The sequence below is a fragment of the Hemiscyllium ocellatum genome, chromosome 1 (genome assembly GCF_020745735.1).
Source record: "Hemiscyllium ocellatum isolate sHemOce1 chromosome 1, sHemOce1.pat.X.cur, whole genome shotgun sequence".
In the NCBI taxonomy this organism is placed as follows: domain Eukaryota; kingdom Metazoa; phylum Chordata; class Chondrichthyes; order Orectolobiformes; family Hemiscylliidae; genus Hemiscyllium; species Hemiscyllium ocellatum.
Genome location: NC_083401.1, coordinates 60,337,938 through 60,905,905, shown reverse-complemented (window position 1 = coordinate 60,905,905; position 567,968 = coordinate 60,337,938). Strand labels below are relative to the sequence as shown.

The 567,968-nt window shown below is 41.4% G+C and overlaps 2 protein-coding genes across 5 annotated transcripts; both read right to left on the bottom strand.

The window, feature by feature from the left end:
- Positions 1 to 11,748: 11,748 nt before the first annotated feature.
- LOC132823995 (protein FAM221B-like) lies at positions 11,749 to 36,635 on the bottom strand. The gene is made up of 6 exons (XM_060838588.1): positions 36,446 to 36,635; positions 30,013 to 30,156; positions 28,997 to 29,107; positions 21,390 to 21,593; positions 20,679 to 20,798; positions 11,749 to 11,933 (listed from the first exon to the last, which is right to left on the bottom strand). Exons 1-6 carry the CDS (start codon positions 36,633 to 36,635, stop codon positions 11,749 to 11,751), a joined length of 954 nt encoding a protein of 317 aa, XP_060694571.1.
- Positions 36,636 to 100,609: 63,974 nt separating this feature from the next.
- pdzd2 (PDZ domain containing 2) lies at positions 100,610 to 480,096 on the bottom strand. Of its 4 annotated transcripts, none has more exons than XM_060856701.1 (24): positions 479,562 to 480,096; positions 311,720 to 312,179; positions 294,791 to 294,933; positions 288,309 to 288,441; positions 277,068 to 277,238; positions 253,545 to 253,656; positions 250,633 to 250,781; positions 244,195 to 244,314; positions 243,416 to 243,530; positions 239,534 to 239,607; positions 235,937 to 236,147; positions 231,695 to 231,812; positions 221,286 to 221,418; positions 188,166 to 188,253; positions 177,145 to 177,245; positions 162,371 to 162,542; positions 157,016 to 157,830; positions 153,467 to 153,611; positions 134,534 to 138,323; positions 126,724 to 126,841; positions 120,515 to 120,616; positions 116,033 to 116,306; positions 109,725 to 109,859; positions 100,610 to 107,548 (listed from the first exon to the last, which is right to left on the bottom strand). In XM_060856701.1, the coding sequence occupies exons 1-24, from the start codon at positions 480,044 to 480,046 to the stop codon at positions 107,385 to 107,387; spliced, it is 8,328 nt and encodes a 2,775-aa protein (XP_060712684.1). In that variant the 5' UTR covers positions 480,047 to 480,096; the 3' UTR covers positions 100,610 to 107,384. The 4 variants fall into 4 exon arrangements, with proteins under 4 accessions (XP_060712684.1, XP_060712837.1, XP_060712758.1 ...); XM_060856854.1 differs by lacking the exon at positions 479,562 to 480,096 and adding an exon at positions 447,062 to 447,165; XM_060856775.1 differs by lacking the exon at positions 479,562 to 480,096 and adding an exon at positions 437,768 to 438,091.
- Positions 480,097 to 567,968: the final 87,872 nt, after the last annotated feature.

Sequence of the window (567,968 nt, the reverse complement as noted above, 5' to 3'; positions counted from 1 at the left end):
CTGTGTTAGGATTGAGCCCTCCACTACCACCTGATGAAGGAGCGTCGCTCCGAAAGCTAGTGTGCTTCCAATTAAACCTGTTGGACTATAACCTGGTGTGGTGTGATTTTTAACTCTGTGCTTTTGTACAGTAGCATATCAAAGAAACAAACATTGGAGTTTGACTCTATCTAATAAACAAATCAAAAGTATCGCTTACTTGAACAAGTCAATATTTACATGCATTTGAGACACTGTCTCGTACAGACTACGGTCAGATTATCTTAAAGCATACTTTTTTCACCAAACCATCCGTCACCCTCCCGGCATCACCTTCTTTGACCCAGTGCTGAATTATGTCTGATAACTTTTCAGTGTAGCACTTTTGGACTTTTAACAGTTCCAGACACAAGTTGTTTGCTCTATGTGGTCTACAGCAAATTGTAAATGTGGTCTGATCAGAGCCTTGTAAAGCGTCAGAAATCCATCCTTGCTTTTGTATTCTAGTCATCTCGAAATAAATGCCATCATTGCATTTGCTGTCCTACCTGCTGAGTCAACCTCCAAGTTAACCTTAAGAGAAACTTGGACAAGATATCCCAAGTCTCCTTGGATTTCAAATTTCTGAATATTCTCCCCCTTTAGAAAATAATCTATACCTCTATTATGCTCTATGATTTTATCATTTGACAGCTTGAAATAGCTAAATTGCTGTTTGTTGCGAATTTGTTAAAATTAACATTTTACTCAAATAAGTACTTCCTTAAGATGTTCATTTCAGAAATTAAAATACTCGTTTTATAAAGTTTAAACAATTTGTAACAATATGTTTCCATCATCTATTAGCAATATATTTCAGTATCCTCAGCTATTAATTCTACATTTCTATATACTTCAAATGACTTAAAAGTGGAGAAGCAATGGCCTATGGTATGTTAACTCCGTGACCCCCCGGGTAATGTTCTGGGGATCTGGGTTTGGAACTTGTCACACCAGATGGTGGAATTGTGAATTCAATAAAAATCTTGTATTAAGAGTCTAATGGCAACCATGAAACCATTCTCATTTTTGGGGGAAAATCCAAAGGTTAGACAATGGAGAGCTAATGGATGTTATCTACTTGCACTTCCAGAAGGCCTTTGACAAGGTATTACTCAGGAGGCTATTGAATAAGCTAAGAGCCCATGGTGTTAGAGGCAAGATACTAGCATGGATAGAGGATAGGCTGTCTGGTAGAAAGCAGAGTGGGAATAAAAAGATCCTTTTCAGTATGGTAGCTGTTAACTAGTGAAATTCCACAAAGGTCAGTGTTGGGACCACGAGTTTTCACTTTATACATTAATGATCTCGGTGAAAGAACTGAGGGCTTTCTGGCTATGTTTGCAGAAGATAGTATGTGAAGATCACATAGCACTGAGGAGGCAGGAAGGCTGCAGAAGGAGTTGGACAGGTTAGGAGAATGGGCAAAGAAGTAGCAAATACAATACAGTGTGGGAAAGTGTGAGGTCAAGCACTTTGGTAGGAAGAATAGAGGCATGGACTATTTTCTAAAGGGGAAGAAAATTCAGAAATTTGAAGCACAAAGAGAATTGGGATATCTAGTCCAGGTTTCTCTTAAGGTTAACTTGTAGGTTGACTCAGTAGTTAGGAAAGCAAATGCAATGATGGCATTTAGATTAGATTCCCTACAGTTTCAAAACAGGCCCTTCGGCCCAACAAGTCCACACCGACGCTCCAAAGAGTAACCCACCCAGACCCATTTCCCTCTGACTGATGCACCTAACACTATGGGCAAATTGGCATGGCCAATTCACCTAACCTGCAGATCCTTGGACTGTGGGAGAAAACCAGAGCACCCGGAGGAAACCAACACAGACACGAGGAGAATGTGCAAACTCCACACAGACAGTTGCCCGAGGCTGGAATCGAACCCGGTACCTGGCGCTGTGAGGCAGCAGTGCTAAACACTGTGCTACCTTATAAAATGGATTAATGGTCATCATTAGATGATTGATTCCAGATATTTATTGAATTCAAATTTCACCACCTGCCACGGGTTCAAGATGATTAGAATACAAAAGCAGAGATGTACCTCTGTGGCTTTACAAGGCTCTGAGCAGACCACATTTAGAATACTGTGAGCAATTTTGGGCCCCTTATCTCAGGATGTGCTGGCCCTCGAGCATGTTCAGATGAGATTCACGACAATGATCCCAGGAATGAGAGGCTTAATGTATGAGGAATGTTTGAGGACTCGGGGTCTATACTTAATGGACTTTAGAAGGAGATCTCATTGGAACTTGCAGATTACTGAAAGGCCTGGACACTATGGATGCTGTTTCCATTAGCAGGAAAGGCTAGGACCCAAGGGAACAGCCTTAGAGTAAAGGGAAGAATCTTTGGAACAGAGCTGAGGAGAAACTTCCTCAGCCAGAGGGTGGTGAATCTATAGAATTCATTGCCACAGAAGGCTGTGGAGGCCAGGCCATTGAGTATATTAAAGACAGAGATATTTTGGTTCTTGATTGTTAAGGGAATCAAAAGTTACAGGGAGAAAGCATGAGAAAGGGGTTGAGAAGCTTATCAACCATGATCGAATGGTGGAGCAAACTTGTTTGGCCAAATGGCCTAATTACTGCTGCTACATCTTGCGACTTGAATGTAACATGTTTTGAGGAACCATGAGGATGTAAAAACAGCGTTGTATAAATGCATGCCTTTTTCCAGGAACAGGCACACAATTAGGAAGGCACACAATTTTTTTGGACAAAAATTCTTAAATTGTGGAGTGAAAATATATTTTTTCCATTTTATAGTTTGTTTAAGCAACTGTTCATCACTGAGAATGAATAAACCGCCACACAGATATACCAATTACACATCATTGCTGTTTTTTGTTTAAAATTTAATGAAATTATTCCTCAGAACACAGGCTGATTTTCCTCACATACATTATTGCCATTTATAACGTTTGGCAAGGCCCAGCTTCCAAACATCCAACACCCAGGAGGTGACCCAGCTGCATGTTTTTGTGAATTAGATTACTTAGAACATCTTCCACAAATCTGAAATGCTGAAAATATCCAAAATGTCAGGGGTAACTGGAGTTTGGTGACACAGGGAGATGCGAACTTTAAGGAATAATTTAAGGGCTAATTTCAAACTGAAGTCTAACTTGTTCTTTAATTTAGCAAGAACTAAAAGTTGCTGTTTTGATTGGGTGCAGATTTAAAACAGGAATTTACAGGTACTCAGCTGAAGCTAGTTAATTTTTTTAGATGACCAATTTATTCCAGTTCCAGAAGTCTCTGATTTAAGGGCCATAAGAGGGAAGGACAAATAGATTTAGGAGTCCAAGGTTAAGGTTTCAAGATTAACGTATGGGTTTAGGGAGCAGTGAGGAAGGCAAATGCAACGTTAGAATTCATTTTGAGTGGACAAAAATACAAGACCATGGTTGTACTGCTGAGGCTGTATATGGCTCTGGCTTTTGGAGTATTGTAGGCACCTACAGAAGGATTTGCAGGTCTTGGAAGGGGTACACAGAAGGTTCACAAGAATGATCCTTGGGATGAAGGGCTTGTCATGCAAGGAGTGGTTGAGGTCTCTGGGTCTGTACTCGATGAAGAATGAGAGGGGATCTGATTGAAACTTACAGAATACTGGGAGGCGTGGATACAGTGGACAGAGAGATGTTTTTAAGAGAGTCTAGTACACAGGGGCATAGCCTGAGAGTGAGGGGGCAGTGCTGAGTATGGTGGCCATCACCAAGAAGAAAGTGCTAGAAAAACTGAATGGCCTCAACCAGATGGACTACACCCTACAGTTCTAAGTGAGATAGCTGAAGAGAAAGCGGAGGCGTTAGTGGTGTTCTTTCAGGAATCGCTAGAATCAGAGAGCGTCCCGGAGGACTGAAAAATCTCTAACATGGCACCCCTGTTTAAAAAAGGGAGCAAGGCAAAATACGGAAAATTACAACCCAATTAGCCTAACCTCAGTTGTAGGTAAGATCCTGGAATCCATTATGAACGATGTGATTTCTGAATAGATTGGATTACTTACAGTGTGGAAACAGGACCTTCAGCCCAACAAGTCCACACCGACCCTCCGAAGAGCAACCCACTCAGACTCATTCCCCTAACACTACGGGTAATTTAGCACAGCCAATTCACCTAACCTGCACATTTTTGGACTGTGGGAGGAAACCGGAGCACCCCGACATAGACACAGGGAGAATGTGCAAACTCCACACAGACAGATGCTTGAGGTGGGAATTGAACCCTGGTCTCTCAGGCTCTGAGGCAGCAGTGCTAACCACTGTGCCATCGTGCTGCCCAAAATACTTGGAAGTGTATGGTAAAATAGGGCAAAGTCAGCATTGTTTTATCAAGGGGAGATGATGCCTGACAAATCTGCTCGAAATCTCCAAGGAAGTAACAAGCAAGTTAGACTAAGGAGACTCAATGAATGGCAATGGAAAGTCAATGGATGCCTGAAATGTTGATTGTCCTGATCCACAGATGCTGCCTGACTTGCTGTACGTTTGCAGCACCACACTCTCGATTCTGACCTCCAGCAGCTGCAGTCCTCACTTTCTCCGAATGGATGTCATCTACCTGGACTTCAAGAAGGCCTTTGACAAGATGCTGCATAAGAGGATACAGAGTAAGATAAGCACCCATGATGTCAGACGCAAGGTGCTAGCATGGATAGAAGCCTAGCTGTTAGGCACAAAGCAGAGAGGAGGGATAAAAGGGACCTTCTCAGGATGGCAGCCGTGGTGTTCCGCAAGTGTCAGTGTTGGGACCACAACATTTCACTTTATACAGGAAGGAACTGAGGGAATTCTGGCTAAGTTTGCAGATGATATAAAAATAGCTAGAGGGACAGGTAGCATTGAGGAGGCAAGGAGGCTGCAGAAGGTTTTGGACAGGTTAGAAAAGTGGGCAAAAAAGTTGCAGATGGAGTATGACGTGGGAAAGTGCGAGGTCATGCACTTTGGTAGGAAGAATAGAGGCATGAACTATTTTCTAAATGGGGAGAAAATTCAGAAGTTTGAAGGGCAAAGAGATTTGGGAGTTCTAGTCCAGGATTCTCTCAAGGTAAACTTGCAGGCTGAGTCTGTATTTAGGAAGGCATATGCAATGATGGCCTTTATTTAGAGAGGACTTGAATATAAAAGCACTAATGTACTTCTGAAGCTCTGGTCAGACCACATTTGGAGTACTGTGTGCAGCTTTGGGCCCATATCTCAGGAAGGATGGACTGGTCCTGGAGCATGTACAGGGGAGGTTCAGGAGAATGGTGCCAGGAATGAAAAGCTTAATATATGAGGAAAGTTTTAGGATTCTGGGTTTATAGCAATGGAGTTTAGAAGGATGGGGGGGTGGAATCTAATTGAAACATACAGAATGCTGAATGGCCTGGACAGAGTACACAGAGTCATGAGATGTACAACATGGAACTAGACTCTTCAGTCCAACCCATCCATGCTGACCAGACATCCAAACCTAACCTAGTCCCACCTGCCAGCACCCGGCCCATATCCCTCCAAACCCTTCCTATTCATGTACCCATCCAAATGCCTCTTAACTGTTACAATTGTACCAGCCTCCACCACATCCTCTGGCATACACCTACCGCCCTCTGCATGAAATAATTGCCCCATAAGTCTCTTTTATATCTTTCCCCTCTCACCCTAAACCTATGCCCTCTAGTTCTGGACTCCCCACTCCAGGGAAAAGACTGTCTCTTTATCCCCATGGTTTCATAAACCTCTGTAAGGTCACCCCCTCAGCTTCCGACAATTCAGGGAAAACAGCCCCAGCCTGTTCAGCCTTTCCCTCTGGCTCAAATCTTCCAACCCTGGTAACATCTTTTCTGAACCCGTTCAAGTTTCACAACATCCTTCTAATAGGAAAGAGACCAGAATTGCATGCGATATTCCAAAAGTGGCCAAACCAATGTCCTGTACAGCCGCAACATGACCTCCCAATTCCTGGACTCAATTCTCTGACCAATAAAGGAAAGCATAACAAACGCCTTCTTCTCTATCCTATCTACCTGCAACTTTATTTTCGAGGAGCTATGAACCCCGCACTCCAAGGTCTCTTTGTTCAGCAACACTCCCTAGGACCTTACCATTAAGTGTATAAGTCCTGCTAAGGTTTGCTTTCCCAAAATGCAGCAACTTGCATTTATCTAAATTAAACTCCATCAGCCACTCCTTGGTCCATTTGCCCATCTGATCAAGATCCTGTTGTAATCAAAGGTAACTCTCTTCGCTGTCCCCTACACTTCCAATTTTGGTGTCATCTGTAAACGTACTAACTATATCTCTTAAGCTCCAATCCAAATCATCTATATAAATGACAAAAGTAGAGGACCCAGCACCAATCCTTGTGGCACTCCACTTGTCACAGGCCTCCAGTCTGAAAAACAACCCTCCACCACCACCCTCTGTCTTCTACCTTTGAGCCAGTTCTGTATCCAAATGGCTAGTTCTCTTTGTTTTCCATGAGATCTAACCTTGCTAACCAGTCTCCCATGGGGAACCTTGTCAAATGCCTACTAAGTCCATATAGATCATGTCTACCGTTTTGCCCTCATCAATCCTCTTTGTTACTTCTTCAAAAGGCTCAATCAAATTCATGAGACATGATTTCCCTCACACAATGCCATGTTGGCTATCCTAATCAGTCCTTGCCTTTCCAAATATATGTACATCCGGTCCCTGAGGATTCCCTCCAACAACTTGCCTACCACCGACATCAGGCTCACTGGTCTACCACTTTTCTTAAACAGTGGCACCACATTAGCCAACCTCCAGTCTTCCAGCACCTCACCTGTGACTATCGATGATACATGACAAGATGTTTCTATTGGTAGGAGAGGCTAGGACCCAAGGGCATAGTCTTAGAGTAAAGAGAAGACCTTTTAGAACAGAGATAAGGTGAAACTTCTTCAGCCAGACAGTGATGAATCTCTGGAATTCACTTCTACAGAAAGCTGTGAAGGCCAGGTCATTGAGTATATTTAAGACTGAGATAGATAGATTCTTGAGTATCAAAGGGATCAAAGGTTATGAGGAGAAAGCGGGAGAATGGAGTTGTGAAATTTATCAGCCACGATTGAATGGCAGAGCAGATCCTGTGGACTGAATGGCCTAGTTTCTGCTCCTATGTCTTGTCTTATGGAGTGAATGGGTGACCCTTTTAGAACTGATTTGAGAAGGAATTTCCTCAGCCAGAGATGGTGGATCTGTGGAACATTGCCACAAAAGGATGTTGAGACCAGGTTATTCAGTATCTTTAAAACAAGATAAATAGGTCCATGATTAGTGGGGTTAGATACATATTGATTATGATTGAATGGTGGAGCATTCTGCTTCTATATCTTATGGTAAATCCGGAGATTGGATGTTTGAAATATACCAGAGAGACCTGCTACAGGCACACGGCAACTGCTTCACAGATATTGACTTGGAAATGCTTTTGTAAGAGGTCAAGGACTGTGACAAGCTCTTTGTTTGAGATTGAGGAACAACATGCCTCAAAAAGAGCAGTAAAGAAGTGCAAGGAATTTGTCATATCCATTAGTGAATATCTTTGTTGCAGAAAAGGACTAAAGCAATATGAAACATAGGAGTTATCTCTATTTTTGAAGATATAATAATTGATCGTCGGGGTATACATAATGCTTGAGACCAAACTTACTGGCAACATTAAATGCTCTGAGGGGGAAACAAGATTGTATATATCCCCAAAACTGCTGCAGTCCTTGTTTCAAAAGTCTCTACTATAATGTTGCCAGGGAATTCTTTGAATTTTGGTCAGTGGTTATAAAGGAATGTTTATATATATCAAAGTCAGGATAACGTATGGCTTGAAGGAAAATTTGGAAGTGATAAAGAGTCCTTATGAGATTAGATTAGAGAGATGCTGGAAAAGCACAGCAGGTCAGGCTGCATCCGAGCCATTTCTGATGAAGGGCTTTTGCCCGATATGTTGATTTTCCTAGTCCTCAGATGCTGCCTGACCTGCTGTGCTTTTCCAGCACCACCCTAATCTAAACTCTGGTTTCCAGCATCTGCAGTCCTTACTTTTGCCTAGTTCTTATGAGATGCTGACCTTGTCTATTTGGATAATAATTGTCACAGGACTAGGGTTACAAAGAGAAACTGGGGTAAATTTAAGTTGACTGCGTTTTTCCTTCATAACCATGATAGCAAGGTATTGTTTGATTTAGTCCTTTCCTTCTATATATCCCTCCCTTCAGGGCCAAAGCCTGTGTACCAAATCCTGAGTTTTGGATTTCAATTTTTGAAATAAAGTCAAAGCAAAAACCTTTGAAGATAAAATCAAAGTTAGGGTTTATTTTTTAAAAAAATTGTTTCATTAGTTGAGCCTGACATTGGTGTGAGCAAGTTGTTGCAGGGATCATGAGGGATAACATTTACATGTATATGGAAAGGCAAGGATGATTAGAGATTGTCAACATGGTTTTGTTAGTGAGAAATTGTGTTTCATGAACCTGTTTGAGTTTTTTAAAGAATTGATATAGAGGATTGATGAGGGCAGAGTGATGGATGTGATCTATATGAACTTCAGAAAGGCATTCGACAAAGTTTCTCATAGTAGACTGGCTGGCAAGGTTAGGTCACACGGAATACAGGGACAACTAGCTATTTGGATACAGGGGGTGGAGGTGGAGGGTTCTCTTTCAGACTGGAGCCCTGTAACCAGTGTTGTGCCACAAGGATCGGTGCTGGGTCCACTGCTTTTTGTCATGTATATAAATGATTTGGATGCAAATGTAAGAGGTATGGTTAGCAAGTTTGCAAATGACACCAAAATTGGAAGTGTAGTGTACAATTGAAAAGGTTACCTCAGAGTAAAACAGGATCTTAATCAGATGGGCCAATGGGTTGAGAAGTGGCAGTTGGACATTAATCTAGATAAATGAGAGGTGTTGCATTTTGGAAAGACAAATCAGGGCAGGACGTATACACTTAATGGTAAGGTCCTGGGGAGTGCTGCTGAAGAAAGAGATCTTGGAATCCAGGTTTATAGTTCCTTGAAAGTGGGGTCCTACGTAGATAGGAGAGTGAAGAAGGCGTTTGTCATGCTTTCCTTTATTAATCAGTATATTGCGTGTAGGAATTAAGAGGTCATGTTGTGACTGTACAGGACGTTGGTTTGGCCACTACTGGAATACTGCGTGAAATTCTGGTCTCCCTGCAAGAGTGGTGCGTGTGTGGAATGAGCTGCCAGAGGAAATGGTGGAGGCTGGTACAATTACAACATTTAAAAGGCATCTGGATGAATATATGAATAGAAAGGGTTTAGAGGGATATGGGCTAATGCTGGCAAATAGGACTAGATTAATTTAGGATATCTGGTTGGCATGGACAAGTTGGAGCTAGGGGTCTGTTTCCGTGCTGTATATTTCTATGACAACTCTATGACTGTGTTCCCTTCACAGACAAGCTCTCAGAAAATTAAAGACGAAAGGAGAGGACAGAGTTTGTAAATGGTGAATTTTGATGAATTCTGAGGTATTAAAAAGTAGATGTGAGTTAGAATTTCCCAGAGGTCAATATCTGATAATACTCAGCAAGCTGGGCCCAGTAGTTTTGCTACTTGCAGGTCAGTAAGTTTCTTCCTAGGCAGCAATCTATGGAAGGTCTGCAATGCTCAGCTTACAGTCTACCTCTCTGTAGGTCAAACAGCAACTGAATTGTATACTTAAACAATTCAAGTTCCAAACTCCACCGTGTGATAAGACAGCATTTCAGGTTCTGCTGGCCCATCTCAGTGGTTTACTTGGAAGTTAATTCAGCTAACAGTGTAGCTTTATATTCCCCATCAGTGTTTCCATTACAAGGTGGAAAGGCAACTGAAAGCATCAATATGCATTTTTTACATAATGGGTTTTGATGTTTTCCTTTGGTTCGAGTTGGCTGAAGGTAGATGCCTTGTCTCTTAGCCCTTCGTCAGCTTTAGCTGGAATATCTATACAATTCAGGTTGGTTCAAAAGCTCCTGAAAGTATAATCATGCAATCAGCTTCAGCTTTTTTTCTGAATCCACCAAGGCTCTCCATTTCTTAAAATATACATAAAAAAATGAAAGACACTGTTTTCTTTGGGATTTCTGTTCATGTCATGAGACTAGGAGATATTGTTGGAGAAGTCTCAGTATCTACTGAGATAGTACTTATCACAGCTACATTACTGTGTCAATGGTAGAAGAGATGGATCCTGAGTCTGACTGAAATGCAACATATTTTAGGAAAACAACACAGCTATTATCAATCATCATTTTTTAATTAAAGTGTAAAGTTTACAAAGACATTGCTAAGAAAACAACATAGAAAATCACGGCGATAAATATCCCACAGCAGACTACCAATCTTTAATCTTATTTTACTTTCCATATCAAAATCTATGGTTTTTGATCCTGTATGTGTAATCTCTTATGTTTTCAATTCCATTTCCATTACCAAATAGATGTATTCAACCTAGGTTTGTTCAATATATTGTTTCGGTTGCATGACACTGTAATCTTTTGCTATAAATTCTGTGCCTTAAGATCCTGCTCCAATGCTACAGAGCGAAGGAAGAGTACTCCAAAAGCTAATACTTCCAATTAAACCTGTTGGACTATAACCTGGTGTTGTGTGATTTTTATCTTTAAATTGTGTCATTAGTAGGTATCTTACCAAACCTCTTCAGTATTAAAAAAGTACAATTTACCAAGGGGAAACTGACCAATGTACAACATGAAACAAATATCTGGTTCTGTATAGCTTCTTTAAAATTAATTTCAGACTTTTAAAATGAGGTTGTTCACAAGTAATTTGCCAGAAATTCCAATTAAAAAGGTCACTTTTTGTGATAAACTTAGTTTAAGTGGTTAACTATACAATGTACAAAATTACAATGCTTAAAAATATCAAGGATGTTTAAAATGCTAGAGAAAATAATAAAAACTGACATTTTTAAACATTGTTTGGTCACAATTACGCAAATAGTTAAGTGACAGCTAGCTCACTTGGTGGCCTCTTGTTTAGCAGTACATCAGACATGTAGAGCTTGAGTAAGTATTTTAAAATCTTCTCACAAGTTAGAAATAAACAAGTGAACTAGCCTCCCTCAGATGTTACTTTATTGCTCCGGGTGTCAGTTAGCAAACCATAAATCGGCATAATATGTTAAGTTAAACTATTTTAATATGATAAGGGGGAACATAGGTTCAAACTAGTAAAAGGCCAATTTTGGATTGATGTGAAGAAATTCTTTTTCTCATGAATACCAACATATTTCAGGAATAATCCTCTGTAAAAAGAAGGAGATGGGAGAAAAACCCTCGATAAATTAAAAAAAAACTGTTGGATGCTGTGGCCGGCACACATTAAGAGCTTTCTGGGCAGATGAATTAAGTTTTGTTCAATAGTCATCTTTATTTGTTAACATCTTGTGAACTGCCACTATGTTCAGCAATGTGGTATGCTAATTGGCATGTTAAACAAAAAACAGGGGGCAAAATGTTTCCAGGTGCTTTGTGGGTACACATGTTTCAATAGATTGATCAGTTTACTTTTATAATTCTAAATTGTTTTCCAAAAGTATTAAATGCTCATTCAAGTACTGCTATCAGTTTTTGAAAAATGAGTTATAAATGTTATGGATCTTCAACAAAACCAGAAAAAAATGATGACTCGAATTTTATTCAGACAATGATATCAATAGATGCTAATTACAGATTGCTCAAATCCCTTTTGGATCCCTGTTTGGTGGTAAAGCAGGCCAGGCTGGTTCGGTAGAAGGCCCTAAACGAGAATAGGCTCCAGTGCCACTAGTAATGGCTTGATATGCAGAATCATCCTCCTCATTCCCTGACAGGACTGCATTTCGTAAGTTGGGCATTTCTGCAAAAGGCAGGTAAGCTTCACCTGAAACCATGTTAATAATAAAAATGTTAGGAATCACGAACGTTTTGGATGTAATGTTTGGGTGGGAAGTCTCAGATTCTGGCAGTGTAAACAGGAAATCTGTGTGCCTCCTGACCCAGTGTTTCTAATCACTTATTTTCACAGTTAAAAACTGGTAGACTTTTGGTATTTCCAACTTGCACTGCCAATGGACGAGGTCCCTGTTGACAGCATGGACTGCAAAATTATAGCTCCTGTATCATTAAAACAAGCTGTTACACTGATGATATCATCACATTTCTACTTATTCCCAGACCTTCCCCATTGCATAGAAGATTGTGTAATGATAAAGCCTCAACATTTACAGTGTCCTCAGAACGAGTTTTGGGATCTGTGTCAATAGGGCAAGCAGCAGTGTAGAAACACAAGCAATCTGAACAATACCATTTCACAATTAATGAATCAAAACAAAGCTTTACAGTGGATGCCACATCCAGTCATGAAGGGCGGTGAACAATAAAAAAAAGAGAGCACAACACACCATGAGCATTCCCATCATAATCCATGAAGCTCTGCAACTGAGTGTAAAGGTCAAGGCTGAAATCTACACTGAGTAATGGAACAAGTCATTGACAGTGCTGTCAACCTTCTCATCCATAATCTGCTCTTTGTTCAGATACAGTTTTCAAAAGGAAAGGTGTAAGTAAAGTGAATGTTGGTTCTCTTGAGAATGAAAATGGGAAACTGATAATAGATAAAAAGGAAATGGTAGGTGAAATTTTGCTTCTGTGTTCACGATAGAGGATGCAAACAAAACATTCTCATAATAACAGAAGATCAGGGGGTGGAAGGGAGAGAGGAACCTGGTGAAACTACAATCATGAGTCAAGAGGCACTAAGTAAACTGATGGAACTGTAAACTGATCAGTCTGAGTTCAGATGGATTTTACCATAGGATCTGGCAGGAACAGCCCCCTTTCCTGGAGTGCCAGCAGCAGCGGCTCCTTTGGTGGTCCCAGGGGGCAGCAATGGCAGCAACTTAAGGCAGAACGAGATGCCGGCTGCTTCATCGTGGTGGGCCCAGCATCAGATTACAACCCAGTCTGGGAGCGGCAGCTTCAGCGATGTTTGTATTGTCGAGGTCATCCCCAGCCTGGACTCATGGCCATGATGACGTCAGTGCAGGTAAGATGGCACCAAAGGATAGTGATAGGATTCCAATGGTGGCGGTGGTACAGCTTCAGGCCATGGCTGGGCCCTGGTACCTGATTGTGGAGGCAGCGTGCAGGGACTTGGGGCATCTGAGCATTTATAACTGAAGGATGAGCCTTCTGACCTTGTTTATCTTGTGGTGACAACTCATGGCAGAAACGGGGGAGTGATGTGGACATTTTCTTTACTTTTGGCTGTTTCTTTTATTTCTGTTTCTGTTTTTAAGACTGTCTTTTGTGTACAAGGATGATGCTGGAGAATGGCAACTTTGGACACCTTGCACCCGAGTACATGTGACAATAAAATCTAAACATACGTCTAAAAGAGGTTGCTGATGAGATGTAGATTTGGTGCTGTTAACTTTCCAAAATTCCCTAGATTCAGGAAAGGTTCCATCAGATTGGAACATATCAAACAAAACTCTCCTGTTCTAGAAAGGGGAGTCAGTAATGAGAAACTATTGGCCGATTAGCCTGACATTAGTGGGTGGCACGGTGGCACAGTGGTTAGCACTGCTGCCTCACAGCGCCTGAAGACCCGGGTTCAATTCCCGACTCAGGCGACTGACTGTGTGGAGTTTGCACATTCTCCCCGTGTCTGCGTGGGTTTCCTCCGGGTGCTCCGGTTTCCTCCCACAGTCCAAAGATGTGTGGGTCAGGTGAATTGGCCATGCTAAATTGCCCGTAGGGTTAGGTAAGGGGTAAATATATGGGTATGGGTGGGTTGCGCTTCGGCGGGTCGGTGTGGACTTGTTGGGCCGAAGGGCCTGTTTCCACACTGTAAGTAATCTAATCTATTTATCTGTCATGAAGAAAGTGTCAGAATCAATCTTAAAAAGAACATTTAGAAAATATAAAAGGTAATCAGCAACAGTCAGCATGGTTTTATCAAAGGGAGATCATGATTAACCAGTGGTGGATACAGCTTCGTTTACAACATTTAAAATATATTTGGACAGGTACACGAATAGGAAAAGTTTAGAGGGAAATGGATTCTGGATTAGTAGTGCTGGAAGAGCACAGCAGTTCAGGCAGCATCCAACGAGCAGCGAAATTGATGTTTCGGGCAAAAGCCCTTCATCAGGAATAAAGGCAGTGAGCTGGAAGCATGGAGAGATAAGCTAGAGGGGGGTGGGGTGGGGAGAGAGTAGCATAGAGTACAATGGGTGAGTGGGGAAGAAGAGGAAGGTGATAGGTCAGGGAGGAGAGGGTGGAGTGGATAGGTGGAAAAGAAGATAGGCAGGTTGGACCAGTCCAGACAAGTCATGGTGACAGTGCTGAGCTGGAAGTTTGAAACTAGGATGAGGTGGGGGAAGGGGAAATGAGGAAGCTGTTGAAGACCACATTGATGCCCTGGGGTTGAAGTGTTCTGAGGCGGAAGATGAGGCGTTCTTCCTCCAGGCGTCTGGTGGTGAGGGAGTGGCAGTGAAGGAGGCCCAGGACCTCCATGTCCTCGGCAGAGTGGGAGGGGGAGTTGAAATGTTGGGCCACGGGGCGGTGTGGTTGATTGGTGCGGGTATCTCGGAGATGTTCCCTAAAGCGCTCTGCTAGGAGGTGCCCAGTCTCCCCACTGTAGAGGAGACCGCATCAGGAGCAACGGATACAATAAACGATATTAGTGGATGTGCAGGTAAAACTTTGATGGATGTGGAAGGCTCCTTTAGGGCCTTGGATAGAGGTAAGGGAGGAGGTATGGGCACAGGTTTTATAGTTCCTGCGGTGGCAGGGGAAAGTGCCAGGATGGGAGGGTGGGTCGTAGGGGGGCATGGACCTGACCAGGTAGTCACAGAGGGAACGGTCCAAATGCAGGCAAACTCAACTAGTTTAGTTTGGGAAACATGGTCGGTACGGATGAGTTGGATCAAGGGTCTGTTTCCATGCTGTATAATTCTGTGGCTTTATTCATTAGAGTTCTTCGAAGAAGTAACATGTGCTGTGGCTAAAAGAAGCAAGTAGACAGACAGACTATGGCAGAGTATGCATAAACTGGTCTTTATCTGATTGGCAGGATGGACAATAAGACTCCTACAGGGTCCTGTGCTAGCTCAACCTTTTACAATTTACAATGTTCATTTGACAGAGGGAGGGAAAGCATGGTTTGCAAAACTTGCAGACAACCCCAAGGTTGGGTAGCAAAGTATGTTATGAAGACAACATAAATAAGTTGCAGTTGGCCATTGATAGCTTAAGTGAGTGGGGAAAAATTTGGCACACGGAGTATAACATTGGAAAATTGTTGGAAAATATAAAGTTGTTCACTTTAGCAGGAAAAGTAAAAATGCGGAATATTACTTAAATGGAGTAGAAAGTCTGGTGCTGGAAAAGCACAGGCCAGGCAGCATCTGAGGAGCAGGAGAATCGATGTTTCGAGCACAAGCCCTTCATCAGGAATGAGGGTTGTGGGCTGGGGGAGCTAAGAGATAAATGGGAGGGGAGTGGGGTTGGGGGAAAGGTAGTTGAGAAAGCGATAGGTAGATGAATGTGATAGATTGGAGGGGTAGGTGGAGCAGATAGATGGGAAAGATGATGGACAGGTCAGGGAGGCGGTGCCGCGTTGGAGGATTGGGAATGGAGTAATGTGGGGGGGGGGGGGGGGGGGAAATGAGGAAACTGTTGAAATCCACTTTTATCCTGTGTGGTTTCAGGGTCCCAGGGCGGAATATGAGGCGTTCGTCCTCCAGGTGTCGGGTGGTAATGGTTTGGTGGTGGAGGACCTGCATGTCCTTGACACAGTGGGAGGGGGAGTTGAAGTGTTCAGCTATGGGGTTGGTGGGTACAGGTGTCCCAGAGATGTTCTCTGAAACAATCTGAGAAGGTGTCATATCTCCCTAATGTAGAGGAGACCACATCAGGTGCAACGGATACAGTAGATGACATTGGTAGAGGTGCAGGTAAATTTCTGTCAGATGTGGAAGGATCCTTTGGGGCTTTGGTCAGAAATATATTTCCCCCCCCACAACCCTATCAGCATTCCGGAGAAACCATTCCTTCCACAAATCCTTGTCTGGTCCATGCCTCCCACAAGCCCACACCCCATTCCTGGCTCCTTTCTCTGCCACTGCAGGAAGTGCAAAACCTGTGCCCACACCACTCCCCATCACCTCTCGTGCTGAGCTCCGTTTGGAGGTGACGGAAGTGGCGGAGGTTGGTGGGGTGGAAGGTGAGGACAGGGGGTCTTCTGTCGTTGTTGCGTTGGGAGGGGTGGTGTTCAAGAGCGGAGGTGCAGGATATGGAGGAGATGCGCTGTAGGGCATCGCCAACCATATGGGAAAGGAAGTTGCAATCTTGGAAGAAGGAGGCCATCTGGGATCTTCTAAGGTGGAATTGGTCATCCTGGGAACAGATGCAGCGGAGGGGAGAAATTGGGAATAAGGAATGGTGTTTTTACAGGAGGTAGGGTGGGAGAAGGTGTAGTCTAGTTAGCTGTGGGAGTCAGTGGGCTTGTAGTAGATGTCTGTGGTTAGTCCGTCACCGGAGATGGTGATGGAGAGGTCCAGGAAGTGGAGAGAGGTGTCTAAGATAATCCAGGTGAATATGAGGTCAGGGTGGAAGGTATTTGTAAAGGTGATGAATTGTCCAACCTCCTCATGGGAGCATGAGGTAGTGCTGATCCAATCATCGATATAGTGGAGGAAGAGGTGGGGGACTGGTGCCGATTTAACTCCGGAAGATAGACTGTTCCATGTACCCGACCAAGAGGCAGGCAACTGGCGACCAACTAACCATGGACATCTATTACAAACCCACCAACTCCCACAGCCACCTAGACTATACCTCCTCCCACCCTCCTTCTGTAAAAACACCATCCCTTATTCACAATTCCTCCACCTCCGCCGCATCTGTTCCCAGGATGATCAATTCCACCTTGGAAAATCTCAGCTGGCCTCCTTCTTCCAAGATCGCAACTTTCTTTCTCACGTGGTTGATGATGCCCTAACGCCCTTGAACCACAACTATCCCAATGCAACAACGGCAGAATCCCCCTGGTCTTCAACCTCCACCCCATCAAACTCCGCATACGTCGCAACATACTCCATCACCTCTGCCATCTCCAAACGGACCCCATCACCACAGATATATTTCCCTCCCTACCCATATCAGCGTTCCTGAGAAACCATTCCCTCCACAACTCCCTCATCTAGTCCATGCTCCCCACAAGCCCACAACCCTACTCCTGGCACCTTCCACTGCCAACGCAACACCTGCACCCACACCACTCCCCTCACCTCTGTCCAAGGTCCCAAAGGATCCTTCCAAATCTGACAGAAATTTACCTCTACCAATGTCATCTACTGTATCCGTTGCACCCAATATAGTCTCCTCTACATTGGGAGACAGGATGCCTTCTTGCAGATTGTTTCAGAGGAGATCTCTGGGACACCTGCACCCACCCAACCCCATTGCCCCATGGCTAAACACTTCAACTTTCCCTCTCACTCCCTCAAGGACATGCAGATCCTGGGCCTCCTCCATCACCAAACCATTGCCACCCGATGCCTAGAGGAAGAACACTTCATATTCTGCCATGGGACCCTGAAACTACATAGGATAAGTGTGGATTTCAACAATCTCCTCACTGCCCCTCCCACCACATTATCCCAGACCCAAACCTCCAACTCGGCACAGCCCTCCTGACCTTTCCCATCTATCCACCCCACCACCACCTCTGACCTATCACCTTTTCCCTCACCTTCATCCACCTATCGCTTTCTCAGCTACCTTTCCCCCCAATCACCCAACCCAGCCCCCTCCCATTTATCTCTCAGTGCCCCCAGCCGACAGCCTAATTTCTGATGAAGGGCTTGTGTCTGAAACGTGAATTCTCCTACTCCATGGATGCTGCCTGACCTGCTATGCTTTTTCAGCACCACCTTCTTGACTCTAAAATCCAGCATCTGCAGTCTTCACTTTCTCCTGATTACTTAAATGGAGAATGGGTACAGAGAGATTTAGGTGTTCTACTGCATAAGTCACAAAAGGCTAGTAAGCAGGTACAACATGCTATCAAGAAGGGATGTCATCCTTTATTATGAGAAGAATTGAACACAAAAATAAGGATTTGATCTTAGGTAAAGCCTTGGTGAGACCATGTTTTGAATACTGAGTGCAGTATCTCCTTCTTGCAAATTGTTTCAGAGGAGATCTCTGGGAGACCTGCACCCACCCAACCCAATTATCTCCTAATTTAAAGAATAATGTAAGCATATTTTATGCGGTTCAGAGAAGGATTTCTAGATTGATTCCTGGAATGAATGGGCTTTTGAATGAGGAAAGGTTGGACAGGATTGACCTGTTTCCACTAGAATTTAGAATAGTGAGGGGCAATTTGATTTAAATGTGTTAGATCATGGATGGTCTTGACATGATGGAGGTGGAAAGGACTTTTCCTCTTGTGAGTGAATCTAGAACTAGTGAACTCTGTTTTAAACGAGTGGAAAGATGGGGGTGTGGGGAGAGTAAACAATAGTTCGAGATAGAGCTTAGAGAGAGAACAGCATCAGAGAGACCAAGGGATAGATAATGGTGAGTTCGGGGAAAAGAAAAGCTACTAGTGGTGACCTTTAGTGGGTGAAAATGATTTGGCTGTTATGAAAGCATGCTATGTGGCAAGAAATGTTACACGCAAAATGCTGGCTTCTCCACCCCTTATGCTCCTTGGCTTGTTGTGTTCTTCCAGCCTCATGTTTATCTTTCTTGGATTCCAGCATCTGTGGTTATTTTGTCTCTAATAATGTAACAGTAACAGCTGGTTTGTGTTGTCACTTTATGGTACAAAAATGTTTATCAGCAGATGACCACGATTGCTCAGAAGCCACCAAAGTTGTTGCCAAATGACCAGTTTCCAGCAATTCATCATCAAAAAGTAATTTTTAAAAAGTTTCCATCAAGTCACATTTGCAACATCCATGAATTTTGATTGGCCCAGTAGCTAAATGGTGGAGCGAAAAGATTCCAAAATGGTTTTGCTGACCATCACAGCACACGAGGAGACAACTTGCCAACTTGACCAGCAAAATTAAGTTAAAGCCTATGGTAGTTCTTAAATTAAAACCACATCAAAATCCCACTTCCTGGAGGAGTGTTGTGTAGGGCCATGACAGTGGTTGGAAATAAGATGATGATGTTAATTTGTGGATCAATGAAGTATGGAGTAGTGTCCAGATGCCTTTGTAAAGAATACAGCTTATTAGCGTTTCATTATATGGTTTCATTATCAAATGAGGACATGCAGTTAGTGCACAAACTGGCATCAGATCATTAATAAAGTTCTGAATATCCAGTTCAGAGGATGGAGAGAAAAAGGATGAACCGGGGGGGGGGGGGGGGGGGGGGGGGGGGGCGGATTCTGAAACCAAAAGTGCTAAATCTGGTCCAGGGAGGAATCTTTATGAATATATAACTGCTAAAGTGCCTTAATAAACTCAATGAAATATTCTGCGTCAGTCAGTGAAGGCAATAAAGGTAATGTCTTTAGTGCCCTTTGGTGGTAGTTAATCTTTGTATATTTCCTGCAATAAACCATTCCATATTACGCTTGTTTTAAAAATTATTATTCATTTGTGGGGTGTGGGAATTGCCAGCACTATTGTCCTTGAGAAAGTAGTGAGCTGCCTTCTTGAACCGCTGCAGTCCACCTGGAAGGTGTTGGAAATGCTCAGCCCATCTGGCAGCATCTATGGACACAGAATCAGAGATCAACGACCATCAGAACTAATGTGGAGCACAGATCGACAGTGTTGGCTGTTTGTCTGTCCATATATGCTGCTCAACCTGTGGAGTTTTTTCAGAATTTCCTATTAATTTTTCAGATATTCAACATCTGAATTATTTCACGATCCCATAATTCCCTCCATAGTGGGCATTTGTAAATGTTGTTAGTTTCAATTAAAAATGAAGAAATATCTATCATTCAATGTAAATTTTAATTTTTCTGATATCAAAGCGCATTTGTGTGGATAAAATAGTGCATTAGTACAGGTGAATTGATTGATGCTAATCTACTGCAAGATTTTGTCATTTTTTAATCTCGAAATGAAAACCAGGAGCCATGTGTCAAAAGAATCCATCACTGTTAGTTCAAGATATTCTCACTTGTACACAGAATTGTTGTCAATGGTGTTTGTGAGATTCAAGTCTTTTGGATGTTGCTGTTCGAAGCTGGCCCTGTGCAGCATCCAAGGAAGCAGAGCTGACTTTGTAATAGAAACAACCACTGTGTAATTTCCTGACAAAGCCATGGTTGTAAATTTATTATACCGAATTATACTGGTGCTTTTGTTGGTTTTTCTAAACAGACCATGGAGTGCAAAAGCTACAATGTTTTACTAAATCTATACAAAACCATTTGACTCCTATGCAACTATAGTTTCTAATTCTGAACACTTGAAGAATGTGAGAGAGAAGTTTAAAGAAAGAGAATAAAAGGGCAGAGAAACAGAAGTAGCATGGCTCATGATATTTCTCCACCTTCCTGGTCTTCAATCCGTTGAACGAGATACTCACTTGTATGTGAGAACATGAACAAACATGGTCAACTACAGTGTCACCTCCTTACCATATGGGAGCCCGGCTTCTTTTCTATGTGTTTCTGTTTCAAAGAATGTTTGATGTTGTTCCCAATGTTTATCACAGGCTGCACAGAGGAAATTAGAATCAAAACCATGGCAAGGGCAACCTGTTTAAAGAGCATATAGATTAAAACACAGTTTAAATCAATTCTATGGTACAATTTTTGGTGGATATTTTTATACTAAAATATTATTAGAACTTTAGACTTGTATTATTAAATATCATTCAAACTTCATTGTTGCAGAGCATTGTCATGTATTTTACTGAGTTGGGGAAGTTTCTCTTAATTTCTCATTCTTTACTGAATACCATTGGATAGACTGCTGTGGCACAAAATGAAGGTTACACGTAGCAACATATAGGTTGAAATGTATACCTATGGGAAACCTTTAGAACATGCCTCTCACCATATCTTACTCAACTCATCTCACTAACTACCTGATCACACCGTTATGGCTATTGTGCACCAAGACAACAAGTATCACTCTGGAGGTACCCTGCATGGTTCCTGATGTTTGCTCCAGACTATAGTGATTTTGCTTTATCTATTTTCTCACATTTTATTAATACAAGTGTTTCGAATGATGGAACAGTGTAATCTGTTTTTCCTATGAGGGATTGTTAACTGACTCACTGTGTAGATACCAGAAATCTCATCCAAACCCATTAATAATAGATGTTTCACACATTGACCTACCCCCAATCTTGCAACTATGGACTCCATCAGTATTGTGCTCCTCATGGTTATGTTTACAACGACATTTAGCTCTCCACGTCCTTGGGTCAAAGTTTCTTCGTTTTCTCAGCCAGAATTCACCAACATCTTCAGGACGGGAAGGGATGAAGTTATAGGCTCTACATTGGCAACCAGCAACTGCACAGGGCACTCGAACACTTGTACCTGTTGCAAAGGAATAAGGAAAACTCATTAACCCAGCAAACTGCAGGAGGTCATCTTTCAAATTGATAAGATTCATCCTCAAACACAGGAACATCACTTCTAGTCCCGTCGTGCACAGAGTGCAGATTAAAAAGTCAAGCAGAATAGGCAGTACTGTATACTCTGGAGCATTCCTGATTTTCCAGCCATGGCCAGAAGAATTAGGCAGGCTGAATTCAATGCCTGAATCTCCGAGAACAACCGTAGGTGCTGAAAATCTGAAATAAAAACTGAAACTCAGCAGACCTGGCAGCATCTGTGGAGAAGGAAATAATATTAAAATTTCAAGTAGAAAACACGAAAGAACAGGATTGGTAGGGAAGCAAGGGTCTAATAAGAATGAAGAACTGCAAATAATTAATACCAATAAACAAAGTGTGCTGGAAAAAAAAGATTAAAATCAAACAAAACCTGGATTCTAGCATTCTAAAGAAAGTAGCTGTAAAGAAAATAATAAAATTGATAATGACTTTCCGATACTTACTAGATTCCAGGATTCAAAGTCAGCAAATGCAATTCCGATTATTCAAGAAAGGAGGGACAGAGAAAATAGGTAATAACTAGGGACAGTTATTCAGGAAAACGCTACAATCCATAACAAAGGAAATGATAACTGCACACTTTAAAAATCACAGCAAAATCGGCAATGTTAACATGGTTTTATAAAAATGAAATTATGCTTGACCTAAATTTATTTCTGTTCTTGAAGATGTAACTAGCAGGGTGAAAAAAGGAAAGCCAGTGTATACTGGTCCATATTGACCCTCCGAAGAGCATCCCTCCCATCCAGTCCTATAACCCTGCATTTCCCATGGTTAACCCACCTAGCCTGCTCATCCATGCACACTATGGGCAATTTAGCTTGGACTGTGGGGAGGAAACCAGAGCATCTGGAGGTAAGCTATGCGGACATAGGGAAAATATGCAAACTCCATACAGACAGTTGCCTGAGGGTGGGATTGAACTGGATCCAACGCACTGTGACGCAACTGTACTAACCACTGATCTATTGTTCCACCTAATATGGCCTTCTCCTACTCCTGTTTCTAATATTCGTATGCTCTGCTTTGAATTGTAATTATTTTAATCTGGGAATAAGATATGTATAAATAAATCAAACTGCTAACCTTGTAGTTGGGATAAAATTTAAAATGTGATTCCTGCTATAAATAAGTGCAGAAGGAAAAAGTTCATTTATCCCATCATGTTTCTTCTTGAATCCTTGTATAATTGTTCCATCAAGCTCTTCCTTATTCATTAGCTGTTGAGTCCCTGTTTTGGAGAATACAACCTTCCCAACCCCTAGCTCCTTTGAAATAAGTGAATATTTCTCTGAAATACTTAAATATAAATGGTTTAATTGTAACTGCTATGCTGAGATTGACAGTGATTACAAGTTAACCATTAGATTTGAGTTAAAGAAGCAGAATTTAGGTAATCTGTGCCAGTTTACTTGTTTTTATAAATATTTTTTATTGAGAAAAAAGATTAAGATTTTTTACAACATTACAAAACCACCTACAAAATTGTGTAACAACTTTGTAATTATAATAACAATAATAGGGAACAAACTACTTCTCTACTCCACAATCTACCGAAACGAGAGAAAAGAAAAAAAAATCCCCTGCAAAAACTACAATTCAATAAATAACTAAGAAAAATAAAAATAAATAAACAAACAAAATAAAATTAAACCAAGTTATACCAGGGTAACTTAAATCATATTCAATTAAATTAAATCACTACACTCAGCGCAATCTCACCGAAGCTTCCCACCACTGGGAGCATTAGTAAGCAAATGCGTATTTGTTCAGGATTCTTCGCCCCCCCCCCCCCCCCCCCCCCCAGGGGCCCGTAGACCGCCAGACACAGCCCTCACAGCTACACAAAGGCCCTGATCAGTATAGCCAATAATTCTGCATCAATATAATTCAAGAAGGGCCGCCATGTTCTGTAAAACAGTTCCGTTTTCTAGGGCACCACACTCGTAAGGAAGTCTGAGATGTGCATTCCTTAACTAACCTATGCCAGCCCAAAAGGCCTGGGGGGGATCTGTCACCCTACTCATTACAGTGTTCTTCCTCGCACAAAATGAAAGAACATTAAACAATTTCTTCCCATGTATGTTCAAAGAGGGGAGACCTGGAAGACCCAAAAGGAGGGATACTGGATCCAACTTAACTCAGTTCCTAAGATCTCTTCCAAAACACTCGCTATGGCATCCCAATACTTGCGAAGCTTGTGGCATGACCACAAGCAATGAGTAAGAGCGCCAACATCCATTTACACTTGTGGCACATTGGGGATACTCCTATCGTGAATTTCACAAGCCATTCCGATGCCAAGTGAGTCCTGTGGAGTACTTTCAATTGGATAGCCTGGGTCCTATTGCAAATCAAAACTTTCCGAACATTTTTCCAAACATCCTCCCACATCTCCTACAAGATTTCCACCCCAATTCTTGAGTCCAGATTCTGCATAAATGCTCAGTGTCCTTCAAGACATTACTTCCTAACAAATGGTAGAGAGTACTAACCAAGAGACGCCCATAGACTGGAGTACTCTCCCCTCCATATCCGACTTGTAAGGACTAACCATCAATGTTGTCTTTTTTGTTTAAAGTCTCTAACCTGGAAGTAGTGAAAGAGGTCTCTCCTAGGTAGCTCAAATTTCAGACTCAGCTGCTTGAAGACACCATGACATCACCATAACATAAATCTCCCAAACAGGAGATTCCTCTAGATGCCCAGAACTTAAAGCCAGAGTCATTGCCCCTGGCTGGAGTCCCAACATTCCCACTATGGGAGTGAAGGGGGAAGTTTTTTGTAAATTGCCCTCACCATGCCACATCATTCCCCATGCTTTAATTATGTGTAGGACAATCAGGTTTCTGCAGTGGTCCATAACAGTTCTCATCTTGTCGATAAACAACAAATTAATAAGGGGGCATTTTGTTTGGGAGGTCTCAATGTCCAAACAGATTGATCACAGGTCCTGCAGGCCCAGTCAGCCACATAGGATAGCAAGGAACTCAATTGCTATTTCTTAAAGTCCAGGCAATCCAGACCACCCCTCTCCTGCAGAAGCTGCAATTCATCCAACTTAATAAGAGGCCACCTATGATGCCAGATAAAAGATCCAAGCCAACTGTAAAACCTCCATAGTGCTTGCCTTGGCAGCATCAAAGGGAGCATTCATATGGGATATAATAGGCGAGGAAGAACATTCATTTTAGCCAGATATAACTGATCAAAGACCGGGATGATAAAAATATTCAAGTACAGGAAACCTCCCTGTGACCACCGGAAAGGGAAATGGGTTCCATCCCCAAAACTGGATATACTGGTAAGGTCCCCCCCCCCCCCCAGGCATGGCCTCCAACTTTATGAAATTAATTTTATACCCTGAGGACAAATCAAATAGATTAATCATGATATCATTGGTTCAGTTAAAAAGAGAAGGACATTGTCCGCATATAGGTAATTTTATGCCTTGCCTGACCCTATCTCCGGGGCAATTATGTTGGGATCCCTCTGGATGGCCTCTGCCAGCAGCTCAATCACCAATGTAAATAATAGTGGGAAGAGAGGGCACCCTTGGCGGCAACCTCTGCTGACACTAGAACTATCTGATCTTATACCATTGGTGAGAACCACTGCATTCGGGTCACTATGTAACACTGCCATCCATTTGGCAAAAACCCCTCCAAGACCAAACTGTTCCGGGATGTAAAAGAGGTACTCCACATGATCAAATGCTTTCTCTGCATCCAGGGAGACTACCAAACCCGGAATTGATCTTTGCTGGCATACTTGGACCATATTTAGTACTCTTCTAATATTGTTGGTAGACCCACGACCCTTGATAAAACCTGCCTGGTCCTCCTTTACAATAAAAGGCAATACTCTCTCCAGCCTTAACGCCAGTGTTTTTGACAGAATTTTAAAATCCACGTTCAGTAATGATATGTGCCTGTACGAAGTGCAATCTTCTGGCTTTTCCATTCTTAAGATAAATATTTGCTTCTCTCAAAGATGTGAAGCAGTCCTGACTTTATGAGTAATTGTACATATCCAAGAGTGGCCCGGCCAGCTTGTCCATAAACTTCTTATAAAACTCACTTTGAAATCCATCTGGGCCGGGCGTTTACCACTCTGGAGCAGCCTCACGGCCTCCTATAGTTCCTGAATTGTCAGGGGGGCATTCAGAGAGGAGGCCTGCTCTGAGGTTACACCCTGCTCTGAGGATTCCATCTTCATCATTCTGTCCTCACAGCCCTCCGACCAGTACAGCTCAGAGTAAAGTTTCCTAAATGCTGCATTAATATTTTTGGCATTGCAAGTAAGAGTACCAGCACACACACTGATGGATTAGGAGTCATTCTTCTTTGTGGCTAAGTACACTAGATACCTACCCGATTTATCACCATATTCAAATAACCTCTGCTTCGCAGAAGAGATTTCCCTCTTTGCTGTCTGGGTGAGTGCAGCATTCAAAGTAGCCCTAAGGGCTGTAATCCGCAGCAATTTGATTACAGACAGACAGTCTGTCAAAGTATGCTAACTCAGCTGCCTTCAGGCGAACCTTGAGCAAATGTTGCTGTTCTCCCCTCTGTTGCTTCCAGGTCATGGAATAAGAAATAATCAAAGCCCGTGCATAGGCCTTGGCAGTCTCCCACAGCACCAAAAGTTTTGTGATTTACATATGAAACAAATGAAACTATCATGGTATTTCAACAGATGAAAGACTCAGCAAACAATCAAAGTATTTTTCGATGTATATAATTTCAGCTACATCACACTGTAAACTTTTGCTAGAAATTCTGTGTCAGACAATTGTGTCCTTCACAACCACCTGATGAAGGAGTGTTGCTCCAAAAGCTAGTGCTTCCAATTAAACCTGTTGGACTATAACCTGGTGCTGAAAGATTTTTAACTTTGTACACCCCAGTCCAACATCGGCATCTCTAAATCATCCCACAACACTGATGGATTACTGGCCGTACTAAAATTAATATCCCAAAAGATTTTAAATTCCAGCAAAAATTACTATCAACTTGCTATCTTTCAGGAGGAAAGGGCCATGTGCCAATGCCAGGACCCCATCCTGCTACCACCAGCCTTAACCTCCATGTACACTGCTGCATGATCGGGAACAGCTATGTTCCCTATTCTGCAAGACAGCACCGAGTTCAAAAAGGTCGATAGGATAAAAAGCATGTCAATTCTATAGTATGTGTGAATTAGAGAAAAAGGTGAAATCCCTACCTTTGGGGTGAAGACATCTCCACATGCCACCAACCCCAACACTGTGGTTAGGTCCACCAGCTGCCTGGATTGCGAAGACATACCTGCAAGACGCCTAGGAATCCTGTCCATCTCAGGGTCAATAATACAAGTAAAGTCTCCCCCTAAAATTGTAATACTTGCACCAAGGGCCATCAATCTGGAAAGTGCATCCATTAAAAATTTAAGGGGGTGCACCAGGGCGGGGGGCAGTATACATCTAGAATCCCATATTCCACTCCATGTATTAAAGCTTTTAAGATTTATAAATCACCCGCTGTCATCCTTAATTTGGCCTAGCATTTGAAATGGGAGGTTCTTACGGATGAGCATAGCAACTCCTCTACATTTTGAATTAAAGAATGAGAAGAATACCTGTCTGAATCCTCCCTGCTGTAACTTCAAATGCTTCTTATCGGTTAGATGTGTTTCTTGCAGCAAGGCTACATCGACCCTCTCTTTTCTAAGGCTTGACAGTATCTTTTTTCCCTTAATTGGTGAGTGACTCCCCTTAACATTCCAGGTGCACCATTTAAATTAATGGCTAGCCATGATCGTCCAAAACTGTCTGTGGACCCCCCCAGGAGGAAGAACCCTACTCATACTGTGCTGAATGAAAACCATAATCAGTTCATATAAATTTAAAAATGCAACGTCCAAAACTACCAAAGCAAAACTTCCAACAGCTATTTCTGCAACATACCAACATCTAACACAAATGAAAGGAGACTTTCCTCCCTTGCCCACAGGGGGCACTCATACCACCATTAGCCTTTCCATGACTTCTTCTAGCTGAAGTCATGTCCCCACCCCACACAACACAACGAAAGAAAAAAATACAAACATAACAAGAAAGTTAAAAGTGGACACTCAACCTGTCCCGTCCAGATTGTTACCTGAGGCACACCAGGTAGAACAAAAAAAACCTCTTTCTCCCCCTCCCCCATCCCACACCAGAAAAGAAGAACAAAAAGGAAATAATAAGAAAAAAAACAGGAAAACAAAGGGTGATGGGAAGGGAGAGAGAAGGGAGTGCCCCAATTTGTCTGGGTTCTGATGCAGAGCTCAGCAAGGCTGACCTACTGGGTCACCACCATCTTGAAATATCCCACAGCTTATTGTAAAATTCAATCAACTGATCTCCTGTCTTTCCTATGCCAGTTGACAATGCTCAGGTCAGGAGTATGATGGAATACTCACCACTTGCCTGGAAAGTTGCAGATCCAACAATATTTAAGCAGCTTGACACTATCCAATGCAAAATAATTGATTGGCACCCCTTCCACCATCTTCTTCATTCACCTCCATCACTGATGTTCAGTACCACAATGTATACTATCTACAAGCCACCTTCAATACACCTTTCAAACCCATCATCTCTTCCACGTATATATATTTTAAATTTATTCACAGTGCATCATTGGCTGGAGCAGCATTTAATGCCCATTCCTAATTGCCCAGAGGGCAGTGAAGACTGAACCACATTGCTGTGGGTCAGCAGTCATACATAGGCCAGACCAAGTAAGCATAATAGTTCCCTTCCAATTGGACATCAATGAATCAGATAGTTTTTTTTGTGATGATAGGCAATGGTTTCATGGTCATCATTAGACTCTTAATTCCAGATTTTTATTTGAATTCAAATTCCACCATCTGCTATGACGGGATTCGAATCCAGAACCCCAGAACATTACCTGGGTCTCTGGATTAACAGTCCAGCGATAATACCTCGAGACAATTACCTCCTCTCCCATTGCCTCCACCTTGGAGGACAAGGGCAGCAGATGCTTGAGTTCACCAGCAAATGCAAGTTCTGCTCTAAGTTGCACATTACACTGGCTTGGAAATATATCACTGTTCCTTATCCTCACTAGGTTGAACTTGAAGAATTCCCTTCCTAATTGCATTGTGAGTGTCCCTACATGACAAAGTCTATGGCAATTCATGACAGGAGCACATCACCACTACCTCCAGGGAAATTAGGGACAGGCTACCTCAACCAATAATGCTTATATCACAAACTAATAAACAAAATCAACAATACTCAATTCAGACTTTAAAAAAAAATTCAGTTCATACCAGTAAAACGTCCATGTTCAGCGAGGAGGTGTCCACAAAAACATTTTGACTTTACTCCGACTCTGATGCAGTCCCAGTTGTTTTCAGGGCATCGCCATCCAATATAGATTCCTTTTGAAGCAACATTTCGCGTTGGTTACAAATAAAATAGCTGAACAATCTGCCACCCACCTACAGTAAAGGTGATGAAAATCCCTTCAAGTAACAATAAAATGAACTCAAATCCTGCTTGAAGGTGAGAAATAAAAGGAGGAATTCATGCACAATACACGTAAAATAAGATAGAGAAAGTGAGGTCTGCAGATGCTGGAGATCAGAGCTGAAAATGTGTTGCTGGAAAAGCGCAGCAGGTCAGGCAGCATCCAAGGAACAGGAAATTCGACGTTTCGGGCATAAGCCCTTCATCAGGAATGAGAAAAGTGTGTTCAGCAGGCTAAGATAAAAGGTAGGGAGGAGGGACTTGGGGGAGGGGCGATGGAGATGTGATAGGTGGAAGGAGGTCAAGGTGAGGGTGATAGGCAACACATTTTCAGCACGTAAAAGATTGACATCTTATTTTACATGATTAATAACTGCCAAAATGCAAGCCTAAATGTTTTACTTCAAGGTTAAAGTCAACTTCCAGCTATACTAACCAAATATGTGCATTCAGCAAAACTTTCAGGCAGAAACTTTCACTACCAATGGGATTTTCTGTCTCTACATCAAGGGAAAGATTTGCTTTCGCAGATATTCAAATTAATGACAGACATTAAGCAAGACCCGAGAGAAGAGAAATTTATCCTTCTCTCGCAACAAAGCAACTGAATATTTTCAAGAACAGATCAATTCCCAGGCTAAACTGCACTTCCCCTTTAAGAGGTACAGGCTACCTTTAAGTGGTATTATCCGTAAACGCAGCCACTTATTGGCTTGTGCAACACATAAACAGGTGTAGGGTAACCATGTACTGCACCAAACATGACCTTGCCAGTACGATCCACATCTACAAAACAAATAATAACAATGAAACTCACCTGTTTGAAGAGCATCCAGCGCTGCTTCTTTCTCAGGATCAAATAGCTCCTTTACCCGGGTCCCAAATTCTTCTCTATGCATTGCTTTGGCAACAGAGATGAGCTCAGCCTTTTTGGCTGGAACAATGGGTTTTACTGTATATCCTGTAAAAGGTAATTGTAGGAAACCTCACAGTAGATAAATTTACTTTTTTCCAACTACTTTTATATTGTTATTGTAAAATGTTATTGTTTTTCCTTTCTGGTTAATAGGAAAACATAGAGAAGAGGAGCAGGAGTAGGCCATTCGGCCCTTTGAGCCTGCTCCATCATTCATTATGATCTCAGATGAGCAGCCTGTACTTGCCTTTCCACCATATGCTTTGATCCCATTAGCCTCAAGTGCTACATCCAGCTCCTTCCTGAAATTACAATGTTTTGGCCTGAACTACTTTCTGTGGTAGAGAATTCCACAGGCTAAGCGTTCTCTGGGTGCCTTGTCCTCCCTAAATCTCCCTGGCACTACACTCATCCCTAGAACATCTGGATAACAAGGACACCTATGACAGACTCCTATTTATTGACTTTAGCTCCACCTTCATAACCAGAATTCCAACAAAACTCTCATCCCCAAACTCTAGGATTCTGCTCCTCCGTCTGCAACTGGATCTTCAACTTCCTGACCTGCAGACTGTAATCAGGATCAGCAATAACACCTCCTCCACAATAATCCTCAACATCAGTATCCCTCCAGGGCTGCAGATTCCACCCCTTGCCATATTCCTTTTACACTCACAGCTGTGTGGCCAAATTCAGCTCTAACTCCATTTACACATTTGCTGATGACACCACCATTGTAGGTTGGATCTCAAACAACAAGACAGGGTTTGGGAAAGAGATGGACATTTTAATGGCACGATAGAGACAACAATCTCTCCCTCAATGTCAGCAAAATAAAGGAGTTGGTTATTGACTTCAGAAAGCAGAGTGGAGGACACACCCCTGTGTCTATCAAAAGTGCTGAGGTGGAGGTGATCAAGAGTTTCAAGTTCCTGGGTGTAAATATCACCAAAAATCTGTCCTGATCCATCCATGTTGACACAACAGTGAAGAAAGCATACCAAAACCTCTACTTCCTCAGTAGGTAAGGATTCTTATTATGCATCATCGAAAGCATCCTGTGCAATGCCTAACAATTTGGTATAGCAGCTGCTCTGCCCAAGACCATAAGAAATTACAGAGAATTGTGAATGCAGTTCAATCCATCACAGAAATCAGCCTTTCTTCCATTGTCTCTGTTTACGTTTCCCACTGCCTCTGGAAAACAGCCAACATAATCAGTGACCATTCCACCCCAGTTATACTCTCTTCCATTGGGCAGAAGATGCAAACGTTTGAAAACACTTACTAACAGATTCAAGAACAGCTTCTTCCCCACTGTTATCAGAATTATGAACAGACCTCTTCTATATTAGAGTTGACCTTTCTCTGCACCTGCTATGTAGCTATAGCACTACATTCTGTTTTATTACCCTAATATACCAATGTAAGGTATGATTTGTCTGGTCAGCACACAAAACAATACTTTTCATTGTATCTTGGTACATGTGACAATAACAAAACAAATTAAATCAAATACTGATTATCCCTGGATGTTCAGTTCCCATCTTTAGTCATCCTGCAGCCATGTCTCAAAATATCCTGACTATATCACAACCATTTTCATCTCTTTGCAAGATTAATTTATCCATTTTATTTCCAATGCTCCACAAAGCCTTAAGGCTTGTCTTTTTTTAATAATACTTGTCTGGTTCATGTTATTTTTCACTGTGTCCCTGTTTGATTACATTAGATTAGATTCCCTACAGTGTGGAAACAGGCCCTTCGGCCCAACCAGTCCACACCAATCCTCCAAAGAGTAACCCACTCCGCCCCATTTGCACCTAACACTATCGACAATTTAGCATGGCCAATTCACCTGACCTGCAAATCTTTGTACTGTGGGAGGAAACTGGAGCACCCAGAGGAAACCCACGCAGACACAGGGAGCACGTGTCAAACTTCACACAGCCAGTCAGCCGAGGCTGTAATTAAACCTGGGATCCTGATGCTGTGAGGCAGCAGTGCTAATCACTGAGACACCACGCCGCCCATGGCTCTTGGTTTCTATCTATCACTTTTTAAATTCCCCTTTCTGTCTTTATCTTGTCCTTGATCACTCCTCCACCTCTGAGTCCTTGTATAGGTTTCTGTCTCCTTGATATTTTGGTTTAAAGCCTCCCCAACCACTTTAGAAAATATTCCTCCTTGGACATCAAATCCGGTCCTGCCAAGTTGTCCTGTTTGTACTGGTCCCACTTTCCCCAGACCTGGGCCCAATGCCCCAGAAATCTAAAACTCTCTCCCTTGCATCATCTCTTCAGCCATGTGTTCATCTGTAATATCCTGGATTTCTACTCTTTCTAGCATGTGGCATTGATGGTAATCCTGAGATCACTACCTTTGAGGTTCTACTTTTCAGTTTATTTCCTAATTCCCTATATTCTGCAAGGAACATGGAGGTTGAGGCCCAGTCATCCCTGGAGTGTCCTGAAAAGAGACCTTTGGGTATATGGGTTCTTCCGTGGGCTGGGTATCTTCTGGCACTGCCCTGTATCCCTGTGAGGAAGGGGCACCTGGAGTGAAGTCAAAGTCCCTTCTACATTGTTGTCTAGTTTCGGTGCTGAGCACGAATAGCCAGAGAGATGAGGTGTAGGTCTGGATACATATTCAGGAGATTCTCAGATTTCTCGACTTGGCTGTCCATGGCAGCTGCCAAACTGTTCGTGGAGGCAACCCGATGTTCAAATACCTGAGGCAGCATTATCCCAACCACATTGTTGCAGTCTAGCTTTCCGAGTGCTCCTGCTACTCCTGTGCAGGCCAATGAAGTCACCAAGTACCCACACCAAGGAGATAACCTCCTGCCTGTCATTGAGGTGGTGCCTGGTCTCTGGCAGTTCTCTCAGTGATAGTGAAGTGGGCCATTTCTTCCTCAACCAGCTGTGGAGACGTGGCAGTGAAGTGTTTACTATCAGGTGCTCTAATTTAGTGACAATACCCACTGAGGTCACAGTGTCAAAGCTGCTGGGTGGATTTCGAGGAGGGTACAGAAAGCAGCCTTGTTGCTGCTTCCACATATCTTCCTCCTCAAAGGAGGAGGAGGGGATATGTTGTAGTGAGAGAGCATGGAGATCCCACTGGTATCTGCAGGATGCAAAGAGACCATGCATCAATGACCAAGGGGTACGAGGTGTAGCAAATGTCTCTAGCTGTACAGAACTGCTGTGGTCTTCTAGTGCTTGATTGGGTGCATAATGGCCTTTTAAATATGGTGAAAATGAGGACTGCAGATGCTGGAGATCAGTCAAAAAAAGTGTGGTGCTGGAAAAGCACAGCAGGTCAGACAGCATCCGAGGAGCATTCCTGATGAAGGGTTTATGCCTGAACTGTCGATTCTCCTGCTCCTCGGATGCTGCTAGACCAGCTGTGCTTTTCCAGCACCACACATTTCAACTTTTAAATAAGGTGCCAGTGCCAGTTTGCTACAGAGACGTATTCAAAAATGAGGAGTAACATTTAGGAACTTGCAGTAACATCCAGGCAAAGACTGGCTCTCTTTGCCAGAACTGCCAAAAGCTGATGAGGCCTGAGAGAAAACTTACTGTGAACCAAAAACATTCAATAACTATAACATTCACTGTGACTGACTGCATCCAAAAAAAAGTTAAACAACCCTGGCGTTGTGTTCAAGAACCTTCAGCCTTAAAGACAACCAAAGGAGTCTAAACTGTGTGTGTGTGTGTCTGTGTCTCTCCGGGTGATAAATTGCCAAATAATAAAATTTCAATCAAATAAACCTTGTTGATCAGCTCCTTAGTATTCATACTAACACATTGTCAACTACACTTTTAATTGGACAGAAGCCTAGCCTTGAGCAAGAAAGAACAAAGTTTAGTTGCAACCAATCAAGGAGCTAGTTCACTCCTCAGCCGATCATAACGCATTGATCAACTTTGACAGGCAGCTAATTTTTTCCAGCAGCCTAAATAGACTGCCCCTGCTCACATGGCTGAATGCCTTGGATAGACTAATGAGAGCAATACACAATGGTGCCTTATGTTCATGGCATTTCCTTTACAGGTGCCAGAATGAGAAAATCATGTTAATTCTAGATCTTCCAATTCTGAAACCACGCTGGAATTCAGAATGGATACATCTAGTCAGGCTCTGCAGTTTCACAAGTGCATTATATTTTCCACAATAGGCTGCCAGGAGATGTGTTGATAGTTGTTGCAATTGTTATAGTTATCCTTATTCCTGCACAAGGTCACAACCTTTACATCACGTGTACCCTGGGACTGTGCCCCCTTTCTCTTCAGGGACATTGCCATTCACACAGATGCTGCAGTCATGTTGGTTATCTGCAAGCTGGTCAAAAGCTTTGCTTCACTCCTTAACATGGTTTCAATATCTAGCTCTGCCAGGCAGACTTTCTATGGTGACAGTGTTCTCCCTAGAGTACAACTCAAGGTAGTGTTTTATCCATCTCTTGAACTATTTATTGCTGTCAGTGATGACCTCCTCTGCCCTTGTTTTCAGCAGAGTTGTTTTGTTTGGTGCTTTTTTGATAACTTTATACCTGTTCCTAGCTATCTGTGTCAATGGATATCTGGAGGCTATGTTAAAGCTATAGCAGTACTCAATGGTACATAGTGTTGCAGCCAGCTAGACTTCTTAACACATTTAGACTCCTCTTTGTCTGCAATGTCTTGTTAGTTAGAACACCTTGCTTGGCTTCAATTATAAGTCCCATCTCTGTGAGTACTTACACTTGCCATAATTTTATTCTTTTCACTTGACATCACAAACGTGGGCTTCTAGTGGAACTTAACCGGATAAATTTCAACAGCACACACCTTGGCTCATTTTTCATTTTCTTAGGCACGGGAGCGTTGATATCAGTTCTAATATGCTAATGGTTGAAATTAGATTACTCAATTTTTAAATGCATGTATAAAGAGTTATAAACATCCTGAAATTTTAACATGAAAGTCTGCACTGGAGTTGCTGTGAACCATAATTCCAGACACGGCAGATCCAACCTCCACTTTGCACTACTCTGCAACTTCATGATAGAAGGTTGTAAATTAAAGAGGCTGTCTTGGTAACATCAGGATGATTCCAGGATACAGTTAACACAGTTATCACTGAGTGATTGGAATGTTTACTACAGAGTCACACACACCTCAGCGGGTTTCAGTCCCCAAGGAGAGAGGAAGAAAAATAAATCTGCCCAAATGTTACTAAGGTTGGGTTACATTTGTGTTGCCTCCTTAGATTCTCACAAGCAACAAACCTCTTAATAAACAGGAAATTTAACTTGAAATTCCTGACAATTGGTTCTTTAAGACTTCTGTGGCCTGTGCTTTAGTGTGGGAATGTTTATCTTAGAGTCATAGAGCTGTACAGCATGAAAACGGGTCCTTCAGTCCAACTGATCCATGCCAACCAGATATCCTAAATAAATCTAGTTCCATTTGCCAGCATTTGGCTCATATCTTTCTAAACCCTTCCTCTTCATATTCCCATCCAGATGACTTTTAAATGTTGTGATTGTACCTGCCTCCACCACTTCCTCTGGCAGCTCATTCCATGCATGCATCACCCTCGGCCCCTTAGGTCCCTTTTAAATCTTTCCCTCTCATTTTTAACCAATGCCCTCTACTTCTGGACTCCCCACCCAGAGAAAAGACCTTGTCTATTCACCCCATCCATGTCCCTCATGATTTTATAAACCTCTACAAGGTCATCCCTCAGCCTCTGACGCTCCAGAGAAAATGGTTTCAGGGAAAATAGCCTCAGCCTATTCAGCATCTCCCTATAGTTCAAGCTCTCCAACCCTGGCAACATCTTTGTAAATCTTTTCTGAATGCTGTCATGTAAATATTTTTGGAGTTACACCAGAGGGCACAAAATAGAAGGTTATATTTTCTACATTTCTATTTCCAATGACAGATATGCATGATTTTTTTTATCTTTAGAGGCTTATTATTCCCACAAAGAAAACATTAGAAATTACCCCTTGACATAACGCATCTCCCCACACAATTAATTAAACAGGCTCCTGTGCTATGGTTCCATTGCTCTGTTGATAGTTTGCTTGCTGTTTGGTTTTGATCTTGACTGGAGATGGCAGCTCTGAATATCTATGGTTACAACCCCAACTCCTGTCACATCTTTTCTGGAGGTTCTCCCACATGTTTGCTAAAAGGGCAAGAGACCAGCACAATCCATGTGAAAGTTTTGAGTCATCAACTATTGACTCAAACCCTTGTCCTTGCTTTTTTATAACATGATGCACCGCCAACCTGAAGAGATAACCAAAGTGAAGTTAAAGTATTTTTCAGATTACCTTTTGGAACAAGCATGGTGTTTTGTTGCTGAGCTTGTGATGATTGGTGTGGGACCACAGCCTGGCTAGTTCCAGATGCGATGCCTGCTTTGTTTCCTTGTACGATTTGGTTAGACTCATGGCCTTCAGCTTTTGGGGAAAAACTTGCCTTTTTTGCCTTTTGCTTTCCTGAGCCTTGTCCTGAAGACATTGTGTCTGGGGGTTCCACTGGTACTCAGCCACTGTAGCCAGATACTGAAATAATGACAATTAAAAATAAATTTCCATTATACAAGGTTTTTTAGAAAATCATTTGCTTTCATATTTTTGTTTCATCAGTACAGATGCTAACACTTATTTTTAAAGCTTTAAAGATTCTGTTACATTGTGAAGTGCTACCTGACTGGAAATGTAAGTATGGGAGGTAGTGTTGTGTTTCAGTTGCACAGTAACCAGGTTGCATTGTTAACAACAATGTAGATAGCAGTCAATGGTAAGACACTTCTGGGGAGCACTGGCACTCATGTAGTGACAAAGCAAGGCAAATATTATGTGTAGAAGTGGTAGCAGTTTAGTGTTTGGTTTAAGGTACGCATTGCAGATAGAGAATAAAACATTTTTTAAAAAGCTGGTTGGGATCCTATCAGATACTGATGTGGGTTAATTAAGGAAATATTTGTAAAAAAAGTCAAATAATTTCTCTCAGTTTGTTGAGATTAAAAAAAAAGTGTTGTTGGGGCTATTACAATTGATGTGGTGTACATGCACTGTCAAAGAGCATTTAATAAGATGTCACATAACGACCTTGCCTGCAAAGTTGGTGCCCAGTGAATAAAGAGGACAGTAGGTGGCAGCATAGAAGACAAGAAAATGTGTTAAGTGGTCTTTTTGTAGTGTCAGAAATATTCAATGGGATTCCCTGGAGTAATAGAGCTTTTGTTTTGGTATGTATAAATAACTTCAAACCTTGGAGTTCCGGAACTCAATTTCCAAATGTGCAGTTGATACAACACTTGGAATAATTGCAAACTTTGAGGAAGATAGGGTTAGACCTCCAGAGAGTGTAACAGATTGGTGGGGTGAGTGAATAATTAGCAATTTAAAATTTATGCAGATAAATGTGAAATAGTACACTTGATCATTAGGAGTAATGTGGCCAATTGAAATATTGCAGTGAAATGAAGTGAGGTTTGGACTGGTAAGGAGAGTCAATGGGTATACTCTGTTGGAATACGAGCCAGCAACAGCCTACAATCTAATAATGTACCCCTATGACACCCAATGTATCATAGGGTGTGCTCTCAGTGGATAAAACTTTGCTCCTATGATCTCAAATGTGTTTAAGTTCAAGAATTTGGTCCATTAAATTGAACTTTTTCTATCAGATTTCATCTTGATGCAATGGGAATTTATTGCTGCCTTAGGGAAAACATACTCCCTACTGAGGACGGGTCACAACCCAAAGAGCTAACACTGATTTCTCTCCATAGATGCTGCCAGACCTGATGAGCTTTTCCAGCAATTTTTGTTTTTGTTATTCCTTACTTTTCTCCCTTTCAGAAGATGAACTTCATTCCAAACCCATGGGGAGTTTATAGTATAATCCCGGACAGGCTTGCGTGACTCAGCCACGATCTTAATAAATGACTACGCTGGATGGACTGAATGGCCCATTCGTGTTCGTATATTCCCATGTGTGCATAGTCACACAACCATGTGCTTCAGAACATCAGTGCAATCCTATTTCACTTAAGGCACTCTGGCTAAATATTTAATGTATTTAGTACCTACCTCGAAATCATGATTTGGAGATACCAGTGTTGGACTGGGGTGTACAAAGTGAAAAATCACACAACACCAGGTTATAGTCCAACAGGTTTATGTGGAAGCACTAGCTATCGGAGCGGTGCTCCTTCATTAGGTGTTGTGTGATTTTTAACATTGTACCTTGAAATCAGCTAACTCAATACAGAACATAAACAGACAAGTGAGGGATGACATTAACCCAGGAGTCGGTAATTATATTAAATTCTTGATGCTTGTTGCACAACATTGGAGTATATCAGAAAGGCTCCCCAATAACTCACTTGTTAAAGCACTCCCTGGCTTGTAATCCAGTTCCTAACTCCAGATCCTCCCCTCTACTGTGTTACCTCCCGTGTCGCTGAAGGCTTCACTGTCCGAATACAACAACTGTAATTCGAGTTAAATTAGAAAGTTTACCTGGTTTTTGTTGTCACACCTTCTTGCAACACTAGCAATAACTTCTTCTACTGGTGCTGAGCTACCTCGCTGACTGAGTAGGCAGCCCCAGGAGGCAAATCACTATCCTCAATTGGTCAATGATCCTGGCAGCGATCACTCAGTTGGCTGCTGCTGGTTAAATCCTGTCTGAGATGTACTGTCCATCCATGTGGGGTTGGATCCGCTTTCAGTCCCTGCAATGGGATAATCACAGGGGTATGGAAAAACTCATTCCACAGTGACAGAACTTAGAATTTAAGGTGGCATTACATTTTTCACATTTACATAGTTTGAAAACTGAATTGGAAATATTGGATCCACTCTTGATACAAGAAATGAATTATCATACATCATGTCCTACGCTAAGATTTTAGTCAACTGAAATTAATTGTTCATTTAACATATTACACTTTTGACTGATCAGCATGAAATTATGACAATACCAATTTACTAAATGATGTAACAGTTTATAGTAGAACTGGGGAAGGAAGAGCCTGATCAAATTCTGAAATGCTTTCTGAAATGCACTTTTTAAAAATCTTAAACAAACTACATTGGACAATTTATTCTGTTTGTGCAAGCAATCTCATTCTAAAAAGTCTAAAAACACATGTTATCAGGTTATAGTCCAACAGATTTCTGTGAAACCACAAGCTTTCAGAGCTGCGCTCCTTCCTCAGGAAGCTAGCTCATAAACCTGTTAGGCTATAACTCGGTGTTATGTGATTTTTGACTTTGTCCACCCCAGGCCGACACCGGCACCTCCACATCGGTCTAAAAAGGTGAGTACCTTACAGGATAAATATGTGAGGATGAAAAGACACTAAGGATAATGTTTAATACACAGTAAAGTAAATCATGATTTTTTTTTGAATTCTGCTATACTTTTGCCTTGAAGTGCTTGCAGTCCTATGTGTGACCAGGCACTTAATCTGATTTCCAATGAGAAATCTCCATATTAACACTGACTGCAATTAAATAGGTTCAAAAAATGTGGTGCTGGAAAAGCACAGCAGGTCAGACAGCATCCAAGGAGCAGGAGAGTCAACGTTTGAGGTGAAAACCCTTCAGGGCATTGGTGAGACCACACCTGGAGTATTGTTTAATTTTGGTCGTCTCCTTGAGGAAGGATGTTCTGGTTGTGGAGGGAGCATGATGAAGGTTTAACAGCCTGATTCCTGGGTTGACAGGACTGATGTATGAAAAGAGTCTGGGTTGGTTGGCTTAGTGGCAGGAAGCAGAGGGTGATGGTTGAAGGGTGTTTTTGTGACTGGAAGCATGTGTCCAGTGACATATAACATCAGTGCTGGGTCCTTTGCTGTTTGTTGATATAGTTGTGAATGAGGGTGGCATGACCAGAATAAGTCAGGTGGACCTCATAGAATATGAATTCCTGTTTGGAGCTGGTAACCTGGTTCAATCAGGGAGCTCTGGCTGACAGATATAAACAGGAGTGTCAGGGGTTCTGTTCACTCTGAGAAAACCAGCTCAGTCTCAAGTATTACGCACGTGTGAAAGGGTGACTTGTTCATGGGAAAGTGGCCTCTGGATTTGTTTCAGATATGGGCCAAATGCAGCTGGGGCTAGTTTAGTTTGGGAACAAGGTTGGTGTGGGCTAGTTTCCATATTGTCTGACTCTTTGACCAGTAAATTCATCAATGACATGAAATTAGTGGTGTGGTAAATAGTGAGGAGCAAAGCCTTAGATTACACAATGATATTAGTGAGCTGGTTAGATTGACTGAACATTGGCAAATAAAATTTAATCCTGAAGGGTGATGCATTTTGGCAGGACTAACAAAGCAAAGAAGTACACGTTGAATGGTTAATGTTAAAAAATACAGAGGATCAGTGGGACCTTGGTGTGCATGTCTATAGACTCTTGAAGGCTGGGTCCTAATGTAAGAAGCAGGAAGTTTAGAGGGGATTTGAGGAAAACAATTTTCACCCAGAGGGTTTTGGGTATGTAGAACTCACTGTGTGAAAGGGTGGTAGTGGCAGAAGACCTCAAGCCATGAAGAGCATTTGAAATGATGAGTAGATAAGATGAGTAGGATGAGTAGATAAGGTGACTAAGGTGGCATATGGATACATATTAGTTAAGACACTGAATACAAGAACAAGGAGGGCTATACAACTTTAGTCAGGCCACAGTTGGGATACTATGTTCATTTCTGGTCTTCACACTATAGGAAGATGTGATGCACTAGAGAGGGTGCAGTGGAGATTCACCAGGAAGTTGCCTGGGCTGGAGCAATTCAGCTAGATAGGCTTGAAGTTATTTTCTTTTAAGTCGACAAGATTGACTGCAGAGGGATTGATAACAAGGGAACACAGTTTTAATGTAAGAAGCAGGAAGTTTAGAGGGGATTTGAGGAAAACAATTTTCACCCAGAGGGTTTTGGGTATGTAGAACTCACTGTGTGAAAGGGTGGTAGTGGCAGAAGACCTCAAGCCATGAAGAGCATTTGAAATGCCATCGTATGCAGGAAATGGATTGAAGTGATGGATGTTTGGCTGGTATAGACATGATGGGCAGAAGTAAAAACTCCATGTTGGTCAGTGTATTGAGTATAGGAGTTGGGCGGGTCATGTTGTGGCTGTACTGGTCTTTTCCTCTGGGGGGGGGGGGCTGTTGGGGAGGGAAGGGGGGGCACAATACTAGAGGGCATAGGTTTAAGGTGAGAGGAGAAAGATTTGAAAGGGACCTAAGGGGCAACTTTCATGCTGCGGGTGGTGCGTATATGGAAATGGCTGCTGGAGGAATTGGTGGATGCTAGTACAATTACAACACTTAAAAGGCATCAAATGGGTATATGAACAGAAAGGTTTTAAGAGGGATATGGGCCAAATGCTGGCAAATGGGACTAATTTGTTTAGGATATCTGGTTTGGACAAGTTAAACTGAAAGGTCTGTTTTCATACTGTATATCTCTACAACCCTATGACTATGCCTCTAGTCCATCTATATCTTGTCCCAATTCTTTATGACCTAGTTTTCCCAATACTGAGTCTTCTCTCTTTCTCTTGCCTTGTGCTTATTGAGACAATAAATATGCGAGCAAAATTATTTCATCGTAAGATCACTTGTAACGTTCAACTTCTCTAAGGGTTTTTTTATTGGATATCAAAAACTTTTCTTTTATTGAACACAGAAAAACCTAATTTTAATCCTGTCTTTGGAATTCTGCTTTTTACTACTGTGTAGGATTAGGATGTAAACTAACACTTCAATATTCATTGAGCAACCTAACATTATATTGTTCTGCTTTGAGTAATAGGTCCTTCAGCCCATTGAGTCTTCAGCAATCCATCCACACTAATCCCATGTTCTACCACATGACCCATAGCATAAAATGTAATGACATTTCAAGTGCTCATCTATGCAATTTTCAGATGTTGTAAGGATTCCTGCCTCTACTATCTTCCAAGTAGACAGGCAGGAGGCTGGAAGATCACAGCAAGCCAGGCAGCAACAGGAGGCGGAGAAGGCTACATTTTCAATGCAACCCTTCTTCAGTACTGGAAGTGAGTGTAGGGGGAAGCTGCAGAGAAAGGGGTGGTGGGGGCAGGGTGGTGAAATGGGTATAGGTTAAGACAGGTAGAGGGTACAGCCTGGTTGGTCAATGGGAGGAATGAATCCGGTTGGTCGCAGGGAGGGCCTGGGAAGGGAGGTTATTTGAAGTTGGAGAACTCAATTTTGAGTCCTCCAGGCTGAAGATGAGGTGTTGTTTCTCCAATTTGCAGTTTGGTTCACTGTGGCAATGGAGAAGGCTAGGGATGGTCATGTCAGAAAGGGAGTGGGAAGGAGAATTAAAATAGACAATGACCAGTCAGCCCCTGTCTTCTGCAAGGAGTGTTCCCTTTGACAGTCCTTGGTTTGTGCCACTCTCCCCACCAATGCCTCTGAACCTCCAGATACCTTCCCCTGCAAGGAGAAAAGATGCAAAACCTACCAGTACACTACACCCCTCACCTCCATCCAGGTCCCTAAGCAGTTCTTCCAAGTGAGACAGTGGTTCACTTGCTTCTCTTCCAACCTAGTTTACTGCATCAGGTGCTCTTCTCTACATCAGGGAGACTGAACGTAAAGTTAGGGAATGGTTCACAGAGCATCACAGCTGGGCCCACAACCTCCTTTCCCAGACCCTCCCCTCTCTTCTACTGCTCCATGCCACCAACCAATTTCATTCCTCCCATTGACCAACCAGGCTATACCCTCTACTTGTCACAATAACTAAATTGCAAAACTTGGAGGAACACCACCTCATCTTCAGCCTACAGCCCAGAGGACTCAACATGGAGTTCTCCAATTACAACCAACCTCCCTTCCCAGCCCCTCTTTCACTCCTCCCAGCCACCAACCAATTCATTCCTCCCATTGACCAACCAAGTTGTACCCTCTACTTGTCTTCATCTATACCTCCTTCACCATCCTACCACCCCCTTTATCTGCAGCTCCTCCCAGTCCTGAAGGGGGTACACTCAAAACATCAACTTTTCCACCTCCCGATGCTGCCTGACTTGCTGTGTTCTTCCAGCCTCCTGCCTGTTTACTTGGATTCTAGGATCTGCAGTCTTTTTTTGGTCTCTACTACTTTCCCAGGCACTGCACTCCAGATTCCCACTGCCCTCTGGGTGAAAAACATTTTCTTTATATCCTCTCTAAACCTCCTGCCCTTCATCTTAAAGTTACACATCTCATTATTAACCCTTCAACTTAAAGCAACTGCACTTGTTTTACGTATAGCCAATGCAGTTCTTAATTCTGGAACATCATGTGATTCTGGTTATCTTCATTTGACAAAGAGGGACACCATGGGATTGCAAACGAGATGAAACAAGAACCTAAAGACTCAAGTTACAGCTGCAAGGCTAAGAGATGGCTGTTTAGTTTCACATCCAGACTTCTAAGGTTAAATAAGACAGAAATGGTACACCCTTGCGCTTGTTAGCTCTAATGAAGGAATCATAACTACAACTGTGCCCATGTCCTGATATATTGGAAATATATAAATTAACTCAATTATAACCTTATATTAAAGTTTACTTTGTAACAATGTATTTAAGTTATTAGTTGTATAAACTTTTACATATCCTATATAACAATTTGTAGAAATTAGTATACTTTCAAATCTCTATTAAGGTAATGTAAGGAAAATAAATCATTTTCAATCTTTAACATAGCAAATGCAAATAGTCAGTGATAAGTAAGTGCCTGATTTAATGGGAACATTGCCAATTAGGTGAGGATTGAGACATGAGCTTATTGCATATGCCTTTTCTTTCTAACAAGGAAGCAAAGAGTGTTTATCATTGTTAAGTGACAATAAATAAAAGTTAATGAAGAGGATGGGCCCATTGATAACTGGCAACTTAAGGAACCAGTCAGGAGAGACTGGGGGTAGTGGTGACATCCATCAATGCCCATCACCCTTAGGAACCGATTAGTGATTGATCATGCGTTTCTTAAATCACTTAGTTGAAGCCGATCAGAATGTAATCCTGTTGTGGGCTGTGGCTGGGAAAGGGTTAATAAGCAACAGCATTTGATGATCGAAGTAAACGTGAGAAAAATATAAATTATTCTGCTTTAAACTGAGAGTGTGAGGCTTTCAAGCATTGTGGAGAGAAATGGAGGCTAGAGAAAGCAAGGAAATAAATATTGCTGTTTTAAAACAATTCACATCAGAGACTGGAGATCTTAGAAAATATAAAAGTGGATAAATCTACAGGATCTGATCTAGTGTATCCCAGGATATTGTGGGATGTTAGGGAGGGAATTATGGCACCATTTGCAGAAATACTTGTATCATCTGTAACCATGGGTCAAGTATAGTCAGGAGAGATTGAGAGAATCCTTAGAGTATAAAGGTAGTTGGAGAAAATTAAGAGGGAAATCAGGATTGCAAAAAGACGATATCTAATAGTTTTGGTAAATAGGATTAAGGATAATTCAAATTAAGGACAAAAGGGTAACCAGAGAGAGAATAGGGCCCCTCAAAAATGAGTAAGGGCAACCTATGTGCAGAGATGCAGAAGATGGGGGAGATACTAAACATATATTTTGCATCAGTGTTTACTGTGGAGAAGAACATGGAAGATATAGAATGTGGGGAAATAGATGGTGACATCTTGAAAATGTCCATATTACAGAGGATGAGGTGCTGGATGTCTTGAAATGTACAAAAATGGATAAATCCCCAGGATCTGATCTGGTTTACCCTAGAACCCTAGGGAAGTGATTGCTGGACAGCTTGCTGAGACATTTGTATTTTGTTTATTATTCATTCAAGGGATGAGGGCATCGCTGGCTAGGCCAGCATTTATTGCTGATCCCTAATTGCCCAGAGGGCAGTTAAGAATCAACCACATTGCTGTGGATCTGAAGTCACATGTTGGCCAGACCAAGTAAGGATGGCAATTTCCTTCCCTGAAGGACATTAGTGAAGCAGATGAGTTTATCCAACAATCAACAATGGATCCATGGTCATCATTAGACTCTTAATTCCAGATCTTTGTTAACTTCAAATTCCACCTTCTGCTGTGGTGGGATTCAAACCCAGGTTACCACAACATTACCTGGGTCTCTGGATTAACAGTCCAGCGATAATACCACAAGGCATCACAGGTGAGGTGCCGGAAGACTGAAATTGACTAACATGGTATCACTATTTAAGAAATATGGTAAGGAAAAGCCAGGGAACTATAGGCTGGTGGGAATGTTGTTGGAGAGAATCCTGAGTTACAGGATGTACATGTATTTGGAAAGGCAAAGACTGATTAGGGATAGTCAGCATGGCTTTGTGCATGGAAATCATGTCTCATGAACTTGATTGAGTTTTTTTGAAGAAGAAGTAACAAAGAGGATTCATTAGATTAGATTAGATTCCCTACAGTGTGGAAACAGGCCTTTGGCCCAACCAGTCCACACTGACCCTCCGAAGAGTAACCCACCCAGACCCATTTCCCTCTGACTAATGCACATAACACTATGGGCAATTTAGCATAGCCAATTCACCTAACCTGCACATCTTTGGACTGTAAGAGGAAACGGGAGCACCTGGAGGAAATCCACACAGATACGAGGAGATTGTGCTAACTCCACACAGTTGCCCAAGGCAGGATGAGGGCAGAGCAGTAGATGTGATCTATATGGACTTCAGTAAGGCATTCGACAAGGTTCTCCACTGGAGGCTGGTTAGCAAGGTCGGATCTCATGGAATACAGGGAGAACTAGCCATTTGGATACAGAACTGGCTCAAAGGTAAAGGCAGAGGGTGATGGTGGAGGGTTGTTTTTCAGACTGAAGTCCTGTCACCAGTGGAGTGCCACATGGATTGGTCTTGGGCCTACTACTTTTTGTCACTTATATAAATGATTTGAATATAAACATAGGACGTATACTGTAGTTAGTAAGTTTGCAGATGACAACAAAATTGGGGGTGTAGTGAATAGTGAAGAAGATTACCTCAGAGTACAATGGGATCTTGATCAGATGAGCCAATGGGCTGAGGAGTGGCAGATGAAGTTTAATTTAGATAAGTGTGAGTTGCAGCATTTTGAGAAGGCAAATCTTGGCAGGACTTATACACTTAATGGTAAGGTCCTAAGGAGTGTTGCTGAACAAAGAGTCCTTGGAGTACAGGATTCTAGTTCCTTGAAAGTAGAGTTACAATTAGATACGATAGTGAAGAAGGTGTTTGGTATGCTTTCATTTATTGGTCATTGAGTATAGGAGTTGGGAGGTCATATTGTAGCTGTACAGGACATTGAGGAAAAAGTAAGGTCTGCAGATGCTGGAGATCAGAGCTGAAAATGTGTTGCTGGTTAAAGCGCAGCAGGTCAACCAGCATCCAAGGAACAGGAAATTTGATGTTTCGGGCATAAGCCCTTCATCAGGAATGGCGTTTGGTATGCTTTCCTTTATTGGTCAAAGTACTGAGTACAGGAGTTGGGAGGTCATGTTGCGGCTGTACAGGACATTGGGTAAGCCACTTTTGGAATATTGCATGCAATTCTGGTCTCCTTCCTATCAGAAGGATGTTGTGAAACTTGAAAGGGTTCAGAAAAGAGTTACGAGGATGTTGTCAGGGTTGGAGGGTATGAGCTATAGGGAGAGGCTGAATAGGCTGGAGCTGTTTTCCCTGGAACGTAAGAGGCAGAGGGGTGACTTTGTAGAGGTTTATAAAATCATGAGGGTCATGGATAGGATAAATAGACAAAGTCTTTTCCCTGGGGTGGGGGAGTCCAGAACTAGAGGGCATAATTTTAGTGTGAGAGGGGAAAGACATAAAAGAGACCTAAAGGGCAACATTTTCAGACAGAGGATGGTGCATGTATGGAATGAGCTGCTAGAGGAAGTGTTGGAGGCTAGTACAATTAGCATTTTAAAAGGCACCTGGATAGATATATAAATAGGAAGGGTTTGGAGGGATATGGACAAATTGCTGGCAAATGGGACTAGATTAGGCTGGGATATCTGGTTGGCATGGACGATTTGGACGAAAGGGTCTGTTTCTGTCCTGTACATCTCTGACACTAAGGTGCTGGATGACTGGAGAGAGGCTAATGCATTTGTTTAAGAAGGGATGTAATGAGAGGCCTGGGAACTATAAATCTGTGAGTCTGACTGCAGTGGTGGGTAAGTTGTTGGGGGTGATTCTGAAAGCTGGGAGTTATCGATGGGGCGGGGCAATTATAATGCGATTAGGCAAGAATTAGGGTGCATAGAATGGGGTAGCAAAATGCAGGGGATGCAGACAATGGAAATGTGGAGCTGGTTTAAGGGACAGATACTGCATGTCCTTGATAGGTATGTCCCTGTCAGGCAGGGAGGAAGTAATAAGGTAAGGGAACTGTGGTTTACTACAGAAATTGCGTCTCTTGTTAAGCAGAAGATGGAGACATATGTGTTGATGAGGTAAGATGGTTCAGATGAGCTCATAAGGATTTAAAGAGAGTGTTAAGAAGAGCAAAGAGAGGACATGAGCCGTCTTTAGCAAATAGAATAACAGAGAACCCTAAAGCTTTCTATAGGTATGTGAGGAATAAAAGGACGATTAGAATAGGAATAGGGTCAGTCAGGCCGGGTGCTGGCAGGTGGGACTAGATTGGATTGGGATATCTGGTCTGGCATGGACAGGTTGGACCGAAGGGTCTGTTTCCATGCTGTACATCTCTATGACTCTAGGAAGTTGAGTGTGGACCCGGTGGACATTGGAGAGGTGCTAAACAAACATTTCTCATTGGTTTTCACTCAGGAAAAGAAGAATATTGTAGAGGAGAAGAATGAGGTACGAGATATTAGATTAGAAAGGATTGAGGTTAGTTACAAACAGGTATTATCAATTCTAGAAGGAGTGAAAGTAGACAAGTCCCCTGGGCTGGATGGGATTTATCCGAGGATTCTCTGGGAAGATAGGGAGGAGATAACAGAGGCTTTGGCTTTGATATTTGAATTGCCATGGTCTACAGGTTTGGTACCAGAGGACTGCAGGATTGCAAATGTTGTGCCCTTGCTCAAGAAGGGCAGGAGAGATGACCCAGGTAATTATAGACCAGTGAGCCTTACTTCTGTTGTAGGGAAGGTTTTGGAAAGGATTATAAGAGATAAGATTTATAACCATCTCACAAGCAACAATTTGATATAAGATAGTCAACATGGTTTCGTCAAGGGCAGATCATGTCTCAGAAACCTCATTGAGTTCTTTAAGCATGTGACCAAGCATGTAGATGAGGGTAGGGCAATTGACGTGGTATACATGGGCTTCAATAAGGCCTTTGATAAGATTGCATATGGTAGGCTGTTGGAAAAAAATGCAGAGGCATGGAATTGAGGGTGATTTAGCAGTTTGGATTAGAAACTGGCTTTCTGAAAGAAGGCAGTGAGTGGTGGTTGATGAAAAATATTCAACCTGGAGTCCAGTTACTAGTGGTGTGCCACAAGGATCTGTTTTGGGACCACTGCTGTTTGTCATTTTTATAAATGACTTAGACACAGACATAAGTGGTGGATGAGTAAATCTGCAAACGACACTAAAGTTGGTGGAGTTGTGGACAGTGTGGAAGAATATCACAGGTTGCAGGGGGACTTGGATAAACTGCAGAATTGGGCTGAGAGGTGGCAAATGGAGTTCAATGCAGCTAAATATGAGGTGATGCACTTTGAGAAGAATGACAGTAAGGCAAAGTACTGGGTCAATGGAAAGGTTCTTGGTAGTGTGGATGTACAGAGGGATTTTGGAGTCCATGTACATAGATCCCTGAAAGTTGCCACCCAGGTGGATAGTACTGTTAAGAAGGCATACAGTGTGTTAGGTTTCATTCGTCGAGGGATTGAGTTCCGGAGCCGCAATATCATGCTGCAACTATACAAAACGCTGGTGCGGCCACACTTGGAACATTGTGTACAGTTCTGGTTCCCATATTTCAGGAAGGATGTGGAAGCATTGGAAAAGGTGCAGAGGAGATTTAACTGGATGTTGCCTGGTCTGGAGGGAAGGTCTTATAAGGAAAGGCTGAGAGACTTAGGTCTGTTCTCATTGGAAAGAAGAAGACTAAGAGGGGATTTGATAGAGACATACAAGATGATCAGAGGATTAGATAGAGTAGACAGTGAAAGTCTTTCTTTTTCCTAGGATGATGACGTCAGCTTGTACGCGGGGCATAGCTACAAATTGAGGGGTGATAGATTTAAGACAGATGTCAGAGGCAGGTTCTTTACTCAGAGTGGTAGCGGCATGGAATACCCTACCTGCCAATGTAGTCAACTCAGCCACATTAGGGAGATTTAAACAATCCTTGGATAGGCACATGGATGATGATGGGATAGTGTAGGGGACAAGCTGAGGCACAGGACAGCGGAACATCGATTGCCGAAGGGCCTGTTCTGCGCTATATTGTTCTATGTTCTATATGTATTTGGAGAAGCAAGGAACGATTAAGAATTGTCAGCGTGGTTTTGTGTGAGGTAAGTCGTGTCTCACAAACTTGATTGAATTTTTTTGAGGAAGTAACCAAAACGATTGAGGGCAGATTAATAGGTGTTATTTTCTCGGATCTTAACAAAGCCTTTGGTAAAGTTCCACATGGTAGACTAATTAGTAAAGGTAGATCACATGGGACTCAGGGTGAGCTTCCCAATTGGAAACAAAATTGGCTTAACAGCAGGAGAAAGAGAGTGGTGGAGGGTTGTTTATCGGACTGCAGGCTGTCACCAGTGGTATTCCGCTGAGATCAGTGCTAGGTCCACTTTTGTTTGTCAGTTATATAAATGATTTAGATGAACTTCAAGATGGCGGTAGAGTAGAATGCTTCAGCTGGAGCTTGTCCGCTCTGCCCAGTCATCGTCATCTTTTTTCTTTTTTGCCTCTTGGTTTTTACCCTTCTTCTCCTCTGGTCGACCCCTGGCCTCTGGTCGACTGCCGGCCTCTTAACATTCCCAGCTTCTGACAATGAATCCCAACCTCTGACGACTCTCAGCCTCCAGTTAACTCCCAGCCTCAGTGCAGACATGACAGGGGGGCTGCCGGTGTTGTGTAGTGACCTCCCAGCCTCATTGGGTACATGTGACAATAAAGCTAATTCAAATTATAAGAATATAGAAAGCATGGCTAGTTTGCAGATGACACTAAAATTAGAGCTACAGCTGACAGTAAAAGCAGGTTTGACCCAATTGATCAAAATATCTTTATAACCTGTTAAACACCTTCTTATAGTGGTTCTGTTCGCCGAGCTGGAAGTTTTTGTTGCAAACGTTTCGTCCCCTGGCCTAGGAGACATCATCAGTGCTCTGGAGCCTCCTGCAAAGCGCTTCTTTGATGTTTCTTCCGGCATTTATAGTGCAAACTTCAAATAATTATATACCTGAACCTCTGGGTTTCTGTTCTACAACATACCCAAGGCCCTACTTTTAATTGTTTATTTTAACAAAATGTTACTAACTCGTATTTATCCAAATTAAACTCCATTTGCAGCTCCTCAGACCATACAAAGATACCTTATTCAATTGGGTCAATGGTCTGAAGAGCTGCAGATGGAGTTTAATTTGGATAAATATGAGTTAGCACGTTTTGTTAAAACAAACAATTAAAAATAAGTAGTTCTGTTGTAGAACAGAAACCCAGGGGTTCAGGTACATAATTCTTTGAAGTTTGCATCCCAGGGAGACTGGGTGGTTAAGGAGGTGTTTAGGCTGCTTGCCTTCATTGCCCAGATTGTTGAGGATAGGAGCTGGGACATGATGTTGATGGGATGCTTGTTAAGGCCTCTTCTGGAGTACTGCGTGCGGTGCTGATCACCCTGTCATAGGAAGGATATTATTAAGCTGGAGAGGGTTCAGAAGAGATTTACCAAGATGTCACTGGAAATGGAGGGTTTGAGTTATAAGTAGAGGCTGGGATAGGCTGGATCTATTTTCACTTGAGCATAGGAAGTTATGGGGTAACCTTATAGAGGTTTATAAAATCATGAGGGGTAGAAGAATTAGAATCAGAATATCCTTTATTGTCACGTATAATCCATTTCAGAAGTTCTGTGAAAATCTTTTACAATAACTGCCTCTTATGGCGCCATCTTAGTACAAGTACCTAGATACACATCATGGACAAAAAAAAGGAATAAAAAGTAGTTGCATTACGTTACAGTTTAAAAAATAAGTTAGAAATGAGACATCATTAAAGGATTTACATTACAAGTCAGGTAAAACATTTCAAATAAGTGTTACATTGCAGCAGCTTAGTGCAGGGTCACTGCATGTGGTCTGATCGCCCGCACCACACCCCAGTCCAACAGCTGTCCCCTCTCCATTCCAAGCTTCCAGTCCACTCCATACCGGCACTCAGCTGCTCCAAGGAAAGTTCCACGACTCCTCCCTGTGCCAGTCTCCCCCCGGGACTGGCTGCTGCTCCAGGATTCGTTTCTGGGGCTAAGGGGAGAGATAAAGAAAGAAAAAGAACAGACTGAGCAGAGGAGCTCCAGCAGGAGCGTCATACTCTGCTGCCATCTTGCTGGTAAGTGACTGGCAGGTATCTTTTCCTTAGGATGGGAATTTCAAGATTAGTGAAAATATTTTTAAGGTGAGAAGAGGAAGATTTAAAAAGAAATGGGCAACAATATTTTTACAGTGTTTGTGTGTGAAATGAACTTCCAGAGGAAGTGATGCATGTTCGGCTAGGTATATGAGACCTCTAAAACTTATGACTTCTTCCCATGACCATAACCATCAACTGCTTCAGCAGTTTCGTGTTGACTGGGATGTATTTATATTTAAAGATATATATTCAGCTAGTACACCACAGGTCATCTTTCTATGAATGTACATACTTTGCACTGATATTTCAGCACGAGGTAGTTTTTCAGTTTCTGGTAAATTCCAGCCACTGAAAATTGGTGGTCTTGATTTTATATTGTACATGTCATTGTGAAACAGCATTTCTTTTTGATTCATCATAAACAACACCATTTGATCAACCTCTAATTTAAAACTAGCATTATTCAGAATAAAAAGAAGTAGCCCTGAAGATGTGTTTTTGGCTATTCTGGAATAATGAAGTGTACAACCACATAACATAAAGATGGACACCAGATGGAAACTACTTACTTTCATAAATGTCCATTTGGAATCCTTCTTACCATGTATTAATGAACTGATATGATATGAATTGAGCTGAAGAACCCTAAAAAGAGAAAAACTAAGCAGATACAAGTTTTCGTGTTGATATAAAGAGATGAAGGAATAAATTATAGGGTAATTTTGTAAACATATGAATCTTGAAATTCAACATAATGTAAAAATAAGGGAAAAGTATAAAATTAATACTGTCGTGTGACTCTTTTTGTATCAGTACAAATTAATTTGTGACAGTTTATATCTAAATTAAATTTTGAAGGTTATAAGGTAGATTTTGCAAATTTGGACTCGTGCAGAACTTGAGCTAAGTACATATTGAGAATTTGGAGCAGAAAAGTCATTCAGCGGAATATTCCTCTCAGACAAAAAGATTTACAACATATCTTTACTATTTGTGGCTGATTTTCTAAAAAGAGGACTTGCTAAGTCAATTGAAAATTCAATCCACAAAAGCATTAGTCAGCCAATTATATGGCCATTTTTCACAGTGTGCTAATCACATCCCAGAACGAGTGACAGCTTCATGTCCTCACATGAATGAGATTCAAAGTTCCACTAAGTGCAGAAAACTCCTGATACCTTGTTTTTTCTCCTTTCCCGCCGCACCAACCAGTACCCTTCCACTGACACCCTCCTTCAACTGAATGAACTGATCCTTACCCTGAACAACTTCTCTTTCCAATCCTCCCATTCGTCCAAACCAAAGGAGTAGCCATAGTCACCCGCATGGGCCCCAGCTATGCCTGCCTCTTCGTAGGATATGTGGAACAGTCCATCTTCCGCAGCTACACTGGCACCACACCCTACCTTTTCCTCCGCTACATCGATGACAGTATCGGCACTGCCTCATGCTCCCACAAGGAGGTTGAACAGTTCATCCACTTTACCAACACCTTCCACCCCGACCTCAAATTTACCTGGACCATCTCAGACTCCTCCCTGCCCTTCCTAGACCTCTCCATTTCTATCTCGGGCGACCAAATCAACACGGACATTTACTATAAACCAACCAACTCCCACAGCTACCTAGACTACACCTCCTCCCACCCTCCCCCCTGTAAAAACGCCATCCCATATTCCCAATTCCTTTGTCTCCGCCATATCTGCTCCCAGGAGGACCAGTTCCAATACAGAACAACTCAGATGGCCTCCTTCTTCAAAGACCGCAATTTCCCCTCAGAGGTGATGATGATGTTCTCCACCGCATCTCCTCCACTTCCAGCTCCTCTGCCCTTGAGCCCCGCCCCTCCAATCGCCACCAGGACAGAACCCCACTGGTCCTCACCTACCAGCCCACCAACCTCTAGAAACATCATATCATCCGTTGTCATTTCTGCCACCTCCAAATGGACCCCACCACCAGAGATATATTTCCCTCCCCTTCCCTATCAGCGTTGCGAAAAGATCACTCCCTCCGTGACTCCCTTGTCAGGTTCACCCCCCCCCCACACCAACCCAACCTCCACTCCTGGCACCTTCCCCTGCAACTGAAAGAAATGCAAAACGTGCGCCCACACCTCCCCCCTTACTTTCCTCCAAGGCCCCAAGGGATCCTTCCATATCCGCCACAAATTCGCCTGCACCTCCACACACATGATTTACTGCATCCGCTGCACCTGTTGTGGCCTCCTCTATATTGGGGAGACAGGCCGCCTACTTGCGGAACGTTTCAGAGAACACCTCTGGGACACCCGGACCAACCAACCCAACCACCCTGTGGCTCAACACTTCAACTCCCCCTCCCACTCCACCAAGGACATGCAGGTCCTTGGACTCCTCCATTGCCAGACCATAGCAACATGACGGCTGGAGGAAGAGCTCCTCATCTTCTGCCTAGGAGCCCTCCAACCAAAAGGGATGAACTCAGATTTCTCCAGTTTCCTTATTTCCCCTTCCCCCATCTTGTCTCAGTCCCAACCCTCGAACTCAGCACCACGTTTCTAACCTGCAATCTTCTTCCTGACCTCTCCGCCCCCAACCCCATTCCAGCCTATCACCCTCCCCTTAACCTCCTTCCACCTATCGCATTTCCAATGCCCCTCCCCCAAGTCCCTCCTCCCTACCTTTTATCTTAGCCTGCTGGACACACTTTTCTCATTCCTGAAGAAAGGCTCATGCCTGAAACGGTGATTCTCCTGCTCCTTGGATGCTGCCTGACCTGCTGCGCTTTTCCAGCAACACATTTTCAGCTTTTTCACATGAGTTTTGATTCCCAGAGTAGACCATGTCTTTGACTGACGAGTGAGTTTCAAAATAAGAGTAACTCTAATTGAATTGTTTAATTAAAACGTATAGTTGTTGAAAAGAACTACACATTGACCTACACAATCAGCAAAAGACCAAAAACATTAGAAAGCTAGCAACTTGGAACAGGAGTATTTGACTCTTTTGAGCCTGTTCTACCATTAATTATGATGATGGCTGATTCTCTATCTCAATGCCATATTCCTGCTTTCTCTCCACATCACTTTAATATCTAATATTATATCAATCTGTTTCTTGAATATACTTTATGGCTCGGCCTCCACAGCCTCTGTGCTAGTGAATTCTACAGGTTAACCAACCTCTGGGTGAAGAAATGTTTCTTTATCTCAGTCCTAAATGGCTGGGTAGGCTGGGTCTATATTCACTGGAGCATAGGAAGTTGAGGGGTGACCTTATAAAGGTTTATAAATTCATGAGGGGTAGAAGAATTTGAATCAGAATATCCTTTATTGTCACGTGTATCCTAAAACTGTGATCCCTAGTTCTAGACTCCTCAACCAGGAGTTCTGTCAGAATTGTAGTCTTTTCAATTAGATCCCTTTTCATTCCTCTAAATGTAGTGAATATAAACCCTTTGAATCCACCTTTGTCCATCCAATAGTCCTGCCATCCCCAGTATCAGCCTAGTGAACTTGCGCTGCACTCTCGCTGTGGAAAGTATATCATCTCTTAGACAGAGAGACCAAATCTACAAGCAATACTCGAGGTGTGGTCTCACCAAGGTCCTGTATAACTGCAGTAAGACATCCCTACTTCTGTAAAATAGGCAAAACACAGCACCAAATCCTATTACAATGAAACCCAACATACCATTTGTCTTCCTAATTGCTTGCTGAACCTATCTGTCCACTTTCATTGACTGATGTCACCCAAATCCCTTTATGCACATTACCAGTGGCCCGGTATGGGTGGCCTGTTTTGGCAATGGCTTCCAGCCCGGTATTCCAGCTGACTGGTTTGGCGGCCTTATAGCGGTATTGCCTCTTCCCGAACACAGGAGCTGGAAATTGAACTAAAATGGGCTTTGTCTTAATTTTTTTTTAAATCCCTCTTTTCTATGCCCTCTGTTATTAATTTAGGTACCATGGTATGGTGACTTCAATATATCACGACTTAAATTATACTTTTCCATTCAGTTTTCACACCAATGTGTATAACTTCACATTTATCCACATTATATTGTATATGCTGTTTTGTAGCTATGGAAAAGGGGGATTTATACTGAAGATAGTTTCTAACTGCTAACAGTTCTAATGAAGAGTCACTGGATTCAAAACATTACTTCTGCTTTCTCTCTACAGATGCTGCCAGATCTGTCATGTTTCTCTAGCTATTTCTATTTTTGTTTCAGATCTCCAGCATTTGCATTTCTTTGTTTTATTTATCACAATTCTGTACAGTTTTGTGTCATCAGAAAACTTAGAAGTACTGTCTTTGGTTCCTTCATCCAGGTCATTTACTGTATATATACGTCATGAACATCTGGAGCCCAAGCATTGATCCTTGCATACAACGCTAGTCACCGCCTGCCACTCTGAAAATGATCAATTTATTCATACTTTCTATTTCTGTTTGGTATGATTTATAAAAAGTCTTGAGCTCTGTGTTATAATAGTTTTGATTCTCACTAAAAAAAGTACATTTACCTTTTAAAAAAAATCTGTTGAGAACAAATTTTACTTTCGCTGGCTGAAGATTGAAGTAAAGAATGATGACTATTCTACTGCGTTAATGATATGAAAATGCTTCCATATAAAATACAATCAATGTTGTTAAATAGGCAAAACACAGCACCAATTTGTACACAGAAACATCCCACAAATGATAATCAAGAAAGGTAGCAGTAATTGTACATGTTGATATTAACTAGAACACCATCAATGGAGGTTTTGTGGTGCAGAGGTGGCATCCTTACCTCTAGCACCATGTTTAAGTTCCAATGCAATTCTTGATGGCCAAGGAAGGTAAGTTTGTAATGTGGTCAAACAGCTTGAGTATCAATGTGTAAGACCTTCCAAAATACAGTAATGGTAAGAGCGGGAGAGATTCATGATCAGCCATGAGATAGAAAGAAATCAGAGCCACTGTCATTGCCAGTGGGAGGGGAGGGAGGTCAGATAATCTGCTCAGATGACTGGACAGCGAAGGAACAGACCTGTTCTAGTCAGGGTCAATTCTAGACCTGCCTTCTTTCCCTGCCCGGAATTGAGATCATGGCACTGGGGGTTGGATCTGCCTTTGGACAGGGACACAAGGAAGACCCAGTTATTTGCTCCTACCCTTAAGAATTCCATTGCTTTTCTTCAATTATTGTATCAGATCTTTCACATCCACCAGGGGGCAGACTCAGTCACCTAAAAGTCAGCAACTCATTTTGTACTGATACATGTCAGGGAAAGAGGCATAAAAGCACAACTTTCTAACAGATATGAAAACTATAATTGTCACCAATTAAAATACAATTGGTCAAAAAGAATTTATATTTACAGCACAGGCTTTTTAAAAAACGTAAACAATAATTAGAAATGACACATAAACAGGCAAGGAAAAGAGGGATATGGACCATGTGCAGACAGTTGGGATTAGCTTCGAATGGTTGTGGCCAGCACAGGCATGGTGGGCCGAAGGACATATTCCCGTGCTGTACAGCTCCATGTTCTATATCAGATAAGTAACCAAGAACAAAAGTGAAACTTCCTAGCAAAGAGCTATGTGAAGATGCGAAACAAATGTTGATTCATTCCCCTGACACATTCAAAACAAAATTTACTTTTGGGGAAGTTCAAATACGTAAATAAAAGCGCATTCGTAGGAATTTCACCTTTGGAGGGGCAATATTCCATGGCACCCTCTCATTTTTATGAATGTATGAAAATAAGTCTTTGTCAGTATTGTGGTTGGGTACAATTCCTGCCGATACTGATGTCCCTTTATGCCTGGGTCTGTTCTGAATCTATCCCGCTTAACACAATGGTTGTGGCGTGTGGGAGAAATGGCATACCCAGGGGATGGTAACGGATAAATTTGATATTTTACCTGAAAGATTCAATGAAAAGGGTTACAGAATAGAACAGATATTTATTGTCTCGCGTACTTTTAAATGAAAAATGCAGTGAGAAGTTTTGTAAGTCGCCCCAACTCGGCGCCTGCATCAATGACAGAAGTTGCGCTTAATTTAAAAAAAAGTTAAATTAGGACAAAGTTCACCACATTTCAGTTAACAGCTCCCGGGCTCAGGGAAAGCCGATGAAGGAACGATGGAACCAGCTGTTGTCTGATTTATCTGTGTGATAGTTCCCTCAGTCTGGGGACAGGTTTTCAGATGTTTGTGGGAAGATCCTTGCCGAGTTCCCTGGGCTCGGCATTGCCTTTCTAGTGTTTAGTTCCTCGGTTGGCGCGCCGCAGCCTGCCCTGTTTTATCCTGACTCGAGCTTTTTGGGTGGCTGGCGCGATCATTTTGGAGCGTGGCCACAAACAATGCGGACTGAACAGGTATAGACAAGGGACTACCTTCTCTAAAGGATAGTAGTGAACTGGATTTTTGTTTTCATGACAACTTGGGGGGGGGGGGGGGGTTATGTTCAATTACACTAGCTTTTTTGTAAAAATTTTGCTTTATTTAATTAACTGCATTTAGATTCCCCAGCTTGAAAAATGAGGTGAATTTATATCTCTGGATCATTAATCCAGGCCCTCCAATCACTAGCTCAGTACCATAACCACCATGCCAGTGTACCTGTGTTGGGCCTCTGCAGAAATAGGGTAAACAATATTCTCAGCTGAGGAGAAAAGCAGAAGGAAATCAAGGACAACATATCAATATTGTTGTTGGATACTGTTGTCCACAACAATCTTTGTATCTGTTTAGACTAGGATATATAATTACAGTAGGAGCATGACATTGTGCCCAAGATTTTGATTGATATAGAGAATCTAGAATCTGTTGATTTCAACCAACAAATCTGTTTAAATTAACTAAATTTGCTTCATTAAACAAAACCGTTTAATTAAATTAACTTAACAGCGCTGTCAGTGGCTATTAAAATGGGCACCTTTTTTATGCACAACCTCCGGAATAGAAATTTGATATCTTGGAGAAGGAAGGCGGAATACAATTGAAGCTGAAACAACATTGTATACCGTAAGAGTCATAGTCATAGAGAGTCATAGAGATAGATGTACAGCAAGGAAACAGACCTTTCGGTCCAACCCATCCATGCCAACCAGATATTTTTTTAGATTAGATTTACAGTGTGGAAACAGGCCCTTCGGCCCAACAAGTCCACACTGACCCGCCGAAGCGCAACCCACCCATACCCCTACATTTACCCCTTACCTAACACTACGGGCAATTTAGCTTGGCCAATTCACCTGACCCGCACATCTTTGGACTGTGGGAGGAAACCGGAGCACCCGGAGGAAACCCACGCAGACACAGGGAGAACGTGCAAACTCCACACAGTCAGTCGCCTGAGTCGGGAATTGAACCCGGGTCTACAGGCGCTGTGAGGCAGCAGTGCTAACCACTGTGCCACTGTGCCGCCCACAGTGGCACAGTATCCCAACCTAATCTAGTCCCATTTGCCAGCACTTGGCCCATATCTCTCTAAACCCTTCCTAGTAAGGAACTTGATTCGCACAAAGATAATGTCCCAGCTCTTGCTGAAAATTTTCACTAGCATCTCCCCAATTTCAGGCAGTACCATGACAGTGGATGGTAGTTCCCCAATGTGCATCATGCAACTGAATATTGGCTAGTTTTATTTACAGCCATTGGATTAGAAGAGAATGGAGATCACTTTATATCTTCCAATAGATTCATAGAAGTCTTTTTTTATTATTTAAGAGTGCTTTCATATACCAGAGTGTAGACAGATTTAGTCAGTTACTGCAAAATCACACTAAGGAAATTAACAAAAATGTACAGGGTGAAGTAGAAGCTTGGTAATATCGTCCTCGTGAATATCTTATTTGTAACTGTTTATAAGTGTGTTAACAATAACACAAACAGGAAAATATCAGAGTTAGAGGAGAACAGCCAAAACCCAGAACACATAAAATCTGTGCTCTTCCATTTCAAATAATATCTTAATCAAGGCTATTGCTAACTGTTGAGATACAGCTTTTGTTTAGCAGCTTTGCAGAGAATTTTCTATTAATCAATGCTTATGACTTTCTTTATGTTGTTCCTAAATACAACTGGTTCATTTTCTTTGATCATATTTTTAAATAAGACTCTCTTACCTTTTTTCTGCCACAATTCTTTTCGCCCTTATCTTCAACCCTTCATTGAGTCTTCATTTTCACTTGTTTGAACTTGTGGAGCTGGCTTATTTTCCCAGCCTCTGACTGATAATCTCTACATACATATTGTATCATTACAAAGTTAATGACATTACTGACAGGTCTTCTTATTTCTAGACCTTTATGACATCATTATGGTTTGACTTAATGACTCCATAGAAACTCCCATCTCTTCAGCTACACCCCAACAAGTAGCAACATTATTCCAGTATCTCACTTCAGACAGCACTGCCAGGCTATTTTCCAACAAATCTGGTGCCAATCCTAATTGCATTCGACAAATAGAATTTTAGGCATCTTTGCAGAGTCAGAGGACTAAGCAAGGGCAGGAAACTTGTTTAATTTTCTTCTTTTATAGAAACACTTTGTATAGTTGAAACTTTAAGTTTCAAAACATCAAAATACTAGAAAAGAAAGGTAGTATGATAGAAATAGTTTATTTTACAATCATATTCCCGGAAAGGGAATAAGGATACTTGGAATACACTTATCACCATTACACTGATAGAAATAGTCCAAACAATTGCTGTGTGTCTGTTATACTCCAGTTTATATTCATGTTCTTGATATTTTGCAATTACTGCCTAGTTGTATTTGTTTTAAAATGACTTCCACCAATTTCTGCCCCTCGTCCCAACTTCTGTATTTTTTAATACTTTATGTATTATTTTAATGTAGTGTGAATAATTTTAAAAATATTGATCAAAGTTAGATTTTCATGGTGTTGCAATTTTCCTTTCTTTTACGTACTTTTTAAATAATAAAGCACTGTATCCAAAATAAATTTCCAATAGATAATAAATTATATTTGCTGGTTAATACTGAATTGATTTTAATGGCAGGCCTTCCTCTTTGAACTCTTGCAGTCATTGAGCTGATAGAGGCTCCATGGTCTCAAGTACAAAACTCTAGGTTATTGACTCAGCAATGTGAGAATCCTATATACCAAAGTCAGGCTGATTCAGATAGACAATCATATTGAGGTAGCAGGTTGAACACACAGTGATCACCTTGCACACTAGTATCAGTGCCAAAGCTAAAATGAGGGATGAGGTCTTAAAGGCATATTTTATGGAACTAGGAAAGGAATTTAGACGTAGCACCTCCAAGGTAGCAATTTTTGAAAAATGTCCAATGCTTTGTACTAGAAACACTGAGATAGTAGAGAACAGAACAGCAGAATGCATGGCTTGGTCAGATGATGCAGAAGGGGGCTTTAGATTGCAGGGCCTTTTGAAGGAAATCAGACATATTTGGAAGCTGAATAGGGTGAGAAATGGTTGAACTGCCCCCTCATCATTCATTATATTTGGTGTGGAATTGCACATTTACATGGCAGCACACGGGCACCAATAGACAGCACTGACAAAGCCAGTGTTCATGCTTGCAGGGGGAACATCAATGCACAATAACTGAAGTAGCTGTTATTGCAAACTTGGCATTGATGCAAGAGGAAGCAATGTGGATCAAACTTGTCATTACAGGACAGTCTGTCAGAGGGTGAGACTTGTAAAAGAGGAGAATGTGCAATGATTTGGTTGTGTTAACACTCCCTACATCATGTCAGGTACAGGACACCTCTGTGGGCTCTTACTGCCACTGGAAACTGAAGGGAGACTGGAGGCCTTGTTTGTAAAACTACCTGTTTCATGTTAATCTTTCATCTCCCCCAGCAGATAAGGGGCAAGCTAGGAATACAGCCACCCTGAAACAGGCATGAGATATGATATCATCGGAAGAGACTATACATAGGGTCCTGTGCTACCCTCCACCAACTCAACTACGCACTTGTTCCTGGTGTCTGTCATGCGTATAAAGTTGTTAAGACTACCTAGCGAGCACTTCAACATGCAAGAGGAGGTAATGGAGATAGTGACAGCAGCAGCCATTTCTTGTCGAAGGAGTGAGGAGAGGCCAAGTGACGCTCAGGTCCATGCTTATGCTAAATCTCAGGTGTTGTCAGTCAAACAACAAAGGATTCAGCTCACTGAGCATATTCTGAGCAGATGTCAGAGTTTCCTGAGGCAGCAAAATCCCCTACTCAAATGATGTAACAGCCAATATCCTATTTGGGACATGGGGCTGGTGGTGGAGGGGACAGCAGGTTGAACTGTTCCTGCATATTAATCTTACAAGAAGTACCGATAAATTTGGAGTGAGGTAATTGGAGAGCATAGGATGGGAGCGTTTGTTCATGTTATGGAAGGTGGCAATGAGGAGGGTGTGGGGGAGATGTGGGTTTTGTGCAGCAAGTATTAGGAAGAAAATGGGTACTATCTCCAGGGATGGCACAAAAGGTACTCATACCCCCTTCCCAAAATATGACTGTACTTCTTCCCACTTTATTAAAAAAAACTGTCTTCCACCTGCCTTCCCATGCCAATTAATATTATCTGCCATTCCAACCCTTTCAAGTGAAAACAACACCACCTGGGTGTTGTTAAATATAGCCTGACATAACTTCCTCAATTAAGACAGTGACATGATACATACATTCTACATTAGTGGTGCTGGAAGAGCACAGCAGTTCAGGCAGCATCCAACGAGCAGCGAAATCAACGTTTCGGGCAAAAGCCCTTCATCAGGAATAAAGGCAGTGAGCCGGAAGCATGGAGAGATAAGCTAGGGGAGGGTGGGGGGTGGGGAGAGAGTAGCATAGAGTACAATGGGTGAGTGGGAGAGGAGATGAAGGTGATAGGTCAAGGAGGAGAGGGTGGAGTGGATAGGTGGAAAAGGAGCTAGGCAGGTCGGACAAGTCATGGGGACAGTGCTGAGCTGGAAGTTTGAAACTAGGATGAGGTGGGGGAAGGGGAAATGAGGAAGCTGTTGAAGTCTACATTGATGCCCTGGATACATATAGCATGGCACCATGGGAGCAGCGCTTGTAAAAAGACAACAGAAGTAAAATCTCATCCATGAACTGAAATGATACATGAATGAAATGGACCAGCTAGAAATTGCCCAGAGCTCACACATTTAGGCGACCAGAGAGTTAATGGAAGGCCTCAAAGGGCAGAAGAGGACAGGCAATGGAGATTCTTCTCAAGGTGTTTCAACAGCTGAAGCTATATTCTCAACCCCTTCAATGGTGAAAGTACTCCTCTAATGACTAAGACAGCCTCTGCACAGGCTAAGGCCATCACTGGGCAAGATAAGCAGCAGCCTGCTTCCATATCAACCTGAGATGCAAAGGAGATACCTTGTAGAAGTTATTGTAATTTTGGTCTAAAGACAGAGTATCATTGAGGGCGACTGTGATATTAATTTCTCCTGTAATAACTTAATGTATTAATAAATTATTGAGTTGCAATTTAGAAGAATGTTGATTTCATTGCAACAGTTGACTTCAGCCAGATGTTGAGTCCGATGAGTACTTGGTGTGTAAAGGTAAGACATTCAAGATCTGATGGAGTCTCCTGATTAACAGTCCAGCAATAATACAACTAAGCCATTACCTCCCCTCATTTCCCTCCCCTCAGTTCCTGTGTAACTAATCATTTATCTTTTTAGCTGCTTCTATTTACTGTGCACAAGATGCTGCTTTGCCTACATAAATAATTTCAGTTCATTGATTTGATATAAAGTACTTTGTGACAGCCTAAGATATAATGGGAAGATGTTAATGTTGTGATATTGGCAAGTAAAGGTTAATAGATATTTAAAAATAATGGCTGGAGTTGAACAAAGAATCACATGTTTAATATTCCTGACTGGAATCTAAAACCTATACTGAAGAACAGACACATGCCTCATACTTAGCTCATCCAGTAAGAACTAACCCAATCATGATACTGTGTGAAACTGAAGTTAGTTTGTGACCTGGAATGAAAAAGATAAGATGTATAGGAAAATGAAGGGAAATAAAAAAAATGTGATGAGGTCATTCAGTCAATATTACAGTCACGTACAGAGAAAGTTGGAAAAACTCAGCAGATCTCACAGTATCAATAGAGAGAGAGACAGACTTACTGTTTCAGATTTCCAGCATTTGCAATATTTTGTATTGTGTACAGTGGTTGGTGAATTTGATATATAGACACATATGTAGTTGCTTCAAAAATCATTTACATACTCTGCAACCCATTCATGATTCCATGCCACAATTACCTGTATTCACAGTTATCTTAATTCTTTCCACTTTAGAGAATTTCCCAGTATCTTGTGCCAAATCTTACCAAACCTACCACCTTATCTACGTCCCCTCCACTCTCACCCGATTCTAGCCCCATATTAACCACTCACTGTATCTGGAACAACTTGCCATTGCTGGAATATCCCCGAATAGACTAATATCCTTGGCACAGGTGCCACATTATGCACCTGGACAAGCACTATCAGTCCACAGACACCCTGCACAGTTGTTGACATTTTCCTTAGACATGGAAGTGCAGTGAAAACTGGCTCTCTGCTTTGCAGGCAGGCACAAGCATACCAAACACCTTCTTCACTATCCTATCTACCTGCGATTCCACTTTCAAGGAGCTATGAACCTGCACTCCAAGGTCTCTTTGTTCAGCAACACTCCCTAGGACCTTAACATTAAGGTACAAGTCCAGCTAAGATTTGCTTTCCCAAAATGCAGCACCTCGCATTTATCTGAATTAAACTCCATCTGCCACTTCTCAGCCCATTGGCCCATCTGGTCCAGATCCTGTTGTAATCTGAGGTAACCCTCTTCGCTGTCCACTACACCTCCAATTTTGGTGCCATCTGCAAACTTACTAACTGTACCTCTTATTCTCGCATCCAAATCATTTATGTATTTATGTATGGTCAGAGTATTGAGTACAGGAGTTGGGAGGTCATGTTGCGGCTGTATAGGACATTGGTTAGGCCACTGTTGGAATATTGTGTGCAATTCTGGTCTCCTTCCTATCGGAAAGATGTTGTGAAACTTGAAAGGGTTCAGAAAAGATTTACATGGATGTTGCCAGGGTTGGAGGATCTGAGCTACAGGGAGAGGCTGAACAGGCTGGGGCTGTTTTCCCTGGAGTGTCGGAGGCTGAAGGGTGACTTTAAAGAGGTTTACAAAATTATGAGGGTCATGGACAGGATAAATCAACAAAGTCTTTTCCCGGTGTTCGGGGAGTCCCAGAACTAGAGGGCATAGGTTTAGGGTGAGAGGGAAAAGATATAAAAGAGACCTAAAGGGCAACTTTTTCACGCAGAGGGTGGTACGTGTATGGAATGGGCTGCCAAAGGATGTGGTGGAGGCTGGTACAATTGCAATATTTAAGAGGCATTTGGATGTGTATATGAATAGGAAGGGTTTGGAGGGATATGGGCCGGGTGCTGGCAGGTGAGACTAAATTGGGCTGGGATGTCTGGTCGGCATGGATGGTTTGGACTGAAGGGTCTGTTTCCATGCTGTACATCTCTATGACTCTATGACCTGGAGGTCCTGGTGGACAGGGCGGTTCAGGGCACTAACCCTCCAGGGCTTGGCAGTGGAGGCCATGCCACCAGATTAGGCCAGTGTAATCTACTTCGGTCTCAGCCATCCACCAGCATGTGCCACTCCCTTCCTTCCGATACTTCACACTCACTCACCTCCAACCAAGGCTCATAATCATTCTCGCTATTGTCTGCAACATCTTCCCTCAGTTGCTTTCACCCAACCCTCAGCCCTGATGCCACTAACTCTGCATGTTCTCTGTCTGCAAAAGCATACTCTAAGTGGATTGGTGGTGTGCCATAAGGTCCGCTGGAGACTGTTACATGTCAATTGTCAATGTCCATGGACAAAGAGTCCTTGTGTCAGGTGTCAGTGGAGGTGTTTATGTCTTGTATTTAACATGGATGTCCTTTGAAGCAAGTGGTGAGCTGAAGTTCCAGGTAACTGCTCTGACTTCCAGGTCGAGAATTCTTAGCACCTAGTTTTCTTGTGGTAAGAAGTACAATAGGAAACTGCATATTGATGCGGTTAAAAGTGCAGTTAATAAGGTCACTAACAACCAATAGTCCCCTTTATTGGCAACTCACCATTGCCTAGTGAGAATCTCACCTCAATGCTCAGAACTTACTTAAAACATACAGTCGGTTGCTCCTGACATTAAGGCCTCATTGGACTTCTCCCACAATTTCTTACCATGGCCCTCATCTTTCAGCCCTGATAAGATTCCGCCCATCATTTGTTCAAAGAAGTTCAGTAATTTTGTTAAGCAAGAACTCTCTCTCCTTTCTTTTGTGGACTCCCTCTGATTCTGCACTTATCCATCTGGAGCCATTACATTGTCATTCAGGATATCCTTAATACAATATGCACAATAGATATTAGATTCACAGGCCTATAGATACCTTCATTGCCCCAATTAATATTTTTAAAGATGCTACTGTAGCTACTTTCTAATCCATGATCACCCACTTTCATTTGCAGTGGCTTTCTATAACTTGTGACATATGCATAGCCAAGTTGATTGGCTATTTATTTAAATAGTTCTATACTCATGGCAGATGGTTAATTTTGAATTCAGTATTTAAAAAATCTGGAATTAAAGGTCTAATGATGATCATGAAACTGGATCAATTGTTGGAAAATCCCATCTGGTTGGAGAAAGTGAGGACTGCAGATGCTGGAGATCAAAGCTGAAAAATGTGTTGCTGGAAAAGCACAGCAGGTCAGGCAGCATCCAAGGAGCAGGCGAATTGACATTTCGGGCTTAAGCCCTTCTTCAGGAATGAGGAAGGTATGCCATCTGGTTCACTGATATCTTTCACACTCACAGAGTCACAGAGATGTACAGCATGGAAACAAACCCTTTGGTCCAACTCCTCCATGCTGACCAGATATCCTAAATTAATCTAGTCCCATTTGCCAGCGCTTGGCCCATATCCCTCTAAAGGAAGGATTAGTCCCTACTTAGTCTGAATTACATGTGACACCAGACCCACAGCAATGTGGTTAACGCTGAACTACCCTTTGGGCAATTAGAAATAGGCACAAATAAATGCTGGCCATTTCAGTGACACTAACATCTTGTGAATTATTTTTAAAAATTTGTACATTTGCCGAACTGTTTTAAAATAAATCTAAGGCAAAATCACCATAACTCCAGAGGACATAGTGCTGCCCTCCTTAGAGATAAACTGGTGGTGGTTTAACCTGAGGGTCTCCATGCCTCAGGTGAGGGGAGACGTTGAGAAGGAGACTCCTTCAAGATAACCTTAGCTGGTGTGGGAATTGATATCATGCTGTTAGCATCACTCACCAGCTGTCTAGGGTTCACTAATGTCCTTTAGGGAAGGAAGTTGCCATTCTTACCTGATCTGACCTATATTTGACTCCAGACCCACATCAATGTAGTTGACTTTTAACCGCTCTCTGGACAATTCGGGATGACAATAGATGCTGGCATAGCCAGAGATGCCAATGTCGCGTGAATGAGTAAAAGCCAACTGAGTGAACTGAATCCGCCTTAAAATAGATCAAGGATAGAAGGAGATATTAATAAGGATGACCAAAAGCTTCAGAGAAGTTAGTTTCAAGAAATTTTGAGTAAGTGATGAGGCAGAGAGAACTCCATCGCACATAGTTTAGGGCTAGGCAGATGAAGGCAAAACTGCCAATTGATGGATTCACTGCAAGGCATAGGCAGGAAGCTGAAAATGCAGTACAGAGCAAGTGTAGGATTAGAGGTAAGCACAAAGATATTGCAATGCAGGGCTATGAAAGGATATAAACAAAGGGATGATACTTTAAAATTGAAATTTGAGGTTGAAATAAAATGGGAAAGAAAAGGTGATGGCATAAAATAAGACAAACAGAAGTTTCTACAAGCTGAATGGTTAAGATGGAAGGTTGGATGCGTCAGGGTTGGAATCATTTAGGTGGAGCTGATACTGAGGTGGAGCTAAGCGATGGTGAGCATTTGGAATAAGAAGCAAACTGCCCGGCTTTCAGGACAACACCATACAACCCTGTTACAGCACACGCTGCAAGATGTGTCAGACTGTCAACATGGATACCACCATTACACGTGGGGACACCACCCACCATGTACTCAGCAGGTACTCGTGTGACTCAGCCAACATTGTCTACATCATACGCTGCAGGCAAGGGTGCCCTGAGGCATGATACATTGGCAAGACCGAGCAGAGGCTTTAGCAACAGGTGAATGGACACCGTACAACAATCAATAGACAGGAGTGTTCCCTCCCAGTCGGAGAACTCTTCAGCACTTTGGGACATTCAACCTCGGATCTTTGGGTGACCATCCTCCAAGGCGGACTTTGGGACAGGCAACAACACAAAGTGGCTGAGCACAGGCTGATCGCCAAGTTCAGTACCCATGGGAATGTCACACTAGAGGTGACCCCACTGCACTACACACACACTCTCTCTCTCTCTCTCTCTCTCTCCCTTCCTCTCTCTCTCACTCACACACACTCCTATAGACCATACATTCATGCAGACCTTCTCTCATACACGAGCTCTCTCTCATATGCTCATATACTCACACCCACACACACTCCCTCTCAGACCTATACCCCTTTACACTCACACACACATACACACAAGTTTGTGGGGTGAATTATATTTTAGAATTATATTTTATTTTGCTCAAAAATTGCATGAATCCATGTAAGATTCTGAAAACTTATAGAATCATGGATGAAGGTTTGCTTGCTGAGCTTGAAGGTTTCATCACCCGACTAGGTAATATCTTCAGTCGGCCTCAGGCAAAGCACTGCTGAAAATTCCTGCTTTCTATTTATATGTTGGGTTGGTGATGTCATTTCCTGTGGTGAAGTCACTTCCTGTTCCTTTCTCAGGGGGTGGTGGATGAAGGAGTTTGTTGATAGAGTTCCGGTTGGAATGCCATGCTTCTAGGAATTCTCATGCATGTCCCAGGGTGGATGTGTTGTCCCAGTCGAAGTGGTGTCCTTGTTCATCCATATGTAAGGATACTAGTGAGTGAAGGTTATGTCTTTTTGTGGTTAGTTGGTGTTCATGTATCCTAGTTGCTAGTTTTCTGCCTGTTTATCCAATGTAGTATTTGTTACAGTCCTTGCATGGTATTTTGTAAATGACATTAGTTTTGCTTGTTGCCTGTATAGGGTCTTTCAAGTTCATTAGCTGCTGTTTTAGTGTGTTGATGGATTTGTGGGCTACCACGATGACAAGGGGTCTGAGTCAAACTACTCAGACAATCACGAGAATTCCTAGAAGCATGGCATTCCAACCGGAACTCCATCAACACCCATATCAAGTTAGACCCCATCTACCATACACTGAGAAAAGGAACAGGAAGTGACTTCACCACAGAAAATGACATCACCAAGCCAAAGAAACCCAAACACATAAATCGAAAGCAGGAATTTTCAGCAGTGCTTCGCATGAGGCCCACTGAAGATGTGATGAAACGTCTGGAAATAAACCTTCAAGCTCAGTAAGCAAACCTACATCCAAAACCTCAACCTGAGCTACAAATCTTCTCAAAACTCGCTAAGAAATAGAATCAGTCTGAACATTGTTAAAAATCACCCAACACCAGTTTATATTCCACCAGGTTTATTTGGAAGCACTAGCTTTCAGAGTGCCGTTGCTTCATCAGGTGGTTGTGCTCACCTGATGAAGGAGCAGCACTCCGAAAGCTAGTGCTTCCAAATAAACCTGTTGGACTATAACCTAGGGTTGTGTGATTTTTAACTTTGTCCACCCCAGTCCAACACTGGCACCTCCAGGTCAGTCTGAACATTGGGGCACAGACAGCCTCACACAGGGCACCTCATATCTTCAATGCATTACTGAAACAGCATGGCACCTATCGTTAAAGTTCACTTGAGAATGTAACTAAAAATCAGTTCTGGAATTTACATATGACAGAACTGAGACCAACATGGTCATTCTAAATGAAGAGAGACTTGACAAACAATCCAGGTCTTTTTCAATATATAATTTTAGTTGCATCACACAGTAAACCTTTGCTATAATTCTGTGTTTTACAACCTTATACTCATCAACCACCTGATGAAGGAGCAAAGCTCTGAAAGTTAGTGCTTCCAAATTAACCTGTTGGACTGTAACCTGGTGTTGTGTGATTTTTAACTTGGAATAAGAAGCTTAGTTTAGAATCAAACAGGACATCAAAGCTTAAAGCTGTCTGAGAAATCAGTCTAGAAATGGAATGACACCCAAATTAGGCTGGCAGGAATATGGAGTATAAAACAGAGATTCATAAATCTGGAATGCAGGGGAGCTTGTTCAGCGTGGAACATAAACAAAATTATTTGGGCGGTTCAGGTTAACGTTGAAGTAGCTTTGTTTTTCAGAATCGCAAGTAAACTGACTTCTAGCTCTTGTTAAAAAAAACATTTATTATGCCCATATAAGGACGAATAACAGGCCGCCATCACGATACCTTGATGACAAGACAAGAATGACATTTTCAAAGCAAGTTCCTTTTCATCACGTCCGCTGCAAACGGCTATAAATTAACTAATTTCCTGGTTGCACTTAGTGAGACATCGCGATCAGTGTCTGTGCATTAGAGCTTCCCTCGTTGGTATTCCCCGGCTTCAGGCAGCGGCCAGGACCGAGGGAGCTCTGTCCCAGTGACTACAGGCAGCGGCCAGGACCGAGGGAGCTCTGTCCCAGTGACTACAGGCAGCGGCCAGGACCGAGGGTGCAGCAGCCACACGGACAGAATGAAAGTCCGTGTGTATTCATCGGCGAAAAGCCCGGGCCGTCGGCCCACTCCGGCCGGGAAAGGTTGGTGTCCCGGGGGGGGGAGGTGACTGGCCCGGGCTGGGTGTTGTGTCTCTGTGGGTCCCATCGGAGCTGGACACTAAATATATCACCAGGGCCTAACGAGTACCTTTATTAACTTTATTTTTAAAAGGCGGCACATACCTCTTGTGTTATTTAAAGCGGTTACTCCCATTTATACACTTTTAAAAAAATAAATAAAGTTTAAGTTGGCTTTGAACATAATCTTGAAGTAGAACAATCTTTTTTGTTTCTTTTCAGATCTGAAGGTTCTTAAGGAATGTGGTGTGGAGCTGAGGAATATTGGTGACTTGGTTAACTTCCTGCAGCTCATGCTCAACACCATCAAAGTCCTTCAGCTGTCTACCTGAGCTGCCCTGACATAAAATAAAAGAAAATACAACCGATGGTTATTACCGAAAATGGTTAATCTTAAAAAGAAAATACAACCGATGGTTATTACCGAAAATGGTTATATCTCAAAAAAAAAATCGCGGCCTGTGCTTTCTTTCCCGGTTTCTTGTCTGAGCTTTCCTCCTTTTTAAAAGGTCTTGCGGATACAGGATGTCGCTGGGGCCCTGGGGATGATTCAAGCCTGAACATGTCAGTAACCCGGAGCGGGAACTCGGTAACGGTGGGCAAACCACACAAAAACATACACCAGAAGATTTCAGTTGGACAGTGTGGTCAACAAATCATTGTGGAGGGAGGACTGGACCACTCGGGAGAGGAAAAAAAGGTGCGAAACGTTGCAAAAATAGGAAGCAGTATGCTGCATCATACATTTTGTGAAATGGCAATGGCTCAACATTAAAGTGTAAACTTTCAACGACTTTGTGTCCCTTTTTAACAGTTGGAATTTCTACATTAATGGAAGTTTATTTAATAAAGTGTTTTTCACGACTTAGGTACACTTGACAATATTGTCTAATTGTCACATGTATTTTTAGTGAGGATATGCTTCCACTTGTCATCATGACCCAGTGCCATTTTGAATAGTTTAATGAAAATTAATATAGCTTCAAGATTGTGTCTGAATGTACAATGGTGAGATCTTTGTGGGGGAGAAGGTGGGAGAAGCTGCAAGTATTGGTTACTTATGAAATAAAATGGTTTAACCTGTATGACAGGTCTGCCATGGATTCTTTGAACAACTTCTTCAGTTTTTATGGTTTTTATTCTTGCTGAATATCTGTAAAGAGCATTTGAGAAGTGTTTGAATTTTTAAGTCGTGCTGTGGGTGTGGTGTTAGTTTAAACTAAATACGTAATTGTTTTGACTTTAATTGTACCTACTTTATGAGATAAACATGTTGTAAAATGTTTTTAATCGGTTCACTGGATCTCAAGTGTGAAAAAAAACTGTTCTGCAAGCTTATCATGTATGTCTAAGAATTCTAAATGTTTGACACTGTAATTCTTGGCAAATTGCATTAAATATTATTTTTAGTCAGCATACATTGTGACAACTGCTGTGGTCTGATTTGTATTGTTTTATATCCTAGCTGGGAATTGGTGCTAGTGAGTCTATTGCATCATAATCTGTTGGCTTCAGTAAGACAAATGTTAGAGTTCAGGAACTAGACTCTGTGCTGGAGGACCCTTGCAGAAACCAAGGATAGAATAGGCCATATTAGTGCTGGAGTGACCGTGACAGAATAGAGAACATTTCTTTTTGAGAAATTGGTTTTCGTTATGTGGACTTTGTAGGTAGCAATTCTCAGTGTCAGGCAGTTACTGGAAAGCAGTCTTCATTTAAGCAGATGTAAGACATTCCAGGAGGAAGAGCAAGGCAGTTGTTCCCTACCACCTTGTCTGGAAAGCAGGATGCTGCCCCATGACTTCAAGACCAAAACATTCACTGCTGTTTTGTCCTCAGGTATCAGTGAATTGTCACCGTTGTATACTTTCTTTATCTAACTAATGAATATATTAAAGTTGCTTAACAAACTCATTATCTGAAAATTACTTAGTTACCTCACATAGGCAGTCAATGATTTCTATGTGATGAAGCTGTTTATTTGAAAGCAACAGCAAAAATATGATACATTAAACTAAATAGGCTGAACAGGTGTACGGTCCATAACAATCAAAAATGGTTCCCTGTTTTTTCTTTTGAAAGAAGGATAAACAAAACAAGATGATAGTGATACCTGTGGTTTAATAATGTTTTCCTCCAGAATAGTTCACTGCTGTAAATCAACAAATGGACAAGTGAAGTTTTAATTGAGTCAGGCACTTCAGCTCTTTAAAAAGTTCACACCGCCCCTCCAAAGAATATCTCCCCAAACCCATTCCTCTACATCTACCCCTAACCTACACATCCCTGAGCACTATATGGGCAATTTAGCATAGCCAATTCACCTAAGCTGCACATTTTTGGGCTGTGGGAGGAAACCCATATAGACAGGGGGAGAATGTGCAGAGTTTGCACACAGTCCCTGAGACCGGAATCTAATCCGGACCCCTGGTGCTGTGAGGCTGCAGTGCTAACTGCTGAGCCACCCTGCCACCCTTTTTAAGCTGGGGAATACTAATCTCTAGACGTGGTGCCAGCAAACTAGAAGTAGGCAATTCAGCCCTTGGGTCTGCTCCCTCACTCAAAAAGATTATGGCTGATTGAATGTAACTCCAAATCCAAAGTCACACCCCTACCTTGATTACCTTGCAACCCCCTTGCTAAACAGGAATCTCTACCTCTGTCTTAAGAATATTCTCAGTCTTCTTGCATCAACTAAACAGTTAGGCTGAAGCCAGTGTGGCTTGAACTCAAGAAGCTTTTCTCAGTATAATCTCCTAAAAATCTCCTAAAAGGCCCATTTACAGAAATATTTCTACTCAATTTCTGGTGGATGGGACATGAACCTAGACTTCTGGACAAGAGGTAGGGAATACCTCTACTTTACCATATAGCTTGTTTACATTATCTATTTAGAGATGTTCTGACACCTCCAGGGCAGGTGGGGCTTGAACCTGAATATTCTGGTCCAGAGATAGGGAAGCTACCTTCAAGCCCATTTATATTTTATAATCAACTTGCTTAGAGATGTTATTGCACACTTCTTGAACAGGTGGGACTTGAACCCAGAGTTCCTGATTTAGAGGTAGGGACACTATCACTGTGCCAAAGAGCCCTCAAAGACCAGTTATATGCTTTATTTCTAAGGAGCTGGTGCCTGGTGTGAGATAATCTAAGAGTTATCAAAGGAATTTCTCACAGTATGGGTTTACATGAAAATATAAATAAAGACTTTAAAAGTAGACTGCTCCATTTTCTGTTCAAAACACATGCTGTTTCCTGTGGCTGATGACATGTCAACACATAGAGTCATAGAGATGTACAGCATGGAAACAGACCCTTCAGTCCAACCAGTCCATACAGACAAGATATCCCAACCCAATCTAGTCCCACCTGCCAGCACCCGGCCCATATCCCTCCAAACCCTTCCTATTCATGTACCCATCCAAATGCCTCTTAAATGTTGAAATTGTACCAGCCTCTACCACATCCTCTGGCAGCTCATTCCATACACGTACCAACCTCTGCGTGAAAATGTTGCCCCTTAGGTCTCTTTTATATCTTTCCCCTCTCCCCCTAAACCTATACCCTCTAGTTCTGGACTCCCCTACCCCAGGGAAAAGACTTTGCCTATTTATCCTATCCATGCCCTTCATGATTTTGTAAACCTCTATAACGTCACCCCTCAGCCTCCGACACTCTAGGGAAAACAGCCCCAGCCTGCTCAGCCTCTCCCTACAGCTCAAATCCTCCAACTCAGGCAACATCCATGTAAATCTTTTCTGAACCCTTTCAAGTTTCACAACATCTTTCTGATAGGAAGGAGACCAGAATTGCATGCAATATTCCTACAGCGGCCTAACCAATGTCCTGTACAGCAGCAACATGACCTCCCAACTCCTGTACTCAATACTCTGACCAATAAAGGAAAGCATACCAAACGCCTTCTTCACTATCCTATCTACCTGCAACTCCACTTTCAAGGAGCTATGAACATCTAATTTAACTTCTATTCAGACAGTTTGGATATTGAGATTTTGGAGAAGATTTGTAGCTCAGGTTGTCGGTTTGCTTGCTGAGCCAGTGGGTTTGTTCTCAAGACATTTTGTCACCATACTAGATAACATCATCAGTGAGCCTCTGGTGAAACGATGTCTTGTCCCACTTGTTATTTATCTTGGTTTGTTGTGGTGGGTGATATCATTTCTGGTTGTGTTTCTGAGAAGTTGGTAAATGTGGTCCAAATCTATATGTTTGTTAATGAAGTTTCAGTTTGAATGCCAGGCTTCTAGGAATTCCCTCGTGTGTCTTTGTTTGGCCTGCCCCAAGATGGATGTATTGTCCCAGTTGAACTGGTGTCCCTCTTTGTCTGTGTGTATGGATACCAGTGATAGTTGGTCATGTCTTTTGGTGGCTAATTGATGTTCATGTATCATGGTGGCTAGTTTCCTGCTGATTTGTTCAATATAATGTTTGGTGTAGTCCTTGCAGGGTATTTTGTACATCATGTTCATTCTGTTGCTTGTGGGTACGGAGTCCTTTAACTTCATCAGTAGTTGTTTTAGTGTGGTAGTGGGTTTGTGGGCTACCATGATGCCTAGTGGTTGGAGTAGTCTGGTAATTATTTCAGAAATGGCTTTGTTCTGTGGTAGGCTGACTAGAGTCTCTGGGCCTGTTTAGGTCTGTTGTGCAGGAATTGATGGACTGTGCTTATTGAGTAACCATTGTTCCTGCAATATGTTGTATAGATTTGGATAGTGTATGGGTTGGATGTCCCCACCACTAATGACCAGGAGTTGAACTGGACCAGCCACAGAAATAGTGTGGCTACAAGAGCAGGTCAGAGTCAGACAGCACGGAAACAGACCCTTCGGTCCAACCAGTCTATGCCGAACATAATACCATCTAAACTAGTCCTACCTGCCTGCTCTTGGCCCCTATCTCACCAAACCTTTCCTATTCATGTATTTAACTGTTGTAACTGTACTTGCATTATCATTTCCTCAGGAAGTTCATTCCACACGTGAATCACAGTTTGTGTTTGCCCCATGTCTTTTTTTAAAAATATATTTTTATTGAAAAATAAGTTTTTAATATTACAACAAGTACAAAACAATAGAATTCAAATCAATACAAAGAAAGAACTTTAAAAACCCAAACCACCCTCATATACAAATGTATAAATATATATCAAAACATATTGAAAAAAACCCAATTAACTACTTAACTAAATAAACTATAACAACAAACTAATAAATAATAATAATATAGCTCAGCAAAAAAAACACTAACTCTCGAATATCGAGAGCATTAATTTTCACATATGTTCTCAGTTCCCCCTCTCTGGATATTGGACTTGTAAAGCACAATTGTTATGACTATATAAAAGCCCTTATTAGTGTGGCAGACAAATCTGTGTCCGGGTATTCCAAATAGAGCCACCATGTCTGAGAAATTCTCAGTTTTGTGGTGTACCATACTTGTAAGAAATTCCAAGAGGATATGCTCCATAACATCAACCGACAGGCCTGGGGGATTTTCGGACACCCAACCTCGCAAGATATTCTTTCTTGCGCAGAAAGTAAGGATGTTGAAAAGTTTTTTCTTATGCGTATCTACAGGGAATACACTGGATGGGCCAAGAAGAGAGATCGGGTCCTTCTCCACCCTTACACCCAAAATCCCCTCCATTGCATCTGCCACAGCGCTCCAGTATGTTTAAAGTCTGCCACAGGACCAGCAACAATGGGTAAGAGTGTCCGTACTAACTTTATACTTGGGACATATTGAAGATACTCCTGGTTTAAATTTTAACAAATGATCCGGAGTCAAATGGACCCTGTGGAGAAGCTTCAACAATAAAGCATGGGGCCTATTGCAAATTGATACCTTTTTGCATTTTCCCAAATATCTTCCCATGCCTCTGAGGAGACCTCAATGCCTAGTTCTTTCTCCTACACACTGCAGAGTCGATCAAACTCATCTGAGGGGCCGCCCCTCAATTGATGATATAAAGTGCTGACAGAAAGTGTGCTCTTAGCATTGAGAACCCTCCTCTCAATGTCGGAATCAGTCAAAAGTGTAGTCTTATTTTGAATTAAATCCCTAACTTGAAAGAAACGAAAGAGGTCCCTGCTAACTAGCTTGTATTTCTGCGCTAACTGATCAAAATACATCATTGTGCCTCCCTCAAATAAATCAGCCATCCAAGACACACCCCGAGCTGCCCAATGTTTGAATCCTGAATTCATCATTCCCGGTTGAAAACCCAGCATACCTACCATAGATGTAAGGAAAGATATTTTGCCAATATTGCCTTCCCTCTGCCAAATTGCCCTCCATGCTTTAACAGTTTTGATAACTATTGGGTTATGGCAATATTCCCTAAATGTCTTCATTTTGTCCAAAAACAGCAAATTAGTAAGGGGGCACTTTGCCTGAGAGGTTTCAATATCTAACCATATTGAAAAAAGGGTCCCCACAAGCCAAATCACTCATCTAAGATAAAAGCGAGCCTAGTTGATAGTTTTTAATGTCTGGAAGATCCACTCCCCCAAGTCTGTGAGGCAATTGCAGTTTAGCTAATAAGGGGCTGCTTATGATGCCAAATAAAAGAGCTGAACCAGCCGGTCAGTCTCCTGAACATTTGCTTATCGAAAATCAGGGGGAGCGTCCGTACAGGGTACAACAAACGGGGGAGATTATTAATAAGAGCTATCCAACCTAACTATAAGACCAGAATTGCATCCCATCTTTGAAGGTCTCATTTGGTTTTGTCGAATAATTGAACAAAATTAGCTTTAAACAATTGATCAATAACTGGAGTTATGTACATGCCCAAATACATAAAACTCCCCGTGACCACTTTCATGGGAATCGAGATTCGCCCTCAAGACCTAACACCTTTATAAGACCATCCATAGGCACAGCCTCTGATTTTGCAAAATTAATCTTGGAACCTGAAAAGGTGCCAAATGAGCTGATGCATTGTATCAGGCGAGGCACCAAAACCGCTGGATTTGACAAAATAAATGAGGACATTGTCCATGTTCAACAAAATCTTATGTAATTTTGACCCCATTTCTGGAGCTGATATATTGGGATCCCTACGAATGGCCTCCACCAATGGTTCAATCACCAACGTAAAAAGCAATGGCGAAAGGGGCAGCCCAGTTGGCTGCCCCTAAAAATGCTAAAATTGCTTGATTGTACCCCATTGGTGATGACCACAGTGAAAGGATCACTAGAGAGAACATTTATCCATCTCATAAAGGCTTCGCCCAAGCCAAACCTCTCTGGAGTGAAAAAAACATACGGCTACTCAACTTGGCCAAATGCCTTCTCTGCATCTAGGGAAATCACCTATTGACACGCTTGAATTATATGAAGCAGCTTCCTAACATTATTGGAGGATCTTCGGCCCTTTACTAAACCTGTCTAGTCCTCTTTAACAATAGTAGGTAACACAGTTCCAGCCTTTATGCAAGAGTCTGAGAGAATTTTCAAGTCAACATTTCAGAGTGAAATGGGCCTATAAGAAGCACAGTCCTCCAGGACCTTCCCTTTTTTAAGTAACAAAATATTGGCCTCTCTTAGAGATAGTGGGAGACAATCATGGATGTATGAGTCATTGAACATGTCGATCATCGGGTCTGACAATATGCTTATAAATTCCTTATAGAATTTGCTAGGAGGTCCACCAGGACTGGGCACCTTTCCACTCTGAAGTTCTTCACAGTCCCCTGCACCTCTTGTTCTGCTAAGGAGGCATTGAGAAAAGACTTCTGTTCGAAAGTCAGACCCAGGAGCTCCAGATCCTTGTAAAAGGACTCCAATTTGGCCCACCCCTCCTCACAACCCCCGATTGGTATAATTCAGAGTAAGATCTCTGGAATGCTGCATTAATCTTTTTGAATCATGTTAGGTTCCCAGACCCTTCCTTAATCGACATAATAGCTTGAGGAGCACTCCTTTTCCTAGGTACTTGCCCGGTTTGTCACCATGCTCATATAACCTTTGCAAAAGTAACCTCCTTCTTTGCTGTCTGCGTGTGCATGGAATTCAGTGCAGACCACAGTGCTGTAATCCTCTGTAGCTTGGTCAACGAGGGCCTGTCAAAGTAAGCCTAATCGACTGTCTTCAACCATGCTCCAAGGAGACATTGCTGTTTGCCCTTCTGCTGCTTCCTACTGGCACAGTAGGAACTAACTAACCCCCTGCTTAGGCTTTGTCAGTTTCCCAAAGGACGGGCAGGTTACTAACTGAGCCTAAATTAATGTCTAGGAATGCTCTAAATTCCTTAGAGAAATAGTCCACAAACTTATTATCCTGAAGGATAAAGGGATCCATTTGCCAGTGCCTCAGGCCCACTATAGCATCTTTCAGCTTAACCAACAGGTACACTGGAGCGTGATCAGAGATGGGAATATTATCAATTGTACAAGATGTCAACAAGTCCAGGGTTGCCACAGGGGTCAGAAAAAAATCAATCCTGGTGTGACATCTGTGCGGATTGGAGAAAAACATAAAATCCCTGTCTGTAAGGTGGAGACACCTCCAGACGTCCACCAACCCTAACTCCACACACATATCCACTAACTATTTAGTTTGTACAGAGGGTATCGAGGGGCCTTTGGGCAACCTGTCTACCAAGAGATCCATAAGACAATTAAAATCTCCTCCTCTAATGATATGTCCAGCCTCAAGACTGATCAATTTAGAAAACACATCTCCCAGAAATTTGAGGAGATGGGTTGGAGAGCAGTAAACATTTAAAAACAGCATATTCTTCCCCATTTATCAGGGTGTTGAGGATTACAAACCTCCCGTGTGTGTCTTTAACACACTTTAGTAACTTAAATGGGAGATTCTTCCTAACCAATGTAGCCACTCTCCTACTTCTGGTATTAAAAGATGAAAAATAAACCTGATCAAAGCCATTCTGCTGTAGTTTCAAATGTTCCCTATCATCCAAATGTGTCTCCTGTAATAAAACAATATCTACCTCTTCCTTTCTAAGACTCGAGAGTATCTTTTACCTTTTAATTGCTAAGTGACTCCCCTTGGTGTTCCAGATACACCATTTAATCAAGCCATTATCCTTAACCTCTGCAGTAATATTTAGAGTCCAGAGAGGAGGAACTTGAATTACAAATCGCCACGCCTTAATGTCACAAGATCCATTGAACATAACAATTACATAAACTAAAACCACTACAGTTAACAAACCTACAAAGCTATCAAAGACTATAATCTACAACAAAAACCAAAAAACAAACTAACAGGGGGAACTCAACCCCTGCCCAAAGGGGCATCTACACATCCTAATTTCCCATCCCTCTGCCAATACTGCAGCCAGGGTATTTAAATACCTGACCTAGGCATCTAGCCATCACAATGATTTTCTCTCCTCCAAGCTACAGCTTCACCACAAACACAAGCAGAAAAGAAAGAAAATACACCATGAAATAACAATGTGAACAAAGAAATTTTGAAAGGAAGAAAAGGTAAGTACCCCACCCATCCTTTGGTATAATTTAACTTAGAAATTGGAAGTATACATACCAACTGCCCCTGAACATAGTTTAGTCCAGGTTATTACCAAAAAAAAGGAAAAGAAACCCCCAGCCGAACTTCCTCTTTTTTTAAAGAAAAGCAGAGACATACTGAAACAACATTACTATTTGTACATACTAAATTGTTCAGATTAAGTTAATTTGTCCACAAAGTCTCTTGTCTTCTCCAATGTGTCAAAGAGGTATACAGATCTATCTAAGATGATCTGAAGCACCGTCAGATAACTCAGACAGTACAGCATCCCAAGCTCCCTCAGTCTTTTCTTGATGCCATCATAGGATTTTCTTTTCCGGATCACCGCCACTGAGAAGTCCTAGAAGAACATGATCTTAGAGCCCTCGTAAACTAGGGCCTTTGGTTCCTTCCCCTGGATTCTGGAACCTTCCACGAGTCTCTCCTTATCTCTGTAGTGATGAAACCGCACCAAGATAGGACGAGGATTTCGGTGCAGACCTGACCTCTGCGCTGTGACCCAGTGAGCCCTCTCAATCTTAAAGATTCTCATTTCAGCCTCTAAGTTAAGGAATTTTGGCAACCAATCCTCAATAAATTCCACTGGCCACTCACCTTCCTTAACATCCGGCAGATGATCCAAATATTTTTTCTCCTTTTTGCAAGTTTTGTGAAGGTTTTCTCCTGCCCCTGTTCTCGAGGCCATCAACCTGATCAAGCAAATTACAGATCGACATCTCCAGCGCCTGGATCCTATCCCTGGGAAGAATTGGTATCAGCTTCCACCACTGGGATTCTGTGTTCTACCTCATCCGTCCTTTTCTCCAGGTCTCCCAGCTGCTGTTCATGTTAGATATCAGGGCCAGCTTCTCCTCTACTTGCTTGTCCAACATTTAGTGAGATTTTGTGAGCACCTTTACCAGGGCCTGACAGGAAATCGAGTCTGAGGATCCTGTAGGCTGGGCCGCAGACCTGGTCTCAGACATACCTGTGCCCTTCTTTGGCATTCCTGGACAGCGAAAACTGAGGGAAGTTGCTCTCTGACAGTTTCCTGGGACTCCATGACCTTTCCAGAGTCCCAGGATATCGTGGTGGTCCGGGTAGAGCAGATTAGGACTTTGTCCCCCTTGCGATGCGGTGCGGAGATCTGCAATGTGATCTTCCTCGATCGTCACCATTTTGATTCCCCCCACCCGTGTCTTTTTTAAATCTCTCTCCTCTCACCTTAAAAATACACCCCATAATCTTGAAGTCCTACATTCTAGGGAAAGATACCTACTGTCTATAGCCCTGATATCTGCTAACTCTCCAAAGCTGTCCACCATCTACATGGTACAAGCCAGGTGTGTGATCAAATACTCTCAATTTGCCTGATGGGTACGGCTACAATAACATTCAAGAAGCTTCAAGGAGAAAACAGTCTGCTTGACTGGCACTCTATCCATTACCTTAAACATTCACTTCCTTGGACACCTTTGTAGAGCATTCCATCTACAAGATGCACTGTAGTAACTCAGCAAGGCTCCTAACATAGCACCTTCCAAATCGGTGGCTTCTATAAACCAAAAAGATAAATACAGCAGGTGCATGGGCATGCCACCAACTGTAAAGTTACCCTTCAAGCCATGCACTGCCCCAACTCGGAAAAGAAAATCAAAGTTCTGAGAAACTCATCAGATCTGTCGGCATTTGTGAAGAGAGAAACTGAGTTCACATTTTGAGGCCAAAGACTCTTCTTTGGAACTGACCTGGAACTGTATCACCATTCCTTCACTGGTGCTGGGTCTAAATTCTGGATCTCCCTTCCTACCAGCATTGTGGGTGTATCTATATCTCAACGGTAATGTTTCAAGAAGGCAGCTTACCACCATTTTATCCAGAGTAATTACAATGAGCAATACATATTAGCCTTGCCAGTGATGCCAGAATCTTGTGTGAATGAATATAAAAAAAGTGTCGTGAGATTGCACGTCGGGCTGGCAGAGACTCTGGTGACCAATGCTGCCAAGCAGACTATTACATAAACTTTTTTACTAAGGCTGAATAAGATTTCATAAAAGCAAAATTAAGCTGGAAATCTGAAATAAAAACAGAAAATGTTGAAAACAGTTAGCAAACTAGGTAGCATCTGTGAAAAAAAAACAAAGTTAACATTTCCGATCGAAGACCTTTCACCAAGAGTCTGATTCCAATCTTTTGCACATTCTCTATTCCCCTCAATATTCCTCCTTTTCAAATAAGTACCGAATTTAGTGAACATGTACTAGTGAACCTGCACTACAAGTCGTTGGAAACAGTGAAAAGATTTACAATATTGTATGCAAATTTCAGGAACTTCAGTTTTGAGGGTAGCTTGAAGAATCTGGTTCCTCTCCTTTGAAAAAAGTAGGTTTATAGGGAACTTGATAGTTGTTTTGAAAATGATGAGACATCTAGGCAGACAGAATAGAGAGCTACAGTTCCCATTGTCATAAAAGTCATGAATCAGAGCAGATTTATGGTGATTGGCAAAAGACCGAAAGGTTATATGTGGACAAACATATGCAGTGAGTGGTTTGAAACAGACATGTATAGCCTGACAGTGTGAAGGACATTGATTCCATTAAGGGTTTTAATGGAGAATTTCATAGTTACCTGAAGCACAAAAATTGTTGAACTATGGGAAAAAGTTGGGGCAGTAGTACTAAGTGTGTTGCTCCTGTGGAGAACCAGCATGGACATGACTGGCTGAATGTAATAACCACATTATGATTGCATAATGTGTCTTTGTTTTTGGCAATATCATTGCAACATCAACTATTGTACTGCTACATTTAGAATTTGTTAAAAATGAGACAAATTTAATAACTTTTACATACTTGAGCACATTTTGCTATTCAACTAGATCATGGCTGAACTGTTTCTTCACTAATCCTTAGTTTTGAATGTTTTAATTGAACACAAGAGCATTATTTCTCTGTTCTATGAAGAAATGCTTTCTGACATCATCGCTAAATTGTTTAGCTCTAATTTTCAGACTCTTTGTAGAGGACTCCTTCTAAGAGGAAACTGTTTCTCTTTATCTTCCCTGTCAAATCTAATATTAAACACCCTATGTAATCATACAATCGTACAGCCCAGAGAAAATCCTTCGGTCCAATTTAATTTTTTTTTAGATTAGATTACTTACAGTGTGGAAACAGGCCCTTCGGCCCAACATGTCCACACCAACCCGCAACCCACCCATACCCCTACATTTACCCCTTACCTAACACTACGGGCAACTTAGCGTGGCCAATTCACCTGACCTGCACATCTTTGGACTGTGGGAGGAAACCGGAGTACCCGGAGGAAACCCACGCAGACATGGGGAGAATGCGCAAACTCCACACAGTCTGTCACCTGAGTCGGGAATTGAACCCAGGTCTCAGGCGCTGTGAGGCAGCAGTGCTAACCACTGTGCCACCATGCCGCCCAAATTCTTTTATTCTAAAAATCAAATTCTTCCCATCTCTGATTTCTCTTCTGTGAATCACCCCTTCACTTTCCATTTCCCCTCTTTTCCAGTGTTGGGCTTTTTTCCCCCTTTACCCTGTCTCGGGTGGCCTCCCTGCTCTCAGGTACTGGCATGAAAATACAGGCAAAGACACTAAGCTGCAGTGATCCTAATCTTGATATGCTCCATACAATAACATTAATTTGCAAGTAATATTTCATTTTTACCACGTGAGCATGTGTCATGTGAGTACATGTCACACGATCAAGGTTCTAAGAATGTCCTCCACAGTGTTGGTAACCATAGTTTGGATCTGGACTTCCACATATAATGTGAATTAACTGCTGACTCTTTAAATTTGCTGAGTCAGTGAACACAATTCCCACTACATTTCTCAATGTGACTTCAGGCAATCAATGTTTACTGTTTCTAAGAAACTACAGAGGAACCTCGGTTATCCAAATATCAATTATCCAAATTTCAGATTATCTGAAGGAGATCTCAAGGTCCTGATAGAAACAGTACATCAAAAAGATGTTTCAACCCTGATCGCATCTTTTGTTTACAGACACGATGATTAAAAATGAAGTCAGCTCACTCAAATGCTGCCGAGAACAGTCCTGGACAGTCCAGGCACCATGTCCAAATGACTGATCATCCACCCTCTCCCCCCTCCCCCCCCCCCCCCCAACACTTTCCCTGGAGTTCTACATAGGAGTGAACCCTAAACCCTCATTCCCCAGGTAATTTCTCCAACATTGTCCTGTACAGGGCAAAGGTGGAACCTGTCAAAAAGTTGCAGTAAAAGGATGTGTCTGCGCGCTATTTGGAGACTTACCTCACAAAGGTAGCAGCAGTCTTATTGTTGGTGTACAGTCCGGCTGCCCTGGGGTGGAGGGGGGAGCTGACAGGGGTGGGGTGGACGTGGGTGTGCGCGTTGGCTGGGGTGGACGGGGGTGCGGGGTTGGGGGGATGGACAGGGTTGGTGGACAGAGTTAGGGCAGGCAGACGGAGTTGGGGATGAGCAAGGGGCAGATGAGGTTGGGGACACGGGCGGGCAGGGTGACGAACGGGATTGGGGGCAGGTGGGGACAGATGGTGTTTGGGGTGGGTTGGGGGTGGATGGGTTTGGGGTGCAGGCGGGCAGGAGCAGATGGAGTTGGGGTGGGCAAGAACGGGCGGAGTTGGGGGCGGCCGGTGGGGCTCGCGTGCGGTGTTCTGCTGCCTAGTCTCCTGAATGGGGAGCGGGACTTCACAGAAAACCCCGAGTCCCAGAGAAAATTAATTAACTGAATAATCAGTTATCCAAATGAAAAGTGCCCACCCATCGTGTTCGGATAATCAAGGTTCCTCTGTATACTGTAACATTAGATCTGATTTATCTTACTTTACTGCATTTAAAGTAAAGTACTTTGTACAATATTTGTTCTATGTGTGAATTTGTATCATTATGACATTATGCTTAAATAAGAGCCACAATAATTTCAATTTATGAACATGTGACCAAATACAAATGCCTATTTAATTTTGGAGTAAACTGAAATGTCTCATTGCATCTGGATGCCTGACATTCTTTCCAGCAACTCACTGAATGTACTTCTAGAGCATTTCTCTCCCCACTGACCATTAACACCAAAATGGACAAGTTTATGAAGGTGAATGTAACTTCTGAAGTCCCCTCAACATCTGGTCCATTTTTGACGTAGGGCGGCACAGTGGCTCAATAGTTAGCATTGCTGCCTCACACCACCCGGGTCCCAGGTTCGATTCCAGCCTCGGTGGCTGTCTGTGTGCACGTTCTCCCCGTGTCTGCATGGGTTTCCTCCAGGTGCTCTGGTTTCCTCCCATAGTCCAAAGATGTGCTGATCAGGTGAATTGGCCATGCTAAATTACCTGTAGTGTTAGGTGCATTAGTCAGAGGGAAATGGGTCTGGGTGGGTCACTCTTTGGAGGGTCGGTTTGGACTGGTTGGGCCAAAGGGCCTGTTTCCACACTGTAGGGAATCTAATCTAATCATGTGTTCTTTCTTTGTTGCTGGGCCAAAAGATGTGCAGGGTGGGTGAATTATCTGTGCTAAACTGTCTGTTATGTTCATGGCATGTGTTGGCTAAATGGGTTAGCCATGGTAAATGCGAGGTTGCGTGGATATGGTAAGGGACTGGGTCTGGATAGGATGCTGTGCAGAGGGTCAATGCAGATTTGATGGGGAATAGGCCTCTTTCCACACAGTAGGGATTCTATCATTCTAATCTAATTGCTGGGGAACCATCCCTCTTCTGTGCTGTGTCAAATAATCTGTAACCATTGTGTTTACATTCCTATTATAATTTCTTCTATTTGTCTCATTTGTTCAATTTAGTCTTGGTGATCTGATTGCTTTTTGGTATGATACTAGGCCAGTCGTCCTGAGAGCTGAACTAATAATAGCCATGAGTTCTTAATCCCAATACAGCAGTTGGGAAATTAAATTCAATCAATTAAATAACTTTGGAATAAAAAAAAACTTGTATCAGTAGTAGTGACCGTGTCAGTAGTAGTGTCATAAACACCGTCTGGATCACTGGTGTCTTTTAGTGATGGACATCTGTTGTTCGAACCAGGCTGACCCATTGTAATTCCCTGGCTGAGTCCATCACCGGTAATTAAGAAGACAGCTCAATACTATTTTCTCAACGGAATCCCGAATGGACAGTAAACAGCCACACACATTCTACGAATTACTTGGAATAATTGAATCACTCAAAAATAGCTACCTATCAATTTATTTTGGGATCATTTGTATTTTGAGTGCCTCAGTTTTTTTCTTGAATATTCACACAATCCCACGTCACTTAGTTTATCTCGGCAAATGTTGCTGACCAAACCGATGGTCAAATCTGATGAAAAGTCATTGAGCCAATAAATTCACGCAGCTTTTGCGTGACTTGCTGCGATTCCCCAGCTTCCTGTTTTTGATTCACGATGAGCGGTTTCCAGGTGTCTTATGACAACGTCGCTCCCTCCTGAGAATTCTCGGAAATGCCGCTTGCTGAGGTGCTTTCTCAACCACGGGGTATTCACAGAAATTGCCACATACATAACTCGTGTCCAATTTACATAGATTTACATAGATCGTAGCATCGATTACAAAAGTCGACTGAACTCAAACTAACCATTGACGAAAGTGAACTCTCTCGCTTCTGTTTACACAGTCCTGCTGAAGGATCTTGACTAATTTGTATCCAGAGTAAAAATTGATGAAGCCAATAAAACGTGTAAGCTTCAAAAAATCGGCGTCGCAGGATCTCCCCGCTGGTGAGTATACTGCATCCTGGAAAAAAAAAGTCAAATATTACATATGTGCAGTTTACGATGCTAATATTGCCAACAGGAGTCTTGATTTGAAGATGCCAGTGTTGGACTGGGGTGTACAAAGTTAAAAATCACACAACACCAGGTTATAGTCCAACAGGTTTAATTGGAAGCACCGAATTGTCGCTGCAAAAACTAGTGCGTCCAAATAAACCTGTTGGACTATAACATGGTGTTGTATGATTTTTAATATTGCCAACAGCAGCCAGACCTTTACCATGCTTTTGACATTTTATGTGGTTGAGGTTTCTGCTGAGACTTAAGTTTCTATTACCAGTCAGACGCGCTTAGTATAATTGCCATCGAATATATTGTGTAAACATGTATTTATTTTATTGCACTTTCCGTGGTGACTAACTTCTACAGTTTGTTTCCAAAGAGTCATAAGGATTAAGGTAGGATAGCATGTCAAAACAATACCGGTTATTTCCTAAAGACCAGGAATCCAAACTAATAGATGGAGTTTTCTCTCGCGCTCGCAATGTGTTTATTGAGGGATCTATTTGAAATGCGCCTTTGAATATTTTCACGCAATGAAACACTTTCAGTGCGGATCGCTGTTAAATTTGGATAATCTGAAACTTGTTCCTAATGAGGATACAAAACTGCTTAAAATATAAGCTGAAAACGTGTTGCTGGAAAAGCGGAGCAGGTCAGGTAGCATCCAAGGAATAAGACCGAAACGTCGATTCTCCTGCTCCTTGGATGCTGCCTGACTTGCTGCGCTTTTCCAGCAATACATTTTCAGCTCTGATCTCCAGCATCTGCAGTCCTCACTTTCTCCTGCTTAAAATGTGAAGCAATTGGCACTGATGCAGAAACGGGAGTTAAAATAGAGCAACAGCAGAGTGGAGGTTTCATTCTGCATATAGTCTGCCTTATTGATACGAATAATGTGGAGTGAGTAGAAAATTACATTCTTGATCAGCTGGGAAAGCAACTGGTTGGAGGAAAAGTGCAGGAAAGTGGATTGTGATGTCGGATTAATCATGAACCTATTGAATGGCTGGAGTAGGCTCAGGGGCCCAAGGGGCCACTCTTGCTCCTACTTCTTACCATCTTATTATGGTCTGAAAAAATGGAGGTCTTCACCCTATTGTATTCCCTAATTCTAACTAACATAAAACAAAAATACTTAATCTAGAAGCAGATTAAGTTGATAAAAGTAACAATGATTTGTTTATTTTAGATTCAAAAGTCATCAAGGAGCTGGCACAAGAGGTGAGGAAAATTGGAGACTTCCTGCACATGAGATATATACTACTCAAGTCTCTCCAAGCTGAACAGAACTCCAGGAAAAAATTGTCAAGCAATCAAGAAAATTGAAACATTTAACAGATTGTTTTATTTCCAAGTTTTTGGAAAACAGTAACAGATGGAAGTCATTCCTGGATGACAAGTTCAGATTCCTGGTACTTTCAACCATGTGACAGGAAGGAGCAGGGGAGATATAGCATCAGAGAACTAATACTCCCCTGTTAGGCTCCAAGGGAAAACAACAAAGCAGAGCCACAAAAATTACTTTGAATAAAGGCACAATTTTACAATTTCTTGAATAGACTGTAAAGTTGAGTGAACTTCTGCCCTTGTTGGGAGCAGACAAACTAAATTGTGTGGATGTTATGTAAAGTACTTTATTAACTCAAGAATTTGTAACAACAAAAATAATTACTTGGTAAAGTTAATAAAATTGAGAGTTGAAAGAAATGAATATTTTATGTTGGAATATACTTTGTAATTTTTAATCCATATACTGCATTGTTTCATGTTTCAATTAACATGACTTTATTGTAAACTAATTTAAATCACTGTTACTATAATCTGGTGATTGTTGTTGTTGGCACAAAGTTGTTTTCATGATCTTCACACTGTTAATGTATTAACTTACCTAACAAATAAAATCTACAATTCCTTCATGTCACACTCTGTTGTATTGTACTATCAACATATTATATAGGGGAATTATATGCACTTTTTTAAAAAATCAAGGACCACTTCTAAATCCAACTGTGCGCTCTCTTTCACGGCACCTACCTGGGAAAGCTTTCTGGACTTGATCAATTGAAACACTGCGTCCATGATTGCCATTCAATTCGGGATGATAGCTATATCCTGTGGCTACAATCCAAACGGGCAGCCCCCAGTGTTAGAAGAGTGGATGAATATCACTGCTGCTGTATCAGGAAGTGGGGTTGAGCAAACTGATGGAGATGTGGATTGACAAGTTTCTGGGTTCTGATGCACTTCATCCTACTGTCTTAAAAGAGATGCAATCATGTTACTTTTCCAAAATCCTTTAGGTTTTGGAAATGTTCCATCAGATTAGAAAATATGAACTTCTGGTAAAGAAGTAAGAGAGGCAAGAAACTATAGGTCAGTTGGTTTCACATCTTTTGCAGAAAGGTGTTAGAATTGATTATTCAGAAGGTTGCATTTGGGAACTTGGAAAACTCAAGGTGATCATGAAGATTCACAAAGGCTTTGTAAAAGAGAAAATTATTTAACTAGCTTATTGTAATTCTCTGAAGAAGTAATGTCACTGTGAATATAGGGGAGTAAAAAGTGAGGTCTGCAGATGCTGGAGATCACAGCTGCAAATGTGTTGCTGGTCAAAGCACAGCAGGCCAGGCAGCATCTCAGGAATAGAGAATTCGACGTTTCGAGCATAAGCCCTTCATCAGGAATAAGAGAGAGAGAGAGCCAAGCAGGCTAAGATAAAGGGTAGGGAGGAGGGACTGGGGGGAGGGGCAATGGAGGTGGGATAGGTGGAAGGAGGTCAAGGTGAGGGTGATAGGCCGGAGTGGGGTGGGGGCGGAGAGGTCAGGAAGAGGATTGCAGGTTAGGAGGGCGGTGCTGAGTTGAGGGAACCGACTGAGACAAGGTGGGGGGAGGGGAAATGAGGAAACTGGAGAAATCTGAATTCATACCTTGTGGTTGGAGGGTTCCCAGGCGGAAGATGAGGCGCTCCTCCTCCAGCCGTCGTGTTGTTGTGTTCTGCCGGTGGAGGAGTCCAAGGACCTGCATGTCCTCGGTGGAGTGGGAGGGAGAGTTAAAGTGTTGAGCCACGGGGTGATTGGGTTGGTTGGTTCGGGGCCGCCCGAACCAACCAACCCAATCACCCCGTGAATATAGGGGAGCCTGTTGGCTTCCAGAAAGCATTTGACATGTTGCCACATTAAGGTTTCTTTCTTATTTATTAATGGTCCTAGGCTTTGCTCTCTAGAGCAGCATTTATTGACCATCCTTCTTGTCCTTGAGATGCTGGTACTGAGTTGCCTGTTTGAACATCTGTAGCTCATTTGCTGTAGGTACAGCTACAATGCTGCTATAAAGTCAGGAAGGCTTAACAGGCCATTTCAGAGGGTCTCAAGAATCAACATCATTCTGTGGGTTTCCTTCCATTCAAGGCACTAATGGACCAGATATGATTTTGTGAAAAAAATATTTTTGCATTGTTTTGTGGCTCATACTAGTCTTCAATTCCAGATTTATTTAATCAATTGAATTTAAATTAATTCAAATTCCCCATTCTCCTATGCTAAAGGTTACCACTGCACTACAACAGGGTCCTCAGCATCCCCTATTTTTCTCAATCAACCTGTTCACAGATGTTATTACACACATCCTGGAGCAGGTGGGACTTGAAGCTAGGCTTCTTGGTGCAGGATAGGACACTACTATTGCACCATAACAGGGCGTTCAGCATTTCCCGGCCCTCCAGTAAACCACTCTGACCTGGTACAGGGTTGTACGCCTTTTCTGCTTATTTAGCTAACATCTAAATTGTTGCTTTATAAACGGCTACAAAATTACCCATAATTTTGGCTTTTCTTGGGTAAAGTGTAACACCGAGACTATATCTTTGATCTCTTCGCTCCATTAGCTTTCATGGAAGCTTCTTTTGCTCCTCTATTTATGCTCACTTTTAAAATTCTGACAAAAATTTATTGAACTTTGGTCACATTTCCCGGTGTACGAGTTCCATTTACCGCGTTTTTTTTTCGATGTGTGAAAGGTACCACACATTCGCAAAATGTTGTGGTTTAGAATATACGTCAGCCTCTCTCGAGTGACGAAGCCCGAATCTACACAAAAAAATGGAAAAATTTGGAGTAGATAATGTTGACGTTCCCAGCCAAACAAAAGGAATTTCCTCCCTTTTGAAACGGCAACCCTTTTTACGAAAAGGTCAACGTTTGCCAGAAGCAAGCTTACATACCGCACCCTTCCGCATCACTGGCTTTCCATATCGTCGGTGCACCCAAGAAACTGAAATGGAATCAGCTGGACTGGAATGGACTGGGATGTGTGACTGAACTGGAACAAAGAAGGTTGGATTGGAACTGAAATAGGTTAACATGCAATCTAGTCCGGTTCTCTCCACCCGGAGGCTCCCTGCCTCCATTCCTGATGAAAGGCTTTCACTCGAAAAGTCGATTTTCCTGCTCCTCCGATGTTGTCTGACCTGCTGTACTTTTCCAGCACCACTCTAATCTTACCTGCAATCTACTGGATTGAACTGAGCTGAGGTGCGTGGTTGGCCTGAAATGGAAATAGGCTTGACAGGAATCAGCATGAGGTCGGACGAATCAAAGAATCCCTGCAGTGTGGAAAGAGGGCATTTGATCCATCAGTCAACATGGACCCTCTGAACAGCATCCCACCCAAACAGCCAACCCCAGCTTTTTCCCATAACCCACATTTACCTTGGCTAACTCACCTAGCCAGCACATCCTTGGACACTTTACTAAGGCCAATTCACCTAACCTGCACATCTTTGGATTGTGGGAGGAAACCCACGTAGACACAGGGAGAATGTGCAAACTCCACACAATCATCCAAAGCTGGAATCGAACCTGGATCCCTGGTGCTGTGGGCCAGCAGTGCTAACCACTGAGCCACAGTGCTGCCCAAAGCAGGGTCACGTGACATGAAATGTTAATGCTGCTTTCTCACCACAGATGCTGCCAAACCTGCTGAGTGTCTCCAGCAATTTCTGTTTTTGTTTGGAATCATCTGGACTGGACTGGAATAGGCTAGACTGAAATGAGCTGAACTCGATTCGGCTGAGATGGGAGTCTGGACAGGGATAGGTTGGGATGGATTGACTGGGATGGGAAGTTTTGGACTAGTCTCTACTGGAATGGGCTGAGCTAATACTGAAGAGCTTCCTGGAGAGTCATTTAGGGCAGTGAGCTGTATTTAACAGAGCTCAGTGTTCACAATCTACATCTGATAATCAACACTTAGAGAGACTTCCATTGTGGAACAAATTATATATGTGAATAAAAAGAACATACTACCTTAAACGTGGCAGCAACTCAAAAGCAAGTTTATAGTTGGTGACGAGGAAGTATTAGTGATGGCTGAGCCTCCATCCCATAACTCGTCTCACCTTTGTGAGCAATTGGATTTCTCTTCAAATAAAGGTAAAGAATCTGACTGGAACAGAGAAAAATCGGAAATCTATTCCATAATGCATTAGTCATAAAGACGCCAGCTTTGACTTAAGCAAAACATTAGTGATTGGAATGAAGTTGGATAGGTGGATCTCATTGAGTATGAGTTCCCTGTTTGTGGCTGTTAACCTGGCCAACCAGGGAGCCCTGGCTGTCAAATATAAGCTGGAGTGTCAGAGAGTCTCTCACTCTACGGACTGGCTCTGAGCTAGCCAGTCAGAGTCCATGTACTGTGCACATGTAAATAAAGGATGACTGGGGGTTGGGATTTCAGCCTCCATGGAGTTATTTCAGTTAGAAAAACAATTTTAACCTGGCAGCCTCAACTCTGACAGTACTCTTCCGGAATCACAAGGCATGTTCTCATCACCTACATCTTAAAGACTTGACTACATCATCTAGTTAATGTTCCAAAGTCCTTCTTTGTACAAAGGTTTATGTTTGAGTATTCTCGCTACTGTATGTAAAATTTTCTCTCACTCACTTTCACCCACTCACTCTAAACCTGAATTCCACTCACTCTTCGGGTTGCACAGCCTTCCCGTCCTTCCCCCCTCGACCCCTCAGCACTGACACTAATAGCTGTGTCACCTGCTTTCATCTCACTCAATCCCTCTCTTTCACATTCCATGCCACATTTCAGCAGAAAGGGCCATGACGGTAGTGGGATGTTCAACATTTACCCCACTCTGCCCCCACAATAAGATTAAGATCCTGACCTGGACCATCCCAAGCAGCTGACCAATCATATCTAAGTTACTGGACAGATAAAATAGGCTGCCTCTGATTTACAATGCACAGAATGTTTGATGTAATACTGGCTCCCTTGACATGACTGAGGACTGCTCCCTTCTCGCCTTTGAGACATTGGTTGAAGCTGAGGCAGAATTTTTGTGTGTATGTAGCTGTCACCTGATGTAGGTGGGAGATTGCTGTAGCACAGTGACAACATATCTATCCCTTTGATTGGTCATTGCTGGCAACCATGACAGGCCGACTGGCTTTGTTTCTGCACTAAAACACAAAGCAAGGCGATGCAGACATGCTGTAAGCATCAAAGTAGACTCAAAGTGAGTGAACACTAAGAGAGCAAGCAGGCCTGTGATGCACCTGTTCTAATCTGTGAGTGGGTGCTTGTCCCTGTGTATACTCACCTGGCAGGAGAAAATGAGGACTGCAGATGCTGGACATCCAGAGTCCAGAGTGTAGTGCTGGAAAAGCACAGCAGGTCAGGCAGCAACCTAGGAGCAGGAGAATCGATATTTCGGACATAAGCCCTTCATCCTGTGCTTTTTCAGCACTACATTCCCATATTCACCCGCCTGCAGCATTTAAATAAAAGCTAGTCCAAAGTGCAACATTATTTAATAAAACTGGATCAGAGATGATGCACAGAAGCTGGAGTCGCCAAACTCACCCTCTCATTTTCATTGCAGGAATACTTGGCATCTAGTTTCTGTCTGGCAGTAGAGGAATTGGAGAGTGTTCATTTATGAGCTGAGATTAAGTGATAATGAGCATAATCATACTTAATACATCTCTTGCAACTCACTAGTAAGAATCATGCCCTGATGTCCTGGACTTTTTTGTAAATTGCAACGTTTTGGTCTTGATGTTGAGTAGGGCGTTGCTCAGAATGTGGCCTAATTTTCCTAAATTTCTCACCATAGCCAATGCTGTTCAAGGCCTGGGAAGATTTCATCCCTAGTGTAATCAAGATAAATTCAAAAAAGACTTAGGACTTCAGCACTCTTGTTTGGCATGACCATTCTCTTCTCCCTTCGATAGACCCCATTAACATGAAACTGGAGGCTCATTTATTGGACGTACTGGCCTCCATTACCACATTTCAAATGAGCCGGGGAAGTGATATTTTCTACCCTACAGAATTTCAATTGTTTACAACACCTGACAATTAAGGTATGCTGGAAAACCCCAATAATAATGGGCTTTGCCATCACATGTATTCCTAAAAAAACCCTTGACTGAGGTGATATCTAGAAATTTGCTGGTATAATCTGGCCCATGGGAGGGAGGATTGTTGCATAACAGGTTGCAGGTCATTCCTGAAGGTTTCATCACATGATATCCAATCGCATGACACTCGACAATAGTATCTGATCTTGTGACACCTGATCTGTGATGTCTGAAAATGTTACTACATCTAACTTATAATAAATGGGTTTCCTGTAGTTGAGTACTTTTCATTTTCTGATGAAGGGCTTATGCTCGAAACGTCGAATTCTCTATTCCTGAGATGCTGCCTGGCCTGCTGTGCTTTGACCAGCAACACATTTGCAGCTGTGATCTCCAGCATCTGCAGACCTCATTTTTTTACTTTTCATTTTCACCAGCATGTGAAGTTTCAAGAAACAGACTGACACGCAGGAGCAGCTAAATATGGAAAAATAAAGGCTGGGAAAAAGGTGAACCAAAGATGAGGAATTCACAGCAGGGAATTCAGACATGGGAGAAAAGTTTCATTCTATATTAACGTCTGGTAATTAATTTGTATTGATAACTAATACTGGTGACATTAAGATCAGTATTTAACAGCAGTAATACAATACTCAATAATTTATATATTAAAAAAGTAATACTACATATAATGCCTTGATATTTTATGTGTAAATAGTTTAAATTCTTTACCCTGTTAAAAGTGCAATCAGATTTTCCCTGTAATGTATACAATGAGGGTCATCAAGGTAATGACACTGGATTAGCAATCCAGTGACCCAGACTAGAGAAGATGGATTCAGTGACCCGCGCACCCCTATTGTTGACATTTAAGTTCAAGTAATATGATCTGGAATTGAAAGCTACTCTCAGTAAGGATGTCAATGAAATAACATTGATTGTTGTAAAAATCTATTTGGCTAAGTCCTTTTGGGAATCTCTTCTTTACTTGGTTTGGTTTATGCAGCAAGGTAATAGACTCTTAACTATCTTTTGACATGATTGTGGAAGTCAAGGGAAGTTCAATGGATTGTCTGGGCAGCAAATACTGACTTTGTCAGTAATGCCTACAAGAGTTGCAAAACAAAGGTCTTGTGACTTCTGACAACGTCCACAATAATCCTTATTTCCTTGGCTTAAAAAAAACATTTTCCGAGCTACTATCAGTTCTGATGGAGGGTCATTGGAAATTATATGTTAGCTCTCCACACATGTTGCCAGACCTTCTGAGCTTTTCAAGCATTTACTGTTTTTATTTCCTATTTCCTTGGGTCCTGGTTTCAACTCAAGTTGTTTGTGAAGGTAACAAATCTGAGCTGGGAGTGAGTCACAGCCGAACGTAAAATGGCAAACCTGGTTGACACACGTTAATCTGAACTAAATTGTGAGATCGCACGACAAAAATGCAGGCTCAGTGTTCTGGCTACAGTACTTTGCACTGGGGTGGTGTCCTGGACTTGTACACTGACTCTGATATTATAGTATACGAAGAAGCTGTTTAACCTACTCAGAAATTCTCATAAGAAATTCTCATAGCCAACACTGATTAACTGAGGAGAATCTATGAGTACAGAGGAGAAGAGATTCTTTTTTTTAAATAGATATTTTTATTGAAAATTTAACATATTTTTACAAGTTTACAATAAAAAACCCAAGTATAAACATTAATATACAATTAAATCTTAAATAAATAATAACCAAAATCTATCAAATAGAAAAAAAGAGATACCGAGAGAAAAAAAATGAAACTCAACAAACTATTAATCTAACCTACAACTAACCAGTGTGTATAATTAAGTCTCTTACATTATTCAGGGGAAAAAAAACAACAAATAACACAGAAATTGAGTGGTGAGATAAATGCTCGGAATGTGTTAACATCAAATCATGCAGGATTCGTGCAGGATTCCTCTCCCAGGGGGCCCCAGACCAGTCAGGTTCGCCATCTCAATTAAATAAAAGCCCTTATTAGGATGGCCGAAATATCTGTATTTGTGTAATTCAAGAAGGGCTGCCATATTTTATGGAATAATTCGGTCTTTCGGTTCACCATATTTGTAAGGAAGTTAAGGGGAATACATTCCATGATTATTCTATGCCAATTCGAAAGTCCAGGAGGGCCCTCAGCCACCCAGTTTACCAAAATATTTTTCCTTGCACAGAAAGAGAGAATGGAAAATAATCTCTTCTCATGCACATCCAGGGAGGGTGAGTTCGAAAAGCCCAAAAGGAGAGATACTGAATCCACTCTAATTTCCGTTCCTAAGATTTCTGTCAGAGCACTTGCTACTTTAATCCAATATCTACGGATTTTATGACAGGTCCATAAGCAATGTACAAGAGTGCCCACCTCTATTTTACATTTGGGACACATTGGAGATGCTCCTGCCTTAAATTTTGCCAATCGAGCCGGTGCTATATGGGCCCTATGAAGTATCTTCAACTGAATAGCCTGAGTTCTGTTGCAGATGGAGATTTTTCTGGTATTTTCCCAAATGTCATTCCACATTTCTATAGAGATTTCCAGTCCCAAATCCTGATCCCATGTTTTAAGCAGATTGTCCATATCTCCCGATACTTCATCATGTAATAAATGATAAATAGTGCTGACCGAAGGTACCCCCATTGGCCATAACACTCTATGTTCTCTATCTGATTTATAAAGACTATCTAATAGCGTAGTCTTCTTCTGTATGTAATCTTGAATTTGGAGGTATCGAAAGAGATCACCATTAGGTAATCCAAATTTCTGATGCAGCTGTTCAAAAGACATCACAAACCTTTCTTTAAACAGGTCCCTGAAACAGGAGATACCCCTGGATCTCCAGAGTTTGAATGTGGCATCTGTAAGCCCCGGTTGAAACCCCCGTGCTCCCACTATCGGAGTATAGGGGGATGTTTTATGAGTTGCCCTCATTTTGCCGCATATTATTCCAAGCTTTAATTGTATTTAGTATTATAGGGTTTTTACATTGATCTGTGATGATTTTCCTCTTGTCTGAAAACAAGAGGTTAACAATTGGGCATTTTACTTGAGAAGCCTCGATGTCCAGCCAGATTGATTGCGGGTCAGACAAGACCCAATCGGCTATATAGCTTAATAGGGAACTTAACTGATATTTCCTAAAATCTGGGAAATCCAGTCCTCCCCTTGCCTGTGGAAGCTATAGCTTCTTCAGCTTAATGCGGGGCCATCTATGATTCCAGATAAAGGAACCCAGCCAGCCATACAATTTACGTAGTGCCAGCCTTGGCAGCATCACTGGAAGCATTCTCATAGGGTATAGGAGACGGGGCAGGACATTCATTTTAATTAGTGCCTTTCTACCCAGCCAGGACATTGGAAGGTCTCTCCATTGGTGGAGGTCCTGCCTTATTCTTTCCAGTAAATGCACAAAGTTAGCCTTGTATAACTGACCAAATACTGGCATAATAAAATGCCTAAAAATAAGAAACCCTCCAGGGACCACTAAAATGGAAAGTGGGATCCGTCTTATAGGTGGGATATACTAGCAAGGCGTAGCCTCCGATTTTGAAAAATTAATTTTATAGCCTAAAATGCACTAAATGTATTAATAACTTGGATTAAACGAGGCACAGACATCAAAGGATTACTGAGAAATAGAAGAACATCATCTGCATAAAGGGTAATTTTATGTTTACCTGTACAAATCCCCGGGGCTGTTATGTTAGGGTCAACCAGTATAGCTTCTGCTCGTGGCTCAATTATTAGCACAAATAGCAATGGCAAAAGAGGACATCCCTGAAGGCACCCCCTATCCACACTGAAGCTATCCGAGCCTAATCCATTGGTAATCACAACTGCTTTGGGATCATTATACATTGTTGAGACCCATTTGGTAAACATCTTTCCAATGCCAAACCTTTCCAATGTGTAAAACAGATATGACCATTCAACCCTGTTGAATGCCTTTTCCACGTCTAATGAGACTACTACACCTGGTATCTTTCCCTGATGGCAGGCTTGAATCATATTCAAAACCCTTCTAACATTATTGGATGATCCAAGGCCCTTAATAAACTCTGTCTGATCCTCCTTTATGATGTGTGGCAGTACCCTTTCTAGCCTCAATGCTAACGTTTTAGAAAGATTTTAAAATCTACATATAGCAAGGATATTGGTCTGTATGACGCGCAATCTTCTGGGTCCTTTCTTTTTTGAGAATAAGAGAGATATTCGCCTCTTTCAGCGAAGGCGGGAGACAGCCCTGACTAATGAGTAGTTAAATATGTCCATAAGCGGACCAGCCAATACTCCTGTAAAATCTTTATAGAATTCAGCTTGAAAGCCATCTGGGCAGGGGCCTTACTGCGCTGAAGTTGCCTGATTGTGTCAAGTATTTCTTGACTTGTTAAGGGAGCATTCAGATCCAATACCTGTTCCAGAGTTAGGTCCGGAAAGGTCAGGTTTTTAAAAAATAACTGCATCCTCCTAGCTCTGTCTTCACAATCCTGCGATTTATATAAATTAGTACAAAATTTTCTAAAGATTGCGGTAATCCTTTAATGATCATGAGTAAGAATACCCGTACTTGCCTTGATAGACGTAATAGTTTGAGGGGCCTTTTTTTCCTTTGCGAGAAATGCTAAGTATCTACCAGGTCTATCACCAAATTCATATAACTTTTGTTTTGTAAATAATATTTCCCTCTTAGCCATTTGGGTAAGCGTGGTGTTTAGAGCTGTCCTAAGGGCTGTAATCCTTTGTCATTTAAGAATAGGAGGTCTGTCAGCGTATGCTGTTTCAGCCGCTTTTAAGCGAGCTTCGAGCAGATGCTGTTGTTCTCCCTTTAATTTTTTCTGAGTTGCTGAGTATGAAATGTTCAAATCTAGCGCGTAAGCTTTGATGGTCTCCCACATCATTGATAGGTTGCTAGCTGTACCTGAATTAATTTCTATAAATGTTTTAAATTCTTGAGAGAAGTACCTTACAAATTTACTATTTTTCATCAGGAAGGAATCCATACGCCAATGCTGGGGGGATGTCTCATTGTTCCTCGCCTTGATTTCCATATATACAGCAATGTGATCAGAAATTGTTATACTGCCTATTTTACAGGATGATATGGAATTTTTTAAAAATCGAGAGGGCAAAAACATATCAATTCTGGTATGACATTTATGTGGATTGGAATAAAAAGAAAAATCTCTGCCCTGTGGGTGAAGGCATCTCCATACACCTACTAATTCTAATTCTTTGTTCAGATCCACCAATTGTCTGGATCTGGGAGATACTCCTGCAGTACTCTTGGGAATCCTATCTATTTCCGGATCCATAATACAATTAAAGTCTCCCCCTATAATTGTATGATGAGCACCGAGAGCCATCAATTTTGAGAAGACTTCCGTTATAAATTTAAAAGGATGTGCCAGGGAACAATACAGATTTAAGATCCCATATTCCTCTTCATTTAAGGGCTTTAATCAGAATATATCGTCCAGATTCGTCTTTTATCTGGTTTAGGATTTTGAAAGGGAAATTCTTCTGAATAAGGATAACAACTCCCCTACTTTTTGAGAAAAGAAGGCCTGATCAAATCCACCCTGTCATAATTTCAAGTGTTCTTTATCTAATATGTGTGTCTCGTGTAGGAGAGCTATATCAATCCTTTCTTTCTTGAAGTTTAATAGTATTTTCTTCCGTTTGACTGGTGAATTACTTCCCTTGACATTCCATGTGCACCATTTAACCGACTGATTAACCATAATCATCCGGGCAAGTCCGAGACCCCTCAGGAGAAGAAACCCTATCCAGAACATCCCAAGCATATAAAATTCACAAAAATAAAGGCTCTTTAATACACTATCATCAGTATAGTAAAAAACTATTTCTAAATAATAAAAAACTTATTTAAATGGAGATTTTCCCCCTTGTTCCCAGGGGGCATCACTTCCTTTCCAAAAGCACATAATATTCTCTCCCAACCAGTGCCCCACCCTTGACCCAGGCACCCCACGATAGGATGAAGAAAATTCAAATATACTACAGAGCTAGAATTAACAGTGAGCACCCTACCCCTCCCCACCCACACCAACACCTGGATATATTTGGTAATGTTAATACCATGTATAAACATAAATAACTATAAAATTACACAGGGTCAACAAGGAAGAAGAGATTTTGAGCAGCAAACAAATCAATGAATTTTTTTAAAAAATCCACTTGAATATAAAATAATATGGAGTTGGACAGAACCACAATATATGATTAGGATGCATTTTTATTTCATAAAATATTGTTTTGAATCAATATAAAACCTTGTTTACAGATTTTCCAGCCTTAAATAATGAGCGCAAAGCCACTTTTAAAAATATACAGTCCATCTAGTAGTATTGCACTCTTTTATTCCCCAAAGTTCGTGTAAGACAACTGTTGATAAAGCAGTCATATTAATACACAAATAAAAATATTTTTACAACAGTATTTTACAGATTATTGTGCACAAAAATGCTTTTTGAAACATAAGCAAGTTGGTCTAAAATTCAAAAAGTTATTAGATGTTACCTTTAATGACTTTTTCATTGATAAATAGATACTTTCGTAGATTTAAAATTGAATCAGTGAGAAGTGTACAGTTGAATTGGTGAAATTATAATGCTAGAATATGCTTGTTTACAGAACCCATTTGTAACTCTAATGGCTGTCTTTACATTAAATTCATTAATGTTTTCAAAAAGGAAGTGAATTCATTGCATTTCCAAATAGATGCTGGCAATTTGAACACAACAAAACAATGAAATTAAATATGGATGGGACAGAAATTAGAGGCTTAACTGTTCTTATTTGTTATACACTGTGAAATTGAGGCTCCTGTGGTGCAATGGTAGTGTCCTTACCCTTGGGCCAGAAGATTTGGATTCAAGTTCCACCTGCTCCAGAAGCGTATCACAACACTTAATTGAAAAATATCGACACTGTGAAATCTGGTGTTGTTTCTTGAGACCTATGTTGCATTTTTCCAAATGCTGACAAATAAGCTATTGACTAGTGTCATATTGTACTTGCATGAATCTAGGAGCACTTAAATAGGTGTGCAAATTAAACTAAACTGGGATCTATAATAGGGGATTTCAACCGTTATAAATTTAGGGAAAGAAAATAGCATCATAGAAAAGTAATTTCAGTCCAGATATTCGTGTTCATAAATCTTTCTCCCTTTCATAAATTTAGTAACATGATAATAAGAAATTCTTAAAATAACGTGAGTACAGAGGCTGATTGATTAGTACATTGCTCATACATAATATTAGCTCTTTCAAACTGTTGACTCCAAACAGGGGATTATCAAAACAACAGAGCACACCAGGGTAAACAAAATGATCAGAGTGGAAATTCAAATACTTGAAATACTCAGCAGTTCAAGTCGCATCTACAGAGAAAGAGTCAAAGCTAATATTTCAGAACAGTAATCAGCTAAATAAATCAGAATTGATGAAAAGTAATTGACCCAAAGTATTAACTCTTTCCTACTACACAGATGCTGTCAAATGAAATGATCGATTTTTATTTTAGATTTTGAGCTTGTGTGGTGTTTTGGTTTTTTTATTAGTCTGGAATGTAGTTGCTTTCAAACAGAGTCAGATATCCAAGTTAATAGCTTCATATGAGATTCCAGATAGATATTTCAGATTAAAGGTGCAACTATTTAATCTGTATACTGACTTATTTCACCATGAATTAATTTAAAAGGGAAACTAATCTCATTCAGTTTCTAATGTGGCTTGATTCATAACAAGACATGCAGCTCCTCATCTGATCACTTCAGCTTTGCTAAATTTAGCTTCTTGTTGATATGGGTTAAAAGACAACTTTAAACCCTATTTACCTTGCTATAAAAGCTAACCTAAAACAAACACCATAAACTTTAAAATGAAAGATTGAATTGAGCTAATTGTTTTTTAGGAGCTCAATTACTGGTGTTTTGAACCTTGCATTTAAGTGATGCATCTTGTCCTTTGCAAATGCACTGAGCTATATTGCTGCATGCAAGGGACCATATAAACATAAAATTTTAATTAATGATAATATTTGGAACAGGAATAGGCTATTTAGCCCCTTGAGTCTGTTCTGTCATTCATTTAGATGATGGTTGATGTTTACCTCAGTATTCAGAGAAAATCCTGCTAAGTAATGTGTGCTGAAGAGCTCCTGCTGAAATCTCATCTGGTTATAGTTATGCTGTTTTGGAATGATATTTTATCATGTTCTATTCGCTAAGTTCTGGAATCTCATCCCTAAACTTCTCCAACTATTTGTCCACTTTTTAAGATGCTATGTAAACCCACCTCTGACTAAACTTTTAGTCATTTGCCTTAATATCCATGGCAAATTCTGTCTGATAATATTCCTGTAAAGCACTTTGTGATATTAATATGTTAAAATGCTACATAATGCAAGTTATTGCTTTCTTAGCACTGAATGCACGTATGGAATTGTTGGACTTCCTGTATAAGACCATAGTAGAAGTTCCAATGCCTTCAGGACTGCAGTAAGTAAGAACTATTAAGGTAATGACAGATGGGCATAAAATGTCCTTTCCAGTACAAATAAATTCAAATGTTTTGATATCTTTATAAATGGAATGATAGCTTCCTTGAACAGAAAGGGTTCCATGAGAAAAGATCTGGTACTACTGCCACCTACAGGCAAACAATCTAATGACATGACTCCAGGCATGGAGTAAACTGTTGTACTCTGGATTATCCGGCATTTGATTATCCACATATCGGATTATCCGACAAGATCGCAAGGTCCCGATGCTTGGCTAAACCATGTTATCTGGCATTCGATTATCCAGAATTTGATTAACTAAATGAAACCCTTCCTGCTTGTGTCCTTCGGATATTCAATTGGGTGTTGATATTATAGAGCTCGTTATTTATTCATTCCTTTACATCTACAAATTATTGTTAGTGATTTACAAATGACATGAAATTTTACACATAGTTTTTGTTATGAGTGATTATGCTTAAGGTTCCCATTCCATTATTTTAATGGTGGATTTAACCTATTTATGATACCTTTTGCATCATATGCTAATAGCATAGAGCATAATTCCACCCCATTAGTTTTATTCACCTTTTTATGTTTGATCCTGATATGGAGGTTCAAATTAATAATGTCACTTTAGTCAGGCTGTATACACAATGCATACTACTGGTTTCAGGACATAACAGAATGTCTGGATACACATCTAGAAAAAGAGGGTGAACAACTAATGTTTGTGCTTCCTGTGGTAACCAACAACATAGAGAGGGGAACTTGGAGATCTTACAGAATTAGTGTCAGGAGTTAGGGAAACACAGAACCTCCAGGACAGAAATCTCAGAAGTATGACCTGTGCTATGTACTTCACCATTTAGGCAAAGGCTGAGCAGGGAAACAAATGCATGGTTTAAGGGATGGTGTAGGAGATAATAGTTTAGATTTTTGGGACATTGAGATCACTTTTGGGAAAGAAGAAAGCTGTTCAGAAGAGATGGTCTTCAACAGAGGTGAAATGGAACTCATCTCCTGGGCTGAGACAGTAAATAATGCAGTGGGAGTGGATTTAAATTTGTAAGGCAGGGGAGCGGGTTGACCTGGGGAACAGATAAAAGGAAGTGAGGGAAGGCTTTGAGTGTTGACAGCGAACAAAGAAGTGGTCACCTCCCAATGGGCATGAAAGAGGTAAAAGCAGGGATAAACTATCTGTATGTAAACACATGGACTATACTGAACAAAATAGGGGAATTGCAAGTAGAAGTTGCTCTATGGGGATATGAAATGTTAGCTTAATGTGGTTTAAGCCGGAAAAGGACTGGATGCTTAACATTCCGGGTTATACATTTTTTAGTAGAAACAATGTGGGTAAAAAAAAAGCATAACATTCTTGGTCAAGAGTAGTATCATAGCCTTTCAACAAGTTTCAATATTAAGTTAGAAAATGGTAAGAATTAAGGATCAAGATCCCGGATCTGGAAGTGCAGATTATAGGAGTCTAAACATTGATCTTGAAGAAGATGATTGGAAATAGCTTTTGCTGGATTAAACAGTGAATTCCAAGCTAAGGCTGGAATAAGGAAGGCCAAGAAGAAAGGATGGCAGGCTATGTTAAAGCAAACAGTAAAATGTTTTTCAAACATATTAACAGTAAAAGCTTAGTGAAGGATACATTGGGAGAAAGTGAGGACTGCAGATGCTGGAGATCAGAGCTGAAAATGTGTTGCTGGAAAAGTGCAGCAGGTCAGGCAGCATCCAAGGAGCAGGAGAGGCTTCCTGAAGAAGGGCTCAGACCTGAAACATCGATTCTCCTGCTCCTTGGATACTGCCCGACCTGCTGCGCTTTTCCAGCAATACATTTTCAGCAAGGATACATTGGGGCCCATTAGGAACAAGCAAGATAAACTTGCTGAAACAAAGGGTATGATAGAAGTACTAAATGGGTACTTTGCTTCTGTCTTTACCAAATTTGAAAATGGTGACAATAAGTTGAAAATGTGGGTGTTGAACAACTAAATAATAGAATAGAGAAAGGTATGAAAAAGGCTGGCAGCACTCCAAGTCACCAGGCCCAGATGGGATGCCACAAACACAAATTGCTGAAAAAACTTCAGAATGTTCTAAACAAGAGTTGCTAGACCCAAATGTTAACTCTGTTTCTCTCTCCACAGATGCTGCCAAATCCGCTGAGTTTATTCCAGTAATTTCTGTTTTTGTTTCATATTTCCAGTGTCTGCAGTTCTTTGGTTTATTTTTATCCAGGTGGGATGCATCCTAGATTGCTGACAGGTGTAAAGGAGCAAATTGCAGAACCGTTGGCAAATTTTCCAAGCCTCTCTGAACACAGGATTAGTCCTGGGGGACTGGAGAATTGTGAATGTGATGGCCTTGTTTATGAGACAAAGGATAACCAGTCAACTTGACATCAATAGTTGGAAAACTGATGTAGGCCATAATACAGGAGAAGATAAATATACACTTAGATAAAAATAAGTTCGTACTATACACTCAACATCATTGTGTTAAAGGCAGGTCATGTATGACAAATTTAATTGAGTTATTTGATGAGGTTCAGAACGCTGCTACTTCATCAGGTGGTTGTGGAATAGAGTCCTTATACTCTGCAATCACCTGGTAAAGGAGCATCGCTCTGAAAGCTAATGTTTCCAATTAAACCTTTTGGACTATAACCAGGTGTTGTGATTTTTAACTTTGTACACCCCAGTCCAAACTGGCATCTCCAAATCATTAAATGACTTGTTGTCCTTGATGTGGTGTGTGAATAAAATATTTTTAAACCGTTTGAGATTTAAATGTTTTGAATGGATTTCTAGACTGAGAGATGTGTAGAAATGACAACTGTATTATTTTGTTAGAAATTTCTTCTCTAGATGTTTCATGCAATCTGCCCAGGGTGAATACCGGGCCATTCAGAATTGAGTTGGCAATGGACAGTATGAAAGACCATATGCTCCAGCACTCATATGCTCCTATAGTCTCCTATGCTCTGCTTTCAGGACTGGAGGCCTAACTATTTTGTACTTCTGCTCTTCATGGAGTGAAGTATTTTTAGTATATACTTAACTGAGGTAGGTCCTGAGGGCTGCGGCATTTCCCAACTGAAGCTACCCACTTTGACAGCAAGAGATGTCCTGATGTCACACTGTCATTAGCCAGTTTGAAGAAGGAGTCAGGGAAAAAAGTAGTCCTGTCATGTCATGTCATGTAATGCCAGTCTAAACTCCCTCTCAGCTTTTGAAGCACCACAGATCAATGCCTCTCGAGCCTTAATTTGAGAACTACAGGACAAAGGTACCTCATTGCTCAGGATCATTTGCTAATGAAAAACAGCCGTTGCTCCTGTGGACACTGAGGCAGTGGAGTCAATTCCCCAATCACATTAACTGGGTGCAAACTGCTTACAATATACTGCCTATTGGAATAAACGGATGGAAGATTGTGAACAGCTGGCATGGCACTATGCAAGAAATAAGTTTCCATCTTACCAAGTTCTTTTGCCAGGATCCTAAAGAGGAACATTGCCCCACTGTTCTGAAATATATTGAACAACTAGTTTTAATAAAGGGGTCTCTTACATTATTTGAAGCTAGATTCACACAATTATTGCTGATGCATGATGCTTTCTTCACATGCAGAGACACTACTGAAGAGACTCCATAAATTGGAATAACTGGAGTTACAAGGTATAACATTTCCTGTTTGAGAATGCATGCTCCAAGATTTGTTACTTCTGGTGATCAAAGATGAATGGGTTGCCAATAGACAAGCAGCTCCTTTATGCTTCAAATTTCCAACCAGTGGTGTCACAGTGCTCTGGAGCTGGTGCTATAGACAAAAAGGTGATGGAATGTTGTTTGCTGGTAGTTTCTGGTTCCTCCTGCCATGAACTTGGCCGATATTTAAAATCCACCTAATGACTATTGTCCTTTGATTTGTGCAAGTAAGCAAAACTGCATTATCTCAAAGTCTCCCATTGTTGTGTCAGTAAACTGCTTGGAAGTAAACACGGTAAACTCCAGCAGTATAACTGTACAACTGGAGGCTCCTTAGCTTTGGATTCTAAATATCTCTATAAATATCTTTCTACGGAGAAAGTATCTACTTCATTTCAGGCAATGACTTTCTGAGAAACTTGATTTGAGGCTTTTAAGTGTGATAAAGGTTGTGTGCAAGCATCGATGGTGAATTTAACAAATGTAAGTCCTTAGTGTTGGATTATTTGAACTCCATTCTCGGCTCTGGAATACAACGAAAGATTCTGAATTTTTTTTTCCCCTTTAACCTTTTTCTTGTCACAGATTTATTGTAATGGCAAGGTCTTTGATTCTGGAAGATACACAATTATGCTATAATCTGTCTTATTATTTTTACCAATTCTCTTTCTTCAAGAAAAACAGTGACAGAGGTCATTTTGATGGAATTTGAGGATTTTCATTTCACTTTGGCATAGCTATGTTATGGGCTGTGCTCCAATCCACCGAACAAACCTCAATCATTAAACTGTTTTAATTTTTCGAATCACTAACTGGACAGGTCCTTCAGGGACAGACTTGATAATGTTCCAAGCATCATAGTGCATAAGGCCATCCAGGAATTTTCCATTGATTGCAAGCAGTTCATCCCCAACATTGATCCTTCCAGACTGTTCAGAAGCACCACCTGTAGGTGACAACAGATAAAATATCATGTGACTTAAGTCATGGAATTCAGCACTCCTGAGAAATCTGCCTGTTTTTAAGGGGCTTAGGTTTTTTTTTGCCTCAGACGGAGTGCAGCCAGAACAGGAATAAAAAAACATCTGTTGTGACATTACAGGGAAAGACAGAATACCAATTTTCCAATTGTATATCATCCTTTGACATGACTAGACTAAGAGAATATTGAATGCACAAACCTTATTAGGAATCTGCCAAAACTTTCATATGAAAATGTAACCCATTTTAATATATCTCACCACTAAAATTAAACAATTTCCTAAAGTTTGGTCTGAAACCTTTTTGATCATCAACCTCGTTCCTGACAGTTCCCTTGTCTTGTCAATTGTATTTCTGAGGAGAAAGTGAGGACTGCAGATGCTGGAGATCAGAGCTGAAAATGTGTTGCTGGAGAAGCGCAGCAGGTCAGGCAGCATCCAAGGAGCAGGAGAATTGACGTTTCGGGCATGAGCCCTTCTTCAAGAAACAGGATTCCTGAAGAAGGACTTATGCCCGAAACGTCAATTCTCCTGTTCCTTGGATACTGCCTGACCCGCTGCGCTTTTCCAGCAACACATTTTCAGCAATTGTATTTCTGAGTTAGGTGTTCCATTGTAAGTTACATCTTTTCAGAGATGATGAGGTTTGCAAGAGACACTAGTGAAACTAAATATTTCTTGAGCAGAAAACGTGGAACATGTTGAGGGACAACAACTTGGGCCTTCCAAACTCAGCCACACAGAATTGTTGGGTGACCATAGTTTGCCTGATTAGTATCTTCCTCTGTCTCTGACCCTCACCCTGCAGGTCGTGACCACAATATTGAGCCTGACCATTATTGCTGGTCACAATTTACTTTCAAGTAAGGTACCAATTCAGGTAATCTTCCTTATACTCATTTCATGTAACAGAATATCCATTTGCCATCAACAATGAGCTGCCATAGGTCTCCATATTGGATTTTTTTGTTATTTTGCTTTTCACCTCTCATGTCTTCGTCTTTCCAAACATTGTTTTCAAAACCAGCTAAGTTTAAAGTAGTTGTTTAAGCCATTTGCACTTACAGATATTTTAACCAAACTTTTCAGATGTGTCACGTCACATCTGTGCAGCAGGTGGAACTTGAACCTGGGTCTTCTAGCCCAGAGCTGGGAATGCTACCACTGCACTGCAAGATCCTCTCCTTTAGTGCATAGATTTAAATGAGTGCAATAAGTTTCAGCAGTAGCCTTTTATATACATTTAGCACAGATTTATAACATGCACCATTCCCACGGGTAACGACATGGGAGAAGATGCTTAGGCCTTAACGTTGATGCTGGTCTGCGAAAATATTTTCGTAAAGCCAGGAAGTTTAGACTCTGAGAAAAATAACAGGTTAGACATGTTGGATTGCAGTATTCTAAGTACTTGAGTATTTTGTTAAAAAATTCACCAATGATCCTTCAACAGCACCTTCCAAATCCAAATCCACTACACATCTAGACAGATAAGGATAGCAGATATGAGAACACCAGCACCTGCAATTTCCTCTCCAAGCCGCTCACCATCCTGTTCTGGAAATATATCATTGTTTCTTCTGTGCCAATAGGCCTAAATCCTGGAACTCCCTTGCTAACAGCATTATGGGTCTCCCTACAACACACAGACTGCAGGTTCGAGAATGCATCTCATTACCCATTTCTCAGCCCGCAAAGCCCATTTGTGTGAAGGCCAGTTTTCTGGCAAGGGCTAAGCTCACTGGTTTTGCTGAAGGTGAGATAGCAAATACCTTTCCCTCAATTTTTAATTGTTTAATTGATGGACAGCACTGAGTCAATGGCTTTTAAATATGCAGAGGCAGATAGGGTAGCAGATGTGGGTGAGATGGGCAGAAGAATTGCATGGCTTATCATAACAACACTGTTCCTGGAAAATAAACCCATGACATACTTCTCTTTGCATAATGTTGCAGGTTGGAGGTTGCACCTCACGTTCAGATGGGCTTGTGGCAGTTACATTAACTGCTATAATTGGAGCTGGTTATTATCGCATCAATATAAAATTATTATTTAAAAGATTTCAATTAACAGACTTTTGCTTTGGTTGCATGTATTAAGGAAGGCTTCCATATGTGCTGCATTTTTAGAGGGAATATTTACCTTGAAATATTCGTTTAATATACAGAGGTCTGTCTCCATTGATTGAAGCCTTCCCACCATCGAGGCTGAATCCTAGGCCAGCAGAGGTCTTCAGCAACTCTACGGTGATGGCCCCTCTAAGGTCCACATTCATGCCTGTAATACCCAAGACAAGTACAGCTTGGTACAAATTACTTATTTCTATAAGTAATCACTTGACTTTGCTTGTCTCTTCTCAGTTGATGCTAAAAGCCTTAATTGTGTGCCTTTGTTAGAATAAAGAAAGAATAAAGAAAATTTACAGCCAAGGAACAGGCCCTCCGGCCCTCCAAGCCTGAGCCGATCCAAATCTACTGTCTAAACCTGTCGCCCAATTCCTAAGCATCTGTATCCCTCTGCTCCCCACCTATTCATGCACATGTCCAGACGCATCTTAAATGAAACTACCGTGCCTGCCTCTACCACTTCTGCTGGCAACGTGCTCCAGATGCCCACTACCCTCTGTGTGAAGTACTTACCGCATGTATCCCCCTTAAATTTTCCACCTCTCACCTCGAAAGTATCACCTCTCGTTATTGAATCCTTCACCCTGGGAAAAAGCTTGTCTCTATCCACTCTGTCTATACTCTTCATGATTTTGTAAACCTTAATCTCCTTTTTTCTAATGGCAACAAGCCTAACCTACTCAACCTCTCTTCATAGCTAGCACCTTCCATATCAGGCAACATCCTCGTAAACCTTCTCTGCACCCTCCCAAAGCATCCACATCCTTTTGGTAATGTGGTGACCAGAATTGTACACAGTATTCTAAATGCGGCCGAACCAATGTCTTGTACAATGTTAACATGACTTGCCAGCTCTTATACTCAATACCCCGTCCAATGAAGGCAAACATACTATACGCCTTCTTGACCACTCTATCCACCTGTGCAGCAATCTTCAGGATACAATGGACCTGCACTCCCAGATCTCTCAGTCTATCAACTTTTTCCAAGGCTCTTCTGATCATTGTATAATTCGCTCTAGAATTAGTCTTGCTTAAATGCAACATCTCACATTTGTCTGGACTGAACTCCATCTGCCACTTTTCTGCCCAACTTTCCAGTCTATCTATATAGTCCTATATGCTTTGACAGTCCCTTATGCTTTTTGCTACTCCACCAATCTTCGTGTCATCTGCAAACTTGCTAATCATACCAATAGTGCCCTCTTCCAAATCATTTATGTATATTACAAACAACAGTGGCCCCAACACTGACCCCTGTGGAACACCAATGGTCGCCTTTTTCCATTTCGAGAAACTCCCTTCAACTACTACTCTCTGTCTCCTGTTGCTCAACCAGTTCTTTATCCACCTAGCTAGAACACCCTGCACACCATGTGACTTCACTTTCTCCATTAGTTTATCATGGGGAACCTTATCAAATGCCTTACTAAAGTCCATGTACATGACATCAACAGCTCTTCCTTCATCTATCAACTTGGTCACTTCCTCAAAGATTTCTATTAAGTTGTTAAGGCACGATCTCCCCCACACAAAACCATGTTGCCTATCACGGATAAGCCCATTCTTTTCTAAATATAAATAGATCCTATCCCTCAGGGCCCCAGCTATTTCCTCTCTTGCCTCCCTCAGCAATCTTGGATAGATCCCATCTGGTCCTGGGGATTTGTCCACCTTAATAACCTCTAGACTACCCAACACATCTTCCCTACTTATGTCAATGTGATCCAGACTAATCAAACTTCTATCTCTAATCTCAACATTCATCATGTTCCTCTCCTCAGTGAACACTGATGCAAAATAATCATTCAGAATCTCACCCATTCTCTCAGGTTTGACACACAGCCTTCCGCCATTATCCTTTATGGACCAATCCTTTCTCAAGTTACTCGCTTGCTTATTATATAAGAATAAAATGCTTTGGGATTCTCCTTAATTCTGCTAGCTAAAGCTATTTCATGACCCCTTTTAGCCAGCTTCATTCTTCGTTTAAGATTTGTCGTACTCTTCCAATATTCCTCCAGGGCCCATTCGGTTCTTAGCTGCCTAGACCTTATGTATGCTTTCCTTATCCTCTTGGCTAGTCGTACAATTTCTCCTGTCATCCACAGTTCACGAATCTTGCTTTTCCTATCCTTAGCCTTCAACGGGACATGCCTATCCCTCATTACCGTTAACCTATCTTTGAAAGTCTCCAACATTTCACATATGGACTTCCCTTCAAATAGCTGTGTCCAATCCACACTTTCCAGCTTCTGCCTAATTTTGATATAATTGACCTTGGCCCAGTTTAATACTCTTCCCTTAGGGCCACTCTCTTCTTTATCTACGAGTATTCTAAAACTTACAGAATTGTGGTCACTGTTCCCAAAGAAATCCCCCAGCGCAACGTCTACCACCTGTCCTGGTTCGTTCCCCAGTGCCAGGTCCAATATGGCCCCTTCCCTCGTTGAACTATTGACATACTGCTCTAGAAAACTCTCCTGGACGCTTCTTACAAATTCTACCCCATCCAGACCTCTGACGCTAAGTGTATCCCAGTCAATGTTGGGAAAACTAAAATCTCCCATCATCACTACCCTATTGCCTCTAAATCTTTCTATAACATGTTTACCTATTTGTTCTTCTACCTCTCTGTTGGGAGGTCTGTAATACAGCCCCAACAATGTAACTGCACCCTTCTTGTTCCTCAGCTCTACCCAAACTGTCTCACTACCCAAGACCTCCATAGTGTCCTTCTTTAGCAAGTGTCCCCTGCTAACCTCAAGCCTTAGCTTTCCCAGTCTAATAAATGTGGGCCTGGCCAGCAAATACCCACATTCCATGAAAGAATAAAAATGTAAATAAAACCTCCCTGTAAACATCCAAAGCTCTGCCATCCATTCAGCAAAATTAGACACCAAGCCACAAAAGGCAATATTAAGGCAGGTAATTAAAAGCTCCGTCAATGAAATAGGTTTTATGGAGTGTGTTAAGGGAAGAAAGATTGATGAAGAGGCAGAGAAGTTTAGAAGGGGAATTCCAGAGTAGGCCTTAGGCAGCTGAAGTGATGACCACTTAAAGAGGAGTGATTAAAATTAGAATGCTCAAGCTCATGAGATCGGTCCAGATCTCTTCAGGACTGGGGCTGAGGAGACTGAAGAGACAGGGAGGAATGAGGGCATGGAGGAATTTAAAAACAAGAATGAAAATTTTAAAGTTAGGATGTTGCTTGACTGGGAGCAAATGCTGATCTGAACAAAAGGGTGACAGAAGGACAGAACATAGTTGGAGGTCAGTCAGGAGGGCAGTAAAATAGTCAAATCTGGAGGTAACGAAAGCAGGGATGAGGATTTCAGCAGCAGCTGACCTGCAGCAAGGATAGAGTGAAGCAATGACAGAAAGGTGGAAGTAGCAAATCTATACACTTAATTGTGGAGTTCTGAGGAGTGCTGCCGAACATAGACACCTTGGCGTGCAGGTTCATAGTTGCTTGAAAGTGGAGTCACAGATAGACTTGCTGTTGAAGAAGGCATTTGGTACGCTTGCCTTTTATTAGTTAATCTATGAAGTATAAGAGTTGGGATGTCATGTTGTGGCTTTACAGGAAATTAGTTAGGCCATTTTGGAATACTGCCTTCAGTTTTGGCCTCCCTGCTATAGAGAAGGCGTTGTTAAATTGAAAAGTTCAGAAAAGATTTACAAAGATGTTGCTGGGGGTTGGCGTATTTGAGCTACAGGAAGAGGCTGAATAAACTGAGGCTTAGGGGTGACCTTATAGATGTTTATAAAATCATGAGGGGCATGGATATCATGAATAGCCACTGTCTTTTTCCCAGGGTACTGTCCAAAACCAGAGGGCATAGGTTTAAGGTGAGAGGGGAAAGATTTAAAATGGACCTAATAGGCAGCTTTTCATGAGAGGGTGATGAGTGTACGGAATGAACTGTCAGAGGAGTTTGTGGGGCTGCTACCATTACAACATTTAAAAGATATCTGGATAGATAGATGAATAGGAAGGATTTAGAGGAAGATGGGCCCAAATGCTGGGACTAGATGAATTTAAGATATCTGGTTAGCACGGATGAGTTGGACTGAAGTGTCTGTTTCTATGCTGTACATCTCCATGGCTCTATGATTGATGGTTGGAAGTTTATTGCAGACGCAAACCTACAACTAGGATTCTGAAAGTTAGGTTTGGTCTTTGACAGTTGCTAGAGAGAAAAATAGAATCTGTAATAGGGAATGACGTTTGTAGGAGGGATTGAAAACAATTACTTCAGTCTTTCCAATGTTTAGCTGGAGGACATTTGTGCTCATTCAGCACTTGAAATTGGACAAGTAGTCTGATAATTTAGCAAGAGTTCAGGAAGGATTAGAGGTGACAGTGAGATAGTGCTGGGTGTTGTTTGCTTTCTCATGAGAACTCACATTATGGTTTTGGATGATGTCACCAAGGGGAAGCATGTACTGTAGATGGGAAATAGGAGGGAGTCAAGAATAGAACATAAAGCATCGTACTTAATTGGAAGAACTTCTTTCAGAGATGGATGGATATACAACATATACTGGGTACATTCTACAGTTCTGTTACAAGTGACGGGAATGTTAGTTGAAATCAAAATCACTGAAGAAATGTGCAGTTGAAGATCAAAGAACTTGCATTTGCATAGATATTTTTACATCCTCAACTTATCCAAAACGTTTTACCTTTTGAAGCTTAATTTTTAAATGGATGTGCATGTCGGCAAGGTCTCATAAGCTGTGAATGAATAACAAGTTAATCTGTTTCTTGTAGTGTTGGTTGAAGGATGCATGTTGACTATGACATAAAGAGAATTCCTTGCTCATCTTCAAATCGTGCAATGAGATGTGATAAATCTTCATTGTGTTTCTAATAGATACATGGTTTTCAGTTTAACCACATTGTCCATATCAGTGGTGGAAGGAATTCTTGAGCCAGATATAATGCAGGGGCAGGCTTTGCCACCTCAGAATCAGCCTTTGGGATATCACAGTAGCTCAAAGATAATGAGCACAGCTGACAGACCCAGATTTCATGTATCATGCTTGCTGCCAGGATACCATAATGTCTAGCTGGGTCTGTATTTTTATGGCGAGGGATGCCTTGTAGTTGTGATAGATCTCCCCCAGTATATTTGGGGTCCGTGAGCAGTCGATGGTTCCTACACCATTCTGTACAATTGGAACCTCATTAACCTGGGCAAAGCCATATGCTCATTCCTTGTATTTCTCTCCCGGAGGAGGGAAGACGATAAATTTTACTTTCCTGGCCTATAGGTCCTCTGGCACCTCCGGATTCAGAGGAGCACTGTGAACTGTGAAATACTGGCAGTGCTACATGATCCTGCCTGCAAGGAGCTGCTGATATAGAAATTGAGGACACATTAATCTCCACAGCCACTGTCCTGTTGTGAGCACGCAGATCCAATTGTAGAAAGTGAAGCAGCTCAGAGCCTACCTCCTTGGTGAGGCATACTTGCCTTGTATTGACTGGGAAGTGGAGAAGTGCTGTCTGAAAACACTTTGTGTGTACACCTTCTATTAGGAACTCTCCTCTTTTTCCCTCTATACACAACCTCCTCTTTCTGTTGACTAATCCATTTCCAAGCTATAATTCAGCCCAAAATGAACTATAACTACCTGCTCTTACTGAAAGCAGGCTTTGTCAAATAGCACCACTTCCCTATGAATCTAAGGAATGTTTCCAAACTGTTCCAATCACATACAACTGGGAATTTCAAACACACCTAATTTAACTTTGGTTAGCAGCTGGAAGAGCACTTAAAATGGCAGGGCATATTCGGCTATGGACCAATTGCAGGTAAATAGGATTATTGTAGTTTGGTGTTTGTTGGGCAGCACAGACACGATGAGCCAAAGGACTTGTTTCTATGGTGCATGACTCTATGATCTCACCTGGAAGTCACATGCATGTCCCTTTATATAGAATGAATGGGGTGTCCCTTCTGAAGCATGTTCACCAAAGTAAAGATAAAGTCACCATAGTCCCAGAGGAAATAGGGCTGCTCTCTCATTAGAGAGAGACGATTGGTGGTGGTTTAACCTGAGGATCACCTCAGGCGAAGGGAGAAGTTGAGGAGGGACCATTGTGATAACTCCAGTGGTCCAGGAATTGAACTTGTGCTATTGTCTCCCTGTATCCTGATTCTCCCTGATGTCTCTCTGCTTTGCAAACCAGCTCAGCCCATTGTGCTAACTGACCCTCAGGTTAACTGTTGAGCTAGGAGTGACTAATGCAAAGCATTAACAGAATGTACAACCTTCAGAATGGAGTTTATACTGAGAACCGATGGACTCCTACCTGTTCCTATTATTTCTGTAGTCGCATCTCTTCCATCTGTGAGATGGTTTCCTTTAGGAACTGGTAAATCTGGCTTGGAAGAAATTTCTTCCTGTTCCTTTCCTTTTTTAATGACAATGATGGCCTGTTTATGTAAGCGGGCCCGGTGAAGTGCATTCAGCACATCTACATGTGTAGTGCCTATTACAGACATTCCGTTGATAGATAGAATGTAGTCTCCCCGCTGAATGGTGCCTTCTTGAGCTGCCACCCCTCTTGAAAATACTCTGTGAATCTGCAAGGAAAAGAACTGTTTGAAAGGAACAACTTTCTTTTGCAACGTATTTAACAAAAATGTACCGTACTGATTATTTGCAGCATATTTAAATTATACTTGCAATAGTAATAATTTACTATTAACATTTCCATCAGATGTTAGAGTTCTCTGTTTTTAGTATTTGGACCATTGAATTGTAAAGTTATTAATGGAAAAATACTAGGTGGAGAAGTAGATCAGACATTTAATATTAATATCAGTTTTGGGCAAAGTCATATACCACTAATATTAATGGTTGACATAATATCAAACCTGTCAATCACGACAAAGAATAACTTTTTTTACCTGCTCCTTCTATCTTCCCATCTATCTATTTCTATCTCTCATCATATACATATTAAACACCCTTGTTCTCTGCATTAATTTGCATATGACTTTTAGCTTTTCTTTGTTTCTCTGTCTTGTTATTTTTTCTTTACATTCTGCTGTCAGTAAATTTGTGGGAGGGGCCCCACAAATTCTCCTGAAAGACTTGCCCAGCAGCTTCCTGTCGGCTCCTGCACCCGTTTTTTGCACTCTTATGATAACCCACCCTCTCTTACCCGAAATGAAGCCTTCATGCTGCCAATGATTAGTCTTCTGTGGGTTTCCTGGGTCTCATTTTGAGCTTCAATTCAGGAGGAAGGACAGAGAGGAAAGGGTGGACAGAGGGGAAGGGAGAGTACAGAGGGGAAGGAGGACAGAGAGGGAGGGTCAAAGATTGGTATTTCACACTGCTATAGCGGAGTGTCTCCCTCCCTATTCCCACTCTCTCATGAGGCTATAAACTTTTTTCCCATCTGAAAAATTCCATGGTTTCCAAACAATGTCTTTTATTCTTCACAGTTTTCCTCAATCTATAACATTTCTTTTCTAGACTTCTGGCAAGTGTCATCTACCTGAATCTTAACCCAAATTAATTCACATGCCAACTGAAAACAGCCTACACAATTTCAGTGTATAGGAAAATAAGCTGAATATTATCATTTTAAAATACTGCCACTTGGCTTTGCTTATCACTTCAGGAGTCTGTCTTCCTTTGTTCCTGCAAAATATCCCTCAGGCCCTGCACTGATCTCAGCATAGCTTCTGTCCTATTTCTATCAGTTCGTGTCAGCCTGATTTCCTTTTCCTTGTTTCTTCCCCCTCTTTAATTGCCATTCTGTTCTAATCCATTAAAAATTTTATGTGCCCACTCTCTCAACACTGTTCCCCTACAATGTTCCATGTTTTATTTATCATGAAATACATGAATAAATTATCTTCACAGCACGATTCTTTTACTCCCTGCCAATCCTTGGATATGTTAATCAATAGAATACAACTCTGCAGCTGTTTCTGATGTGGAAACCTATTTTCATACGATTAACATCTTATTGGTTATATGTTTCTCTGTTACAGGCTGCAGCTGTCCAAATATCGGCCTGAAATTGCTCTCCCTCTCTCGTCTGAGCTGAAGTTGATGAGGGATGAACAGTATGCTCACCACTACCCCTGAAGAAAGGTTTGCCAGTGAGCTGACAGACTCAGAACAAGCCTGCTCTATAGCCATATCTTGCTGTGGGACGGCTCAATATTTGTTGATTCCAAGTAGATTACCTTTCACTCTTCTAAACAGAATATAGTCCTATCAACACAACCTCTCATTAAAACCATGAGACATAGGAGCAGAAATTAGGCCATTCAGCCCATCGGGTCTGCTCTGCCATTCAATCATGGCTGATAAGTTTCTCAACCCCATTTTCCTGCTTTCTCCCTGTAACTCTTGATCCTCTTGATGCTCGAGAACCTATCTCATAGGACAATCCTGCCATCCCAAGGACCAGTTTGGTGAAATAAAACAAAGAAATGCAGATGCTGGTGATCTGAAACAAAAAACAAAATTTGCTGGAGAAACTCAGCAGGCCTGGCAACATCTATGGGGAGAAAACCAATTTAATATTTCTAGTTCAGTGACTCACCATCACATTCCCATTTTGGAAAATGACCATTCTGGGATGGAGATCATAAGATCCGGGTGAATTTATTAATTTCTCCAATACTACTTTTCTACTAATGTTAATTTCCTTCAGCTCCTCTTTCGAGCTAGTTCCTTGGAACTCTAATATTTCTGAGAATTTTTTTTATTTGCCTCCTTGAAGACAGTATTTAGAGTCTTAGAGACGTACAGCATGGAAACAGACCCTTCGGTCCAACCCGTCCATGCTGACCGGATGTCCCAACCCAATTTAGTCCCACCTGCCAGCACCCGGCCCATATCCCTCCAAACCCTTCCTATTCATATTCCCAACCAAATGCCTCTTAAATGTTGCAATTGTACAGTCTCCACCACTTCCTCTGGCAGCTCATTCATACCCATACCACCCTCTGTGTAAAAACGGTGCCCCTTAGGTCTCTTTTATATCTTTCCCCACTCACCCTAAACCCATGCCCTCTAGTTCTGGACTCTCCCATTTCCTCCCTCTCCATTATCTAACTTCTTTTGTCTGTGTCTAGTGGGCTCATATTTATCTTTTCTGAATGTTTTACATACCTGTTAAAACTTTTAACCTGTTTTGTTTATTCTTGCTAGTTCCTCTTTCTTTAACCACATCTTCATTCACTTTTACTAATTCTAAAAGGCTTTCAATCCTTAGGCTCACGACATTTTTGGCAACTTCATAAACCTCCACCTTTGACATAACAGATAGCTCAGCTGGGTGGATGGCTGGTTTGTGATGCAGAATGATACCAATTGCATGTTGGACTGAGATTATAATGAAGAACACAACCTCTCATCCTCTCTCCTCACCTGAGGCATGGTGACCCTCAGTTAAACCACCACCAATCGCCCCTCTCTAATGAGAGAGTAGTTTAATGATTTAATAGGACTCTGGTGATTTGACCTTTTACTTATCACTGATTGACAGCTTCAGGAGCTGCCTAACCCTCTGTTGTCCTTTTAGGGGTTATTGTGTCTAACCCTGAGCCAGACTATTCTAATTCTTCTTTTTCATCACAGCAGCAAAAAGCAGCGGGAGTATGAAAAACCTGAAGTGAACTACAGACAGAAAGCTGGCAAAGATCTGGTCAGCACAGTTGATTTAGCTCTGCTTTCTGACAATGACTGTGGCCCAAATGGGAGCCCTCTGATGCACATCAACTACATTCACCACTGTGGTGTATCCTTGCGTCACCATGGTCAGATCTTCCACCTGTCGCTGCTATGTCCCTGGACAACTCACTTTTGAGGCCAGGGCTGCAAGCTATTTCCTTTCACCTTCTCTCAGTCACTGCTGTTCTTCCCTCTATCACCCCTAACCTTCCCTTCATCTCCCTAACCTTGCCTTCTGGGATCCTTCAGTCATTCACTGTCATCCCTGATCATGCTAGAGCTGCTCCATTTATTGCGATACCCTACCCAGCATCATGTCCCATCCATCCACCATTCTAAACGCTCCCAAGCTCGACATTGTGTTGCTCCCTATACCTCTTGATCTCTCTTCCATCATGCCTTCAGTAGAATCTAACTTTCCATTGGTTAATCCAGTTCCCTCTCTCTGTTGTCTATGCCTTTTATTTGGGCCAGCATTACTGTCCTTCCATTGAACTGCCCTCACTAGGCAGCCATCATTTGAGCTCAATGCACCAGCTCGGCCTCCTTTCCCTTGGTCTGTCTAAGCTTGCCATCCAAGCAGATCCAAATTCACCGGGCCTACTACCTTTAACCAGTTGTGAATCCAAGGACTTGTATTTCTTGTCTGCTGCTAATTTAGTGGCAAAGTACAATTTAATCTAGTGAAATTTTGTTTTAACTGGCATACACAATATGCTGATACATGAAAAATGAGTTTTGCCATTTGCTATGGGACCACAATCTACCTTTAATCCACCACCAAATGAATTACCAACTTTCATCCTGCCCTTGGGAAGCTGATGTTTTTCCTCCTGCACGACTAAATGCCACTGACAGCCTCATTTTTTGCTCCTGGGAACATCTTGAGATTTCATCCTATATATTATGTTCACAGCAATATATCTGTAATCCTGCAGGTGGCGCCAGCTAGCATTTCCATGGCAATAGATAATGTTGACCAGAACCTTACACAATAGCTGCTTTGTGAGAGAAGAACCAAAGATCAAATGAGACGATCCAGATGAGTGTCAACCGGTTGTATTAAATGTAAATGAGTTTTCATGATACTTACAGTTACAGATTTATGTTCCTGGTCCACCCCTCCTGCGACACTAAAACCCAGTCCAGCACCTTCATCTTTGGTCAACACAACGATGTTAATGTCTTCCTTATTCTGTTCTCATAAATTAAAAGAAAAATAGTGCTCACTTATTTCTGCGTAACAAACCATGAGTATTTTCTCTTATTATCAGCAAGTCCTACTCAGAATGTCACATATCCAATTCAATGTAGAGCCGTGTGACCAAACCCCACATTTTCCCCAATTTTATTTGTTTAAAAGTTTCGTGAAGGAGTTCTGAAGTCTGAAATGTTAGCTCAGGGCTACAAAATGAACTGAAGAAAACCTGCAAATGGGAAGAATGGTGTTAGATGAAAATCTAATATCTGGAGGGAAAATTCAGACATAACTAAAGCAGAAGAAAATGAAAATTGACATGTAAGTTAATTACCAGCTAAGCCCCCATGGTTGAATTATTGACATGCCTGGGTGGGCTTTGTCAGAGCCCCACTCCAGACTACCAAGAGTGGGTTGACAGCACCACTCAGTCCTAAATGTTCAAGGGACCCGTGGCAAGTGGTAAAAGGGAATTATCAAGAGGACAATGTATTTTGACCTCATCCTCAACAACCAACCTCTAGCAGATGCATCTTTCTATACAAGAGAAAGAGTAAGCATTGCACAGCTCATTAATTCTCATAAGAAATAGTTCTAACCCTCACTGTGCACCTTCTCTCTCTAGGAGCTGATCCAATCCTTTTTTTGCAAATCTCAAGGTGAACTTGTCTCCACCACATTCAGGCAATGCCTTCCAGATCCTAACCACCTACTAATTCATGAGGAATTTCCTTATGTCATTATTGTATCTTTTGCTTTTAATCTTAAACCTATGTCTTTAGATTCCTGATCTTTACTGTAGTGATAACAGTTTTCACCAGGATGTTGCCTGGGGTGATAAGTCTCAGTTATGAGGAGAGAATGGATAGGCTGGGTTTGGTTTCCTTGGGTGGAGGAGACTGAGGGTATACAGAATTATGAGAGGCATAGAGAAGGTAGATTGTAAGAATCTTTTACCTATAGTAGTGTGTCTAAGACCAGAGGAAATAAGTTTTGAGGTAAAGAGTAAGTGGTTTAAAGGATATCTGAGGAAAAACTTTTCTCACCCAGAGGTTGGTTAGAATATGGAATGTGATTTTTAGATTAGGTTCCCTACAGTGCGGAAACAGGCCTATCGGCCCAACAAGTCCACACCGACCCTCCGAAGAGTAACCCACCCTAACCCATTTCCCTCTGACTAATGCACCCAGCACTATGGGCAATTTAGCATGGCCAATTCACCTGACCTGCACATCTTTGGACTGTGGGAGAAAACTGAAGCACCCGGAGGAAACCCACATAGACACAGGGAGAATGTGCAAATTCCACACGGACAGTCGCCCAAGGCTGAGAATCAAACCTGGGACCCTGGTGCTGTGAGGCAGTAGTGCTATCCACTGAGCCACCGTGCCACCTGAGAGGGTTGTATTACTCTTGCAATATTTAAGAAGCATCTGGATGAGCACTTAAAATGCCAGGGCATAGTAGGCTATGGATCAAGTGCAGGTAAACGGGATTAATGTAGTTGGCGTTGTTGATCAGTGCAGATGTGGTGGACAGAAGGGTTTGTTTCTATGTTGTATCACTATGGCTGAAGTATCTAATTCCTTGAAACATTCATATAAATCTTTTCTGCACTCTCTCAAATGGCATTACATTCTTTCTCAAGTGTGATGTCCACAGCTGGACACAATATTCCGGTATAGCTGATATGGAGTTTCATAAAGATTCATCATAACTACTTGCTTTAGAATTCTATGTTTTTATTTATAAGGTCCAGGATCCTTTGTGGATTTTCAACCACTTTTACAACCTGCCCTGCTACATTCAATGATTTCTGTGGATTCTATATTCTTGCACCCATTTGTACTCCTTACAATGACTCATCTCAGCCTTCCTGATAAAATATATCACTGGACACTTCACTGTATTAAATGTCATTGTCATGGCCCACCCATTCTACCAGCCTGTCTATAACCATTATTCTCTTCACTATTAACAATACTTTCACATTTTGTATAATATGTTCACTTTAAATTGTGTCATGCATGTCCCCATCTAGGTCATTAATATCATCAAGAAAAGCAAGGATCCTTGTACTGACATCTGGCGGTCCCACACTGCATAGTTTCTTCCAGTAGAGAAGTCAATTGCTCATCATATCAAGCTAATGTTTAATAATTAGACGTCTCAACCCTCTGCTGAGTTGCTCCTTCTATAAATGTGGACTTGGTATAATTCATTTCAAGAGCAGAGACAGAATTACATAAACAAAGAGGTCAGACAAGAAAAGTAAACAATTCCATGGAAATTTCCTGGCATGGAGCTTGCTTGACGACCACCCAATTTTCCAATTATTAATATTAATTCTGTTAGTGCAACCTCCAAATGTATTATGATTTTCTGTGAAAATGACATGCAAATCATTAGAAATTGATCTGTTATCTCCAGTATTTCAAAGTACTATATCCAGTGACAAGAGACAGAATTGTTATTATTTGGCAAAAGAGATATGGCAGAAATGCAACAAGTGACATGCTGAATCCCCAGCAACACAGTACGAAAAACGTGCACAGCACTATTTTCCTGTTTCTCAATATTCTTTTATTGCACAGATCACTTGTGTGGCAAACTGGTAGCAGTGGAACACAAGTAGCAAATTTGGTGAGGTAATGGTAATGATGCTGACCTGGTAATCTAGTGGCTCAGAGGTCATGCTGACTCAAATCCCAATACAGCAACTGCTGAAATTTAAATTAAATTAATAATTCAGGAATTGAAAGCCAATCTTGTAAAAGCATGGTGGCTCAGTGGTTAGCACTGCAGCCTCACAGTGCCAGGGACCTGGGTTCGATTCCACCCTTGGATGATCGTGTGGAGTTTGCACATTCTCCCCATGTCTGCATGGATTTCCTCCGGGTGCTTCAGTTTCCTTCCACAGTCCAAAGATGTGCAGATTAGGTGGGTTGGTCAGTAGTGTCCAAGAATGTGTAGGCTAGGTGGATTGGCCATAGGAAATGCAGCTGCAAATGTGTTGCTGGTCAAAGCACAGCAGGCCAGGCAGCATCTCAGGAATAGAGAATTCGACGTTTCGAGCATAAGCCCTTCATCAGGAATTATTCCTGATGAAGGGCTTATGCTCGAAACGTCGAATTCTCTATTCCTGAGATGCTGCCTGGCCTGCTGTGCTTTGACCAGCAACACATTTGCAGCTGTGATCTCCAGCATCTGCAGACCTCATTTTTTAATAGGAAATGCAGGTTTACAGGGACAAGGTAGAGGGTTTGGGTGTGCGTGGGATGCTCTTCAAAAGGTTAGTGTGGACTTGATGGGCCAAATGGCCTGCTCCCACACTGTAGGGATGCTAGGATTCCATTCAGTATTCTCAGTGAATGTTGTAAAAACCAAACTCTGACTCGCTATTGTCTGGTCCATTATTCCCTTTACAGAGGGAATCGGTCAGCCTTGCCTGGTCTAAATTACTCCGGACTCCACAGAAATGTGGTTGATACTTAACTGCCCTCAGAAATGACCAAGCAAGTCTATCAGTTCCAGGGCAGTTAGGAATGGTCAACAAATGCTGGCTTTGCTAGTGACACTTGTCATGATAATGGTCTGATATTAAATGGTTAATTCCGTTGGTTTGTTTATTTAAATCAGGAAATAAAATTTATTGCAAGTCATGAAGCAGACATTATAGCAAACCAATTCAGTAGTGTATGCAGTTTGCAGACACATAGCAGAGCATGCCAACTACTAGGAAATGTTACAACATTACATACCCACAGCACGTGGAACTCTTAAAAGATAAGATATCTTAAAGGCAAAGTAGACATAAAACAGCAGGCAAACCCCATGAAAGAATAAAGAAAAAAAATCAAAGCCACTCCTGAAATGGTACTGCTGCTAAAATTAGCAGGCCCTTCTAAGGTGCTTGCAGGAGAAATGATTTAGTCTCATTGTGTCAGTGCTATCTATTCTGTCATCTTGACAGAAAATGCATTTACAGCATCACCATGCCATTAGCATCTATTATTAATATACCTGCCCTTTCAGATACCCATTGGAAAATCTCAGTTTAAGTTTCCAAGTCTTCATGTTAATCAGGCGTTAATCAGGCATTATTCATAGGAAGCCTGGTTTGGATTTGCAATCGTATTTGGTTGCACTAAGTTTAAGATAGAGAAATGAGAGATTTAGAACACCAGGAAAAAAGTGAAATAGTTATGGGACTTCAACCACTGTGACTTGGACTTGATCTGGTTAAAATGATGAGATGAAAACTTCATTTAATATTTATGTGAAATTCACTAGGAATATTCCATTATGTCACAGTGTACAGGGATCCAGAGCAAAGAATTGCATTGCTTTAGCCACATTATTGCTGTGTTGCTTTTGTTGGGAGCACCAGCAGCACAGTAAAGAATAAACAGGAAGTAAAATTCCATTCCCTGTCCTCTGTGTTGAATTAAGGCTAAAAATCCTCATGCAACAGACTAAATCATGAAGATGGTTTCATCTTCTGAGTTATTGCTACATAAATATGATATTAAAAATCACACAACACCAGGCTATAGTTCAGCAGGTTTATTTGGAAATATTAGCTTTCAGAGCACTGCTCTTTCATCAGGTGAAGGTTCCCGATGAAGGAGCGTCACTCCAAAACCTAGTATTTCCAAATAAACCTGTTGGACTATAACCTGGTGTTGTGTGATTTTTAACTTTATCCATTCTAGACCAACCTGGCTCCTCCACATCCTAAATATAATATTGCAACTCAGAAAGGCCACAGAACAAATTTGCTGGATAAGGGGAAAATGTTCTATCTTCTGAGATTGAGTAAGGCTGAAGTATTACCCATTAGTTTTCCATATAACAAAATAAATAAAATGAAAAGGAATAACAAAATATGTTTTTAAAAATTGCAGCAAAAACTGCTGCATTAAGCAGGGACAGGATAGCAAAAACTGTTTCAAATCTAGCAAAAATACACTTGCCATAGAACATATACAGCATTACCTATAGGAAGCTTTAAGGTTTTCCTCGATCCTATCTGCCAATGACTTCTCATGTCCCCCATGTTCAATAATTTTACTACACTGATCCAGAAATAACTGTAAGTCATTTATATCCCATTTATTTTACTGAAATTCTTTGGATAGGTAACCTGGTTCTTTTTGTTGCACTCTAAATTTTATACAGCAGAATCCTAGTTGACAGTTCATATTCATAACTTCAATATTCTAAAGTAGACCCTTCTACAATGACAGCCTATATACCCTGGTAATTTTCAGAACACACCTCTACAGGTAGGCCGTGATTACAACCTGCCCATAGCTAGAATAAACATAGCTGATCTGACAGTAAGCAGTGGGTCTGTAACAAAAATTAGATATTATCTTTACATTCAGCATGACTGGAATGACCAACACAAATTGCCCACAGGACCATTTATTGCAGTCAAATATGAAAAAAACTTTCAACTAAAAGTATGAACGGGATCATAAATACAGAATTGACTATTACTTCCTGATAATGGATTGTTTTGAGAACTGAACTTGACATGGAAAATATTATTGCATGCCCACAGATCTCGCAATAGGACACAAAGGTGCTGAAATTGGCCACTGGTGGCAACAAGTCTATTTATAATCTAATGGGTGTTGTTTGGCGTTTAGGGCAATGGAAGAAGAAAAATCAGGCAGAGTTTAAAGACCATCAATTCAGAATCATCCAGGTTGTACTGTCCACAAGATCTTTGTAGGTGATAAAAGACAACTGCTGGAATAATACTACTATAAACACAAATTGCCATTTCTGTAGTTACAGGCATACAAACTGAGACACCAGCATCTATTTCCCTGCTGCGAACTTTATGTAAACAACTGATATGCATTGTTGCTAATAATTGGTGTACCCCAAAAGAACTGAAAAACTTGAATAATGCTAAAACAGGCAATAATGCTATTAGCACTTTTTTCAACAGTTTTTTTCTTGCAGTGCTCACTTCCATGGTTACAAGCACAAACAGCATACCTGCTCACAAGCAATGGGAACTAACAAAAATCTGCAATGTTAGGCTCCAGCTCTGACATCTGGGGATTCAGAATGTTGGAACATCTCACCTCAGCTACTGTTTCAGCTTCCTGTATTACTTTTTCGATATCTGCTTTAGCCATTATTGAGGACAAAACAGCCTGTAATTTCTGTTTCTCCTGGGTGGAATGGGATAATTCTTCAAGACTGAAAAACAGAGTTTAAAGGCTTAAGAATGCTGTAGGTGAAAAGACATTACGGAACGTATCAAATAGACAACGCAGTTTAACAGAAGTACTTCATAATCAAAACAGCAACAATAGTGTATTTCAGCTGAAACATGACAGCCCAGATTGACTGGTTGCATGTTCTCTCCTCATGGATCATCTGGTTAAGAAATCATATTTTTGTATGGAGTTTCAAAGCAGAATCCAGAATTCTGCTCCACAGGCAAAGTATGAGTGGCCTGTAGAGAATAGACAAGCAGAAGAAATGACCTCAAAACAAAAATAAAACTCTGACTTCCCATTTTATACATAAAATTTAATTTTATTTAAAGCCTCCACATAGAATGTGGAAACTGAGAACTGAAATACTTCAAAACAATAGTAAATATATCTCCCTGTCCCAGCAAGGGGCTGAAAATAAGTCCTGAATCTCTCGGTACCTGATAGAACAAAGAAAATTTACAGCCCAGGAACAGGCCCTTCGGCCCTTCAAGCATGAGCCGATCCAAATGTACTATCTAAACCTGTTGGGCAATTCCTAAGTATTTGTATCCTTCTGCTCCCCACCTACTCATGCATCTGTCCAGACGCATCTTAAATGAATCTACCATGCCTGCCTCTACCACCTCTGCTGGCAACCTCTACCACCCTCTGTGTGAAGTACTAGCTGCGTGTATTCCCCCTTAAACTTTTCACCTCTCACTTTGAAAGCATGACTTCTGGTTATTGAATCCTTCACCCTGGGAAAAAGCTTGTCTCTCTCCACCCTGCCCATGCCCTTCATGATTTTGTAAACCTCCATCAGGTTCCCCCCTCAATCTACTTTTTTCTAATGAAAATAAATCTAACCTACTCAACCTCTTTTCATAGCTAGCACTTTCCATGCCAGGCAACATCCTCGTAAACCTTCTCTGCATCCTCTCCAAAGCGTCCACATCCGTTTGATAATGTAGCAACTAGAACTGTACACAGTATTCTAAATGCGGCCGAACCAATGTCTTGTACAATGTTAACATGACTTGCCAGCTCTTATACTCAATACCCCGTCCAATGAAGGCAAGCATACCAAATGCCTTCTTGACCACTCTATCCACCTGTGCAGCAACCTTCAGAGTACAATGGACCTGCACTCCCAGATCTCTCTGTCCATCAACTTTTTCCAAGGCTCTTCCATTCATTGTATAATTCGTTCTAGAATTAGACTTGCTTAAATGCATCACCACACATTTGTCTGGATTGAAAGCCATCTGCCACTTTTCCGCCCAACTCTCCAGTCTATCTATATCCTCCTGTATTTTCTGACAGTCCCTTATGCTTTTTGCTACCCACATAGAAATGATGATCAACAATTAATATATATATAGAAAAAACATGGTTTTGTGTGGAATAATTTCTAACTCTGACAACCTTACCACTAGGAATAATATGCTTTTGAAGCAGTCTACTCTGTGAAATCCTGCCTTATAAGCCTGAGTAAGCAAACAACCAATTGCAAAAAGCATATTCCTACTTTAAGAGAGACACAGTTTCTGTAGCACATTTCAATTATTATACCTCTATCCATTATGCATTAAATTTAAAACAGAAGTTTAATAAGTACAGGGTACTCATTCTAAGTTACTGTAACATCTGGCACTCTGATAGTTTTTATGGAATGTCAAAGATATTACCAGCAACAGTTATTGTTTATTAGTGATTGGATACCATCTGTGATTGTACAAACTGGTTATTGAGTTCACTGGAAGGGTTGTTTGCTGTTATTGAAACTTATTATTTACAATATGTGTTAATAACTATACAATGAAATGGATTATGACCAGGTTTAGAGGTGACACAACAATAGGTGGAAAGGTGATTGATGAGAATGACACAAAGAGTCTGCAGAGGAATACAGACAGGTTAAGTGAATGGGCAAAATGTTGACAGATGGAATATAAGGTGAGAAAATGTGAGGTTATGCACTTTGACAGAAAGGATAGAGGAACTTATTATTATTTAAATGAAGAAAAACTGCAGATAGTTACAGAACAGAGAAATTTGGGAGTCCTCACCCTCAGATGACAAAAAAAACTAGCCTCCAAGTTCAGTGAGTCATAGAGAAGTCAAAGGGAATGTTCACCTCTATTTCAATGGAATTGTAAGGTTTTGTTAAAACTATACAATGCACTTATCAGATTACAGCTGGAATACTCTGACCATGCTTGGGCTCCTTATCTAAGGAAATACATACTGACATTAGAAGCAGTCCAAAGAAGGTTCACTCAGCTGATTCCTGATATAGAGGGACTGTCTTAGTAAGACAAATTGAGTAGGTTGTACTCATATAAAACCTGTACCTGATAAGGATTGACATTTCGAAGACTAAGAGACAACATTATTGAAGCATACAAGTTTCTTAAGGAACTCAACAGGGTAGATCTGGCTATAGTACATTTCCTCATATTGTCATTAACATATTTAATCAGAGTACTTGGACCAGAGGGCATTATCTCAGAATAACGGAATGAACAGTTAAGCCGGAGATGGCAAGGGCGGTGAATTTGTGGGGTTCTTTACTGCAGTCTAGGTTCTTAGATATAGTCAAGCCTGAACTAAATTTATAAGAGGCCTAGACAGAGTGAATATAGATTTCACTCCCCAGTAGCAAATTCAGGGTATATGTTTATGGGATGGAAGGGGTGGGGGGAAAACACAAAATTACATTAGATGGTCCTCCCACCAATTAAATGCCCTCTCCAACTTGTCTGAAATATTATGGCATGTCAAGGAGGTTTCAGGTGGCCCACTCACCTTTGGACATATTGAGGCCCTTAGTGGACAATTATTGGTCACTTATGGCCCATCAGAGGCACCCGTCCCAAGTCCCTCAATCCTTATAACTAACCTCTCTGACCACTTGCACCTAGTTCTTCTTACCACCTCCACCAGCTGAAGTCCCACTTGCAAATCCCACTCCTGCTCACCAAGACACCCAGACCCAGAGTTACCTGAGCTCCTTGGGAAAATGGGTCTGTAGTCCCAGCAAGTTTCACCATTCCTGCTGGCACTGGTGGGACTACAGAACAATCCCATGTAATGTCGTCCCAAGAAAGGTTGGGACTCTCACTTTAAAGTAATTAATATTGCTCCCAGTGATAAATTACTGGGTGGCAGCTGTCAAGATCATGCACAGGCTCCTGCTGACTTTTTAGCCGGAGTGTAGGCAAAGTTGCACTCCATAACATCCACCCTACAGTAATTGGAGATGGAGATATGAAGTGAATGGTAAAAGGGTTAGAGGGGGGTCGAGTAATATTTTCACCCAGGGGATGAAGGGGCTCTGGAACTCAGTCCTGAAAGGATGATTGAGGCAAAACCCTCATGGCATTTAAAAACATTTGGACATGCACTCAAAGTGCTGTGATCTACAGGGCTACATATCAAAAACTGAAGATGGAATAAGGTCAGATAACTCTTTGCTGAACGGTATGATCATGGCTGAATAGCCTCTTGAAATACAAATAATTCTTTGTAGGTTGGACAGTGTTACTCCCGTTAAAGTACTTTCTGTTCAGTTAGCTTTCCTTTAAATTATTTCAAGGAAAGAACCAAAACAGGGCAATGAGAGTGAATGGAAAATGGGAAGGAGAAGGAAGAGCAAAAAAGGTGAAAAAGAAGGAAGACAGAACACAAGATTGGAGTTGAGGGAGAGACACTGAAGCCTGCACCCTAACATGAATGTAGTACAACAAACAGGCTTCTATCTTTGGTGACTTTTACTTCAGCAGCACCAGGCCATCCCAATTATTTCCCCAGCAGAGAAAGAAGAAAAAGGCAAAGTGAAGAAAGCAGAATGGATAGATTGGCAGGCCACTTCTGGAATATTGTGTGCAATTCTGGTCTCCTTCCTATCAGAGGGATGTTGTGAAACCTGAAAGGGTTCAGAAAAGAATTACAAGGATGTTGCCAGGGTTGGAGTATTTGCACTATAGAGAGAGGCTGAATAGGCTGGGGTTGTTTTCCCTGGAACATCAGAGGCTGAGGGGTGACGTTATAGAGGCTTATAAAATCATGAGGGGCATGGATAGGATAAACAGACAAGGTTTTTTCCCTGGGGTGGGGGAGTCCAAACTAGAGGGCATAGGTTTAGGGTGAGATGGAAAAAATTTAAAAGGGACCTAAGGGGCAACGTTTTCATGTAGAGAGTGTTGTACGTATGGAATGAACTGCTGGAGGAACTGGTGGAGGCTGGTACAATTACAACATTTGAAAGGCACCTGGACGGATATATGAATAGGAAGGGTTTAGATGGATATGGACTAAGTGTTAGCAAATGGGAATAGATTTATCTAGAATAACTGGTCGGCATGGGCGAGTTGTACTGTGGGTCTGTTTCCGTACTGTACATCTCTATAACTCTATGACAGGAAAGAGATACAGAAGAGATGAGAAACAGCAACATGAAGACTTCAGAAGATTAACTAATTATTCTAAATATAATATTCACTAATTGTGAAGGATCAAAAGAATGGAAAACCAAGAATTTAACTCTTTTGCTCTGTCACTAAATGTGATTACTTAGAGTTGATTGTCTAACAACAATGGATCACTACAGCACATGGGCATGATTGCAATTACATCAAAAGAGATTATTTGTCCAGGTATTGAACAATGTGTTTATGGGCACATAGAATTGTACCTATGTTTCAGTAATGAAACGAATTGGGCGAGAAGGTGATTCTCAAAGCTGGGTCCCTTGATCAAGCAGTGAGTGCCTTCGAACAGGGAATTCCTCCCTGCCCAACCCTGGGACCCTGCAAGAACTTCTGATCACCTTTGCTTTTCAGGTTTCCAGCATGGTAGGTGCTCCTCCCACCACTGAGCAGTGGCATCCGGATGATGTCCTCTAGTGGGCCTTAATTTAAGGCCTCAGTTGGAAGTGGAGTGGAAATGATGTCCATAATCCTTTCTGCCATGGCTTTAATCAGGACAGAGACACCATCTTCTCATATGATGTCCCCTGCCACCAATTGATGCCACGTGAGGAAGGGCATCAATTTCTAAGTTGACAGCGTGGTGCTGGAAAAACACACTGGTCAGGCAGCATCCGAGGAGCAGGAGAATTGATCTTTCGGGCATAAGCCCTTCATCAGAGATTTCCTGATGAAGGGCTTATGCCTGAAACGTCAATTCTCCTGGTCCTTAGATGCTGTCTGACCTGCTGTGTTTTTCCAGCACCACACTCTCAACTCTGATCTCCAGCATCTGCTGTCCTCAATTTCTCCCATCAATTTTTAACTATAGGTCAAGAAGCAGGTTCAATTTGTGGTTTAAGTTACTCAATCGTTCGTCTATACTTCAAGATGCATTACAATAGAGCTGAGTTTGTGTTAGTGAGGAGAAAGATTAATTTAGTTTCTGTGTCTGCTCGCTACTTAGAGAATGTTGCATGTCTAAATGGATGAAGGATGAGCACAGGAAAAGCACTCATTTAGTGCAAATGTGATCCAGACTTCTCAGGAGAGTAAGGGAAAAGATTTAAAAGTCTCCTTTTAAGTTGGGTGCAAATAACAATTATTTATGATTGTTGATTAAGTAATATAAAATTGATTTATAATTAGCTGTATTTTGTACTAAAGATAGTCAACAGTGGAAAGTATTATCAAAGGTTTTGAAGACCTGGCATTCCCTCGAACTTTGAGAAGTTTGGCTCAGGTTCATCCAAGACTAGCCATCTCAGGGAAGTCATTTCAATTATCTGCAATAAGATGTCCTTTTGAGAGTCAGAAAGGATTCCTTAAATAATTTGAGTGTATTGTTCTTTTACACGTGTCTGCTCTTGACATTTATGGAACATCAATGAATTACAGGGTGTTCTGGTATAACACGATGGTTGCGATCCTTTGCAGTTTCGTGCAATAGAAAATCATGCGATGGAAAGCCACTACAGAAAATCACTGTAGAAAATCGCAATACCCGTTCAGTAGAAAGCTTGTGTTATCCAAACAATATCCACAATTCATCAATTGTATTACAGCTGAAAATGTGTTGCTGGTTAAAGCACAGCAGGTTAGGCAGCATCTCAGGAATAGGGAATTCGACGTTTCGAGCATAAGCCCTTCATCAGGAATGAGAGAGAGTAGCCAAGCAGGCTAAGATAAAAGGTAGGGAGGAGGGACTTGGGGGAGGGGCGATGGAGGTGGGATAGGTGGAAGGAGGTCAAGGTGAGGGTGATAGGCCGGAGTGGGGTGGGGGCGGAGAGGTCAGTAAGGAGATTGCAGGTTAGGAGGGCGGTGCTGAGTTGAGGGAACCGACTGAGACAAGGTGGGGGGAGGGGAAATGAGGAAACTGGAGAAATCTGAATTCATACCTTGTGGTTGGAGGGTTCCCAGGTGGAAGATGAGGCGCTCCTCCTCCAGCCGTCGTGTTGTTATGTTCTGCCGGTGGAGGAGTCCAAGGACCTGCATGTCCTCGGTGGAGTGGGAGGGAGAGTTAAAGTGTTGAGCCACGGGGTGGTTGGGTTGGTTGGTCCGGGCGGCCCAGAGGTGTTCTCTGAAGCGTTCCGCAAGTAAGCGGCCTGTCTCCCCAATATAGAGGAGGCCACATCGGGTGCAGCGGATGCAATAGATGATGTATGTGGAGGTACAGGTGAACTTGTGGCGGATATGGAAGGATCCCTTGGGGCCTTAGAGGGAAGTGAGTGTGGAGGTGTGGGGGCAAGTTTTACATTTCCTGCGGTTGCAGGGGAAGGTGCCGGGGGTGGAGGTTGGGTTGGTGGGGGGTGTGGATCTGACGAGGGAGTCACGAAGGGAGTGGTCCTTACGGAACGCTGATAGGGGAGGGGAGGGAAATATATCCTTGGTGGTGGGGTCCGTTTGGAGGTGGCGGAAATGAATGCGGATGATACGTTGTATGCGGAGGTTGGTGGGGTGGTAGGTGAGAACCAGTGGGGTTCTGTCTTGGTGGCAGTTGGAGGAGCGGGGCTCAAGGGCGGAGGAGCGGGAAGTGGAGGAGGTGCGGTGGAGAACCAACCAACCGGACCAACCAACCCAACCACCACGTGGCTCAACACTTTAACTCTCCCTCCCACTCCACCGAGGACATGCAGGTCCTTGGACTCCTCCACCGGCAGAACATAACAACACGACGGCTGGAGGAGGAGCGCCTCATCTTCCGCCTGGGAACCCTCCAACCACAAGGTATGAATTCAGATTTCTCCAGTTTCCTCATTTCCCCTCCCCCCACCTTGTCTCAGTCGGTTCCCTCAACTCAGCACCGCCCTCCTAACCTGCAATCTCCTTACTGACCTCTCCGCCCCCACCCCACTCCGGCCTATCACCCTCACCTTGACCTCCTTCCACCTATCCCACCTCCATCGCCCCTCCCCCAAGTCCCTCCTCCCTACCTTTTATCTTAGCCTGCTTGGCTACTCTCTCTCATTCCTGATGAAGGGCTTATGCTCGAAACGTCGAATTCCCTATTCCTGAGATGCTGCCTAACCTGCTGTGCTTTAACCAGCAACACATTTTCAGCTGTGACCTCCAGCATCTGCAGACCTCATTTTTTACTCGAAGATCAATTGTATTACAGCCAATTTGTGTTGACAAAATGCACATTATACCAGAACGACCTGCATTCTCTATTTTAAACCAATATAATCCAATATGCAGCTTCAGGCATTATTCTCACTAACCTGACTGACCAACTTCTGCCTTTGTTCTCTGACAAATTCTTATTATTTGCCAGCTCATCATCAGACCACGAATCTAGTGTTCCATTGCTGCTTTTCCAGGAATTCTTTGATCTGAAATTAGAAATTCCAGATCTATAGATTTTCACTAAACCTGAACCACTGGTAGCAGAAGCAGTTCCAGAAGACACATTTGTAAGGCTTTCAGCAGCAAGACCAATAGATGTTCTTGGCTTGACTTCCAGTTCAGTTTTAAAACTCTGGGTCATTGGATCACTAGAATAATCACTGCACAATTTGTCAAGATCTGGCATGCTTAATGCTCTCAGTTCCCGCAGCTTGGACCGAGACAAAGCATTTGGTCGATGGTTGACTGACGATCTACTTTTACTGTTGTTAACTTTGCATGAATTTAAACCTTGTTCCTGAGACCTTTCGCTACTGGACTCACATTCCTTTTTAACTTCCTCAGTATGGTTCTTCGAATAATTTGATTCAAAGTTGAGAAAAGCCACACCAGATGGAGACTTTTCTAATTGTGATGATGGAAAGGCAACCTCAGACCTTCCTTCAGTGTAGGAGCTCAAACTACGTCTCAAGGCACGTGATGCATCAAAGTTTCGAATAGATGAAATGTTCGATGCTGTTAGAGGTATTGCACTTCCTGATATTCGCCTTCCTATTGCTGGCTTGGTAGAGGAGTTGGTATTGCAAATAACAAAGGATGAGTCGAGAAAATGGGTGTCTATTTTCCTGATTACTGGTTTGTCAAAGCTCGCCAGGCTCTCAAAAGACTTAATTCTCTGTCTGACAGTAAAAGAGCCTCCTTCTGGTGGACAATTCAGCTCATTTGTTAAACTTCCAATCCTTGATTTGTCCTTGTCTCTTTGATAAAAGATAAAATCAGTGCTGGAGTACTTTTCTTCACTCAAAGATTTCTTTAAGGTTCCTGTTGCCTCAACATTTGGTTGAACATTATCTATACTTTTAACAGTGGTGTGCAATTGTGATGTGTCAAATGATATTACCTTTCTCTCCGGTAACAGTTTCTGTCTTTGAGAAGTTTTAATGGGATAGGATTCAGATGGATTCTTATCAAATTGTGTGTCATCACTACTTAATTGATCTGGTCTCTGTTCAAAGCCCACAGGAGGTTTTGGAGCTATTTTTGGTTTCTGGGCATTATCCTCAACTATAGACGATTTCTTTGACTTGTGCTCTAAAAGCTCTGTAGGGGTAGCCATGTTATTAATTTCTTTTCTTTCCAATGGAGGTGATGTGAGTTTTAATTCAATAAAGCTCCGTCGGGTTGCTATGCATTCAGGATCATCCTCATGTAATGAAGTTGAAGAGAGAACAGTCGAGTCTTCCAATGATTTATATCCTGAAGGTGGTAAATTTTCCTCCAGCAGTTCTTTTCGTAAAGCTTCCTGCTCTACTCTCTGTGATTCCTGAGCCAATTTGTCCTGATTTTTGTTGGTCATGTTAACATTCTCACATAATTCCACTGGAGATCTTATATGTAGTTTAGCCAATGTTTCACTGGAGACTTGGGAAATGCTTTCTTCATTTCTATATTTTTCTGATTCCCCAGATGGTTTATGAGGATCTTTAATCCATACAGTTTCTTTGGGTTCTTTCTCTTTTAGTTTATGATCCAGTATTAATTGTTGACCTGTCTCTTTTTGTTTTTTAGGATCTTCTTTCAAAGCTTGTCTTTGCTGTTCATTGCACAAATCCACTTTACCTGTGATATTGGAGGTCTTTGTCTCACCCTTATTTTTCTCTCTTGTTTGAAGTCCAGTATCTACTGGTAAGTGCACTGAAAGCTGTTCTCCCGAAGAATACACAGGAACATTACAGACTTCTTTCTCATTCTTTGTTTCGGATTTATTTTTCTCAGGATGTTTATTTGCTTTTATATTGCATATTAGGGATGCTCTTTTAGTGAAGAGTTTTGATAATTGATGATCACAAACTGGTAACTTTTCTGAACATTTCTGCAATGTTTCTGATTTTTTGAATCCTTCAGATTTTGTTGCATTCTTCTCATTGGTTTCAGATGGTGGTTTGTTTTTACTTTTAATGCTGAGCCCCTTTAATTTTGGTGCTGAATAAAACTTCTGGGCTTTGTCCTGAAACTTTGATCTAGTACACATTTGAGATGCTGTACCACTTTCATTTTGTCCTCCAGGTGGCATGGACGATTTCACAACTTGTGCGCCAAAGGATTGTTTGAACTGATTTTGTCTTTGTGGCGGGAGATTAGAATCTTTGCCACTACCTGACAAAGTCAGTCTTTCTTTTCTGACCTGAATCATGGATAAGGCAACATCCTGAGTACCCAGACTTGGCTTACTTGTAGCGGATAACCTGGGCTTGGGCACTGGATACAAGGAATCATGACTTGCTTTTGTAACTTCTGCATTTTCAGAATGCTCCAAGGAATCTAGCGATGAAGTAAAATCATGGTCTGTCCTATTCAATTCCAAACATGATTCTGACTGAAGTCTTGATGCAGAAAAGTCAGAATCACTGTGATGTTCCAACTTTTCATCAAATTCTCTAGTGACTTCTTTGATACATTGGCCTTTGTCTGAATCATTTTGATTATGTAAGGTTATCATATCTGTGTCTTCCAAAGAATTTATTGGTAGATCCTGCTTGGAAGAAGGATCAAATCCCACTTGTTTATTTTGTGAATCATTTAAAAGAGAAGCTGTAAGGATACTCGTGCTTTCAGATTTGATTGGTTCAGCAAGTCTATGATTCACAGAGTTTAGCATTGGACTCTGTTTGGCAATCTCTATCCCAGTCATATCAAAATTGGAAGGTGATGAGCAATAGCTTAAACTATGCTCATTTTCATGGGATGAAGAAGGCAGATTTGAATTTGTCTTTTTATCTGCCGAAATTGTCTCCTTACTTGCTTCTGGAGCAAGCCTAGTCGTTGGCAAATCACTCTCGTGCACAACCTCTTGGTTCAGATTTGTTGGGAGTTGCACACATTGCTGTGATATTTGAGCTTGATCACTAGGCTGGAAGCAGATTTCAACCTCTTCCGTATCTGAATCTGCAATACTGAGGCTTTCACATTGAGTGAAACCAACATCTCCAGGTAAACCCACTTTAGTACAGGATGAGTGAGGGCTATCCAAAGATTCAGTCTCTGAATCAGAGTCCACTGCAGCAGCATACATAGATTGTTGTTTCCTATTTTCCTTGTTGGCTGTTAAACCCAATAGTTTGTCCTTCTTCTCAGTTCTTAAGTTTCTGGAATAGTTAGTCAGACATGTTTTGTTTACTGAAAATACTTTTCCTGTGTTGACTGAATTCAGAACAGAGTAGTCAAGAACTTCCTGTTTGATATCTATTAAAGAATCACCTTTATTACTGATACAATTTGTGTTGTTGGTAGCTTTTATTGTATGAGCAGCAACATCAACTTGGCTCCTTTCCGAATTCAAAGACAAACTATTTGGGATGTCACCCTCAGCAAAATCTAGCTGATTTATAACATCATCAATATCTGTAACTGGGATGTCAGGTTTGTTACCGTGTGGCAAGGTACTGCAATCCTGTGAATCTACTTTGTTCTCCACTACATTGTCCACAGTACGTTTTTCCAGAGGCTGCACTTTCAAGTTTGTTGTTCTGTTCTGCAGGAAGTCCTCCATCATTTGTGCACTGTTTTTGTTGGCAACCATATTTTGTTCAAGTTCTACAGTATCAGTTTCTACCAAATTCAAATCTTTGGAAGATGATGAGGTGAGCGTTGATAATCTGTCCACAGCTGCAGAAAAAAATAAGCATCAGGCAATATTATCATGTTTCAAATCTCATTATATATTGGATCATAATTAAGTCAATCTGCAATGGTCAGTACTGGAATGACAGGATAACCCATGCCTTATACGGTACTAACCCTGTCCTTCCTACAGTTGGAACAGGAAGAAGAAATTATGCAATTGGTGGAAACATAATTTCTGAGCTCCTACCTGCGTTATAAAGCTTATAAGTACAATTAAGGTTGCAAAAAAATCATTAAAGGCAAAAAGTTGGATTGTTCCAGTTGCATTTATGACCAGCCTGCACCCAGATATTGTTGAGGCAGGCAGTATGTAAACTACATGCTACCTGATTATTTCAATGCTTGCAGAATTAATTGAATGTAACCTATGATCCTGGCAGATTGAACATTCTATCGGGCACATGTGCCCAACATGTGTTTCAGCTGGCCCTGCCCCTCTTTAAGGAGAATTGTACTCATTACACAGAAGATACCACTGACTACAAGTAGTTGTAAGTGGCTGCAAGGAGAGGGCCACGAAATTGTACAACAGGCAAGAGAAAGTTTTTCTCAAATGTGCCAATGGTCTTGGCTCCTCCTGCTTCTCTCTGAGTAGAGACCCTCTCTCCTCGGGTAGAGGATCTCTGTCAACTCCCTGATGTAGGATTGGCTGGTGAACTGGGAAATGTGTGTTATGTTTCCTGTTTCTGCCTGAAAGGACCTACTGTTGACGTTGAGGGAAACAGTGACAGCTCCAAGTGATGCCACCATTGCCCTACTAATTCTCGATCCTGTTGCTGAAGATGGCACAGTTCCTTGATCTGTAATTCTGCAGAGAGCATGCTGTAAAGCATATAAATTGTGGTTATCAGTGGTGTTTAGACATTATTATGGGTTATCTTTTGTCTAGCTTAAAATATTATTCGCCTGCTAATTAATGTTTAGTTGATGTTGCTTTCAGTTTGTTTGCTCAAGCAAAAGTCTTAAAATTTGAAAAAGTCATTTGGGAGTGCTATATTGCTGAAAAGAATTGTCAAAGTTTTTCATGTTGCATTTCTCTCATATTGCATAAATGTTGGTTTTTAGCTTAGTCTGATGTTCTTGTAATGGTCCTTATGATGGCAAAATGAAAAGCTCTGACAAAATGAGCTGGATCTTACTTTTTTTGAGTAAGTGTTAGTTTGTTGAGCTTCTTTTGGAAGGATTTTTGCAATGAAGCCTGGTATGTTCTCTCACTGTATCTTTCCAACTTGTCTCATTAAGCACCTACCCTATTCCTATGGCATTCTTCATATCTACTTTACTCCATCTTACCAAAACTTGCCAAAAGACCAGTATCACCATCTTTAAAAGGTTGCTGAGCACCCGTACAAACATTGGCAGTCTGGTGTCGTCCCTTACCAATAATGTCATAGCACAGAGCAGCTGTGGTACATAGCCAGCTTGGCTGACACACTCTCATCCATTCAACCCCATTCTCTCACACTAATGGAGTTTCTTGAAAGTGGAGTCTCAAATAGATAGGATAGTGACGAAGGTGTTTGGTATGTTTTCCTTTATTGGTCAGAGCATTGAGTATAGGAGTTGAGAGGCTGTACAAGACATTACTTTGACCATTTTTGGAATATTGCATACAATTCTGGTCTCCCTCCTAAAGGAAGGATGTAGTGAAACTTGAAAGGGTTCAGAAAAGATTTACAAGGATGTTGCCTGGGTTGGAGGGATGGAGGGAGAGGCTGAATAGACTGTGGCTGTTTTTCCTGGAGCATCATAAACTGAGGGGTGATCTCATAGAGGTTTGTAAAATCATGATGGGCATTGATAGGGTAGGTGGACAAGGTCTTTTCTCTGGGGTGGGGGAGTCTAGAACTAGAGGGCATAGGTTTAGGGTGAGAGGGAAATGACTTAAAAGGGACCTAAGAGGCAACATTTTCATGCAAAGGTTGTACGTGTCTGGAATGAGTTGCCAGAGGAAATGGTGGAGGCTGGTACAATTACAACATTTAAAAGGCATCTGCATGGGTATATGTGCAGGAAGGGTTTAGAGGGTTATGAGCCAAATGCTGGCAAATGGGACCAGATTAATTTATGATATCTGATTGGTATGGTCGATTTGGACTGAATGGGTCTGGTTTCATTCTGTACATCACTATGACTCTAACTGCATTTTCTGCTGTTTTAAGTCCTTGGCATCTACCTTTCCATTGCTCTTTTTTTTCTTATCCAATCCTGTACATTCCTTGACATTTGGAGTTCTCTTGATTTGTTAGTCTCGCTCTTCAACTGTACAAGCACATGTTGGCTTTCTACTTTCACTATTACCCTTTTGAACGACTCCCCTGCTCTGATGTAGATTTTTCTGCAAACAGCTGATTCCAGTCCACTTTGGTCAGATCCTGTCTTAACATACTAAAGTCTGCCTTCCCCCAGTGCAGAATCTTTACTTCCTGTCATAGAGTCATAGCGATGTACAGCATGGAAACAGACCCTTTGGTCCAACCCGTCCATGCTGATCAGATATCCCAACCCAATCTAGTCCCACCTGCCAGCACCCTGCCCTTATCCCTCCAAACCCTTCCAATTCATATACCCATTCAAATGCCTTTAAAGTGTTGCAATTGTACCAACCTCCACCACTTCCTCTGGCAGCTCATTCCATACGCGTACCACCTTCTGTGTGAAAAAGTTGCCCCTTAGGTCTCTTTTATATCTTTCCCCTCTCACCTTTAACCTATGCCGTCTAGTTCTGGACTCCCCCACCAAGGGAAAAGACTTTGTCTATTTATCCTATCCATGCCACTCATAATTTTGTAAATTTCTATCAGGTCACCCCTCAGCCTCCGACGGTCCAGGGAAAACAGCCCCAGCCTGTTCAGCCTCTCCCTGTAGCTCAAATCCTCCAACTCTGCAACACCTTTGTAAATCTTTTCTGAACACTTTCAAGTTTCAGAGCATCTTTCCGTTAGGAAGGAGACCAGAATTGCACGCAATATTCCAAAAGTGGCCTAACCAATGTCCTGTACCACTGCAACATGACCCTGTACTCAATATTCTGACCAATAAAGGAAAGCACACCAAACACCTTCTCCTCTAAGCCTTTTCCATTATGACCTCCAATCTGACATGTCTCTGTGATAGCATTTTCCATGAGTAAAGCTGCATCCTCAACTCATCTGCCTAACTGAACTGAGGGTTAAATGTTGGTCTGAACACCAACACCTGTCCCTTGTTCATTCTGAATAGTGCAATGGGACCTATTATGTGTATCTGAGAGAATAGACAAGGTCTTAGTTTAACACCTCTCTTGAACATTTAAACTCTTGAATTAGAACTTAAATCTTCTGACCTGGAAATGGCAGTACTATCACTGAGCCATTGTCGACACCTGTTCTTGCACCATTTTCTAGTATTCCCTTTATGTGGTGTATGTGTGTGTGTCTCTCTAGAGGGGCAGGGGAGGGCAAGGTACTTGATTTCTCTCCTACAAAATGTGACCTAAAATGACAGAGCACCTTCCATGAGTACTCTATCTGTGTCACAGTAAGCAGATTCTATTGGTTTACTAACTCTGACACAAAATAGTTAAGCAAGTGATTTAATAGCTTAACTCAGAAATTCTGCTATCTTGTTAAAAAGCTTCCTCTTTTCTATTTGACAATGGATACAGCACTATCCATCCATTTAGGTGGATGAGAGTCTAGCTTCCTAACCTCTGTCAATGCACTCTTTCATAGAATTCCAGAACTGTGAATAATTTTCTCTTCATCACTGTACGGAAATAACAAATGTCTCTGATTTGGGATCAATCAGTCTGAGACAGAGATGATGGAACTCTAATTCATCTGCTCTCAGGCTGCCAAATGATCTATAGGCTATTATTATGTGGGTGTGCTACATAGGGCAGCTCAGCGGTTAGCACTGCAGCCTCACAGCGCCAGGGACCCGAGTTCAATTCCAGCCTATGTGGAGTTTGCACATTCTCCCCGTGTCTGCGTGGGTTTCCTCCGAGTGCTCTGGTTTCCTCCCACAATCCAAAGATGTGCAGGTTAGATCAGTTGGCCGAGCGAAATTGCCCATAGGGATGTGTAGGTTAGATACATTAGTCAGGGGCAAATATAGGATAGGGGAATGGGTTTGGGTGGGTTATTCTTTGGAGGGTCGGTGTGCACTTGGTGGGCCCAAGGACCTGTTTCCACACTGTAGGAATTCTAATAGAAACTTTTTATTTGGTATTGGAGACTAAGTATTGGGAGCTGATGTAGAAGTGGAGGAGAGGTATTTCACTTGGTCCCATTTGCTGGTGTGAGGCCTCCGTCTAATCACCAGCCTCCAGGTTCCAAACACAGTGCGTCCAAGTGAAAGACTGCAAGAAGATGCTCCTCATTTGCAATACATGAGGGAGAGAAATAGCCTCTGATTGGAAGAAATTTGAGTAGCTTCATTCAGACCTGCACACAAGGAACATCGACAGCATGCCTGTCCAAGTCGGGGAGACACCACAAGGGTTGGCCTGCCTGCCAGCTGGCTGTAGTGAGAGGAGGGGTGGAGAGACTCCAAGTCAATATCGGGAATGACAAGGTACCTGCATGCCATAAGAGAGACTGTGAATGCTCCTCTCTCTCCAAAAACCCCTTATCCACAAATTAGGGTGGAACGAGCAGTGATTCCAAGCTGAAAAACAATCTGCTTCCAATCCTTGATTTAATATGAATCTCATTAAGGCTAGCTCAGAGTCTGCACTACTGGAAGCAAAACAAGATCAATGTTAGTTAAACCCTGTTGAACTCGGGCGCTGGTGTTCAGAAGGCCATAGTCATAGGGGATTCTATTGTAAGGGGAGTAGATAGGTGGTTCTGTGGCTGAAAATGGGACTTTCAGATGGTGTGTTGCCTCCCAGCTGCTCGGGTCAGGGATGTCACCGATCGGCTGCAGAGCTTTCTAAAAGGGGAGGGTGAACAGCCATTTGTCTTGGTGCATATCGGCACCAATGATATAAGTATAAAATGAGATGAGGTCCTGAAAGAAGAATTCAGGAAGCTAGGAGAGAAGTTAAAGAGGAGGATCTCAAAGGTAGTGGTCTCAGGATTACTAACAGTGCCACATACTAGCCAGCATAGAAATGAAAAAATAGGCAGGATGAACACGTGGTTTGAGAGACTGTGTAGGAGGGAGGGGTTCAGATTTGTTGGACATTGGGACTGGTTCTGGGGAAGGTGGGACTATTACAAAATGGACGGTCTACATCTGAACCAGAGCGGAACCAACGTCCTTGGGGAAGCTTTTGCTACTGCAGTTGGGGAGGTTTTAAACTAATATGGCAGGGGGCTGGGAACCAGAAGATTAAACAAGTAGGCAGCAAGGTGGAGACTAGAGACTGTAAGAATCATGAAGACAGCATTAATAAAGGGAAAAATAGGAAGAGAGCTGGTGAGCACAAAAAAAACTGGTGGCCTGAAATGCATCTACTTTGATGTAAGGACTATAGTGTGTAAGGCAGATGAACTTAGGGCTTGGATTGGTGCCTGGGAGTATGACGTTATTGTAATCACAGAGACTTGGTTGAAGGAAGGGCATGATGATTGGCAATTAAATGTTTCAGAATATAGATGCTTCATACAAGACAGGGAGGAAAGTAAAAGGGAGGGGGGTGGTGGAGTAGCATTGCTGGTCAAGGACGATATCACGGCTGTGCTAAAGGAGCACACTGTGGAGGTCTTGGGTAATAAGGCACTATGGGTAGAGCTGAGAAATAAGAAGGGTGCAGTTACACTGTTGGGGCTGCACTACAGGCCTCCCAACAGTGAGCGTGAGGTAGAAGAACAAATGGGTAAACAGATTATGGAAAGATGTAGAGGCAATAGGGTCGTGGTGATGGGAGATTTTAATTTTCCCAACATTGACTGGGATATACTTAGCATCAGAGGTCTGGATGGGGTAGAATCTGTAAGAAGCGTCCAGGAGAGTTTTCTAGAGCAGTATGTCAATAGTCTGACGAGGGAAGGGACCATATTGGACCTAGTATTGGGGAACGAGCCAGGACAGATGGTAGAAGTTGCGCTGGGGGATTTCTTTGGGAACAGTGACCACATTTCTGAAAGTTTTAGAATACTCGTAGATAAAGGAGAGAATGGTCCTAAGGGAAGAGTACTAGACCAAGGTCAATTATATCAAAATTAGATAGGAGCTCGGAAATGTGGATTGGACACAGCTATTTGAAGGGAAGTCCACGTGTGAGATGTGGGAGGCTTTCAAAGATAGTTTAAAGATAGTGCAGGATAGGCATGTCCCATTGAAGGCTAAGGATAGTAAAGGCAAGATTTGTGAACCATGGATGACAGGAGAAATTGTATGACTAGCCAAGAGGAAAAGGGAAGCGTACATAAGGTCTAGGCAGCTAAGAACAGAACAGGTCCTGGAGGAATATCGGAAGAGTAGGACAAGTCTTAATCGAGGAAACAAGCGGGCTAAAAAGGGTCATGAAATAGCTTTAGTGAGCAGAATTAAGGAGAATCCCAAAGATTTTATTCTTATATAAGAAGCAAGCAGCTAACTAGAGAAACGATTGGTCCACTAAAGGATAATGAAGGAAGGCTGTGTGCTGAAACTGAGAGAATGGGTGAGATTCTGAATGATTACTTTGCATCAGTGTTCACTGAAGAGAGGAACATGATGAATGTTGAGATTAGAGATAGAAGTGTGATTAGTCTGGATCACGTTGACATAAGTAGGGAAGATGTGTTGGGTAGGCTAGAGGTTATTAAGGTGGACAAATCCCCAGAACCGGATGGGATCCATCCCAGGTTGCTGAGGGAGGCGAGAGAGGAAATAGCTGGGACCCTGATAGTTATTTTTGTGGCCTCGTTAAATACAGGTGAGGTGCCGGAGGGTTGCTCATGTTGTCCCCCTGTACAAGAAGGGTAGTTGGGATATTCCGGGTAACAACAGACCAGTGAGCCTGACATCAGTGGTGGGAAAGTTACTGAAGAAGGTACTGAGGGATAGGGACTATTTTTATTTAGAAAAGAATGGGCTTATTAGTGATAAGCAACATGGTTTTGTGCGGGGGAGACCGTGCCTTACCAACTTAATAGAGTTCTTCGAGGAAGTGACCAAGTTGATAGATGAAGGAAGGGCTGTTGATATCATATACATGGATGTTAGCAAGGCATTTGATAAGGTTCCCCATGGTAAACTAATGGAAAAAGTGAAGTCACATGGTGTGCAGGGTGTTCTAGCTAGGTGGATAAAGAACTGGTTGAGCAACAGGAGACAGAGAGTAGTAGTTGAAGGGAGTTTCTCGACATGGAGAAAGGTGACCAGTGTTCATCCACAGGGGTCAGTTATGGGGCCACTGTTGTTTGTAATATACATAAATGATCTGGAAGAGGGCACTGTTGGTATGATCAGCAAGTTTGCAGATGACATGAAGATTAGTGGAGTAGCAGAAAGCATAAGGGACTGTCAGAGAATACAGGAGGATATAGATAGACTGGAGAGTTGGGTGGAAAAGTGGCAGATGGATTTCAATCCGGACAAATATGAGGTGATGCATTTAGGCAAGACTAATTCTAGAGTGAATTATACAATGAATGGAAAAGTCTTGAGAAAAGTTGATGGGCAGAGAGATCTGGGAGTGCAGGTCCATTGTACCCTGAAGGTTGCTGCACAGGTGGGTAGAGTGGTCAAGAAGGCATATAGTATGCTTGCCTTCATTGGACGGGGTATTGAGTATAACAGCTGACAAGTCATGTTAACATTGTACAAGACATTGGTTCGGCCGCATTTAGAATACTGTGTACAGTTCTGGTCGCCAAAAGGATGTGGACGCTTTGGAGAGGGTGCAGAGAAGGTTTACGAGAATGTTGCCTGGTATGGAAGGTGCTAGCTATGAAGAGAGGTTGAGTAGATTAGGTTTATTTTCATTAGAAAAAAGGAGATTGAGGGCGGACCTGATTGAAGTTTACAAAATCATGAAGGTATAGACAAGGTGGATAGAGACAAGCTTTTTCCCAGGGTGAAGGATTCAACAACAAGAGGTCACGCTTTCAAGGTGAGAGGTGGAAAGTTTAAGGAGGATCACGTAGTGCGTACTTCACACAGAGGGTGGTGGGTGTTTGGAATGCATTGCCAGCAGAGGTGGTAGAGGCAGGCATGGTAGATTCATTTAAGATGGGTCTGGACAAATGCATGAGTAGGTGGGGAGCAGAGGGATACAGATGCTTAGACTTTGACCAACAGTTTAGACAATAGATTTGGATATGCTCAGGCTTGGAGGGCCGATGGACCTGTTCCTGGGCTGTACATTTTCTTTTCTTTTCACTTTCTTCGCTTGACCTTGGTCCCCTTCCCTTCTATGGAACAGCAGTTAGGACCTAATCTGTCTCTCTCTTTCAAACAGTCATAGCATTGCTATGGTTCAAATGGAGGCCATTCAGTCCATTCTGTCTGCACCCACTTGCTAAGTGAGCATTTTGACCTGGCGCCTTTCTCCTGCCTTTTCACTGTAATGCTGACATCTCTGCTCTGCTTCTTTGTCAGAAAAGCTCAAAACTAGTTTCTTAGTTAGCTTTGTCGCTTCACATTTTTCAATGGCCATTTTTATTAATTACTCATTTATATTATTCAGGGGTGGCATTGTGGCTCAATGGCTAGCACTGCTGCCTCACAGTGCCAGGTACCTGGTTTGACTCTACTCTCTGGTGACTGTGTGGAATTTCCATGCTCTCCCTGTGTGTGCATGGCTTTCCACCGTTTCCTTCCACAGTTCAAAAATGTGCAAGTTAGCTGGATTGGCCATGGTAAATTACCCATAGTGTTCAGGGATGTGTAGGTTAGATGCGTTAATGATGGGGAATGCAGGGCTATAGGGATAGAGTAGGGGGATAGGTTTGGGTGGGATGCTCATCAGAGGGTTGGTGTAGACTTGCTGGGCTGAATAGCCTGCTTCCACACTGTAGGGATTCTAAGGATTTAAATGATCAATTTAATAGCTTAGAGTTGAACAGGCTGTGGCTGTTTTTCCTGGAGCGTTGGAGGCTGAGGGGTGACCTTATAGAGGTTTACAAAATTATGAGGGACATTGATAGGGTAAATCGGCAAAGTATTTTCCCTGGGGTCGGGGAGTCCAGAACTGGAGGGCATAGGTTTAGGGTGAGAGGGGAAAGATATAAAAGAGATCTACAGGGCAACTTTTTCACACAGAGGGTGGTACGTGTATGGAGTGAGCTGCCAGAGGGAGTGGTGGAGGTTGGTACAATTGCAACATTTAAGAGGCATTTGGATGGGTATATGAATAGGAAAAGTTTGGAGGAATATGGGCCAGGTGCTGGCAGGTGGGACTAGATTAGGTTGGGATATCTGGTCGGTATGGATGGGTTGGACCGAAGGGTCTGTTTCCATGCTGTACATCTCTATGGCTCTCTAATTGTTCATTTCTTGAAATCCACGAACTTTACCTAACTCTGCCAAACTTTACCTTTTTGAAATTTGGTAACCAGCTATCTCCAATTAGAGTAAAATAGAAATGAGGCACCTTATGCAAACTTTTGCCATTGAATCCATGTTCATTAATCCATGCCCAACTCTATCTTGGAGCTGGCATCAATCAAATGAAGAAATATTGTATCATACTTCTCATGACTGTCAGACATCTCTGAGTGCTTTTCAGGCACTTCTAATGCACTGCACTGCTATAATATAGGAGACTCAGCAGCCAACTTTGTAGATAAAAAATTATTATAAATGTGATAATGATCAGATAATCTGTTTCTTGTGTTGTTAATTGAGAGGTAAATATTTATAGACCTGGACACCAGAGATAGCATTGCTGTTTCTCTGCAAAACACGGCCGTGGGAATTTTTACATTCATCTGACTGCCTTTATTTAATATTTTGTTCAAAAATTGGAAACTCTGACAATTTAAAACTTCCACAGTACTGTATGAACAATGAGTGATGATGGACCAGGAATGGGGAGTCAGTCAAGTGCAGCAAGTGGACAGAAATAGAGATAATCAGGTAAGTGGTTGGGAGTGAGGGTCAAAATTCAAGTTACGAGGGAGGACCAGTACTCAAGGATTGTTGAGTGAGGCTTGGTCAAGCATGCCTGATCACAACTTGGTACATAAAGAAGCTTGCATTTTTAAATCATTTATCATTTTGACCTTTTTTTAGGGATTGTGCTCCTCAGGGTAGAATATAAAGGAGGATAGTAAAGGCTTTTTTAGGTATGTGAAAAGAAAAAAAATGGTTAAGATTAAAATTGGGCCCTTCAAGACAGAAACAGGTGAACTCATTACGGGGAACAAAGAAATGGCAGAAGAGTTGAATTGGTACTTTAGATCTGTCTTCACTGGGGAAGACACAAGCAATCTCACAGATGTAATAGTGGCTGAGTGGACTCGATGGGACGAATGGCCTTACTTCCACTCCTATGTCTTATGAAGGACCTGAACTGAAGGGAATTTATATTAGGCAGGAAATGGTGTTGGAGAGACTATTACGTCTGAAGGCTGATAAGTCCCCGGGACCTGATTGTCTGCATCCCAGGGTACTGCAGGAGGCGGCTCTAGAAATCGTGGATGCATTGGTGATCATTTTCCAATGTTCTATAGATTCAGGATCAGTTCCTGCAGATTGGAGGGTGGCTAATGTTGTCCCACTTTTTAAGAAAGGAGGGAGAGAGAAAACAGAGAATTATAGACCAGTTAGTCTGACCTCAGTGGTGGGAAAAATGTTGGAGTCAATTATAAAGGATGAAATTACGACACATCTGGATAGTAGTAACAGGATAGGTCAGAGTCAGCATGAATTTATGAAGGGGAAATCATGCTTGACTAATCTTCTGGAATTTTTTGAGGATGTAACTCTGAAGATGGACAAAGGAAATCCAGTGGATGTAATATACCTGGACTTTCAGAATGCCTTTGATAAAGTCCCACTTAGGAGGTTAGTGAGCAAAATTAGGGCGCATGGAATTAGGGACAAAATACTGACATGGATTGAAAATTGATTGGCTGACAGGAAACAAAGAGTAGTGATAAACGGCTCCCTTTCGGAATGGCAGGCGGTGATCAGTGGTGTGCCGCAGGGATCAGTGCTGGGACCGTAGCTTTTTACAATGTACATTAATGATATAGATGAAGGTATTAAAAGTAATATTAGCAAATTTGCTGATATACAAAGCTGGGTGGCAGGGTGAAATGTGAGGAGGATGTTAGGAGAATACAGGGTGACAAATGCATGGCAGATTACTATATAAATGGAGTCAAGTTAGATAAAGGGACAGTACAAAGTGATCTGGGTGTTCTTGTAGACCAGTCAATGAAGGTAAGCATGCAGGTACAGCAGGTAGTGAAGAAAGCTAATAGCATGCTGGCCTTCATAACAAGAGGAATTGAGTGTAGAAGTCCTTCTGCAGCTGTACAGGGCCCTTGTGAGACTGCACCATGAATATTGTGCACAGTTTTAGTCTCCAAATTTGAGGAATTACATTCTGGCTATTGAGGGAGTGCAGCGTAGGTTCACAAGGTCAATTCCTGGAATGGTGGGACTATCTTACGCTGAAAGATTGGAGTGACTGGGCTTGTATATGCTCGAGTTTAGAAGGCTGAGAGGGGATCTGATTGAGATGTATAAGAATATTAAAGGATGGGACACTCTGGAGGCAGGAAGCAAGTTTCTGCTGATGGGTGAGTCCCGAACCGGAGGACACAGCTTAAAAATAAGGGGTAGGCCACTTAGAACAGAGTTGAGGAGAAACTTCTTCACCCAGAAAGTGGTGGGTGTATGGAATGCTCTGCCCCAGAAGGCTGTGGAGGCCAAGTCTCTGGATACTTTCAAGAAAGAGTTGGATAGAGCTCTTAAGGATAGTGGAATCAAGGGTTATGGAGATTGGGCAGGAACAGGATACTGATCGAGGATGATCAGCCATGATCATAATGAATGGTGGTGCTGGCTCGAAGGGCAGAATGGCCTACTCCTGCACCTATTGTCTATTGCCAGATTTCTTCAGTGGGGCGACAACAGATGTCAGTCCCTCAGTAAAAAGTTAAAAGATTATTGATGAGTAAGTGGATGTTTTCAGACCCTCACCTTTCATATTTCACAAAGCTCTTTGGCCTTTTCCTGCAAAGGTCTCACAAGTACTGAGACACACAGGAATTAAAAGACTGTCAGGCACAAATGTGGCATCATCTCCTGGGCAGGACACTCCAGTTTTGTCCCATACACATCCCATTTCTTGGACAAAGCAACATGCTTAAGTAGAGACAAGGGAAGAATAAATTCTGAGATGCTGGCTGAATGTAGGTCTATTATTACAAGACCAATTTTATCTTGATTTGGAGGTGCTGGCTGGGTAACTTTGGACTGGGGATTACAAAGTTTAAAAATCACACAACATCAGGTTATTGTCCAACATGTTTATTTGGAAGCACTAGCTTTCGGAGCGCTGCTCCTTTATCAGGTGATTGTGGAGTATAAGATCGTAGGACACAGAATTTCTCACAAAAGTCTACATTGTGATGTAACTGAAATTATATATTGGAAAAGACCTGGATTGTTTGTTTAATCTCTCACCTTTTACAATGGGCATGTTGGTTTCAGTTCTTTCATAAGTAAATATCAGAACTTTCTTAAAGTTACATTCTCAAGTGAACTATAACAACAGATGCCATGTTAGCCCAGATAATGCATTGAAGGTGGGAGTTGCCCTGTGTGAGGCTGTCTGTGCCAGAATGTTCAGATGGTTTCTAATCTAAAAAAGGGATTTACAGAATCTTACATGGATTCATGCAGTATTTGAGCAAAATAAAATGTAATTCTGCAAGTACAAGCTCACCCCACAAACTTATATGTGTGTGTGTGTTTTGGGGGGGTGGTGGTGGTGGGTGGGGGAGGGGATGAGTGTCTGAGAGAGAGTGTCTGTATGTGTGAGTGTAAAGGGGCATAAGTCTGTGAGGGGGTGCATGTGTCAGTGTGGGAGTGTATCTGTGAGCATATGAGAGAGAGCTTGTGTATGAGAGAGGGGCTGTGTGAGTGTGTGTGCCTGTGCATATGTGTGTGTGTGCACATGTATATGTCATGCAGTGCAGTGGGGTCACCTGTAATGTGACATGAACCTGAGGTGCCAGTTGAAGCCACCCACATAGGCACCGAACTTGGCTATCAGCCTCTGCTTGGCCACTTTGCATTGTTAACTGTCCCGAAGTCCGCCTCGGAAGATGGTCACTGGAAGGTCTGAGGTCAAATTTCCTGGATTGCTGAAGTGTTTTCCGACTGGGAGGGAACATTCCTGTCTGTTGATTGTTATGCGATGTCCATTCATCCATTGCCTTAGCCTCTGCTCGGTCTCACTAATGTACCATGCCTCAGGGCATCCTTGCCTGCAGCGTATGAGATAGACAATGTTATCTGAGTCACATGAGTACCTACCTCGTACATGGTGAGAGGTGTCCCCATGTGCAATGGTGGTATCCATGTTGACCCTCTGACACGCCTTGCAGTGTCTACCATGACAAGATTGTATGGTGTTGGCCTGAAAGCCGGGTGGATTGCTGTGAATGATGATCTGTTTGAGGTTTGGTGGTGTTTAAAGGCCAGAAGTGGAGGTGTGGGGAAGACCATGTTCGTGATAGGTACTCATGTGACTAAGACAACATTGTCTATCTCATACGCTGCAAGCAAGGATGCCCTGCGACTTATGTATGAAAGAACTGAAACCAACATGCCCACTGTAAAAGATGAGAGACTTAACAAACAATCCAGGTCTTTTTCAATATATAATTTCAGTTACATTACAATGTAAACTTTTGCGAGAAATTCTGTGCCCTACGATCTTTTACTCCACAATCACCTGATGAAGGAGTAGTGCTCCGAAAGCTAGTGCTTTCAAATAAACCTGTTGGACTATAACCTGGTGTTGAGTGATTTTTATTTTTATCTTGAATTTGCTCCTGGAGAAAGAAAGTGCAAAACAGATTTCAATAAATAATGATTATCCTGCCATTCTGGTTTTAAATACAGGCTAGATTTTTGGATAATTGCAGAATTAATTGCTGTTGTGAATAGTCATCTGTACAATTCAGGAAATGAATATTGCTGAAAAAAGTGAAAAGCTTTGACAAAATGTGTCACTTTCAGCAATATCGTTATTACAGAATTTGCTGAAAAATGTATAATAAAACAGTGCTTTTCAGTAAAACATCAACAATACAAACAGCACTTTTTCAATCAACCTTTTGTAAAAATTAAGTTGCCATAGTCTTTCCAAACCATAGGGCTGCTCTCATAACAGAGTTAAAAATCACACAACACCAGGTATAGTCCAACAGATTTATTTGGAAATAGAAATAAACCTGTTGGATTATAACCTGGTGTTGTGTGATATTTAACTTTGTCCACCCCAGTCCAACACCAGCACTTCCACCTCATAAGAGAGAGATGATGACTAGTAGTGATCTAACCTGAGGGTCACCACGCATCAAGAGAGGGAAGAAGTTGAAAAGGAAAGCCCTTTATTATAACCTCAGCCAGCATGAGAATGGAACCCATGCTGTTGGTGTCACTCTGCATTGTAAATCAGCTCTCCAGCCAACTGAGTTAACCAAGCCCCTAATGTTATAACACATCTCTGGAGGAGGTAGGACTTGAACCCAGACCATCTGGCTGAGGAGGAGGATTACTACCATTGCACTATGACAGCCTGCTCATTTCCTCATTTATTGACTGAATTTAATCAGGTCAATTAAATAATTGGCATCAGCTTCCTAAACAGTCTCGTTGGCCATCTTGTGATACAGTGGTAGTGTACCTAACTGTGAGCTGAGAGACCTGGTTCAAATCCCACCTGCTCCAGAAGTGTGTAATAACATTTCTGAACAAGTTGATTTGGAAAGTAGGTCCTAGACAGTCCTTTTGTGAAAGGGTTTTTATAAGATGAGCAGGTAAGTAATTTCTATTGGGTGCATTTGGTGTGCAATTTCAAGGCTACACAATAGGAAAGCAAAATGGTTGCATTTACATTGGAATGCAACCATTTTGATTTGCTTGCATCCACCTTTCTCATGAGAGAAGGCACCCTAATAGGAGAAAATAATACATTTTCACAAACACAAACTCTGCTCAAAACCTAACTCTTTACTTACCTGATATTGGTTTGCGTACTTCGAGTGTGATGGAAGTTGGGAGGTTGTACACAAAGTTACAGGTTTCTTGGTAAGACATGCTGAAGACAGGTGTGTTATTAATCAAGACAATTTCATCTCCGGGACCAAGCTTTCCTTTAGATTCCTGGAAAAAATAATGCCACGGTTATTGTGTAACTGTAATTGTCTCATAACAAACGGGCAAAGTGTAAAGTCTAGGTATTGAATAGTGAGACACACGATTATGATAAAAACTCAACCATCAGAAGTTTAAAGTACACCATTTATAGCACAATTCAGACACAGTAATGATCTGGCTACAATTTTGAATTGTTCTGAGTTTACTGGCGACAAGTGAAACTTTTGAAACAATTGCAAAATTTAAATATGGAAATGTAAGTTCACCATGTGAGATACTGCTTGATGTTGAGGCACACAACCGAGGGGTGTCTCCGTCTCAGCTCGATAAGTGTTACCTGATTTCAAACATGAGGAGTAGAAATAAAGCTGGTTTCAGGTTAATGTTGGACTGGGTGGGTGAGGGAGGGGTAGATTAGGGCTTCCTGATCATCTTCCGGTTAACTCCAGCACTAAATGTTGGTATTGGAAAAGCAGAGGGTGACTGCCAACTGTTATGTTGACTCACCTGCTCAGATAACTTGTCGAAACTCCCTATTGTCGTTGCTCACACATGACAACTGGTCGCCCAAATAAGCATTTCAGTGTCTATGGAAGTAAGGTAAAGTTGCCATAGCCCCAGAGAACCATAGGGCTGTTCTCTCATTACAGCGAGAGAGAGAGAGAGAGAGAGTAAGATGACAGCTGGTGATTTAACCTAACAGTCACCACACTTCAGGTGAGGAGCGAAGTTGAGTGGGTGGGACCTTCACGATAAGCAGGAAGCAGTGCAGGAATTCAAATTGTGCTCTTGGTGTTACTCTGTCATCCAACTAATTGAGCTAACTGACTGTGGAAATACGCTCCAGTAAAGCATCAATCCCTACAGAGGGCAGGCATAAAACAAAGAGGGAAAAATCCCAGATCATATAAAAATGCACTTGGTCTCTATAGCTGCTCATGCGACTGAATTCAGTTAAATGTTGACATCAATGTTCTTGTTCCTTTACAATGTTTATATTGCCTTTAAAATGTTTCTGGAACTCAGTGTCAGGGCCCACTTTCAACAGCAGACCTCATATCTTCTATTGTCCACGGTAGATTGTTCACTCCACAACATCTCAATAAATTAAAACAATACTCAGAGATCATATACAAGAACTGATACTCAGTACAAGAGGCCACCAGACCCTATCATAATGTGCTAAATGATTCTTTTTCACAATAGACTATGATAACATGCATTCTATTTCGAATGAGCCTTGGGTCAATAAATAGTCTTAATTAAAGAAAGTAGATGAATGAACCATATAGTACATTTTAATGGCCTTTCCTGTGTTCTGAAATACATAAAATACCATAAGTGCCATTTATTGTCCAACATAAACTTCAAACTGAAATCAACTCCTCAATTTTATTCAGATTTGGTAAAAATACCATGCTAATCTGACAAAACCAACAATTACAATTGCATATGTTGGTTATGATTCCAGCGAAGCCAGACTGTATATTGAACCACTTGTCCAATCCAATCCAAACCATAATTCAATATCTATGGCCATTGAGCTCTCCATCAAAATGACTGCAGCTAATCATTGGCCTCATTCCTTGTTCAAGGTTCTCAGACATGTCTGTCAATTACATCCACCACCGAACCAGAAGCTGGTTTTACAGGAGCATGGAAACCTGTCTTTAAAATGTGTTTAAAATTTTCCAAAGTTAAATGGAACAACAATAACATATAACAACAGTATTACTGGGAGTGGTGCCCACTGTTGGGAATGCACTCCGGTGACAGGATGCAGCAATGGATGACTGTCGAAACAAAGTAAATGTCAGGAGTTGTTGGGGGTACAGTCATAAGGGCAAGCATTACCAACAAGGGAGAGGCATCAAATTTATCAGGTGGTTCCCCCATGTGGCAGAGGATCCAACCTCAGCTGGTGAAAGCCAATGTTTGCTGGACGAGATCCTTTTGGTTTCTAGCCAAGAGGACCAAGCTGTCCCAGTACTCCTATAACACTGACTTGTATCTAACAATGTGGAAAATCATCCAGGTACGTCCTATATACAAGAAGCGGGACAAATCCAACTCAGCAATTACCATCCCATCAGCCAACACTCAATCTTCAGTGAAGTGATGGATGGTGTCATCAACATACTATCAAGCAACATCTGGTCAACAATAACATTCTCACTGATGACCAGGTTAAGTTTTACCAGGGCCATTTGACCAAGTGTGGCATCAAGGAGACCTAGCAAAACTGGAGTCAATGGGAATCAGGAGGAAATCACTCTGCTGCTTGAGGTCATATCTGGCACATAGAAAGATGATTGTTGGACATCAGTCATCACAACTCCAGGACATCTCTGCAGGAGAACCTCAGGGCAGTGTCCTAGATCCAACTGACTTCAGCTGTTTCATCAATGACATTCCCTCCGGTGGTATGATTGCACAATGTTCAGCGTTATTCTCAACTCCTCAGATAATGAAGCAGTACATGTCCAAATGCAGCAAGGCATGATCAATATCCAGGCTTGGGCTGAAAGGTGGCAAGTAACAATTGTGCCACACAAATGCCAGGCAATGCCATCTCCTAAGGGAGACAACCTAACCATCACCACTTGACATTCAATGGTATTACTATTGCTGAAATCTCCCCTAACCACAACTTGGGGATACCACTGATCAGAAACTGAACTGGACTAGCCATATAAACACAGTGGCTACAAGAACAGGTAAGAGGCTAGGAATATGGCAGCGAGTAACTCAGCTCCTGACTCCCTGAAGCCTGTCCAACATCTACAAGGCAGAAATGTGACTTTCCTCACCACTGGCAGCACACTATGGCAGTTTTAAGGCAATGGGCAATTTTCCAATCCTCATCCCCTTGTGCTATTTCACAAGCTCCCCCAGTCCTCTTCTGACCTATTCCCAGCATGGTAAAATCTAGCCCTCCATTGCTGTTGCAAATAGAAGTGATTCAGTGTTGCCAGTTTAACCACTCTGTTGCAATACCAGAGATGATGTGTAACCAAAATATAAAACAATGAACATTTCACAAACAAACATCACATGATCTGCATTTACAATATTTCAGTTACGTTAATTGCATTATTCTTAATACCGGCTAAGGGAACAAACTCATATTTGCACTTGAAACAAAAACAGAAGTTGCTGGAAAAGCTCAGCAAGTCGGGAAGTATTTGTGAAGAGAAATCAGAGTTAACATTTTAGGTCAAGTGACCCTTTGCTCAGAACTCCTCTGCTTTTGTTTCTGATTTACAGCATTCTCAGTTCTTTCAGTTTTTATTTCATATTTTCACCTTTTTATTGTCACTTAGATTTACTAAATTCCCAGGTAGTTTGAGTGTTATTTCCCAATTAGTAGGTTATAAATAATGAAACAAGCAAGTAAACTGTTAACTTACTCTCTCAGCTGCTCCACTTGGTTGTAAGCCTGCTATCAGAACTCTTAAAGGAGAAGCCTTGATTTCCAAATCCAATCCAAATGATTCTGATTTTTCACGTGTGAGATGTATTGTTTCTGTGCAGCACATTACTGAGGTGTCTCCTGTCTCAGTCTTTTTGCTATGAGGCAGTGGCCTTGCAGTGGGTTTGGTAGGAGGTGAATGATGCTCCTCATTCTTCTGCTTCGAGAGGTTTGGTGGGCATTCAATGCTCATCATGCTCTTCACTCGAGTGACAGCTTTGTGTTCAAGTTTGGGTGATCGCTTGGACTCCACTTGAGACTCCTTGATTACAAGGTTGCTATGATTAGTGTCAGTGGAACTGGATGATTCAAAGAATTTAAGTGGCATGAAGGGCGAGTCAACCATTTGCTCCATTGAACTATCCTCAGACTCTAATGAGCTGCCGTACTGAGGTAGGGCACCATCGCTGCTGACATTTCTCAACAACTCACCATCTTGGCTTAAATCATCCACTTCAACAGAAGATGTGGCTATAATAATTCCTGAGTCTTCCTCTGGCATCTTCTGTGTGATTTGAGGCATTTTGAGTCGAGCACTATCCTCAACCTTCACAAAGTCTTCATCATCACTGATGTCATCATAGCAAATGACCTTTCTCTGCCGTAGAAGAGGGCTGCGGATGGATTTGGGGCTCTCACTTGGACTAGCCTGTCGAGCCAATTCCATGTGTTTGTTCTTAGGTACAACAGATTTCCCATTGCTGAGGGAGATGGAGGACACCTCTGGCTTTGGCACTCCAGTTTCCTTGAGCACTGAAAATACATGTAAATTTTTTTTGTTATATTCATTTGGAAGTACCCACCAAGTTATTTCCTTAAAGAAAAGTTAAGACAAATTATGACACAAACTCAGTGGGAATATAAGTTGTGAGGATGAAAAGGGGACTTGGACAGGCTAAGGGAAGGGATAAGAACATGGCAAATGGAATATAAAATAAGTAAATGTAACATAACCAACAGTGAGGCAGCGTATTTATCAATTAGTGACAGGTTGGAAAGTACTGCTGTCACAAGTGACCTGGGTGTCCCGTTCATGAGTTTGTAAAAGCTGTAGCAGAAAATTAGAAAGACTAACAGACAATCGTCTTCATTGCAAGAGAATTTGAGCAAAGATGTTATGGGAAGTTAGTAAAGAAATTGTGGGGCCCCTAGAATGATATCTACATCATTGAAAGACATGGTGAGGTGCCAGAGGATTGAAGGGTGGCTAATCTTGTGTCTTTATTTAAGAAAGGCTGTATGAAGCCTGGGAACTTTAGCTCTGTGAATTATACATCAGTGATTACTAAATTGTTGGAGGGTATTCTGAGAGAGAGAATTTATGCGCATTTGGAGAGGCAAGGACTGATTAGGGATAGTCAGCATTGCTTTGTGAGTGGGAAATCATGTCTCACAAACTTGATTTGAGTTTTTGAGGATGTAATCAGAAGTAATGATGAGGGCAAAGCGGAAAACATTGTCTACATGGATGTTAGTAAAATCTTTGGCAAGTTTTGTATGGTAGACTAATTAGGAAAGTTATATCACATGGGATTCAGGGACAGCTTGCCAATTGGATACAAAATTGGCTTGACAGTAAGGGGCAGAAAATGGTGGTGGAGGGTTATTTATCGGACTGGAGGCCTTTGACCAGACATCATGCTGGGTCCACTAAACAATTAGGGTGAGAATTTAGGAGGCATGGTTATTATATTTGCATATGACACAAAAACTGGTGGCATAGTTGGCAGTGAGGCAGTGAGGAAGGTTATCTCAGATTACAAAGGAATCTTGATTAATTGGGCCAATGGACTGAGGAGTGCCAGGTGGAGTTTAATTTAGATAAATGCAAGGTATTGCATTTTAGTAAAACAGACAAGGACAGGACTTATACAGTTAATGATAAGTCTGGGGTACAGGTACATAGTTCTTTCAAAGTTGCATCACAGGTAGACAGGGTGGTTAGCATGCTTGCCTTCATCGCTCAGTCCATTGAATATAGGTGTTGGGACGTCATGTTGCGGTTGTCCAGGACATGGATGAGGCTGTGTTCAGTACAGGATATTATTAAATTAGAGATGGTTCAGAAAAGATTTATGAGAATGTTGCTGGGATTGGATGATTTGAGTTATAATGATAGCCTGGGACATTTTTCACTGGAGCATAAGAGGTTGAGGAGTCACCTTACAGGGGCTTATGAAATCATGAGGGGCATAGCAAAGGTCTTTTCCCTAGGGTGGGTGAGTTCAAAACTAGGGGCATATTTTTAAGGTGAGAGGAGAAAGATTTAAAAGGAACCTGAGGGGCAACGTTTTCACACAGGAGGATGATTTGTGTATGGAAATGAACTGTCAGACGAAATTGTAGATGCAGGTACAGTTACAACATTTGAAAGACATTTGGATAGATACATGAATAGGAAAGGTTTAGAGGGATATGGACTAAATGCAGGCAAGTGGGATTAGTTTATCTGGAAAACATGGTCGACATGGACGATGTGTCTGTTTACAGGCTGTATGATTCTATGACTTTCTGCAATTCTATAGAGCACTGGTGTGACTGCATCTGTAACACTGTGTATAATTGTGGTCTCTGCATCTAATTAAGAAAATATTTGCTTTAGAGGGAGTGGATCAGAGGTTCACCAGACTATTTCTGGTTGGCAGATATGTTTCGTGGTGAGAAATTGAGGAAACTAAGCTTGCATTCTCTAGAGTTACAAAGAATAAGAGGTGATCTCATTGAAACTTAGCAAACACATAGTGGATGTGAAGAAGATGTTTCTGTTGGCTGGTGAATCTGGAACCAGGGCACGTAATCTTAGAATAAGGGGTAGACCATTTAACACTGAGATAAGGAGAAATTTTTTCACTTGGAAGGTGGTGAATCATTGGAATTCTCTACCCTATAAGTTGTCGAAAGTCAATCATTGACCACGTTCAAGATGGAAATTGAGAGTCTTTAGATTAGATTAGATTTACAGCGTGGAAACAGCGTGGAATCTAATTAATCGTGTGATATGGTGGTTGTATAGCAAAGTGTGTTAAAGTACAGTCAGTTCTGATATAACGCGATAGTTCTGTTCCTGTGCAATCTCGTGTTATAAGAAAATTGCGCAATAGAGGCACCATTTAAACTAATGTGGTTGGAATCGTGTTATAGCCAACACAGGTAAAGAAAGTTCACATTCTACAAACAATGGTCAAAATTTTTGTTGAAGAAGTGCATGTTACAGCATAACCAACTGTAAACGATCAGTCATGAGCAGGCTTGATGAGTTGAAATAGTCTACTCCTGTTTCTAATTGCCTATAATGAAAAGAAATACTGTGCACCTAACAACCCATCAGTTAGAAGAAGGACTTTGTTCAATCTCTACTATTAATATTGTTGCTATTTCCAGGGCTACATTGACCAAAGCTGCTTTAATCCTTTTGACAGGTTAAGCTGGTCCTCAGCTGAAGTCATGAAAATCTTGTGACAATCCTATGAAGTAACATACTTTCCCTCTCATTTTCTATATCTCATGGGGGAGAAAGTAAAATTGGTCCCATCAGCTCCCACCTCTTTTTTCAATTCTATCATGGGAGATCAGCAATTGTTGGCTATCCCTAAATGTCCTCGAGAAGTTGGTGGTTAAGACGTCTTTTTGAATCACTGCAGCCAATGCAGTGTAGGTATGCCTACAGTGCTGTTAGGAAGGGACTTCCAGGATGTTGACACAGCTACAGCAAAGGGGCGGCATTATGGTTCCAGGTCAGGATGCTGTATGGCCTGGAGAAGAACATGCACTTGATGGTCTTCCCATGAGTCTGAAGCCTTGTGCTTCTAGATGGTAGAGGCCATGGGTTTGGAAGGTGCTACTGAAAGGGTCCTGGTTAGTTGGTAAGTTCACCTTGTAGATAGCACTCTATGCCACGATGGAGAGAGTGAATATTTAAATTAGTGAATGTGCGCTGACTAAGCGGGGGTTTTTTTTTGGATGATGTTGGGCTTCTTAAGTGATGTTGGAGATGTATTCAACCAGGCAATTGGAGAGTATTCCATCAGACACTTAGCTTGTGCTTTGTAGATGGTGGAGAGGCTTTGGCGATGCGGGTGGTGAGTAAGTTGCTGCAAAATTCCCACCCTTTGACCTTATCTTGTAGCCAATATATTTTCTGGCTATTTCTGTTACGTTTCTAGTTCATGATAATCCTTGCTTTTTTCCCGTATCTTCTACAGATAGTACCAGGAAAATGGCTCATAATCCCAACATTTCTTTCTCAGATGTCCATAGATTTAAGAAATATTTCTAAACCAAAGACATCAATGATATAGGGAGAGAGTGGGATCAGCCATGATCATTCTGAATGGTGAGGCAGGCTCAATGGAAGGAATCACTTACTCTAACTCCTATTTTCTATGTTGCTATGAATTAGTCAGAGACATCTACTGTTCTCATTTCTTTCATTTTTCTGATCCACAAACTATATTCCCATAAGTTTTAAGTTTGTGCAATGCTCAGTACAAAATTAGGAAAATGATTAACTTTAGCTATTATTTAAACAGAAGAGATGAAATGGTAAATTTTGAAACAAGAACAGCTAGAAATACACAGGAGTCAATCAGAATCAAATTGTTAGATTAGATTAGATTACTTACAGTGTGGAAACAGGCCCTTCGGCCCAACAAGTCCACACCGACCCGCCGAAGTGCAACCCACCCATACCCCTACATTTACCCCTTACCTAACACTACGGGCAATTTAGCACGGCCAATTCACCTGACCCGCACATCTTTGGACTGTGGGAGGAAACCGGAGCACCCGGAGGAAACCCACGCAGACACGGGGAGAACGTGCAAACTCCACACAGTCAGTCGCCTGAGTCGGGAATTGAACCCGGCTCTCAGGCGCTGTGAGGCAGCAGTGCTAACCACTGTGCCATTGTGGCGCCCATAAGCAAAACTCTCAGAACTTTTCTATGAATCATTCAACACGAGCATTTCACTGGAGTCTTCCTCAGATCAGGATGGTCAGATTCAAATCAAGCCTCTTTGATAGGTTGGACAAAGATTGTGGAGTCAATTTTAACCTGGCACTAATGGGCCTCAAACCGGATTGTTAAGTTTTAGAAATAAGTATAAGGGATTTGAACCCATCTCCCCAGAACATTACCTGGGTCTCTGAGTTACCTGTTCAGTGATAATACTACTTGACCTTCTCCCCCGATTTGCGCCCCCCCCCCCCCCCCACCAACTCCAAGAAAATAAATCCTCTGATTTCTGATTTCACCCCAGTATCATTAAGAAACAATAGTTAGAATAAGTCATACCTGAATTCAGAGGAGAAACAACATTGTCATCTAAGGAGTTACTTATGCTCTTCTGCCGCAGGTGTTCTTCCTCACTGGAAGCTGTTAACATTGTGTCTGAGAGTGACGACTGGCTGGGAACATGGTGGGAAAAGTACTGGGAGAGTTCTGTTTCTGAACTCAGTGACCCTTGCTGGAAGAGAACAGGATTAGATGAAAAATTACAGTATATTGTAGAAACAAGCTTTTCAATCCAACATGTCTCTGCAATGTTTATGCTCTACATTAGCCTCTTTCCATCTTGCTTCATGTCACCTTACCAACACAATAATTATGAAATTCATGACAAAATTTTGAGAGATTAAAGCATGATATAGGAAGACTATTTAAATGATCAGAGTCAGTGGAGGAATTCATGACTGGGAAAATACTTGATGTTTTTGAGAGTTATTAATTGAGACCTTAGATTGTCAATAAAATTCTCATCCCTTGTTTTTAATTCTCTTCAATGGTCTTGCCTCTATCCGTCTCTTCTCCAACATAATACTCTCTGAGATATTAGCATTCCTCTAATCCTGGCCTCATGGGTATTTTCAATTATAACTGCTCCACCATAAGTGGTTGTTTCATCAGATGTTTGGCCATAAGCTCTGAAACATACCTGTACCTACATCTCTACCACATTCCTTCTTTAAGACACTCTTTAAAATCTATGTCTTTGTGCGAGCTTTTGTTTATCTGACCTATTATTTCCTTACGTGCCTCTGTCACACTTTGATTTATAAAACTCCATTGATGTATGTGTAATTGTGTTGTGTAAGATGCTATAAATTGTTCTTGTTATTGATAGAAGGCTCAAGAACCAAATTTGGGTGGATGGCAAAATAACAAAGGTAACATGAGGAAAATTTATTTAATGCAGTGAATGGTTTGGATCTGAAATGTACTCTTTGACAGTGTGGCAGAGACAGATTCAACTGTAGCCTTTTTTTCTGGATAATTAGTGGAAGAGAAAAGATTTGCAGGGCTATCGGACAAGGATACAGGATAGCTGAACTGCATTTGTACAAGGCTAGCATGGACACAACAGATTGCGTGGTCTCCTGCTGTGCTGTAACCACCCTAAGATTCAAGCTTTAATGAAAAAGTCAACTGCAACTTTGGCCCATATCACTCCCTCACTCATTTACTTTTATTGCTATTCATAAAAATTCTTACCTACAGCATGTTGCAACCCAGGAACCCTTTCATTAAAACTAAGACTCAGAGTATAAGGGGAAGAGTAAGTGAGCCCGTGCTGATTATTGCCAGAAAGTGATGATGCAGGCCTCAAATGTTAAATGTTAAGTGTGATATCTTCATTATTGTAATCACTGAGTGTCAAAAGTGGCCCTGATTAATGTGTTGTAATTTGCAGACCAAACTGAACACCGTAGGTCAAAATCAATAAAACAATCCCACACTAGTCTCCTCTAAGACACATAAGCTGGTGCATTTTGATACCTTCTCTGTAAAGTAGAAGGGGGGCAGGATGGGTGAGAGTCAGCTCATCGGAATACTAATTCTGCAGACACAAGCCCAATTACACAAGTTAAGGTTCCTATAAAATTTCTGTTCGGCAAATATGGGGGCGGATACTGGAGATAAGAACTCTCTGTTCTTTTATCCTGCACCTGGAAACAGGATGTCGTCAAGGTACAGGAAAGAGGAAAATCTTTCCGATATATTCTAATCAGATACACAAAACTCTTTTGTAAGGTTGCATAAGCGGACCTTCATCTGATTATAAAAGGGTGTGATTTAGGAGTACAGTTACTAATTAGATTAGATTAGATTACTTACAGTGTGGAAACAGGCCCTTCGGCCCAACAAGTCCACACCGACCCGCCGAAGCGAAACCCACCCATACCCCTACATCTACCCCTTACCTAACACTACGGGCAATTTTAGCATGGCCAATTCACCTGACCCGCACATCTTTGGACTGTGGGAGGAAACCGGAGCACCCGGAGGAAACCCACGCAGACACGGGGAGAATGTGCAAACTCCACACAGTCAGTCGCCTGAGGTGGGAATTGAACCCAGGTCTCTGGCGCTGTGAGGCAGCAGTGCTAACCACTGTGCCACCGTGCTGCCCTTAAATCTTTTCACCATTGAGTGAATTGTATTAAGTCTGGCAACAACACTGAGTAGCACTGTCTAATTGTATTCATTACTCAGCCTTTGATTAAAGATCCTAAGAGAATTTGTTACTATATAGCCCACTCCAACAATGAGTGTTTAAGTGAAACATGAATTGGATGATTCAAAGCTTGCAGGTCTTTTTAAAATAAGAACATGATCTACGGCTCATTGTTTTGCAGTTACTTTCAACCCATGCCAAAAATTTCTTAATTTCACTCCTTGAATATCTTTCGGTCTCCTGATGCCACTCAGTAATTTGATGACAGCAAATTTCTCTCAGTAAATATTACTGTTTTGTCCTGTTGCTGAGCATGTGCTTGGAGTACCTTGTTCTCTCTCTGTCTGTTAGGATTGTATTAATTTATCACTAGGTCCCTCCCTCTGATTAATCCATGGCTAACATCCAGAACTCATAGACTCCAGTGTTTTCAGGGAGGGTACAAGAAAATACTGTAGCATGAGACTTACAAAATAAAGGACTCTTCAGCCATGGGACCAGGGTTGTGAGTGGCCATAAGAGCTAGAGGTACACGGGGAATGATGAGCCTGATGACCATCAGCCACCATGCACATGATTAAGGAAACAAAAAGGCAAGTGGAAGAGGAGACTTCCACGTTCAATCTCCCTTGGGCTGTTGAGATAACGAAAATTAGGGAGAATTGTTTAATTTATGAGACAACAGGTCAAACTGTGAGACCAACTTTGAAAAACCTGGGACACTTAGTAGCACCTCATTATTGGTAGTTTCCTTCATTTCTCATATGACCTGTGTTCACTTCACTCAAATATGCTAAACAATTGTGACCCAAAAGTGCCTCCATAAAAACCACCATCAGCATGTATGACGAACTGAGAATATATTTCAGTTTTAAAACTTTTGATTATCTCAATACAAATCTATTTATCAATGGAGATGGGGGAAAGAGGTGGTTAATAGAGGAACATAAGAAATAGAAACAGGAGTAGACTATTCAGCCTCACCCTCCTGCTCTCCCATTTGCAAGATTATGAATGGTTGTCTATCTCAATACCTTTTTCCACACGATCTGTATACACTTTGATATTTTTATTATGTAAACATCTCTCAAATTCATCTCGAATATTCTCAATGACTGGATCTCCTCATCCCTATTGGGTAGAGAGTTTCAAAGATTTACTGGCACTTGAGTGAAGAAGTTCCTCTTTATCTCCAGAACTAAAATATATAAGTAAGGGCAACTCATGCTTAAAAAGTTTGATGGTCTATTCATGCTACACATTGAGTACACTGTCCAGTGATGGTTCAAGGCGCATTAAGATATAAATGCGCAGCAAACAATTTAGAGGCAAGTCAAGCTGATTCCTAGGCTGAAATTTCTGGGCCACTACAAGTGGGGAAATAGTCAGGCAAAGTCAGACTACAAGACATAGGAGCAAAAGGTGGCCATTCAGCCCATTGCCATTCAATGAGATCATGGCTGGTCAGATAATACAAATACATGAACATTTGAACAAGAATCTAAAATAGGCTGCATGGCCCTTTGAGTCTCCTCTGCCGATCAGTAAGATTATGGATGATCTGACATTAACCTCAACTCTTACCAAAATTCTTTCATTCACTTGGTCATCGAGAATCTGCCTACCTCTGCCCAAAAAATAATTAAAGATCCTGCATTCACTAATAGTTTGGAACATATTTTTAAGTGAACTTTCCATCAATAGTGGGTTATCAATGTTAGGTAATGCAAAATATCTCTTTTTGGGCACATAGTGCTAGCATTAAACATGATTAACTCATGTACAAACAAGAAACTACATGTCAATAAAAGTTTCTGTATTTAAAGACAATGCTTTATTTCCAATGATAGCAACCTTCATTGTTGCCAGTGTTAGCCATCCCATATCAGACACAATGGCCTCTCTGAAGAAGGTTGCTAATTTATGATAGACTTGTGAACAGTTTGAAATGTAGCTACGTACTCTTTGCGGCTGTTATTGCATATAGGCTTCCTACAGTTAGCAGAAAGAGAAGGTTTTCATCCCATCAGTTCAAACTTTTTATAAACTTCCAGAGGCAGAAGCAGAATATATTAAATTTCTAGTTAACCAGAATAAGAAGGGAAATCCCTGGCTCAATGAGTGAAGAGAGAAGCAGAGCTAACATTTTAAATTGAATATGTTTCTTCTTGAGACTACTTGAAAAAGAATAATGATAATTGAAGAGTATTGCATAAGATAAATATGCATGACGTTCCGGGTTAGAGGATTAGTTAACTAACAGGAAGCAAAGAGTGGGGATAAATGGGTGCTATCCTGGCTGGGACCACTATTATTCACAATTTATATAGATGATTTGGAGTTAGGGACCACGCGTAGTGTGTCAAAGTTTGCAGATGACACTAAGATGATGATTTGGAGATACCGGTGTTGGACTGGGGTGTACAAATTTAAAAATCACACAACACCAGGTTATAGTCCAACAGGTTTATTTGGAAGCATTAGCTTTTGGAGCACTGCTCCTTCATCATCCCACACTCAGAAGCACACACGCACCCTCTCAGAGACTTATGTCTCTTTACACTCACACTCAGACACATACACGCACTCTCTCACAGTCATTCATAACACCCCCAACACACGCACCCACATGCACGTGCACACACGCATATAAGTTTGTGGGATAAATTTGTACTTGCAGAATTACATTTTATTTTGCTCAAAAACTGCATGAATCCATGTAAGATTCTGTATATGCGTTTTTTAGATTAGAATCAGTCTGAACATTCTGGCACAGACAGCCTCACACTGGGCACCTCACACCTTCAATGCATTATCTGGGTCGACGTGACACCAATTGTTAAAGTTCACCTGAGAATGTGAAAAAAAGTTCTGCGATTTACATATGGAAGAACTGAAACCAACATGTCCATTCTAAAAGATGAGAGACCTAACAAACAATCCAGGTCTTTTTCAATATATAATTACAGTTACATCACACTGTAAACATTTGCTAATAAATTCTCTGTCTTATGATCTTATTCTCTACAATCACCTGATGAAGGAGCAGCGCTCTGAAAGCTAGTGCTTCCAAATAATTGTTGGACTATATTGTATGATTTTTAACTCAGAGGAGTGGCAGAGCAAAGTGTGCCGATGACTGTGAAACTTTGCAGAGTGACATAGATACTTTAGGCTTGGGGAAAGGTCTGGCAGATGGAATACAATGTTAATAAATGTGAGGTCATCCATTTTGATAGGAGTAACAGTAAAAGGGATTATTACTTGAATGGTAAAAAGTTGCAGCATGTTGCTATGCAGAGGGACCTGGGGTGTCCTTGTGCATGAATCACAGAGAGTTGGCCTGCAGATACAACAAGTAATTAGGAAGGCAAATGGAATTTTATCCTTCATTGCTAAAGGGATTGAGGTTAAAAGCAGGAAGGTTATGTTGCAGCTGTACACGGTGCTGGTGAGGCCACACCTGGAGTACTGCGTGCAGTTTTGGTCTCCTTACTTGAGAAAGGATGCACTGGCACTGGAGGGGATGCAAAGGAGGATCAGTAGGTTGATTCCGGAGTTTGGGGGGGGGGGGGGGGGTTGGCTTATGAGGAGAGACTGAGTAGACCGGGATTATATTCATTGGAATTTAGAAGAATGAAGGGGGATCTTATGGAAACATATAAAATTATGAAGTGAATAGATAAGAGAAGTAATAGAGGATATTTCCACTGGCAGGTGAAACTAGGACAAGAGGGCATCACCTCAAGATTAGAGGGAACAGATTTAGGACTGAATTGAAAAGGAACTTCTTCACCCAGAGGGTTGTAAATCTAGGAATTCCTTGCCCAGTAAAGTAGCTGACGCTACTTCAGTAAACATTTTTAAAGCTAAGCTAGATTTTGTTTTGAACAGTAAAGCAATTAAGTGATACGGTGAGAGAGCAGGTACGTGCAGTTGAGGCCATGAAAAGATCAGCCATGATATTATTGAATGGCGGAGCAGACTCAAAGGGCCGGACGGCCTACTCCTGCTCCTAGTTCTTATTTCAGTATTTTTGGTTATTATTTCAGAATTCCAGCACATACAGTATTTTGCTTTAGTCTAGTTAACCATTTATTTTCAATTAACATTAAATCATTCAAACCGAATAAACATCACAGAACTAAATCATACACTGCAATACTTGGAAGAAGTTCTACTAAAATCTTATTGACCATTCTACAACAGATCTGGGTTCTTCCAGAGCCACTCAGTATCTGTACTCAGTGTCTGGTGTTGAAGTTATAAAAGTCCAATGATGTTTGTCATGTCATAGCAATGCATGAATCACTACAAGAGATTATACAACTATTGTATGTTATCTTGAATAGCTATCAAACAGGAATGTACAAAGTGAAACATTTTACTGCCTCAAAATTGGAAGGCTTACCCATCATAAGTTTTACTTTTAAGTTAAAGGTGATTGAGTTGACTTTTGATTTAGAAGTAAATGTAAGTCCAAAATCTGACAACTGCACCAAAACAGAGATATTATTGCTGGACTATTATTCTAGAAACTCAACTAAGTTCTGGGGAACTGGGCTTGAATAGTAGATAGTGGAAGTTAAATTCAATAACTATCTAGAATTAAGAATCTACTGAAGACCATGAAACCATTGCTGATTTCAGAAAAACCCATCTGGTTTGGTAATGTTCTTCAGGGAAGGAAATCGACCATCCTCACACGGTCTGGCTTACATGTAACTCCAGACCCACAGCAATGTGGTTGACTCTGAACTACCCTATGAAATCTCAATAAAGAAATGAAATCTAACACACCACCTGGCAAAGACCTAAGCAAGAGCAAAGACAATAGCAGAAACACCCTGTAAAATCATTCTTACTAATATCTGGGGGCTTGTACCAAAACTAGGAGAGCTGTCTCACAGACTAGTTCAGCCATAGCCTGCTGTAGTCATACTTACAGAATCATATCTTACAGGCAATGTCCCAGACACCACCATCATCAGCTCTAGATTTGTCCTGTCGCATTGGCAGGACAGAGCTAGCAGAGATGGTGCTATAGTAGGAATGGAGTTACCCTGGGTGTCCTCAAATGTTACTCCAGACACTATAAAGTCTCATGGCACCAAGAAAAGCATGAGCAAGCTAACTTCCAGCTGTCTCTTACATGCCATTTTCCTTCAACTGGAGAACCAGTTTTCGTTGATGTTGAACAATACTTGGAGAAGCACTGAAAGTGGCAAGGTTGCAAAATGTACTCTCGGTAGGACGTTTCAATGCCCACCGTCAAGAGTGGCTCAGCAACAACATGATTAATTGTGCTGATCAGATCCTAAAGGACATAGCTGATAGACTGGATCTGCGGCAGGTGGTGAGGGAACCAAGAAGAGAGAAAAACATACTCGATCTTATTCTTATAAATTTGCCCATGGCAGATCCATCTGCTCTTGACAGTATTGGTAAGAGTGACTACCATAGTTTCTTTGTGGAGATGAAGTCCTGCCTTCACATTGAAAACACCCGTCATCATGCTGTGTGGCACTATCACAGTGCTAAATGGGATAGATGTTAAACAGATTGAGCAACTCAAGACTGGGTAACTATGAGGCGCTATGGGTCGTCAACAGCAGCAGAATTGTATTCCAGCACAATCTGCAACCTCATGCCCCAGCATTTCCCCACTCAACCATTACCATCAAGCCAGGGGATCAACCCTGGCTCAATGGAGAGTGTAGGAGGTCATGCCAGGCACATGTAAAAATGGGGTGTCAGTCTGGTGAAGCTACCAAACATGACCACTTGCATGCCAAATAGCATAAGTAGCAAGTGACAGAAAGAGCTAAGCAATCCCACAAACAATGGATCATATCTAAGCTCTGCAGTCCTGCTACATCCAGTCATGAATGACGGTGGACAATTAAACAACTCATTGGAGGAGGAGGCTCCACAAACATCCTCACCTTCAATGATGAAAGAGCCAGTGCAAAAGATAAGGCTGCATCATTCCCAACAATTTTCAGCCAGGAGTGCCAAATGAATGATCCATTTCGGCTTCCTCCAGTGGTCTCCAGCAAAACCGATTTCAGTCTTCAGCCAATTAAACTCACCATGCAATATCAAGAAACGGCAGGAGGCATTGATTACTGCAAAGGCAATGGGCCCTGCCAACATTCCAGCAATAGTACTGATGACTTGTGCTTCATAAATTGAGGTTCCCCTAGCCAAGCTCTTCCAGTTACAACACTGTTATCTACCTGACAATGTGGAAAATTGCCCAAATATGTCCTGTACATAAAAAGTAGGACAAATCCAACCCGGCCAATTACTGCCCCACCAGTCCACGCTCTATCATCAGTAAAGTTATGAAAGATGTCATCACAATAATGCTATCAAGCTGCACTTTATTTCCAAAAACAATGATGACAATGAAACCATTGGATTATCAGGGGAAAAAAATCTATCTGGAACACTACTGTCCTTCAGGGAAGTAAATCTGCCACTCTTATCTGGTCTGGTGTACATGTGATACCAAACTGTCTTCTGAGCAATTAGTGATGCACAGATGAATACTTATCTAGCCAGTGATGCCCACATCCCACGAATGAATAATAAAAAAAACCTTGCTCACTGATGTCCAGTTTGGGTTCTGCTGGAGCCACTCAGTGTCTGCACTCAATGGAGTTTAGAAGGATGAGTGGATCTCATTGAAACTTAGAGAATACTGAGAGGCCTGGATAGGGTGGATGTGGAGAAGATGCTTCCATTAGTTTGACTGACTGTGACGATGCTGTCACTTTAAAAAGGTTACTTTGTCCTTGGTTTTTTACAAGAGAGGTTGTAAAGGTAGAAGTGCTGAGGAGTCTAGTTTAATAATGGAAGGAGAGTGCCCAGTTTTCCCAGTTCTGTTTTTTTCTGGTTTGTTTTAGGTGTAGCAGTCACAAGATGTGAGTGTCCAGGGGAATTGCAAGCTTCAGTAAAGAACTCTGAGCTTCTTCTGAAATCTCTGTAGAAGTTGTTTCCACCTGCCTTTAAGAATCTGTGTTTGACTTTACCTGTTAACTAAGGGGTGTGTTTATAGAATGTTACTGGATTGGAACAATTCATTAGTCATAGTTAATGTATCGGGTCAGTTAAGTTATTCTAAATTCCATTTCCTTTTGTCTATGTTTCAACTATAGTGTTTAAATAAATTTTGTTTTGCTCAAAGCCGAGTGGTTTGATCAGTTAAATACACTGGAATACCCACTTCACATCTGCCTTAAAATAAGAAAAAGTTAGAGTCTTGGCTACCTTCTTAAAAATATTTTGAGGGAGTCTGGCCTGATCCATAACAAAGACTAGGACCTGAGTGCACATATTCCGAATGGAGGGACAATCCTTTCGTCATAGAGTCAGAGGTGTACAGCACGAAGACAGACCCTTCGGTCCAACTTGCCCATGCCGACCAGACATCCTAACCTAATCTAGTCCTATTTGCCAGCACTTGGCCCATATCGTTCTAAACTCTTTCTTTTCGTAGCCATCCAGATGCCTTTTAAATGTTGTAATTGCACCAGCCTCCACTACTTCCTCTGGCAGCTCATTCTATACACTCACCACCCTCTGCATGAAAAAAGTTGCCCATTAGGTCCCTTTTATACCTTTAGTTCTGGACTACCCACCCAAGGGAAAAGACTTAGTCTCTTTATCCTATCCATGCCCCTCATGATTTTATAAACTTCTACAAGGTCACCCCTCAGCGTCCGATGCTCCAGGGAAAACAGCCTCAACCTATTCAGTGTCTTCCTATAGCTGAAACCCTCCAACCCTGGCAACACTCTTGTAAATCTTTTTTGAATCCTTTCAAGTTTTGCAACATCCTTCCAATAGGAATGAGATGAGGAAGGATTTCTTCAGACAAAGGGTGGTTAATCTATGGAACTCCTTGCTGCAGAGGGCTGTGAAGGCCATGTCATTGAGTATATTTAAGTCAGACATAAGTCTTGATTCATAAGGGGATGAAGGGTTACAGGCAGAAAGCAGAAAAATTGAGTTGAGAAACATAATAGCCATGATCAAATGGCAGAGCAGGCATGATGGGCTGCATGACCTAATTCTATCCTGTAGAGTCAGACAGCACAGAAACAGACCCTTTGATCCAACTAATCCATGCCGAGCAAGTCTCCCAAAGTAAACTGGTCCCATTTGTCTGCTCCTAGCCCATTTCCCTCTAAACCTTTCCTATTCACGTACCTATTCAAATGTCTTTTAAATGTTGTAACTGTACCTGCATCTAACACTTCCTCTGATTGGTCATTTGCAAACAAACTACATTGGACAAACAGGCAGAAAGCTAAACACCAGGAAACTAGCTACAAAAAGACATGACCCACTATCACTAATATCCTTACATACACTTGAGGAAGGACACCACTTTGACTGGGACAACAGATCCATCTTAGGACATGCCAAAAAGAGACATGCACAAGAATTCCTAGAAACATGGCTTTTCCAAATGGAACTCTATCAACAAACACATTGATTTGGACCCAATTAACCACCCTTTGAGAAAAAGAACAGGCAATGACATTACCAACCCAGGAAATGACATCATCAACCCAAGGAAACCTAAACACATAAACATAAAGTGGGACATAACACCAGCACTTCACTGGAGGCTCACTGATGATGTCACCTAGTATGGCGTGAGAAAATGAAACTTCCAGCTCAGCGAGCAAACTTATATTCACACTTCCTCTGATGGTTCATTCATTTTTCACAGACTAACTTCTGTGTGAAAAATTTGCCCCTCTAATCTCTTTTAAATATTTCTCCCCTCACTTTAAAAATATGCCCCCTAGATTTGAATTCTACTCTAGGGAAAAGACCTTTTCTATTCCACCTTATCTATGCCCCTCATGATTTTATAAAACCTCTTTAAGGTTACCCCTCAATTTCCTATGCTCCAGCAAAGAAGTCTCAGTTTATTCAGTTTCTCCTTATAACTCCTTATCCAATCCCAGTAAGATCCTTGTAAATCGTTTCTCTACCTTCTCCAATTTAATAATATCCTTCCTGCAGTAGGGCACCAGAACTGTACATAGTACTCTAAAAGTGGCCTCACCAACGTCCTGTACAACAGCAACACGATGTCCCAACTCCTATACTCAATGGTCTGAACAATGAAGGCAAGCATGCCAAATGTCTTCTTAATTGCCCTGTCTACCTATAATGCAACTTTCAAAGATCTATGTACCTGAACACCCTAGGTCTCTGTGTTCTACTACATTTGCCGGGGCCCTACCACTAACTGTGTAAGTCCTACTCTTGTTCTTCTCACCAGAATGCAACATTTTGCATTTATTTAAATTAAAGTCCTTCTGTCACTCCACAGTCTAGTGGCCCAACTGATCAACATCCCTTTGTAATCTCAGATAATCTTCCTTACTTTTCCGGCACTTTTGCAGTCATTCGCAAATTTACTAACTATACCTCCTATATTCTCATTCAAATCTTTATATAAATGAGAGTGGTTTCAGGGATGTGGGACTTCAGTTATTTGGACAGATTCAGAAGGTGGGGCTGTTCTCTCTGAAGAGAAGCTTGAAAATGACGTTTGTTAACGATGTCCAAAATCATGAACAGATACAGAAAGAGCAGGTACGGAGAAACTGTTGGCGGAACCAGAGAACACAAATTTAAGGTGAATAGCAAAAATCAAAAAGGTAGCATGAGGAAAATCTTTTTATTTGTACAGCAAGTGATTACAATCTCGAATGAATGCCCAAGAATGGTGAAGGCAGATTCAATCATGCCTGTCAAAAGGGTAATTGGATAATTATCTGAAGTTTTAAAAACTACAGGGCAATGGGGAAAATACTGAGTTGTTCTCATAGGGAACTGGCATGAATGTGAAGGGCCAAATGGCCATCTTCTCTGCTGTAACCATAAATGATCTCAGGTTTTTGTGTTGTCTCTGATCAATCAGAGCTTTAAAAGAAATAAGGTCACGTTATCTATCAGCAGAGATACTAATTTGCCAGTGTTGTGGGTAGTGATGGGATCAGATACACTGTCTTATAGATTTCTTAGGTCAGAGGCTAGAAATACAGCATTGAGTAACTCACCCCCTGGTTCCCCAAAGCCAGTACACAAGCTACAAGGATTGTGACGGAATGTTCCCATTGGCTGGGCGGGTATATCTCTAACAGCACTCTTGACACTCAGCTTGATACCATCCAGAACAATGTAGCCTGCTTGATTGACAACAAATCCACAAACATCTACACCATCTACCACGGTGATCAGTATCAGCAGTAGGTACCATCTTCAAGATGCACTGCAGAAAATCACTTGAGATGCTTAGACAACACCCTTTGAAACCCATGACCGCTTCCACCCAGAAGGACAAGGGCAGCAGATACATGGGAGCATCATTAGTTGCAAGTTCCCCTGACTTGGCAATGTATTCCCATTTCTTCATTGTCTTCATTGTCACTGGGTCAAAATCCTGGAATTCACTCCCTAAGGGCATTGTGGTTCTACCTACAGCACATGAATTGCAGAGTTCAGGAAGGCAGCTCATCACCACCTTCTCAAAGTACCCATATCACACGAGTGAAAAGGAAAAGCTTCACTTTATTGAGATCAAGAAAGTTTTAAGCCAATTTTCCCTTTACAAACAAGGTATGAATTTATTTCCCCGCCCATTGCTTCTTTCCACTGAATGCCGGAATCTTGGCAAAATGTTTTTCTTTGTAAGAGCCTGAGCCCTGAACACGTTGGTTGCCTTTCAGCAGGAGTGAACTGATAGCAGCAAAGGTTAAGGCTCATATGACACTTCACACTTACGCACCTCAGTTGTACTCAACAGTAAAACACTATTATTGATTTCAATTGAGGTTAGCCAATGCAACACACACCAGTGTTATAAACATGATGTCTTCTTGGTTTTTTTGTTGACTCAGATCCAAACAGGATGCTGCACTTAACCAAAGAAGCCCTAGCGAGTTCAACAAATTTGCTATATTGGATACAAAATGAACAGAAGGACATGATCCAAATTTTCAAAATGTTGGAAATCTGATTAATGAAACAAAAGAGGCTTGCATAACCTATGTATCTAACTGAATAACTGGGAACTGAAGAACTCAAATGCATTACTGACAAGTAAAACTAGAGCACCATGAATTATTCGCACTCATATCATCCCAATGTGAAAATATACCTCAACAACAATGGGTTTCATCTTAGTTCATTGTTACATTTGGTGTTGAGCAGAAAATCTCTGAAAATATTTTGGTTTTACATTGGTCTTAGGGATGTTCAAATGACTATTACAAGTGTTTAAAGGCCCACATAATGACACAACAGGTCACATAAACATAAAGAGGTCTTTCTGTAGCTGTACAGGGCCCTGGTGAGACCGCACCTGGAATATTGTGTGCAGTTTTGGTCTCCAAATTTGAGGAAAGACATTCTGGCTATTGAGGGAGTGCAGCGTAGGTTCACAAGGTCAATTCCCGGAATGGCAGGACTATCTTACGCTGAAAGATTGGAGTGACTGGGTTTGTGTACACTTGAGTTTAGAAGGCTGAGAGGGGATCTGATTGAGACGTATAAGATTATTAAAGGATTGGACACTCTGAAGGCAGGAAGCATGTTTCCGCTGATAGGTGAGTCCCGAACCAGAGGACACAGTTTAAAAATAAGGGCTAAGTCACTTAGAACAGAGTTGAGGAGAAACTTCTTCACCCAGAGAATGGTGGGTGTATGGAATGCTCTGCCCCAGAAGGCTGTGGAGGCCAAGTCTCTGGATACTTTCTAGAAAGATTTGGATAGAGCTCTTAAGGATAGTGGAATCAAGGGTTATGGGGATAAGGCAGGAACAGGATACTGTTTGAGGATGATCAGCCATGATCATAATGAATGGTGGTGCTGGCTTGAAGGGTAGAATGGCCTACTCCTGCATCTATTGTCTATATTCACATAAATTTAGAATATTAAGTATTTATCTATTTGAGGTATTTAAACTGATAAATTCCACTAAACAAATCATTTTATTGGTGAATGACAATGTGCACAAAGATGTAAAGATTTTTGTTTTCATCAGTTAACACTGAAGCAGGTTGAGCAAAACACATAAATTAATTCTATCTTAATACAACCAGAACCATACAATCTGTATCTAGGAACATGGGAGCAGAGTAGGTCATTCAGCACATTCACCTCTGCCCTGTTTTCGAACTGTCATCTGCAACAAGGTATAAAACCTTTATTCTAAATTCCTACTTTGTCCTTAACATGAAAACATGTCAATTGCCTTTGAGTTGCTTCACACTCACTAACTACTGCTGCTATAAGTTAGTGCTGATTCAGAATTGGGCTATTAATTCATTGTATCGGCTGCAAATGTTCAATCTTCTTCACAGACCAGTAACTGTGGAAGCAATGAACATCTACATCTGACTGACGTGATAAAATTATACAATTTTGTAACTCAGCAAGAAATTTTAATTATGCTTTACGATTAATATTGAATAGAATAAAACTATTAAGTGAAAAGCTTTTGCAGAGATCATGTCTAATAAGAAAGCAGTATGTTACAATAACTATCATCCTGCAAAACTAAAGAAAATATTTCACTTACCCGACTTGTGGGTTCCAGAAAACGTTTCATTGTCCAACTGAGAGAAGATCCATCACCCTGCTTGGATTTCACACTAGGTGATGGACTCTTTGATGATAACCCTGTGGGCAAAGAACATATAAATGAACTTTATAAATGTATCCTCTGTAAATATTCTGAACAATAAATCAGGACCATTCCCATTTTATCATCTTGTACTAATCACTGTTCTTATATTAGCAAATATCTATAGGAAGAATCTGGCAGTACAAAAAAATCTTGGCAGCCTGCACCATGTGCACTGGAATCATGCCAATGTGACAAATGCCTCATTAGTGGTAGTTTTCATACTAGTACAATAATATGTTCAGTTTTGGGCTGTGAACCTTTGAAAATATACATGAAACTGGGTCTTAGAGGACAATATAGTGTGTACTGATGAGGCTAATATAAGGGCTTAAAGGGATACTTAATGACCCAACAGGTCACATAAATAGGCTCATAGTCTTTCGTTTAGAAGATTCAGCAATGATCTAATTAAAGTATTTAAAATGATTTTAAAAAATCACTAGGGTAGATCAAGAGAAATTACTTCCTCCCGTCCTTCTTCAAATTCTATGTGATGATGCTGTCACTTGAACAAGGTTATTTTGTCCTTGGGTTTCTTTTCAAGAGAGATTGTAAAGGCAGAGGCGCAAAGGGGTCTAGGAAGAGTCTAGTTTCTCAACTGGCAGGGAAGTGACCAGGTCTCCCAGTACAGGTGTTTTCTGGTTTAGTTTAGCTCAGCCAGTCACAAGATTCTGGAGACCAGAAAGGTTACAACCTTCAGCAAATGATTCCTGACTGACTTTCTCTCAAATCTCTTTGGATGTTGTTCCCACCTGCCTGTCAGAATCTGTGTTTAAGTACCTTTTTTCAAAGGGGTGTGTTTATGGGATGTTACTGGAATGGAACAGTTCCTTAGTTAAGTTGCTGTTTTGGGTCAGTTATGTTTTCCAATTGTTAAGTTATTCTAAATTCCACTTTCTTTTGGTTGTGTTTTAACTGTAGTGTTCAAAATAAATTATTTTTTGCTTAAAACCGAGTGGTTTGACCAGCTGCATCCCACCTGAAATACTCACTTCACATCTGCATTTAAAATAAGAAAAGGTTAGGGCCTAGGCTACCTTCTTAAAAGATTTTGATGGCGTCTGATCTTGTCCATAAAATCTAGGCACAGGATGTACCCCATGATCTATCCACTCCACCCATGATCTAGGCCAGAGATTCAAGCCATCTTGTTTCTCAATTCAATTTGATAAATTCTATTTTCAAACATGACTTTGAGGTGCCAGTGTTAGACTGGGGTGGACAAAGTTAAAAATCACACAACATCAGCTTATAGTCCAACAAGTTTATTTGGAAGCACTAGTTTTTGGAGCGCCGCTCCTTTATCAGGAGGTTGTGGAGGTTAAGATCATGCTCACAGAATTTATAGCCAAAGGTGTCCAGTGTCATGGAGATATGATACAGTAAACAATCTTAAATTAAAACTTTCATCTTTTAGAATGTGATATGGCTTATGTTCTTTGATCTGTAAAACACAGATCAGAAGGTCGGTGTTTGTCCAATGTGTGCAGGAGGGTTCCCTGACACAATATAAAGACAGGCCAACAAGAGGTGAGGCCATACTGGATTTGGTTCTGGGTAACGAACCAGGCCAGGTGTTAGAATTGAAGGTAGGTGAGCACTTTGGGGATAGTGACTACAATTCGGTGACTTTTACTCTAGTGATGGAGAGGGATATGTGTGCACTGCAGGGCAAGAGTTATAGCTGGGGGCAGGGAAATTATGATGCAGTAAGGCATGACAGGATGCATGGCTTGGAAAAGTAGGCTTCAAGGGAAGGGCGCAATCGATATGTGGAGCTTGTTCAAGGAGCAATTATTGAGTGTCCTTGATAAGTATGTACCTGTCAGGCAGGGAGGAAAGGGTCATGTGAGGGAGCCGTAGTTTAATAAGGAATTGGAATCCCTTGTTAAAGGGAAGAGGGCGGCCTATGTAAAGATGAGGCATGAAGGTTCAATTGGGGCAATTGAGAGTTATAAGGTAGCCAGGAAGGATCTAAAGAGAGAGCTAAGAGCAGCAAGGAGGGGACATGCAAAGTATTGGTTGGTAGGATTAGGGAAAACCCAAAGGCTTTCTATAGGTATGTCAGGAATAAAAGAATGACTAGGGTAGGAATAGGTCCAGTCAAGGATAGTAGTGGGAAGTTGTGCGTGGAGGCTGAAGAGATTGGGGAGACACTGAATGAATACTTTTTGTCAGTATTCACTCAGGAACAGGAATTGTTGCTGATGTGAATATTGAGTCACAATTAATTAGAATGGATAGCTTTGAGATATGTAGGGAAGAGGTGTTGGATATTCTGCAAAGGGTGAAAATAGATAAGTCCCCTGGGCCTGATGGCATTAATCCTAGGATTCTCTGGGAAGCAAGGGAGGAGATTGCAGAGCCATTGGCTTGGATTTTTATGTCCTCGCTGTCTACAGGAATAATGCCAGAAGACTAGAGGATAGCAAATGTGGTTCCCTTGTTCAAGAAGGGGAGTAGGGATAACCCTAGTAACTATGGGCCGGTAAGTCTCACTTCTGTTGTGGGCAAAGTCTTAGAGAGAATTGTAAGGGATAGGATTTATGAACATCTGGATAGGAATAATGTGATCAAGGATAGTTAGCATAGTTTTGTGAAGGGCAGGTTGTGCCTCACAAATCTTATTGAATTCTTTAAGAAGGTGACTAAGGAGGTTGATGAGGGTAAAGCGGTAGATGTGGTGTATATGGCGTTTGATAAGGTTCCCCATGGTAGGCTACTGCAAAAATTACGGAGGGATGGCATTGAGGGTGCGTTAGAGGTTTGGATTAGGAATTGGCTGGCTGGAAGAAGACAGAGGGTAGTAGTTGATGGTAAAGGTTCATCTTGGAGTGCAGTTACTAGCGGTGTTCCGCAAGGATCTGTTTTGGGACCATTGCTGTTTGTCATTTTTATAAATGACCTGGAGGAGGGACTAGAAGTTTGGGTGAGCAAGTTTGCGGATGATACGAAAGTCGGTGGAATTGTTGACAGTGAGGAAGGATGTGGCAGGTTACAGAGGGATATAGATAAGCTGCAGAGCTGGGCAGAAAGGTGGCAAATGGAGTTCAATGTAGGTAAGTGTGAAGTCATTCACTTTGTTAAGAGTAACAAGAAGATGGGGTACTGGGCTAATAGTTGGATACTTGGTAGTGTGGAGAGCAGAGGGATCTTGGTGTCCATGTACACAGATCTCTGAAAGTTGCCACCCAGGTAAATAGTGCTGTGAAGGCGGCATATGGCGTACTGGCTTTTATTGGTAGAGGAATTGAGTTCCGGAGTCCTGAGGTTATGTTGCAGTAGTATAAGACTCTGGTGTGGCCGCAGCTGGAGTATTGTGTGCAGTTTTGGTCGCCATACTATAGGAAGGATGTGGAGGCACTGGAACGGGTGCAGAGGAGGTTTACCAGGATGTTGCCTGGTATGGTAGGAAGATTGTATGAGGAAAGACTAAGGCACTTGGGGCTGTTTTCATTGGAGAAAAGAAGGTTTAGGGGTGACTTGATAGAGGTGTACAAGATGATTAGGGGTTTAGATAGGGTTGACAAGGAGAACCTTTTCCCACGCATGGAGTCAGCTATTACGAGGGGGCATAGCTTTAAATTAAGGGGAGGTAGGTATAGGACAGATGTTAGGGGTAGATTCTTTCCTCAGCAAGTCGTGAGTTCATGGAATGCCCTGCCAGTAGCAGTGGTGGACTCTCCCTCTTTATGGGCATTTATACGGGCATTGGATAGGCATATGGAGGATAGTGGTCTAGTGTAGGTTAGGTGGGCTTGGGTCGGCGCAACATCGAGGGCCAAAGGGCCTGTACTGCGCTGTATTTTTCTATGTTCTATGTTTAACAGAAACCAGCATATCCCATTCTACAAGATGAAAGTTTTAATCTAAGTTTGTTTACTGTATCATATCTCCACGACACTGGACTCCTTTGGCTATAAATTCTGTGAGCATGATGTTAACCTCCACAACCACATGATGAAGGATCGGTGCCCTGAAAGCTAGTGCTTCCAAATAAACCTGTTGGACTATTACCTGGCGTGTGATTTTAAACTATTTTCAAACAGGATTGATACAGAAACATTGATAGATTCCTGCAGGACCCCTTTATCAATACAGATGTGCTTAATCTAGGAAATAAATGTCTTCTATGTTCTTTATCTGAACACAAGTTGTTGATCATAATCTTCTTAGCAATAAAATTTGTAACCAGTAAGCTTGTAAACACTATCAACAGTTATAAACAATAGGTGGTCTAACTTTCCAACTTTACAGTGTTGTAAAAGTCTTGCCACTATAGACTGGCTTTAATGTCAAAAAATAATCTGTTTTTCAGAGGTAGAGAGAAATAGATAAATTAAAGGAAATAAAAATTATGGTGCACCTATCAGGAACAAGCGAGAAACTGCTGTCCTTACCTGGTCTGACCTATGGGTGACTCTAGACCCATAGCAATGGGATTGATTCTCAGCTGCCTTCTGAGCAATCAGGGATAGCAAACAAATGCTGGCCTTAAAGTTACACCCAAATCCCATAAATGAATGAAAAAAAATTAAAATCTTAATTGAGAACTGTTTTTTTCCAAGTGTCTTTGGAAAGTCAGCTCATCCATAATTACCTTTGAGAACGTGGTAGTGAGCTGGCCTCCTAAACCAATGTTGTCTTATCTGATGCAGGTATGTTCCCAGTTCTATTACGGAGGAAGTTTCAGGATTTTTTTCCAGCAATAATGAAGGAATGGTGATATCAAGCCAGGATGGTGAGTGGCTTGATGGGAACTTGCAGTGTCCCATGCAACTATTGTTCTTTGGTTTGGCTACATTTGGAATACTGCATACAGTTGTGGTCATCACATTACCAAAAGGATTTGGATGCTTTGGAGAGGGTGCAGTGCAGGTTAACCTGGATTTTGCCTCATATGGAGGGCGCTAGCTATGAAGAGAGGTTGAGTAGATTAGGATTATTTTCACTAGAAAGACGGAGGTTGAGGGGGATCTGACTGAGGTCTACAAAATTATGAGAGGTATAGACAGGGTGGATAGCAAGGAGCTTTTTCCTCAGAGTGGGGGACTCAATTACTAGGGGTCACAAAAGAGGAAAAGGTTTAAGAGAGATATGTGTGGCAAGTTCTTTACACTGAGGTGGTGGGTTCCTGGAATGCATTGCCAACAGAGGTGATAGAGCCAGGCACAATAGCGTTATTTAAGATGTAACTAGATAGATACATGAATGGGCAGGGAGCAAAGGGATACAGATCATTAGAAAATAGGTGACAGGTTTCGATAGAGGATCTGGATCGGCTCAAGCTTGGAGGGCCAAAGGGTCTGTTCCTGTGCTGTAATTTTTGTTGGTCTGTGTTCTCTTCAGTATTATTGGACCGGCATTCATCCAGACAAGTGGAGAGTATTCCATACACTGAACTCATGCCTTGTGGACTTTAATGGAGCATTTTTGGGGAGACATGAGATGAGTTATTTGCTGCAGAGTTCACAGCATCTAAACTGCTCATGTAGCCACTGTGTTTAAATGGCTGGTTCAGTTAGATTTCTATAGGATTACTTGGCTCTGTCCTTTACATGATGATTGGTTTGCAGACTGTTCCACTGATTTGTAAGTTCACTGATTAGGCATTTTTCTTCTTGGTTTTCGCTAGGTCCAGCGCTGTTCCTGAAATGCTCTGCTGCATTCATTATTGAACCTGAGTTGATCCACTGGCTTGATGATAATGGTAGAGTGGAGAATATGCCAGTTCACCAGGGTAAATATTATGATTACATACAATTCCTCTGCTGCTGATGACCTACACCATATCATGAGTGCCCAGTACAGAGGAACCTCGATTATCCGAACATCAATTATCCGAATATCGGATTATCCGAAGAGGATCTCCAGGTCCCGATAGAAACATTACGTCAAAGAGCTGTTTCAACCCTGATCGTGTCTTTTGTTTACAGGTACAATGATTAAAAATGAACTCGGCTCACTGAAATGCTGCTGAGAACAGTCCTGGACAGTCCAGGCACCGTCTCTAAATGACTGACCTCCCAACCTCTCTCTCTCTCTCTCTCCACATTTTCTCTGGAGTTCTACACACAGGTGTACCCTAACCGCACCCCCCCCCCCCTTCCTCAGATAATCTGTCCAACATTGTCTTGTTTTGGAGACTTACCCAACAGCAGCAGGCTGACTGTTGGTGTACAGTCCGGCTGCCCTGGTCGGGGGTGGGGGGAGTGGGGGGGTGTGGGGTGGCAGACTGGGTCAGACAGTGGGTAGGGATGGACGGGGGTGCAGGGTTGGGGTTGTGGGCGGGGGGTCAGATGGGGGGCAGTGTTGGATGGGGTTGGGGCAGGCGGGGGGGGCGGAGTGGGAACGGAGGGGGTTGGGGACAGGCGGAGGGGGTTGGGGGTGGAGGCAGAGTCTTGCGCACAGTGTGCTTTTGCCTAGTCTCCTGAACGGGGAGCAAACTTCACAGAAAACTCCGAGCTCTGAAGGAAATCAATTAATCGAATAATCGATTATCCGAATGAAATAGTGCATGCCCATCTCGTCCGGATAATTGAAGTTCCTCTGTATTTGTCACACATCCACGGTACTTTGATTTGCATGTTCTTCAGATTTGCTTGGTCAGTAGTGGTGCTACCAAGCACCTTTGATTTGGGTCACTGAAATCCCTAACCAAAATGTACCCCATGCCCATGCTATTCTCAGTCCTTCTTCTAAATGTGTTCAATATGGATAAGTACTGATTCATCAGCTGAGTGACATCGGTGGTAGGCTTCTTTATCTATGTATTTCTTGACACCATGAGACTTCATGGAATATGGTCAATATAACCACTCCCAACATAACTTTCTTTTGACTCTATTCCATTGTGCCAATGGCTCCACTGACAGGATCTATCCTGTCAATGGGACCAGATCTACCTAGGAATGGAGATGGAAATGTGATATTGGCTGTAAAGTAAGGTCCTTTGAAAATGACTAAGTCAGTCTGTAGCTTGACCCATTGGTGGGACAGCCTTCCCAGTTATAGTATAGTATGGTATAGTCCCATCAGGTTTCACTGAAGAAGACTTTGCAAGGTTAGCAGGGCTGGTTGTATTATTGTCGTTTCCAGGAACTAGATTACTGAGGTAACTGCTCCAGTTTTATTCGCTTTTGTCCTTTCTATAATGTTTTGCTAGAACTGATTAGCTTGCTAGCTGTTTCAGAAACAACTAAGAGTCAAACACGTCATCTGGGTCTGGAATTACATGCACACCAGATGAAGTAAGATTAGCAAATTTGCTTCACTGGAGGGCATCAGTGAACCTGATGGAGTTTTCAACAATCTGATAAACTCAATGTTTCTATCACTGAGATTAGCTTTAAATATAGATAGTCTTGAATGGACTTTGGAGGTTGTAGAAATAGGAGACCAGCAAGGAAAAAACTGGCAATAATTCTGATTTTGGATGACAATGTAATATGTGTGCTTTCAGATCATTAAATCTTTTCTCCCAAGTTCTGTTTTCACTGAATTGATTATGGTAGTTTTATATCCAGGACACAGGATTCATATTTGATATGAAGACACATTCAATATTTCAGCCACCACTGGAATTTTTTTTAACAATTAACAGCATTGTAATATTGCTTTTGAAGAGGAATTATTTTCTAAATTTGGAAACTTCTTAACTCAGTCAGAAGACCAAACAAATCTTAGTTGATATCTCATGTCTATTATAATCCATTCCACTCTCAAGCAGAGGTGTACAAATCCACAGATCCCTGAAGGTGTCAACACAGACGGACAGGGTGGTACCTTCATTAACCAGGGCATAGATTATAGGAGGAATGAAACATTACAACTTTAAAAACTATTCGTTAGACCACAGTTAGAACACTATGTGCAGTTCCAGTCACCACACTATCAGCAGGATGAGTTTGCACTGGAAAGAATGCAGAGGCTATTAATCAGGAAGTTGCCTGGGATACAAGAAGTGCCAGTTATAAGGACAGACTGAATAGGCTGGGTTTCCTGAAGAAGGGTTACATCCTAAATGCTGACTTCTCCACCCACTGATGCTACCTGGTTTGGTGTGTTCTTCCAGCCTCCTGTTTGTCTACTTGTTTTCCATGGAGGATAGGCGATTGAGGGGGAATGTGATTAAGGTATACAAAATTATGACAGACATAGATGGATTGGATTGTGATAACCTCATTCCCATGGCAGAGGTATCTAATAGTAGAGGGTATAAGTTTAAAGTGAGGAACAAATGGTTTAGAGATCTGAACAATTTTTTCTTTCACCCAGAGGGGGATAGATGTATGGAATATGCTAACTGAGGGTGTGATGGAGGCAAGTACTTTTGTGACATTTAAGAAACATCTAGATGAGTATGAAAAATGCAAAGGATTATAGTAAGCTATGGATCAAGTGCAGGTAAATAGGGTTGGTATAGTTTGGCATTCCTGAAGAAGGGCTCATCCCGAAACGTCGAGTCTCCTGCTCCTTGGATGCTGCCTGACCTGCTGCGCTTTTCCAGCAACACATTTTCAGCATAGTTTGGTGTTAGTTGGTCAGCATATACCCAGTGGGCTATGACTCTGTTTTCCCTGGTATTAAAAGTAAAATCAGTTTTCAGGATTTGTCCTTTGCTGTGTCAACTTCATGGAGTTGTGATTTATCAGAGCGAAGATGCACACAAATGTGATGTTTCTAATAAGTGTCTTCTATGTAAGGGTATTTGTGATCAGACTTACACTGAAATTTTCCAAGATTAGGGTTCACAAAATCAGCTACTTCCACTGAACTTCAACCTGCAAGTGTGCATTTTAATATATTTTCACAGACCATCAGTGAAGTCAGAGTGCTCGTGAATACGGTAATTAGTTTGAAGTTTGCTCAAAGCTCATGAGATGAAATTTAAATCCTTTTACTTATATTTTATGTGTTATGTGAGTAAGGGAGTGAAGGCCAAAAATCTGTTAAGAAAAGGTTGGAATAGAAGGAACAGCTGAGGATTGACTTGTAATTGAAATCCTTCCCAAAATTTCAATTGAGTTACCATTTCAAGTCAAGTAATTTTCTTTCAACTATGTCAGCTTTCCAAAGCTATGAATGTTAATGCTGAAAGATAAAACTTCATATCTCAACCTTAACATAATTCAAAGTTTGCTTTCAATACATTTTGTTGGTAAGAAGACGTTTTACCCTCCAACAGCAAATAAATTAATATTGAATGATAGGAAACGTATGAAGACATTAGAGGGGGTCCTAGAGAATGGTTCCAGGAATGAGGTACTTCAGCTATGGGACAGATTAGAGAACTTGGGACTGTTTACATTATGAAGATTTAACAGTGTATTTCATAGAGCCATTCAAAATCATGAAGAGACAGGATAGTGACTGTAAACATAAACTGTCCTCATTGGCAGGAGGATTGAGATCTAGAGGGCCATGATTTAAGTCAAGAGTGTGTTGCTGGAAAAGCACAGCAGGTCAGGCAGCATCTGAGGAGCAGAAGAATCAACTTTTGGGCATAGGCCCTTCATCAGGCGAAACGTCGATTCTCCTGCTCCTCGGATGCTGACCTGCTGTGCTTTTCCAGCAACACACTCTCGATTCTGATCTCCAGCGCCTGCAGATCTCACTTTGTCTTAATAATCCAGAAGCTCAGGTCAATGATCTGGGAATAAAGGCTCAAATCCCACGGTTGCAGCCAGTGAAATTTAAATTCAAATGAATAGAAGTCTGGAAAGTAAAGCTGGTCTCAGAAACGGTTACCATGGAACTATCATTAGTTTTCATAAAAATCCACCTTGTCCACAAGCATCCTTCATGGAATGAAATCTGCTACCTTTATCTAGTGTAATCTACAAGTGACTCCAGTCCCACAGCCATGTGGTTAGTGCTCAATTCTCTGAAATATCTGAGCAAGCCACTCAGTTCAAGACCAATTAAGTATGTCAAACAAATGTCAGCCTTGTTAATGACATCCACATCTCATAAAAAAAAATTATTTTTAAAATTTTGAAGCCCACTGTAAAAAAACCCAAAGATTGAGAAAGTCTGTGAATTTGGAGCTGTGATCAAACTCCAGTTTACAGCTGAAACCGCTAAAGTGACCCCGGCCTTGAATATCAGTGGAGCATCTCTTCACAACACAATCAGATATCTTGCAGCCATTTGGCCACTAATTGGCCTCCGACGCTTGAGGCTGCAAGCTGAGACAGTGGGGTGGGAGAAAGCAGACCACTTAGTTTCTACTTACATTAGCCTACGCAAATATTTAAAATCCAGCCCCACATATTGATTGGTTTTAACTTTTCTACCAAGCTTTCATCCTAACCATTGACAAATTCAAATATAGCAAGATTGAGCAACTCATAGGTTAAATAGTTCTTTTCTTTTTAACTTCTATTTTAAGGTTTGGCCATCATTATTATGCCATCGCAAGCTGCTGATGGTAAATTACAATAATAGGGATAACCTTGTGGTAGACAAGGTTATTAGCAAGTTAGAATCCTGGGTAGAAGCAGGACTCTTGGACTTCTTGACTCTAGATGAATAAAAATGAAAATTGTTCATTTTTGTTTCCATCATACTCCATTGAGTGTTGGGATACTCTCAGCTGAGTTCTCTCGCAGACAAGAAACTAGAATTTTACATACAACATAGATTTTTTTTTGATGTAATCTGTACTTCTATCGTCTGAGACACCCATCACCTTGGTTAGAAATGGATTATTTTTAAGACAGGTTTGTCAGATCAGAATTGAGTATAAGGTCATAAAATTTTCAGTGCACAATAATCTTGTTTCCACCCAACAGGTTTGGTGAAAATTTCATCTGGGGTTTCAGAAAAGAAAATTTTTATATTGTTCAAAACACATGTTTCACAAGAAGAAAAAAATTGAAGGCAAAAGGAAATTCAAAAGCTGTTGGTACCTGTGGTGTGTGATAGTTGTCCATCTTTGTTTATGTTCTCCCGGTGTGTAGTACGTGATATCACCTCATCCATTTCCTGTTCTGAGACCTGTAGGGAATGGGAGAAATAAACTTACTTTTAATAAACCAGTTTACTGTCTGGTTACCAAAATAATTGCAGATTAAACTTGTCAGGATTCACTGTGGGATTCATATACCAGTACAGAGTGAACTAATCAGTTCATCGGAAAAAATTACAGACAGCAATTAGGGAAGATTTTATAAAGTCTTGCTCCCACCTAGAGCTTTATGCATTAGTAATGCACATTAGGAATTTGGGTAGGGAGATCAGTGGGTTCACTGGGTTTCCACAATTGAACTTCCAATATGCACGTCTAAGTTCACACCTTTACTCACTTATTACAACAACACTAAAATACTGTGAACAAAGTTAAATACTCTGAGGTGCTGTGCAAACTTTATTTAATTTTATCTCTGAACAAATGGATTCTATCAGCTTCTAAAGTAGCATCTGTCTTCCAGCTGTTGCATTATCTATCCTTGATTTAACACCATAAGAAATAGGAAAAGGATAGGCCATTCAGTCCTCAAGCCTCCTCCGCCATTCAATAGGATCATGGCTGAGCTAACATTCCTCATATCCACTTTGCTGCATTTTCCCATAACCTTTGATTCTCCTATTATCAAGAATCTATCTATCTTAACCTTAAATATACATAAGAACTCTGTCCCCACATCTCCCTGCTGCAAGAACTTCCAAAGACACTCAACCATCTCAGAAAAGGAATTCCTCATCATTTTACTCTTCAAATGTTGCCCCTTGTATTACCCCCTTAAATGCCTAACACTGCTTGTTTACTGCCATTCCTGTTAATCTATCCACCCAGTTCACTTTTGCTAACTCTGTTCTCATTCAATTATAATTCCCTTTATTTAAGATAAACACAGTTTCTGACCCAAGTTTCTCACTTTCAATTGAATATTAAATTCCATCACATTATGGTCACTAATATCTAGGGGATCTTTTACATTGAGGTCATTTATTAAACCTGTCTCATTACCCATTACTAAATTCAAATGAAGGGCTTTTGCCCGAACGTCGATTTTCCTGCTCTTTGGATGCTGCCTGACCTGCTGTGCTTTTCCAGCACCACTCTTATTTTGGCTCTGATCTCCAGCATCTGCAGTCCTCACTTTCACCTAGATTCAAAATAGCCTGCTCCCTGGTTGGCTCCAATACATATTGCTCTAGGAGAACATCCCTGATGCACTCTATGAATTCATTGTTGCAGCTACCTTTTTCAATTTGATTAACGCAATCAACATGAATAGTGCTCTATTCTTTTTATAGGTTCCTATTATTTCTTGATTTATGATCATGCCCACAGCATGGCTACTATTTGAGGGTCTATATACTATCCCGACCAATGTCTTCTTTCTCTTGCTGTGTTTTAACCTCAGACCTTCTGAGGCTGGATCATCTCTCACAACTATCCTCATTTAATTTCTTATTAACAGTGCTACCCCACCAACTCTTCCAGCCCTCCTGTCTCTTTGAAAGGTCAGATATCCCTGAATGTTACATTCCCAGTTTTGATTTCTTTGCATGCATGTTTTTGTAAGGGCTATGAGAACATATTAATTTACCTTGATTTCCATCTTCAGTTCATCGACCTTTTTCTGAATGCTTCGTACATTCAGATTCAAAAACTTTTAAGTCAGTTCTATTGTCGAATTTCCCTACATTTTTATGGCTCCTTAGCATGACATTCACATATTCCACCCCCATCTGTTTATTTTCTGTTAACAATTAGCCCCATTACTAAAACGCAATCCTACTGAAATAAAAACCGAAAAGACTGCGGATGCTGTAAATCTGACAAAAATACAAATTGCTGGAAAAGTTCAGCAGGTCCGGCAACATCTGTACAGACAAGTCAGAGTTAACGTTTCGGGTCGAGTGACCCTTTCTCAATACTGGTACCAATGTCCCATGAACTCAAATCCGTTTTATGCCACACCAGTCTTTGAGCCCCACATTTACCTCTTTTAACTGTTGACCCTGTGCCATTTGCTCGTAGTTCAGGTAGTAACCGGAGAACCTTCTGGTTTTGCATTTTAATTTATTCATATTCCCTCAGCAGTACCCCATTCCTCTTTCTACTTATATCATTGGTACCTACGTGGACCACGACAACTGGATCTTTCTCCTCCCACTCCAAGTTCCTCTGCAGCACAAATGAGATACCCTGAACACGACACCAGGCAGGCAATGCAGCCTTCAGGACTCTTGATCCTGGCCACAGAGAACATTATCTATTCCACTGACTAAACTGTCTCCAATTACAATTACATTTCTCTTTCCTCTCCCCTCTTGAATGGCTCCCTATACCACTGTGCAATGGTCATTTGCTCATTCTCCCTACAGCCGTCACTCTCATCCATAGTGAGCAAGAATCTCAAACCTGTTAGACAAGCTCAAGAGCTTTTTGTTAATTCACTCACGGGATGTGGCCAGTATTTATTGCCAATTCCTAATTGCCTGGAGGGCAGTTAAGAGTCAACCACATCGCTGTGGATCTGGTGTCACATTAGGCCAGACCATGTAAGGATGAGTTTCCTTCCCTAAAGAACATTAGTGAACCAGATGGGTTTTTCCTGACAATCAACAAAGGTTTCATGGTCGTTGTTAGAGCCTTAATTCCAGATTCTTTATTGAATTCAAATTCCACCACCTGCCATGGTAGGATTTGAACCCATCTTCCCAGAACATTAGCTGAGTTTATGGCTTACTTGTCTAGCGTTAATACCAGTAAGCCATTGTCTCCTTCAGGCGCTGCGGCTTCTTCAGCACTACCTCCTGGATCCCTCTATTAGCCATGCTCGTAGTCATACACTCCTATCCCTGACTACTGACTAAATTTGAGGTAGCTCATCGAAGGCATTCATCAGCACAGCCTCCTGAAACACAGCATCCAGATTACTCTCCCCCTATCTGATGTGTCACAGTGTTTGAAGTTCAAACTCCAGCACATCAACTCTGAGCCAGTGTTCCTCAAGCAAGCAATAGTTGCTCCAGGTGTGGTCACCATGAACCACAATGTGGTCCACCAGCTCCCAAATCATGCAGGCACAATGTATCACCTGGCCCTGCGTCTCTATTTTGTTTACTTGTCAGCACTGTCCATTACTTTACTGATGATTGAGAGTTGACTGATGGGGTGGTAATTATCCAGGTTAGATTTGTCCTGCTTTTTGTGTACAGGATGTAGCTGGGTAATTTTTCACATTGTCAGATAGATTCCAGTTTTGTAGCTGTACTGACCAGCTTGCCTAGGGGAGCAGAAAGTCCTGGAACACAAGTATTATTGCTGGAATGTTGTCAGGACCCATAGCATTTGCAGTGTCCAGTGGATCTGTTTCTTAAAGTCATATTGAGTGAATCAAATTGGCTGAAGATTGGCATCTATGATGCTGGGCACCTTTGGAGGAGGCAGAGATGGATAATCCACTCGGCACTTCTGGATGAAGATTGTTGCAAATGCTGCAGCTTTATCTTTTGCACTGACATGTTGGACTTTTCCATTTTTGAGGATTGAGATGTTTGTGGAGCTTCCATCTCTCATGAGTTGTTTAGTTGTCCACCATCAGTCATAACTAGATGTGGCAGGACTGCAGAGCTTAGAAATGATCCATTAGCTGTGGAACCACTGGTCTATCATTTGCTACAAGTAATCTTGTTTTGTGGCCTCTCTAGGTTAACATCTCATGTTTATGTGCACCTGGTGCTGCTCCTGGCATGCCATTCTGCATTCTTCACTGAACTAAGGTTAATGGTAATGATAGAGTGGAGAAATGCCAAGCAAGGAGATTGTAGCTTGTGTTGGAACATGATTCTGTTGCTGTTGATAGCTCACAGTGCCTCATGGATAGCCAGCCTTAAGTTGCTAGGTATGTTTAAAATAATTCCCATTTAGCATGTTGATAGTGCCACACAATACAATGCAATGTACTCTCAATGTAAAAGTTGGACTTTGCCTTTACAGGAACTGCACTGTGGTGACTTTTACTGATCACTTCATGAACAGATGCATCTGTAGCTGGCAGGTTGGTGAGACTGCAGTCTGATATGTTTTTCCTTCTTATTAGCTCCCTCATCACCTAATGCAGACTTACTCGAGCAGCTCCGTCCTTTATGACTTGAGCAGCTCGATCAGTAATGCTATGTAGAGCCATGCTTGGTGGTGCACGTTGAAATCTCCCACCTAGAGTACATTTTACCAACCTTAGCCACCCTCAGTGTTTCCTCCAAATGGTGCTCAATATGGAGGAGTGCTGATTCATCAGTGAAGGGAGGATGTTATGTAATAGTCAGCAAGAGATTTCTTGTCCATGTTTGAGTTGGTCCCATGAGACTTCATGGTGTTTGGAGTCAAAGGGAAATTATGTTTGACAAATTTATTAGTCATAGAGTCATACAGTAGTGAAATAGGCCTTTCTGTCCACCACATCTATGCTGACCAGCATTAGAGTTTGTTGACAATGTAACTCTTTGGGTACAGAAAAACATTTGATAAGTCAGGTTTCTGATTTGTCAAGGCACTGACCTGTCGCCTATTTTGCTCAGCTGAAACAGACATAGTTCGTGTACATATAGCTTCTAGTACACACCAATGTGCAACCCTTCAAGCCTGACTGACAATCCTAAATTGATTGCCAGTGTAATTCTTCACACACTCAGGATTAACAACGAACAATACATCACAGGAACAGGCCCTTTGGCAAATCCCAACTGCACTGACATATGAAGCCATTCTAAACTAAACAACTTGTGCCTCTATGTGGTCCATGTCCATCAATTCCCTGCCTATTCATATAGCTGTCAAAATGCCTCTTAAACGTTGCTGTTGTATCTATTTCTACCACCTCCACGGGCTGTGCATTCCAGGCATTTACCATGGGAAAAAGACTCCAACTATCAATTTTATCCATGCCTTTCATGGTTTTGTAAACTCCTATTAGGTTGCCTCTCATTCTTCAATATTTAAGTGACAACCAGAACTGTACACAATATTCCAAATGTGGCCAACTAAAGTTCTATAACATCCACAACATTTTTTATACTCTACGCCCTGACTGATGAAGATAAACATGCCATATATCTTCTTCATCTCCTTATCCACTTGGTTGCCTCTTTCAGGGAACTGCGGAGCTGTACATTTAGAACCCTCTGTATATTGATGCTACTAAGGGTTCTACCAAAGGCCATTTAATGTATATTTCCCTTTTGCATTAGAGCTCCAAATTGCATCACTTTACATTTGTAATTCCTTTGCCTATTCTCCACTCAAGCCTCCAGCCCATCTATATCTTCTTGTAACCTCAGGCAATTCTCCTCATTCTCCCTTGCTCTGAATGTTTGCGTTGGCTGTAAACATACTAATTAGGTCACCCATATTGTCCTTCAAATCATTCATATATATCACAAACAACTGGGGTCCAGCAATGATCACTGCACAACTACTGGTCACAGATTTCCAGTCAAAAATATACTCTTCCACTGCTACTCTATGTCTTCTAAGACTAAGCCAGTTCTGCATCCATCTTACCAACTCACCGTGGATCCCATGTGACTTCAGTTTTTCTATCAATCTGCCATGTGGGACCTTGTCAAAAGCCTTGCTAAAGTTCACGTAGACAACATCTATCACCCTGCCCTCATCAATCATTATCCAGCATTGTCTAATTGCAGAATCATATACAATGTTACACACAGAGTTTCAAGTTTTGTAAGCGCAGGCTGGATGAGTACAATCTGGTTTATTGTGAACAGCTGAAGAGATATGCTGTCTGGTCTGATCATCCAGTTGTTGGAATGTACAGTCTTCATACTTGGTATCACACCAGTACTGAAATTCATATACCATATTACTCAATTTTGTTGTAAGAATAAACAAGCAAAACATTGAAAATGGTTGTACTTGTACAAATAACACAAAGTTTGTATACAGGTACAGCTAGCAATCAGAAACGCAAATGGTATGTTGGACTTTATTGCAAGTTAATTGTAATTCATAAATCTGTCTTACTTCGATTTTACAGGCCTTGCTTGTAAAGGGCTTTGGTTTAACCAGACCTAGAGTACCATGTGCAGTTTTGGTTGTGATTTTTAAAGAAAAATATACTTCCATACTGTGAAGATTTAGTAAGTAAATCAGTGGGATGACAGGGTTGTTCCATGATGGACAACAGTAAAAACTAGTTCTACATTCTCTGGAATTTAGAAGAATGAAGGTGATCTCATTGAAACATACAAGATTATAAGGGGGCTTGACAGGGCGGATGGTGAGAAATTGATTTCTTCTGACCGGGGAATCTAAAATATGGGGGCACAGTCTCCTGGTCTAAGGATAAGGGGTCAGTCATTTTGGTCTAAGGAGAAATTTCTCCACTTAAAGGGGTGCAAAGCTTTAGAATGATCTGCCCTAGAAGGTCATGGAAGGTCATCATTGAAGACATAAAAATGAATAACAGACTTTTGGTTTCCAAGGGTATCAACCACAGCATGCGTTGGACATGAGGCACAATTCTGATGAAGGGCTTTTGCCCGAAATGTTGATTTTCCTGCTCCATGGATGCTGTCTGAGCTGCTGTACTTTTTCAGCACCAACCTAATCTTGACTCTGATCTCCAGCATCTGCAGTACGGACTCCGCCTAGGAGTGTACTGTATCCCATTCATCCTAAAATAGAGCTGCTAAATGAGGCTGACTGGGTAGGAAGGTGGATTTGAAACTGAAAGTCAGTCATGATTGAAATGAAGGGTGGAGCAGGCATGGATGATCTACTCCTGCTCCTAGTTTTTATGTTCTTATGGAAAAGTGAGTGGCAAGTGACACCTTGTTTTTAGGTCTAACTCTGCATACAATGTTAAAAGTCACAATACCAGGTTATAGTCCAACAGGTTTATTTGGAAGTACAAGCTTTTGGAGCAGTGCTCTGAAAGCTAGTGCTTCCAAATAAACCTGTTGGACTATTACCTGCTGTTGTGATATTTTTAACTTTGTCCACCCTAGTCCAACACGGGCACCTTCATATCAGATGTGCATACAGCAACATGCATGTGAACACACCATACTCAGTAATAACATTCTCTTTACCTTTGTCCGATCAAGTGGCCAGTTGCACTACTAAAGTGTCAGCAACCCTAACATATGGGTTCAAATGAACATTGGGCTTTGCTTAGGACAATCTCATGTGAACATTATGAGGGAGACCAGCCCTCTCATAAATCCGGTTCTATTCATTATGCAGGAGAAGATATTGCACAGTTTGAGGAAAATGTATGAGACAGATCATGATATGCTGGTGTTCCACATTTTAACCCTGACAGAGAAGGTAGCAATTGAGATTCTGAAGGTACCATCAGTCAGGACTTGGGCAATGTTAAGATGGAAGTCATCCAGAACAGGGTAATTTGATAGCTCTATATGTGGAAAATGTGAGGTCATTCACTTTGGCAGGAAGAACAGAGGAGATGAATATTATTGAAATAGAGAAAGACTGCAAAAAGCTACAGCACAGTGGGATTTGAGAGACTTCATCCATGAATCAAGAAAATTTATCATTCAAGTTCAAGAGCTAATAGGCAACGCAAATGGAATGAACGGCCTTTATTTCAAAGAGAATACACTATAAAAGAAGGGATGTTTTGCTGAAACTCTGCAAAGCAGTAGTTATACAACACCAACAATAAGGAAAGGTATACTGACACTGGAAGTGGTCCAGAGAATGATCATTATGTTGAACACACTTTTGGGCTTTTTTTATACATGAGAGGTTAAGTAGATTGGACATGTATTTAAAGTTTAGAAGAATGAAAGGTGACCTTATTGAAACATTTTAGATTCTTACAAGACTTGACAAGGTAAATGCAGAAAGGTGGTTTCCCCTTGTCTTGGAGAGTCTAGCAGCAGAGTGCATTATCTCTGAATAAGGGGTCTCACTTTAAGACAGAGGTGAAGAAGAATTCCTTTTCTCAGCTGATAGTGAATCTTTGGAATTCTTTAACATGTGGAGTTATGAAGGCAAGGTCATTAAATACATTCAGGGCTACGATAGATTTTTAATCAGTGAGGGAATTGAGAATTATGAAGAAAAGACAGAAAAGTGGGGCCGAAGATTGTCAGATCAACCATGACTTCCTTAAATGGTGGAGAAGACTTGATGGGCTGAATGGCCTACTTCTGCTACTACATTTTATGGCTTTAGGGTTGGGGCCGAGATCAGCAGCCATCCAAAAGATTGCTCTTTGACGCAGGCAGCTACTCACAGTGTCTCTGGCCAGTGACGTCACAGACAGTGCACCTGGATGCACGGTAAGTGCTCCCCCTACTGCAGAGGCAGCATACAAGGCCTTCCCTTTTCCCCTGGAATGCTATGTGATCATTCAAATCAACTCCCATGGTAAAACATTCTCTGTCCACTGAGAAAGAATGAAACAGTAGTTTCCTCAACATTCCTGGGGCAGCTGCACTGCACATTTCAGATGATGGTAACACCACATCATCATACAACTTGTGAAAGTTGTAATATGGTATGCTAGCCAGTGTCAACCAGCACAGCACAGTTAGTTCATGACTTAATATAGCATTGCAAGTCACCCTTAAAACCTCTAATAGCAACTTCTCAAAAGATCAATAACCCTGGGCAGTAAGTATGTGAAATCTTATTCTTCCAAAACTCCCATTTACAATGATATAAATGTTCAGGCTATGTTTTGATTTCCATTCAGGAATTTACGGTAAATCACATTTATACTGGTTCCTTGTGCAGAACCAGCTGCATTCATTGCCTCCATTCATTGAGATTCACAAATAGTCCCTGATGTAAAGTTATGAAAAGCAAACAATTCACTACTTTATCCACCTGCACAAACATAATGAATTGTAAAAGGACAACTAATCAATCAACACTTGAGGCACCCATTATCCATTGTGCTGTGAACAGTTGCATACTTATATTGCTTAATAGTTTTGTTTTGGGAGGGGGATTATATTAACATGTTTGCACTAGTGGCATTAATGTCCTTAGTTCTGTCATTTTGCTGCCAATATGAATCATTGACTTAAGAGCCTGCTTCTCATTTATCTTGAATGGTATGTACATTGATCGGATTTCAAATACTTTGCAGTCTTGCTACAGTTATTTCCTTCCAGCCAGGCTCTTTGGATTCCACACAGTAAAGGAATACATGCCAGAAGTTATGCAAGAGTGACTTGTTTTTAAGTTCGCTATGAGATCCTCAAAAAAAAATCAAAGTCCACTCGTTTCATTCTCGGAAATTGAAAACCTACCACTTCACGTTAGTTTTTATTGGCATTTAAGACCAGTAAGTAAGGTTTGATATGTCAATGGGGAAACATTTTCAATTAAAATATATTTTCCTTTGATTAAAAACATGGGATGATTTGAATCCTGCTTAAAATCATTGTGTGTGAATTCATTATTACTTAATCATTACAGTACACATGGAGCTGTGGCTCATCTCTCTAACTAAACAATTTTGAGCTTTTTAAAAGTAGAATGTATTCATTTAAAACGCAGGCAACATAAGTGCCAGCTTCCGGTTAATGTCCGTAAGATATGTAGCAGAATCACAGCTGTTATTGAGATGCAATTCTACAGAGTGTAACCCAGGAATCTCAAACTAAATACCGCTCTCTAAAAATGTGGACAATGCTCCAACATGAGAGGGATCTGTTTTAGGGAAGGAATCGGTTTGGCAGCCACTGTAAGGCTGCAGTGCAAAGTTTTTGACTAACCAAACAAGCAGCCTTAACCTATACACAATACTGAAAAGCACTCTTTTCCAAAAGCATAATCTCTGCATAATTGATGCCAATTTATCAAGCAGAACAACATATGTAGATGGATAATATTTTGGTCATTGTTCTACCATCCATACAGTGAAATGCAGTCAAAAAAGAAGCAAATTCAATGGTGCAAAATAATTTTGAACTTTCTGGGGTATGTGGATCACTACTAAGCCAAAAAAAGCAGAAAGTTCATAAATTCAATTCCTTGTTGCGATTTTTTTTTCCTTATTCTATCATGGGATATATGGGCCTCACTGGCAAGGCCCACATGTGTTGCCCATTACTAACTGCCCTTGAAGTGAATGTTTTGCTAAGCTACTTCAGAGGGCAGTTAAGAGTCAATGTATCTGGAGTAACATTTGTCTCATCAGGTAAGTCCCTCTCTACGGGACATTACATAGAAACAAACTGGAGCAGAAGTAAGTCATTCATCCCTCAACCCTGCTCTGCCAATCAATAAGATCAAGGATGATCTATTCGTGTTTCAAATTCCACATTCCTGTCTACCCAATTTTGATTCCAATGCCTAACAAGAATTTATCTACATCTGTCTTAAAAACATTCAATGACACCGCCTCCACCCCGTTCTGAGCCGGAGTATTCCAAAGTTGTGTAATACACTGAGAGAAAAAAAATTAATGTTATCTCTGTACTAAAGGGTGACACCTAATTTTAAAACAGTGCATTCTAGTTCAGGACTCACCCACAAGAGGAAACACCCTTTCTAAGTCCACATTGTCAAAGATTATTCAGGATCTTACACATCTTAATAAGTCACCTCTTGCTCTTTAAAACTCCAGTGGCTTCAAAACTCAACCTGTCCAAATATCCTCAGAATTCACAAATTCAAGGGATCTATCTAGTAATCTATCACATTAGTGCCTTGATTACGCACTATCACTTGTTGTGACCCATGCATCAAGAATATGTTAATCCCTCTCCAACTTAAAATTCTACAGTCATTTTCTATTTAAATAATACTGTTCTTTTTCACTCTTCCCGACAAAGTGAACAACTTCACATTTTTCCACATTATACTCCCTCTGCCAGAATGTTTTCACTCACTCGAGCTATGTACATCTGTCTGCAACTTCCTTATAACTTCTTCACCATGTACTTTTCGACCTATTTTGGGGCTGTCTGCAAGTGTCTGTAGCCTGCCTTCACCCCCTCATTTAAGTCATTGATGTAGGGATGAGCACAAACAACTCTGGAACTCCACTTGTAGGGACCTCCTACCGATCAGACAAAGAGCAATTCATGCATACTTTCTATTTTCTGCCAGTCAGCCAATCCTCTGTCCAAGCTACTACATTACTCCCTTTGCCATGAGCTTATAATTTCTGCAATAATCTCTGACATAGCACTTTGTCAAATGCCTCTGAAAGTCCAGTACAGTATGTCTACAGGCTCCCCTTTTAACACAATGCATGTTACTCCATCAAAAACTCCAATAAATTGGTTAAATATGATTTACACCAATTCTTCGTGATTATTTTGAGTTTTTCAAATTGTGCAGTTATCACCTCTTTAATGGTCAATTCCAACAGCTTCCCGATAACAGATGGTCAAGTTAACTGGCCTACAGTTTCTTGTTGTCTATCTCCCTGCTTTCTTGAATAGAGGCTTATATTTGCTATTGGGGAGAAAGTGAGGTCTGCAGAGGCTGGAGATCAGAGCTGAAAATGTGTTGCTGGAAAAGCGCAGCAGGTCAGGCAGCATCCAAGGAGGAGATTCGACGTTTTGGGCATAAAAAGGGCTTATGCCCGAAATGTCAAATTTCCTGTTCCTTGGATGCTGCCTGACCTGCTGCGCTTTTCCAGCAACACATTTTCAGCTTATATTTGCTATTGTCAGTCTAACGGGAACATTATCTCAATCTAAGGAATTTTAGAAAACTAGCACCAACACTACCTCATTAGACACACCTCTTTTAAGACTCTAAGATGAAATCCATCCAAACCCAGCAACTTATCAGCCTGCTATCAGTTTGCTTAGCACTACTTTGTTCATGACTGCAATTTCACTTAATCCTCACTCTGAATCCATTTTGCCATGTACTCTATAGTAAAGGCAGAAACAACATTGGATGCTTTCATCTACCATTTCCTTATAATTGATTAACTCCTCCTCTCTCTAGATGACCAATACTTACTTGATTTAATTTTTTCCTTTTTAAATACCAGTAGAAACTCTTGCTATCCATTTTTACCTTCCTAGCTAGCTTTGTCGCATATTCTACATTTTTTCTCCTGATTAACTCAGGCGACAGTCTTTGTGGAGTTTGCACATTTTCCCCCTGTCTGCGTGGGTTTCCTCTGGGTGCTCTGGTTTATTGTCACAGTTCAAAGCTGCACTGGTTAGGTGAATTAGCCATGAGATGTGCAGGGTTATATGGATAGGGTGGAGGGGTAGGTCTGGATGGGATGCTCATTGGAGTGTCAGGGTGGACATGATGGGCTGAATGGCCCGCTTCCACACTTGAGGGATTCTATGAATTGTTTAGTGATTCTCTGTGGTTCTTTATATTCTGACCAATTATCTGAGCTGTCACTCATCAATGTGCAATTGTAAACCTTTCCTTAAGTTTGACACTTTCCCTAACTTCATTAGTTAACCACGAATGTTGCATCCTTCCCTTAGAAGTTTTTTAACATAGTGGAATATATTTATTGAGTATTCTTAAATATTCACTTAAACATCTGTCACATGATTTCTATCGATCTAACCCCTAGTCTTGTACGCCAGTTCACTTCATCCAATTCAACTTTCTTGCCCACATACCTACCCTTATTTAGATTTAAGATACTAGCCTTAGACCCAATCTTCTCCCATTCAAACTGGATGTAAAATTCAATCATATTGTGGTCACTGATACATAGAAGTTCCTTTATTCTGTGGTTATTAATTTATCCTGACATATTACACAATACTAAGTCTACTTTAAGTGCTCTCTGGCCAGTTCCTGAATGTGATGCTCTATGTGTTCTATGACTCCCTCATCCAGACTACTGCTGGCATTCATATTTTTTTCAGTTTCTGTTTAGAGCAAAGTTACCCATGATTATTGCCTTCCTTTTATCAGAAGCACATAGTATTTATTCTAATGCGTTTTGGCCTACATTGTGGTTACAATTAGGAGACCTGTAAACTACTTTCCTAGTGACTTCTTTTCCCTACACTTACTTATCTCCAAACCACTGTTACATCCCCAACTCCTGAACAAACATCATTTCTAACTATTGCATAAATACTATCTTTGTTGAACAGTACTACTCCTCCACCTTTACCTAGCTCTGGTTTATTGTCTTCTTGACTGTTGTATACACTTCAATACTCAGGAACCAATCTCTGTCATCCTACAGCCATGTTACAGAAATGGTTTGGAATTGAATGGTCATTTCAAATAGTGGCATTATTATATCATTATTATTCATTTACTAATGCAGTCTTTTATTACCTTTACAATCAATTTGTATATTATGACCATATTTAAGAATGGAAAAAACCTTAACCCCTCTAGAGACTCACCGAACAGCGAGCTCTTTTCTCCATTATTGAACAAGAACTAGTATAGTCACCTCCAATAAATCTAGCTCAGGATGCCTGTCATGGTTCCATTTCTCACCTGCCTCTCTAGCTAGTGCTGACTGCCTGTCTCAGGTTCTTCCCTTGCTTACTCCTCTAGGTGATGGGTGCTATTGTCATACAACCATAGAAATGATAAAGCACACCTTGTCTATATTGATCTAAAAACACCCAATTGCCCTTTCAAATCCCATCTTCCTGCACATGGCTCACAGCCCTGCAGCTTATACACACTTTTTAAAAGTTTAGGGCCTCCGCCTCCATCACTGACTCAGCAAATTACAGACATCCACCACCCTCTGCGTAAAAACTCTTCTCCTCATGTCTCCTCTAACCTTTTTTTATGTACCTTGAATTTATGACCCTGGTTTTTGAACACACTGCCAATGGAAGCAGGTTTCTGCTGTCGATGCTATCTCTGCCCCTCACAGTTTTGTTCACCTCAATCATGTCATCCATCAGCCTTCTGTGTTCCAAGGAAATCAACCTCAATCTCTCCAATCTCTCATCATAGTTACAACTCTCCAACGGCAACATTCTAGTAAATCTTCTCTGCAGAGTAATTACATCCTTCCAGTAATGTGGTGACCAGAACTGTACACAATACACCAGTTATGGCCTCACCAGTGTCTTATATAGTTTCATTATTATATCACTGCTTTTGTATTCTATACTTCCTTAAAATAATATAAAGGCAGTATACTTAAGAGGGAAATCAGGAGGGCAAAAAGGGCACATGAGATAACTTTGGCAAATAGAGTTAAGAAGAATTGAAAGAGTTTTTACAAATACATTAAGGACAAAAGGGTAACTAGGCAGAGAATAGGGTCCCTCAAAGATCAATAAGGTGGCCTTTGTGTGGAGATATAGGAGATGGGCGAGATACTAAATGAGTATTTTGCATCAGTGTTTACTGTGAAAAAGGACATGGAAGATATAAAATGTAGGAAAATAGATGGTGTCATCTTGAAAAATGTCCATATTACAGAGGAGGAAACGCTGGATGTCTTGAAACACATAAAAGTGGACAAATCCCAGGACCTAATCAGATGTACGCTAGAACTCTGTGGGAAGCTAGGGAAGTGATTGCAGAGCCTCTTGCTGAGATATTTGTATCATCCACAGTCACAGGTGAAGTGCCGGAAGACTAGAGGTTGGCTAACATGGTGCCACTATTTAAGAGAGGTAATAAGGACAAGCCAGTGAACCATAGACCAATGAGCCTGACGGTGGTGGTGCGCAAGTTGTTAAAGGGAATGCTCAGGGGCAGGATGTACATTTATTTGGAAAGACAAGGACTGATTAGGGATAACCAACATGGCCTTTAGATTAGATTAGATTAGATTAGATTAGATTCCCTACAGTGTGGAAACAGGCCCTTTAGCCCAACAAGTCCACACCGACCCTCCAAAGAATAACCCACCCAGTCCCATTTCCCTCTGACTAATGCATCTAATGCTATGGGCAATTTAGCATGGCCAATTCACCTGACCTGTACATCTTTGGACTGTAGGAGGAAAGTGGAGCACTTGGAGGAAACCCATGCAGACAGAAGGAGAATGGACAAACTCCACACAGACAGTCGCCCGAGACTGGAATCAAACCTCGGACCCTGGCGCTGTGAGGCTGCAGTGCTAACCACGGAGCCACCGTGCCGCCCATGGAAATCATGTCTCGCAAACCTGATTGAGTTTTTTGAAGAAGTAACAATGATGATTGATGAGGGCAGAGCGGTAGACATGATCTATATGGACTTCAGTAAGGCATTCAACAAGATTCCCCATGGGAGACTGGGTGGCAAGATTAGATCTTAAGGAATACAGGGAGAACTAGCATTTGGATACAGAACTGGTTCAAAGGTAGAAGATAGAGGGTAGTGGCGGAGGATGGTTTTTCAGGGATTGGTGCTGGGTCCACTACTTTTTGTCATTTATATAAATGATTGGATGTGAGCATAGAGGTACAGTTATTAAGTTTCCAGATGACACCAAAATCGGAGGTGTAGTGGACAACGAAGAAGGTTACCTCAGATTATAAAGGGATCTTGATTAAATGGGCCAGTGGGCTGAGAAGTGGCAGATGGAATTTAAATTAGATAAATATTGAGGTGCTGCATTGTGGGAAAGCAATCTTAGCAGGACTTATATACTTAATGGTAAGGTCCTAGGGATTGCTGCTGAACAAGGAGACCTTGGAGTGCAGATTCATAGCTCCTTGAAAGTAGAATCGCAGGTAGATAAGATAGCAAAGAAGGCGTTTGGTATGCTTTCCTTTATTGGTCAGAGTATTGAGTATACGAGTTGGGAGGTTATGTTGCAACAGAACAGGACATTGGTTAGGCCATTTTTGGAATATTGCATGCAATTCTGGTCTCCTTCCTATCGGAAGGATATTTTGAAATTTGAAAGGTTTAGAAGAGATTTACAAGGATGTTGCCAGGGTTGGAGAATTTGAGCTATAGGGAGAGGTTGAATAGGTTGGGGCTGTTTTCCCTGGAGCATCGGAGGCTGAGGGGTGACCTTATAGAGGTTTATAAAATCACGAGGGGCATGGATAGGATAAATAGACAAAGTACTTTCCCTGGGGAGTCCAGAACTAGAGGGCATAACTTTAGGGTGTGAGAGGGGAAAGATATAAAAGAGACCTTGGGGCAACTTTTTCATGCAGAGGGTGATAAGTGTATGGAATGAGCTGCCAAAAGAAGTGGTCAAGGAGAGTACAATTGCAACATTTAAAAGGCATCTGGATGAGTGTATGAATAGGAAGGGTTTGGAGGGATATGGACCGGGTGCTGGCAAGTGGGATGAGATTGGGTTGGGATATCTGGTCGGCATTGATGAGTTGGACTAAAGGGTCTGTTTCCGTGTTGTATATCTATATGACTCTATGCTAATGAAGGAGAACATTCCGTATGCCTTCTTTACAACCTTATCTACCTTTAAGTACCTGTGCAGTTGCAGTCAAGATGTCTCACTCCATCTGCTCCTCTCAGCATATTATTGTGTATTCCCTTTTACACTTTGACCTCCCCAAATGCGTCATGTCACACTTATCAGAGTTGAATTCTACCTGCCATTTTCCTGGCCACTTCACCAATCCACATGCATCATTTTGGAGCTTACAGCTATCCTCGAAATTATTCACTACATGCCCAATTTCTGAGTCATCGGTAAACTTCCCAATTGTGCTCCCCTGATGTTCAAGTAGGAACTGTTAATGTATGAAACAATCAGCAGAGGTCCCAACACTCAGCCCTGTAGAACACCACTTGAAACAGTTTTCATTCACAAGGGCAACCATTGACCATTACCCTTTGTTTCCTCTTGCTAAGCCAACACTGGATCCAATTCAATACATTGGCCTATATCCCATGGACAGTTACGTTTTTGACCTGTCTGCCTATGTGGGACCTTGTCAAATGCCTTACTAAAAGCCATGTTTTCGACATCCAATGCACTACTGTCCTCCATCTTCCTTGTCATTTCCTCGAAGAATTCAATCAAACTTGTAAGGCATGACCTTCCTTTAACAAAACTATGCTCATCAGTTCCTTTAGTGAATTAGTGAATGAGATGGGTTTTTATAACAATTGATGAAAATTTCATGGTAAGGCTTCCAATTCCAGATTTATTGAATTTAAAATCCAACAGCTGCAATGTTGGGATTTGAGCCTATTTCCCTAAATCATTAGTCTATGTTCCCAATCAGAGAAGGAGAAAATAAACAAGCAAAATCCATGGAACTGGTGACTGAACAGTGATGTCAGTCAAAGGTTGGATCAACCTTGGCAGTGATACCTCTCCACATTCAATTAGCTTGCTGACACTAGAGTCATAGAGATGTACAACACAGAAACAGACCCTTCAGTTCAACCCATCCATGCTGACTAGATATCCTAAATGGATCTAGTCCAACGTGCCAGCATTTGTCCCATATCCCTCTAAACCTTTCCTGTTCATACACCCATCCTTTTGAACGTTGTAATTGTATCAGCCTCCAACACCTCCTCTGGCAGCTCATTCCATTCACACACCGGCCTCTGCATGAAAAAGCTGCCCTTTAGGTCCCTTTTATATATTTGTCCTCTGACTCCAAACCTATATTCTCTAGTTCTGGACTCCCCCAGTCCAGGGAAAAGACCTTGTCTATTTACCCTATCCATGTCCCTCATAATTTTATAAACCTCCATAAGGTCACCCTTCAGCCTCTGACACTCCAGAGAAAACAACCCCTACCCATTCAGCCTCTCCCTGTAGCTCAAATCTTCTAACCCCCAACGTCTGTGTAAATCTTTTCTGAACCCTTTCAAGTTTCACAAATCCTTCCAATGGGATAGAAGCCAGAATTGCACACAAAAGCTGGATTTTCCAGCAACATCCTTCCCCAGAGCAGAAAGCAGTAGAAAGTCATAACAGGTAGTGAGTTCTGCCATTGCTACCATGTCATGGACTCATATTCCTTTCCCCTAACCTAACTTGGAAGACTGCTGGATGCTGCTTTGCCTCCTGCTGGGGGAGAGAGAGAGAGAGAGAGAGAGACAGGGAAGTTGCCTAATTTCTCTAGTTACTGCCACTGTGCAAACTAAGAATCACTTCAAGAAGGGTGCAAGTCCCATGCTCCTGTAGCAACTCAATCACTTATTGTACCTCTAAGCAGCAGGTTTCTTAATTTTGTGAAAGAGAAAAAAAATCTCCAGCACCATTCATGAAGTGAAGAATAATGATAAGTGCAGCAGCACTACAGGTTTGGGATGAAGAGTAGATTTCGGAAAAAAATTCAGCTCTAAATTTTAAGCATGCTCATTCTGACTGAGTGTTGAAAAAATCTGGCAATTGTGGTCCTATTTTCAGAATTGGAAAAATACTTGTTAACAATTTCAATAATTTCACAATACCTTATTTTATCTGGAGCTCTGTGACTTCATGAACAAAAGTTCTATAAACATTTGATTTTTAAAACTTTATTGCCAATATGTTTATCATTTTAAAAAATTAAAACAAATAACTCAAAGCTATGGTATTTTTGTGAATAATGACCATTTGAAACACTCAAACAAAGAGCTGAATAATGTGCACACATTACATGATTATACCTGATATTTTAATTGTCCTCTATGCTGGAATGGAAACTATTTCTGATTAGATGCTTAAAAGGGCTTCTTTGTATTTTGAACTGAGATGTAATCTTTTGGGAACTGAGAAAATAGTATTTAGTTTCCTGATGATTCATTCAACATTCTTTTGGGAAAACTATTTATAATTGTTTAATTTTTGGATTGCATATGGAAGAATCAAACTATTATATTCCACGAGCACATGGGAGTTTAGTCTCATGGTTTCTCCCTCACAAGAAAGTATTTCTGAAATGATAGTTTGTCGCCTACATAATTCCCTGAGAGTTCTCGTGTTTCATAACTATTAATAAGTATGTCATTTTGGTGAACTCACAAGTGGAAAGTGGACAGCCCCCTACCTGACCTCCATTTGTCTGGGTGAGTAATGACAAAATCCACCTCACCTAATGATCCATAGATTGACTATATCCTGAGTTTTAGGCCTCTAACTATTTGGAACAACAGTGTAGCTCTGTACCAGACTATAATCTACCTATGCCAGTTCTCTCTGCACCAGTTACATGGAGATTTATAGCTGCAAATTATATAAAGCTTTGAATACTCATGCACCATGCTGTGCTTTTCCAGACCATTCTACTCTTGACAGTAGGTGAGGTGTTTGGATGTGCAGGAAAAATTTCTACCAGATGTGGAAGAATCTTTTGGTGCCTTGAACAGAGGTGAGGGGGAGGCTTGGGTGCAGGTTTCACATCTCTTGCAGCGACAAGGGAAGGTGCTGGGATTGGCGGTTGGGTTGGAGGGAGGTGTCGATCTAATAAGGGAGAATTGGAAGGAATGGTCTCTGCAGAACACAGATAGGGGTGGGGAGGGAAATATACCTCTGGTAATGGAAATGGTGGAGGATAATGTGGTGAATCCAGAGATTAGTGGAGTGGAAGGTGAGGACCAGGGTGTTCCCTGGTCCAATGCCCCCTACCAACCCCACTCCCTCTCCTGTAAAAACGCTATCCCTTACTCTCTATTCCTCCATCGTAACTGCTCCCAGGAGATGCAATTTCACTCCAGGACGTACCAGCTGGCCTCCTATTTCAAGGACCCACCCCTCTCACCTTCCACCCCACTAATCTCTGGATGCAGTGCATTATCCTCCACCATTTCTGCCACCTACAATCAGACCCCACTACCAGAGATACATTTCCCTCCCCACACTTTCCTTTAGTGAGGTGACCAGAACTGCATACAGTATTTCAGTTGTGGCATGACCAATGCACTGTACAACTCCATCATTGCTCTTACACTCTAGACCATGAGTAATGAAAGCAAGTGTCCCATAAGCCTTCTTAACTATCCTATTCACGTGTTCTGCTGACTTCAGGGATCTGTGAATAATTACCCCAAGATCCTTTAGTTCCTCTAAGCTACCCAGATTCCTGCCATTCATTAAATACTCCCTCATCTTATTTCTTCTTCCAAAGTGCATTACCTTGCACTTTTCAGGGTTAAATACCATCTGCAATTGGGCTTTCCATCTGACTAACCCATCTATGTTCATGTTCAAATGCCACAAGATCTGGACAATATCCAGGCTTTGGTTGACAAATGCTACAATCAACATCTTTGGAGTTACCATTGACCAGAAACTCAACTGGACTCACCACATAAGCAAAGTGGCTATAACAGCAGGTCAGAGGCTAGGAATATTGTGGCGAGGAACTCACCTCCTGACTCCCCAAAGCCTGTTCACCATCTACAAGGCACAAATCAGGAGTGTTATGAAATACTCCCCATTTGCCTGGATGGATGCAGCTCCAAAAACGTTCAAGAAGCTTGACACTGTCCTGGACAAGGTAGACAAGCAGGAGGGTAGAAGACCTCACAACCCAGGCAGCATCAGGAGGTGGAAAAGTCAATGTTTCGGGTGTAACTCTTCTACAGGATCTGAAGAAGGGTTACAACTGAGACATTGACCTCTCCATCTCCTCATGCTGCCTGCCTTGCTGTGTTCTTCCAGCTTCCTGCTTGTCTACCTTGGATTCCAGTATCTGTAGATTTTTTGTCCCTAACCAATCTGAACAAAGCAGCCCACTTGATTGGCACTGCATCAACTCCCTCCACCACCGATGCTCAGCAGCAGCAGTGTGAACTATCTACAAGATGCAATGCAGTAATTTACCCATGGTAAATCCTGGAATTTACCTACTGGGTCAAAATCCTGGAGTTCCCTCCTCAAGGGCATTGTGGAACAACCTACAGCTTGTGGAATGCTACAGTTTAAAAGAAGGTTCAAGATGGCAGCTTAGCACCATTTCTCAAGAGCAACTAATGACAGGCTGGCCAGCCAACAATGTCCATGTCTCACAAGTGAATAAAAAAAAACATTTCAACTGTAAAATTCTGACAGTTAAAAACTATTTTCAAATTAATACTTATAGCCGCTAGCACTGTTTTTCAAGATGCTTTGTAAACCTCCTTTTTGTTGAAGCATTTTACATGAGTTTCTTCTATTCCTCTGGTCTTTCTGAATGCCATCTCTGTTTGGCTCGCCTGACACATCAGAAAGCAAGATGTGTGGAAAAGCCTCCTCCTTAGCTGTCATCAGGAGTTGGCGCCTTGGAATGACCAAGCACCACTGATCTCCCTGATTTTGTCTTCTCTCCTGGCAATTGCTGCAGCTGATGTTGGCAATTTCCCTGCTCAAGGTAACTAAGCTTAGGAAGTGAGCGGAATGACACTAAAATCTGTCTTATCTGTGACCATTGAAAATATGTAGGTAGTTTAAAATATTCATTGTGAAATTACAACAACTTTCAAAATTATGAGACACACCAAATAACTATGTATATCTATAGCATTTATAAATACTGTATTCCACCCCTGGATCTCAAATCAGACCAAATTAAAAACGGTCAATAGCAGAATGTGAAAAATCTAAGTTAATAGTTTTTCCAGGTTGAAAAATCTCAGTCTTGAACAATAGTTGGAAAACTAGATCAGTAATACTTCATAAGGGTGAGGTCATGGTTACAAATTGAGCTCCTGTTGTGATGAATTTAAAGTAAGTACTTAGAAGACATCTGTAATTTAAAGTCACTTATTATATTTCCTGGCAATGAAGCACTGGAACATTTTTTCTTACAATTCATTTGGGTGTTTCTGTCTGATTTACACAGCCTTTACACAAAGTAGAAAGGACAAGGAATCAAACACCAGGCAAGTTGGGAATAAATTACATTTATGACAAGTTCAAATGAGACACATGCTCCACCACTGAAACAAAGGATTGCATTTTACAGGGTGTTGTGGTCCTCTTGTCCCTCTCTGCCCCACTATCATATGGAAGCTGAATTTCCATGCCTCAGGGTCAGGAAATTCTGTTGAATTTCCAATTGAACTGCTAGCAGCTCTGTGATCACAGCCATACTCGCAGGACCAGAAAAACTCCCAGTGGAGCTGTCACTGTCTATGTTACGGGTATTCATTGGAGTCAGACTCAGAGATCCTAGTGAGATGACAGGGAATGGACTTGAGAAGTAAACATGGGGAGTGAGAGTAAAATGGTGACTGTGACTGGGCAAGGTGTGTTGGTAAAGCAGTAAGGGTGGCTGGCAGGGAATGGTTTGTGAGGGATTTTACAAAGTACTGATGGGTATGAGGATGACCACACCACCCACCCCAACATCAACTTGGCTACCTACTTGGTGTGGGCTGACCCCTACTGTGGGTAAAATATTGAGGGGGCAGGATGAGGCTGGTCATGTGGTGCTCAAGTGGCCATTAAGAGCCTTGTTATTCCATGGATGGAAAAGCTGCTATCCATATACACAGCTATAAAATTTCACACAACATGGGGGTCAAACTACACATTAGAACTTAATGACCCACCCCCTTTATTCAAACCCACCAGCTGGAGAAGCAAAGAATATAAAACCAATCCATACAGAAGAAACTGGGTTACTTCTCCACCAGAAAGCCATTTGCATCCTACTTTGCTGAATGTTAACCTGGTGAGGTCTGAATTGATAGATCTACAGATCAGGTCTGATTACATCAATTGAACACCAATATTTTTAACTTTGGCTTCAGCAGGGAAACTGCTATGACTTCCCAACACACCCAAGCCAGTCCAAATAAGATTGGAATATGATGAGGCCCAGAACAGTATGCCTTTTACTTTATTTCAGATGATCAAGGTGACCAGAAGTGGTTGCTCAAGCCTGATGACCCTGTTTCCTATACCTAAATGCATGCCCATTGGAAACCCTATACTTGATTTTCAATCGGGCAGATATTGATACAACAGAAGCACAAGGAACAAGTGTAAGCTACTTAGCAAGGTCATGTCAGATCTGATTTTAACCTCAACTTTACATTGCTGCATCTCCCTGTTGACCATTCATTCCCCTCAGTAATCAAGGATATATCTACCTTAAAAATATTTAATGTTTCTGCACCCACTACCTTTTGAGGAAGGGAATTCACAACCTTCTCAGAGAAGAAAATGTTTCCTCATCTCTATTTTAACTGAGCGACTCCTTATTTCTAAATTATGACCCCTAATTCTAGTTTCTCCCACAACAGGAAACATCTTCTTAATGTCCCCTCAGTCGAGTCCCCTCAGGATCTTAAATGAAACAAAGAACTGCAGATGCTGAAACATCTGAAACAAAAACAGAAATTGCTGGAAATACCCAGAAGGTCTGGCAGCATCTGTGGACAGAAGGCAGAAGGAGGTGGTTCTAGAAATCGTGGACGCATTGGTAATCATTTTCCAATGTCTTATAGTTTCAGGATCAGTTCCTGCAGATTAGAAAGTGGCTAATGTTGTCCCACTTTTCAAGAAGGGAGGGAGAGAGAAAATAGGGAATTATAGACCCGTTAGCCTGACATCAGTGTGGGAAAGATGCTGGAGTCAATTATAAAAGATAAAATTACGACTCACTTGTATAGCAGTAACAGGATAAGTCAGAGTCAGCATCGATTTATGAAGGGGAAATCGTGCTTGACTAATCTTCTGGAATTTTTTGAGGATGTAACTATGAAGATGGACAAGGGAGAGCCAGTGGGTGTAGTGTTTCTGGACTTTCAGAAAGCCTTTGTTAAAGTCCTACATAGGAGATTAGTGAGCAATCTGGGCACATAGTATTGGGGGAAAAATACTGACTTGGATGGAAAATTAGGTGCCTGATAGGAAGCAAAGAGTAGTAATAAAAGGTCCCTTTCAGAATGGCAGGCGGTGACCAGTGGTGTACCACAAGGTTCGGTGCTGGGACCGCAGCTGTTTACAATATACATTAATGAAATAGATTAAGGTATTAAAAGTAACATTAGCAAATTTGCTGATGACACAAAGCTGGGTGGCAGGGTGAAATGTGAGGAGGATGTTATGAGAATACAGGATGACTTGGACAGGCTGGGTGAGTGGACAGATGCTTGGCAGATGCAGTTTAATGTGGACAGATATGTGGTTATCCACTTTGATGGCAAGAACAGGAAGGCAGATTACTATCTAAATGGATAAAAAATGAGGTCTGCAGATGCTGGAGATCACAGTTGAAAATGTGTTGCTGGTTAAAGCACAGCAGGTCAGGCAGCATCCAAGGAATAGGAAATTCGACGTTTCGGGCATAAGCCCTTCATCAGCCCTGATGAAGGGCTTATGCCCGAAATGTCGAATTTCCTATTCCTTGGATGCTGCCTGACCTGCTGTGCTTTAACCAGCAACACATTTTCAACTACTATCTAAATGGAGTCAAGTTAGGTAACGGGGAAGTATAATGAGATCTAGGTGTTCTTGTACATCTGTCAATGAATGCAAGCATGCAGGTAGTCGAGAAAGCTAATGGCATGTTGGCCTTCATAACAAGAGGAACTTAGTATATGAGCAAAGAGGGCATCCTGCAGCTGTACAGGGCCCTGGTGAGACCACACCTGGAGTATTGTGTGCAGTTTTGGTCTCAAACTTTGATGAAGGACATACTGACTATTGAGGGAGTGCAGCATAGGTTCATGAGGTCCCGAAATAGTGGGACTATCATATGTTGAAAGATTGGAACAACTGGGCTCGTAGACACTTGAATTTTGAAGGATGGGAGGGGATCTGATTGAGACGTATAAGATTATTAAAAGATTGGACACTCTGGAGGCAGGAAGCATGTTTCCGCTGTTGGGTGAGTCCAGAACCAGAGGACACAGTTTAAAAATAAGGGTAGGCCATTTAGAACAGTGTTGAGAAGAAATTTCTTTACCCAGAGAGTGGTGGATATATGAAATGCTCTGCCCCAGAAGGCAGTGGAGGCCAAGTCTCTGGATACTTTCGAGAAAGAATTGGATAGAGCTCTTAAAGATGGTGGAATCAAGAGTTATGGGGACAGGGCAGATGTGATCATAATTAATGGTGGTGCTGACTCAAAGGGTCAAATGACCTACTCCTGCACCTATTGTCTATTGTCTATAATGTTTCAAGTGCAATGACCATTCTTTAGAACATAACAGTTTCCCCACACAACTGCAAGAGACAGACAGTAGATTAGATTAGATTAGACTTACAGTGTGGAAACAGGCCCTTCGGCCCAACAAGTCCACACCGACCTGCCGAAGCGCAACCCACCCACACCCCTACATTTACCCCTTACCTAACACTACGGGCAATTTAGCTTGGACCAATTCACCTGACCCGCACATCTTTGGACTGTGGGAGGAAACCGGAGCACCCGGAGGAAACCCACGCAGACACGGGGAGAACGTGCAAACTCCACACAGTCAGTCGCCTGAGTCGGGAATTGAACCCGGGTCTACAGGCGCTGTGAGGCAGCAGTGCTAACCACTGTGCCACCGTGCCGCCCATACCAGTAATGGTGGATGGTTGTTTTTTTGGACTGGAGACCCTGCAAGCAGTGGTGTTCCACAAGGATCAATTCAGGGCTCTGTTTTGTTTGCCATTTATATAAATGATTTGGATGAGAATATAAGAGGTTAGTAAGTTTGTGGATGACATCAAAATTGGTAGCATTGTAGACAGTGAAGGAGGTTTTCTAAGATTACAAAGGGATCTTGATCAAATAGGTGAATGGCAGATGGAATTCAATCGGGGTAAATGTGAGATATTGCACTTTGGCGCAACAAACAAGGGTAGGGTTTATACAATTAACAGTAGGGCATTGGGTAGTTGTGTAGAACAGAGGGACCTAGGGGTGAAAGTACATAATGCTTTGAAGTTTGTGTCATATGTGAAAACGGTAGTTAAAAAGGTATTTGGCATGCCTGCCTTCATTGCTCAGTCCTTTGAATATATAAGTTGGAAAGTCATGTTGAGGTTGTACAGGGTGTTGGTGAGATGTCTTCTGGAACACTGTGTCCAGTTCTGGCTGCCCAATTAAAAGAAGAATATTATCAAGCTGAAGAGGTTCCGAAGAGATTTACCAGGATGTTATCAGGATGGAAGCTTTGAGTTAAAAGGAAAGGCTGGATAGGCTGGGAGTTTTTTCACTGTAGCGTAGGATATTGAGAGACAATCTGATAGAAGTTCATAAAATAATGTGAGGTATAGATAGAGTTAATAGCAGTTGGTTTTTCCCTATAATGGGGGATTTCAAGACTACAGGGCACATTTTTAAGGTGAGCGAAGAAAAATTTAAAAAAGATATGAGACACAGAGGATGATTCACATGTGGAATGAACTTCCTGAGAATGTGGTGGATGTGGGTACAATCACAATGTCTAAAAGATAGCTAAACGAATGGGAAAAGTTTGGAGGGAGTGGGCCAGGAGCAGGCAGGTGGGATGAGTTTTGTTTTGGATCATGTTCGGCATGGACTGGTTAGACCAAAGGACCTGTTTTCATGCTCTGTGACTCTATGACTCTATAAGCCGTAGAAAATGGCTTGAAAATCCAGAGAATACAGGCCTACCTTGTCTAGCCTTTCCTCACAAGGAAATCTGCTCATTCTAGATATAAGTCTAGTAAACCTTCTCTGAACTGCTTGAAATCCATTAGTATCCTTCCACAAGTACAGTGACCAATCCTGTACACAGTACCTGAGATGCTGTCTCACCATGACTTGTACAACTTAAGCAAAATCTTCCAGCTCTTGCGTACTATTCCTGTCGCAATAAGCCATAACATTCTATTAGCTTTCCTGATTACTTGCTGTACCTGCATACTAACTTAGGACACCCAGATATCTCTGTATCTCACAGCTCTGCAACCTCTTATTATCGAGATAGCGTGTTTCTTTTTTATTCTTTCTACCAAAATTGACAATTTCACACTTTTCAACATTGTACTCCATTTTCCAGATCATTGCCCACTCTCATAAGCTGTCTATGACTCTTTGTCGGCTCTTCCCTTCACAACTCATTTTCATACCTATTTTTGTGTCATCAGTAAATTTAGTTACCATACCTTTGATCATTTCATACACGTCATTTGTACAAAATATAAACAGTTGAGGCCCTAGTCAGCAGCCCCTGTGACATACCACTAATGACATCCCATCAGTCTGAAAAAGACTCGTTTATTCCTATTCTCTGCTTCCTGTTACCCAAGCCAATCTTCTAACCCTGCCATATATTAACCCCTACACCATGAGCTTTTATTTTCTGCAATAACCTTTGTTGTGGCACCTGACCAAATGTCTTCTGCAAAACTAAATACAATAGATCCACTGGTTCGTGTTTACCTACAGCGCAACTTATCTCTTCAAAGAACTCCAATAAATTAGTTAAACATGCTGGTTTAGCTTTAATATCTTGAACGTATTCAAGTATCCCGTTATAATGTCATTAATACCAGTTTCTAACAGAATGGTCAATGGTACAACTTTGAGAAGAGTACAGGGACAAAAGGATCTCAGGGATCACATGCATAATTCTCTGAAGGTGGGCAGGGAAGTGGAAACAATTGTTAAAAATGCTTATAGGATCCTTGGATAATAGATAGAGGTATAGAATATTAAAGCAAAGGAGTGATGCTACACCTCTACAAATCATTGATCAGACCACATTTGGAGTATTGTGTTCAATTCAGGGCACCTTACTGAAGGATGGATGTTAAAGTCTTGAAGGGAGTGCAAAGGAGACTAACTAGAATGAGAGATTTTAAATACAAGGAAGGATGAGAGAAACTGGGTTTATTCTCCTTGGAGCAGAGAAGTATAAGAGGTGACCTTATTGAGATGTTCAGAACTATGAAGAATTTTCAGGGTAAAGGAAGATATATTGCTTCCACTAGTTGGTATGTCAGTAACCCAGGATCACAATTTCAAGGCTGTCAGCAAAAGAGCTAAGAGTGAGATGAGGAGAGACTTCTTTACTCAGAGTTGTTAGGATTTGGAATGCACAGCCATGGAGAATGGTGGAGGAGGATTTTGTAGGAGGTTTCAACAGACAGCAACATACATTTGACAGGGATGAATTTGGAGGGCTCTGGAGATAGGGCAGGAGAATGGAACCAGCTAGGCAGCTCTTTTGGGAGCTGGTAGAGATATGATGGGTCGAATGGCATTCTTCTGTACTGTAAAATTCTATGATTTGTCCTACACTCCTTGCTACCTACCTGCTCACCCACTCATAGTGGTGGTCACCAGTCAAAATTGTATCATGGTACTGCTGAACTGTGCAAGAAACATTGTGGGGGCTAAAATCAACCACAAAGACCCCTCCAGTCAATTGGTTCAATCAGGTTGGACAGAACACAAGCCTTAACAAAAACCTCCTGTAATTATCAGCTATTAGTCCAGATTTTGTGGGAGTGGCATATCTCCTGTTACTCTGTTGAATAGACTTGTTCACACACATTTAGATTTTAAAACCTTTTGCCCATAAAGTTAGGCAAAGTGCTAGTTAATGAATTTGTGGGAGAGAAGCATGGCATCTGTAATGTTCATGACCAATAAGCATTTCTTCTTGACCCACAGATTAAACAGCTGAGAAATAAACAGGAGAAGGGTTGAGGAAGAGGTTAGAGAGGATGAATTCAAGTACAGCAAGGAAGAACAACTTGATTAAGACTGAGGAGAAAGAATGACAAAAAAAGTTAAGAAAACATAAGTTTAAAATCTCCATCAATTTACAACCTGAAATAATGAGGCTGTACATTTTTAATTTTCACCTTCTGGGCAGAAAGATTGATTGGCAATTCCATACAATTATGTAACAACAACTTGTATTTCTACAACAAAAGGTTCCTCACAGAAAAGATTTAAAGAAAAATTGGACACAGTGCCATGTGAAGCAACTTTGGAGTGGACAGTTAACAGCTTGGTCTAAGATTTAGTTTTAAGTAATATCTTAAAAGGAAAATAGAGGGTAAAGAAGAGAGGCACGTTTATCAAAGGAATTCCAGCGTTTAGCACTGAGCAGCTGAGCAATTAAAATTGGTGTTGTCCAAGAGGTCAGACTTAGATAAGGCCAGATATTTGCCATTGGGCTAAAAGAGGTTACAGAGATTTTGTAGGCGATTTGAAAACAAGGAATAAATAAGGAAAAGATTAAATGCGAGATGTTGTTTCAAGAAGGTGATTTGATTTGATTTGATATATTATTGTCACATCTACTGAGATACAAGAAAAAGTATTGCTTTGCATGCTAACCAGACAAATCATACCTTAAATAAAAATCAGGGTAATAGAACAGTTGCAAATTGTAGTTTTACAGCTACAGAGAAGGTGCAGAGAAAGACCAACTCTCAAATATGAGAGCTCTGGTCATAAGTCTGTTAACAGAGATGAAGCCGTTCCTGAATCTAATGACACGAATTTTCAAACTTTTCTTATCTTTTGCCCGATGGAAGAGAGTAGAACTGGAGTGAGAGGGGTTTTTGGTTATGCTGCTTGCTTTCCCAAGGCAGCGAGAAGTGTAGACAGAGTCAATGGAAGTAAGGCTGGTTTTAGTGATGGACGTTCACAATTCTCTGTAATTTCTTATGGTCTTTCGGCAGAGCAGTTGCCAAATCAAACTGTGATGTATCCAGATAGGAAGCTTTCCAGTGTGAATCTATAAAACTGGATAATAGTCATTGTGGGGATGCCAAATTTCCTTAGCCTTCTGAGCAAATAGAGGCTTGGTTTGCTTTCTTAAGTGCAGCATCAACATGGATGAGCCAGATCAGATTCTTGGTGATGTTTACTCCTTGGAACTTGAAGCTCTCTTCTACATCCACCTCAGCATCATGTACACAGACAGGGGCATGACCTCCACTCTGTTTCCAGAAGTTGACAATCAGCTCCTTCACTTCGCTGACATTGAAAGAGAGATTGTTGTCTTTCCACCATGCCACTAAGCCATCACTTTCTTATACCTTGTCTCATTGTTGTTGAGGAGAAAGTGAGGTCTGCAGATGCTGGAGATCAGAGCTGAAAATGTGTTGCTGGAAAAGCGCAGCAGGTCAGGCAGCATCCAAGGGATACGAGATTCGATGTTTCGGGCATAAGCCCTTCTTCAGGCTTCAGATTATTGTTGTTGAGGTCTGGCACACTATGGTAGTGTCATCAGCAAATTTGTAAACAGAGTTAGAACTGAATTTGACCACACTCTTGTTAGTGTATAAGGAGTATAGTTGAGTATACAGCCTTGCAGAGCACTGGTGTTGGGGATTATTGTGAAGGAGGTGTTGTTGCCTATCCTTACTGATTGTGGTCTGTAGGCCAGGATGTCTAGGAATCAGCTGTAGAGGATGGAGGAGATGCATAGCTTGTTGAAATTTACAATTCACAGGGTATCTCTTCTTCATTGTAAGTTCCAAGCTGATTTGCATTTTGATAATTGCATGTATTGTCACATACCGCTATTTTTGCAGAACATACCAGACAATTATGTTTTTCAAGGGCAAGTCACTAAGAAAATGTACAAGTCTTGAATATTCAGTTCACAATGGTCTGTATCAAACCCCAGACCAGACTGTTCTGTCCCAAGTCAGGATAGTACAGCAGATGACCAGCAAAAATAAGCTTCTGTACCAGTCTGCCACCTCTGTTCCTGACTTGCCTGAGCTCTCCGAGGATGGCAGGGTGTGGGGTGGGAAAGTGAAATTGGGCTTTATGGTCATTGGACAGCTCATAAACAGTTCAACTTCTGACTTTCCAAGATTTTCATGCAGCTAAGTGGCCGTTTGCACTTTGTGAAATTGCATAACTGTAGCCTGATGGGAACTGGGGTGGCTGTTTTGAAATAGTTTTATTTGATGGAAGAAAGTGCGATAATTTCCCCAACATATCCCAAGTCCAAACTTTTCATTGGCTTTGGATAATTTGAAGATGAAGACTCTCTCAGATTTTTAAATCTACACATAAATGGTAGTCACAGCGAGAGCTGCTAATTCAGATTTAAACATGCCCCTTTTGTGGTGTGACACTTCCATTCCTTCTCACAATGTTCAGCACCATTTGCAATTCCTCATACACTGAAGCAGTCTGTGCAGGTGCAATAAGATTTGGACAATATCCAGTCTTGGGCTGACAAGACGCAAGTAACATGTGAGCCACACAAACGCTGGGCTATGACCACCATCAATAAGAGACAAACTAACCATGCACCCCATGTTATTGAATGGTGTTACCATCACTGAATTCCCCCATTATCAACATTCTGGGAGTTATCATTGATCAGAAACTCAATTGGGCTCACCACATAAATGCAGTGGCTATTAGAGCACAACAGATGCTAGGAATATTGCAGCAAGTAAATCACCTCCTGACTCCCCAAAATCTACAAGGCATAAGTTAGGAGTGTGATGGAGTACTCGGCACTTCTCTGGATAAGTGCATCCCCAACAACACTCAAGGAGCTTGACACCATCCAGGACTAAGCAGCCCACTTGATTGGCACCGTAAACACAAGCATCCACTCCCTCCATTATCAGTGCTCACTATCAGCTGTGTATACTATCTGCAGAGTACACTGCAGAACTTCACCAAAGATCCTCAGACAGTACCTTCCAAACCCATGGCCACTTCCATCTAGAAGGACAAAGGCAGCAGATATATAGGAACACCACTACCTTCAAGATTCCCTTCAAGCCACTCACCATCCTGACTTGAAAATGTTATTGGAATTCCTTCACTGTCACTGGGTCAAAATACTGGAATTTCCTCTCTAATGGTATTGTTGCTCCAAACCATATTCCCTGTACCTTCAGGTAGTCTGTCCTGATGGTGAAGGGGATGAAAGATCGGTCTGCTCAGTTTGCAAAGAACATGCCCTTGCTCTTGCCTCAATTTAACTTGGCTCCCAAGACTAGTTCTAACTGGTCACAGATGTTCACGAGTCTACATACTGACAGTGGACCCGAGCAGAAAACAGCAGAAAACCTCATGCATGTACAGGGAGGTTGACCTGTAGGACTCTGATGCCTGGAACAGTCACCCCTCTCAGGCTCATATCTTTCTTGATAGACTCAGCAAAGAGCTCTATACAACACACAAAGAAGGCAGGAGAGAGTGGGCAGCCATGTTCGACTCCAGATATGATCAAGAAACATTCTGAGTCCTACCCATTGATTGTGATTACACTACCGGTGTTGGTGAACAGCACTGGGATCCAGTTATGGATTTTCTCCATCATACCTCAGCACCCCAGCAACAAAGGCAGGAATGAGAGCCAGCACTGGACCTAACTTTTGTCTGGAATAGAAAAATCCATTCCCTCATGAATTATGTTGATTGAATATTTTAATCTTAGTATTAACCACCTAATGATGGATGGGAGGCGTAGGTGACAGTATTAAACCATATGTGCAAAACTCAACTAAAACTAGTTGCAAATGCCATGGGATTCATAATGTTTTCTCTTTCCTAACCAACGGGTGCAGTATTTAATGTTCCACTTCCCTAGCATTGGACTTCCTTTTCACCTGCCAGCTGAAGGATCAATTTGATCGGAAGAAGAATTGGTTCCAAAGAGTGATAATAAATTTCTGTCATTAAGTTTGGCAGGACTGCTGCACCTCTGAAAATACAGTGTGATTTTTAACCTGTTTAACCTGTTAGCCTTATCCCTCAATAGCTGGGATTAGGAGATCTCTAAATCTAAGTCCAATTTCTGAAAATCATTAAATCAGTAAAACAATTGTACTAAGTGCTCATCTGTGAGGGTAAAGGGAACAGTTCAAACAGAAAACAGGAGGCACACATCAATAGCAGAATTTACTCCTTCACTATCAGCTGTACATGAAAGACAGTAAATTCATAATGATTCTGTAAACATGACATTTCAGCAAAAATTGATCTCAATGGAACTAGAGTGTCAGTGGAAGAAATTAGCATGTAAAATGCAAATTAGTATAAATTCATTAAAATGCAAATTATACAGACTTTTAAATTAATATAATAACACTTTTGGACAAAGCATTTGAATAATTTGAGATTACAAACGTAATACGTGTCGCAGATTTGGGAAATAACTGATGACTGTCCACATAGTTATATCCTTTAATTTTCAATGGAAAAAGGAGAATTAGTTGTACTGGCCCTCTGTTTGCAAAACATCTCTTCTATTTTCATATTCTGTTGAAAATAAATTCTATTGCAGCATTTTCTATTTTTATTTCAGTATCTATTGGATGCGTGGTCCTGGTCACATTTCTTACCTTAGGGTTTGGATGACGGCTAATAATAAGGCTGATAGGGCCTGGACCACATTCACTTAGAATTGCATATGCTTCACTCAGAGCTGCATGCCGCAGGCTCACTGAGTCCACCTCCAAAATTTGATCACCTCGGCTGCAATGAAAGAGAAAGAAACTTAGGTATTTGTGTTTAGTGTGTGGAACAAAATTAAGAGGTTACGGTGCCTTAATTGTGATGTCTGTATTTCTAAAGTGCATATGCACTAAAATTCAACTGTAAGGAGCTAATTTAAATCATTTGATTACATACTTTTTTCTAGTCCAAAATTTTGTGTGGAGTACTATAATCAATTTTAAACTAATTTTAAACCAGATTATTTTGTTTTATTCTTTTAATACAGCAAGCACCACATGTAGGACTGGATTTAATGATGTGGTGATGCTCTGTCCACTGACTGCAGAGCATGAGGCAACGTCTCTGTTGTCAAAATGACTTATGTTCAAACATATCTGCTTGCTGCTGGGACTTGTAGAGCCTCCAGAATGGACACCATACCTGTGCTGGTGCAGCTGATCAATTAGAGGGTGGCAACCTCTCAGTATCAGCACTGTCACCAGAGGCTGATGCAGAACAACCCAAAATCCAGGTAAATGGAAAGGCCTCAACTGCACCAATGGGCAGGCCATAGGGAGAGGTGTGAGGGACATCAATGCAAAAGGTAAGAAGGAGGTGTGTGTTGCCACAAGGACTGTTCGCACAGCTCATCGGACTCTCCTCTAGCTGCAGGTCAGCAAACAGGATGATTCCTCCCTAGGCCCACAAGCAGACCATCACAGCATCGTAGGCTGCCACATGAAGTATGTGTATGTGCATGTATGTCTGTGGGTGTGTATGTGTATGTGTGTGCGCGCACAAGCAGGTGTATCCAACCCTCACCTACTGTTAGCATACCATTAGCAGCATGATGAGGCCCTTACTTAGCCACTTAAAGATCTCAATTTGCTTACAGGAGAAAAGCTGAAATTGATCAATTGACATATTTGATAATGTGATGGGGTCTCCTTGCACTACAATGATGTGCTCCCTTCTAGTGTCAGGTAGGCCATTTTAGTCTTTTCTGGGTTCCATTCTGCACTCAGTGGAAATATGTTGGTTCAGGTACAATTTTCTTTTAAAAGGAAAACATTTTCCATCTTATAAAGTTGGCACAAGATCGTTAAAACTCTTTAGCTGCTCTTGTGTCAACAATCCTTATACAAATAAGACTATACGAAGTAAGCAACATTGGCAGAATTGCTTTTTGAAACAACATACTTTTCAACTTAATGCCAATATCTGCCCTCTCTCTTATTCTTGTGCAAAGTGAGGGTCTTTTGAAAAGTTTTACCCTTCACTTCCCTCCTCATTGAAACATATCGGACTCTCAAGGGGCTTGACAGAATAAAAGAGAATGTTTCCCTCCATGCGAGAGTCTAGGACCAGAGGGCATAGTCTCAGAAGAAAGGGATACCAATTCAGGACTGAGATGAGGACGAATTTCTTCTCTCAGAGGACTGAGAGCCTTTGGAACTTTTGCTACAAAGGGTTGTGGGAACAGAGTTCAGTGTATACTAAAGGCTGAGACGGGTAGATTCTTGATCAGTAAGAAATGAGGAAAATACAGGAAAGTGCACGAGGAATGCTAGATCAGCCATGATGCTACTGAGTGGCGGAGCAAGCTCAAGGGGCTGAATGTCTACTGCTGTAACTATTTCATATGGTATTATGCCCAGTGCACCCTGGGGTAATGGAGATTATTTAGCTCCACTGATTACTGCTCCTGGGTCATTTGACTTCATTGAAATTTACAGCACTTTGCCAAAACTGTGAAATGCAAGAGGGACTGAGAAGTAGCAACTCATTAATGGATTGCAAGATTGTTTTAAGGTATACCATCTAAATCAAAATATGAGGTGTCAGCTGTAATCTATGTGACATTTAGTTATGACTGCTCACCCATCTACTTTAAAAATCAGATCAATGCACTGCTGTAGAATGTTGAAAATGACTTCTTCCCCCAGGAAGTTGTTGCTTGTTATGGTTTGAATGCATTTTAAAAGTGTTAATGCTGTGGAGATTCAACTGTTTCAGAATCTTTGAGAGATTTGTTATAAAATCTACAATCTCATGCATTGATTTGATTGTGGTTGCTGGAAGAGTTAACAAAGAATCCTAGAGTACTAGCTCTCAATCACAGCATTCCCAAGATATAGTGCAGCAGAGGTAGAAAATGCAATTCTCACCATTGAACATTCTGATTCACAATTATTGATCATGCTGTTCTAAAGGACGAATCTGCTGGATTGGGTCTGTGGCAGGTGGTGAGGAACCAGTAAGAAGGAAAAACATGCTTGACCTCATCCTTCCAATCTGCCAGCTGCAGATGCACTTGTCCATATAGTATCAATAAGAGTGACCACTGCACAGTCCTTGTGGAAATGATGTTCTGCCTTCACATTGAAAATACCCTCCATTGTGCTGTGTGACACTATGACTGTGCTAAATTGGATAGATTTGGAGCAGATCTAGCAACTCAAGACCTCATCCATGAAGCACTGTAGGTCACCAACAGCAGGAAAATTATACAGCAGCACCATCTACAACCACAATGCCTGGCATATCCCCACTCAACCAATACTATCAATTCAGGGTATCAATCCTGGTTCAATGGAGAGTGCAAGCGGGCATGCCAGAAGCAACACCAGGCATACCTGAAAAAGAGATGCCAACCTGGTGAAACTACAAACAGGTCTACCTGCATGCCAAACTGCCCAAGCAGCAAGTGATAGAGCTAAGCAATCACACAACCAACAGTCCAGATCCAGGATCTGCAGTCCTACCACATTCAGTCATGAGTAGTTGTGGACAATTAAACAACTCACTGGAAGAGGAGAGTCCACAATACACCCATCCTCAATGATGGAAAAGCCCAACATAAAAAGTGCAAAAGATAACGCTGAAGCTTTCACAGCAATCTTAAGTCAGAAGTGCCGAGTAGAGAAAGTGAGGGCTGCAGATACTGGAGATCAGAGTCGAGAATGTGGTGCTGGAAAAGCGCAACAGGTCAGGCAGCATCCGAGAAGCAGGAGAATCGATGTTTCAGGTGTAAGTTCTTCATCGGGAATTCATCGAGCATAGGCCCTTCCTGATGAAGAGGTTATGTCCGAAACATCGATTCTCCTGCTCCTCGGATGCTGCCTGACCTGCTGTGCTTTTCCAGCACCACACTCAGAAGTACTGAATGGATGATCCATTTCAGCCTCTTGCAGTGGTCCCTTGTATCTCACAGAATTCAACCAATTCGATTCACTCCCCATGATATCAAGAAACAGTTGGAGACACTGGATACTGCAAAGTCAATGGGCCAAAACATCATTCCAGCAATAGTACTAAAGACATCTGCTGCAGAACTTGCCGCTCCCCTAGTCAAGCTGCTCCAGTATAGTTACAACACTGTTATCTAAGCATCAACATGGAACTTGCCCAGGTATGTCCTGTACATAAAATGCAGGACAAATCCAACTCAACAATTATCACCCATCAGCCTACTCTTCATCATCAGTAAAGTGATGGAAGGTATCATCAACTGGGCTATTCAGCAGGACCTGCTCAGTGATGCCCAGTTAGGGTTCCACCAGGGTCACTGAGTTTCTGACCTAATTACAGACTTGGTTCAAACATAGACAAAAGAGCTGAATTCCGGACATGAGTTCATAGAATCATAAGTGTTGCGTAGAGCTGAAATTGTATCAGCCTCCACCACTCCCTCTGGCAGCTCACTGCATACACGCACCAAACTCTGTGTGAAACAGTTGCCCCGTAGGTCTCTTTTAAATGTTTCCCTTCTCACCCTAACCATATGCCCTCTAGTTCTGGACTCTCCCACCCCAGGGAAGAGACCTTATCCATGCCCTCATGATTTTATAAACCTTTATAAGGTCACCACTCAGCCTCCAACGCTCAAGGGAAAACTGCCCCAGCTTATTCAGCCTCTTCCTATAGCTCAAACTCTCCAACTCTGGCAATATCCTTGTAATTCTTTTCTGAACCCTTTCAAGTTTCACAACATCTTTCCTATCGGAGGGAGACCTTGAATGCAGTATTCCAAAAGTTGCCAAACGCAATGTCCTGTACAGTCACAACATGACCTCCCAACTCCTGTATTCAATACTCTGACCAATAAAGGAAAGAATACCAAACGCCTTCTTCACTCTCCTATCTACCTGCGACTCTACTTTCAAGGAACTATGAACCTGCACTCCAAGGTCTTTTTGTACAGCAACACTCCCTAAGACCTTACCATTAAACATATAAGTCCTGCCATGATTTGCATTTCCAAAATGCAGCACCTCACATTTATCTAAATTAAACTCCATCTGCCACTCCTCGGCACATTGGCCCTTCTGATCAAGATCCTGTTGTACTCTAAGGTAAGCTTCTCCAGTGTCCACCACATCTCCAATTTTGGTGTCATCTGCAAGCTAAGTGTACCGTCTATGTTCATATCCAACTCATTTATATAAATGATGAAAAGCAGTGGACCCAACACCAATCCTTGTGGAACACCACTGGTCACAGGCCTCCAGTCTGGAAGGCAACCCTCACAAGCACCCTCTGACTTCTACCTTCGAGCTTGTTCTGTATCCAAATGGCTAGTTCTCCCTGTATTCCATGAGATCTAATCTTTCTAACCAGTCTACCATGAGGAACCTTACCGAATGCCTTATTAAAGTCCATATAGATCACATCCGCCACTCTTCCCTCATCAATCCTCTTCGCTACTTCTTCCAACATCTTAATCAAGTTAGTGAGACATGATTTCCCACTCACAAAGCTATGTTGACAATACCTAATCAGTCCCTGCCTTTCCAAATACATGTAAATCCTGTCCCTCAGGATTCTCCCCAACAACTTGCCCACCACCGATGTCAGGCTGACCGGTCTATAGTTCCCTGGCTTTTTCTTACAACCTTTCTTAAGTAGTGGCACCACGTCAGCTAACTTTCAGTCTTTCGGCACCTCACCTGTGACTATCGATGATACAAATATCTCAGCAACAGGCCCAGCCATCACTTCCCTAGCTTCCCACAGAGTTCCAGGGTACACCTGATCATGTCACAGAGTCTTAGTCATGAGTCATAGAGATGTACAGCGTGGAAACAGACCCTTCGGTCCAACTTATCCATGCCGACCAGAAATCCAAACCCAATCTAGTCCCACCTGCCAGCTCCTGGCCCATATCCCTCCGAGTCCTTCCTATTCATATACCCATTCAGATGCCTTTTAAATGTTGCAATTGTACTCGTTTCCACCACTTCCTCTGGCAGCTCATTCTATACATGTATCACCCTCTGCGTGAAAAAGATGCCCCTTTTTTATTCCCTTGTGTGCACTTTAAGACATTCAGCACTTCCTCCTCTGTAATATGGACATTTTTCAAGATGTCACCATCTATTTCCCCACATTCGATATCTTCCATATCCTTCTCCACAGTAAACTTGTGCAAAATACTCATTTAGTATATCCCCATTTCCTGCTATTCCACGCATGGGCTGCCTTGCTGATCTTTGAGGGGCCCTATTCTCTCTCGTTACCCTTTTGTCTTTAATGTATTTATGGAATCCCTTCGGATACTCCTTAATCCTATTTGCCAAAGCTATCTCATGTCCCTTTTTTGCCCTCCTGATTTCCCTCCTACTGTCTTTGTTCTTTTCTAAGGATTCACTCAATTTCTGCTGTCGATACCTTCTTTTTCTTAACCAAAACATCAATTTCTCTAATCATCCAGCATTCCCTACACCTACCAGCCTTGCCTTTCACCCTAACAAGTCTCTCATTATCGCATTTTTGAAGACTTCCAATTTTCCAGCCGTCCCTTTACCTGTGAAGATCTGACCCCATCAGCTTTTGAAAGTTCCTGCCCAATACTGTCAAAATTGGCTTCCTCCAATTTAGAACTTCAACCTTTAGATCCAGTCTATTCTTTTCCATCACTGTTTAAAAACTAATAGAATTATGGTCACTGATCCCAAAGTGCTCCCCCACTGACACCTCAGTCACTTGCTCTGTTTTATTTCCCAAGAGTAGGTCAAGTTTTGCACCTGCTGCAAATGTGTTGCTGGTCAAAGCACAGCAGGCCAGGCAGCATCTCAGGAATAGAGAATTCGACGTTTCGAGCATAAGCCCTTCATCAGGAATCAGGCTTATGCTCGAAACGTCGAATTCTCTATTCCTGAGATGCTGCCTGGCCTGCTGTGCTTTGACCAGCAACACATTTGCAGCTGTGATCTCCAGCATCTGCAGACCTCATTTTTTACTCCAAGTTTTGCACCTGCTCTAGTAGGTACATCCACATACTAAATTAGAAATTTTTCTTGTACACACTTAACAAATCCCTCCCCATCTAAGCCCTTAACACTATGGCAGTCCCAGGTTATGTTTGGAAAATTAAAATCCCCTACCATAACCACCTTATTATTCCTATAAATAACTGAAATCTCCTTACAAATTTGTTTCTCAATTTCGTTGACTGTTGGGGGGTGTCTATAGTCCAATCCCAATAAGGGGATCATTCCTTTCTTATTCCTCAGTTCCATGCAAATAACTTTCCTGGTTATATTCCCAGGAATATCCTTTGTAAGTACAGTCATAATGCTATCCCTTAACAAAAACACTACTCCCCTTCCTCTCTTGCCCCCCCTTTCTATCCTTGATGTAGCATTTGTATCCTGGAGCATTAAGCTGCCAGTCCTGTCCATCCCTGAGCCATGTTTCTATATATGCTATGATACCCCAGTCCCATGTTCCTAACCATGCCCTGAGTTCATCTGCCTTCCTGTTAGGCCTCTTGCATTGAAATAAACGTAGTTTAGTTTCTCAATCCTACCTTGTCCTCTGCTGTGTTACTGCCTGCCCTGACAATTTGACTCGCTCCTTTCCCCAACTGTACCGGTCTCAGATTGATCTCTTTCCTTGCTGTCTCCCTGGGACCCACCCCCACATTACCAATTTAAATCCTCCCAAACAGGTCTAGTAAATTTCCCTGCCAGTATATTAATCTCCTTTCAATTCAGGTGCGATCCATCCTTCTTGTGCAGATCACTTTTACTCCATAAGGGATTCCAGTGATCCAAAAATGTGAACCCTTCTCCCCTGCACCAGCTCCTCAGCCACAATTCATCTGTTCTATCCTCCTATCCCTACCCTCACTAATTCATAGCACTGGAGTAATCCAGACAACACTACACTCAAGGACCTCCTTTTTAAATTCCTGCCCAATTTTCTATATCCTCCTTTCAGAAACTTGTCCTTTTCTCTTCCTATATCGTTAGTTCCAACGTATACAACAACCTCCTGCTGATCCCTCGCTCTTTGAGACATTCTGCACCCTCTCCAAGATATTTTTGATCCTGACACCATTCTGATTTCTTGCTGCTGGCTGCAGAAATGTCTATCTGTGCCTCTGACTAGAGAGTCCAATCGATTGCTTGGAACGTGGGAAAGGTGAGGCAGATAGTCCTTGACATCAAGGCCCCATGCGGCTGAGTGTGGCATCATGGAGTCCTAGCAAAACCGAAATCAATAGGTATCAGGGGACAAAGTCTCCACTGATTAAAATCATACTAGCTCATGGTTGTTGTTGTCAGAGGTCGATCATCTCAGCTCCAGAACTCTCAGCAGGAGTTCCTTAGGGCTGCGTCCTAAGCTCAGCCATCTTCAGTTGCTTCATGACGAATGTTCGCTGATGATTGTACAATGTTCAATACCATTCATGACTCTTCAGATACTGAAGCAGTCCATGATCAAATGCAACAAGATTCGGACAATATCCATGCTTAACCTGACAACTGGCAAATAACAGTGAGGTGCACAAATGTCAGGCCACGACTATCTCCAATAAGTACAATATAATCATTGCCCCTTGACATTCAATGGTGTTACCATTACTGAATCACCCAATATCAACATCCTTGGGATTACCACTGAACAGAAACTCATTTGGACCTGTCACATAAACACAGTGGCTACAAATGCAGGTCAAAAGCTGGGAATACGACAGCAACTAACTCACCACCAAACTCCCCAAAGCCTGTTCACCATATGCAGTTGAAGCCAAGAATATGTTGGAATATTTCCCACTTGCCAGATGGGTGCAGCTCCAAGAATACTCAAGAAGCTTGACACCACCTAGAAGAAAGCAGCCCACTTGATTGGCACTACACCCACAAGCATCCACTCTTTCCACCACCAACACTCAGGAGCAGCAGTGTAAACTATCAACAAGATGCACTGCTGAAATTCAGCAAAGATCCTCAGACAGCATCTTCCAAATACACGACCATGTCTATTCAGAACAACAAGGGCAGCAGACAAATGGGAATACCACCACCTGCAAGTTCTCCTCGAAGACACTCACAATTATATTAGATTAGATTCCCTACAGTGTGGGAAGAGGCCCTTCGGCCCAACCAGTCCATACCGACCCTCCAAAGAGTAACCCACCCAAACCCATTTCCCTCTGACTAACGCACCTAACGTTATGGGCAATTTAACATGGTCAATTCACCTGACCTACACACCTTTGGACTGTGGGAGGAAACCAGAGCACCCAGAGGAAACCCACGCACACACAGGGAGAATATGCAAACTCCACACAAGGCTTGAATTGAACCTGGGACCCTGGTGCTGTGAGGCAGCAGTGCTAACCACTGAGCCAACGTGCCGCCCTATATCTCACCATTCCTTCATTGCCTTTGAGTCAAAATCCTGGAATTCCCTCCCTAATGGTATTATGGATCAACTCACAGCAGAAGAGTAGTCGCAGTTCAAGGGGGCACCTCAATACCACCTTCTCAAGGGCAACTGGCAATGGGCATTTAAAAAAAGACTAACCAACCAGCAATGTCCACATCCCATAAATGAATACAAAAATACTTTCTGTCTCTCTTACCTTTCAGTGAGATTGACTGTGTCTTATTGAAGTATGAATGCATCTTCATTTATTCCTGGGAGATAATGTATGGGACTCATGTGGTGTGGAGTTTAAGATGACGCGGCTGAAGCTAAGGGAAAGCTCTGTAAGGAAGCCTACGGTGACTAGCATAGTAGACTTGGGATCAAGGTGAGAAACCTGTATTTTATGGGGAAAGAATAGTAACTTTCTCCTAATTCAGCAATCCTCTGTAGATTGACATAAATAATTTGTAAAATTCTGAGAGATGCTACTTGCTCTAGTTCAAATATTGTATGAAATGGCAATTTTCTGGATACCTCAAGAAAGTAAATGTTGACATACTACCAGGATGTATAAGAAATGAAGATCCCATGGTCATTTTTAAGGCTGTGAAAAGTCATCTAAACTCTACTGTTGAGGCAACAGGGTAATGCAGATTTCAAGCACAGGATACTTTGGAAAGGAAAACATTCTATCCTGTAAAGCAACATAGAGGAAAACATTGATTTCAGAATTTGCTTATGAGAAGAATTGGTTTCCTCTGTGATTGTACTTTTGGTTAAATTGTACTGAGATTCATTAAGAAGCATATCTAAAGGGTAGATATAATCAGAAACTTTGGACTGGACAGAAAATTGGAAAGAAAAACAAACTTTTACAAATGAGTTCCTGAAATATATTGATTTGATTTATTATTGTCACATGTACCTAGGTACAGTGAAAAGTTTTGTTTTGTGTCCGGTCCAGAAAGATTACACCATACAAAGCACATTAGGGTAATAGAACGGAGCAAAGAATCCAATGTTACATCTACAGAGAATGTGCCCAAAGGGTGAGATCAACATTAAATTTAAAATTTGGGAGGTCCATTCAGAGGTCTATTAACAGCAGGGAAGAAGCTGTTCTTGAATCTGTTGGTACACATGTTCAAGCTTTTGTATCTTCTGCCCAACAGAAGAGGCTGGAAGGGATTATAACCAGGGTGGGAGGAGTCTTTGATTATATTGCCTGCCTTCCCAAGGCAATGAGAAGGATAGATGGAATCAATGGATGGAAAGTTGGGCTTGCATGATGGACTGGACTGGGTTCACAACTTTCTTTAGTTTCTCACGGTCCTGGGCAGAGCAGTTGCCCTACCAAACTGATTCATCTGGATCAAAATCTTTCTATGGTGCATCTATAAAAATTGGTTGGAGTCTTTATGGATTGCAAAATTTCCTTAGCTTCCTGAGAAATTAGAGGCATTGTTATGATTTCTTGACTGCAGCATCAATATGGGTGGACCAGGGCACTTGCTCTGATCTACAGTTCCCTTCAAAAGTTTCCAAGAGAAGACTCATCACCATGAGAGTGAAAGAAACATTCCACCTGTTACTTTCAATGAAGCACCATGGATTTTGAACTTGATGAGAAAATAATTCACAGTTTAAGACTGACCTCAATCTGCCATCCAGTTTGGCAACTGATCCTGGGCAAAGGCTATGGATGTAGATTCCTGGTGTGCTTTTTTCTAATGTAAGACAACAGGCCCCAATCCCCAAACCAACTCCAGGCTCTGAAATAAAACAAATAACAATGGCAATACTGTGGAGATCAATTATATGGTATAAGGAGCATTATGACAGTAAACAGAAATAATTTTAATCTAATTGTACCAAGTACCTACTTAATTCTCATACAAACGTCCTTTGAAGCGATATAAATAGAACATAGAACAATACAGCACAGGAACAAGCCCTTTGACCCACCATGTCTGCATCAACCATGTTGCCATTCTAAACAAATTCCATCTGCCTGTTCATGGTTTCTATTCCTCTGTTCCATGCCATTCATGTGTCTGTCAAAATACTTGTTGAATAAAAGTAAAAGAACAAAGAAGAACTAAGAACAATGAAAATTTACAGCCCAGGAACAGGCCCATCAGCCCTCCAAACCTGAGCCGATCTAAATCTACTGTCTAACCTGTCGCCCACTTCCTAAGCATCTGTATCCCTTTGCTCCCCACCTACTCATGCATTTGTCCAGACGCATCATAAATGAATCTACCATGCCTGGCTCTACCACCTCTGCTGGCAACGCGTTCCAGACGCCCACCATCCTCTGTATGAAGTACTTGCCGCAAGTATCCCCCTTAAACTTTTCACCTCTCACCTTGAAGTAAATAAAAATAACACTGACCTTGGTTCATTAACCAAATCAGAAATACTAAGCCCTAGACTATTCCTGTAATGAGCATATTAACTGTACAAAATTTTTTCTCCCTTCCCCACAGACATTATTTTCCAAACTGGATAGAGTAAATAGGCAATCTCTTTTCACTGGAGTGGTGGAGTCCAGAACTACAGGGCATAGATTTAGGGTGAGAGGGCAAAGATTTAAGAAGGACATAAGGGGCAACTTTTCCACGCAGAGGGTGGTGCATGTATGGAATGAGCTGTCAGAGGAAGTGGTGGAGGCTGAGACAAATACAGCATTTGAAAGACACCTGGATGGGTATATGAATAGGAAGGGTTTAGAGGGATATGGGCCAAGTGCTGGCAAATGGGACTAGATTAGTTTAGGCATCAGGTCAGCATGGACAAGTTGGACCAAAGGGTCTGTTTCTGTGCTGTCCATCTCTATGACTCTATGTTCATTTTACTAGCTCTCTTGGTTCCAAATATATGGAATGTAAATTGGCATCAACCTACATTGCATTCTAGTAAATACAGACTCTCCACATATTCTATATTTTAGTGGTGTGCAAACACTTGTATAATGTCTTGTCAATGTTGAGTTGCTTGGTAGAGTTCAGACTAAATAAAGATATGGTTGCATTCTTACAGAGGATGGTAATTAATGGGAGCATCTTTGTTAAGAATCCAGCTTCAGTGGTATCCCAAAGGCGTTCATGTGGAAGTGATATTTTGAATGAATGCATGATATAAGAAGAAAATGTGGGCAGTGAATTGTAATTTAGATGTAATATATAGTGCAAAGGCAAGTATGTAGAGGTAATGAGCCCTTGTGTGATCTATGTCCTTGTAAATACAGTATGCTAGTTTAAGGTCTGGATAATTTCAAGTATGTGCATACCATATAAGATTACACGTTGAAGATTGCAGAGCAGGAGAAGGTCATAGTTGATTTTTTTTTAAGAAAGAGTGTAGAGACTTTGTGGAAAGTAAATAGGGTGTTGGGTATATCACCAGCACTATAATACAAAATTATGTAAAAAACCTTGGCCAGCCAGAGTTAGAGGTTAGTATTGAATGTAATGTCCAGACACATAATAGCAGAAACTGAGGACAAGTGTTGGGGTTTCATTGAAGAAACATAGATGTCAATATTTACAGGGAGTGGGATTTTTAATGCTCTGGACACATGGGGGTACTGTACACAGAGGCATTATCAAAATTCCATTTTTCACTTGGCAGCTAGCCAGCTGAAGAAACCGATTGTTAGGCAGGAAGGTCTGTAGTAAAAGGCTGTAATTGGATACTTGAGAGAAGAAAGAGAAAGACCATGGGTGGCAGGACTGTGATGGGGCAGATTGCAGGGGCTGAAGATCAGATTGTGGTGGGCTGACAATAGAAGTGTCAGATGGTCACGTGATAGGAGGGAGGCAGATTGTGTTAGACAAACTTGGAGGCACAGTGAACAAGTACCTCTGTTCTGCCTAGTCTAAAAGCAGAGCTTGAAGGATATATTCTTGCTGAATCCAACAGTTCCCACATCCCTTCAGTTGTCTGATCTCCCAAGCCTTGGAAATGAATATGGTTTCTAAAATCAGAACTGCGTAGCTTATTTAAAAATGATGCTTTCTAATCTGCCTCTTGGGAACAAGTTAGTTGCCTTACAGGGCACTCAACCTTTCTGGTTAAACCAGAAATAGGTGCTCTCTTGGTAGGTTGGTATTGGATAATCCAAACTTAGGCATCAGAAAAGAATTTACACAATTTTCTATGAATAGTCTGTATTTTTCCACCCTTTCTCTGCAGTTTGCATTTATATGGAGGACAGACTGAGGATACATACTAGCTGGACAAAGCCTAGATCAGATGTTTTTGATGGACTAGTCTTTGCTATTCTTTTGGTGGTTTTCACATTTCACGTTTACTATTTTTTATTCACTATACTGAAATCAGAAGTTCTAGTTGATTTATACATGGATAATCAGTAAAGGGTTTTTTTGGGAAAAAGAGGCCCTTTTAAGCAGTTCCGATTGGTGAAATAATTCTGAATGCCAAACAGAATAACTTTTGTGTTCCATGACATTTATAGAGTAAATGTTATGAGTTATAGTCAGAAAACTCTGAGGAGCTTGTTGATTTGTACACTTGAAATTCCTGATGCATGTTCCTGTTGGATAAGATCTTTGCAAGTTGTAAAGGAGTTACTTACATTAACTATACAGATAAAACAATGAAATTTTCAGTTATATGTAGGAATTGGTATACGTTCCTTGATACTGTTGTACAAATTATAACCTCTGGCAAACAGCCAGATCAAATCCAGGCATGAGCCATTTTAGAAATCAGATATATTGGCGCCCTCCCATCAAAAACTATAGAAGACCAGGTACATAGGCTACCTGAAAAATAACTTTTCTAATTCATGTTTCTTGTGGGGAGCTTCACCCAGATTAACCCTTTATAGGAACTTTGATTGTACATTCATTGCAATTGGCTGGCCATTAATCTACAAGGATGGAAAAATAATGGCAATCTGAGCTTGAATTTTCAAAATTCATTCCTAGTAAATTTATTCAATGTCAGGAACATCCATTCAGAAAAATGTACACATCAGTTATTTTCTTGCTGTTAGCGCACCCTTCATCATTGAGCATTCTCAGCTTCCATCTCATGTATTTTTTGCATGAGGAGATATTTTGACATGATCATGAGGCTTGGGTGTCATTAGCAAGGCAGGCATTTGTTCCCTATCGTAACTGCCCTTGAACCGAATGCCTCACTTGACCATTTCAGAGGGCTGTTCAGAATTAAACATGAGTCATGTGTAGGCCAGTCCAGATTTCCTTCCCTGAAGGACTGAAGTGAACCAAATCACTTTTTAATGTAAATCTATAATAGTTTAATGGTACCATTACTGAAATATACTTTGAATTCAAGTTTTATTAATTGAACTTGTTACTTAATTGAATTTAAATTTGACTAGCTGCCATGGTGGGATTTGAACTCAAGACCCAGGACACGAGCCTGAGCCTATGGATTAACAGTACATTAGCATTACCAAAATTACAATGGCCTTACTATTATGACTACATTTACAGCCTTCGTCCCTTTTTGGATGTTTGTCACTCTTAGAGTTCATGTAATTGGGCGGCACGGTGGCACAGTGGTTAGCACTGCTGCCTCACAGCGCCTGAGACCCGGGTTCAATTCCCGACTCAGGCGACAGACTGTGTGGAGTTTGCACGTTCTCCCCGTGTCTGCGTGGGTTTCCTATGGGTGCTCCGGTTTCCTCCCACAGTCCAAAGATGTGCGGGTCAGGTGAATTGGCCATGCTAAATTGCCCGTAGTGTTAGGTAAGGGGTAAATGTAGGGGTATGGGTGGGTTGCGCTTCGGCGGGTCGGTGTGGACTTGTTGGGCTGAAGGGCCTGTTTCCACACTGTAGGTAATCTAATCTAATTTGTACAGTTTTCGCCATTTTATTGGCCCTCACATCATTCGCATTACCTTTTTTTAATGTCACCTCCATTATGATGCGATCTTTTGGCCCTGGTCCTTTGCGGCAGCAGTCACCTTCTTCTGATGCTGGGACTGGAGTTCCACCACTGGAATTGGGAGAGCTGGACCGGCTCATTAAGGTTGGTGTGGGACAAGGAGTAAGGCTAGGACTGCGCAATCTGGTACGAACGGTTAGAGTCACAACTCCTTTTTTCAATTGCTATTGGGAAAAATATATACATATACATTCACATTAGGATAGACAGATGAATGAATCAGGAAGCAGATTAATATCATTGGTTAAGTTTTATGAGACTGTGCTGCCATTACAAAGTCATATTCAGTTGGAATGAAAGTTGGAGGCCAAGGCACCTACTTCATAATACTCCTGATTTGTCTGCCATTACAATTTAAAATTCACTTTCAAATGCCAAACTCAAAAAGGAGATTATATCATTATATGTCAGCTTGTTTGTATGGAAATGATAAAACAGGTTAACTGACACTAATGAAAAATAGACGTCCTAACTGAATAGTGAGGAGAATGCTCATCAAGTTGGAAGCTGGACAATCTTGGGAAACTTTGTTATCAGCCCTAAATAATTAATCTGACCATCTCCCAGACTACATTGGGCTTGATTTTCAATTACAGGGATAGTGAAGGAAAATTTTACAAGTTAGTAATCCTGAATGCCACCTGACTAAGTGAGAAAGAATGTGGTTACTTAAAGGAAGGAGTCAAATACAGAGTCAAAAATTGCTTTCTGCTGCAAATGTTTCCAATATCCTCTTTTAAGTCTTTGCAAAACATATTCAGAAAAGCTCAGATGGAAGAGTGAGGGAATGGTGTTTAAGATGTGATGAAGTTCCACACTGTCTGTTTGACGGCGAGTTATGCGTAAAGGGTGTTGCTCTGTTTGATAATCTGAGCAATGTTCACCAGAGAATAGGAGTAACGTGCAAAGTATTTTTATTTAATTCTCTCATGTGATTTGGGCATTGCTGGCTAGGAAAACACTTAGTGTCCATCTTTAAGAAGGTAATGATGAGCTGTCTTCTTGAAAGACAGCATTCTGAAAAAGAGTCACACTAGACATGAATCATACACTCTGCTTTTCTTCTTTTCAGATTATGCCAGACCTGCTGAGTATCTCCACAGAGTCAAACAGCACAGCAGAAACCTTTCAGCCCATCATGTCTGCACTGACCTATCTAAACTAATCCCATTTGTAGCACTTTGCCTATCGACCTGAATTCTTGATTGGTATGGGGATCAAAGGTTACAGGGAGAAGGCAGGAGAATGCGGTTGAGAAACATACCAGCCAGGATCGAAAGGCAGGGGAAACTCGATGGGTCATATGCTTAATTCTATTCCTATATGTTATGGTCTTATGTTATGTCATTTCAAGTGCTCATCCAAGTACATTTTAATGGTTGCAAGGTTTCCTATTACTACTAACCTCCAGGCAGTGCATCCCAGATTCTCACCACCCTCTGAGTGAAAATATTTTACCTCAAATCCCCTCTAAACCTCCTGCCCTTTACCTTAAAATGATACTTCCCTCATTACTTCCCTCCTTCCCTTCAACTAAGGGGAATAGTTGTTTCCTTTCCACTCTGTCCATGCCTCTTCTTTAAACCTCAATCAGATTCCCTGCAGTTTTCTCTGCCTTCCAGCCTATTCAGATGCTCTTCATAGCTATAATACTCCAACCCAGGCAACATTCTGGAGAACCCCCTGTGCACCCCGCTCAGTGCAGTTACATCCTACCTGTAGTGTGGCAACTGGATAGTATTCCAGCTATGACCTAACCAGAGTTCTGTACAATTTCAATATAACCTCCACACTCTTAGAATTTGTGCCATGAACAGATAAAGGCAAGTGTCCCTTTTTAAAAATAATTTATGGGATGGGAGCATTCCTGACTGGCCACCATTTTCTCCCCATCCCTAGTTGCCCTTGAGGTGATGGTGGTGAACTGCCTTCTTGAATTGCTGAAGTCCACCTGCTGTGAGTTGACCCACAATACCATTAGGGAGGGAACATCAGGATTTTGACGAGTGACAGTGAAGGAAAAGCAATATATTTCCAAGTCAGAATGTTGAGTGGCTTGGAGGGGAACTTGCAGATGGTGGTGTTCTCATACATTTGCTTTCTTTGTCCTTCTGGATGAGAGTGGTTGTGGATTTGGAAAGTGCTGTCTGAGGATCCTTGGTGAATTTCTGCAGCACATCTTGCAGATAGTACACACTACTGCTACTGAGCATTGGTGGTGGAGGGAGTGGATGCATGTGGATGTAGTGCTAATCAAGCAGGCTGCTTTGTGCAAGATGGTATCAAGCTTCTTGAATATTGTTTAAGCAGCACCCATCCAGGCAAGTAGGGAGTATTCCATCACACTCCTGACTTGTGCCTTGCAGATGTTGAACAGGCTCAAGGGAGTTAGGAGGTGAGTTATTTGCCGCACTATTCCTACCCTCTGACCTGCTCTTGTCACCATTGTGTTCATGTGGGAAGTCCAGTTGAGTTTCTGGTCAATGAAAACCCCAAGCATGTTGATAGTGGGGATTCAGTGATTGTAATACCATTGAATGTTATATTAGACTGTCTCTTTTTGGTGATGGTCATAGACTGGTATTTGCGAGGTGTGAATATCACTGCCACTTGTCAGCCCAAGCTTAGATATCATCCAGACCTTGTTGCACTCGAGTGTGGACTGCTTCAGTATCTGAGAAATCACGAATGGTGCTGAAAACTGTGCAATCATCAGCAAACATGCTGACATCTGAGTTTAATAAGGACAGAAGATTATTGATGAAGCAGCCTGAAATCGTTGGGTGTAGGACACTACTCTGGGGAACTCCTGCAGAGATGTCCCGGAACATGACTGACCTCCAGCAACTACAATCATCTTTCTATGTGCCAGTAAGAGTCCAACATGCGGACAGTTTGCCCTCTGATATCCAATGGTTCCAGTTTTGCCAGTTATGCCTTCTTAACCATTCTATTAACTCATCCTGTCACTTTCAGGGATGTCTAGACAAGCACCTTAAGATCCCTCAGTTACTCTGACCTTCCTAATATCCTGCCAGTCATTGAGTATTCCCTTGTCTTGCTACTTCATCCAAAGTGTATTGCCTCACACTTTTCAGGTTTAAATTCCATCTGCCATCTGGTCTAAATTTCTTTGTAACCTAAGACCTTTTTCCTCACTATTAACAACCTGGCCAATCTTTGTGTCATCCGCAAACTTACTTAATCTCTTTCTTACCTACTTCATTCATATACATCACAAACATGTTGTGGCATGTCACTGGTCACTTGGCTCCAGTCACACAAACAACCTTTTACCAGTGAGCTAATTTTAGCCAAGTTACCCTGGATCCCCTGTGTTTTTATGTTCTTTATCAGCCTCTCTTATTGGACCTTGCCAAAGTCTTTGCAGAAATCCATGTAAATAACATGAACTGCATTACCCTCATCTATGCAGCTGGTCGCCATCTCCAGCACCTTCTGTTCCTGTTATTTTAGCAAGAAACCATCTTGGCACCAATTTCATTGGAATTACTTAAAATAAACCATGGCTTTGTACAGGACATCTTACCTTGAAGGTCTGAATGGCCTGCTGATGGGTTAGTCCTTGCAGAGATTCCCCATTAACTTCTAGAATTTCATCTCCTGTTGAGTACAGTGCATATCCATTAATCAAAGTGCATTGTCTCTGTTGTGTTAAATATTTGCCATAGCATCACTATTAATTTAAATTTTCTGTCTTATAGATAAAGAAAAGTTAAGTCACATTGTAATAGTGGTAAATTGTAATAAACCAGGGAAATAAAATGTGCTTGAATGTCAATTAGTAGACAAATAAAGCGTTCCTGAGAATAAATTTTAAATTTGCTTCCATTATAATTTTGGGAACTGCCATCACAACAATTCTCTGCAAATCCAGTAACTGACAATACCTTGGAAATGAGACGTAAAGGACAGAAACCTGTCAGGGTCTCCAGAGACACCTGACTAAAAATCAAACAGCATTAAAAAAATACATTAAATTATATAAACATTTGAAGTTGTACGATTCTGTACTTTAGTGGTGGGCAAATTGTTGGAGGGAATCCTGAGAAACAGGATTTATTTGGACATGCATTTGGAAAGGCAAGGACTGATTAGGGACACTCAACATGGCTTTGTATGTGAGAAATCATGTCTCATTAACTTGATCGTGTGTTTTGAAGAAATAATGAAGTGGATTGATAAGGGCAAAGTGGTGAACGTAATCTATGTGGACTTCAGTAAGGCTTCGACAAGGTTCCTCATGGTAGACTGGTTAGAAAGGTTAGATCTAATGGGGTACAGGGAGAACTAGCCATTTGGATACAGAACTGGCTCGAAGGTAGAAGACAGAGGGTGGTGGTGGAGGGTTGCCTTTCAGACTGGATGCCTGTGGTGTGCCACAAGGATTGGTGCTGAGTCCACTACGTTTTGTCATTTATATAAATGATTTGGATGCGAACATAGGGGGTATACTTAGTAACCTTGCAAATGACAACAAAATTGGAGGTGTAATGTACACTGAAGAGGGCTCCCTCAGAATACACAATCAGATGGGCCAATGGGCTGAGGAGTGGCAGATAGAGTTTACTTTAGATAAATGTGAGGTGCTGCATTTTGGAAAGGCAAATCAGAGCAGGACTTATACACTTAATGGTAAGGTCTTGGGGAGTGTTGCTGAACAAAAAGACCTTAAAGTGCAAGTTCATAGCTCCTTGAAAGTGGAGTTGCAGGTTAGTGAAGAAAGTATTTGGCATGCTTTCATTTACTGGTCATAGCACTGAGTGTAGGAGTTGGGAGGTCATGTTGTGGCTGTACAGGACAGTGGTTAGGCCACTTTGGAATATTGTGTGCAAATCTTGTCTCCCTCCTATAGGAAAGATATTGTGAAACTTGAAAGGCTTCAAAAAAGAGTTACAAGGATGTTGCCAGGGTTGGAGGGTTTGAGCTAAGGGAAAGGCCGAATAGGCTGGGATTGTTTTCCCTGACGCATCAGAGGCTGAGGGGTGACCTTATAGAGGTTTATAAAATCATGAGAGGGGCATGGATATGTAAATAGATAAGGTCTTTTCCCTGGGGTGGGGGAGTCCAGACCAGATGGTATAAGTGTAGGGTGAGAAGGTAAAATTTAAAAGGGACCTACTGGGCAACTATTTCACGCAGAGGGTGGTGCATGTATTGAACGAGCTGCCAGAGGAAGTGGCAGAATCTGGTACAATTACAACATTTAAAAGGCATCTAGATGGGTATATGAATAGGAAGGGTTTAGAGGGATATGGGCCAAGTGCAGGCAGATGGGACTAGATTAGTTTGGATATCTAGTTTGCATGGACGAGTTGGACTGCAGCGTCTGTTTCCATTCTGTACATCTCTATGACTCTCTAAGTGTTCATACTCTCAAAGTGATATGCAATAAGACAGTGATGCCAATGTAAAATTAAATGCTTTTTGTGGTAATAAGAACTTCATAATGAAGTGCTGAGTGACAGCAGTTATTTGGAACTTATTACTGCTCAACCCTACCTATCTATTGTTATGATCTCAACTGATAGTAATATAGTACAAGTTAGTTTCCAGAGCCAGAGCTGATTTGACAAGCCAAAAGTTTAATTCTTCTTTTTGTTTCCTATGGAGATCAATCATTGAAAATATTCACAAGAGGCTGCCAAAGTACCTTTAACAAAGTAACATGAAAATTTACTACAAAAATTAAAAACACAAACTACATTACTCTATACAAGAACTATTGTAATGAATTTGTTTCTAATATCAAAAAGAAAGAGCCATCTCTTTTACTCCAGTAATTACCTTACACAGGCTCAAACTTCATTGACGGGTCACTCCTAGCTCTATGCTAAAACCTTGTGCTCCCAAGCTGGTTTCCTAGTCATTTTACCAAAATCACACGACTCCTTAGAAATGCATTTTTAAAAAACTCACTGTTCAAAATGGCTTTCTGACCTTTCAAAAAAAAACCTTCTCTGGAATGGAAAACTAAAATGTATTCTAAAATGGAAGAAAAATACAAGATCCCAAATAACAACAATATGAACTGTCAGCATTTTATTACCATAACAATTCAAAAGAAAAGTGGAGAAATATCCATATATGAAATTTTATAAATTTTTATAAATGACAAAAAGCCAAATTCAAAAAAGTAAATTGGCATTGTGAGGAAAGAAAATAAATCTCTCATTTTTTGCCCTATTCACTGTAATTACTGCAGAGAAAGAGCAGGTTTATGCAGACTGTGAGACATTACACAAGTGCCCCAACTGATCATTTCAGATCCAACCATAATAAAATGTCTTATTGGGCTATTGCTTGATATCAAAACCAGCTTTTTATGTTATTTTATTTCTTAAATAAATTGTTTATTATGATCAGCCAGGGCTTGCTATAGTACAGATCATGCCAACTCTGAAAGGGTTATTCTTCAGCTGTTAAGAGTCTGCAAATCATATAACAAGTGGTTTCACATTTAATTGGAGCACCTGAGAGGCTTAAATATAATTTACAAAATGGCAGGCTCTGTTTTCTTAAGTTCTTTTAATGAGCCAAAAATAACAAGCTAAATTGAATAAGTCACTGCAGCATAACAAAGAGCTAAATCTCAAAATTATTTTAAAGTTGATATTTAAAGGCACTATAAAAATCATGGGATCATCAGATTTGGCTTATTACCTAGTTTGCATCATCAACTGCCAATGATTTAGGATGAAAATCACAAAGTTTGTTTTAAATGTTATCATACCTCAGTATCTTTCTTCCCCACCAGCTTTCTTGGGCAAAGTTGTTTCCTTTTACTTTGTTGAAGTAACAAACATAAATATGTGTTTGTAAACCATCAAAACTGACCAGAGTCCTTTCCACACTCACAATCCCAACTTTAGATCAGTGATACATGCTGTTTATTGGAAATATATTTGGATCCAACTTGGGTTCAAAGTGTTTGATGCAGTTCCTAAATTTTATTTCAGCCATGCTATTACTAATGTAATTTCCAAACAGTTGACAATTTGGCTTCTTGAAGAAACTTAAAGACCCAAAGAAAAGCCTAGATCATTTCTTGGAGTGTTTTCTCCTGTGCTGACTGTCTGTCATCTCTGACCAGGGACCAGCTGACAAAATCGTAAGGAAAGTAGCAAGCAAAATGTTATTGTACATTCACAACCACACTTGTAAAATAAACATAAATTGATTGGCAGGTGGTCAGACATCAGATATTGGCCAAATCCAACAGTAAATTGAATTTGAGTCTCAATCGAACCCAGTTGCTGTAATATCAATAAAAATTGGGAACTTGATTGCACTTTGTTGAAATTTAAAATAACGACAATTTAAAAATAAATGACAAATAACCTTGAAACATTGCTGTACCCCATTAAAATTAATAAATAATTGGTGAGGATCAAAGGGTCAGATTTCAGACCTTCTTTCAGTCTTCCATCAGCAGCAGCTGCACCATTTGGAAAAATAGTTTTGACAAATATTCCCATCCGTCCTCGAGCAGAATCCTGGCCACCAACTATACTGAAACCTAGACCCTGGAATACACAGATCAGACAAAATATAACAGAAAAAATATGGATAAATATATTCAAGATTGTATTTATTGATGTATCAGAAACATGTAGTCAGGATCCTTAAGTAGCAAATTTTGAGAAACTAAGGTGGAAGGTCAAAACTTGCAAGGTACCACCAAGGTGGAAGAGAATGCATCCAGTGAGAGTTGTAAAAGTGAAGTAATATTCTGGATGTTTGATGGAAATGGAGAGTCACTCAATAGCCTTTTCTCCTTTTGGGATCATGATGGGTTGAACAGTTTTCTTTTAATCTTTAATTTCTTACAGAATCAATGTTGTGAGAAGAGTTGATTCATTTTCTAATTTTTCAAATTCATCTCTTGGGAATTATCTTGCTGTTATTGGATGTATAAAGTTTCTTTTTCATGAAAAACCACTGATGATCTCATAACATATGCTTATGAGAAAGTACCGTAATCAATCTCTGATCTAGACTGAACTAGCTGACCTTAGTTGGATTAACACCAGTGACTACAAGTTGCCTAAGTTTCCTAGGGCCAGATAAAATTGAGTCATTTTGCTTGCACACATTAGCATTAGGTGCAATAAGGCAGAATACAAAGCATATAAACTATACTTAAAAAATTGAGATAAACCAGTGGTCCATGATAGTGTAGATGCTTACCTTTCCTTGACCTTTCATTAGGACAATGTTAGAGATGATTGACGGCTGAGCTAGCCGCCAAGGTGATTCCACTTGAACTGTGCTTAAGGAACGTGCTGACTTTTTAACGATTTGATAATCCTAAAAATGATAAGTAAAGAATAAGGTATATAGGCATGTTGTAATGTCAATTTCTCATTCGTCAGCTTACAACTTGAATTTCTGAAAAGCTAGTAACTGATACAAATATATGAACAAGGAACAAGGATGGGCCATTTGGCTCTTTTAGCCTATCTACCATTCAATAAGATCATGGCTGGTCTGATTTTAAGCTGAACTCTACCTGCATATTCCCAATAATCTTTCTTCCTGTTGGTAATGAAGAATGTATCTACATCTACCTTTAAATACTTAAAGATTCTGCATCCACTGCCTTTTAAGGAAGGGAATTCCAATGACTCAAAACCCTCAGAGAAAAAAATGTTTCCTCATCTCTGTTTTAACTGGGCGCTTCCTTACTTTGAAACCATGACCCCTAGTTCTGGATGCTCTCTCAAAAGGAAACATGTTTTCAGCATCCATGTGGTCAAATCCCCTCAGGATTTTGTATGTTTTAAATAAATCACTTCTGACTCTTTTAAACTCCAGAGACTACAGGCTGCTGCACCGAGTTCACGCTAGACAAAATACGGGAAACAGTTTAGAACACACTAATAAATTTGACTGTCAACTTCAGAATGACATGAAGAGGTAAACTTTACTAATCAGTGTCTCTCGCTCACTCCTACATGCAATGAGAGTATAAATCATTAAGCTTTATGTGGAAATCAGCACGCGCCATAATGGAAAATAATGCTGGTTCCCAGAATAAAATTCCTGACATGCAGACGTGAGTCATAAAATTCACTTTTAAATTCAGTCTTAAAGAATGTTTGTAATTCCTCTAAGGGCAAGGTTTCCAGAAATAAGAAACTTCTGTCATGAAGGTGGATTGGAGAAATTAGGACTGTTTTCCTTGGAGAAAGAATGGTGCGAGGAGATCTAATGGAGATATTCAAACTCATGAAGGCTACGGACAAAGTGGGAAAAAAACCTGTTCCCGCTCATGAAATGATATAGAATGAGAAGTAGAGACTGAAAGTAAATGATAGAAAGAAACAAAAGGGACATGAAGAGAAACATTTTCACACAGCAGGTAATTCAGATCCGAAACTTTCTACCCGAGTGTGTTGAGAAAATAGGTTCAACTGAAACAATCAAAGGGAATTAAACTGTTATCTAAAAGGGAATAATTTGCAGTTATACGGAAAATAGAGTCAAAGAGATATACAGCATGGAAACAGACTCTTTGGTCCAACCTGTCCATGCCGACCAGATATCCCAACCCAATCTAGTCCCACCTGCCAGCACCCGGCCCATATCCCTCCAAACCCATATACCCATCCAAATGCCTCTTAAATGTTACAATTGTATTAGCCTCCAACACTTCCTCTGGTAGCTCATTCCATATACGCACCACCCTCTGTGTGAAAAAGTTGCCCCTTAGGTCTCTTTTTTATCTTTCCCCTCTCGTCTTAAACATACGCCCTCTAGTTCTAGACTCCCGATCCCAGGGAAAAGACTTTATCTATTTATCCTATCCATGACCTTCATAATTTTGTAAACCTCAGCCTCCGACGCTCCAGGGAAAACAGCCCCGGCCTGTTCAGCCTCTCACTATAGCTCAAATCCTCCAACCCTGGCAACATCCTTGTAAATCTTTTCTGAACCCTTTCAAGTTTCACAACATCTTTCCGATAAGAAGGAGACCAGAATTGCATGTAATATTCCAACAGTGGCCTAACCAATGTCCTGTACAGCCACAATACAACCTCCCAACTCCTGTACTCAATACTCTGATAAATAAAGGAAAGCATACCAAACGCCTTCTTCACTATCCTACTGACCTGCAACTCCACTTTCAAGGAGCTATGAAACTGCACTCCAAGGTCTCTTTGTTCAGCAACACTCCCTAGGACCATACCATTATGTGTGTAAGTCCTGCTAAGATTTGCTTTCCCAAAATGCAGCACCTCACATTTATCTGAATTAAACTCCATCTGCCACTTCTCAGTCCATTGGCCCATCTGGTCCAGATCCTGTTGTAATTTGAGGTAACCCTCTTCGCTGTCAACTACACATCCAATTTTGGTGTCATCTGCAAACTTACTAATTGTACCTCTTATGCTCACATCGAAACGACAAAAAGTAGAGGACCCAGCACCGATCCTTGTAGCACTCCACTGGTCACAGGCCTCCAGTCCGAAAAACAACTCTCCACCACCACCCTCTGTCTTCTACCTTTGAGCTAGTTCTGTATCCAAATGGCTAGTTCTCCTTGTATTACATGAGATCTAACCTTGCAAATCAGTCTCCCATGGGGAACCTTGTAACCTTGTCGAACGCCTTACTGAAGTCCATATAGATCACATCTACTGCTCTGCCCATATCAATCTTCTTTGTTACTTCATCAAAAAACTTCATCAAGTTTGTGAGACATGATTTCCCACGCACAAAGCCATGTTGACTATCCCTAATCAGTCCTTGCCTTTCCAAATACATGTACATCCTGTCCCTCAGGATTCCCTCCAACAAGTTGCCCACCACTGAGGTCAGGCTCACCGGTCTATAGTTCTCTGGCTTGTCTTTACCGCCCTTCTTAAACAGTGGCACCACGTTTGCCAACCTCCAGTCTTCCAACACCTCACTTGTGACTATCGATGATACAAATATCTCAGCAAGAGGCCCAGCAATCACTTCTCTGGCTTCCCACAGAGTTCTCGGGTACAACTGATCAGGTCCTGGGGATTTATCCACTTTTAAGCGTTCCAAGACATGTAGCACTTCCTCGTCTGAAATCTGGACATTTTGCAAGATGTCACCATCTATTTCCCTACAGTCTATATCTTCCATATCCTTTTCCACATTAAATACTGAGGCAAAATATTCAGTTAGTATCTCCCCCATTTTCTATGGCTGCACACAAAGGTCGCCTTGCTGATCTTTGAGTGGCCCTATTCTCTCCCTAGTTACCCTTTTGGCCTTAATATATTTGTAAAAACCCTTTGGATTTTCCTTAATTCTATTTGCCAATGCTATCTCATGTCTCCTTTTTGCCCTCCTGATTTCCCTCTTAAGTATAGTCCTACTTTATTTATAGTCTTCTAAGAATTCACTCGATCTATCCTGTCTATACCTGACATATGCTTCCTTCTTTTTCTTAACCAAACCCTCAATTTCTTTAGTCATCCAGCATTCCCTATACCTACCAGCCTTCCCTTTCACCCTGACAGGAATATACTTTGTCTGGATTCTTGTTATCTCATTTCTGAAGACTTCCCATTTTCCAGCCGTCCCTTTACCTGTGAACATCTACCTCCAGTCAGCTTTTGAAAGTTCTTGCCTAATACCGTCAAAATTGGCCTTTCTCCAATTTAGAACTTCAACTTTTAGATCTAATCTATCCTTTACCATCACAATTTTAAAACAAATAGAATTATGGTCACTGGCCCCAAAGTGGTCTGCCACTGACACCTCAGTCACCTGCCCTGCCTTATTTCCCAAGAGTAGGTCAAGTTTTGCACCTTCTCTAGTAGGTACATCCACATACTGAATCAGAAAATTGTCTTGTACGCACTTAACAAATTCCTCTCTATCTAAACCTTTAACATTATGGCAGTCCCAGTCAATGTTTGGAAAGCTAAAATCCCCTACCATAACCATCCTATTATTCTTACAGATAGCTGAGACCTCCTTACAAGTTTGTTCCTCAATTTCCCTCTGACTATTAGGGGGTCTATAATACAATCCCAATAAGGTGATCATCCCTTTCTTATTTCTCAGTTCCACCCAAATAACTTCCCTCGATGTATTTCCAGGAATATCCTCCCTCAGCACAGCTGTAATGCTATCCCTATATACATCGACCTAGACCCTATATACTGGCCATTGCAGCGGACAGCTACTGACAACCGGAAGCGGCAGATTCAAACCAGTAAAAATGCTGGAGGAATCAGCACAGAAGCGCTTCACAGGAGGCTCCCAAGCACTGAAGATGTCACCTAGAAAGGGGATGAAATGTTTGCAAGAAAAACTCCCAGCTCGGCGAACAGAACTACAACAACGAGCACCCGAGCTACAAATCTTCTCACAAACTTTGAAAATGCTATCCCTTATCAAAAATTCCTCTCCCCCTCCTCTTTTTCTTCTCTTTCTATCCTTCCTATAGCATTTGTATCCTGGAACATTAAGCTGCCAGTCCTGCCCATCCCTGAGCCATGTTTCTGTAATTGCTATGATATCCCAGTCCCATGTTCCTAACCATGCCCTGAGTTCATCTGCCTTCCCTGTTAGGCCCCTGGCATTGAAATAAATGCAGTTTAATTTATTAGTCCTACCTTGTCCCTGCCTGCCTGACTGTTTGACTCAATTTTGTTCTCAGCTGTACCCATCTCAGATTGATCTCTTTCCTCACTATCTCCCTGGGTCCCACCCCCCCACCTTACTAATTTTCCCAGATGCACTCCGATGTCCAGCGACACATGAATTTGAAAACAATAAAGGCAGTAACTCTGCAGGTTCTCTCTCTCCCTCTCTCGCTCTCTCTCTCTCCTGCACTGTCCTCACTATGTGCTTCCTTTGTCTGCTCGTCTCCCTTTTAAACTGCTGTTGTTTTGACTTTTTTTCCAAAGTTCCAAAACAATGCAACAGCATATAAAACAGTAATTGCTGCTCCTGGAATTCGAGGAAATCACCTCCAGCACCTAAAATACCTCAAAAAAAGGAGCAGCTCTTAGATCCAGAAATTTTTCCGTCCTCCATCTTAGATTACCCAGAATCCTATTTCTAAGGTGGAAGAATGGCACTAAATAAATTGCTATTTAGGCAGACAGCACAAACCTGACGGCTCCAATTTCAACCCTGCTTTCAGCTTCACCGAGTCCATTTCTGACTTCTCCCTTCCCTTCCTCGACATCTCTGTTTCCATTTCTGGGCATAGGCTGACCATCAAAATGCACTACAAACTCACCAACGCCCACAGTTGCCTTGACTATACAACCCTCACAGCCTGCTTCCTGTAAGGATTCCATTTCATTCTCCCAATTTCTCCTTCTCTGTCACATCAGTTCTAAAAATGCCATCTGCGGCATTGGGGAGGCATCTCAGAAACATCCACGTTTTCCCTCAACTGAGGATTATCCACACTGTGATTGACATAGCCGTCAATTTCCTGCACTTCAGCACTCACCCCTTTTCTTCCCTCCCACAACAGGGACCCCGGTCCTCACTTACCATCCCACCAGCATCCACATCCAAAGGATGATAAAGTGCCATTTTCGTCACCTCCCATAGGATGCCACCACCAGACAGATTCCCGTCTCCTCTCTTGTCAGCATTCCATAGGGACCATTCTCTCTAGGTCACCTTGGTCTCTCCTCTTCCACTCCCAACATCTTGCCACATCTCTGTAGCACCTTCCCATGTAATCATAGAACGTGTAATACCTGCCTGTTTACCTCCTCCCTTCTCACTATCTAAGGCCCCAACAAACCTTCCAGGTGAAGCAACAATTTACCTGCACTTAATTCATTCTAGTCTACTGTGTTTAATGCTCACAATGTGGACTGTTCTACAGTGGGAAAATGAAAGACCGACTGGGTGACTGTTTTGAAGAACTACATTCTATCTGTAAAAATTACCCTGAGCTTCCTGTTTCCTGATACTACAACACACCACTGTGTTCCCACATCAACATTTCTGACACAGGCCTGTTGCAGTGTTCCAGCAACCCTAAGCGCAAGTTATACTCTCAACAGCATCTCATTTTTAGCTTGGATACTCGGTGACCTTCAGGACTCAATAATGAGTTCAATAATTTTAGAACACGAACACCTTATTCCTTGAGCTTTACTTAATCTGACACCCATAGCTGTCATTATATGGGCTGCCTTACGCAGGTAACACACTTTCACCTACTTATGGGTCTCAATTATCAGCTTTTCTTTCTCCCTGCCTTACCAATATCCATTCCTTTATCTGCCTAACTGCTGTTCTTACTGTCTGGGCTCCTTCCCCAAAATAAACCCATCTGCATCATATATACCACCCTTTCTTACCTATTATCAGCTCAGAAGAAGGATCACTTGTCCTGAAACTTTCTCCAAAGATGCTGCCAGGCCTGAGTTACTCCAGCAATTTCTGGTTTTGCCCATAAAATAATGTTGATAAAGGCATGAACCCTTTTCAGTTAGAAACCATTTGGCGATGTTCCGTGAATTAATATGAATTTTGCTGTTCTGACCAAAGGCACAGTTATGGATTTAAATTTAGAAGGTCTTGAGAAAAACCATTTACAAGAAATATGACCAGCTGCACATTGATTACTCAGATGAACACAGCACAAATGCTGGGCACACACACCTGTCGAATACTGATCGCATCCAGCTGCTGAGGGAGGGAATGCTTGCGGCCTCCTCGCGCTGGCTTTTCTAACATGTCACAACTTGCCTCACCATTTTCCACTATCAGCTCATCATCTTCACCCACAGATTCTAAGCGGCTCCCTCCGCCTGCCAAAAAAGCAGAGTGAGAATCAGAGAGGGAATTGTATGCATTTGATAGAGAAAGTTAGTTAGCAGCCTATGTCAGGGATTTGGGTTGATCCCTACAATTTTGTGGCAATTAATTTATGGAGTTGTATGCCCAAGTTCATACAATGCTTTTTTGACAAGAAAGATTTGCAGGAGCATGGATTTAGAAATGAGCCCAGTTTCTCAGTTACAATGTGATCGTTGAGCTGCAAGCATCAACAGTGCAATTAATGCAGATAAAGCATGGCTATTTCAGAGTTTCAGGCAAATAGGGATGGACTACCAATGCTGGCCAGCCAGCAATGCCCAAGTCCCACAAATGAATAAGAAAAGTGTCAGTCCAATCCTGTTAGGGTGAAGCACTAGTCCAGACAACCCATTTGGAACCCAGAATAATTCCAGTGTTGAAGAATGAATCTAAAGATAAAACAAACATGAATTCAAATTGGTACTATTCCTTGAGAAGATGCAACAAAACAGAACAAGTGACTCAATGTAGCCATTTCTCATGTAGTATTTGTTCTATTGTTAATAAATAAATATTACAAATTAGAAAATGATACATTTACACAAAAACATTCAAGACATTTTGACACAAAATGCAGTTTCAGACAAATCCACGAACAGATGTAATTCAGATAATCACCAGATGAAATTAATATGTGAATGAAAGTGTCATGGAGTGAAGTAGCAGTCTTAACAATTACAAAATGCTTCTGCTCTGCAGCTGAATTTGAAACAAGTTCATCTCAAGCAAAAGATTATGCTTTACATATGATTAAATGCCAGTTCTAAACCAGAAAAGTAGTCATTAGACATCTGTATAAAGGAAGATCATTAGCAACTTACTTTTACAAAACTACAGAAACCCAATGACTGCTAACACTTTGTTACCCAGCTGCTCCTCCAATCACAGGCTGCTTTTCTCCAACATTTACAGCTAATAGCTAGTTGACCTATCAGCATTAAAACTGGGAGAGGAACAATTATTAGAGGAGCAGCTTCCTCCCCACTTCTCTCTGTTCTATTTCTCCAATTGGTCACCCAGTGACTGAATTTTCCAAATGGATTTGGGGACATATGGGCCAAATTTAACTTCCAATCCTCATGTATTTTGATAATTGGTGGCCATGGGACATTTAATGTTCTGACAGGGGAGAGGGAAAGAATTGAATTGAGTCAAGCAGTACACTGGGGGAGGGTTGTGTGAAATGTAACGTCAATACCCAACAATATCCTAGTGTTCTATAACGTACAGAAACACTAGATAAACTTCTATACACTTGGCATGCCCCTTACCTCTAGATGTAATTTTCTCAGAATTGAAGTTTCTTGAAATTATTCAAGGATAAGTTGCATGTGGTTTACAACGTGTTGCATCTTACACATTTTTGGTTCAGTGCTAGTTGCATAGAGCTTTTGGTTTGGAGGGTTTTTCAATATAAGGTGTCCTTTCATCTAATCCTATCCCCAACTTACCATGTGCCATTCCCAGAACAACTGGCCAATGCAAGTATGTCCCAGAATTGTCTGGTATCCCTGACACTGGTGCTAGCTTAATAGGTCATTGCACATCCAGTCAAGCACTATTAGTCTGGGGTCACACTGTATGATTCCTGACATTTGCCTCTGACAAGGTAGAGGAGGACAGTTTGGTGACCCACTTTTGTGGATGGGCCCCTGGAAGACCTGCTGGATGGGGTGCTGCAGAGGCATTATGTCCTCTTTTCTGGACAAGCAGAGGAGGCCACAACATTAGACCCTGCCAGCCTGGTCCAAAGTTTCCATCTGGATCAGTGCAGTCTCAGCCAAACACATGAACAAGGACCAAAAGTAGGCCATTCGGCCCTTTGAGCCTACTCTGCCATTCAATAAGATCACAGCTGATCTGATTTTAACCTCAACTCTACATTCCTGCATATTCCCAATAATGTTTCATCCCCTTTGTAATCAAGAATGTATCTACATCTGCCTTAAAAATATTTTACGATTCCACTGTCTTTTAAAGAAGGGAATTCCAATGACTCATAACCCTCTGAAAGGAAAAACAGTTTCCTCATCTCTGTCTTAACTGGGCGCTCTGTCGTTTTTAAACAATGACTCTTAGTTTTACATTCTCTCAAGGAAACATGCTTTCAACATTCACCTGGTCGAGATCCATCAGGATATTGTATGTTTAAAATAAATGACCTCTGACTCTTCTAAACACCACAGGATACAGGCCTAGCTTGTTTAGCATTTCCTCATAAGGCAATCCACTTATTCCATGAAATGGTCTAGTAAACACCTGAACAGTTTCTAATAGATTAACATCTTTCCAGAAATATGGTAACCAGTACCAACCTCTGCATGTGGTTTCACCAATTCCCATAAAACTGAAGCACAACATCCTTACTCTTGCATTCAATTCCCCTCGCAATAAAACATAATATTCTATTAGATTTCCTGATTACTTGCTGCATCTGCATTCTAACCTTCAGTGTCTATCTCGAGGAATGCACAGCAATGTAGTAGGAGGGTCAATGACCCTGCAGGCATAAGTTCCTCCATGAGACTTAGTGGGAGGTGCATACAGCAGCAGACATAAAGTGAGTGAGAGATATTTGGGGGAATGCTGTGGCACTTATGCCAGCAGAGTGGAAAAGGTAATTAATCCTCTTCTTACGTTGCTATGCATTCCTCCACAACAAACAAACACATGGTTAACAAAATATTGATCATGGCAGGAAGTACATTGCCTACCTTGAGATCTGCTCCTGAATTTTGTTACACTGCCGCCTGGTGTTGGACTTCGACAACTGAACTGAGGCATTTCTTTACGCTCATGGTAATCGCCTTTCTCAGTTTCTGAAGCCTGGTGTACAAGGCCAAAAAATACAAAAATAGTAAGTAAAAGAAAGCCACTTGCTTTTATGCAGCAATTTTCATGTCCTCGAGGGATCAAAGCACATCCGTGACAATGAAATACTTTTGAGGTACAGCCTCTGTGGAAGCATATCAGTCAATTTATGCACAATGTATTTCCACAGAATAATGTAAACTTGCAATTTAATTAAGGAATGAATATTGACCAGGATACCAAGGAAGAACTCCCACTCTCTTCATGATTGCATAAGAGGGAGGGTGATGCATCAGTTTAAAGTCTCTCCTGTAAAATAACACTTCAAGCATTGTAGCACTACCTCTGTGTTAAACTGGCGGTTTATCCTGGATTTTTCAACTGGTACTTGAAATGGTAATTGAACACACAACCTTCTGACTTAGAACTACAGTTGGTACCTAATGGCTGCTAATCGCGATCATAATCATGTCTTTCATTTGCATTGAGTTTATACCCCTTTACTTTGATTAATTTACGTTATATTAAAGAACATTATCACACATAGTTTGTTAAAAAATATTCAAGAAGAGACTATACGTTGCTCATAATAGCCATAGTAAAATACTGCAGAGAGTGGAACTTCATTAGACCAGACAGCATGTCAACTTTAATAGTTTCTTTACAGAACACATGAGAGATGAGATGTCATTTCACAATAAAATAATATTTCGTAGCTGCCACCCTAGATGAAAATTTTGATTTCACTTCAATTTTAAGCATTGTGCATTTGCTCATTCTCATTTTATGGAACATACAACATAAAACAATACAACACAATACAGGCCCTTTGGCCCTCGATGTTGTGCTGACCTTTTATCCTATTCTGAGATCAAATTAACCTACATACCCTTCAATTTACTATCATCCATGTGCCTATCCAAGAGTTGCTTAAATGTCCCTAATGTATCTGACTCTAATACCACTGCTGGCAGTGCATTCCACACACCCATCACTCCCTGTGTAAAGAACCGACCTTTGACATCTCCCCTAAACCTTTCTCTTGTGGGCGGCACGGTGGCACAGTGGTTAGCACTGCTGCCTCACAGCGCCAGGGACCTGGGTTCAATTCCTGCCTCAGGTGACTGACTGTGTGGAGTTTGCACGTTCTCCCCGTGTCTGCGTGGGTTTCCTCCGGGTGCTCCGGTTTCCTCCCACAGTCACAAAGATGTGCGGGCCAGGTGAATTGGCCATGCTAAATTGCCCGTAGTGTTAAGTAAGGGGTAAATGTAGGGGTATGGGTAGGTGGCGCTTCGGCGGGTCGGTGTGGACTTGTTGGGCCGAAGGGCCTGTTTCCACACTGTAAGTAATCTAATCTATCAACCTTAAAATTATGGCCCCTCCTGATAGCCATTTCCACCATGGAAAAAAGTCTCTGACTATGCACTCTATCTATGCCTCTCATCATCTTGTACAGCCCCATCAAGAGATCTCTCACCCTTCTTCACTCCAATGAGAAACGACCTAGCTCCCCCAACCTTTCTTCATAAGACATACCCTCCGTTCCAGACAGCACCCTGGTAAATCTCTTCCGCACTCTCTCTAAAGCTTCCACATCCTTCCGATAATGAGACGACCAGAACTGAACACAATATCCCGAGTACGGTCTAACCAGAGCTCTACAAAGCTGCAGCATAACCTCATGGCTCTTAAACTCAATCCCCCTGCTAATGATGGCCAATACACCCTATCCTTTTTTAACAAACCTATCAACTTCGGTGGCAACTTTGAGGGATCTATGTACATGGACCCCAAGATTCTTCTGTTCCTCCACACTGTCAAGAATCCTGCCTTTAACCATGTATTCTGCATTCAAATTCAACCTTCCTAAATGAATCACTTCTCACTTTTCCAGGTTGAACTCCATTGCCACTTCTCAGACTAATTCTGCATCTTATCGATGTCCTGTTGCAACCTACAATAGACCTCCACACTATCTACCACTCCACCAACCTTCAAATAATTTATAAAAATCACAAAGAGAATAAAATAAAACTAGTATAACTAACCTACTAATAATTACATGTATAAAAAAAAGACTAAACCAAATACAAGGCACTTAGTGAGGGGCTCTACCCCTGCCCACAGGGGGCACTTACATCTCTCAAAAACACCTTCATAGCTCCTTCCAGCTTGAGCCGCAGCCCAGGCTCAGGCCAAAATAAGGAGAGAAGAAAAAAATATTAACAAGGAAATTAAAAGTACACTCTACTCATCCCCAAATATACATTAACACCCGTTAATATCAGACAAAAATTCAGCAATGTTTTCTTTAAGAAAAGGTAAGAGAGAAAAGGAAAAAGAAACATTATTGTCCACATCCTTTAAGTATCTGATCCATTTTAAAGTGTCCAAAATATGTTTCACTTTATCTGAAGAGTTGAATGAGCGCACAGACCCCATCATAAGTGAAACAAAGCACTGCCAGAAATGTCAGGGAATATTTGATAGCAAGATCTCTTAGTCTTCTCTTGGCTTCATCAAAGGGCTTCCTTTTAGGAATAACAGCTGCAGAGAAGTCCTGAAAAAAGCCTTGGATCCTTCATAATTTAGGACCTGTGGATCCTTTCCCTTTATTTTGGAGGCTTCCATAACTTTAAATTTGTCACTGTAACTGTGGAGCCACACTAGGACCATGTGAGGGTGCTGGTCTGAGCTAGGCCTGCGCACAGCGACTGGATGGCCCTCTCAATTTTCACCAGGTCTGACGTGGTCTCCAATCCAAGAAATTGCAGCAGCCAGCTTTCAAAGAAGCTCACTGGCTGGCCACCTTCTACTCCCTCTGACAACCCCATCATGTGGAGATTCTTCCGTCTACCTCTGTTCTCGAGATCATTGGCGTGTTCCAGTAAGGTAAGGACCTGCTTCTCCAGTACTCAAATCCTTTTCTTTGAAGAGTTGATTGTGCTCTCCGAAGCTGTGCTCCTTCTTTCAACTTCTTCCTTTTGGCATCCAAGACCTTCCAGCTGCTCCTCATGCTTGTGGAGCATGGCCGCGATCAGGTTCAGCCTACTGTGGAACGTCTCCTCAATTGATGACTCGATCATGTCTTACAGTTTAGCAAACTCCGTAGCCAGGGCCTGGTGGGTGAGTGACGCCAATAGACTAGTAGAGGAAGCTGCAGCCACGGCCACGGAAGTGTTTGATGATTCCAGTGAGTGTCCAGTGTGTTGGGACTTGTTGGAACCTTTGCCTTTTGTCATATTTCTTTATAGGATATTGGAAAAATTTTACAACTCTTTAAATGCTGAATTTTCACGGAAATAACTTGAATGGGAAGGTGAGAGTGGTACTTTGCTGAGTTGAGTTGCAGAGCTCAGCAAAACAGACTTCTCAGATCGCTGCCATCTTGGATCCCCTTCTTGAAATCTTTCATGCTTTGGCCTCAGCTGCCTTCTGTGGTAGAAACTTCTATAGGCTAACCACTCTCGGGGTGAAGACATTTCTCTTTATTTCAGTCCTAAATGGCTTAACTCATATCCTTAAACTGTGACCCCATGGTTCTGGATTCCACAGTTTTCTGAAATATCCTTCCTGCATTAACTGTGCCTAAACATATTAAAATTTTATAGGTTTCTATGAGATCCCCCCTCATTCCTCGAAACTCCAGTGAACATGGGCCTAACCAATCCAGTCTCTCTTCACACATCAGACCTATCATCACAGGAATCAGTTTGGGAAACTTTTGTGTCACTCCCTCCAGAGCCAGAAAATTCTCCTCAGATAAGGAGACCAAAACTGCATTGGTTTTACCAAGGCTAAGTATGAGAAGATTCTAGCAGTAACATAAAAAGAATTCAGAAATCTCCTACAAGCGTATGAAATACAAAAGGCTAGTTAAAAAGAGGAGTACAGCTGAGTAGAGACCTAGAAAATGCTTTGTTTGGAGGAACAGGGTATGGCTGATATATTGAAGCATACTTTGTGTCTGTCTAAACCAAGAAAATAGATGCTGCCACATCACAGTGATGGGCTAAACATTTGGAAAGAGGATGTATTCGAAACTCTCACTAATCTTGAAGTTAACAAGTCACCAGACCAGATGAGATGCACCCAATGACATTGACAGAAACAACAGCGAAAGTTGTGAAGGTCCTACCATAACTTTCCAAATCACCTTAGATACCGAGGACTGGAAAATTGCAAATATTACAACTTTGTTAAAAATAGGTGCAACATTAACCTAGTAACTACAGATCAGTCAGTTTAATCTTGGTGGTAGGAAAGCTTTTAGGAAAGATAATTCAAAAGATGCTTAACAGATGCTTCAAAAAAAATTGTTAAGGAGAGGTTGATTTAGTATCGGATAACAAGCTTATTAGACTAATTTAAAGTTATACCACATGGAGTAAAATGGGCAGTGGCAACATGGATAGAAAAATAGCTGAATGATAAGAAACAGAAAATAGAAGTGAACTTATGTTTTTGATCTGGAAGAGAGTACACATTAGGGTTCTCCAGGGTGGGTGTTAGGACTGCTATTTTAATATTAATGACCCAGCTTTGGGTCTGCAGGGCACAATTTCAAAATTTGCCGATAACACATACTTGGAAATAATCATAAACTTCAAGAAGACATAGACAGATTGGGAGAATGGACATTTAAGCGGCAAATAAAATTTAATACAGAAAAATCTAAAGGGATTAATTCTAATAGAAAAATGATGAGAGGCAATAGAAAATAAAGTGTACATTGTAAAAGGAATGCACAGGAACTGAAACTCCCATGTACAGATTGTTCTGCTATACCCCGACAGTTGTGTTCCTCTGCAACCTCATGTTATAGAAAATCGTACTATGGAAAATCGCTACAGAAAATCATGCTGTAGAAGATTGCTATAGAAAATTGCTATACCCATTCAGTTGAAAGCTTGCATTATCCAAAGAGTGTCCACAATTTGTCAATTGCGTTATAGCCAATTTGCACTGACGAAATATGCGTTATAGCAGAATGACTTACACATGTATGTGTGAAAATCATTGAAGGTGGCAGGTGGTTGAGAAAAGTGATAAAACATACGGTTCTTGAGTTTTATATGGGAACAAAAGCACAAACAAGATAATAAAGTTGCAAAAAATACTGGTTCAGCCTTGAGCAGAGTACTTTCAAAAAGATGTGACGATGCTGAAGAAGTTGCAGTAAAGATTTAAGAGAATAGTTCCATCAATGAGGAACTTTAGTTATGTGGACAGATTGGAAAGGCAGATACTGTTCTTCTTGAAGAAAGCAAGATTCTGAGAATATTTGAGGTTTTAAAATCTTTAAGGGTCGAGACAAATTTGTTATTGAGAAATTATGCCCTTGGCAAAAGGGTTGAAGACAGGAGGACACCAATTTAAGGTGTCTCTCTAAACAAGCGATGGTGACATGTTGAAAAACATTTTTCACACACTAAGTGGTTATGATTTGGAATTCACTGTCTGAGTGTATGGCAGAGGTAGATTTCAATTGTATAATTGGAACCAAGTCAGCACTCTGGCAGATTATAAATAGGCTGAATGGTTACAGCACAGGAAGCCATTCTAATATTCTATAACTTCTAAGACATTCTGTACCAGACTGTCAACTTATATTATTGTAGGGGGCAAAGTGTTAAACATGGATTATTTATGTTGTACAACTGCTGTTATGATTAGAAAATCATGTATTGGCTTTACTTTTTAGAATGTATATTCAACCAAATGATTACTCCATTTATCAGTGTACAAATAGCAAGTTTCATAATTCGCAATGAAAGATTGTAATAATTTTCTGTTCTATCACATTCTGTAATGGAACATTTTCTGACATGAAAGTTTCTGCCTTTTAAACAGTGGCTTCATTTGATTAGTGAAAATAATGTAATTGTATCACAAACAAAAGGTGATGTTAATTTGGGTTCATGTAGACAATATTAATTTTCTTGAAGTTCTATTAACTGAAGTGAACAGCTAAAAAATCCAATAAAGGCAAAAAGTAAACTATTTGACTATAACATGTCTTCATCAATGGTCTTGCTTGTAAAACAAAGAGGTAATAGGTTATCAAAGGTAAGTGGGAATGTGGATTTGAGATTAGGATCATCCATGACCTTAATGAATGGCACAGCAGCCTTAAAGGGCCTGCTCGTCATTTGTGAGTATACCAAATCTTAGTATTGACCTCCTTTTACACTAAGACCCATCGCCCTTCAAAAATTCTGGCAAGTTTATTGTTATTTTAAAAAAAACTTGAGGATATATCAGGAAGGGTACCACAAGCACAAAAACAGTGCAATGTAAAAGCCAATTCAAGAGCTTCACTGATTTGAGAACAAGGCTAAACCCACGGATAGTTTCAACTCAAAAAGCATTGCATAACAACAGCTGTGCAGCAGACAGCCGTTTTTGGTCTGGCGATCTTTAGTCCAAAATGCACAGCAACATGTAGCATCATGGGATATTATATAAATGTGGTAAATTTGCAGTCCCGCAGAATTAAGTTTACCCTTCTTCATCAGAAATATCAGACAAATGAAGATGACATATCCAATTGCACCAGACCCAGTTTTGCAGTCATGATGACAGCATAAAGACACAATGTGGCAACTGAAGGAAATTCCAGGCAAATTGCTCATTACAACAAAGAGTTCAGGCACCAGGGGATACAACCGAAAAGTAAGGAATTAAAATGGAAGCCAGGCAAAACATTTTTATGGAAACAGAACAGGAATAAGTTGGCAGTGAGGATCATTAAAATAGATAACATAAATTTTTCAAGAGAAAAGTGTTACTAGAGAGAGAAAAAAGTTAAGGAATGTGATATGTATGTGAGATTCTGATCAAAGTACTCATTGGACAGTATCTTCCCAAATAGTTGAAGGTAACTTTGGAGGTAGAAAACTAACAAAAAACCCTCTCAAACCTCAATGGAGGTGGGCAGGCAAACGACACAATTCAGGTCTCTATTATCTGCCATTTTCTGAGATTAATTCGATTTTTCAGCCATTACTCAGGCACCTCCTCACAATGTGAAGCAGCCTCCCACTAGCAGCTCATTGGGCCTTATAGGTATGGGGAGCTCATGCAATATGGTGGTCAGCAATGTGGATTCCTTGTAGCTCCCTTCTATAATGCTGAAATAGGTAGAAAGTACCTTCAGAAACAGCTTTCCTAAACCTACAGAAGAAATCCTTATCATAGAACCCCTACAGTGTGGAAACAAGCCCTCTGAAGCATATCCCACCCAGATCCATTCCCTTACTCTTTAACTCTACATTTCCCCTGACTAACACACTCAGCCTACATATCCTTGAACACTACAGGCAACTTGGCATGGCCAGTTCACCTCACCTACACATCTTTTGGACCAGGGGAGGAAACTGGAGCACCCGGAAGAAACCCACGTGGACATGGAGAGAATGTGCAAACGCCACACAGACAGTCATCCAAGGCTGGAATCGAACCCAAGTCCCTGGTGGGGTGAAGCAGCAGTGCTAATCACTGAGCCACTGTGCCACCCTTGTGACAAGCTTTAAAAGTCAGAGTCTACAGTCAATGGTAAAAAATCCATTCAGACCTAGTAAGGAATATGCAACAACAGCAGAGTGCTTGGAACTCCCTGAAGCTGAAGCATTCTTCACTCCAAGGCAGTTACATAGTGCATTTAATGGAAATGGTCTGTTGGGATGCTCCTGAGTCGAGATTTAACTGAAGAGCAAACTGACATTGGACGTTCTGTGAATGAAATCGAATTCCTTGGTAATTGAAAACATTTGAAAAACAATGCAGTTTTATAGGTTGAAGGAAATGCATGTAGTTGCATGTCATATCAAGCATCACCACCATAGCAAGCGGGCAGTTTGAGGCATAGAGTAAGGGAAAACAAAAGTCACAAAAGCAATTTAAAAATAAAGTGGCAGACCTAGGAACATCAAGAAGCCAAATTAAAGCCATAACAGGACATTTTAGAAACCCAAGCAGACAAGGACTAATGCAAGAAGGAAGCTAGGAGACTATTGAGGCTGGAACCACATTACTTAAACTGTGATAAAGGTAGAAAGCATTTAGTTAAAACCATAGTCAGCAGGACATGGCAGCAAATATAAATATACCAGCAACAGGACTATGATTTAGAGTCACAGATCATCAAATCACCCTGTAAAATTGCTAAAGAAATGGGATTCATCTTATAAAGCTGCAAAGGTATGAGGCAATAACTGAAATTCTGATTAGAACAGAAATTGTTTGTTAAAGCCTCAGGGAGTGGGATTTACTAAGAAAAGTATTTATAGAAATAGGAATAATTTATTAAGGGTGCAATTGGTGGAAATCATCCAGGGATGGTGGAAGAAAGATCTAAAACTTTGATTTTACTCATAGAACGCAGGAAACGTCCATTTTGACTTCAGAAATGTGGAAAAACCCTCAAGTACAGCATTGCAATGCTGCAAATTTAAAGTTTTTTATGCAAGAAGCTGAACAAATTAATACACCTCTGTATAAATAGCTGATGACTGTAGTTGGTGATGTAATCACTTTCCAAGGTGTAAAAGAAGCCACAAATATTTGTTAAGAAGCACAAAAGACTTTGATAATTACTTTAGCCCTAAAACAAATAAAATTCTTGAAACAACAGAAGACTTAATGTACCTAGAGGAACCCGTGGAATGGCTGTATAGGCCACATCTCCGGATATATTCAGGAAAGAAACCGATAAACTTTTAAATTTTAAAGACAACAAGGAGTACAAGGAGAAAGTACGAATGTGGCCTTGAGATAAAGGATTAGCCATGATCATACTGAATAGTAGAACAGGCTCGAAGGGCATGTTGTAAAGTTTTTCATATTGCACTTATCAGGACAATTGGCAAGAAATAATAATACAAAGGAAAATCAACTGCTTAACAGGAGAGTACTGATTGATTAGTGAGTGGATTTGGATTGGTAGATGCATTAGCATGGAAATGATCCATTCAACAATGACTAACAGTTAACTGCTAAGCTTTATTTACATTTTCTATTGAACAGGTTGACTGCTTGATCAAAGTACTGTCCTGAGAAATGAATCTAATGAGTGCAAGATGAAAAAGTTTGATCATTTTTTTTACTGATACTTAAATAAATACTGTGGACTCATGCATTACTTTGGGATTAGTCTTCAAAGGCTTAAATCTAATCCTTAAATGCTTCAAGAAAACTCAATGAAAAACCTTTTCTGCTGCTCGTGTTGAAAGAGGTTAATTTAAACAGGATTTCCATACCATACCTTATCAATCCACTGACCATCACTTACAGTTGCCTAATTGGAAATTCTGAACGGGGCTCCTAATTTGTCCAATACTAACCTTTGACAATATTCTTCACCAAAGAGGCAAGAAAAAGTTGACAATCAATACAATACTGACAAACAAGCCTGTGACAGGCCATCTGAAGTTGTCAAGGATTGTCTATGTTTGTGTTGCCAGTAACCAGCACACTGCCTATTATCTTCGTTTTCTGCCTATTAATTTCAAAAATTCCAAGGATGCTACTGAGCAGTAGTGATCTGTAATCAAAAGAAAATTTATCCTCCAAATAAAAACAAAAAGCTTTGATTCCTATTTCCTTTTTACAAAACAAATACAATGATGAATCTTCACTTGGAAGATCTGAGGAATGTTCGAGGAGAAAATGAGGACTGCAGATGCTGGAGATTAGAGCTGAAAATGTGTTGCTGGAAAAGCGCAGCAGGTCAGGCAGCATCCAAGGAGCAGGAGAATCGATGTTCCGGGCATGAGCCCTTCTTCAGCACATTCCTCCAGCCCTTCTCCAGCCATACCTGAAGAAGGGCTCATGCCCGAAACGTCGGTTCTCCTGCTCCTTTGATGCTACTTGACCTGCTGTGCTTTTCCAGCAACACATTTTCAGATCTAAGGAATGTGCCCACTTGAAGAAAATCCAAACTGCTTCATAAAGACACAATAGAAAACCATCATTTTCTAGATCAATGATTTGAAAATTGATCGGTATGTTACATCTTTCGGATAAAGAATTTTCAGGACAGAAGAGGTAACTTCAATTAAGACAACTCGACAGCAGAGTAGGAAACACTAAGGAAATGATTATGGCTGATAATTTTGTTTTAAAAATTTGCTTTGCTCAAGTGCTTGTCATGCAATAATTCTTGCAGAGCACAATGCAACTTCTGACAATAAAAATGAATGCTGACAGAGGCAAAGCAAAGGATGGAACACCATACACATGTACAGTACACTAATTCTATGCAAGAATAATTAACCAAAACAAATTTCAAATGACACATCCATAAGTCATCAGAATTTAAATGAGAATCTAAATTAGCTGATGACATAAAAATAGGTAGGAAAGTGAGTTGTGAAGAGGGCTTAAGGAGCCCATGAAGAGATAGATTGGTTAGGCAACTGAGCAAAGATCTACAAAATGGAATACAACATGGGAAAATGAAACTGTCCATTTTGACAGCAAGAACAAAGGATTCTGGATAATCCAAGATGGAGGATAGGAAGAAATTATGGCTGGAAGAGCGGCTCCTTTTTTGAGTATTTTAGGTGTTGGCGGTGATTTCCTCGAATTCCAGGAGCAGCAATTACTGTTTTATATGCTGTTGCATTGTTTTGAAATTTTAGGGAAAAAAGATCAAAACAATGGCACTTTTAAAAGGAGGAAGACAGACAAAAGGCAGTGACCACATGGTCAGTGAGGGAGAGAGGGAAAGAAACCGACAGTGCTAACTGACACAGCAGTGAATCTGCACAGTTACTGCCTTTGCTGTTTGAGTTCATGTATCTCTGGACATTGGAGTGCATCTAGGAAAAATGAACAAACAACGAAATTCACAACTAACCCTGGAGGAATCTGTGTGGGAGAGCTCACAGCACAGGAACAGATAAGTGCACAGTTTTTACGTGTAATCTTGCTGTAAGTGTACATTAGTGAGTAGAGTGGGTTCTTTCTTGATTATGGGTGTTGTTGAGATCTGTCTCTTGATTAAATTTTAAAAATATAAACCATAAGTACTACGTTAGCCTGGAGCACTGTTTATTTTACAGCAATAAGACAGTGCTATTTTCTGGATTTGTAGATTGTGAAGGAGCAAAGATGGCTTTGGTAGAGAGATACAGTTTTCCTGTCAGATGTGGAAGTTTAAGGAGAGTTTTCATGTTACCGATGATCATGTCTGCAAGAGCTAGGGGGTGTGATGGATGGCAGCTATAGAAAGGGAGAAAAGCTGCAGATACAGTCAGGTAGATGGGTTAACTCCAGGGAAGGTAGGAGGGGTAGGCATGCAGTGCAGGAGTTTCCTGTGGCTATCCCCATCCCAAACAAGTATGCTGTTTTGGAAAATGTGATGGACTCTCAGGGGAATGTAGCTCGAACAGCCAAGTTTCTGGTATTGGGACTGGTTCAAATGTAATGAGGGATATGTTGGGTTCCAAGTGATCAATTGTGATCAGAATGGTGTGTTGCCTCTCTGGTGCCAGGATCAAGGATATCCGGAGAGGGCGCAGAATGTTCTCAAAGGGGAGAGGGACCAGCAGAAGATCATTATAAACATTGAAAGAATGACATAGGAAGGGAAAAGGATGAGATTCTGAAGGGAAAATATGGAAAGTTAGGCAGGAATTTTAAAATGAGGTTCTCGAGAATAGTAATATCTGGATTACTCCTGGTGCTACGAGCTAGTGAGAATAGGAATAGGAGGATAGAGCAGATGAATGCATGGCTGAGGACTTGGTGCAGGGAACAAGAGTTCACATTTCTGGATCATTGGAAACATTTCTGGAGTAGAAGTGACCTGCACAAGAAGGACAGAGTGCCCCTGAATTGGAAGGGGCTAATACACTGGCAGAGAGATTTGCTAGAGCTGCTTGAGAGGATTTAAACTAGTAAGGTGATGGGGGAGGTGGTGGGACCCAGGGAACTAGTGAGGAAAGAATTCAATCTGAGACTCGTATAGCTGGGAAAAGGAACGAGTCAGGGCAGGCAGGAACAAAGCAAACAACAAGGTAGGACTGAGAAATTAAACTGCATTTATTTCAATGAAAGAGGCCTAACAGGGAAGGCAGATGAACTCAGGGCATGGTTAAGTGCATGGGACTGGGATATCATCACAATTACAGAGATGTAGCTTAAGGATGGACAACTTAATGTGCCAGGATACAAATGATATAGGAAGGATAGAAAGGAGGGGCAAAAGAGGAGGGGGAAGCGCTGTTTTAGATAAGGGATAGCATTGCTGCTGTACTTAGGGAAGATATTCCAGGGAATACACCCAGGGAAGTTATTTGGATGGAATTCAGAAATAAGAAAGGGACGATCATCTTATTGGGACTGTATTATACACCCCTCATTAGTCAACAAGAAAGTGAGAAACAAATTTGTAAGGACATTTCAGTTATCTGTAAGAATAATATGGTAGGAGTTTTAACTTTCCGAGTATAGACTGGGATTGCTATAATGTTAAGGGTTTAGATGGAAAAGGAATTTGTTAAGTGTGTACAATAAACTTTTCTGATTCAGTATGTGAATGTACCCAGGAGAGAAGGTGGAAAATTTGACCTACTCTTGGGAAACAAGGAGGGCAGGTGACTGAGGTGTCAGTGGGGGAGCACTTTGGGGCCAGTGACCATAATTCTATTAGTTTTAAAATAGTAATAGAATAGGATATACAGGATCTAAAAGTTAAATTCTAAATTCAACTAAATTGGAGGAAGGCTACTTTTGACAGTAAATGGTCAGAACATTCAAAAGCTGATTGGAGGCAGATGTTCGCAGGTAAAGGGATGACTGAAAATGGGAAGCCTTCAAAAATGAGAGTCCAGAGACTGTATATTCCTGTTAGGGAGAAAGACAAGGCTGGTACGTGTAGGGAATGCTAGATGACTAGAGAAATTAAGATTTTGGTTAAGAAAAAGAAGGAAGCATATGTTAATTATAGACAGCAGAGATCAAGTGAACCTTTAGAAGAGCATTAAGGCAGTAGTAGAATACTTTAGAGGGAAATCAGAAGGGCAAAAAGGGGACATGAGTTAGTTTTGGCAAATAGGGTTAAGGAAAATCCAAAGGGATTTTATAAATACATTACGGACAAGAAGGTAACTAGGGATAGAATAGGGCCCCTCAAAGATCATCAAGGCAGCCTATGTGTGGAGCCACAGGAGATGTGGGAGATACTAAACGAGTATTTTGTATCAGTGTTTGCTGTGGAGAAGGGCATGGAAGATATAGAATGTGAGGATATCTTAAAAAAATGTCCATATTACAGAGGAGGTGGTGCTGAGTATCTTGAAACGCATAAAAGTGAATAACTCTCCAGGAGCATATCAGGTGCAGTATAGAACTCTGTGGGAAGCTTGGGAAGTAATTGCAGGGATATTGTTGTTGGGATATTTATATCATCAGTAGTCACAGGTGAGGTGCCGGAAGACTGGAGGTTGGCTAATGTGGGGCCATTATTTAAGAAAGGTGGTAAGGAAAAGCCAGGAAATTATAGATCAGTGAGCCTGACATCAGTGATGGGCAAGTTCACAGAATCATAGAATCCCTACAGTGTGGAAACAGGCCCTTCGGTCCAACTAGTCTGCACCGACCCTCCGAACAGTGACCCATTCACCTAGAGTCATAGAGATGTATAGCGTGGAAGCAGACCCTCTGGTCCAACCTGTCGATGCCGACCAGATATCCCAACCCAATCCAGTTCCACCTGCCAGCACCCGGCCCATATCCCTCTAAACCCTACCTATTCATACACCCATCCAAATGCCTCTTAAATGTTGCAATTGTACCACCCTTCACCACTTCCTCTGGCAGCAATTCCACCTACCCCATTACACTACATTTTACCCCTGACTAATGCACCAAACCTACACATCCCTGATTACTATGGGCAATGTAGCATGGCCAATTCAGCTAACCTGTGGACCTTTGGATTTGGATTATGGGAGGAAACAGGGGCACCCAGAGGAAACCCAAGTAGATAAGGAGAGAATGTGCAAACTCCACACAGACAGTTGCCCGAGACTGGAATCGAACCCGGGTCCCTGGTGCTGTGAGGCAGCAGTGCTAACCACTGAGCTACTGTGCCACCCATAATTACAGAGGAGTTGTTGGAGGGAATTCTGAGGGACAGGATTTACATGTATTTGGAAAGGCAAGGACGGATTAGGGATAGTCAATGTGGCTTTGTGCATGGGAAATCACATCTCATGGACTTGATTGAGTTTTTTTAAGAAGTAACAAAGAGGATTGATGAGGGCAGTGGTGGACTTCAGTAAGGCGTTCGACAAGGTTCCCCTTGGGAGACTGGTTAGCAATATCAGATCACATGGAATACAGGGAGAACTAGCCATTTGGATAAAGAACTGACTCAAAGGTAGAAGACAGAGGGTGGTTGTAGAGGGTTGCTTTTCAGATTGGTGGCCTGGCACCAGTAGTGTGCTACAAGGATTGGTGCTGGGTCCACGGCCTTTTTGTTATTTATACAAATGATTTGGATGTGAACATAGGAGGCATAGTTAGTAAGTTTGTAGATGACACCAAAATTAGAGGTATAGTGAACACCGAAGGTTACCTCAGAGTACAATGGGATCTTGATTAGATTGGCCAATGGGCTGAGGAGTGGCAGATGGAGTTTAATTTAGATTAATGTGATGTGCTACGTTTTGGAAAAACAAATCTTAGCATGTCTTATACACTAAAGGTAAGTTACGAGGGAGTATTGCTGAACAAGGGTACCTTGGTTCATAGTTCCTTAAAAGTGGAGTCTCAGGTAGAGAAGAAAGTAAAGAAGGCATTTGGTATGCTTTCCTTTATTGGTCAGAGTACTGTGTATAGGAATTGGGAGGTCATGTTGTGGATGTACAGCTGCAACACTGTTGGAATATTACATACAATTCTAGTCTCCTTCCTGTCAGAAGGATATTGTGAAACTTGAAGGGTTGAGAAAAGATTTACAAGGATGTTGCTGAAAATGTGTTGCTGGAAAAGCGCATTCCTGAAGAAGGGCTCATGCCCGAAACGTCAATTCTCCAGCTCCTTGGATGCTCCCTGACCTGCTGCGCTTTTCCAGCAACACATTTTCAGCTCTGATCTCCAGCATCTGCAGTCCTCACTTTCTCCTTTACAAGGATGTTGCCAGGGTTGGAGGATTTGAGCTATAGGGAGAGGCTGAACAGGCTGTGATTATTTTCCTTGCGAGTCAGAGGCGGAGGGGTGACCGTATAAGAGGTTTACATAATTATGAAAGGCTAAGATAGAATAAATAGACAAGGTCTTTTTCAGGGATGGGGGAGTCCAGAACTAGAGGGCATAGTTTAGGGTGAGAGGGGAAAGATATAAAAGGGACCTAAGGGGCAACATTTCACACAGAGGGTGGTGTGTGTATGGAATGAGCTGCCAGAGGAAGTGGTGGAGGCCGATACAATTGCAATATTTAAGAGGCATTTGAATAGGTATATGAATAGGAAGAGTTTAGAAGGATATGGACCAAGTGCTGGCAAATGTGTCTAGATTAGGTTAGGACATCTGGTCAGCATGGACAGGTTGGACCAAAGGGTCTGTATCAGTGCAGTACATCTCTATGACTCTAAAACATTTCAGCCAAATGATGAGAGCTGTAGAGCTCCGAGATAGAGAGATCTGAGTGTCCTAGAAGGTTAGTATGCAGGTGCAGCTAGTAATCAGGAATGAGAATAGAATGTTATAGCCTACTGTGAGGAGAATTGAATGCAAGAGTACAGAGGCTCTGCCTGAATTACATAGGGCCATTGGTGAGAGCGCATCTGAAGTACTCTGTACAATACTGGTCACCATATGTAGGGAAGGGTGTTAATATATTGGAAGCAGTTCACAGAAGGTTTACTGGACTAATACTTGGAATGAGTGAATTATCTTATGAAAAAAGGCCAGACATGCTAAGCCCGTATCTTTTGGAGTTTAGAAGAGTCAGAAGTGACTTAATTGACAATATAAGATCCTGTGGGGATTTGACTGGGTGGCTATCGAAAGGATATTTCCTCTTGTGGGAGAATCTAGGACTAAGAGTCATAAATTAAAACTAAGGGCTCGCCCATTAAAGATAAAGATGAGAAAAATGTTTTTCTCAAAGAAGGTTGAGAGCGTTTGGAATTCCCTTCCAAAAAAGGCAGTGATGATTGAAGTCTGAAATAAAAACAGAAGGTGTTAGGAAAACTCAACAAATCTGGTTGCACTTGTGAAAAGATAAACAGAGTTAATGTTTTGAGTCCGATATGACTCTTCTTCAAAACTGAAAGGCACTGTAAGAAAATCCCACAGTGGAACAATCCTAAAGCAGTATTTTGAGACACACATCTTGGATTCAACACTCACAATATACATTCCAGTCTTTCCATGCCTGAAATATTTGTTAGGTTTCTCAACATCTGTTTCTGCAGTTTAGCTAAAAGTAGAATGTTACAGAAGATTGAGAAACTTGTAAACATGTTTGAGCTGAAGAACTAGTAATTCCAGCGTGAGTTACTAAAGGTAAGTGCGGGAGCCCAAATGAAAGTATGCCCCTGCAATCATTGACTCCCTAAAGAAATCATGGAGTCATAGAGATGTACAGCATGGAAACAAACCCTTCGGTCCAACCCGTCCATGCCAACCAGATATCCCAACTCAATCTAGTCCCACCTGCCAGCACCCGACCTATATCCCTCCAAACCCTTCCTATTCATATGTCCATCCAAATGCCTCTTAAATGTTAAACCTCTGTTCTGGGGAAAACAGCCCCAGCCTGTTCAGCCTCTCACTATAGTTCAGATCCTCCAACCCTGGCAACATCCTTGTAAATCTTTTCTGAACCCTTTCAAGTTTTACAACATCTTTCCGATAGGAAGGAGACCAGAATTGCACGCAATATTCCAACAGTGGCCGAACTAATGTCCTGTACAGCCGTAACATGACCTCCCGACTCCTGTACTCAATATTCTGACCAATAAAGGAAAGCATTACAAACGCCTTCATCACCATCCTATCCACCTGACTCCACTTTCAAGGAGCTATGAACCTGCACTCCAAGGTCTCTGTTCAGCAACACTCCCTAGGACCTTACCATGAAGTGTATAAGTTCTGCTAAGATTTGCTTTCCCAAAATGCAGCACCTTGCATTTATCTGAATTAAACTCCATCTGCAATTTCTCAGCCAACTGGTCCAAATCCTGTTGTAATCTGAGGTAACCCTCTTCACTGTCCACTACACCTCCAATTTTGGGTGTCATCTGCAAACTTACTAACTGTACCTCTTATGCTTGCATCCAAATCATTTATGTAAATGACAAAAGTTAGAGGGCCCAGCACCGATCCTTGTGGCACTCCACTGGTCACAGGCCTCAAGTCAGAAAAACAACCCTCCACCACCACCCTCTGTCTTCTACCTTTGAGCCAGTTCTGTATCCAAATCTCCCTGTATTCCATGAGATCTAACCTTGCTAATCAGTCTCCCATGGGGAACCTTGTCAAACGCCTTACTGAAGTCCATGGAGATCACATCTACTGCTCTGCCCTCATCAATCTTCTTTGTTACTTCCTCAAAAAACTCAATCAAGTTTGTGAGACGCAAAGCCATGTTGACTACCCTGAATCAGTCCTTGCCTTTCAAAACACATGTACATCCTGTCCCTCAGGATTCCCTCCAACAACATGCCCACCACCGAGGTCAAGCTCACTGGTCTATATTCCCTGGCATGTCCTTACCACCCTTCTTAATCAGTGGCACCATGTTTGCCAACCTCCAGTCTTCTGGCACCTCACCTGTGACTATCGATGATACAAATATCTCAGCAAGAAGCCCAGCAATCACTTCTCTAGCTTCCCACAGAGTTCTCGGGTACACCTGATCAAGTCCTGGGGATTTATCCACGTTTAACCATTTCAAGACATTCAGCACTTCCTCCTCTGTAATCTGGACATTTTGCAAGATGTCACCATCTATTTCCCTACAGTCTATATCTTCCATATCCTTTTCCACAGTAAATACTGATGCAAAATATTCATTTAGTATCTCCCCCATTTTCTGAGGCTCCACACAAAGGCCGCCTTGCTGACCTTTGAGGGGCCCCATTCTCTCCCTAGTTACCCTTTTGTCCTTAATATATTTGTAAAAACCTTTTGGATTCTCCTTAATTCTATTTGCCAAAGCTATCTCATGTCCCCATTTTGCCCTTCTGATTTCCCTCTTAAGTATACTCTTACTTTCTTAATACTCTTCTAAGGATTCACTCGATCTATCCTGTCTATACCTGACATATGCTTCCTTCTTTTTCTTAACCAAACCCTCAATTTCTTTAGTCATCCAGCATTCCCTATACCTACCAGCCTTCCCTTTAACCCTGACAGGAATATACTTTCTCTGGATTCTTGTTATCTCATTTCTGAAGGCTTCCCATTTTCCAGCCATTCCTTTACCTGCGAACATCTGCCTCCAATCAGCTTTCGAAAGTTCTTGCCTAATACCATCAAAATTGGCCTTTCTCCAATTTAGAACTTCAACTTTTAGATCTGGATTATCGTTTTCTATCACAATTTTAAAACGAATAGAATTATGTTCGCTGGCCCCAAAGTGCTCCCGCACTGACACCTTTGTCACCTGCCCTGCCTTATTTCACAAAAGTAGGTAAAGTTTTGCACCTTCTCTAGTAGGTACATCCACATACTGAATCAGAAAATTGTTTTGTACACACTTAACAAATTCCTCTCTATCTAAACCCTTAACACTATGGCAGTCCCAGTTGATGTTTGGAAAGTTAAAATCCCCTACCATAACCATCCTATTATTCTTACAGATAGCTGAGATCTCCTTACAAGTTTGTTTCTCAATTTCTCTCTGACTATTGGGAGGTCTATAGTACAATCCCAATAAGATGATCATCCCTTTCTTGTTTCTCAGTTCCACACAAATAACTTCCCTGGATGTATTTCCGGGAATATCCTCCCTCAGCACAACTGTAATGCTATTCCTTATCAAAAATGCCACTCCCTCTCCTCTCTTGCCTCCCTTTCTATCCTTCCTGTAGCATTTGTATCCAGGAACATTAAGCTGCCAGTCCTGCCCATCCCTGAGCCATGTTTCCATAATTGCTACGATATCCCAATCCCATGTTCCTAACCATGCCCTGAGTTCATCTGCCTACCCTGTTAGGCCCTTTGCATTGAAATAAATGCAGTTTAATTTATTAGTCCTACCTTGTCCCTGCCTGCCCTGACTGTTTGACTCACTTTTGTTCTCAGCTGTACCAGTCTCAGATCAATCTCTTTCCTCACTATCTCCCTGGGTCCCAGCCCCCCCACCGTACTAGTCTAAATCCTCCCAAGCGGTTCTAGCAAATTTCCCTACCGATATATTAGTCCCCTTCCAATTTAGGTGCAATCTGTCCTTCTTGTACAGGTCACTTCTACCCCAAAAGAGATTCCAATGATCCAAAAATGAGAATCCTTCACCCATACACCAGATTCTCAGCCTTGCATTCATCTGCTCTATCCTCCTATTCCTGCCCTCACTAGCTCGTAGTACTGGGAGTAATCCAGATATTACTACTCTTGAGGACCTCCTTTTTAAATTTCTGCCTAATTCTCTGTAATCTCCCTTCAGAGTCTCAACCTTTTCCCTTCCAATGTTGTTGGTTCCAATGTGGACAATGACCTCCTGCTGGCCCTTCTCTCCCGTGAGAACATTCTGCACCCTCTCTGAGACATCCTTGATCCTGGCACCAGGGAGACAACACACCATTCTGCTTTTTCTCTGCTGGCCACAGAAACGTCTGTCTGTACCTCGGACTACAGAATCCCCAAACACAATTGATGTCTTGGATGAATTCTGGGCAATCCAAGATGGAGGATGGGAAAAATTTCTGGCTGTAAGAGCTGCTCTTTTTTTGAGGTATTTTAGGTGCTGGAGGTGATTTCCTCGAATTCCAGGAGCAGCAATTACTGTTTTATATGCTGTTGCATTGTTTTGGAACTTTGGAAAAAAAAGTCAAAACAACAGCAGTTTAAAAGGGAGAAGAGCAGACAAAGGAAGTACATGGTGAGGTCAGTGCAGTAGAGAGAGAGAGAGAGAGAGAGAACCTGCACAGTTACCGCCTTTGCTGTTTGAATTCGTATATCGCTGGACATCGGAGTGAAATTCACAACTAATCTTGGAGGAACTGTTGGGTGAAGTTCACAACACAGAATCAGATAAGTTAATTGTTGTTTTAAGTCTGTCCAAGAGAAAGGCTGCAGTAATGAGTATAGTGGATTCTTTCTTGATTATATGGTTTTGGAGATAAGTCTCTTGATTAAACTTAAAATATAAGCCATAGCTATTAATTTAACCTGGGACAGTGTTTGTTGAGGAATATGACGGTGTTATTTTCTGGGTCTGTAGATTGTGAAGGAACAAAAATGGCCTTTGCATTGATATGTACTTCTTGTCAGATGTGGGAGTTTAAAGAGAGTATAAGGGTTACTGCGGATTATATCTGCCATAAATGCTGTTGGATGCGAATCTTATCAGATCGAGTGAATCGGTTGGAGAGACAGATAGAATCGATGAGGAATTTGCAACAGCAACAGTATGTGATGGAAGGCAGTTATAGGTAGGGGGGAAAGTCACAGATACAGTCACATAAATGGGTTAATTCCAGGAAGGGTGAGAGAGGTAGGGACCCAGGGCAGGAGTCTTTTGTGGATATACCCATTTCAAACAGGTATGCTGTTTTGGAAAATATAGGGGGTGATGGATTATCAGGGGAACATAGCACGAACAGCCAAGTTTCTGGTATTGAGACTGGCTCTAATGCAACGAGGGGTACATCAGCTTCCAAGAGACCAATTGTGTTAGGGGATTCTGTAGTCAGAGGTACAGAAAGATGTTTCTGTGGCCAGCAGAGAAAAAGCAAATCATATTTTCAGAATTTAATTCAAAGTTGTGTCATCTATTGACAATCATGGAGAACAATTTTTTAAAAATTATTTCAAACATCTGGGCATTGCAGTCTTGGCCAGCATTTATTACCCACCCCTGAGTGTCCGAAGAAGGTGATGGTAAGTTGCCTTTTTGAACTGCTGCAGTCTATGTGGTGTAGGGCCATCTATGAAACTGTTAAGGAGGGAGTTCCCTGATTTGGAGTCAGTGATAATGAAATAACAGTGGTGCATTTCCAAGTCAGGATGGCACTGGCTTAGAGGGGAATTTATGGTTTTCCCATGCATCTGCTGCCCTTGTTCACAACATGCATGACCTCAATGACAATTCATGCATGGATTTAGTCTTCATCTCCAGTGATTATACTGACTCTCAATACAATCCTTGCTCTGAATTTTCTCAAAAGGGAGCCAAGTGTCAATTTAGCAGAATTTTAAGCAGGGTTTCCTTCTGTTGGCCCTGGAAACTTTGCTCAAAAGTTTACACTGCTCACATCATTAAGTATGCAATATGCATTTAGCAATGGTGAAATACTCATCAATGCTGTGATCTTCTGGCATTTCCACCAAGAAAACTTATGGTCTACCATTATCACTATTTCGTGCAGCTTCTTTTCTCAATAGTTCTCAACACCATCTATCCCCCAAATTACTAATCTTTCCTGCCCCCTGCATTTCTTAATTCCTCAGTCCTGACTAAGGACAAACACTCTGACTGATCACAGTTCCCCATTACTGTTCATTGCTGCCAAATATGAAAAGCTACCTAGCTACCTATCTGCACTAACAGGGAAGGCAGAGTTTCTGTGAGAATCCAAGTAAATGCTTAGTAAATAGCACTAAGAAAGTAAACACAGAGCCTGAAAGTATATCCTGTTTTGATGCAGCAGATAGGTGGAGAGTGTCCTGGCAGCAGCATTGCAATGTAAGGTCTCAGTGAGCTCCAAAGTACAATATCAAAGTGCTGAAGTACATTAAAATTGAGTTCCAAAAGGGCCAAGGTGATGTGGGGAGGATGGTGCTTTGCCAATGTCAATCTCTATGGCGGTTGCTGCCTCAGGAGCGATTCCTGTGGTGTTGGGGGATGCTGGCCAAGATGGAGGTCCTGAGATGATGATGAGCTGAAGCCGCCGGTACCCACTCAGATCCTCATGTCAGGAACTATTATTGCCTAGTTTTTCATCACTGAAAATAGCAAACTGATAAGCTAAAGTGACAATGAGATATTAATGCATGCAAATAGCCCCTCACCACACTCTGGCAAGATTCACATCTTGCTGTTAAAACCTCAGGTGGAATATCAGACTGTTTCCTTTCTCGACGTTGAGAATCTCAGTTTTCAGATTGCAACATAATTTCCCAATTGGCTCATCACTGCACACATCATTTAGTGCCTGGGAAAATACAGCACACTGTATCTGTCAAAATTATTTTTGAACAACCAGAAGTTAGTAATTTTGTAAAAGAAAACTGTGCAGATTTTGCATGATTTTGGTTGAGCAGAAAACAATAAAACTCATCAAAATGCCTCACCTAATGAAGTTACAATAGGACTGAAGTTAACACCAATCCTACTCTTATCATCACAAACGGCAACAATTTATCCTGACATACCATGCATTGTGTCAGCAAAACTGTCTAAATTCTCATGGTCAGGTTAACCATCAGTTTTCACTTAATCCCAATCCTTAAACTGCATAAAAGCAAAGTACTGCAAATGCTGAAAATCTGAAATAAACCCAGAAACTGCTTGAAACACTCAGCAGGTCTGGCAGTATCTGGGGAAAGAAACAGATCACAGCTGGTCATTGCAACTCACCTTAAACAACCCTAACTTCAGTGATCCTGGCTTTAACAGCTTTAATAATAAACATCCTGGGGGGGCCTCGTCATTCATCATCTAACCCGATGAGGTCTCTTGTGGGAGAATCAAGAAAGTGCAAAGACAAAGCTCTTAAGTGTATAATGTAGGATACAAGATTAACTAGATATTATGTTGTTTTACCAGAAATATCTTGCAGGGTGAAGGAAGGAAATCTTAGGTGACTGATGGAGATAAAGGGGGCTAGAAATAGACCAACCTTTTTTACGATGAACAAAAGGTTGAACAAGATTCAGGAGAGAAAAAAAGTAAGATTTCAAGAGGGGCCTTTTTCAGCTGGGTTTAGGATCATGAAATGTCTAACATTGAACTGTAAATTTGTCTAAGACTTCTGGATCTCCAGCTTTCACAATGATTGTCTTTCAGCCACCCACATTGGAGGTGGTATCCACCATTTCCCTTGCGCCATGTCTTTGTGCTGCTTTTAAAATATTAAAAGTATCATGTATACAGATACTGCAACAATTGTTGGACATAAGAACTTCACCAAAATTTGTGAACCAATTATTTAAAAATAGCACAGAGAAGAATTTCTACCACTTTGTGATGCTTCCAACTTAAATGTTTGAAGTGACACAACATTTCTATTGTCAGCACTTACACTTTCAGGATGGTAATGCACTTGGCAGTCAGCAGCTGCATCTTCACTCTCTGGTTTTACATTCTCTTTATTTTCTACAGGAGAAGGAGAGTTATCAGCAACCACAAAGTTAGTCACCAAATCAGGTAAACTTGTAGAGGGGAACTTCTGGAAATGGATTTCAGATTCATCCTGTAAAACAGAGTAAAGAATAATTAAAAATGGTTGCTTTTCATTCTAATAATGTTTGCACACCTCCACGATCAAGCAACTTTGCATTATGAAATATTTCAAAAACATTTTCTTTCATCTCCAGGTTATTTTACTTCCTTGAATTATATGTTAAATCCCTGAGCAGTACATTCAGCCATAGCGCCTTCGTGTATTAGAACTAACTGATTTAAGTGAATATCCATTGGCAAGGTTAATGCTCAATTTTTTTAAAATCAATTTTACATCCTGCCCAGTAATCTGGATGAGAAATGGCACATCTTACTGTGTTTATTAGTGAGCATTGAAGTGTCGCTGACTACACGACGCTGTGAGGCTGTGGCTTTCCAAGCCCTGAAATGTTTTACAATCTGAGTCTGCAATGCAGATGCTAATGATGGGCAGAATTTAACCATGTTAAAAATATTTGCTGGTTGGGAGCAGTTCCTAGACTCAAGCTTGTTCCTGTTGCCTGCTGGTGAAATCCTGCAGGAAGCCAGCTCCTAATTGACTGCCTGGAAGGCTGCAATCCATGTAAGTGCAGTGGGGGATTAATTGAAACTACAGACCCAATCAGAGACAGGAGGGGGACCTCATCAGTGCCTTCACCTTGAGGTGTCCTTTGAAGAGCTTTCAGATTTTTAAAAAAACTGCAACGACAACTGTTCAGGTGAAACCACTAACGTACTGGTCTGTAACCCACTGATCCTTGCAGCATAGGAGAGCTTGTGCTGGAGGACTAATCCAACCACCAATAGCAACGCACTGACATGTGCCAGACTTAGGCTGAACTGGAAGGTTGCATATTAAGAACAAAGAAAATTTACAGCCCTTTGGCCCTCCAAGCCTGAGCCGATCCAAATGTACTGTCTAAACCTGTCGCTCAATTCCTAAGCATTTGTATCCTTCTGCTCCCCACCTATTCATGCATCTGTCCAGATGCATCTTAAATGAATCTACCATGCCTGCCTCTACCACCTCTGCTGGCAACACATTCCAATGCCCACCATCTTCTGTGTGAAGTACTTGCCGCGTGTAGCCCTCTTAAACTTTCCACCTCTCACCTTGAAAGCATGATCTCTCGTTATTGAATTCTTCACCCTGGGAAAAAGCTTGTCTCTATCCACCCTGTCTATACCCTTCATGATTTTGTATACCTCAATCAGGTCCCCCTCAATCTCCTTTTTTCTAGTGAAAATAACCTAACCTACTCAACCTCTCTTCATTGCAATATTGCTGGGGGAAACCCAGCATGTTCATAATCTGCCTCTAAATGGCCACTTACAAATTCAAATTGATAACCGAATGCTGCCAGCAGGTAACTTTCCCACTTCCAGCCCTGCTAAGGTTCAGTCAGCTGGACACTGGAACTCATTGACCTATCCTGCCTTACTCCCAGTCTTGATGTCAAAGCTGCTTTGGTTGGACTGGTAAGATCCCATCCCATCCCATCCCAAGAATTCAGCTCCACAATCTTGCCACACACCATTGGACAGTTGGACAGTTGAACCACTAATGAGAGGTGGAGTCTTCATAAATAACTAAACCTTCAATAATTGCAGCGTCCAACATGTGAGTACAAAAGAGCACACTGCTGTTTGCAAACATCTTCAGGCATAATTGTCAAATGCGCGATTCATCTCAGTGATGTCCTGAGGTCCTCAGCATCACAAATAACAAATCTTCAATTAATCTGATTCATTCCAAGATCATGAAATGGCTGAAAGCATTGAATATAGCAAAGGTTACAGAAAACGGCCCTGCTAAGACTTGCAGTCCATATTTTAGCCAAGATGCTCCAGTATGGCTACCACACTACCAATGTGGAAAATTGCCCCAGCATGCCCTGTCCGCAAACTGCACGGCCAGTCAAAATCAGGTAATTACCACCTCATCAGTCTAGTTTTGATCATTAGCAAAGCAATGGAAAGTGCGGTTGACAACTCTACCGAGAGGCAATTTGTTAACAATAGCCTGGTCCATTAACAAGGTGCAGAAAGTGAGCACAAGAGCTGAATTCAAGAGCTGAGATGGGAGTGACTACCCTTGACATCAAGCATTTGACTGGGTGCATATCAAGGGGTTTCAGTAAAATTAAAGTAATCGGGAATCCATGAGTAAACTATTTCCTGACTGGATACATACCTTTCACATTCTGGTTGTGGAAGTTGATCATCTCAGCCTCAGGATATCACTACAGGAGTCCCTCAGGGTAGTCTCTCGGTGAACCGTTTTCAGTTGTTTCACTAATTATCCTATCCTCATTGTATATTTGGAAGTAAGGATCTTTGCTGATGATTGCATAGTGTTCAGTATCATTCATAGGGATGAGTTTAGTAAAGACAATAGGTCTGAAAATCTTGTGTGATAAGGAATCATAACGTGAAACAACAAAGTCACTGATGCACATGAAAAGCCAGGAATGATAGCACTTTCTATGATGTGTAATGAAATACAAATGCTTCTGTGTCACTTCAAATGAGTGAAACGTTTAGACTTCAAGTGGGTAGAAACATTACTTTTCTGTTTATTTACTGTCTATTAATTTTAAGATTGTGCATCAATGCATTTGTACAAAATTATAAAAGTGAACACAGTAATTCAATGTTTCAGCATGTAATATGGGTGACAGAACATGACATTGTTGGACTATGAATGTACAAATCAAAACAAAGGGCTACAGATGGAAAGAGGTGCAGATCGGAAAAACATTTCATTGGGCAGAATTCCACAGCAGAAAAGTAAGAATTCCATCAAAAGTCAAAGATTTCTCATCCCTGCATTCCAGCTATTCAGATACCAAAGCAGTCCATGCCCAGATATATCAAGCCTGTTTGCAACACATATGATATGTAATGTCCATCTCTAACAAGAGGAAATCTAACCAGTGCCCTTTATACCCAATGGCATTACCATCGCTCAATCCCCCACCTATCAAAATTCTAGGCGGAGGTGGGAGTTTGTCCATGACCAGAAACTGACTATTTTTTTTCCTCTCTCCTTTTGTGTAGTTTTTATTTTTACCTCCCATCCTCAGGCAACATTGGCAATGTCCAGGGTGAAAGTCAGTGTGAACACCTGGCCTCAGCATGGACTCAGACTCTCAGACTCGATGTGCACTCAGACACCCGACCTCAGCGTGCACTCAGACTCCTGGCCTTGGCGTGCACTTAGACTCCCGGCCTCGGCGTGCACTCAGACACCCGACCTCGACATGCACTCAGACTCCCAGCACTCCTGGCCTCGAGGTGAAGCCTGCCACAATCTGGGTTAGATGAAATTATTCTGAACTCTTATTGCTCTGTTGTTCTAATTTATTGCCGGGCATTTTTTCTTTATTTTTCTAATTTTTTTTCTCTGAGAATTTGTACTTAAGAATCTATACCTTACATACCTCAGATGGCATTGCAAGTGGTGACTTCTTATCTTTTCACTGTACTCATGTGAGCACATGTAGCAATAAAGTTAATTCTTATTCTTCTTCTCTTCTATAAGTTAACACCACCTACAAATTTCCCTCCAAGATGTACACAATGCTGAGGTGGAACTCTATTGTCATTCCTTCAACATCGCTGGATCAAAATCTTGGAACTCCCTCCCTAATAGTTCTGTGGTGTAGCTGTACCATATGGACTGCAGACATTCAAGTAGTTGGCTCACCACCACTTCCGCAAGGGAATTAAGGGTGGGCCACTTACCACATGAAGAAAAAAACGTCGGTGGTGCCTTGTAGTACCATGGATCTTCATTTAAGTTTACAAGTGGAAAAAATCTTTTAAAATATGCTTTAAAATTATCTTGCTTTCTCAAGCTATTCAGTTGGATAAGGCTGTACAAGCTGCTACTTTCAATTTAATCTTTGAAAGAGACAGCTTTCTGTTTAATAAATGGGAGGAATTCATAGATACAATCTCTTGAGGAATTGCAATCTCCGGGGGTAATGTATTATAAAAGCCAGATCATGAATAGAATTAAATTTAATATTCAAGCCATGAATTAAACATTATTAAACATAAAACCATTATTCATCAGCAAATCATCGGTTTTAAAGATGTTTTAATCATAGCATATTCGGATTAAGAATAATTCAACATGAATGAAAGGGCACTGATATAAAATGATAGCCACATGCAACATAATTTCCTCTGATTAAGACAATTACTAAGGCAATGAACTATCATATGAAACTTGCATATGAACACTGAGGAGTGGCAGATAGAGTTTAATTTGGATAAATGTGAGATTTTGCATTTTGGTAATACAAACAAGACAGGACTTATACAATAAATGGTACGATAGTGTTGTGGAACAGAAAGACCAAGAGTTTTCAGGTACATAATTCTTTGAAATTTGCAACACAGGTAGACAGGGTGATTAAGAAGGTGTTTAGCATGCTTTCCTTCATTGCTCAGACCTTTGAGTATATAAGTTGGGACGGCACGTTGAGGTTGTACTGAACATTGGTGAGGCCTCTTCTGGACTACTGTGCGCAGTTCTGGTCACGCTGTTATAGGAAGAATATTATTAAACTGGAGAGGGCTCAGAAAAGATTTCCAGGATGTTGCCTGGAAAGATTGGGACTTTTTCCATTCCATAGGAGGTTGAGGGGTGATGTTACTGAGGTTTATAAAACCATGAGGGGCATAGATAAGGTGAATGACAAGGGTCTTTTCCCTAGGATAGGGAAGTTTAAAACTAGGGGGCAGATTTTGAAGGTGAGAGGAGAATGGTTTCAAAGGGACTTGAAGGGCAACTTTTTTTATATGGAGAGTGGTTTGTGTAATGAACTAACAGAGAAAGTGGTGAATGCAGGTACAGATACAATGTTTGAAAGACACTCGAATAAGTTTATTAATAGGAAGGGTTTGGAGAGATATGGACCAAGCGCAGGCAAATGGGGCAAGTTTAGTTTGGGAACATGATTGGCGTGGATCAATTGGACCGAAGAGTCTGTTTCCGTGCTGTATGATTCCATGACTTCAATTTTTAACAAAAATGATTTATGGGTTTAAAAGGTTACACACTATACCATCCACAGACAAAAGAACAAAGTTGTAATTATACAACTCCTGCAGCACAATTATCATTAGATAACAACAGATAAAGAAAGTTATTCGGCCCATCTTTGCACATCCATATGCTGAAATGCCTGCATCTGTATTGTTTCAAATAGGAGATTTAGGCTTCAGTTTATTAACTTGAACTCCTGGAAAGTAAGAAGCCCAAACAAGCATTCATATTTAAGATCAGATTCCTTGACTTTGATAATCAGGTGGCAACTCCATTATTGTTATATCAAGGCCAGGGTGGTAGATAGGAAACTAGATAGATCTTGGCATCTTTTATTGAGCACTTCCTGTGTTCCTATACACTATAATTAGTCTACCCTTCTAAAAACATTTTACAGGATTCCTACAAGTTGTTGTGGAGCAGTGAAAGTGGCAGTGGTATGGTTTCATGAAAGGGATAAATGCATAACCATGATCAGCTCCCGGAATTTCTGCATTGGTGGTCCCAATTTCTTTCCATTACTTAAACTCAATCCTTCTGCCAAATTCAGACAAGAAGGCCTAGTAGCTTAAGAGTAACCCTGCTGGAGGCACCTCTTATATCTGATGCCGAAATTCAGTGCAGATTCCTGGTGCTGACTTCAAAATTGGAACCAGCTTCAACATTAAATACAATGAAAGAAGATTTAAAACCAGTAGCAGGATTTGGATTGGAGTCAAGTGGAATTGTTGCTCTTTAATTAAAGCACACAGGAAGACATCCAAACAAATGGTACACACCATTTTCACAGGAGTTCTGCTATCCCATAAGAAGTTTTGGCAGGAGATATGGACAATGTATTTAAAAATTCAAGGCAAAGATATTTCATGTTACCTTTGTGTGAAAATCCAATCATTGAGAGCTACTCCCGAGATTAAGGGCAGCATTATTTATAATGGATCAGATGCTTAGTTATCTTACCTCCTCTAACAAGGTCTCTCTTCACCTAGGTACAACATATAAAGGTTAACTGCACAGGGTAGCTCACACAAAAATACTCAATTAACCATTTATTTAAAGGGGTGGATATAAAACTGAGTGAGGGGTTCCTATGGCGCAATGATATTGTCTCTACTTCTGGGTCAGGATGCCCGGGTTCAAGTCCCACCAGATCCAGAGGTGTGTAGTAGCAGGTGATTAGTAAATATTTATAAAATTGAATGGAGTCAATAATAGCATCGACCGTCCCACCTGATTTACCATCAAGATTACCTTCATTCACAAATTCAGTAAGAAGAATGGGTGGAATTTAATGTCTCCGAACCTGAAGATAAGTTTCGAGGTAGGGTAGCCATTTGATCAGGAAGAAAGGATGGAGCACAGCCTTCTGCCAGAGGTCAACAGAAGCCCTTAAGTAGCAACTTAATGGCCATTTATGTGCCTCATAGCACTGACACTTGCAGTGGTAGGGGATTTCCCAGGTGGAGAGACTCAGTGGACCCTGCTGCATTTGTCCACAGTTCAGTAGGGAAGATCCTTTTAGGGCACACAGTGCCTGTAAATCAAGGAACAATGCATTGAGAATGGGGGCTGGGGGTCACTACCAAAAGCCAGCCTCCTTTTGCCCTTGCAGTTGACCTTTTTCCTGTCCATGGTGGCTCCTCTCAACCATGCCCTCCCCGCAATCCCAACCTGCCCAGGTTGACCTCTAAATGAGAATCCACTTGTAACTCACAAGTTAGGCCTGTGTCATACCAGTAGTGGCCAGAGCTCTCGGTGGTGTTGTTCATACCAGAGCTGTTTAAAATGTTGTCTTTTATGAGATGTGGGCTTTAAGTCAGCACTTTTGAATCAATCTCTAATTGACATAAAGAAGATCTTTTGAACTGCCTTGATGAATGACTGCAGTCCAGTTGCTGTGAGGAAGTGTTGTATGTGCTGCCATTAACACCTCCTGGATATACATTCCTCAAAGGTCTATATTGTTTGGTTTGAATAAAGATTAGATTAGATTACATACAGTGTGGAAACAGGCCCTTCGGCCCAACAAGTCCACACCGACCCGCCGAAGCGCAACCCACCCATACCCCTACATTTACCCCTTTACCTAACACTACTGGCAATTTAGCATGGCCAATTCACCTGATCCGCACATCTTTGGACTGTGGGAGGAAACCGGAGCACCCGGAGGAAACCCACGCAGACACGGGGAGAACGTTCTGGGCAAATTAGAGAAATTTCTTGTAGTAAACAAAATATAGGTGATTTCATCTCTGCGACAATTTATGCATTAAAGAGATTTGGTATAGATAATTAGGCTGTTAGGAGGGCATGGCTTTTGATCTTTCTCCTTCAAGATTCTTAGTTACTCTCCAGTTCTCATCACAGTGAGTGGTACTTATGATACTTAATCTGTATAATCCCTTTCAGGCTTATACACAACATCTCCCTCCAAACTTCATTTTTTTCTTATTATATTTGGCTATACTTTGACTGATGTAATTACATTTACTACAATTCCATCTATCCCTAAGTCATTAACTTATATATTCAGGCAATGTGGAGATTTTATTATTCTCCATAAACATGTTCTTTTGGTCTTAGTAGCATGGTTGTTAGATAAAAGATACTTTCAAAGGACTATCTTGCAATTGAACTGTAGTTTTCTCTGAATTGGATGAACTGAACTTCAGTCTCCTACATTTCTTTCATAGATGGCATCATCGCTGCTACTGATGGCAATCTTTTCTTCACAATACCATGAATCATTGAGTTTTTGTTCATCTCTTCTCAGTGGTGGTTTCTATCTAGATGTATGCAACACATCTTCAACTGGTGTCAGTGAGTTTTTCTTCTCAAATTGCCTGCAGATCTGTGCTTCTGAAGAGAAAGCTATTGTTTCAATTTTAATTAGTTTGGACTTTGTTGTTTGCCATCAATGACTGAACTATTGATGAAATCAACATATTCACTTCTTCAATTGTGCTAATTGAAGATTCTGCCTTGCTTATTCATAATGGTGGATGAGGATTCTTCTTTGAAAGGTGAAAATATGTCAGATATTCAACTTGAGCTTGACCTTCCTTAGTCATCTCATCACATATGTGTCTAGTATCATAACCAGTTGACCACTGTGCCGTGTTGCAATCTGATTCAATTAATTTGAACATTTGTCAATTTTTTTCAAGGAGAGTATATTGTTCTTTGGCTGTGTCTTTGACTGGTTGTTTAACCTTTTCTGCCTTTTGAGTGAGTGAGATGGATGTTAATTCTACTCAGGATCGAGAATCCTTGGTTGTGAAGTATGTATAGGCTTTCTGGTATTTCCTGTCCATAATACTGGAGAGTTGCTTATCACCTTTCTTTATTAATGAGTGCAATGCTGCCTGGTTTATGCAGTCACACATCTGTTAGCTGTAAATAGTGTTTTCTCAACCAAGGCTTGCTAATATGATAATGTGGCACTTGCTTTGGTGTAACTTGTAATCTGTGAGATCCCTGCTGATTTAAGTAACAACTTGACAAAATGCAAGGTCTGGGTCACCTATTTCCCATCAAAAATCTTTGGGTTTATACTTCTCTGGGGGCTGCTGTATTTCATGCATCTATTTGTGTAGGTAGCTATTTGGATCTTTGTTTTTCTGTAGTCACCTTGGAACTGCAGATTTCATCTGTCCAGCATTTATTACCACAGCTGAAATATATTCTGTTGTTGTTTGAACTATGCTTCAATGTTACCACAAGGTATTCTCCTCTAGCGTTCATCAGATCGCTACTAATGATCTTCTCAGCAATACTTACACTGCTGTATCAGTCTTCAAATCCCATTGGGATTTCCTTTTTAGATTACCATGTTTTATGCTGAAGCTAAAACAAATCTTCAGATCTACTGCTGCCACTTTATTTTCTATGCTGCCTCCAATCCAATCCTCATGTGTCTGTGGAGTCTGCTAAGGATGAGTATAGCCACTTTTTGATCTAATTAGAAGACTATCTTGTAGTAAGTGGCATGGCAGCTCAGTGGTTAGCACTGCAGCCTCACAGCGCCAGGGAACTGAGTTCAATTCCACCCTAGGGCAACTGCTGTGTGGAGTTTGCATATTCTCCCTGTGTCTGCGAGGGTTTCCTCTGGGTGCTCTGGTTTCCTCCCACAGTCCAAAAATGTGCAGGTCAGGTGGATTGACCGTACTAAATCACCCATAATGTTAGGTGCATTAGTCAGAGGGAAATGGGTCTGGGTGAGTTACTTTTCGGAGGGTCATTGTGGACTTCTTGGGCCAAATGGCCTGTTTCCACACTGTAGGGAATCTAATCTAAACAAAATACAGGTCATTGCATTTCTGTAACAATGTAGATATTACACAGATATGGTACATGTTATTAGAGACTGTTAGATCTAAGGTAACACTCATTCAAGATCCTGAGTTACTTTCTCCACTAGTCCTCATGACCTTATCACAATGGGAGATGGACATAGGTTTGCTCGTTGAGCTGGAAGGCTTGTTTTCAGACATTTCATCACCATACTGGGTAACATCATCAGTGAGCCTCCGATGAAGCACCGGTGGTATGGCCCGCATTTTATTTGTGTGTTTAGGTTTCCTTGGTTTGGTGATGTTATTTCCTGTGATATCAGTTCCTGTTTTTGTCTCCAGGGCTAGTTAATGAGATCCAAGTCAATATATTTGTTGATAGAGCTCTGGTTGGAATGCAATGCTTCTAGGAATTCTCATGCATATCTTTATTTGGTTTGTCCTAGAATGAATGTGTTGTCCCAGTTGAAGTGGTGTCAATGCTCATCTGTATGTAGAGATACTAGTGAGAGTAGGTCGTGTCTTTTTGTGGCTAGTTGATATCCACGTATCGGGTGGCTAGTTTTTTGCCTGTTAGTCCAATGTAGTGTTTGTTACAGTTCTTGCAAGGTATTTTGTAAATGACATTCATTTTGCTTATTGTCTGTGTAGGGTCTTTCAAGTTCATTAGCTGCTGTTTTAGTGTGTTGGTGGGTTTGTGGGATACCAAGAGGTCTGAGTAGTCTGGCAGTCATTTCCAAGATGTCTTTGATGTAGGGGAGAGTGACTAGGGTTTCTGACAGGAAAAGGCAGAAAACTAGCCACTAAGATACATGAAAAGCAACTAGCCACAAAAACACATGAGGAAGGACACCACTTTGACTGGGACAACACATCCATCCTAGGACAAGCCAAACAGAGACAAACACGAGAATTCCTAGAAGCATGGCATTCCAACTCTATCAACAAACACATTAACTTGGATACCATTTACCACCCTCTGAGAAAAAGAACAGGAAATGACATCACCAACCAAAGGAAACCTAAACACATAAATAAAAAGCCACCAGTGTTTCACTGGGGGCTCACTGATGATGTTACCTGGTATGGTGAAGGACGTCTGAAAACAAACCTTCCAGCTCAGCGAGCAAACCTACCTCCAGAACCTCAACTTGAGCTGTAAATCTTCTCAAAACTCGCTAACAGTGGGTGGTGCTTATGGCACTCAATCTGTATTAACTCTTTCAGATCCAAATGCCTGAAAGCAGTACTAGGATTTTGATCCAGTAATGGGAAGGACCAGCGAAATATTTCCAAATCAGGTTAGTGTGTGTCTTGGAGGGAAACTTGCCAGGGGTGTTGTTCCCATTTGTCTCCTCCACTTAACCTTTTGGTTAGCCACCCTACCGGGGCACTGTTTGCAAGGGAGGCCTGACAGTGTCCAGTTAACTAATTATGCAGGTCCTCCAAGAAATAAGCAACATGGGGTTTTCCAACAAGTCATAGAGTCATAGAGTCCTACAGCATGGAAACAGGCCATTTGGTCCAAACTTCTCCATGCTGACCAAAATGTCCATCCACACTTACCCCATTTCCCTACACTTGGCCCATACTCTCTTAAACCCTTCCCGTCCATGTATTTGTCCAAATGCCTTTTCAGGGATAAAGTTAAATTCTGCTCAACATCTGCTACACTTAGAATCATGCTTTTGGTCAGGGAGAAAAGGCAGAAAACTAAAACAAAAACTTCCAAGTGAAAAGGAGCACCTACCCTGCTTGCAACAATCAGCTGTACAAGTCCTGCTGCTGATCGAAGTAGTGCAACTGCCTCTTGGTGAGAGAGTCCAACCAGTGACTGTCCATTAATCATTAGCAATTCATCACCAGATTTCAGTCTCCCATCCCTGGTAGAAGAACAGGGTCAAACCATCAAACAAGTAATCAGGCTGGACAGTGACTTTTAACAGTAGACATCATGCATAACATGCTGACATTACAAAATTACATTACTTCAGAGTACTTTGGATATACTGGGGTGTGAAAATTGGTATGACAATGAGCATTGTGCTGAATACACAATCCAGATTCACCAAAATCTGGATGGTTTAGATTCATCCTCTAAATCTTAAAAATCCAAATGTATCAGCTCTACCTTTTGGAACCTTTTGCTTTAAATGGAATAGTGTGAATAATACTGAAATTACAGCATCACACCTACCACTCCACATGTACCTCACAAAAATATTGTCTGGTGACTAGATGCATCTGTTGTTGCAAACAAAGTGTTAGAGATGATTTCATTTAGCACTTTTTTTAAATTGGAGAGTTGATCTGGCCTGGTAACTGAATGGGGAGAGGAGATGCAGGCTCAGGTTGGGTAATTAATTCCTCAATCTCTGAGGAGTAGGCTTGTTGGATGGAGTTGATTCCATCAAACGTGTTGGCTCTTAGGTCAGACATGCATCTTTCCCTTCTTTGGTACTCTAATAACGGCATGCAAAATTTAAATTGAGTGTGAAGGGCATATTGTGGTGACACTATGACTTTAAGTGATGCATTTTATCCTTTTTTTACGAAGAGAGGTTGAGACAGGTATTGAGCAGTCTGTTCCAAGCCAATAAAGTAAACAGCTTCTGAGGCCTTGGGTTTTTTTAAAGTTGGAACAATAGGAGCAGCATGAAGGCATGGGGTCAAGCTCCCACACAGACAGCATCTTAGTTTAACTTTCTGTAGTTATTGATGTTTGGAAGCTGCTATTCATCTCTCCCTGCTACAGCAAAACGCTTGAGTTCTGAGTTTTCTCTTAATGTCCTTTCCTCCTGCATTGGAGAAGTGCATTTGAGACAATCTATTTTACTGAATTTGCCTTTGCCAAGGGTGTGTTTATGAGATGCTACTATATTGGAACAGTGCTGTTTCACAGTTAAATAATCTATTATTCTGTTAAGTTTTCCAGTAGAGTTAAGTTATTTCAATTTGTCTTTCTTTTGTTTGTATTATAACTTTAATGCAAGAATAAAGTGAGTCTTAAGCTTCAAGCCTGGCCGTTTGACCAAATGAATTGCATCCAAAACACAAAACACAATAGTTGCCTTGAAAAGTAAGAAAACGTTAGGGTCTAGGCTATCTTCTTAATATATTTTGAGGGGTTTTGTTCTGATCCATAACAATATAATGTTTCATAGTTTCTACCCTTTGTTTTGGTAGAATTTTCCAGCTGACAGAAGGAATTCTAGTAAATGACATGGACTTCTAATTCCTTAGTTGCAATATTTTTATTTTGAACAGGTGGTGCATAAAACGTGACACGGATAGTTGGAAGATGATTGCAGAGAATCAGTAAGACAGAAAAAGAGACTGTTGTGTAGAGATGAAATTGAAGAGGAGTGATTGCTGACTATAGTCCAATTATGAGGAGGGAATCAGATTACATTGGAGGGGGCAGAGACCAGGAGGTTGACTGGAGTCAGGGGAAACAGTCCTGTTTTTCATGGCTGACAAGCAGTGTTGAGAATAAACACTATTCCATTCAGCAGCCCTCACTAAGCTTCTTGGGGCCCTAGAAACCTATTTGCTTACGCTTTAAAGATGAACGTAACATCGTAACTGAGACCAACACAACACTCAAACCTGTGCTCCAGATCTGGAAACTTCCATACAGCCATAATTAAAACCTCAATTAATAGATTTCAGGTGTGTTGGGTTTAAAAAAATTAACATTCCATCCTCTCCAACCCGATTCAGATGCTCAATGGATTCACCACTGTTGAAAGGCATATTGGTGAGGGTCTAGCTTTCCAGCCTGACCAGAACTAGTACTGTAGCTGTTCCTTTCCAGTATGTTGCATACACATGGAAGGAGGAGACACAGAGCCCACACTTCAAATGAATCATCCTCCTCTCTACCTATGTTGCCACCATTTAATGGTGTCACTTTATAAAAGGTGATGATAAGGTCCAGAAAGCCGGCAGGGGACAAGACTTGGAGTTTCTACAATGGAGGAGCAGGAATCTGAAGCAGCCTCTTCTTCCAATTCAACACCAGACACTTAGCTGCTGAATAATTCATTCTCAGATGAATCCTTCAGTGGATGCCTTCTACCTAGACATTTCTGTTCTCATCACCTCTTCTGCTACCACATCACAGGGACGGCACGGTGGCTCAGCAGTTAGCACTGCTGCCTCACAGCACTAGAGTCCGAGGTTCGATTCCAACCTCGGACGATTGTGTGGAGTTTGCATATTCTCCCCCACAGGTCAGGTGGGTTGGCCATGCTAAATTGCCCGTAATGTTAAGTGCATTAGTCAGAGGGAAATGGGTCTGGATGGGTTATTCTTCAGAGGGTCGGTGTGGACTTGTTGGGCCAAAGGGCCTGTTTCCACACTGAAGGAAATCTAATCAGTGCATTTTCACATATAATGCTAGGCTTCCTTCTCATAGTGGGAATCCAAACACCAATCTCTACATTTGCAATGAATCAAGTCACAGAAAACTGACTGAGATCAGGATGTAAATGAAGATATGGACAAATGCACCAGCATGACAAGGAGACCACTCCCACATTAAGTCTGCAAATCTGACAGGTTTGTATATTCACACAATATTTATTCTTAAGTTAAATAGTTCCAAACTATATGTCTTTATAGAGCTACTCCACTTGACAAGATTGGATATATAGTTGCACTTTCATTGCATTCACTCACTTTCTGTAAGTGCTCAGTGAGATACAAGGGACTAATAAAAAAAAACTAATCACTTTTTGCTTGAGAAACTAATATTTAAGTCGAGGACTTTGCCGATGGTCAAACATTATCAGAATGTCAGAATGTGGAGTTATGGCCATGATCTTACTGAATGGCAAAGTAGGTTTGACGGACCAAATGGCCTACCCCTGCTCCTATTTCTGGAGTACGTATCTCTGAATTGTATTTCTTATGTACATCCAATTAATCAGTCTTATGAAATATAACAATGCCAATCGACACAAATGAATGCTCACACAGACGGCTATGCTCACACCCCATGAAAGAATTTAAAAATAAGCTAATCAGAAAATTCAGATACATTGTATTTACTTACAGCTACTGAAAAAAATTAGATCACGATTTGTTTTTTTTAAACAGTTCCTAATTAATTAAACATCTACAATCTAACATTTTTCAGAATGAAAATTGTATCAGACTAATAAAGATAATTTGATTCAATTGCCATGTGTTCTATTGTCAGCCTTATCATTGACAGAATAGCACTCAGTACTGTTCCTACCATTATCCAGGTTACCAGGTTACATTACCAATTCAGTTGGATATAAACTAGAATTTATGACTTTGTGTCAAACCAGAAGTCATAAGACAGCAGAGGTGCCAAATGCATCAAGAAGAGACATTAAGATGACAGAATATTAATATGAACTGAAATGGTGTGATACACAGTGTTAGAACCACATTTTGGCAACTGTACGAAAGATGCCAACATTTTGGATCAAGCGTTATTTATTGTCTGGCTCCAACAACGATTTCCTCTGGATGTACTCCTGTTTCACCCCACTAATTGGATACTTGTGTTTCAAAAACCAGTTCGTCTCTTAAAGTCTTAGTTATGACTTTCATGTTGCTGTTTGTTTTATTGCCAAGAAAAGGACAAGCATTTCACAAAGGTCAATACAAGCTTATTAAATGATTTCCTGTTTGAACTGAAGGGCAGTGTAGCTTTCTGGGTTGCATTTCACAACTACAATCTAATCAAATAATCTACTGTTTACCTCTTGGAGCTCAGACAAGAAGCAAGACCACAGTGGGTTGCAAACCTGAAAGGGAGAAGGTACTGAACAATGTTATCATCTAATTCAGGCTGACATTACAGTGCTAATGCAATGGGAAATGCTGAACTATCAGAAGTGATGCCTTTTTGATGAGAACTTGAACTGGTAAACAAAAAGGGTCCAATAACACAAATAGAAATCCCAGGCATCATTTACCCTTCAGCTAACATCACTAAAACAGGTTATCTGCTTATTTACCTCATTTGCAGGTTTTACTAAACACAAATAAACTGGCACTTTTTTTCCATAATAATGACAACAACTTCAAAGGCTCCCTTTGCGTGCGAAAGACTTTGTGATAGCCTGCAATTATGACAGGTGCTTTTTAAATATGAAAGTTTTCTTCCTTTAAATCTAGCACCATTAATTGGTGTACAAATGGGTCTAGACCTCTGGATCATAAATGTATCCACCGCGTGCCTGCGCCCCCCCCCACCGACCACAATATGAGTTGAGATGCCACAGAAATCCCAGTGCAATGACTCAACAGGAACTGGAGGTTTCAACACTTCTAATGGACAAATCTGCCAGCTCCCCAAGATTTTCTGAAATTGTCTCCAAGTAATTTGATTTACTTATCTGTATTGTTACTCAGGAAAATGTAGACGGACAAGTCCTGATCCTATTCCTGGGTAACTATACAACTAACCTTCGACTGACTCCCCTTCATGAACACTAAATTCCACCACATGCCCTCCCTGAAAACTCCCCATGACACTTCAGATTCTCACTGACCAACCCATCCCTAACTCTCAATATGCCCAAGTCCCCACCCACTCCCGCAGGAAGCAATAATCCTCAGCTGCTCTTGGCCCTGTGGTACCCCCAGCTACCCCTTATCAAACAGCCTGTCCAATCCTAGAACAGTAACACTGACTTCCAAATCCTTCCTGATCCAAGTTCACCACCTGAGGACCCTCCTTCCCTGCTGATCTCTCGACTTCCCCACCTAACTTGACCTGATCTGAACCATCAGCCTGACCCCTGACCTCCAACAGTGAAGTAGGAAGCAGGTCCCAAACCTGCCTTTACTAGTAGAGGGATTGGTTTGGCATGTAAATTAACCAGCTGCTAGTTCTCCACTTAGTTATAGACAGTAGGCTGGCTCAACAAGAGGGTCAACAGACCTGAAATTTCAGCAGTGTCACCAGGAGTCACTGTTGCTGCTGAAGAATGTGCCTCAAGAGTTTGGATAGGTAAGTTTTCAAAAAGCATAAGAAATTCAGGGGGCTACGGGTTGAACAGGAAACTCATATGGGAACTGCAATGGAGCAGGAGGGACTACCTTCTCAGCCTCAAATTCTAGTTTATACCCAACTGTGCAGCTTTTGTGGCTTGATAACCCTGAGTGAAGCTATGGTCTGATAATAGAGATGATGGAAGGATTGCCTTCATCAGGTTTATATCATGACCATTCTGAAAGACACATGATTCTTTGTAAACATGTATCTATTGTAGCAAAGTGTATAAAGTTTGGTCTATTTTATTTCCATAGTAATAAATGGGTATAATACATCTGGACTTTTCAGAGTGCATTTCTGTCAACAATGATCTTGCATTATCTTTATTTCAACATATTGATTAATTTGATGTACAGAAAAATTACAATTCAGAGGGAGGTCATTCAGTCCTTCTCATTGGGAAGTTCAGTCTCTGCTTTGATGGTTCCTTGAGTTACAGGGAGGCTGCCTCTATTAGTGTGGCAATCTTTCAATCTGATGGTGTTCACTATGCTGTCAGCAGAATAGCAGTGACCTAGTAAAATTATCTCTACAAGGGCTTTTAATTATGTTCATCTTCCACCTGCCTCCATCAACCAGGCCCTCACGCTGCAATCAGTCCCCTCACTCCAGTAGCAGCGCATCAGGGAGTTATCCTGACACAATTCCCACTATTTTATCATCTCCCACTCCTCCCAGCTGTAAAATTCTACCTAGGAAGGCGTTAAAATTATATTAATTGGGAAGAACTGCAGATGCTGTAAATCAGAAACAAAAACAGAAATTGCTAGAAAAGCTCAGCAGGTCTGGCAGAATCGGTGGAGAGAAATCAGAGCTAACATTTTGGGTCCAGTGATCCTTCCTCAGAACTGGCAGGGTGGTGGCTTGATTGGTGGAGGTAAGAGGATGAAGAACATAATTACAGGCTTTGATCGAGATCATTTTACCAGGCCACAGGTATTTTGCTGAGGAAGGGTCATTGGACCTGAAGCATTAACTCTGATTTCTCTGCACAGATGCTTTTCTAGCTGTTTCTATTTTTATGTCAAATTATTTAACAAACTGGAGCTGTAATAAAATGCAAAACTAGCTTTGATATGAAGTTCTTGATTATTTTGTGCATGTTTCAGAACGGGTAACTACTAAGTAACACTGGGTCATTTTGTGAAGCACTGCGACATATTTGCTATTGTCTTGATACTAAAGCTTACCTTTGTGCTGCTCCTCCTTCTTCAACACATGTAACGATGATGCCATGGGGTGAACGTTTGGATCCCCGACCTCCTGTAATCTGAATACCAAGTCCGTCTGAACCTTTCACCATATGCATCTTCCATATTTGGCAACCTTCCCTCTGGACAGAGAGGAATTAAATAAAAGTGTTGGCAATTCATAATTATCCATTGCAATTGTTTTTCTAAAATAACAAATATGTTGTGAATCAGTGTTAATGTCTGCCATTTTTGCATCTTGCCCACAGACGATGCCGTGAAGAAGGTATGGACATTTTGGAGAATGAGACCCAGAGGCTAGTTCACTGGACAGAAGGTCATTGGCATATGGCCATCATCCATCCAATGAACATGACCATGGTAGTGCAGGTATCACTGGCTTAGCAATAAGTGTATGCTGATGACATGTGCAACCTCCAGGAATTCTGAACTGGTGATATTATTCTACCAAGAGATTGTAAAAATATGTCTCAAACAGCGAGAACTTGTTTACCACTTTATTAAAAGCCTAGCCTGTTTCATTAATATTCAGCTTTCCATCTTATCAAACTCACCAATCAAGCTAGACATTTAGAAAACTCAGTGCAGATGTCAGAGCAAGTACGTGGCAAATTTGTGCTTGCTCCAGGGGCTCAGAATCAGTCAGCTAGCCACTCAGGGAGGTTAGAGTCGGGATGCTCTCCACGTCAGGAGTAAGGAACTGAAAGTTGGACAGCCTACCACCCATTTTGTCTCTTTCTGACCTATCCTGGGCTGTTTGCCTCCTGGAATGAGAGAAGGGCAGGTATTAAGGGAGATGAAAGTGGGTGGCACAGCTGTGAGTTTCGGTGCAGATACGGAGTTCCAAGCGGGTGAATAGGCAGTGCAAAGGGCATGCAGGATTAGTGGTACAGGGATTGGGGTGGGAAACAGTGAGGGAGGAAAGATGTTGGAGGTGATAGTGGAAGTGATAGAGCATGAGTCTTGGTGGGAGTTGGTACAGCAGCGAAGTTGCAATAATTGTGAGGTATTGGAGAGAAGATGCTGGTACTTGTGCTAGTGGGGTGGAGAAAGTCACTGGCCTTCTTCTTACACTGCTGTGCATCCCACCAGATGGCTAAGACTGTTTTAGTCTGGATGGCAGCCTCGGACCAAGCTGGCACAGTATGGTGCTGCACCTTTCACTGCTGGTCCTCGGTGACGAAGGAATCCTGACATCGCACCACCTATCCAGCAGGACCTCCAGGTCCCTGTCTGCTCAGCAGGGAGTCAATACCCCCTGTCTGCAATGTCTCGGCCAAATGCCAGGAACTATGAGGGCAAACTCAGACCTGAAAGTGTTTGTCTTGGTGCCCAAAAAGCTTTTGAAGATGGTGCAGAAACAAGAAATGGTGGTAAATTCTGGGATATCCGTGGATTGGTGAGTTATTTTGGGAACAGAGTGTGGTAGAAGAGATTCAGAACTGGATGTGACACAGCATGGGGTACAGTAGGTAATTAACGTGGCAACAAACCCTAGGGCTCTCGACAAAAATACTCCAAAACCTTGAGGCAGCTTAAACTTAGCCAAACAGGCATTGGATGTAACCCTTTGTGATTGACTTACAATATGCCAGTATTTTGGTCAAAAAATATACTGGGGATCTTTTTGAACTGATTAAGCATACCTTGATAAATGAGACCAGTATTCCAATGAGACTAATCGTCTATGTTTTGCTACTTTACTATCTTCACATAAAATGTTAGCAGTCAAGATATAGAGTATACAAACAAACATTTCATTATATGCTACAGTTTTAAGCAGAGTTATTCCAATGATTGCAAATTTAAGTAAAATGTTAACCGTATTATCTTGTGAGAAATGATCCATTCATCTTACTGAAGAGCTATTCTAAGGAGCAATTTAATTGGAAAATAGAATTTTCTATTGTGAACAAGCAGCCAATATGGGGGATCTCAGAATGTGGGAAAATTCTTTCTATAACAAATATTACCATTAAAAGATTTACAATGTTTGTAAGTGTGACAGTATCATTTAAATTGAGAAGCATCTATGTAAACTCTCCATAGTTAAAATGTTTTGATTGTAAAGGCTGAAAAAATGCATTAAAAGAATCATCAGCTAAAAAATAGTAAATGGATTTTTAACCATACTGTGCTATTTCCAACAGTGGAACAGGAAATGGTTTGTTTACTTGCTTTTTTCAGATTGCCAAGAGATTCCAATTCAAATTTCAAATGCTAGCAATGTGCGCCAGAGGCAAGTTTGGTAGTTAGTTGAGGAGACTTTTCAGCTCAATGTCCAGTTCATGTAAAGCCCTCTGTCAGCTGAAAACATTACAGCTCTGAACAGGCTGTTAAAGAGCTTCCTGAATGAACAGGGAGGTTCTGCATCATAGCCATAATTTTACTGACCAACTCCATAGCACTGACAAGATTTGCTGAGAGCACAAAGGTGGGATGGTATTTTTCAAATTTAAATCTCATTTGTAAATATTTCACATTATGTTAATTTCAAATTATTCATGTGTATATCGTGGTCATTTATTGAGGTTAGTTTAATCAGAGCTAAGTGGATTAACACACCTCATGACTGATGGACTGAAAACAAAAAAATGCCAGAGCTCACAGTGAGCCAGGCAGCATCCATGGAGAGAAGGCAAGCTAAAATTTTGAGTCTGGATGACTCTTCATCAGACTTGAAACATTAGCTGGCTTTCTCTCTATGGATGCTGCCTGACTCACTGTGAGCTCCAGTTGTTGCTTTCAGTTCAGATTCCAGCATCTGCAGTAATTTGCTTTTTTATGATTGATGGTTACAGGGGACTGGGGCATTTCATTCAGGTGGAAAAAATGTTGTTTTGTGCTCATTTTTTTGTTAACCTACTTTTCTAATCAACCTGTTCAGAGATGTTATTCTGGAGCAGGTGGGACATGAACTCATTCCTGAAGAAAGGCTTATGCCCGAAACGTGATTCTCCTGCTCCTCGGATGCTGCCTGGCCTGCTGTGTTTTTCCAGCACCACACTTTTCAACTGTGAACCCAGGTCTCCCACTACCACTGCATTACAAGAACCCCTCATTCTTCATTTATTGAACATTCACATTAGTATCCACTCTCCATTGGATGTAGACTCCACTGCATAGGACAAAGCTGGACTTGACTGTTCCCTTCTATACATTGTAAAGGACATTGTTGAATCTCACTTTCAGCAGATGAACTCAAAGCAGATGAAATATTGCATATGAACTCAAAGCCCTGTAAAGAATCTGCCAAATAATAATCTGAGATGGGTTTACATGTGAGCATTATTATCACAGTCCTTTTTGCACTTAATTTTCTTATCTTGATTGTTTCAACTAACCATCACAACCTCCAGATTTCCAAAACCTTCCTACTTGCCTCCTCCATGTCTCTGAGCCCAATCTCTGCCTATTTATCCAAACTTCTTCCACTGTCTAATTCTCCAGATCCCACTCCTTACCCTCACCCCTCACTACGTATTAGCCCTTGTTGATCCCAACATCCATATAAGCTGTCATTCTCCTTCTGCCTTCCCACATACAACAGAACACTATAAGAAAAACAGTAACCTCAGGACATAAGAGCACAACACTGACGATGCATGTCCCCCTAAATGAAAATGAACTGCGTGCCTTGAGACTCTTGTACACAGCTGACTTTATCATAAGGACATAATTATAAACATTTTCATTTTAATATATATTCATGGCATGTAAATGTAAATGTATTACAAGGAGGAAATAGCTGTGGAGATAGTGAGGACTGCAGAGGCAAGTCAGAGTCGATAAAATGTAAAGCTGGAAAAAGCACAGCAGGTCAAGTATTATCAGAAGAGCAGCAGAGTTGATATTTCAGGCAGGACACTTATTAGAACTGCGGACACTACCGAGTTAAACTCTAAATTTGAAACTGCTATTAGGGAAGCAAAATTTCAGCACTGTGTAATTACTCAGCCTGCTTGCACATTGATTGCCAATGGCAGTCCTACATTGCAGTTTGTGTCCTTGTAGCAGATGGCTTAAGTTTTGAAATTGCCTCTTTGCTAACCTGGAGCTAATTGTCCTCAATTATTACCAGGTTAATTGAACAATAGAGGTTATAGATAGTAACCTGGCTAAGGCATTGGATGAGATATGGTTGATATGGGTTTCTTCTCTTTTGTAACACTGCAGTCATGAAATATATTCAGGTACTTTATATCAAATTTCATCATTAACCTGACAAGTAGCACGAGATTTTATGCAAAGCAAATACAGATAGCTTGAAGGGCTTATGCTCGAAACGTCGAATTCTCTATTCCTGAGATGCTGCCTGGCCTGCTGTGCTTTGACCAGCAACACATTTGCAGCTGTGATCTCCAGCATCTGCAGACCTCATTTTTTACTCACAGATAGCTTGCCCCCCATTAATGTACTGGCTGTGTCGATGTTTCAGTTACAGTGCCTTTGTAGGTAATGTTTAGTTGATGTAGTTTCACCAAAGTTCTATTTAAACCCAATAACAGATCCCCTTCAAAAAAATAAACAAACAACACAAAATGATTCAAGGAGGACGAGGAAAACTGTCCATTCAAAGCTGGGGTAGCTGAAAGGTCTGAAATTAAACAGATATTATTGGAAAAACTCAGGTCTGGCAGTATCCGTGGAGAGAAGACAGAGTTAGAGATTTGAGTTCAGCGATCTTTCTTCAGAGCTGACTAGAGCTAGAAAAATGTTGGTATATGTACTGAAGATGGGGTGGAGGGAGGACGGAGGAATTGACAAGAGGTAGAGATGAACCCAAAGAGAGAGAAGCACAGTTGGGCAAACAAAGGACTGGGCAAAGGTCAGCCTGGGAAAATCATAGCTGCTAATAGGGGTCATTAGTAGCTGACAATGGGTTGGTTGTGGTAGCAGCCCATATGATGACAAGACCTAATCTGTGGGATTAGGGTAGTCATTTGGGAAAAAGTGGTCAGGCCCTACAATTAATGAAACTGGTATTGAGTTCTGCAGGCTGCAGGATCCTCAAGTGGAAAATAAGATGCAGTTTTGCCAGCTTGATCCTTGTGTTGCTATTTACTGATTCTGCCATGTGGAAAGTGGTGGTCATATTTGGTAAATGACAATATTCTCCTTGTGGAGATAAAGGAACTGGTAGGTGCATCTTCTCACTCTAAGCTAGGTCTGCACGTCTGCCTTGGTCTTTTGTGTCAACTGAGTCCTTCAATTGGAAACATTCCATTTTTGGTTGGGCTGCAGTTTCTCCTTTAATGTCACAGTCCAATAACATTTTACATCTTTGTACGCAAATATTTCCTTCAGATAGAAACCCCACTGAGAGTCCATCAGACACACAAGATGGATGACTATCTGGTTTGAGATGGGGCAAATTTGGATGGATCAATGGATGTCTTTTCTAACCCCTGCCAATGGAATCTTATACTGAAGAGAGGTGAATCTCAGGTTTATTTTTTCATTTATTGGGATGAATAAACATGAAAGTAAATTAACTTAATCGATTTAGCATACAAAGCCGTATGTTTCTCAGCCCTCCCATTGAGCATAAGAGGAGATTAGTTTCTAGATTATCCTACTATATTTAACAAGCACACAGGAGTCTCCTTAACTATTCACTTCCTGACACCAGGTTAGTTGGCATAGAAACAAATGAATTCATCATGTAGTGAGACTTTGTAGACTCAGAATGAAATTTTTTTAAGCAAGAGCTGATTATTTTAATCCATCACCTTTGCAAATCACTTCTGATCTGCTTGGTATTTCTTATTCATTTATTTTTCTCCTGTTATATTAGGTATCTATGTCCCATAGCCCTATTGATAATCAGCACAAAATCCCCTTCAATGACTGAATATTCAAAGTAAATGATTCTAGATTTTCCATCTTATAAAAGTTCCAGTATTTACTGCCTCTATTTTTGACCTTTCTTATTTCTACACCTGCTACACTCACTCAGGGTGCAGTATCATATCAAGGGTGCCAGCTGAGATCCACTTGATTATCCAATTAGCTTCCCTTAAACAGCAAGCTAACTGAATGCTACAGTGGCTTGACAGCGGAGGACATTAAAGCCAAAGTCAACAACGTTCCTACTCATTGTTCACATACTAACAATTTCCAGCAGGTTACAAAATTCAGAAGGTGAACCAAAGCCCTGCGATTTTTTTTTCCCCTCCCTGTGATCTAGCCCAGGCTCACTTAGCTCAACTGCGGTCAAAAAGACATAACTTTAATTTGTATTTTGAAAGATGGATAGAACATAGAACATAGAACACAGAAAAATTCAGTGCAGAACAGGCCCTTTGGCCCTCGATGTTGCGCCGACCCAAGCTCACCTAACCTACACTAGCCCACTATCCTCCGTATCTGAAAATGTGTTGCTGGAAAAGCACAGCAGGTCAGGCAGCATCCAAGGAACAGGAAATTCGACGTTTCGGGCATAAGCCCTTCATCAGGAATCCTCTATATGCCTATCCAATGCCCGTTTAAATGCCCATAAAGAGGGAGAGTCCACCACTGCTACTAGCAGGGCATTCCATGAACTCACGACTCGCTGAGTAAAGAACCTACCCCTAACATCTGTCCTATACCTACCTTCCCTTAATTTAAAAATATGCCCCCTCGTAATATCTGATTCCATACGTGGAAAAAGGTTCTCATGGTCAACCCTATCTAAACCCCTAATCATCTTGTACACCTCTATCAAGTCACCCCTAAACCTTCTTTTCTCCAATGAAAACAGCCCCAAGTGCCTCAGCCTTTCCTCATACAATCTTCCTACCATACCAGGCAACATCCTGGTAAACCTCCTTTGCACCCGTTCCAGTGCCTCCACATCCTTCCCACAGTATGGTGACCAAAACTGCACACAATACTCCAGATGCAGCCGCACCAGAGTCTTATACAATTGCAACATGACCTCAGGACTCCGGAACTCAATTCCTCTACCAATAAAAGCCAGTACGCCGTATGCCTTCTTCACAGCACTATTTACCTGGGTGGCAACTTTCAGAGATCTGTGTACATGGACATCAAGATCCCTCTGCTCATCCACACTACCAAGTATCCGACCATTAGCCCAGTACTCCATCTTCTTGTTACTCTTACCAAAGTGAATCACTTCACACTTACCTACATTGAACTCCATTTGCCACCTTTCTGCTCAGCTCTGCAGCTTATCTATATCCCGCTGTCACCTGCCACATCCTTCCTCACCGTCAACGACTCCATCAACTTTCGTATCATCCGCAAACTTGCTCACCCAACCTTCTAGCCCCTCCTCCAGGTCATTTATAAAATGACAAACAGCAATGGTCCCAAAACAGATCCTTGCGGAACACTGCTAGTAACTGCACTCCAAGATGAACCTTTACCATCAACTACTACCCTCTGTCTTCTTCCAGCCAGCCAATTCCTAATCCAAACCTCTAAAGCATCCTCAATGCCATACCTCCATATTTTTTGCAGTAGCCTCCCATGGGGAACCTTATCAAACGCCATATACACCACATCTACCGCTTTACCCTCGTCGACCTCCGTAGTCACCTTTTTTTAGATTAGATTACTTACAGTGTGGAAACAGGCCCTTCGGCCCAACAAGTCCACACCGACCCGCCGAAGCGCAACCCACCCATACATATACCCCTTACCTAACACTACGGGCAATTTAGCATGGCCAATTCACCTGACCCGCACATCTTTGTGACTGTGGGAGGAAACCGGAGCACCCGGAGGAAACCCACGCAGACACGGGGAGAACGTGCAAACTCCACACAGTCAGTCGCCTGAGGCGGGAATTGAACCCAGGTCCCTGGCGCTGTGAGGCAGCAGTGCTAACCACTGTGCCACCGTGCCACCTTCTTAAAGAATTCAATAAGATTTGTGAGGCACAACCTGCCCTTCACAAAATCATGCTGACTATCCTTGATCACATTATTCCTATCCAGATGTTCATAAATCCTATCCCTTACAATTCTCTCTAAGACTCTCTAAGGATCAGGGAAGAAAGTTCTTTATTTCATAATAAAAATCCAGATACTCAGGTCACACCAAGTACTCATCATAATTTAAATTTTAGTAAATTTCCCTACCTTCTTTCCATTCTGATGACTCTCATACCATTAGGAAGCCTGGTCAATTGTGATGGGTGTCAGATGGAGTTAGACCCCCTCAGAAAGCAGATCTGAGACAGTCACAGAGACAGGCAAGTGCTCAGGTGGATTGGCTAGAATACTGACTTAACTTTCTGAGACTCCTTTATATCCCCATGCCAACTCATGCCCCTCACATTCCACTGAACATGGACAAGATGTGTCAAATTGCTCACTTCTGTACTCAACATTCAATGTAATATTTCGCTGTATCTCTTCTGGGAGCCTAGCAGAAATCAATTACAAAAAAAAATCCAGGATCCAGATACACTGAATGCCCAGTGAACAGAGTTTCATTGTAAGCCGTATGAAGGTTTGAACTCTGGCCCATCACCTATGAGACTAACAATAGAAAACAGCCAGAGCCACAATGGGGTCCAATAAATAGCTATGTGCTGAAAGTGCTCAGCACACACTGTATAGACACCAGAAATGGGCTTCACCTATTTTGGGTCAAAGATATCATCATGTTTCCTACAAATTGTGGGAGTCCATTTCTTGTTGGAATAGAAATGGATAAAAATGAATCAACTGACCTTCAGATCTGTAAGCCAGCCATTTACACTTTGTTAAGATATACTGATAAACCACATTACTATCATTTCTAAGTTAATGTTATGAATGTACTGATATTTACATGGTACTTTATATTTGTCAACTCTTCAGGGGTGTCCTAGACTCTCCAACTATTAAGCACAAGTTTTATAGATACTATGAGACAAGCAGGGGAAAATATCAAGGGGAAATTATTTTCTTTAATAGTTTCTTTGAAAAACTTCACTTATTGGGAATAGGGGAGTTTGGAGGCAGGATGTCATGCATGGGATGTAACATCTAAGAATATGCTCAATGAATCTAGAAAACCTTAGGCAAATGCAACAGCTGTTCAGTTTCAAATAATGAGTCGCAACCAAGCATGCAATGAATTAGTAGCTATTTGTCTCCATGATGAAATGGCATTGTGGACTGAGGACATGTTCAGATGTCATTGGCAAAATATGCCTCAGATTACTTTAAATGTCCTGAGAGAATGTTATCTAAAATGCCAGATATCAGGGAGGAAATGCTTTCTTTAAAAGATCCATTGTAATGAGAGATCCTTTCTCTTATTTAAACACAACACTGTAATGGTCAAGCTAAATTTGCACACAAATTTCACCCAATGTGTACTTTGGGAAATAAAAAATGGCACACTTTGTCTCCATAACATGTAACAACAATATGTATCCTTTGGTGCCTTTTATGCTCAGCAAGCAGGAGAAACAAGTCATATCTCAGTCCTGTTTGTACTGCTGGCTTCAACTGATATTTGTCACTTGGAGTTAGTTTTGAAATTAATTTTCATTGAAAATTTACCAACAGATGCTACAGCACTGTTGAGTGTTAGCACAATAATGTTGAATATCATGGGGTAGTTAAGGCTTGGGTTGAATTCTGGTTCCACCTAATTTCTATTAGGAAGCAAGTTTAGCAGAGATTCCAACAAAGGTAGGAAAAATAAGTTTTTAGCACAAGACCAGCCAGACAAAGGGAAATTATACTGCCCCTGTCATTGGAGTTTCAGCAAAAAAAAGGGTAAATACGGGAGATATGGGCTCTTGTGGCACGGTGGTAGTGTCCCTACCTCTGTGGCAGGAGGTCCAGGTTCAAGTTTTGTTATCATGTCTGAACGGGTTGATTTAAAAAAACTTAGGATTAGTGTATGGGAAGTGAGAGATGACCTAGGATTCTGAAAGCTTGAGAAGTTCAGCTGATTTTATCCGCTAGATTTCATTTCAAGATCTGAAATCAGTCACCTGCCTGGAGTCAGTGAGATAAAGGACAGGAGCTAAAAATAAGACAGGATTGGCTGCCAAAAGAAACTCAAGGAATTAGTTCCCGACACAAACAGGACTAAGAACAGTTTAGAATAAAAAGTACTTGAACGGAGGTGGGCTAATTTCAGCAAACTGACAAGAGATCTGGGCCAGGTAGAAATGTTATGGAGCAAGGGAAAACATTGAAAGAAATGATTCAGGTATAGTTGTATTGATTCCCACAAAAAGGAAGGGAAAGAGTTGGAGCTGTCTGGATGACAGGGGGCTAAAGTGACACTGAGAACTTTGTTAACACAATGAAGAACCCAGCTTAATATAAAACTTGCAGAGACAAAAGAGAAAGAAGAGAAACAAACACAAATAAGAGAAGGAAAGAGACATTACACAAATAACATTAAAGTAAATCCAAAGGTGCATATTAACTGGTACCAAAGGAGCAATTCAGCCAATTAGCAAACAGCTTGGGGATCTATAATTGGAGTCAGAAGACATTGTTGATGTACGCCATGAGAACAGGACTTTGTCAAACCTATAATAATCAAGGAAGATGCCATGGTACAACTGTCTAACCAAAAAATAGATAACGAAGGAGTTAGATATAGCTCTTCATGCAAAAAGGAGGAGAAGGATGTGCCTGACAGCTCTAGGCCAGTCATTTAGAATCAGTGATGGGAATGCTTTTAGTAACCTTGGAATAAATTAATTCCTAATTGGAGAAACATGGAATAATAAATAAAAGCCATATTTGTTAAAGACAAATCATGGATGACAAACTTGATTGAGTTTAAAGATAAAATGAGTTACATGATACATGAGAATATATGCTGTGCATGTTGAGTATGTGTACTTCCAAAAATATCTGAAAAAAGTTAAGCTCGTGGAACAAAAGGGGCAAAGGCCACATGTATATGACATTAGCTCAGGTTTAGAAAACAAGACAGTTGTGAGCAGTTGGATTTTCAGCTGGATGGATGCATGTTGTGATACATGACAAAATTATTACTCAATGGTCCAAGTGCAGTTGATTCCTATCAAATATTTGTCCCAATGTGGTTACATAGAATTTATAGCACAAAAAGAGACTATACAGTCCAACTGGTCTGTGACAGTGCCTGTGCTCCTCCTGCATATGAGCCTCCTCCCACCCTATTTCATTTAACACCCGACCAACAAATCCTCTCTGTCATTTACATTTTTGTCTTTATATAGGTTCCCTTAAATGCAGAGACTCATAGACATTTACAGCACAAAAGAAAGCCAATCATAAAGATCTGACCACGCTAATTCCTTTTTCCAGCTGTCAGCCATAGCCCTGGAGGCTATGTGTCCAGAACTGTGGCCTAACCAGCACTGTATACAGTTCCAGAATAACCTTCCTGCTCTTGTATTCTTTGCCTCCTCTAATAAAGGTAACTATCTCACATGCCTTCTTAACCATGATATCTACATGCACTGCCACCTTCAGGCATCTGTGGATATTCACACCAAGGTCCCTCTAGGATTCAGCATGTTCCAAAGTCCTACTGATTCTGAAGATGAGTCTTTGGATCTGAAATGTTAACTCTGATTTCTCTCCAGAGATGCTGCCAGAAATGCTGAGTGTTTCTATTTTTTTTCATATCTTCATAGTTGTTAGCCCCATCAAGCACATTATCTCACTCTTCTCTGGGTTAAATTCCATTTGCCACTGATCTGCCCAATGAGCTATCTTCTTCATTCTTTACCATTACTTATAGACTTTTATAGCACAGAAAGAGACTACTATTTATTTGTCTATTCATCCCAAGGAAGAAGAAACATACTAAGGGGGGAAAGAGGCAACAGTGGCAGACAAGGGAAGCTAGAAGTTGGCAAGCCTTTAAAAACTAACAAGAGGCCAACTTAAAAAGCAAAGGGGCGGGGTGGGGCAGTGTTTGGAGAAGATTAAATATGAGAGTAAGCTAGCTATTAATATAAAAGAAGATTGAAAGAGGTTTTTATTAATATCTATAAGATAAGAGAGAAACAAGATTGGACTGCTAAAAGAATGAGGTTGGAGAAGTAGTAGCAGGGATCAAAATAGTGGCGGAGGAACTGAATATGTACTTTACATCAGTTTTCATGGTGGAAGACACCAGTAGCATATCAGAACTTCAAGAAAGTCAGAGCAGTGGCCATCACTAAGGAGAAGTTGCTGGAGGAAGCTCAAAGATCTGAAAGTGGATAAAAGGATCAGATGGCCTAGACCTCAGAATTCTGAAAGAAATATTGTGGAGGATATTGTGGAGGTTTTGGAGGTGATCTTCCAGGGGAAGGAACTGGAGTCAGGAAGATCCCATAGTCCTAGAAAATGGCCAATATAAGACCACTGTTTAAGAAAGGAGGGAGGTAGAAGACAGGAAATTATAGGCTAGTTAGCCTGACCTAGGTCATTGGTAAGATTTTAGAGTTCATTATTAATGATGAGATTGCAGAGTATTTGGAAGTAAAATTGGGTTAAGTCATCATGGCTTTGTCAAGGGAATGTCAGGCTTGACAAATCTGCAGGAATTCTTTGAGGAAGTAACAAGCAAGTTAGTCAAAGGTGAGCCAGTGGACATGATCTGTTTGGATTTCCAGAAAGGAAGCTGCTAAATAAGGTAAAAGGTCATGGTGCTAGGGCAAGGTACTGGCATGGATAATGGGTTGGCCGACTGGCAGAAGGCAGAGGATAGGGATAAAGTGATCTTTTTTCAGGATGGCAGCCAGTGACTAATGGAGTTCAACAAGGGTGAATGTTGGGACCACAATGATTCACATTACACATTAACGATCTGGAGGAAGGAATGGAGGGCATTGTTACTAAGTTTGCAATGACATGAAGATATCTGGATGGGTAGGTAGTGTTAAGGAAGTGGGGAGGCTGCAGAAGGACTTGGACAGACGAGGAGAGTGGACAATAAAGTAGCAGATGAAATATAATGTAGGAAAGTGAGGTTATGCACTTTGGTAGGATGAATAGAGGCATAGACTACTTACTAAATTGGGAAAGACTTTGGAAATCTGAAACACAAGGGGACTTGGCAGTCCTAGTTCAGGATTCTCTTAAGGTTAACATGCAGGTTAATTGGCTGTTAGGAAGGCAAATGCAATGTTACCACTAATTTCTAGACAATAGCAGGAATGTACTGCTGAGGCTGTATAAGGCTCTGATCAGAATGTATTTGGAATATTGTGAGCAGTTTTATCTAAGGAAGGATGTACGGGTCTTGGAGGGGGTTCAGAGGAGGTTTATAAGAATGATCTCAGTGATGAAGGGCTTGTCATATGAGAAGCAGTTGAGGACTCTGGGTCTGTATTCGATGGAGTTTTGAAGGATGAGGAAGGATGAGGAAGGATTTCATTGAAACTTATAGAATGTTGAGAGGTCTGGATTGAGCAGACCTGGAGAAGCTGTTTCCACCAGTAGGAGAGACTAGGTCCTGAGAGCACAGCCTCAATTCAAAAGGGCCCTGTTGAACTGAGATGAGGAGGAATTTCCACAGATGGTGAATCTGTGGAACTCATTGCTACAGAAAGCTACAGAGGCCAAGTATTAAAGACGGAGATGGATAGGTTCTTGATTGGTAAGGGGATCAAAGGTCACACAAAGAAGGCAGGAGAATGGGTTGAGAAATCTATCAGGTATGATCGAATGGTGGGGCCTGTATGGCCTAATTCTGTTCCTATGTCTTCTAGTCTTAAGTTCTGGTGACAAGATAGAGACAGAAATATAAAATTTAAAAATTGATAATAATCACCAAAAACACAATGTTTTGCATCCTTTTAAGTTCCATAAATTTCAAAAAGCCAATAGTCCAAAGTACCTGATTAGTAATAGGAACAGATTATATTCATGTCCCTGCCACACTCCTTTAAGCATACATTAGAAAACAGTCTTCAGTTTTTCCAATGCTGCTTGGAACCAGAAGTACAGGAAGCAGAGAATAGTATATCAATGTCCAACCGATGATAGAGCACATGGTGACATGGGGAAGATCTTCAAATGAAGTATGAAGTAAAAGAATTGAACACATTCAAACTCATGATACAAAAGAATCAAGACCTGGAAGTGGGAGTGGGTAATGGCAATGTAGGTAGGTGTTCATGCTCTAAACTCTGTTACACTTTGTGTTGAGCCTTGAAGACTGTACAGTCCCCAAACAGAAAATGAGGTGTTGTTCTTCCAGCTTGTGTTGATCTCACTGGAGCACTGCAGCAATCCTGAGACAGAGGGGAACAGCGGTGTGTTGAAGCTGTTTTATGTCTACACTCAATCCTGAGCTCAAGAACTACAATCTAGTTCTTCTTTTTGTAACATTAACCTTTTGGCAGGATGGTAATTCTGGTTGCACGTATTTCTAGGGATCTTAACTCATGACCACTCATTGCCAACCATTCTATTCCATTGAATTGTTCTTCTTTCCCCCCACTCAATTATATTGAATTCTGCTTGAATAATGAACAAATGCAGGCTTAAAAGAAAATAAGAAGACATTCTTTAATTCTCGTGGGATTGGTCTTCTAGGTTTCTTATAGCACATGAGGAGATTGCTACACAATTATTAGAAAATCAGGACAATCCTGGAACTTTGGCAATCTTATTGAGGGACTGTGGGGCTACTGGGCCTGGATGTAAGTCTGGAATACTTACAAGGCCTACATACCTGAGTTCAATGTAATTAGAGATGTGTGAAAAATGCTGGCCTTGATGGTGATGCCAATATCTCATAAAAGCATGAAGAAAACAAAATCCTAACTGAAATAGCCCAGCTGTTTTAATTCCAAGGCTTTCCAGTTTAAGGGAAAACCAGCAATAAGAGACCCTGCTTTAAAAATAGAGGTCAAAATCAGGAACAGAGAAAATGGATATCATTGAGCACAAAAGTCCTGACAAAACAACGAAACTGCTGAAAAGTATAATCAGGATTTTAAAATGTTTTAAATTGAAATGGGAATGAGTTGCAGCTTCACTCCTGCCAAAATATAATCTATTTCTCTCCAAAGACCATTTGGCATCAGTGAAAAGCCAAAGATAGTAATATTTTTCATTCCATTTCTAATACGTATGATCTCCAAAAAGAGAGTGCAAAACTAAGTTAAAACAAAGAACTGCAGATCTGAAACCAATAGCAATAGAATTGCTAGAGAAACTCAAATGGTCTGGCATTATATGTAGATAGAAAACAGTTAATGTTTCAAGTCCAGTAACACTTCTTGAGAACTGATGGCAACTAGGAAATAGGTGGTGATGGACCCCAGAGAGAGACACAGAAAACAAGGTGGGGAGCTAAGGTGTTGATATTCAACCAGCCAGGGATGAGGACAAGGTACTTAGGTGATAATGGGGGCTATTAGAAGTAGAAAATGGGTTGGCCATGCTAAAAGAAATCCATGTTGACAAGACCTGGGAGTGGGGGTGGGTAATGGCCATGGAGATAGGTGTTCGTGCTGTAAAATCTGTTACACTTTGTGTTGAGCCCTGAAGACTGTAAGGTCCCCAAACAGAAAATGAGGTGTTGTTCTCCCAGCTTGTGTTGATCTCACTGGAGTACTGCAGCAATCCTGAGACAGAGGGGAGCAGTGCTGTGTTGAAATGGCAGGTAACTGGAAACTAGGCATCATTTTCATGGACAGAATGTATGTGTTCTGCAATGCGATTGCCCAGTCTTGTTTCCTCTCTCCATTGCAGAGGAGACCACATTGTGGTAGCAGTGAATACAGTAGACTAAATTGAGTGAAATGCAGGTAAATCATAGCTTCACCTGGAAGGTATGTCTGGGGCCTTCAATAATGAGGAGGGAAAAAGTAAAAGGGCAGGTGTTACACCTTCTGAAATTGCATAGGACGATGCTGCAGGAGTGTGCTAAAATCTTAGGATGGGGGAAGGTGGACACGATGTCCTGGAGGGAATGGTCTCTGAAGAAAAGTGACAAGGGAGCTTGTGCCTGGCATCCCACGAGAGGTGGAGGAAATGGTGGCTTATGATCACTTGGATGTGAAGGTTGCTGGGGGAGAAAATGAAAACTGGAGGACTCTCTTGATCTTGTGGATGGGAAGTGGTGAGGGCAGAAAGGTTGGAGGATTTGAGCTATAGGGAGAGGTTGAATAGGCTAGGGCTGTTTCCCCGGAGCATTGGAGGCTGAGGGGGTGACATTATAGAGGCTTACAAAATCATGAGGGGCATGGATAGGATAAATAGACAAAGTCTTTTCCCTCGAATGGGGGCGTTCACAACTAGAGGGCATAGGTTTAGGGTGAGAGGGGAAAGATATAAAAGAGACCTAAGGAGCAACTTTTTCACACAGAGGGCAGTGCTTGTATGGAATGAGCTACCAGAGGAAATGGTGGAGGCTGGTATAATTGCAACATTTAAGAGGCATTTGGATGGATACATGAATAGGAAAGTGGAATATGAGCCAGGTGCTGGCAGGTGGGACTAGATTGGGTTGGGATATCTGGTCGGCATGGACAGGTTGAATCGAAGGGTCTGTTTCCATGCTGTACTTCTCTTTGACTCTATGACTCTAAGTGTGTGAAATAGGACAGAAACATCTAAGGGCCCTGACAATCACAGCCACAGGATTGAGGAAAAGGGTGGACATTTCCGAGGCTCCTCTGCAGAAGATGGAATCATCAGAACAGATGAGATGAAGACAGATCACCTGCTTGGCTTCTCTTCTTTCCTGGTTTACTATCAACAATCCTTTTGTCTGTCTACCTTTGCTTCTTTCTCTCTCTGCCCTTCATTTCCACCTATTCACTCATTCCTTTTCCCTCCCCCAACCCTGTCATCAGCATAATTACCAACATTTCCTAGTGACTATCAGTCTGGAAGGATCACTGGCTTTGAAATATTAACTCTGTTTTCTCTCCATAAACCCTGCCAGATCTACTGTGTTTCTTCATCAATTTCTGCCTTAGTCTATAAAATAAGTTACCTGAGTAGAGTATTCACTCTGTCTTGAGTCTGTCTTCCCAGTTTCTGAGAGTAGAGGTCGTTGATGCATTGTCGATAGAGCAGAGATTCCATTAGCAATTTGCTCTTCTGTGTTCTGGTCAACAGCTGCATTAGAGTCTTTGGGGTCACAATGAGTGTCAACCCCTTCAGCTTTTGAACATTCTGCCTCCATGGAGACATGATATCCATTCTCTTGTTCAGAGCTATGACTCTCCCGACTGTCCTGGCTATCTCGGTTGAGGGAAGAACGAGAGATGACACCAAACTTTCGGGTCCGTTTGCCATTCTGTGTGGGACTTCCACTTGCCTCCGAGCTGCTACTGCTTGTCCTGAGTTCACTGTTGCTGCCATTGGAAGGAGGTAGAGGAGCTTTGCGTTTAATCCGACGCAGCATGATCAGGTAAATGTATCCGCCATTCCAGCATTGGTCAGCCAGGTAACTATAACACAAATAGATTGCCTTCATCAACTAAATGTAGTTAAAAATCACACAACTAGGTTTATAGTCCAACTAAATGTAAACACAGCATTACAAGAAGCACTTTATATTTGGCTAGGATGAAATTCTTCCTTTCATGAAGTTAGCCAAGTAGTCAGTGTGAATAATTTATTTTACATTAATTCATGGAACTCTAGTTAAGAATCAACGACATTGCTGTGAGTCCTGAGTCACATGTCAGCTAAAATGATATTAAAAGTGCTCATAAATCAGACTATTTATATCACTACTATATTGGGTGCATACTGTGTGCAAATTAGTTTTTACAAAAGAATATTAAAAAAACTTAATAATCACACAACACCAGGTTACAGTTCAAGCGGTTTATTTGGAAGCACTAGCTTTCGGAGCGCTGCTCCTTTGTCAGGTGGATGTGGAGTAAAAGATCATAAGACAGAATTCATAGCAAAAAAAAATACAGTGTCATGCAACTAAATGATATATTTAACAAAACTGGACTGTTGTTAAGTCTTTCATCTTTTGGAATGGATTGCAGGTTTCAGTTTATTAACATGCAAATCCCAGAAATTCTTTTAAGTCACCTTTTTGACATAACTTAAGGTTTTATAACAAAAAGTGACATCTTAGCTCAGACAATGCCTTAAAGGTGTGAGGTTAGAGTCTGCCTGTATCCCAATCTTGAGTCAGACTAGTTCAATGTCCAAAGTGGAATTTACAAAATACATGTTTTAACTGCCTGCAGATTGTGCATTTTTTGAGCATATAGAACGCATTCTGCAAATACAAATTCATTTCATAGACTTATATGTGTGAGTGTGTGTGCATGCATGAGAGAGAGAGAAAGAGAGAGAGAGAGAGAGAGAGAGAGTGTGCGCTTGTGAGTGTGTGCACATGAGAGAGTATGTGTTTGCATGTGTGAAAGCTTGGAAAAGTGTGTATGTGGGTGTGATGGAATATAAGCCTGTGACAGGATGTATGTGTATGCATGTATGAGAAAGAGTGTGTGTAATAGAGAAGGTCTGCGTGAGTATAAGAGTACGTAAGTGTATGTGTATGTATGCTTGTGTGTGTGTAAGAGAGGTAATAGTATAGTGGGGGTCACCTGTAGTGTGACATGAACCCAAAATCCTGGTTTAGGCCATCCTCATGGATACCGAACATGGCTATCAGCCTCTGCTCAGCTACAACGCCTATCCCGAAGTCCGCCTTGGAGGATGGTACCTAAAGATCCAAGGCTGAATGTCCCTGGCTGCTGAAATGCTCCCTGACTGAGAGGGAAATCCCTGTCTGGTGATTGTTGCGTGGTGTCCATTCGTCCATTGTCATAGCATCTGCTTGGTCTCGCCAATGTACCACGCCTCAGGGCATCCATGCCTGCAGCGTATGAGATAGACATCAGCCAAGTCACATGAGTACCTGCCGCATACACAGTGGGTGGTGTCTCCAAGGGTAATGGTGACATCTGTGTCAACACTCTGACACATCTTGCAGTGGTAGCCATGACAAGATTGTACGGTATTGTGGTCGATGTTTGCTGTGAACAATGATCTGTTTAAGGTTTGGCAGTTGTTTAAAGGTGAGAAGGGGAGGCGTAGGGAGGGTCTTGGTGAGATGCTTGTCCTCACCACTAATGTGTTGCAAGCTGCGAAAAACATAGCGTAGTTTTGGGCTTCCAGGAAAGTACTGGACAACAAAGGGTACCCTATCGGCTGCAACCCTTCTGTCGTGTGAGGAGGTCATTACTGTTTCTCAGTGTGACACATCAGAACTGGTGATCGATGAGTTGAGCATTGTTCTTATGAGGGCATCCCTTGAGCACCTTCAGGTGTCCGTTACGTTCCTCCTCATCTGAACAGATCCTGTGTATGCATAGGGCTTGTCCGTAGGGGATGGTTGTTTTAATATGTTTAGGATGGAAGCTAGAGAAATGCACATTGTGAGGTTATCCATGGGTTTGTGGCAGAATGAGGTACTGAGGTGCCCATCCTTGATGGAGATGCATGTGTTCCAGAATGAGACAGATACTAAAGAGTAGTCCATGGTAAGAATGATGGTAGGATGAAACTTGTTGATATCACTGTGCAGTTGTTTCTTCACCTTGGGTCCAGAGGAAAAAAATGTCATCAATATACCTGGTGTATAGTGTTGGTTGGAAGTCCTGTGCAGCAAAGAAGTCTTGTTCAAACTTGTGCATGAAAATGTTGGCATTTAAAGGTGCACATTTGGTCCCCATGTCTCTAGATGAAGAACTGGTCATCAAAGGTGAAAACATTGTGGTCGAGGATGAAGCAGATGAGTTGTAGGATGGTGTTCAGAGAGTGGCAATTGTTGGCATTGAGTACTGAGGCTATTGCAGAGATGCAGTGACTGTGGAGGATGCTAGTGTAGAGTGCTGACAAGTCCAGTGTGACGAGGACTGTTCCCGATTTGACGAGTCAGTGGGTGCTTAGTCTCTGTAAGAAATCTGTCATGCCACAACAGAAGTTGGGCGTCCCCTGTTCAATGGATTTCAAGGTGCCTTCGACATAGCCAGAGAGGTTCTCACACAGGGTCCCAGTGCCTGTGTTGGCTTTGTGTATCTTCAGTAGGCAGTAGAAATCCCCTACATGAGAAGTACATGGGATGAGAGTGCGTAGGGAATCCTGAAAGACTGGATCAAACGTCTTGATCAATGTGTTTAGTTCACAGGTGTATTCTTTGGCCAGATCAGCCGGTAGTTGCCTATAGTGTTCCTGGTTGTTCAGTTGTTGGTTACACTTCCTTGAGTATTCTGTTCTATTTTGAATGGCAATGATCCTCCGTTATCTGTCTGTTTGATGACAATGTTTCGATTGGTTTTGATAGCATGGATCGTTGTGATCGGGAGTTGTTTTGCTCTGTTTTGTGGGTGTGGTTGATGAATCTGGCATTCAGCAGTGGCCCTCTGGAGGGGTCCAAATCAAATCCTTTTTTGGTTGCTCCACTATGGATCTCTCTGATGACTGTTCCAGTTTGTCAGTTGGCTCATTGGGATCATTGCTGACATCTTGGAAGAATTCCTGGAGTTTCATTCGTCTGATGAATTCCTCCATGTCTGCCGCAAAACCAATGGAGTCCAATTTGGCGTGGGGCAGAAACTGAGCCTTCGGCTAAGAACTTCAATTTCTTCCAGTTGAAGGGTGTGGTCCGTTATGTTTATTTCCCCGTGGTGATAACATTTTCATCTGCGGTGTGAGGGGGGGGGGGGACTTGGCTGGTTGTGATGCCAAGTTTCTCCAGTTTCTTGTTCTTGGTTTGCATGTATATGTTCTGTGTGAGAATCCCTCTGGCTATGTTGAAGGCATTTTGAAATCCATTGAACAGGGGACACCCAACTTCTGTTGTGGCATGACAGATTTCTTACAGAGACTCAACACCCACCGACTCATCAAAGTTCTGTCACCTTGTCTGCTTAGCAGTGTTGCGTATCTGTACTGCTGTATCTTGAGCACAAACTGAGAATGTGGCCTCTATCTTGATTTCAAAGTCCACCTCAGTCCAACACCGGCTCCTCCACATTACAAAAAACAGGAGCAGGAGTAGGTTAGTCAACTCTTTGAACCCGGCTGAAAATGTGTTGCTGGAAAAGCGCAGCAGGTCAGGCAGCATCCAAGGAACAGGAGATTCGACGTTTCGGGCATAAGCCCTTCTTCAGGAAAATTCCTGAAGAAGGGCTTATGCCCGAAACGTCGAATCTCCTGGTCCTTGATGCTGCCTGACCTGCTGCGCTTTTCTAGCAACACATTTTCAGCTCTGATCTCCAGCATCTGCAGACCTCACTTTCTCTTTGAACTCTTTGAACCCACTCTACTCTTCAATGAAATCATAGCTGATCTTCTATTTCAATACCAATTTCTTGCACTATACTCATTTCCCTTAACAGTTGTATATTTCTCTATATTTCAACAGCATTGTATTGCATGGTATGCACTTTGGGATAATTTGACAAAAAGAACCAGCAATTTTCTCAAAGCCATTCATGCTCTGCCCCATAACTTTCTTAGAAATATTACAAAAGCTGCTTTCAATCATAATAAATGGGATTTTCACTACATTTCCAAGGAAGTTATGGTCGCAAAATGGAAATAGCTCTGATGAAATTTTAAGCTATATAGCAATTCAAAAAAGTATAAACAATATAATTCCTTGAAATGATCCTGCAAGTTATCTGTTAGAATTTCAGTGATAATATATGATCACATGGTGGATATGCTTATCCCATGCCTCAGTGCTCAATACTTCCAGTTATTAGACAATTCCCAATCACCTTGTGGCAAAATCTAGTCGTGGTAACTATAGAATCTATCTCACAAGTGACCATTTAGTTCCGCATAAGGGACAAAAAAATCTTTACGTCATTCTCAAAATAAATACACTTTTTTAAAAAATCAACTAATAAAATTATTTTTTTGTTTGTTTAATAATTAGAACATACATAAATTTATCCTAGATAACATTCAGTTTACACACAGGCCAGATATTTGGTTAAAGCACCTACAATGGCTGCCCTCATCATGAATATGGTTTTATGGCAACTTTGACATTCTTTTGTTCACTTAAGATGATCAACTCAAGGTTGAATCTCAATTAAATACTGACTTTTAATTTTCTATCTACAACTCACCAACTCCCTACCCCCCTCTCTACCACCCCCCCTCCCCACCGCCCCCCCCCACCCCCACATTCCTATCACCTGGGTGCATTTTGCACACGTCAATACAATTTAAACATGTGGAATCTAACCTTATTTTTCCCAATTTCCATTCATTTTAGGAGAAAAACTTCAGGCTTGAAAAAAATGCTCACAAAAGTACGTTGTACTATCTGCATAATTTCCTTTGGGCTAACAGTGGTTATAATGTTACAAGAAACAGAATTGTCTTCAAAGTATAGAAATTAGTTAACTGAAATGCTCCACTGTTTCCTTAGAGTTGTCTTCTAAGTGCAACAGCTCCAATGCAGTATTACTAATGTCCTAATGCAGAAAGTCATGACATTCACTTTGATGGACATTGCTCATGTAGGATACCTGTATTAAATTACACCAGCTCCCACCAATTCTTCGTCTGTATGGAAACACATCTTTGTGATATTGTGCAAACATTACTTCTCCATCCTTGTTGGCTCACTGAACTCTGTGTTAACAGTAAAGTATTATATACTGCATGTGACTATAAAGAAAACTATGCCCACCACTAAAATCAGTGACAGTGCAATTTGATTAGAGCAAGTGAAAATTCACACCTTACATGCTAAGAAGATTTGCTACTTGCTGAATAGCTAGCACAGTTGAAAAGCGATAGTTAAAGTAGACATTCTCATGATTAGGTTTTATTCCTTCAGATAATTTCTTGTCAAACTCACCTACTAATGAATACCGTACACTGCGGAAATTATGCAATCAAACATGCTACTTATCAGGGAGCCCATTATTACAATATTACCATAACAGAAAGACAATTCAGAAACAGAAACACATACACAACATCCAATATCGGTGCACAGTCAATAGTTTTTGAGTATCTTTTGTCCTACCTGCCTGAAAATCAGCAAAATAAATGCAATGTCTAGTTTTGAAAGAAGGAAAAGGAGTCTATGTTAAGAATGAAGTATGAAAGAAATAGAAAGCAGAAAACAGCAACCACAGCCATCAGCTTATCACTGAGACATACAGAGAGGAGACAGGTGTTCATAAAGCAGTACTGAACCTCACGCTGAAGCTTATCCTTCTGTATCCAAAGGGTGTCTGTACAAAGGCTCCACTGTATTTGCATTTGAAACACCACTTCTAACGTCCTACAAATCCCCTATTCTTGGAGGCAGGCAACTGAAATGAAAACTACCGATATTGGTTGGTCAATGAAAAAAGCACCAGAGGTTTTTTTAGTTACTCAGCACATTGGTGAAAACATTACACAGCCATACAAGAACATTTTGAAAGCTTTCGTCTTGTGGGCTTCCCCAAAGGAGAAGATGGCTTCCAACCAAGAGAAGCACTTTATTTTTGTTAATAAACAAGTGGTTATATGCTTCAACTCATGAAAATTGTCTAACAAATGAAATATTTTATATGAAAGTCCTTATTCTAAACAATAATTATTACATTTACATCAAAATATTGCTGTACTTCATTGGAATTCATCAACACTATGGGGAAATTGTATGAAAAGATGCAAATGTGTTTTCAGCTTCTCTAATCTGATTTGAATTCTCTTAACACTCAATTATCCATGTTCTTGTTGCGCTTAGCAAAATATAACTTTATTCTTTCATGGAATGTGGGTCACACTGACAAGGCAGCATTAATTCCTCTTGATTTCTTAATTGCTTTTGAACTGAGTGACTTCCTCAGTAATTTCAGAGAACAGTCAACAGTCAGCTGCATTTGTCTGGTCTAGAGTTACACGTAGGCCATAACAGGCAAATTTCCTTCCCTATAGGACTTTAATGACCAGATGGATTCTTATAGAGTCATAAAGATGTACAGCATGGAAACAGACCCTTCGGTCCAACCTGTCCATGCCAACCAGATATCCCAACCCAATCTAGTCCCACCTGCCAGCATCCAGCCCATATCCCTCCAAACGCTTCCTATTCATATACACATCCAAATGCCTCTTAAATGTTGCAATTGTACCAGCCTCCACCACATGCTCTGGCAGCTCATTCCATACACGTACCACCCTCTGTGTTGCCCCTTAGGTCTCTTTTATATCTTTCCCCTCTCATCCTAAACTATGCCCTCTAGTTCCCCAACCCCAGGGAAAAGACTTTGTCTAATTATCCTATCCATGCCCCTCATGATTTTGTAAACCTCTATAAGGTCACCCCTCAGCCTCCGATGCTCCAGGGAAAACAGCCCCATCCTGTTCAGCCTCTCCCTATAGCTCAGACCCTCCAACCCTGGCAACATCCTTGTAAATCTTTTCTGAACCCTTTCAAGTTTCACAACATCTTTCTAATAGGAAGGAGATCAGAACTGCACGCAATATTCCAACAGTGGCCTAACCAATGTCCTGTACAGCCGCAACATGACCTCCCAACTCCTGTATTCAATACTCTGACCAATAAAGGAAAGCATTCCAAATGCCTTCTTCACTATCCTATCTACCTGCGACTCCACTTTCAAGGATCAATGATAGCTTCATGGTCATCATTATTAAGACTATAGTTTATTAATTGAATGGTGAATAGGGTTTGAGCCTGTGTCACTAAAGCATTAGCCAGTGCCTCAGAATAACTAGTCCAGTGGCATTGCCGCTAAGCCAACAAATCCTCCACTGAACAAGCTCCAAACTTGATTACCCTACTAATTAGTTGAAAAAAATAAAAGAAAATCTGCAAAAATAATTTATTTAATATATCCATTACCTTAGAAAAACATGAGGAGAACACTGTAGTGTAATCAGTTAAATCACTATCACTTCTTCCATCCTTCTTCCTTCTTTTCCATCCTCTATCCCAGACCAGCATTTTTCTTCTCCAAACTACCCTCTTTTTATGGTCAAAAAACTATCACACTAAGACAATCAGAATTAGGCCATTCAGCCCATTGAATCTGTTCCACCATTTGATCATGGCTGATATGTTTCTCAATTCCATTCTCCTGCCATTTCACCATTATTCTTGATTCCCCTTCTAAATCAGGGACCTATCTGTTTCTGTTTTAAAGACACTCAAAGAAGACTAAGATAAATAATATTTTACTCTAAACTTAAACTCTGTTTGTCTCTCTCCAGAGCTGTTGCCATATCTGTTGAGTATTTCCAGCACTTCGTGTTATCAGTGAGTGTATTTGTTGTGCAGCCATAAAATGCCTTTCTGCATTAAAACTGCAGTACCTTCAAAGTAACTCATTATGATGTTACTTCCTGATGTTATGAAGACATTTGGGTGTCACTTCAAAGAGTATGGAGGGGTAATAACTGGTAGTTTTGAAATCCACGACTTTCATACCTGCCATTCAAGAAATAGGGGAGCTGTCTGCAAAGGCACAACAGGCGTAAAAAAAGATGCACATAAATTCCAACATAGTGCAAACCTTTCTTATTCTCCATCTCAACCCAATTGGGTGCTCTTCTCCCAAACTCCATTATTTAATTACTCCACATCCCCATCTGTTTAAGCTATTATTCCTCTTTGCCCTCCTCAGGGCAAGTGATCATTGATCAACCCATAATTCAAACTTTCATTAATTTCTCTGTCCAAATAAAATGCCATTCCATTTTCCATTCCTATTCGAGACTGACATACTTTATATCTCAATTCAAGCTGACACTCCTTCCCTCAAAGATCAAACCTAATGCTCCCACACTTTCTTTTGCTTGTATTCTTATTTTCCGTTTATTTTTCCCCCTTAATGCTATTTATTCTCCTATTCCACTTCATCATCACCAGTGTCTTGCTGCTCATGGAATAGATTCCAATTGGTGCACACTGCTCAATTGGAACCATTTTGCCAGCAAATTCTAATCTATTGACTATCTGTGAAATGGCTGACATATATGAGAACTGGGCTTTCTTAGACTTGTTTGCTTCCACATAGCATCATAGAGATGTACAGCACAGAAACAGACCCTTTGGTCCAACTGGTCTATGCAGACCAGATACTCTAACCTAATCTAGTCCCATTTGCCAGCATTTGGCCCATATCCCTCTAAACCCTTCTTTTTCATATACCTATTCAGATGCCTTTTAAATGTTGTAACTGTACCAGCCTCCAACTACTTCCTCTGGCAGCTCATTCCATACACGCACCACATGCTGTTTCCCTTATAAGTTTTCCCCCCCTCTTCCTAAACCTATGCACTCTCAATCTAGACTCGCCAGCCCCAGGGAAAAGACCTTGTCTATTTATCCTATTCATGCCACTAGTGATTGTATAAACCTCTATAAGGTCATCCCTCAGCCCCCGATCCTCCAGGGAAAACAGCCCTAGCCTATATAACTTCTCCCTGTAGCTCAAATCCTCCAACCCTGGCAACAGCCTTGTAAATATTTTCTGAACCGTTTCAAGTTTCACAACATTCTTACGATAGGCAGGAGACCAGAATTGCACACAATATTCCAAAAGTGGCCTAACCAATGTCCTGTACAGCCACAACGTGACCTCCCAATTCATATACTCAATGCTCCGACCAATGAAGGAAAGCATACCAAACACCTTCTTCACTGTCCTATCTACTATGAATTTGCACCCCAAGGTCTGTTTGTTCAACAAGCAAAGACACTGCAATCAAGTGCTCCTGAACCATCAATATTTATTATTTGATGTATTACAAATGTGATTTTCAATATAGTACTAAATGTTGTTTATATTGTTTGGAATGGAATTTTATGGTACGTATGCATTATAGATTAACAAAGCAAAAAGTTAATGATATACTGAGGGATGAAGGAGAAAGTTGTGGACAGATTTGTGCCCGTAGTCACTGGAGTTTGGAACAATGAAAGATGACCTTACTGAAAAATATGAGATTCTTAATGGACTTGACAAGGCAGATGCTGAGAGGCTGCTTCTCTTTGTAGGACAGTCTGGGACCAGAGGGCAGAGTACTCAGAGTAGGGAGTCACTCTTTAATACAGAGATGATTTGATACAGAATTTCTTCTCTATGAGTAGTGAATCAGACAAATTATTTACTGCAGAGGGCTATAGAGGTTGGACTAAATTAATGACAATTAATGTTCAAGGCTGAATTAATGACATTTTCAATCAATAAGAGAAATCGAGATTTAAAGGAAAAAGGCAGGAAAGAGGTATTGAGAATGATCTAATCAGCCATGATCTGATTGAATATTGGAGTAACTGTGATGAGCTGAATGGCCTAATTCTACTCCCATGACTTATGGTGATTTTGATTTTGTTTAGCCAAACCTACTCCATATGTGGCAGTACTTTTCTATGACATTTGACAATAGAAGATGGCTTACAAATGATTTGGGCAGACCATTGCATACTCTATATTTTCTGTTAAAAGTATGCACGCTACTCCTATATTACTAATGATTGCATATTATCTTTGAACATGTAATCCATTCTCAATCTCTGTTGTGACTGTTTGAGTGAAAGTTGCGTATATAATCAAAAAGATTGGACAGTGGTAAAAATAAATATCTCATAGATTTTTGATTGCTTGAAACAAAAATATGAAGATAACATTTGTCCATTTGCAGTGTTTTGGCATGTAATTTGGAGCAGGATGCAGATTCAACAAGTTTATTTCCCTCTCAAAATCATATCCCTGCTGCCAGATTAATAGTCGCACCTTAATGTCACGTAAGGGAGTTTAACATGTCATGCCATATTTACTTGCATTTGCCCCTTTACACAGCCTTATAAACTGGCTCTGGATGCATTTGGCAGATGAGGTCTTGAAACCATGCTAGTGCAAAAGAGAAGTCTCTTTTGCCAAAGGTGCCAATCTCTAACAGTGTTCTTGGCTCATCTTGAGGAAATGAAGGGTGTATGGACTCCTTAGAATACAAACACTTGGCAGAATGGAATGCCAGTTTCTCACAACAGCTGGTACCTGGACTGTGAGACTGACAATAACTTGATGGCAAAGGCAATGAAAACTGACCAAAAAAACGACTGATATAAAAAGGCAAATCTTTGGTACCTGAACTATCAGAAACTTGTAATGAGGAAGAAATCAAAATGAAATTCTCATTCTTTCCTTCTGCTTGACTTCCTTCTCTTTTGAACACCAGGGAAGGGCTAAAGCATTTTCAGAACTTTAGAACAATTTCACAGCTGCTCACAGAGTCACAGAATTGTTTCATTGCCAAAGGAAGCCATTTGGCCCAACATATCTGCCCCAGTTCGTTGAGCATTTTTAACTTGGCGAAAAATTTCTTGCCTTTTCCCCGTATCCAATTATAGTGTTTCAGTTTAAATAATCATCCAGTGCCCTCTTGAATACCTCACGTTGAGCTTACTTCCACCACGTGTCTGGGCAGTATATTACAGTTCCTGACTATTTAGATTAGATTACTTACAGTGTGGAAACAGGCCCTTCGGCCCAGAAAGTCCACACCGACCCGCCGAAGCGAAACTCACCCATACCCCTACCCTTACATTTGCCCCTTACCTAACACTACGGACAATTTAGCATGGCCAATTCACCTGACCTGCACATCTTTGGACTGTGGGAGGAAACCGGAGCACCCGGAGGAAACCCACGCAGACACGGGGAGAACGTGCAAACTCCACACAGTCAGTCGCCTGAGGCGGGAATTGAACCCGGGTCTCTGGCGCTGTGAGGCAGCAGTGCTGTGCAAACAATGGTTCATCTCACCTCACATTTATTTCTTTCGCAAAACATTTTAAAACTGTGCCCTCTCAATCTAGATGCATTTAAGAATATGAACAGTTTGTCCTCATCTACTCTGTCTAAACCCCATCCATTAAATTACCCCTTAGCTTCCTCCTCTCCAAAGAAAAACGAGTCCCAACTTGTTAATTCTTTCCTCATAATTGAAGAGTCCCATCCCTGGAACCATTCTCGTAAACCTCTCCTGCAATCACTCCAGTGCATTCAAATCATTCCTCTCGTGTGATGCCCACAAAATGTGTAGTCATCTGGGAACTGATGAAACAAAGACTATTTAAAGAGTCTTCTGAAGTTGAAGGAACAATGATTTCCCTACTATTCTTCGGGTAAGAATAGCTCTTTCTATAGGTAGTGGGATGACTTCCATTGTCTTTTTAACTTGGGGCTACTCCTTTGCAGACACTAACTTATCTGGATCTCTAGCAGAAAGTAAAATTTCACATCATCAACAACAGAGTAAACTTAAAGATTCTAGGAAGTTATAATATTTTGGATACCTACATCAGGATTGGGATCAATAGGAAGTCCCTTCACAGTTCCTCCAGACATTATTGTAAATTCTTCGTTAATGTCAAGCATTTTCTGCACATCACATGTGTTGCCAATAAGGGCATCTGTTTCAATATTTCTTCAGGTACTTACTTTGTGATCAACATTTTCCACCAATGCTCTTTTAATCATAAAAGACATGAAAGAGCTTTTCACAATGTTATCCACACACTTTCCACTCAGCTATATCACTGGTCTCAATTGAATTTTATTCAGCTTTTTAGTTCAGTGACATTTTTTTAAATGGAAGTGCAAGTCACACAAGAAAAAAGTAAAAGCTTGCTTGGTGAAGCAGCAAAAGAAAACAGTAACAAGATCATGAACGAATGACAGGGCAGCAGCTAGAAGAGATGATAATATAAAGTTTCAAATATCCCAGCAATGTTACACATAGCTGCTGAATAATTACCATAAATATCTCAAATCCAGTAATTTAAAAATTGTAAAATAATTCCCAAAATAAAGCCCAGGATAGGAATACCAATATTATCTCAACCTGTTTCCTGTTAATTTAGCAGACATGATAAACGGAATGGAGGCATAAACATTTCCACAATCACAAAGAGAGCAGTATTTGTTGGTGTTCCTTTCCTTTTTAAGTTACTTCTGTTTTGTTTTCCTTTTCCCATATCTCCTATAGCTGCTCACTTGTCATTAGTACATAATCCCTTGACTATTAACTGCCTTTGAGCACAGATGCCCCATGAACCTTTAGAAACAAATTCTGTTGTGGGATGTGGGCATCACTAGTAAGAGTGGTATTTGTTGGTCATCTCTAATTGCACTTGAAATAAAGTCCTTGACCATCTGAAGGAATGATAGCCCTCCTCTCCACCTCCCCGATCCACCAGAACTTTGGGTTGATGGTGCAGGTTGCTGACATGCCTCTGTTAGACATCTGTGAGAAAATTCTTCTTACATTGCACTGCGAAGGACAGCTCCTGACTGACAGGGCTTGACACAGCTGCAGTGGGAATCACAGAAAGAAACTGCAGTCATGAGTTCTTCCACCATTGGCAACAGCACGATAGTACAAGCACCACTCTGTAGAGTTGTGATACACAGATAATGAGGTGAGCAATGGAGAATTGCATACGGTAACTTGCCAGAGAGGGAAAGCTCCATGAAATTCCCTGAAATTGATACTTAGCTGGTATTTGCACTTCATTTCACTCTAGAAAACTTTTGATTTGGCTCCTTATTTGTCTCTGTGAACCAATAGTTGGCATTTTAACTGGTATAAGGTATGGCTGTGTTTTGAAACAATCATTAAATTTTTGCAATAGCCAACTGAGGAGGTTGAAAATGGGTGAACTGAGCTACTAACTAGGTCAATTTAAAAGGTGCAATCCCAAACAGCTTAATGAATTCTACTATTGTGGTTTGCAGATGTTGCATAATACTTAAGATAAAGACTGGTTCCTGCTATTAATGTGAAAGTCCATTGTTACATGGGTGTTAAAGTAAGCCTGGCTGGTTTTCTGTGACAATGAACACAGTTAATCAGTATTTATTTTCTGTGGGTAACAATCTTCTGCTTCTTCATCTTTTGTCTTCTGTTTCCCCACTCCTTTCTCTGTAATTCCCTCTATTCTTGTTGATTCACCTTTTGGATGAGGCATTAAACTGAGATGCCAACTACTCTCATGCTAAATGAAAAGGTACATATTTGACATTGTACTTTCATCCATGTCTAAAGAGAAGCCAATAGTTGGTCATATTCAATAATTGGTAATAATGGAACAGTTATTAGTAATATAATAGTCCACTTTATCAACAATGAGTTATGTAGATAAAACACCATGTGTTTGACATTTCCTGCTCTTCTACAATGTTCCGTCGATTATCCACAGTGCTATAAGCTCTTTTATCACAACCCTTGAGAATAGGTGGTGCTTCAGTTTAATTCCTCTTTAGTATGAGCACTTTTTAAATTTGACTACCTCATATATTTGCAGATTTCATTTTAAAATTCAGTAACCAGGCACTTGACTCCCTGTGCCTGATATTCTGTTTGCCATGGCTTAGAAGAATTGTACTGATGCTCAGTTGTACTGGACTGTCTGAAAGAATCAATTCTGTAGAATTAGGGAAAAAAAACTGCAAATTGTCAGCACAGACTTATCCAAGGCAGGAAGCAGTTCTTTCAAATGTAAATTATAGGCTGTTTAACAGAAGTCGTTTAATCAGAGTTTGTCATTTTTATTGGCCATATCGGGCCAATTTCCAACTTATTAAACATTGCACTGCAAGAATCTCTAATGAGGAGGCCTATGTTCTGTGACTGTAATCATTTCATTTAAGGATTACTTATTTAACTATAAAGTCAAAGTGTATAATACTGAATAAAGACAGCTGGGATAAGACAGGAGATAAAGTATACTGTATTAAGTAGGAGACTATAGTATACTGTATTAAGTAGGAGATTCTATAAGGTTGTTATATTTTGGGAATGTGTCTTGAATTCAGCATAAAATGAAGGGAGTCATATGACCTATTCTGCAGTCTGCCTGTCAACAGGCTTGGATGATGTGCTGTTAAAGATTAAAGGGAGGTGCAGGTATTTGCTGAAGTAAAGTGTTCACATTTCAAGACAGTAAGAACTTAAGTGACTTCTGAATAGCTACAATGTGTATCCCTCATGTCTAGCAGTACATTTAAATTACAGAGCTGATGATGTTGATGCTGTGCCATTTGAATGTAATTAAACTCCTGTCTGCCTCATTTTGTGGAAACTCTCCAATGTCCTAATTCTGTCGTATAAACATTGCAACGAATTGGAATTGCTGAGGTCAGTATGTTCAATCTTGATATTTCAATACCCTCACCTGTTGGGGCAAAGCTTAAAATTTCTTGACCATGGTATCATTGGTTTTTGGACTTCTTTATCCTCTTGGATAATCTTTAGGCCTCAGGTCAACATGGCTACCATTGTGCAATATAATTGAGAGAGCGCCCCTGTCAGACTGGTGGCTGAACTGCAGCTCCAAACATTCTTCTTGATCCCAGCAAAATGGCATGAAAATAACCAGATTAAGAAAACTGAGTGCACGCTTTGGGTGTGATATACATGGGGCCTGGAGATAAAGCCTGATTGGAATTTTTGGGCCTGTTACATTTTCTGAGCTCCAGGTTTTGAAAAATACTTTCAGAATACTTTGCTAGTGAGGCAAGGAATGGTAAGATAGGACAGACGAATGTTTAGCTGAGTAGCTGATGCAGGGGCAGGGTTTCAGGTTCTTCGATCATTGAGACCTCTTCTGGGGCATGGGTGATCTGTACAAGAGGGACGGGTTGCACATAAAATGGAGGGGTATCAATATCCTCACAGGTAGGTTTGCTGGTGCTACTTGGAATGGTTTAAAATTAAAGGGGCGGGAAGGTTTAATCTAGAGTGGAGGGAGGCAATGGGAATCAGTGAGAGCAGCAGGTCAGCACGTGAAGGGATTGAGGGGGAAGATAGATATTAGGACTAGTAAGTCAGAAAGGAAGGACAGGCAGAGACATGATGGTACTAATGGGCTGAAATGTGTTTCTTTCAATGCATAGAGTGTTATAGGTAAGGCAGATGAGTTTAGAGCCCGGATCAGTACATGAGACTATGGTGTTGTAGCCATTACAGAGACTTGGTTGAGAGAGGGACAGGATTGGCTGCTCAACTTTCCAGGATTTCACTGTCTTAGATGAGATAGAGAGGAAGGTAAAAGAGATGGAGGGATTGCATTACTAATTGGGAAGAATGTCACAGCTACACTCAGGACATACTGGAGGGCTAATCCATTGAGGCAATATGGGTACAGCTAAAAAATAAGTTGGGTGCAGTCACTCTGATTGGATTATACTCTCGGACCCCAAACAGCCACTGAGACATTGAGGAATAAATATGTTAGGCTTTGTATTGGACTTTGTATTGGCTAATGAACCTGGCCAGGTGACTGACCTTGCATTGAGAGAGCATTTTGAAACAGTGAACACAACTCCCTACGTTTTAAGATAGCTATGAAGAAGAATAGGTCAGGACCTTGTGGGAAAGGTAGTAAATTGGGGGATGGCAAATTACGTAAGTATGAGGCAAAAGCTAGGGAGTGTTAATTGGGCGGATTTGTTATCGGGCAAGTCCACATTTGACATGTGGGTGTTGTTTAAAGACCAACTGATCAGAGTTTAGGACTGGCATGTTCCAGTCAGGAGGAAGGACCCTTAGATGATGAGGGAGGTTGTGAATTTAGTTGAGAAAAAAGAAGCATATATGAGGTTTAGGAAGCTAAAATTGGACAGGCCCAGGAGGGATATAAAGAAAGCAAGAAAGAACTCAAGCAGGGAATTAGGAGAACAGGAAGGGGCCATGAAGTGACTTTGGCAAGTAGGGTTAAAGAGAATCCCCAGGCATTAAAAATAAGAGCATAACTAGGGAGAAGGTAGGACTCCTCAAAGATAAAGGAGGGAACTTGTGCTTAGAGGCAGAGGATGTGGACGAGATCCTAAATGAGTATTTTGCATCGGTATTCACCCAGGGGAAGGATAGGGAGGATAGTGCGATTAGTGTGGAGCATGCTAATATGCTAGGGCATTTTGAGATCACAAGAGAAGTGATGTTGGGTCTCCTGAAGAGCAGTAAAGTGAATAAGTCCTCAGACCTGCTCATATCTATCCCAAGTTATTGAGAGAGGCAAGAGAGGAGATTGCTGGGGCCTAGACCAAGAGTAATGTATTCCCGCGAGCCACTGGAGAAGTCCCAGCTAATGTTGTTCCTATGTTCAAGAAGGGAAACAGAGATAATCCAGGAAACTATAGACTAATGAGTTTTGCAGTGGTGCTTGGGAAGCTACTGGAGAGAAATCTTTGGGATAGGATTTACACACATTTGGAAAAACATGGCCCAATTAGGACAGTCAGCGTGGCTTTGTGTGGGGCAGGTCATGTCTCACTAACTTGATTGAATTTTTCAAGGAGGTGACAAAGGTGATTGATGAGAGTGGAGTAGTGGATGTTGTGTACATGAATTTTCGTAAGGCTTTTGACAAGGTCCCTCATGGTAGGTCATTCAGAAAATTAAGATGCATGGAATCCATGGTGACGGAGCTGCTTGGATTCAGAATTGGCTTGCCAATAGAAGGCAGAAGGTAGCAGTGGAAGGGTGTTTTTCTGGCTGCAAGTCCGTGACTAGTGGTATTCCACAGGGATCCATACCAGGTGTCTGCTGTTTGTGATATATTCAAATCGTTTGGATGAAAACATAGATGGGTGAGTTAGTAAGTTTGCAGATGACACAATGATCAGTGGAATTGTGGATAGTGTAGCAAGTTGTCAAATGATACAGCTGGATATAGATCAGTTGTAAATATGGGTGGAGATATGGTAGATGGAGTTTAATCCAGGTAACTGAGAGGTACTGCACTTTGGGAGATCAAATGGTAAGGAAACGTATACAGTTAATGACAGGACTGAAAAGCATTGATGTATAGAGTGATCTTGAGGTTCAAGTCCATTGCTCCCTGAAGCTAGGTAGGGTAGAAGGCATATGGCATGCTTGCCTTTATTGGTTGGGGAATTGAGTACAAAAGTCAGGATGTCACGTTGCAGCTTTATAAGATTTTGGTCAGTCCACACTTAAAGCATTGCATTCAATTCTGGTTACCATATTTCAGGAAGGATGTGGAAGCTTTGGAGAAGGTGCAGAAGTAGTTTACAAGGATGCTGCTGGATTAGACGAGAGGCTAGAAAACTCAGGTTCCTATTGCTGCAGCAGCAGAGGCTGAGGGGAGACTTGATGGCAGTCTATAACATTAATGAGGTGCATAAATAGGGCTGACAGTCAGATCTTTTTCCCAGAGTTGAAATGTATAATACTTGGGGATATGCATTAAAGGTGAAAGAAGGAAAATTCAAATGGTATGTCAGAGGCAAGTCTCTTTTACACAGACTGGAAAGTGGTGCCAGGGTAGTTTAAGGGATGTTTAGAAAAGCACATGAACAGGCAAGGAATGGAGAGAGATGGACCAAGGACAGGCAGGAGGGATTAGTTTAATTTGGCATCTTGTTTGGTGCAATGTTGTGGGCCGAGGGGTCCGTTACTGTGCTGTGGTGTATGTTCTAAGAAACAAAGCAATTTTGTTGCACTTTTTGATGAGTTTCTGACAAGAAAAAAACAATATTCAGGGCATTTATTTCACAGATTCGAGCACAAAATGTTTTTGTTTCTCACGAGCTACGTTTAACATTTAGTAAATTTATTGTATTTCAGGAGGAAGATCATTTGAAGTTGAGTAAGACTGAAACCCAAATAGGATACCATAAAGTTGTAGTGCAAAATAAAAATAAAATGCTTTTCTGCAGTCTATCCTGCTGACTATACATTGGAATGGACAACGTCACTGTATTGGCAGGTTTTAAAATGAATTAAATGCCCAGGCAGAAAAATTGAAACATTGCAGAAATCCCAGCAGATTACATAATAGGGAAAGTTTGCACTGTAACAGATTTGTTTTGTGCAATGGTGCATAAATTTGCACTTGATTACTGTCTGTGTTGTACTTCTATTTTCTGAGCAGATGTTATGGGTGATATGACACTTTTGTAAGCTGCTGCATTCAATATGCCAATCTCTGTTTACAGGCCTGTTATGGTAATTAGGTGACCTAATTTAAGTTTTCAAAGCTCTGATGCGAATTTAAAAAAACAACATATTTTTGTATTCCTTGTGTCTGGTCACATATTTAAAATACTTGTATTAGGAATGATCACAGAATCAGGGTATTAACATTATTAATATTGAGAAGGTGGGAGTGAGCTGCCTTTTTGAACCCTAGAATCCATTTGAAGTAGCTACACTGACAGTGTGTTCGAAAGGCAGTTCCATCATTTGACCCAGTAATAGTAGTAAAATGGCAGTGTATTTGTAAATCAGGATGATGTGGGACTTGGAGCTAAATTGCAGGTGGTGGTATTGCCCTTGTTTTTCTCACTAGTTGAAGCCAAGAGCGGAACCTTATAGGGATATGATTGATGTGAGCTATGATGAGATGTGTGTCATATTTGGGTAACAAGTGCCCATCTCAATGTTGAGCTAATCTTACGCTTTTATTCATTTATGTTTTTCACAAGTAGCGTGGCAGGATTCTTCATGAGCAGTGAAATGATGCAAATTGACAGGAATTCATGCTTATTAAATGCCTTGTTAACACCACCACTCATTATATTGGTTAAATGCTCCCATCTGGCCAAACAAATGGAAAGTGAAGATAATTCGACGAGTAAACCAGGTCTGGTATATGACCAACAGAGCTCACTGTCTGCTCTGATTAATCTCCATATTGGAAACTGGGCAAACTCTATGAAGACTGGCCACATGCACCCCAGGTCTGTGGATATCGTCATTCAAAATGTGCCAACCTGTAAGAACTCTCAGCATATCTCCAAGCCAATTAGAGGATGCTTCTGATCTTCAGTCTTGCTTAGTAGACTGCACCAACATCTAAGATCATAATTCTGCAGCAAGGACATTTTGGGCTCAGTGATATGCACTCAGTTTATGTACTGGACCAGCCTTTGCCCCTCAGCCAGGTATACCAGGCTGATATTACCTCAGTTAAATAAAACAAAGAACCGTGGATACTGGAGATCTGAAACAAAAACAGTAACTGCTGGTGAAACTCAGTAGCTCTGGCAGAACCTGAAGAAGAATCACTGGACTTGAAATATTAATTCTGCTTTCTTCCCACAGATGCTGCCAGACCTGCTAAGTTTCAACAGCAACTTTTGTTCTTGTTTAATATTACTTCAGTATTGCCATACCTTTTAGCACAACCACAAGGCCAAGAAGCTTGTCATGACTATCAGCAGACCTCAGTCAAGTCAACAGGATAGTCTTCCTCAGGAGGTCTCAACATACTCAGGGTGAAATCAGACAAGGGTGATTGACCTTTGTCAGGAGAATTGTGTCCTTAATTCACTCTAAAAAGAGCTAACCAGTGTTTCCCCTCAACTGCACAGTAAGATCTGGAGGTTTCTGTGCAGGCAATGCACAAGTCAGCTCTTCTAATTTAGGATGCAAAAAAAATCAAAGACATTGTGCCTTTAAGACAGCTGCATGTTGCAAACATATATTTGCCAATACAAATTAGGGAATAAAATAGGCACCTCAGGCCTAGTCAGGATGATTGTGCCTGATCTGTTTGTGTTTCAAATTCCGCATTCCCATCTGCACCCAAAGACATTTAATTCCCTAACAAAAATCTGTCTACTGCTGCCTTTAAAATGTTTAATAACCACACCTTCATCGCTTTCTGAAACAGAATGTTGCAAAGCTGTACAACCTTCTCCTCAACTCAATCTGAAAAGGGTTACCCTTAACTTTAAACATTTCCTCCCAGTCTGGACTCACCTACAAGAGCAAGCATCCTTTCCACATCCACCTTGTGAAGACCATTCGGAATTTTATTCACTTCAATCAAGTCATCCCTCAATCTTCAAAACTCCAGTGGAATTTTGAGCCCAGTCTGTCCAAACTTAACTCATAAGACAACTTGCGCATTCTGGGTATCAATCTCATGAATTTCTTCTGAACCTTCTTCAATGCATTTATATTCTTTCTTAAATAAGGAGACCAAAACTGCACATGGTATTTGGGATGTGATCTCATCAATGCCCTGTAGAACTTCACAAAAAATAAAATTAGAAGGTAAGTTGGGGCCTAATTGTAATTTATATTGGAAATTGTTCACTGAGATATTACAGCTCCGGATCTCAATCCCTCTCCAAATGAAACCCAACACACCGTATATGTCTTCTTAACAGTACTATCAACCTGGGTGGCAACTTTCAGGGATCTATGTACATGGACTCCAAGATCCATAGATAAGTTGCAGAGCTGGGCGGAAATGTGGCAAATGGAATTCAATGTAGCTAAGTGCGAAGTCGTTCACTTTGGTAGGAATAACAAGATGATGGATTACTGGGCTAATGGTAGGCTACTTGGTAGTGTGGATGAGCAAAGGGATCTTGGTGTCCATGTACACAGATCTCTGAAAGTTGCCACCCAGGTAAACAGTGCTGTGAGGAAGGCATATGGTGTACTGGGCTTTATTGGCAGAGGAATTGAGTTCCGGAGTCCTGAGGTCATGTTGCAGTTGTATAAGACTCTGGTGAGGCCTCATCTGGAGTATTGTGTGCAGTTTTGGTCGCCATACTATAGGAAGGATGTGGAAGCTTTAGAACGAGTGCAGAGGAGGTTTACCAGGATGTTGCCTGGAATGGTAGGAAAATCTTATGAGGAAAGGCTGAGGCACTTGGGGCTGTTCTCATTGGAGAAGAGAAGGTTTAGGGGAGATCTGATAGAAGTGTATAAGATGATTAGGGGTTTAGATAGGGTAGATACTAAGAACCTTTTACCGCTAATGGAGTCAGGTGTTACTAGGGGACATAGCTTTAAATTAAGGGGTGGTAGGTATAGGACAGATGTTAGGGGTAGATTCTTCACACAGCGGGTTGTGAGTTCATGGAATGCCCTGCCCGTATCAGTGGTGAACTCTCCTTCTTTATGGTCATTTAAGCGGGCATTGGATAGGCATTTGGAAGTTATTGGGCTAGTATAGGTTAGGTAGGATTCGGTCGGCGCAACATCGAGGGCCGAAGGGCCTGTACTGCGCTGTATCCTTCTATGTTCTATGTTCTATCCCTCTGCACATCCACACTACCAAGAATCTTTCCATTGACCCAGTATTCTGCCTTCCTGTTATTCTTCCCAAAATGAATCATCTTACATTTATCTGCATTGAATTCCATTTGCCATCTCTCAGCCCAATTCTGCAGTTTATCCAAGTCCCCCTGCAGCCTGCAACATTCTTCCACACTGTCCACTACACCACCGACTTAGTGTCATCTGCAATGAAAAGTTAGATCGCATGGAATCCAGGGCGAACTAGCAAATTGGATACAAAATTGACTTGATGGTAAGAAGCAGATGCTAATAGTGGAAGGATGCTTGTCAGTCTGGAGGCCTGAGACTAGTGGAGTGCCTCAGGGGTCTGAGCTGAGCCCATTCCTGATGAAGGGCTTATGCCAGAAACGTTGACTCTCCTGCTCCTTGGATGCTGCCTGACCAGCTATTTTGCCAGCACCACACTCTTCAGCTCTGGGCCCATTACTGTTTGTTACCTATATCAGTGATATGGATGAGAATGTACAAGGCATGATTAGTAAGTTTGCTGATGACACTAAAATAGGTGGCATTGTGGAAAGTAAGGAGGGTTATTAGAAATTGCAGCTGGATCTTGATCAGCTAGGGAAGTCGGCCAAAAAATGGCAAGTTGAGTTTAATATAAATAACTATGAGGTCTTGCATTTGGAAAGCTAAATCAAGGTGGGAGTTTCATGGTGAATAGTAGGGCCTTAAGCAGTGTAGTGGAACAGAGGGATCTTGGCGTTCAGGCTCACATCTCTTTGAAAGTGGAGTCACATGTAGACAGGGCAGTGAAGAAGGCTTTTGGCACACTGGCCTTCATCAGTTGTGGCATTGAGTAAAGAAGTTGGGAAGCTATGTTGCAGTTATACAGGACGTTGGTGAGGCTGCACTTGGAGTGTTATGTTCGATTTCGGTCACCTTGTTATAGGAAGGATGTTATTAAACAGGAAAAAAGGCAGAAGAAATTTACGAGGGTGTTGTGTGGACTCAACAGTCTGAGCTATAGGGAGAGATTGGACAAGCTAGTACTTTCTCCTTTACAGTGTAGGAGACTGAGGGGGACCTTATAGAGGTCTTTAAGATCATGAGAGGGATGGACTGGGTGAATGCACTCAGTCTTTTTCCTAGGGTTGGGGAATCAGGACAAGATGGCATAAGTTTAAGGTTAGAGGGGAAAGAATAAAAGGGAACCTGAGGGGCAACATTTTTACACAGAGTTGGATGCCTACAGAATGAGCTGCCAGTGGAAATGGTTGACACAGGTACATTAATAGCATTTAAAAGGCATTTGGACAAATACATGGATAGGAAAGGATTAGAAGGATGCGGCCAAGTGCAGGGAAATGGGGTTAAAGTGGATGGACATTCTGGTTGGCATGGACCCATTTGGGCTGAAGGGCATGTCTCCATGCTGTGGAACTCTATGGTCAAAATTGGAGGTATAGTGGACAGCAAAGAAGGTTACCTCAGAATACAATGAGATCTTGATCAGATGGGCCAGTGGGCCAAGGCATGGTAGATAGAGTTTAATTTATATCAATGTGGGGTGCTGCATTTTAGAAAGGCAAATCAGACCAGGGCTTACACACTTAATGGTAAGTTCCTCGGCAGTGTTACTGAACAAAGAGACCTTGGAGTGCAGGTTCATAGTTCCTTGAAAGTGGAGTCACAGATAGGATAGTGAAGAAAGTGTTTGATATGCTTTTCTTTATTGGTCAGTGCATTGAGTATATGAGTTTGGAGGTCATGTTGCGGCTATACAGGATAGTGGTTCGGCCACTATTGAAATGCTGCATGTAATTCTGGACCCCTCCTATAGGAAGGATGTTGTGAAACTTGAAAGGGTTCGGCTAAGATTTACAGGGATGTTGCCAGATTTGGAGGGTTTGAGCTAGAGGGAGAGGCTGAATTTGCTGGGGTATTTTCCCTGTAGCATTGGAGGCTGAGGGATGACCTTATAGAGGTTTATAAAAATCATGATGGGCATGGATTGGGTACATCGACAAGATTTTTTTCCCCACAATAGGGCAGTCCAGAACTAGAGGACATAGGTTTAAGGTGTGAGAAAAAAATATTAAAGGGACAACTTTTTCCTCACAGAGGGTGGTGCATATATGGAATGAACAGGTAGAGGCTGGTCCAATTACAAAATTTTAAAAGGCATTTGCTTGGGTATATGAATAGGAAGGGTTCAAAGGGATATGAGCCAAGTGCAAGTAAATGAGACAAGATTTATTTAGGATATGTGGGGGCCTGAATGAGTTGGACCAAAGGGTCTGTTTTGTGTTGTATATCTCTATGACCCTATGACCTTATTTAACCAGACTATTTATGATAGATTATAGATGTTAGTATTTACATTTTCTTCATTCTTTGTTTTAAACAGCATACCATGTGGCTTCATTCTCTTAGTAAATTCCTGAGTTTTGATCTTTACCAGGATCACATCACTGTCATGGTTTCAAGATGACCAAATTGTTTTACAGCCAAATAAGCATGTTTTGTAGGGTACTCGCTGTCATAATGGAGAAAATACAGCAGCCAAAATACACACCCGAGATCCCACAAACCACAATCTGATAAATGACTAGATAATCTGTTTCAGTGAAGTTGGATAAATATTCATGAGGAATTACTGTATTATTCTTCAAAACAGTGATATGCCTACTTGAACAGGTAGGCTGTGCCTCAATTTAATACCAGATCCATCTTTGACAGTACAACACTCCCGCGGTTGTGTGCAGACATATCAAACAAGACTATGTGGATAGGCCTCTTGAGTGGGACTTGAATCTTCATAGAGTCATAGAGCTGCAAAGTATGGAAAGAGACCCTTCAGTCAAACTCACTCATGCCAACCAGACATCCTAAACTGATCTAGTCCAACGTGCCAGCATTTGGTCCATATCCCTCTAAACCCTTCCTACTCATATGCCCATCCAGATGCCTTTTAAACATTATAATTGTACTAGCTTCCACCACTTCCTCTAGCAGTTCATTCCATACACGTGCCACCCTCTGTGTGTGCCCGTTAGGTCCCTTTTATATCTTTCCCCTCTCATCTGAAACCTATGCCCTCTAGTTCTGGACTCCCCCATCCCAGGAAAAGACCTTGTCTATTTACCCTATCCATGCCCCTCATGATTTGAGAAACCTCTATAAGGTCACCCTCTGGCACTCCAGGGAAAACAGCCCCACCGTATTCAACTTCTCCATGTAGTTCAAATCCTCCAAACCTGGCAACATCCTTGTAAATCTTTTCTGAATCCTTTCCATTTAGATTTCACAACATTGCTATAGGAGTGAGACCAGAATTGCACACAATATTCCAAAAGTGGCTGAACCAATGTCCTGTACAGCTGCAACATGGCCTCCCAACTCTTAAACTCAATGCTCTGACCAATAAAGGAAAGCATAGGTAAAAACAATGACTGCAGATGCTGGAAACCAGATTCTGGATTAGACGTGCTGGAAAAGCACAGCAGTTACCAACCACCTTTTTCACTATCCTATCTATCGCCCATTTATATATTTCCCTCTCAGCTTAAACCTATGCCCTCTAGTTTTGGACTTCCCTAACCTTTGGAAAAGACCTTGGCGATTCACCCCATCCATGCCCCTCATCATTTTATAAGCTTCAATAAGGTCACCCCTCAGCTTCTGACTCTCCAGGGAAAATAGCCCCAGCCTATTCTGCCTCTCCCTATAGCTAAAACTCTCCAACCTTAGCAACATGCTTGTAGATCTTTTCTGAACCCTTCCTTTTGCAGATTGACCAGAACTGAATGCAGTATTCTAAAAGTGACCTAAACAATGTCCTGTACAGCCGCAACATGATCTCCTGAATTCTGCATTTAACAAAGGCAAATATTTTTTCACTACACTGTCACATCATAGAATCTCAAAGTGCAGAAAGTTCAGCCCATCAAGTTCACACTAATCCTCTGAAGAGCATCCTGCCCAGACCCCATCCCCTGCCCTATCTTTGGACTGTAGGAGGAAACTGGAACACCCAATGGAAACCTACAGTGGTGAATGTGCTAACTCTGCACAAACAGGTCGCCCACAACTGCGATCAAATCTGGATCCCTAGTGCTGTGAGGCAGTGCTAACCATTGAGCCACCATACCACCCAATATGGTTTATGATAAAGAGAGGATATGCTATATTACAGCAATGCAGTATTGTCTCAACATTTAATTGACAGTTTGTTTTAAAGTTCAAGCATTCCGTATCCTTCATCCAATCTATGAATGAAGCCAGTTTCTGGCTGCATTTACAATTGGGATGTATTCCATTAACCAGCAATTTAACCTAAACTAATTTTGAACTCGTTAAAGTGAGCAGAGTGCTTGCTGGCTATTTACTGTATCTGTTATTATAGAAACCAGATGGGTGTGTATTTCAGTGCAACATAAGCTGAAAATGACAGAACATGGGGATTTTTAAAAGTGCTGCTGATGAAAATAGTTTTTTCCTCTGATGTTCTATTTACTTGTGCTTTTCTACTATGCAATTTTTTTAAAAATCTATTGTAATATTTAATTCCCCCAGATATTATAAATTTGTAATTAACCTGTTCAGGGTGTATAATGTATCCATAGACCAAGTGAGACTTAAACTCAAACCTTCTGGCTGGGGCATAGGGACAAGAGCCCTCTACAGATGTTATGGAGTCATAGTTTTGACTGTATTCAGTAACTATAGTAAAGGCACATGGTCATTACGTTGGAACATCCAAACAATGATAGGAAAATATTCTCTGATCCATTCAGCTTGTCACGAAAAACAGTGACAAAGCACCAAGGTGGCTCAGTGGCTGGCATTGCTGCTTCACAGTACCAGGGACCCAGGTTCAATTTCAGCCTCAGGTGACCGTCTGTGTGGAGTTTGCATGCTCTCCCTGTGTCTGCGTGGGTTTCCTGTGGCTGCTCCGGTTTCCTCACACAATCAAAAGTTGATTTGGAGATTCTGGTGTTGGACTGGGGTGTACAAAGTTTAAAAAATCACGCAACACCAGTTTATAGTCCAACCGGTTTATTTGGAAGTACTAGCTTTTGGAGCACTGCTCTTTCATCAGGTGGTTGTGGAGAATAAGATTGTAAGACATAGAATTTATAGCAAAAGATTATAGTGAGATATAACTGATATTTTCAATATATAATTTCAATTACCTCACACTGTAAACATTTGCTATAAATTGGTGTTGTGTGATTTTTAACTTTGTAAATCCAAAGATGTACAGTTTCGGTAAATTGACAGTGGTAAATTGTCTGCAGTGTTCAGGGATGTGTAGGTTGGGTGCATTAGTCAGGGATTAAATGTAGGGGAATGGGTCTGGGTGAGTTACTCTCTGGAGAATCAGTGTGGACTTGTTGGGCCAAAGGGCCTGTTTCCACACTGTAGGGATTATATTCTATTCTGAAAGGAAGGTCTTCCAACTTTGCTATGGGTTGCCTGACCCAACTCCCAGGGAACGCCAAAATCTCAACTTCGAGGTGTCTTTCTTCCAGGTCAGGTTTGCAGAACTGGGAAATGTCCATGCTATGTGCTTATAACTCAGGAGTGAAAATCTAAGCCTATAATGTTTAATACATTCATAAATGGGACATGCAAGGTATTCCTGATGAAGGGCTTATGCCCGAAACGTCAAATTTCCTGTTCCTTGGATGCTGCCTGACCTGCTGTGCTTTAACCAGCAACACATGTTCAACAAATGCAAGGTATATATCTAGGTGAGTGGGATAAACTATGGCTTTATAAACAAAGTGCCCTTTGTCTACAGGATACAATACTGGACACAGCACTGCATACAGCACAGGAAAAGAATTTGGGATAATGTTGGGATAAATGTTAAAACAATGCTCAGTATGTGGCAGTAATAATGATCATGGTTTCCCCCAGTTCAGATTTGCAATAAGATTCAGTGAAACTTACATTAATAAACTATCACCAAGCCACTTTACAAAGGCTCCAAAAACCACGACATCAAGTTATGAAAGGTGACAATAGATTAGATGGACACCAATTTGATCAAAGAGGAGGCTTTTAAGGGGGGTCTTAAAGCGGAAAGTGAGGCAGAGTGGTGGAGAGACATAGAAAATATATTCTGGAGCCTGTGGGACTAGGCAACAAAAGGTGTAACCGTCTATGCAACTAAAATCCACCTATGCACAAAAGACAGGAATTAGAGGAGATCGGGTATCTCAGAGGTTTATCAAACAGAGGAAGAGAAGAAGGGATTTGAAAACAAGGAGAATTTTAAAATCAAGATGTTGTTTGACTGTGATCTAATGTAGGTCAGTAGGGAGAAGGGAGTAGACATGTACAGCAGAGTTTTGGATTTTTACAATTTACAGAAGGGTAAACTGTGAGACATCAGAGAAGAGTGCATTAGAATAGGGAAATCCATAGGAAACAAAGCAATAGATGAAGTTTCAGCTGCAAATGAGATCCTACAGGGGTGAAGCCAACCAATTTTACAGAAGTGGACATAGATAGTCTCAGCAATAATGAATTTATGAAATCAGAAGCTCATCTTGTGGTCAACTGTGAAACCAAGGGTGAAAAGACTGGCTTAATTTCAGACTATTTCCAGAGTCAAGAATGGTATCAGTAACTAAGGAAGTTAGAGTGGGGACCAAAAGCAATGGCTTCACTCTCCTCAATATTTATTTGAAGGAAATTTCTGCTCATTAAGTATTAGATAAGCAATCTGATAGTTTACCAGCAGTGGAAAAGTTGAGAGAAGTAATAATGAGCAAGAGATGAGTGTCATCAAAATGTGCATGAAGACTAATAAAAACGTAAGAATAGCAGCAGGAATAGGCCATCTGGCCCATTGAGCCTGCTCCACCATTCAAGGAGGTCATGGCTGATCTTTTTGTGGATTCAGCTCCACTTACCCAACCACTCACCATAACCCTTCATTCCTTTACTATTCAAAAATCTATTATTGCCTTAAAAACATTCAAAAAGGCAGCCTAAACTGCTTCATTGGGTAAGGAATTTCACAGATTCGCAGCCCTTTGGGTGAAGAATTTCCTCCTCAACTTAATCTTGAATCTGCTCCCTCTTACTTCAAGGCTATGCCCCCAAGTTCTAGTTTCACCCTTCTTGCTACTATCTTATCTATTCCCTTCATAACTTTATATGTTCCTATAAGATCTCCCCTCATTCTTCTAGATTCCAATAAGTATAGTACCAGTCTACTCAATCTCTCCTCATAAGCTCACCCTCTCAATTCCAGAAAAAACCTAGTGAAAACCCTCTGCACTCCCTCCAGTGCCAGTTCATTGTTTCTCAAGTTAAGGAGATCAAAACTGTACATAGTACTAAGGCATTGCCTCATCAGCATCCTGTAGGGTTGCAGCATAACTGCCTTTTCTTTCAAATCCACAACCCTAGCAATGAATGACAATATTCCATTTGCCTTCTTAATTACCTGCTGCATCTGCAAATCAACCTTTTGTGATTCATGCACAAGAATACTAAGTCTCTCTGCACAGCAGCATGCTGCAATTTTTGCACTACTTAAATAAGTCAATTTTGGTATTATTCTTATCAAAACGGATGACCTCACATTCACCAACATTGTGCCCCATCTTGCCCGCTCACTTAACCTATCTATATCCCTCTGCAGACTTTCAGTGTCATCTGCACACTTTGCTCTACCTCCCATCCATTGACTCCACTTACACTTCTTGTTGCTGTGGAAAGGCAAACAGTATCAAAGACCCCTCCTACCCCAGTTATAGTCTCTTACAATCTCTTCCGTCAGGAAGAAGATGCAAAAGCTCAAACATGTATCAACATGTTCAAGAACATGTTGTCCACCATTATTTGACTATTGAATGGTCCTCTCAAATTTCAAATCTAATGTTAATCTTATTTTTGTACACATTTTGTGCAGCTGTAACTTTGTATGCCTCAATCTATTCAATCACCCTATTACCTGTAAGTCCTTATATGTTGTGAGATGCCTCTACTGCACATAAATCAAAACTTTTCATTGTATTTAGGTACATGTGACAACAATAAATCAAATCAAATCAAATCATTTGTGTCACCTGCAAACTTTAACACACTACACTGGTCCCCAACACGAAATCATCTATGTAAATTGTAAACAATTACAGTCCCTGAAGCACACCACTAGCCAGTGATCACCAAACCGAAAAACACCTATTTATCCCCACTCTTTGCTTTCTGTTAGTTAATCTACCTTCTATCCATGCTAATATATTACCTGTAATACTGTGTGCCTTTATCTAATGCAGCAGCTTTTTGTGCGGCACCTTGTCAACTACATTCTGGAAACCCAGAGACACCATATCCGACAATTCCCCATTGTCCACAGTGCACAATGTCCTCAAAGAATTCCAGTAAGTACGTTAAACATGACTTGCCTTTCACGAACCCATGCTGTGTCTGCCAATGGAACAATTTATCTCCAGATGCATCATTTTTTTCTTCCTTGATTCAAGCATTTTCCTCATTACTGAAGCTAAGTTAACAGGTCTAGAGTTACTTTCTATTTTCCCTGCCATCTCTTTTAGTAGCCTAGGATGGATTCCATCGTGTCCAGGAGAGATGTTTATCCTTAGCCCCACTAGCTTGCCCATACTACCTCTTTAGTGATAACGATCATTTCTAGGTCCTCACCAGTCAAAGCCTCCTTGTCATCAATTATTGGTGTGTTATTTGTGTCTTCCACTGTGAAAATTGACACAAAATACCTGTTCAATGCCTTGGCCATTTCCCATTATTAAATCCCCCTTTTCATCCTCTAAAGGACCAATGTTTACCTTAGTCACTTTTTCTCATTTTATAGCTTTGTAGAAACTGTCGCTACCTGTTTTTATATTCTAAGCTAGTTTACCCTCATAATCCATCTTACATTTCTTTATAGCTTCTTTTTTCCCAGCTTTTTGTTATCCTTGAAAGATTTCTCAATCCCCTAGTTTCACACTAATCTTTGCCACTTTGTATGCATTTCCTTTCAATTGATAAACTCCTTTATTTTCTGAGTTATCCATGGCTGATTATCCCTTTTCCTACAGCCCTTCCTTTTCATTGGTATATACTTTTGCTGAGCCCCGTGAAAAATGACTTTGAAAGTCCTCCACTGTTCCTTAATTATCCCACGATGTAATCTCTGTTCCCTGTCTTCTTAGCCAACCCGTCCTTCATCCCATTATAATCTCATTTGTTTAAGTACAAGATACGCTGGTATTAGATTTTACCTACTCACCCTCCATTGGTACTTTAAGTTCAACCATACTGTGATTGCTCCTTCCGAAAGGATCCCTAACTAGGAGATCATTAATTATTCCTGTCTCATTACACAGAACCAGATCTAGGATAGCTTGCTTTCTCATGGATTCCATTCCATACTGTTCGAAGAAACTATTGCAGATACATTCTGTGAACTCAAGGCTGCCATGACCGATTTGGTTTGACCAATCACATGTAGATTAAAAATTCCATGATAATTGCTGTACCATTTTTACATACATCAGTTATTTTTTCGTTTATTGCCCACCCAAATATATTTTTATTATTTGGTGGCCTATAAACTATGCCTATCAGTGACATTTTTCCCTTATTATTTCTCCATAGAACCTATATCTCTCACTACTGCCCTGATGCCATCCTAAATATCAGAGCTTCACCACCTCCCTTTCCTGTCTGTCTGTTCTTCCAAATAGTCAGATTCCTCTGGTTATTTAAACTCCCAGTCATGACCACTCTGCAACTATGTCTTTGTAATGGCCACTAAATCATACCCATCCATGATGATTTGTGCTGTCAATTCATCTACCTTGTTTCGAATGCTGTGAGCATTCAGGTAAAATGACCTTTTGCAAGCTTTTATACCTTCTCTCTGAAGCCTAATACCAGAAGAACCTTTGTTTTCAAACATTCGCTCTTTCTCTGTTGCTACCTGGTTTCCACTCATCTTATTGCTTCAGTGCTCAGCTCCTTCTTGCTTTTTATTTACTGTCTTGATTCTCTTTTCCCTTAATCCCTCACCCACTCTAAGTTTGAGCCTCCCTTTAGATTTCCATGCCCCTGCCAAACTAGTTTAAAGTTCACCCAACAGTACTAGCAAAACCACCCGCAAGAATTTTGGTCCCATCACTGTTTGGGTGAAGGCTCTTGAACAGGTCCTGTCTTCCCCAGAAATGATCCTAATTATTCAAAAACCCTCCTTCCTACACCACTCCTCCAGCCAGGTATTAAACTGCCTAATCTGCTAATTCCTTGCCTCTAGCACATGGCACAGGCAGTAATCCAGAGATTATTAAGTTTGAGCTTCCAATCTGACTCCTAACTTCCTAAATTCAGCCTTCAGGACCTCATGCCTCTTCTATGTCGTTGGTACCAACGCGTACTACGACCAGTAGCTGGTTCCCCCCAACAACAAATGCAGCCACTCAGTAACCTGCATGATCCTTGCAATAGTGAGGCACCACACCATCCTGTTGCCACTGGAGCAACTGCAGAAGCACCTCTCTACTCCCCTTCCTATCACTACAATCCTAATTGCTTTTTCTTCCACCCTCTCTGCCACTAAGTGACCTGCAGTATTGTAGGTTTTGCTTTAGCTGCAATTCCCTGAGGCAGCACCACTATCTCCAGAATTCAGCACATAGTACCGATTGGCTATTGGGATGGCCTTAGGGGACTCCTGCACTACCAGCCTCACCTTATACTTACATGTGGCGGTGTGGGGTGACCACTGCCTTCTATGCACTATCCACATAACTCTCATTCTCCCAGATGCCTCTCCAGACCTCGCTGAAGCTCCATAACCCAACACTCTAGTCAGTGGTACAGAAGGCACCTCCCTCACGTGCATTGCTCATCGATGCAATCAACTTCTAAGAATACTTTAATTTCAGATGATGTCACGAAGGAACTGACTGTAGAAGAGAAATGAGAGTGAACCAAGGGCAGTTCCTTGGAAGATATCAGAGATAATGGTACAGAAGCAAGAAGAGAAGCCATTGGATGCATACAGATTAAAATGGAGCCAGGTGGGAGCAGACACATTCAACTGGATGACTGAAATAATTTCAGAGGCCATCGCCAAGTTACCCTTTATTTACATTTGGAGAGTCCTTGACACTGATCCAGCTCCCTCAGAGCCAGCTCTCAGAGTGAACAGGATGTCTGATACTCCTGTTCTTTTTTTTTCTTTTTTTTCTTTTTTTTCTTTTAGAAAGGAAAACACCCGAGTAGCCAGTGACAAGCAGTGCCCTTCACAAAAGGCAATGCTGTGTGATCAAACAGAATACTCCTGTTCTTATCTGTCAGCCAGGGCTCCTCGATTGGATCAGATTAACAACCCCAATCAGGGAATTCATATTCTATGAGATCAACCTGGCTGACCTCGTTACAATCACTACATTGACCACTGGACACATTGGAGGGGGATGCTATGGTCAATGGTATCATAAGCTGAAAACAAACCAAGAAAATCAAATCACATTGTCACAATAGGATACCATTTGTAACCTTGATTGCAGTTATTTCAATAAAATGGCAAAGAGGGAAACCTGATTAGAGGGATTCAAGCATATAGTTTCAAAAAAGATAACAGTGGGTTTGGAAGACAGCAGTATCAGGAGGGGTCGGGGAAATTGGAGATAGGACAGTAACTCAAGGACAGTTTCTCAGGTAGTGAAATCTGGGACTCGCTTTTTCATAGATCTAGGAAAGCTGAGTCAATTGACATTTTCAAGGTTGATATCATCAGATTTATGTTAAGTAATGACAAGAGATTGTGGTACAAAGGCAGATGATTGGAGTTGAGGTGCAAATCAGCCACATTGTAAGTGAGTGGTTGAAGAGGCTTGAAATGCTGATTGGTTTAGTTGAGTTTCGCTGATATTTAGTTTAATATTTTGCCTGTAATTGTTGCACCACTAATGTAACTTCTCAATTTGCAGCAGCTTCCATAGCAACCTGGAATTATATTATGTTCTTTCACCGTGAGTTGCAGTAGACTGGAACATTCTGCAAAAGATACTTTAATGCATTTGTGGCCTTAATAAGAATGTTTATGATTAACACTAGAGTAAATAAATGGCAATCCAGATGTCAGCAAAACAAACTCCACTTAATGTCTAATTCGTATCTCTTTCAAATTTAAAACAAAAGTAACCAGTCTCCTCGAGATTGAAAGTAGCTGCTACATTTGGTTTTTTACAACTTTCTTTAACTGCATGTGGCTACTTTAAATCTTAATCCATTTTAACTGCTTCAAAGACCGTTTGCTGCGCTGTATTCAACAATCACTTCTGGCAACCAATCACTTAAAATGAATATACCATGCCCAATATCATCAATAGCATGTTTATCATTTCCACACCGATGTTTACCCCATCTAATAACCAAATTATACTCCTTTGAGAGAAAAGGATTCCTAATAAGTTTCCTTTTGGAAGGTTGATTAATTGTAGAACCGGTTTACAGCCAAATTATACATATAAACATATAACATTAAATAATACCCTCTGCATTGCAACGGGAAAGGAATGTTTGCTAAACAGCAGCCACCAAGACAGTCGGAACAGCATGTTATAAAGAACAGAAGTCCGAAAAGTACCCACCATAACCATATCTGTGCTGATGATAAACAGAATGAGCTAGTCACCGCATTAATTCAATCGAGCTGTCATAGAGCACAATGAGAACAATCTACTTTTCCAGCTTTTACTTGTCAGGAACAAAAGACCAATATTCATACATGTTCTCATTTGATGGTGGTTTCCACGGCAACCTGGAGCTACATTATGCCCTAAGCTGAATTTTAAAACCTGTTGAGCCTCTTGCAGATTTACAGCGACAAGTTGCTTTTACAAAGTCACTAATACTACGTAAACAGTAAATGGCAACAAATGGCCATAACTGAGTTGGATAATCAGCAGCTAAAATGTCACACAAGTGAGGTGATAAGATATGACTCTTACCTGCAAAAAGCTACCGAAAACATAGTTTATTTCCCAGAATGTACGATTCTGTAATTTCTAAAAAGTCATTTGCTTTGCCTTTTGGCTGCAGCTAAAGAAACTGCAGACAATTCATTTGAATACGTTTGTGACAACTCAAACTTCCAATCCCAGAACTCTTTATGCTGGCATTCCAGCCAGTGTATAATTCCAAAATTTGCCATTTCACACTCTAAAGCTACTAAGACTTCAGAATTGTAGAAGTGACACAATAGTTACAAGAAGAAAAAAATTTTCTTCCAAGCAGAAACTTGGAAGAATAAACAAGTGAATTCAACAATGAGACTGAAACAGAGAGACAGGCAGGTAAGAGACTAACTGTTGCAAAATAGCTACAATTCAAGGATTACCACAGGGAAAAGTGGATATGAGCTTTGTTTGAAATGTTGGTGTAGTCAAAAAGTGGGGCAACGCCAATATGTATCACAGGCTACAGAACTAAACAAAAATTCTGTACAGGAGTATTATGTTCCCACTGTACAATGTTGGAAAATGAAAACACACAATGTGAAACAACAGTTAAAATGCTTCCTATGAAGAATTGAAACAGATATAAAAGTACTCCCTGGGTCCCATCAACATGTAACTTTATGTGTAGGCAGTTATATAGAGAGATACGTAGTGGGCGAGACAAGTGAAATAATAGCCAGGAGAGGAAGGGATGTGATGCAACAAAAGAAACTGAATAAAGGAAGCATAAATGTCCCATCATTTTATAACGTTTTAATTAGATTAGCTCCACTCTTTAAGATTCCTGTGGGATTTCATTAGGCAGTCTACAAATAGTCAGATATGGAAATATGTACAAAACTTAATCTAAGCATTCTTTATTAAATACTACAAAGATAATAAATAAACAGACTTCTGAATATTTTAGTTGACAGCCTTCACAATTCTGAAGAGGAGTTTCAAACTTTCATCAAATTGTAACATAATTCCAGTACGTTCTGTTTGTTGCTTCAAATTTCAAGCACTTAAATGTTTATTCCCCTTCATTTACCTTAGTGATGCTTGCAGTCCTGAAAAGAAAAAGCTCACAATTCACAAACAACTTACCTCAAAAGAACCAAGAATATTACTTTGCTCTGGCTGGTCCAGTTTCTAACAGTCATTGACTGGAGATATAACAATTTAACCCAATTCCCACATCTTGGCTTTGATATTTATGAGGTGGTGGGGAAAACACAAAGAAGCTGAAAATGACTGAAAGACCAAAAGCTGGGAATGTGGTAGTCTAAATTATTAACATAATTTGGTGGTTTTGGACCACACTAAAAACTGGAAGGAACAAGTAGCCACAGTTGAATAGAAGCTGGGCACGTGAAAGTGACAGTTACAGCTCTCTTACGAGTAAAAACCTGGTCATCAAAGTGAGGTGCTCTTGGTGTAGCGCAGGCCTGGCCCAGGTCCTCAATGTTGTTCTGCAGCAATCACCGGAGCCATCCTCCAAATTATCTGGAGGTTGAAGATGAATAGTATTTACAGTAACATGGCGTACAAATCTCCAGGTGAAGGAAGAGAAAATCATGCCCAACACTGCCCTCATCCTGACTGCCACCTCTGTGTTCCATTCAGTGTGTAGATCCTCAGTATGCAAACAAGTATCGCTATATGCTAAGGTTCTACCTGTCCCCAGTGTTGCAAAGGCTACATTTCTGTGGAATCTCGAAGTAATTGGAACACATCATACCATCTTATGCAAAACAAACCTCTGACCAGGTGTCCATCATATAATGGTCACCTCAGAACACCCTTGAGATCCTGATGGAAATAAGGTGGGAGATCCTGTCAGAAGATTCCCTGAAGAGACTGCCTCATTGACAGAATGCCTCATCACCAGACCTTAAAAACAAGCACCAAAGTCATTGCTTGGCTGGTGCTGAGGAAGATACACTAAACCTTGTATGAACTGGCACCGATGAGACCAGGAGTTCACTGTGGTTGATTAAATATTTTGGATAATCAAGAGGTACACATAACCGCAGTAAATCCTGACTAAGCAAAGCCTAAAGACATCAACATTGCTCAAAACATCAATGTAAAGCATCAACACACCTCCTAAAAATCAATGTAAAAACACACAGTAAATAATAGAAACTAATCCAGGAGGTATACTTTTATATTTTATTTAAGCACAAATACTCAGACATTGCGGTACTTGAGGTATATAATTTTTGCCAGTTTATCAAGAGTGCTGTTTGAATAGATGCCAGTTAAAACAAAGGTTGCTGTACATCCAGTCAGATCCTCCCTACATGCCTGGAGTGTCCCACTTTCACATGTTGTCCTCACAGTGCTGAAAAATGTGTTGCTGAAAAAGCGCAGCAGGTCAGGCAGCATCCAAGGAGCAAGGGAATCAACGTTTCGGGCATACGCTCTCCTTCAGGAATCCTTGGATGCTGCCTGACCTGCTGCGCTTTTCCAGCAACACATTTTTCAGCTCTGATCTCCAGCATCTGCAGTCCTCACTTTCTCCTCACAGTGACTGTGGTGAAGAAGAGATTGTTGTCCATATCCTTGTGGAATGTGCCATTGCATAGAAGCATTACATAGTTTGGAGAGAGATGCAATGGTTTTGTCAAGGTTCATCCTAAGCAGCTACATCACCCAGAACTTTGTGCTCCCCAGACTGTTCGCAGAGATGCACAGCAAGACAAACATCAACTTGGAGAAAGATATTCTTTGGTCTGCCTGAAATTTGTAAGTCTTCCAGTGCAAGGAGCTGAGCTCCCCCACCAAGTGGTGCATTTAGCACAGTCTAAGGTCCAGGACCGTGCTCAAGGAAATTCTAAAGCCTTGGGGAGCAGTCAACGGTGGAATTGGGAAAGGTCACTGTATTAGGCTTTTCAACTACTATAAATCAAGGGGTTGGAAAATGTATAACCCCCTCAGCCTGGGTGACTAATTGGAGTATTCACCTGGTAAGGCTATAATTCCCATATTCGTTTTATTGCCATAGGAAAAGTAATGAGGGTGACACAGACATGCTATCACCAGGCTGGTTTGGACAGATATACTTTCTATAATAAAGCTTAGATGTTACTAAAAAGAACAGAGGAGTCACTGTCAAGTTAAATTTTGTAAGTTTGGCACTAGGTAACCTCTCCATTTCAGTGTCACTAATCAGCTTGTGTTCCCAATGATCCAGAGTGACCTTAGCTGCTCAATACCTTATTAAAGGATGAAGTGATGAGAGAATTGTAACCTTTCTTATGGATGTTGGTTACTGTAATCTTGAATGTACTTTCCCATGTGTTCAGCTGCCTTGACAGGACTGCAAAGCACTCAAGTGAAACAGGGCATAATTGAAAACCAGCAAATTGTTCTATCATACAGGGAGTATGTGAACAGAATAAACATTCAGTGTATGATTTGCTAATGTTTCATGAAAACAATAAAATATAACATCTTTTGATACTTTGTCGTGGAATTCACTTTTTAGTTAGCTAAACAAATTAGCTTGCATTTGGACATGCAGTCTGACATCTCTATGGGTGAGAATATTCCCTCGTACTTAAATCAATGCACATAAATGTGTTTCCTGATGTAATTTTCTCTAAAATGGATATTCCACCCAAATGGATTGAAAACAAAAGATGGCAGGAAAGGCTTCTCAAACTTAATTGGTTAAGTCACTAAGTTAGAGAAACTCATGGAGAAACTGCATTATAGCTGTCTGGATCCTCTTACATAGCTAATTAACACTTTAAATTGCCATGACCACCACTGCTACTTAATGTTAGTTGATTAATGGTAAGTCAAAAGTTCCCATGAGTGATAGATAACCTTGTGCAAACTGACAGGAACATCAGAGATTATGGGGCAGAATTCTCTTAAAAAATGTCAGCAATTCATAATTGACTCCAAATCTGCATTAATATGTTTCTATGTCGTTGTATTTGAACCAGCAGCAGGTGGCAACGGTCACTCAGGGCTAACTACCTGCTTTCTCTAAGCAACAAAATTTCTGTGAAGTGCTCAGACAGCAGTATAAGTGGAAAATTCAAATATCAAGCCAAAAACTGGATACTTTCCAGTTTCACTGAATTGAAAAACAAACTGAGTCGCCAACTTGTGCTTCCGATTCTGCGATTGTCTATGGCTTGTCACTACACACCAGCTCATCATCTGTATTCACAAAAATATACCTTTCATTTCGAACCAAAAATGCTGAAATTGCACTGCAGGTCAGCTACCATTTATAAGCAACAAGGAAAGCAGCAGAAAATTTGGAATACACATGCCTGGTAGAAAAGGTGATGCTGTTATTATGTGGTGAATGTCCTCCAAATCTATGCAGAGCAGGCAGATTATGATAAGAGAAAGCATGTAACATTGGCATGCATGCCAATGCTGCCATTTTGGAGCTCATTGGTTCAGCCGACATAAGACTCATTCATTCACAACAGTACTGTGCTTTTGGTAACAAGAAGGAGCTCTTGCCAGCATTACTTAAAGGGATCAGGAATTATTTTCAGGTTAGGAACTGATTCATTTCTACTGATTGTTGCTCAGATTGTCCACGTGCTTTCCAGCATTCTTCAGATTTACTGAAGTCCAGTAGAGGCTCTAAGGTACCTGCTGACAGAATGGCTCTTCTTTTCAAGGTTTCTGCACAAAACCAGTTACTCTCAGATAAACATACATTCCCTTGCAATGACAAACAAAACAGCTTGCAGGGTAGGTCAAGTTGCAAGAAAACTGAGAAAGATGGGGATAGGAGTTTTCTGCCTTTATCTTTAAAGTTGGTCATGAAATTGGAGTTTCACAGTCTAGTCCGTCTTTTATTGCCTAGCCATAGTTGCTCTTGACACAATGATGGAGTACCACTACAGTCCATGCGGTATAAGGATGGACCTCCAACGTTTTGCCACAGCAATAGTGAAGGAATGACAATATAGTTCCAAATCAGGTGGGTGTGTGCCTTGGAAGGGAACTGCAGGTGGTGGCATTATCCATTGTCCTTGTCTATTTAGTTGGTAATAGTAATGGATTTTTAAAGTCTAAGGGCTTTGGTAACTTGTTGCAATGCATCTTGAAGATTATACGTATTGTTGCCATTGTGTATTGATGGTGTTGAGTGAATATGCAAGGTGTTTGAGGGGTGGTGTTTAAGGGATGTAGGGTGTAGGTTTGCTTGCTGAGCTGTAGGTTTGACATCCAGGCGTTTCATTACCTGGCTAGGTAACATCATCAGTGGCAACCTCCAAGTGAAGCGAAGCTGTTGTCTCCTGCTTTCTATTTATATCTTTCTCCTGGATGGGGTTCCTGGGGTTTATGGTGATGTCATTTCCTGTTCATTTTCTGAGGGGTTGAAAGATGGCATCTAGTTCTATGTGATTGTTTATGGCATTGTGGTTGGAGTGCCAGGCCTCGAGGAATTCTCTGGCATGTCTTTGCTTAGCCTGTCCTGGTGTTTAAGTTAGCAGCTTTATCCTGGATGTTGAACATACTGAGTGTTGTTGAAGCTACATTCACTAAGGCAAGAGAAGAGGATTCCATCACACTCCAGATTTATGACTTGTAGATGGTGTTTTACAAGTGAGAACTATCATTTCTGTTGCAGAAACAACCACTACAGGCAAATGGTTCGTGTTGAGTGCTGAGACAAATCCTCCTTTCTACATGGGACTATATTCTATATGACTCATTTTGTCAACAGTAGTAGAGGATGAACTACTTGTGAATCTCAGAGTCACAGAGCTACGTAGCATGGAAACAGACTCTTTGGTCCAACTCGGCCATGCCGAACACACATCCTAAATTAATCTAGTCCCATTTAGCAGCATTTGACTCTTAACCTTCTAAATGCTTCCTATTTGTACACCCATCCAGATACCTTTTAGTATTCAAATTGTACCAGGCTCCACGATTTCCTCTAGCATCTCATTCCATATATATATCACCCTAAACCTACGCCCTCTAGTTTTGGACTACCTCACTCCTGGGAAAAGAACTTGGCTATTTACCCTATCCATGCCCCTCATGATTTTATAAACCTCTACAAGGTCACCCCTCAGCTTTAGACACTCCAGGGAAAATAACCCCAGCTTATTCAGCCCCTCCCAATAGCTCAAACCTCCAAATCCTGGCAACATCTTTGTAAATCTTATCCAGTAGGTGTAGGGAAAGCTCAATGACGAGAGAAATAGAGATTTTGGTTAAGAAAAAGGAAGAATATGTTAGGTATAGACAGGAGTGATTGAGTGAATCCTTAACAGAATATAAAGGAAGCCGGAGGATACTTTAAAGGGAAATCAGGAGGACAAAAAAGGGACATGAGATAGCTTTGGTAAATAAGGTTAAGGAGAATCCAAAGGGTTTTTATAAATATATTAAGGACAAAAGGGTAAATAGGGAGCGAATAGGGCCCCTCAAAGATCAGCAAGGCAGTCTATGTGTGGAGCCGCAGGAGATGGGGGAGGTACTAATAGAGTCAGAGTCATAGAGATGTACAGTGTGGAAACAGACCCTTTGGTCCAATTTGTCCATTCCAATCAGATATCCCAATTCAATCTAGTCCCACCTGGCAGCACGCGGCCCATATCCCTCAAAACCGTTTCTATTCATATACCTATCAAGGTGCCTTTTAAATGTTGCAATTGTACTAGCCTCCACTACTTCCTCTGGTAGCTCATTCCATGAGTATTTTGCATCAGTATTTACTGTGGAGAAGGTCATGGAATGTGAGGAAATAGATGGTGACATCTTAAAAAACGCACATATTACAGTGGAGGTGGTGCTGGATATCATGAAATGCATAAAAGTGGATAAATCCCCAGGACTTGATCAGGTGTACCTTAGAATTCTGCAGGAAGGGGCGGCACGGTAGCACAGTGGTTAGCACTGTTGCCTCACAGCACCAGAGACCTGGGTTCAATTCCCGACTCAGGCAACTGACTGTGTGGAGTTTGCACATTCTCCCCGTGTCTGCGTGGGTTTCCTCCGGGTGCTCCGGTTTCCTCCCACAGTCCAAAGATGTGCAGGTCAGGTGAATTGGCCATGCTAAATTGTCCGTAGTGTCAGGTAATAGGGGTATGGGTGGGTTGCGCTTCGGCGGGTCGGTGTGGGCTTGTTGGGCCGAAGGGCCTGTTTCCACACTGTAAGTAATCTTAAAAAACAAAGAATTCTGCAGGAAGCGAGGGACATGATTGCTCGGCGTCTTGCTGAAGATATTTGGATCATCGATAGTCACAGGTGAGGTGCCGGAAAATTGAAGGTTGGTTAATGTGGTGCCACTATTAAAGAAAGGTGGTAAGGAAAAGCCAGGGAAATATAGACCGGTGAGCCTGATGTCAGTGGTGGGCAAGTTGTTGGAGGGAATCCTGAAGGACAGGATTTACATGTATTTGGAAAGGCAAGGACTGATTCGGGACAGTCAGCATGGCTTTGTGCGTGGGAAATCATGTCTCAAGAACTTGGTTGAGTTCTTTTAAGAAGTAACAAAAATGATTGATGAAGGTTGAGCGGTGGACACAATCTATATGGACTTCAGTAAGGCATTTGACAAGGTTCCTCATGGCAGACTGGTGAGCAAGGTTAGATCTCATAGAATACAGAGAAAACTAGCCATTTGGATACAGAACTGGCTCAATGGTGGAAGACAGAGAGTGGTGGTGGAGGGTTCCTTTTCAGACTGAAAGCCTGTGACCAGTGGTCTGCCACAAGGATCGGTGCTGGGTCCACTGCATTTTGTCATTTGTATTAATGAATTGGAGTTAGTAGGTTTGCAAATGACACCCAAACTGGAGGTGTAGCGGACAGTGAAGAAAGTTACCTCCGAGCACAATGGGATCTTGATCACATGGGCCAATTGGCTGAGGAGTGGCAGATGGAGTTTAATTTAGATAAATGCGAGGTGCTGCATTTTGGAAAAGTAAATCAGAGCAGGACTCGTACACTTAATGGTAAGGTCCTGTAGATGTTGCTGAACAAAGACACCTTGGAGTGCAGGTTCATAGTTCCTTGAAAGTAGAATCACAGGTAGACAGGATAATGAAGAATGCATTTGGTGTGCTTTCCTTTATTGATCAGTGCATTGAGTATACGACTTGGGAGGTCATGTTGCGGCTGTACAGGACATCAGTTAGGCCACTTTCGGAATATTGTGTGCAATTCTGGTCTCCTTGCTATGGAAAGGATGCTGTGAAACTTGAAAGGGTTGAGAAAAGATTTACAAGGATGCTGCTAGGGTTGAAGAATTTGAACTATAGGAGAGGCTGAATAGGGTTGGGGCTGTTTTCCCCGGAGCGTCTGAGGCTGAGGGGTGAACTTACAAAGGTGTATAAATTCATAAGGGGCATGGATTGGATAAATAGACAAGGTCTTTTCCCTGGAGTGGGGGAGTCCAGAACTAGAGGGCATAGGTTTAGGAGGGAAAGATATAAAAGGGACCTAAGAGGCAATGATTTCACACAGAGAGTAGTGTATTTGTGGAATGAGCTGCCAGAGGAAGTGGTGGGGGCTAGTACAATTACAGCATTTAAAAGCATCTGGATGGGTGTATGAATAGGAAGGGTTTAGAGGGATAGGAGTCAAAAGCTGGCAAATAGAAATAGATTAAATTAGGATATCTGGTTGGCATGGATGAGTTGGACCGAAGGGTCTGTTTCCGTTCTGTGTATCTCTATGACTCTAGGTACAAATGTGTACATGTTTGTTCTGTTTGTAAAGAACAGGACCCTGGTTTAATATATGTAGCTCCTAGCACTCAAAGGTGCACCATTCTGTCAATACAACTGGCCACCCTAAATTGGTATCGGTGAAATCTTTCACTTACTAAGGATTTTCCAGCAAATGTTGTCCAATTACATCTAAATGTTGAACACTGTTGCCAGTTTTGCAACATGGACTAGGTAGGTAAGGTTGGTCATTATGAACATTAAAAGGGACATGTTATTTGATATGATCCAACAGTCTTTGGAAAATACAGCCGACAAACATAGCATCAAACCAGCACTGATAACACAAACGCATTTGTGTGACAAGCAGAATTTTCTTTGGCTTGACGGCAGCATCCTGTTAGTGACATCATCCACTTGTGTTGCTACTACATACAAACAGCATGAAACAGTTAAACTGTTGCTCAAACTCTTGAAATACCCTACTCTTCCAGTGTAATTCAAGGTAGACTGGTCACTTGTTAATGACTGAAAGTGATCGGTGTAGGGCTGCTCATGAGTTTAACATAAAGCTTGTTCATGGTGTATTGCAAGAAGTTATCTGAGCATGCTAACCATTATCTTGCAGGATGGCTTTGATACTCCTTATTTGAGCATCAAGCTTCCATGGTGAATAAGTGGCTCAAAAAGACATAATTTATTACATAATAGCAATGGGAGACAGTGGCTAGTTAGGCATAGTTTTTTTGACTATCAAAAACCTGGGCTGACATATTTGACACCATTGAGACCATAAGCTGGATTCCTCTGGTCCCTATCCAAGCTGTAATAACATCATCAGACTGGGTGGAGCTAAAGTGGTCTCCAATTTTAACCCTAACCCCATTATCTTATAAAACAAGAATTATCAAAGTTTTGAGCAGTTCTGAAGAGCTCTATGCAAACAAAGAACTATTTCTCTGCAACCAGTAAATATATTTACAGCATTTTCAATTTCAACTGTAGGTTTCCAGTATTTGTAAAAAAAATCATGCTCTGGGAGATAATATTGTTAATTGTTAAGAAATTTCCCTCAGTTAAAATTCAACACTCCCAATTTAACTCAGGACATTAGCACAGCTCTACATGGGATCCAGAGCAGGTGGCAAAACTTCAAGATACATAGCATGAGGTCCTAAAGAGATTTTAACATCAGGATCTCATTTCCAGGTTCAATGTCAAACTCCTGCCTGAACCCAGCAGGAATAAATCCCTGATCAGCAAGTGGAAGTATCCCATGTTATATTTGGAACACGTTGCTTCACAACATGTTAATGTCCTTTAAAAAACAGTATAATTCCTAATGAACTCTGACTAGAATTAAGATGAGAGTTTCATAAAGCAGAATTATTTATTTTCTGCTGGGAATTATCTCTTTGCCTCAACATTTAGCAAGCTTTTCCCCTTCTTTGACTCAAAGGGAGTATCTTGAAGTTATTGGCAGTGACAGTGAAATCTACTGTTTAGCAGCTGACTTAGAAACAGTATCACATTTCACAGACAGAAAACAAACTTCTGTAGTCTGCATTTCTTTGGCTGATGTGTGCTACTGGTTATAATCAACAGGAACTTTACAGCAAAGGAAGGTTTGACTAATGCTATGGTATTAAGGCATTGGATGGTTGCCCAGCATTTTAGTTGCCTATATACTGTTCGGAAATAGCTCATTGTTGGTTCCAGTACAACAACATTAACCTTTTACTTTCCCAACATATGAAATACAGGTTTTACTCTGATTTAGCCAGTCAACCACTGTTGTATTATGCATACAAAATGACTTTGTTATTATTTAAGCTTATCCGTCAACAGCCTGGCCCAATGTAATGCCCCTCCGATTTATTGTCTTTTGTTCCTCAGACCCGGCAAATATCATGTCTTATTCACTTTTTTTCCTCCATGCAATCTATTTTGAAGTCATGAGCTACACAGTACTTTTTAACTCCTTCTTTAGGAATATCAGAATTATCGTTCTTACAAACCTTAGTATTCTATCCTGCTGACACAAACAGCAGGCTTTTAAACCCCAACCACAGCACCATTTCACCATTATTTGTTGACTGGCCTTATATTCTGTCTTGACGTTTCAGTCTTGGTGATGGTATGCACTATGGGCTTGGCTCTTCACAACATTCACTGGCACAGCACATTCACACGAAGGGTTTATTGGCTTACCATCACCACAAAAACCAAAGAGGTTTTTTTGAACAATGACCTTTTGTTCACACCCTGCCATGAATAACAGGAATAAACATTTCTGCCCTGTTTTTATTTCTATTATATGCTGCACAGGGTTTTTTTAAAAGCAAATACTCTTCACAACAATGAATGTGAGCTTCAAACATGTTTTGTTAAGAATTGCCAAAATCCACATTATGCACTTTGTACCAGTTCCAAAAACAACGATTGTTAAAATTATTTGTGTTTGTTCTGACAACACAAAGCTGTGAGATTTGTAATTTTCTCTCCTTTCTTGTTACATGTCAAAACCTGTTCCTTTCTTCTGTTAAAGGCTGCGCAAACATTCGATAATGGTTAAATTTATTTAGCCATGCTCCTGTGAAGCAGCTTGGGACATAATCTGACATTAATGACAAGTTTCAGTTTTGAAGATAGATTGAAGAAGTTGGGACTGCTCTTTTTAGGGAGAAGAAGTCTGACAGAAGATCTGATAGGAGTTTTCAAAATCATGCACGGTCTGGGTAATAGATATGGAGAAGCTGTTCCCACTCAAAACAAAGAAAAAACAGAAGGGGATAGATTTAAGGTGATATGCAAACAAAGAAAGTGTGATGTGAGAAAAAACATTTTCACAGAGTGAATAGTTAGGGTATGGAATGCACCATTTGGAAACATGGTGGGGGCAGGTTCAATTGAGGCATTCACATAGTCATTGGATGGTTATTTGGAGAAATGATGTCAGGGATATGGAGAAAATGCTGGAGTTAGCACGAGGTTAGAGAACTAATGCAGGCATGATGGGCCGCATGGCCTTTTCTTGCACTGTAACAACTCGGTAATTAAAGGTGTTATTTGAATATAAGTTGTTGTTGAATGCTAGCATCACATTCAACTGGCAATTGCTCATTTTTGGGTGACTGCTTAACCTAAGACACCTGCCCACCCCACCAACAGCAGGAGTTAATCGAGGTGGTTAAGAATTGCAGAAGACTCCTTAAACAATCCCATTTTTACATGTCTTTTATTTTACAATGAAATGCTTCAATTGTAAGCCTGTGTTCTGTACCTAAGTGGTAGGACTCTTCATTACAACATTTAAAACAGTTTCCTATGGCACAGTCAGGACTCTGATTAACACTTAATTCTGACCAGCTGAGAAAGGCCAGTGACTGACAGAGGATGGAAGACAACGGATTAGGGAGATAGTTACTTTTCAGAGCACTATTTGTAAGCTAGGAAGTGGGATACTTCTTCTGAACCTAAATCAAAACTTCTATCATGATTAGATGGCCTCTGCCCTGGGTCTCCTGATTGCCTTTCCTTCGCTGAATGCTGATCCAGCACCCCCATCACAGCCACCCAACTTTCCCAGTTGCTGGGGATCATTTGTTACAGCCCTTAAATGCAGCCTCCTATTGCTGTTTTCCCAGTCGGCAGCTGTCCAGCCTTTTAATCTGATCAGCTGCCAAGAAGGAAATAAGATCTAAAAATGGTAACGAAGTCCAGCCGTTAAAATTGGCTAGATCTCCAATTTCCCAACATAATCTAGATCATTCTCTCTACCCAAAAAAAACTGCTCCTCCCAATCCCACCACAAATATTCATGCCTTTGAGTCTGTTTGGAGAAATGCAATTATATTTAGTGCAGTGCCATAGCCCTGAGACACCTACATCTGTTGTAAGTGTCATTGTGAAAAGTCTGTAGCAACCCTAAACATACATTAATTGAATCATAGTGTCACCAGACTCGTGCACCCAAACGTGTGAAATTTCAAAGTCATAAAAGAGCCAACTACTAAATGAAACAGCAAGGAAGAAGTAAAACATAAAACAGCACTCTGCAACTTTGAATTACTTGGTGAGTCAAAACGGCTATGCACTTTCCACTCCTTGCTGCTGTAGACATGAAAAGTGATATGTGACAGAATAGGAATCATTTCCACATTGTGACAAAATTATGAAATAGCTACAGGATTAATTTTAAGAACTCAGCAATAATAATACCAACCCTGCTATCAGTGTTGGGGAAAATGTGCCACAATCGATAATGTTGGGGCAGTGATCTGAGGAGCGGAAAAGCAGACAAGGTAGATTTTGAATGCTTTAAAGGCATGCTTTGAGCCACATATTGATGCAGAATGCAAACATCTATGCAAGTTCACTGCTAAGGATGTGCAGTAGTATTTGTGCACAGAACAAGAAGTAGATTTCAATCAAATCAATCAATTAGTGATGACAATGCCGCTGCTGAAGTACTATAACGTTCATGATGATTTCAACTTGCAGTATGATGTCAGTGAAATAGGACGTGAAGCAATATTTTTGCAACAAGGACAGCCTGTTGCATTCGCATGCAATGCATCAACACAAACTGAACTGACAGGCAAAGAATGGTTATTGTCTTTATTTTGAACATTTTGCATGGGAATAGAAAGTGACAGTACAATCTGACAACAACGCACTTTAAAGAAGCTTCCTCAAACTCTTCTATTGGCTCTAAAACATTTAGAAATAATGCCACTTGATTACAACAATATCAAATGAAATAAAAGGGAAACATTACCATCATGCTGTTTAGAGCAGCACTTCCTGAAGGTGAAGATGATAAGACAACATGTGAGCACTTCCAGATTCAAGAGAAGTAACAGCTCGACATGCATTGAAAGTCGTCAGAGACATTCAGCCCAAACGATAAGTGTCTTCTCAAATTAAGTAAATTCCACAACAAGATTTAACTGTCCAAATGCTGTAGGAAGTCATTAAGAAAAAATGATCTGAAAGCATCAAGACATACTGCTTGCTATAAGAAAATATTGGGAACAGAGTTAAGTAATAACCCAAGATGGTATCTTATACAAAAGAAATAAAATCTTTACTACTCAGGAAATGAGAAGAGATGTAGAAAGACAGCCACACATAGTATCAAGGAATTGAGTCTCGTCTGAAAAAGAGAAAAGAAGTGCTCTTCTGAACAAATGTAAACAATGAGATTAAGGATGACATTGGCCAATGCAATGCTTATAACAAATGTCAGCTAAAGAGCTACACATGTCACCTGAACATCTCAGACAGACCATGGATGAAGTCGACCTCTTCACTCTCACAGGAATTAATTACCTATTCACTGTTGGCTGCTATTCTAACAACTGGAAGTTGGACAATCTGTCATCAATGAATATTGGTGAGACTGTAGAATGCATGAAAGCACATTTTAGTCATTACAAACATGATCAGTGACAATGGCCCTCAATTCATGAGTGAAGAATTTAGCCACTTCGTAAAGCTTTGAGAAATTTAACATGATACAACATCTCTGCACTATTCCTTGTCAAATGGAAAGACTAAAGCAGCAATAAAAATCATCTTAGGGATCTTAAAGAAATTGATCAAATCCAGCAGAGATTTGTATAAGGCTATCCTTGAGTGGAGAAATTCACCTACTCATGTCAGAGAAAGTTATCCAGTACCAAACCAATATCATGCCACACCTAACCCCTTGATAAAATTATTAAAAATGACTGAAGCCACAAGTAGCAACAGGTGTCAAAAACATTTTAAGGGGGAAACAAAGGAAGCCAAAGTTTGCTTTGATAAAACTGCCAAGTCCATGCCACAGTTGAGCATTAGAGAGCCACAGTGCAAACATTCAAAATGATGTCGACATGACTCAGCCCATCAAGTCATTCGGAACCTGTACTCAGCAGTTGACATCTTGATCTTTTGTGATGAATGTGACCAATCAACTGTCTTGTTGTAACTGCAGATATATATTTTCAAATAGAGAGGCTTGTGTCTTCACTATAGAAATCTGATCAGAAAGATGTGACCTCACCACTTACATAGAATACAGAATGACTATGGATGCCAGAAGGACATCATTATTCCTAAATACTCTTCTATAATTCTTCCAGACGCCTAGTTGTCAGTTGTAAATGCCAACAGCCGTTCAATGCTAGTCGATACTAAGAAATACAAAATACTTTAATCTCTGTAGTAACAATAGAGGCATAGATTTTTAACAAAATCCTTCCTTTGCCAAATTTATATTTAACCAAGTCCATGGCCTTGACAAGTTTGTTAAATGTTGCACTTTTTTCTGCACTATATCCATGTGTTGGTTTGGCAACTTGAATTCAGTCATCAATACAAAACCTCTAATAAACATTTTGTAACTTTCAGCAGGTATTCTCAGCAGACATTTCTGGCTTGCCACTGGGCACTTCCTATAAACATCAAATAGACAGCAGCCAAGTCTAACCACAACAGGGTTGTATCATCCCATGCTGTGCTGTGGGAGCTGTTGTTATCATCATGAATTTAGAACTGTAGGAATGGAATCCCATAGTTTCAATGATGCTCACAGATGCTCCAGCACAGAATGAGTTGGATCAGCATGTGATTCTCCAAAGGGATATTCGTCATCTGATTTGTGCTGTCAAGGGAGGAAGAAGTGCAGTAGGCCAATGCCAAAGGGCTTCTACACAAGAGAGTGAAAATACAGACATCATAGAAGTTCTTACAGTCCTTTAGTTGGCAAAAACATTGTCCATGAAGCCTTGGGCCACAGAAACTAGAAAGTTCTCATGTTTTCTCTCTGGGCTGAGGTGAATTGGCCTTGCTAAATTGCCCGTAGTGTTAGGGGCAGGGGTAAATGTAGGGGAATGGGTCTGGGTGACTTGCACTTCGGCGGGTCGGTGTGGACTTGTTGGGCCGAAGGGTCTGTTTCCACACTGTTAGTAATCTAATCTAATCTAATCTAATTACCGTTTTCTAATGTAGCTCAGCAGACACAGACTAGGAATAAATATAAAAAAATACAAGATTTCCGTTGTCATATCGCATGTATCTCTGATCGAGCTAAGTGATGGCATCATGTAATATGATGTTCTTGTAACAAAGTATCAGCTCCATCTTGAATAGTTACTGTTGTACATTGTAATTCATCAAGGAAACCAGCTGATACTATACTAATGTCTGTGATACAGTTGTAATGCATTTTCCCTATTAGTAAATATCCTGATACTTGGTCTCAATCAGAACCTACACTCTGTGTAAATGTTACCAGACTTAACATATTAATGTCCACACCCCCACCAACCCAACCTCCACTCCCGGTACCTTCCACTGCCACCGCAAGAAATGCGAAACGTGCGCCCACACCTCCCCCCTTACTTCCCTCCAAGGCCCCAAGAGATCCCTCCATATCCGCCACAAATTCACCTGTACCTCCACACACATCATTTACTGCATCCACTGCACCCGATGTGGCCTCCTCTATATTGGGGAGACAGGCCGCCTACTTGCGGAACGTTTCAGAGAACACCTCTGGGACACCCAGACCAACCAACCCAACCACCCCGTGGCTCAACACTTCAACTCCCCCTCCCACTCCACCAAGGACATGCAGGTCCTTGGACTCCTCCATTGCCAGACCACAGCAACACGACAGCTGGAGGAAGAGCGCCTCATCTTTCGCCTAGGAACCCTCCAACCACAAGGGATGAACTCAGATTTCTCCAGTGTCCTGATTTCCCCTCGCCCCACCTTGTCTCAATCTCAACCCTCGAACTCAGCACCACCACCTAACCTGCAATCTTCTTCCTAACCTCTCCGCGCCCACCCCCACTCTGGCCTATCACCCTCACCTTATCACCCTCACCTTAACCTCCTTCCACCTATTGCATTTCCAACACCCCTCCCCCAAGTTCCTCCTCCCTACCTTTTACCTTAGCCTGCTTGGCACACGTTCCTCATTCCTGAAGAAGGGTTCATGCTCGAAACGTCGATTCTCCTGCTCCTTGGATGCTGCCTGACCTGCTGTGCTTTTCCAGCAACACATTTTCAGCTCTGATCTCCAGCATCTGCAGTCCTCACTTTCTCCTTAACATATTAACTCAAGAGAACACATCAATTTCGACTGCAGATTGCAATGCAGCCACTCTTACATTCTTAGATGAGGACTGGGTTCAGCTGTAATGCTTTCTGCAAATACAAACAATAAGCCAGAATGCCTGAGCAAGGCCCAGGTTCCTGATCCTTAACCCATCCTTGTTTCCAATACTTCTCAACATCACCAAGCGATCCTAATGCTACAAAAGAGGTCTTGTAACTAATTTATACCAGTAACTTACCTGATAAATGTAAATGGATAACTTCCCCACCTTCAGGTTACTTAAGTCCCTTGAAAGTTTCTTATTGACTTTTCTGGTATAATGGAATAACCTCACTGCAGCACTGTCTGGATCCCGTGGACGTTAAGCAGCTCACGTTTGCTGACAAAAATGGTACTGGGACATCAGTATGAATATATTAATGATTCCTGACCCACCAAACCCAGCAGACTTCAGTAAACATCCAGGGTAGTAGGTGGAAATTTCATGATGACCCTTATCAAGATGTCTTTGTTGAATCATAGAATGCCTACATTGTATTTGCACTGACCCTCTAAAGAAAATTCCACCCAGATCCAGCCTCCTACCCTATCCTTATATACTGCATTGACCACAGCTAATGTATCTAGCCTACACATCCTGGACACTGTGGACAATTTAGCATGGCTAACCCACCTAGCCTATACATCCTGGACACTACAGACAATTAAGCATGGCCAATCCACTTAACTTGCACATTTTTAGACATTAGGAGTAAACCTAAGAAGATATGGGGATAATGTGCAAACTATATACAGGCATCTGAGGTTGAAAGGCAGCTCAGGTCCCTGGTGCTAACCATTGAGCCACTGTGCTGCCTTTTCTTTTCATTTGGATCTTCTACTAGTGATTAAGTTGCAATGTCAAATACCATGGAAATAGAAACCAGTATCACAGTGACAATCTGATCAACACTAAAGACTGAATTTTCATTATTGTGCTCAAATAAACTTAGCATCAGACACTGGGGCAATCAAGAGCAACTATTTAATTTAGTTAAATAAATGTTTTCATTGTATGAGTAGCAACACTTTATTAAATGATCAAAGGCCATCTGGCTGATAATTTTAAAAACACAGTTTAAAAAATTATTGAGAATTTTCCTTGCTTCAGTTCCTTAAGGTCTGGCTGTTTTACATAATGGGGCAGAGGTTAATCTCCAGCAGCAACATTTTTGGTACCATTAGGGGCCCTGTTGGACAGCCTGGTGAAGTAAATGAAACTGAATATCAGGAATAAAGTATTACCGGCAGGAGATTCAGTACTACTCATTCTTTACGACTGACTAAGATTAATTTCTAACCCATTGCTTATTACACTGAAATCACACAGGATTCTGGTGCTCTCACATTGTAAATTATAGTCAGAGTGAAGCAATCATAGATTTCATAGAATCCCTACAGTGTGGAAACAGACCCATTTGGCCCAACAAATCCACACTGACCCTCTGATGAGTAACCTGTCCAGACCCATTCCCTTACTCTATAACTCTACATCTTCCCCGACTAATGCACCTAACCTACAAATCCCTGAACACTATGGGCAATTTAACATGGTCAATTCACCTAACATGCACATCTTTGGATCATGGGTGATACTGGAGCACCCAGAGAAAACCCATGCAGACACAGGGAGAATGTGCAAACTCTATACAGTCACCTAAGGATGGAAACAAACCCAGATCCCCGACGCTGTGAGGCAGCAGTGTGAACCACTGAGCTACATGTATCTCATAAAAAAGACAGACGCACACGTTGCAAGAGCAAACCCAAAATTTTCAAATCATTGCTACAAACCTGATCAGTATGGGGAAGCAGAAATGGGATTTGATCCACATGCAGTGATTTCTGGATTTGATGTCCCCACCAAACATTACATACTTCTTAAAGATTAGGGAGGGTGACCTGGTATTAGGATTACAACTGCTTCACTAGAAAACAGTATGAATGGTGCTCAATGGAGATGTATTCACCTCCAGAATTAGATTCCATTGGGAGGAAGGGACAGTGCTATGGCCAGGGAAGTGACCTGGGCCCCAAGCAACAGGAAGATACTGTACAATAAAATAATAGTCTTGGCCAAAGGGAAGCAAAACCCATTCTTCTGAGATGATAATTATGAAATCTTGTAAAATGTCCAGATTACAGAGAAGGAAGTGCTGAATGTCTTGAAATGGTTAAAGATGGATAAATCCCCAGGACCTTATCAGGTGTACCCGAGAACTCTGTGGGAAGCCAGAGAAGTGATTGCTGGGACTCTTGCTGAGATATTTGTATCATCGATAGTCACAGGTGAGGTGACGGAAGACTGGAGATTGGCAAACGTGGTGCCACTGTTTAAGAAGGGCGGTAAGGACAAGCCAGGGAACTATAGACTGGTGAGCCTGGCCTCAGTGGTGAGCAAGTTGTTGGAGGGAATCCTGAGGGACAGGATGTACATGTATTTGGAAAGGCAAGGATTGATTCGGGATAGTCAACATGGCTTTGTGCATAGGAAATCATGTCTCACAAACTTGATTTAGTTTTTTGAAGAAGTAACAAAGACGATTGATGAGGTAAGAGCAATAGGTGTGATCTATATGGACTTCAGTAAGGCGTTCAACAAGGTTCCCCGTGGGAGACTGATTAGCAAGGTTAGATCTCATGGGATACAGGGAGAACTAGCCATTTGGATACAGAATTGGCTAAGAAGACAGAGGGTGGTGGTGGAGAGTTGTTTTTCAGACTGGAGGCCTGTGACCAGTGGAGTGCCACAAGGATCGGTACTGGGCCCTCTACTTTTTGTCATTTACATAAATGATTTGGATGCGAGCATAAGAGGTACAGTTAGTAAGTTTGCAGATTACACCAAAATTGGAGGTGTAGTGGACAGTGAAGAGGGTTACCTCAGATCTGGACCAGATGGGTCAATGGGCTGAGAAGTGGCAGATGGAGTTTACTTCAGATAAATGCGAGGTGCTGCATTTTGGGAAAGCAAATCTTAGCAGGACTTATACACTTAATGGTAAGGTCCTCAGGAATGTCGCTGAACAAAGAGACTTTGGAGTGTAAGTTCATAGCTCCTTGAAAGTGGAATCGCAGGTAGATAGGATAGTGAAGAAGGCATTTGATATGCTTTCCTTTATTGGTCAGAGTATTGAGTACAGGAGTTGGGAGGTCATGTTGCGGCTCTACAGGACATTGGTAGGCCACTTTTGGAATATTGCTTGCAATTCTGGTCTCCTTCCTATTGGAAAGATGTTGTGAAACTTGAAAGGATTCAGAAAAGATTTACAAGGATGTTGCCAGGGTTGGTAGATCTGAGCTACATGGAGAGGCTGAACAGGCTGGGACTGTTTTCCCTGGAGCGTCGGAGGCTGAGGGGTGACCTTATAGAGATTTACAAAATTATGAGGGGCATGGATAGGATAAATAGACAAAGTCTTTTCCCTTGGGTAGGGGAGTCTAGAACTAGAGGGCATAGGTTTAGGGTGAGAGGGCAAAGATATAAAAGAGACCTAAGGGGCAACTTTTTCACGCAGAGGGTGGCATGTGTATGGAATGAGCTGCCAGAGGATGTGGTGGAGGCTGGTACAATTGCAACATTTAAGATGCATTTGGACGGGTATATGAATAGGAAGGGTTTGGAGGGATGTGGGCTGGGGGGGCTGGCAGGTGGGACTTGATTGGGTTGGGATATCTGGTCAGCATGGGCGGGTTGGACCATTGGGTCTGTTTCTGTGCTGTACATCTCTATGACTCTATGACTCTAATTGTCGGAGAAACCCATCTGGTTCACTAACAGCTTCTAGGGAAGGAAATCTATCATCCTTACTTGGTCTGGCATACATGTGACTCCAGAACACACCAATGTAGTTGACACTTAATCACCCCAGAGGGCGATTAAGGATGGGCCATAAGTGCTGGCTGGCCAGTGACCTCCACATCCCTTCAGTGAATTAAAAAAAACGAAATGGCCCTGGCTTTCAGGAAAACCCATGGATATGGAACTATATCATTGCGCAAACAATGTATCTCGCAATGTCCATTTCAAGAATTGCATTCTCAAATATCCTAATTCACTATTCTGCTGGATTATTAGACTAGGCCTCCAGACTTCCAGGCCTGTAATCACAAATGCCATGATAACTGAGCCCCCTAACTGAGCTGAAGGTAACTTATGTGTGTGGGTGACAGCTGTCAAACAGAGAACTGCTTATGCTGTACAGTGAACAGTTGATTAAAGCAATAACAATAACAATTTCATGTTTGAGAGAAGGTATGAAACATGTACATGATGGAACAAGGGAAGAAATTTGGCTATTGAGGGAAACCAGAGTGAAACTGACAGTTCATTGAGGACACACAGAGGCTCAAGGTTTGCTCTAAATTGGCTCTTCAACAGCGTCCAGGCAGCACCTTCAAGGACCTCTAACAAGGCAGGGAAACTAAGTGAAAAGAGGATAATGCAAGCTTTGACCAGTTTTTGACCATGAAGCACTGGTGCTTCCATCAGTCTTTGATACTTTATCTAAGAAACTTAAGACTGATTTCAGAATCACATGATTTAAAATGGTGGCAGCTAAACCGTGGGCATGACTCAGCTTGGGAGATCCCAGGTGTGATTGTGGTAAGAGTTTCCCTTGTTTTATGTCTAGTAGTAAGCTGGCAAACAAGATTGAAGATTACTCCTTACTGTCTAATCTCACACATGAAGGCAGAAGACATGATCAAGTTCTGGCTTTGGAGGAAGAACAAGAACAATGAGAAAAATAAAAGAATTAAAAATTTAGTCAAATGTAACTCAAAGCAACTGGGCAAGTATTTTCCACACTTATGTAAGAAACAGAGGTTGAGGCATTGTGGGAAGAACAATTTAGACTGGAAGAATGACTAGATCCTTGCAGAATCTTGGAAGTTTTTTTTAAAACTCCTTAGACAACTTACGGCAATCCCCAAGATACCAACAACCATAACGTAAATCATAGGAATCTTTTCAGATGTGATTTGAAGAGCTGGAAATAACTTGCTGTGCAGGTAACTGTTGTCATCAACAGTTTCATTGTGAAGTAAAGGTTTCCCAAAACCTTGTAAGTTTGAGATAAAACTGACACATCTGTTTTTTTCTCTAAGCATAAAACAACCAACAATATCCATACGAAAAAAAGCCTTGTCCTTTAAATTGCCACAGAGGATTATGGATTATGATAGCATGGTTCACGTTTCGTAAGTTCAATATTCTGCTGCTTCAATACTATGGTAACTACTATGATAATATGAGGGAGATTTCAATCTCAAAATAAGGTTGGGTTTGAGTCAGGTGGTGGGTGAGAGCATAAAGTGGTAGAAATCTGAATTTGACTCTAATCTGTTTATGTATAGTTTTAATGGGGGCAGTGAATATTATAAAGCAAATTACGTGACTTGTACTTGAAATTTCATTCTAGATGGTCCAGAAAACCCAGCAGTTAAATCAAGGTGCCTGATTCAATCAATCAAGTTGACCGATTGCTGGAAAAAGAAGGAAGTGCTTTTCCACTTAACTGTGAGATCAAGCATGTCAGCGTGGCTAACTGCCTTGATCGAACACCAGCCCCCTCCCCTAGTTAAAGGATATAAATAATTCCCCACCCAAAGCTCTCCTCACTCCTCCAAAAGTTCTATGTATTAAGTCTACCAGGACATCCTACAAATCTTTTAACTGAGCCTGGGACTATTGGGTAAAAGTGAGTATTCAGCTAGTCATAGATTTGACCCCCTGAATCCAGACATTTTGGTGAGGGTCAGCAGTGAACCCTGGACATTGGCTGAATACAATGGTTCAAGGAGGTTTGAGAGCCAAGGTTCTAAACTTCCCAATGATCTTCAAGGTCACTTGGGGGTATGTATGTATGTGGATAGGTGAGGGGGGTGGCAGGGGGGTGTAATTGGGCAATGAAGCCTGTGATTTTTGTCCACTAATTTAAAGCAGACAATTTTACATGTTTTCTTACTTTTATCATGGAGGGCAGTTGAGATAAAATTTAGAAGTGAATCAAAATAAGTTGCCAAATTTGTTATCACTGATTTTACACTATTGGACAAAATCAAATCTACCCTCATAAATGCATGGGACCAAGACACTTGTTCAGTCAATGCTAAAAGGCAGTCCATAAAGGCATGTATAATGACACAAACAGTTACATTATATGGCATTGGTCAGTGAAAGCACGCGGCACACATGGCTCAGTAAGGGAAATGAAGCATGAAATGGACAGTGAATGAGAACATGCACGACACAAGTCCAGTGGTAATATCACTGGGCCATTGCCTCTCATAATATTCGCTTAAAAGTCAAAATTAGGAAGGACAAGAAACCTAGGTTGGAAAGGTAATGGTTGAGAAAGAAAAGCAGAACAGTTTCATGAAGGAACACCAGACAGCAAAATGAGGCAGCGATGGAATGTATAAAAGGAAAGATACAGATGACAAGTGACAGCATGTGAAACTGGAGGAAGTTGCAGAGTTAAAACAGGCTATTTTGGATCTGGTGATATATAATGAGACAGGTTTAATAAATGATGTCAGAGCAATAGATCCCTTCAGAAGCAGTGACTGTTACATGATAGAACTTAGCATTCAGTTTTGAGGGTGAGGAACTGAGTTGGAAACAACTGTGCTAAGTTTAAAAAAGGATAATTACAAAAGAATGAAGTCAGAGGTGACTGGAGGGGACTGGGAAAGGTGTTTAGCAGCAAACTTGGTTGAGGAATGACAGGCTTTTCAGAAAATAGTTCACAACTCACAGCAAAGACATACACAGTGATAAAACAGGATTCTAGGAAGGGATAAGTCAACCAGGGAAGAAAAGGATAGCATCAAATTGAAAGAAAACACATCCAATATGGAAAAGTCATGATTTGGAGATGCCAGTGTTGGACTATGGTGTACAAAGTTAAAAATCACATAACATCAGGTTATAATCCAACAGGTTTAATTGGAAGCACACCAGCTTTCAGAGTGACGCTCCTTCATCAGGTGAGCGCTCCAAAAGCCAGTGTGCTTCCAATTAAACCTGTTGGACTATAAGCTGGTGTTGTGTGATTTTTTTAAATATGGAAAAGATTATTGTTAAACTAGAAGATTGGAAAAGTTTTAAAAGCCTGCAAAACAGAGAGAAAGAGCATGGAGCCGGAAAATATAGATACAGTTAGAATTGAATACTTTGTGTCAGTGTTCACTAATGGGTACGACAATGTAGATATAAAAATTAGGGAGAAGGACTGGCTATATTTAAATGAGTTAGCATAGACAGAGAATAGATTCTGAGTGGTTTGGCAGGCTTAAAAGTAGAAAAATCTCCAAGATCAGATGAAATGTATCCCAGGCTGTTGAGTGAAGTTAGTTAGTGAGATAATGGCAGGGGCATTGACAATAATTTTCAAATCCACCCTGGCCACAGAAGAGGTGCCAGAGAATTGAAAGAGAGCCATATAGTCCTGTTATTCAAGAAGAAGCAAGAGTTAAACCAGGAAACTGCAGGCCAGTCTATCTAACCACAATTGGAAACAATTCTGGGAGACAAAATTAATCTGTGCTTGGAGAGGCAGGAATTAATCAAGAATAGTAAGCACAGTTTTGTAAGTGAAGTCATATCTGACCAACCTGGTTGAATTTTTCAAAGAAATAATCAAGTGTGTGGATGAGGCCATGCATTCCAAATAGTCTATTTGTACTTCAGAAAGGTTTTTGATAACGTTCCCCTTGGGAGACTAATATAAAGGTATGAGCCCATGGGACCAAGAAACTTTGGCAAATTGGATACAGAATTGGTTAAATGGCAGTAAGCAGAGGGTAATGATTAAGGGGTGTTTTTTTGACTGAAAGTTTGTGTCCAGTGGGATTCCACAGTAATCTGTGTTGGGGACTTTGTTATTTGTGGTACATGTAAGTAATTTAGACTTGAATGTAGGAGGGTTGATCAGTAATTCAACATGATATGAAAATTGATGAGGTAGTTAATAATGAGGACGACAGCTTTAGATTATAGGAGGATATAGTCAGGCTGGTCAGAATTGCAAATGGAAATCAGTCCAGATGAGTGTGAGGTAATGCACTTAAGAAGGACATAGAGGCAAGGGAATATATAATGAATGGTAGGACCCTGGGAAGCACTGAGGATCAAAGGAACCTTCCTGCGCATGTCCACTGGTCCTTTAAGGTGCTAAAGTGGTTAAGAAGGCATTATGGACTGTGGTGTTGACCTGTTAACTGTGTTTCTTTGTTTTTCTGCTTTTTAGTAAGAAAATCTGTAACATTTAACTTTTAAACATTGTTTCTTTATTAGTCTTTGTACTTAAGATTCTGTGAGATCCTTGCAGAGGGAGGGGATGAAGATAAGGTGTTGGGGGCCGGGGAAGCGAAAATCATGGAGGAGGTGGAGGGCGTGGGGGGTGTCCCGAACTAGGTGGGGAGTTCTTGGACTAAGGGGGACAGGACCGTGTTGAGGTATGCCGAGATGAGTTCAGTGAGGCAGGAGCAGGCTGAGACAATGGATCGGCCGGGGCAGTCGGGTTTGTGGATTTTGGGCAGAAGGTAGAAATGCGCGGTGCGGGGTTGTGGGACTATGAGGTTGGAGGCAGTGGATGGGAGATCGCCTGAGATGATGAGGTTATGGATGGTCTGGAAGATGATGGTTGGGTGGTGGGAGGTGGGGTCATGGTCAAGGGGGCAGTAGCAGGAGGTGTCCGCGAGTTGGCGTCTAGTTTCAGCGGTGTAAAGATCAGTGCGCCAAACTACCAATGTGCCTCTCTTGTCTGCCAGTTTGATGGTGAGGTTGGGGTTAGAGCGGAGGGCTGCGCGTTGTGAGGGTGAGAGGTTGGAGTGGGTGAGAGGGGTGGACAGGTTGAGGTGGTCAATGTCGCGGCGGCAGTTGGATACAAAGAGATCGAGGGTGGGTAAGAGGCTAGCATGGGGTGTCCAGGCAGATGGGGTGTGTTGGAGGCGGGAGAAGGGGTCATATTAGGTTGGGCGGGAGTCCTGGTTGAAGAAGTAGGCGCGGAGGTGAAGGCACTGGAAGAAATGCTCAATGTCTAACCCAACTTAAGATTCTGTACCTAGGTACCTTTGTACCTAAGATGGCACCATAAGTGATGACTTATAAACTTTTCAGTGTACTCATGTGAGTACATGTGACAATAAACCTAATTCTGATATAGGATACTTGCCTTTATTAGTTGAGGCATATAATTTTAAGAACAGGGAAGTGATGCTGGAGCTGTATAAAAGGCCACACACCTAGGATACTGTGCTCAGTCCTGGAATCCACATAATAGGATATGACATTGCTGGAGATGGTTCAGAGGAAAATCACCAGGATGTTGCCTGGGTTGGAGAGTCATAAAGAGAAAGTGGTAGACTGAATTGTTTTTCTTGGAGCAGAGGACTCTAAGGGAGGAAATAATTGAGATGTATAAAATTGAGGGGCACAGACAAGGTAGTCAGGAAGAAACATTTCCCCTTGATGGGTGGATCAATGACCAGGGGATATGAGATTCAAGGTAAGGGGCAAGAGGTTTAGACAGGATGTGAGGAAACTCTTTTTCACTCAGAAGGTGTTGGGAATCTTGAACACACTGTTTATAAGGGTGGTAGAGGTAGAAACCCTTATATTATTTAAGAAATATTTAGATGTGTATTTGTGATGCCAAGGGATTCAAAGCTATGAGTTCAATGCTGGAAGATGGTTTTAGAATAGTTAGGTGGTTGATTTGATCAGCACAGATTCATTATGGCCTTTTCCTGTGCTGCAGACCTCCACGAATCTATGATAAATTTTGAGGACTTGCAAGTAATAACATGACGAATAACAAGAATTAAATAAATATAAAGGAAGAGAGGGGCCAAAGTTAATATAGGTCCCTTCAAGAATGAGACTGGGGAAATAGTAATGTGGAACTAAGAAATGGTAGACGCATTGAATAAATATGTTACATTAATCTTCACAGTAGGATACACAAGCAATCCAAAAATACTAAATAATTAAAGAGTAGAAAGAGGAGAGGAAAGTGCAAGGGAATCAAATAGGACTAAAGGCTGAAAAGTCCCCTGGGCCTTATGGGATGCATCCTAGGATATTAAAGAAGTAGCTTTAGAGACAGTGGATGCATTTATAGTAATCTTCAAAGATTTGGAAAAAGTCTCAGAGGATTGTTAAATTGTTAAAAAAGGGAAGGTGACAAAAACCAGGAAACCACAGGCCAGTTAGCTTAAAGTGTATTACTAGGAAAATGTTAGTCTATTATAAGGGGTATAATAGCAGAGCATTTAGAAATACATTGTATGATCAAACTGAGTCAGGATAGTTTCAAGAAGGGGAAATCATGCATAATGAATTCATTATAATGCCTTCACAAATTAACACGCAGCATAGATAAATGGGAGGCAGTGCATGTATATATTTGAATATTCAGAAGGTGTTTAAGAAGGCACCTACACATTAGGCTATTTACGAAAGACACGCTCATGGAATTGGAGATCGTACATTAGCATGTGCAGAAGAATACTTAAGCAATAGATGACAGAGTTTGGATAAGGGGGCATTTTCAAGATAGCAATCTGTAAATTGTGCACTGGAATCGATACTGAGGCTACAATTATCTCCAATATACATTAGTGGCTTGGATGAAGAAAGTGTATGTAAGAAGGAAGAAAGTTGATGATTATCAGTCTGAAGTATTCATGTAGAGAGGATTAATATACAACTGGCACTTAATGCATGATACAATAAAGGAACTGTGTTTATTTGTACTTCCATCAAAACTGTCCAAACTATGAGCTGAATTTTAATAGTGGAGACAGAAGTTCTACTAGCCAGCCCAAAACTGGGAGGTGAACCCATTTCAGCGATCAGCAGCAGCTTGGGCTGCAGCTCATCAGCAATTGCAGTCCCTGTTCAACATGGCAGCCCAGCTATCAATGACCAGTCAGAAGCCCAGCAGTACCAGCAACACTACCATGAACAATGGCCACTAAGGGGGCTGCACTTGAAAGTGGATGGTGTAACAATGGCCTACACCCCCACAAACAGGTAAGTAGGGTCTTGGCACCAGGGTCAGAGAAAGAGGCCAGGGCTGGGGAGGGTGCAGGCCTAATGAGGGCAGGCAGCACTGTTACATTTGAGCTAAAGTATGCCTGAAACAAGAACCCTATCTCTGGAGCTCACTGAAAAGCTATCAATCCATAATGATCTGCCCATGTGGTCAAGGGGCTCCTTGTTCTCTGACCAGTTGCCAGCAGAGGTATGAAAGACCCTTAATTGGCCTGTTTAGTGCCTCAGATTCAGGGCACAAGTACTATCTGTTAATTTTCTCAATGCAGGCAAGTCGACATGGCAGAAGAAAGACAATCATGCCACCTTCTACTGCCTTCCCGTGCCAAGGCCGAGAAAAATTCAATCCCATAAGTTTCTTAGAACTCTCCTCCACAGCAAAACAACTGAAGTACTGCTATAATATCAGAAATTGCCAGAAAAAGAAAACAGCAGACTGTGCAGCATGATAATTTAACTTCTTTCCCTTCAATCTGAGTAATATTTAGTAACCTACAGTGATCCACTGTTAGACTCCAAAAGGTAGCATGATTGAGCAAGTCCATATAACAAAAAATGCCTGACCAAAAGAATATACTGAACCAACTCTCATGATCTACTCAGTCTATGCTTTCTCAATTTTGGATACCTCAATCAGATCTGCCCCTCAACATCCTCTGCTTTGTGGAAAACAAACCCTGCCCATCCAGTCTCTCCTCACAACTTAGACTTTTCATTTTGGGCAATATCCATGTGAATCTTCTCTACATCTTCACTTGTGCAATCACATCCTTCCAATAGTGCAACTATTAGAACTGCATGCAGCATTCCATCTGTGGCCTAATCTCTACTTTACAATGATGTAAAGGGACTTCCTTGCTCCTATATTCTATGCACTGACTAATGAAAACAAGCATCCTGTATGCCTTCATCACCACCCCGTCTACCTGTGCTGACACCTTTAGGGATCTATGGAATTGTAAACTAAGGTCCCTTTGTGTCTCCGTATTTCCTAGGGACCTACCATTCATTGTGTATATCCTTTCCTTATTAAACCTTCCAAGATGCATCATTTTGCACTTATCAGGATTAAACTCCATTTGTAATCCCTCTGCCCAATTTACCATCTGATCAATATCAGACTGTAGCCTGAAACCTTCCTCCTCAGTATCAACAGCACCTCCACAATTTTCATGTCATCTGCAAACTTAAATGTATCTTCTACTATCATATCGAATCATTAATCTACATGTCATACAGCACAGATCCCAGCACTGATCCCTGTCGTACACCACTGGTCACAGGCTTCCAATTACAAAAATAAACCTCCCCCATCACCTTTTGCCTCCTAATTGTAAACCAATTTTTGATCCAGTTTGCCAACTTGCCTTGAATCCCATGGGCTCTTACTTTGTTGAACCAGACTTCCATGTGGGATGTTGTCAAAGGACTAAGTGAAGTCCATGTTAAATTGGTGGCATAGTAGGCAGTGAAGGTGGTTTTCTAAGCTAGCAAAAGGACCTTGATCCAATGGGTCAATTAGCTGAAAAACGACAGATGGAGTTCAGAAGAGATTTACCAGGATGTTTCTGGATCTTAAGGGTTTGAGTTATAGAGAAAGCCTGGATAGGCTGGGACCTTTTTCACTGGAGCTGAGAAGGTTGAGAGGCAATCTTATGGAAGTTTATAAAGTAATGAGGGGTATCGATAGAGTTAAGGATAGTCGTCTTTTCTCTAGCATGGGGGATATCTAGGAGGCACATTTTTAAATCTCCTGTCACCTTAAAAATTGACATGACAGGCAAATTTTTCACACAGGTAGTGGTTCGCATGTGGAATGAACTTCCTAAAGAAGTACTACATACAACTACAACATTTAAAAGACATTTGGATAAGTACATGAATAGGAAAGATTGGAGAGATATGGGCTAGGAGCAGACAGGTGGGATTAGTTTAGGGTTTGGGATCATTTTCAGCATGGACTAGATGGACCAAAGTATCTGTTTCCATGCTGCACGACTCTATAACCACATCAATGCACTATCCTGATTGAAGAGGTGACTAAATATATTTTTAAAAAACTGAATTAAATTACTTACACAGGATCTCCCTCTAACTAATCTGTATTGACTATCCCTGATCATTCCCTACTTTTCCAAGTATTGATTTAATCCTCTCCTTCAGAATTTTTTCTAATAATTTCCCTACCACTGACATCAGACTAACTGATCTGTATTTACCCATCCTATCTCTGCTGCCCTTCTTGAACAAAGGAACGAGCTATCCTTCAGTCATTCGGCACTTCTTCTGTGGCCAGTTGGGACCCAGAAATCTCCTGCCTTGTGTCCCCTAGCAGCCTGGGATACATCTCATCAAGCTCTATATTTAGAGCCTATTTATGCCCATCTAATATCACCTTCTTATTAATCTTAACATGTTCCAGAAGCTCACAATCCCAACTGCAATCCTCAGCTACAGTGTCTTTCTCCTCTGTGAACACAAATGAAAAGATGCCACCCACATCCATTGGCTCCATGCATAGGTTGCCCCTTTGATCTATAATAGGTCTCATCCATTCCCTGGTAGTCCTCTTACTCTTAAAGATCCTTGGCGTTTTCTTTGATCCCATCTGCCAAAGACACTTCATAACCACTCTTTGCCCTCCTAATTTCCTTTTTAAGCAATCTTCTACACTCTCTATGCTTTTGAAGAGCCTCCCCTATTTTTAATGCACTGTATCTGACATATGCTTCTTTCATATTCTTTATTAAACCTTCAATAACCTTTGAAATCTAGGGATACCTGGCCTGCACTTTGCCCTCCCTCTCAGACAAAGACAACTAGCCCTGAGTTCTCACTACACTACTTTTGAAAGATCACTTTCCAAATGTACACTTATGTGCAAGTAGCTGCTCCCAATCTAGGTTTTCCAGATCCTGTCTAATGATATTGAAATTGGCCTACATGAGACACTTAACTTCTGCACCATCCTTATGCCTTTCCACAAAGACTTTGAAACCTAGAGTTATGGTCACTATCCTCAAAATGCTCGCTTGTATTCAAAACTCCAACCATTGACCGGTTTCGTTCGCTAGGATTAGGTCTATCACTGCCCCATCACGTGGAGAACTATCAATGTGGTGGTACAAAAGGCTGTTCTGGATGCACTCCAAAAATTCCATCTCAGCTGTTCCTTTCATACTAAGGTGACCCCTGTCAATATTAGCAAAGGTGAATGGAGTCGCGGACAACTATAACTCTTTTTCTCTCAAACGTTTCAATGATTTGCATATCTGCTCCTCTATCTCCCTCTGACTGTTAGTAGAAAAAGACTTGTATTTACATCATACCTTTCATAATCTCAGGATGTCCTAAAGGACACGATACTGTTAAGTATAGTCACTTTAACATTGTAGCAAAGTCTTTTACATATTGAAATCTGTCCTATGAATGATACTTTAAACTGAGGCCAAATTTGTTTCCTTTGTTGGATACAAAAGATCCTATGGCACTATTTTGAGGAGCAGCCAGGGATTTGTCTTTCAGTTTCAGCCAATGTTTATCTGTTAACTAACATTTGAAAAAAATACTATCTGGTCATTATTCCCATTGTTATTTGTGAAACCTTGCTAAATGCAAATCAACTGCTGCATTCCTACGTGACAATGTTAGTGCACATCAATATTACCTCATTGGCTGTCGAGATTTCAAGATTCTGAAAGGTGTTTAATTGAAATTTATTTCTTTACACGGCTCACCAGGTTCACTTAGCAAGCAGTTCAGCCCTACAGGTCAGGCAAGTCCCACACTCATTTCCCAAACTCTATTAAGTTAAAAAAACACACAACACCAGGTTATAGTCCAACAACGGCACGGTGGCACAGTGGTTAGCACTGCTGCCTCACAGCGCCTGTAGACCCGGGTTCAATTCCCGACTCAGGCGACTGACTGTGTGGAGTTTGCACGTTCTCCCCGTGTCTGCGTGGGTTTCCTCCGGGTGCTCCGGTTTCCTCCCACAGTCCAAAGATGTGCGGGTCAGGTGAATTGGCCAAGCTAAATTGCCCGTAGTGTTAGGTAAGGGGTAATATGAAGGGGTATGGGTGGGTTGCGCTTCGGCGGGTCGGTGTGGACTTGTTGGGCCGAAGGGCCTGTTTCCACACTGTAAGTCTAATCTAATCAGGTTTACTTGGAAGCACTAGCTTTCGGAGCGCCGCTGCTGCATCAGGTACAACCACCTGAAAGGAGCAGTGGTCCAAAAGCTAGGGTTTCCACATAAACATGTTGGACTATAACCTGGTGTTGTGTGCTTTTTAACTTTGTCCACCCCAGTCCAAAACCGGTACCTCCAAGTCTATTAAGTTGAGTGAACTCAGCTGAATGTCATATTTTTGATAAAATTAGTCATAGCTGGAGAGGGAACAAATAAATCAACCAAAATTTCTGGAGCCTTCTAATCAAGATTATTATATAGTTCTGGAGCGGGATAATCCCGAACCCGGGCCTCATAGTCCAGAAGTAGAGACACTACCACTGCATCACAACAGCCTTCAAATAGCTAGTTTGGTGATTAATAAAAATATCTATTAGATATTTTTATTCACTGTGGTCGGACAGGTTATGACACACCTATCGAATAGGTGGGACTTAAACCCGGTACTGACTGCCAAGCGTTTGGAACACTAGCACTGTGTCACAACATCCTATCCCTACGTTTTGCTCTTGGTTGTGATGCCCAGTGGTTGCTACTGGAAATACATCTGTCTAAACATCTAAACAATTCACTTCAGCTGTGAATATTGCACAGACATTCATAGTTATGACTCATAATAGCTTCTTTAACAAAGTACCAGGTGATGGCTGGTACCAATGTAACTGTACCCTCGTACAAAATCAATGCTTTCAGGAGGAAGGCGGTAAAGAGGCAAGATCATTCTTTTAATAATACAGAGATATCATCATTTTAATCTTAATCTAATTATTTCATGCTTACGTGATGCTGGGTGCGTAATCACAGCCACTAAGCATGCCAAGAATTTCACACTAGTGGGAGATGTGATATTCAGTACTCAAAAACAGCCAAAGCAAAATGATACATCTGTGGCCAAGGAATTAATTCCATTTTAACAAACAACATTAGGAGGCACCCAAGGGACAGGCTTAACAAAATGCTTTGTTTGTTATTTGGTTTTTAAATGTCAAATTTTCTGGGCCCCTATCAAAATTTTTCAAGTACTTTATGCCACAAGTACTAAAGTAAATGAGAAAATATTGGATTCTTATCAAGGTTATGGATGTATACAACCAGAGTCAGTTCAGAACAAGCAACAAAAGCTTTGCTCATAGTTAATTGGGTAATTCTTCTCTTGTTTCTCAAACAGTGATGTTAAGGCACTTACATGACGGATCCAGCCCTTTGTGCACTAGGGGTTTTCAAAGGACTTTGAAAATAGAAAGCTTGTTAAAATGGAAACATCCAATCTCCTTAAAAGTTTTAAAAGGACCGACCTGCCTCCTGCATGCATAGTGGCCACCAGCCAACAATCTCACCATATCACCCCCTGCCCCACATCCATTAAAACTTTAGGTGGCTAGGTTTGAATCATGTTTGGTTTGGGTTCAATGTTTCCCATTCTCTTATGTATGGTTTTTAAAATTATCTCCATGATCTCTGTTGAGTAAACCAGTGTCCACTGAAGCAATTGTTGAGAAGATAGAGTTGGCCTCAGTGTTTTAGGATTAGGGAGGGGGAAACCAGCCCATTTTTTTTTGTTAAGAACCTCTCCTGGTGTATTATATGTTGACATCAGATAAAGACAGAAATGGGTTTGGCTACAATGTGTCCACTTTGACACCCCTACTCCACCATTGCATCTTGCCAGCATTCACTGCCTTCAATGTTACATTATACCTTCAATTTGAGTACCTTTTTGAACTTTAACAGCTAAGATTCATATATTTTCAAAATTGCGGTAGAAAATTGAAAAAAATATTCAGGCTAAAACAGATTGTTTTCTTCTTATTCAAGTACTAAAGAAAGCTCCTAGTCATAACTAACAATGACAGAAAAACAGTCTATTTTATAAGGTCATCATTAACAGAGGTAGTATCAAAGGTCACTGTGACAAACTGGTAATTAGATTATAATATCATGTGGAGGAGTAAGTACAACCCTCTTTAAACTGAAGAAAAACATATGATCTTGAAACTGTTTGTGAGAAGACTAATTTATTTTGGTCTGAAGCCTGTGGATCAGAAAGAAATGTAAAGAATTTCCTGCAATAAAAATATGATTCAAGTGTAAAGAGCAGCGGAATGAAAAAAACAAAACACAGAGGGAATAAGAAGTGCAGGTCCCAAGCCAAAGTTCTATTGATGTTTTATTTTATGAATAAATACAAATTAATTTCAAATTTAACCACAAACAAGAAACAGCTACCAGTAAAAACATAGGCTGATAACCAGTCATAACATCTATAACAAACATTGAAAAGGCTGGGTTTAGGCTTGAGGCAGAATTTTCCTGTGGTTTTCCCTTGCCAGGGAGCCAGACAAGGGCAGCTATACTCTTGGAGGTGGCCTCCTAACTGCTCAGCGTCCACCAGCCTATTTAGAATGGAAGATGGGTATTCCATGTTGCATGTTCAATTAGAACGCTTTGGAGCTGCAGCAGTCTTTGGGAGGAAGAGGTGTAAGGTGCGTGATATTGAGTCAAGCTGGTGGCACCCTCAGATCCATGAAAATATTGAAACACTTTAGACAGCGAAGGATGCATTCCCATGGATTGATGGGAAATCATCTCAGGCAGTAATGTATGGACCAGGAGTTGCAGCTCTTTCTTGCCTGCAGTACACTGTCTGGTTCCCGACACTGCTACAGAGATGCTGCTTTAATTCATTGAGGGAGGTAGAGAGACCGCTTTGCCAGTGGTCCCACAAATCACCTCTAATTGGGGCCTTAACCTCCATGTAGCCGGCAGATGATCCACTTCCCAGGCCATCCCTAGAAAATTCTCCCAGCTGCTGGAAAGCTGGAAGCTATCCAAATATAGCCCTGATCTTATTTTCCAACCCTCAGCCTGCATCCCCACCTTCCATGGAGGCAAAAATATTCAGTCTTTGAGGTTCATTAGCAATTATTAACAGAAAAAACTCAATAATATGGCTTTTCTCTTTAAAAGAGTTAATGGACTAGCTGACAATTTTAACCCTGCCCAACTTGAGGAAACAAAGCACAGCAGGAAATTAATACACCCATTGATCCAGTTACCTTCCACAGTTATCATCTCCTCTTTTGAACAGGCCAGAGGAACAATTGGATGACAGCAGATTATTCTTTATATTATAAACCATGCTCCAAGGGGGGACCCTAGTCTGAAATCTGAACCTGAGTGCTATGAAGAGCAGTCATTGAGATTTCACAAGGACCCAACCAGGTGGCTTTGTTGTTTCACCATTGTAACCTTGGTCCTCCTCCGCCCCAGATTCCTCTCCTCATCTCCTGAGCACAATGTCCTCTCACCCTAATAACGAGAAGGTCATTCCTTCAAGTCCCTGGTCTTCTCCACCAGGTAGCAACATTTTACACTGGATTTGGCCCCCACCACCAAGGATATATTTCCCTCCCCTCCCCTATCAGCGTTCCGCAAGGACCACTCCCTTCGTGACTCCCTCGTCAGATCCACACCCCCCACCAACCCAACCTCCACCCCCGGCACCTTCCCCTGCAACCGCAGGAAATGTAAAACTTGCGCCCACACCTCCACACTCACTTCCCTCCAAGGCCCCAAGGAATCCTTCCATATCCTGTACCTCCACACACATCATCTATTGCATCCGCTGCACCCGATGTGGCCTCCTCTATATTGGGGAGACAGGCCGCTTACTTGCGGAACGCTTCAGAGAACACCTCTGGGCCGCCCGGACCAACCAACCCAACCACCCCGTGGCTCAACACTTTAACTCTCCCTCCCACTCCACCGAGGACATGCAGGTCCTTGGACTCCTCCACCGGCAGAACATAACAACACGACGGCTGGAGGAGGAGCGCCTCATCTTCCGACTGGGAACCCTCCAACCACAAGGTATGAATTCAGATTTCTCCAGTTTCCTCATTTCCCCTCCCCCCACCTTGTCTCAGTCGGTTCCCTCAACTCAGCACCGCCCTCCTAACCTGCAATCTCCTTACTGACCTCTCCGCCCCCACCCCACTCCGGCCTATCACCCTCACCTTGACCTCCTTCCACCTATCCCACCTCCATCGCCCCTCCCCCAAGTCCCTCCTCCCTACCTTTTATCTTAGCCTGCTTGGCTACTCTCTCTCATTCCTGATGAAGGGCTTATGCTCGAAACGTCGAATTCCCTATTCCTGAGGTGCTGCCTGACCTGCTGTGCTTTAACCAGCAACACATTTTCTGCTGTGATCTCCAGCATCTGCAGACCTCATTTTTTACACATCTGACAGGACCTATACGTGAATCCTATGAATTAAATTCAGGCAGGCACACACTGGATTACAAATCAGAAATAAAAACAGAATTTGCTGGAAAAGTTCAGCAGTGTTGGCAGCATCTGTGGAGAGAAATCAAAGTTAACATTTCAAGTTGAGTGACACTTCCTCAGAACTGAGAAGGATCACTCAACCCAAAACGTTAACTCTGATTTCTCTACAAAGATGCTGCCAGACATGCTGAATTATGTTGGTCAATCTCCTGCCTACTTCAGGCCCCACCATCAAAGCTAATGGAATTTTATTTCAGATTTTCAATTTCTCATTTAATCTAACATGTAAGTAAGTAAAGTCACCATAGTCCCAGAAGATGATAGGGCTGCTCTCTCATTAGCGAGAGGGACACCTAGTGCTGGTTTAACCAGAGGGTAACCATGTTTCAGGCCAAGGGAGAAGTTAAGGGGAGTCCTACATGGTAACTTCAGCCAATGCAGGAATTGAACCTACACTGTTCGTTTCAGTCTGCATTACAAAGCAATCACACAGACAACCAGAGTTCCCAAAGCACAGCTTTCCTACATTAGCATTAGAAGACAGCACAAATTAATAAATTGCAACAAGTTGCATCTATATAGTACTTTTAACATAAAACAAAATGTAGGCACATCACAGTTTTGTAAGTAAAATGGAATATTGAACCAAAGATTAGAATGAGTTTCCAAAAGCCAGAATAAAATAGTGAATTTTACAAGGGGTTTAAAAATGGGAGGGTAGAGAGTAAAATGATGTTAGGAAGTAAAGAGGGAAGGGGTGGAGCAGCCACTGCCACAGTTGCCAGGGGGAGTGAAAAGGAGAAGAATTTGCACAAGAGGGCATATAGAGGAATGGGAAGTTAATCAATACTCAAGGAATACTCAAGAATCAAAGCCACTGATAAATTGGCATGGAGGAAATAGGGGAAGGAAAAAACAATGGTCTTTTTCTCCAAAGTGAGACGAGAACCATATGCCCTCTCCTTATCCTATTCATTCACAAACAACCATTGGTGTGGAAAGAGGTGACTGATGACATAGCCAAAAAAAATTCTGAGGCGCTGAAACATATGGGAAGATGAAAAAGTTTATTAAGGGAATTCCAGAGTATTGAACAATAATGGCTGGACGCTGTGCAATTAATAGTAAAACAGCAGGAGGGAAAGAACAGCAGTCAACTTTAAACTTACAAATATAAAGTATTCAATAATGGCATAGCTTTAATTACACTACTTGCAAGTGACATTTATTTCCTAAAGTCAGATTTTTAAAACTTCTGTGTCAGTCTCAGCCATAGATTGTTGTTACATGTTGACTGCAGCACTGAATAAACATCAAGCAGCATATCTGAGAATGGAATTTATCTTTCACCAAATGGCTACAGTAACTCTAGCTGAAAACAATCCCGATATTAAAAATAAATTTTAAAGCTAAAAATATTATGGGCAGGGTAATTCAAATTTTAGATGTAGTTGTTTGATGTGACAAGAAAATCAATACTTGATGGTGTTGAACCTGGGCAGAGTTTGCAAAGCCCCCGAATGAGGCAGAAAATAATGTTAAGTGAGTTTCACGTTTATATATTTACCAGCTCACTAAAGCCAGGGTATCCTCCCATGGCTAAAAAGCAGATAGTGTAATATTATTCAAATAAAGTATTTGTCTGCTGTTGGTACGACATAGGTTACACACAAATTGGCCATTACATTACAGCATTTATACTTCATAAACTGCTTTGTTGAGTGTGGAGCTATTTGCGACATTATGAATGTGCAATAAGCTTTCTGTTTCTTTAAAGGAAACAGAATTCCACATCAAATAAAATACATGTTAACATTAAACATTAGTTTCAAAGAAAATGAAGCAGAATTAAAGAACATGGTCCCCAAAACTGTATTAAAATTCTTTAAATATGAATTATGTCAGAAGAGTTTGTTTCTACCCTAATACTCACTATTTTTCAACTGTCCTATTTCTTTAATTACCATAAACCAAAGGACTGATTTTAAATAATTTTATTCAGTGTGGTTCCACATCCTGTTTTCACTCTGAAATCAAATTAGTTTGCATCTGTTAATTTACACTGAGTTAATTGTCTTTAGCATTCAGATTCACCTCTATCACAAAATATGCCTTTGCTAAATGGAACGGTTTGTTTTACAGGGAATCAATAAGGATTCAGTGTATTCACATGAATCTAATTCAGGATAATTTGCTGTCAGTCTATTTGAATTTGGCGACAAGATGCAGAGACTTGGGAAAGAGATGCAATTTTCATTCTCATCAGAATGAACTTATTCTGTTTGCTCCCTGTAGTTGGTTCAATACCTGCCATTGTTTTGAATTAGTCTGCACACAGCTGGACAATAAATGGTAATTTAGATACACATTTCTGGACATATCAACTCCAACATCAAGCTTAGACCAGAAAAGGTAACAAAGGCAGTTTGCAGACATAACTGGAATCAGCTACTAGACACGTCTCAATTTGGGAGAATGCCCTTCCTGAAGAAGGGCTCATGCCTGAAACGTCGATTCTCCTGCTCCTTGGATGCTGCCTGACCTGCTTCACTTTTCCAGCAACACATTTTCAGTACATGTCTCAATCCCCAGGAAAGTACAAGAAAGCCTCCAGATATACTCGCAAAGTAGTTAATAAAGTAAGAGTAACTGAAAGAAGAACCACATATTCCGATGTATAAATATTCCTTAAAGTAGCATATTTTATTATTGTCTTTCTTCTTCTCATTTCCATCCCAAATTCCAAATCCTTCAAAATTATATGAAGAGATGAGACTAATTAACCAGGCTCAAGGTTCCCACCCCACTTGCTAAAACATCAGAGAGGGAAAACCTAAGGGGAATGCCGGCTGGCCCATATCTACTTATTTGGCTGTAGATTTCCACCTCTCAGAAACCGGAGTCATGTCTCAGACAGCTGCTTCCAGTCAACCCGAGTGGCCACCAGTTCATCATGACCTCAGGACAGGCAGGCAGCATTGAATCATGATTTAGAAAATTGTTTTAGGGTCTCTCTGGTTGCCAAGCTGCCAGATCCCAGCTAGGGCTTTGGAGGCTGGGGTCTTGCAGGCCAATGGTAGGCAGCAACATGAGGCAATAAAATCTTGGGTAGCCATTTAAGGGGGAACCTGTGAAAATTGCCAGGCAGGCTGTTTGCTGAGTGTCTCTCTTGCTAGTAGTTAAATCCCATTAACGATAAGGTGAGATCCTTACATGGAATTGATAGCTCACTCATAAACTTCAATTAATACTCTGGCAGGTGTGCTGTCCAGCACTACCCCAACCACTGGTATAATTGTGGTGGGGGCTCAGGGAGGAAGTTTGATAAATTCGAGGAGAGCCCAAACTTTAAACTGACAACTGTTCTTTTCAGATGAGAATGGCCCAGATCTCCCAGTCTCTGGACATCTGTGGCTAATAGGCAGATGACAAGAAACATGCTTCAGAACCTGAAAAGTGCCAACATACTAATTCCACTGGAGTTGTCCATGAAATCTGATCTTCCAATAGTTCAGCAAGTTCCTTGGACTTGATCTGAATGGCTCTGGCTTTCTTACATGGCATGTTATCCAAAAAATACTAGACTGAAAAATCCTAGATTAACTCCTACACTCTCCTTCTGACTACCCCCTTGACTGCCCCACCCAAGCAACCTTCCTGACTCCTAGACTTATCTTCCAACCTTTAATCATTGCCATTAATTGTGTGAACCCAACCATTACCAATTTGCCCAACTGCCCAAATAACTCACCCAGACTATCCAACAACACCCCAAACAGAAAGGCGCTCCCAACCTCACACAACTACCCTGACACTGGCTATTCTACCCACCTAACAATGACCTCTCCACATAACTGACACCCTTCCCCCAACCCATTTATCCCTCCCACTCTGTTTCACTCACACACTAGCTGATAAACTGTTTAAATTTCCAAAAACTTATCATTGTATTACTTAAATCAACATAATAGAATACACAGATTGATTGATCTAGAAAATTAGTTAAATTTCTGAAGAGACTGGAATTAGAAGTTCAGGTCAGAAATGCCAAGCTCTATCACAGCAGAGAAAAATAGGAGGTGAAGTGACAATCTTCTCATTCTAAGAAGATTCAAACCTATATGTGAATGCAAAAATTTGGCATCATGCAGAGGCTTTCACTTGTAGGCAGATAGCATCATTTGAATTGGTCAATCTTACTTTACAGTTGTTGAGACTAATTTCAAAAATGTTCACCCTTCTGTATTCAAATTTAACTCTCTTGCATGGTTTTCATTATTGCAGCAAGAAATAATCTCATGATTACTTACATCATGATTAGTAAGAGAGGAACATGCATTAACTCTAGTTTCCTAGTTCAAGGTGTAATTGCTCAGAGCCAAAGATGGGCAGGTTTTTTAAAATGGCAATTTTTTACATTATGTTGGATCTTTTTGATGCTTTGTAAATACAAACACACACAGTACAGAAGTAGGAACCATCTTGTAGTATTTTACCTATCTGAGACATTCTTTGTGTTACTTGCATCACCACACTAGTGGTTTCCATCATCTATTCAACAGAATTTATTTCTGGCAAACATAGCTAGGTTCAACTGAATCATTCAACGCCTTATCTCTACAAATTATATGACTGATTATTGATTGTACAGCTCTCTGTAAAGACAGATCATAGTAAGCAAGGACATTCAGATCAAAAATACTTAGACAGAGGCATACAGGTTACATTGCACAGGGTGTGTGCTAGGCAAGATCAACATTAGCAACATCAGCATTATTTGAGGCTGGACAGTCCATTCATAGACTGACTGAACTGGTCCTCACCCTGAATAACTTCTCTTTCCAATCCTCCCACTTCCTCCAAACCAAAGGAGTTGCCATGGGCACCCACATGGGCCCCAGCTATGCCTGCGTCTTCGTAGGATATGTGGAACAGTCCATCTTCCGCAACTACACTGGCACCACCCCCCACCTTTTCCTCCGCTACATCGATGACTGTATTGGCGCTGCCTCGTGCTCCCACGAGGAGGTTGAACAGTTCATCCACTTTATCAACACCTTCCACCCCGACCTCAAATTCACCTGGACCGTCTCAGACTCCTCCCTCCCCTTCCTAGACCTTTCCATTTCTATTTTGGTCGACCGAATCAACACGGACATCTACTATAAACCGACTGACTCCCACAGCTACCTAGACTACACCTCCTCCCACCCTGCCCCCTGTAAAAACTCCATCCCATATTCCCAATTCCTTCGTCGCTGCCGCATCTGCTCCCAGGAGGACCAGTTCCAATACAGTACAGCCCAGATGGCCTCCTTCTTCAAGGACCGCAGACTCCCCCCTAGACATGATCGACGATGCCCTCCACCGCATCTCCTCCACTTCCCGCACCTCCGCCCTTGAGCCCCGCCCCTCCAACTGCCACCAGGACAGAACCCCACTGGTTCTCACTTACCACCCCACCAACCTCCGCATACATCGTATCATCCCCCGTCATTTCTGCCACCTCCACCAGCAGAGATATATTTCCCTCCCCTCCCCTATCAGCGTTCCGAAAAGACCATTCCCTCCATGACTCCCTCGTCAGGTCCACACCCCCCACCAACCCAACCTCCACTCCTGGCACCTTCCCCTGCAACCGCAAGAAATGCAAAACTTGCGCCCACACCTCCTCCCTTACTTCTCTCCAAGGCCCCAAGGGATCCTTCCATATCTGCCACAAATTCGCCTTCACCTCCACACACATCATTTACTGCATCCGCTGCACCCGATGTGGCCTCCTTTATATTGGGGAGACAGGCCGCCTACTTGTGGAACGTTTCAGAGAACACCTCTGGGACACCCGGACCAACCAACCCAACCACCCCGTGGCTCAACACTTTAACTCCCCCTCCCACTCCACCAAGGACATGCAGGTCCTTGGACTCCTCCATCGCCAGACCATAACAACATGACGGTTGGAGGAAGAACGCCTCATCTTCTGCCTGGAAATCCTCCAACCACAAGAGATGAACTCAGATTTCTCCAGTTTCCTAATTTCCCCTCCCCCCACCTTGTCTCAGTCAAATCCCTCGAACTCAGCACCGCCTTCCTAACCTGCAATCTTCTTCCTGACCTCTCCGCCCCACCCCCACTCCGGCCTATCACCCTCACCTTGACCTCCTTCCACCTATCGCATCTCCATCGCCCCTCCCCCAAGTCCCTCCTCCCTACCTTTTACCTTATCCTGCTGGACACACTTTCCTCATTCCTGAAGAAGGGCTTATGCCCGAAACGTCGATTCTCCTGCTCTTTGGATCCTGCCTGACCTGTTGCGCTTTTCCTGCAACACATTTTCAGCTCTGATCTCCAGCATCTGCAGACCTCACTTTCTCCAGTCCATTCATCAGTCTAATAATGGCTGGGAAGAGGCTGTTCCTGAACCTGCTGGTACGTGTGTTCAGACTTCTGTATCTTCTGTCGGATGGAAGATGTTGTAGGAGATCATTAGTGGGATGTGATGGATCTTTGATGACATTGGCAACCTTTCCATGGCAGCAAGAGATGTAAGTGGAGTCCATGGTTTCCATGATGTCTGGACTGTGCACACCACCTTCTGGAGTACTTATAGTCCTGTGCAGGGCAGTTGCCATTGCAGGCCACTATGTACCCGGACATAGCATGCTTTTAATGGTGTATTTGTAGAAGTTGGTGAGGGTCTTTATAGACATGCCAGATTTCCTAAGTCGCCTGAGGAAGAAGAGGTATGGTTGTCTGTCTCCTACAGTCAAGCCAAATTTTTATCCAATTGGCAAGCTATCCCTGAATCTCTTGTAATCTAACCTTATTAACCAGTCTGCCTTGTCCAAGGCTTTACTAAGTCTATGTAGACAACATGGGACACTGGCACCAATACTTGGGTAGGAGGGACGTGTTTCAATGGTATGGACTCCACCTGAATCATACTGGGGCTAGACTCCTGGTGGATCAGATAACTAGAGCTGTAGACAGAGCTTTAATTTAAATAGTGGGAGTAGTGAAGTTCAGTTGCATGGAAAATTATGTTAAAGAGGGTGTGGGCTCAGCGGAGGTTATTAAAGTTTCCAGAAGAAGTAATAAGACAGACATTATGGAAAAGCTGAGGAATCTAACTTCAGGCACAGCAGGTTAGGGGATAACTATAAGAAGGGAGGCAGTCAATGCAGGACAAAGGGTGTTGTACTTAAAAACGCGCAGTCTACAAAACAGGGCATATGAACTTGTAATGCAGATTGAAATTGGCAAGTACAATGTTGTGGTATCACAGATACATGGCTGCAAGGGGATCAGGGTTGGGAGCTAAATATCCTAGGATATACATCCTATTGATCGGCAGATGGGATGTGGGTTGCCTTGTTAGTAAGAAACTAAATTAAATCGATAGCAAGAAACGATATAGAGTCGAAAGGCATTGAATCCACATGAGTAGAGTTGAGGAACTGCAAAGGAAAAAAGACCCTGATGCTGTTCCTTTAACAAGGTTATTCTGTCCTTGGTGTTTTTTCCTCGAGAAGGGTAGTAAAGGCAGAGGTGTCTGAACTGGCTACTTTTATAATGGCTAACAGATGCTGCCTAAATCAACAACCAGAAAAGGCTTTCGGGGATTTTGTTTTAATACCCTTGTACAATGAAAGGGCACTAACCAGTTCTCCCAGTTCAGGTTTCTTTTCTAGTTTTGGGTTAGTTTTAGCTGGGACCCAAAGAAACAGTTCCATGCTGATCCTCTCTCTGAGACATCACTCTCCTGTAAGAACCTGTGTTTCTATTGACTTTTTTGCCAACGGATGTGTTTATGGGATGTTGCAGGAAATTGGAACAGTCTTTGGTAAGTCGCATTACATGTTGGTTGGGTTTTCAAATACAGAGGAATCTCGATTATCTGAATATCAATTATTCGAATATAGGATTATCTGAAGGGAGCTCAAGGTCCTGATAGAAACATTACGTCAAAGAGCTGTTTCAATCCTAACTGTGTCCTTTGTTTACAGGTACAATGATTAAAGACTAACTCGGCTCACTGAAATGCTGCCGAGAACACACCTGGACAGTCCAGGCACTGACTCGAAATGACTGATCTCCCGCCCTCTCTCTCTCTCTCCCCCCACACTTTCCCTGGAGTTCTACACAGGCGTGTACTCTAAACACCCCTTCCCCAGATAATCCTCCAACATTGTCCTGTTCAGGGCGATGGTGGAATCTGTCAAAAAGTTGCAGTTAACAGGTGTGTGTGTGCATGCGCTATTTGGAGACTTACCCAACAAAGGCAGCAGCAGTCTTACTGTTGGTGTCAGTCCAGCTGCCCCGAAGCAGGGACGGTCAGCCGAGGGGCGGGGGCACAGACGGGGTCTGGATGGGAGCGGACAATATTAAGGGGTAGGGCGAGGGCGGGTTGGGGCAGACGGAGTTAGGAGTGGGGTGGGGGCAGGGATGAGGAGGCAGGAAGGGGGCAGACGGGGCTGTGGGGGCGGGGGTGGGCCAGGGTTCAGGGGTGGGGGCTCACACACGTCGTGCTGCTGCCTAGTCTCCTGAACGGGGAGCAGACTTCACAGAAACTCTGATCAGTTGCATCACTCTGGAATATTCATCTTACGTCTGCTTAAAACAACTGGAAAAGTTAGGTTCTGGGCTCCCTTCTTAAAATGTTTTGAGGGGGGTGGGGTCTGGTCTGGTCCATAACAATGGGAATTATGAATAGGCCTTGCAACAGTAGTAAGGACATGGGGCAGAAAATAAATCTGAAAATAGAAAAGGTTTGCAAGAAAGGCATTATTACAGAAATCAGTGGGAACTTCAATAAGCAGGTAGACAGGGAAAATCAGATTGGTAGCAGATCTCAAGGAAAGTAATTCATGGAATGTGTACAAAATGAAATTTGGAGTAGCTTGCAATAGAGAAACTTAGAAACAGGAAATTTTGGATTACATGGTGTATTATGAGGCAGACCTGATTAGGGAGCTTAAGCTAAAGAACCCCTCAGAGCAGTGACCATAATTTGATAAAATTCACTTTGCAGTCTGAGAGGTAAAAGCTTGAATCAAATGTAACAGCATTCCAATTGATTAAAGGTAACTGTAAAGACATGAGGGAAGAGCCGGCCACAGTTGATTGGAAGGGGATCCAGATAGGTGGAGGTACAGGTAGTGTTGAGGAAGTGGAAAGCTGCAGAAGAACTTGGACAGGTGAGGAAAGTGGGCAAAGAAGTGGCAGATGGAATACAATGTGAGAATGTGTGAAATTATGCATTTTAATGGGAAGAATTGAGGCAAGAATTGAGGGAAAGGCTTTAGAAATCTGAAGCACAAAGGGACTCAGGTGTCTGAGTTCAGGATTCTCTTAAAGTTAACATGCAGGTTCAGTTGGCACATAGGAAGGTAAATGCAATGTTAGCATTCATTTCAAGAAGGCTAGAATATAAGAGCTGAGACTATCTAAGGTACATTTGGAATACAGTGCGCAGTTTTGTACCCCGTATCTAAGAATGGATGTGCTGGTGTTGGAGGGATCCAGAGGAGGCTTTCAAGAATGATTCTGGGGATGTAGGACTTCTCAAATGAGGACTCTGGACCTGTGCTTGATGTAGTTTAGAACGAGGAGGGGGAATCTCATTGAAACTTACAGAATACTAGATAGAGTGGATGTGACAAAGATGTTTCTACTAGTAGGAGAAACTAGGCCTAGAGGGCACAGTCTCAGAGTGAAGTGGTGACCCTTCAGATGAAGAGGAATTTCTTCAGCCACAGGGTGGTGAATCTGTGGAACTCATTGTCACAGAGGAAGGAGACCAGAATTGCATGCAACATTCCAAAAGTGGTCTAACCAACATCCTGTACAGCTGCAATATGACATCCCAACTCCTGTACTCAATACTCTGACCAATAAAGGAAAGCATACCAAACACTTTTCTTCACTATCATATCTACCTGCGACTCTACTTTCAAGGAGCTATGAACCTGCACTCCAAGGTCTCTTTGTTGAGCAACACTCCCTAAGTAAGTCCTGCTAAGATTTGCTTTCCTAAAATGCAGCACATCACATTTATATAAATTAAACTCCATCTGCCACTTCTCAGCCCATTTGCCCATCTGATCAAGATCCTGTTGTATTCTGAGGTAAACTTCTTCGCTGTCCACTACACCTCCAACTTTGGTATCATCTGCAAACTTAGCAACAATACCTCTTATGCCCACATCTAAAGCACTTATACAAATGATGAAAAGTAGTGGATCCTGCACTGATCCTGTGGCACTCCACTAGTCACAGGCCTCCAGTTTGAAAAACAACCCTCCACCAGCACCCTCTGTCTTCTACCTTTGGCCAGTTCTGTATCCAAATGGCTAGTTCTCCCTGTATTCCCACATACAATGCCAAGTTGAACAACCCTAATCAGTCCTTGCTTTTCCAAATATACGTACATCCTGTCCCTCAGGATTCCCTCCAACAACTTGCCCACCACCAATGTCAGGCTCACTGGTCTATAGTTCCCTGGCTTGTCCTTAATACCTTTATTAAAGAGTGGCACCACGTTAGCCAACCTCCAGAATTCTGGCACTTCACCTGTGACTATCAATGATGCAAATATCTCAGCAAGCAGCCCAGCAATCACTTCTCTAGCTTCCCACAGAGTACACTTGATCAGGTTCTGGGGATTTATCCACTTTTATGTGTTTCAAGACATTCAGCACTTCCTCCTCTGTATGTGGACATTTTTAAAGATATAACCATCTATTTCTCTACAGGTATTAGAGAGAGAAAAGATTAATCAGAATGTGAGCAGGGATGGAGAACCTCAGTAGTATGGATTGATTAGTGAAGTTGGGCAGTTCCCCTGGAGTAGAGAAAAGTAACAGAAAATTTGATAATTGGTGTTCAAAACCATGAGATCAAGACAGAGTACACAGAATAAAACTTTCTCTTTAAGAAAAGGATCGGGAACCAGGGAACATAGATTTAACAAAAATAAAATACTACAGATGCTGGAAATCTGAAACAAACACAAAGTGCTGGAGAAACTCAGTGGCAGCATTTGTGGAGACAGTGAAGAGTTAATGCTTTGAGTTCAATATGACTTGAGTCCTGAAGAAGAGTCAGACTGGAATCAAAATATTACCTGTGTTGCACAGATTTAAGGTGGTTGGAAAAACTTCATGGGGGAGCAATTAGGATCTGGAAAACACTGCCTTTGCATCTAGTGCAAGCAGATTATCTGAAAAGAAGTAAAATGTAGTGCTGCATAAAAAGATTACAGAGTGGGACTAGTTGAATGGCTTTGTAGAGTCAGTATGGGCTCAATGGTGTCCTTCTGTGCTGTTCAGATCTGTTACAACCTACCTTGAGAGGAGTTGGGACTTGAACCCAGATCAGCTGGCTCTAAGATAGGGACATTACCACTGTTCCATAAGATCCTCTTTCTGTCAGGAACCATTCTATGATTCTGTACTATTTGCGACTCTTAGGAATATTCAAAACTATTGTGCTATCTGGTTAATTATAACATTGAACAATAATTCTTGGACCAAGTTTTTTGAAAATGGCTGATGGGCATTTCAACGCCACTGACCCACACTTTCCCTGTAGCACTTAATTCCTTGTGAGATCAAGAATTTATCAATCTCTGCCTTGAAGACATTTAATGCCCCGTCTGCACTGTGCTCTGTGGCAATGAATTCCACAGGCCCACCACTCTCTAACTGAGAACATGTCTCCTCATTTCTGTTCTAAATTGACCCCCTCTAATTCTAAGGCTGTGCCCACAGGTCCTAGCCTCCCCGCCTAATGGAAACAACTTCCCACCGTCCACCCTTTCTAAACCATCATTATCTTTTAAGTTTCTATTAGAACTCTCCTCAACCTTCTAAACTCTAATGACTACAATCCCAGGATCCTCAGCTGTTCATCGTATGTTAAGCCTACCATTCCAGGGATCATCTGTGTGAATCTCTGCTGGACATGCTCCAGTGCCAATATGTCCTTCCTGAAGTGTGGACACAATATTCTAAATGGGGCCTAACTAGAGCTTTATAAAGTCTGATAAGCACATTGCTGCTTTTATATTTCAACTCTCTCAAGATAAATGACAATTGTAACTCAAAAGAATTACTTTCCAATAAATGTCATCGGAGAAAGCATCATCCAAAATAAAAAAAGTCTTTCAGCCCCTCAGTTTCATAAGAGTTATTTTTTAAAAATGCTTACTTCTTTACCTGTGAAAGCAATACAAGTTGGAAGAACAATAACTGGTCTCAGTTCTTGATATGGCAAGGAAGACTATTTGCTCAAGTTCCTGCTACTGATTGTTACCTCCTTCAAGGAAGTGCCTATTTACAGGCATTCGTTGAGAATGAAATCAGGATCAGTTGCAGTGTGTTATTTGGTAAATACATGCAAATCAGTCATTATCTGTGTCCCTACATCAAGTTAGGTCACTTAAAATGAGGCTGTGGGGTGCCAATGGTGTGAAATCATACCTGACGAAATGTTCCTTTCATACAATGCTCAGCAATGTAACTAAACAAAGGTTATTTGATCTTGAATTTAGGAAACATCTGTGCAATTAAATTATTTCTGTGAAAGTAAAGATACCACTTCAAACCAGGCACTTGGTACATACCAAGGAGTGATGGTGCTTGAAGATGATAACTTCAGAATAGGTTACCTAGGCAATGGAAGCACAGAGTGGCTAAGTGGGAATTAGGTTGACAGGGTAATCAGCATCAACAAAGAATGGTTGAGCCATTTCAACTAATTCTGTGTTGTATTTTCATACAGTTCTGTATAATTTGATTGTGGATATTAAACAGTAGATTTTATAAAGATTCATATTTGACATAGAATCTTGCCAACTGGAATGTTCAATAGGAAGTCACAGCATGTAAGTTATTTCCACACCACCACCCTTCGACAATAAATTTAATGATTGAGAAATTGTTGTGAAGCACTGTGAACTTCCTCCTCTGTTGAAAAAACAAGTGGCCTGGTTACCAGTTGTGTCTCTCACTGTCTATTACATTATTGGGAGCAGCTAGAAATAATTCCAAAAATAGTATATAATGGACAGAACTTTCACAGAAGTGTCATGGAGTAGAAGACGACTATTTCGGTTCATTATGCCTGCACCAGCTCTTAAATGAGCATCATTACCTCGTGCCTGGTATTGTATTTTACCACACCTTTAGACACTAGTTTTATCCAAATAATTATCAAATATCCTTTGAATGCCTCAATTGAACCTGTCTCTGACACAATTCCAAGCAGTGCATACCATGACTTAACTACTCGCTGTGAAATATATTTTCTTACTTCACCCTTGCTTGCTTTGAACATCACATTAAATCTATGATCTCTTGTTCTTATTCACTTATGTACAGTAACAGCTTCTCCCAATCTACTGTATCCAGCTGGGCCATGATTTTGAATACCTCCATCAGATCTCTTCTTAGCCTTCTTTTCTTCAAGTCCCAACGTTTTCAATTTATCCTCGTAATTGAAGTTTCTCATCCCTGAAACTGTTGTGTAAACACTTTTGCACTCTCTCCAATGCTTTCACATCCTTCCGATAATGTGGAGCCCAGAATTGTACACAATAGTCCAGCTGAGGTCTTACAAGTGTCTTTTACAAGATCAACATCACCTCCCTGCCCTTGTAATCGATGCCCCTATTAATAAAACGAAGGACAGGGTATACTTTATTAAGTGCTCTCTCTACCTGTCCTGCCACCTTTGATGATCTGTGCATATACATACCCAGGCTCCTCTGCTCCTGCACTCCCTTAGAATTGTACCCTTTTTAAATTGATTTCAATGTTCTTCCTACTAAAATACATCGCCTAACACTTCTCTGCATTGAAGCTCAGCTGTCACCTTTCTGCCCACTCTACCAAGTTGTCCATATCTTTTTGATGGTCTACATTGCCCTCCTCAGTGTTATCTGCAATCTTTGAAACTGTTCCCTGCACACCAAGATGTAGATCATTAATATATATATCAGGAAAAGCAGGGGTTCCAATACCAACCACGTGGGGAAACTCTATTACAAAGCAAACACTTGGCAGATGTATTATATTTGAGGCTATGCACTTCAACGGGAAGAATAAAGGAAGTCAATATTATTAAATAGAAAAACACTGCAGAGAGGGATTCGGCCATTCTCATGGATGAATCACAATAAGGTAGCATTCAAATTCATCAAGTAATAGGGATGACAAATGGAATGTTGGCTTTTACTTCAAAGAAATCAAAAATAAGAATTGGTCAGTCTTGCCAGAACTATACAAGGCTATAGAATATTATGAAAAGTTATGATCCACTTATCTAAAAAAGATATAATGCCCTGTGGAGGCAGTCCAGAGAGGATTTCCTAGTGTGACCCCAATTATGAAAAGACTGCATGTTGAAGTTGGGTTGAACAGGCTGGACTGTACTCATTGCAAAGGAGAGGAATGAGAGTCTTTTTGAAACGTATAAGACTGTAACATACAAGGGGACTTAACAGGGTAAGTTCAGAACAGTTGCTTTCATTTGTGCAAGAGTCTGGGATGAAAAGACCCAATCTCAGAGTAATGGTTGAAGGTGGAGACGAGGAGAAACGTTTCCTCTTAGTGAATCTGTTGAATTTTTTACTGCAAGTGGCTGGTGAGGCTGGATGTTCGGTACATTCAAGGTTGAGGTAGGCAGGTTTTTAATCAATAAGGGAGTCAAGCGTTATGGAGAAAAGGCAAGAAAGTAGAGTTGAGAATGTCAGATCAGCCAAGATCTCATTGAATGGCAAAGCAGAGTCAATGGACTGAAGGGCCTACTTCTGCTCTGACGTCTTATGGTTCTACCATTAATTACAGCTTGGTTACTGTTTTATGTAATGCCCACTGCAGAGATTTGCAGAAACTAATTTACTTCTGGAAAATCCTGGGGATTGTTTTATAAATGTGTCCTTCCTGCATAAGTCACACCTGTCAAGAGCACTCATTGGACATTCACAGTGCTCTCAACAATTCTTCATTCACTAACTTTTCTGGGGAAGGGGAAGTGGTGGGAACATGACCGCATGCCTGTGACCTCCTATCATGCATTCCCAGTCAGCAAGATTCTACATCAGACATGAGTGTTTATAAAATCTGCCGTTCAATGCTCTCAAATTACATAGAACTCCATAAAAACTCAAAACACAGAATTGTCTGAATGTCTCCGCTGGTCTGTGTTGGTACTAGTCCCCCACATCAGCTGTTGTCCGATTCCCATTTCACCACTTTGTGCCCACATCCATTTATTACTCTTCCCTTCAACCTCCTAGGTAACTTATTCTTAAAAGTATCATCTTCAAGTATCATTTCTCGGGTGAACTCAGCAGTTTCATGACACTCTGTTGCAAATGTTTATTCTGCTATTTCTTTTAAATAAACAGCTTGCATTGATGTATCCTGATTCTAGATGCCGTGATCATCCGTCTGTCACATCCTTTCATCAATTTAAACAGCTTCTGTGAAAGGTGCTACATATGTACGCTGTTAGAATATGCTGCAACATTGTTCTTATATCCAGTCACCCATAACATTACGAGTTCAAACAAAAACAGGCCTAATTTTTAGTATTTTTTATTCATTCGTCTACTTGTGGTCTTACAAAGCTTTACCTCATAGATTCACAATTCCACTTTGATTTTCTATACATCTTGCTAGAACATCCAGTACTCTACTAGCTTTCTTTATTGTTTTAGTGATTTGATCCTATGCACCCAATAGTGACAAAGCTGCCTGCAGGATAATGTAATTCCAGACAGAAAAGCACAGCCCAAATACCTGTCTCAAATCTCTCCGCTTCAAGAAGTTAATATCTGAAATTTCCATAAATCATATCAAATATTAAACATTTTACTGATATTTTCTTGGAAGCCCTTTGAACTGTGACACCCTCCATTTCTAACAAAACCAAATTTTGGACAGCTGCCTTTCTGCTTAAAGGAACATTTCCACTGTCTCTTTAAAAATATCCACCCGCAGCTTACATTAAATCAAATCAGACATCTCCCAGTTTTCATTAAATGCTTTTTCCTTAAAAGAAGTGGCAGACCAGAAAGTATTTAATGTATACTAAAAATATAAACTGAAACTGTCTGTTCAAATGCTTAAAATAATTCAATTTTCATTGCCATGCTAATTTATGTCTCTCAGCTCCCTCTTAATAATCTTGGCAGTATGTTTTCCATAATGGCAACTGTGAGGTGTTTGTACATTCTCCCCATGTCTGTGTAGGTTTCCTCTGGGTGCTTCGGTTTCCTCCCAAAATCCAAAACTGTGCAAGATTGGCCATGCTAAATTGGCCATAGTGTCCAGGGATGTACTGGCTTGGTGTATTAGCCATGGGAAATGCAGGGTTTGAATTGAATTGAATTTATTGTCACATGTACAGAGGCACAGTGAAAAGCTTTGTCTTGCGAACAATACAGGCAGATCACAGAGTTAAGTAGCATAAGTAAGTAAATAATAGGTAAACAGCGGCAAAAACAAAAACACAGGTACAGGCGAATGTTAAGAGTTTGTGAGTCCATTCAGTATTCTAACAACATTCGGGTGGAAATTGTTAAAAAAAACTGGCTGGTGCGTGTGTTCAGGCTTTTGTACCTTCTCCCTGATGGTAGAGATTGTAGCAGGGTGGGATGGATCTTTGAGAATGTTGGCAGCTTTTCCTTGGCAGCGGGCCTGGTAGATGGATTCTATAGATGGGCCATTGGCCTTTGTGATTGTCCAGGCCGAGTTCACCACTTTCTGTGACCCCCTCCAATCTTGAATGGTACAGTTGCCATACGAGGTAGTGATACATCCAGACAGAATGCTCTCGATGGCGCACCTAAAGAAGTTGGCAAGGGTAATCACCGTCATGCCAAATTTCCTCAGCTGCCTGAGGAAGAAGAGATGTTGTTGGGCCTTTGTAACCAGTGTGATCACATGACGAGCCCAAGAAAGCTTGTTGTGGTTGACCACACCCAGGAGCTTGACACTCTCCACTCGTTCCACCTCTGTGCTGTTAATGTCTAGGGGGGCATGAGTAACATCCTGCTGAAAGTCAATAATGAGTTCCTTCGTTTTGCTGGCACTGAGAGCTAAGTTGTTCTCAGTGCACCATTTTTCCAGGTCTTCCACCTCTCGTCTGTAGTCTGTTTTGTCGCCATCTGAGATTCGACCAACTATGGTGGTGTCATCATGAACTTAAAAGGTATAGGGTGGGGGGATGGAAATAGGTGGGATGCTGTTTGGATTCGATGGGTTGAATAGCCTGCTTCCACACTGAAGGGATTCTATGATTTCTATGACAACATAAATGCCTAAAAGACAGCTAACACTTCAGTATCAGAAGGATTTAAATAATAATTGCTGACCATATCTTCAAAATGCTGAGGTAAAACTCATAAAAGCATCTTCATGAGCAAAGCAAACATAATGACGGGAATTTCATATTCGTATTCTTAAAAATTTGAAGGTCAAGGCTGAAAGTATTTGTTGCAGACAAGTAGCTGAAAAGAGGAAAGCAGAGCCTGATGATATATTTTACACGGTCCAAAACATTTACACCATTTGTGTAATTTACATCATATTATGGATAACTGCTCATGAAGTCATATACAGCATAGAAAGAGTCTATTTGACCTGTTGAGTTCATGTCAACTCTGCGCAACCCAGTCAGTCCCTCTTCACTCAATCTTAGTGTACCTGCTAGTTTATTTTCCTCAAGTGACCATCCAATTTCCTTTTGAATTCATTGATCATCTCTGCTTTCACCATTCCATAGGCAGAAAGATCCAGATCATTACCATTTGGATGTGTTAAAAAAAAAATTCTCACATTGCCTTTGTAACTCTTGCCCAAATCTTATATTATGAGATTAGATTACTTCCACTGTGGAAACAGGCCCTTCGGCCCAACAAGTCCACACCGACCTGCAACCCATTCGCCTACAATTACCCCTTCACCTAACACTATGGGCAATTTAGCGTGGCCAATCCACCTAACCTGCACATTTTTGGATTGTGGGAGGAAACCGGAGCATTCGGAGGAAACCCATGCAGTCACATGGAGAAAGTGCAAACTCTACACAGAGAGTCACCTGAGGCAGGAATTGAACCCGGGTGTCTGGCACTGTGAGGTAGCAGTGCTAACCACTGTGCCACCATGCCACCCATAAATAGTAGATTTATTATTATGCATGATCTGATTCTAGGACCATTAATTAATGGAAATAGTTTTGCTTTGTGTATTTTGTTCAACCCAGTCATTTGCTTGTACATATTTTTACGCAATCTGTTCAGAGATGTTATGACACGTGTCTAGAGCAAGTGATAGCTGAATGGAGATCTGCTGGCCCAGAGATTGGGCACTATCACTGCACTACAAAAGCACTTTGTCATTATCTTATACATTTTGATCAAGTGTCCTTCAAAATCCTTTACTTCAAGGAGTAAAATAAAAGCATTTGCAACCTAACCTTGTAATTAAAATCCTTTATTCTAAAAAGAGACAGTGCAAGATAGCAGACGATGACATATCCCTCCCAGATCATTTCAATGGCGTCTATACTCGCTTTGAGCAGAATTTCGGCGAAGAGGTAACACCAATTCTAGCAAGTCCTGATGAACCTATCCCAGGAGTCACTGCATCAGAGGTCAGATCAGTTTTCCTTCTTGTGAATCCAAGGAAAGTGATAGGGCCAGAATAGAGTACCAGACCGTACACTCAAATCATGCGCAGATCAACTGACAGAAGTCTTCTTGGACATCTTCAAACTCTCCCTGTAGCAGGCCACTGTCCCTGCCTGTTTCAAGAAGGCCAACATCATCCCTGTGCCTAAGAAAGCTTATGCAGCATGTCTCAATGACTACTGCCCAGTGGTCCAAACTTCAGTGGTCATGAAGTGCTTTGAAAAGCTGGTCATGGCATTAATCAACTCCAGCCTCCCCACTACTCCTCACCCATTCCAATTTGCTTATTGGACCAACAAATCTATGCCAGATGCCATATCACTTGCCCTTCACTTCTCCCTAGAACATCTTGACACCAAGAACAGCTACGTAAGAATCCTACTCATTGACTACAGTTCAGCCTTCAACACTATTATCCCCTCGAGACTGGTTACTAAACTTAGTGGTCTTGGACTTAGCCCCACTCTCTGCAACTGGATCCTCAATTTCCTGACACAGGCCACAATCAGTGAAGATTGGGAACAATATTTCACCCTCACTAATACTCAACACTGGAGCCCCCTAGGGGTGCGTACGCAGCCCCCTTGTGTACTCACTATATACCCATGACTGCATCGCCAAATAACAGACTATTGCCACTTACAAGTTCACTGATGATACCACCATAGTCGGTCAAATCTCAGATGGCAATGAAACAGATTACAGGCAGGGAGGTGGAAGACCTGGAAAAATGGTGCACTGAGAACAACTTAGCTCTCAATGCCACCAAAACCAAAGAACTCATTATTGTGTCAGGACCTCATTAATGTGTAGGGGGGCATGTAACTCATGCCCCCTACACATTAACAGCACAGAGGTGGAACGAGTGGAGATTGTCAAGCTCCTGGGAGTGGTCAACCACAACAAGCTTTCTTGGATTCTTCATTTGGAACCACTGGTTACAAAGGCCCAACAACATCTCTTCTTCCTCAGGCAGTTGAGAAAATTTGACATGACGGCGATTACCCTTGCCAACTTCTTTAGGTGTGCCATCGAGAGCATTCTGTCTGGATGTATCACTACCTGGCATGGCAACTGTACCATTCAAGATCGGAGGTGATAACAGAGAGTGGTGAACTTGGCCTGGACAATCACAAAGGCCAATGGCCCATCTATAGAATCCATCTACCAGGCCCGCTGCCAAGGAAAAGCTGCCAGCATTCTCAAAGATCCATCCCACCCTGGCAATGTTTTTCTACAACCTCTACCATCGGGGAGAAGGTACAGAAGCCTGAACACACCTACCAGCCGGTTTCATAGCAGTTTCTACCCTACTGTTGTTAGAATACTGAATGGACCCACAAACTCTTAACATTCGCTTATACCTGTGTTTTAATTTTTGCCGCTGTTCAGAACACAGAATATAGAACATTACAGTGCAGAACACGTCCTTTGGCCCTCGATGTTGCGCTGACCCCTGACCTATTCTCAGCACGTCCCCCAACACTATCTCATCGTCATCCATGTGTTTATCCAAGGATTGTTTAAATCTCCCTAATGTGGCTGAGTTGACTACATTGACAGGTCGGGCATTCCACTCCCTGAGCACTCTCTGAGTAAAGAACCTGCCTCTGATATCTGTCTTATATCTATCACCCCTCAATTTGTGGTTATGCCCCCTCATACAAGCTGAGGTCATCATCCTAGGAAAAAGACTTTCACTGTCGACCCTATCTAATCTTCTGATCTTCTTGTATGTCTTTATTAAATCCCCTCTTAGCCGCCTTCTTTCCTATGAGAACAGACCCAAGTCTCTCAGCCTTTCCTCATAAGACCTTCCCTCCAGACAAGGCAACATCCTGGTAAATCTCCTTTGCACTTTTTCCAATGCTTCCACATCCTTCCCCAAATATGTTGATCAGAACTGTACACAATATTCCAAGTGTAGCCACACTAATATTTTGTATAGTTGTGGCATAATATTGTGGCTTCGGAACTCAATCCTTCTACAAATGAAACCTAACACACCGTATGTCTTCTTAACAGCACTATCAACCTGGGTGGCAACTTTCAGGGATCTATGTACATGGACTCCAAGATCCCTGTGCACATCCACACTACCAATAATCCTTCCATTGACCCAGTACTCTGCCTTACTGTTATTCTTCCCAAAGTGCATCACCTCACATTTAGTTGCATTGAACTCCATTTGCCACCTCTCAGCCCAATCCTGCAGCTTAACTAAGTCCCCCTGCAATCTGCAACATTCTTCCACACTGTCCACTACTCCACTGACTTTAGTGTCATCTGCAAATTTACTAATCTATCCACCTATGCCTGAATCTAAGTCATTTATAAAAATGACAAACAGTAGTGGTCCCAAAACAGATCCTTGTGCCACATCACTAGTAACAGGACTTCAGGCTGAATATTTTCCATCATCCACCACTCGCTGCCTTCTTTCAGAAAGCCAGTTTCTAATCCAAACTGCTAAATCACCCTCAATCCCAGGCCTCTGCATTTTCTCCAACAGCCTATCATGTGGAACCTTATCAAAGGCTTCACTGAAGTCCACATATACCATGTCAACTGCCCTACCTTCATCGACATGCTTCCCAAAACCTCAATGAGGTTTGTGAGACACAACCTGCCCTTAACGAAACCTATTATTTACTTATCTATCCTACTTAACTATGTGATCTGCCTGTATTGCTTGCAAGACAAAGCTTTTCACTGTGCCTCAGTACATGTGACAATAAATTCAATTCAATTCAATTCAATACAGTTATTGCTGGTGCTCGAATTAGAGAATCAGCATATTTCATCCTTTTGTACTCAATGTCTCTATTTATGAAGTCTGAGATCACATACGTTTTTCCCATCATTCTCTCAATATTTCTGAGAAAATCAAAGATTCACACAAATGTGCCCCTAGACAACTCTGTTCCTGCATTATCTTTAGAATTGAATCATTACATCTCTCTATACCTTCTTGCAAAATGTATAGCCTTAGTGTTTGATATTAAAATGCATCTCCAGTTGCCTGCCCACTCTTCTAGCCTATCAATTGGTAGTATGCAATAGATGTGACAGGGGTCTCACCTATTGACTGAAAACTTGAGAGGAGTCTTGAGCTGCCTCTTTCAATGAGGACCTGCCATTCAGGCACTTAATTGGATGAAGGTGGTTCATTGTGAGCATCAAAATCCCAGCACCAATCAGAATTTGGCAGCTCTATTAAGTGGCAGGGCCACCAGGAAGGCAGTGGCTGGTTCACGTATGATACCTCCCAGTGACCTGGTATCACACCAGGACTGGAGGCCAGAAGTGAATAATGATAGGAGATTATGAGTGAGGTTTGTGCTGGAAAGGAGACCAACAGTGCCTCCCTTTCCTAGGTTCCTTGATCATACACCGAGGGTCTTTGAATAACAAAAATTCCCCCATCCCAACCTGAGACCTCACTCACCTCCCACTCTAGTCGCCTGCTACCCTCATCTCACCCACTGATCCATCCTACCAATTCATTCATTCATCCACTTACCCATTCACATTGGACAGTTAACATTTGCATATGGCAGCTAAGGGGCATAGCTCATCTTCCTGGCTTGACTGCTGTCCAATGGAATGCTCTGATGGACACTGCCCTCTACATTTCTGGAGGAGCAAAGTTCAAAACATCTCACAAGAAATGCACAGCAGTGTTTACTCCAAGGGAAGTTCAAGCGAGTGGCAATCCAATGTTGACTGCTAACCCTTGGCAGATCTGGGTCTATAGTTTTGACATATGAAATATTCCACTCCATCACACAAGTTGCAGTTGGATTTTACTGGAGTTTAGTGGAACTCCACCTATTCATATTGAACATTGGATCCTGGTGAATCCAATAAACTATAAAAAAAACTATGTGAAGTTTTCCAACATCCAAAAGATGAACAATATAATTTCAAATGGACTGCACAGTAACTCCTTCAACTTTCCTTTAGTCTGATTGCCATGATACTGTTGATACAATGCAAGACCAACTCCTGGACATGGTCTCATATCACTCAATTAAATTGGATTCAGACAACTTTGCAATCTGACTTTTATACAAAGCAGTTTATTGTTGAGTTACTGTAAACTCAAAGCCACAATGTCTGGACTCAAACATAGTTTGTATAATTAGCTGAAAATTAACCATTCCCAGAAACCTACTTTTCAAAATTTAGACACTGCACTGGGATGCAACTTAGTTGTTTTCTTTAAATGGTCCACTACACAAATTAAAAATGTTCTTTTCTACTTAGAGCAAAGACCTTTAAGAGCTGTTTTATTTCATTAGCACTTACTTTCCCTTTAATGACAGCTGCAGTATTGCTTTACAGAAGTACTGATTTAATCTGCATTAATGACTATATAGTTTCTTAATCCCATGTTTGGCCTAAACTGCAAAGTGATCTTTAATAATCCATATATATTCAGTTGGGTAGTACCAGACTGCAACCAAATGCCCATTGATTAATTTCTATGAACGTTGTTGCATTTCAACTGAAACAATCTTGAAGGGTCAAGTCCATGGGCCACAGAACTATAACCAATGCATTGAATTTTTTTAAATGAGCCAAGTAATCCAAGAAAGGCTTATCAGCCTAGTGAATATTAAAGTATCTACAGAATTCATACAGCTTTCATTTAAGATCAGAAAAATAAATTATCAGACATAAAGGAGGATAGTTAATATCCCATCCCAGGATCAAGTAGGATCTCCAAGAGGATGACAAAACAATAACGGCACTATCCTTTAATGTCTGAACTCTGCACTGGGAAGGAACCAGGATTCCCATCTCCAATTATTAGTTAATTCATGCTGTCTAAAGGCTGGGAGTTGATTCTGATGCAACCCACCCTCCCCACCTCTCCTTCAACCCCAACACATTAATTGTCAACAGGCTATTAACACCCACTGAGATTTATTCATTCAGGAGATGCAGATGTTACTTGTGGAGCAGCATTTATTGCCCATCCCTAATTGCCCCTTGAAGAGATGGTGATGAGCTACCTTCTTGAACTGCAACAGCCCATCTGGTGTAGGTACACCCAAAATGATGTTGGGGTGGGAATTCCAAGACTCTGAATCAGTAACACTAAAGGAACAGTTACAAATTTCCAAGTCTGCATGGTAAGTGGCTTGGAGGGGAACTTTCAGCTGGTTGTGTTCCCCTGTAACTGCTGCCCTTGTCCTTCTAGATGGTAGTATAAAATTTAAAATCACACAACACCAGGTTATAGTCCAACAGGTTTAATTGGAAGCACTAGCTTTTGGAGCGCTGTTCCTTCATCAGGTGATTTTTAACTTTGTACAACACCAGCATTTCCAAATCATGACTAGATGGTAGCGATTGTGAATTTGGAAGGTACTGTCTAAGAAGCACTAGTGAATTTCTGCAATGCATCCTGTAAATGGAATACACTGCAGCTACTGAGTTTTCATAGTGAAGGAATGGAATGTTTGTGAATGGTGCCATTCAAGCTAACTGCTTTGTTGGATGGTGTCACATTTCTTGTGTTCTGTTCGAACTGGACTCAGCCAGGCAAGTGGAGAGCATTTCATCACTCTCTTGACTTGTGCCTTGTAGATGGTGAATAAGCTTTAGGGAATAGTAGGTGGGGTATCCACTGTAGGATACCCAGCTTCCAAACCCAGTGCTTATATGGTTAGTCCTGTTCAATTTTGCTCAGTTGTGACCTCCAGAATGATGATAGTGGGGGATTTAATGAAAGTATTACTTCTGAATGTCAAAGGGTAGTGCTTAGATAGTCTCTTGTTTGAGGTGATCACTGCCTGTTTGGCGTGAATGTTACCAGTCAATTATCATTTCAATTTGGACACTGTCAAGATTTTTCTATATTTGAAAATGGATGGCTTCAGTGTGTGAAGTGTTGCAAAGAGGAAACACTGCACACAATCATCAGCGAAAATCCCTGCTTTTTACCTTATGATGGATGGAAGGTCAGGGTGAATAATCAGAAAGACCAGTTGAGTAAGAGCCTGGAAAAATTGTCAATTGAACAAAGTACCAGAGGGCTCCCAAGACCCATGAGATCAATATTATTATTCAATTCAGTAGTAAATAAGTGAGTGCCTATTAGGTAAAGGAGGATAAAGTGCAAAATCTGGGAGACAAACTAAAAGCAGAAGAGAAGCCTTGAAGGCACTGAATCACACCACTTGATGTCAGTCAGGGGTGAGTTGGGTGAGGCAGGAAGCACTGGCTGATCGATAGTAGTCGAGCATTCAGAAACAGCATGTCCAGACGTGCAGGAGATTCTGTAAGGTACATGAAAACCAAATTTAAAGCCAATAAACTGTCAGTCATAAAGCTTTATCCTGTTCCAAGAAGATATTCATGACAAGAGTCTGGGAATTTTTTTCTTTGCTTAGGGAGATAGATGAGATGAACAGCATTGCACAATTTTCAGTGATTGTGCTCCTCAACTACTTTTTACAATAATCACCATATTTATGAAACAAATAGAAGAGATGGCAATGTCCCATTGGTGCAGCATGATTATTTTACATTGAAGGTGCTATATTAATTTCAGCAAAAAAACTCACAGTAATACATTCAATTACAAATGCTGACAGACAATTGACTGTGAGAAGTCTGAAGTCGCTTTAACACAGTTATTCCAAAATGATATAGTTATTATTTGTATTTTTTTTTCTGATGGAGTATTATGAGGAAGGACAAAGCATAGTAACTGGTGGTGAAATTATTAATCACTGTAAGCTGGGTAAATCATTCTGTTTCAAGACAAAAATGTATAATGAAATGCATGTGCAGAATTACATAACAATGACATCTTTCCTGAATTTTTCTAATCCCCATTCATAGTAGCCAATGCTTTTGACTACAAGACACATTTTGGTGTCTCTTAAGGCTTTACTTTGATTTGGTCACTGAATGGCAAGATAGCTTTGAGAAAGATTACCGTGGAGATGGGAAACTTCACAACCTTTAAAAGGAACTTAGTTGAGCATCACAATGTTCAAGGCAATGGGTCAAGTGCTGCAAAGTGGGACTTGTGTAGATTTACAGTAGTTCTGTCAGTGCAAACTCAACGGGCCAAAGGGCCATTATGTACTCTATGATTCTATGAATCCAGTCATTGCTTTGAGTCCTTGGAGGTATTTTTGGCACTTCCAAATGAGGTGAAAGAAGGTTTAACACCGCTGAACCTAAAACTGCTCGAGAAAATTGCTGTTGTGACAATGGACAGGGAATGATGATGGAAGCATTGTGAAGAATTTGGGCTACTGATTTGGATGATCAAGGGGTCTTTCTCATTTAATATCGGGGAAATGCAATATGATTGCTTCTGTTACTCAAAGATCAAAGCTGTGAAGACATAGTCATTGTTGTCAGCTGTCTCTCAATTTCAGTTTGATTCACACTCTGACTGTGAAAGGTCTCTACGTTGAGCCTTCCCACGAGGTTATAGACTCGACATCCTCCACAGACCTCAACTTCCCAGACCATTCCTAGAAAGAGGGCATTCAATTTTGAGCAGAGACGGAAATCCTTACCTAATTATAGAAATGATCTTTATGAAACCCTGGGTGAAATTTTCATTTGCCCCTGTTTGTGAGGAGTCAAAAAGTTGTACACTCAGATTCTTGGTGTATATCAGTCTTCTGCTACATCTGGGATGTGCTGACAATTTTTAAAGAGAAAGCCATTATTGATTTTGGCTGCTGCTATCTACAAAAAAAAGAGTTAAATTGAGTAACTCTTGCATTAGCATAAAGTTGCATGTCTTCTGCAGAGCAGCTAAAGTTCCTGAAGATCCAATGCTGGGAACTTGTGTGGACTGCGCAACTGGTTCTTTGCTCTCCTGCCTGCTCCATTCCTCAAGCAACATAATGACTGCTATTTGTTTTTCAGTATTGCCTTCCAGTATGAAGTCTTGCTTCCAGGCTTCTCCTGGCACGATTACCTCTGGTTCAATTAATGCTTTTGCCTTTAAAAGTCGAATTGAATTACTGACACCAAAACAACATGGGGTTGTGGCCTGGAAATAATCCAGCCATTGAGTTCCTGACCTCAGACTGAAACTCTAGATCCCAATTGCTACAGGAGTAAGGTTCAGGTTCAGAATAACTTCCCGTGAGAATAATTCTCCATTGTGAGAATAATTTTCTCCATAGTAGCGGTAATTTTCAGAACAATGGGAATAGCGCTTTTCACTGGAAACAAGCTAAATGTCATATTCCTTTCCAATATTTCCATGAAGAATGATGGTTTACTGTTCAGTCACTGGCATTTCAGCTTTGCAGTAAATCAAACAACTGCATAAAGAACAAAATCAGAAACAGTGGCCAAACCATTTACTAAACACGTTGAATTTTCCTCTTGAGAACACTGGAAGTTAATGATGATCATATATAGGGAGTACAGCCTTGTTTCATTAGACACTCAGGAAAAATGAACATATCTGTGGTCCTTTTGGACTATTCAGATGGTTACACAAAAGTGTGCTAAAGCTTGTGAACATTATGGTCACTCTTCTAGTTACTTCAGATACTACTTCCCAATCTGTCCCAGAAGAGATAAACTTCATACAGAAATTAGGTCAGAATCACGCTCAAAATTTTCAAATGTTCTGAAGAAAAAAACAATTTTGTTACTTGAATTTCAAACTATTATTTTCTTGTTTGTACTAAAATCTGTCATCTTTTCAAAATAATTACAGAAAGATTGTGGCAACTACAATTCTGCAGAAGATTAATCAGAATCACCACAAATTACATGATCCCTAAATATCACCAGGGCTCAGCAGTTCCTTTCTTTGACATTAGTTTGGTATACAGAACTGCAACAGAGATTGTGGAAACTTCTATTGTCACTGGTTTTGGATGATACCTCTGCTACCTTTCTCCCACAGCTGCTGGATACACATAGCTCAGTAAAATACTTATTACACTTAGCAACTTCCTTGACATTTTTCTGTCAAGCTGCATGTATACCAAGCAAAAGTGATATTGTTAGCTGATGGCTTGAGAGGATGAACTGATAGCTCGTCAACACTACATGTCTTGTCATCCCCTGCTTTCAAGAAGACATTCAAGATGCACCATGTTTGAGGGTGGATTTGCAGTAGTACTACGACCGGTGGAGTTCAACCAGTATCTGGTGGGGACCTTTGCTTGGGACAATCACTCTTGCACACATAATAAAATGCTGTCCTCTATGGTGATCTTGTCTCACTGGATTCAGGAAGGTTTCAGCTCTGGATGTGATGACCTTTTTGTTGCCCCTAACACCACTAGTTGTTTTAGCTTTGCCGGGACTAGATCCTTTTGCGTCTACAATCTGATATTGTCAGCACTGATCAGAAGGGTGTCCAGAAAGTTTAAAACTGGAATGGACTCTTCCAGCAGCAGCACCACCGCTAGTGTATCTGCCAGCAGGACATGGTGCAAGACAGCTGCATTTGTTACGTGGCCTCCCAGATGGTGTTCCATCTTGTAATTGTGCACACTTAGAATGAGAGCTCACCTCTGCATTCGACCTGAAGTTATGGTCACAGTGGCCTCGTCGTCTTTGAGCAGCCTTAGCAAGGGTTTGTGAACTGTTACTATTACAAATTTATGTACATAAAAGGTATTGGTGGAATTTTCTCACACGAAAATGATTGCCAAACCTTCCTTCTCTATGTGAGTGTATTTCCACTCTGTGTCAGCCAAAGTCCAGGAACCATACACTATTGGGTGTTCCTTTTCATTGGGCCATCTGTGAGCCAACACGACCCCGATACCGTATGGGAAACATTGCATGTCAGCACTAGATCTTATTTAGGATTACAGTATGCCAACACCTTAGATGATGATGATAGCTGCTTCTTCACTTCCCTAAAGGCTATGTCTTGGCTACAACACCATATCCAAGGCAACCCCTTTTCAATAGTAAATGTAAGGATGCCAGGATGAAGGCCAGTTTACATATGAATTTTCCATAATAATACACAATCCAAGGAAAGACCTAACATTTGATCACTCTCATTTTGTCTTCCAATGGGTGTAACCCAGTCTTGTCAACTCTGTAGCCCAGTAGGTCTCTTGGGGTGCCCGGAACACACATTTCTATTCCAAGGCCTGGATGAAATGTTTACGGATTACATTCAAGTTCTCTAAGTGCTCTTTATTGATCTTCACTGTTATTAGCATGTCATCCAGATAAATGGTGAACTGAAGCAGACCTTGTAAAATGTTCTCCAACTTTCGCTGAAAAATTGCAGAGGCTGATGATACCCCAAATGGCAGTCTCGTATATTGGTACAAGCCCCTATGGGTATTAATTGTAGCACAATCCTGGGAACTGTCATCCAACTGCAATTGGAGATAGGCATGGCTCATGTCCAGCTTCATGAAGGACAGCTTCCCCACCAGCTTTGCGCACAAGTCTTTTATACGAAGGACTGGGCATTTATCCAGCTGTGAGGAGTGGTTTACCATTTGTTTGAAATCCTCATAAAGACCAACCGACCTGTCAGATTTCACAACTGGTAAGACTGATGCTGCCCATTCCACAAACTGTCCTGGAATGATGATTCCTTGGCTTTCCAGCCTTCTGATTTCTGCTTCTACCTTTGCATGTAAGGCAAGTGGCACTTGATGGGCCTTGCAAAATTGAGGAATTGCTTCCTGGTCAACAGGCAAGATGGTTTTGTGTTTTTTGATTGTCACTAGACATTCCTGAAAAATGTCTGGGTATTTAATTAGGACTTCACTCATTTATATTTGAAAAATGTTGAGCCAACCAATCTTTCTCAACCAATGGGCCCGAGCCTTTTACTACAATCCATGGTAACTGAACAAGCTGCTTCTCATACAAGACCAGAATCAAAGTCGGACCCTTAATCGGTAAAGATTCCCCAGTATAGATTCTATGTCTAACTGAGATCTTACGCAAACTTAAGAGTTGGAGTCCAGAGCGAACTTTGTTAATGACAGTATCAACCTCCATTAGAACAGGATGACCATATAATCAGACATTTATTTTCATTGGTTTTGATTTGATTAGATTAGATTCCCTACAGTGTGGAAACAGGCCCTTTAGCCCAACAGATCCACACCAACCCTCCGAAGAGAAACCCACCCAGACCCATTTCCCTCTGACTAGTGCACCTAGCACTATGGTCAATTTAGCCTGGCCAATTCACCTAACCTGCACATCTTTGGAGTGTGGGAGAAAACTGGAGCGCCCAGAGGAAACCCATGCAGACACGGTGAGAATGTGCAAGCTCCACACAGGCAGTCACCGAGGCTGGAATTGAACCTGGCACCCTGATGCTGTGAGGCAACAGTGCTAGCCACTGAGCCACTGTACCGCCCAAACTGTTCCAAACCAGATGCAGGTCGGCTTTTCAGGGTCTGCACATTCCTGGATACTGGCCAAGGTGCTCTTTTACTCAATTCAGGCCTAGCGAGACTCTTTTGCTGTCTTACATCCACATTCCAGGAGCAACTACAATGGTTTGCCGGCCTGGATCCTGAAGAAAATGTTAATTGTTTGGCCGAATCTTGGCTTTGTTTTAGGGGTTTCATTATGGGCTGACCCAATGTCCCTCTGTTCAGGATATGTCCTGAGTGAGGCTATGCAATTGCCTTCACTCAAGTGGTGTTCCTCAAGCTCAGTCGGACTGGCGAAGGGTGTCCATTTCGAATGGAATACCCTGCAACTCAAATGCTCCACTTGCCGAATTTTCCAATGATAAAGCCAATTGTGCCTGTTTGAAATCCAGTAGGTGCAATTGCATGGTTACATCATTCATCCCACATAATAAATGATCTCTCAGCATCTCATTAAGATTTAAACCAAAGTCGCTTGCCTTTGCTGGTCATCTTAACCTCATCAAAAATCCCAACATGGGTTTTCCTGGTTCTTGAACTGCTGAGTAAAGCTGATAGCATCCCAGAATTAAAGAAGACTCAGGGTCATAATATTCCTTAACCAAATCCATAAAGTCTTGAAAGCGTCAGGAAAAGTTAGGCTTCTAATAACCGAAAAAGTTGCAGGCCCACAAGCTATCAGGAGAATTACTCAATGCTTTTCATCTGCCCCAATATAATTTGCCTGGAAAAAATAAAGCATTCCCTTCACATACTGGGCACAGTCTTCAACGGCAAAATCAAATGAGTCAAGTTTCCCAAATAACAGCATGATGCCAGAAATGCCTACCCCAATTCAAAGATGATTATTGCAAACAAATTTCTTCAGTAGTATATTGGTTTTCTCTTGTCACCTCTGAAATAACTCCAGAGAGGCCGGTATCCCGTCACCAAGTCACCCTTTATTTACACATGTATAGTAGCTAACACTGGTTCAGCTTCCTCAGAGCCAGCTCTCAGATTGAACAGAATTCCTGACAGTCCTGTTTATATCTGTCAGCCAGGGCTCCCTGGACCAGGTTAACAGCCTCAATTAGGGAACTCATGTTCTATGAGATCTACCTGGCTGACCTCATTATTAACTACAGTGGCCGAGTAAATCAGGAATAATTAGTTTCAGTGGTGGAAAGATTGAGGTGAGAGGACATAAATTTGAAGTAATCAGCAAAAGAAGCAAAGGTGACAGAAATTGTTTTCATATAACCTGTCATTACGTTCTGGTTAAAAAATGAAGTACTTGAGACTATGATGGAGGAAGGTTCAATAGAGGAATTTAAACATGGAATTTGAATGTTATCTAAAAATTAAGAATGTACAGGGCGCTGGGCAATGGCAGGATAGCGGTAACACATTTCTCCTTTGAAAAGAGACACAGAACAGGTGGGCTGAATATCCTCCTTCTTTGTTGTAACAATAATATGTTCTTGTGATTTCGATTGGGATATACAGTACAGTGCAAAGCAAGGAATCACAGCAGTCAAAACAAACCACACTGAACATCGTTTGACAGCCAACTTAAGATCAGGATTTATAGAAATTTTGGCACAACTAACTTGCTGTCTTTTTACTCAGAGAATTCAACCGCGCTAGAGTTAATCTCATACCCCATCCAAAACACAAACCTATCCTTTTTCATAAGCTGACCTAGCTACTCTGTAATTACAGCATATTTTCATTTTGCTTCAGGAAATACAACTATAACAGAAATAAAACAGAAAAAGAACAGTTCACTTATCCACAATGAGTCTCAATTTTGAGGTTAAAACAACGCTGTTTTCTCTTTGCTTTGTACCTGCTTTAAATCAAGCAGGATACATTTGAAATATGATGTACTTGGACATGACGGGAGTTGGCTGATTTTCTGTAAGTCATTTACATAGACTGGGTGTCTGACAGGAAAGGTATTCATTTCAGATAAGGGAAGATGAACATCTCTCTGACTAACTGCACCAATCCTGTTGAAACAACAGCTAGATGGCCTCAAGCTCAGTCATTTTTTCCTTACTGTCTTAAATAAATCTGAACCGTATCTTTCTTTGGATCCAAAGAGATTGCTAGCTTGACCCTGTGCAGATCATATTGAAGGGACTGGATGCAACAGTAACAACCACTTTCTCTGTTCAGGTGAAATGATGATTTTGTTACCATGTTACAGGTATGCTGATTGTTGGCGAAGCCTCCTGTTCTGAGCCTAATCTTCAACAGAATGTACTTTTTTTTTAAGTTATCCTTTATTTCTACACATCCCTGAATACAATGAACAATTCAGCATGGTCCATCGTGGTAACCTACACATCTCTGGACTGGGAGGAAACCCACACAGACAGGGGGTGATTGTGAAAACTCCACACAGGCAGTCACCCGAGGCTGGAATTGAACACAGGTCTCTGGTGCTGTGAGGCAGAAGAGCTAACCACTGAGCCACTGTGCCACCTTACTACAATGTGAAAGTAGGACTGCAGATACTGGAGAATCAGAGTCAGAAAGTGTGGTGCTGGAAAAGCACAGCAGGTCAGGCAGGATCTGAGGAGCAGGACAGTCAACATTTCGAGCATAAGCTCTTCATCAGGAGTCCTCAGAGGAAGGATAAGCTAGACTGCCTCCTGATGAAGGACTTATGCCCCAAATGCTGACTCTCCTGCACCTTGAATGCTGCCTGACCTGCTGTGCTTTTCCAGTGCCACACTTTTTGACCTCACTACAATGAGTAGAGAATCCTGATCCTAACAACAGAAAACTGAAGTTGCAGAATGCCAAGACATCCACTTCCACTTGTACCAGTACCAGTCTTCATTCCACTTCAACTCTCATACTAAACCTGCTGCCAGTGTCATTCATTGCACATCACTTCCAACTATTGGCCACAATGCCATCTCTACCTCTTGTGTCTTGCAGGCACTGACCGCATCTCTACAACTCCGTAGTCAAATGCTCACTCCTTCAGAAGCAACTATCGAAGCAACTATCTCTACTTTTAAGGAGGATGAGAGTCCTCAGAGAAAGTATCAGCTCAATTGCCTCCTCCACAAGCTCAGACACTGACAACTCAGTGAGAATGTCAGGTTGACAGAGTATGGTAGCACAGTCTGGTGAGCACCTCATTATGACAGCTCTGGAGCTGGCTGAGGAAGAAATGGCTTCGGCAGGGTAGGACCTGGTGATGTCAGCAATCATGGTCCACATGGACAGAGAGCTACAGGAGCAGCAGACAGACACGAGACAGGAGTGTATTGCCCACAATGCTCCAAAGCTGCAGTAGTTCAGCAAGTCCTGCGATAGGTTGGTGCTGCCATGGAGAGCCATGTTTAACACACCCAGGGTTTGCTGGACAGGTACACATACCTGCACTCCATCACCCTACCCACTGGGCCTAAAGCATGGCAAGAGAGGATAGGAAACTTGTGCCCTCCACGTACAGTGTTCCTACTCCACACTGACCCTTGGATGTCTACTGCAAGGAGTGTCAACTAGCCTCTGGCATGAAGACTCTCAGCATGTTAGGAGTTTGCGGACACATACTTAGGCTCCACTATTGAACAGACTCCATCCATCCTTGCTGTACATTAAGACTTAATGGGAGAAAGAGAAAGAAGAAAACATATTGAGGGAAGTCTGGTAATACAGGTGACAATCCACAGTGTGAGATTTTGTACTTTTTTATTCACTGCTTCCAACTTTCATCTGATGGTTCACTTCTCTGTCTCTTGGCATGAATGTAATTGTCACAGCCTGAGGCCTCCGTTCATGGCCCTAGGCAATGACCTATAAATGGAGGTCTGTGCTAACAGCCTCCTGCATCACGTAGAGAAAAGAACAAAGCATATACAGGGCAAAGGGTGCTGCAGATCCCTTTGATTGTCTTTCTATGAAATCCCTGGGATGAATGTAGATTTCACCAGTTTCCTCATTTCCCCTCTCCCCACCTTATCCCAGATCTGACCTTCCAACTCGGCACCACCCTCTTGATCTGTCCCATCTGTCCATCTTCTTTCCCACCTATCGGCTCCACCCTCCTCTCCAACCTATCACCTTCACCCCCAACTTCATCTATCTATTGCATCCTCAACCAACCCCGAAACATCTGCATCCTCTTCCTAGTAGCCCTTCCTATAAATTCCACAGATTTTACACTCTGCAGGTCTCAACTCATCTTGTCTGCATTAGCCAGCTTCTGCCCACCTAGTCCCCCAGCCCAGACCTTCACATAGGATATGACCACAGCAGGTGTGGTCATATACAGCCCAGTTCCCCCCACCACCAACTACCTAAAGCCAGGGTTCTGCTGACCATGAACTAGCCCCAGCTCTTGCATGCACCAAAAGAACATAGAACATTAAAGTGCAGTACAGGCCCTTCGGCCCTCAATGTTGCGCCAATCCATGGAACCAATCTGAAGCCTGTCTAACCTCCATTATTCCATTCTCTTCCATTGGCCTATCCAATGACCATTTAAATGCCCTTAAAGTTGGCAAGTCTACTACTGTTGAAGGCAGTGCATTCCACGCCCCTCCTACTCTCTGAGTAATGAAACTACCTCTGACATCTGTCTTATATCTATCACCTCTCAATTTAAAGATATGTCCCCTTGTGCTAGCCATCGACATCTGAGGAAAAAGGTTTTCACTGTCCACCTATCTAACCCTATGATTGTCTTATATGTCTCAATTAAGTCACCTCTCAACTTTCTTCTCTTTAACAAAAACAGCCTCAAGTCCCTCAGCCTTTCCTCATAAGACCTTCCCTCAGTCAATATCCTAGTAAATCTCCTCTGCACCCTTTCCAAAGCTTCCACATCCTTCCTAAGCGGTGACCAGAACTGTACACAATATTCCAAATGTTGTCGCACCAGAATTTTGTACAGTTGCAGCATGACCTCATGGTTCCGAAACTCAATCCCTCTACCAATAAAATTTAACACACTGTATGCCTTCTCAACAACCCTATCAACTTAGGTGGCAATTTTCAAGAATCTATGTACGGACACCGAGATCTCTCTGCTCATCTGCACTACCAAGAATCTTACCCTTAGCCAAGTACTCTCATTCCTGTTACTCCTTCCAAAGTGAATCACCTCACACCTATCCATGCTTTACTGTATCCTCCCTCCTCAATCAGACAGATATTATAGCCCCTTTTGCAATTGTCATCTGCCTTTCCCCCACCGCCCCCAGTTCTAAAGAATAACTTGCAAAGTCTCCTTCCCATAGCAGCGGCCCCAATTATCTTTCTCTAACCTCCTTTTCCCCTTTGGTTCTGTGGGCAGACTCAACAGACTGACCCTCCCTTGAGAAACCAAATCTGACAGTCCTGAACAGGAAGCGACCAGGCCCCTGACTGTGGCTGTATATCCCCTTGGTCATCTTAGCCCTACCTCCTGTATTGGCCATTATGAAGCCACAGGACTGACCATGACCCACTCCCTGGACAGAAGAGGCACGGATCCCCACCCAAGAAAACCCTGATGCTCTGAATTGCCAATGGCAACTGCCCCTGAATTACTGTACTGTGATTCCCTGACTGATGGGTGCCTCCAAAGACTTTGATGAGGACTAACCCCCTAAGACTTGAGATATGGCTACTTGATTGCTGCATATGCAATGTGCTTGCCAGATACACTGCTGCTACATGGTGAAGCTGTACATGGTATACAGCAAAATATATGCCTGCTTGACTGAGGACTGATGACTAGGAAAGCAAGCTGCCTAACAGTGTGACTTCTAATAAATGGCACAGCAAGGTAAGGAAAAGACAAGCATGAAGGCAAGTGCAGATTAAGTGAGCAAATGCAAGGACAGGAAATGCAAAGAGAGGAAGCGAGCAGCCCTGAGATACAGCCTACATCCCTATATGTAAAACGTCCCTAGTATGTCTTCAATGTTAGTTAGAAGTGCACCCAACAAAGCAATTCTGTGCTTCCAGAATGCCCTGCTAGTGTTTCTGTGATGGTTATGAGGATTAATAAACAATGTTCTCTCTAAGCTGTGCAGAGCATGCAGCTGCTACAAGGTTCTACACACAGTGCCAGCATCGTTGCAATGACGGTGGCATTGGCTACTAGTTGCAGACCTCAGAGGCCTGTTCAGCCAAGGAAAAAAAATTAAAGGGAATGCTGTCGGCAAAGTTCTGATGCTCGTGTTTATAGATGAGGGGTATCTGCAGCTAGTCCCTATGGATCATGCCCTGGACTGTAATTTGTTCATAGGCATCATGGAGGTTGGTCAGAACAAGCGGTGAGCTAAATTCACTAGTTACCCACACTAGTTTCCTTATCAAGTTCTTTAATGTTTAGCTTGTTTGGCATGTTTGGCAAGACAGAAATTTGAACAATAATTAGGCTTGTTGGTCTGTTAACAGGGCATTTAATGTGTAATAATCCTCCTTAATTCAACACTTGCTGCTGCTTAGCACAAACCTTGCCATACTATTTATCAAAAGGATACATGATGGAGAAAGTCAGCAGGTCAGGCAGCATCCGTGGAGAGAAAACAGAGTTAATGTTTCAAGTCCAGTGACCTTTGTTGAGAGCTGCTGGAATTATTTCTGTTTTTATTTCAGATTTCCAGAATCAATAGTTTTTTGTTTTATTCGAGAATAGTTTCTTTGATTGGCCCTAAAATGTGCTGCTTTAAGAAACAATCCCAAAACACAGTCTGTGAACTCATCTTCCAAACTACTTCTGATAATCTGATCTGTTCAAATTCATTTGTAGACTAAAATCTCCAAAGATTTTTGTTGTACGTTGCTCACATTTCTTCCTGTGTACTTCATCTATTGCAAGTAATTCTTAGGGACCTAAAAAATGGCTGCCACAGGTGACTGCTTTTTGTTCAGCAAAACTGATTCGACATCTTGATCTTTATAACTAACTTTTAAGACAAAACTGAGGTCTTGCTATTGAACTTACGTCACCCTTAATTAATAGGGCTAATAGGGCTACCCCATCATCCTTTCCTAGCCCACCTAGCTATTCCAGAATATATCTTCTCCCAACCCAAAGAGTCAGAATATACCCTTGATAAGATCAATGTAAGGACAATTCATTGGCAGCTCACAAATCAAACTTTAGACTGATGATTTTACTTTGTTTAGAGATAGTTGTTCAAGTATGACATTAAAAATGACATCTGAATGACGTTAAATCCTTACGACAAAGCTGAAACACTGTGAAGACTCAGTGAATGAGTCTGGCACATTGACCTGATCTGTTGTTTACTATGAATTAGCTGCCAATGTTTATAAGCTTCCCCTTGCTGCACTGGCCCATCAGTTGTCATTGCACTGTTTGTAACAGCTTGAAAATTCAAACAGATGTAAAGTTTTCCACAGAAATCTTGTCAATCCTTTCTTTAAATCAGTCTGGAATGTCTAGTAAGTATTATCCTTTAGCAAAATCACATCTCAAGTTAGGCCCTATGATCAGGGTTTTGCAAGAACAGACTGGTTAAGCAAGGTTAGCATGCTGCCTACTGAACCTGTATATGTAATTGTATGGCATTCAGCGCCAATGTGATGCCCAGGTATTTAGATTAGATTAGATTACTTACAGTGTGGAAACAGGCCCTTCGGCCCAACAAGTCCACACCAACCCGCCGAAGCGCAACCCACCTATACCCCTACATATACCCCTTACCTAACACTACGGGCAATTTAGCATGGCCAATTCACCTGGCCCACACATCTTTGTGACTGTGGGAGGAAACCGGAGCACCCGGAGGAAACCCACGCAGACACGGGGAGAACGTGCAAACTCCACACAGTCAGTCGCCTGAGGCGGGAATTGAACCCAGGTCCCTGGCGCCGTGAGGCAGCAGTGCTAACCACTGTGCCACCGTGCCGCCATATAGACCAATAACTGGCAGACATATTAACTATATGTCCCTTGGACTGTGACAGATGATGAATGCAAAGCTAAAAGCATTAACCTTGTGTCTCGTTTAACAACATTTAAGTTCTGTAATAGTAAACAATTTAAACTAGGGTGCATTGCTTAAGAATAAGCGGACACCGTTTTAAGACAGAGGTGAAAAAATTGTTTTCTCTCAATGGCTCATTACTGTGTGATGTGAAGGTTCAGGTGTTGGACTGAGGTGGACAAGGTCAGAAGTCACATGACACCAGGTTATAGTGCAACAGGTTTATTTGAAATCAGAAGTTTTTGGAGCACTGGTCCTTTACTTAATGAAGGAGGAGCACTCCAAAAGCATAGAAGATGGCAGAAGCTGGGTCTCTCAGTGGTTTCAAGGCTGAGTTAGAATTTTGGTAGTCAGGAGTGCCGCAGGGGAAGCAGGCAAGTGGAGCTGAGACCACAACAAGATCCACCATGTCCTGATTGAATTTTGGAGCAGTTGTAAAGAGCCAATAGCCTACTCCTGACTTGATTATGTGTGCAGGTATGTATTGCTCCTCCCACTGTTTGTAAGTTTTCCCCTTTAAGATCATCCACACGCTCTTGTTCACGACCATCGTAACTAACCAAATTTTATATGTCTCTAGACCTGACCCTGTGGTGCCTCTTACCCAAGCAGGACCATTCCCATGAATTTTGTCCCATGAAATAAACTGTCGCTCTCACTTAGCGGAGTCTTGTGTCCGTCATTGACTTTCCTCCTCCGCCTCCTCCCCCCAGGTCCAAGAAGATCAGGTTTAACCTGGTGCAGAGTCTTCTCTCCATGAGCAACTCTGCTGGAGCTATCCCTGTATTAACATGAGGGGTGGTCCGATAATCAAATAGGAACCAGGATAGTTTGGTATCAAGTGAAGCTGTAGGCTGTTTCTTTAAGTCCGCCTTCAAAAGTTTGGACTGCTCTTTCTGCCAGATCACTTTACGAAGCTGTACTTACATGTCAGAAACCATTCAGCTTTAGGAAATACCCAAATTCCTCGCTGGTAAACAATGGCCCATTCTTTGACCAACACTTTGGGGAGTCCGTTTATTGCAAAAGATGAGCTCAGTTTATTTATCGCGTCCCCATATTTGAAGAATGAACTTTATACATGTCCAGCCACTTGATCATGCATCCACAATGACTAAGAATATTAAGTCCATGAAAAGACCTGCATAGTCAGTCAATGTGTAACTGAGTCCATTGGTTACCTGGCCATTCCCACGAATGTGGGGGAGCTGCAGGTGGGCACTGCCCCACCAATGCAACTATGTCTGCATCCCATCCTGGTCACCAGACATAACTTCATTTTGGAAACCCCTTGATGACCCCGATGGAGTTCAGCCTGTATCTGGTGGCAACCTTAACTCAGACAACCACTCTTGCTCTTGACAATAATATGCTGTCCTCTACTGTAATCTGGTCTCTCTGGGTCCAAAAAGGTTTCAATTTTGGTTGTAATGGCACTTTGATTCCCCCAACACCACCAGCTGTTTCAGTTTTGCCAGGAACAGATATGTCTGATATTGTCAGTAGTGACTGGAAGTGTCTGAAGCCATTTAAAATGTTTTTTTAAAACCATTATGGACTCTTCTAGCAGTGGTGTATATGCCAGCGGGAAGTGGCTTAACGCATCCAAATTTGATACTTGGCCTCCTGTAATTATATGCACTTAGAATTACCGCCCACCACTGAATTCAGCCTGAAGCAATGGGCGGCACTACCTGCTCTTTAAGGGGATCTAGCAGGGGCTTGTGGTCTGTTATTATCACAAATTTATGTCCATAAAGATATTGGTAGAACTTCTTAACTCCAAATATGACTGCCAAACCTTCCTTCTCTATCTGGGCTTAATTACACTCTGCATTAGTCAAAGTCCAATGTGTATGCTATTGGGCATTCCTCTCCATTGGGCCACTATGTGCTAATACCACCCCAATGCTGTAGAGGAAGACATTATATGTCAATCCCAGATATCACTTGGGATCACAGTGTGCCAACACTTTAAAGGATGAAAGCTATTTCTTCACTTAAAGCTATGGCTTGGCTACGTGACCATTTACAAGGTCGACTCTTTTTTTAGGAGTTGATGTAAAAGTGCCAGCATGGAGGCCAAATTATGAATGAACTTTCCATAACAATTTACCCGCCCAAAGAAAGACTAGTACAGGCTTGGAGCCAGGGCACCTTTGATCACCTTCACTTTATCTTCCAACAGGTGTAAACGGGTCTTGTCGACTCTGTAGCCCAAGCAGGTCACTTGGGGTGCCTGAAACACACATGTTTCCTATCTAATGCATACATCAGCCTGACAGAAATGTCTAAGAACTATGTGCAGATAAGTGCTCCTTATTGGCCTTCCCTGTTATTATCATCTAGACAAATGGTAATCTTGGGCAGACCTTGTAAAATGTTCTCCATCATCCACTGAGAAAGTGCACAGGCTGACGATACCCCAAATAGCAGTCTCGTATATTGGTACAAACCCTCACGGGAATTAATTGCAACATATGTCTGGGAATTCTCATCTAATCGCTACTGTAAGCATGCATAGCGCATGTCAAGGTTTGTGAAGGAGAGCTCCCTGTCAGCTTTATGCACAAGTCCTCTGTGCAAGGGATTGGATATTTATTCAGCTGTGAGAAGTGGTTGACTGCTTCTTTAAAATCCCCACAAAGGTGGACCGATCCATCAGCCTTCACAATCAGTACGACCAGTGATGCCCATTCCACAAACTGGACTGGTTTGTTAATTCCTTCACTTTCCAACCTTCCAATTTCTGCTTCTATGTTTGTCCATAAGGCAAATGACACCAGACAGGCCTTCCAGAATTGAGGAATTGTTTCCTAATCAGCCTGCAACTCATATGCTCCACTTGCTGCATTTTACAATGATAAAGCCAATTGTAGTGTCCGTTTGAAACCCAGTTGGGCTTCAGCTGTAGCAGTATTGCATGGTTACATTATTTTTCCCTCATACCAAATGGTCGCTCAGCATCTCATTAAGAGTTAAGCTAAAGTCACATGCCTCTGTTGGTCATCTTAATTTAATCAAAAACCCTGAATTGATTCTCCTGGTTCTTGAATTGCCAAGTAAAATTGATAGTGTCTCAGAATTAGAGGAGGCTTGGAGTTGTAATATTCCTTACTGAAATCTGTCAACTCTTGAAAGGTTTTAGTACCTAATACCTCAGGGAAACTAAGGTTAATAACCAAAAGGGCTGTGAGCCCACAAACTGTCAAGAGAATTACTTGTTACTTTTTATCTGCCCCAATGTCATTTGCCCATAAAAAATAACATTCTTTCCACGTACTGGGCTCAGTCTTCAAAGTCGAGCTTCTCAAATAATGGCATGATGCCAGAAATACTTACCCCAATTCAAAGACGAGTGAGTGAATTTCTACAGCAGTGTGCTTTTTTCTCATCACCACTGAGATACCTCCACAGAGGAAGGTATTCTGTCACCAAGTCACACTTTATTTACCTGTGGAGCGTCCTTGACATTGATCCAGCCCCCGCAGAGTGAACAAAATGTTTGACACTCCTGTTGTTATCTGTCAGTCATGGCTGCTTGCTTGGACCAGACTAACACCCTCAGTCAGGGAACTCATATTCTACAAGATCCACCTCTCTGACCTCATTACAATCACTACATAAGCATTTTCAAAAAATTGTGAAGAGCTAAAAATTAAACATTGTCTTGTCTTCTTTTGCCTCACCCGCAACATGAAATTGAGAAAACTGTAGTGAACCCCAACATTGTACAAAATGGACATTTTGGATTTTGTGATCTGCATAATTGCAAACTACAAAAAAAATGCTGCTGAGCCATTCCAGATAGATAACCTTGTAGTTTCTTCTCAAAAACTGCCCATTTAATTTACTCAAATTCACTCTAACAAAAGTCTTGACCAAAATTTTCAGGTATATAACCTTGTAGTTTCTTCTCAATGAATCGTCCATTTAATTTACTCAAGTTCACTCTAACAAAAATCTTGACCAAAAATTCCTTGAATAAGAAAACACAATGGTGATGTATAATTTTTGAATTCGTGCAATATCTTACACTATTATCGACGAAGGACTTGGATTTTGGTAGCTTGTGAGATTACAGTATGTGATATTCCTTCATGTGAAAATTCACTGAACAAGAAAGTTACATCAGCAGCTATCTTAGAACAGAACATCACGGTCAGAATGCCTGTCTCACATAATTAACATTTGAATTCACTATCTGCAATTTAATCTGACATTCCTGCTGATGTAACTGAAGGCAAATAATCCTCTGCTATTATTAACAGGTGTGAATTGACCCTTCAAAGGCCAGAAGCATTTCTACCTATATTAATCAATCTGATGTCTTTGTGACTTGAGAAGATTACAGCATTTCTGAAACCCACTGATATTACAGCAGTACTTATTACAGAAATATCTTTGCCTTAATAGATATAAGTAAGAAGTGGCAAACATGCCTGCAGAGAGACAGATCCTTCTGAGATATCCTAGAAAGGGTAGTAATGTATTCACACTGCTGGGATGCACATTCCCAAATCACTTGGAAGGTCAGAGACAAGAACATTAACCAATTAGGAGACTCAACATTAACCCCACAGTGGGTGAGAGAGTTTTGCTGTGAGCGAGATGTTCAAAATTAAAAATCAGATGACAAAATTCTAATCTGCCACTGAATTGTCTTTCACCAATTGTATGAAGGGTGTCACGTATTTCACCTTAGAGAAGGTGAGAAGCAGAGAAAACTGATTTTGAGCTTCAGTCATCAAATTGGCATCCCAGGGCACCCAGGTTTCCAACAAATTGTCCAGGACCCTCCCTGTGACCCTTAAATATTGGCTCCAAGGTTACTGTTAAGTTTAATTCGAGCTCCCAACTACCCGGTGAGTCTGGGAGGGGGAGGGGGATTTAAATATTATTAAAAATGCAACATATTCATGCTTTACTATTATCAGTAAAAAATAAGGATAGGCATTAAGGCATCAGGTGGGAGATGTCCTGGTCGATTTTTAATTTTTAACATGCCCCACCTACATGGATGCACAAGAAAGACAAAGATATGATCATTATATGCAACATTCAGTGCAGAAATTTGGATTTAAAACTGAACACAAGATCAAAATAGGAACGACGGGGAATGGAAACTGAAAGTGGAAACATTCCTGATTGTTCATGGTGGCCTTTTGGGAGCCACTTTAACAACTTAGATCAATGGCCAAGATGGCTGACTGCTTTATAGTCAAATGGTAAGTAGTACAAGAAGAGCTAAAGAAAAAGGACAACAAACAAACTTTATGTCAAAGTATTCTATTCACTGAATAAGTGCACTGAATAATAGTAGTCACATTATTGTACTCATACCAATAAATAGATGGATCACATCAAATAAACACAGCCAAAAGTCAACTGGAGCCTATTTTCAAAGCAGCAATCAATATGAATGTCCTCCAACTTCTTACAATGTCATGTTCTTACTTTTTTGTCAGGTTTTAGATTTCCTTTGTGTAAATGTTCCTTCTTCCCTTATGTGTAAATTTGAATTTTTTTTAATAAGAAGGATTGAATTCTGCAGTAAAAAAATACAGGAGCCATTTTCCAGTCATCTGGGGTTGGGGAGTCCAGAACTAGAGGGCATAAGTTTAGGGTGAGAGGGGAAAGATATAAAAGAGACCTATGGGGCAACCTTTTCACACAGAGGGTGGTATATGTATGGAATGAGCTGCCAGAGGATGTGGTGGAGGCTGGTACAATTGCAACATTTAAGAGGTATTTGCATGGGTATACGAACAGGAAGGGTTTGGAGGGATATGGACTGGGTGCTGGCAGATGGGACTAGATTGGGTTGAGATATCTGGTTGGACCGAAGGGTCTGTTTCCATGCTGTACATCTCTATGACTCTATGAAGCTATTGAAGGAATCTGTAAATATAGCATCTATAATGAGCAGCGAGTCTATTTGGGGACCTGAAGGGTTGGACCGAAAGGTCTGTTTCCATGCTGTACATCTCTATGACTTGGTTTCACCACTGTAGAAAATGCATTTCAGGTGCCAGGAAATCAGACAGAGAACTCCTGAGCTGTACTCACATGGTGACACAGTGGTTAGCACTGCTGCCTCTCAGCGCCAGAGACCCAGGTTCAAATCCCACCTCTGAAAACTGTCTGTGTGGAGTTTGCACATTCTTGCCGTGTCTGCGTGGGTTTGCTCCGGTTTCCTCCCACAGTCAAAAGATGTGTAGGTTAGGTGAATTGGCCATGCTCAATTACAGAATTATTAATGACTTTGATGAGGGGATCGAAGAATGGGTCAGCAAGTTTGCAGATGGCACAAAGGTTGGAGGTGTCATTGGCAGTACAGAGGGCTGTTGTAGGCTGCAGTGGGACATTGACAGGATGCAGAGATGGCAGATGGAGTTCAACCTGGATAAATGCAAGGTGATGCATTTTGGAAGGTTGAATTTGAAAGCTGAGTACGGGATTAAGTATAGGATTCTTGGCGGAGTGGAGGAACAGAGGGATCTTGGTGTTTAGGTACATAGATCCCTTAAAATGGCCACGCAAGTGGACAGGATTGTTAAGAAAGCATATAGTGTTTTGGCTTTCATTAACAGGGGGATTGAGTTTAAGAGTTGTGAGATCTTGTTGCAGCTCTATAAAACTTTGGTTAGACCACACTTGGAATACTGCATCCAGTTCTGGTCGCCCTATTATAGGAAAGATGTGGATGCTTTGGAGAGGGTTCAGAGGAGGTTTACCAAGATGCTGCCTGGACTGGAGGGCTTATCTTACGAAGAGAGGTTGACTGAGCTCGGACATTTTTCATTGAAGAAAAGGAGGAGGAGAGGGGACCTAATTGAGGTATACAAGATAATGAGAGGCATAGATAGAGTCGATAGCCAGAGACTATTTCCCAGGGCAGAAATGGCTAACACGAGGGGTCATAGTTTTAAGCTAGTTGGAGGAAAGTATAGAGTGGATAAAGTCTGAGGCGGGTTCTTTACACAGAGAGTTGTGAGAGCATGGAATGCGTTGCCAGCAGTCGTTGTGGAAGCAAGGTCATTGGGGATATTTAAGAGACTGCTGGACATGCATATGGTCACAGAAATCTGAGGGTGCATACACGAGGATCAATGGTCGGCACAACATAGTGGGCTGAAGGGCCTGTTCTGTGCTGTACTGTTCTATGTTCTATGTTCTAAATTCCCCGTAGCATTAGGTGAAAGGGTAAACGTAGGGGAATGGGTCTGGGTGGGTTGCTCTTCAGAGGGTCGGTGTGGACTTGTTGGGCCGAAGGGCCTGTTTCCACACTGTAAGTAATCTAATTTTTACAACTAATGATAGTGAGCACTTGCAATTCGTAAACTTCATGTGTAAAATTTGCACATGCTTAGGTCACCCATTCAAATAAATAATGAAAGCCAAAGTTGTACATATTTATCAAATGAGGTGTGCAAAGTTCTAAAGCAGGATCAATATCTATTTAGCTGCAAATGTGTTGCTGGTCAAAGCACAGCAGGTTAGGCAGCATCTCAGGAATAGAGAATTCGACGTTTCGAGCATAAGCCCTTCATCAGGAATAAGAGAGAGAGAGCCAAGCCGGCTAAGATAAAAGGTAGGGAGGAGGGACTAGGGGGAGGGGCGATGGAGGTGGGATAGGTGGAAGGAGGTCAAGGTGAGGGTGATAGGCCGGAGTGGGGTGGGGGCGGAGAGGTCAGGAAGAGGATTGCAGGTTAGGAGGGCGGTGCTGAGTTGAGGGAACCGACTGAGACAAGGTGGGGGGAGGGGAAATGAGGAAGCTGGAGAAATCTGAATTCATACCTTGTGGTTGGAGGGTTCCCAGGCGGAAGATGAGGCGCTCCTCCTCCAGCCGTCGTGTAGTTGTGTTCTGCCGGTGGAGGAGTCCAAGGACCTGCATGTCCTCGGTGGAGTGGGAGGGGGAGTTAAAGTGTTGAGCCACGGGGTGATTGGGTTGGTTGGTTCGGGCGGCCCAGAGGTGTTCTCTGAAGCGTTCCGCAAGTAAGCGGCCTGTCTCACCAATATAGAGGAGGCCACATCGGGTGCAGCGGATGCAATAGATGATGTGTGTGGAGGTACAGGTGAACTTGTGGCGGATATGGAAGGATCCCTTGGGGCCTTGGAGGGAAGTGAGTGTGGAGGTGTGGGCGCAAGTTTTACATTTCCTGCGGTTGCAGGGGAAGGTGCCGGGGGTGGAGGTTGGGTTGGTGGGGGGTGTGGATCTGACAAGGGAGTCACGAAGGGAGTGGTCCTTGCGGAACGCTGATAGGGGAGGGGAGGGAAATATATCCTTGGTGGTGGGGTCCGTTTGGAGGTGGCGGAAATGGCGGCGGATAATACGTTGTATGCGCAGGTTGGTGGGGTGGTAGGTGAGAACCAGTGGGGTTCTGTCTTGGTGGCGGTTGGAGGAGCGGGGCTCAAGGGCGGAGGAGCGGGAAGTGGAGGAGATGCGGTGGAGGGCATCGTCGATCACGTCTGGGGGGAATCTGCGGTCCTTGAAGAAGGACAAGCAACAAAATCAAGTACAATATTAACCAATCTAGCCAATTGACAGAAAATATCTATTTTATAACCCATACAAAGGCAACAACATCATGTAAAATGTCATTGAGTTCAAGAGGCCAATGCAGGCATAAACTTTTTCACACAGACGGTGGCAACATGTATGGAATGAGCTGCCAGAGGTGGGGGTTGGTACAATTGCAATATTTAAAAGGCATCTGGATGGGTATATGAATAGGGAGGGTTTGGAGGGATATGGGCCGGGAGCTGGCAGGTGGGACTAGATTGGGTTGGGATATCTGGTCGGCATGGACGAGTTGGACCAAAGGGTCTGTTTCCATGCTGTACATCTCTATGACTCTTTAAATCAAAATAATCCTGACATTTGTGGTGGGTGAACTGTAAATCACATGGACAGAGATAAAAATAAATAATTAGAATGATTCAAATCTAAATTAGAAACAGAACATTCTGAGCCATGTTCTGATGAATGGTCCAATTTAAATTTCTAGAAATTTTTTTTTTGCACATTATACCTGATATGGACATTTTCATTATTTCCTTTGTGGCTTAAGATAGGACCAGAAATTCCAGGATACGGCTATTGTACTAAAATGGTGAATTTGTAACTCATATATATTTGTAAGGTGTAATTCATGACGATAAGAAATAATATCCTTTGCAGAATGGTGTTGCTGCATATGTAAGATTGATTACAAGCTATTTAGAGTTAAAGAGTCATAGAGGTATACAGCATGGAAACAGACCCTTCGGTCCAACCCATTCATGCCGACCAGATATCCCAACCCAATCTAGTCTCACCTGCCAGCACCTGACCCATATCCCTCCAAACCCTTCCTATTCATATACCCATCCAGATGCCTTTTAAATATTGCAATTGTACTGGCCCCCACCATTTCCGCTGGCAGCTCATTCCATACACATTACCACCCTCTGCGTGAAAAAGTTGCTCCTTAGGTCTCTTATATCTTTCCCCTCTCACACTAAACCTATGCCCTCTAGTTCTGGACTCCCCCACCCCAGGGAAGAGACTTTGTCTATTTATCCTATCCATGCCCCTCATGATTTTATAAACCTCTATAATGTCACCCCCCCGCCCCCCCCAGCCTCCGATGCTCCAGGGAAAACAGCCCCAGCCTGTTCAGCCTCTCCCTGTAGCTCAAATCCTCCAACTCTGGCAACACCCTTGTAAATCTTTTCTGAACCCTTTCAAGTTTCACAACATCTTTCTGATAGGAAGGAGACCAGAATTGCACAATATTCAAAAAGTGGTCTAACCAATGTCCTGTACAGCCACAACATGACCTCCCAACTCCTGTACTCAATACTCTGACCAATAAAGGAAAGCATACCAAACACCTTCTTCACTATCCTATTTACCTGCAACTCTCCTTTCAAGGAGCTATGAACCTGCACTCCAAAACCTCTTTGTTCAGCAACACTCCCTAGGATCTTACCATTAAGTGTATAAGTCCTGCTAAGATTTGCTTTCCTAAAATGCAGCAACTTGCATTTATCTAAATTAAATTCCATCTGCACTTCTCAGGTCATTGGCCCATCTGATCAAGATCCCATTGTAATCTGAGGTAACCCCCTTTGCTGTCCACTACACCTCCAATTTTGGTGTCATCTGCAAACTTACTAACTATACCTCTTATGCTCACATCCAAATCATTTATATAAACAATGAAAAGTAATGGACCCAGCACCGATCCTTGTGGCACTCCACTGGTCACAGACCTCCAGTCTGAAAACAACCCTCCACCACCACCCTCTGTCTTCTGAGCCAATTCTGTATCCAAATGGCTAGTTCTCCCTGTATTCGTGAGATCTAACCTTGCTAATCAGTCTCCCAAGAGGAACCTTGTCGAACGCCTTACTGAAGTCCGTATAGATCACATCTACTGCTCTGCCCACATCAATCCTCTTTGTTACTTCTTCAAAAAACTCAATCAAGTTTGTGAGACATGATTTCCCACGCACAAAGCCATGTTGACTATCCCTGGTCAGTCCATGCCTTTCCAAATACATGTACATCCTGTCACTCAGAATTCCCTCCAACAACTTGCCCATCTCCGACATCAGGCTCACTGGTCTACAGTTCCCTGGCTTGTCCTTACCACCCTTCTTAAACAGTGGCACCACGTTAGCCAACCTCCAGCATTCTGGCACCTCACCTGTGACTATTAATTATACAAATATCTCAGCAAGAGGCCTAGCAATCACTTCTCTAGCTTCCCACAGAGTTCTGGGGTACACCTGATCAGGTCCTGGGGATTTATCCAATTTTATGCATTTCAAGACATCCAGCACTACTTCTTCTGTTATATGGACATTTTTGAAGATGTCACCATCTATTTTCCTACATTCTATATTCTCCAAGTTTGAGACCACATTTCAATGTCTTCCTGATTGGCCTGCCTGATATCCAAAGGGTATGCATCTCTACAAAGAACACTACCAGCTGACAGCTAAAAACTGATTCCCTCAGAAACATGCCCTCAAAATAAACCATGCATTTATCTGAAATCCTGTGATCTCTATTTGAAACTCTTCATGTTGAAAACAGATTCCAAAGCATCAGGAAGTGAAACCTTGTAACTGACCCAAGTAGTATAATCCCATGTAAAACCTGAACAATCATCAGCCTCTTGAAGATGTATTAGGGAAATATGGCCACTTGTTCAAGAGTGGAACATAAGGAACAGCTCAAGTTGTGAGCATCAAAGTTAGACTGTTGTCCACATCCTGAACTTTTACAGTAAGAGAGCCATTCACATTCCGTTAGCAAGAAATTCAAAGAAATTAATCATAATACAACAAAACAGTCCATCTTACACTATATTTAAATATACAATCCCCAAAGTTGAAAAAACATGTCATTTCAAAATGGTGTCTTCTGCAGTTTAGATTGGTGATTATTCATCAAGGAGAAACAGGCATATGCCTATATTTCAAAATGCATGCTTTGATCAAAAACAAATTTGAATTTAATTTTAAACATCTTGTATAAAGCTCCTTTAGCATAGTAAAATGCCCCAAATGCTTTTTTGGAGCACAATCAGGTCAAACCTTTGATCCATAGAAAACATCAGGTAAGGGCAAATTTTAAGACAAGTTTCAGAACAGGAGACAGAAGTGAAGAAACTAAGGGTTGGAATCAAAAAGCTGAGAATTTAGAGGCTAAAGTACAAGCACCAAATGGGTGGTGAAAAAAATTAATATGTGCAAAATGACAGTCTTGGAAAAACACAAAATATTGTTAGCAACCTCCTCCCTCTTTACAAAGGGCCCTTAGTAATTGTTGACATCACATTTAGGTAAACCTATTGCACAGGTTTTCTATTGTATAGTGAAATCAACAGGAAACTCATAGAGCTCAGTCTTCCCAACCAACAAATGACACGGAGGTCAGAGCAAAAGCCTGGATACTCCAATTTGCTGCTTTCTCCTCCAGTTGTCTATCTTGGACACTTGGCATTGCAATCTCAGGGAACACTCTATGGGCAGGGAGCAAGTGCAGCTTTGTCCAGCAGAACTCTAGGTATCCATGAGCAAAGCTGGGTGCTCAGGTCCGACATATCTGGGGCAACTGACAAGAACCGAGCAAGTTATCTGCAGACTGCCAGTGCTTGACCAGGTGCACAGTTGGTCTTTACAGATGTCACTGGCATCAGGAATTGTGGGAGGTCCTAACAGTAGCAAATGAGAGAATATGACAAGGGGGCACTGTTAGCACATGACACATAAGGAATGAGGCAAGTTTGTGAAGAAAACTTGAGAAAACTCACTAAGATTCACAGAAAGAAATCCTCCATGAAACTCAACAAAATTGGCACTTCACTAATTTCTGGTAAAATTCAGCCCACGGTATTAACTGGCCATTTAGTTTTTCTTACTGAATGAACTTACTGAGGATGGCACAGTGGCACAATGGTTAGCCTCACAGTGCCAGGTGCCTGGTTCAATTCCAGTCTGTTTGGGGTTTGCAGGTTCTCCCAGCATCTGTATAGGTTTTCACCAGGTTTCCTTCCACGGTTTAATGATGTGTAGGCTAGGTGAATTAACCAGAATTGTTGGGTAGGATGGGAAGTGGTCTGGGTGGAATGCTCTGTGAAGCGTCAGTGCAGACCCAATGAGCCGAATGGCCTCTATCTGCATTGTAGGTATTCTAACTGCTGCTGCTCCTGTGCAGCAGATCAACAGTTTTGTTTTCTTCAATACAAAGTTAAAGAAAGCTTCTCTTGATCTGAGAATGATTCAATAAAATAATTTCTGTTTAAATTTGTACAGCAAAAGTGATACTGTAATGTGTACTTAATACCATATGTTTATATACTTAGAACCAACCTGGCCTTAAGCTGTATGCTATGAGGAAAGAAAAGATAATGATCTATTTGCCACACTTTCAACAGTTCTCTGAGCGTAGATTCTTTGCCTCTTTTGTTGGAAATAAATTTTGCTGGTGTTACTGATGGGACTGAACCCATCTGCTTGATTGGTAGCTATGGTGCATGTCCCCGATCTTGCTGACTGGATTTCCTGTTTACAAAAGCTAAAGGCAGCACTGGAATCTCTCTAATCCATGGTGCACAACACACTAATCTGATGGTCCCGAAATCACCCCGAGGAGTTCGCTTAACTGGGGTACTGCCTAGTTGACATGTCCCCTACGTACTTGAAACAAGGTTGCAGCTGCCTGACAACTTCATTGCCTTGCCAGTCACTAACCATTCTAATGCAATTGCTAAATTAGCCAGGGGGCACAGTTCAGTTGCTATTGCAGAGTTATGCACACACAAAAATTACAACACATGCAGAACAACATTTGTAAACTGTCCCAAATATTTTGGAAATTAAAGTCAGTTTGTTTTGGAATTTATTACCCTTTTGATGAGACTGGATTCACAGTCGCTCACTCACATCTTTGGTATTGCTGGATCCTGCAGACCATGGTAATTAAAAATATCAATGATCTGTTTGTTTTGCCAAGTGTTTGAATAAGACATTATGAGTCAAACGCCTGGCCATGTGCCTCACAAATCATTGTTGAATCTCTCACTTGCTAATTGGCATTTCTCATATTATTGTTAGAAACATTGCATTTTTCCTTACCCGATGTATGTTATGCACACATTTACATTTCTGTTAATCTTAGCAAATGAATGAAGGTAAACCTTATACTTCAGAGAATCTTGTCTCTTAATGCCACCACTACTTGCTAATACTGGAGCATTTTCTAATGACCTAAAGCCATATGTTATGAGGAAGCAAAAGATAATGATCTATTCGCCTGCACTTTCAACAGCTCTCTTCGTGTAGATACTTTTCCCGTTTTTGTCGGAACCAAATTTTGCTGGTGTTATAATGGGACTGAGCCCGTTTGCTTGATTAGTAGCTATAATTTGCATCCTTAATCTTGCTGACTGGATTTCCCATTTATCAAATCTAAAAGCAGTATAAAAACCTGTCTAATCCATGATCCACAACACACTATTCTGATGGTCCCAAAATCAACCCCAAACTGGGGCAGTTGTTCAGTTGAGAATGAAAGGCCCCTCTCCTAGTATTTATGTTTTTGATGTGCAAAATGAAGGTGATAAATTTCGCTTACATGAGATGCCTGGGAGCTGCTGGCACTACATGAAGCACAGTTACACATTTTGCTACCTGGGACTCGATGTCAGTGTGAGATGCATAGATGCACATAACCCATATATTTGGTTATTTGCTGTATTTGAAGTGCTAAGCAGCCAAATACATTCTGGAAATTCTTTATTGTTTGACTGATATATTTCAGCTGCGGACTATCATTAATCAAAACATCTGTACTGGAACACAGCAGTTTTTGTTTCATTTTGTCCTAAAGGTTTCATTGACTCCAGCCACCTTCCATTCCCCTCAACCAAATTTCATGCTAGATTGATTCTCCACTTGTAGTCCCAAAAGGTACACACTCTGTCCATTAGACTCCAAAAATCATAAAAAGGATAAGGAACTTGGTTATAATCTAGGCTGACATGCCATTGCAGAACTGAGAAGCTTTCGCCATTCTGCCCTCTCAGGTAGATTTAATGGAATAAATCGGCAATCATTTCTTCCATTTCTTTTTGGAGGTTTCATTGGCATAATTCATCCGCACTTTCCTCAATGGAGTAACTTTTCTTCAAACGTGATGGTAAACTTAGTGACTTAGTGTTAGCAGGCTATTCAACAGCAGCAGGCATAACTCCTAACCCTCATTTTACCTTCACCTGATATTCCCACTTGTGCTCTCCAGAGGATCACTGGACAATGATGAGGAAAAAGAAAACTGGCTAATTTTTCCTCTTGTTCCTCAAGATTATAACATAGTTGTTCACCAGAGCAGTAATTATTTCCCAAATGGTATTAAACTGCATAACAAACAACTTCTTGTGGTATTTATATTATCCCTTGTCTGGTGGTACTACCCAGCACCTGAACTACTCACCTACCCAATTAGGGAAGCAGAACAGTCTGTATAGTTACTCCCATGGTTACTATCAGTGACACTCTAATTGGCCAACAATTTGTCTAAGAACTGCCAAAACTCACCCAACTGAAGAAAGAAAGTTTATTACGATTCAGTTTCACAAGTTTCTTCTATGAATTTGAACATTCAGTTTTCTAATCACACAAAAATACTTCGCAACCCACTATGATTATTCTTGGAAAAGAATGCATATTTATTTTGCTCTCTTCTGCCTGAATACACACAGTTAGTACATTTTGAGTCTCTGTTAAAATCGACCACAATATATATTATATTCATATTCTGGTGTTAAACTCTTCCAAATTTCTCTGTCAAGAATGTAAAAAACACACATACTGATGGTGTCTGAAATCAATCCTGCTATGAAATGATCAAAGGTTAACTATACTTTTGGGAACTCATTTTTATAAGAAACATCAGTAGAAGAAATCAGTAAAATTAGCTTCAGATAACGTTCTAACTATGGAATTCCATGTGTTTATTCATTTCCCACTTCTTCCTTATACAGCCCAATAAAATTTAATTTTCTCAACACACTATTACCCCCAATCACACACATTTCCTAATCCCAGGGTTACAGGATCTGCAAGTTTAAAGGTATACCCAGTTGTTCCCATCACTTGCCCACACTGGTTTTGCCAGTCCAGCACATGCCAAGGTCTTTCCTCCCCACGATATTTTAAAGGGATCATATGTCACGTAAAGGCCTAGAGATTTTTAATTCCCAATGGGCTACACAGAAAGGACTATACTGGGAGGACCAGGCCTGCACAGTGCCTCAGTGGTTAGCTTTGCTGCCTCACAGTGCCAGGGACAAGAACTCAATTCCAGCTTTGGGTAACTGTCTGTGTGGGTTTCCTCCAGGTGCTCCAGTTTTCTCCCACAGTCCAAAGCTGTGCAGGTTAGATGGATTGGCCATGCTAAATTGCCCCATAGTGCCCAGAGATGTGCAGACTGAGTGGGTTAGCCATGGTAAATGTGAGGTTACAAGATGGGGTGGGTCTGGGTGGGATGCCCTTTGGAAGGTGGGTACACACTCAATGGGCTGAATGGCCTCTATCTGCCCTGTTGGGATTCTATGATTCTACCCAGTTTCTGACAAATAGGCAGAGTTAAAATCAGTCCTTGGACATTGTAAAAACATCACATTTGTAATAAACCATTTCTAAAAATTCTGATGTAACTGTAGCATATTTGTTCTGATGTAGTTGGTAGTGAGCCACATCAAAAGTATCGATAGCAGTGAGAAGTATGCATAAAATATTCCCAGCTAATAATAACTAACCAGACAGAAATCAATTCATGGCAAGCAACACAGCTTAAATATGAAAAATATCTATTACATCATTTAAACTTTGATTTTGTTTCCCACTGTGGTTAGACAGGTCCTAGAAACTTTGGAAAGTGACGCTTTAATTTAGGAAACAGATACATTCCATGCTGAAACAGACTGTTGTGTACCTGAATTAATTAGAATTCTTTACCATATGCCTAGGGCATGGCACAAACGTCAAAGCATTCACTCGCACTTAATGCAAACACACCCACTGTCCAAAAGAAAATCTCTATGCTTTGCAAAGTTGTCCTTGTACCTGCTTTTTTGTCGGGAATCCCATAGTTTTTCTTTCTGTCAATTCACTTCAACATTCACTGCTTCGTTGGAATCTCTGTCCAAGGCAGCTGGTGCCCTGAGCTGATCTTGTCTGAGAAGGTTATCATTCCCATGTGGCTGTTAATTGGTGTAATCACCTACTGGCTTTTACTGCAGGGTCTGAGGGGGAAGGGTAACTGTTGTCTGAAGTGTGCAGCCCAGCTGCTTACTGACTGGAGCGAGCTGTCCCACTGAGCTCCTCGACAAGCACTGTTTTCTATTTTCTCTGGCATCTGCCTGCATGTGCTTGGCTGCTGGGTGCTGCAATCTTATTTGCACTTGGCTGTTTTCTAGCGCGTGACGTGTTCCTGAGAGGAGGACCTTATCCCTGACCCGATACTGGAGACGCTTTTCTTCTGTTTTATTTCCACTAATGGCCCTCCCCTTTCTCTTGCTTCCCCCTTACTTCAATCAGCCTCCAGCCTCTCTAGATTAAGGAAAAGCTACTTCATGGGCCACACATAAGAAGCCTAATCTAGGCAGTGAAATGGTTTATAACACACCCAGTTAATGCTTCCTGCCTGGAGTTAATGGGAACATAAATAAAACAGGAAAAGAGTATTTTGCTTTGGAAAGCAAGGTCACTAGCAATGCTTTCAAAAGGAGTCTTCTTTGTGCCTTTAAAAAATGCTGAAACAAAAACAGGTTTTTCAGTTCAATGGTCCAAATTTAAAAACTTTTAAAAAATCTTTCTTTTTTTTTGTCTGTCCTCCATGATCCTTGATTCACTTAACCATCAAAATTCTAATTCTTCCTTGAAAAAATCCAATGATCTAGTTCCTACTATTTTTTGAGGTTGAGAATTCTACAGCCAGCCACAGACTCAACATCCTCTTGACTAAAAAAAACTCTTCTCATTTCCATCTAAAAAGGGAGACCATTTATTCTTAAACAGTCGCTCAGATTTAGTTTTTCCATACAAGAGGAAGCGTTCTCTCAGTTTCTGGTCAAGTCTCCTTGGTATCTTGAAAAAAATTCAGACAGACCATCTCATTCTTGTAAGTCCAATGGATGTCCAACCGGTTCAATTTTTCTTCCTAAAGTAAGTACTTCATCCCTTGAATGAGTCAAATGATCCTTTTCTGAACTGCTTCTAATGTAAATTTTATTCTTTTTCAAATAAAGAGGCCAAACCTCAGACCAAAGCTCGGCTTTCTCACATGGCTTCACCACAGAAGAGGTACATTCAATATGGCCAGGTTGTTCTGAAGAACTTCAAAAACAGACTTCCTCTTTCTACAAGAAGTTGGAGATTATTGCAGCACCATATTTTGTAGCCCATTGAGTCACATATGAATGAAATACACAAGAGTTCCAGAAGGCTCTTGTGACACAGTGGCCCTACCTGGGTGAAGTCTCTGCATTCAATTCCCACCTGCTCCAGAGTGTGCAGTAACATCTTTGAACAGGATACAGTCATAGATTCATAGCGATGTACAGCATAGAAACAGACCCTTCGTCCAATTCGTCCATGCCAACCATTTATCCTAAACTCATATAGTCCCATTTGCTAGTACTTGGCCCATATCCCTCTAATCCTTCCTATTCATATACCCATCCGGATCCCTGTTAAATGTTGTAATTGTACCAGCCTCCACCACTTCCTCAGGCAGCTCATTCCATACATGCACCACCCTTTGCATGAAAAAGTTTCCCCTTAGGTCCCTTTTAAATCGCTCCCCTCACCTTAAACCTATACCCTCTAGTTCTGGACTCACTATTAAAATGACAGTAAGGTTACACTTAAAAACCATGCACCTTATCTGCTCCTGTGCTGAGCTGTCCCACACAATTTCATCCAAATTGATTAGAGATGCTCCAGTGATTATATTTTGAATGTAAATATTACAGATACTGGATCTTCTCAGTCCTCTTCACATTAAATAAACACAGAAAATGCTGGAACAACTCAGCCCATTTTTTAAAAATTCATTCACATGATGATGGTGTCACAGGCCAAGCCAGTATTTATTGCCTATCACAGAGGGGCAGTTAAGAGTCAACTGCATTGCTGTATGATTTTTTTTATTGTCATGACTATTTTACGGTGGGGGGGGGGGAAGAGTAAAATACTGTGAAAAGCATTTCCACTGTCATCACGGTCTAGCACCATTTTGAATAGTTTTAGGAATAAGAAAAAAAAATATAGCTTAAAGAGAAACCATCAGTCATGGGCCAGCTCATCATCAACACGGTGGGTGAGGGGTCACATGAAGGCTTTCCCTAAGAGACTTCAGTGAACCAGGTGGTCATTATTAAACTTTTAATTCCAAACTTTAATTGAACTTAAATTCCACCATTTGCCATGGTGGGTATTCAAACCCAGGCCCTATGTACCACTAGGCTACCGCCTGCCCCAGGTTTGACAACGTGTGTGAAGAGAGAACAGAGTTAATGGTTTGAGTCTGGTATAACTCTTCAGAACTGAAAGGGATTTGAAAGTGGTGCTTTTTTAATACTTTTGATAGGAGGCCCGGTGTAAAAGACAAAGGGGTTGCTAACTGGGGTGAGGAAAAGAAATAGATGTGTAAAATGGGTGTAAATTAAAGTTTGAAAGAGTGAAAATGGGTCCTGTCACTGAAAACAAAGTCAACAAGATACAAAAAAGATTAGCAGGGGATGGGGAAATAGACGTAATGAGGTCAGGCTCTGGAGTTATGAAATTCAGTATTGAGTCTGAGATACTGTAAAGTTCCCAAACAGAAATTGAGGCTAGCCAGTTTTGAAAAGATTTGTAGCTCAAGTTGAGGTTCTGGATGTAGGTTTGCTCACTGAGCTGGAAGGTTCGTTTTCAGACATTTTGTCACCATACCATGATGAAAGCATGGCATTCTAACCGGATCTGTATCAACGAACACATTGACTTGGACCCGATTTACCACTTCCTGAGAAAAAGAACAGGAAATGACATCACCATAGGAAACAACATCACCAACCCAAAGAAACCCAAACATATAAATAGAAAGCAGGAATCATCAGCGGAGCTTCATCTAGAGACTCACTGCAGATGTTACCTAGTATGGTGACAAAACATCTGAAAATGAACCTTCCAGTTCAGCGAGCAAACCTACATCCAGAAATTGAGTTGTTGTTCCTTGAGCTTGTGCTGTGCTTCAGTCGAACATTGCAGCAAGCCCAGAATAGAAATGTTAGCATGAGAACAAATTGGTTTACAGAACTGATAAGCAACTGAAAGATTAGGGTCATTCAGATAGGCAGAACAGGGATGTTTCACAAAATATTCACCCACACCAATGTAAGGGAGACCACGTTGTGAGCTGGTGATGGAGTACAGTATATTGAAATAAGCATAAATAAAATGTTGTTTCACTGGTGATGTGTTTGGGTCTTGGACAGGGAAGATGGAGGAGGTGAGTAGGCAAGTATTACACCTTCTGTGATTGCATGGCAAGGTCTATGGGAGTGTGAGGAGTTATGGAGGAGTGAACCATGGTGTCACAGAGAGAACAATCTCTGCAGAATGCTGATAATGGAGAGGAGAGAAAGATGTGTTTAGTGATGGCATCCTGTTTCAGGTATTGGAAATGGCAGAGGATGATCCTTTGGAAATGGAGATGGGTGGGGTGGAAAGTAAGAAGAAGGAGAACCCTTGGGAAGGAGGGGAAGGGATGAGCATAGAAAGACTGTACATGTCTGACAGCCACAACAGTTAAAACAGAGAAAGCTGGAAGGACTGATAAATTATGAGGGCAGAAGTAGTTTAGATAGACAAGGCATTTCTTCTCTGAGTAGAAGGTTCAATAACAACAGGGCATAGGTTTAAATAAGGGGAAGGAAAGATTTCATTTAAAATATTATCATCCAGAGGCTGGATCTCACTGCCTGAAAGGATGGTAGTGGTAGGAATCAACACAACAAACAAGCAATATTTAGATGAAAACAAAGATACAGTCAAGTGCTTGGAAATGGAATGACAATAGACACGTGCTTGATGATCGACCTGACAAGATGGGTTGAAGGGCCTCAGTCTATGCTGTAATACTCAACAGCATCATGCTCTATAGCATCAACTTGCCTGCTGTAAAAATATCTGTCCGTTACAGTATTGTTAAGGGTGACCACCACAGTCCTTGTGGAAACAAATTCCCATCTTCACACTGAAATACCCTGAATATACTGAAGCAATCCATGTCCAAGTGCAGGAAGACATGGAGAATACAAAGAATTGGGTTGACAAGTGGTAACAAACCACACAAGTGTCAATTTCCAACAAGAGAGTATCTAATTATCAACCCTTGAAAGTCAATGGCATTACCATCCCTGATCCCCCACTACCAATATCCTGGGTGTTACCATTCACCAGAAACTGTTCTGACCTAACCATATAAATACAGTGTCTACAATAGCAGATCAGAGGCTAGGTATATAAGTGAGTAATTCACTTCCTGAATCCCCTGTCCATTGTCTACAAGATGGGAGTGTGATGGAATATGCTCTCCACTGGCCCGGTGGGTGAGCTCCAAAGACACATAAGAAACCTGACACCATTCAGGACTGGTTAGTGACTTGATTTTGGCACCATATCCATGAACATTCACTCCCTCCATCAACGATGCTCAGTAGTAGCATCTGCAAGATGCACTGCAGAAATTCAACAAAGCTCCTTACACAGCACCATCTAAACTCATAACCACTGCCATCTAGAAGGACAAGGGCAGTAGATACAGGGAATACCACCATTTGCAAGTTCCTTCCAAGTCATACACCATCCAGACTTGGAAACAGATTGCTGTTTTGTCAGTGTCTTGGAACTACCATTTCATCAGCACTGTGAATCTACCAACAGCAAATGAATTGCGGCAATTCAAGAATGCAATTTACCATCACTTCTCAAGGGAAATTGGGGGTGAGCAATAAATGCTGGCCCAGCCAGTGACAGCTACAATTCATGAATGAATTAAAACAATGGCAGTGCTTATCTCTCCCAGTGGGGCTGCTGAACAGATAACATTGTGGACTTTAGTATCAGTCCTGTTGGTTCCCTTATCTATGCATCATATTTGATTGGAAGGAGAAACAGAAGACTTTTCTTAACGTTCTGTCTCCAGGAGGGATCATAATTGACCTCCTAGCATAGTCACCATCCAGAATTGAGGTGAATACCAGGATGCTGACAATCTCATCAAATTCCAAACTAGAAGTCAGAAATGCAAGATAGCTCCTGATCAATCCAAAATGGAAATAAAAGGAGATGTATCTAGGAAGACAGTAGTTAGAATATGGAACTCTGTTCCACAGGAATTGGTTGAGGCAATTGGTTTAAGTGCTTTCAAAAGGAATCTAGACCAGTATGTGAGAGAAAGGGAAAACAGGTGAAAGATGAAGATGAGGAAGCTAGACTGCAAGCTGACCACGTGACATATAAATACCAGCACAGTCTAGTTGGGCCAAATGGCCTGTTTGTGCATGGCATTTCCATGTACTCCCATGCATGTAACATTACTCTCCACCACAGATGAATTAAAACGATATTGTCAGACAATTGCTCTCAGGTAGTAGTTAAAATACAAGAGTATCCATCAAGGCAGGTTCCTTCAACCCCTCCTCTCCAAATGATATTTAAGTGCACATCTTCCTCATGGATTTAATCATACATACATAGTTCAAATGGAGCAGATGGGTGACAGAACAATCTACCTCTCTGTCAGTATAAATTACAGCTATAAACAATATATTTAGTCCAATCAAGTTATCAGATTCTAGATGATTCCAATGAATCATTGGACCATTAATTCAGACAGTTAGACTGAAAAACATCCAGTCACTGGTTCAGCTTCAGATGAAGTAATATGTCAAATTCTGGGCACTGCATGGTAGGAAGGAGATTCAGACTTTACAGAGAATGTAGCATAGACGTACAAGCAGGATTCCAGAGACCAGGCATTGGAGAAACTGGGATTATTCATAAAGAGAAAATTAAGAGGAGATTTGATAGAAGCATTCAAAATAAAGAGATTGTAATAAAATACATCAAGATAAAGTGATCCCATAGGTAACTATGTCGAGGACCTAAGGACACAGATTTTAAAAGATTGGCAGGAAAGCTAAATGTAGCATAAGGAAAAATATAGCAAGTGGTTAGGATCTAGAATGCAGTACCTAAGAGTGTGGTTAGTGGTTAGGATCTGGAATACATTGCCTAAGAGGGTGGTGGAGGCGGATTCAATCACAGCTTTCAAATGGGAATTCAACAGTCAACTGAAAAGAAAACTTCTGACGGGCTTTGGGAAAAAGGCAGAGAGTGGAATTAATTAAATTGTTCTTGCAGAGAGTCATCGTGGGCCATCCACAATGAATAACCTCCTTCAGTGCTGTAACCATAAGAGCATAAGAATTAGGAGCAGGAGTAGGCAGTTCAGCCCTTTCACCCTTCTGCACCATATAATCATGGCTGACCTCATCTCACCTTCAATTGCACTTTCCTGCCCGGTTTCCATTACCCTTCAACACATTAATAATTACAAATTTGCCTACCTTCTAAATTTACTCAATGCCCCAGCATCCACCAAACTCTTGAACTGCACAGATTCATGACACTTTAAGAGAAGTAATTTCTCCTCATCTCTGATTTAAAACTGCTACCCCTTATCCTAAAACTATTACGATGTTATGGATTATGGATTCTGGATTAGTGGTGCTGGAAGAGCACAGCAGTTCAGGCAGCATCCAAATTGCAGCGAAATCCACGTTTCGGGCAAAAGCCGTTCATCAGGAATAAAGGCAGTGAGCCTGACGCGTGGAGAGATAAGCTAGAGGAGGGTGGGGGTGGGGAGAAAGTAGCATAGCGTACAATGGGTGAGTGGGGGAGGGGATGAAGGTGATAGATCAGGGAGGAGGGTGGAGTGGATAAGTGGAAAAGAAGATAGGCAGGTAGGACAAGTCCGGACAAGTCATGGGGACAGTGCTGAGCTGGAAGTTTGGAACTAGGGTGAGGTGGGGGAAGGAGAAATGAGGAAACTGTTGAAGTCCACATTGATGCCCTGGGGTTGAAGTGTTCCGAGGCGGAAGATGAGGCATTCTTCCTCCAGGCGTTGGTGGTGAGGGAGGCCCAGGACCTCCATGTCCTCGGCAGAGTGGGTGGGGGTTGAAATGTTGGGCCACAGGACGGTGCGGTTGATTGGTGCGGGTATCCTGGAGATGTTCCCTAAAGCGCTCTGCTAGGAGGTGCCCAGTCTACCCAGTGTAGAGGAGACCACATCGGGAGCAATGGATACAATAAATGATATTAGTGGATGTGCAGGTAAAACTTTGATGGATGTGGAAGGCTCCTTTAGGGCCTTGGATGGAGGTGAGGGAGGTGGTGTGGGCGCAGGTTTTGCAATTCCTGCAGTGGCAGGGGAAGGTGCCAGGATGGGAGGGTGGGTTGTAGGGGAACGTGGACCTGACCAGGTAGTCGCGGAGGGAACAGTCTTTGCGGAAGACGAAAAGGGGTGGGGAGGGAAATATATCCCTGGTGGTGGAGTCTTTTTGGAGGTGGCGGAAATGTCGGCAGATGATTTGGTTTATGCAAAGGTTTGTAGGGTGGAAGGTGAGCACCAGAGGCGTTCTGTCCTTGTTACGGTTGGAGGGGTGGGGTCTGAGGGTGGAGGTGCAGGATGTGGAAGAGGTGCGTTGGAGGGCATCTTTAACCATGTGGGAAGGGAAATTGTGGTCTCTAAAGAAGGAGGCCATCTGGTGTGTTCTGTGGTGGATCTAGTCCTCCTGGGAGCAGATACGGCGGAGGCGGAGGAATTGGAAATACGGAATGGCATTTTTGCAAGAGGTAGGGTGGGAAGAGGTGTAATCCAGGTAGCTGTGGGAGTTGGTGGGTTTGTAAAAAATGTCAGTGTCAAGTCGGTCGTCATTAATGGAGATGGAGAGGTCCAGGAAGGGGAGGGAGGTGTCAGAGATGGTCCAGGTAAATTTAAAGTCAGGATGGAAAGTGTGACAATGTTATGTCTATCTGTTGAAATGCACTGCCATTAGCTATTTGTACCTGAATCATAGGGTGGCATTCTTCATAAAATTTATTGCGAAGTGAACAACTCAGACTATAAATTATATGGCAATTTTGGTACTCAAGTTTAAAATTCAATTGAAAAATACTATACTACCCAGCAACAGATGTGTTCATAGAATCCTTACAGTGTGGAGGCAGGCCACACTGACCCTCCAAAGAGCAACCCACCCAGACTCAATCCCTGTGGCCTATGGTTAATTTACCTAACCTACATATTTTTGGACTGTGGGAGAAAACCAGAGCACCTAACAGAAACAAGGAGAATGTGCAAACTTCACACAGACAGTCAACAAGGGTGTAATTGAACCTGGGTCCCTGGCACTATGAGGCAGCAGTGCTAACCACTGAGCCACTGTGTCACCTCCCCCAACTTGCTGAATAATCAATATCTTGCATACATTTTCACTTGACACTCTATTTACATTAACATTCAGTAGTCTTAGGTTTTCCTGACAATACAGCTTCTCCGTTCATCTTTTTCTCTGATAACTCTTATAAGGAAATTCTGTAAACTCCATACTGATCTTGCAAACTGTACTTCTTGGTATCCTTGAATTAAGCAATGGCCATTCAATTTTTCTATTTTACAAATAGATCTTCTCTTTTGACTATCAAATTAACTTTCCTATCTGCCTTCAACAAACATTGTAATTGAAGTTAAGAAGAGACAGTTCTTAAATAAGGGATATATATCTTTCATAATTAACTTGATACTAGCATCATAGCGGCTGTTCACAAACTGTACAGACCATTACAAATAAAAGGTGGTGATCCAATAATTTTCTTTCAATGACCTGAAATTCCTGTTTGATTCAGCAAGTCTACACAGAATTTAAATATATACAGACCTCACTTTGGCTTTGTAGAAATTCATGAAATTCCTTACAAGCTTGCAAATGTCTGAATGTGTAAAATTAAATATCTCACATGCAAGATAGCATAACTGATGGTTTCAGCACAGTCATTGTAAGGTACAGCTTTTGTTCATTGATGGTTGTATCAATTTCTTTCTCCATTGTAATGCTGCAAAGCTCTGAAAGAAGTCACCTTTCTTAAAATATTTCCTGCATTAATTTAGTTTTTGTAGATAATGCAATAGTTTACAGTGTACTATTAGTGTGGCATCTTGGGTCACCAAAAAACGGTAATCATTTGTAACCCCTGCAACAGTGCATTTTGTTACTTTCAAACAAATAAAGAGCTCCAGCTACTTACCCTCTACTCGACAATCCACAACGACATTACATAAATGTATTCACATTGAGCACCTAAGATGGGCTCACAGGTATCCTTATTGGTGAATTACAGATTTTACGGAGCCTTAATCTCTACAGTTTGTAAAGAAGAATATTTACATTTGGCACAGATGCATTAAAGAATGCTACTTCCATAGGACTCTCAGGACCAGTAAACAAGGAGAAAAAGGTCCGGCAGCAAACGCTGAAGTCAGTGGTTTGCAACTAGGCGTGCTATATGTGGATGCTTCTGAATAGCTATAAGCAAACCTGGTGAAACTAGATGAAACATGCCCGGAATACAATATGAAAATCAGTCTTAGTGAAAATGCATCACAAGAAAGGCAAGCAGTTACATGTTCTTAGTGGGGGAACACCATTAGAGCACTGTAATGCTCTTTGCCTCAAACTAACAAGTGTACTGAATAAAGAAATAGATAAATAGAAACGCGCAGATGTAATAACAGTGATCTGTGAAAAGTTTATGAAGGTTGTGCACAGCAGTCATCCTTAATAGTGGCACCTATCTCCTCATTAGTATACCCCAGTTTATAAATCTGTGCTTCCTTCATGTGCTGTTGTGTATAGGTTATGTAGTTTTAAATATTTCAAAATGGGTTTCTGTGGGACTTTTTCTCATGGCAGCATTGCTACTGCTGGTTATTTTGAAACTGTGTGGGTGTTATCCCTCAGGAATTGTTTCTGACATATAAAGATAAATAGACATCTCCAACACCAAGCCTCAACTACTAGGAGAAAATCAAGAAATCCAGTTTGTAATATAATTTTTCATCTATTGTAAATGCAAAATCACCAGAGCTATGACCATTACTTCCTAAGATGTACTTCTCAGTGAGTGAGACTCAATGTCTTCAGTTTGCATTCAGGTTAATTTAATCAATTGTGTTTCCATCATGCCAATTTTATTCATTATTACTCATCACTTTTTCTAGCAATAGGCAATATGGCTCTGTGTGGGGAAGGTTATGTCTTAACAAACTTAATTGAGCTTTTTTAAGGTAGTGACAAAAATGATTGATGTGGGCTGACTAGTGGATGTTGTGAGTATGGACTTTAGGTAGACCTTTGTCAAGGTCCCTCATGGCAGGCTGATACAGAAGTTGAAGTCACATGGGATCCACAATGAACTGGGAGTCACAGTGAAAGGGTGTTTTTCAGATTGGAGATATGTGACCAGTGTTGTTCTGCAGGGATCCGTGCTGGGATCCTTTTTGTTTGTAACATATTTTTGAGGTGAATGTAGGTTGGCTGACTAATAGGTTTGCAGACAACACAAAGATTGGAGAAGCTACAGATAGCGAAGACAATTGCCAGACGATACAGTAGGATGATAGGCCGAAGACTTGGGCAGAGAAATGGCAGATGGAATTTAATCCAGACAAATGCAAGGTGATGCAATTTGGAAGATCTAATGCAGGAGGTACAGTAAACGGCAGAACCCTCAATAGTATCAGCATACAGAGGGATCTAGAAATACAGGTCCACAGTTCCCTGAAAGTGGCAACACCACTGGATAAAGATGGTCAAAAGGGCATTTGGCACTTTTGCCTTTGTCATTTGGGGCATAAAATATATTTTAAAAATTAAAAGAATCTCTGCCCCTCTGGAACCATGAAATATGGTTCTGCTCTCTGGGATTAGCCCTTCAATGGCTGTGACAGCTCAGCAGTAACTCATTCTAAGCTTACTTCTACACCTCCAACATTTACTGAAATTGACATTTGTGGTGTTGAGAGCAATGGGCAGCACCACAGCTTTTAGTTCACCAAACCTAGGTTTGAGTAATTGACTTATAACTATAATATCAAAGGAACCATAATCCCACTGAGTTTTTTATTTGTTCATGGGATAAGGGCGGTGCTGGCTAGGCCAGCATTTAATTGCCCATCGCTAATTGCCCAGAGGGCAGTTGAGAATCAAACCACAGTGTTAAAATCACTAGGCAGCTGCTGAGCCTGATATTTACAATTAGTATTACTGCTAGAGGTGCAAGCAATTTTGAGCAACCTTTAGGAAAAGTGTCTTATTCTGACAGACATAACATGATCTAAAAGGAAGACTGTAGAGCCACTGGACAAGGTGTCTGGTCAGGCCTGCTTTGTCTCACATACTCATCTATTTAGTTTGAAAGTGTTTATACTAAATAGTTCCATGTCCACACTTTGCAGTCGGATAGTGACAAGAATTGAGAACTCATATGCTATTTCCACCCACTAAACCATATGAGCAATTGATGTGTCTTATTATTGCTACAACAGGGATCAATAAGTCATCACATATCAGGGGGCCAAATCTGAAATTTTCCTAATATTTTCAGATAATCTCAATTCTTTAACTGATTCTACAATTTCTACTTAGAATATTGGTGAATTTAGGAGGTTTAGAACACAATTTTCTAATTCAGGCGAATGGATAATGTCATGAACTGTGAGAATAAGTCACCAAGCAATAGGAATTTATTTCACAATGTAGAATATAAGTAATGCAAGTTGCATATTACTGTTAATATAATCTTAAAAAGTAACCATCCTTCCAGTCAAGGACAAGATGAAAATTAAATCATAATGAAGGTGCTTAATATGTAAATTAAACCGAACCTCATAGGTTGCTAGGAGCTCGCAACTGCAGTAAGGATACTTTGTGAAACAGTATTAATAACAATAATTTTAGAAATGTATACTTCCAGCAGGGAGCTGTGTCTACCAGGACAGCATATCAGAAGCAGAACAAATGCTTGGCACACTTTTCCAGTTAATATAATAAACTAGCAGAAAATCTTGGGTAGCAAACTATGGTTGCATGATTTAGTTGTCTGATTGGCAAGAATTTCCATCAAAGAACAAAATTTTGTAAAACTGACAATGGAAATACAAAATTGATGTCACACTCAGAAACACTCAGAACACAATCCTGCTAGCAGAGTACCTCTGTGCAATTAGGGCCAGGCAGATCTTCTGCATGGTAAAAACAAGAACTGCAGATGCTGGAAACCAGAGTCTACATTAGAGTGGTGTGCTGGAAAAGCACAGCAGGTCAGGCAGCATCCGAGGAGTAGGAAAATCAACGTTTCAGGCAAAAGCCCTTCATCAGGAATGAGGCAGGGTTACCGCAGAATGGAGAGATAAATGAGAGGTGGGGGGGGGGGGGGGGGGGAAGTCCTCAAGGGTTGTAATATCTGGATTATTCCTGGTGCCTCCCTCTCATTTATCTCTCCACTCTGCAGGCACCCTGCCTCTATTCCTGATGAAGGGCTTTTTCCCGAAACGTCGATTTTCCTGGTCCTCGGATGCTGCCTGACCTGCTGTGCTTTTCCAGCACCACTCTAACCAGATCTTCTTCATGGAGCAGCCACTTCACCTGATGAAGGAGCAGGGCTCTGAAAGCTTGTGATTTTCAATAAACCTGTTGGAGTAAAACTTGGTGTCATGTGATTTCTGAGTCCATCCCAGTCTAACACCAAAACCTCCACATCATGGAGCACCGGCTCCAAGGAACTGTACTCATAAATGACAGTACTTAGAACTTTGACATAGAACACTTTGAAGTTGCAACATTATAGTCTTCATGATGGAGTTGTTGTGGAGGTAGCAAACTAATTTATGTCTGTAACAAAAAATAGAAATTGCTGGATAAAATCAGCCAGTCAGGCAGCAGAATTTCAAAAGGAAGTCTTCGAGGGTTGTAATATCTGGATTACTCCTGGTGCCATGAACTAGTGAGGGTTGGAACAGGAGGATGGAGCAGATGAATGCATGGCTGAAGAGCTGGTGCAGGGGAGAAGGATTCACATTTTTGGATCATTAGAATCTCTTCTCGGGTGGATGTGACCTGTACATGAAGGGCGGGTTGCGCCTGAATTAGAAAGGGACTATTATAGCAGTGGGAGATTTGTTAGAGCTGCTTGGGAGGATATAAAGGGAATGGGGTGGGATCCAGGGAGATAGTGAGGAAAGAGATCAGTCTGAGACTGGTACAGCTAGAAAAGGCAGCAAGTCAGTCAGGGAAGGCAGGGACAAAGCAGAGAACAATGTAGGACTGATGAAGTAAACTATATTTATTTCAGTGCAAGAAGCCCAACAAGTAAAGGCAGATGAACCCAGAGCATGATATAGAGACAGATCATGTCTCTATAATTGCTATGCTATCCCAGTCCCATATGGATAGGTGATTGGGATAGCATAGTCATGTCTCTATAATTGCTATGCTATCCCAGTCACCTATCCATATGGGACTGGGATAGCATAGCAATTATAGAGACATGACTTAGAGATAGACAGGATAGCAGATTAATATTCCAGGGTATAGATGCTATAGGAAAAATAGAAAGGGGGCAAGAGAGGAGGCGAGTAGTGTTTTTGATCAGGGATAACATTATGGCTGCACTTGGGGAGGATATTCCTGGGAATATGTCCAGGGAAGTTATTTGGCTCGAACTGAGCAATAAGAAAGGGATGATCACCTCACTGAGATTGTACTATGACCATACAAGAGTCTGTATGAATAATAGGGTGTTTATGGTAGGGGATTTTAATTTTCCAAACATTGTCTGGGACTGCCAGTGTTAAGGGTTTAGATGGAGAGGAATTTATTAAGTGTGTACAAGAAAATTTTCTGATTTACTTATTTGACCTACTCTTGGGAAAAAAGGCAGGGCAAGTGACTGAGGTGTCAGTGCAGGAGCACTTTGGGGCCAGTGGCCATAATTCTACTAGTGTTAAAATAGTGACAGAAAAGGATAGACTAGGTATAAAAGTTAAAGTTCTAAATTGGAGAAAGGCCAATTTTGATGGTATTAGGCAAGAATTTTCAAAAATTGATTGGGGGTGGATGGATGCAGGTAAAGGGACGGCTAGAAAATGGAAAGCCTTCAACAATGAGATAACGAGAGTCCAGAGACACTGCGCCCCGTTAGGATGAAGGGCAAGGCAGGTAGAAGTAGGCAATGTTGTATGACTGGAGAAATTGAGGCTTCGGTCAAGAAAAAGAGGGAAGCATGTGTCAGATATAAACAGCAGAGATCCAGCGAGTCCTTAGAAGAGTTTAAAGGCATTTTGAGTATACTTAAGAGGGAAAATCAGGAGGGTAAAATGGGGACATGAGATAGCTTTGACAAATCAGGTTAACGAGAATCCAAAGGGATTTTATAAATACATTAAGGATAAAATAGCAACTAAGGAAAGAATAGGGCCCCTTAAAGATCAGCAAGACCACCTATGTCTGGAACTGCAGGAAATGGGGGAAATACTAAACAAGTATTTTGCATCAGTGTTTACAGTGGAGAACGATATGGAAGACATAGAACATAGGGAAATTAAGTGTGATATCCTGCAAAATGTCCATATTATAGAGGAGGAGGTGCTGGATAGCTTACAACATGTGAAGGTGGAATAATCCCTGGGACCTGATCAGGTATACCCGAGAACTCTGTGGGAAGTTGGGAAGTGATTGTTGGGTCCCTTGCTGAGGTATTTGTATCATTGATAGCCACAGGTGAGGTACCGGAAGACTGGCGGTTGGCTAATGTAGTGTCACTATTTTAAAAAGGTGGTAAGGAAAAGCCAGGGAATTTTAGATTGGTGAGCCTGACATCACTGGTGGGAACATTGTTGAAGGGAATCTTGAGAGACAGCATTTACATATATTTGGAAAGGCAAGAACTGATTAGGGATAGTCAAATGGCTTTGTGTGTGGGATACTGTGTCTCACTAATTTGATTGAGGATTTTGAAGAAGTAACAAAGGGGATTGATGAAGGCAGAGTAGTGGACGTGATCTATATGGACCTCAGTGAGGCATTCAACAAGGTTTCTCATGATAGATTGGATAGCAAAATTAGATTACATGGAATACAGGGAGAACTAGCCATTTGGATCAGAACCGGCTAGAAGGTAGAAGACAGAGGGTGATGGCGGAGGGTTGTTTTTCAGGCTGGAGACCTGTGATCAGTGGTGTGCTACTGCTTTTTGTCATTTATACAAATGATTTGGATGTGAACATAGGAGATTTGGTGAGTAAGTTTGCAGTTAACACCAGAATTTTGGAAAAAGGCAAATCAGGGCTCATACAATTCACGATAAGGTTCTAGGGAATGTTGCTGAAGAAGAGAGACCTTGGGGTGCAGGTTTATAATTCTTTGAAAATGGAGCCACAGGTAGACAGGATTGTTAATAGAATGCTTGCTTTAATTAGTCAGTGCATTGAGTGTAGGAATTGGGAGGTCATGTTGTGGCTGTACAGGACTGTGGTTAGGCCACTTTTGGAATACTGTGCGCAATTCTGGTCTTCCTGCTATAGGAAGGATGTTGTGAAACTTGAAAGAGTTCAGAAAAGATATACAAAGATATTGCCAGGGTTGGAGACTTTGAGTTATAGGGAGAGGCTAATAGCTGGAGCTATTTTCCTGGAATGTCAGAGGCTGAGGGTTGACCTTGTGGAGGTTTATAAAATCATGAGGGGCATTGATAGGGTTAAATACACAAGGTCATTTCCCTGGGATGGGCAGTCCAGAACTAGACAGCATATGTTTAAGGTGAGAGGGAAAAGATTTAAAGGGATGTAAGGGGCAAACGTTTCACACAGAGGGTGATGCATTGTGTAACGAGCTGCCAGAGGAAGTGAAGGAAGCTGGTATAATTACAACATTTAAAAGGCATCTGGATGGGTATATGAATAGGAAGGATTGAGAGAGATACAGGCCAACAGCTGACAAATAAGACTAGATTTATGTAGGATATCTGGTCGACATGGACAAGTTGTACCGAAGAGTCTGTTTCTGTGCTGTACACCCATAAAGAGAATGCAGTGTCAATGTTCCGGATCCAGTGATGTTTCTTCAGAAGTGTCTGAAGAAGGGACACTGGACCCAAAAGTTGACTCTGGTCTCTCTCCATAGATGCTTCTAGACCTGATGAGTTTCTCCAGCAACTTTTAGTTTAGTTTCAGATTTCCACCATTTGCAGTTCTTGGTTTTATTTTAGTTTAAGTCTGCGTCCTGCTACATCCATTACAAGACGAAAAGTGAAAGAAGCAGCAGCAAAAACACAAAATCTCATATCTTCAGAGTTTCACCATATAATGGAATAGGAATCTTTTTATGTATAAAAATTGAAAAATAATACAGAACTGACATTGAAGATTTCCTTGCTCAGTCCGTTAAACTGACCCCCATAAAATGCTCATACTGGAAAACAAAGCAAAGCAACTTTTTTATGTTTGTTCAGAATGAACAAGGCTTCTAGTATTTTACCACTCTCCTCTATTTTAGGAAATACACTGTCTCTTCAACTTTACCATAAAAGCACAGCCAGGTAATGCAAAATTCCACAACGGTGTTGTCATCATATGGAGACCCATTTTATAAATATCCTTTTCAATACAAATCTAGACCTCCCGATTCACTCACAAGGTATAGCTGTTTGCTTTGTCAAGAAGACAGAATTTTGTTTTAACAAACAATGTCAATGAAAGCAAAGACTCTCAAAACTAAGTGAAGAAAGCTTTTCACGAAGTATGCTCTTCATTGGGATGTGTGAACACCACATCATCCGTCTTTCTTTTGGATCCTGCCCTTCGATGTCTCAAAATATTTACATCAGTGTCAAGGGAATACGTAATAGATAGTAGGAGTCTGGAAAGCACAGAGAATCAGAGGGACCTTGGTGTACATGTCCATTAGTTCCTTAAGTATTAGGACAGGTAGATAAACTGTCGATATGGCATATGGGATACTTGTCGTTATTAGCCAAGATACAGAGTTTAACAACAAAGAGATTTTGTTGGGACTTGTGTATAATGTTAGTTAAGCCACAGCAAGTGTACTGTGCATTGTTCTGGAATCCACATGATAGAATGGAGGTGATAACATAGTGGAGGATGCTGAGGAAATTTCCCAGGAGTCACCTAGGCTGGAGAGCTTTAGTAATGAAGAGAGATTGGATAGATTTGGGTTGTTTTCCTTGAAGCACAGGAGTCTGAGGGAGGCGTGATTGAAATATATTAAATCGAGGGACATAGACCAGGTAGATGGGAAGAAACTATTCCCCTTGGTGAGGGATCAGTGATGGGGGGGGGGAAGAAAAGGGAGCAGGAGATTTATGGAGGATGTGAGGAAATTTCTTTTAAGCCAGAGGTGGTGAGAATCTGGAACTCACTGGATGGTAGAAGCAGAAACTCTCATAACATTTAAGGAATTCTGATGTATACTCACAATACAAGGTATGCAAGTGCTAGAAAGTGGGATGAGAATAGTTGGTGACAGCATAAGTCAAAAACAGACTTGATGGGCTGAAAGGCCTTTTTCTGAGCTGTAAGCCTGTATGACTGTACTCTATGATCCCTGTCCTGCCAATGATTGCATAGAAATCTTAAGATCATAGGACACAGGAACAGAAGCCCATCATGATGATTCTGCTCTGTCATTCAATGAGATCATGGCTGATCTGATAATCCTCAACTCCACTTTCCTGCCTTTTCCCTATAACCTGGATTCCCCTGCTAATTAAATAACTGTCTATCTCAGCCTTGAAAGGGAAACAACATTTCTGTGTCTATTCAGTCAACTCTTCTGAGAATCTTGTATGGTTCAATGAGGGCACCTCTCATTCTTCAATATTCCAATGAGTAAAGAGCTCAATCTACATAATATTTCCTCACAACAGGATCCCCCTACACGTATTAATAGCCTAATGAACCTTCTTTAGTTTGCCTTCCCGTGATAAAGGCCCTAAACTGTTCACGGTATTCCATGTGAAGGGTGACTAGTGCCTTGACTGGTTTTATCAGAGCCTCCCCATTGTCAGACACCATTCCCTTTGAAATAAATTTGCCTTCCCTACTATGAGAAAAACTTCAATTGTAGTTTTTTGCAATCTGTGGATGAATACTCCTGAATCACTTTGTTAATGTAGCTTTCTGCAATCTTTCTCCATTAAATTGTATTCATCTCCTCTATCTTCCTGCCAAAATGCATAACCTCACATTTCCCACATTGTATTCCACTTGTCAAGTTTTCACTCACTCGTGCACTCATTGTGTTTCATCCTCACCACTTGCCTTCCCACAGATTTTTTGTGTCATCAATAAATGTGGCTATTGCACATTCATTAACTTCATTCAAATCATTGATTATACTTTAAATAATTTTGTCCCCTAAACTGCACCCTGTGGAACACCACTATTTACAATTACTAGGCTAAAAATGCCCACCTTATCTTAATTCTCTTTCTATTCATTATGTAATTCACTATCCATGCTAATATACTAACTCCATGGGCTATTATTAAGTAGCCTGTGTGGCACTTTATCAAACGCCTTAGGAAAATCCAAATACATTACACTTCCTTATTCCCCTTTATCTATGCTGCTGTATCCTCCTTAAAAAATATTCCAGTAAATTTGCTAGGAATGATTTCCCTTCATGAAACTATAGTGACTTTTTAGTCATGGAGGGGATCTTGTGGTGCACTGGTAACATTCGTATTACTGGGCTAGAAATCCAGATTTTGAGTCCTACATTGAAATTGTTAAACAAACACACTTGCTATGGAACATTTGTAGCAAGTTGATTATCAGTGTTCAATTGCTACCAAATCTCAGATGGTAGGCAATGAGCCAAACCTGTTTTCCGAGTTTAAACAACAAGTGCTCTCCTCCAACCTCCATATGGGTCAGCAATCAATAGAAGGCAGAGAAAACACAAGGACACCCTGAAAGTCTACCTAAACAAATGCAACATTCCCAGTGACATGGAGAATTGCTTTTCCAAGAATGCATGAACTGGAAAAGATGCATCACCAAAGAACTAAAGACTTCAAGCATCACCCAGTGGTCATTTGGAGGTCCAGCACAATCAAAGAATCCAGGGTAACCCATCCACTACCCCTTCAAACACCATCTATACCAGTTTGCAACTCCAGGACTGGACCATTCACCTACTGCAGAACGCCACCCTCACTCTGTCCAAGTGGAAGCAAGTCAACCATGACTCTAATGAATTGCCAAAGAAAGGAAGCAAAAGAAGAAGAGGAAGCAATAAGAACAAGATGGTCTCCCAGTTATCTATCTTGTGGAAGACAGTTGAAAACCACTGCTGTACTTCTCCCATAAGCATGAACCAAATCAATGGAAGCCCATGGCCTAAACCTCAGAAACAAAGTTGGAAAAAAAATAGACAGGCAATATGTGGAGGTCAAAGTTTGTCTCTGTGCACTTGATAATGGGGTGAAAAGTGAAATGGACTTTCCCTGAATTTGGGTTCAGTGCAGATTTCCTTTAACAAAGAATTCAGCTACAATCCATTCCTTATATGAAGTAGAAGAGAGTTTCATGGAAGGACTAGAATTAATATGATTGCATTTTAATTTGAATATGCAAATTCTCAAGTTCCAGAATGCAACACCATCTGAGCTACATCCACGTTTCACAGCATTCAAGGTTGGTAATAGTGCACAACATATGGGAGTCAGTTTTAACAGGCTGAGGAAGGAGCTTCACTGATTATGAACCAAGCTAGTTTTACATTACTTTTGGTTATGACCTAAAACTTACTAGAGGCTTTCCAAGGGCTTTTTCAAAATCAATGAAAAACAGATAATCTCCTATTCCATTTTCATCTGACAAACTGGCCTCAGTGTACAAATAGTCTGCTGTGGTTGCTAAATTACATCAAGGACCCCATTTCTAAAAATATTTTGTTGGTTTTGAAAACACTTTGGAATGCTGCAAGGCCATAAAAAGCATGATATAAATGCAAGTCTTTTTAAAATAAAAGACGACTGCAATTTCTTTTCATATCATCTGAAAATGCAGTGCACATATTAAGTGCACCATTTTTCAACAGTGAACTGCCAGATGGGACTTTGCAGAACGGATGTGAATTTCTAAAATGTGCTGACTGACAGGAAAAGTTTTTGTTTCAGAACATCTTTTAAAAGTTAATATTTTTAAAACATCTAATCCTAGAGATTATGATCATAAAATACACACAGAAGCTGGTGTGAATATTAAAGGTAAACAGCAAAATTGTAACAACAGTCTTTAGGACAGAAAGAGATGACAGACTCATGTTTAAGGAATATTTTATTAATACAGCCCTTTCTATGTCAAGTTACTCCTTTGCTTCATTAAGGAATATCATAACGTTTCTGTTCTGTTTATATGGTAAAACTATACCAAGCAAAACAACCTGTAAAATAGCCACTTATAGACAAACACAAGGATTGACATGAACCACAAGAACACAATTTCAAGCAATCACGATAATTCATATCAAAAGAGAAAAATATGTAATTCTGTTGACCGATCAACTCTGATTGGGCTGAGTGTAGACAGAGAGAAAGCCACAATCAAGATGCCAGGGTTGGAGGATTTGAGCTATAGTGAGAGGCTGAACAGACTGGGGCTGTTTTCCCTAGAGCGTCGGAGGCTGAGGGGTGACCTTATAGAGGTTTACAAAATTATGAGGGGCATGGATAAGGTAAATAGACAAAGTCTTTTCCCTGGGGTCGGGGAGTCTAGAACTAGAGTGCATAGGTTTAGAGTGAGAGGGGGAAGATACAAAAGAGACCTAAGGGGCAACTTTTTCACACAGAAGGTGGCAGGTGTATGGATGAACTGCCAGAGGAAGTGGTGGAAGCTGGTACAATTGCAACATTTAAGTGGCATTTGGATGGGTATATGAATAGGAAGGGTTTGGAGGGGTATGGGCCAGGGGAGGCAGATGGGACTAGATTGGGTTGGGATATCTGGTCAGCATGGACGGGTTGGACCGAAGGGTCTGTTTCCACGCTGTACATCTCTATGACTCTATAACTTGCAGGTTACTCATGCTCCTCGTAATACAAAAGTGGTGCAACGTTTGAGCCCATTCCTTTTATTTACAGAGGTCAGGTCCCTGCATACAAATGTTTGCTCAATAGCACCCTTTTTGAAGTACCCAGGAACCTGTTGCTTTCCCCATGGCAATCAGAGTCAACATGTCAACCAATTAGCAGTCCTTCCTACAGTTTTCTAAATTGCCATCCTCATTTGAAATTTGGCATTCTTGCATTTGTCCTGATGGGTAAAAACTTGAAAGGTTTTTGCAAAGCCTCTACAAAAATGCGCTTTTTCTGGGACTTGGGAATCTATACATCTTTACTGAAGGCCAAAATTCATGTCAGTACTGACCAAGACTTGTGAAAAGTTTATTACAATCACAATTATTTCTAAGCATATTTTCTAATCTGCCCTAAACTGTCCACACAATCCTTTGTACATTAACAGTGACCAACACAGGTTTCAGTTTATCACCATCGATGACCATATGGCAACTGTACCATTGGTGCAGATCAAGTTGACAACTTCATCGTTGATAATTAAAGTGTTGTGCCTGTTTTATACCTAAAATATATGCCAACTTTGCCAATCTTTATCCTTATGTGTGCACATTTCAAATTACTTTACATGGCGTAAAAAGCTATTTTCCAGTTTCTGCTTGAGACTGAGTGAGACTCTTTCTTGGGAACATAAAGTCAAAAAATCACATCAACATTCCTACTTATTGTCACGCGTATATAGAAATTTGATATTGGCACTAAATAGAGGACAACATATATTTTTAAAATTATAACACCATTTTTTAAATTACAAATGTCACTGCTTTATTTGATAGACCACATCAGTGGCTGCACAGCTATATAAAAACTCTCAGAAAAAGGATTCCAAACACTGAAACTATTAGGTACAAAGCCCTCAGGCTTTGGAGCCAGAAAACTGCAATTTCTTTGACAAATCAAACACAGGCTGCTATCGACAATTACACAGCAATGCACTAAATTCTAAAAAGATGTTTACTAGTTTGTTATAGTTTCTTAAGGCAAATGCAGTTAGATCATGCAGAAATCCCCAGCAGTACATTATTACATAGAGAGAAAACAAGGCTCCAAATGGGGGTCAAGCAGAAAATAATCAAATATCAAGTATCAGATGTGATCCAACATGTTTTAACCCCTTGATTTCTCTGTAACTTTTGTATGTTTTATTCATGGGATGGTATAACTTACAACCACACTACTCCATTAGTGGCTAGAATTATTTATAGCAACTGGAATTCCCAAACAGTTGGAAACCAGTAAATGCCCTAAGATGCTTCTATGGGAGGTCATCAGATGTGATTTGAGGGCCCTCATGCACTTAATTGGTCAGCGTTGAGCATTGAATTGAATTGAATTTATTGTCATGTGTACCGTGGCACAGTGTCTTTGTCTTGTGAGCAATACAGGCAGATCACATAGCTAAGTGGCATATATAGTAAATAATAAGTAAAAGCAAAAACACAGGTACAGGCAAATGTTAAGAGCTTGTGAGTGCAATCAGTATTCTAACAACAGTAGGGTAGAAACTGTTGCAAAACTGGCTGGTGCATGTGTTCAGGCCTCTGTGCCTTCTCCCCTATGGTAGAGGTTGTAGAAATACATTGCCAGAGTGGGATGGACCTTTAAGAATGCTAGCGTCCTTTCCTTGACAGTGGACCTGCAGATGGATTCTATAGATGGCAGGTTGGCCTTTGTGATTGTCCAGGCTGAACCTTCCATACAATCAAGCCTTCAGTGTGCTAGAATCATTGCCCCTAGAGTTGGCAAACAATCAAAGACCTAGAGCTTTCCATTACCTATAGAATCACTGGAGACGTTGCTGCTGCCCATAATACCCCGAGTCCTACCCAGAGGATCATCATTGGATCCTGAGAGAAAGCTCAGAGGAGAGAGATAGGGTCTAGATGAAGGGATTATGGGAGTGAGCGGGATGAGGTGGTTGACAGAGATTTGATGTCAGTGTCATGTTCACAGCACCCCATTAGTAAAATATTACAGCTATGTACAGTTGCGATTGTAATGAGGCCAGCCAAATAGACCTCATAGAATATGAGTTCCCTGATTAGACAGATTAACAGTCCCAATCAGGGAGCCGTAGCTGGCAAATAAGAGCAGGAGTGTCAGGGTTCTGTTCACTCTGGATACTGGGTCTGAAGGAGCTGGATCAGTGTCAAGGACTCCCCACATGTACATAAAGTGTGACAGGATACTGGTCTCTGTGGAGTTATTTCATACATCTCCTGACTCCACTCTATTCTTGTGCCAGTAGTGTTTCATTTTACTCTTTTAGAAACTAAATAAGAGAAAACTAAATTAAGCCAAATAAATAAGTAACAGTCCCTTAAATGGTCAAAGTGTCTCTTTACATATATGCAATGTACTCAACTTCAATTAACACAATTAATATCAAGTGGCTCATCTATGAACTCAACTGAAATCCAGTTGTCATCAGGCAGGATTGCCACATTGGGTCATCCTTATTCCAATTTAACTGGGACAGTTTTTCCAACACCTGGAATCTAATGCAGGTATTCCTGCCCAATTCTCCTGACCATCACCATGGTCAGTTCAATTAAATAGTTTGTAACGATGAGTGCATAGATGTACATGAGTGGCTCTGTCCTCCACCTCATTTATCACTATCACCAGCTGAGCTTGTTCTTCAAGCACAACATTGCTTTCTGGCAAGTACATGTTTTATATAAATATCTTTAATTTTTTTTCCTGAACTTCACTTCCCTTTCCAGGATTTTATAGAACACAAATCAGTAGAGCACAGGAAAAGGCCCTTTGACCCATGATGCTGTGTCAAACATGACGCCAAATTAAACTAATCCTTTCTGCCTGCCCTTAGTCCATCTCCCTACATTCTTTGCACATTCATGCGCCTATCAAAAAGTCTCTTAAACATCCCTATCTTATCTGCCTCCAGCACCAACCCTGGCAGCACGTTTCAGACTCCTACCACTCCATGTAAAACAAAACTTGCCATTCTAACTTTAAATGCATGCCCCCTAGTTTTAGACATTTCGACTCTGGGGTCAAAGATTCTGACCATCAACTCTATCTATGCATCACGTAATGTTATAGACTTCTATCAAGTCTCCTCACAGTCTCCGCTTCTCCAGAAAAAAACAACCAGAATTTTTTTAGTCTCTTCTTTCGGTCATACGCTCTAATCCATCCACTTTTCCTATCACTTCTGAATATAAAAGGCTGAGATACAGTAGATGGAATGTAAGGAGACTCACATGAACATCAACACAAGCACAGCACTGGGCTAAATGGGCTTTTGCTATACATTCTATACAGTTCTATGTAATATGGCACCACTGGTAGATGTTACACTCTGACATTTCATCCAGCTGCCATTCTTCCTGTGTGACCTTAGACAGTGAGTTTGGACAAGCATACATGACATCCACACAAAGGGGGTGAAGATTTTCCTGTACCATATCTGATTTCTAGAGGCTGTTTCAGTTGCTTGAAGATGAATTGGAGTTGGCAGCATCTGACATCCAAACTCCTCCAGAAGTGCTTTAACTGCACCCTATGGTTGCACACAAACCCCATGTCTTGCTCTTCCTATCCACCCAAAGTACTTCCCTTTGAACTGGATCAACATCTGAGAAGACTGATGCTGTCTACAGCTCAATGGCTTCAAGAAAACTACACACAGAATGATGTGCATCTTAGGCTGATTTCTCTGAGCACATATTAGAGACAGTTTCTATCAAAAAATCAATTTTTCATTAATAACCTTTGGAAAAAATCACTGGATTGCAATCTACATTTGAAACCCGAAATAATGTTTCCTATCCCCTGAGCTCAGTCATACTGAGACCAAGTGTAGTTATAGATTGTTACCAAAGATTTCCAAGATCTGCATAAGATCAATTTTCCCAACCTTTTGCACATTTTCCAATTGCAAAGCTTAGGAAATTGCACTGGGACAGGAAGTCAGTAAATTCCTTCTCGTGGTTGCAAAGAAGTAAATAAATTGGGCCTACATTGGAACGAGGTGCATATTGAATGTCAAGTTGCACGTGAGGAGCAAAGGGAGTCTCACTTCTGGTTGTTACAGTGATCTATCAGTTGCTCAACTGGAGGCACAATCAGAAAGCTCGGCATCAGTACACTGAATTGGGAGCTCTGCACAAGTCCTGGATCATTATTAATCCAACCCTTCTCCTAAACATTATTCAGGCTTATGATCTTCTGGGTACTAGGCTATGTTGCAACTGAATTCAAACACCCTCCCCTGCTCCCTGTACTAAGTTGACTTGCGTCAAGGGTACACCTGCGCCATGTTGACAATCAGGAAGCAATACATTGAAAAGTAGACTAATCAGGATGTCTTAAACACAATTTTAATTGAAGACAGCAGTCAAAACCAAAATCAAAGCAAAATATGTGCACAAAGTATAGCACAGTCCCATAAGCAGCACATGCAATTAAATGGGGTTTTCTGTTCAAATTTTCATCCAAATATTCTTTGCATATAAATATGTACTCACATTCTGGTTTTTACATGTTTCAAAGATTCTCATATTGTAAATTAGTAAAATGTTACTGACATTCACTTAGCCCCAGACTGTTTGTCAAAATTTAAACCAGGGGTGTCTTCAGCATGCCCCAAGTGCAAGGTCTGTACGGGTACTCTTACCCATTGTCTTTGATCTTGTGACAGGCTTCAAACACATTGGAGCGCTGTGGTGGGTGCAATGGAGAGGAGTTTAGGTGTAGGGTGGAGAAGGACCCTATTTCCCTCCTTTTGGGCCGACCCATTGTATTTCCTGCAGACTCGCATAAGGAAAAACTTTTCAATATTCTTACATTCTGTGCAAGGAAGAATATCTTGCTAGGTTGGATATCAGAAACCCCCCCCCCGGGCCTGTCGGGTTGGCGGAAGATTATTATGGAGCATATTCCCCTGGATTTTCTCACAAATATGGTACACCACAAAACTGAGAATTTTTACAAGACATGGCAACCCTTTTTGAAATACCTGGACACAGATTTATCTGCCACACTAACAAGGGCTTTTATATAGCCGTAACGATTGTATTTCATGAGTCCAATATCCAGGGAGGAGGAACTGTGAATGTATGAGTGTTTGTTTGGCTGGGCTGAGTTATTACTAAATTATTCGGTTGTTGTTAGGTATTTATTTAGTTAGTTAAATAGCTAGTTTAGGTTTTTTTTAAATTTTATACTTCTCTATATATGTTTATACATTTGTATAGGAGGGTGGGTTGGGGAATTCTTTTTATTATTTGGGTTTAGTTTTGTACTATTTTTGTACAGTTTTGATGGGAATTGTTTTGTATTTGTTGTAATATTTAAAAATCTATATTTTCTTAACAAAAATATATTATAATAAAAAAAATGTTACTGACACTATTGCTAATATTTAAAATATTTACTATTCTATGTCCACACAGCAATCTTGTCTGTTCAAGTTTGTATGGACAAATTATAAATTATACTTTACTTTTCAAGAGGATACACTCCTCAGGGCAGACATCGATCTCTTCTCTGAAGCAGTCTGAGTCTTTGTCTGATCCTCACCAAATACACTCAGCACATGCCAAATAACTGACTTTTTTTAGATGACACGCAAAAATTTGTGTTTGTAGTTTAGTTCTTCCTGGTATTTTTTTATTTGAAGTGGGGATTCAAATGGATTTTAAATTAATCAAGGTAAAGTTATCTCTAATTAGGGAGCATTAGGTTTGGACATAGCACTTTGCCACTTGGCATTATATTCCATTTTCTGTTTTTATTCCAAATCCCAGACCTGGACTGTCTGGGCTCTCACACACAGCATGGCCTCGAAGTGCTGATGAGACCACTCGTGTTGTCATAAAGCGTGCATTCAATTGGTGAGGTCAGCTAGACAAAATAGACAAAGAAAAATCTAGATATTTTCTAAAGACAATAGCATATGTTCAATGCTTTAATATGAAACAAATTGTTTGAGACTACACTATGCATGGCCCCAAAGCTTTTTGCCTGTCCCGGAAGCTTCAGAAATTATTGAGTCATGTATTTGAAATCATTTATATTATTTAATGATAAATGTAACTGTATTTTGTCTGATATTTTATCACTTAATTTAAGTGACTACATGAAAGCATTTGAGGATCTTCAAGGAAGCCAGTTAAAACCATGATAATTTATCATATATTTATATTGTGTTAAAAGTTTTGAAGGTGCCATGGAGTCTTCTTAGGTTTATGCAAGCAACAAAAAACAGGCTAGATTTGTCGAATTTCACTTTGAAAGACAGTTGACATCAGACCATTGACCCCTGAAGAACCAGAGTTCACACAATTGATTCGCATATAATCAGTTGCATGTGAGTTAAGCAAATGTTCTTCAGTTTGTTTCTTAGATTTTAAAAAAAGAGTGCTTTGAATTGTTTTTCCATGAACGTTACGTTAAAACTGATGATCCTGGAAATAGCATCTGAATTGCATCAGTGTCCTGCATGTGATCTACATGAAAACTGGCAAAATCTGGAGGTGAATTGTATCATGCAGCCAGAAATTGGCTGAGAATAGGAATCCTTATAAAATAGTGGATTAAGTTTATAAGCGGGGATCACAATATTGTCCTGCCACTATTCTCAGTGATGAATTCAACAAACTGGAGGTGGGAAGACAATGGGATAAATTAACTAGTCAATTAAGGTGTGTGACAGATCTCCAGGCAGACTGGTGTTGATAGTGAGTGATTCAGTGATGGTAATGCTACTGAATGTTAAGGGATAATGGTTATATTCTCTTACTGTTGAAGGTCATTACCTGGCACTTGTATAGTGTGAACATCACTTGCCACTTGTCATTTGTGGCACAGTGGCTCGCACCGCTGTCTCACAGCGCCAGGGACTTGGGTTCAATTCCAGCCTCAGATGACTGTCTGTGTGGAATTTGCACATTGTGTCTGTGTGAGTTTCCTCCGACAGTTCAAAGACATGCAGATTGGTGAATTGGCCATGCTAAATTGTCCAACCAAGAATGTGCTGGATTAGCCATGGGAAATGCAGGGTTACAAGGCCAGGGTAAGGGAATTGGTCTGGGTGGTTTGCTGCTCAGAGGGTTGGTGTGGACTTGATGAGTTGAATGACCTGCTTCCAAATAGTAAGGATTGTATGATTCCAAACTTCAATATTGTCCAGGTCAAGCATCATTTGGACATGAAATTCTTCAGTATCTAAGGAGTCATGAATGGTGTTGAACATTGTGCTGTTGTCAGCAAATATTCCCATCTCTGACCTGGTGATGGAAAGAAAGTCATTGGTGAAGCAGTTGAAGATGGTTGGGCTAAAACACTACCATGAGGAACTCCTGCAGAGACATCCTGAAGCTAAGATGACCGACCTCCAACAATTACATCCTTTTTTCAGGTATGAGTCTAGCCAACAGAGAGTTTTCCGCTATTCCAATTGACTCCAAGGCTCCTTGATGCAACACTCATTCAAATATGGCCTTGAGGTCAAAGACAGTCACTATCCCATCACCTGTAAAAGGCAGTGCCTTTGTCCATATTTGGACCAAAGCTGTAATGAAGTCAGGAGCTCAGTGGCCCTGGCTTCAAGGATATCTGGAGCAGACAGACCTGGGTGTATATATACATAAAAGTTATTAAAGGTGGCAGGACAGATGGAGAGATGTTAATAAATTAGGCACTATTCTAGACTTTATTGATAGGAAAAGCGCAGCAGACCAGGCAGCATCCAAGGAGCAGGAGAATCGACATTTCAGGCATAAGCCATTCTTCAGGACCATTCCTGCAGAAGGGCTCATGCCTGAAACATCAATTCTCCTGCTCCTTGGATGCTGCCTGACCTGCTGCGCTTTTCCAGCAACACATTTTTCAGCTCTGATCTCCAGCATCTGCAGTCCTCACTTTCTTCTCCTTTATTGATAGGGTCATATAGTACAAGACCACGGAGATTATGCTGAAACTATACAATAGCTTGGAAAATTGAAGACCAAAACTGACTGCAACAATAAGTTGAGGCTTTGCTCGTGTTCAGTGTTTAGATTCATCCCCCTTTAAACAACAATTCCCTGGAAATACATTCCTGCCAAATTGAAACTCTGGGGAAGTAGATGCTTAACTCTGAGGAAGTAGATGCATCAAGTTCTCCAGATGACTGAAATATTCTAAGTCAGGTCAATCATGTAAAAAGAAGTTTTCTTCAGTTATTAGGTTAGTTCATAATGGTTTCATCAATCACAAATAAAATCACATAATTATATTGGTTACATTCCTCCAACCATACACTTAGTTTTAAGGGATCCAGCTGAAAGAAATCCCTGACAGCCCAGTGAAAATCAGAGCCAGAAGTACCTGTCACCACTTATATTTTAGCTAAAACAGAAACAGCTGCTAAAATATCAAGAGACATGTGGTATCAGGGCAACTGCCTTGAATGCATTAATCGTTGCGATGTGCAGTCTGTTGTCAGCTTGCTTATGCACCATTAGGAAATAAATAGAGATATTACCACCATTGTCAATAGCACTTTTGAACAAAACTATCACTTCATTCAATTGTACTCAGATCATAACCTCAAGGACTGCAAATAAATAGTGTACTCGGGTAGTCTACTTGCACATAACAGTTGAGAAATTGGACATGTTAATAACTTTCTTTGGATACTACGAATGCTCTAGAGTTCTGAATGGTGTTGACACACTTTCACACTTTTTGGGTGCATTACATCAGCCATCATATTGCTACGGATGTTAAAAACTCTATGGACATCTTGCAGAAGCATGCAGAGCAGGCAGGCAATGATGTTAATTAGCAGGCTTCGTTGATTTGATGCTGCAAGGGCTATTTTACAACTCAATGCTGCAGGTAACACCATATCCAACACCTGAGCATGTATTCAGTGGCACCAGTGCTACTTTGCTACTTAGAGGGATCACCAATTTCGTCTAGCTGTTGTTATGCCCCTACAAGTGCACAGTGTTTTCTGTGGTTGCTTAATGTTACAAAGTCCACGGGGTGGACTACATGAAAAGACTGAACACTTTTTTGCTGAACTTCAAAGATTCTGCAGCAGATTGTTAGTCCCAGACTTGTGGAGCTATTTCCCTGAAATAACTTGGAGAATGGAGTCCATATGGATCAGGACAAAAAGCTGGAAGAGGAAGGTGAGGGAGAAATGTTCTCGGCAGAAAGCTGTATCACCCAGGATATAAAAGGAACAATTCTCCAGATTGAACATCAGCAAAAAGTCATTTTCCATGCTTTAGTAACAATGCCTTCATTTAAATCTTCTCCCTACAGCCATAACTCCAACTTTAGACCATAAGATCTATAGAAAAATTAGGCTTTCTTCCCCACTGAGTCCATCTCAGTCTCCTCTCGTGGTCCCGAACATTACAGATACCAGTCTTCAGCCAATTAGATTCACTCCACATGACATCAAGAAACAGTTGAAGTTGTACCTGCCACATAAGAAGATGGCTGTGGTTGTTGGAAGTCAGTCATCTGAGCAGGAGTTCTTCAGGGTTGTGTTCTAGGCCCAACCATCTTCAGCTGCTACATCAATGACCTTCCCTCTATCATGAAATTTAAAGTGGAGATGTTCATCGATGATTTCACAATATTCAGCACCATTCATGACTCCTCAGATACTGAAGCAGTCCATGTTCATGCTCAAGATCTGGACAATATCCAGGCTTGGGCTGACAAATGGCAAGTAACATTTGCTAGAAAAAAAATAACATTCTGGCCAAGAATTATTAGTTTCTGAAATGAAAAAGGAAATATTCAAGATGGCAATCGGTTCGCGCTCTGACACATATAGGCAACAGACACAGGCAGTTGGTGCTGGGTCCTTTGCAGATGCCATTCCACCAAAATGTTGAGAAGAACGCTTTTACGATTTTTTAGGAAAACAACTGTTTCAATATTTCAGTTATCATACTGATCTCTATCCCTCTCTCTCAAAACCTATGTCTCAATGACTCCTTTTAAAAAGAAGTAATCAAGATATCTCCTCAGTCTTTCAAATAAACCACTGTCCACAAATGTTCAAAACAAAATAATAATGGAGCTTTTTCATAATAACTTTAGTACAAGGACATCACTGTAGGGGTTCCTCAGGTTGTGTCCTCGGCCTAACAGTCATTAGCTACTTCCAGCATCACTATCCTTCCATCAAAGCTTCAGAAATGGAGATGATTCATTGATGATTGCACTTTGCCTATCATTTTACAACTCTTTAGGTAATCAAACAAACCATGCTTGTTTCCAGCAAAATCCAGGAGAAAGTGAGGACTGCAGCTGCTGGAGATCAGAGCTGAAAATGTGTTGCTGTAAAAGCGCAGCAGGTCAGGCAGTATCCAAGGAGCAGGAGAATCGATATTTCAGGCATGAGCCCTTCTTCAGGCTCATTCCTGAAGAAGGGCTCATGCCCGAAACGTCGATTCTCCTGCGCCTTGGATGCTGCCTGACCTGCTGCACTTTTCCAGCAACACATTTTCTGCTCCAGCAAAATCCAGACAATACTCAGTCTTTGGCTGATAAACAGCAAGTCACATTTGAACTTTTCTAATAGCAGGCAATGACCATCCCCATCTACCCTCAACGACAATAATATCACTGAAGACTCATCATTAAAATCTTGGGGATGCTATCGTTGACCAAGAACTGAACTAGAGTAGTGTGGTGATTGGAATCAGGTTGACCTCATTGACTACAAGGTCATTGATTGGCATTGTTAACTGGGCCCATCAGGAAAGCCCTGGCTGACCAATATAACCAAAAGATAAATGTGATACTTGTAATCAATAGAAAAATAAACTGTTCAATATTGGGGAAAAAAATAGAAGTTTTGAGTCTCCTCAGTAAAAAAAAACCAGGAGATGAGAATCTCCTCAGTTCAGGAGACTGGTTCTGAGCTGGCTGGCCACAGCCAGTGTACAAAAAAGAAAAAAATTAAATTAAAAAAAAACACCAGGAGATCAGATTCTCCTCAGGAGGACTGACTCTGAACTGACTGGCTATAGCCAGAAAAAAAAACCAAAAAATATAACCAGGAGATTTGAATCTCCTTAGTACAGGTGACTTCCTTTGAGCTAGCTGGCCACAGCAAGTGTATTGTGCACAAGTAAATAAAAGGTGGCTTGGTGATGGGATACTGGCCTCTGTGCAGTTTTTTTCAACTAGCCATAAAAATACTGTGGCTGCCAGAACAGGTCAGAGGCCTGAATCCTGTGATATATAACTCGTAGCTGACACCCCAAATTCAGTCCACCATCTACAAAGCACAAGTAAGGAACATGAATTATCTGGATGAGTTCTGCTCCAACAACCACTCATGAAGCTTGTCACCATCCCAGACAAAGCAGCCCACTTGACTGGCATCCTGCACAGCAGCTTAATTATTTACTGCTCCATCACCTACAATGTTGCCCCAATTCTGTGCAGGCTTTGGAGTTCTGTGCATGGCATGTTTAAATGGAAGTGGAGGTCATATAGCAGAGAATGAATGGATATGCGTGAGATTTCCGAACAGATGCGCAGCCTACAGGGAATAATGCTACCAACACACATTCACAGCAAAGTGTACCATTTTCAAGATGCACTGCAGCAACTTGCCAAGATTCCTTTAACTGAATCTTCCAAACCTGCGATCTCAATTGTCAATAAGAACAAGGGCAACAGATGTGTGGGGTCACCACCTATAAAACCCCTTCCAAGTCACACTCACCACCTAGACTTGCAAATACAATCTTTCAGAGTACATCAGTCAAAATCCTGAACCCCCTCTGACAGTTCAGGAAGGTTATCCACAATCATCTTTTCAATGGTGATTAGGAACGGGCAATAAATGCTGGTCTTGCTAGTGACATCCATATCCCAAGAATAAACTTATTAAAAAAAACTTTAATGAAACAATGAGTTACTAGGCCACTTGCAGGAATCAGGCAAGTGTTGACAGCAAGTCACATAAGGAATTTATTAACTAGACGACAAAGTGGCAGGTCTTATGGAGCTTTATAAAGGAAGAGGTGGAAAAGCAAGCAGCAATTCCCCAGGATCTATTAAAACAATAATGTTCTGAGTTTGTTCTTCTTTTGCACTTGATATCCATCAATGCCAAATCCTGGTCAGATTAAAAAAAAGTTCCTGTGTTTGTATAAACCTCACCAGATACCATTAGTCCTCATGTGAATCCCATTTTGCACATATTTTCAGTTCCTGTTTGTCATGAAGCAAACCACTGGATCAATGCCAGTTCGGGCTGAAGTTGAGGGCAGCTTTGTGGTTTCTAATCCATTAAATTAAATGATGCTGTTCGACCCTATTTGAACTTAGATCAAAACACCAGGGAGATATTAGAGTTGGATTCTAACTCAGTTCCCAGGTGTATTAAACGCATTATAACACCCTGCTCCAAAAACACAGGTTCAAGTCCCAGCTGCTCTAGAGGTGTGCAATAACATCTGTGAACAGGTTGATCAGAAAATATCTGCACCTAAAGCACAGATCTTCAAATTACAATTGTACCCATAAGATTTTTAAACAATTTGCAACCTTTTTACCATTAAGCTCTACTGTCAGTATTTAGAGTCGCAGCTGTTATGTATGTCCAAGATTAAAACAATTTGAAAGCAAATATTCTTTTATCAGTTCTAGCTGGGATAATGACACTGCAGTACACCAGAAATTCCTGGCTGGTGATATAGGATCAGGAAGACCAGGTACAATTCAAACCTTAAAGGCTGCACTGTTAAAGATAATGAGAAAGGCAATTATTGGAACAGGGACGCAGGGAGTGGTGACTGTAAGAAACGAACTGGAATTTTTTTTGGGACATCTTTGCAAAAGCATGTGGTATGTTCTTCATTTATCCGCTGCCAGAGTTTTGTGGTGCGTTTTAGTGATGTTTAAATTAACTTAATGATGTTTTCCAAAATGAATGAGTTTCTGGTGCTGTGCCATGGTTAAGAATGGCAGCAACACCAAAATGGGATATGAGCAATCCAGCAGTCGGCTACAGAGATGGTAGAGGACAACACTGAGGAAGTAATAGGTGTAAGAACATGTGAAATGAACAAGAAATATTTGACTGTGAATATCTCTTGAGTAAACTACACCTACATTCCCTAGAGTGTGTAAGAATGTAAAATATTAGGAGTAAAATTAATCCACACCAACACATGAAACAGGCTCAAGACAAACCAATTTTTCAGTGCATTGATTGTGATTTTTTTCCAAAGAGTTCTAGTTCAGATCCTCTTTCGTGACTCATTTACTCAGCACAGTTTGAACAGAAGTCTCTGCAATATTTTCAAGGTCAATGGAAAATAAAAACTGGCACAATATGTAAGCGGCTGGGGGTCAACTACAAACCTATTGTGCATTGCTAGCACCCAGACAAAATTCTCAAGTTAGGTTGGATGCTGGAAGGACGATTGGTGCAAGATTGCAATGGCTGTGTTGTTGGGAATTCTGAAGGCCATCAAGAAGCAGAGTGAGTTACATCTCACTTGCATGGAATGACCAATAACTGCTGAAGGATACAAAGTCTTTGTACATTGCTGAATAGTGAAGAGAGCAAGCAGTCAGGATTCAGGCAAGATTGGCCTCACCATGTTGAGATTGCATAGGGCAGACTTTCACTTAAGTTAGGCGTAAACTTTAGAATCCCTACAATGTGGAAACAGGTCATTGGCACTGGGACCTTTTCAGGAGGTTGGCTAACGTGGTGCCACTATTTAAGAAAGGTGGTAAGGACAAGTCAGGAACTATAGACTGGTGAGCCTGATTTTGGTGGTGGGCAAGTTGTTTGGAGGGAATCCTGAGGGACAGGATGTACATGTATTTGGAAAGGTAAGGATTGATTAGGGATAGTCCTTTGTGTGTGGGAAATCATGTCTCACAAACTTGGTTGCGGTTTTTGAAGAAGTAACAAAACGGATTGATGAGAGCAGGGCGGTCGATGTGATCTATATGGACTTCAGTAAGGCGTTTGACAAGATTCACAATGGGAGAATGGTCAGCAAGGTTAGATCTCATTGAATACAAGGAGAACTAGCAAATTGGAGACAGAACTGGCTCGAACATAGAAGACAGAGGGTGGTGGTGGCAGGTTGTTTTTCAGACTGGAGGCCTGTGCCACAAGGGTCCACTACTTTTCGTCATTTATATAAATGATTTGGATGTGAGCATAACAGGTATAGTTAGTAAGTTTGTAGATGACACCAAAGTTGGAGATGTGGTAGACAGTGAAGAAGATTACCTCAGATTACAACAGGATCTTGATCAGATGGGTTAATGGGCTGAGGAGTGGCAAATGGAGTTTAATTTAGATAAATGCAAGGTGCTGCATTTTGGGAAAGCAAATCTTAGGAGGACTTATACACTTAATGGTAAGGTCCTGGGGAGCATTGCTGAGACCTTGGAGTGCAGGTTCATAGCTCCTTGAAAGTAGAGTCACAGGTAGATAGGATCGTGAAGAAGGTGTTTGGTATGCTTTCCTTTATTGGTCAGAGTATTGAGTACAGGAGTTGGGAGGTCATGTTGCGGCTGTACAGGACATTGGTTAGGCCAAGTTTGGAATATTGCATGTAATTTTGGTCTCTATCCTGTCGGAAAGATGTTGTGAAACTTGAAAAGGCTCAGAAACGATTTACAGGGATGTTGTCAGGTTTGAAGGATTTGAACTATAGGGAGAGATTGAATAGGCTAGGGCTGTTTTCCCTAGAGCATAAGAGGTTGAGGGTGACCTTATAGAGGTTTATATAATCATGAGGGGCATGGATAGGATAAATAGACAAAGTCTTTTCCTTGCGGTGGAGGAGTCCAGAACTAGAGGGCATAGGTTTAGGGTGAGAGGGGAAAGATATAAAAGAGACCTAAGGGGCAACTTTTTCACACAGAGGGTGGTAAGTATATGGAATGAGCTGCCAAAGGAAGTGTTGGAGGCCAGTACAATTGCAACAGTTAAAAGGCATCTGGATGGGTATATGAATAGGAAGGGTTTGGAGGGATGTGGGCCGGGTGGTGGCAAGTGGGACTGGATTAGATTGGGATACCTGATTGGCAAGGATGAGTTGGACTGAAGGGTCTGTTTCCATGCTGTACATCTCTATGACTCTAAGTCCACACCAACCATCCAAAGAGTAACCTACCTAGACCCATTCCCCTACCCTATTATTCGACATTTACCCCTGACTAATGCACCTAACCTATATAATCCAAAGATATAGCGTTCAGGGATATGGGAGGAAACCAGAGCACCCAGAGGAAACCCACGCAGACATGGGGAGAACATGCAAACTCCACACAGTCAGTCACCCTCAGGTGGAATTGAACCCGGGTCCCTGGCACTGTGAGGTAGTAGTGCTAACCATCGTGCTGCCTGTAACCTGTGAAGTGTCCACAGTTTAGTTTGACTACAGCAAAGAGAAACCACACTTCTCTTTCCTGATATTCATTCACGGATCTTTACTATAACGCAAAATAATTGGCCAGCAAAACTCCAGCTCCACTGAATTTATTGAAACTCTGGAGGAGGTGATGCCTAAAGATTGCACAAAGCCAACAACATCAGAGTCTCAAAAGGCTCAGGGGTATCCAGTGTGGAGTATCAAGCTGTTTCAGACATGGGGAACCAGGTTTCGGTGCTATCATACAGAGGTTCCACCAAAGGCATTACAGCTAAATCCAGTTGTCAATGCTGCAGTCGCCTTTGCTTGACCAGGCACACAGTCACCTGTATCTGTCATTTCCTGAAGGAACATCTATAGCTGCATGATTTGGGAGGAATCCTTATGGCAGCAAAAATCATAGCAATATATCAACTCCTTTCCATCGGCTTCTTTCAAAACACAGCTAGGGATTTGTGTGATATCTGCCAAATGGTCACCCATAAATGAAACTGAAAGTTTTCATGGACGCTTTTCTCAGGAAAGCACATCAATTTGTCCCGTTCACAATGGACCCAGATAGCCAAGCTGCCTACATCATCAGATTTGGATTCTTTCAGGTACTAGGGGCATCGACAGCTTGTATGTGGTGCTCTGAGCTCCATGGCACCATCCAGTCAGATTCTATTCAGGGAGCTAACGTGAGGCTTACATTCTACACAATAATCACGTGCCACAAATGTTCACTCTCCCACGTCTTCTCCAGGGCTGGCCTGTGGGTGATTAGGAATATTCTCAGAGGGCATGGCATATGTATAACATGACCAGTGTATAACACCTAAAGTGATGCTGAACAATGGTACAATACTGCCCATACATTCACCAGGGCAACCGATAAACAGGTTGTTCCACTAAAGATGCACCAATGACTCCTGCAGCTTCTCGGCCAGGACACCAGTACAAAGTTATGCTGAAATACATGAGGGGGATTTGTATTCATGTCTGAAACATCAGCAAATAAAAGGCAGTTATCTATTGCAGATATGTAGAAGACATACGCAATATTAAGTGACTTTCCAAATCCACACACCTAGCTGAAGGTTACACTTCTTTTATGTTTGTCCATGAGAAACAGTACATCCCACTTTCTAGGATGGCTTGCAGGAGAATTCTAGGGTTGCATCATTTAAGCATGGAGCCACTTTCTGTTTGGTTTAAGGCATCTTCAGGTGGAAAACAACACTGCTTCAGGATTGCAGTGAGTGCGGTCTTGGTGCTTTATAAATCTGGCAAGACAGTGGAGCCAGGGATGCCTTGCCAGTCATCAGGGCTTCCTGCTCATTCTACCTACATGTGCATATGTAATGAGCTGAGGAGAATGTAAATGAGAGAGTCAACTACTCTGTCCCCAAATGGACATACCTCCTATCTTTAGGCCCAATGCCACACTTAGTCTCAAAAATAATCTGCTCTAATGTTGTCAAGAAGCAGCACGTAGATAATAATGAGTGGTCTCTTAAAGAAAATCTGTGTATAACCTTCTGACATTCAATCGCATCAAATTTACTTTACTGTGCTCTCTTTAAGCACAATTAGGTACAGGCATGAGAAAATCTATGAAGTAAATTTGTATACGATAGCATCAGAAGCAAAATGGACCCTTTTGTGTTAAATACCCCTGAGACAGTAATTTTCAGTTTTCTCTGTGTTGACATATTCCTAAGTATAGAGTGAATTATTTTTTCCTCAGAAAGACACTTTGTACAGCAATCACTGCATTAAGGTTATGTTGCAATTATGAAAAAGGCTTACTTAACAGACCATATAAATTTAAAACATAAACATTCATAGGAAATTGTTAGGTTAATTGCAGCATTCTCTCTAATAACACACTTATTATGAGTGGAAGAGGACTGTTAAAAAGAATCTAAAGCTACCTCGAGACTGTGAAAAGGCGAGTTCTCTTAGAAGTGGGCATTCATAACATGCACAGTATCAGGCTGCATCCCAGCTTATTTCATAGAACCCTATTAATATATTTTCTATTCCCTTTCTCATCTAGTTTTTGCTTTATGTATCTTTGCAACTTACTTCAAATTACTCCATATAGTAGTAACTCAACTTATTAAAAATTGTGATTTTCACTTCTTTGTAAACAGAAATATCTGATAAAATATTTGTATAAGTAACAGTGAATTTATATTAATTACATGCATTCTTGAGAAGCAAATCAATTAACATTAATTACACATAAATATAGATGCAATTAAACAGCTCATAGAAGAACAAGACAAATTTCTGAAAACCCAAGTACAAAGGAATGATCTTTAAACCAGAAGAGCAAATTAGATATTGCAAGATATTTTTGACTCCTTTTCTAATTAGGTGCAAAATAATGTTTTCACACATGTCCTTTTCTTCATCATCAACACCTGAGTCTCACACATCCACCAGAAGTGTGAGAACCACTACATTGCCAGCAGCTCAGGCTCAAATTATACATCATAGACAACAAATACTGAACTTTGAAAATATTCAATACTTAACAGAGATTTAGCTGATAACTCCAAAGCTGTAAGCACATTAAAAAATAGTTAAGTAAGTAGTGAGTTTTGAGAAGATTTGTAGCTCAAGTTGAGGTTCTGGATGTAAGTATGCTCGCTGAGCTGGAAGATTAGTTTTCAGACGTTTCGTCACCATACTCAGTAACATCATCAGTGAGTCTCCAGTGAAGCACTGGTGTTACGACATGTTCAGGTTTCCTTGGGTTGGTGATGTCACTTCTTGCGGTGATGTCATTTGGCTGATGGATTGCTGGGTTACTTCTGTGAGTTCATTGTCTTTCAGTGTTGTCTCTAATGCTGTTAAGAAATCTTTCTTGGCCACATCCCAGATGTTGTAATTTAATTCGCTATTTTGTGTGAGTTTGTAAAGTTTTTTTCTGCAAGTCTAGCTTTTTTCATTTTTTTGTGTTTGTTGCTGTCTAAAATCTATGGCTTGTTCTACTGTGTCTGTCCATTCATGGTCTGTCACATTAGCGAGTAAAGTATTTTGGCACGAAATTTCCTGTATTTATGCAGTCTGTTGTGGGCATCATTAATCATAGCAACATTAGAAACAACACTGAAAGACAATGAACTCACAGAAGAAACCCAGCAATCCATCAGACAGACAGTTGCACCAACACTAAGCAGGAAAAAAGAAGGAAACACACTCAATACAGAAGAATGGAAAGCACTAGAAGGACTCAAGAAAGATCAAAACATTATTACTATCTTACCTGCAGACAAAGGATGTTTGACAGCCATTTTAAACTGAACACACTACATTGAGAACGTGAACACGCTACTTGCAGATACCAACACTTACCATCAGGTGGTGATAGACCCGCCCCCCACAACTAGAGAACCAAATCATAGCTCTTTTCAAAAAAACTTCAGAAATCTGGAGAATTAAACAAGATAGACTTCCAAAAAATGAAACCAGGCAGATCCAACATGCCACGCTTCTATGGATTACTCAAAATTCACAAACCAGGAACCTCCCCTCAGACCCATAATCTCGCTACCTGGAACACCAACGTACAGCCAAGGAACTACACCAAAAATTAAAACACTAAGTAGAAGATTCATGACACCCCATTCACTCCACCCAAGAATTCCTGAACACCAAAGACACCAAGATAGAAGACAATGAAATAATGGTCTCCTTTGACTTAACAGCCCTGTTCACATCCATCGACATCAACTTGCCCAAAGAAACACTGACTACACTATTAGAAGGACCAAAGACACGTACACTAAACGCCACCAATTTCTTCAGCAAGGATAACATTGTCAAGCTAGTGGACCTATGCCTTACCACACACTTCACCTTCAACAACATAACCTACAAACCAACGGAACACCCATGGGATCTCCAATATCAGGATTCTTAGCAGAGACAGTAATGCAGAGACTCGAACAAGCAGCTCTGCCAACCAACCAACCCAAACTTTGGGTCAGCTATGTGGATGACACCTTTGTCATCACTAAACAAAACATATTAGAGAAAACCTTCAAGACAATCAATAATATCCTTAGTAGCATAAAATTCACAAACAACAACAAACTGCCATTCCCAGATGTCACAGTAGAGCAAACAGCCAATGGGGAACTTGAAACCAGCATCTACAGGAAAACAACACATATGGACCAAATACTGAACTACAGATGTAGTCATCCCAACAACCACAAAACAAAGCTGCATTAGAGCATTATTTCAATGAGCCACCACACACTGCAGCACAGAAGAGCAGAGGAAAATCACCTATACAGCATATTCAAAAAAATAGGTACCTGATGAACACAGTCCACCGAATTCTCAGCAACAAACCCAAACAAGCAGACAAAATGCATCCAGAAACCCTAGCCACTCTCCCCTACATCAAAGACATCTCAGAAATGACTGCCAGATTACTCAGACCTCTTAACATCATGATAGCCCACAAACCCACCAACACACTAAAACAGCAGCTAATGAATTTGAGAGACCCTATACAGACACCAAGCAAAACGAACGTCATTTACAAAATACCATGCAAGGTCTGTAACAAACACTACATTGGACAAACAAGCAGAAAACTAGCCACCAGGATACATGAACACCAACTAGCTACAAAAAGACGTGACCCAATATCCTTACATACAGATAAGGAAGGACATCACTTTGACAGGGACATCACATCCATTCTAGGACAAGCCAAACAAAGGTATGCATAAGAAGTCCTAGAAGCAAGGCTTTCCAACCAGAACTCTATCAACAAACACATTGACTTGGACCCCATTTACCACCCTCTGAGAAAAAGAACCAGAAATGACATTACCACAGGAAATGACATCATCAGCCCAAGGGAACCTGAACATGTAAATAGAAAGCAGGTCATAACACCAGTGCTTCACTGGAGGCTCACTGATGATGTTAACTTGTAAGGTGACAGAACGTCTGAAAAGTAACCCTCCAGCTCAGCGAGCAAACTTATATTTAGTTAAGTAAATGCTTATATTAATTCCTCTTCATGGATATTATCCTGTTTACGCTTTATATATTTACACTAGACCTTAGAGATGATGACATTGGAATTAGTCAGCCTAATTCTTGACTGAATGAGCAGTTATGAATTAGGAGATCTTTAATCTATACTTTTAAGAAAATACAGTGCTTACCTGGCACCTGCAACATCTACACCAACCATCAACTGTCCATTCAACAACAACACTTCATCTCGAATTTTTATCTTCTCACACTTTGCAGCAGGACTATGCTTCTTGACTTCTGTCACCCAGATATATCCAACATCCAACACAGGGCCTTGGCTATTTTTGTTCTGTCTTGACATCCCATATTCTTGACTACCTGGAGAATCCCAATAGATTGGGATGTTCCCAAAACGTACTCCAAGGTTACCTTCATCTCCCTTTGTTCGGGTCAAGTGAGCTGTACAAATTTCAAAATTTTCTCTTTCCTTTTGGTCAGGTTGCACAGCACTTCCTCTCACACCAAAATTTAAGTGTATGTATTCACAAAGCATCTGTATGGCTGACTGGCATAGCTGAAATCCTGGAGTTTGCTCTTCTTCCCTCAACTTAATATGGAGCCAGCGTTCTAGGAGAGGGAGATAGAGCTTAGCACTTTCTGCAGTTATTGGCATTGTGCGTCCTTCAGCATTTCCACATTATTCCAACTGGTGGATAACATTGTTTGTACATGGATCATAAATCTTCAGAGAATTATAGATAGCCCATTTAGGCTCTCTCACTTTAACTTAAATATTTTTCGAAGTGTCATGATGTTCTTCCTTGCTGCTGGTACAGAGAAAAGTTGGACAACAAAATTACTAAGTTATTGTGGCAGAGGCAACTCTGAAACCTAGACTTATAAAATACACTTACTGACAGTGGGCAGGATGTAATCTGGAACATTTCAGAAGAAAAATGGCTGGTCATCTTTAACTTCAGCAAGGCCTTCTTCTAAAAAAAAATGAAAACAGTTCAGAACATTAAACGTAACTCAAGGAAACAATTTTAAGAATTATTTTGGTGATGATATCAATTTCCGCATCAGAAAGTATCATACATAAAAATATTTTTTATCAACTTTTCTTTCTCTTTGCAGTTATGACTCCTTGTAGCAGAGAATGGTTTATGTCAAATGGTTCATATCCTAGGTAATCTCACTTCAGAGCCAAAAGATTGTGTCCAAGTCCCAAACCAGAGAACTGAGCACAACATCTAGGCTGGCACTTCAGTGCAGAATTAGACTGTGTTGCTGTTATTGCTTTGAAAATAGGGTAGTAAACTGAACTAAAAACAAAAAGCACTCGAGTGACTCAATAGATCTGGTCGTGTCTGTGCAGAGAGAAACAGAATTAACACTTTTTTGGGTGCACTGACTTCCTCAGAATGTAAACTGAACTGCTATCTGCTTTTACAAACAAAAAAGGTTCTCTGGCAGTATCTGAAGTAGTACAGAGAATTCTTTCCAGTGCTCTGGCTTCATCAACCAACATTACTACAACAGAATAACTTGGTGTTATCACATTGTGTTTATGAGCAAGCTCTCAGTGCATCATGGCATAGACAGAGAACACAGGGGGCCAATACCTTCAACATATTGTCTAGCTATCATCATTGTTAACAGCTAACCTGAGAATGAAACTTTTTTTAAAAAAGGTGTTGTGATTTACACATGAAAAAAGTGAAACTATCACGGTATTCTAACAGATGAAAGGCTTAACAGACAATCAATTTTTCAATGTATAATTTCAGTTACATCACACTGTAAGTTCTGTGTTAGGATTTAGCCCTCCACAACCACCTGATGAAGGAGCGGCACTCCGAAAGCTAGTGTGCTTCCAATTAAAATCTGTTGGACTATAACCTGGTGTTGTGTGATTTTTAACTCTGTGCATAATGGCTGCTGTACTTGTATTTCAACACACTTCACTAGCTGTGAAACAGTTTGGGAGATTACAATGTTGTGAACCACTATATAAATCTTTAAGAAGTTCGGAATTGTGCTACTTAAAAGTAAAACTCGGTAACAGCGTTAAAACATGAATATCATGTCACAAAGCAAACTTACCTGATTTTGAAATGGATTAAATACAAGGAAGTGGCAAGCAATTCAATAGAAAAGGAGATATAATATCTTCTACTATATTTGTTTTTGGTAGATGGCAGGATGGTAATAAAGCCCCAGAGAAAAAAAAGTAGAGTAGCATAATTGCATAATGCAGTTACTCTTTAACTTCTTTAATGTGGTTTTCAGAAATTCTTATGTCACAGACGCATCATTACTTGTAGCACAATATTCAGTAGAATCTCAGCTGTAAAATGCTGTTTGAAAAAAGATGTTCCTATTGATAACCTAATAAATTAGTTCACAAATATGCCTGGAGGGTGGGTCTGCCCCTGTGAAGCCCGAGCCATATGTATCTAAAATGTATTGGGTCAACTGGAGAAGACACACTAGCTTCAGAGGAAAAGGAAGAGCATTCATTCTGCACCATTTCAATTTAGTAATTTTTGGACACAAAAGCAAGTGCCCAACTGGACAGTGAGATTTCACTGAAGAAGACAAGTTAAAATACAGCAAGTTAACACCTCTGTAGAACTGACTTGGAGTTATAGACAATAGACAATAGGTGCAGGACTAGGCCATTCTGCCCTTCGAGCCTGCACCACCATTCATTATGATCATGGCTGATTATCCTTAATCAGTATCCTGTTCCTGCCTTATCTCCATAACCCCTGATTACACTATCCTTGAGAGCTCTATCCAACTGTTTCTTAAACAAATCCAGAACTGGGCCTCCACTGCCCTCTGGGACAGAACATTCCACACAGCCACCACTCTGGGTGAAGAAGTTTCTCCTCATCTCTGTCCTAAATAGCCTACCCCTTATTTTTAAGCTGTGTCCTCTGGTTCGACACTCACCCATCAGCAGAAACATGTTTCCTGCCTCCAGAGTGTCCAATCCTTTAATAATCTTATACGTCTCAATCAGATCCCCCCTCAGTCTTCTAAACTCAAGGGTGTACAAGCCCAGTCGCTCCAATCTTTCAACATAAGATAGTCCCGCCATTCTACGAATTGACCTCGTGAACCTACGCTGCACTCCCTCAATAGCCAGAATGTCTTTCCTCAAATTTGGAGACCAGAACTGCACACAATATTCCTGTACAGCTGCAGAAGAACTTCTTTGCTTCAATACTCAATCCCTCTTGTTCTGAAGGCCAGCATGCTATTATCTTTCTTCACTACCTGCTGTACCTGCATGCTTGCCTTCATTGACTGGTGTACAAGAACACCCAGATCTCTTTGTACTGCCCCTTTACCTAAATTGACTCCATTTAGGTAGTAATCTGCCTTCTTGTTCTTGCCACCAAAGTGGATAACCATACATTTATCCACATTAAACTGCATCTGCCATGCATCTGCCCACTCACCTAACCTGTCCAGGTCACCCTGTAATCTCCTAACATCCTCTCACATTTCATCCTGCCACCCAGCTTTGTATCATCAGCAAATTTGCTAATGTTACTATTAATACCATCTTCTATATCATTAATATATATTGTAAAATGCTGCGGTCCCAGTACTGATCCCTGCAGTATCCTACTGGTCACCGCCTGCCATTCCAAAAGGGAGCCATTTATCACTACTCTTTGTTTCCTGTCAGCCAATCAATTTTCAATCCAAGTCAGTACTTTGCCCCCAATACCACGTGCCCTAATTTTGCTAACTAGCCTCCTATGTGGGACTTTCTCAAAGGCTTTCTGAGTGTCCAGGTACACTACACACTGGATCTCCCTTGTTCATCTTCAGAGTTACATCCTCAAAAAATTCCAGTAATTAGTCAAGCATGATTTTCCCTTCGTAAATCTATGCTGACTCTGACCTATCCTGTTACTACTATCCAGATGTGTCGTAATTTCATCCTTTATAATTGACTCCAGCATCTTTCCCACCACTGAGGTCAGACTAACTGGTCTATAATTTCCTGCTTTCTCTCTCACTCCTTTCTTAAAAAGTGGTACAACATTAGCCACTTCCAATCCACAGGAACTGATCCTGAATCTATCAAACTGGAAAATAATCACCAACGCATCCACGATTTCTAGAGCCACTTCCTTCAGTACCCTGGGATGTAGGCCATCAGGCCCTGGGGACTTATCAGCCTTCAGACCTAACAGTCTCTCCAACACCAATTCCTGGCAAACATAAATTCTCTTCAGTTCAGGTCCTTCAGCCACCCTGTAATATATTCCCCTGTTTCTGTCTTCAAGGGCTCAATTTTAGTCTTAACCAATTTTTTTTTCCTTTCACATACCTAAAAAAGCTTTTACTATCCTCCTTTATACTTTTGGCCAGTTTACCTTCATACCTCATTTTTCCTCTGCGTATTTCCTTCTTAGTAATCCTCTGTTGTTCTTTAAAAGCTTCCCAGTCCTCCGTTTTCCCACTCATCTTTGCTATGTTATACTTTTTCTCTTTTGACTTTATATGTTTCTTAACTTCCCTCGTCAGCCACGGCCACTTCTACCTCCTCAGAGATCTTTCTTCCTTTTTGGAATGAACTGATCCTGCATCTTCTGCATTATACCCATAAATATCTGCCATTGTTCCTCCATTGTCATCCCTGTTAAGGTATTGCACCATTGAACTTTGGCCAGCTCCTCCCTCATAGCTCCATAGTTCCCTTTATTCAACTGAGTTAGTGATAGAATGACATGGATTATTTTTATGATGACATAACTTGGAGAATTTTTTTCCTGCACAAGCACAAGAATCCCAGTAGCAAAGAGCAGGAAATTTCTGAAAGGAAGGTAATGATTTTTAAGTAAGGATTAACAATGGAATGAACAGTGGAGGGAATTTCAGATTGCTCGATGACTGAAAAATCTCATAATTTATGTCCTTTTTCAGGAGACCCGAAGGATAGAAATATGTGCGACTCATTAGGGGAAGGATAATGACACCATACAAGCTGCTTCATTAATGGATACTGACCCCTTGTGCAAACAGGATGCAAAGTGAACACTAATGACTGTATCAAGATCCTGTATGTTTAATTTTAATTGCCATCTGTAAAGCTCAATGGATTTAATTTCCAAACGCCTTTTAATTCGGTTTACCATGAAAAGAATACCGTTGCTTTATATGTGGGGACACAGACAAATTCCTAACCTCTAATACCATATGAAAGCAATTTATGCATTCTTGATTTTCTGTTATGATGCTTAACAAGCTGGTAGCAATTTCTTTGCTTTCTTGTGCTGTTCTTAAATAATATCAAATTATGATCCATTTTTATTACCATAAATGATCACAACTGAACCCATTTTTATTGTTTGGCAGTCTTCAGGCTATCGGGTGCAGGTGTTTTAAATAAAAGCGGCACTGAATCTGACTACATAAAATCGCAGCTGGTGTTTCCGTGAGTGTAACCCAATTTCCCTTTCACCCTACTGGAATGCACAAGTCATAAATTATACTCTTACTTACCATTATTACTTTTCAGTAAAACTTGCAATCTACCACAACACAGAAGCTGACATTGTATTTGGAAGCACCAAGATAGTTTGAAAGGCATATTCCAGATTACTCCAGGCAATGTATATACTAGGCATTTCAGCTTATTAGAGTGAACTGTATTGACATATATAATTCTTATAGTATAAACAAAGAGCACAGATGCTTTTGCTAGGTATTTCCTTTTTGTCCCTAAGTGTCAATTAATCGTTCCATTCCTCCCTAAGCTGTCTATATTTGATCTCCTATGTTTGAGTTCCTAGCCTCGTTCACTTCCACCTACCTTTTTTTTTTAAATTTTGCTTTTCTTTTTTTCCCCTTTCTCTTTGAAATCTTTTACTTATGCAAGGCAGCATTGACAGGCCCTGCCCGACCATGTTCCAGAACCTGGTGACTGGAGGCTTTGAGCGAGCCCTGCAATGTTCTGGGACCTGGTGATCGGAGACTGTGAGCGGGCTCTGCAATATTCTGGAACCTGGCGATTGGAGGCTGTGAGTGGGCCCTGCAGTGTTCTGGGACTCACACCAGTGCGTACATGGAGATAAACCTTAAATAAGGCTCTAGCATCTGGATGTTTTTCACTCCATTTGGCTTTATATCTATTATTTCTCGAGTGAGTGGTGCTGTAAAAGCACAGCATCCAAAGAGCAGCAAAATTGACGTTTCAGGCATAAACCGTTCATCCCAATTCACTCTCGACTCTGAACTCCAGCATCTGCATTCTTCACTTTCTCCTTTCTTTTATTTCTGCTGATTTTTTTTTATAAGCAAGTGTGTAACCAAGATGGCACCAGAGAATGGTAATTAATACACTTTTCACTGTGTTCCTATAATTGAGTGCATGTGACAATAAAGTCTATTTCTAAATCTAATTCAGTGCAAGCTTTAAAAATAATATCTTTCTCCTGGTCACTCTGCAGCCATCTGGTCTTAACAGTGACATTGGTAACTTCAGATCTTAACTACAATTGATTTCTCTTTATGGCAGTGGCTGATGCAATGTGATGAGGATTTGTAGGTGTCCATGATCAGTAAATGTGACCCCGGAGTTCGTGATCCAGTTTATCAGACATAGCATTATTAGGGCCTTATTGTAGATCCTATTTTTTTGCTTTGTTGCTTTTTTAATCTTTATTTAATTTAGATTAGATTAGATTACTTACAGTGTGGAAACAGGCCCTTTGACCCAACAAGTCCACACCGACCCTCCGAAGAGCAACCCACCCAGACCCATTCCCCTACATTTACCCCTTCACCTAACACTACGGGCAATTTAGCATGGCCAATTCACCTAACCTGCATATTTTTGGACTGTGGGAGGAAACCAGAGCACCCGGAGGAGATCCACGCAGACACAGGGAGAACGTGCAAACTCCACACAGACAGTTGCCTGAGGCAGGAATTGAACCCGGGTCTCTGGTGCTGTGAGGCAGCAGTGCTAACCACTGTGCCACAATACCACCCATAAAAACAAAGGAAAAGCATATTTTTATTTTACACGCATCCATAAAACCGAGTTTTGTTTTTACACCACTTAATTCTTTCAACAATTTTGAGATTCTAACAATTCTATATTTTCAGTGTTACCTTATTGATGTCTTTTTTAAAATCACATTCCTATTTTCTATTCAGAAGTTTGCAGCTCAACCATCTTTTAAAATATTTGTTCATGGGTCACTGGCTAAGCCAGTATTCAATTCAATCTTTCATTTTCCTCAGGAAGGTGGCGGTGGTGAGCTGCCTTCTTAAACCACTGCACCTACAGTTCTGTTAGGAACGGAGTTCTAGGCTTTTAACTCAGTAGTGAAGCAACGGCAATATATTTCCAAGTTCAGGAGGCTTGGAGGGTTCCTCCAGATGGCGTCTTGTCATTCTAGATGGTAGAGGCTGTGGGTTTAGATGGTGCTGTTGAAGTAGTTGCTATAGTACAATATGCGGATTGTACAAACTGCTTCCACTGTGTAGCAGTTAAGATGGAGAATGGGGCATCAATTATGCAGGTTGCTCTATCCTGGATGATTTCAAGCTTCTCGAGTGTTAGAACATAGAACAATACAGCGCAGAACAGGCCCTTCGGCCCTCGATGTTGCGCCGACCTGTGAACTATTCTCAGCTCATCCCCCTACACTATCCCAAAATCATTCATGTGCTTATCTAAGGGTAGTTTAAATCTCCCTAATGTGGCTGAGTTGACTACATTAGCAGGTAGGGCATTCCACGCCCTTACCACTCTCTGCGTAAAGAACCTGCCTCTGACATCTGTCTTAAATCTATCACCCCTCAATTTGTAGTTATGCCCCCTCATACACGCTGATGTCATCATCCTAGGAAAAAGACTTTCATTGTATACCCTATCTAATCCTCTGATCATCTTGTATGTCTCTATCAAATCCCCTCTTAGCCTTCTTCTTTCCTATGAGAACAGACCCAAGTCTCTCAGCCTTTCCTCATAAGACCTTCCCTCCAGACCAGGCAACATTCTGGTAAACCTCCTCTGCACCTTTTCCAATGCTTACAAATCCTTCCTGAAATATGGGGACCAGAACTGTACACAATATTCCAAGTGCGGCCGCACTAGCATTTTGTATAGTTGCAGTATGATATTGTGGCTCCGGAACTCAATCCCTCTACAAACGAAACCTAACACACTATATGCCTTCTTAACAGCACAATTCACCTGGGTGACACCAAGATCCCTCTGCACATCCACTCAACCAAGAATCTTTCCATTGACCCAGTACTCTGCCTTCCTGTTATTCTTCCCAAAGTGCATCACCTCACATTTAGCTGCATTGAACTCCATTTTCCATCTCTCAGCCCAATTCTGCAGTTTATCCAAATCCCCCTGCAACCTATAATATTCTTCCATACTGTCCACTACTCCAACAACTTTAGTGTCATCTGCAAATTTACTAATCCATCCACCTATGACTGCATCTAAGTCATTTATAAAAATGACAAACAGCAGTGGTCCCAAAACAGATCCTTGTGGCACGCCACTAGTAACTGGAATCCAAGCTGAATATTTTCCATCAACCACCACTCGCTGCCTTCTTTCAGAAAGCAAGTTTCTAATCCAAACTGCTAAATCACCCTCAATTCCATGCCTCTGCATTTTCTCCAACAGCGTACCATGTGGAACCTTATCAAAGGTTTTACTGAAGTTCTTGGAGCTGCACTCATCCAGACAATTGGGGACTATTCCATCACACTCCTGATTTGTGCCTTGGAGATGGTGGATAGGCTTAGGGGTATAAGACTCTTTAGTCTCTGTTGTATGGTTAGACCCACTCAGTTTCTTGTCAATTGCAACCTTCGGTATATATAGAGATTCAGTGACAATATTACCATTGCCCTTCAAGAGGGGATGCTTAGATTGTCACTTATTGGAGAAGTTCATTGCCTGGCATTTGCATGGCAAAAATGTCACTCGCCACTTGTTAGACCAAACCTGAATATTGCTACATTTGAACATGGGTTACTTCAGTGTCTAAGAAGTATTGAATGGTGCTGAACATTGTGACCTCATTGGTGGACATTCCTACTTCTGACCTTATCATTGAGGAAAATTCACTGATGAAGTAGCTGAAGTTGTTAGTTCCTGACATACTACCCCAAGGAATTCCTGCAGAGCTGTCCTGGGGCTGAGAGGATTGATCTATAACCACAACTATCTTTCTTTGTGTTAGGTATAACTCCAACCAGCAAACTTTTGGCCCTGATATCCAATGATATCCAATAGAGGTCATTGAAGGCACACTCGGTCACAAGCAGGTCACTCTCAGCGCACTCTAGAATTCAATTGTTTTGTCTGTGTTTCAACCAAAGCTGTAATGAGAGAAAGGGCTGAGTGATCCTAGCAGAATCTAAACTGAGCATCAACGAGTATGTTATTGCTCCCCACTAAGTTTATTAATGATTGCTGTAACTAGTAATTTCTGAACTCTTCCACCTAACACTTCTGTCTCTTTTCCATTTTATTAAAATATCTACTTAGCCTGCTTGCAGCAAACATCATCTATGCAATGATCTGTGAAACCGGGGCTGAGCCAGCTGGTAAGCAGTATTAATAAAGGCAACAAACAAAGCAATAGCAATAGAGGACAATAACGCTGCTCTTGTTTTAACTTTGGATCAGGTGGAACTGTAAACCTTGTTCTAAGTGTGTAAATGAAGTTTTTGTTGCTCACCTGGTTAAGGTAGATGAAGGAAGAACAGCTCTGAGAAACTATTGGCCAACATCAGCATCAATATGCAGGCCAAAATCCATCAACCCCTCCAAGGTATGCACAGAATGAAAGCAAGGTTCCCCAAAGATTTTGACATTACATAGACAGGTTTAAAGGTGAAGCCAGTCCAGAACATACCAACATTGCAATGCTCAGAATACAGTCCAGATGCAGCACCGCAGAATTCAGGCAGCTTCACTGAACAAAAGCAACATACAGTCAATGCTGAAAATCTGAAATAAAAACAAGAATGGTAGAAAATACATATGCAACTCAGATGGCATCTGTGGAAACAGAAACAGAATTAACTTTTCAGATCTGTGACAGGTTTTTAATATATCTGTTTTCGCTTCATAGGGCACCCCTGAACTCATAGTCCAGGATACTGCCTGGACTGGAGGACTTGCCTTATGAAGAAAGGTTAAATAAGCTTGGACTTTTCTCTCTGGAGAGAAGGAGGAAGAGAGGAGACCTGATCAAGGTATACAAGATAATGAGTGCAATAGATAGAGTCAATAGCCAAAGACTTTTCCCCAGGGCAGGATTGACTGGTACAAGGAGTCATAGTTTGAAGATATAAGGAGGAAGGTATAAAGGAGATGTCAGAGGTAGGTTCTTCACACAGAAAGTTGTGAATGCATGGAATGCGTTGCCAGCTGTGGTGGTGGAAGCAGAGTCATTAGGGACATTTAAGTGACTGCTAGACAGGTACATGGGTAGCAATGAGTTGAGGAGTGCGTAGGTTAAGTTATTATATTTTATATTTGGATTAATCCTTGGCACAACATCATGGGCCAAAGGGCCTGTTCCGTGCTGTACTTTTCTGTGATCTATAACAAAACCTAGTTAAAATGAACATAGGAAGTAATTCAATAATGCCTGGGAAAGGAAGCCATGGTGCAAACTAAGAGCTCCATCTCAGAAAGTAATAGAGGACATGATGCATGATGGCCATGACTAGTTTCACTGTTATGATTTGAGTGGACTACTTTCCATGGAAATGAGCTATGGTGATCAAGTGTTACCTTCAACATCACCTCAAGAACAGCGATGTCTTAAACTCTTGACAAAAAAAATCTCACACAAGAGCAAAATATGTCCACAAAACTTATTGGGTCAATTAATGCACATCCTCTGCACATTCAACAAGAAATTCCACACATTAGCATTGTTCCTTGTGGCTTACATCAAAGTTTGGCTTTAAATATGACATCTCTCAGCTTGACATTCCTAGGGAGCTGTTTCAATGGTATTGAATTACCTGCCACAGAATACAATGGATGCGAGAACTGGCACAGCAATCAGAATCAGGTTTTGCTAAATGGTTTAAGTGCGTCAGACCTTATCAGCTCATTCCTTTTTCTCATTTACGTCTATGATATTCCAGCACCTAAACAAAAGATTGGGCTCGCTCACAATTATGTACAATTAATTTAATTCAATTTGATTTAATTTATTATTGTCACATGTACTGAGATGCAATGAAAAGTATTGTCTTGTTGCTAACCAGGCAAATCATGCCTTACATTAGTACATCAAGGTAATAGAATAGAATACAAAATATAGTGTTACAGCAACAACGATGGTGCAGATACCAGATTAATTCTAATATATCAGAGGTCTGTTCATAAGTCAAATAACAGAGGGCAAGAAGCTGTTGTTGAATCTGTTGATACATGTTTTCAAATTTCTGTATCTTCCATCCGATGGAAGGGGGGGAAGAGAGTATAACCGGGATGGAAGGGGTCTTTGTTGATTGCTTTCCTGAGGCAGCTGGCAGTGTAGACAGTCAATGGAAGGAAGGCTGGTTTTCGAGATGGACTGGGCTGAATTCATAACTGTTTGTAATTTCTTGCAGTCTTGGGCAGAGATGCTGCCACACCAAGCTGTGATGAATCTCGATAGGATGCTTTCTGTGATGCAGCTAAAAGGCAACTCAGAAATACAACTTTAGAGATACCTGGCCAATCTGGGGAAATTGTTTGTAAATCGACAAATCCGACACAAGAAAATCAGAAGATACACCATTCTATACAACAAAATTGAGGCACATAGATAGGAAGTGAGGAATAAACTCAAAATCCTGGACATATCATTCTAGACAAATTTGGTTTAGCTATGTCTCGCTGACAGCAGACAGCATACAAGATTCTGAGGAAGCTTGATATGGTTGATGTTGAGAAGATGGTTCCACTAGTGGGGGTATTTGAACTAAGGGATATAGTTACAGAATAGGGGACATCTATTTAAAACTGAGATTCAAAGAAATTTCTTCTCCTGGAGGATAACGATCGTTTGTATTACTCTATCCCAGGTGAAAGTGAGGACAGCAGATACTGGAGATTAGAGTCGAGAGTGTGATGCTGGAAAAGCACAGCAGCTCAGGCAGCATCCGAGTAGCAGAAGAATCAACATCTTGGTCAAAAGCCCTTGCTGATGAAGGGCTTTTGCCTGAAACATCAATTTTCCTGCTCCTTGGATACTGTCTGAACTGCTGTGCTTTGCCAGCACTACACTCTTTAATCTATCCCAAACAGTTGTGGAGGTTAGATCCCTAGCAGTATTTAAAGAGAAGTTAGATAAATCTTTGAAGTATCAGGGAGTTAATGGCAATGCTGAGCTAGCATGGCAGAAGAGTTGAGGCCTAGGTCAAATCAGCCATGATCATGTTAAATAGTGGGGCATGTTTGAGGGGGCAAATGGCCTTCCAATGCTCTTATTTATGTTCTTATGAAATAATTCTGAATCCTCTGTGTAAAGAAGCAGAATCAGCTCAACAAAAATAGAATCATTCCCCCAAAAGTTCTCATATTGTACAAAGCCCAGTCCAACCAATCCTGGAATAAGTTAACAGTCAGATTACTAGTTAAATCAATCCAGTATCACAGTTAAAGACATTTTAAATCCCAAGACTTATGTGGTCAATCAATCTGTACAACATCTTTCACCCACTACCACTGGAGGATTGGTTCTTCAAAGGAATCTGAACCAGGAAAGGAGTAATGCAGTACCCACTGACAGAGGAAGACTGAACCCATCCTGCTACACTGGAAATACTGCACATATTGATGGAAGCTGTTAACCTGTTTCTATTTCCATAAACACAGCCTGACCTACTTCCTATTTCCAGCATTTTCCGTTTTGAGTTTTGAAAAAAAGATTTTTTAAAAATTTTATTTGTCTTATTTATATCCTCAACTTTAGAGTCTTTTATCATGGCATTAACTCCAAAAGCAAAAACACTTGTATGAATACCAGACCAGTTCAACTAACTAATCAAATTTCTAATTGTCAGCTCAGTGCAGTTAACAAAACTGATTGTGAACCTGAGTTTTGGCAGTGGTAGAATTCAGTGAAGTCGTGTAATGGGAAGTGGGGCGAAGATGTTTCTATTGTTTCCCTTTTACTTTTCTATCCTTCTTCCCATGTAGGAATTCATTCTTGGTCGACTTGAAATAAAGGAGTTTGGTATTATGATGATACTATGGCTTTCACAGGTGTATTTTGTAGTGGTATTTTTCTGAAAAGAGGTCGAGACAGAGGTGTCGAGCAGTTTGTTCCAAGTCAATAAAGTAAATAGCTTCTGAAGCCTTAGGTTTTGTTTTAAAGTTGGAACAACAAAAGCAGAATGAAGGGATTGGGGCGAGTTCGCACAGAAGGGGGATTTCAGTTTAACTTTTCATAGCTTTTGGGTTTAGAAGCTGCTATATATCTATCTCTGCTACAGCAAACACTGAATTTCTCTCTCTCTCTCTCTCTTCCCCACCTCCAGAATTTTCTCTTGAATATTCTTTACTCCTGGATTGCAGAACTGCATGTGACACAATCTATTTCACTGAATTTGCCTTTGCCAATGGTGTGTTTATGGGATGTTACTATATTGGAACAATTGTCGTTTAATAGTTAAATAATCTATTATTTTGTTAAATTTTCCAATCGAGTTAAGTTATTCCAATTTCTTCTTTCTTTTGTTTGTATTTAACTATAGTGTAAGATTAAAGTATGTTTTGTGTCAAGCCTGGTAGTTTGACTAATTGAATTGCATACAGAACACAATGCCTTACAATTGTCATTAAAAACAAGAAAAAGTTGAGGTCTAGGTTATCTTCTTTAATATATTTTGAGGGGGTTTAGACTGGTAGATAACAGTATGTGGTAAGTTGTTATGGTGGTTTTAAAATAATATAAGAATTGGTGTTAAATTTAATAGGATACAATTAAATGAAACATCAATAAGTGAATAATATTATTAATGAATTAATTAAAACTCATCAAGAATGGCAGGAAAAGTGATATTACAAGGCTGCAGCACGTGTGAGTTCCTAGATCCTTTGTGATCCAGGACAAACACATCTGCAGTAAGGAGCTTTGCTTTTGCCTCGGACTCTGAGCTGGAGGTACAGCTGCACACTTGGTGACACACCAAGGAAGGGGAAGGTTATCTGGATGGCTTATACCAGGAGGCAGTCATATCACTTAGGATAAGGTCGGTCATCAGGGATCGGAGGGTAAGGAAGCAGTTCAGAGGCCCGGAGGCTAATAGTGCAGTAATATCAGCCTCTACATTTGTCCAACAGGCCTGAGGATCTCTCAGCCTATTTGGATGAAGCCAGGGATACAGAATGTATGAACCAGCTAATCATGGCATCGTGATACAGGGAAGCATTAAACTTGGAAGGAACACAGAAATATAGTTAGAGCAAGTGATAGAATAGTGAGGTAAATTGACAATATTCTCTGCAACAAAAAGAAACAGTTCCAGACGACAGTGTTGATTGCCTGATGTCCTTGTTCAGGATGTCTCTGAATTGAAACTGGGGAGGGGGATCCATTTGTTGTCACTCATGTAGTTATCAACAACATAGGTTGAACTATGAACAAGGTGAAAAAATTAGAGATGAATATATGGCTCAAAGACTGATGTAAGGGAAGAGCATTCTAGTTTATGGGCCTCTGAGAAAAATGGGAGTCATGTCATCGGAACTGTGTACACCAACAAACAGCGTGCTAGTGAACTGCATAACTAGAGAAGTGGAGAGCGTTTAAAACTAATTAGTGGGAGTAATGTGTCAAATGTGGAAAAATGTGATATATTAAACAATAGACACAATTAGGAGAAGAACATAGAAATGTGGGAAATGAGGGTCTGAAAATGGGAGTAAGAGACAGAGAAAACAAAACTTCGGAATACACCACAATCAAGACAAAATGTTACAAAGATAATGAAACAACAATACTAAACGCTTTGTATCTGAATGTGCAAATCATTTATGACAAAGTAAACATATTAATCACACATAATGAAGTAAGTAAATATGATTTGATGTGGCTGCAGAAATTAGGACCTGACTATTGAGAAGTATGTAACTAACATTCAAGGAAGCTAAATAAAAGGTGGAAGCATAGCACTGTATCAAGGATGGCAGTGGCGCATTAGTTAGAGATGACCTCAGTTCAGGAGATGAGGATGTAGAATTGGTTCAGGTGAAGATAAGGAATAGTCAGAGAAAGAAGAAACGATAGGGAGTGGTCTTCACGCCCAACAATAAGCAAAATGTAGGACAAAGTATAAAAGAAGGAATACTAGGTAATTCTGATAATGGGTTGGTAACAATATTGGGTGACTTTAATGTGGTAAGTTGTTATGGCTCAATAAGTTCATAAAATGTCTTTGAGATGTATTCTTAGAGCAACACATTTTGGAACCATCCAGAGTTATATTAGAGTTGGTAGGTGTAAGAGACTCTGTACCTGGAAAGGCACACAGAGTACTGGAAAATTTACAATATAACATTTATCCAGCAGTTAGCAGTATGAGACAAAAAGCATGTTTAAATTCAACCAATCAGTTTAAATTATGCTCCAAGAAACTAAGCTCTAATCAAATTTGAACTTTGTACTTTAACAATATTAAAACCAATAAAACGATCTGATGCTTTGGGGTAAAAATATTAAACAAATTGAACAGGTGGGGGAGAACTGCCAAAAGACCAACAGATGTAGGCTGCTAGTCAGAACTGTGGGAGGTACCTGTCCAAGAGGTGTTTTCATAAAAAAAATCAACACCAACCTGGAGAGCAAATCTACAAAGGAAGATACAAAAAGAAGATTCAATAGCTGGTTGGTTTTGAAATTTGAATTTTTCTGTAAATCTTCATTGGGGATTTTATCAGACCAGTATTGTAGAGGGGAAGGTAACAGATAGGTTTAGATCAATGAGTTGTAAATAGTTGTTAATTATTCTCTGTTAGACTTTAACAAAGTTGTTAATTTTTACTTTAAATAGTGACTTTTGGGATAGTTCTTTGCCTCTCAAATTTTCACAGATTACAGCACTGGGTAAATCTTTTCTGTGTTACTGGTCTATATTAGCGTGGTGGTGGTGGGGGGGGGGGGGGTGTTACCCCATGTCATAACAGTACTGTGTGATGTCATAGGGTTAATTAATCTCAGAGTAAAGGTGCCCTAAAGTAGCAGAGACCACAATCCAGTTGAATTATAAACAAAATCTGAAATTACTGAAGAAACTGATTGAAATACACCCTATTTGAAAGACAGGACATTGACTTAAAGACTACAACTTAAATAAAGACAACTATGTGGGCATGAAATTGAGCTAAGTGGCACACTAGTCCCTTAGAAAGTCAGAATAAAGAGTTATAGTAGGTTATAAGGAAATGACAGAAGAAATTAACAAATACTGTACTTTGGTCCTCACTATAAAGGATCCACAAAACATTTCAGTATTAGCTGGAAATCAGGAGGTGGAAAGGAGAGAGAAACTGAAATTACAATCACAAGAGAAGTGGTACTGAGCAAATGACGAAGCTGTGAGCTCATGAGTCTCCCAGACCAGACAGACCTCATTTTTCTTAAAACAAGTAGTTAATCAGGCAGGAGATACTTTGGTGCTAACTTGCCAAAATTCCCTAAATTTATGAAATGTTCCATCAAACTAGAAAGTAGCAAATACAACCCATCTAATGAAGGGAAGGAGGCAGAAAACAGGGACTTCACAGGCCAATTAGCTTGATGCATGTTGGGGGGGAAGATGTTAGAATCAATCTTTGGGGAGGATGTAACTGCAACATTTGGAATACTGGCCACCCTGTTATTAAACTGGAAAGGATGCATAAGAGATTTACAAGGATGTTACTGTTACTGGAAGGTTTGAGTAATAAGGAGAGGCTCGATAAGCTGGGTCGTTTTCCCCTGAAGTGTTGGAGGCTGAGGGGTGACCTTATAGAAGTTTATAAAATTATGAGGAGCATAGATAAAATGAATAGCCAAGGCCTTTTCCCTCGGGTAATTAGAGGGAATAGGTTTAAGGTTAGAGGGGTAAGATTTCAAAGAGACTTGAGGGGCAACATTTTCATACAGAGATACATATATGGAATGAGTTGCCAGAGAAAGTGGTGGAGACAAGTACAACTGCAACATTTAAAAGACATTTGATCAGCTACATAAATAGGAAAAGTTTAAGAGGGACATGGGCCAAACACAGGCAAATAGGACAAGTTAAGTTTGGGAAAACTGGTTGGCATGAATGAGTTGGGCCAAAGCTATTTCTGTGCTGTTTGACTCTTTCACTCAAAGTCGTGACAGATGCCCTAGTGACTATGTCAGTTGAATACATTAATTCCTAAATTGATGAGGACTTTCAGGCTGAGACAACCAGAGGCTTCAATGTCATGCAGACTGCACACAATGGCCATCAATGGCTGCTGCAGGGCAGCGAGGGCCCAAGATCTATTGGAAGGTATTTTATTCCCTCAATGCCAAGTAACGCAGAACCATCAGCATTGATTCCTGCAGGTATGTGTTTATTATGCTAAGGAGATCAGTTTTTTTCTTCCCCTAGTGTGAATACTGACAAAACGTATTCATTTAGCATTTCCCCTACCTCCTCTGACTCCACGTACAACTTCCCACTACTATCCTTGATTGGCCTAATCTTTCTCTAGTCATTCTTTTATTCCTGACATACCTATAGAAAGCCTTGGGGTTTTACTTGATCCTATCCACCGACTTCTCGTGTCCCCTCCTGGCTCTTTTTCACTCTCTCTTTAGGTCTTTCCTGGCTAGCTTGTAACTCTCAAGCACCCTAACTGAGCCCATCACATCTCATCCTAACATAAGCCTTCTTTTTCCTCTTAGAACATAGAACATAGAACAGAACAGGCCCTTCAGCCCACTATGTTGTGCCGACCATTGATCCTCATGTATGCACCCTCAAATTTCTGTGACCATATGCATGTCCAGCAGTCTCTTAAATGTCCCCAATGACCTTGCTTCCACAACGACTGCTGGCAACGCATTCCATGCTCTCACAACTCTCTGTGTAAAGAACCCGCCTCTGACATCCCCTCTACGCTTTCCTCCAACCAGCTTAAAACTTTGACCCCTCATGTTAGCCATTTCTGTCCTGGGAAATAGTTTCTGACTATCGACTCTATCTATGCCTCTCATTATCTTGTATACCTCAATTAGGTCCCCTCTCCTCCTCCTTTTCTTCAATGAAAAAAGTCCAAGCTCAGTCAACCTCTCTTCGTAAGATAAGCCCTCCAGTCCAGGCAGCATCCTGGTAAACCTCCTCTGAACCCTCTCCAAAGCATCCACATCTTTCCTATAATAGGGCGACCAGAACTGGATGCAGTATTCCAAGTGCGGTCTAACCAGAGTTTTATAGAGCTGCAACAAGATCTCACAACACTTAAACTCAATCCCCCTGTTAATGAAAGCCAAAACACCATATGCTTTCTTAACAACCCTGTCCACTTGCGTAGCCATTTTAAGGGATCTATTTACCTGCACACCAAGATCCCTCTGTTCCTCCACACTGCCAAGAATCCTATCCTTAATCCTGTACTCAGCTTTCAAATTCAACGTTCCAAAATGCATCACCTCGCATTTATCCAGGTTGAACTCCATCTGCCATCTCTCAGCCCATCTCTGCATCCTGTCAATGTCCCGCTGCAGCCTACAACAGCCCTCTATATTGTCAACGACACCTCCAACCTTTGTGTCATCTGCAAACTTGCTGACCCATCTTTCAATCCTCTCATCCAAGTCATTAATAAAAATTACAAACAGTAATTACAAACAGAGGTCCGAGGACAGAGCCCTATGGAACACCACTCACCACTGACTTCCAGGCAGAATATTTTCCTTCTACTACCACTCGCTGTCTTCTGTTGGCCAGCCAATTCTGTATCCAGACAGCTAAGTTTCCCTGTATCCCATTCCTCCTGACCTTCTGAATGAGCCTACCATGGGGAACCTTATCAAATGCCTTGCTGAAGTCTATACACACCACATCCACAGCTCAACCCTCATCAAAGTTTCTAGTCACATCCTCAAAGAACTCGATAAGGTTTGTGAGGCATGACCTGCCCCGCACAAAGCTGTGTTGACTGCATTTAATCAAGCCATGCTCTTTCAGATGGTCATAAATCCTATCCCTCAGAATCCTTTCTAACACCTTGCAGATGACAGACGTGAGACTTGACAAGAAATTCAACTTCCTTCGTAAACCACAGCTCCCTTGCTCAACGACTTCCTCCCTGCCTGGCTGGTACATACTTATCAAGGACCCGCAGTAGCTGTACCTTGAATAAGCTCCAAGTCTCAATTGTGCCCATGCCCTGCAGTTTCCTTCCCCATCCTATGCATCCTAAATTTTGCCTAATCGCATCATAATTGCCTTTCCCCCAGCTACACCCTATAGCTACACCAGCTATACCTATCCCTTTCCAATACTAAAATTAACATAACTGAATGAAGACAACCTAAATTATTAGTCCAATATTTTCTACAATGGTAGCATTTCTCCATGTAAGTTTCATCCAATCCAAGAGGTCATCTCTGCTGCCCCCCCCCCCCCCTCGTTATTGTGAGAATGACATGTAACTTTAATAAGGCAAAAGTGAGGACTGCAGATGCTGGAAACCAGACTTTAGATCAGAGTGGTGCTGGGAAAGCACAGCAGGTAGACAGCATCTGAGGAGCAGGAAAATCGACGTTTCGGGCAAAAGCCCTTCCTGATGAAGGGCTTTTGCCCGAAACATCGATTTTCCTGCTCCTCGGATGCTGCTGTGCTTTTCCAGCACCACTCTGATCTAAACACATGTAACATTAATTGCAAAATCCCCTCTGCTAAGTGCCAAGGTGCTGATAGAATGTGGGTGTCATGCAACATTCACAGGATCTCATAATACTCTCACTATGCTGCCTCACTGGTATTTAATTTACACCAATTGCCTACTTGACACTGTCAAGCAGATACTATCAAATTGATTTCATCTCTGGCAATATCACTTGGAGATGGAACTTGTCAGGGAGTCAATCCAACCCAAAGTTTTCAAATTTTATCTCCAGCCCTGTCTTTCTTTGCTGTAAACATAGTTCAACATGATCACCTATAATATTATCACATTTAAGTTTACTACCTTGCCAGGGAGTACTGAAGGTTTCACAACTACCAGTTAGCAAATCTGAATCACAATAACAACTACAATATCTTGTGCACTTTATAAGATTAAATGCTGTTTTGATCATCTCATTATTTTCAGGAATTTCTTTTGAATATATTATGTATTTGTACCAGCATCTAACAAGAAGACCTCTATACTGAATTCTGAAAGCTGTAGTTGCAAACTAGTTGATCTATACCTTACAACAACATTATGCGGTCTCCTTTTAAACTAGCAGCAACTTATAATATGCACACACAAGAAAAGGTTTCAAACCAAACAATAGTACTTTGTGCAATGGACGTCTTGGGTGAAATGTTCTTCTATCTGCTACAGCTCACTATTAAATTAAAAGCACAGCCTAGGGAATCCCAAATGTCTCAGGATGTCTGGGAATCTCCCAGTTTGAACTTTATTACTTCTCTTTCTGTTAGTTATTTTGCAACATATTTCAGACCAAAGCAGTTATTAAAGAAGAAAAATAAAGTATGAGACAAAGTATCGCTAAAATCTTTGATTCCACCCTTGGCAAACAACTTAAGCCAGTTTTTGAATTTCTCAAGTTTTTTTTGTCTGTTGACCATCACAAGTACCGATTCTGAAATAGCACTTTTCTGTTTCAAATACGTTTGCTTTAAATATAAGTGGACTATCATTGGGGTGCACTCAATATAGCAAGCCAATTTTGTCTAGTAAATCTGAAATTTCCTAAAATTCCTATCACAAAGAGCTTCATCAAGTTCAATTATTTATTTATACTATATAAAGAAATATCAAAATGTATACAAATCTTTCATGTGAACACACTTAGAGTGAAAGGTAAAGCCTCCTTCTCTTCTTATTCATGTCATTGTCATACCCACAAAGTTTTATCCTTGCTCTGTTATCCCACTTTTACTGTCACTAAACAATGTAGTAGGAGTTCACAAGTAAATACTTTGATTTAAATGAAAACTTGAATATTTTTATTAAGAAGTAAATAAGGTGTGCTGTACTACAAGTATTGCTAGCTTGGATCATCAGTTACAAGTCTGCAATAAAAATATTAATAAAGCTGTCAGATTCAACTGGCTTCAGAAAGAATTGCCCAACTTTAATCTTGTGGTTTATGGCATCCTCTGAACTTGTTGAGTGTGTTACAATTTATGTCAACATGTAATTAAATAAATACACATCTACTTGCTTGTACAAGTAGATTTCCGAGTAGTGTTTCAATCGCTTGTCTATAGCAATTATTCTCTGACACAGCACACCTATATTATTTTCACAGCAAATACTGAGTACAGTACACTATAAAGGAAGTGAATCTTACTGAGTGGTTCAAAGGTGGCCCTAGTGACTAGCTCAGTGAATGGTCATTATGTTTGGATTCATTTCTCTCATTATGAATGGTGCTGATACTTGGTTAATTTTGCACAATTCCACCACAGCTTTGAACGTTCCCACAGGTCAAGAGCAAATCCAATTCGAGTAGTGCCGAGAAAAGATATATTTTGAAGAAGCTTTTCATCTTACACTCATCAGGACAATTCATAAAGAATTCAATTCAAGACGAAAGCCAGAAATAATATTGCATGAAAAGAGAGTCCTGATTGGTTGGCAAGTAGGCTCTGGTACGTGTGTTGCCAAGGAGGATGGTTCACAACACTTGCTCTCAGGATGGCCAGTGTCCTATGGAGAGAGATTGGGCAAACTGGGCCTGTATTTGCTAAAGTTGCAAAGAATGAGAGATGATCTAATTGAAACTTACAAAGTATTTATAGGATTAGACAGAGTAGATAGAGGTAAGATAATCACTGGAGAGTCTATAACCAAGGGGCACACATTAAAAATAATGGGGATGCCACTTAAGTCTAAGATGAGAATTTTTTTTACGCAGAGGTTGGCGAATCTTTGGAATTCTCTGTATCGCCCTCAATTTTTAATATTTCAAAAATCTATCTACCTCTTCCTCAAATACTTTTGGTGATCTAGTCTTCAGATGTCTCTGGTACCAAATTCCAAAGTTCACTACCCTCAGAGAAGAAATTCATTTATCTCAGTTGTAAATGGGTGTCCCATAATTTAAGATTCCCAGACCCATTATTTTGGCTGTGCGCACAAAGGAAAGAAAAAATCCATTTCAATGTGGTAGAGTAAGTGACTATAGCACAGGACGAACAACCCAAAGATTTTGAGCTCAAAAACAGTTCCAATGTTAGTGATGAACGAGTGCTAAACCTGTTCTATTCACCATTGAGACACTGCTGCAATTGTGGATCAACTCTTCAACTAATTCTTTCCTCTTGATTTACTGTCACCAACAGAGGCAAGAAAAAACTGGAAGTGCAGCAGGTCTGAAAGTACAAAAGCAAAACAATGGTTCAGAAGAGAGCTTTCATGACCAGAACTTGGACTTAACTACATCTTCACCAGCTCAGCCATACTTTAATATTGCAAGAAGTTGCAATATAATAGGTGATCGACAATGCAATGGTTAGTATTGCCTTTCAAAGATATGACAGCAATATAGATTGGATTATTAACTTGTATTCTATACTCACCCATAAATTGGTCAAATAAATAACTAAATGCAATAACTAAATGGGAGTGTTGCTATATAGTAGTTATGTCATTGGAATACTAACCCAGATGCATGGATCTGGAGACATGAGTTCAAAATCCATAATGATAGCAAGGAAGTATAAATCTGGAATGAAAGGCTGGTATCAGCAATGGAGATCACGAAACTACCACATTGTTGTAAAACCCCATCTGGTTCACAAATCTTCTTTAGGAAAGGAGATTTCCTTCTGATTTTATTGGTTTGGTTTATATGAGACCCCAAATTCACAGTAATATGGATGTATCTTAACTGTCCTCTGAAATTATCTAATAAGCCACTCAGTTGTTTAAGGGATCAAAGTAAAAGCTTGTCTTGTCAGATCAACTTGAACAAATAATAGTTAAAACAATTTTTTTTGTCCAATAATTGTCTCTGGCTAGAGCTATAAGTGAATGAAAAGTTTGTTGCGTGCAATTCTTCCAGTTTTACGCATTGTGGTAAATATTTTTCATTAAAGCCTAATCTTCCACTAAAATAAACGTTTTTAAATTTTGTCTCAATTGCAGGAAACAACTCAGTATTCCCTGAGGAGCGCACAGTTAAAATAAACCATTGGTGTCAGACTAAACACGACAAAATAATTTCTTGCATTTATCAGCACCCTAAACAGACTTAAAGTGGATGTGGTTGCAAACATACCATACGGTGAGGTGCAGAATTGCTTAAGCTGCATATACAACATGATAGGACTATACTCTCTGTCTGGTTTGGTACAACATTAATGGGACAGAATAGCAACAAGATCTAGGGACAGATACACAAAACATCAGACACTGAAACATAGGAATACAGGAGAAGAGGATCAATGAGCTGGTCGAGTCTAATACTATCATGGCTGACTGAAAACCATAATGCCTTTTATACCTTTATGCCATTATAAAACTTTTTCAATCTCAAAAACTCAGCTTCCACAACCCTCTGAAGCAGAGAATGCTAATGATCCACTACTCTCGGAGTAAAAAGATCCTCCTCATCTTGGTCCTAAATGACATTCCCTTATTTTTAAGTTGTGCTCTCTGGTTCTAGACTTCACAACCAGGTAATCATTTTACCTATCTATTCCTTAACATATTTTGTGGGTTTCAATAAAATCATCTCTCATTCTTCAAAAATCTATGGAACACAAGCAATTCTATGAGAGGACAAGCTCAGTTTGACCAATCTCTTCATAGGACAGTCCTGCCACCCTGGGAACAAGTCTGAAGAATCTTTGTTGCCCTCTCTCTGTGGCAATAATATCTTTCCTAATGGACTTGTCTGTTCACCCTGAAGGTTGATGATAGGAAGTTGGCAAAGCAACGTGGTTTAGTTGACAGCACTTAACATCTGGGGAAAGCAGGGATAGTGAAGATTCCCACTGCCTGAGACGTGTAATTCATCAGTGGAGAAGGATATGAAGTAGTGTGCCCTGAAGAAAATGGCATAAGTTCATCCCAAAGACATTTACAGGTTGAAGTGTGGAAGACGCCACACAAGTCCCCATTTGCTCTTTGAAACAAAGCTTTGGTGCAAAAATTCAGACATCTGAGACCTTGACAGACACAGTAACAGAACTGGTGTAGTGCTGGTAACTAAACATCCAAGAATACATGCCCTATCATACAATATGTCGAAGATTAATAGGAAACCAGAGGAATGGGAAGCCTTGAAAAATCAGCAGAGAATAACTGAAAATGCAATAAGGATGGAGAAGATGAAATATAAGAGTAAGCTAGATAGTAATAGACAAGAAGATTGCAAGAATTTTCTTTTTCGATGTCAAAAAGATGAGGGAAGCAAAGGTGGACATTGACTGCTGGAAAATGAGGCTGGAGAAGTAGCATTGAGGAATAAAGAAATGGCAGATGAACTGAATAGGTACTTGGCATCAGTTTTCACAGTGGAAGACACCAGCAGCAAACCAGAAATTCAAGAGAGTCAGGTGAGTGTAGCAGCCATCACTAAAAACAAAGTGTTAGGGAAGCTGAAAGGTCTGAAGGCAATAAATCATCCGGATCAGATGGACTACACCTCAGAGTTCTGAAGGAGACAGTGTAGGAGATTATAGAGGCATTGGTGTTGATCTTTCAGGAATTACTCAGGGAGGGTCCTAGAAGGCTGGAAATGGCTAATATGACAACCTGTTTAAGAAGGGAGAGAGGCAGAAGACAGGAGACTACATGCCAGTTACCTGATCTCAGTCATTGGCAAGATTTTAGGGGATTTAGAGAATCCATTATTGAGAATGAAGTTGTAGAGTACTTGGAAGTGCATGGTCAAATATAGTGGAGTCACCATGGCTTTGTCAAGGGGACATCACTCCTGACAAATCTGTTAGAATTCTATAAGGAGGTAACGAGCAAGATAGACAAAGGTGAGCCAGTGGACATAATCTATTTGGGTTTCAAGAAGGCCTTTGACAGAGCGCCACACAGGAGGCTGCTAAACAAAGTAAAAGCCCATGGGAGAATTGGCTGACTGGCAGAAGGCAGAAAGTAGGGATAAAGGAAGTCTTTTTCAGGATGGCAGCCAGTGACTAGTGAAAATCCACTGGGGTCCATGTTGGGAACCACAATTATTCACATTATACTTCAATGATCTGGATGAAGGAACTGAGGGAACTATTATTAAGTTTGCTGACGACACAAAGATATGTGGAGCGATAGGCAATATGGAGGAAGCAGAGAGGCTGCAGAAGGACATGCTACGCAAATAGGCAAAGAAATAGCATAGTTAGAATACAATGTGGGAAAGTGTGAAGTTATGCACTTTGGTAGGTAGAATAAAGACCGAGAAAATTTTCTAAACAGAGAAAGGCTTTGGAAATCCAAAGCACAAAGTAATTTAGCAGTCCTAATTTAGAATCATCTTAAGGTTAACATTCAGGTTTAGTTAGCGGTTAAGAAGGCAAATGCACTGTTTGCACTCATCTCAAGAGGGTTAGAATACAAGAGCAGAGATATACTGCTGAGGCTGTATAAGGCTCTGGTCAGAGCACAGTTGGAATATTGTGAGCAGTTTTGGGTTCCATATCTTTGAAGGAATGTGGATGAAGGGCTTGTTATATGAGGAACATCAGAGGACTCTGGGTCTGTACTCAGAGTTTAGGAGGGTGGCGGGTGGGTTGGGAGTTTGGGGGAGAAGAGACCTGAATAAAACTGACAAGATTATTGAAAGGCCTGGATAGAATGGATATGGAGAAGGTGTTTCGACTAGTAGGAGAGACTAAGACCCAAGGGCACAGCCTCAAAGTGAGGGGACAACCTTTAGAACTGAGATGAGGATTTTCTTGAGCCAGAAGGTAGTTAATCTGCAGGACTCACTGCCACAGAGTGCTGTGGAGGCAAGTCATTGAGTGTCTTAAAGATAGAGATTGATAGGTTCTTGATTGGTAAGGGAAAAGGCACAACAATGAAGTTGGGAAACATATCAGTCATGATCAAATGGCACAGCAGACTCAATGTGCCAAATGGCCTAATACTGCTTCTATATCTTAGGGTGTTATATTTCAATAAGATCTGGAATTAAAAGTTTGTTGATGATCATGAAACTATTATCAATTGTAATAAAGACCTATTTCATTCATTAAAGACCTTCACAGAAGGAAAACATCTGTCCTTAGCTCATTTGGCCCACATGTGTCACTGGGCCTTTAGCAATGTGGTTGACTCTGAACTGCTCTCTGACACCAGCACCTCCACATCTCTGAAATGGTCTAGCAAGCTATTCAGTTGTAACTACTATTAGAAGTCTCAAAAATGGAATGAAAACACATGGACTATCTGGCATGGACGAAGGCACCAACAATTTAGATTAGAGTGGTGCTGGAAAAGCACAGCAGGTCAGGCAGCCTCCGAGGAGCAGGACAATCGACGTTTCGGGCAAAGGCCCTTCATCAGGAATGAGGAAGGCACCAACAATAGCAAACTCAGCCACCAATCCTGCAAAGTCATACTCAACAACTTTAGATTAATGCCAAAATTGGGAGAGCTATCTCACAGACTGGTCAAGCAACAGCCCAACACAGACATATTCCTGGAATCATACATTACAAACAATATCCCAGGCCAAGCAGAGGTATGGCACAGTAATATACAGTTGAGAGGGAGTTGCCTTGGGAGTCCTTGACATTGATTCCAGACTCAATAAAGTCTCACATTATCAGGTCAAACATGGAAAAGGAAACTTTTTCACAATTGCCAAGTATTATGTCCCCCCCACTCACGAATCCAGACTAATCCATGTTGGACACCACTTGGAGAAAGCATGAGGGTAGCAAGGGTACAAAAAGTGGGGGACTTCAACATCCATCACCAAGATTGGCTTGAAGCACCAGCAATGATATACACTACAGGTGTGATATTGAGGTGATGTACCAGCATCTTTAATCCTTTGTTCAGTGCTCCCACCATCAAAAGCCACTTGACGCTCCCTCTGAATTAAACAGCAATGCAAGCCATAGAGGGTGGCAGACTGTTACTGATCACTAAAGACCCTGTGTACTAAGTACATTGTGAACCACACAAAGGCTAGCGCACCTTAAGAGAGTACTGAAGTCAACAAGTGTGCGCAAAGAAAGCAATATGATGTATACAGAAACTAGCAACTTCCACATAAGCACTAAAATAAGCAAGTGCTATAAAAGCAAGTGATGGCCCATAAGATGGATCCTATATAAGCGCATGAAATGAGTGTGTATCTCTGCATGCAAAGCAAGCGGGCAGAAGGATGCAAGCCAGAGGTGTCTCTGAGCTCCAAAGCGTTGGATATCTAAAATGGTGCCTGAATTGGTCTAACAGCAGGCACGATGATGTAGTGACAACATTTGAGGCTTGCCAATGCTGACTTGTGTGGACAATAGGTTAAGGGATTTCGTGGCCAATAAGACATGAGGCATGTTATGAAGAAGCAGATAATGATGGCCAGGACAAGCAATTGGTGAGCTGCAGCTTCCAGGAAATCGGTCTGGTGAATTTGCACCTCTAGCTTCTTGGTGAAGTGGAGGAGGATTTGAATTGGCGTTTCAATAAGGCAAGATAGGTGGTAAATGAGATGCAAATAAGATAGTTGTTGCTAAATGGTAAAATTCTGAATTTACTAGTTTGGGCTTAAGGGGAAAATCGGAAAACAAAAAGTTCTTGGCTGTTAAGAAACTGATTGTTCTTATTCTCTCCATATTTTCCCCACTGCTCCCCGAATTGCTCACGGCACGCCAGGGAAGGAAGATTTCACCCTTAAAAGTGGGAAGTTTTTCATTCTCCATCTCTGACATAGTTTGTTTTATACAAAAAGAAATGCCTAGTATGATTCTTTTTAATATAAGGATTTGATCCAACATTCTACCACATTGTTAAATAACCAGAAAACTGCTAATGCTGAAAATTTTAAGTCAAAGCAGAAGTCAGAAACAGAAAATGCTGGAAAATTTCAAACCATTAGTAATTCTATTCTGTTTAGCTGTTAATTGAACTGCCAGTTATTTCTAGGCAAACTGCCTACCTTATATGAAAAGAGCTTTATATTTCATTGATTTAGTGCCAACATTTACAAAATTTGGACCAACATGAACACAGAAAAGGATTCTAGAGCAATGGTCTTACTCTCATCGTAGGGTATACGTTAATATTAATGGTGTAATTTAGAACGAATCGCCACGTGTGTTTTCTTTTAGCAACTTTTAAAATTTTGGTTTATAGTGTACATGTTAAAGAACACTTTCTAAAATGCAAGTGGAATGTAATAGTAATTAAAGAGTTAGTTAAGGCGGGAATGAAATACTCACTTTTCCTTAGATCGGCATTAATCCAAGAATAGGAAATTGCCAAATGTCTGTTAACACCTGACAGAAATAATTGATGCATAAACATTTGTGAATGGAAACATTCAGCACTTTCATACAAGGGCCGTCCTATACTGTATAACTATAGTTCATCTGGTGATGTTACTAATAAAGAAGTATTTGTTATAAAGGCTGCATCATTATTAAGCAGTAAGTCATTTCCCTCAAATAATCAATTCTCTAAGGATGGTAAAGTTGTGTTTTTGAATACAATTGGCTCTTTGCAATAAACATTAATACCATAGCTCAGTAATAGGAAGAAAGTAATGGGATTGCTTCTGTCCTTTCTAGGTGGTATTATCACTGGACTATTAATCCAGAGATGTGAGTAATGCCCTAGGGACCCAAGTCCAAACCCCAACATAGCAAATAGTGGAATTTGAATTCAACAACAAAAAGTCAGGGATTGATAGTCTAATGATGGCCATGAAATGGTTGCTGATTGTCAGAAAAACCCATCTGGTTCACTAATATCTTTTAGGGAAGGAAATCTGCCATTCTTACCTGGTCTAGCCTACATGTGACTGCAGACCCACAGCAATGTTATTGAATCTCACCTGTCCTCTAGGCAGTTAGGGATAGGCAATAAATTCAAACCAGGCCAGAGACATCCATGTCTCATAAATAATGTTTTAAAAATACATTGTCACAGAATACTGTATCGTTGAAAAGTTTGGTGCTGGAAAAGCGCAGCAGGTCAGGCAGCATCCAAGGAGCAGGAGAATCGACGTTTCGGGCATAAGCCCTTCTTCAGAAATGAGGCTGGTGTGCCAAGCGGGCTGAGATAAAAGGTAGGGGGGGGGGATATTTGGGGGAGGGGCGCTGGGAATATGATAGGTGGAAGGAGGTGAGGGTGAGGATGATAAGCCAGAGAGGGGTGGGGGCGGAGAGGTCGGGAAGAAGATTGTAGGTCAAGAGGGCGATTCTGAATCCAGGGGTTGGGACTGAGATAAGGTGGGGGGGGAGGGGAAATAAGGAAACTGGAGAAATCTACATTCATCCAGTGTTTGGAGGGTTCCTAGGCGGAAAATGAGGCGCTCTTCCTCCAGGCATCGTATGGCCAGGGTCTGACGATGGAGGAGTCCAAGGACCTGCATGTCCTTGGCGGAGTGGGAAGGGGAGTTGAATTGTTCAGCCACGGGGTGCTTGGGTTGGTTGGTGCGGGTGTCCCAGAGGTGTTCCCTGAAACGTTCCGCAAGTAGGCGGCCTGTCTCCCCAATGTAGAGGAGACCACATCAGGTGCAGCGGATGCAGTAAATGATGTGTGTGGAGGTGCAGGTGAATTTGCGATGGATATGGAAGGATCCACTGGGGCCTTGGAGGGAAGTGAGGGGGGAGGTGTGGGTGCAAGTTTTGCACTTCTTGCGGTTGCAGGGGAAGGTGCCGGGAGTGGAGATTGGGTTGGTGGGGGGTGTGGACATGACGAGGGAGTCGCGGAGGGAGTGGTCTCTCCGGATCGCTGATAGGGGTGTGACAAGATTTGGAACACAAGATGGGGCAATCCTACCTCTGAAAAAAGAATCATCCCAGTTGAACAACGTATTAGCAAATTCTCACCAACAGCGTAACAATAGGACTTAGTAACATCAGATGGAGATATTAAAAATTACCTTTAGCATACTTTCACCTAAGATAATAATGCCAAAGGAGCATTAATACTGCCTGTGACTAAAAGCCTGCTGTTGAGCAGGGAGGAGTGCGGTAATGAGAGTGTCTACTGCAAACTCTGGCTCTGTAGCAGCTTAACAACAACATTAACAACATTCATAAAATGCCTTTATACAGTAAAACATTTCTAGTAACATATTTCACATAGTGTTAATCAAATATAACTTCATCCAAAACTTGGTCAGAGGTTTTAAGGTGCGACTGAAGAAAGGAAAGGTGAAGTCAGGTAGAAAGGTTTAGAAAGGGATTTTCAGAGATTAGCGTCAGGCAGCTGAAAGCGCCAATGATGGAAGAATTGAAATTTTAGATGTGCTAGAGGATTGAAAAAACTCAGATAAATCAGCAAGATTGCAGGACATTACAGAGAAAGAAGTTGCAAGGCAAAGCAAGGATTTGAGAACAAGGTTCAAGGCAATAATATTGAGCTGTTGCCAGGTCAGGGGCCACTGTGGATCAATGACTCAAGGGTGATGAGTGAATAGGACTTGGTATAGGCTAAAATCGGACAGCAGAGTTTTGAATGAGCTGAAGGCTATGAAAGGTTGAAAATAGAAGGCTGGCTAGGACAGCACTGGAATAGTCATGTTGAGAGTTAACAAAGGTGTGGATAAAGGTTCATAGCAGATTGATTGAGGCAAGGGCAGATACAGACAATATTACCGAGCTGAAAATAGGCAATATTGGAGAGGGAGCTGATATAGGATCAAAAGCTCAGCTCAAGGCTTCTGCAGAAGACTCTGGCCAGGGAGTAGGGTTTAGTTAATAAAGTAGGGAATAGATTCAGTTACATAGGTTTCCGTCATCCCAATTTTTTTTTGGAATAAATACTTTCTCATTGAATCGTAGATATTGGATGGCAATGTTAAAAATCACAGGTAGTGGAGGCATTAAGAACAGCAGTTTCAAGGGATTTCTCCAGTCTGGAAAACACTCCTGTCTCTCCAACATCTAACATGAATTGAAGACAGGAGAAAACAAGCGAGTAACTAATCAATGATTTTCTTTTTCTTGTCAATTATTAACGACTCTATAGACCTGAGTAATCCTGAACACCTCTTGCTCATTGCACCATAGCAATGCTGGATGTCACAATAGAAAATGTATTTTTTTTTAACTACCTTATTTATAGTATTCATGTAGATGGGTACTTCCAAGGTCAATAAAGAGAGACGACAATAAAATAACAGTCCAATTTCCTGCTCTGCCTGAATTACATTAAAAATCCAATTAACATGATTCAAACAGACTACTACTTGAATTTCAAATTGGCTTTCATCAGGACTTCACTGCATGTCCAAGTGGGGGTTATGATTAACCAAAAACTGAACTGGACTAGTTATTTAAGTATTGTGCCTACGAGAGTAACTCAGAGGCTGGAAATTCCACAGCAAGGAACTCACCTCCTGATTCTCCAAAGCTTGTCAAGGCACAAGTCAGGAATGTAACAGAATATTCTCCCTTTGCCTGAATGGCTGCAGCTACAACAAAGCTTGACACCATCCTCAGCCTACTAGCTGCTTAACATCATTTGGGATAAAGCTCAGTTATTATTATCACTTGCAATTTTACATCATCCTGGCTTGGAACTATATCTTCATTTCTTTGTTGTCACTAGGTAAAGATCCAGGAACTCCCTTCATAAAAGGTGTGTGTGTGTGTGTGTGTGTGTGTGTGTGTGTGTGTGTGTGTGTGTGTGTGTGTGTGTGTGTGTGTGTGTACCTATACACCATATGGACTGCAGTGTTTCAAGAAGGCAGCTCACCACAACTTTCTCAAACACAGTTAGGGATGGGCAATAAATCTAGCTCAGCTAGCGATGAGCACTTTAAAGAAAGAACAAAAAAAACACAGAAAAAAACTAATCTGATGTCACGTGTTGTGAGATCACATGACAAATCAAAATCAAGCAGCTGAAACAAAAACAGGACTCACAAGAAACATACACCATGCCACTCACCATCTGAAGAGGTTACAGACAAGATAACCTTTTTAGCTGCAAACTTCCACAGAACCTCTGCCGACTCAAAATATAAACACACCCACAAATGAGTTGGTCGTTTAGATCAACAGAATTGCAAGGTCCTTCTTGGACTGTGATAAGTAACATAACTTGAGAATCAGCTGCCAGTGGGAGATAGCCAGACATCTGCAGGTGGGGGGTATCCAGACTGACTTACACGGGGAACTGAGGTTAATTTATAGGAGGTCTTACCCTCGTAGAATCTATGAAGAGTTTCTATGAAGAAGAAGGCCATTCAGTCGATCATGTCGGCTGGTAGGCATAGGGAATTGGCTAAAGAAATTGAGAGTTTGACTAAGAAAAAGAAGGAAGCATATGTCAGGTATAGACAAAATAGATCAAGTGAATCTTTACACGAGTATAAAGGCAGTAGGAGTATACTTAAGAGGGAAATCAGGAGGGCAAAAAGGAGACATGAGATAGCTTTGGCAAACAGAGTTAAAGAGAATCCAACAGGTTTTTACAAATACATTAAGGACAAAAGGGTAACTAGGGAGAGAATAGGGCCCCTCAAAAATCAGCAAGGCGGCCTTTGTGTGGAACCGCAGGAGATGAGGAATACTAAATGACTATTTTGTAACAGTGTTTACTGTGGAAAAGGACATGGAAGATATAGAATGTAGGGAAATAGATGGTGACATCTTGAAAAATGCCCATATTACAGAGGAGGAAGTGCTGAATGTCTTGAAACACATAAAAATGGATAAACCCCCAGGACCTACTCAGATGTACCCTAGAATTCTGTGGGAAGCTAAGGAAGTGATTGCTGGGCCCCTTGCTCAGATATTTGTATCAATGATAGTCACAGGTAAGGTGCTGGGAGACCAGAGGCTGGCTAATTAGATTAGATTACTTACAGTGTGGAAACAGGCCCTTCGGCCCAACAAGTCCACACCGACCCGCCGAAGCGCAACCCACCCATACCCCTACATATACCCCTTACCTAACTCTACGGGCAATTTAGCATGGCCAATTCACCTGACCCACACATCTTTGGACTGTGGGAGGAAACCGGAGCACCCGGAGGAAACCCACGCAGACACGGGGAGAACGTGCAAACTCCACACAGTCAGTCGCCTGAGGCGGGAATTGAACCCAGGTCCCTGGCGTTGTGAGGCAGCAGTGCTAATCACTGTGGTGCCACTATTTAAGAAAGGTGGTAAGGACAAGCCAGGAAACTATAGACCAGTGAGCCTGATGATAGTGGAGGGCAAGTTGTTGGAGGGAATCCTGAGTGACAAGATGTACATGTATTTGGAAAGGCAAGGACTAGTTAGGGATAGTCAACACGGCCTTTTGCGTGGGAAATCATATCTCACAAACTTGATTGAGTTTTTTGAGGAAGTAACAAAGAGGATTGATGAGGGCAGAACAGTAGACATGATCTTTATGGATTTCAGTAAGGCGTTCGACAAGGTTCCTCATGGGAGACTGATTAGCAAGGTTAGATCTCATGAAATACAGGGAGAACTAGCCATTTAGATACAGAACTGGCTCAAAGGTAGAAGACAGAGGGTGGTGGTGGAGGGTTGATGTTCAGACTGGAGGTCTTTAACTGATGGAGTGCCACAAGGATCGGTGCTGGGTTCACTACTTTTCATCATTTATATAAATGATTTGGATGTGAGCATAAGAGGTACAGTTAGTAAGTTTGCTGATGACATCAAAATTGGAGGTGTAGTGGACAGCGAAGAGGGTTACCTCCGATTACAATGGGATCTTAATCAGATGAGCCAATGGGCTGAGGAGTAGCAGATGAAGTTTAATTTAGATAAATGTGAGGTGCTGTATTTTGGGAAAGCAAATCTTAGCAGATTTATACACTTAATGGTAAGGTCCTGGGGAGTGTTGCTGAACAAAGAGATCTTGGAGTGCAGGTTCATAGCTCCTTGAAAGTGGAGTCGCAGGTAGATAGGATAGTGAAAAAGGCATTTGGTATGCTTTCCTTTATTGGTCAGAGTACTGAGTACAGGAGTTGGGAGGTCATGTTGCAGCTCTTCAGGACATTGATTAGGCCACTTTTGGAATATTGCATGCAAATCCCGTCTACTTCCTATCGGAAGGATGCTGTGAAACTTAAAAGGATTCAGAAAGGATTTACTAGGATGTTGCCAGAGTTGGAGGATTTGAGCTACAGGGAGAGGTTGAATAGGATAGGGCTGTTTTCCCTGGAGCGTCGGAGGCTAAAGGGTGACCTCTGATCCTAAAATGCTTGAGAAGCCTTATAGAGGTTTATAAAATCACGAGGGGCATGGATAGGATAAATAGACAAAAGTCTCTTCCCGGGGATGGGGGAGTCCAGAACTAGAGGGCATAGGATTAGGGTTAGAGGGGAAAGATATAAAAAGACCTAAGGGACAACGTTTTCACTTAGAGGGTGGTACGTGTATGGAATGAGCTGCCGGAGGAAGTGGTGGAGGCTAGTCCAATTGCAACAGTTGGGATGGAGAAATGAATAGAAAGGGTTTAGAGGGATATGGGTTGGTGCTGGCAGGTGGGACCAGATTGGGTTCGGATATCTAGTCGGCATTGGACTGAAGGGTCTGTTTCTGGGCTGTACATCTCCATGACTCGATGACACTATGTCTGCACAGGCTCTTGAAGCATTTTAACTAGGGGCCAATCTTCTGCCTTTCCCGGTAACTCTGCACATTGTTTCTCTTTAAAGGATTATCCAAAGCCCTCATGAATATCTCAATTGAACCTACCTCCAGCACAATTCCAGGCAGAGCATTCCATCATGACTGAAAGTTTCAATTTCCTCTAAGCCTTCTCCTGTCCAAGAAAAACAGTCCCACATATTCCAATCTTACCTCATAACTAAAATGTCTTATCCTGGAACTATAAAACTCTTCTACACTCTTTCCGATGCATTCTTATCCTTTTCAACGTGTGACACCGATAAACACCCCGTGCCATGACTCTCTGTTTCCTGCACCTCAGCCAATTTTGCATCCACATTGCTATTGTACCTTTTCTTCCATACTGATATCGTTAATCATAAGTGTGCTGTGTGGTGCATATTGAACACTTTTGGAAGGCCATATACACCACATCAACTGTCTTCCCTTCACAACCTTCTCTGCTACCTCTTCGAAAAAACTCCAGCAAGTTAGTTAGACTCAATGTTCCCTTAACAAATCTATCCACATTTTTCTATGTTGCTTTCAATCCTACCATGTACAATGCTTCTAGAAGTTTCCCCACCACCACAGTTAAATTGACTGGTCAGTAAATGACCACCTGTAAACCAACCATGTAACAATCTGGCAGCCAGGATGACCTCAGAGGATAGACAGCAGTGTTCGCCAACTACTAGACACTTGAAGAGATAACAGGATTATGCTGATTAGTAAATTACCAATGAATGTGGAGGAAGGTGACAGACAAGGTTGGTTGAGCTATGGCGCATTCATCCAAACATCCTATTAAAAGATCACGAGCTTTCCAACTCTAGTTTTGCTCAGGGTACAGATAAAATCTTCCAGATTTGAAGTGTGTAGATTAGAAATAATTTAAAATCCAGCTTCTAGATTAAAATGGCCGCTGTTAGAACCCAATGTGCAAACGAAAATAAATAAGGCATTTAAATGGAGATGGGTTTTAAAGTTATAGCAGAACAGAGGATTCTGGGATCTTGTAGTAAATTATGTCCTAGTTCAGTTTACTTTAAAGAAAGAGGCAGAAGCGTCACTGAAATAAAAATCTGCAGTTTTAATCATAACCATCAGGAATTGTGTGCCTAAGTAGGGTTGCCAACGTTAGCGGGACATATTCCAGGACATGTCATCACGTGACCTCTGACCTTCAGCTGCTCCTTGCCAGAATTGTTTGTCCAACATGTCAGTTATCATGGAGCCATGCCTTGCCACGGTTTTATGTGTGTTGTCCCGCTTTTGGCTTTCGAAAATTTGGTCACCACATTGGTATCTCAGTAGTGGTACTACTGTTGTTAATCAGAAAAAAGGTAGTGGGAAAATTGGATTGAATAAAGGAAGAGTCAATCTTCCATGCAATTAAATTCTTCCCCATAACTGATGACAGAAACATCTTGCACATCATGAGGAAATAGTCACAACATTCATCATATTAATCATCTCATTCTTTGATTTTGTGTTTTCAAGTTCCAGTAAATTACTAAACAAAGCTGCATCTGAGCTCCCCCAAGTGGCTAATGTTGGTACTGGATAATATTTGTTTTAATCAACTTCACTCAGATGTGTCACAACACACTGCTGGTGGGATTTGAACCTCTGGACCAAAAGGTCTGGGTTCAAAGTCCACCTGTTCCAGAGACCACGACATCTCTGAACCGGCAGATTAGATAATATCTAAATTATTAAACGTACAGAGATCTTGTGGTTCAGTGAGTGTCCCTCCCTATAAGCTGTGTAACATAAATATCAGCTAATACTATTTTATACATTCATCCAACTTGTGATGGATAGCAGGTCCAACATTAATTGCCCATCCCTAATTATCCCAAAGGAGGTAGTGGTTATGGAATTGTTTAGCCTTCTCTATCATTTTCTGTTTGGCATGCCAGTAGCCATGTTTTGTAGCATCACCAAATGACACCTCATTTTCAGATATGCTTGGTATTCCTCCTGATATGACCTCATGCACTTTTCATTGAACCAGGGCGGATCCCCTGGCTTGATATAATGGCACAGTGAGGTCAAGAGTTTGCGGACTGACAATTCTGCTGTTGATGGTGGTCCATAGCACCTCAGTGACGCTCAGTTTTGAGTTGCTAGTCCTGTTCGGAGTCTTTTCTGTTTAGCACATTGGTACTGTCATTCAGCACAATTGAGGATAATAGGACGACAGGACTTTGTGCCCACAATGACAATGCGGCTGTCAACCTGCTGATATTGTCAAGGATTGATGCAGGTGTGGCAGGTAGATCGGTGAGGATCAGGTCAAGTAGATTTTGTCCTCTTGTTGCTTCCCTCACCACCTGCTGCAAACCCAGTCTAGCAGCTATGAATTTTAACACTCAGCCAGCTCAATCAGTAGTGCAACTACTATTCACCAATGCTCCTTAGACAGCACCTTCCAAACCGAAAACCACTATTATCTAGGAGAATAAGGGCAGCAGATACAATTGGAATGCCACTGCCTGCAAGTTTCCCTCAGAGCCACTAACCATCCTGACTTGGGAATATATTCCCATTCAATGACACTAAGCCAAAAGCCTGAAACTTTCACTGTAATAGTGTTGTGGTATACTATATAAAATGGACTGCAGTAGGTCAAGATGACAACTCAAGGGCATTAGGAACAAACAAGAAATTCTGTGAAGCCCACATCTCATGATTGAATAATAATAAAATAAATTACCAAGCCACTCTTGGTAACAGATTTTGAAGTCCCCTACATAGAATACATTCTGTGTCCTTGCCCATTTTTGACCTGATGCCATATGATTTCATGGGTCCAGAGTCAATATTGAGGACACCCAGGACAACACTATTCCTGTCTGTATTCCATTGTGTCACCATCTCTGATGCATGTATCTTTCCATTAGGACAGGAATACTAACAGATGGTGATGGTGATGTCTGGGATGTTATCTGTAAGGTATGCTTCTGAGTATTTGACTGTGCCATATTGACTGATCTATGGGATTTGAGGTTGCATTCATGCAACTTGTGATGGATAGCAGGTCCAACATTAATTGCCCATCCCTAATTACCTGAAGGAGGTGGTGTTTATGGAATTGTTTAGCCTTCTCTATCATCTGATAGATGCATCAGGGATCGTGACACAAATCTCACCAGCTCAGAGTTGTTGATTAGGAGGGTTTTGCAGGATTTGATGAGTCATGAAATCTGTTTCTTGCTGCACAGATGCTACCAGTCATGCCAAGTTTCTTCGGCATTCTCTGTGTCTGTTTCTTTATAGAGGGCAACGGGGCTGTATTGTCATTCAGGTGCCTCAATTGATGCCAGGAAAATTGGGGGTGTGGGCAGGGGGGGGTGGGGGTTGTCCAGTTTCAGTCCTTTGTTTAGATTTTGTATTGGGTTTACACGACTAAGTAGCTTGCTGAGCCTTTTTGAGAAGGAAATTAAGAGTCAAAGATATTGCCCTGGGTCTGTAGTCTCATGTCAGCCAGACAGGGTAAAGATGGCAAATTTCTTTCTCTAAAGGACAACATTGATCAGATAGGTTTCTATGACAATCAAAAATGGTCACATTGCCACCCTTAGGCTAGCCTTTAATAAAATATTTTACTGAACTCATTGAAGCCCAATAACATGTTTACCAATCAAGATAATGTTAAAAATCACACAACACCAGGTTATAGTCCAAAAGATTCATTTGGAAGTACTAGCTTTTGGAGCGCTGCTCCTTCATCACAGCTACCTGATGAAGAAACATCGCTCCAAAAGCTAGTACTTCCAAATAAACCTGTTGGACTATAACCTGGTGTTGTATGATTTTTAACTTTGCTGAAAAATGTGTTGCTGGAAAAGCGCAGCAGGTCAGGCAGCATCAAAGGAGCAGGAGAATTGACGTTTTGGGCATAAGCCCTTCTTCAGGAATGAGGAGGGTGTGCCAAGCAGGCTAAGATAAAAGGTAGGGAGGAGGGACTTGGGGGAGAGGCGTTGGGAATGCGATAGGTGGAAGGAGGTTAAGGTGAGGCTGATAGGCCGGAGAGGGGGTGGGAGCGGATGGGTTGGGAAGAAGATTGCAGGTCAAGAAGGTGGTGCTGAGTCCGAGGGTTGGGACTGAGAAAAGGTGGGGGGAGGGGAAATGAGGAAGCTGGAGAAATCTGCATTCATCCCTTGTTGTTGGAGGGTTCCTAGGTGGAAGATGAGGTGCTCTTCCTCCAGGCGTCATGTTGCCATGGTCTGGTGATGGAGGAGGCCAAGTACCTGCATGTCCTTGGCGGAGTGGGAGGGGGAGTTAAAGTGTTCAGCCACGGGGTGGTTGGGTTGGTTGGTGCAGGTGTCCCAGAGGTGTTATGTGAAATGTTCCGCAAGTAGGCGGCCTGTCTCCCCAGTGTATAGGAGGCCACATTGGGTGCAGCGGATGCAGTAAATGATGTGTGTGGAGGTGCAGGTGAATTTGCAACAGATATGGAAGGATCCCTTGGGGCCTTGGAGGGGAGTGAGGGGGGAGGTGTGGGCGCAAGTTTTGCATTTCTTGCAGTTGCAGGTGAAGGTGCCAGGAGTGGAGGTTGGGTTGGTGGGGGGTGAGGACCTGACGAGGGAGTCGCGGAGGGAGTGGTCTTTCCGGAACGCTGATAGGGGAGGGGAGGGAAGGGAAATATATCCTTGGTGGTGGTGTCCGCCTTCTTGACCCGCAATCTTCTTCCCAACCTCTCCACCCCCACCTCCTCTCCAGCCTATCACCCTCACCTTAACCTCCTTCCACCTATCGCATTCCCTACGCCCTTCCCCCAAGTCTCTCCTCCCTACCTTTATCTTAGCCAGCTTGGCACACCCTCCTCGTTCCTGAAGAAGGGCTTATGCCCGAAACGTCGATTCTCCTGCTCCTTTGATGCTGCCTGACCTGCTGCGCTCTTCCAGCAACACATTTTTCAGCTCTGATCTCCAGCATCTGCAGTCCTCATTTCTCCTAGTTGATTTTTGACTTTGTCCACCCCAGTCCAACACTGGCACCTGCACATCATAACTAAGATAACAATCGCTATATTACATATACGTTAATGATTTTGGCTGCCCATAGGTAATGAATGTGCTAACCTGGGAACTTATCAATAATAACACACAATTCCTGATGAAGGGCTTTTGCCTGAAACGTTGATTTTCCTGCTCCTCGGATGCTGCCTGACCTGCTGTGCTTTTGCAACACCACTCTAATCTTGCCTCTAATCTCCAGCATCTGCAGTAACACAGAAACCATCTACCACACATACAAGTTAACAATGATACTGGCTGATGTAGGTACTGATTAACTTCAAAGCAAGTTAACACAAGTACTGACTAACAGATATTGGTTAAGATTGGTTGAGACAGAATTCTACCCTCCCTTGTATGGCACGAAAGGTAGAGTGAGACTGAAAAAAAATCAGATTTTCGATGTCACAAACAACTTTCCCCTCAAGCCATAAATGATTTTTTCAGCATGTTACCATTGAATAGTAATTGTTTTATTTCATATGCATGTTATTAAAACCTAATCTCACTTAATTAATATGCTACTTCCATTTCTCCTCTCCCTCTGAGAAACAAGATGACACAAGTTTCCAATATGAGAATCACAGCAGGGACCTGGCAGCTACAGCTTGCTGAATGGCCCGACCATCATCCAACTCGTCTTCACAGCAATGTTCCATGGCCACCATCCTCCAACATAGAACCATAGAAAGGTTGCAGCACAGGATGGGACCGTTAAGCCCATCAGGGCTGCACTTACTGAATAAATCAGCTGCCCATTTCTAATCCTAGGTAGTATCCCAACCTTTGAACAAGGAAACCTGAGTTCAAGTCCCACCTGCTCTGAAACCTGGTTCAGATATATTCTAATCAATCTTTTCAGAGATATTGTTACTTTATGCCCAGTTGCATAATAAATAAGATGAAAAACAGAAGACTGCAGAAGAGAATTTCAGATGTTCACTCCTCTCTCTAAGTGATAGAAACTTCTCATTTTAGGCCTAAATAGCCTACCCTTACTCTGAGACTATGTCCCCGATTCTAAACTTGAGCCAGGGTAAACATCCTAACTGCATCTGCTCTGCCTGACCTTTTGAGAATCTTGTAACCTCATTGCTCTAACTCTGGAGAATACAGACCCAGTCTCCTCTATCTGCCTTTAGATGATAGTCCCACCACCACGGTCTCATGAAATTCAGCTGCAATCCCTCTACAGAAATGATATACTTCTTAAGCTAAGGGTATGAAAATTGCACAATACTCTCGGTACAGTTTCATACAGAGTCTATATATTGGAAGCAAGACATCTTTACTCATATCCCCTTGTGATAAAGCCCAACATATCATTTGCCTTTATATAATACAAGTAAATTCCAAATTACGTTTCAATGCACAAAACCAAAGTCAGAAACAAGAATCTTGAGCATAAATAAAGCCAAAAGCTTGGGTCTAAATGGGAACCTGGCTAGGTTTGAATGAGAAAACAGAGTAAAAGGTATGCTATTAAACAACCAGTGAGCAAAATGTTTTTGAAGATATTTGATGAAAATATCTTCAAAGAGAAAACAAAATCTTCACAAGAAGGATACTTTCATAGCTTACTAAAGAATTTAAGGATGGTATTGGATTGAAAAAGTAATCTGGAACTAACTGCTTGAAGAGTAGTTGAGTCAGAAATTCTTGTAACATTTAAGCAGTAGTTAGCTAGTTATTTGTGATCCCAAAGTGTTCAGGTCTATGGACCAAAAGGTGGAAAATGGGATGAGACAAGTCAGACCTTTATTGACTATGCCTCCTTCTGTGCTATAATCATCTATGAGTCCATGGTTCTATGAAGCAAATTTTATTGATGTAGTTACACTATTAAGGACGACTATTCCAGTTTTTTTGTTGGATTTACTGCTGTGTATGTCCATATTAACCTTGATGCCTTGCAGTTCTGCTAGACATTCACACTGCATGAAGAAATCAGACATTTCATTCAAAATCCTACTCAATCAACTAAGCAAGTTATCAATGATTCACTGTCTTCACTGGATACTAACTTGTGGAAGGACAGCTAGTGGAGTAGAGGAATACAAAATCAATAAACAGAGAGGATAAGCCCAAACACAGGAGCAAGTAGCAAAGTTGCATGGAGGTAGACAATCAATTTTTAAAAATGAATTCATTTGTGGGATGTGGGCATCGCTGGCTGGCCAGCATCTATTGCCTGCCCATAGTTGCCCTTAAGAAGGTGGTTGTGAGCTGCCTTCTTGAACTGTTGCAGTCCATCTGCTGTGGGTTGATGCACAATGCCAATAGGGAGGTAATTACAGGATTTTGACCCAGCCCAACAGTGAAAGAACGGCAATATATTTCCAAGTCAGGATGGTGAGTGGCTTGGAGGGGAACTTGAAGGTCGAGGTGTTCCCATATATCTACTGCCTTTGTCCTTCTAGATGGTAGTGGTTGTATAATCATATTGAAAGAAGAAGCAGTGAGTGGTGAGTGATGAGTGATGAGTGGTGAGTGGTGAGTGTCTGGAAGTGCTGCCTGCTTCGTGGTATAATTGGAAACCCTCAACTCATTTTAAAGGAACCTGGATGAGCAACCTGCAAGGCCATATGTCAGGTGCTAGGAAGTAGGATTAAAATGGACAGCTCGTTATGATGGGCTAAATGACAACTTTCTGGGCTGTAACTTTTACAATAGTTCTATAGCTCATTAGAGAAAAACATTCATTGTTTGATTTAGTCTCTTACAATTGCAAAATCAAAAAGTAATTGCCATTATGTCTAAAGTCAATATATACCTATATTTTTTACAATTATTTCAGGGGAAGTGAAGGCTGCTGGATAAACTAGCTCATCCATAACTGCCTCAGGTAAGTTGGTTGTGAGCAGTAAAGGGCTCTGATGATTCCTTCCATCAAGGAGCAGATGAAGCAGCAAAGAGTTTATCTCTGAAGCTATGAAGAGTCATACCAGACTTAAAAGTCATAGAGCTGTACAGCTTTAAAACAGACCCTTCAGCCCAACGCATCGATGTCAACCAGATATCCTAAATTAATCAGCATTTGGGCCATATCCCTCCAAACTTTTCCTACTCATATACCCATCCAGATGCCTTTTAAATGCTGTAATTGTACCAGTCTACACCACTTTATCTGGCAGCTCATTCCATACACTCACCACCCTCTGTGAGAAATAGTTGCCCCTTAGGTCCCTTTTAAATCTTTCCCCTCTCACCTCAAATCTATGTCCTCTCCCACTGGACTCCCCCACTCCACAGAAAGACCTTGTCTATTTATCCTATTCATGCCCATCATGATGTTATAAACCTATATAAGGTCACCCCTTAGCTTCCGACGCTCCAAGGAAAATAGCCCCACCCTGTTCAGCCTCTCCCTATAGCTCAAATCCTCCAACCCTGGCAACATCTTTGTAAATCTTTTCTGAACTCTTTCAAGTTTCACAACATTCTTTCTATAGCAAGGAGACCAGAATTGCACACAATATTCCAAAAGTGGCCTAACTGATGTGCTGTACAGCTGCAACATGACCTCCCAACTTGTATATTCAATGCACTGACCAATAAAGGAAAGCACACCAAACGCATTCTTCACTATCCTGTCTACCTGCGACTCCACTTTCAAGGAATTATGAACCTGCACTCCAAGGTGTCTTTGTTCAGCAACCCTGCCCAGGACCTTACTATTAAGTGTACAAATCCTGCACTGATTTATCTTTCTAAATGCAGCACCTCACATTTATCAAAATTAAACTCCCTCTGCACTTATTTGGCGCATCGGTTCATCTGATCAAGATCCCATTGTAATCTTGCATAACCGTCTTCGCTATCCACTACACCACCAATTTTGATGTCATCTGCAAACTTACTAACCATACCTCCTTGAAACATTAACCCTGTTTCTCCCTCCACAAGTGCTGCCATACCTGCTGAGTTTTCCCAGCATTCTCTGTGTATGTTAAAGATTCTATTTCTCTCTGCTTATTTTCAACACTTTCACATTAGTCAGTATGAATGAATCTATCACAAATCAAGATCTGCATTTTATCACTTAGGCCTATATTGTTGTTGGGACTTATATATAGATGTAAAGGTGGTACAAATCTGCCATTTCAATTAGATAACAGATGAGCTTGCCTTGGTTCTCTGGGCTTCAGACCACTGTTTTAAGATGCAGTTCCCAAATTGACCTGCACCTGTCAAGGTTTTTCCCAAGATATTTCCTATTGGGAAGTGCCCTAAATATTTTCATAAGTCAACTAGGCGCTTGCATGTTTCCCTTCTACCCCAAGCTTTGAGAAATTAAACATATTTATGAAAAAAAGGTGATGTCATCTTAGACAGTGGAATACTTTGCTTTCTTATTCTGAAATATGAAGCCCTTCCTGTATTCAACATTTCATATTCATTTAAAGTCTTCACTATTGTGCGGTGCCTTTTAATTACTTACTGAGGTAGTATCAAACAATTTGACACAGAACTGCAAATTAACTTTCTGTTCTCCCTGCACCATGGGGTGGCATAGTGACATAGTGGTTAGCACTGCTGTCTTACAGCACCAGGAACCCTGTTTTGATTCCACCCTTGGGTGACTGTGTGGAGTTTGCACAGTCTCCCCGTGCCTGTGTGGATTTCCTCCAGGTCCTCTGGTTTCTTCCCACAATCCAAAGATGTGCAGGTTGGGTGGATTGGCCATGCTAAATTGCCCATAGTGTCCAGGGATGACCGACTAGGTGGGTTAGCCATGGAAAATGCAGGGTGACAGGGATGAGGTGGATCTGGGTGAAATGCTCTTTGAAGAGTCAGAATGGACTCAATGAGCGAAATGGCCTGCTTCCACAATGCAGGGATTCTGTGATTATGCAGTGCACTGCACCAGTACATACAGAATCATTGAAGGTCTATGTTGGATAGCTCCAGAAAATATCAACATCTTTCAGGGCAATTGCTGAAATCAGGTCTCACCACAATTGGAGTCTTCTATTAATTCAGTTCTCCTCAGCTCCCCTAAAGGTGCTGATTTAAGCTGGAGTACTATGCATGGGAACTAGCAAATCTTCAGTGCTTCACCATTCTACACAGGATAAACTTATCAAGCCTACTCTGCCAATGAACATCCATCCTTAAAATGTGGCAAAGTTTGGAGATCAGGCTACAACAGTGACATCTCTCTTAAACATGGCTTCCTGGTGGAACATGTTATTGGAAGATTGGCCCTCATTTCAGTCTTAACAATGGGTATTGAACAGAGCTTCCAACTCAGAAGCTATTCTAGGACCTTATTCTTCCTCTGAACGCAATGAAATCATCGTGACATTTGACCTGTGACTTCCAAATCTGTGCACACTAGAATCAACGCTTCTTTTTATTTCGTTATGGTCAAGAGATTTGAAGTGCTTATTTATTCCACCATTTCTTATTTTAATGCAAGTTATGAGAAACAATCGAAAGGAAAGGCAATGATGTAATGGTATTGTTGCTGGACTAGAGACTTACTTAATGTTCAGGGGACACAGGTTCAAATTCCACCATGGCAGATAGTGGAATTTGAATTAAATTGAGAAAATCTGAAACTAATAATTCAAATTAAATCTAATGGTGACCATGAAATCATTGTTAACTGGCATAAAAACCCAACTGCTCAAGTTATGTTCTTTAGTGAAGGAAAACTGCCATCCACATTTGGTCTGGTCCACATGCTCCTCTGAACCCACAACCAAGTGGTTGACTCTTAACCTTCGAAATGTCCAAGCAATCCACTCAGTTCAAGGGCAACTGGAAGATGGGCAGCCACTGACACACATCTGATTTCATTCCAATTATGTGTTACTTATCCTGTGGGTTCTCTCTTGGAACCAGACAAGAAGGAGTTTCAGTCACTAGTCAGAGCTTCACCACCCCTTCATGTCAAGTCCTGTTTCTAAACACAAAGCTTTCTGACTCTTTTCTTGCAATTTTGGCAGAAGATCAGCAGAAACCCAAGGGAAATACAGTAAACAGACATTGACATAAGTGCTTCAATTTAATCATCCACCCAACTCATTGCTGTTGGTCAGAACGTTTTGCAGACATTCCCCACAACTCCTCTCTGATTTCACAGTTGATTGGCCTCACCCAAACTGCAGTAATTTGCCTCAGTAGCTCAGCAAAGAAAGTAAAAGAGAATCAACGGGGTTCCAATAACTGCTGTGTTAATGTTCAGTTGGGTGAGTGCTGGGTGAGGACAACATCAGGCTCATTTATAATACCCACTTGCTATAGTTGAGTACCCAGTCAGAGATTCTCAACTCTTTCCTCTTGCATTTTTATGCTGCCACACAATGAGTTGTGGATGAGACAGACTGGTTGAAGAGAAAGAGAAATGTCAAGGATTATCTTCAGGCTTACTTTAAAAGCAACACTGTTTATTAAAACGGCATACTGAATACCATTGTACCTGTTCATCTACATTAGTTAATTACTAATCTATCATTACCGTGTGTTTATATCAATGTGCTTGTATCCCTCAGAGATAACAACAACCTGCAGCTATAGCAGGTCAGGACTCTGAACTTTTATTGGCTTTCCCATCTGACACCTTGGCCTGGATTTTACCAGCCCTCAGGAAACAGGGTGGGAGACAGGGGAAGACAGAAGTACAGACTGCCCATCACCTTGCCCCCTCATTGGCACACTGTTAGCAGTAACAAGGATAGAGGACAGTCCTCCACCCAGAGGCAATCTAAGCTATTTAAGAAGCCAATTAAGACCCTCATCCATACATTGCTAACATTGTAGCAGCAGCTGCAGGTATGCCTATGCCAGGCGGAGAGATCATCTGGAGAATCTGGCCAGCCTTCTTGCAATTTCCGGATGGTGAGACCCTCCAATTCAAATACTCTATGGCCTACACACTGTGCCTCCGCAGCATTGACCATCCATCTCTCACTAAAACCACTTCCACTTCAGCCCGGAAACCTCCATAACGCATCCGGCTGATTCAGAGGTGAGGGTGTTCACTGTCCCAAGTGCAGGCCAAGCAGCAGAGCTCCAAGGGGCAAATATTCAGTCAAAGTAAAAGCCAAACTGACGACTTAGCTGGAAATCCTTCTCAAGTGTTTGAAAGCAAGGAGGCTAATTACACTGGGGCAAGATATCACCAATTCAATGTTCAACCTGCATCAATCTTGTAGGCTCCACTTCCAGGCAGGAATGGTCTGCTTGCTTCTTGTAGCTTAGATCAGTGTGTTGCTGGAAAAGCACAGCAGGTCAGGCAGTATCCGAGGAGCAGGAAAATCGACGTTTTGGGCTAAAGCCTTTCATCAGGAATAGAGGCAGGAAGCCTCCAAGGTGGAGACATAAATGGAGGGGGGGTGGGGAGGAGTGTAAATGCCAGGATGTCAGGTCCACTCCCCCCAACAAGCCACCCTCCCGTCCTGGCACCCTCCCCTGGAGGAATTGCAAAACCTGCGCCCACACCTCCTCCCTCACCACCAGCCAAAGCTCCAAAGGGACCTTCCACATCCAAAGTTTCACCTGCACATCCACCAATGTCATTTATTGTATCCGCTGCTCCCGAAGCAGTCTCCTGTACATTGTGGAGACTGGACGCCTCCTCGCAGAGCGCTTCAGGGAACATCTCCGGGACACCCACACCAATCAACCCCACCGCCCCGTGGCCCAACATTTCAACTACCCCTCCCACTCTGCCGAGGACATGCAGGTCCTGAGCCTCCTCCACCTCCGCTCCCTCACTACCCGACGCCTGGAGGAAGAAAGCCTCATCTTCCGCCTCGGAACACTTCAACCTCAGGATTTCACCAGTTTCCTCATTTCTCCTCCCCCCACCTTACCCCAGTTCCAACCTTCCAGCCCAGCACTGTCCTCATGACCTATCCTACCCGCCAATCTCCCTTCCCACCTATTCGCTCCACCCTCCCCTCTGACCTATCAGCTCCACCTCCATCCCCACCACCATTCACCTATTGTAGTCTTTGCTACCTTCTCCCCAGCCCCAAACACCCCCCCCCCCCCCCACCATTTATCTCTCCACCCTGTAGACCTCCTGATGAAGGGCTTTTGCCCGAAACGTTGATTTCCCTGCTCCTCGGATGCTGCCTGACCTGCTGTGTTTTTTCAGTACCACTCTAATCTTGATTCTGGTTTCCAGCATCTGCAGACCTCACTTTTGCCTAGTTGCTTCTTGTAGCTGTACATTTTCTCAAATGGTGGGTGCCAGAGACAGGGCATGTGAGACTACCAGTTTGTTTGGTGCAGAGACTTAGCCATGGTAATCCAGTCTCATTCCCCTCCTCATGTAATCCTACCTATAACAATTTCACTGGTAACCCAAAGAAACGCAGGGATAAATTCTATACACAAACACATTCGAACTCGGGTGAGACGAGCACCATCAGTGCCTGCCTTAAATTTTCAGATTGTAACTTCACGTCATGTAACTTTACCCAATGGCATCACACACATCAGTGAATTGTACAGGTGGTCCATAATTTTTCATTCAAATGTAAAAGACATCACTGTCAGTTGCATTCCTCCCAAGTGAAACAAAACAACCCAGTAATTTTACCTGATGGGTAGTAATTTTAAGACTGAGCAAATTAGGAGAGAAAAGCAAGTAAAATTTATAAAACTGTTGCCTCACTCGTGAGTAATAGATTATAAATATATCAACAGTATATCATTCTGAAGCATGGTGTGTCATTCACAGCAAGTCCAAGACCAATAAATAGCTGATTATGCCATTGCCATCTCATTTGTGTGCCATTCTTACAGATCAAAGCATAATTTTTGAAATTACAATAAATGCTCTTCCACTTTATGAATATGATCATACCTAGAGAAAGCATTAACCAGTGCCACAGAGCTAATAAATTATGATAAATTAAGGTGGGAGAAGACTCATGCTACAGAACCAAAAAGTGCTTACAATACAGAATGATGACCCAACTTGGCCCTAAGTGTATGCGTTGACTCTCGGCAAGAGTAATTTAGTTAGTACCATGACTGGCTTTTATCCAATGCCTTCAAAATTCATTTTCTCTTCAGAAAATTATCCATCTTCGTATCTGCCTCTTCCGACTCGTGGGAATGTATTCCAGATGTGAACCATTTGCTAAGTAAAAAAGCTCTTTCATTTGGCATTTATCGTAAATCAGTGTCCTCTGGTTCTTGAGCTTTCCAACAATGGAAAAGGTTTACCTCTATCCACTCTGTCCAAGCACCTCATTATGTTAAACAACTCAGCCAAATTTACTCCAAGAAGAACCACCCTGAATTCTCCAACCTATCCATATTACTAAAATTCCTCATCCTGGAAACTTTCTTGTGAATCTTTTATGCATCCTATCTAATGGCTGCAAATCATTCATTAAGTATGGTGCTAGACTGGATACTATATTTCACTTGAACTCAAATCTATGGCCAAAACTCCATTATCATAACTTCATTGCTCTTAATGCCCTGTATTCCATCCACCAATCAATCATTTTCTCAACCTGTCTTACCATTTTTTATAAGTTATGCCCATACATTCCAACTCCTTTGTTTCTGCACCCCACTTTAGAATTGTATTCTTTAGGTTTTTTTTTAACCTCTTCCCACCAAATTGAATCACTTCATAATTCTCTGCATTAAACTTCAACAAACTTTTCTCCATCCTTTCCATTAACTTATCCTAATCTGCTTGAAGTTTATCACCACCCTCCCCATAACAAAACGCGCAGGTTTTTGTGCCATTTGCAAATTTTGAATTTGTGCCCTAAACACCCAAGTCTAATTCACACTAAACATGGGCATTTTTGTATTTGGCTGAGTCGCTTATTTATGTGCTGCAAAATTATCCATGATGATATCACAGTCATGTTAGTGTCAGCATGGACATATTCTCATAACAATCTATTCCAAAAGGTAAGATCTCCCAGGCAAATCTCATTCACAAATGTCATTCTTCCCAAGCTCCCCTGTATTTCCCTTTGGTTGGATACAAGGAGAAAATGAGGACTGCAGATGCTGGAGAGTCAGAGTCGAAAAGTGTGGCACTGGAAAAGCACAGCAGCTCAGGCAGCATCTGAGGAGCAGAAGAGTCAGTGTTTCAGGCATAAGACCTTCATCAGGAATGAGGAGCGGGAAAGGGGATGAGAAATAAATAGGGGTTGGGGGTGGGGCTTGGGAAAGGTAGCTGGAAAGGCAATAGGTGGATGCAGGTGGGGGGGTAATTGTGATAGATTGGGGGGAGGGTGAAACAGATCGGTGAGAAGAAAGATGGACAGTTCAAAAGGATTGTGCCAAGTTGGAAAGTTGGATCTGGGATGAGGTCGGGTGGAAGGGAGAGTTGGAAACAGGTGAACAACATTGATGCTGTGTGGTTGAAGGGTCCCAAGGTGGAAGATGAGGCGTTCTTCCTCCAATTGGCGGGTGGCTTTGATTTGGTGATGGAGGAGGCCCAGGACATGCATGTCCCTGGGGGAGTTGAAGTGGTTGGCTACAGGGCAGTGGGGTTGTTTGGTGCGTGTGTCCCAGAGATGTTCTCTGCAACATCCTGCAAGCTGGATTAAAACAAGAGTTCTTTAAATGATGCTGATCAGTTCCCAAAGGAGCAGGAGAAGGTCATCATGGCTGAACTGACTGTTGGCTTAATTCCATTTTCATGCTTGCCTCACTTGGCTCTTGCCTCCCTTTTCAAAGAAAAGAGTGTCTAACTCAGCCTTGAATATACAGCAAACTTTGTTTTAAACAACTCATTAAAAACTGGCACTTCCGACAAACTTGAAAAATTTATATATCTGAAATACTGGAAGTTTAATGTATTATCACCATATTCACAATGTCTGAGTACTCAGTTGTGGGTGGAAGTCAAAAGGCTATTTGCTAATAATTTTTATTTAAGGCAAAGTTACATTATTATTTAAGTGACTTAGGCAGTAAATAAAGTATAACAGTGATAGTTGAGATTGTGGGGCTGGAAAAGCACAGCAGGTCAGACAGCAGCCGAGGAGCAAGAAAATCAACGTGTCAGGTAAAATGATGTATATATCCCATACATGACAATTCTATTACCTAGTGTGTGTTTTTATTTTGATTATGTGGATCTCTTGATCAAGGAATTTGTTAAATGTGTACGAGAAAATTTTCTGATCCAGTATGTGGATGTACCTACTAGGCAAGGTGCAAAGTAAGTCAGGGCAGCTGACTGAGGTATCAGAGGGGTCTGAGACCAGTGACTATAATTCTAACAGTTTTAAAGTTGCGATGGAAAAGGATAGACCAGATCTAAAAGTTAAAGTTCTAAATTCAAGGAAGGTCAATTTTGACGGTGTTAGGCAGGAACTTTGGAAATTTGCTTGAGGTCAGATGTTTGCTGGTAAAGGGAGGGCTAGAAAATGGGGAAAAAATGAAATAACAAGAGGCCAGAGACAGTATGTTCCTGTTAGGGTGAAGGGCAAGGCTGGCAGATGTTGACGTTTTAGTCAAGAGAAAGAAGGAAGCATAAATCAGGTAAAGACAGCAGTGATTGAGTGATTCCTTAGAAGAGAATAAAGACATAGGAATATATTTAAGCGGGAAGGGCAGAAAGGGGGCATGAGATAGTTTTGGCAAATAGGGTTAAAGAGAATCCAAAAAAATTCTACAAATACATAAAGGACAAAAGCGTGATTATGGAGAGAACAGGGTCCCTTAAAGAACAGCAAGGTCACCCATGTTGAACCTCAGCAGATACTAAACAAATACTTTGCATCATTGTTTACTGTGAAGAAGGACATAGAAGATATAGAATGTGGGGAAATATATAGCAACAACTTGAAAAATGTCCATATTACAGAGGAGATGGTGTTGAATGTCTTAAAATGCATAAAGGTGATTAAATTCCCGGGACCTCATCAGACCTTGAACTCTGTGGGAAGCGATGGAAGAAATTGCTAGGCCCCTTGCAGAGATATTTGTATCATTGATAGCCACAGGCAAGGTGCTGGAAAACTGGGGATTAGCTAATATGTGCCACAATTTAAGAAAGACAGTAAGGAAAAGCCAGGAAACTACAGACTTCTGAGTCTGACATTGGTGGTGGCCGATTGGAGGGAATCCTGAGGGACAGGATTTACATGTCTATGGAAAGGCAAGGATTGAATAGGAATAGTCAACATGGCTTTGTGCTTGAGAAATCATGTCTCATGAACTTGATTAAATTTTTTGAAGTAACAAAAGGGATTGATGAATGCAAAGTGGTGATTGTGATCAATATAATCTATATAATCATCAGTAAAGCATTCAACAAGGTTCCTCATGGTAGACTGGTTAGCAAGGATAGATCACTCAGAATAATGATTTGGATGTGAACATAGGAGGTTTGGTGAGTAAGTTTGAAGATCACACCAAAATTGGTGGTGTAGTAGACAACAAAGAAGATTGCCTCAGAATACACTGGAATCTTGATCAGATGGGCCGATGGGCTGAAGTGTGGCAGATGCAGTTTAATTTAGATAAATGTGAAGTGCTGCATTTTGGAAAGGCAAATCAGAGTAGGACTTATATACTTAATGGTAAGGCCCGGGGAGCATTGCTGAACAAAGAGATCTTGGAGTGCAGGTTGACAGTCCCTTGAAAGTGACGTCACAGGTAAATAGGGTAGTGAAGAAGGTGATTGGTATGCTTGCCTTTATTAGTCAGTGCATTAAGTTTAGGAGTTGGGAAGTCATGTTATTGTTGTGCGTGCATCAGTTAGGCCACTTTTGGAATGCTGCGTGCAAGTCTGGTCTCCTTGCTATTGGAAGAATGTTGTGAAACTTGAAAGGATGTTGCCAGGGTTGGAGGGTTTGAACTATAAGGAGAGGCTGAATAGGCTGGTCTATTTTCCGTGGAGCATTGGAGGCTGAGGGGTGACCTTATAGAGGTTTATAAAATCATGAGGCGCATGAATAGATTAAATAGACAGGGTGGGGGGTTCAAAACTAGAGGTAAAGGTTTAGAGCGAGAGGGGAAAGATTTAAAAGGGACCTAGAGGGCAACCTTTTAACGCAGAGAGTGATCTGTGTATGGAATGAGCTGCCAGAGGAAGTAGTAGAGGCTGCTACAGTTACAGCATTTAAAAGGCATCTGGACAGGTATATGAATAGGAAGGGTTTTATAGGGATATGGGTCAAAAGGACAAAAAGGACTAGATTTGTTTAGAATGTCGGGTCGACATGAATGAGTTAGACTGAAGTGTCAGTTTCTGTGCTGTACATCTCTCAGTGCCTCTAACTGAAATATTTGATCAAACAGCACAGTCCTGATCCCATACGTGCCAGTTAATAAAGTGCTTGTTGTATTAAATGATGCAGCTTTCATTGCTCACTGAAGAACAGAATTCCTTTGAAGAAATTCTTCCTCATCTCCATCTTATCTGGAAGATTCTTTATTTAAGAAGTGTACACTCCTAGATACCACCTCAAAGAGACAACATTGTTTCTGCATCCACCCTGCCAAATGATTTTAGAAACGTACATGCTTCAATGAGATCACCTCTCAATCTTCTAAACTTTAATGAGTATAGGTCCAACCTTCTCAACCTTCAAACTCAAGATAAGCTCCTATTCCCAGGAACAAACCTCGTGAACTTTCTGTGAACTGCATCCAATGTATGTATATTTTGCTTTATGTAAGGTGAGCCAGCTAGCCAATCTGATTTTACATCATGTATGGCACAGGATTGATTAGAAATGTAGCTAGCAATACTTCATCATGACCATATCACAAAGAAATGGCCAGTCCACACAGTTATTTAAGTAAGTATTTTAGCCAATCTATAATTTTAACTTTGAATTCCTGTGGCTGAATAATTGTTCCCTTGACTATATTATTTAATTAATCTCTCTTTCCCCTTTAAATTCCAATTCCTTCCTATCTCAGCCATCATAAACATATGTGCTTCCAGCTCTTTGCCAAAGCTATCCTCTAAAAAGGTGCTGAGGTGAATAAAAGCTCCCTTAAATGGCTTGATCCTCATTTCTTTCTCACTATATAACTCCAAGGCTTTGTTTAGTCCCAATTATTAAGCCAAAGTCCATTGCACAGTATCACAGCCCTGAAGATACTCTTAAGCACTTCAAAGATTCTTACATGTTTGTTTTATATGTAGCTATACATACTTAAACATTTACTTCATCAACAATTTGTGCAATTTTTAGAAATTACTACATTAAATGAAAATTGTTGATACTGGTATATCATTGAAATGTTTTGCATGATTTCAAAAAATGGTTCAGAAACTAAGGCCCTGAAATTTCATCCTTGGAAGAGGAGTTGGATATTGAACTCGTTGCAAATATTAAGGATGAAGTTCTTAAAGTAGTCAGAGTGGCAGAGTGTGCTTGCTGGCAGCCGAAACAACCCTAATGAAGGGTACAAGAAGCCTTTCAAGGACGAAGGATTGATTTCTCATTGCAAAGATAGTATAGGTAGCTGTGATGGACTACAGGACTACAGTAACAATTGACAGCCTATTAAAGGGAAATCACCAGAACAGCAATCCCATTGCAAGTGGTAGGCTGTGTAGTGATTGGAATGATACCATAGAATATGAGTTCCCTGATTGGGGATGTTAGTTTGGTCCAATCAGGGATTCCTGGCTGACAGATATAAACAGGAGTGCTCCCCCTCCAACTCTATTTTGATTTAGTCCCTGCCCTCCCCTTCACTGTTTGATCACACTGCATTGCCCTTTGATGTGAAGGGCACTGCTTGTCACTGGCCACTCGGGTGTTTCCTTTTTTCCTGTTGGTGGAAATTGAATAAAGATTCGTGCACTTTGTGTCTCACACCTGCACACACACACCATGGATGCTGGGGAAAAAATAAGCACTACCGCAGTTAGGCGGTAGTGTGGGGGTTAATTATTTTAAAAAGTGTCTGTAAAAAAAAGGATAAATAGGAGGGGCCCTTTGATGTGAAGGGCACTAAAAAAAAGAGAAAAAAGAAGAAAGAAAAAAGAAAAAAAACAGCAGTATTGATCACACAGCATTGCCCTTTGATGTGAAGGGCACTGCTTGTCACTGGCTACTCGGGTGTTTCCTTTCTTCCTGGAGGTGGAAATTTGAATAAAGATTTGTGCTCCTTGTGTCTCTCACTGTGTCTCACACCCGCACACACACAGCATGGGTGCTGGGGAATAAATAAGCACTACCGCAGTTAGGCGGTAGTGTGGGCGTAAAAAGAAATAAACAGGAGGGTCAGAGGTTCAGAAAAAAAAACAGGAATGTCATTATTTCCCCCTCCAACTCTATTTTGATTTAATCCCTGCCCTCCCCTTCACTCTTTGATCACACTGCATTGCCCTTTGATGTGAAGGACGCTGCTTGTCACTTACCACTTGGGTGTTTCCTTTCTTCCTGGTGGTGGAAACTGAATAAAGATTTGTGCACTTTGTGTCTCTCACTGTGTCTCCCACCTGCTCACACACAACATGGGTGCTGGGGGAAAATAAGCACTACCGCAGTTAGACGGTAGTGTGGGGGTAAAAAGAAAGAAAAATTAACAGAAATGTCAGAGGCTCTGAAAAAAAATTTTAAAAATAAACAGGAGTGTCATTATTTCCCCCTCCAACTCTATGTTGATTTAATCCCTGCCCTCCCCTTCACTGTTTGATCACACAGCATTGCCCTTTGATGTGAAAGGCACTGCTTGTCACTGGCCACTCGGGTGTTTCCTTTCTTCCTGCTGGTGGAAACTGAATAAAGATTTGTGCTCCTTGTGTCTTTCACTGTGTCTCACACCTGCACACACACAACATGGGTGCTGGGGGGAAAAAAATAATTACCACAGGCAGTAGTGTGGGGGTAAAAAAAAACAGGAGTGTCTCGGGTTCTGTTCACTCTCGGAGCTGGCTCCGAGCTTGCTGGCTTAGTATCACATACTATGCATGTGCAAATAAAGATTGACTTGGTGACGGGAAACTGGCTCAATCAGAGAGTGTGCTCTGCAGCCTTAGCAACGTAACTGTTAGAGAAGGCCACCGCTGAGGCTGCAAGGGGAATCAGACGGTGGCTCCATTTTGAGATGCACTTGAAGGGAAGAATCTTATTGTAACTGGAAGAGTAACACTAAAAATCAGGGTTAGGTTGGTCAGGGACTTTCTTTGGGCCATGTTGTCTCTGTGTGGTAACAAAGGTTCCCACTGTAAGCCAATGAGTGACATTCTAAAAAATAGGAGGAGGTATTTCACAGCCAATAAAATTCCACAGTCTGGGAAAATGACCTCAATTAGTCTGTAAATAATATAATCAGTTGTTTGAAAGTGGGCAACCAAGCCACTGCCATTATTAGGAAAGTAGCCACATTGTTACTCTCTGCCACCCAGCACATCTGTTTGAGATTCTGGCACCGATAAAATCCTAGCCCTTATCTCAAACCCTCAATCAAGTTTTGGTACCCCAGACCAAGATTTCTTAACTGGGTCCGCAAGGATCTGCCAAATCTACATATTTCAAGAATATAATCATTTCAATGGCTTAACAAAAAGAAATGAGACTGATCACGATAGATGTCAGCAGTGCCCTTTAATTACTAAAATGAGAACTTAAAATGAGCAATATATAAATCGTTATATTAGCGATATATAAGCCAACTGCAAGACAAAGTAAATTTGATTTGGTGTAAGGTTAGGCTGGTGAGTCCAAGGCTCGTCATTCATTTGGATGTGGGTTACAATGTAATTTAAACTTCTACATTGTGAAGTGAGCCTGGAGCTTAGATGCTCACTATATGTGGCTATTTTTGTCTTATTCATTCCTGAGACATGGGTGTGGCTGGCTTGCCAGTATTTATTTCCCTTCACTTGTTGAGCTCGAGAAGGTGGTGGTGAGCTGCATTCTTGAACCGTCGTAGACCCATGATGCCCTTAGGGAGCAAATTCCAAGATTTTGACCCAGTGACAATGAATGAAAAGTGATATATTTCCAAGTCATAATAGTGAAAGGCTTGTAGGGGCCCTTGCCAGTGGTCATACTCCTAAGGATCTGCTGCCCTTACCCTTCTAGATGGAGGTGGTCATAGGCTTGGCCAAAGATCTGAGGATGTTTGCAGTGCATTTTGTGGATAGTATACACAGTTGCTACTGAGTGTGGGTGGTGGAGGGTTTAGATGTTGGTGCTTTGTCCTGGAGGGCATCAAGCTTCTTGCATATTGTTGGGGGTGCATTCATCCAGGCAAGTGGGTAGTATTCTATCATATTCCTGACTTGTGATTTGTTGATGCTGGGCAGGCTTTGGGAATTCACGTGATGAGTTACTCACTGCAATATTCCTAGGCTCTGACTTTCGCTTGTAGTCACTGTATTTATATGGAGAGTCCAGTTGAGTTTCTGATCAATGATAACCCCATGGATTGTGATAATGGGGGATTCAGTGATAGTAACGCTATTGAATATCAAGGGGCAGTGGTCAGATTGTCTCTTATTGGAGATGGTAATTTCTTGGCATTTGCATGGCATGAATGTTACTTGCCGCTTGTCCAAGTCTGAACGTCATATCCGAGGAGTCAGAAATGGAATTGAATATTGCCTCTTCTGACCTTAGTGAAGGATGGAAAGTCATTGATGAAGCAGCTGAAGATGCTTGGGCCTAGGACACTGCCCTGAGGAACTCCTGCAGAGATCTCCTGGGACTGTGATGACTGACCTCCAACAACCACAACCATCTTCCTACGTACCAGTATGACTCCCAATCAGCAGAGAGTTTGCCCTCTGATTCCCATTGATTCCAGTTTTGCTAGGGCTCCTTGATGCCATTCTTTAGTCAAATGTAAACATGATTTCTAGGTCTCACCTCTAGGATTCAACTCTTTTGTCCACGTTTGAATCAAGGCTGTAATGAGGTCAGGACCTAAGTGGAGTCCAAACTAGGTTTCAGTGAGAAGGTTGTTGCTGAGCAGATGCTGCTTGATAGCACTGTGTCCAGTGACACCTGCTATCACTTTACTGATGTGAATAAACTGATGGGGCAGTATTGGTCAGGTTGGATTTGTATACTGCACACACCAGGACAATTTTCCACATTGTTGGGTAGATGCCAGTGTTATAACCATGCTGGAACAGCTTGCTAGGGATGCAGCAAATTCTGGAGCACAACTCTTCAGATCTATTGCTGAAATGTTGAAACTGCCCAAAGCCTTTGCAGTATCCAATGCCTCCAACCGTTTTTTAATATCAAATGAAGTGAATCAAATTGGCTAAAGACTGGTGTGTGTGATGCTTGGTACCACTGAAGGAGGCTGAGGTGGACCATCCAGTCAGCACTTCTGGCTGAAGATTGCTGAGAATGATTCACCCTTATATTTTGCACTGATGCACTGGGCTTCTTCATCATTGAGGATGGGCATGTTTGAGGACCCTTGTCCTCCAGTGAGACTTTAGCTGCAATATATGGCAATCCATTGGATTTCTGCTGTGTGCAAATAAGCTGCTGGTTGGTTTTTACCATCTGACAGGAACCACCTTTAAAATACAATTGCTCGGTAGTACAGAATTTAAGTATTGCTGAGAAAGGAGGCATTCTGCCCAAGCTTGCATTCATCAGGGCAGATGTCATGATATCAATTCTGATGGATGTGAGACAATAAACCTCATCAAAATATCTCTTTACTCACATTACTCTTAAGAAAAGGTTGTGGTGTTCCATCCATAGAAATTTTATAACCTACATGAGGGAGTCCTCTGAAACAAAAGGCTTGAGAACCCTTCCTCTCGACTATCTCACCATATTCTGTACAGGGCCTCAATTTCCCACCCTTCATTCCTTACTAACTACTTCAACAATCCCTTGTAAGTTTCAACAAATACAGGATTATTGGATTTGATCCATAACACACCCTCTTACAAGAAATTATTACAATACAGGAACTTTCTGCAAAAGAACAATAGCTGTCACTAAGAATACTCTTTATTGTTATTATCTGAGAGCCATATTCACTTCCTTAGGGAATGATCTACTTCCTGCAGTTAGTGACAGACTATGTTAAGCATGGAACACCACAAATCAGTTAATCGAGCATAAGGAGTGATATGCTTTTGTTTTGGACAGTTTCCTTCCTATACCTTTGGGTTCTGTGAATCGGGGCCAATGCAGCACTCAGCAAAATAGACAGATCCCCAAAGCTTCTTTTCAAATCAATTAATAAGAGGCTAACAGCAGAATGCAATGCACTTTGACGTTCAAGTCTTGTACCTCCAATACTAATTGTAGCTTTTAACACTCTATTTTAAAATGTTGATTCAATTGCAAGCAAACTTATAGGATCTGCTTTCACTGTAATTGTAATACTACAAATTGCATTATTGTTAATGATTTCACCTTCCTTTCTAAACGACTTGATGTTTAGCACAGCCAACAAAAAAAATGCTTCAGATTTAGATCATGATATCATCTTGTATACCAAATAGGAAATTAGCTACAGGAAGGAGAGTGAAATGCAAGGGAATCAACATGGCTGGTTTCTCAGCAGACACCAAAACAGAAGTCTATGTGTTGAACACTCTGATTTCAGACCTGTGATTTAGAACATCACAAAATTATACTTATGCCAGAGCAGTGTTATCACAAGCTGATATGTTTTATTTCACTTTAACCCAGTACATCAAGTGGGAAACATTCACTTGCATACATTATAACAGTTAATCAAGGAGTGAATATAGCAGACATTAAACAGCAAATCAGTGTTGTGATGATGGCTTTAAGAGGTTTTTTTTGTCTTGGTTTTGTTTTGAAGAGAGGTTGTAAGATAGAGGTGAGAGCAGTCTACCAAAATCACCAGAGTAAACAGCCTGTGAGGCCTTCGAGTTTTCTTTTAAAAGGTTGAAACAATAGAAGCAGCCAGGGTGGGTCTGGCCAGGATTTCTATTTCATTATAGTTTTTAGGCTTAGCTTTAAACAGTTGCTGTGGTGGGCTTGAAGAAGTGGAAGCTATTTTTCCTTGTCTCGATTACAGCCAAAAGCTAGGGGTTCTCTTCCTGGGCTGCTAAATTTCATATGAGACAAAATCTGTTTCTCTGAATTTTCCTTTTTGCCAAATGGTGTGTTTATGGAATGTTACTATATTGGAACAGTTAATTAGTAAAAGCTACTATATCTATTATTGTTAAGTTTTTCAATGGAGGTGTTATTACTCTTTCTTTGGTTGTATTTTAACTGTAGTGTTTAAATAAACAGTGTTTTGCTTAATTTTAAGTAGTTTGACCAGTTACATTCCATCTGGAACACAGCACTTTATACATTTGCCTTAAAAATAAGAAAACATGAGGATCTAGGCTACCATCTTAAAATATTTTGAGGGGATCTGATCTGGTCCATAACACTGTTCAAATGGTAGTTAGAAATTATCTGAAAGTCTCAATTAGATTATATTAGAATCAATAATTCTCCAAATGTTTTGCAAGGATAAGCATTGCAACCTTCCAGGTACAGGGGATTTATACATTGATAAATGCCTATATGAATGCACTTCACTCAATTGAGTGTACCGCATTCTCTGCTCACAACGTGGTCTCCTCTACACTGGGGAGATGAAATGCAAACTGAGCAACCACTTTGCAGAACACCTAGGTTCTGTCCACAAAAATGACATTAAACTTCCAGTCATCTTGACACTCCAGCCCACACCACTGTGATCCCCAGCCAACATCTCTTTGACAGGTTTGCTACAGTGCTCCAGCAACACTCAGTTTAAGTTGGAAGCATAGCAAATCATTTTCTGTTTAGGGACCCTGTAAGCCTTCAGGACTCAATAGCAAGTTCAACAAGTTCAGAACCTAAACATCTTCTTCGATGTCATTTATCCACACCACACCACAGACCCTGCCATGACTTGGAGTGATTTCATAAACACACACACAAATTATCACCACCACCACTCATCCTCTGCACGCACCCGCCCCAAAACAAACGTCCATGTCTGACAAAGTCACTGAATCCTTTTTAAGGTTCCAACGAGTACAATAGATAGAGGAGAAACTTTCTTTCACATTGCTTTCAATATAGTCCTATATCACAAGTTAACATGCAAGAATGAAACTCAGGGTGCTGGGGTTATTGACAGGGATTGAGCAGAAAATAGAGAATATGAAAAAATGGGTCTTTTTTCAGAGCTGTATGCTCTGGGATCAGTTTCCGGGGCCAAACTATATAAAGAACAATTTGCATGACAGAGTCAAATGTAATACTTCCAAGTTTGCTGATAACATGAAACTAAGAGAAACTGAGAGTTGTTTAACACAACTGAAAAGGCTCGAAGGTGATTTAAACAAATTGGGTGAGGGGGCAAATACAAGGCAGATTCAATTTAAAATGGATCAATGTGAAATTATCCACTTCAGTAAGAACAGAAAGACAGTATTATTTAACTAGTGATAAACTGAGAAATGCTGATGTACCAAAGTTAGCTGTACTCAAACCTACAGATCTGCTGAATAAGTTACTATAGGCATCTCTAAAATGTAAGTTTTTTTTAGTTTCATCTGAAGTTATTAAAGACTCTACACATTCAGGTTTTTTTAATTTCTTAATGTTCATCGATTATTTACCCAGGCAACAAAGTGACTCAGTGGTTAGCACTGCTGCCTCACAGCACTAGGGTGCTTCCCCCGGGTGCTTCAGTTTCTTCCCACAGTCCAAAGATGTGCAGGTTGGCTGAATTGGCCATGCTAAATTGCCCATAGTGTTAGGTGCATTAATCAAAGGGAAATGGGTCTGGGTGGGTTACTCTTCGGAGGGTCAGTGTGGATTGGTTGGGCCGTAGGGCCTGTTTCCACACTGTAGGGAATCTAATCTAATCTAAAACTGAATTTAATACAATTATTGGTGGATTAAGTAATAAGCAAAATTCCTGAATATTGTTTGCTATCAAAAAAAAATGAAGCTAAATATGAAATGCAAACCATAGATTAAAAGTTAGATATAAAAAATAATTACATTTTACCAAAGTCATAGAGATGCACAGCATGGAAACAAACTCTTCAGTCCAACTCATCCACGATATCCTAAGTTAATCTAGTCCCATTTGCTAGCACTTGGCTCATATCCCTCTAAACCCTGGCTTTTCATATACCCATCCAGGTGCCTTTTAAATGTTCTAACTGTACCAGCCTTCACCCCTTCCTCTGGCAGATCATTCCATACACACACCACTCTCTGTATGGAAAAGTTGACCGTTAGATCCCTTTTAAATTTTTCCCTCTCACCTTAAAACTGCCCTCTAGTTCTGGACTCCTCCACCCCATGGAAAAGACCTTATCTATTTACCTTATCCATGCCCCTCATGATTTTATAAACCTCAATAAAGGTCACCCCTCCAGGGAAAATAGCCCAGCCTATTCAACCTCTCCCTATATCTCACACTCTCCAACCATGGGCAACATCCTTGAAAGATTTTTCTGAACTCTTTCAAGTTTCAAACATTCCTTCCTATAGGAGGGAGACCAGAATTGCACACAGTATTCCAACAGCGGGCTAGATGATAACTTTCTTTATTACAAGAAAAAAAATTCAATTTTATAGGTATCAATTCAGGTTCCATTGTATCAATCAGTCCCTTGAGGAATCACTTTAGATAAAACAAAAGCAGAAATTTCTGTTAAAACTCAGCAGTTCAGGAAGAAAGCAGAATTAAAGTTTCAATTCTGGTGATTCTTCATCAGAACTGAAAGTAGCTAGTTATAAGTGGCATTTATGTTGAAATTGTGGGGATGTGTCTGTGTGGTTGAGAGGGGGGCATTGCTAACCAGATAGGTGAAGACAGAGCCCAGTGAGATAGATGTGAAAGGGGTAAGGAGATGAGGGGATTATTGATAGTAGGCCCGGACAGAAGAGAAGCTGAATAAGTGATACGGACAGCTGAGAGTAGCAGAGAATAGGTGTGCTGAAAGCAACTCCTGCCATGACAGGACAAAGTCGTGGGAATGAGTGAAAAACATGGAAGGCTGGAATCAGCTCTAAAGTTATTGAACTCAATGTTGAATCTTAGAGCTGCAGGGTACTGTTGGAAAATAAGATGCTATTCTTCGAGCTTGCACTGAAAGCCTACAATAGGTCTACAACAGAAGTATTGGCATGGGTACACGTGTACTGAAGTGGCAGGCATGTGGAAGCTTCGGTAATTTTTTTTCTTACACATAGTTCTGCAAAGCAGTGCCCAAACTAGGTTGCATCCCTCCAGTGTAGACCAGACCACAAACTGAACTGTGAGTACAGAAGATTAGATTAAATTAAATACAGGTAAATTGCTGCTTCATCTGGAAAGCATGTCTAGAGCCTTGGATGATTAAGTGGGAAAAAGTAAATGGACAGACGTTACATGCTCTGTAATGGCACGAGAAGGCACTGTGGGGATGCAGGAAGGTGTTGGGAGTAGAGGAGAAGTAGACCAGGGTGTCCCAGAAGGAACGGTCTCTACAGAATGCTGACAAAGTAGGGGAGAGGAATCCCATTGGAGGTGACGGAAACAGCAGGTTACGATCCTTTGGAAGTGGAGGCTGGTTCGGTGGCAAGTGAGAACCAGGGAGACCCGATCAGTATTATGGGAGGGCAGAGAAGGGGTGAGGGCAGAAGTACTGGAGATGGGTCAGACACGGCTAAGTACTCTGTCAATCACAACAGTGGGGAATCCTCAGTTGAGAAATAATTTCTAAAACTCTCCCTACAGAAGGTAGCATCTTCAGAACAGATGAACCAGAGATGGAGCAACTGGGAGAATGGGATCCTTACAGAAAACAGGTGAGAAATGAATTATCCAAATAACTGTGGGAGTAATGGATTGTGGTTTGTAATAGATATTGGTGGCCAGACCATCCCCAAAAATGGAAACATAGATGTTGAGGAAAAGAAGGGAGGTGTGAGAGCAGGGTAAAAGTTGGAAGCAAAATTGTTTAATCTTTTCTAATTCCATACAAGAGACAGAAACAGCACTAAAGATGCCATCAATGTACCAGAGAAAGAGTTGTGGATGGGCGCGGGAGTAGGACTGGAATAAAGAATATTCCAGGTACCCACAAAGATACGTCACTTTTCTTGTTTTTAATTAAAACAGAAGTTGCCTTTCACTGCTCCATCTACTCAAGACATAGGAGGATAGCAATGATAGCCTCCTGTCATTTGGACCTGATTGCTGCAAGTGGGTGTTCTCCTTGAATTTATCCAAAGGTTTGATTTAGTACTAGGTTTAATTTGATATAATTTGGTTTATTATTGCCACGTACTGAAATACAGTGAAAAGTATTGTTTTTGTATGCTGTCCAGATAAATCTTACCTTTCATAAGTACATCAGGGTTACAGAACAGAGTGTAGAATACAGTGTCACAGCTACAGAGAAGGTGCAGAGAAAGATCAATTCTAATATAACAGGTCCATTCATAAGTCTGATAACAGCAGGGAAAAAGCTGTTCGTTAATCTGTCGGTATGTGTTTTCAAACTTTTGTATCTTCTGCCCGATGGAAGAGGGTAGAAGAGAGTATAATCGAGGTTGAAGGGGTCTGCTTTCCTGAGGTAGTAGGAAGTAGAGATTTAGTCAATGAAAGAAAGGCTGGTTTTCGTGATGGACTGAGTTGCATCACAACTCTCTAATTTCTTACAGTTTTGGACACAGCAGTTGCCATTGCAAACTGTGATGCATCCAGATAGGTTGCTTTCAATGGTGCATATATAAAAATTGGTTACAGCCACTGTGGACATGTCAAATTTCCTTTAGGTTCTTGAGGAAGTAGAGGCCTTGGTGTGTTTTCTTGACTCTGGCATCAACATGGATACAGCAGCACAGATTGTTGGTGATATTCACACCAAGGAAATTGAAGCTCTTGACCATTTCCACCTCAGCACTATTGAAAAAGACAGGGGATGTCCTCCACTCTGCTTCCTGAAGTCAATGACGACCTCCTTTCTTTTGCTGATACTAAGGGAAGAGATTGTTGCCTTTATATCATGCCATGAGAAAGTGAGGACTGCAGATGCTGGAAATCAGAGTTGAGAGTGTGGTGTTGGAAAAGCACAGCAGGTCAGGCAGCATCCGAGGAGCAGGAGAATCAACATTTTGGGCAGAAGTCCTTTACCAGGATGAAGGATGTATACCCAAAACGTCGATTCTCCTGCTCCTCAGATGCTGGCTCACCTATTGTGCTTTTCCAACACCACACTTTACATCATGCCCACTAAGTTTTCTATGTGTTTCCTATACTCTATGTGGTCTTTTAAGATCCGAAGTGGTATCATTACAGTGGTGTCATCAGCAAATTTGTAAATAGAGAGGAACTAAATTTGGCCACACAATCATGACTGTATAAGAAGTATAGCAAGGGGCTGAGTACACAGACTTGTAGGGTACCGGTGTTGAGAATAATCGAGGAGGAGATGTTGTCGCCTATCCTTCCTCTTTGTGGTTCGCACATCAGGAATTCGAGGATCCAGGTGCAGAGAGGGATGCAGACTGCTAGGTCTCAGAGTTTAGAGTTATTGGGATTATGGTGTGAAGGTGGAGCTAAACACAATAAGTAGGAGTCTGATATAGGTGTCCTTGTTATCAATATGTTCCAAGGAAGAGTGTAGGGCCAGAGAGATGGTGCCTGCATAGAAATGCTTGGCTCAGTTTGTAATCTGCTCAATTCTACATCACACAAAGCTGTAGCGTGACATTGAGTATGACATGACTCTTCTGTGCAATCAGTTCAATACGCTGATACACTAATAAACATCTATGGTTCTATGATTTAGAAAAACAAACAGCACACATAAACTAACCACCTTCAGAGGATCATGACTTCATCCAGAAAGACAAATTTATGTTTCTATCTGTCCTGACAACAAAGGGGAGGTTATTTCTCCTGTGCAATCTTTCTGCTGTTATTTTATCTTTCCTCAAACTTTCTATTACCTGTCTTAGCGTACTGACATTTTAATGATGAACACAGACCTCCATTGACAGATATTAAAAAAGTTGGTGGTGGAGGGTTGTTTATCAGACTGGCAGTGTTCCACGGGGATTAGTGTTATGTCCACTTTTGTTTGTTATTTACATAAAAGATTTGGATGAGAATTTAGGAGACATGGTTAGAAAGTTTGCAGACGACACCAAAATTGGTAGTATAGTCGACAGCGAAGATGGTTATCGAAAATTACGAAGAGATCTTGATAATTGGGTCAATGGGCTGAGGAGTGGCAAATGGAGTTTATTTTGGATAAATGTGAGGGATTGCATTTTGGTAAAACAAACAAGGGCAGTACTTGTTGATGGATTTATTAATGATAGGATTCTGGGGAGACCTTGGGGTTCATGTACACTGTTCTTTGCAAGTTGCATCACAGGTAAACAGGGTGGTTAAGAAGGCGTTTAGCATTCTTGCCTTCATGCCTCAGACCATTGAATGTAGGAGTTGGGATGTCATGTTGAGGTTGTACAGGATGTTGGTGAGGCCACTTTTGGAGTTCTGTGTACAGTTCTGGTTGCCCTACTGTTGGATGGGTTGGATAGGCTGGGAAATTTTTCACTGAAGAATAGGAGGTTGAGGGATAATCTTATAGATTTTTATAAAATCATGAAGGGCATAGATAAGGTGAATACCAAAGTTTTTTTCCCTAAGGCGGGTGATTTCAAACCAAGTGGGCATATTTTTAAGGTGAGGGGGAATGACATAAAAGGGACCTGAGGAACAATACCCTACAATGGGCAAAAGTACTTAATTTTATATTTATTTTTGTCTAACACACACAAGAAACCAGAACCAGAGATCACAGTCCAAGGGTATAGTGCAAGCCATTTAAGGCTAAGATGAAGAGAAATTTACTCACCCAGAGAGTGGGGAGCCTGTTGAGTTCTCTGCCACAGAAAGCGGCTGAGGCCAAAACATTAAACATTCTTATGAAATTATATATAATTCTCAGGAATAAAGGGATCAAAGGAACAAGGTACTGAGCTAGATGATCAGCCAAGCAGCCTCGAAGGGCTGAATAGCTGACTCCTATTCCTATTTTCCATGTTTGCTATGTGGAAGGTTACTAAGATGGGGAGCAGGGATGTGAGTGCATGGATGAGGAAAATTTAACTTGCAGCAAATATAGTCAGAAAGTAAAGAAGTAGGGATAGGATTTACATGTATTTGGATAGGCAAGGACTGATTAGGGAAAGTAAACATGATTTTATGTATGGGAAATCATGTCTCACTAACTTGATTGAGTTTTTAATCCATAAAGTAACTCAAAGCAGTGGATCTGTATGGACTTCAGTGAGGCATTCGACAAGGTTGCTCATGGTAGACTGGTTAGCAAGATCACATGGAATACAGGGAGAACTAGCCATTTGATTACAGAACTGGCTCAAAGGTTGAAGACAGAGAGTGGTGATGGAGGATTGCTTTTCAGACTGGAGACCAGTGACCAATGGTGTGCTACAAGAATTGGTGCTGGGACCATTGCTTTTCGTCATTTATATAAATGATTTCAAAACATAGGAGGTATAGTTAGTAAAATTGCAAATGGCACCAAAATTGGAAGTCTAATGGACAGCGAAGGAGGTTACCTTAGAGTACAATGGGATCTTGATCAGATGGGCCAATGGGCTGATGGAGTTTAATTTAGATAAATGTAAGGTGCTGCATTTTGCAAAGACAAATCAGGGCAGGATTTATAAACTTAATGGTAAGGTCCTGGAGAGTGTTGCTGAACAACGAAACCTTGCAGTGGAGGTTCATAGTTCCTTGAAAGTGGAATCTCAGGTAGATAGGATAGTGAAGAAGACGTATGGAATGCTTGCCTTTATTGATCAGAGCACTGAGTACAGGAGTTGGGAGGACAAGGGTGAGTTCAAGGTTCTGAAGGATGGAAGATAGGAGATCAGGCTGAACTTCTGTACCTCAGAAGTTTCATAAAGCATGGAGGAAATAGATGTTGATGATGAGGATATGATTTAGAATTTGAGCTCAGGGTGAGGTAGAATGCCAAGATTGAAAACATCATTGCTCAGCATCAGACAGTGGCCATAGAGGGGGGAGATCAGAATACTCAACTTTGTTTTAAACGTAGGATAAGCATTGAACAAAGCACAATTTTGATGGCCTTCACCCCAAAAACAGTGCAGTAAGGAAATGACCCCAGGGATGAAGGTCTCATCAGGTGATGAGTGGGTAAGGTCTTTGGGTCTGTACTCGATGGAGTTTAGAGGTCTGGGGGTGGGGAAATCTCATTGAAACTTACAGAATACTGAAAGGGCTGGATAGAGTGGGTGTTGAGAAGATGTTCCCACTAGTAGGAGAAACGAGGACCTGAGGGTACATCCTCAGAGAGGAGGGACAATCGTTTAGAACTGAGATGAGGAAGAATTTCTTCAATCAGAGGATGGTTAATCTGTGAAACTCACTGCCACTGAAGGCAGTTGAGGCTAACTTATTGAGGGTATTGAAGACAGTGATAGAGAGGTTCTTGATCAGTAAGGGGATTGAGAGTTATGGGGAAGCAGAACAGTTGGGGTGAGAAACATATTATGCATGATGAAGTGGCAGAGCAGACTCAATGGGCCGAATGGGCAAATCCCTCTCCTATTCAAGAGTGTGGTGCTGGAAAACCACAGCAGATCAGGCAGCATCTATGAGATACAGGAGCAAAATTAGGAGAAAGTGGGGACTGCAGAAGCTGGAGATCAGAGTCGAAAGTGGGGTGTTGGAAAAGCGGATCAGGCATCGTCCAAGGAGCAGGTGAATCGACGTTTCAGGCGAGAGCCCTTCAGTATTGAGGTTTGTGAGCCAAGGGGGTGGAGAGATAAATAAGAGGTAAATGAGAGGGGGGTGGGGTTGGGGGGAAGGTAGCTGAGAATGCGATAGGTACACGGAGGTCGGGGTGGGTTAGAGGAGACTCGTGATGGTGTGGTGATGGAGGAGGATCAGGTAGCATCACTGAAGGCCCAGGACCTGCATGTCCTTGGCGGAGCGAGAGGTGGAGTTGAAGTGTTGGTTGTGCAGGTGTCCCGGAGATGTTCTCTGAAGCACTCTGCATTGAGGCGTCCTGTTTGCCCAACGTAGAGGAGACAGCATCGGAAGCAACAGATACAGTCAATGACAGGTCCTGGGCCTCCTCCATCGCTACACCCTCACCACCCGATGCCTGGAAGAAGAACACCTTACCTTACGCCTTAGGAACCCTCCAACTACACCACCTTCCCCCCACCTTACCCCAGTTCTAAACTTCCAACTCGACACCGCACTCATGACCTGTCCCACCTGTCCATCTTCCTTCCCACCTATCTGCTCTACCCTCCTCGCTAACCTATCACCATTACCCCCACCTTTGCCTATCTATTGCATTCTCAGCTACCTTGCCCCCAGCACCCCCTCTGCTCACAAGCCTCATTCCTGATGGAGGGCTCTCGCCCGAAATGTCCATTGTCCTGCTCCTCGGGACGCTGCCTGATCCGCTTTTCCAGCACCCTACTTTCGACCCTGATCTCCAGCATCCTCACTTTCTCCTAATTCTGCTCCTATATCTTACGGTTTTATAGCTTCAGGTCCGCAGTCAGAATATGGCTCCTGGGTGAACACAACACAAAGAGCTGACTAGATATAGATCATGTGCAGGCAGATGGGATTAGGTTTACAATGGCATCATGGCCAGTACAAACATAGTTGATTGAGTGGGAAAGCAAAGAATCCAGAGGCTATGTTAGAGAACTGTGCATGTGGTACCACATGCCTGTAGGGATTGATGCATGCACGCTAGAGGTGTTAGAGGATATAATTTTGTTGCACTAACTATTTAAAACTATATTTTACCTTATTTGAACTATCGTTTGCCTGTTAATTAGTGTTTAATCTGCATTGATACTGATGGATGTTAAAGCAAAAGGTACATAAAGTTGAATCTTGTTACATAAGTTCTTGATTTGAGATCATACACTAAGTTTGGATAACTTTGTTTATAGTTACCCCACAGTGATCAAAGCAAACTATTCTGATTATTACATCCAACAATTGACAAGGGAAAACATGAATCATATAACATCATTCAGTAGAGCTGCCAAAGTAAGTGGTAGAGCCAGGTACAATTACAATGTTTAAAAGATATTTGGACAGGTACATAGATAGGAAAGATTTAGAGGGATACGGGCTAAATGCAGACAAATGGAACTAGTTCAATTTAGGTAAATTGGTCGGCATGGACATGTTCAGGGATGTACAGGTTAGGTGGATTAGCCATGGGAAATGTAGGGGTACAGGGATAAGTTAGTAGGGGTTGGGTCTAGTTGGGATGCTCTTCAGAGGGTCAGTGTGGACTCAGTGGGCCGAATGGCCTGCTTTCACACTGTAGGGATTCTATCATTCTATCAGTTGGACCTGTTTCTGTGCTGTATCACTCTATGACTCCGTTAACGTTTCATGTTAATGGCACTTAAATGGTTAATGATGGGATTAGAAGAGACCAGAAATGTAAACGTTCAGGATGTACAACAATGCAGACGGAATCAACAAAGCTGAGGTAATATTCAATAACATTGCCAAAACAGCAGAGTACAGGTTAAAGGAAATGATCAAATTGAACAGTATTCTGGACCAAACAAAGCTTGAATAACACATCCTGGGCTAGCTGTTGGGAAACAAGATTTTTGGGGACAATACAGAGAAAAGCAATGACACCCATCCCTTGTGTCAAATATTTAAGTTATTAAGAAAGACAGGAGAGACTTTGCTTTTCATCAGCAAACAGAAGCATATTTTAAAGTTAGTAAATGGGAAAGAAATATTAACAGATTACAAGGGATAGATGTTCAAACAGCAGATATCAGAAAATTCTTTACTCAAAATTGGCAATTTTTATTAGAATAGACAAATTCGTTGCACCAGATGGGTGAATTTAACTCAATATTTCTAACCATCAGATCACATCATTGATGACCTTCGACTTTTCCCCTTCACCATTTTTGTGCTATGAACCAGTAATGCTGTTAACCAATACATACCTATAGACAATTAATAGAGGAAATAATCTGAATGCAATAAATTTGCTTACTGTAGCATTTCCTTGCCAGGCCATAACCCTCAGTTTCTCTGTGAACCAGTTTCTCTACGAACTTTATCCAATGACTCAGATTAAGGAAATTTTGCTAACAAAAAGAAAATGGTAATAATTTTCATAATCCTCAAACTATAAAATAAATGAACCACTTTGAGATTATAATACTTAGAACATAGAAAAGTACAGCATAGAACAGGCCCTTTGGCCCACTATGTTATGCCGAGATTTAATCCTAATGTAAAATATAGTCACAACCTACGCACCCCTCAACTCACTGCTATCCATGTGCATGTCCAGCCGTCGCCTAATTGTCCCCAATGATTCTGCTTCCACCACCACAGCTGGTAATGCATTCCATGCATTCACAACTCTCTGTGTAAAAAATCTACCTCTGACATCTCCTTTATACCTTCCCCCTAATATCTTCAAACTATGACTTCTCGTACCAGTCAATCCTGAACTGGGGAAAAGTCTCTGGCTATTGACTCTATCTATTTCTCTCATTATTTTGTCCACCTCTATCAGGTCTCTCTCTTCCTCCTTCTCTCCAGAGAGAAAAGTCCGAGCCTATTCAACCATTCTTCATAAGGCAAGCCCTCCAGTCTAGGCTGCATCCTGGTAAACCTTCTTTGCACTCTCTCCAAAGCCTCTATATCTTTCCTATAGTAGGGCGACCAGAACTGGACACAATATTCCAAGTGTGGCCTCACCAGGGACTTGTGGAATTGCAGCAAAACCTCACAGCTCTTAAACTCAATCCCCCTGTTAATGAAAGCCAAAACACCATATGCTTTCTTAACAACCCTATCCACTTGAGTGGCAACTTTGAGGAATCTGTGTACTTGCACACCCAGATCCCTCTGTTCCTCCACACTGCCAAGAATCCTGTCTTTAATCCTATATTCAGCATTTGAGTTCAACCTTCCAAAATGTATCACTTCACTTTATCCAGGTTGAACTCCATCTGCCAATTCTCAGCCCAACTCTGCATTCTGTCTATGTCGCACTGCAGCCTGTAGTAGCCCTCTATACTATCGACAACACCTCCAACCTTGGTGTCATCTGCAAATTTACTAACCCACCCCTCAACCTCCTCATCCAAGTTATTTCTAAAAACTACAAAGAGCAGAGGCCCAAATACAGAGCTCTGCAGGACCTCACTCAACACTGTCCTCCAGGCAGAATACTTTCCATCTCTTTGCCTTCTGTCAGCCAACCAATTCTGAATCCAGACAGTCAAAACTCCCTGTACCTCACACTTCCTGACTTTATGAACTAGCCTACCATGGGGAACCCTATCAAATGCCTTGCTGAAATCCATATATACCACATCCACTGCTCGACCATCGTCGACCTGTCTTGACATCTCCTCAAAGAACTCAGTAAGATTTATGAGACATGACTGCCCCTCACACAGTTATGCTGACTGCCTTTAATCACACTCTGCTTTGCCAAATTGTCATAAATCCTATCCCTCAGAATTCTTTCCAAACCTTTGCTGACCACAGACGTTAAGACTGACTGGTCTGTAATTGCCAGCAATTTCCCTATTACCCTTCTTGAAAAGAGGAACAACATTCGCCTCCTTCCAATCCTCCGGTGCGACTCCTGTGGAGAGTGAGGAGGCAAAGATCCTCGCCAGTGGTTTAGTAATCTCCTTTCTCGCTTCCCGGAGCAGCCTAGAATAAATCTGGTCTGGCCCTGGGGACTTCTCAATCTTAACGTTTTCCAAACTTTCTAGCACATCAACTTCATCAATCTTGATCTGGTCAAGACTGTATCCCATCTCCTCTAAGTTTTCATTTACAACAGGTTCCCTTTCCTTGGTGAAAACTAAAGCAAAAAACTCATTTAGGGCTTCCCCTATCTATGGTTAGAACAAAAGCAAAATACTGTGGATACAGGGAATCTGAACTGTACGTAGAAAATACCGGATATATTCAGATGATCACAGAGCTCCTGGACACGACAGAGGCAATTTACTATGGTCAATTCATTTAACTTGCACATCTTTGGACTGTGGGAGGAAATCAAGAGCACCCAGCAGAAACAGGGAGAACATTTAAACTCCACAGTCTCCCAGGGCTAGAATCAAACCCGAGTCCCTAGTTGTGCAAGGCAGCAATGGTAGCACTGAGGAGGCAGGAAGGCTGCAGAAGGATTTGGACAGGTTAGCAGAGTGGGCAAAGAAGTGGCAGTACAACGTGGGAAAATGTGAGGTCATGCACTTTGGTAGGAAGAACAGAGGCATGGACTATTTTGTAAATAGGGAGAAAATTCAGAAGTGTGAAGTGCAAAGAGATTTGGGAGTTTTAGTCCAGGATTCTCTCAAGGTAAACTTGCAGGTTGAGTCGTAGTTAGGAAGGCAAATGCAATGATGGCATTTATTTTGAGGGAACTGGAATATAAAAGCAGAGATATTCTTCTGATGCTCTACAAGCTTTGCTCAGACTACATTTGGAGTACTGTGTGCAGTTTTGGGCCCCATATCTCAGGAAGGATGTACTGGCCCTGGAGTGTGTTCAGAGGAGATTAACGAGAATGGTCTCAGGAATGGAGCCTGACCACCATGGCCGACCCATTGTCTCAGCATGCTCCTGCCTCATCGAACTCATCTCTACCTACCTCAACACTGTCCTATCCCCCCTAGTCCAGGAACTCCCCACAAACGTTCGAGACACCACCCACGCCCTCCACCTCCTCCAAGACTTCCGTTTCCCCGGCCCCCAACACCTCATCTTCACCATGGATATCCAATCCCTCTACACCGCAATCCGCCATGACCAGGGCCTCCAAGCCCTCCATTTCTTCCTCTCCCGACATCCCCTACAGTACCCTTCCACCGATACTCTCATTCGTTTGGCCGAACTGGTCATCACCATTAACAATTTCTCCTTTGAATCCTCCCACTTCCTCCAGACCAAAAGGGTAGCCATGGGCACCCACATGGGCCCCAGCTGTGCCTGTCCCTTTGTTGGCTACGTAGGACAGTCCATCTTCCGTAGTTACACCGGCACCACTCCCCTCCTCTTACTCTGCTACATTGCTGACTGCATTGACGCCACCTCGTGCTCCCGCGAGGAGGTTGAGCAATTCATCAACTTCATCAACACATTCCACCCTGACCTTAAATTCACTTGGACCATCTCTGACCGCTCCAACTCCATTAATGATGACCAACTTGACACTGACATTTTTTACAAACCCACCAACTCCCACAGCTACCTGGATTACACCTCTTCCCACCCTACCTTCTACAAAAGTGCCATCCCGTATTCCCAATTCCTCCGCCTCCGCCCTAACTGCTCTCAGGAGGACCAGTTCCACTACAGAACACACCAGATGGCCTCCTTCTCTAGAGACCGCAATTTCCCTTCCACTGTGGTTAAAGATGCCCTCCAAAACATCTCATCCACATCCCGCACTTCCGCCCTCAAACCCTACCCCCAACTGTAACAAGGACAGAACCTTCCACCCTACCAACCTTTGCATAAACCACATCATCTGACGAAATTTCCTCCAAACGGACCCCACCACGAGATATATTTCCCTCCCCACCCCTTTCTGCAAAGACCGTTCCCTCCGTGACTACCTGGTCAGGTCCACGCCCCGCAACAAACCACACTCCTTTCCTGGCACCCTCCCTTGCCACTGTAGGAATTGCAAAACCTGCGCCCACACCTCCTCCTTCACCTCCATCCAAGGCCCCAAAGGAGCCTTCACGTCCATCAAAGTTTCACCTGCACATCTACCAGAATCATTTATTGTACTCGTTGCTCCTGATGCGGTCTCCTCTACACTGGGGAGACTGGACGCCTCCTAGTAGAGCGCTTTAGGGAACATCTCCGGGACACCTGCATCAATCAACCCCACCGTCCTGTGGCCCAACATTTTAACTCCTCCTCCCACTCTGCTGAGGACATGCAGGTCCTGGGCCTCCTCCACCGCCGCTCCCTCACCACCCGATGCCTGGAGGAAGAACGCCTCATCTTCCGCCTCGGAACACTTCAATCCCATGGCATCAATGTGGATTTTACCAGTTTCCTCATTTCCCCTTCCCCCATCTCACCCCAGTTCCAACCTTCCAGCTTAGCACCGTCCTCATGACCTGTCCTACCTGCTGGTCTTCCTTTCCACCTATCCACTCCACCCTCCTCTCTGACCTATCACCTTCATCCCCACCCCCATCCACCCACTGTACTCTTTGCTACCCTCCCCCACCCTCCTCTCTGACCTATCACTCCATTCCCACCCCCTCTCACCTATTGTACTCTCTGCTACTTCCTCCCCACCCCACCCCCACCCCCCTGTCATTTATCTCGCCACCCTGCCTCTATTCCAGATGAAGACCTTTTGCCTGGACAGAGGAAATGTTGGCAAAATATTTCCATTGATAGGAGAGACAAGGAACTGAGGGCATAGCCTGACAAAAAAGGAAAGGCATTTCAGAATGTAGGTAAGGAGAAACCTCTTCAACCAGAAAGTAGTGAATCTATGGAATTCATTGCCACAGATGGCTGTGGAGACCAGGTAATTGAATATATTTAAGACTGAGATAGATAAGTTCTTGAGTATCAAGTGGATCAAGGGTTACAGGGAGAAAGCGGGAGAAGAGGGTTGAGATTGATGGCAGAGCAGATTCAATGAGTTGAACAACCAAATTTCTGCCCCTATGTCTTAGGGTCACTGAGCCACAATGCCACATAGATTAGACAGAATCTGTGAAGAGTGAAACAGCGTTAATGTTACAGGCCAACAATCTTTTATCAGAACTGGGAAAAGTTAAATATGTAATAGAGAGAGGGAAAGTGGGGAGTGGAGGAAAGAAGAAAAATCAAGTCATGAGTGATGAAATGACAAAAACAGATGGTGATGAGACAAGTAAAATAACAAAAGATGTCTCTTGAGGAGGTGTAAATTAATGGAATGCATCAAAGTACTGCCAAAAGCTGCTACTAAAATCAATTGGAGTTATGTTTATCATTTGAAATTGTTAAGCAAGCAGTTGATTCTGGAGGGTGTAATGTATATCAGTACTGTGGATTGCTGCAGTTAAGATAGTGCAATTCAATTAACAGTCCTGGAATATGTAGGGTAAATTGAAACTAGTCCGAATGCACTGAGTTCTGCTAGGACATATACATTTTGTCTGAGTTTTATACGGCCCTCCCTTCTCCGTATTCTACCAATGCTCACACTCGTGCATGAAGGTCACTTGTTGTGAGTGCTTTTGGTGCTCATAGAGCTGTTAGTGCCTACAGAACACTAACAAAGAAAAGGTCAAATTAAAACTAGGAAGAGGAGGTGTCGAATCACTCACTTATGCATACAGGTTGCCTTTGATCATATCAATTTAATGTATGGTTCTGCTATAATGTGGTAGTCCCATTCTCGTGCAATTCAGTATTTTAAGGAAATCATGTAATAGCAGCACCATTTAAATTAATGGGGTCAGAATCATGTTATAACCAATACATGCTATAAACATTTGTACAATAGAAACAGTATCCTCAGTTCGTCAATCATATTATAGCGAATTTGCGTTAACGAAACGTGCGTTATAGCATAATAATCTGTACAGGCATTGGATAGTAGTTGGCTTTTTTTTTATTCATTCATGGGATGGGGGCATTACCACCTAGGCCAGTATTTATTGCCGATCTAAAAATAAAAGGCAATCACATTGCTGTGGGTTTGGAGTCACATGTAGACTAGACCAGGGGTAACAATGACAGTTTTCCTCTCTAAAGGATATGAGTGAACCAGATGGGTTTTTTTTCCTGACAATCGGCAATAGATTCATTGTTGTCATTAAGCTCTTAATTCCAGATTTTTATGGAATTCAAATTCTACCATATGCTGTTGAACGAAACCTCTCAGATATCATATCAGTCTGGCTTCAATATTTGGACAAAACAAATAAATGAAACAGATCAATGGCAACTGTTACATTCCCCATGGGCTCTTTTCAGCACCGAGGATATGTTGCTGCTCTATTCATTCTTTCCAGCTGAGGTGAAATGCTCATGATTTAAATACACAGCCTAGGAAGGAAACCACTTCAGACAGGTTCACTGACAGATGTCAACAAAGCTTTAAAAAAACATAATTAGAGGCAGTGCAACTGAAAGCTATCGCCTTGTGAATAAGATTGTCCTTTAAATTCTGTCCCTATTGTTTTGAATGTATTATCATTCGCAACATACCATATTCCGTTCCACCAAATCAAAGGAATTTCAGTCCTTTCTGAAATGCTTTTAAGAAACACTCCTACATTCATAGGATGGTAGAAGTTTGGAATTTTCTTCCACAAAAGCTGATGCTGGCGTAATTATTATATTTTAAAGCTGGAATTGATAAATTGATTGATGAAGTCTAAGAACAAAGGTATACCTGCGTATACACAGTTTGGTCACAAATCAGACACAGACTCATTGAATGGCAGAACAGGCTCCAGAGCCGAAACAGCCTACTCCTGCTTCCTTGTTTCCAATTCTACCATCTACATACAAACCTGGAGTGGTTGGTACATGCCACAACTGTCACCACTGATACATCATATCAATAATTAAGGCAGAAGCAGGAATCCCAGGACTGTTGAGCTCTACTTGGCCATGCTTTGGCCCATCATTCAGCTCAGAAACAGCAGATTGAAGTTCAATCAGAAATTACAGAGGTGAATCCAGGTCAGCCTCAATTCCTTGAAGCTCTGCCAGGAAACTCAGAAGTAGGATTTCAAGAGGAAAGAGGACAAAAATCTTGAGAAAAAAGGTAAGGAGACTGAGTTCTGGAGCAAAGCAAGTGATAGACCAAAGCTAAAGATTAGCACGTAACACAAAACAGACAATCATAAAGAACTGAATCAGCAGCAAATAAGGTCAGTCCCAGGATTAGTAATATCCACTGTAATGAATCATGTAAAGGCACTACCCACCAATTCACAACTGAAGGCAATCTAAATTTCTAGTTCTGTACACATTATAAGCAATACTGTGAAGAAATTTCATGACATTATTGTTGTTTGGAAACTTGAGTTCTAAAATGGGAGAATCATGTCTAGTTTTAAGTTTGATTTTATTTCTATAATTTGTGTTAATTAGTGAAAATATAGTCAGTTCATTTCGGGGAGTTTCATGTTGGGTATCCTGACACAGCTCACAGTGACATTCCTCATGGTGTCTTCCGTTCTCCACTTTAGTAATTATGTGACCAGCCTCTCCAACATCCTTCTGATGAAATCATGCAGCAAGAGAGGCAAAATTCCTGGTACCACAGGAACATTCCAGTGCACAAGCCATGATGCCATAAGTTAAAGTCCAGCTGCACACCAATTCAGATGCTGCAAGCTGGGAAATACCAAACCCAATTTGGAAGCAAATGTGTCAGCAAAGGGTGCTGGCACACTGATTTCCCGATACTGGACAGGATGGTCAAGTTGAGCACCTTCCTCTATCCAGTGGACTACCAGAGGAGGCCAAAGCATCAAACACAAGCCTGGATACAGAAAGTTGCCCCCAACTCAGTGCTTCGTCCAGGATCAGACAGAATGCCAGGCAACGTAGGAAAAAAGTCAATGACCTTTCTTAAACTTTCACTCCCCAGTGGTCATTCCCCAAACTTTTCACGGGAAGAAATGCCACCACCATTCTATGCTACCACTAGCACTGAGAGCCAGAAAATGCAATCTGTGTAGATGGCTGTGTGTTCCTGTGAACAAAGCATCCTGGTACAAGCATGAATGTCAAAGGTGTCCCTGAGTTCCAAAGTCAAGCACTGAATGGTGAAACACAAACAGAAATTGTTAGAAAAGCTCATCAGGGCTGGCAGCGTCTGTGGAGAGAAATCAGAGTTAATATTTTGGGTCCAATGATTCTTCCTCAGAACTGGTAGGATGAAAGCGGATTCTGACCATGTCATTCAAAGCACAGGAAAGTTTCATCCAAGATGTTAATTTCACTTTTCAGTTTTCACTTTCAAGACTGTATTAAGTTGTTTCTAGAAGTCCATTTACTTGCATTGAAATAAGTATTTACAACTCCTGAGGTGAATATTTCAGTGCTTTAAAACAAGGGTAGAAGGAAGAAAATAAAATTGAGCTGTGATCAACCAGGGAACCCATTTTAAGAAATAATTGAGTTATAGAGTCATAGAGTCATAGAGATGTACAGCACGGAAACAGACCACATATCTGTTGTGGTTCTGTTTGCCGAGTTGGCATTTGTGTTGCAGACGTTTCGTCCCCTATCTAGGTGACATCCTCAGTGCTTGGGAGCCTCCTGTGAAACGCTTCTGTGATGTTTCCTCCGGCATTTATAGTGATTTGTATCTGCCGCGTCCGGTTGTCAGTTCCAGCTGTCCGCTGCAGTGGCCGGTATATTGGATCCAGGTCGATGTGCTTATTGATTGAATCTGTGGATGAGTGCCATGCCTCTAGGAATTCCCTAGCTGTTCTCCGTTTGGCTTGTCCTATAATAGTAGTGTTGTCCCAGTCGAACTCATGTTGCCTGTCATCTGAGTGTGTGGTTACTAAGAATAGCTGGTCGTGTTGTTTCGTGGCTAGTTGGTGTTCATGGATGTGGATCGTTAGCTGTCTTCCTGTTTGTCCTATGTAGTGTTTTGTGCAGTCCTTGCATGGGATTTGATGAAATTGCGGGGGTATCTGTTTTTGACGAATACATTGTAGAGCTGCAACACAAATGCCCAGCTCGGCAAACAGAACCACAACAACGAGCACCCGAGCTACAAATCTTCTCCCAAACTTTGAAGACTATATATCTCAACCCAATCTAGTCCCAACTGCCAGCACCCGGCCCATATCCCTCCAAACCCTTCCTACTCCTATACCCATCCAGATGCCTTTTAAATGTTGCAATTGTACTAACCTCCACCACTTCTTCTGGCAGCTCATTCCATACACGCACCACACTCTGTGTGAAAAAGTTGCCCCTTAGATTTTTTAATATCTTTCCCCTCTCACCTAGGCCCTCTAGTTCTGCATTACCCACCCCAGGCAAAATACTTTCTCTATTTATCCTACCCATGCCCCTCATTACTTTATAAACTTTTTAAAACTTTTCTGAACCCTTTCAAGTTTCACAACATTTTTCCAATAGGAAGGAGACTAAATTGCACACAATATTCCAAAAATGGCCAAACCAGTGCTCTGTACAGCCGCAACACGACCTCCCAACTCCTGTACTCAATACTCTGGCCAATAAAGGAAAGCATACAAAATGCCTTCTTCACTATCCTATCTACCTACGATTCCACTTTTAAGGAACTGTGAACGTATACTCCAAGGTCTCTTTGTTCAGCAACAAACTCTAGGATCTTACCATTAAGTGTATAAGTCTGTCCTAGTTTGCCTTTCCAAAGTACATCACTTTACATTCAAGGAGCTATGAATCTGCACTCCAAGGTCTCTTTGTTCAGCAAGACTTCCAAGGACCTTACCATTAAGTGTATAAGTCCTGCTAAGATTTGCTTTCCCAAAATGAGTTGTTTTTAGTTTGTTTACGGGGCCCAAGAAAATATATGAACTAAAGAAATAATGCTGAGTGAATGCAGAAATTTGCTGGAATGAAACCAATTTCAGCCATATCAACTGAATTTTAGGGTACAGACAGGATGACTCTTCATTGAGGTTTGAATATATGCAAGCTTGTTGTTAAAGGAACATGAATTCAATCTTATTTCTGATATCAGTAATAAGATGATTTCAAACAATATAGTGTAATATGTGTAAAAAAAACCTTTTATATTTTATGCTCAGTTGGATAAGCAGTGACTGCAGAACAGGAATAAAGCAAACCTCAGGGAGCGAACCTGAAAAAAGACCGAGGATTGGGGCCTAGTTGAGGTCAGTTGGAGCAGTGGGATAGGAGCAAACCTGGAGGCGTGTGGGAGCTGAATCTGGAGGCAGAGTTCCTGAAGTGATGTCACAATTCAAAAAGTAGTGCAGGGATAGAGGATTGGCTGCTTAGGAACCTGGTCTAGACATCGTCTCCCTCCTTGTATTACTCAGTCAGAGTGCAAAGTCCTTATTTTTCTGGTTTGTGGTTTGTTAGCAATAGAGAGATAGAAATCTGATTTGAGTGGTGGATGAAGTTGAGTAATCTGTTCCTGGTTTATTGCCTGTAGTTGATAAGGTGCACAATGGCAGGAGAACTTGACACTTTGGAATGGTCCTCCTGCAACATGTGGGAATTCAAGGAACACTTTCGGGGTGGGGGGGCAAGAGATTTGTAGCATTGTATTATTGATAAAGAAAACCATCATTGCAGGAATGAAGGAGAATATCGTAGCAGGATCTCCAAATGAAGGCATCTGGGTAGAGTTTAGAAATTTTAAAAAAAGTGATTATCTTACTGGTATTTAACTCTTGGCCTCCCAACAGTCAGTAGGAGATTGAGGAACAGATGTGGAGGCAAATCACAGAAAGGTGTCAGCGAAACAGAGTTATTGTTGGATGGGACCTGCACTTTCCTAATATTCACTAGGATTACCCTGGTGTGCAAGGATCAGATGGGGTAGAAATTTTAAAGTAATCCAGGAGAGCATTTTGTGTCAGTTCATAGATAGCCTTACTGGATTTGGGGCAGAGATAGATCTAATCCCAGGGAATGAAGTTGGTCAAGTGGTTGGAGTTTCAGCAAGCAAGCATTTTGGGGATAGTGACCATAACTCAGTAAGTTTCAAAGTCTTCATGAAAAGGTGTACGTATAGTGGAGAAGTTGTGTCTAAATTGGGGAAGGCCGATTTTAGTATCTTGAGACAGGATCTGGCAAACCTAGACTGGGAACAGTTAGTTGCAGGCAAGTCTACAATTGTAAAGCGATCTTTTAAAAATATAGTGTAGTAAGAATTCAGGGCTAGTGTGTTCCTCTACGAATGAAGGGCAAAGCCAGATGGTGGGTGGCACAGTGGCATAGTGGTTAGCACTGCTGCCTCACAGCACCAGAGACCCGGGTTCAATTCCCACCTCAGGCAACTGTCTGTGTGGTGTTTGCACATTCTCCCTGTGTCTGTGTGGGTTTCCTTGGGTACTCTGGTTTCCTCCCACAGTCCAAAAACATGCAGGTTAGTTGAATTGGCCATGCTAAATTGCCCGTAGTGTTAGGTGAAGGAGTAAATGTGGGGGAATGGGTCTGGGTGGGTTGCTCTTCGGAGGGTCAGTGTGGACTTGTTAGGCCGAAGGGCCTGTTTCCACACTGTAGGTAATCTAACGTAATTCTAAAATCCAGATAAGGCTGGATGTCAAGGGTTATTGAGAGTTTAATAAAGAATAAGAAGGAAGCATATATCAAGTACAGCACATTAAAAACAGGGGAGTCCTTCAAAAGTATAAGAGTGTGTAGGATGTTGCTTGAAAGACAAATTATGAGGGCAAAGAGGGGCCGTGAAATATCTTTAGCAGATGGAACCAAGGAAAACATCAAGCGTTTTTATAAATACATTAAGAGTAAGAGAGGATTACCAGAGAAAGAGAGGTACATATTAGAGACCAAAAGGGCAACCTGTGCGCAGAGCTAATGGATATGGAGGAGGTTTTAAATAAATACCTGTCATCGATATTCATAGAGGAGAAAGACATTGTAGCTGAGGATTGCAGTTGGGACAGTGAGGTTCTCGAGCACTATAAGATTAATAAGGAGAAGTTATTAGACATTTAAGTGGGCATACAGTTGAACAAATTCCCAGGGCCTGATGATTTGTATACCAGGCAAGGGAGAAGATTGCTAAGGTGCTGGCAGAGATCTTTAATACTTTGCTGGCCACAAGTGAAATACCATAAGACTGGAGGATCGTTAATGTAGTTCCTTTGCTTCAGAGGTGTAGCAGGGATTGGCCAGGTAATTACAGATGAGTTACGTTGACTTCAAGGGTAGGGAAATTATTGGAAAAAGTTCTGAGGGACAGGATTAATCAATTCTTAGAAAGTCAGAGATCGAGCGGGATGGTCAGCACGGGTTTGTTGGAGGGAGATGCTGTCTTACTAATATTATTTGAAAAAGTGAATAAACATACTGATGAGGGCAGTGTGGTTGATATGGTTTACATGGACTTCAGTAAGGCCTTTGACAAAGACCCACATGGAAGGCTGGCCGTAAAGGCTAGGGACCATGGGATCCATGGCAAGTTGGCAAACTAGATCCAAATTTGACTTATAAATAGGGAAGTAAAGAATGATGGTGGAGGGTTGTTCCTTCAATCGGAAGGCTTTGACCAGCAGTACACTACCAGGTTGGTACTGGGACCTTTGCTGGTTGTTGTTTATATTAATCATTTAAATGTGAATGTAGGAGATATGCTTAGTAAGTTTGCAGATGACTTGAACATTGATGGCGTTCCTGATAGTGAGGAGGATAGTCTCAGTCAACTGTCTGATCCTGATCAGCTGGTAAATTGGGCAGTGTGATTGCAGGTGAAATTCAATCTCGCTAAGTGTGAGGTGATGCATTTTGGAAGCTCTAATAAGGGAAGACTTTAAACAATGAATAGTAGGTCCTTAGGGAGTACTGAAGAGCAAATGTTCATAGATCCCTGTCATCACAGATAGACAGGGTGGTGAAGATGGCATATGGGTTGCTTGCCTTTATTAGCTGGGATGTAGAATATAGGAGCTGAAAAATGTGTTGCTGGAAAAGTGCAACAGGTCAGGCAGCATTCAAGGAGCAGGAGAATCGACGTTTCGGACATAAGCCCTTCCTCAGGAATGAAGAAGGACTTATGCCCGAAACGTCGATTCTTCTGCTCCTTGGTTGCTGCCTGACCTGCTGTGCTTTTCCAACAACACATTTTTCAGCTCTGATCTCCAGTCCTCACTTTCTCCTTGTAGAATATAGGAGCAAGGAAGTCTTGTTACAATTAAAATAAACTGGTTAGGAAAACAGATGGAAAACTGTGCAGTTTTGATGGCAACACTGTTCAACTGGCATCATAACAATAAATATGAAGTGACAGTAATAAGGTAATGTTCTAAAGGCTTCATTCTCATCTTGGCTTTTGATCACCCCTTGAAACATAGGCTAGGATTTTCTAGGTATTTTAAGGTCCGAGGTGCTGAGTGGTATCAAGGAAAACAGCAAAACTGGAATCAATGGAAATCATTAGGAAAACTCTGCTGGTTGGAGTAGTACCGAGCACAGAGTCATAGAGATACACAGCATGGAAACAGACCCTTCAGTCCAATCCGTCCATGCCGACAAGATATCCCAACCCAATCTAGTCCCACCTGCCAGCACCTGGCCCATATCCCTCCAAACCCTTCCTATTCATATACCCAGCCAAATGCCTCTTAAATGTTGCAATTGTATCAGCCTCCACCACTTCCTCTGGCAGCTCATTCCATACACGTACCACCCTCTGTGAAAAAGTTGCTCCTTAGGTCTCTTTTATATCTTTCCCCTCTCACCCTAAACCTATGCCCTCTAGTTCTAGACTCCCCGACCCCAGGGAAAAGACTTTGCCTATTTATCCTATCCATGCCCCTCATAATTTTGTAAACCTCTATAAGGTCACCCCTCAGCCTCCGACACTCCAGGGAAAACAGCCCCAGCCTGTTCAGCCTCTCACTGTAGCTCAGATCCTCCAACCCTGGAACATCCTCGTAAATCTTTTCTGAACCCTTTCAAGTTTCACAACATCTTTCCCAATAGGAAGGAGACCAGAATTGCCCGCAATATTCCAACAGTGGCCTAACCAATGTCCTGTACAGCCACAACATGACCTCCCAACTCCTATACTCATTACTCCGACCAATAAAGGAAAGCATACCAAACGCCTTCTTCACTATCCTATCTACCTGCAACTGCACTTTCAAGGAGCTATGAACCTGCACTCCAGGATCTCTTTGTTCAGCAACACTCCCTAGGGCCTTTCCATTGAGTGTATAAGTCCTGCTAAGATTTGATTTCCCAAAATGCAGCACCTCACATTTATCTGAATTAAACTCCATCTGCCAATTCTCAGACCATTGGCCAATCTGATCCAGATCCTGTTGTAATCTGAGGTAACCCTCTTCGCTGTCCACTACACCTCCAATTTTAGTGTCATCTGCAAACCTACTAATTGTACCTCTTATGCTCACATCCAAATCATTTATGTAAATGACAAAAAGTAGAGGGACCAGCACCGATCCTAGTGGCACTCCACAGGTCACAGGTCTCCAGTCTCTAAAACAACACTCCACCACCACCCTCTGTCTTCTAGCTTTGAGCCAGTTCTGTATCCAAATGGCTAGTTCTTCCTGTATTCCATGAGATCTAACTTTGCTAATCAGTCTCCCAAGGGGAACCTTGTTGAATGCCTTACTGAAATCCATATGGATCACATCTACTACTCTGCCCTCATCAATCTTCTTTGTTACTTCTTCAAAAAACTCAATCAAGTTTGTGAGACATGATTTCCCACGCACAAAGCCATGTTGACTATCCCGAATCAGTCCTTGCCTTTCCAAATACATGTATATCCTGTCCTTCAGGATTCCCTCCAACAACATTCCCACCACCGAGGTCCAGCTCACAGGTCTACAGTTCCTTGGCTTGTCTTTACCGCCGTTCTTAAACAGTGGCACCACGTTTGCCAACCTCCAGTCTTCCAGCACCTCACGTGACGATCAATGATACAAATATCTCAGCAAGAGGTCCAGCAACCACTTCTCTAGCTTCCCACAGAGTTTTCGGGTACACCTGATCAGGTCCTGGGGATTTATCCACCTTTAACCGAGGAAGAATGTTGTAGTTTATAATGATGCTGGTGTTGGACTGGAGTGTACAAAGTTAAAAATCAGAACACCAGGTTATAGTCCAACAGGTTTAATTGGAAGCACACTAGCTTTCGGAGCGACGCTCCTTCATCAGGTGATAGTCACCTGATGAAGGTGCGTCGCTCCGAAAGCTAGTGTGCTTCCAATTAAACCTATTGGACTATAACCTGGTGTTGTGTGATTTTTAACGTAGTTTATAATGGATTTAAGGGCAGACTCTGGGCTGACTTCCTTCGACATATAAACTGGGGATTTTAAGCAACTTGATTAAAAGTTTAACTTTTGTGACAACTCTTGAATTAGTGAGGCTTGAGTACCAGCGTACTTTCCCAAGTGGATTGTAACACACGCCATTAATTTATTTTTGTAAAATAGCAAAGCCACTCTCAAGGAGTTGGCATTCTCCTTCTGGGTTACACTTGTGGAAGGGAGCGCGTCTGCCACCTTGTTCACTGAGCTAGCCTTCTCCGGCCTGGCATCTCTTAATTGGGGTAGTGATGGCAATGTCAGAGTGCTGGAATTCCTAGGATATAATAGGAGGGCAACATTAAGGTCTGTTGCTGCTGTTATCTGTGATAGTTCTGATGTTCAAGATCTCAAACCTCAATTTGAGGTGACGGGCGATGCTGGTATATGGGTTCCTTTAATGTAGGAGGACCGATGCACACCAGCTACTACAAGGTCACTGTTCCATGGCAAGGGTAGCTTAAATAATTGGAGAGCAGATTTCTCAATACAGACATTGACTAATACATGCACATTCCGTTATCACTAACGCTTCCCCAATCTAGATATACATTAACTATGTTAACTATTTACAGCAGGTTCAAAATGGTTTGATCCTCAGATGATTTGACACTTGTCAAAGTGATTTAAAACATTGCTTATTAGCAATGCAAGATGAATGAGTAGATTCTTCCTTTATTTAATTGAAATAAAGGTTGCATGGGTTCCTTTATATGATCACAGTGACTCACATGATTTTCCAGTATTATCCTGACCCAGGCAATCCAGCACTCAACTACTGCCCTTTTATTTTGAAAGCTTAAAGTGCACTCGTCCGGCATCCAATCATTTTATCTGTTAATCTTATAATGGAGTTAGAAAAAAACTCTAGGATAAACGCCATACGAGAATAAGTTTATAAAACATTTTAAAATTATCTAGTTTTTAATGCATTTTTCCAGCATGGCATTAACCTTCTGTACATTACAGACAGGTAATACGAACCCACCGAAGAGGATAAAAGAGCTATTATTCTTTACTCATTATTTATGTGTGGCAGCATAATAATTTATCATGCTCACAGTACATATACAGTGTTTATAATCAATAAAAATACTGTACTATATTCCTTTAAAAATATGAAAAATACACAATGTCAAGCTTTAATTTGTGCACAGATCAAATCTCATTCTTCTGGGTTTTCTGAAAACCCAATAGTCATTTCTGTGGAGTAGATGGAAATTGCAAGTGCAGACTCTGTGGAATCTCCAGCACCGCCGACTCCAAAGAATTGTCCAGAACACTGACGACTCAGATTGGCAATTCCTCACTAGCTGCTCAGGGAAAATTAGACTATTAAAAAAACTAATCTAAGACACAAATACTATTCAGCTGCTATCCATACCCCCTCACTGCAATAACAGACTTTCCATTCCCGAGGGATGGTCTGGCCCCTCCCAAGAGCCAACATGCTCTCTCCTACATCCTCTACCAGCCTCCTCAGACATTCTTTGTCTTTCTACCTGACCCTCCCTGTGCAGGGCACAATCTCACTTTGACTGTAAGCCTGATATCTCAGCCCACTCTGATGTACCCGAAACAATCTATCACTTACCTAGCCTCCATGCTACCTTCCTTGCATACATGTATGCATGCGCACACTACCACCCCAAGTTCACAGTGCTCTTAAGATTAATGTGCAGTTAGGAAGGCAAATGCGATGTTAGCAAGGGCTAGAATACAAGAACAGAAATGTACAAGCTTAGACTGTATAAGGTTCTGGATTAGTGTGGTGCTGGAAAAGCGCAGCAGGTCAGGCAGCATCCGAGGAGCAAGAAAATCAACATTTTAAGCAAAAGCCCTTTATCAGGGCTGATGAAGGGCTTTTGCCCGAAATGTCGATCTTCCTGCTCCTTGGATGCTGCCTGACCTGCTGTGCTTTTCCCGCACCACTCTAGTCTAGACTCTGGTTTCTGACATCTGCAGTCCTTGATTTTACCTTGTATAAGGTTCTGGTCTGATTGCATATTGAGAGCAGTTTTGGCCCCATATCTAAAGAAGAATACGCTGGCCTTGGAGGAAGTCCAGAGGACATTCACAAGATATTCTCAGGAATGAAGGAAGGGCTTGTTGAAAGGGTTCAGAAAAGATTTACAAGCAAGTTGCCAGGGTTGGAAAGTGTGAGCTGTAGGGAGAGGCTGGATAGGCTGGGGCTGTTGTTGCTGGAGCATCAGAGACTGAGAGGTGACCTTATTGAGATTTATAAAATCATGAGGCACATGGATAGGGTGAATAGACAGGGTCTTTTCCCTGGGGATGGGGGAGTCCAAAACTAGAGGGCATAGGTTTAGGGTGAGAGGAGAAAAAGATAAAAGATAAGGGGCAACTTTTTCACGCAGAGGGTAGTGCATGCATGGAATGACCCACCAGAGGAAGTGGTAGAGACTGGTACAATTACATGATTTAATAGGGATCTGGATGAGTATATGAACAGGAAGAGTTTAGAGACATATGGGCCAAACGCTGGCAAATGGGACTGGATTTGTTTAGGATATCAGGTCAGCATGGATGAGTTGGAAACAGATGGTCT

Coding starts and splice junctions, on each gene's coding strand:
- LOC132823995 (XM_060838588.1), bottom strand. CDS start 36,635: ATGTCTTCAGGACAAGGCTCAGGAAAGCAAAAGGCAAAAAAGGCAAGT. Junction 30,157..36,445: donor CACCATGCTTGTTCCAAAAG/GTAATCTGAAAA, acceptor TACCTTTTACAG/GATATACAGTAAAACCCATT. Junction 20,799..21,389: donor CCATAGTTGCAAGATTGGGG/GTAGGTCAATGT, acceptor CTCTTTAAACAG/GTTGCCCTTGCCATGGTTTT.
- pdzd2 (XM_060856701.1), bottom strand. CDS start 480,046: ATGCCAATAACTGCAGAAAGTGCTAAGCTCTATCTCCCTCTCCTAGAA. Junction 312,180..479,561: donor GTAGATGTTGCAGGTGCCAG/GTAAGCACTGTA, acceptor TTTGTGTTATAG/TTACCTGGCTGACCAATGCT. Junction 116,307..120,514: donor AGGAACATAAATCTGTAACT/GTAAGTATCATG, acceptor TTTTCCTTGCAG/ATTCACAGAGTATTTTCAAG.